The sequence below is a fragment of the Gorilla gorilla genome, chromosome 4 (genome assembly GCF_029281585.2).
Source record: "Gorilla gorilla gorilla isolate KB3781 chromosome 4, NHGRI_mGorGor1-v2.1_pri, whole genome shotgun sequence".
Classification (NCBI taxonomy): domain Eukaryota; kingdom Metazoa; phylum Chordata; class Mammalia; order Primates; family Hominidae; genus Gorilla; species Gorilla gorilla.
In genome coordinates, this window is record NC_073228.2 from 43,563,273 (window position 1) to 44,111,027 (window position 547,755).

A 547,755-nucleotide genomic window follows, 5' to 3' on the forward strand; every position below is an offset into this window, starting at 1 on the left:
CAGTGGCCTGATCTCAGCTTGCTGCAGCTTCGACCTCTTGGTCTCAAGTGATCCTCCCACCTCAGCCTCCCAAGTAGCTGGGACTACAGGCGCATGCCACCATGCCTGGCTAATTTTTGTATCTTTTTGTTGTAGAGATGGGGTTTCACCATGTTGCCTATGCTGGTCTTGAACTCCTGAGCTCAAGCAATCTGCCCACCTTGGCCTCCTAAAGTGCTGGGAGCCTCTGTGCCCAGCCCTTCATTGTTAAACTTTCCAGAATAGATGCCAAATTGCTTCACTCATAGACTTCTTCATGTCTTTCAGATTGCTGTTTTTTTCATAGCTCTGGGAAGGAGGGTATTATATTTACTAGGAGGTCTGAAAGTAATTTTTTTTTTTTTGCAAAATTTGAAAGCTGTCCACCCACACCTCCATTTCCCAAATGTCAAAAAATATCTCCAGTTTGAAAACAAAAAGCTTGAGTTTTTTGAGTCTTGACTGTCTTTTTTAAAAATTTAATTTAAGAGATGGGGTCTCGCTGTGTTGTTCAGGCTGCTCTTGAACTCCTGGGTTTAAGGGATCTTCCCACCTTGGCCTTCCAAAGTATTAATACTGGAATTACAGACATGAGCCACCATGCCTGCCTAGTCTTCATTCTTCACAGGAGGGAGAATTCTTTAGGCTGGTTGAAAGTTTGTCAGATTTCTGAGGAGCCCCCCACTCCCTACAAACCCGGGCATCAGGTAGGGAGCCAGTCAAGTCTTCACTCCACCCAATCCTCTGCACCATCTGTTTCTCAGCCAGAGTGTGAACTTTTCCTCTTTCCTTTGCCTTTTCCCTCAGCGTTTGTTCTCCCATTGTGAGGCCCTTTGATCTCCTGAACAAGAGAGAAAGAAAAAGATTTTGAAGACCCTGAAGCTCTTCTTCTTCTTTTTTTTAACGGAGTTTCGCTCTTGTTGCCCAGGCTGGTGTACAATGGTGCGATCTCGGCTCACCGCAACCTCCGCCTCCCAGGTTCAAGCAATTCTCCTGCCTCAGCCTTCCTGAGTAGCTGGGATTACAGGAATGCTCCATCATGCCCGGCTAATTTTTGTATTTTTAGTAGAGACGGGGTTTCTCCATGTTGGTCAGGCTGGTCTTGAACTCCCGACCTCAGGTGATCCACCCGCCTCAGCCTCCCAAAGTGCTGGGATTACAGGCGTGAGCCACCATGCCTGGCCAGCCCTGAAGCTCTTCTAACTATTAATGCAAGTTTCTTTTTTTTCTTTTCCTTTTTCTTTTTTTTTGAGATGGAGTTTGCCTCTTATGGCCCAGGTTATGTGATCTCAGCTCACTGCAACCTCCGCTTCCCAGGTTCAAGTGATTCTCCTGCCTCAGCCTCCCAAGTAGGAGTAGCTGGGATTACAGGCATGGGCCTGCCCGGCCAATTTTGTATTTTTAGTAGAGATGGGGTTTCTCCATGTTGGTCAGGCTGGTCTCGAACTCCTGGCCTCAGGTGATCTGCCGGCCTCAGCCTCCCAAAGTGCTGGGATTACAGGCGTGAGCCAACACACCTGCCCGGCCAATGCAGGTTTCTTTGTTGTGAGCATTCCTTGTGCAGATAGCACCGGGCTCCTGGGAAGGAGTTGGTGGGATGGTGTTTAGAAGAGAGTGTGGATGGCAGGCTTGGAGGAATCTCTCCAGATGACAGACAAGGGAGATCAAAATGAGCCAGAGAGCAGCACCAAGGAGTTGGGGGAAATGTCTAGGATATCTGGGTTCAAATCCAAGCCCTGCCTCTCACTAGCCCTGTGGCCTTGGGCAAGTTGCCTAATTCCCTGTGCCCAGTTTCATTATCTACAAAATAGGGATAATGACAGTACCTATTTCATGGGGTTGATGTTGGGATTAAATGAGTTAATATGTGTAAAATGCTTGGAATGGTCCCACATAAACAAAGTGAGCAATAACAAATTATTATTAAAAGGGACTGTGATCTTCCCTTCTATAGTCCCCAATCTCTTCCAGGGAGTATCTTGACTATGCCCACTTCTCACACTCATAGCTTATTTGATCCCTGATAGGTGTATGGAGCTAGAGACAAATGGAAGGGATTGCCTTCTTAGCAGCTGAGAACACTGAAGGTTCATTTGGCTGAGAAACCTTTTTGTTCTGTTCTCAGCCTACCCACCTGTCGAAGAGGAAAGTTATCCTGGCCTCTCACACTCATTCCCTCTCTTCTCCATTATAGAAGATGGATAAGAAGTCTGGAAGGCAGAAACTTCAATTCCCTGACTTAGAGTGGTGGAGAACAAGGGTTCTGGAGTATAACTTAGTGTTCAAAATGGTCCCCTTTTATTAGCTGGATGAGCTCATGTGAGTTATTCAGTTTCCCTGTGCTTCAGTTTCTTCAGATATACAATGAAGGATATTGAATAATACATGATATATATGAGAGATGCTTAGAACACTGCCTGGTGTATGGTGAGTGTTGAGCAGAGGCTTCCTATTTTACATAGTTACATAGGACATTTTCCTATTACTTTCTTACATTGAGTTATTCTTGGTCTTGGCATGATGAAAGCAGATGTTGTCCAGCCTTGGCCCCCCTGCGCTGTACCAGCAGACCCAGCCAGCACCATAAGCATGGGACTTGCTGCTAGACAGTAAAATAATTATGAATGAAAGGGTTCAGAGGAGTCCACAGAATACAGGCTTTACAGGCTTACAGTTAAGTACAGTATTATAACGAGGGATGTCCTTGACAAGACAGCCTCATTGCGTAACTTGGGAGGGTATTCTCGTTGTAGTCCACGAAATTGGCGCCCCCTGCAGTTGTACCAGATTTTTTCCCCTGTGACTCAGTCCTGGCTCTGAATTCCTTGCATGACTCAACCAGAGTATTCCAGAGGCTTCAGCTTTTGCTATTTCTGTGGCTCTCAAAATGCTTCCTATAATCAGAGTGTATCCTGGGTGGGACAAAAGTTGGAGATGTAAAATACTTAATGTCCATTCCTGGGAGAACATGGAGGCTCAAGTAGCTGCAGGATTCAGCTCCAAGGCTGACCTCCTGGCCCTCATCCACTGTTATTCTCTTCGTCAGAAAAGAAATGGATCAGATGCTTCTGAGAAGAAATAATTTTGTAGGAAGTCAGGAGACCTAAGTTTAGTCTACTAAGACCCTTCCTTGTGTCCTTGGGTAAGTCACTTAACCTCTCTGGGCCTATTTTCCCAGTCTTTAATATAAGTTAAATTATCCCACTGCAGCTGGACTCATTCTTTCCTTTGAGGGTAGATGAAGACTTAGGTAAGAAAGAGTGTAAACTTGGTGGGAGATGGGAATAGGAGGGTTGGGTGGAGAAGCATCCTGTTGGATGTATTTTACTGGCCTAGTTACAGCTAATTAAAATCACCCCTTTCCTTCATCCTCTCCAGATCACTGGCCTGAGTCCAGAGAATTCTGAGCCCTGCAGCCCTTTCTGCCTGGAGGGGAACCGAGCAGGGAGGGAGCTGCACCAAACATGCGCCCTCTGCTCCTTAGAGGCCTGATGCTCCCTTTAGTTTACTCTGGCTTGACAGCTCCATTTCAACCCCCACCTTGGAGATGAGGCAGCTCAATATTTACTCAGCCAGAGAGGTTTGTCCAGAAGCCTGCCTCCCCAGCCTCCTCCTGTTGGCTCTGCTCTGTTGCCCCCACCCCCTTCCTTCCCGGTTCATGGAGAGTTCAGCCCTGCAATGGCTTGCAGCCCCCTCCACTCCCCAGCCCGGACAGAGCCGCCTGTTGGGGGACTGCTGAGGCCAGAAGCGCGGGGGAAGGGCACCAGTCAGTCGTGGGGTCATGCCCTGGTCTCTCCACCCTTACTGGACCAGCAGCCTAGGCCTCTAGAAGAAGAGAAGACTCAGCAAATGATTGTCTTTTGGGGGAAGAGTGCATGGAGATTGGCTAAAATGGAACTGTCGGGTTGGGGACATGATCCAGGACTGTAAAAGCTTCACATAGCTGTGTGCAATATTATAAACCATGGTTTATGGTAGAGAAACTTGGTAAATTTGTAACAGTCTGAACTCTTTCCAAAGACACTAAAAGAGCTAATACAATAAATAAGTGACACTTGGGTTCTCAGCAACACATCTGAAAACTGATCTCTTATCTCCTAACATTCTAGAATGTAAGATCCATGAAGACAGGACTTTTTTTTTTTTTTTCCTTAGAGACAAAGTCTCGCTATGTTGTCTAGGCTAGACTTGAACTCCTGGGCTCAAGCCATCCTCTGGCCTTAGCCTGCTGAGTAGCTGGGACTGCACAGGTGTATGCCGACTGCACCCGGCTAAGCAGGGATTTTTGTTTGTTTTGTTCCTTGTTCCATTTCCAGTGCCTATAACAATGCCTGGAACATAGTAGATGCTCAGTAAATATCTGTTAAATAAACGAATATTGAAGCAAAATTCTTCTGCCTAGAAGACAAGCACCCCAAAAATGGTGTTCTGAAATGATGTTAGGCTGGGCACAGTGGCTCACGCCTGTAATCCCAGCACTTTGGGAGGCCAAGGCGGGCAAATTGCCTGAGGTCAGGAGTTCGAGACGAGTCTAGCCAACATGGTAAAACCCAGTCTCTACTAAAAAAAAAAAAAAAAAAAAAAAAAAAAAAAATTAGCTGGGCATGGTGGCATGCGCCTGTAATCCCAGCTACTCAAGAGGCTGAGGCAGAGGAGTTGCTTGAACCAGCAAGGTGGAGGTTGCAGTGAGCCGAGATCACGCCACTGCACTCCAGCCTGGGCGACAGAGTGAGACTCTGTCTCAAAAAAAAAAAAAAAAAAAGAAAGAAATGAAGAAACGATGTTAGCTTTAGATGTTTGATTAGTCTAAAGTGCTATCATAATGAATATGTTAATATGAAGATATTTCAGACAGGGTTAGAGATGGATGAGGACTTGGGAGGCATTTTCTTTCTCCCTCCCTTCTGTTAGAGGAATTTATCTCGGGCAAATGACAAAGCATTCACTGGATAGCTTTAGGGCGAGTCTGATCTAAGGGTTCTCCCACAGAGTTTTTGTTTGTTCTTTTGTTTTGTTTGGTTTCCTTTACTTTAGCAAGTGTAAACCCAAGAAAAGACTCAACTTTGGAAATGTAAAGGATTTGAAGGAACAGCTGGATGTTTCTATTGGCAGAAAATGGACAGAGAAGACCTCCTGCAGGGACACCCAAGAGAAGTGAGCCTGTCTCAAACCTTCCTTTCCATCTTCCAACTTCCCACAGAAGCTAGTGTCAGATTCCCTTCTCCACCACTATACCAGGGTTTGGTTTCATCTTTTGCAAAAACATCTGGGTTGTCTTCCCCCTTCTAGGGTGAGTAAGGTGAATTCACACAGGGCTATGGGTTTAGGTTTTTTGGGATCAGAAAGGGGACAACATTACTGGAACTCAAGGGCAAGGATGGCCACCTGTTGGAAGCTTCACAGAGCCCTTGGGAAGATCAGTCTGGCATGGTCGGTTACCATCAGTGGAAATTGCTGAGAATTGATGACATCTTCTTGCTTCTTTCTTCCGCACATGGATCTACACACATGCATCCTGATGCCACAGAAACAGGACCTGGAACCTGACTTGAGTCAGGCAGAGGGAAGGAGAAAACTGGCAAGGAAAAGGAAAAGGAGAAAAAAGAAGGTCACCTGCCTGAGCATGGTGGCTCACGCCTGTAATCCCAACACTTTGGGAGGTTGAGGCGGATGGACCACCTGAGGTCGGGAGTTCAACACCAGCCTGACCAACATGGAGAAACCCTGCCTCTAATAAAAATACAAAATCAGCCAGATGTGGTGGCGCATGCCTGTAATCCCAGCTACTCGGGAGGCTGAGGCAGGAGAATCGCTTGAACCCGGGAGGCGGAGGTTGTGGTGAGCCAAGATTGAGCCTGGGCAACAAGAGCGAAACTCCGTCTCAAAAAAAAAAAGATCACCTGCCTGTTCCACCCTGGGGTTAGATTTCTACATTGGGACCCCCCGCTAGGGAGAATGAAGCTAGGAGAGAGAATTCCTCACTTGAAGGAAAATGAAGGTTCAAGAGTCCAGGGCATGGATCTAACAATTTTGGCCAGAGTTCTCTGATTCCTCATTTCAGACCAGCTCAAAGCTTCTGCCAGGAGCTGTCACTTTTCAAGCCGGAAAGTCTGAAGAGGCAAAATGTGTACAACAAGCTGTGCAGGGGGATGCCTTTGAGGTGTATCTTCCTGGAAGCTCAGCAGGCAGATAGATGGCAGGAAGAGCTACCTCATGTTCTTCTCAGGCCCAGAACTTCCTCTCTTCCATCACCTCCAGTTACTCCACTATCTCTCCTATTCACACTCAGTCTTCTTCCAAAACTCAATTTTTTTTTTTTTTTTTGAGACAGAGACCCGCTCTGTCACCTAGGCTGGAGTGCAGTGACGCGATATCAGCTCAGTGCAACCTCCAACCTCCTGGATTCAAGTGATTCTCTGCCTCAGCCTCCTGAGTAGCTGGGATTACAGGTGCCTGCCACCACAGCCAACTAATTTTTGTATTTTTAGTAGAGATGGGGTTTCGCCATCTTGGCCAGGCTGGTCTTGAACTCCTGGCCTTGTGATCCACCTGCCTCGGCCTTCCAACATGCTGGGATTACAGGTGTGAGCCACCGCGCCTGGCTTTTTTTTGTTGTTTGTTTTGTTTTTGAGACAGTCTTGCTCTGTTTCCCAGGCTGGAGTACAGTGGCACCATCTCAGCTCACCACAACCTCTGCCTCCTGGGTTCAAGTGATTCTCATGCCTCAACCTCCTGAGTAGCTGGGACCACGGTGAGCCATCATACCTGGCAAATTTTTGTAATTTTTTAGTAGAGACAGGGTTTCACCATGATGTCCAGGCTAGTCTCGAGCTCCTGGCCTCAAGTGATCCACCTGCCTCAGCCTCCCAAAGTGCTGGGATTATAGGCATGAGCCACTGTGCCCAGCCCCAAAACTCAATTTTCAGTCCCCACACTTGAGTAGGGCAGGAGAGACGCTGGACTAGAAAGAGTCTGAGCAAAGCAGGAAGGCGTCCCTGGAGGATGGGTGGGCTGGGATGGGGCAAGGCCTGAATGCAGCATGGGGTCTCCATTCAGAACACTCAAATCCAGTAATCTGGATGTTGGAAATGGGAATTACAAAAAATGACTTTGAAAGACTCTGAGTGCTTGCAGGTTCCCACCTACAGTTCGAACGTTTTAAACCCATTGAAAACCCATTGAAATCCACACCTGGACACATTGCTGCAGACTTGCTGGCCTCCCTTACACATTTGCAGACCTATCTGTAAGCAAGCATTGTTGCCAGGCATGGTGGCTCATGCTTGTAATCCCAGTACTTTGGGAGGCCGAGGTGGGTGGATCACCTGAGGTCAGGAGTTCGAGACCAGCCTGGCCAACATGGCGAAACCCTGTCTCTACTAAAAATACAAAAATTAGCTGGGTGTGGTGGTGCATACCTGTAATCCTAGCTACTTGGGAGGCTGAGGCAGGGAGAATTGCTTGAACCTGGGAGGCGGAGGTTGCCATGAGCTGAGATCACACCACTGCACCCCAGCCTAGGCAACAGAGCAAGACTCCATCTCAAAAACAAACAAACAAGCAAACAAATGAAAACACAAGCATTGTTCCTTGTGTTCTCAGTCAGAAAACAAATTGACCTTGTACACAGTTTTGCAGACCTGGTTTCTGCATAGCCAGAGAAAGCTGGCGAGGGAGACAAGTATTGTTAATTATGAGAAAACAGTCTCTTTCTCTTCCACCCTCTGGAGTTTCTATTTGAGCCTCAACCTCAACCTTGACCTCCTGGGCTCAAGCTAATCCTCCTGCCTCAGCCTCCCAAGTTGCTGGGACTACACGCATGCACCACCACACCCGAGTAATTTTTTTCTACTTTTTGTGGATATGGGCTCTCACTATATTGCTTAGGCTGGTCTTGAACTCCTGGGCTCAAGTGATCCTCCTGCCTTGGCCTCCCAAAGCATTGGGATTATAGGCATGAGCCACATCTGACCTCTTTATTTTTTTCAAAATCAAAGGAATATGGGAGACTGGAAAAAAATTCAATGCAGATTTTGCTTTATTCTTTTTCTTCCTCTAGTCCTCTTGTACACAAATCTCCAGACAAAAACAATGCCCTAGGTTTCCATTTAATTTAATAGATACCATAAACCTCTTGTTCAGTATTACCTCTGCATTGGGCAGGTGCTAAGTTGCTCTCAAAGTCAGATTCCTCCCTTAGTAAACAAGAAAATACCCACTTCCCTCTTTTTATCCTTCCCAGAACCTTTAAGTTTAATTCTCAGTTTTGTTTTTGGTGACGAGTGTAAATGTTTGCCCAGTCCCTGAGAAATAACTCAGATTCTTCTTTTGGGTCATGTGGAAACCTAGAGGAGCCCTCTTCCATCCTCTCCTTTCAATTGAGGCAGGCTTTAAATCTCAGCTGGAGGCTGGTTGCAGTGGCTCACACCTGTAAACCCAACACTTTTGGAAGCCACGGAGGGAGGACCCCTTGAACCCAGGAGCTCAAGACCAGCCTGAGCAACATAGGGAGACTGTCTCTATAAAAAAAATGAACAAAATTAGCCAGGCATGGTAGTGCATACCTGTAGCTACTCAGGAGGCTGATGTGGAAGATCGCTTGAGCCCAGGAAGCAGTCTGCAGTGAGCCAAGATAGCGCCACTGCACTCCAGCCTGGGCAACAGAGTGAGACCCTGTCTCAAAAAACAAAAAGACTGAGATGGTGGGTTTTTGGTTTTTTGTTTGTTTTCTTTTTATTTTTTGAGACGGAGTCTCGCTCTGTCACTGAGGCTGGAGTGCAGTGGTGCAATCTCAGCTCACTGCAACCTCCGCCTCCTGGATTCAAGCAATTCTCCCTGCCTCAGCCTCCCAAGTAGCTGAGATTACAGGCACCCGCCACCATGCCTGGCTAATTTTTGTATTTCTTAGTAGAGACGGGGTTTCATCATGTTGGCCAGGCTGGTCTCGAACTCCTGACCTCAAGTGATCTGCCTTCCTCAGCCTCCCAAAGTGCTGGGATTACAAGCATGAGCCACTGTGCCTGGCAGAGATCACTATTTATAAGGAAGACTCCCATAATGTTAGGCTGCTGTAAATGATAGAATGGTTCTTTATATGGAATGGGAGTTTGCCTTCTTGGCACTTACACCCATTGATTCTACTTCTTTGTTGCCCTCTGGAGTCAACACAATAACTCTTAACTCCTTTTCCCTACACTACCTCTCCAAATATTTGAAGACAGCTGTCATGTGTGCCCATAGGTCTTTCCCTCTGTTGAGCAATATACATTCTCGATTTCTTCATTTGTTCCTCCTGAGACCTGATTTCCAGATCTTTCCTCACTCTGTTCTTCCTTCCTTAGTTAATATATTCTATAAAATGAGGTATCCAGAACTGAATAGAAAATATTGTATAATCGGATAAATTCTAATACAGTGAGAATACTATATCCCTTGAGCTAGCACTGTGTTTCTATTGACATAAGCAGGATAGCCGGGGCAGGGAAGGACTATGGGGCAGGCTGGGAGTGAGAAATGAGAGGAATTCTCTTTCTCTTGCAAATTGTGTCCATCTACTTGAGCTCTGGGGCTGCATCAGTCACTGATACCTTAATCCATACAAATCTCCAAGCTCAGAAAGGGAGCTGCCACATCAGCAGCCATTTGTGGGGAGCAAACATTTGCTGAGTAGAATCTGTAATTTATGAGAAGGGAAAGGAGCATTAGTGCAGAGAAACAATGTGGACAGGTGAGAAGGAGAGGCCCTGTTATCTCAAGGGAAGGAAGTGCAGATGACCTAGGCTAGGGAAGCTAACGATTTCCACTCCTCTTTTCCATTGCTGTTCAGGTAATTCCTTCATTCCTCCCTCCCTCCTTTCCTCCCTCCTTCTCTCTCTTCCTCCCTCCCTTCCTTCTTTCCTTCCTCCCTCCCTCCCTTTTCCTTCCTTCCTTCCTTCCTTTTTCCTTCCTTCTTCCTCTCTTTCTTTCTTTCCTCTCTCTCTCTTTTCTTTTCTTTTCTTTTTTAGAAACAGGGTCTAGCTCTGTTGCCCATGCTGGGGTATAGTGATGCCATCATAGCTCACTGCAGCCTCAAACTCCTGGGCTCAAGAGATCTCAAGAGATCCTCACAAGTTAGCCTCCCAAGTAGCTGGGACTACAGGTGTGCGTCACCACGCTTGACGAATTTATTTCATTTTTTTTAGAGACAGAGCCTCACTAAGCTGCCCAGGCTGGTCTGGAACTCCTCGGCTCAAGCAATCCTCCAGCCGCAGCCTCATGAGTCACTGGGATTACAGACATGAGCTACGATGCCTGACTATCTATTTCTTTCATGATACTGTATCCCCACCTTCCTCCTTGGTGGCAGCTGTTACTAGCTTTGTTGTCGTTATTGTTATTGACATTTATCTAGCACTTTGCTATTAGCCCTTATTTCTCACTACATCTCTGGGAGGTTAGTATGATCATTATTCTCACTTTCCATATGAAGAGCCCAAGGCTTGGAGAAAATAAGTAATGTATTCCAGATCATATATCTGAAAAGCAACATATAATTTTCTTTTTCTGCCTCTGGTCCTCAAGAATTTATATAAATTTACATATGTTGAATATGCAGTACATTTAGGATGATGGCCTCTCTTTCTCCCTACTCCTCAACACTACCCCTAGGTATCAGATCATCAAGCATTGTTTAGCGTCTTAGGTCACTCCCTCCTCTTTTTCCTTTTGGAAAAGAAAAATCAAGCAGACTGCCCAAATAGCCAAGATCATCAGGTTCAGCAAGAGAATACCCCTCTCTGTGTAACCCTTTAAGATGAGAATCACTGCAAATAGAGTCCAAGTCAGACACTGACTCAGATTTTGCAAAAACCTCTAATAGTCCACGGCTTGGCGGTGATGGGTAGTTTTGCTTTAGGGATCTTCCGCTTGGAGTGGTCTTCTCCATGTTTGGAAAGATGTTGTTTGAACGTGACTGATCTTGCAGTTGAAGTTTCCAGTTTCTATACCACAGCAAGCCTGGGAAAATGAGAAGGGGGTTATTAAAATGAATTTGAGAAGCGTTTTCTTTGAGGACATCTCTTTCTAAATCCTTCCAATGGGCATGGAATGCTATGACTATCCAGATAGTGGGAGTCATGATACAGGGAGGAGTAAGAAGTGGGGGCTTTCAGTCCCAGAGTTAGAGACCACAGCATTGCCCAGTTTCCTGCCCTCACATGAATCAACCTCCCTGCACATCGCTTCCTCCCCCACCTTGTTAAAAACCCCATCATGGTAGATATATGGGTCAGAGCTTTGAAGACTTTGGGGAATAAGCAGATCAAAAGTCCAAATGTCCAACTCCTTTCACCTGTGAATCTCCCATCATTGGACTGCAGAGCCAGCTGCAAGGCAGATGGAAGGCAGAAACCTGGAGGCTACAAGCAGCTTCCCATCCTATAACTCAGCCCAGGTCCTGGGGAACCTGTAGAGGGTCCTGACAGCAGAATTAACATGATGGGGAGAGGCAGGCAGAGGAGAGGAAAGGGACACAGAGCCAGATTAGGGGAAGTAGATAACTTGGGTCTGGCATCTGCTCTTCTGCTTTATGCAAATGTTGCTTTAACCCCAAAGAAGCCACATTCTGAGACTAGCTTGTTGTTTATTTAAAAATATGCAGACTTTGCAGCCCATCTGGAAAGCTCTGAGGGGCTCCTGATACAGGCATCTCGTCATATCCCAGCAGCAGGGCAGTAAATCGAGAACATGCAGAAACATCAAGAAAGCCCTTCCTTGATCAGATGTTGTAAAGAATTTGCCAAGTCTGCAGATAAGGAGATCACTGGAGTGCCTGTGTGAGATCCTCAGAGAAAGCCCATTTATTTTCTCCTTCCCATTACCTTCTGCTCTCCAGATGAGCAAGGCATGCACAAGAAGGGAAAGGTGGGTGAGCCCCTGGTAGCGAGGCCACGCGGTCCACATCACATATGGCCCATCCTCACCAAGTGCTCTGAGGGAACAATGTGGGAGGATCTTGCCTTTCCTTATCAGTTTTGAAATACACGGCACAGAGCCTCAGTGGCTGCCAAGGTAAAAGGCTATCACCGAGCAAATACCTGAATAGGAGAGACATATTTGAGAAAGAACAGATAACATTTTCAACATATTTAGAGATCCTAGCTCTCGTCTAGCTTCAGTATGTCTTTACCTGAGCTTTTACCAGCAAGAGGTGTCAAACAGATTAAATACTTTATGGGAAGGCAGGATCCAGGCACCTTACAAGTTCTTTTTTCATATGTTGGAGCCGGCCTGGAGACAACAACCAGCTGAAATAATGGGTCTTGGTAATTTTCACAAGCTAAGGGACTCCAAATCTGCAATATTTCACTTACTTTGCAGATAGTCACTCAGCCCCCTGACCAAGGGGAATATCAATTTTTGCCAAGAATCAGTAAAAATCATTAAACGACAGTGAGAGTATAAGGGGGTGGGGTGGGATTTACAGCTTCTTTTTATAAGACCAAGTTAAAGCCTCATGAGTCTGCTGCACTTTCACTTTCACCTCTCCCATCATCAGCCCTGATTGGTAGCTACAGAAATGGAGGCCCACGGAATTTCAATTAGCTGGAGGCGATATCAGAGGAAACCGAGAGCTCTCCACACATGACAAGCTTTCAGGGAGTGTCATGGCGAGAGAGCCAAGATAAGCCCATTAAAGGGCAGAGTGGGCAGGTAGGACGTACTGTGTGGGGTCAAAAAATCTGAAATCTACAATGAGGAAGAGACCAATTCCAGGTTGTATCTGCAAATCTTCTTAAAATGCAAGGATACCTGGGAGGAGAGAAAATTCTAAGAATGAAAAGATATTGGGTTTTAGGAGACAGGCTCTGAAAATGGGAAGAAGAAGATAAACAGAAGGTTGGTGCTTAAGTAACTCTCTCCTTTAAGAACTGTGACACATGTTCCTAATGTTTCTGGCTTTTCATATTTCCTTGAGATTCAGTCTTACCTGGTTACTTGTCCCTCTAAAACATGGCACTCTTGGCCAGGCATGGTGGCTCACACCTGTAATCTTTGGGAGGCTGAGGCAGGTGTATCCCCTGAGGTCAGGAGTTCAAGACCAGCCTGGTCAACATGGTGAAATCCTGTCTCTACTAAAAATACAAAAATTAGCCCGGTGTGGTGGCATGCGCCTGTAATCCCAGCTACTTGGGAGGCTAAGGCAGGAGAATCACTTGAACCTGGGAGGCAGAAGATGCAGTGAGTCGAGATTGTGCCACTGCACCCCAGCCTGGGAGACAGAGACTCTGTCTCAAAACAAAAACAAAAACAAAACAACAACAAAAGTGGCACTCTTTCTATCTTGATTTTTCATAAGTCCTTTCTTTTCTTTTCTTTTCTTTTTTTTTTTTTTGAGATGGAGTCTCGCTCTGTTGCCCAGGCTGGAGTGCAGTGGTGCGATCTCGGCTCACTGCAAGCTCCGCCTCCCGAGTTCACACCATTCTCCTGCCTCAGCCTCCCGAGTAGCTGGGACTACAGGAGCCCACCACCACGGCTGGATCATTTTTTGTATTTTTAGTAGAGACGGGGTTTCACCGTGTTAGCCAGGATGGTCTCGATCTCCGACCTCCTGATCAGTTCGACTCAGCCTCCCAGAGTGTTGGGATTACAGGCGTGAGCCACCGCTCCCAGCCCAATAAGTCCTTTCATTTGTCTGAATGATCTTCTACTCATTCTCTGTCTAGAAAATCTTTATCATCCCAGATGCAGTTCAAATGTCACTTTCTTGCAGAAGCCTTCCCTGCCATTCCAAACAGCATGAAACTCTCTCCTTGTTTGCTCTCTCTGTGCCATGGTCAGCCCACTGCTGGGCACGTAGCACATTGCTGTTTTCACCTGTTAATACGTCTATTCATTTTTGTATCCTTAGTATCTAGGAAAATATGTATCTTGTAAGTATATATGAACTGTTGAAAAGATAAATGAATGAATATGACGGTAAAGATGAGGCAGACTGGACACTTCGCGTAGATGGTATAATATTATAGCTGACAGATACAGCAAATCTATTCACTTTTTTGGTTTTCTCTCTTCAGATAAAGTAAAGATCTTCAAGATTTAAATGACAAGGCTAACCATATTTACTTTTTGCCATAACTCCAAGAAGCAAAGTATTATCATAATTCCCATTTACATCCAATAGAATTGACACTTAACAGAGGATAAGTAACCTGTCCATGCTCATACTAAAATATTATATCCCTAGCAGTCAGGCGCAGTGGCTCACGCCTGTAATTCCAGCACTTTGGGAGGCCGAGGTGGGTGGATCACTTGAGGGCAGGAGTTCGAGCCCAGCCTGGCCAACATGATGAAACCCCATCTTTACTAAAAATACAAAAATTAGCCGGGTGCTGTGGCATGCACCTCTAATCCCAGCTACTCAGGAAGCTGAGGCATGAGAATCATTTGAACCTAGGAGGCACAGGTTACAGTGAGCCAAGGTTGCACCACTACACTCCAGCTGAGGCAACAGAGTGAGGCTCTGTCTCAAAAAAAATTTTTTTTAAATAAAAACTAAAATATATTTCTAGTAATACAGCTCATGGTTACTTTCATGTTTTGTTTTGCTGACTTTTTTTGGGGGGAGCAGACACCCGGAGTTGACTCATATTGAAACACCTTTTTTTTTTTTTGGCACATATGGTGGCTTGGTTTTATTTTCTCAATATTGAAAGAATAGTACAATGAACACTATACATCCACTGCCTGAAATCCATTGTTGCCATTTTGCCAGTTTGGCTGTATGTTATTATGCAAGCACTCATTCTTCCATCCAAGCATTTCAAAATAACTTGTACCTCAACCTTGAGTTTCAGCACACATCTCCTAAGAATAAGGGCATTGCTCAATATAACCACAGTGCCATTGTCATACCTAAAAAATTAGCAATAAAACCCAGTCCATATCAAATTTCTCTAATGTTCTCCGAATGTTTTTTTAAATTGTGATTAAATACACAAAACATAAAATTTACCATCTTAATCATTTTTAATGTACAGTTCAGTGGTGTCAAGTATATTGACATTATTGTGCAACCAATCTCCAGAGTTCTTTTCATCCTGAAAAACTGGAGCTCTATACCCATTACACAACAACTGCCCATTCACCGGTCCCCCTGGTCCCTGTAAACCACCATGCTACTTTCTGTCTCTGTGAATTTGATTATTCTAGGTGCCTTATATAAGTGGAATCATACAGTTTTTGTCTTTTGTGCCTGGCTTATTTTACTTAACATAATGTCCAGATTCATCCATATTGTAGTATGTGTCATAATTTCCTTCCTTTTTAGGGCTGAATAATATTCCATTGTATGGCTATACCACATTTTGTTTTTCCATTTATCCACTGATGGACACTTGGATTGCTTCCATCTTTTGGTATTGTGAATGCTGTTACTATGAACATGAGACTCAGCTTTCAGTTATTTTGGGTATACACACAGAAGTGGAATTTCTAGATTATATAGAAGTGCTATTTTTAATTTTTTGAGGAACTGTCATAGTGTTTTCCATAATGGCTATAACCATCTTACATTCTCACTAAGACTTCACAAGGATTCCACTTTCTCCACATCTATGCCATCTATTAATTATTATTATTATTATTATTTTTTTTGAGATGGAGTCTCACTCTTGTTTTCCAGGCTGGTGTGCAGTGGCATGATCTTGGCTCACTGCAACCTTGGCTTCCCGGGTTCAAGCAATTCTCCTGTCTCGGCCTCCCGAGTAGCTGGGACTACAGGCACATGCCACCATGCCCAGCTAATTTTTGTATGTTTAGTAGAGACAGAGTTTCACCATATTGGTCAGGCTGGTCTCAAACTCCTGACCTCAGGTGATCCACCCACCTTGGCCTCCCAAAGTGCTGGAATTACAAGCATGAGCCACAGCACCTCGCCTTGTTTTTGTTGTTGTTGTTTTGTTGTTGTTGTTGTTGTTTTTGATACAGAGTTTTGCTCTTGTTGCTCAGGCTGGAGTGCAATGGCACGATCTCAGCTCACTGCAACCTCCGCCTCCCAGGTTCAAGTGATTCTCCTACCTCAGCCTCCCGAGTAGCTGGGACTGCAGGCGCCTGCCACCACGCACAGCTAATTTTTTGTATTTTTAGTAGAGACGGGTTTTCACCATGTTGGCCAGGCTGGTCTCGAACTCCTGACCTCAGGCAATCCACCCGCCTTGGCCTCCCAAAGTGCTGGGATTACAGGCTTGAGCCACTATGCCTGGCCTTTTTTTTTTTTTTTTTAATGGTAGCCACCCTAATTGGTGTGAGGTGATATTGTGGTTTTGATTTGGATCTCCCTAATGATTAGTGATGTTGACCATCTTTTCATGTGCTTATTGGTCATTTGTATATCTTCTTTGGAGAAATGTCTATTCAAGTCCTTTACTCATTTTTAATTGAATTGTTTGGGGCTTTTGTTGTTGTTGAATTGTAGGACTTCTTTATATATTCTGGACATTAACCCCTTATCAGATATGTAATTTGCAAATATTTTCTTCCATTCTGCTGATTGCCTTTTTACTCTGTTGATTGTGTCCTTTGATGGAGCAATGACTTTTTTTTTTTTTTTTTTTGAGACGGAGTCTCACTCTGTCGCCAGGCTGGAGTGCAGTGGGGCCATCTCAGCTCACTGCAACCTCTGCCTCATGGGTTGAAGCGATTCTCCTGCCTCAGCCTCTTAAGTAGCTGGGGCTACAGGTGCCCACCACCATGCCCAGCTAATTTTTGTGTTTTTAGTAGATATGGTGTTTCACCATGTTGGCCAGGATGGTCTTGATCTCTTGACCTCGTGATCTGCCCGCTTTGGCCTCCCAAAGCGGCATGAGCCATCGCGCCTGGCCAACAATGACTTTTTGAACTCAAAATAGCTTATCTTTATCCCAACTAAACTTCACGGCTTTGCATGTTTTCATCCCTGCCTACAATGCCCTCTTACCTTCCTCTGGTTTATTTAGATAACTTCTATGCATTCTCTAAGACCCGTTCCAAGTGTTGCTTCCTTCCGCCCTGAGTTAGGAGCCCTTCCCCTGTATTCTAATAGTACTCCACATGCACACCTGTACCATGGCTTTTACACCAGTGCATTTATAATCCCCTGATTACCTTGAAGACGGATCATCTTGTTAGTCCTTGTTTTCCCCAGTGCCTAGTACAGTGTTTGGCTCATAGATGCCTATTGAACTAACGACTGCTATTTTTAGCTGAACACTATGAACTAGAGAGATCCAGAGGAGGTCAGCCAGAACAGAGGAGAGTATGATGGTGATTACAAAGCATATGTATAATGTTTTATAATAATCAAATAATGTAGGCATATATCATCTCATTTAATCCTTTCAACCATAGGTAAGTTATATACATGTGGTCTCCACATTATGGAGAAAGAAAGTAAGCCTCAGGGAAGTTAAATGACTGGGTGAAAAAGTCACCCAGCTGAAAACTGATGGAATTAGAACTTGAATCCAAGGCCGGGCGCAGTGGCTTACTCCTGTAATCCCAGCACTTTGGGAGGCCAAAGCAATCCGATCACCTTAGGTCGGGAGTTTGAGAACAGCCTGACCAACATGGAGAAACCCCGTCTCTACTAAAAATACAAAATTAGCAGGACATAGTGGCGTACACCTGTAATCCCAGCTACTTGGAAGGCTGAGGCAGGAGAATTGCTTGAACCCGGGAGGTGGACATTGTGGTGAGCCAAGATCGCACCATTGCACTCCAGCCTGGGCAACAAGAGCAAAACACCATCTCAGAAAAAAAAAAAAAGAACCTGAATCCAGGTCTTTTCAGTCCCAGTTAATTGTTATTTCCCTGCATAAGGTGTTGTTGAAGTAACCTGAAATGCTTACTTTAGAGGAGAAAAGACTCAGTGCAGACATTATAAATATTTTCATAGATTTGAAGGGATGTCACATGAGGTTCTTGAGAGGGCTTCCATTCATCCCATTTCGCTTCTTTGAGTGAAATTAGAAAATGATAGAAAAAAAATGTTTTGTTTTTGTTTTGTTTTCTTAAATAAAAACTGTCCAAAATTGAGCTGGGCTTCCAAATGAGGTCCCTACCACTTGAGCTGTTAAAGCATCAGTGTATGACCATCCATCAGTGGTATAGTAGGGGAGAGTCTTGGGTGGAAGCTTGGACCAGATGCCCTGAGATCTCTCAGTGACTCTAGGATTCCTTTTGGGTTTTCCCTATACCTTGTCATGTGAACATCTACATGCCTGGCTTAACCACAACTACCACCAAAAATGGGCATCGCCTTTTTGCAGAGAAGTGGATAGTGCCAGGCGTTGTGGCTTATGCCTATAGTCCCAGCTTTTTGGGAGACTGAGGCAGGTGGGTTGCTTGAGTCCAGGAGTTTGAGACCAGCCTGGGCAATGTGGCAAGACCCCGTCTCTAAACAAATTACAAAAATTAGCTGGGTGTGGTGGTGTGCAACTATAGTCCCAGCTACTCAAGAGGCTGAGGTGGAAGGATCACTAGAGCCCAGGAGGTTGAGTTTGTAATGAGCCAAATCATGCCGCTGCACTCGAGCCTGGGTGACAGAGTGAGACCCTGTTTCAAAAAAAAAAGAGGGAGAAAAGTGGATAGTATCTTCTCCTAGAAGCCGATAAAGAAAACAACTCTGAAGTGGAAGAAATAAAGACTACTTCCCACCAGCAAACGTATTCTTTCCAGTGATGGAACCAGGAAGTCAAGATCTCTGAAATTCAAGGGCATGACCAAATGAAAATATGGGGAACAGCTGAATTAAGGAGAGGCCAGAATAGACCTCTGAGCAAGACTTCCCTTCTGCAGGCCACATCTTTCTCCTGGAGCCACTTTGGAAACTTGGTTATGGATTCTTTCTGGGGAAAAGGAGAAGTCAGAAACCTGGAGAGTCAGAGTGGGAATCAAATTCTTAGGACATAACCCAGTTGTCAAATGTCCTTCATACTCCTCTGACAGCATGAAGTCAAAGGCTTCCAGGAGATCAGGAGCCCTGACTGCTCAGGGCAACACTGAACCCCTGAGAGGAATGGGTATTGAGGAACAGTGATGTCTGCACAGTGAGGATTTAATAATCCAGACACATATTGTGCTTGCTCTTCTGTGAACTCTGACCTTCCTTTCAGGTCCCTGGACTCCATGTTCATTAAAAACTGGAATCACCAGTGACCTGGACCCTAGTGCGCTGACACTGCCTTGGTCCTTTCATTTCTGCTCTCGCCCTCATGTGCTCCACGGATGCAAAACAGCTGGGGCTCGGTAGTGAGAAAATCACTGGCTGAGAAATCCATCTACAGCGGGGACCTCAGTGTGGAGCTACGGGATGGGTAAAGGACAGCTGGAAATAGGAGGCTTTGCCCTGCTGAGCAGGACAATATTGTTTTCATGGGCCACCAGGAGGCAGAGGTTAGGGCAAAGATGAAATTCTAAAATTCTCTTCTCTGTAAGGGAAGAAAAATAAGGAAGAAATAGCATCTCTCTGGCTGTAGTCAAAATAGTTTTCGGACCAACCTTTGGGTCAGGCATTCACCTATAGTCTCCTCTTGCAGCTTTAAATTCTGTATCTGAGACTTATCTCCAAATTCTTTTTGAAAGGGTGATTTGGCTTGTGTTCACAACAGCTGTTTTTCAAAATATAATTTTCAGGTCTTGCCCACTGGCTCTGCAGTTCTCACTCTGAACCTTCACGGAGATATAGGACTGGAGACTTTTGACATGATTTGACATTTTCCAGGCCTTGACATTGAACAAGGACATGTGGTATGAGAAGTGACTCTCCTGGTCCAACAGGATGTGCATACTAGGTTGGAGCAGGATGAGTCATCCATTCTGTCTGGCCCAGTTGCCTTAGTGACCACATTTGCAATGTGTCAAGAGAAGCTCAATGGTGCAACCTAAAATTGAAGAGTTGGGTTTTCTTTTTTTTTTTGGCATGACCTAATACTTAACAATAACCTCAATAAATGTTTGTTGAGCACACACCTGGTGCTGTACACAGTGGCAGGTGTTTACATAGTGCTTCCTTTTTGAGCCTCTTTCACAGACATCTCACTGCCTGTACACTTTTTGTATGTGTAGCCAGTGTTATCAATTTTATTTTACAGATGAAAGATCTTCATTTTACTGAGGATCAAAAGAATTAAGTGACCTGCCCAAGGTCATACATTTAATCAAAGGTGAAACACATTTTCAGACTCTAAATCCCGAATTCCCTCTCCTATAAGAAAATACCTACCCTTGTGACCAAAATAACTAGATTAAAATGGACTAGATCCATCTAGGGCAGTTTGCATGATATAAAAGTGGCCTTCATTGATAATTGTTGAAGCTGGGTGTTGTTGGGTATATGGAAGTTCATTATATTCTTTTATTTATGTATATGTTTGAATTTTTCTGCAATAAACTTTTTTCAGAAAAGAATAAATCTGTTTTCTGTGCTGAAATCTGCCCCTTTGAAACTTTCTTCCATAAATCCTGTCTCCAAGTTTTATTTTAATGGTTGAGTCTCATTACTGACAATGATGGCCATTAACTGAGAGTTTAGTGTATCAGGTGCTCTGATAAGTGCTTTCTTTACATGTCTTAGTGTTTAACCCTCACAACCACCCTGTGACTTAGGTACTAGTATCCTTGTTCTACAGATAAGGAAACTGAAGCTCAGGGGGTCACGTAACATGCCCAAGATCACACCCTTAGTAAATATCAGAGCTGAGACTTGAACTCAGGTGTGTCCAGTCCCAAAGCATCCCCCGCCCCCCTTTTTTTTTTTTGAGACAGAGTCTTGCTCTGTCACCCAGACTGGAGTGTAGTGGTGTGATCTTGGCTCACTGCAACCTCTGCCTCCTGGGTTCACGTGATTCTCATGTCTCAGCCTCCCAAGTATCTGGGATTATAGGCATGTGTCACCATGCCTGGATAATTTTTGTATTTTGGGTAGAGACGGGGTTTTGCCATATTGGCCAGGTTTGTCTCGAACTGCTGGCCTCAAGTGATCCACCCCCTCTTGGCCTCCCAAAGTGCTGGGATTACAGGTGTGAGCCACCGTGCCCAACCCAAAGTCTCATCTTTAACTATTTCCACTGCTTCACTTCCTTACAACCAGAGGGGAACATCTTTCTCTTCGAGGCAATACTGTTTGAAATGTGCTTTCATTTGCCTATCTTACAAGAAACTTGAAACACGGAATTGGAGACATTTTCATCCCCCCTGCTGGAAAAATAGGAATTGTAAACAGAATAGCTCTTTCATTCAGCCAGGCTTGTCTGTCCCCAGCTCCCTGAGGGGATTCAAGCACTTAACTTTGTTTTGTAATCTCAGGTTGAGGAACCTGGCATCCATCTACCATCTGAGCACAGGGGTCATGGTAATTTTTTCAGCTCCTGCAAGCGAAACCTCTATCAAAGGAGTGGGGGAGGCAGGTGGAATGGGGTGGGGAGAAGAGAACTGCCTTTGAAAGGGATTTAGGTTCCATTTCTCTTCATGGATTTATAGAGCACTAACTTTTGGTGGGCAGCCTCTTTGCCCTTAATTGGCCCTAACCTGGCCAAGGTGAAAGGACACCAAAAATTTGAGGTGGGAGCTAGGATGCCCCCACCTTAAGTCCTGCATGATTGCAGCCAAGCCCAGCACTGGCTGGGCCTCTCCCTTCTGTAGCAGCAGCCTTCTCAAACTAGTGGGAAGAGCTTTGGGCTGTTATCTGATGCAGTATCAAATATTTAGCTGGAGAACTTTCAGAGTGCTTCAGGGACGCAGGGAACTGTTTAGATATCAGATTCTCTCCTGCCAGGTCAGGCAAACCCCCTGGTGACGAATGGCTGTGTTTCCTCAAGCATCCTTCCCAGCAGTGAGCTATCTTGTGCGCCCTTTAACTCTCTGTCCAGCTGAGAGGCCCCAGGCCTGCAGAAGCCGTTCTTCTAATCCTCATCTCAGGCTCAAGCTGCTGCAGTGGGCGATGGAAGATTGTTTACAGAAGATGAAGGCTCACTGCCTCGCACCTGGTTTCTGTCTGGCCCACGCTGATGGGGATGAAGGATACTTCATTTATCTCAGCCTCTCTTCTCAGGCAGCTCCTGCTGTCATGGCAAGCTTGGGCCAGTGTTTCATTCCCTGATAAGCAGCTTTCTAAAGAGCCGGGGAGAGCCACTTATGGGCTTTACATACCTCTCTTGAGCCCCCATTCCAGTTACCAGGGGCAGCAGGGCTGGATGGGGTGAGGGCTGCTGAGGTTTTATATCAAGGGGTCAAGTGAGACTTGCTTTCCAGCTATCTGGTGTGCAGGGTGTTTTGCTCTTTCTCTATTTACAGATTTTGGAAACAGGTAGTCAAATAATCCATCTGTCCTTCTTGCCTTTGGAGAATTAAGAGAGAAGGGGTATCTGCTGGGCAGAGGGCATCAGAGACAAACCTTGTTTTATGATGGAGGGGGACGGATAGATGAAGAGAAAGGCCCACTGGGACAGACGTAGCATTCTAGAAGGATGCACTTGGAAGTGGAGAGTGAGGAAGCCCCCTCCCTAAAAGCCTCTAAAGATAAAGTTAATGATAACAACATTTATGGGGTGCTTACCATGCACCCAAGCCCTGTGCTAAGAACTTGATCTCATTTAATCCCAAGAAATAAATACTCTTATTATATCCATTTAACAGATGAGGAAATAGAGGCTTAGAGGGATTAAGTATACAGCTTGTAAGATGACAAGCTGAAATGTAAATGTGGAATAGCCTGGCTCCAGGGCCCCAAACCCTTAACAACTGTGCTCTAGTAGAGAGACATACCATGGGCAGCTGAGTCTGAGGGTACAGAGTTCTGTGGACTCCAGTTTGAGTTTAGAGTTGCTCAGCGGACCGAGTGTCAAACTGTCCCTAGCCCTTTCCTTATTCAGTCTCACAACATCAAATCCTGCTACTTGCAGAGGTCCAGGATCCTGACACATCCACTCCTCCCCTTTCTACCCCTTGAGAGGCAAGCAGTTATGAACTTGAGGCAAGGAACCATTGCCCTCTGAGGTAGGCTTCTTCAGTTTCTTCTAAAATTTCCTTGTTGAGTTAGCAACAATAAATGTTTTCCACATGTCCAGCCACGCTGGGCATGGTGGCTCATGCCTGTAATCCCAGCACTTTGGGAGGCCAAGGTGAGAGGATTGCTTGAGCCCAGGATGTCTAGACCAGCCTGGGCAACATAGTGAGACCTCGTTTCTACAAAATAAACAAACAAAACCCAAACACTTCCAGCCAAGAAACTCAAAAAGTGGCACAGCGACCCCCTTCACAGTCTTACTCTTCCTAGGTCTTTGCCAGTGCAGGCTTTGAGCCCAGCCACCTTCTGGCCAAACTGTTCACTCTCCCTCAGCCACAACTCTACCCTTCAATGTAGGCATGCACTGTGGCTGGTTTCTCTCCTGGGGGAAAAGAGGGCTGTGGGGGCTTACAGACCAGTGTGAGATCTCTGCCTGCTTTTGCTTGATGGCATCCTGGGTGCTTGAACCTGGAGTGAGGCAGCAACTCTAAGGGGTCATGGATCAAGCAGATAGCAAAGGGTAAGTGTGAATTGGACCCTCAGAGAAGCTGAATTTGGAGATGGGCTTTGAGGGTTTGGGGCTGACAGCTTTTGGAGTTTTGAAGAGGCAGATTTCCATTAAAAAAACATTTCTCCTTTACTTGGCTAAATCCACTTGCTGTCTCCCACCTTCCTGGGAAAAGTCAATAACCCTTTGGAAATGAATTCCAATAGTAGATATGGTCATGGTACTCTTCCAATAGAGTAGGAAGTTGATCATCTCTGTTATTGCAGCCTACTCCAAATAGTTGAATGATGCATTGATGCTCTAGGAAGGTGCCACCTCCCTCCTGAGACAGGTGTCTTAAGTTGTTTGGATAAGTCACTGACCTGTCCTGAACTGAAGGAATACTGAGCCTGGCCAGAGAATGGATCTTTCCCCTGTTCACAGCCTGGGCCTTTAAGCCCAGGCAGACACACCTGTTGTGCTGATGATCTTGGAGAACCAGGCAAGAGAGCACGGATGGCACAGTGTGATACATCCTGACCATCTGACTATCCTGCGGAGGGGTCTGGAACATCTTCATTTTTAAAGCTGGTTGTGATCATGAGAACGGCATGAAGAAGGACTGAAGACCTCACTTCAGGGCCCAGGAAGGACTGGTCCAGGACTCAGGAGGTGTGTGTTGTATTCTTGACGCTTTCACTGAGTTGCTGTGGGATATTAAGAAAGTCTTACCATCCCTGGGCCTCCCCTTCTGGAATACAGAAGTTCATCCCATTCCCCATCGTGAGAATGTGACATGGACAAGGACAAATGGCATCACTTAAAATACATGTCACCTACATTCAAGGCAAGGTGGCTTTGATAAAGGTAAGTCCATGTCTCTTCTCTCCACCTCCTCCACTGAGCTCTAGGCTGCTTCTTTCTGGGAGCAGTCAAATCAATTCAGAGGACCTCACTGTCTGCAGGGCAGAAAGCATTGACAGGAGGGCTTCTAGCTTCTTTCCTACAATTGCAGCTCCTATCTGACCCCTTGAGGACAGATAGTTGGAGACAAGGGGAGATTGAGGTGGGGGGAGAGAGAGGACGCTCTGTTTTGCACCCTTCCAACCTGACGCCACCAGGGCTGGGATGGTGACAGGCCCTGGACTCAGCGTTCAGAGCAGCTGACTCCGTGGACAAGAAGCAGATAAACTGCACCAGGTCTCTTAATGAACCCAGCGCCAGCTTCAGATAAACTGTCGCCACTTACTCCTCCCCGCCCTCCTTCAGGAAAGACTCCACTTTGCATCAGCTGTGGGCTTGGAGCAGAAGCTGAGATCTCAGTGCTGGCTGCTCTCCAGGGAAGTTCTGGAGGGAGCAGAGACTTCAGGGAACTCTGATGAGAACCTTGATTCCTCTTAACTCCAGCTGAACCCAAGTCTCCAGGACCAATGACAAGCAGAAAACTCACAACTGTCTGAAAAACACAGGTAAAAACCACTAGGGCATGTTAACTTAAAAAAAACTATGTCTTTTATTTACTTTCTTGCTTTTTACTACTTTTCTTCACTTCATATTGCCTTTGACTCCCACATTCTTTCCATCCACACGAGCGGTATGTACATTACAAGCAGGCAAATTCTACTTAGCAAAGTGGAGAGCCCCATCCCAGATCAGCAGGACAATGGCAAAGATAAGACCAAAATCTGAGAATCCTGCCTCCCATCCAGGGATGTTGCATTATAGTATTTCCCCCTCCCGTTTATCTCAATAATTGCCTTAATTATATGTTTTGTCTTGGCCCTTGGAGGCCTGGCCATGCAGGCTCTAAGGAATGGATCATCTCTTTGCAGGCGACTGGGACAAACAGATTTAAGCTCATTTCTTCTAGGTTGTACATTGTTAGGATAATCCCATGAGCTCATAAGAGTTATACAAATGTTAACTAATTAATATTCCTATGGGTGTGAGTAAGTCGTCATTTGTATTCGGGAAGTGAAGAAACCTGTTCTGAAGGCATTTGGGAAAGAGGAAGATGTTTCAGTGCCCAGAAGCAGGTTGAAGTGACCTCAAAATTGTCTTTAAACACTTGGAGAAGGCCCAGGGCAGGGGAGGATTTGCAGTCTCCACCCTCAAGCATATCTGTTCTAACAGTTTTAAGATTCCAAGGGAATGTGGCAGGAGACAGTTACAGTGGGATGGATATGATCTGGCAGGATCAAAGCCTGTCTGATCTTTATCTCAATGTTTTACATCCAGGGTAAATGTTTTTAACTGAAAGTGATAGGAAAAATTTTTGACCTAGCTGCTGTGTTTGGATAGATTGGTATTATTCTCTAATGGTTTCACCTAAATAAGCAAATACCATGACATAAATTTCTTCTGTTGACCACACTGGCTGTTTAACACAGCTCTAGTCACTTCATGGGGCTGAATGAGTTTTTGATGTTTACTTAGCTGGTGGGCCTAATCAGTGTCATCATCTTTTTCATATGACCAGTGAACAGTCCATAGCTTGCTACTCAAAGCGTGATCCACAGGCCATCCTCAGCAGCATCTCCTGGGAGCTTGTTAGGCCTGCACGCCGGGCTTGGTGGCTCATGCCTGTAATCCCATCACTTTGGGAGGCTGAGCGGGGAGGATCACTTGAGCCCAGGAATTCAAGACCAGCCTTGGCAACATAGCAAGACCTCATCTCTACAAATAATAATTTAAAAATATTAGCTGGATGTGGTGGCACAGGCCTGTAGTCCCAGCTACTCTGGAGGTTGAGGCAGGAAGATTGCTTGAGCCTAGGATGTCGAGACTGCGATGAACTGTGATCGCACCACTACACTCCAGCCTGGGCAACATAATGAGACTTCATCTCAAAAAAACAAACAAACAAAAAAGAAGTGCAGAATCTCAGATCCACCCAGACTTACTGACTCACAGTCTGCAATGTAACAACATCCCCTGGTGATTCATATGTACTTTAAATTTGGGAATCACTGGTCCATATTACATTATCTCACTTGATTCTTCTACCTATGAGGTAGACAGGGCACTTTTTTTTTTTTTTTAGGTGGAGTCTTGTTCTGTTGCCCAGGCTGGAGTGCAGTGGCATGATCTTGGCTCACTGCAACCTCTACCCACCCAGGTTCAAGCAATTCTCCTGCCTCAGCCTCCCAAGTAGCTGAGATTACAGGTGCCCGCCACCATGCCTGCCTAATTTTTGTATTCTTAGTGGAGACAGGGTTTTACCATGTTGGCCAGGCTGTTCTCAAACTCCTGACCTCAAGTGATCCAGACAGGGCAAGTATTTTTATTTCAAATTCATATAATTGGAAACCAAGGCTCGGAGGTCAGGCGACTTGCCCATGCTCACACAGCTAAACGGAGAGGTTGGAATCTGAGCCTAGCTCTTTTGACTCCAGATGCCAAGCTCTGCCTACTATGCCATGATTCAGAAGTGGAGACAAAGTAGCTGACCTGATGCAAATGTGTTATCCTGAGACATGACCTCTTTGTGCTGCTGATTGTGTTTCTCATCTGAAGTAGTGTAAGAAGCTTTCTGAAAGAGGATATGCTATAATGATGAATTCAGTTCTCCCTTCAGTCCTTTTTCTTCCCCCAGCCACCTAACAGCATCTCTAACCCCGGCCAAATACTACACAAGCACAGGCTGTTAGCAATAATTGCCAGCACCTGTCACAGTGCCTGGCATTTAGTAGGCACTCAACAAATGTTTGTTGAGCCAAATAGAATTACCTAGCATTAGCAAAAGCTCTCAGTCTGATTACCAAGGCACACTGGTAAAGAAGCGTTCTGGGTCTTCGTGACTTCTCTCTCTAGTCCTGGAGAAACATTGAAATTACAGGTCCTCCAGACAAGAATTAGTGACACCATCTTTTTAACTCGAAGGACAGATTTTCAAAACAAATTCTATTGTCTCTGTCTCTCTGTGTCCTGAGCAGGGCTCAAGCCAACAGCCGCAAAAGCCCGAAGTTGATGAGTGTGGAATTTACATGCTTACACTGGAAAACAGGCTCTGCTGCATTTTCTTTGACTGGAAGCAGGGAGTGTGGGAAAAGTCAAGCGCATTGACTGAACCCAGTTTGGAGCCAGGGGTCAGCAGAAGGAGATTGTTGGGTGGCAGTAACTGTGGACTGCCTGTTAACATCCGCTAATGTTTGGGGTTTTCTCTGAGATTTTTGATGGGAAAAACCTGAAGTTAACCAGGCAGGGGATCTCAGTGCATCAAACGGACACAGGGCTGAATGGGAAATGCCTAGTTTTCTTTGCTCCCTTTCTCAAGAGGGCAGAAATGAAGGAAAGTTCTGAGGAGAGTTGAATTATTATGCTGCAAGAAGTTTTCTGAAGATCTGCGTTATGAAGATGGATCCCATTAGTAAATTTGACAGCTATTCCACTCCTCCTTGCATTTTAGCATCTCAAGCCAAAATATAAATGAAAGGAATACACTATATCTCAAAGGAAGCTATCAATCCTTACCCTCCCTGAGTGGGCACAATTTGGGGGTTCTTCTACTTAGGTTGGGCTGGTTTTGCTGCTTTACCCACATACTCTCATCCAACACTCTTTGTGTCTGGTGAAGTCTGTGAGCCATCAGACAGAGAAGTCTATAATTTTATCTTCCTTTGTGTGCATCAGACCCTACGCTGCAGAGTGAGGGAAGCCTACGTGCAACAAGACACAGTGTGGCCTTTGATCATATGAAGATTGGAGAGGCTTGGTTCATCCTTGCCCAGCTTCTTTGGAAATCAGCACAATGACTTTTTCCCTTCTATATAGTGATCTGGGTAGGCAGGGATAATATAACATAATATAGTATAGTATAATATAATATAATATAAATGACTTTTTTCCTTCTATTTAATGATCTGGGCAGGCAGGGATTCAAGTCTTCTGATATGGGTGGGAGAAAGCCCTCCCTTTGCCCTTACCCTGCTCAACTTGTTTTGGCCAGGAAACCTAGCCTTGGGATTTTCTAAGAGTTAGATCAGAAAGGAAGAGAGTACTAGGCTGGGAGTAGTGGCTTACGTCTGAGACATATTAGGCAGGAAGTGGTGGCTCATGCCTGTAATCCAAGCACTTTGGGAAGCTGAGACGGGAGGAACACTTGAGCCCAGGAGTTTGAGACTAACCTGGGTAGCATAGTGAAACCCTGACTCATTTATTTAACTTAAAAAAAATTAAAATAAAATAAGAGAGTACCAGCTTCAGGGTATATCTATTAGATATGTCAGTTTCCAGGAGTTGTTTGCAGGGATGTATAACCCCATTCCTATTCCCTTTAATTTAGCTGGTTTGTTCGTCTCATAGCACTGTTGGGGCCAGGTAGGTTTCTTTACCTTCCTACTATTCCACCCACTCAGATCTTCTACTCCAAGCTATTTGCTAGCTCATTCATTCATCCAACACATATGGGACACCAATAGTGTGCAGAACACCACGTAGGCATGGGAGAGAACTGACCACTTCTTCCTTGGCACCCCAGTGTTCCCTTTGCAGACTTCTGTCACGAACCTAACAGCATTTTATTGCATTTATTTGATATGTCTTCAGATATCTCCCTTTAAAAGACAATACACAGCTAAGGGAAGGAATTGTACTAGTATTTTTTTTTTTTTTTTTTTTTTTTGAGACGGCGTCTGGCTCTGTCACCCAGGCTGGAGTGCAATGGCGTGATGTCGGCTCACTGCAATCTCCACCTCCTGGGTTCAAGCGGTTCTCCTGCCTCAGCCTCCTAAGTAGCTGGGACTACAGGTGCCCGCCAGCATGCCCAGCTAATTTTTTAAAAAATATTTTTAATAGAGACGGGGTTTCACCATGTTGGCCAGGATGGTCTCGATCTCCTAACCTCGTGATCTGCCTGCCTCGGCCTCCCAAAGTGCTGGGATTACAGGCATGAGCCACTGTGCCCGGCCTAGTATTTGTTTTTATCCTAAGCATCTAGCCAGGGTCTGGTATATGGGAAATATTCAGTATATGTTGACTAAATGGAATGAACACGGAAGGTTGAGAGGGCAAGGACGAATTAATCAGAGAGATCCATGTTTTGGAAAGAAAATAGATCTAAGTTTTTCTTCTGAGTATCTTGGGCTTAGGGAAAACTTTCAAAATAATCCTGGGTTTGGAAATTTGACCTCTTCAACCTTGACATTGCTACAGCCTCAGTGTGGTTGCTGGGCTGTTAATAGTGTCACAAAGATATTTGACAGGACTGAGGACAGCTGATATGTCATCATTTTCAGCACCACATAGGGCATTTATCAGTGATAGAATATTGCTTAGAAACTGTTGCAGCAATGCATTTTGTTAGTTGATTTGTAAAATTATTAATATACCTAACTGTTCATATTTTTCTGTGCATTTAAAAGACACTTATTAAGGTATAATTGACACACAAAAAGCTGAACATATTTAATGTGTACAACTTGATTAGTTGTATATTTGTGAAGCCTTCACCACAGTCAATGCCATAAACATATCCACACCTCCAAAAGTTTGTGTGCATTCTTGAACAGAGCTATCAAATGTTAAAAGTGAAAATACTATAGAAGGGAGTTTGCCCCTTTCTTTTTACAAACGAGGAATGGGAGCCCAGAGACTGAGCAAGGGTGTATTACCAGCTAATGGAAGAGCTGGGATTAGAATCAAGGCCTCCCAATTCACAATAAAGGCTTAGAAACCAGGGAGAAGATGGCAGTGGCTGTGTAAGAGTTATTTCTCTCTTATTCAGGGGACTTGAGCATTTTTTCCTAGTTCCTATACACAGAGGCATTCCTTTCTCTTTCTCTCTCTCTTTTTCCTTCCTTCCTTCCTTCATTTATTTCTATTCCTAACATTTAGAGTATGGGATACTTATGGTGTAGCAGGAAAGAGTTTATATACGTTCTCTCATTTAATCTTTTTATTTTGAGATGGAGTTTCGCTCTTGTCACCCAGGCTGGAGCACAATGGCACCGTCTCGGCTCACTGCAACCTCCACCTCCTGGGTTCATGCCATTCTCCTGCCTCAGCCTCCTGAGTAGCTGGGATCACAGGCATCTGCCACCATGCCCAGCTAATTTTTGTATTTTTAGTAGAGACAGGGTTTCACCAAGTTGGCCAGGCTGGTCTCGAACTCCTAACCTCAGATGATCCACCTGCCTCAGCCTCCCAAAGTGCTGGTATTACAAGCATGAGCCACCATGCCTAGCCCTCTCATTTAATCTTCACTACAACCCTATGAAGTAAACATAATAATAACAGCAACAGTTATTATTCCCATTTTGTAGAAGAGGTACAAGGAAGTCAAACAACTTGCCCAAGATCCCGAAATCAGTAAGTGGCAGGGTTGGAATTCAAACTCAAATATGTCTCACTGTAGAGTCCATGCTCTTAACCATGGCTCTATAATTTTTGTGTGTTTCTTTGTTTGTTTGTTTTTAACAGCGTTACTCAGACTTCAGCAATGCCCCACTATGGAGAACTGGGCTCACTTGCTGACAGAGGAATCACCCTTGCTAAGTAGGTACCAGACTCCATCCTATTTTGTATACAACTCCACTATAGCCCGTTTGTAATTATTTGTTTTATTCCCATCTCTTACATGAGAGTAGAAGCTGAAGAAATTGTGTCTTTCATCATTGTATTTTCAACACCTAGCACAGAGAAGGTGTGTCATATGTGCTGAATAAATGAAGAGCTGAATGAAACCCTGACACAGCTCCCAGGGTTATCCAACACTAACAGAACGACTCAGAGCCTCTGAACTGGGGACTTGATCCACTACATCTGTTCTCTCGGCTTGGTTTCCTTGTGGGAGAAAGAACAACCTTGTTCATGCCCTACCAAATACAAATGTCAATAGATAATCTTCCAATCTCTGAAGCCAGAATTTGGCCTATGTACTCCTTTGCTGGGTGCATTTTGGCCTAGAGGCATGGCATGGGCAGTGAGGATCGTAGCCGTAGAACCCAGGGGCCATGGTGCCCGACATATCAATATGCACACATTCGATGCGGGAAGATGGCTCTGCTCTCTGGGGTAATGCAGATCCCTTGGGGAGGTCTGTGCATGGGGAAAAGAGCAGTGGTGGTGTGGTGCCCCTCCCCAGTTCAGCAGTACTTTGATGTCTGAAGCCAGGAATCAGTCTCCTTGGTGGCTTGGCTGGACCTTCCGAAACCGTGAATGACCTAACCTGGCATCATGGGCCTCATAAGAAAATTATAAGGCTTATTGGTTGCTGAAGGCTAACTTGTTTTTTTGGTTGTTGTTTGTTTTTTGTTTCGTTTTGTTTTGTTTTGAGATGGAGCCTCGCCCTGTGGCCCAGGCTGGAGTGCAATGGCGTGATCTCGGCTCCCTGCAACCTCCGCCTCCCGGGTTCAAGCGATTCGCCTGCCTCAGCCTCCCGGGTAGCTGGGATTACAGGCGCATGCCACCATGCCCAGCTAATCGGGTGCGGGTGGCTCACACCTGTAATCCCAGCACTTTGGGAGGCCGAGGCAGGTGGATCACAAGGTCAGGAATTCAAGACCAGCCTGGCCAACATGGTGAAACCCCATCTCTACTAAAGAGGCTAACTTGTTATTTTTCACAAGACTAATTTCCCCAAATCCAGTTTTCTTTTACACAAGACTAATTTCCTTCTCCCAGTTTCCAAACTGGGAGAAGGGTCCATGGCGCTGGCCCTGATGTGTGACATGAGCCCCTGCAGTACCCACTCTGATTCAAAACTTCTGTGAGGGAAGGCGCTGGTCCAGGGACCATATTCAGGTCCCTGTTGGGTTAATCACCTCTGCATTGGGTCTGTTTAGATGCCTCTAGTCAAAGCCTGATGAGCCCAACGCTGGCCTCCCCACACCCAGCTCCCTTTTCCTGCAAAGGGAACTGATCAGGCCCAGGCCTGGCTAGGCAGGGTGGGTTGCTATCCAGGTCTTTGCCCTTTCTAATGACATGAGAGCTCCAAACTCCCACTGGGAGACAGGCCTGCTGTCCACACCCTCTCCAAGAATGCACTCTCCCATGGGAAAGGGCATGGGCCCTTCCACCCTGAGCCCCCAAGAGAGGCGCAGACAGTCACAGGAGGGTAAAGAACGGTCCCCATACTATAAATATTTCTCAAACGTCTCCTGTAAATCTCCAGATGTGTCATCAGGGCACAGGGAAGAGATCTTGAAATAGAGCCGATTAGAGACCATATTCTCCCAGAGGAGGGCAAGCCTGCCCGTCAACCGAGCCCCAGTTGGCCGCCGGGACCACCTCGGGAGGAAGCGTCTCCTGACAGCTCTCCTGGAGGCTGCCCCGTACCCTTCCGGGGCGCTGCGGGCTCTGGGAAGCACAGACACCATTTCCCCTTTGCCCTCCTGCCCTTTGTGGTGACAGCTCCGGAGTCGTCCCCGGGCGTGCCCTCTTCCGAGGTGAGTGGGGGGACACGGAGCGCGCGGAGGGAGAACCGAGACGTGGCAGCAGCAAACTGCCCGGGCGGACGGGTGATTTACGAAGTGCTGAAAAGCATCTTCGAAGCTGTCATTTATCTTACAGCTCTCAGCCTAAATAAACACTGAATCCGCCTAATTATAGTTACAGTGGAAACACAACACCCGAACCTCCTCGCCAGCCCTGCCGGCCCGGCTCTGGCGCGGCTCCACCCCAGGCCTGGCTCCCGCGTCAGCCCACAGCTGCACCCTAGCGGCGGCCTCTGCGCCCGCGGCTCCCGCATTCCCGCGCGCCTCTCCGGGCGCCCCTTCGTCCCTTCGCCCCTCTCCCTCTCACTATCCCACGCAGGTACAGTCCTGAAAACAATTTCGGTCAAGAACAGAGGCACCATCTCCATCCTGCTGGGAAACTGCACCTGCGGCATTCCTCCAGCTGCGGTGGGGGCTGGGGCTGGAGAGGACCCTTGGCCTGGATGCTCCCACTCTTTCCCAGTCCTGGGATTCCTTGGGGTGTGGTCAGCTGGTCTAGTCTGGCCCAAGGGTCTACTGCAAGGGCAAGGGAACTCTCTCTTTGCCAGATCAGGAAAAGCAGCGCGGGGGTGGGGGTGGGTGGGGAGCTGGGGGGTGGGATTGGGGGGATGGGGGATGGTGGTTAGGAATCACTTAGGGTAGAGAAAGGACATTCTTTTTGTTCCCTGGTGATTTTGTGTCCTCCCAAGGAGAGGGGAAAGGTTCCTCCTGCCTGATAGTCCTTCCTTTCTCTATTTCTGTTCCTGGCCCTGAACTTGGAAACTCCCTTCCTCTTTCACATATGGGAGGCCTCCTGTCTTTAGAGATTCTTCTAACCTAGACTTCAAAGTGAGACAGGAGTTGGGTAGGACTTGTTTTGCAAGGTACAGGTCACAAAGATCCATCTGATAAAATGAGATGTAAAAAAGCTGGCCAAAACCTACCAAAACCAAGATGGTGACGAAAATGAGCTCCAATCATTCTCACTGCTCATTATACATTAATTATAATACATTAACATGCTAAAAAAACACTCTACTAGTGCCATGACAGTTTACAAACACCATGACAACGTCCGGAAATTACTCTATATTGTCTGAAAGAGGAAGGAACCCTCACTTCTGGGAATTCCCCCACCTCTTTCCTGGAAAATTCATATGACCAATAAATAACCGTAAAAATAGCCAACCAGCAGCACTTGGGGCTGCTCTGCTTATGGAGTAGCCACTCTTTTATTCTTTTACTTTTTTTTTTTTTCTTGAGACAGAGTCTTGCTGTGTTGCCCAGGCTGGAGTGCAGTGGCATGATCTTGGCTCACTGCAACCTCTGCCTCCTGAGTTCAAGCAATTCTCCTGCCTCAGCCTCCTGAGTAGCTGTGATTACAGACACCCACCACCACACTCAGCTAATTTTTGTACTTTTAGTAGAGATGGGGCTTCACCATGTTGACCAGGCTGGTCTAGAACTCCTGACTTCAGGTGATCCACCTGCCTCAGCCTCCCAAAGTGTTTGGATTACGGGTGTGAGCCACCGCACCTGGACTATTCTTTTACTTTTTTAATGAACTTTCTTTCACTTCACTGTATTGGTTCACTCTTGAATTCCTTCCTGCATGAAGTCCAGAACCCATGTGAACCCCAATTTCCCAAATTTGGAGGTCCAAAATTGGGGTTCATCCTGTGACAAAAGCAGAGGCAGATGCTTCAGAAGCAATCCGACTTGGATGCCTCAGAGTGGTTCTGTATGAAGCCATCATCCACTGGGGCACCTTCTCTAACTTAGTCTTTGTCCTTGGGGAGGTACAGCTTAGGGCTTAGGGTGAGGGCTGGATTTGACACAGCAAAAGCACGCAGTTATTCTAACAACCATGGGACTCAGCCCCATGCCTGATGGAATCATAGTCCCTGAAACTCTGCAGAAACCAGTTTCCTAAAAGTGAGAATTTCAGAGCCCAAGGGGTTGCATTAACAGGGGCAGATCTAGATTTCATCCACATGGTATTAACTTACATGCTAGCATATAAATTACACTAGGCATATAACTCACCCCTAATTTACTGCTGTCTTTTTGGGTGTGCAGGGTCTTGTTCTTATAGATAAATTTGGAGATCTAATAACAAAGTAAAGGAAGGATTCCTCAATGGCAGGTGTAATCTGAGTAGCCTCCTGGAGGATGTGGTTTGGAAAAGAGTATAAATAAAAAAAGGGCTGCCACCTACAAGTTGAATAGGAATGGAGAGGAGACTTTGTAGAAAGAGAAACTGGGAGTGACCATATAAGAAAGGACAGAAGAGGAAATAACTCTCCCTGCTCATTAAGAGCCCAGGCTGGGAATTCTTAATCCTGATTTTACTTCTGCACTCACCCCTGACTTGCTGTATCAGAGAGTTATGGAATGTAGTCCTGCTTCAGTTCCAGCATTGAAACCAAGCCAGAGCAGCCAAGGCTGTGAACCCACATAACTGCGAGGGGCTTGGGTTCAGGCGAGAGGCTCTGGGTTTTAGCTTTTCCATGACACCAGCAGCCTCCCTGCTAGTCTATGGGTCCCTTCCCTCTCCAAAGAGCAGGATTTGCCCACCCAAATCTAGTCTACTTAGCCTAGTCTCTGAATTCTATCTGAAGGAGAAAGGCAGGGCCTTTTCTATAGTACGCATCGGAGTGTAATAAAAAAGACATCCTTTTTTTTTTTTTTTTTTTTTTGAGACGGAGTCTTGCTCTGTCGCCCAGGCTGGAGTGCAGTGAGGCAATCTCGGCTCACTGCAAGCTTCGCCTCCTGGGTTCACGCCATTCTCCCGCCTCAGCCTCCCAAGTAACTGGGACTATAGGTGCCTGCACCGCGCCCGGTTAATTTTTCGTATTTTTAATAGAGACAGGTTATCATCGTGTTAGCCAGGATGGTCTCGATCTCTTGACCGTGTGATCCACCAGCCTCGGCCTCCCAAAGTGCTGGGAATTACAGGCGTGAGCCACCGCGCCCGGCCCACCCCCCCTTTTTTTTTCACTATTTACACTACTGCTTATCCACTAAAGTAAGATAAAAATACCTGTTCCCTGCCTGGTTCCCAGAGCACCAATTCAAATGAATGAGGATGTAAAAGCTCATGGTAAGAAAATCTCTCCCTAGGTAGTTCCAGATGAAAGAACAGCTCTTTAGCACTTCTAGTGAGTTAGACAATGAGGGCTCTCCTTATAGCCGGCTGGGGTAATCTCTGCATTTTTTTTCTTTTAAATAAAAGAGAGGCATAAAGCCTCAGTACAGTTGAGTGACTTTCCAGAAGTCACATAGTAAATCACTCTTGAAGACTTGATCCTTTGTTTATTGGATCACAAATGCATTTTAAGAATATTTGGTTTGCATTCACTCTTTGAAGGCCAAGGCAGAAGAAAAGCATGTTTTAAAATGACATATCTACAGGTAGATGAGAAAATACTTTTTTTTTTTTTGAGATGGAGTTTCGCTCTTGTTGCCCAGGCTGGAGTGCAGTGGCATGATCTCCGCACACTGCAACCTCCGCCTCCTGGGCTCAAGTGATTCTCCTGTCTCAGACTGCTGAGTAGCTGGGATTACAGGCGCCCGCCACTACGCCCGGCTAATTTTTGGTATTTTTAGTAGAGAGGGGGTTTCACCATGTTGGCCAGGCTGGTCCCAAACTCCCGACCTAAGGTGATCCACCCGCCTCGGCCTCCCAAAGTGCTGGGATTACAGGTGTGAGCCACTGCACCTGGCCGAGAAAATACATTTTTAATAGAAAGGGGAAAACTCTCCTGATTTCTGCTTTGCTGAGTCTCTTTAGGTTTTGTGGGTCTTTCTGCCTTTCCTGCTTTTCTAATGTTCTCCCCTTGCATCAATTCTCCTTTTTCTTCCCTCCTATCTCTTAGCAGTCCAGTCAGCAGTTTTGTCCCCAGGATGCTTTGCTTTTTTTTTTTTCTCTCTGGCAGCCCTTTCCTGCCAGCCTCCAGGGCCTCCCCACCCTCCTGACTTCCTTGGTTGATCCTGTGCAGAAGTCGATAGCTTATCTCCAAGCAGCAACCAGAAAGTGAGATGGTGAGTGCAGAAGCCAGCAACCCTGAGCATCTTGGGAAATGGCCTGCTGTTGTGAGCAGCTCTGTCCCCTACCCAACCCCACCCCCCAAGCAAAGATCACCCACAGATACCTTTTGCCTGTCTCTCTGGTCTGTTATCCTACAATCAGAGGGGTCACTGGATTGGGAAAGAAAAAAGAAAAGGCACTGGATAGCTGGGGGTGCACCACATGCCCTTGTCCTTCAGATGTCTAACTCAAAGGGAGTTCAAGTGCTGGTTTTGTCTCTGATGTGCTGTGCAATATCAGAAAGGTCACTCAGTCTCTGAAACTCCAATTTCAGTAGGCAAGTAGGCCCCAACCATAGTGGGCCTTTATGTATTTGAATCCAGGTTCAGAGCCCTAGTAGGTCCCAAGGAATGGAAAGTAATTGCTGTTTCCAGTAACTTCTGTTGGGGCATGCCCTTACCCTCTAGCACTTCCCTCTTCTGTCACTCTGTTCTGCACTCCAATGGTTAGACAAGGAAATTTTGTCCCTGGCAAGGATTTTCTCACCTGGAGTCCTCCCGGGTTCAATTCTGAGAACACCTGGGAATTGGAAGTACATTTTTCATCAATTCTTTTTTGTTTGGAGATGGAGTCTCACTCTGTCACCCAGGCTGCAGTGCAGTGGCGCAATCTTGGCTCACTGCAGCCTTTGCCTCCTGGTTCAAGTGATTTTCCTGCCTCAGTCCCCTGAGTAGCTGGAACTACAGGCACCTGCCACCATGCCTGGCTAATTTTTGCATTTTTAGTAAAAACGGGATTTCACCATTTTGGCCAGGCAGGTCTCGAACTCCTGACCTTGTGATCCGCCGGCCTTGGCCTCCCAAAGTGCTGGGATTACATGTGTGAGCCACTGCGCCCGGCCCAACTTTTTTTTTTTTTTTTTTTTTGAGACGGAGTCTCTCTCTGTTGCCCAGGCTGGAGTGCAGTGGCCAGATCTCGGCTCACTGCAAGCTCTGCCTCCTGGGTTCACGCCATGCTCCTGCCTCAGCCTCCCAAGTAGCTGGGACTACAGGTGCCCGCCACCACGCCCAGCTAATTTTTTGTATTTTTAGTAGAGACGAGGTTTCACTGTGTTAGCCAGGATGGTCTTGATCTCCTGACCTTGTGATCTGCCCGCCTCGGCCTCCCAAAGTGCTGGCATTACAGGCATGAGCCACTGCGCCCGGCCCAATTCTTAATCTAATAAATATTCAACTTCTCTGCTAGAAAAATATTTTCCATTCCCACAGGCAATAAAAAGTAGAGAAATCCCTTCGTGTTTTGCTTCAGTCTAAGTCAGTAGTTCTCAACAGGGAGTGATTTTGTACCTCTTCATTCCCCCAAACACAGGGGATATCTGTTGTTATCTGGAGGCATTTTTGGTTGTCACAACTGGGAGGGGGTTGCTATGGGCATCTAGTGGGTAGAGGTCAGGGATGTCCCTGAACATCTTACAATGCACCAGTCAGCTCCCTACATCAGAGAAGGATCTGGCCCAGAATGTCAGTAATGCTGAGGTCGAGAAACCCTGGTCTAAGTCATCATTAAGCAAGGTCCTTGGTGGAGTTTTGGGAGCTCACAGAATGTGGAGTTGGCATGGGCTTGCCCTCACAATGCTCCTGTATAATCTGGGTTAGGAGGCATCTTGTCTGATAAGAGAGACATAGTTCTTAACTTTGTGCTTGGGGAGTTTATGGTTTAAAGAGAATTGTATAGAAACATGATGCATTTAACCAATATTTATCCATTTAACATGTATTAATTGAGCTCCTATTGTGTTCCAGGTTCTATGTATGGCACTAAGGATGCCCTAAATGAGTTCCCACTCCATGCACCTGGGAGAGAGTTTTCCTTCCCCTCAGTCCTGTTTCCAGTTACCACGGTGGGCAAGTTTTGCCTAATATACTTGTGGGTGGGAAGGAAGGATATTCCAGAAGAACAAAAGGTAGTATAAAGAGATGCTAGAGAGCTGAGTACTTACAGCACAGAGTATATTATGAACAGCACTTAGAAAAGTAGAAGCCAAACTTGTGGGAAGGAAAAAAAAAGACTTGAATTTCATTGTAAGAGCAGGCATGCCTCCTGGAGTCAAGAAGGCAGCCCAACACTGGAGACGCTGCTCAGACCTGAGACTGGTAACTGCAGTCAGACCTGGGTCAGGTGATTGGAATTCCTTCAGCTGCATGACTAACAGGATTCAACATGGACAGCCCCGCTCTTCAACATGCTTTGGAGCTCACAACAAGTGCTTTGTGAACATGGCAGAAAGAGAGAAAGCTTAGCAAGCACATTGCAGACCGAAGTGCTCGGTTACTCTCACATGGAGATCTTCCTCCTTTGTATCCCTTGCACAGTAGAATTTGCCATGAATGGTGAAAGAGGAGGATCCCCAGAAAGTTGGGAGTAGGTCAAATACTTGATTCTGAATTGTCCTTCAGGAACTTTAGGGACATGAGCAAATTCCTTTTCTCATGAAGTAGGATGCAGAAGAAATAGGCTTCATATAGGATTATTACATGCATTCATTTGAAATTTATTAAACACCCACAATGTGCGGGAATTATTCTATGTACTTCAGAGTTTTTTGTTTTTGTTTTTTTTTTTTTTGAGATGGAGTCTCGCTCTTGTCTCCCAGGCTGGAGTGCAATGGCACGATCTCGGCTCATTGCAACCTCTGCCTCCCGGGTTCAAGTGATTCTCCTCCCTCAGCTTCCCAAGTAGCTGGGGTTACAGGTGCCTGCCACCATACCCAGCTAATTTTTGTATTTTTGGTAGAGACAGGGTTTCGCCATGTTGGCCAGGCCTCGAACTCCTGACCTAAGGTGATCCGCCTGCCTTGGCCTCCCAAAGTACTGGGATTACAGGCGTGAACCACTGCTCCCGGCCATACTTCAAAGTTACAAGGATATGTTTGTTCATTATTCATTCATTCACTAACAGTCATATAGTGAACCCCTACTATATGTCTGGCGCCATGCTAAATGCTTAGATACTGAAATGAAACAGTCTCTGTCTTCAAGAGTTCATAGGAAACAACCAGTTCTTAAATTTCAACCATGTACCAGGCATTGAGCCAAGAGCTTTATGCATATGATTTCTTTAATACTCACAACAACCTCAAGTCTACTTTATAGGTGAGGAAAATAAAAGCCCAATAAGTTTAAGCCAACAGTATGGTTATTCTTCCAAAACTTGATAATAGAACTACCATAGGATTCACCAGTTCTACTTCTGGATATATATCCAAAAGAATTGAGGAAGTCAGGGTCTCAAAAAGATATCTGTGCACCCATGTTCATAGCAGCATTATTCACAATGGCCAAAAAGTGGAAGCAACCCAAAGGTCCATCAGTGGATAAATAAACAAAATGCGGCATATTCATAAAATGGAATATTATTCAGCCTTAAAAAGGAAAGAAATTGAAGGCCAGGCATGGTGGCTCACGCCTGTAATCCCAGCACTTTGGGAGGCCGAGGCAGGCAGATCATGAGGTCAGGAGATCGAGACCATCCTGGCTAACACAGTGAAACGCCGTCTCTACTAAAAATACAAAAAATTAGCTGGGCGTGGTGGCACGCACCTGTAGTCCCAGCTACTCGGGAGGTTGCGGCAGGAGAATGGCATGAACCCGGGAGGCGGAGGTTGCAATGAGCCGAGATCATGCCACTGCACTCCAGCCTGGGGGAAAGAGCATGAGACTCCATCTCAAAAAAAAAAAGGAAAGAAATTTTGACATGTGCTACAACATGAATGAACTTTGCGAGGACATTATGCTAAGTGAAATAAGTGATTCACAAAAGGACAAATACTGTGTGGTTCCACTCATGAGTCATCAAATTCAAGGTGATGGAAAGTAGAGTGGTGGTTGTCAGGAACTGAAAGGGAATGGAGAATGAGGAACCGTTGTTTAATGGGTACAGCTTCAGTTGTTCAAGATGAAAAAAGGTCTGGACACTGGTTGCAATATAACGTCAATATACTTAACACTGCTGAACTGTACACTTAAAAATCATTAAGATGGTGAATTTTATGTTATGCATATTTTACCACAATTAAATTTTTTTTAAAAAGTTTAAGCCATGTAACCCAGGTCTGATTCTAAGATCCCATTAGTTTCTTTCATCACAAAACAACTATAAGACAAGGGGAATGTGACATTAGAAGTATAAGCAAGGAATAATTTACTAATGTGTTATCCTTTGCATCTGAAGATAACAGCATTACTAGTTCTCTTTGGGCAACTGTGGCTACAAAGAGAGGCAAAAGCCCATAGCCCCTAAGTCAAGATTTAACACCGTTCACAGAGTCTGATGAAGTTGGAGATTCAGACTTGTCCTCGCTAAGTCATTGTTCAGGAAGATCTTCACCCCATCTCCCTTCTCACTCACATTCCTTTTTTGTCCACTCATGTGACCTCTGCAACTGCTCACAGCCAAGAACTGAGATTCACTCCGGGTGGAAACAAATATTCTGAAGGCAGAAAGTGCCAGCCCCCATCAGATTTTGAAGGAGGCCAAGTTTATCTTTCAGGCCTTGGGCTTTTGTTTTCTGCAACTGGCACCAGGCTTAGAGTCGGGACACCTAAGTTCTAGCATCCTAAGCCATATTAACTTGCTGTATGATGCTGTGAAAGATACTCCTCTCTGGGCTTTGGTTTCCTCATCTGCAACAGGAGGAGTCTGGCTCATGATTGCTGAAGCTTCCCCTCCAGCGCTAACCTTGTAGAAGTTTTGAACCATTTGGCCCCTTAACTCCATTGCCTCACCAGGCTCTCTCAGAAAAACTAAATTTCTCTTTCAGCAAAACTGCTGTGGACAGGGTCTGATAAATTCATTCCCACAGAGGCACATTCTGTCCCATGGTATTTGCATTTCCATTTGGATCCAGATGAAAGGGAATGAGACTCTCACTTAGGAATGTCTTTTGATTCAATGAGCAACAGGCTTTTTGAAGGGGCAGGGTGGTGGGGAGAGGGACTCACCCCAGGCTGCCAACTAGTGAAGCAAGCCCTGGGCCAGGACTCAGCCCTCAGGTGGAGATCTTGGTGCATCTCTCCAAGCATGACCTTTTCGTACTGGCCCAGGTGTGAACCCACCATGCAGCTTCCTCTTTTTCCGGGGGCTCTGCAGGGATGCTGGCAGCCTGTCTGTCCCTGGAGAAGAGAGTTCCAGCTCAGATACCAATGAAGTCATCGAGATCCGTGGTCTAAGCTGGAATCCGGAATCTGGCAGGAGGGCCCACACGGCAGCTGTTTGTGGTTTCTCTTTTCCTCTGAAGGAAAGTCTGAGCAGATGATGGCCTAGGTGCTGCCTGTTTCCATGTGAGGGAGGAGCAGGATGTGGCTGTGGATCAGTGGAACAGGAGGGGAATTGGCAAGCAGAATCTGGGTGATACATAGATTACTTATTTCATGAGATGAAAGATCCCAACCTCTCCCAGAGAACTTCCTCAAATCTGCTTTTGTTCTCGAGAAGACTCATTTCTTCCCTAATATTTATTCATGAGGATTTTTGTTTTCAGAGACTTCGAGGAGCAGCTGCTTTGGGTCTGGGGGAATTCATTCCACCGCAAAGACAGCTTTTCATCTTCTGTGCAGCTAGGCTCCTCATCAAGAAGCATCAGCTCCTCTGAGGGATGGGCCTCCAATTCCAGCAGGATGAGTGTGCCGTTGTGGAGGACTCCCAGCATCCCAGCTCCTGGCCCAGCATCCCTGGGGCCTGGGGACAGGGCAGGGAAGGGGCAGCTTCCAGAACACAGGGAAGGTCATGTGACAGGTCAGACATACCTGCCTGAGCACCTCTTGGAGCCTTGTTGGCCAGCAAAACACTTACTGGAGGCTCCAAGAGCTGTGAGTTCCAGACTGCCATCATCTTTTCAAAGTTCGTATCTAACAGGAGAAACCAGGGACTTCTCTCACCAGAACGCAAATCCAATGGAACAAAAACTTAAGTGCCCCCGGGACAGGGCCAGGCTGGTTCAGATGTACAGAGGGAGGACAGAATTAGAAAAAGATGTGCACCGGGTGGTTTTGATTGAGAACATCAAGAATTTTAGAATATCAAAGTTGAGACAGAATTTGAGTTCTGGCTCAACCCTCCTATTTTCCAGATGCAGAAATTGTGGGAGGTGATTTGTCTAAAGTCTGCATCAAAGAGGAGAGTCACATAGACATGTTCTGACCCCAGTCCAGGGTTTTTTTCTCTACATTTGATCTCTAAATGTCTGTTTTTCTCAACATTATAGGGCTCCAAGATTCACTACCCCTATGTCTTCCCAACCAGCCCTACCTCATGCACATCCTTTTTGTGCTGGGTTTCCACTCATCCCTCCCCCTCTCTGTTCACCACTGTTGTTTTGTTTTGTTTTGTTTTGGTTTGGTTTGGTTTGGTTTTGAGACAGAGTCTCACTGTTGCCCAGGCTGGAGTGCAGTGGCACGATCTCCACTGACTGCAACTTCCACCTCCTGGGCTCAAGCGATCCTCGTGACTCAGCCTCCTGAGTAGCTGGGATTACAGGCACACGCCACCATGCCTGGCTATTTTTTTTGTAATTTTAGTAGAGATGAGGTTTCACCATGTTGCCTAGGCTGGTCTGGAACTCCCAACCTCCAGTGATTCACCCACCTTGACCTCCCAAAGTGCTGGGATTACAGGCCTGAGGCACCACGGCCCAGCCCACCGCTTTTTTTAAATGCCCATCCCAGCAAACCCTGCTTTGTCACTGGCCACTGTAATGCTCTCAGGGTTGTGAATGTAAAGCTCCAGCTTCCATAGAAATAAGAAACATACTGGAAATGTTTTTGCCCAAAAAAGGGGGCACTGACCTTCTATAAGGAAAGAAGCAGGGAAAACAGGACTGAGCTTAGGTTCTTCCTGAGGCTCTAGACTGGTTTCTCTTATCGTCCGTTGTCAGCACTTCAACCTGGCATTTGGTTCTATCCTCCAGCATTTTCACCTGGTCTTGACTGCCTGGTCATCTCTCTCCACCTCCCACTCCACTCTCATTCAAGAACTGGAGCTTCAAAAAGTGTTTGTCATTGAGCACTTGGGCATATGGATTAATCCTCCTTATTCTACTCTTTTCACTGGCTTTGCTTCCCCTTCTCAAACCCTGGGCACAGCCCTGATGTCATTTTAAATTCTAAAAAAAATTGAGAATTCTTGGATAACTGCACGTGGGGGATACGAGAGATAATAGTAATTGGGATCGTAAGCGTGGTAAAAGAGTGGAAGATAGACTATGAATCAAGCCCTCTGGCTAGGCTTTCCTGCTACCTTGCTGTGTGGTCTTGGGCAAAGCCTTTAATGTATCTGTGCTCCAGTGTCTTATTTTTCAGGTGAGGATAATACTGCCTGATGCACTGACCTTTAAGATATATTGAAAATCAAATGGGCTGGGCATGGTAGCATGCACCTTTAGTCTCAGCTACTTGGGAAGCTGCAGCAAGAGGTCGCTTGAACCCAGAGGTTCAAGACTGCAGTGCACTATGATGACACCTGTGAATAGCCACTGCACTCCAGGCTGGACAACATAGCAAGACCTCACCACTAAAAAAAAATTAAAAATCATGCGGGAGAGCAGATTTGAACTTTTTCTTAATTGAAGAAAAAATATTGTAACATATTTTAAATCATCCTCCTTCATCAGTGTCCTCTGAGATATACTAGTAAGCAGCTATCTGCTAAGCCAAGTCTGAATTTCATCTCCTTTTATATCTTCTCTTCTGGGCAGAGGGAGCTGACAAGCAGTAATATAAGCATAATGGAGGCCGGGGGAAATAGAAGACCTATGCACTCCAGAAGGATCTGAACAATCTCATGTCCATTGTGAAGAAAAACCAAGGGAAATATCACAATAGAACAAGTTTCTGGGTTCCCTCTTCTCATCTGAATAACACTTGGTCATCTGGATGTTGTTAGGGTTGGGTTTAGATTAGGTTTAATTTATAATTATTGTCTATGTTAGGATTAGGGTTAGGGTTGGGTTCCAGTTAGGTTTAGATTTCAAATTGGGATTCAGGTTTAGGTTAGGGTTAGTTTAGAGTTAGGAATGAGAAATTAGGTTTATTTATTTATTTATTTATTTTTTGAGACGGAGTCTCGCTCTGTCACCCAGGCTGGAGTGCAGTGGCGTGGTCTCGGCTCACTGCAAGCTCCGCCTCCCGGGTTCACCCCATTCTCCTGCCTCAGCCTCCCGAGTAGCTGGGACTACAGGCGCCCGCCACAACACCCGCTAATTTTTTGTATTTTTAGTAGAGACGCGGTTTCACCTGATCCGCCTGCCACAGCCTCCCAAAGTGCTGGGATTACAGGCGTGAGCCACTGCACCCGGCTTAGGTTTATTTATTTATTTACTCATTCATTCATTCATTTATGGAGACAAGGTCTTGCTCTGTTGTCCAGGCTGGAGTGTAGTGGCATGGTCATGGCTAACTGCAACCTCTGCCTCCTGGGCTCAAGCAATCTTCCCTGCTCAGCCTTCTGAGTAGCTAGAACTATGGGTGCATGCCACTATGCCAAGCTTATTTTTGTTTTCATTTTTTAAATTTTTCAGACAGGGTCTCACTCTGTCACCCAGGCTGGAGTGCAATGACGTGATCTCAGCTCACTGCAGCTTTGACCTTCCCAGCTCAAGCAATCCTCCCACCTCAATCCCACAAGTAGCTGGGACTATGGGTACACATCATCATGCCAGGCCAATTTTTGTATTTTTTTGTAGAGATGAGGTTTCACTATGTTGCCCAGGCTGGTTTCGAACTCTTGGCCTCGAGTGATCTGTCCACCTTGGCTTCCCAAAGTGCTAGATTACAGGTGTGAGCCACGTGCCTAGCCTTAGGTTTATTTATTTATTTATTTAGAGACACAGTCTCACTCTGTTGCCCAGGCTGGAGTGCAATGGCATGATCTCAGCTCACTACAACCTGTGCCTCCCAGTTTTCAAGTGATTCTCATGCCTCAGCCTCCTGAGTAGCTGGGATTACAGGCATGTGCCACCACACCTGGCTAATTTTTGTATTTTTAGTAGAGACAGGTTTCGCCATGTTGCCCAGGCTGGTCTCAAACCCCTGACCTCAGGTGATCCGCCCACCTTGGCCTCCTAAAGTGCTGGGATTACAGGCGTGAGCCACTGCGCCTGGCCTCCTTCGGTTTATTATTATTATTATTATTATTATTGTTATTATTATTTTTGAGACAGAGTTTCTCTCTTGTTACCCAGGCTAGAGTGCAATGGCACAATCTTGGCTCACCACAACCTCTGCCTCCCGGGTTTGAGCAATTCTCCTGCCTCAGCCCCCCAAGTAGCTGGGATTACAGGCATGCGCCACCACACCTGGCTAATTTTGTATTTTTAGTAGAGACGGGGTTTCTCCATGTTGGTCAGGCTGGTCTCAAACTCCCGACCTCAGGTGATCTGCCTGCCTCGGCCTCCCAAAGTGCTGGGATTACAGGCATGAACCACTGTGCCAGGCCTGGTTTATTCTTAAAGTTAAGGTTAATAGTATTAGTTTATTTTAGAATTAAGGTGAAAGTTGAGACAGCATTTCTAAAGTTGGCAATATGGACATTTGGGGCTGAATAATTCTGTTTTGAGGATGCTGTTCTGTGTATCCTAAACATTTTAGAATGTTTAGCAGTATTCCTGGCCTCTACCCATTAGATTCCTCTTTTTTTTTTTTTTTTCTTAAGGCTAGTCAAGCGAAGCAGTGGGAGTGGAGAAGGAACAAAGAAATCTGTAACTGGTTGTGATCAGTTAGTTGTAAACACCACTGCACTTGGACCAGCCTACGGATTAGATTCTAGTATTTCCCCTCTCTCTGCATTGTAGGACCCCAAAATATCTCTAGTCACTGCCAAATATCTCTAGTCACTGAGAAGAAGAGGGGTAATCACCCCTGACTGAGTTAAAATAAGGATTAGGGTTAATGTTAAGATTGTTTTTAGAGTGAGGATTAGGATCTGGGATCAGGTTATGTTTACATTTTGAGTTGGGTTCAAGTTTAGATTAGGATTAGAGTTAGGGTTTGGAAACGATTTAGATTTAGGGTTAGGAGTAAGGCTAAGGCTCAGGTTCAGGTTCAGGTTCAGGCTAGGTCTAGAGCTTGCACTTTGGTTAGGTTTAGGTTAGCACCTTGCAGAGACAAATGTATTTCAAAAATATTACACAATGAATTTCAAGTCTGAGTACAAACAATTGTAGGGCTGCCAAGCCACTATTTCTCTCCATTAGCCCTACTGGGAAGTGGCTGTCATAGCACACTGCTAGGAAATATACCCACACAGGGGAGCTGCCCATCGAACCTTGCTGAGTCTGGGGAAGGTGACTTCATAATGGCCTTCAGGACTAAGGAAGGTGATAATTTGGGGTTGTTCCTTATCTATACTCTGTGTGACATGCAGATTTCCAGAAACTGGCCTGTGTGTGCTCGCATGCATGTGCATACATACTCTTTGTGCGGAGTGATGATTTACATCTTATTTCATATCCCTATTTGCACACGGTGGCCACAAAGGTCATTATGCTTACTGTTAAGAAACCAGTGCAGCTGGGCAGGGTGGCTCATGCCTGTAATCCCAGCACTTTGGAAGACTGAGGCAGGCGGATTACTTGAGGTCAGGGGTTTGAGACCAGCCTGGACAACATGGCGAAACCCTGTTTCCACTAAAAATACAAAAAAAAAAAATTAGCTGGGCATGGTGGTGGGTGCCTGTAATCCCACCTACTCGGGAGACTGAGGCAGAGAATTGCTTGAACCCAGGAGGTGGAGGCTGCAGTGAGTCAAGATCACACCACTGCACTCCAGCCTGGGTGACCGAGTGTGACCCTGTCTCCAAAAAACAAAACAAAACAAAACAAAACAAAAAAGCAGTGCCTATGTGAGGGCTCTCCTTCTGTCAAGTTGCGCAGGTATGAGGAAAGGGTTCCTAGCAACAGTAAGGTGACCCAAAGACCCCAGCAATGGGAGGATCTTGGAGCTGGACACCATGACACCAATTTATTCTCATCTTCATTGTCCTACTGTGTGTAAAATCACAGACAAGTTCATCTCTCTGTCTCAGTGCTCTCATTTGTAAAATAACCGGAATAAACCTTACCTGAAATCTTACCTGGAAGTTCCATCAGGGATAAAGTTTATTTCAACAAGCTCTTGGAATGTTTGGGAAGGAAGATGCTGCATCAACCCAAAATATTTTTATTGTTTCTTGTTTCCAGAAGGAAAGGGTGCACAGAGCTTCCTCTAGCACAGCACTCATCTGCCCATGTCAGAGAACACAGGAGGAATGGTGGTGCCAGAGGCAGATGCAACAGAGAGGGAGCCATGCTTCACTAGCTTGTCAACATGTCATTAGGGTGTTCCTGTGGGAACCAAGAGCAGAGGCAGGAGGCAGGAGCCGTGGGAGGGAGGGAGGAGGGAGGAAGAGAGAGAAATGGAAGAGATGAAGGGGTCCATGCCAGTACCACATTCATCCCTGTCATGAGGAGAGCTCTATCAAACCAAGGCCAGGCCTATAAATCAGGCCATAATTAGTTGCAAAGAGAAAGCTTTAACATCCTCATCAAATTGATTAATACATCTTGCAGCACAGGACGGGCTGGCCCTGCCTTGGAAAAACTGCAGGCTCGCCCAGCGAGGTGGGAATGGAGTGGGGAGGAAGGATAGCTCTAGCCCTGGCAGCACGAAGTGAGGTGAGTCCTGCCCCTCTGTTTACTCCCTTGAAGAAGGCTCTGACAGGTGGCAGTGAGACTGGCTCTTAGTCCAGGAGGTCCTCATGGGCCTGAAGCCTGGAGAATCAAAGGAATATGTTAGTTTTGCCAGGAAATAGCCCCGATACTGTTGGCAAGTTATTTCTCCCCCCTCTGGGTCTCAGCTTTATCATCTGTAAAAGGGCTATGTTGGACCAGAGGAACTTTAAGTTTGTTTCCAGTTCTGACATCACAAATGACTGAGCCTAATGGACAAGGATTTTTGAGGGTCATGGCTAGCGAAGACCTCACTTTGGGTTTAATTTCTAGGACATCCAATGAGAAGTCAGGAGTTTGGGACAAACTTAAATAAATTATTCTTACTTCAGGCTTGAGATTACCAAGCATTACCTATGTGTCCATTCCTGAGGCCTGAGCAGCAGATACCCCTCGTCCTTCAAGGCAGCACTGAGAGGGAAGATAGCAGATTAACTTGGATTCATGACCTGGCTTAACCACTTACTAGCTCTCTGTTTGGGAAAAGTTACCTAACCTCTTCAGCTTCCTCCTCTGCAAGATAGGTGTAATAATGCCTACCTTGCTGGATCATTAGGAGGAATAAATAAGATATAAATAAAGTGTCCAGCTCAGGGCCTGGCTCACAGTAGGTGGTCACCAAGTAATAACCAGTATTATCTTTGTGGACATGACTCTTGATGTCTTCACAATGACATCCAAATTACATGGAAACTGAAAAAGTAAAGTCCAGTGAAAAAGTAAAGTCCAGTGAAAAAGTAAAGTCCTTACTCCATTTGAGATGTCCAACTAGTCACCCTCCCAGGATAAAAAAAACAAAATCAATATGTAGCATTTTTGTTGGTAAAAAGCACTGGACTGAAACTAGGAAGACTTGGGTTCAGATCTCACCTTTGCTATTTATGAATTGTGTGATTTTGTGCAAGACCTTTCACCTCTCTACGTCTAGCTGTCCCTAATGAGGAATGTTTTCAACATCCAATCAAACAATATGTACAAATGATCCTTGTAAACTATAAAGTATTATTAAAAATATAAATCATTTCATAAGCAATATTCTGGGTATCCATCACCCTTGTCTGCTGCTGAATGCCCCTGAACTCCCCTGTCTGGAAGGACAAACAAAACAGTCTCTTTTCAAACCCCTGGGACATGTTCCATTACTTGAAGAGATCCTATGTCCTTATGTCCTCTATGGATCATACTTTCCCTGTTTCCACTTTAACAAAAAATCTGACCTAATTGCTCATAATAACTGAAGAGCCTCTACTTGGTGGTATCTGGGTCACATCTAGGTTGATGTAATGACACTATCCAAAAACCTATTCTTTCCTTCTTCTACAATAATTGAACTACTCGGCATATGGCTGCATATATACACACACACAAACACACACACACATATATACATACACACATATATGTATACACATACATATATATATATTTCCCAGCCACCTTACAGTTAGGGCAGATCATGTGACTAAGCTCCTGATCATGGAATGTAGGCAGAAGTGATGTGGACCACCTATGGGCTGGGACCTTAAGAAAGGTGCCTCGGCTGGGCACGTTGGCTCACGCCTGTAATCCCAGCACTTTGAGGCCGAGGCTGGCGGATCATGAGATCAGGAGATCAAGACCATCCTGGCTAACATGGTGAAACCCCATCTCTATTAAAAATACAAAAAATTAGCCGGGTGTGGTGGCGGGTACCTGTAGTCCCAGCTACTCAGGAGGCTGAGGCAGGAGAATGGCGTGAACCCGGGAAGCGGAGGTTGCAGTGAGCCGAGATCGCGGCACTGCACTCCAGCCTGGGTGACAGAGTGAGGTTCTGTCTGAAAAAAAAAAAAAGAAAAGAAAAGAAAAAGAAAAAAAAGAAAAAAGAAAGGTGCCTCATCCATACTTCTTATTCTTCTTGAGACCTAGAACATGAGTGTACCCACAATCTAGCTTGGATCATGCAGACAAAGGCTATACCTGACTGGGTGTTGTCCTGTAATCCCAGCATTTTGGGAGTCCAAGGTGGGAAGATCAATTGAGCCCAAGAGTTTGAGATTAGTCTTGGCAGCATAGCAAGAGCTTGCCACTATTTACTTTTTTAAAGAAAAAGGTGGAGGGGGTGCCGCTGGGCACAGTGGGCTCATACCTGTAATCCCAGAGCTTTGGGAGGCTGGGGCAGGAGGATCACCGGTGGCCAGGAGTTTGAGACCAGTCTGGGTAACCTAATAAGAACAAAAATTAGCTGGGCAAGGTGGTGTGCCCTTGTAGTCTCAGCTACTTGGGAGGCTGAGGCAGGAGGATCACTTGAGCCCCGGAGTTCAAGGCTGCAATGAGCTATGATCATGCACTGCACTCCAGCCTGGGCAACAGAGTGAAAAACCTGTCCCAGGAAAAAAAAAAAAAAAAAAAGGCTACAGGCTAGGGAATGGTGGAAAAGCAAGATAGAAGGAACCTGGGCCCCTGCATGACTGCATGAAGCAGAGCCGCTTGCTAAAAAATAAACTTCTGTCTTGAACCATTGAATTTTGAGACATCTTTATCAGATAAGCTTAATCTTTCATTCTAACTATTTGCAAGAGTCCAGAAGTTTTCTGACTAATTCTGCTACCTCTAAGTCATAGTGCCAATCCATACCAAATGTGTAAGATGTTCTCCATTTAATTTTTTTTTTTTTTTTGAGACAGAGTCTCTATCACTCAGGCTGGAGAACAGTGGTGCAGTTACAACTCACTGAGGCCTCGCTTCCCAGGGCCAAGTGATCCTCCCACCTCAACCTCCCACGTAGCTGGGACTACAGGTGCGCACCACCATTCCCAGCTAATTTTTTTCTACCTTTGGTAGAGATGAGGTCTGATATTGGTTAATGCTGAAATGAGTTAAGATTTGGGGGACTGTTGATAAGGCATGATTGGTTTTGAAATGTGAGGACATGAGATTTGGAGGGGCCAGGGGCAGAATGATATGGTTTGGCTGTGTCCCCACTGAAATCTCAACTTGAGTTGTATCTCCCAGAATTCCCACATGTTGTGGGAGGGACCCAGGGGGAGGTAATTGAATCATGGGGACTGGTCTTTCCCGTGCTATTCTCGTGATAGTGAATAAGTCTCACGATATCCGATGGGTTTATCAGGGGTTTCTGCTTTTGCTTCTTCCTCATTTTCTTTTGCCTCTGCCATGTAAGAAGAGCCTTTCACCTCTTGCCATGATTCTGAGGCCTCTCCAGCCATGAGGAACTGTTAAGTCCAATTAAACCTCTTTTTCTTCCCAGTCACGGGTATGTCTTTATCAGCAGGGTGAAAACGGACTAATATAGGATCTTGCTATGTTGTCTAGGCTGAAGACTCCCCAGTTTTAAAGACATTTTAGGAGATCTTTCTGCTCCTGTTTTCTTGAAGGCTGGGCCTGCAGCTAGCTCAGAATCAGTAATAATTTTATTACAAAGCTCTATAATAATAATAATAATAATTATTATTATTATTGAGACTGAGTCTCACTCTGTTGCCCAGCCTGGAGTGCAATGGCATGATCTCGGCTCACTGCAACCTCCGCCTCCTGGGTTCAAGTGATTCTCCTGCCTCAGTCTCCCCAGTAGCTGGGATTACAGGTGCCCACCACCATGCCCAACTAATTTTTGTAATTTTAGTAGAGACAGGGCATCACCATGTTGGCCAGGCTGGTCTCAAACTCCTGACCTCAAGTGATCTTCCTGCCTCGCCCTCCCAAAGTGCTGGGATTACAGGCGTGAGCCACTGCGCCTGGCCTCTATTAATATATACTCAAAGCTATCCCATAAAAATGTTTAATTTTCTTCCTGCTTGTACCACCATATTATGATAAATCTTACTCTATTCCTGGAAGGCAGCTGCAACTGGAATGGGTGGGAAGATGGGACAGAAATTAAGACAACTGCAGATAAGAAGGAGGATGCCTGGGGGGACCCACAGGAATCTGAACTTCAACCCTGGCTCAGGAAACAGGGCAGGAAGCGCTCAGGGAATACAGACCTGGAGAAAAGGACTAGAGATGCTCAAATGACTCATCATGTGCCTCAGGAAGAGGAATTTTGAAAGTATGGACACTGAGTCTTATGTTTCTAATCTCCAAGAAAACGTGATGCTTTCTAGCTGGCCCACTTCCTCATCAGTTAAGATTTTCACAGAGCCTCTGACATTTAGAAAGCCTATCTCCTGACACCCACCTTTTGGAATGTGGTCCTGCGCATATTCAGAATTGCTGTTTAAAATGTTTAATTGAGCAGATGGTTTGGAATGTGAGGACTGAATACCCCCTTTTGAAAGCCAAGAGCTACGGGAGTCTATCAGGCATGGGATGGGGGAAGAGGAGAAAATGAAGGAAGGACATCATTCCAAATAGCCACAGGTGGGAAGCCAGAGTGGGGAGGAGGGGTGGCCTCACTTTGTCACACCACTGACCTGAATCACAGGGCAGGGCCGGAAGGGAATGCCACTTGCAAATCTTCCCACCTCATCTCACAGCTCACCAAATATTACAGCTTCACACATAAAAACCAGAGTGCTAAGCTGCCAGGAGTGTTAAACTCAAGTAGCTGTGACCAGAAGCAGGCAGGCTCTGGGGACAGGATTGGGGAGGCTGTCACAGCAGGGCCAGCAGCTCCCATTGGACCCTCCCAGCTCTTAGGTAGCAACTGAAACTAAGCAGGAAATGTAGCTGTTGCCCTGAGAGCCACCTCTGCTGCTCGCCTCTCCATGGTGACAGCATTTAGGGGAGTCCTGCACCTCCCTAGCAGGAGCTGGGCTGCCTCTGAGCAAAAAATAAATGCTTTCAAGCCACATAAATCAATGAAAATTAGCAGGAGTCAAGGTAAAAATCCATCCTCCACCACTTGGATGTTTGAGCCAAGGTTCTTCTCGGTGATTTAGAGCCATGTAATTAGAGTGATCCAATCTCAGTTGCTGTTGTTGTTTTTTCATCCTCCCTTCTCTTTCCAGACAAGGTCCTCTCCTATGAGGCAGGTTCCCACTGGCCTCTAGCTCCTCTGGCTAGAAACAGGTGTGTGCACCTGTCAGCTTGGCACCTTGATGGATCTCTGTGCTATCTTGGTTCGCCTCCTCCCTGCCTGCCCCTAATGAACAGTCCGCCCCAGGCTAGGTATGAGATGTGGGTGGGGAGACACACCATCCTTCATAGTCGCCCTCTATCCTCCGCAGAAATAGAGAGGTGTGGCTGCTAATCCCCAGGTGAAATGTGGCCCCATCCCAGAGGTGGAGGAGGGGGCTGGAGTAAAGAGAGCCTCTGACCTCTGAACTGGGGAGAAGATTGATAGTGGCATGAAGATTTCCCAGCCTTGCGACCCCTGCCAGATTAGGAACATAATCCAGCAGTTGACAGACATGTGAGGTGGGATTCAGAGGAGTTAGTTGCCTGGATTTACATTTTAAAAAGGCCCCAAGGCCCAGAGGGACAACATGACATGAGGAAATGCAGATAGAATTTAGAGTCCCAGAGACAAAGATTCAAATCCCATTTCCATCATTTCCTATCCATATGACCATGAGCAAATTTCATCAGCTCTTTGAGCCTCAGTTTCCACAATTTAATTTTACTTAAAATTAAAATATTGATACTATCTCACACAGAATTCTAGTGAAGATTAGATGAAGTAATCAATGTAAAGTTCTAGCATATAATGCCTGGAACATAGCATTTTTTCCCAACACGCTACCTTTCTGCCTCTCAAATCTTCTCCTTGCTCGAGGCTGTACAACAAGCTAGGAAAGGAATTACAACCCTAACCCAGCTCCTGACATCTTGCTCAGGAAGTGACCTATGTGGGGCTCTCAATCTAGATGCTCACTGAATGGCAGAGGAAACAAAATTAGTAGTTTCCTTCAGGAGGCCAACTAGAACATGCCGCCTCTGAAGAGCAAGGAAGCACGACCAGCATGGTGTGAGGTAACTTGCCAGGTTCAAGTCCTGCCTCAGTCTTTTTTTTTTTTTTTTTTTTTTTGAGACAGGGTCTCTCATGCTTTGTCACCCAGGCTGGAGTGCAGTGGTGTGACCATGGCTCACCACAGCCTCAACCTCTCAGGCTCAAGTGATCCGCCCACCTTAGCCTCCCAAGTAGCTGGGAGAAACACCCCCAGCTAATTTTAAAAATATTTTGTTGAGACAAGATCTCACTATGTTCCCCGGGCTGGTCTTGAACTCCTGGGCTCAAGAGATCCTCCTGCCTCGGCCTCTCAAAGTGCTGGAATTACAGGCATGAGTCAACACGCTCAGCCCCTCAGCCACTTTTAAGTTATGACCCTGAGCAATTCCCTAAGCCTCAGTATCTCCCAATGTAAAGTGGTTATAATTGTAATTCTTGCCACAGGGTGGCTCTGAGATTCAAAGGAAATAGTGAATGGGAATACCCTTTGCAAATGATTCCGTATGTATAATGAAGTAACAACTTTACTAACAGAATTTCTCTTAGGAAGGGAATTCTGCTTAGAAGAATGCCTTGATGTGCTTAACACATGGCAGGTGTGCTCACAACTTCAGAGAAGGGAGAATATTGCTCTGCATGAGAGAGAGAAGAGAAAAAAGAGGAGGAGGAGCAAGGCACCAACGGGATGGAGAGAGGCCAGGTGTGGAGAAGGGAGAAGTGAAACTCCATACCGCTGGATTGACAAATGGGTGTTTAACAACAATGATGCCCATTGTGCCCCTTCAAGTTGTCTGTGCTGCATAATGTAAGCTCTCTCTTTCTCCCCTACAAAATCTTTGAGTATATCTATTAAACTCACAATTTTTAGAACATCAATCACAAAATCTGGTGATTTACACATATTCTTTCATTTATTTCCCCTATAACTTTTCACAGATGAAGATACAGGCTCAGAAAATATGGACAACTTGCTCAAGGTCACACAAGTGACAGCTGTTGGAGGAGGGCTCTGGATACTGTAGTGCGTTGCCCTTCTGGGCCTCAGTTTTTGAGGTTAAAAAGGTCACTTAACCTCCATGGGCCCCCAGTTTTTCTATATTTAAGAAGTATCTTGGCTGGGCACAGTGGCTCACTCCTGTAATCCCAGCATTTTGGGAGGCTGAAGCAGGTGGATTGCTTGACGCCAGGGGTTCGAGACCAGCCTGGCCAACATGGCAAAACCCCATCTCTATACAAAAATTAGCCGGGCATGGTGGCATGCGCCTGTAGTCCCAGCTACTCGGGAGGCTAAGGCAGGAGAATTGCCTGAACCCAGGAGGCAGAGGGTGCAGTGAGCCAAGATTGTGCCACTGCACTCCAGCCTAGGTGACAGAGCGAGACTCTGTCACAAAAAAACACAAAAATCTTTATTGCTTCTTTCCTTGGTCACTCAGATACTTGATAGATGAAATAGGTCATAGATGTAAAGTACTTTCAGAGATTTTAAACAAACAACTGTGAAAGAAAGCTGTTTATTAATATAATACACATCTCCCCATGCTAAAAGGTCTACTTAACCCATCCTGTCCTAAGAAGCCAAAGAGAACTAACCTTCACTCCTGTTTAGAGAGAACAGTTTAGTTTGTCCTTTATAGTCCAGTGCCAAGTCTATTGCACTTTGCTTTCTCACAACAGAAACCAAGCATATGGATCTCCTTTAAAACCACACAAGTCCAAATAACATGATCATCTCAAAGGATTCCCTTTCTCCTGGAAAATATTTAACAAACAGCTTTCCAGAAAAAAAGTTAAGTCCTGATTTGTTGCATTTGTCTATTTCCTTGGTGTAAATACTTCCACCATGCCTGATTTCAACTTTCTTCATGACATCATTGAAAACAGGATTAGGAAGAGATGTGCAGTTATAGTGTTTCTACCACCTAGGTACACCAGACATAAATAACCCTAAAAGGTTAGATAGCAATGAAATTTAGCAAAATAATTGGGAAGTGATGATATTTAGTAACTTTTTTTCTTTTAAATATAATTTGGGCCACGTACAGGCACGGTGGCTCACACCTATAATCCCAGTACTTTGGGAGGCTGAGGCGGGAGGATCATTTGAGGTCAGGAGTTCAAGACCAGCCTGGCCAACATGGCAAAACTCCGTCTCTAATAAAAATACAAAAATTAGCCAGGCATTTTGTCACACACCTGTAATCTCAGCTACTTGGGAGGCTGAGGCATGAGAATCGCTTGAACCTGGGAGGTTCAAGGGTGACAGAATGAGACTCAGTCTCAAAAAAACCTATATATATATATGTGTGTGTGTGTGTGTGTTCATAAATATATATGTTTGTATATATATACATATAATTTATTGTAACTTTATACCATTTTAGTTTGTTTTCTTTTCTTTTCTTTTTTTTTGAGACGGAGTTTTGCTCTTATTGCCCAGGCTGGAGTGCAATGGTGTGATCTCAGCTCACTGCAACCTCTGCTTCCTGGGTTCAAGAAACTCTCCTGCCTCAGCCTCCTGAGTAGCTGGGATTATAGGCACCCACCACCATGCCTGGCTGATTTTTGTATTTTTAGTAGTGACAGGGTTTCACCATGATGGCCAGGCTGGTCTCCAACTCCTGACCTCAGGTGATCTGCCTGCCTCGGCCTCTGAAAGTGCTGGGATTACAGGCATGAGCCACAACATCTGGCCAATTTTAGTTCTTTTTAAAAACAATTTATTTTTGCAAAATTCTTGACAGTTTAACAATCAGTGCTCATGAGCAAGAATGTGGCAGCTTCACTTCCCTCTTTGTGACCTGCACTTGCACCTGCACTCAGGCAGGCTGGAGCACAGAAGCTGAGGCATGTTGGAGAAAGTGCCAAGTGCTTCTGTGATATATTTTTCATTTCTAAAAACAAGATTCGCGAAGAAATAACATGCTGAATTGAAAAATGGTTATTTCGATCTCAAAGATTCTTTAATTGAAAATACTCATCTAGGTCAATTCCCTAGCCATGAGCAAGAATTCTTTCTGGTTCTGTTCTCCAGGGTACCTTATTGATCACAGTCCTGTTGGAAAACAGATGGCACACTCAAACGGGGTTTGTCTGAGAAAAGTTTAATGAAGGCATATTTACAAAGATATGGGCAGGGTTCAGAGAAACCCATAAGAAATGGTGCGGTTAGCCAGAATAGGGAATAATGACCACTCAAGGCCTAAAGGATTGGGAAGGAGCAGTCCTCACAGTCTGGAGAGAGTTGTAGGAGAGGGTTGGCCCACAGGAGCTGTGGCCTTTAGTTGAGGAACATAGCCACTGTCAACCTGAGGCCCAGCTGGGGGAATAAATATCCTGATGCTACCCTCAGCCTTTTCCAGTGGCTTGCTGCATAAAAAATTATAAATGCATTCTCCTGTTTCCCTATAAAAACTTCAGGTAAAGTCACTATTTTTTTTTTCTTTTTTGAGATGGAGTTTCTCTCTGTTGCCCAGGCTGGAGTGCAGTGGCACGATCTCTGCTCACTGCAACCTCCGCCTCCCAGATTCAAGCGATTTTCCTGCCTCAGCCTCCTGAGTAGCTGGGACTACAGGCACATGCCACCACACCTGGCTAATTTTTGTATTTTTAGTAGAGACAGGATTTCACCATGTTAGCCAGGCTGGTCTGAAACTCCTGACCTCAGGTGATCCACCCATCTTGGCCACCCAAAGTGCTGGGATTACAGGCATGAGCCACCCTGCCTGGCTGGTGAAGTCACTATTAATGTCACTTAAGTCACTGCTTCTTGAGCACTGACCATTGGCTGAGCCCAACCAGAAGCCAGATGACAAGGGAGCCTGTTGAAGCAATGAATAAAGGAAGCGAATTCATCAATTCACTTCTTAGTCCCAAGAGCAGGGGAATAAGGATGGCAAGTGGATTTGGAAGGGCAGAGAGATTATCCAGCACAGTTCCTCAACAGCTCACTGCAAGAAGTTATTCCCATTGAAGCATCTAGGCTAATGCTTCTGAAATTTTATTGGACATACTTATCACCTAGGGATTAAAATGCAATTTCTGATTCAGTAGGTCTGGAGTGAAGCCTAAGAGCCAGGTGATGCTGATGCGGCTGGCTGGAGACTACCCTTTCAGTAACAGGATCTTAGGCTATCCCTGACCTCCATCCTAAGCCCCATTGAGCTTGTCTAGCTAAGGGGATCAGGGCCAAAAAAAAAACCCTTAGTGCTTCCCTTCCCTCTTCCTACCTCTCTTTCCTCTCCTTCTACCAAAATGTCTTCCTGATGCAGCCCAACTACCTAGTAACAATCCAGAATTCTGTTCTCTGTCGTCCTCTTCTCCCAAGGCCAAGCTGGAAATGCGGTGAGTTTGTGGACCCCCAGTACTTTAAAGCAGACCTCTTCAATGGAGGAAATCCTTAGGGAATATTCCAAATTCCTCACAACCTCCCCTGTGTACTTTTTTTTTTTTTTTTTTTTTTTAGACAGAGTCTCACTCTGTTGCAAAGGCTGGAGTGCAGTGGCATGATCTCGGCTCACTGTGACCTCTGCCTCCCCGGTTCAAGCAATTCTCTGCCTTAGCCTCACGAGTAGCTGGGATTACAGGCACTCGCCACCACGCCTGGCTAATTTTTTTTTCTTTTGTATTTTTAGTAGAAACGGGATTTCACCATCTTGGCCAGGCTGGTCTTGAACTCCTGACTTTGTGATCCACCCACCTCAGCCTCCCAAAGTGCTGGGATTACAGGCGTGAGCCACCACACTCGGCAGTTCTTATTTTTTCTCCTCATCTTCATCCTTATAGTCAAGGTTGCTGGAGAAAGCCAGTGATCTCCCAAAAGAAAAAAATTTTCAGCCAAGCCATGGGATGGGATTGGGGAGAGAAGTGTCCCCACTCCCCATTAGAACTTTTCATTGCATGGAGTAGCTCAATGGCCATTCCACTCGTGCACCTTTTAGAGCTGCCAGGGTGTCATTATTGACTGACTCTGGCCATGATAGAGGTCCCTGCTCCTTCACCAGCACTTAATGCAAGCCCTTTGGAAGGCACAGCACTGGGAGTTGCTCATAAATCTTGAGCATTAAATAAAAGATGTGCCTGTGTTTGTGTGCAGGACCGATTGGCCACCAGGAGTAAAACTGTGGGTGGTATGTCCATTCCTGGACATATGCAAGCCAGAGAGGCTCCCATTTCTGGATTAATGGGAATCTTCACTCAGCTAGCGATGAGTGCCAGGAAGCAGGTTAAGTCTTCATTCCTTATAAGGCAAGGATGCAATAACTCACAAGACTTAGGAACAGGTTTATTTAGCTCTGTTCTAAAGCAGGAGGAAGCAGCTGTGGCCTTATCCCTTGGACCCTTGTTCAGCTTGCTTGATATAAGAAAGATTGGCCCTAGGACTATTCCCATTAATTCTAGATATGATGCAGGTATTCATGCTAGCAGGTATATATGTATGATATATGCGTGGTGGGGGGCAATGATTGTAAAGCTGGAAGTTGGATCAAGGTGGCTTAAGTACAACTTCTCCTCCTCAGGAATGTAGATAATCTCCTTCTCCTTCTCCTTCTTCTTTTTGAGGTGGAGTCTTGCTCTGTTTCCCAGTCTGGAGTGCAGTGGCGTGATCTTGGCTCACTGCAACCTCCACCTCCCGGTTAAAGCGATTCTCCTGACCCAGCCTCCCAAGCAGCTGGGATTACAGTCATGCACCACCATGCTCAGCTAATTTTTTGTATTTTTAGTAGAGGCAGGGTTTCACCATGTTGGCCAGGCTGGTCTCGAACTCCTGATTCAAGTGACTCGCCCACCTCGGCCTCCCAAAGTGCTGGATTACAGGCATGAGCCACCATGCCCAGCCAGGAATGTAGACAATTTTCTGAAAGGAGGACAATGCAAGAACAATAATTAGATGTAGCCCTTCTGAGACTTTCCTCATTATCTATGTTCACTTACCATAGTTCCCACATGGGATAATTTCCATGCACTGTTCTAAGAACAGGAGCCACAGTAAGGGAGGGCTTCCCAGTGATGGCTTGTTAGTGAAGTCAGCACCAGATATTCAGACCCTACTAGTAAATGACTCCCCAAGGGGCATGTATCTGGTGGCCTGGGGATAGTCCTGCTTGCCCCTTTTCCTGAAAGAAAGCAGAAGAGGATGTGTCCCCAGTTTCCTGGCAAGCAAATGAACCATCCCATAACACCCACCTTTCCATTTATTTGGCACTTACAAACGTGACGCCATAGAGCAATTCAGTTTATAAGGAACTCTTTGACTACATTACCACATTTAATTTTTACACAAACCCGTGAGATAGTTAGGGCAGGTTTATTACTATTTTGCAAACAAGGAGCTCATGTTTGGCCGGGTGCAGTGGCTAATGCATGTAATCCCAGCACTTTGCAAGGCTGAGGTGAGAGGATCGCTTGAGGTTAGGAGTTTGAGACAAGGCTGGGTAACATAGTGAGACCCTCGTCTCTAAAAAAATATAAAACTTAGCCCAACATGGTGGCATGCACGTGCAGTCCCAGTTACTTGGGAGGCTGAAGTGGGAGAATCATTTGAGCCTGGGAGGTTAAGGCTGCAATGTGCCATGATCTCACCATTGCACTCCAGCCTCAGTGACAGAGTGAGACCCTGTCTCAGAAACAAAACAAAACAACCCAAAAAACAATCGAGGTTCACAAAAGTTAAATAATGTACCAACTCATCTAAAGTCATAAGACTCTTAGGCAGTAGAGCCAGGACTGGAGTTCAGGTGTTCTGACTCTTAACACGGTGTCTTTCTTTAAGCTGCCTTCCTTTTATACACTTTTGTCTAGTAGCTAATTTTAATTACTTCCTGAGTTTGTCCCCTACAGATTTGTGAGTGCTCAGAGAGCACTCTGAGAAAGTCTTTGTCTCTTTCATTTACTAATATTCCCTCAACACTTTCAGCAGTGCCCGATACCTAGGATGTGCTTCATAAAATTATGTTGAGTAAAGACAGGAAATAGATCACCAGAAGGTGGGACTCTAATTTTGACTTCTTGGTATCCCTTGCAATATTTACACAATGAGAGAGTAAATATTACTGATAAGCATAATGACCTAACATCCAGTGGGGGTGTGATGACTCCCAGGAAGCCATCCACCCTGTAAGGTAATATATTTTAGGGAAGAGGATCCCTGCCATGGCTTCCCAAATTCTAAGCACTAACTCTCTATTCTTAGCCTTTCTCATTGTCTTCAACTGCCCCTCTCTCATCCTCAGGGTTAGGACATTTGCCCTTCAAACAGACTGCCCGGAAGTTGAGGCTTGTGTCTTTTTGATTTAGGAAATAGGCTCTATGGAGTCTCGTAACAATAGCTCTCATCTCCATGTGTTCCCACTGCCACCAGAAATTATAAAATGGTTTGTTTTTCTCTTGGCAGCCTCCACCCAACGGTTCCCCATGTGTGTGTTGTTTTCTTCAATTTTCCCCTCTACAAAATCTGGTCATGTTTAATAACAATAAATCAGAGGAGAGATTGCAGCCCAGAAGAGAAGTCTGGGGCAGCTGGGGTTTCCACATCTGGGGCCCATTCGAGTTGAAGTGATGACAATTCCTAATAAATGTTAATGGAGAACCTCCTCAGATTCATACACTCCAGCCATAATTTAGCCTGTCTCTATGCCAGATGACCTTTTGAATATCCAGAGTACACCCAGCATAGCAGCAGCTACAGCCCTGGACTGCTTCCTGCATATGAAGTGGAAAAAACAAGGTTTGTTGTTATTGATTATATTTCTCCATTTTCCCTTCCCTGGATTTTTCTTTCAAAGGCTCACAAAGCCTTGGGACTCCCTCAGCCACCCAGGTGGTTAGAGACAACACAGTCTGGTTAAAGGATGTTACGCTCTGCTCCTACAGGAGAGCTCCCTAAGAAGTCTGACAGCCAATGCTGGTCGCAGAGAAGGCAGGGCTGGACATCAAAATTCTCCCTTTCCAGCCAGGCGCAGTGGCTCATGCCTGTAATCCCAGCAATCAAACAAACAAAAACCAAAGCAAGCAAACAAACAAACAAAAAAAAAACCCCACAAAATTCTCCCTTTTCTTGGCTTCTGAGACCCTCTGCTGATTTTGTTTCTCTATCCCTTTCACCAGCCAGGGCTTCCCCCACCTGCCCTTGCTAACTAGGCAGTGTGCCAGGCTGGCTTCAGTCTCTGGCTTTTCTCTTCCTATACCTGTCACCTCCATGAGTCCAATGACCACAAGCGGTTTTCTGTTCTGACTTCTCTCTGAAGGTGTAGTCCTGAATTTCTTTCTTTCTATTCTTTCTTTTTGTGAGGCAGGGTCCCACTCTGATCCCCCAGGCTGGAGTGCAGTGGTGTGACTTCAGCTCACTGCAGCCTTGACCTCCTGGGCTTAGGTGATTCTTTCACCTCAGCCTCCTGAGTAGCTGGGATTACAGGTGCGCACCACCATGCCCAGCTAAGTTTTTGTATTTTTAGTAAAGACCGGGCTTTGCCATGTTTCCCAGGTTGGTCTTGAACTCCTGGACTCAAGCAATCCACCCTACTCGGCCGCCCAAAGTGCTGGGACTTACAGGCATGATCCACTGTGCCTGGCCTAGTCCTGAATTTCTACCTAAGAGCTAGGCATTTTCGCTTGGTAACCAGCCATTGTCTAAATTCTGTTGTCTAAAATACATTATCATTTCTCCCAAACACAGCTGGCCTCTTCTCCAACTTCCATGTATCTATTAAGAGCATTTCTATTATTTCAGCTATACAGGTATAAAATCATGGTGCTTCCTTAGGCACCCTCTCTCTCCTGCCTCCCTTTCCCATCAGGTGATAGAACTATTGAATCTTCCATCCATCCAAATCTCATTCCTTTTCACTCCCACTGTCACCCCACACTTTAGGCCCTTATTCCTTCACCTTGAAATTACCTTCTAACTGCTCCCTCTCTCTGCTAAACCATCTCTGAACACAGCGATCACATATATCATCTCAAGATGCTTTTTTTTTTTTTTTTTTTTTTGAGACAGAGTCCTGCTCTGTGGCCCAGGCTGGAGTGCAGTGGCGCAATCTCGGCTCCCTGCAACCTCCACCTCCCAGGTTCAAGTGACTCTTCTGCCTCAGTCTCCTGAGTAGCTGAGATTACAGGCATGCACCACCATGCCCGGCTATCAAGATGCTGTCTTGATAGGTCCTTCCACAGCTCAAAATTACTCAGTGGCTCTCCATTGACTGAGTATTATTATGATTCAAAGTTTTTCACAATTAGGTGCCCATTTACAATGGAGTGAATCTTTATGTTTCCCCCAAATTCATATACTAAAATCCTAGCCCCCAAGGTGATGGTATAGGAGGTGGGACCTTCGGGAAGGGATTAGGTCCTAATGGTAGAGACCTCGTGAATGGGATTAGTGCCCTCATAAAAGAGGTGGTCCCAGAGAGTTAGCTTGCTCTTCCCACCATGTGAGGACACAGCAAGAAGGCACTACCTATGAAGAAGCAGGCCTTTACCAGCCACCAAATCTGCTAGCACCTTGATCTTGGACTTCCCAGCCTTCAGAATTGTAAGAAATAAATTTCTGTTGTTTATAAGCCACCCAGTCTATGGTATTTTGTTACAGCAGCTGGAGCAGAGTAAGACACCACTGAACTATCTAAGATCACATAGTGTAGAAGCCAGATGTTTAGACTGTAAATCCTATCTTTTTTTCATTATTTCCCCCTTACCTGGTCTAGTGACATGCCCTTATTAGAAAGAATTTATTTAACACATTTTTTTTGGCCAGGCACAGTGGCTCACGCCTGTAATCCCAGCACTTTGGGAGGTTGAAAAGGGTGGATCACCTGAAGCCAGGAGTTTGAGACCAGCCTGGCCAACATGGTGAAACTCTGTCTCTACTGAAATTTTTTTTTTTTTTTGGTGACTGCTACATGCCAGAGTTTGCTGAGTACTGGAAGATAAAGTTGTGAATATGACAAACATTGTTCCTGCCTTTATGGAAACACTTTCTAATGGGGGAGACAGACAAATAAAAAGAAAGAAAATAGGCAAATAAAATAATTGCAAACTGCTAGGAAATAAATAATTTATAAACTGCTAGGAAAGAAAGCTAAGAGAAAATAAGGCAGTTCTATGACTTTTTTTTTCCTCAAGGCTGAATCTTGCTGTTACCCAGGCTGTAGTGCAATAGTGCGATCTTGGCTCACTGCAACCTCTGCCTCCTGGGTTCAAGAGATTCTCCTGCCTCAGCCTCCCAAGTAGCTGGGATTACAGGTGTGCACCACCACACCCGGCTAATTTTTCATATTTTTAGTAGAGACAGGGTTTCACTATGTTGGCCAGGCTGGTCTCAAACTCCTGACCTCATGATCTGCCTGCCTCGGCCTCCCAAAGTGCTGGGATTACAGGTGTGAGCCACCACACCTGGCTCAGTTTTATAATATTTTAATTAGGCTTCCAAACTCTCATCTCTCCCATTGCTACTTTTCTGGTTCCTGAAGACGATCACTTCTTAAGGACCCACCTTCTAATAGCTCCAATAAGGAAAACCATAGATGATACTTTGTAAATGCAAATATTTTATTCATCTAAATGCACCTCTATTTTATTCATCTAAATATATAGTAAACAATTCAAGCTAGATTTGGACATTTAGAATCAAAGATGTAATCTAGTGATCCCTCATTTGGACCACAAATGAGATAGATCTTTACATTAATGTATGACGGATTTAGGTTAGACACAATGAAGAACTTTGCAGAAAAAGTTCAGTGGAACAGGTACCTGAAGGAGTGTATCAGTCAACTTTACTAAAATAATGCTGCATAACAACTAATCTAAAATCTCAGAAATTTATAACATTTATTTTTTGCTCACAGGTTTGTGGATTGGCTGCAGTGATTCTGTTCAGGTTGTGAATCTTGTTCAGGTCTGCTCCATGTAACTTCTCATTCTGGGACTCAGGCCGAAGTGACAAGGGCATGCTCTTCTCGTGGCAAAGGGTAGAGGTGCAAGAGACCAAGCTTAACCAAGCAAGTAAAGTTAAAGCCTCTGTTTACATTCCATTGGCCAAAACAAGTCACATGGCTAGACCCATCATCAATGGAGTGGGGAAGTTTGCTCCCCCCACGGAGGGAAATAGAGAAGAATGAATGTTTGCTGAGCAATAATACACTCCACCACAGGGAGGTTATGGAGTTTCCTTCACAAGTGGTCTTTACAAATAGAAGAGGTTGTTATCTCTCTGGGTTCCTCTGGGTACCATATTACCTGAAGTATAGCAAAGGAAGACCAGAAGACATGATTTCTTAAAGATGCCTGTTTTGGTACAAGGGCAATGTAATTTGTGTTTGATATCTGGTTGCCACTGAAGCCCCTTTTCCTTTTCCACCAGAGCTGTGCCATGGGGGTGATTTCCAGGCCAAGTCTTAATATCAGAGTCTCTGTGTGATTGTATACAAGTGACAGTCACACAGCAAACATAAATACAGATGGCTCTGATACCATTGGGGAACAGTATTCCTGCCATCAGGCCAGTTTTGTCTGCTGCTACAGTGCAGTTAACTCTGGAATGAAATTGGAAAACTAACTGATGGTCAGAGAGGACTGGAAAGATTTTCATTTGTAACTGAGACAGGCAGGGCTCAGCAAAAGGTGATGCAAGAGCAGATTTTACCATAGGCTCAGTAAACCCAGCTAACAAACATGCATGCATTGTATTGAATCACTTAAGGATCTTAATATTTGAATGTATTCAAATGGAAAGACGTGATTGTGCACTCACACCCTCAGCGGTTTTTGACTCCAAGGCTTCATATTCTGTACCCTTTGCACCCTTGGTGATAACCTTTCCTTCTTCTACCTCAGTGTGCTCATTCTCCCTCTTCTCCCTCCCCAATATCTGTTATCAGGAACTCCTTAGGTCCTACTGAAAGTATAGTCCCCAGACCAGCAGTAGCTGGTCTCAGGTGCATCACCTGAGAACCTGTTAGAAATGCAAATTTTGGGGTGCATTCCCCAGACTTGCTGAATCAGAATCTCTGGGTTTGAGGTGGGGAACAGTTGTCTCAGGAAATTGTGTTTTCATAAGCTCTTCAGATGAGAACTTAAGCACATACACAGAAGTTTGAGAACTACGGCAATTCTGACTCAGTAGGTCTGGGTGAAAGCAATGACTTGCGTTTCTAACAAGCTTGCAGATGATACTGATGCTGCTGTCTGTGGACCACACTTTGAGTAGCGCTGCTTTAGAACTCAATTACATACACATGAAACGACGGCCAACAGTTAAAAGCCTTACTGGTCCTAAGTGGATAGGATCAAAGTCTTAGTGAATAAAATGAGCCACTAATGGTGGAATTTTATGCAACAGCCACCAGGTTTTTTTTAAAGTATGTTTTGAGCCGGGCATGGTGGTTCACACCTGTAATCCCAGAACTTTGGGAGGTCGAGGCAGGTGGATCACTAAAGGCCAGGAGTTTGAGACCAGCCTGGCCAACATGGCGAAACCCCATCTCTACTAAAAATACAAAAATTAACTGGGTGTGGTAGAGTGTGCCTGTAATCCCTGCTACTCAGGAGGCTGAGGCAGAAGAATTGCTTGAACCCAGAGGTGGAGGTTGCAGTGAGCCAAGATTGCGTCACTGTACTCCAGCCTGGGCAACAGAGCAAAACCCTGTCTCAAAAAAAAAAAAAAAAAAAGGAAATGTATATTTTGGTCAGAGGGTGGGCCTGGAGCCTCTGAAGCCACACTGTGTGTGATTACCTTCCGTCCCACATACAGAATCCATCCTGTCAATGGATGATTAAAGAATGAATGTAGCAATGGGGGAAAGCACTGGGCTGGGAGTGAGGAAATCTGGGTTCCAGTTCTTGTGCTGTCACTGAGATTGTGCACGTGGTTGGGTCCCTTACCTCTCTCATACTCATCTATATAACTGAAAAAATGAACTGATGAGAGACACACAATCTCCAGCATCCCTGCCCCACTGTGCCCACTTTTTCGCCTTGGTTTTTCAAAAATATTTGTGGGTAAATAGTAGGTGTATACACTTATGAGGCACATGAGATATTTTGGTACAGGCATGCAATGTGTAAGAATTACATCATGGAAAATGGGTATCCATCCCCTCAAGCATTTATCCTTTGTGTTACAAACAATACAGTTATACTCTTAGTTGTTTCAAAATGTACAATTAAAGTATTATTGACCATAGTCCCCCTGTTGTGCTATCAAATATTAGGTCCTATTCATTTTTCCTATTTTTTTTTTTGTGCCCATTAACCACCCTACCTCCCCCTCAGGCCCCCCACTACCCAGCCTCTGGTAACCATCCTTCCACTATCTCCAGGAGTTCAATTGTTTTCTTAGATCCCACAAATAAGTGAGAATATGCGATGTTTGTCATTTTCCATCTCTTTAAAAATTACACAAGGTTATGATTACCTTAGCAACGATTTCCTCTCCAGACGAGTAAGCGAGTCTCAAAAAATGGTAAACCAAAGCTGCAGAATTGAGGGCCCATAGAGTTGAATGCTGTGAACCATGAGTAGAGTTGCGCCCGACTCTAACCATCCCACCACACCCGCCTTAGTGCCTACTCAGGGTCGGGGTCTCCACTTCCCACTTCCTAACTGGGTGACTTGGGGCAAATTACTCTCTCTCCTGGAACTGTGGTTTTCTATTCCATAAAATGAAGATGAAAATAACACCTACCTAATAGGGTTGTTGTGAGGTTTAAAATCATTAATACATGTCAAGTGCTCAGGACAGTGTCTGGCATGAGAAGAGCATTCGATAAATGTCAGGGACTATTACTCCAGGAGGAGGAGGGGCCGCCCTCATCAGCCCCCGCCACAGACTGTTGAAATCTCGAGCCCAAGCTGCAGGTCTTCCTCTGTCCTGTAGGTGGCGCCTCCCCGCGTTGAGCGTGCCACCTGCGTCCTGGAGCGCTTCGAGAAAGCGGAAAGAAGTAAGTTTTCACATCTCTGCTCAGTTCAGGATTGCTAGAGAGGAATCTTCTGCAGTCACCTGAAGCCTGTGCCCAGGACAACCAGTTTTGGGATCCGATTTCCTTCCTGCAGTGGCTTTAAATCCATTTCTCGCTGCACCCCACCCCCATCACCTGGGCGCCTCCCCAGCACCTGCAACCCAGAAAGACTCCTCGGAGGATTGCACTCCCAGCACCTGAGGTAGGCAGTTGAGTGGGAGTTTCTTTGCTGCTCGGTTAAAATGACAAATTGGTACATGAGTGCTTAATGAAAGATGCTGGAAACCTCCTTGGAGATCAGAAAAATCGCCTCTCCGAGCTGACAGCCAGGCCATCTGCATTCCCGCATTCCTATTAATTCCTTAACAATAAACGACAGGAGCGCCTAGAGGGTTAACAGCTTAATTTAATCTCTGAGATTCCTTCCTGGAGCATTGAGAATTAGAAAGGCATTTACACAACGTAATCTGCACACCTGATTTTTCCCCACTTGATGTGTCTGGGACTAGTCACACCCATTTCTGACACATCTCCAGACAGAGGCTTCTGCCTCTCTGGCTGATCACTGCATAGTGGCCACAGGTTGCTGTGGACTCTGAACCACGTGACTGGACTCTTAGTGTCACAAGATCTGGCTTCTTAGCAGCTGCCCCCATAGTTGCTTTACATTACGTTCCCAGGGCCTTTCAGGGACAGGAAGGTCCCCAAATAGAGATAGAAAGGTGGTGCCCAGTTGGGAGTGAATTTCCTTCCCTTGTGGGAAGCAAGTCAAAAATGAGAAGAGGTACGTGGTAGCAGCAATCAGCTTGGAGAGCTGTGAGGTCAGATTTTGAGAGTCCCTGGCAGATTGAGAACTATTCTTTGGAAATGCTTGACTCTAATGCCAGTCCTCTCATTTTATGGGTAAGGAAACGGAGACTTGGAAATGTCTAATAAATTTGTTTAGGCCCTATGTCCAGGTAATGTCAAAGCCCCAAAGTAGAATTCAGGTCTTTTTACTCCTGGACAAATATTTGTTTCACGATAAGGTTGGCAAATAGATTTCATCTTGCATGGTAACTCCCATCATAGGCTGGTAGGGGCTGCCCAGGGCCCTATGGGCTTCTCAGGGTATGTCCAGGCATAGCAGGAAAAGCCTCAGTGACCATTTGAAGATGTCTTCCAGGAACAGGGAAGGAGCAAAGGTGCCAGATATTTGCTATCCCTGCATTTTTCATGCTGTTTCCTTCAGGTTAAAGCATTTAAAGGCTCTATTAAAATGGAAATGTTAGCTGGGAGGGGTAATGCATTAAGCCATTATCTGTCATTAACACCTTGGGTAAAATACATTGAAGATTAGTTTGCTAGTTGCCCAGCAGGTCCCTGGAGGAATGAGAGTTTTGACCCAGATAGGGGCCAGGGAAATGACACACAGCCCTGCCCATAGGGGTGCAATATTTGGAGGCCCATTGCAGATAGGAGTTAGGTTGAACACACTGGATATCTAGTGGAAAGAACTCTGAGGGACCAAGTTAGGGAAAGAAGTGACCCTGAAGACATTTTTGCACAATTCTCTTCTTGGTTTACCTTGTATAACACAGTTTCTACCAGTCACACTGCTTGATCCTTCGTTTCTCCACCTGTAAAATAAAATTAAAAATTTAAATACCAATGCTTGGCTCCTACCCCAAGCCAATTAAATCAGAATGTCCAGGAATGGGACCCTACTCTCCCTTTCCCCCAACACTTCTCTATAGAACATTCTGGTCTTGGTATTAGTCATCATACTGAAACAGGAAATTTTCCTTGACCCCTTCATGGAGCTTGCAACAGGGGTGCCTCAGTTACTTAGCCCCCAGTTCTCAATCACTCACAGGATGGGGAGCACACAAGTGAGCAGGTGCAGGAGCCAGAGTGACTGCTTTTGGGTGCTGGCAGGAGCAAAACTGTGCAGCCCTGCAGCAGCATCTGTGGGGCTACCCGCAACCTCTGAAGACCCAGAGGGCATGTGTTACAGTGTGCTCTTTTAGCTTTTCTGTCCATGAATGGCTTAAGTGTTAACAGCTCAGTGGAGGGTCAGTGTGACAACCTTTTGCACCCATACCTGAGTCCTTGCAACCAAGGTTGCATGAAAAAATTGAAGGGTGATGAATGCGGAGAATTTTATTACTGATGAAAGTGGCTCCCAGCAGGATGGGGAGCTGGAAGGGGGATGGAGTAGGAAGGTGATCTTCCCATGGAGTCCAGCAGTCCCCTGCTGTACACTTCTCCTAAGTCCCACCATCAAGCCATTCCTCTGAAGTCAAGCTGTTTCTTTCCAATGTCTGGCTACTTCTTCTCTTCTCTCCTTCTTTGCCATCTGCCAGTTGGGCCAGGGGATTTAATGGGTACAGGATGGGGGGTAAGACAGGTCATGGTGATTTTGGAAAAGGCAACATTTGAGCAGGAAAATAGGAATGCATGCTCTCACTTTGGACCGCGGTTCTAGGCTTGAGGGTGGGGCTTCGCCAGGGACCCTGCCCTTTTCTGCCGAGAATTTCCCTGCTTCCTGCGCCTACCAATACCATCCTGTCCTTATCCACACACTAACATATTTTATATACTTACAATGATATAGATTCTGTATCATTTTATATTTTGAATGTGTCAAAATGCAGAAGCAGGTAACAAAAAAGTAAAAGTGTCAATAAAAGTTCTTACACTCTCACAAAATAAGAAATGTAGAGGTCTTATTTTGGTTCATCAGCTGAAAAATGCTATGACTGACCAGGCTTCCTTCATCCTTATGCTTTTCTACCTTCAGTGTTGGCTCTTGGTCTCTAGGCTTGCATGGTTGCCATGGTTGAAGAAATCATGTGCTCATACAACTATATTCATAGACATGAATGAAAGAGTAGGAGCCTCATGCATACTCGTCTTTTTAACTAGAATAAAAATGTCCTCAGACATCTCCCAGTAGTCTTCCCCTTCCTCTCCTTGGCCAGAACTGTGTCATGTGGCCTAATATAATCTGAATGTTTGTGTCCCTTCAAAATTCATAAATTGAAATCTAATCCCCAATGCAATATTTTAAGAGGTAGGGCCTTTAGGAGGCGATTAAGTCATGATGGTGGAGCCCTCGTAAATTAGATTAGTACCTTTGTAAAAGAGGCCCAAGGGAGCTTGTTCACTCCTTCCATCATGTGAAGAAGCAGCAAGAATGCACCACCTATGAAGCTGAGAACACGCCTTCATCTGAATCTGCTGGTACGTTGATCTTGGACTTCCCAGGCTCCAGAACTGTGAGCAATAAATTTCTCTTGTTATGAATTATCCAGTCCGAGGTATTTTGGTGTAGCAGCATGAGTGGACTAAGACAAGGCCATTCCTAGTTGTAAGGGAAACTGAGAAAGCAAGAATCTGGTTTTTCAGTCTCTGTCGTGAGAGGCAGCTCTGCCAGAAGTATATTTGAGAAGCAGTAAGTATATTTGAGAAAACATGGGACAAAATTAAATATCTATAACAGCAGTTGAGGACTTAAATGCAGCTGCTACTTTATATACTACTTTCTTTACCAACTAAAGCCATTTTTTTCATATCTGTGGTTCTAGCTCCTGAGACCACAACCTCCTACCTAGGCAGGAAGTATAAAAGAAGATCAAGGCCATTTAGATGTGTTTGTTAATTTGTGCTGTGACTATAAATGTCTTCCTGAACAGCAGACTCTTGTCATCTGGGATCTGATTCCTCCACCTCATCTTGCTAACTAACCTCACAGTGTTTAGACCTTCATCATACTCTTGAACAAGGGAGACTGCCCACTTTCTGGGATCTGAGCTTTCATCTCTAGATCCCCAGACCTGGTGTGTGTCTCTCCTTAACATCTGCACAGCTCTCTAGTGATCTTATCTCCCTGACAGGCAAACCAGGTTCTGCTGTAGAGTGTGTGAAAAAAGGCATGACTATAGTTATAAATCTGAATATCTATGGAACAAGCCAAATGTGTAAATATTTAGGAGATACCAAACCAAGGAACCATCAGTGGAGTTAATCAAATTAGGGCTAGCTCCTGGCAAAATTTGACATTAAAAAAAAAGGCCTTTGGTTAATGGGTTAATATCCTTAATGTATAAAGAGTTCTTACAAATATATAAGAACAAAGGGACAAATATCCCTAAAGAAAAATGAATAAAAAGTAGAACAAGGTAATTTATAAAAGAAGTAATATGAAACGCCAGTACATACGGTTTTAAAAGTTTATCCTGGCTGGGCGTGGAAGCTCATGGTTGTAATCCCAGCACTTTGGGTCACTTGAGCTCAGGAGTTTCAGACCAGCTTAGGCAACCTGGTAAGACCCCATCTCCACAGAAATAAAAATAAAAATAAAAATTAGCCAGGTGCCATGGTGCACACCTGTAATCTCAGCACTTTGGAAGGCAGAGGTGGGTGGATTGCTTGAGCCTCAGGAGTTCAAGACCAGCCTGGGCAACATGGAGAAACCTGCCTCTACAAAAAAAAAAAAAAAAAAAAAAAACTTTAAAAATTAGCCAGGTGTGGTGGTGCATGCCTATAGTCCCAGCTACTTGGGAGGCTGAGGTGGGAAGATCACTTGAGCCTGGGAGGTTGAGGCTGCAGTGAGTCGTGATGACCACTGCTCTCCAGCCTGGGGTGGGCAGGGGACAGAGTGATACCCTGCCTCAAAAAAACAAAACAAACAAAAAAAGCCCCACAAAGCTCATCCTTACCAATAATCAAATAAATATTATTTAAAACAGTATACCAATTTGTCAACTTGACAAAGGTTTAAGAAGGTTCTAAAAAATGTAATATATATAATATGCTAGATAAGATTAATTCACACTTGATATTCATTCCCACTATTTCTGATGTGCTTTTTTGTACTGCAGAAGCTGTAAAGTAAAATACTGCATCTTCCAGACTCCCATGTAGCTAGGGTTCTGGATGTGAATTGGGTTCTGCAAGTTAAATGCACTTTGCTGAGATTTGTATGATGCTGCCTGCCGCTGTGCAGAGGCTTTAGCCATGATTCTTTTGGGTTAGATCCTTTAAATAGTTGAGCCCTGTGGCAAATAATAGGCTTCGTAATAGCTAATGTGTAGGATGCTTTAAATAAGATAGAAGGCCAGGCATGGTGGCTCGCGCCTGTAATTCCAGCACTTTGGGAGGCTGAGGCGGGCGGATCATGAGATCAGGAGTTCAAGACCAGCCTGGCCAACATGAAGAAACCCCGTCTCTAATAAAAATACAAAAAATTAGCTGGGTGTGGTGGCACACACCTGTAATCCCAGCTACTGGGGAGGCCAAGGCAGGAGAATCTCTTGAACCCAGGAGGTGGAGGTTGCAGTGAACTAAGATCATGCCACTGCACTCCAGCCTGAGTGACAGAGCAAGACTCCGCCTCAAACAAACAAACAAAAAGAAAAGAAAAGAAAAGAAAATTTCCTGTATATTAGCTCAAGGAAATAAATTATTTTGTCCCAATTTTGGCTCTGGCTTCGTGGCCTTGAACAGGTGACCTATCTCTCTGGGTTTCAGTTTCCTCATCTATGCGGTGAAAGATGTATTAGATTACTCCTGCTGTCTCCAACATCCTAGCCCCATACCAATCAAACACAGGGCTAGCTGATTTCTCTTTAGGAGCATCTGTCATTCAGGTGACCCTAACTCGGCTTGAAGATCAGTGGGGAACCCCAGACTCCTGTTGTGGCAGATCAAATTTCATTTCTTTGGTCAACTCATTTGGTCACAGTAGAGATCACATGTACTTGCAGTGTTAGTATTTATGTGTTTTTGCCATTTTAGTTCCATGACTCTTCTACACAAGTGGGTGGGTTCATGTGGTTTTACGGTGCCTAGGCCAGGGTCCTTAAAACTCTCCTGCCAATGATTTCCCACCCTCCACCCATCCTGAATGCTGGCATAATGCATTCACCATTAGAAATGGCTCTATTAGGTCAAGGAATTGTTTCTAGTTAAAGTGAAAATACATTATGAAAAGAAGTAATACATTAATATATTAACCTCAGCTAACTTCATTAGCACTTATTACACATAAGGTTAGCTAACTGGTTATCATTTTGGAGGGCAGAGAGCAGATCTGGAGGAGAAAGGGAGCCCAGGCTTGACAAAATTTGACTGGGAGAAAGGGTTCCCGAGAAAAGCAAGATTAGGTGAGGCGCCACAATGGGACACACTGGGAACCTTGGGGACAGCATAAATGTATGAATGTACTTCTTTATTTATTTATTTTTTTGAGCCCAGACTAGAGTGCAGTGGTGTAATCTTGGCTCACCGCAACCTCCGCCTCCCAGGTTCAAGCAATTCTCCTGCCTCAGCCTTCGCAGTAGCTGGGATTACAGGCGCACTCCACCATACCCAGAACATTTTTGTATTTTCAGTAGAGATGGGGTTTTGCCATATTGGCCAGGCTGGTCTCGAACTCTTGACCTCAGGTGATCCACCTGCCTAAGCCTCCCAAAGTGCTGGGATTACAGGTGAGAGCCACCCCGCCGAGTTGAATGTACTTATTTCCTTCATTCAAACAAATAAACATTTATCAAGCCTCCATTATAGGCTAGGCACTCTGTCAGGTGTTGTGGATACAGAGATGAGTAAAAATTAGTTGTGATTCCTAAGGAGATATGATCTAGTTGGGGAGAGGGCTGAAATATAAAGTAGGCAAGAAAGTACTACATGCACACACACAGATGTATATGTGTACACATATACATCTTCAGTGCGTGCACAAGATAAGGAGTGGCCAATTCTTGGGAGGCATCAGAACAAATTTCATGGAGTCAGTATTTCTTTCCTTCCTCATATGAAGAAGGAGCCGTGAGGGGGAGGGAGGATGAACAAGCTGCAGCTACCTCATTATTTTTATCTAGGGCCAGCCTTGATAAGGGAAGTGAAAACTCTTCTTTGTGATTGGATAATGAGACAAATAAATTTATAGAGGAATTGGAGGCAGAGTCCCATTTGAATCCTATCCTTTTGACCTTTGGAGGGCAGGCTGTCTACCCAGCATCTGAGAGTCACCAGTAGCAATATGGGGTACAGCTTTTGGTGGCTGAGAGCATGGGCTTTGCTGTCAGACTCTCTGGATTTGAGCCCTGGCTCTTTGACCTTGGGCAAAGTACTTAACATCCATGGCTCCGGTTTTCTTGTTTGTAAAATGGGGAAGAAAATAACACCTGTTTCATGGAGTTGGGAGAATTAAATGTAATAATGCATAGAAAACACTGTAGTAATTATCATGGATTTTTCTGAGATGTGTTCTATAAAACAAAAATGACCTAATTCAGTAGTAGAGCCGAGTGATTCTAGCTCTAGTTCAGTATCTTTTACCTCACTGGCAAAACTGACAGCTAGTCCGTGGTGTTCCAGGGATCTTGCAAATCTTTTTTATAACCCCTTTGTCTGCCTTGTATTCCATCCAGTTCTTTTGTAATTATGATCATGCCTCACATTCAGAAAATTCAGGACAGGAAAATCTGAGTGTGTTAAATTATACATCTAGGGTTTGTTTTTTGTGTTTTTGTTTTTAGTTTAAGTTTTGGGATACACGTGCCGAACGTGCTGGTTTGTTATATAGGCATACATGTGCCATGGTGGTTTGCTGCACCTAGGTTTTAAGCCCCGTGTGTATTAGGTATTTGTCCTAATGCTCTCCCTCCCATTGCCCCCCACCCCCCAACAGGCCCTGGTTTATGATGTTCCCCTCCCTGTGTCCATGTGTTCTCATCGTTCAACTCCCACTTATGAGTGAGAACATGCAGTGTTTGGTTTTCTATTCCTGTATTAGTTTGCTGAGAATGATGGCTTACAGCTTCATCCATGTCCAAGAAAAGGACATGAACTATTCTTTTTTAAGGCTGTATAGTATTCCATGGTATATATGTGCCACATTTTCTTTATCCAGTCTATCATTGATGGGCATTTGGATTGGTTCCAAGTCTTTGCTTTTGTAAATAGTGCTGCAATAAACATACGTGTGCATGTGTCTTTATATTAGAATGATTTATAATCCTTTGGGTATGTACTCAGTAATGGGATTGCTGGGTCAAATGGTATTTCTGTTTCTAGATCCTTGAGGAATCACCACACTGTCTTCCACAATGGTTGAACTAATTTACACTCCCACCAACAGTGTAAAAGCATTCCTATTTCTCCACAGCCTCGTCAGCCTCACCAGCCTCACCAGCATCTGTTTTTCCTGACTTTTTAATAATCGCCATTCTGACTGGTGTGGGCTGGTATCTCATTTTGGTTTTGATTTGCGTTTCTCTAATGACCAGTGTACATCTAGAGCTTTATATTCGTATTACAAAATAATTATTTGTTTTAAAGGAGAATTAATCTTTATGAAGTTAATTTCCTATGTACCTGCAAAGCTGAATGCAGAATATAAAAACTTATTTTTACATACATCTTAGAATCATAGAATTGTGAAACCTTAAAGTTGGAACAGGCCTTAGACATCATCTAGGACAGTGGTTTTCAAATTTTTATTATAGCTGCCCTATTTCTGTAAAAGTGTTATATTTCTTAGATGCATGATGCAGATGAAAGCAGAGTTACTCTGATTAAACCAGGATGGGGAGGTGGAGTACTCACTCCTTTGCCCTCTTGCCCTATCCTGGAAGCAGCTTCTGAACACCTCTGAGTAAGCCAAAGGCTTCTAGGAACATAAATTTGAGTTCCACCGATCCCACTTAACAATTTCGTTTTGTACATTCCTTTTGTAAAACGTGGTTCTACTGTTTTTATATTAATTCAACTGTCTTATTTTCTTTTTTAGATTATAGGTTCCTTGAGGGCAGGAACCTTTTTAATAAAAAAATTCTGGGCTGGATGTGATGGCTCACACCTGTAATCTCAACACTTTGGGAGGCCGAGGTGGGAGGATTGCTTGAGCCTAGGAGTTCGAGACTAGCCTGAACAACATAGGGAGAACCTGTCTCTACAAAATAAAAATAAAAATAAATTAGCCAGGTGTGGTGGTGCACTGTATAGACTCAGCTACTCAGGAGGCTTAGGCAGGAGGATTGCATGAGCCTGGGAGGTCAAGGCTGCAGTGAACTGTGTTTGCACCACTGCACTCCAGCCTGGGTGACAGAGTGAGACTCTGTCTCAAGAAAAAAGAAAAAATTCTTAGTGTGCTTTCTCTGCATGTGAGTATTTAAGGCCTTGTCAAAACCTTCCTGTTAGTGTCAGAAATGACCAGAGACTATAATTATATATAAACATCCTGTATTGAATCTTTGAAAAGTGATTTCATAGAACCATAGAATTTTCAGCTTGAAGGGACCCTGGAGAACATGAACTTTAACATTCTCATTTTCTGGATGTGGAAACTGGGGCCCAGAAAAGTGGTTTGGTTGATGTCATGTAGTGAGTTAATGGTAGAGCTGGGACAAGAGTTCTGGATGCCTGATTCTTGGTTTAGGGCTGTTTCAACTTATAACTTACACTGCTAGGATATTATAGAATTGTATTCCTGAGAATACACTTCAACTACCTACAAATAGTCTAACTTTTCTCAATAGTTAGACTAGAGAACTATCTTTATAATCCATGGCCTATGTTTTATTATGTGTTTGTTTTATTTTGTTTTGTTTGTTTGTTTTGAGACTGGCTCTTACTGTCACCCAGGCTGGAGTGCAGTGAGCGGCATGATCACAGCTCGCTGCAACCTTGAACCCCCAGGTTCAAGTGATCCTCCTACCTCAGCCTCCCAGTCCCTCAGCTGGGACTACAAGCATGTGCCACCATGCCTGGCTAGTGTTTTTTAGTTTTTGCAAAGATGAGGTCTCATTATGTTGCCCAGGTTGGTCTTGAACTCTGGAGCTCAAGCAGTCCTCTCGCCTCTCAAAGTGCTGGGATTACAGGCATGAGCCACTGTGCCTGGCTCTGTGTAATTTTTTCAGTAATAAAAATTAAGAAGTACTGACATGAAGAGATGTCTATGATATAGTAAATAGAAATGCAACTATTAGATGTGTCCCTTTTTGTTTAAAGCTTTGGGTATTTCCCTAAGGTTTATCTGGGTGTATTTTTCTATGGTCACTCTTGACTCAAGTATCTAGTGAACACCCAAGGATTTAATGATATAATAACCACATCTGTTAATTTTTATAAGTTGGCTTTCATGCCCTTATAACTCTTATAACAACCATAAAGTTATAAATTTACTTTCTTATTCTTTTTAACTATTACAGTGTTGCATAGTATCTATGCATCATAATTTTATAATTTATTTACTCAATTCCTTATTGACAACATTTAGGTTATCTCTGAATTTCAAAAAGTTGCAGTGAAATTCCTCACACATACATCGTTTTGCATAGCTGTGAGCATTTTTGTGGGATAGATTCCTAGAAGTGAAATTGCCGGATCAAATTTTGAGATACATTCATCCTCATATTTGTCTTTTGTTGCTGAAACTAAAATGAATAAACTCCAACATCTGTACATAACTTTGTAGTCTATTAAGGTTTTTACACACAGAAAGGTATTTGAAGCTTTAAACATCTGTGTGGGTTTATGGATGGAGAAAATGAGGCTTAGATAAGTAAGTTATTTGCTCATTCTTAGGGCTAGGGAGTGTACAGTCAGATTTGAAAACTAAGGCTTTTCACTCTAGGTATAGGGCTAAAAGTCCCTAGTGAAAACACAGAAATAAACTTAGGAGGACAACAGGAATGTGAATACATTTTCTTTAGGCATGAGAGCCCACAAGTTTGGTCTGTTGGTAGCTATCAGCTGAAGCAAAAACATATCTGGACCTTACCCTGATGCCTTACTGAAGAGAGCACCAGCTTTCCTGTTAGAAGACATCTTCATCTTCGCAAGTGTTTTTTGTTTGTTTGTTTTATGTTTTTGTTTTTTTTTTGTTTTTTTTTCAGACAGGGCTTCACTCCGTTACCCAGGCTAGAGTGCAGTGATACAATCTCAGCTCACTGCTGCCTTTGCTTCCTGGGCTCAATCGATCCTCCCACCTCAGCCTCCTGAGTAGCTGGGATGACAGGCACCCACCACCACGCCTGGCTAATTTTTGTGTTTTTTGTAGAGATGGGGTTTTGCCATGTTGCCCAGGCTGATCACGAACTCCTAGGCTCAAGCAATCTGCTTGCTTCAGCTTTCCAAAGTGCTGGGATTACAGGTGTGAGCCACCGTGCCCAGCCCATAAGTCTTTATTTCCTGCGCAGTCTTCCAAACCAGATGTCCCCTGTCCCTCTGAGATGAGGACCTTTGGTGAAAAGCGGATGTTTTTAGATAGAGGTAGAGCATGTCTAAGAGTCCAAACCTTTAAATTATCCTGAGAACAGTTTGGTTGTATCTCCAGAAATGAACACTGCCATAGTCTGCCATGGTGACAAGAGGTTCAAAGGGTGTTGAGAAAACTATTTGTGTCCCGGATGCAGAGAAGAGGAGAAGCCCTGAGATACATGAATTAGACCTACTGGACAGGCCTTTATGAGCAAAAAAGCTGTATGTGTGTGAGGGGAGAATGTGGCATGAGACAGTTTTTCTTCTGGAGACAAGGAACTCTGTTCTGGTGAGCTTCCTGCTGTGCTCTAAGGACCTTCAAGTTGCCAGAGGATTTTTAGCATGGACTGGGCCCCATGAATGTCTGGTGACAATAAAGATATTCCTGGATAAACATTTCTTTTTTTTCTCTCCACCAGGGCCCTGTCCATGCTAACTTCTTTTAAACTTTTCAAACCGATTGATGGTAAAGCATGCATCAAGTCATATTCAGTTTAATAGACATTTAGCGGGTGCCTACTATGTGTAAGGCCCTGTGGATGCAAAGCAGAAGAATATACAGAGATCTCTGCAGAAAGACTGCGGGGGCTTCTGTAGCACCTCCATCCTCAGCCACCCAATCCTACCCAACCACAGTATCTCTTGGGAGCAGATGCTGCTGATGTGGGCAGAGCAGAGTTAGCAAAGGCACGACTTGTCACACACCACTGCCACAATCTGTGGCTGTAAGAGGGCCTCAGCGACCTTTTGGGCGTGGGCTGTTTGGTTCAGCTTCCTCTTCTGAGACCCCATCTCCTAGCTGCATATTATGCTAGCAGGACCCAGAGAGATTTATTTGGTGACTTTTCTGCATGCGGAATCCAAGCAGGGGGAGGGAGAAAATCAGCTCCGAAGCGGTTAATTTTACTGGCTCCTAAATTGATAAGCGGTGGTACGTCAGTCTGAAATGAACTCGCCTTGTTCGACGGGGTTCTAAGACAGCGGAACTCAATCAACAGCGGGCCGCAAGGTTCAAGGCTGCAATTCATCCCGCCGTGCCTCTGAAAAATGGGAGGTGACAGTTCATTTTGCCAGTGACAGTCTGTCGGTCTCGCTCGCTGCTTCTCCTGTCGATTGCGTGGCTGAGGTGAAGTGCAGCTCAGAAACACCCTCGTTTGGTATTCTACTCAGCTGAGCAGGATGGTCCCAGGACCCAAGGTGTGCAAATCTTACTGCCCCTACAGCTTGTCTTCTTCCCTTCTGGGAAGCTCTGAACTGCTCATGCATGATTATGGGTCCCAGGAGTCATCTTCCCACTTCCTGTCCTTCACCTTTCCCTCCAACCTTCACTTCCGGTGGACTGGGCTTCCTCCTATCGCTGGGACTTTGTGAAAGAAAGCTAACCTGCTCAGGAGCCTTCCAGCCTACCGATAGAGGACTGCATAGGCAGCGACAAATGGGCGTGGTGCAGAGAAGTTACTAGTGCAAGTGGGGGCTTGAGGGAACACCAGACACAACCAGCTTGGCTCTGCCTTGGCAACCACAGCTTTAGTTTTAGAGAAAGCCCTTGAACAAGGGCAGAGAGAGGGGAAGGAGAGAGAGAGAGGTTACCTTATGAATGCATGCACCTAATCCCAGACTGCCACGTTTGCCTAGCACTTTCTACTTCTCTGAAAATGATAACACATATTTGAATTAAAGTTCATGTGTCTTTGCTAACTTTCCTCATTTTGATAACCATACTGGGTGTTTGTGGGTTTTTTTGAGACGGAGTCTCACCCTATTGCCCAGGCTGGAGTGCAGTGGCACGATCTGGGCTCATTGCAACCTCCGCCTCCTGGTTCAAGCGATTCTCCTGCCTCAGCCCCTGTTACTGGGATTACAGACACATGCCACCACGCCCAGCTAAATTTTGTATTTTTAGTAGAGATGGGGTTTCACCATGTTGGCCAAGCTGGTCTCGAACCCCTGACCTCAAGTGATCCACCCGCCTTAGCCTTCCAAAGTGCTGGGATTACAGACGTGAGTCACTGCGCCCGGCCTCGTACTAGGTGTTATTTTTAAGGGAATATCCTCATTCTTAGAAAATACCGTTGAAGTTTTTAGGGAAAAGGAGCGTGATGACTGTAATTTACTCTCAAATTCAGAAAAAAATGTAAATTAATCTAGTACTAATTACTTTTCTATAATTAACATTTTATTTATTATGAAAAATAAAGAAAATTTAATAATTGATGATTATTAAATTTAATAATAATCGAAGTTAATAATTGATGATTCCAAGTGAATGGTATACTTGAGTTCTAGATACTATGATAACTTTTCTGTAAGTTTGAAATTATTTCAAAATAAAATTATTTTTAAAAAACCCAACAGGCCAGGCATGGTGGCTCACGCCTGTAATCCCAACACTTTCGGAGGCCAAGGTGAGTGGATCACTTGAGGTCAGGAGTTCGAGACAAGCCTGGCCAACATGGAGAAACCCTGTCTCTACTAAAAATAAAAAAATTAGCCAAGTGTGGTGGCACGCACCTGTAATCTCAGCTACTCGGAAGTCTGAGGCAGGAGAATTGCTTGAACCCAGGAGGCAGAGGTTACAGTGAGCCGAATCACACCATTGCACTCCAGCCTGGGTGACAGAGCAAGACTCTGTATCAAACAAACAAACAAACAAACAGACTTACCTTGTAGCACTCACTCAATAATCCTTTATTGAGGACCTACTATACACCAAGCATAGTAGTTGCTGGGAATACATTAGGAAATAAGATAGGTAAGATCTGAATCCTCAGGAGGAGAAGACAGGTGGCAGGTAGACAAGTATTAGGTTGGTGCAAAAGTAATTGCTGTTTTTGCCATTACTTTTAATAATTTTAATAATTACAGATGGGATGTGAGTTTTGAATAGCAGGTGCTAAATGCTACAGGAATGTAGGAGAGGGAAATATAACCCAGTCTGGGGAGCCAAGGTTGGTTACCAGACAAAATGAAGTTGAGACTTGAAGCATGAGTAGGAGTTAGCTGGGTGAAGGGGAAGGGGAAGAGTGTTGTAGACAGAAGGAACAGCACATGTGAGCAAACGGAAGTGGGAGTGGGTATGACTCATTGAAAAACTGCAGGAAGTCTGTTACTGAAGATGATGGAGAGTAAAGGGTCCATGTAGGCAGCGAGGCTAGAAAGATAAGCAGGAGGTTATGGTGGTGGCGATGGTAGACGCTTGTTAGCCATTGTGAGGAGTTAGGAAGTGTAATATTGGGAAGCTACTAAAATTTTAATTAGGAAAGAGGCATGGGCAGATTTTTAAAAATGACATCACTGGTTTTAGGGTGGAAAATGGGTTGGTGGGGCGTAAAACCAGAGGGTTGCAAGGTAGAAGATGATGGTGGCTTGGACCAGGATGGTGGCAACAGACTAGAGAGAAACAGATTGTTTGAAACATATTTTCCAGCTAGACTTGGCAGAGGAAGAAAGAGGGAAGAAAGATGACCCCCCAGGGTTCCAGATTGGGCAACTGGATTATCCATGGTGCCATTTACTGACCTAGAGAAGTTGGAAGGAGAAGGTGACTTGGCCAAGAAGGGGGCAAGTGGTTGTGGAGTCTGAGTCCACCCTGCACATTTCACATCCAAAAATGTAACACCAAGTATAGCAGAGTCCCAGGCAGGATGGAACTAAGGCTTCAGTGAGTGGAGTGAGCATAATCATATCCCTAATTTTCAAGGGCTCAGAATTGGAAACTTTTCTATAATGATTCAGGCATACATAGGTAGGTCTGAAGAACAAGGGGTATGATGGATAGATTGCTTTTTCTGTGCAGCAAACCTATCCATTTCTTCCAGAAATAACCAACTGTGTTGTCTAAGAATTTCTTTTCTCCCCTATTCCACACAGTTTCTGTAGGAGCTGTTATGTAATTGACACCACCTCACACCCCACCACACCCCATGGCCACAACGCACTCAGGTTGGGCCTACCAACCACTGGAGTATTAACAACTTGGACCGACATGAGTAATACATAAATGGTTGCCTCCTCCTCCTCCTTAAAACACTAAAAGGAACTTCAGTGCATGTTCCTAGAGTCCATGGTAATCCCTGGGAGCTGGACAAACCCTTGGTGCTTGCCACACTGATGATGTTAAGCTTGAGGCCAGGGAAGCCTGCTACTTACAAGATATGTGTTAAATGCTGTAAAGGGATCCTGGAAAAGGTTGGGAAATCTCCACCTTTCGAGATCATGGAGTTCTGGCATGTTAGACCTAGAAGGAATCTTATTTCCTCATTTATAGTTGGGAAACTGAGTCTTTTAATAAAAAGGAAAGACAATTAAATTACCTGTCCTAGATGGTTTAGTTACTCAGCAACCAGAAGACATAATGTCAGACCAGATGTTCTCTTGGGGTTCCTATAAACTCCACTGTTCTTTGATCTTGTGATTTTGTGTTGGACACCAGCCAATGAAACCCCTGAGCAATCAGGTTTATACTCTCCTCAATGGCCTTAGAGAAAGAGTATGGCCTGGGTGGACACAGTTGTGTGGAAGCCCACAGTTCTGTCACGTAACTATTTTCTTCTTTAGAATCTTCTCTCTTTTGGCGTCAGCTGACACAGGAAGTGGTAAAGCTATTATCTGTAGATTCAACCAAATCACCATTTCCTGATTCTAATGTTCATCAACCACTTTTGAATCCTCCCCCCACTTCCCCTCTATTTTAGTTTGAGGTTCAAAAGCACCCATGAGGTAAATTAATACTCAGCCAAGCAGAGTGAGGCCCTGATGCTCTTGTGGTTCTGCCATTAATTTGCTGTAACCCAGGGACATCCAGGCTAGTCCCTCAGGTTTCTCTCTGTAGGTTAAAGGGTTTCTAAAGTTCCTTCCAGCTCTGAAATTCTGAGATTCCTTGTTGAATCTCATTCTGCAAGGGGAATCTTATGGACCACCTCCTTCTGGGAAGAAAAATGTTTCATGCAACCCTATGAATCTCATCTTAGTCCAAATCTTTTTTTGTTTGTTTGTTTGGTTTTTGTTTTTGTTTTTTAGAACACTATACTGGAAAAGTGAAAGAATCAGAGAAGCAGGATAATTGGCAACTGAAGTCGGCCAGCATCTCATGTGAATTAGAAATGGAATTGGGGTGCTAGCATCCAAGTGACCAAAGAAACTCTTTGCTGAGGTTGCATGGAGTTTAAGGAAAGAGGCTATGGGGTCCTCCTTTGATGCAGCTACATTTCCCTCTGAGCCTCTGTCTGTTTCCTGTCAGTTTAGTGCAAAACTCTAGTCTACTACTCTGGGCTGGCTTAGAAAAAATGCATCCTGGTTTTGTTCCAATTCAGGATAGAGGTGGGGAAGTCCTGCTGAGCCTCTCCCACAGTGAGCCTTCCCTTCACCACTGGCAGCACTGACACCAGTGACTAGCATTCACTTCTTGGGGTATGAGTCCACTGAGGGTGGGAGGATCCTCACATTAACCATTATTGGGTACCATCTTAAATTGCGGACTTTGGAAGCCCTTGGCCTTCCCTTTCCCAGGCATTTTCTCCTTGGAGTGAAGATGTTGAAAGTTGGAGGTTAAATGACTTGCCCTAGGTCACACTGTTGGTGGCACAGCAGGGATGAAAACCTTGGCCAATCTTCTGAGTCCTTGGTCTGACCCTTACGCCACAGCTGCTCTTTGTATAAGGGACAGTCTCACCTCCCAAGGACACTGGGCAAGGATGCCAGGTATTGATATGACTGTTGTCCCAGTCCTCAGTGACCTTCTACATCCTGCAGCCTGCTCAGACAGTAGAGGAATCAGCTCTGGGGCAGAGGGAACTGCCATATGCAGAGCTGCCCTGGCGGAGATAACAGGTTGTCTGTCAACGTATGAAGTCTATGTAGGGCCAGGACCACAGAGCTTCCATTGCAGGAGAAATTAAACCTGTCTTGCACACCAATCCCAGTGCTCTGATTACATTTACAGAGGTCACGGCCTGCATTCTGTCACCATGGAAACCTCTCAGGCTGCCAGGGTGTTGTCTGTGCATGTGGTTGATATTTAAAGGCAAAGTCGCAGGCCGCATTGCTGAACTATCAGCTGCCAGGGGCAATTGCTCTCCTCCACCAGCCCGCGTCCTGGTGCTTCATCCCAGAGATAAGAGGAAGGGGAAGAGATGAAGAAAAGGGCCCATCTGTCTCTAACAGGAAGGTCTTTTTAGTAGAGCCAGGTTTGTAGGGAGGCAGGCTATAGGGTGCAGGTGCTGGGATAGCAGATGAAGGGCAGTAAAAAAGGGCCCCAACATTGTCAGAATATAAGCATTTTCTCACAAGAACACAGGCCCTCATGTTTAGTGCATCTCATTTTTTCTCTGATTCCTCCTCCAACTCATGAGCACATGTCATAGTGGCCATATGGAGCTGGGGAAGCCCCCTTTGCCTGAATGCCCTTGGTGGTTTCAATTTTGCACATCTGGTAGCTGCATGAATTGTGCTGATAACAATATAGCTTATGAAGGATCCCTACTTCTTCTAAAGACCCCATAGCACTGTCCTGGAAAAAGCTACCATGGGAGTGACTTATCAGGAGTCCCAGGTGTTGGAAGAGGTAAATAACACCAGATTCAACAGAGTAAGAAAAGAACACAAGTGCTGACTCGGCTTGTGACCATCAATTTTTTCTTTCGCCTCAAGACAATTATTTCCACACCATTGAATGGAGTGTAGATAACACGGGCACCTTAATAGGCTGAGAGCAGAGGCTGTTTAGAGGAGATTTCAAGCACTGTGAGCATAAAATGAACATGAATATTCTGCAATATGCATCTTACAATTTGTCATTAAGTGGATGGCCTCAGTGATGTGATGCAACAGGCTTTGATTGGAATATTGAGCTCTGAAAAAGGAAATTCTGCATCAATAGTCTCATGATGCAAAATATCACATATTACTCAATAAGACGTGTCATTGTGTTGAAAGTGCAGATGCTAAAAAGTACAGCAGCAGATAGGAACAGCTTGATCCACAAGGCACTTTTTTTTAGGAATTTACAGCCATTCCCTGAAGCTACTCAATTGTCCTTGGAGGTAGAACATGGTATAGCCTGAAATTACAATTCAGGAAATGAAGTGGATCTGTTTGATTTAGTTTCTAATCCTTCAAACTATGAAGACTTCTTTATGATGTTTTCTATTTCTCCACTTATTTGTCTTTTCATTCAACTTCTCATTCACTTTCTTTTCCCTTTTTCTTTCTCACTAGCCTCATCCCTAGGCCATCAACCCTCCCACACACTCCCCAAGTCGTGTCCGTCTGCCACAACCCCAGCCCTTCTGTAGAGCTTAGCCCTGCTGGCAGCTCTCCAGACTAAAGGGACTACAGACTCCTAGGATATGATCTTCTTTCTGATTGGTTCTTTGCAGGGTCTTTATTTATAGTGAAAACTTTGTTTTTGCTGCAATAAGTGAAAAGAGGTGTTAATATCTCACGCCTTCCAAATCAGTGTTTCCCCCATGTGGTTTGGAGAACACTAGAAGTATTCTAGAATAGATAGGGCAGGGAGGAAATCTCTGAAGGTGGGCGAGGAGAATCTGATAACCTTGATTTATTAGAGCCTGGTGCCAAGGAAGCCAAGGCCACTCTATTCTTCTCTTTAAAGGCAGATTAGCTTCATAAAGAGGAAAACTCTCATCCTTGGCAACCAATGATACCTATATCTTGGCCACTCCTCAAATATATCTTTAATGAGTAAGAAAGATCAAATGAGAGATTATGGATAGTTTGTATATATATTTATTGAGCATCTGACAGGTGCTAGTTTTTGCAGGGAATGCAGGGACAGTAATCACTAAACTTTACAAAGCACCTACCATGCTGCAGGCAGGTGTAAGCACTACATATATTAGCTCTTTGGATCTTCACAACAACCTTGAGAATACAGTTACTATTGCCATTTTACAGTGGAGGAAATTGAGGCATATGGAAGATAAGTAACTTGTCCAAGGTCACAGCAAGCGTTGGCAGATTTGAGCACAGGGTTGTCTGACTTTAGGACCACTACATTCTATACTCTATCACCTCTTTGATGGGGTCAGAGCCATGCTTTGGGATATATACTCTGAAGCTTATATGAGGGGTGGCATGGGATGGTGGGGAAATTGGATGTGGGAGGCCGGGTTAGAAGCCATTTCAACATATCACTTCCCAACAAAGATATTGAGAACCAAACCCAAAGAGGTGACATTAAGGACGCAAGGAGGGTAAGGATTCAAAAGCCACTGCGAGGAGGTAAGACTAGTGGCCTTAGTGGCTGTTTAGAATGAGTGAGGAAGGGTCCAAGATGACGTCTATATTTTGAGCTTGAATTACCAGGAAAACAGCAATGCCTTTATAACATTACCTTTTTTTTTTTTTTTTTTTTTTTTTTTGAGACAGAGTCTTGCTCTGTCTCCCAGGCTGGAGTGCAGTGACATGATCTCGGCTCACTGCAACTTCTGCCTCCTGGGTTCTAGTGATTCTTGTGACTCAGCCTCCTGAGTAGCTGGGACTAAAAGCGTGCGCCACCATTTCCGGCTAATTTTTTTATTTTTGTAGAGATGGGATTTCGCCGTGTTGGCCAGGCTGGTCTCAAACTCCTGGCCTCAAACAATCCACCTGCCTTGGCCTCCCAAAGTGTTGGGATTACAGGCGTGAGTCACTACACCCGGCCTAACTGTTGCAATTTATGGAGCATATACTATATACATACATCATCCTACTTAACCTTCATAATAACCCTGTAATGTAGGGATTATGATCTCCAATTTACCGATGAGGAAACTGAGGCTCATGGAGCTTTGCCCAGAGTCTTAGAACAGGTAGGTGGCAGAGCCAGAAACGGGACCCAGGTCTTTCTGATTTGTAAGCCCATGCCCTGTCCACTGAGCTTTGTTGCTATTGCAATAATTAAGGAGAGAGGAAATAACAATTTGGTGGAACTGCTCAGATATCCAGGTGGGAATGTGGGGCAGAGGTACAAATCAGCAAAGCAATCTGTACAAAGGGGAAAGTAGTAGTAGTGTGAGAATAAAACGACTAGAGACTCAGAGAACAAAGAGAGAAATGAAAGAAGAGGGATGGGAGAAAGGCAAGTAGAAACTCTGGCGAATACCTATGACTAGAAGGTGAAATGAAGAGAGCCAAAGAAGGAGTCATGGAAGTCACAGACAGTTAAGATGGACAGAAAGAGGATCAGATAGGGCAATGCCAAGCAAGCTAGGTGCTTACAGCAAGAGCACATGGTCAAGACCATCCAATGATCCAAAAAGAAGGCTGGTGAAGACAAAGGAGAGTGGAGAAGGAGGTCAGTGATGCTCTTGGGAGAGATATCCCTTTGGTGGTGTGAAGACAGGCAGGCAAGGTTAAGAGACAGAGGAGAAAGGACATGAGATTTGATGGAGGAAGTTGATGGGGGCAGGGAAGGAGAGGAAAGGATGAGAGTTGGAGGAGGTAGAGGGGTGAAAGGAAGATCTTGGTTTTTAAGGATAGAGAAGACCAAGGATGTTAGCAGGCAGAAGGAAAGATTGAAGATGAAAAAGAATGTGAGACTGAAGATCTCAAAGGTGGTGTAAGAGAGTGTGATCACAAATTCTAGTGGAGGGATGAGAGGTGGCAAGACAAGAGTGAAACTGAAAAGCAATGCAACATGAACTGACAGTGCCATTTTGTGTATGAAAGATAGTGTGGTTTACACAGGAAGAAAATGTTGTGGGAATGGGAGTCCAGGGATATTTAAGAATAGAGGCCGGGTACAGTGGTTGGCCAGACACGGTGGCTCACGCCTGTAATCCCAGCACTTTGGGAGGCCGAGGTGGACAGATCACCTGAGGTAAGGAGTTTGAGACCAGCCTGGCCAACGTGGTGAAACCCTGTCTGTACTAAAAATACAAAAATTAGCCTGGCATGGTGGCATGTGCCTATAATCCCAGCTACTAGAGAAGCTGAGGCAGGAGAATCACTTGAACCCAGGAGGTGGAGGTTGCAGTGAGCCAAGATCCCACCATTGCACTCCAGCCTGGGCAACAACAGTGAAACTCCATCTCAAAAAAAAAAAAAAAAAAAAAAAGAATAGACATTTAGAAAGAAAAAAAATGAAATGGACACTGACACAATTCTGAAGGCAAGGAAAGAACATATCTTGAGGACCAACAATATCCACTAGGGCAAAGGTATTTTTACTCACTTTCTTACATCGAAATAGTCAGCTATTGCTGTTTTTATCTCTGACTCTAGTGCTTCTCTCTGTATTTGAGAATGCTGGTGGTTCTTGTTAGATTACATCCACTCATCTTAGTGTCAGTATCCTCCAAAGCACATGAGCACATGTGCAGTGCAGGCCAGAGCTTTCTACCAGCTTCTAAATAACTGCCCCTTCTCTCACCTTGAATCCCCCTGCTCCAACTCTGAATTCTAAGACCTGTAGTAAAGTGAGGAAGAAGAAAGGATAAAAAGTAAGGAAGGGGTTCGGGAACTTAAATTTTTTTACCTTTGAAATAACAGATGAAAAGAAACCAAAGAAACCCAGTTCGACTTTAGAAAATTGCTGTCCTTCTACCTTCAATCTCCTTAATCCCCCAGAAGAAAAGACTATTTCTTCCAGCTAGTTTCCAAAGTTATGTCTGCAAATATATAGTCTATAAAATTAGTCTTAGCCTCATCTGCTCTCATGCAGATTAGCTACACAGACTGTTTCCGCATCTCACTGAGAGTGCACAGCTCATCTGGCTACAGCTGATACATTCTGAGTCCCCTCATCTCCACTTCAGATCCCCAAGAGAACCAATCAAAAACAGAGAACGTCAGAGTCAGCAACCTCTTTGGTCTTCAGGTCCTCTGCTGGGCTCAGCAGTGCCCAAGGGGGATATCTAATGTGGTCTAAAGGACAGGTAAAGAAGATTAAAAAAAAAAAAAGGATTGGGAACAATAGAGAAAAAATAATAAGAGGAGTGATAGATAAGATAAAGAAGAAAGAAAGAAATGTTACTATTTATTTATTTATTTGAGACAGGGTCTCAGCTTTGTTGCCCAGGCTGGAGTGCAGTGGCACGGCAACCTCAAACTCCTGGGCTCAAACAATCCTCCTGCCTAAGCCTCAAGAGTAGCTGGGACTACAGGCTTATGCCACCATGCCCAGCTAATTTTTGAAATTTTTGAATTTTTTGTAGACACAGGGGTCTCACTATATTGCCCAGGCTTGTCTCCAACTCCCTGCCTCAAGTGATCCCCCTGCCTCAAGTGATCCCCCTGCCTCAGCCTCCCAAAGTGCTGGGAATGAAACATTACTATTTAGATGGAGGAGGGCCAACAGTGATGACTTCACAGAGTGGCTCAGTGATCCCTAGGCTGTAACTATCTATCTTAGGTATTTTTCACTTCTACAAGAGCTTTGTACCCAATTCTAATGCACAGCTCCTGGTAAGCTGGGGGACCCTGGGTATAGTGCTGGGTCTGTTCCTTATCTTGAATTTGCTCCCTTTGAAGATTCTTTTGAGTTTTTATATAGTCCCTCATCCTGTTCCAAGCCTGTACCTCACTGAGAACCTGCTTATGGAATTGTTTCCTGATGTGATATGAGAAGCTGCTTATTTTGTTGTATGTATTAAGGCAGAGAATCTAGGAGTGTGAGCTGGAAGGGGAGACCATTGGAAGTGTATTTGTGTGAGTGTGTGTATAACAGGACCCTCCTAAGTTGAAGAGTTAGCTAATTGGTAAGAACAAAGCTTCTGGCAAGCCGTGGAAACTTCATTTTTAGGCCACTGAAGTAACGTGCCCAAGTTGGCATCTTATGTCCATCTCCTCTGCCTTCAAGGTGGCATGATGCTTGGTTTCTGGAGCCTTGCAAAACATACAGTGAGCCTGGTTCTTGGCACCGACAGGATGCATCATCTCTCCTTCCACATCTCTTAATGAAGTGTGCAGCTCTTGGCCTCATTAGGCCCCAGCATTGTCAATAAAAGAGTCAATAAACCCGGTTGATGGGGTTGGGACCGAGAGGCTGAGAGGCAGTGGCTGCACATCCATAGGGCAGACGTCAGCTCCGCCACATGTCATGACCCAGCATTCAGGGATCAATAACCAGCTCGGAATAAAGCCTCAGAGCCTGCCCTCTGCAGTTTACTCTCCAGACCCATTTCAGCCAGGGCAGAGCGATGCCAGCCAGCTCCTGCTTTGCTTGCAGTTGTGTTCCCACTCCATGCCATTCTGGGTGCCAGATGCTTTTGTTTCTTCCTGATTGGTCCCTCTGGACATCCCATAGATGCCTATTTAGCAAGTGCCCACCTGGCATGAGAACATGTAGACAGCATTCCCAAGAAGCTCAGAGGCCAATATGGGCCCTATTTTCTGTGTCTTCTGTCTGCTGACAGTACGTGAAGGGTCCCGGTGGACAAGGCGGTGTGTTTTCTGCATGTTGTGCTGCTGGACTCCATTCCTGGCTGTTCTACATCTCTTTAGATCCCCTTATCTTATCTAATTACAAGGAATTCCAGATTAATTTCATGGCCTCTGCTCCAAAGGACCTCTTATCTGTGAGGGCCTTGTATTTTAACCTTGTCATTCTTTTGTTGTTTGTCTTTAAGGGGCAGGCAGCTAAGAAGAGGATGCTAAGATCTTGCTGGAATTGGGTCTGGGGGGACGGGAAGAAAAGGGAGGCAGACAGACCTGAGATTTGTGTATTCTGTTCTGTCCTCCTGCCTGTGTGCAGAGACAGCTGGCTGCTTTCTTCCATGACAGCCACATAGTACCCAGCCACACAGAACAGGAGCCAGGCAGGGACTCGGCTACTGCCAACCTCTCCAGATTGCTTTGATATTTCTGACAGAACAGTAAAGGACTCGTGACTATCACGTTTTGCCTTGCCTCTCTTCACCTCCTCTAAGACTCCTCCGTGTGGTTTCCATGGCTACCCCCAATCAGATTTGGCTTCCTGCGAAATTGGATTTCAAAAAAGGACAAGGCTTCAAAGGAATTTGTCCATTTAACAGAATGTCATTAGGAATGAGGCTGACTGCTGAAACAGGGCCCTCAGATGATTAAGGAAGGGCTGCGTTCATGTGTGGAGGCAGATTTCTGTCTGCAGTGAGGAAACTTGATGCAACATGACAATACCGTATTGGAATCTGCCAGTCACTCACTACTTACTACTACCCGACTGTGCACACCTCCCTCTACCTCTGTCTCTCTAAAACCCAGAGATTCTTGTAAGGAAGGATGCATATAGAATACGTACACTGTGAGTTTTTGGTGTAAGTAAGCTATGACAGGCAGTGAAGCCTGCAAAGAAGTGCAATTACCTGGGTTTACTGCTCTTTATCAAACAATTCATTAGCTGGTAGCTTATATTAGTATGTGACACCATATCCTTGAAGAAGAGGGGGAGGTTATCAAATTTTCTTCTGTTGCCAAGAAGGAAAGCAAGGCAAAGTTTAGGTTGACATATGGGGAGACTTTGTTGCCCTTGCTGTATTTTTTTTTTGTAACAGTTTAGATTTACCAAAAAAAAATTGAGATGATAGCACAGACAGTTCCCATGTATCTTTCCTTGCTTTTTAGTATGCCTTATAAGTACTTCAAAATGATTCTAGAGCAGCTACAATTTTATAGGTGAAGTGGTGAAGTTGGTAAAAATGCCATGGGGGTACCTGGTACTTGATCCCAAGCCTGAAAGAGGTAGTCTGCCCATTGTTATACTTTCTTTCTTTCTTTCTTTTTTTTTTTTTTTTTGAGATGGAGTCTTGCCCTGTCACCCAGGCTAGAGTGCAATGGCCTGATCTCGGCTCACTGCAACCTCCGCCCCCCGGGTTCACGTGATTCTCCTGCCTCAGCCACCCGAGTAGCTGGGATTACAGGCGTGCACCACCAGGCCCAGCTAATTTTTGTATTATTAGTAGAGACGGGGTTTCACTATATTGGTCAGGCTGACCTCAAACTCCTGACCTTGTGATCCGCCTGCCTTGGCCTCCCAAAGTGCTGGGATTACAGGCGTGAGCCACTGCGCCCAGCCACCCATTGCTATACTTTCTCAGGGCAGGAAGGAGGATGAACAGGAGCCAGATACCCCAGAGAGACTCATACCAGCCTCTGTCCCCTCACCCCAATTTACTGCAGCTTGTAGGTGGGTCATGTGACACTGAAACCAATGCACCACTGCTTTTCAGATGGCAGGATGCACTGTACTCCTTAAAGGTTCACACCCTCATCTTTGAGGCTGTATCTCTGGATGGGAAACAGTACAAGGAGGCAGGCACTTCTATCACACTCATCCTTCTCGATGGTTTCTTCTTACTGCTCTTGCCCCGTCTGCTAGATTGAGTCCATCATTATTCCCCTTATGGCTGTTGTAAAAACCATTTTACCCACTTCCCCCTGTGTCTTTTCCCACCACTCCTAATCTTTTCTACATATTCTGTAGGTTGATTCTGAGAATAGAAATGCCATTTTTTACAAAGAAGGAAAAAGGCAGAGGTGGAGATGTGTGAGGCCACATACCACCCCGGAGCTCTGGTTAGGTCACTCCCAATCTCAAAAATTGTCAATGGCTCCCCAGTGCCCACTCAATTAAGTTCAACATTCCTATTCTGACTTTCAAGTCCCCTCACAGTAGAGCTGCAGTTTATCTTGACAACCATAGTCTTTCTACAACATCCAGTAAAAGAGGGCTACTAACTATTCCTCAAGCTGGTGAGGGCTCTTCCATCTTTCTTTACTCTGGTCCTTCCACCTGGAAAGTCCTCTGCCCCTTCAAAGTCTGGTGTGTTTTTCAGAGCCCATCTCAAACACCACATGTACCTTTAAACACTCCCATGCACACTGGCACTCCTTTTTTTTTTTTCTTTTTTAAGAGACAGGGTCTTGCTCTGTTGCCCAGGCTGGGGTACACTGGGGTGATCATAGTTGGCTGTAACCTCAGATTCCTGGGCTCAAGTGATCCTCCTGCTTCAGCCTCCCAAAGTGCTGTGATTACAGGTGTGAGCCACAATGCCTGGCCTCTTCCCTCCTTTTCTTGTATTCAGCTCCCTTCTTTTATCAACCATAGCACTTTATACTTTTTTCATGGCAGTTGACCTATTGTACTTAAAAAAACCTCTTTATTTTGAGAATTATAGATTCACAGAGAGTTTCAGAAATAATAGAGGAACTCTGTCTACCTTTACCCAGTTTCCCCCAAGGGTAACATCTGGCACTATTACAGTACCATGTCACAACCAGGACACTGACACCAACTGTCCCTTGAATGAGACCCTGTGATTTTGTCCTTCACTTTCCTCCCTTCCGCAGCTCCTGGAGGGAAAGGGCTCTGTTCTCCTCTCCCTCAGCTTTCTCCCTGAGTTACCCCTTCCTTTCCTCAGGGCCTTTCCATCCTGAGGGAGAACAGCACAGTTTGGTTTCCTGTGTCCCTTGCTGCCACGCTGCCGCGATTCTCCCAAATGTTGGTGTCCTTATATTGCTTATTGGGAATTAATCATTTCCTTTCAACATTGTGGCTTCCCTAAGAGCGAAGTTTCGCCCTCTTTTCTGGGGATGGAGATGTGAACTGGACCGGCAATTGAGGGGTGCTATGCTTGACGGGGATCTCTTCCTTGGATTCTGCCTCCCCGCACCCTACTTCAGGCACCCCGTGGTCTTTCAAATCTGCCACCGTGAGGTCAACTATTCGGTGCTTAGGATGGAGTCTCCAAAGCCATGGGTCCTTTGAGCCTTGTGAAGTCTTTTGTTTTGGTGGGTGCTGGAGGGGCGCACCTTTGGCCTCGCACGGTGCGGTGCTTCCGGCACCCCCAATCCTTCTACCGTGGGGCTCCGGCGTGAGCGCCACGTGCACCCATGCCCCGCGCCCCGCGCCCCGTCCCGGTCCCCGCCTGCCGCCCGCGCCACTTCCTGACGCGCCCGGGGACCCACGGCCCCGCCCCGCGGCCGGGCTGGGCGGGCGGCGACCGCGGCTGAGGTACAGGTGCCTCGCGGTGCAGCCGGGTCGCCTTCCAGCCCGTCCGCCTCCCGACCAGGGCCCGCGCGCCGTCCCGCCTCTCTCCCGCCCAGCCAAATGCAGGCCGCCGCCCTCCCTGAGGAGATCCGTTGGCTCCTGGAAGGTAACGCCCTGGCGCAGGCCCCCTCCAGTGCTGAGCCGAAGGCCGAAAGGGGACACCAGGCCTCCCACGGCCAGGCTTTCTTTACGGCTTCGTCACTCACCTCCTTCTAGAACCTTAAGGCTTCTAGAGCCCTCAACTCCCTAGAGCCAGCTTTCCATCCTCTCACCTCAGGGCCCCTTTCACTCCCTGGAGTCCCACATCTTCTTTTTCCTTGAGGCACCTCCACGCCTCCACTTCACCTCCCCGGCTTCTAAAGTCCTCAGGCCAGGTTCTTGGTCCCCCATGCCACCTTGCCTGGTCTCCGACCTGTCCCTTTCTCCGAAGGACTGCCCTACATCTGTAGGGTTTCCCGTCCCCCTCCTTCCCCAGCCACGACTTCCTCACCTCTCACAGAAGACCCCAAACCTTCCTGCTTAGAGGTCCCCGAGGCTCTCCAGGGGGCTGCGAGGGGCTCATGGGATCCCCATGGGCCAAGGCCAGGTGGTTGACGTGAGTTTTTGTCAGTGCGAAAACCCCAGCCCTCCCTTTATCACCCTGCAGACGTCTAGGGGTCTCACCCACCCCAAGGCAGGCTCATTCTCAGTATGGGATTTCCTCCTTTTCTAGAAGTGCCCCCATTGTGGTGTGTTCACCTTCCAACTACAGTGTCTAAGCGGTGGTTTAAAGAGTTCCCGCCATCCCCATCAACACTCAACACACACTGCCAACACTCCAAAGAGATGTTGCAAAGAGACGTTGCTAACGGGCAGTTTCATCTGCTGGGTTTAGTGGTGGAAGTCACTTTTACTTGCTTTCCTGTAACTAACCTTCCAGGGAGGACAGAGGCCTGGAATCTGCAGTCGCATAAGGGTCCCAGGAGGAAACTATTCAGAATTAAGCCTTTTGGCATCTAAGTTGACATATTTGACACATATTTAACAGATGGCCTGCTTTGGGCAGGTCATATTTTTGGCAAGCAGTATTTTTTTTCAGTTTCTCTCAATTTAATTGGTTTTATATCTCCATTACCTTGTTATCTCGGTATAAATGCCTCCTAATCAAATATTTGGCAAGTCCTTTTGGTCTCTGTCTGTAGCACTATTTCCATTCTGGATTGCTTCTATGTAAAAGTTGTCAGCTAGATATTTATTTTGAGGTGAGGTTTCCAAAATCCATTTTACTTACGATCAGAATAAATCTAAATTTTGGGGGTAGAAAACTATTTGCAGGGTAAAAGAGCATTATCTGGGTGTCTAAGAAGAAACAATCCAGCCTTTCCCTCTGTTGTTGGTTTAATATTAGGCTTGTGAAGGAAGGCTGTAATTGTCTTTGGTTTCTAGGAGAGAAGGAACTGTGGCAAAAAGTTTAACTCTGCCCTTGCATTGAAATATATAAACTGATTCTTTTTATTGGTATCTGTCATTTGATGAGAGGAAACCTATTTTATAAGCTTATTAAACTATACTTCAGTTTTGTGTCTAGGCTTTGTAGAAAATTCCTTTTTATTTTCAGAGGCTTGCAATGAAATCCATTCCTTCAGCATTTTTGATGTGCAGTTCTTTATTGTTCAAAACTGACACTGGTAAACAGCTCATTTCTGCACCTGCCACCTTCCTTTAGCTTAGATTATTTTCTTGTTAGCTGACTGTTTTTAATTGAAGTCTTCAGATCTCCTTCTAAAGCAGAACCTTTGTTTGCTGACAAGTAGAGCGGGGTATGAATGGAGATTAATTGCATGTCACATACTTCTGTATCAAGCTTGCTGTGTCTTAACAACCTCTGTTGGTGCTCAGGTCTTTAAAATATATGGAGGAGTCTGAAACCAAATTATACGGAGCTTCATTGGTTAATGTATTTCTTTAAGGCTTTTTTTTTTTTAAGTTTGAAATTAGAACTTGAATCTGAAGTAGAGAAAAAAATGTAAAGTGTGATTCGTCCAGTAATTCTATTGAAAAATGTTTGAAGAATATGTTTTTAAAGGTTCCTGTAATAATAATAGCAATATATTGGTTACAAGTTTTATTTCTTTTGGAACACAGTCGCTGGTGTAGACCAGGAGGATTATTCGTTGTGTTACAAATAATCTGTCCGTATTAGAAACCCAAAATGGCCATCAATTTGTTGTTTGTTGCTATTTGTCTCCCCCACCACACACTTTTTAAGGTTAACTGTTGACAATTAGAAAAAATGGAGGTCCTGATCTCTATATAGTCACTCTGTGGGAGGGAGTCACAGGATGTGAGGGCTGCAACTCTAGTGCTGCCACATGGCTGTGGGGGTGGGGTTTCCACAATGAATTACTACTTTCATAAACCAAGGCATAAGCATTTGCACAGTGATTTAACACTGGACATCACAGCCATAACTTAAGCATTTATTTATTTATAACTACACAAGCATAAATGACAGGGGCATTTTTTGACATAATGTGTGTGCTTTTAAGAATAAAATATGTAAAGCATTGTGAAAGGTAGATAACAAAATTTTGCATAATGAAGAGAACAGAAATTCTCAAGGCCTAAAATTAATTTTGTTTAAATATAAAATTTGAAATATTTGGAAATGTTTCACTTGACCTAGAAACCTCACTTCTAAAAATCTGTCACTGAAGTGAAAGGTCATGAAGTAGTATATGCATGAAGATCTATCCTAAATGTTAATAAGTTGGGAGACTCAGGGTGATGGTTGAATGAATTATGGGACATTTGTCTCATGGAATACTTCACAGCCACTAAAAGAGTATTCTGTGGATCTATATATAGGCTTGGAAAGTGTCCATGGCATATTTTTAAGACTAAAAGGCAAAATGCATGATAGTACATGTAATATCCCATTTTTGCTTGAAAACCAAAAGACAAAACCAGAAAAGCCACATATGTTATAAATATTTGTGTAAGCCTAGGAAGAAGTAAAAAAGAATATATACCAGACTGTTAACATTGGCTTCCTTGAGAGAAGAGTGAGAGTTTGGAGGAGGGGAGGTTATTAATTTTTATTTCATACATCTTTGTGTTGTTTGAATTGTGACAATGACCATGCATTACTTCTGTAAACAGGAAAAAATAAACAGTAAGGGTATTTAAAAGAAAAAGGAACAAAAGACAAATAGAAACTCAGAGAGGTCAGAGTGCTAACGGACCATTTACTATGCTTGTGGTCATGTTTTTCTCTTTTTAGCCCTGAGGGGTATGGAAGGTGGAGAAATTAAAAAAAAAAAAACAAAACGCTATCTTGGATTTTTGGCAAATATCAAAACAGTGTGAGGTTTCTAGAGTAACTCAGGAAATAGCTTCTTTAGATAGACTCTGTCAAGCTCTCATATAGAAATAGTAACTAGTCCCCTATCAACAAATAAATACTTCATAGATAAGTAAAATGGAGGGTGCTTTCTGCTTTATTGAAAGAGGAGGAAATATTCAGGTCTGTTTTCAAATAATGGGGCTTCAGATGTAGAAGTTATCTTTTTGTTTTTGTTTTGTGATAACCACACCGAAAACAAAAACAATGAAGTGCTGGCAGTTTGCATAATCTTTGCTCCACAGATATAAACATAATCAGTCTCTTCTTCCTGGTCTTTCTAGCCCTGCTTTTGAAGTCAGAAGCAAAAGAGACGAGAATGAAGGAGGTGGAATAGATATTTCTTTGGTTCGTAGTTTGTCCTGTGTGATGGAATGGGGCCTACTGACATTACCCTGGTAGCTGATAGGTCCCAACTACCTACATGGTACTAAATCCTGCCCAGAATATGGATTTAAGCCAAAATAACATCAACAACCTGGCTGCATGTGGTAGCAATTGCTGTGTTAATGCTGATTCTGATATGCCTATAGTTATTTATTTTTAAACTTCCTTGTAAAGAAGCAGTCATTAATCATTTCCTTCCAGATTGTTCTCCAGATCTGTATTAGTCAGTGCAGTCAATCATAAAATCCATTTCAGTATAGTAAAATTCCAACTATGGGGAACTTGCAGAAATGAGTTGCTCTGGATAGCTGAGGAGATTCTCTTTAAGCACTCTTATCTTCTTATTATAAATATTTGTGATCAGGTTTTTCCTAAAATGCATTAGGAATTTTTCTTCTTTAGCCAACCAGTCTATGGCTATCTTCAAATGAACCTCTTTAGAGCACTCTTTAACTCAAAGTTGTTATAGTGAATATCTATTACCATACTTTATGGTAATGTATTGTTTAGGATGTTTGGCCATAGTTGCCCCTGAACTGCTTTGTAAGTGTCTGTGTCTGCTTTATATTTTTATTTTCATTATTTTTTTCTTGCTGTTAGGCCAAGGCCTATCACTTTGCACCCTTGTCTGTGTGTCTACATTCCCAGTGCTTCTGGTACATCAGATAACCACGTTAGTTGGAATTGAGATATATGTAAAAGAAGTTACAAAGGGCTTTCTTGATGAACAAAGTACCCACACCTGTAAGTGTGGGCTTTGTAAGATGTATTTTGGCTGCTCAGAATCTTTTTTGCTTAATTTTTGAAACTGGATTGTCTTGCAGATCAGTGAGGCTACTGCTCAGTTGAATTCTGAAAAGTGAGATATGACTATAGTTCTATTCCTTTTTTATGTTAAAATTTTCTGATTATAAAAGTAATAATGCTAATTATAGAAAATTTAGAAAACACACAATAGGATATAGTTACTCAGAATCAATAATTGTTAAATTTCCATGTATTTTTCTCAGTGTTCATTATATGGATATACTTTAAAAGTTGGGACATATTTGTGCACAGGTTTGTCTATTGATTTTTGTACTTATAATTTTTCACTTGTTATTGTCTCCTGAGGGTTTTCGTTTCTTTTTGAGATGGAGTCTCACTCTGTTGCCCAGGCTGGAGTGCAGTGGCACAATCTTGGCTCACCACAACCCCCGCCTCCCAGGTTCGAGCAATTCTTCTGCCTCAGCCTCCTGAGTAGCTGGGAATACAGGCGCACGCCACCATGACAGGCTAATTTTTATATTTTTAGCAGAGACAGGGTTTCACTATGTTGGCCAGGCTGGTCTCGAACTCCTGACCTCATGATCTGCCTGCCTCAGCCTCCCAAAGTGCTGGGATTACAGGTGTGAGTCACCCCGCCTGGCCTTTCTGAGGGTTTTCATTTTCTTTTTCTTTTCTTTTTTTTTTTTTTTTTTTTTTTGAGACAGAGTCTCACTCTGTCTCCAGGTTGGAGTACAGTGGAGTGATCTCAGCTCACTGCAACCTCCGCATCCCAGGTTCAAGTGATTCTCCTGCCTCAGCCTTCCGAGTAGCTGGGACTACAGGCCCACGCCACCACACCCGGCTAATTTTGTATTTTTAATAGAGACGGGGTTTCAGCATGTTGGCCAGAATGGTCTTGATCTCTTGACCTCGTGATCCGCCTGCCTCGGCCTCCCAAAGTGCTGGCATTACAGGCATGAGCCACCGTGCCTGGCCTTTCCTGAGGGTTTTCTTAGATCACGGCTATGCTCTGGATGTTTGTGATTTGCCAAAATTTTTATGTTGAAATCTAATTACAAATGTGATGGGAGGTGATTAATGCCCTTATAAAAGAGGTCCCAGAGGGCCGGGCGGGGTGGCTCACGCCTGTAATCCCAGCACTTTGGGAGGCTGAGGTGGGCGGATCACAAGGTCAGGAGATTGAGACCATCCTGGCTAACACGGTGAAACCCCGTCTGTACTAAAAATACATAAAATTAGCTGGGCATAGTGCCAGGCGCCTGTAGTCCCAGCTACTCGGGAGGCTGAGGCAGGAGAATGGCGTGAACCCGGGAGGCAGAGCTTGCAGTGAGCTGAGATCGCGCCACTGCACTCCAGCCTGGGTGACAGAGCGAGACTCCGTCTCAAAAAAAAAAAAAAAAAAAAGAGGTCCCAGAGAACTGCCTTACTCCTTCCACTATGTGAGGACACAGTTAAAAGGTGCTATCTATGAACCAAAAAGCAGGCCCTCAGCAGAGACCGAATCTGCCGTTGATCTGGACTTTCCAGTTTCCCACTTGAGAAATAAATTTCTGTTGTTTATAAGCTACCTAGTTTGTAGTATTTTGTTATAGCAGCTCAAATGGAATAAGACAATCGTTAAGTGGGTTTTTTTTTTCCTTCAAGTTATATACCCTATTTTTATTCCACAAATAGTTTTACCCTAATGTCTTAAAATAAAAATCGGGCCAGGCGTAGTGGCTCATGCCTATAATCCCAACCCTTTGAGAGGCGGAGGTGGGAGGATCACTTGAGCCCAGAAGGTTGAGGCTGCAGTGAGGTGAGATTGCACCACTGCACCCCAGCCTGGGTAATGTAGTGAGATCCTGTCTCAAAAAACAAACAAACAAGAATGTTTTCCCTGCTTAACTTGTTCATTTCTTACTTTTGGTACCATGAATTTTTCATCCTTGAACGCTATTTTAGATATTAACACTGTGCTGTTGACCATAATAGCCACTAGCCACATGTGGCTATTTCAATTTAAATTATTAATTAAATTAAATACAAAAAAAAGTTGGTTCCTCAGTTGTGCTAGCGACATTTCAGCTGCTTAGTAGCCACAGTGGCTACTGTACTGGACAGTGTGTAAAGTCCTGGTAGTTGATGATCTAGAATATAATGCTGAGTGAATTTCTCAGGAAGGGTACTTTGATAATAGGCTTACTAAGCCTCTGTATGTCTGAGAATGTGTCTCCCTTATTTCATATAAATTTAGCTGTGGGCATGAAGTTCTGGGGTCACACTTTTCCCCTTCCTTCAACCTCCCCCCAACTAAGCCTCTAAAAGTTGTGCCATTATTTTTTGGCCTTCAGTTTTGTGAAGGAGAAGTGTGATGCCAGCCTGGTATATTTCATTTATAATCCACTCCTCTCAGCTGGGGTAGTATAGAATATTTTTCTTTGCTCTCAAAAATGTCACTAGTTAGTATCAAGGTCTTACTTAGACTTTTTAATACTTTTTGTTGTTGTTGTTCAATAGCATGCCAGGAAGGCCTTTTAATAATTTTGCCTGGTATGTAGTGAACCCGCTTGATCTACGGACTCTGGTCTCCCTTTGAGTTGGGAAAGTTTTCTTCTATTATGCTTCTGCTCCATCTGTTTTATTCTGTCATACTTGGGTTTATAGCATACATATATTGGACTCCTGATATGCTCTCTCTGTTTCATCTTTTTTACTGTCTCATCTGTCATTGCTTTCATTATGGTTTTAAATTCAACATTTATTTATTTTTTAAAAAGTTGCCATGTATTCTTTCCTCATCATTCATTGTCTCATTTTCATTACGTCTATAAAGTGCTGATTTGTATATTTAATGACTTTTTGGATGTTGCCGAGAATTAGAAATTTTCTAAACATTTCTGTTCTTTAATAATAAATCTGCTTCAGAAGGAGGCATTGTCTTTAGTTCTTCAGGTGATCTTTTCTTTTTGAACATTAATGTTTTCTCATAGGTCCTGTATATTTTCTCTGTGTGCAATTTGCCTAGATTCAAATTCTAACTCTTCCACTTTCTTACTACCATTTACTCACTAAATGGACCATGGGCCTCAGTTTCTTGATCTGTAATATTGAGATAATAATGGTACCTATCTGTAGTATTGAGATAATAGTGGTACCTATCTTACAGAATTTATATGAAGAATAAAGGAATTAATATTTGAAAAGAATTTAGAACAGTATCTGGTATGTACTAAACACCATATAAATGTCTGATAAATAAAATTAAATTTTTTTTCACTTGAGTTATCCAACTGACCTCTTTTGTTTGTTTGTTTTGGCAGCTGCCTTTCCACAGTAAAACTCCCAGTCATGGTCTTTTGCTTATATTGGTGGCCCATCCCTGTTTTTATCCTTCTTCTCCATTATGGGAGGCTTTTTGTTTGTTTGTTTTGAGATGGAGTCTCACTCTGTCACCAGGCTGGAGTGCAGTTGTGCAATCTTGGCTTACTGCAACCTCTGCCTCCTGGGTTCAAGCGATTCTCCTGCCTCACCCTCCCAAGTAGCTGGGACTACAGGTGCACACCACCAAGCCCAGCTAATTTTTGTATTTTCAGTAGAGATGGGATTTCACCTTGTTGGCCAGGATGGTCTCGATCTCTTGGCCTGGTGATCTGCCCGCCTCAGCCTCCCAAAGTGCTGAGATTACAGGTGTGAGCCACCGCACCCAGCCCAACTTTTAGGGATTCTTTCAAAATCTCCATTTCTTTCCTTCAGAGTCTAGTGATCATTTTGATGAGAAACTTTATGGAGGAAGGAGAGAGAAAATTAGCTTCATTGCTTTTGTTGTCACCTAGCCTGCAGTTCTCTGAGTTTTCTATATTCTTGTAGATTCCCAGGTATATAATTTTTCTACCCTGATGTTTCAGTTGAAATTTTGTTTTGTCACAAAAGGATTCTCTGAGATGGCACTTGAAGCTTTACCTAGTCTGTTTGTGTATGACTGAGCATATCAGGAAAGATATGTGTTCCTTGCCTTGTTATAGAACACCCTGTTTTGTGGCTGGGCATGGTGGCTTACACCTGTAATCCCAGCACTTCGGGAGGCCGAGGTGGGTAGATCACCTGAAGTTAGGAGTTCGAGACCAGCCTGGCCAAGATGGTGAAACCCCGTCTCTACTAAAAATACAAAAAATTATACAGGTATGGTGGCAGGCGCCTGTAATCCCAGCTACTCAGGAGGCTGAGGCGGGAGAATCACTTGAACCTGGGAGGCAGAGGTTGCAGTGAGCCTCCCACCTCGTGCCATTGCACTCCAGCCTGGGCGACAGAGCAAAATTCGTCTTAAAAAAAAAAAAAAGAACACTCTATTTTGTGTGTGTAAAACTAGTATTTTGCATTAATTCCAAGTTTTAAAAAAAAGGTCTATTCTCCTCCCTTTTGTTTGCTAAAATTAAAAAAAACATGGTAGAGATATTTGAACTTCATTCTGATTATCGTCTAGTGTTAGATGGACTGCCTAGGTCTTTTGAACTCTAGATAAGAGCTGCTCCCCATGGAAGTTCACAGCTCTCCTCAGGATCAGGGTGATTCTCAAAGAGCATGCCTTGTCAAGGTCAGCTTTCCCTCCAGGCTTCCCTGCTGCTACGCATGCTGTCTGTCCTGGGTTGTGTAGGCCCAAACCAGTGGTTGCCAACAGGGGTGATTTTGACCCTGGGGGCTTTTGGCAACATCTGGAGACGTTTTGGTTGTTACAGCTCGGGAGGGTGCTCCTGGCATCTAGTGGGTAGAAGCTAAGGATGCTGCTAAACTTCCTACAATGCACAGGACAGTCCCTCCACAGTAAAGAATCATCCAGCCCGAATTGTCAATAGTGCTGAGGTTGAGAAGCCCTGGCCTAGACATGTTTTCCTTCTCAATTTCCACAAAAGCCTATTCACATGAAGTCCTTATGAGTATAGAAAACATCCCTGGAGAATCAGGGGGTGCCAGGATGGGGAGGAAGGGTTTACATTGCAGTCATGCAAATAATTTGAGCATTAGGCATTCCTATTCCTAAATACCCTTCTGCCACCCCAGTTATCAGGGTATATCCTCTATTCTTTCACTTGATTTAGTTCCCAGCCTTATGCCTTCTCATTGTCACTTTCTTTCTTTATCCTATCTAAAGTAAAAAATACATATATTTTTTTCCCTGCCACATGAAAAGGCAGTTTAACTATCTGTATAGTTGTTTAGGTTCCCACCAATAGCGACACACAGCAAAACAAGTTATTTTCCCAAACAATGACAGTTCTTTCCCTAAGAGGAACTGTAGTACCAGTTATTAAGATAATATTTTTACCTAATTTCATAAGTATAATACTTAAACAGTTTTTAATCATTTTAAATATAGGAAAAATAAGGTAAGTATCAAGTTTTACCACCATCTGAGAATCTTAACATATTGACCTAACTATCATAGATCTAATTTTTTCATGTTATAAGCCATTACACCCTACAGAAATCCTATAATTTCTGCTACATTTATTCATATTTATTTCCCCTGTGTTTCCGAGTTCATTGCTTGCTTTCCAGTTTGTCAGTGCTGCATTATAGGTTAGGTGATTATAACAGATGGATTTTCAGGTTTGGAGTCTTTGAGTTCCAAGGCTTAATTTTAGTATCCAGCATTTACATGGAAGATAGGACAGATCTGAGCTCAGGAATAGAGTGGTCTTACCATCCAGATAGCAAGTCTTCCTCAAGGCTGCTGACTCTAATAAAATCATTTGTGAATTATTTGAATTCTCATTTATGGTCTCCTCCTAACATTGTTGACATTCTAATATGAGTATGTTATGGGAAAATAAAATTTTTATTCAAATAATAGACACTTTACTAAAATATATCCAATGGCACATATTTGTGCTTAGTGAAACCAATATTGTAGTAGCTGGAATTAATTAAGGTACTATATATTATAAATCTAGTATGAGAAGTAGGCTGGGGTGCATAGGTAGCTACAGAAAACATCTATTCACTGCATTTTAATAAACCTTCTTAAACTACACTCCTTTAAAAGTAACTTTTCTGGCCGGGCATGGTGGCTCACGCCTGCAATCCCAGCACTTTGGGAGGCTGAGGCGGGTGGATCCCCTGAGGTCAGGAGTTTGAGACCAGCCTGACCAACATGGTGAAACCTCATCTCTACTAAAAACAAAAATTAGCTGGGTGTGGTGGCACATGCCTGTAATCCCAGCTACTCCGGAGGCTGAGGCATGATAATTGCTTGAACCCGGGAGTTGGAGGTTGCAGTGAGCCAAGATAGCACCACTGCACTCCAGCCTGGGTGGCAGAGCAAGACACTGTTTTGGAAAAAAAAAAAGCCCCAAATTCTTTTCTTTCTCATAACTTTTTGCATGAGCCCTTTTATCCATTCATCCATCTATTAGGTTGGTGAAAAATTGAGGTTTTTGCCATTACTTTTAAATGGCAAAATCTGCAATTACTTTGCAACAGCCTAATGTTTCTTTCTCCCTCTCTCCCTCCCTCTCTCTTCTTTTCTTCCTCTCTTCCTCCCTCCCTTCCTTCCATTTTTCTCCCTTTCTTCTTAGCACTTTAGGTATGACTTACATACCATTTATCTTAAGTTAAAATTGGTTGACTTAAACATATATAGACACCTATGTGACCACTCCCCAGATCAAGATACCTTATCAATATACACCCACACCACCTTCCATCCCCCTAGAAAGTTTCCTTTCCAGTCAGTATTCCCTCCCAGAGCTAATAACTGTTCTGACTTCTATCATAATGCAATCTGTATGTACTTTTTTGTATCTGTTGTCCACACTGTATTTTTGAAATGTATCCATGTTATTGTGTGTATTGGTTTGTTCCTTTTTGCTAAATAGTATTCCATTGTGTGACTATTCCACAACTTGTTTATCCATTCTTATGCTGATAAACAATGAATTGTTTTCAGTTTTTGGCTATCATGAATACAGCTGCTATGAGCATTCTTGTATAACTTGTTTTGGGAACATAAGCACTCATTTATCTTGGATAAATATATCTAGGAGTGGAATTACTAGGTCATAGGGTAGTTGTATGTTAAACTCCAAATACTTTTCTTAAGTGATTATACCCATTTTTCACTTCCACAAGCAGTATATGGGAGTTCCTGTTGCTCCACATCCTTACCAACGCTTGGTATTGCAGTCTTTTTATTTTTGGACATTCTGGTTGATGTCATGGCCCATGCATTTTTTAAATTATGAAAATAACTGATAGATATATTTTTATTGTAAAATATTTGCACAACATAGAAGTATATAGAATATTTGGTGGGGTGGTTGTTTGTTTCTTGGGGTTTTTTAGAGACAAGTTCTCATTCTGTTGTCCAGGCTGGAGCGCAGTGGCACGATTACGGCTCACTGCAGCCTTAACCTTCCAGGCTCAAGTGACTCCCACCTCAGCCTCCTGAATAGTTGGGACAACAGGTGCATGCCACCATGCCCAGCTAATTATTTTTATTTTTAGTAGAGATGAGAGTCTTGCTGTATTGCCCAGTCTGGTCTTAAACTGCTGAGCTCAAGCAATCTTTTCTCTCCCAAAATGCTGGGATTACAGGTGTGAGCCACTGCACCCACCCTGGTTTGTTTTTATTGTTTGTTTGTTTGTTTGTTTGTTTTACCATAGCAGTGTTGGAGACTTTTTCATGCAAATCAATCTATCCATCTATCTATGTGTATATATATTTAAACTGCTACATAGTATTTAACAATTTATTTAGCAATTGTCCTATTGATGGATGTTTAAGGTGTTTCCAAATATTTTATATATCCACACTGCTGTAGAAAACATCTTTATCTGTGTATTTTAGTATACATATGCAGAAATTTCTTTTTTTTTTGAGACGAAGTCTCGCTCTGTCACCCAGGCTGTAGTGAAATGGCACAACCTTGGCTCACTGCAACCTCTGCCTCCTGGGTTCAAGTGATTCTCACACCTCCACCTCCCGAGTAGCTGGGATTACAGGCATGTGCCACCACGCCCGGCTAATTTTTGTATTTTTAGTAGAGACAGGGTTTCATCATGTTGCCCAGGCTGGTCTTGAACTCCTGACCTCAGGTAATCCTCCTGCCTCGGCTTCCCAAAGTGCTGGGATTACAGGCGTTAGCCACTGCACCTGGCCATACGCAGATGTTTCTATAGAATATATTCTTAAACTCTCAAAGATTGCAAAAGTGTTAATCCTGGATTTCTAGGCTGGCTGCTAGTTAAAACTTGATCTAAAGTACTCTCATTGTTTTAGTTTCTGGTTTTTGTTTTCTCTGTGTTGTGAGTATATAGGTATTTTCATTTTTCCTCTACAGGAGGTAGAAGGAAAATTAAAAATGCAAACACTGCACATTTCTTAGGTCATGGGGCAAACACAGTCAGCAGGTCGAACCTAGCCACAACCAGAACATGCCCACGACTTTTCTATTGTAATGCTGACAACTTCCTGCAAACCAAAACAAAGCTGGTAGGTATAAGGTTTGATTTTAGCCTGCCAACACGTTTTCCTTCTTGGCAAAAGGTAAAAAGTATATGCCTTAATGATGACATTTTTCAGATCAAAAGTTTTAGGTAAGTTTAAAACATGTTCTAGACAAACTGAAAGTCATTTTTCCCCACTATGGTACTTTTATGTAATTGATGTGAAAATAGTCAAGGTTTCCATGAAGGTTTCAATTAATAGGACAGGAAAATTAAACACTAAAGTCTTAGAGGTTTGATTTTAGTGATATATTTAAGAGTGACTGCAGAAATCCTAATGGTCTGATAACTTCAGTGTACCTGTGACAGGGAATTGGGAATTATTATTTTTGTTTCTACCAGAAGCTGTCAATGAGACTTTATACAAGTGGGATTACCAACTAGGTTGCTTTCTTCCATAAAATAGCAATATGTAACTTAACGAGATACTTGTGACATTTAATTAAATGTATAGAATACTCAGATACCCTAGAATGAAATATGGTTTTCTACTGTTTCCAAGGTGGAGATTGTTTTGGTGTGGCAGGCATGGTTGGCTAGACATGACAAGGTGGTTAGGCATAGCCCATTATTTTTGGAAAGATTGTCTTACTGTTAGTAGTTCACTCATGGAAGTCCTGGGGATAACACAAACAGATTTTTAGTCCCTGCCCACCACCACCAGTACAAGGAGAGCCCTGGAATGGGCCCCTGGGAGTCCCTCCTTTGCTTGTTCTCCTTTCCTCTTCTCCTCCACAAACCCAACAAACCTTTTCTCTCCCTCTACCCTTTTCCACCCAGGGTCCCATCTCCAACCGGGAGGGGTGATGTCTGGTCTTTCAGGTTTTAACTGCTTCAAAGTATTCAGAGTGAAGTGTCTGCAAGATAAAGGAAACATTTTCCTTATAACTAGAAAAAAAAAATACAGGTATCATTGAAAATTTAAGAGAAGATGAGGCTGAAATAGCATACTGCTCCTACAATTTTTTAAAAGTCAATACATAGATTATTTTCCAATGTTCACTTAGATATTTTCTTATAGAAGCAATGTTTTTATGGGAAAAAGGACCATGTTTTTAGGCTGATTTGCAGGCCAACCTACTTTTTAAAAACTACTTTTCAAGTATTATACCTAGAGAAGAGGACTATAGACAATATTTTGATGGGGTCCCACCTTCCAACTTGGGCTTCTGAAAACTCCTTCTCTGCTGAGTATCTCCCCCTTCTACTTGCTTCCTCTTTGTTAGTTGGGGGAGTGCACTCTTTATCCCCCTCCTCTCCAACTCCAAGCTCTGATGCTGGTACTTGTGTCTGGGGAATGACTCCATTGAGCAGGGCTGGGCAGGAGTGAGGAGCTGATGGGAGCCAGGTTCGGGTTCTGAGGATTAGGGAAGAGACCATCTAAGGGGACAGAATGAGGGCAGGAATGGGGCCCCACGTAGGGAGGAGGTGAGAACCAGTGGAAGGACCGAAAGGGAAGGGAGAACAGAATTTCTTCTTATGTCTCTCCCTTCTTTCCCTCTCCTGCACTCCCACCTCCAACTCTATCTTTCTGTTGAGAGTGTGACTGCCAACCAACAGGCTTAGAGGGCTATGAAAAGAGGAGAGGGGTTAGGGGATGGGACGAGGGATGATGGCAGAAGTATGCAGGGGGCTGATGAAGTAAAACGAGAATAAAATCACCAACAAAGGGAGAGAATGGACATTTCTGTAATTATGCCCAGTGAGGACAAGCATTCACATGTAAAGAGTATTTGCCAGTACTTGAGACTTTTTTTTATTTATTTATTTATTTTTGCCAAAGGGTGGTGCTAACCCTTTTCCCCATAGACAAAAACCTCAAGTATTTTCTTGAGTGTAATGCTAGAATAGGCGGAAATTTATGCCATTTTTCTTTTTGGAAATGTGAGTTCTGCTTTAGTAGTTCAAATACTTTTACGAAATTTCCCCTCTAGGAACACTTTGATTGGTATTTGGTCGGTGGAGTTGTTTTCAACAGCATTTGGCCATTCATCCTGCCTCCAAATAAAAGGTTGATTGAAGTGAACTTTTGAGTTTTAGAAACATATCAACAAAAACCCTTGCAACTGTTAGGGAACACAGACAAATATTTTTTGCTTTTAGTGTACTAGGAGCATTACTTAGAAAACAGGAGGCAACCTTAATCTTTTAGTAGTTTGAAAAATATGACCCATAAGATGTCATTCTCCTCTAAATAAACAGAAGAGCAGCTTTGTGAATGTACAAGATGAGAGAATTTGGGAGAATGTAAGAAACTTTCACCAGTCTATAAAACCTAGTGCTCTTGGGTGCATCTTGCCAACTCAGAATCTTTTCAGCTGGCCTTCAAATTCTACAGCAGTTTTTCGCTGGGGTGTGATAATCATATCATGCCTCTAGTGTTGCAAATACCCTCTTTTCCCTTGTCCTTCAGTCATCTTTTCCTGTTTGCTTTTCCTACCCTGACTTGCTGACATAGATACCTATAAGCTACCTGGAAGCTGAGAGAATTTTCGTTTTAGGGCAGCTATGAATTATAACAGAAAGATGCATTGTTGTCAGAGCTGTGTTTATGTTTTAAATACGCGACTTCAAATGATTTTGTATTACTTTTAGTATAAAATACTGTATATTGCTACAAGCTTGCCCTCCATATTAATCTTTCACCACCCTCCTCCTGACCTCTGTGTTCTGCCCTCCAATTTGAAATTTTTTGTCTCTCCAACTAAACTGTGATCTCTCACCTCTGGACCTCTGCATATGATGTTCCCATGCCTGGGCCATTCTTTTCCTCATCTCACCAACTTCCCACCTTTCCCCCAGTATACATTCTTGGCCTGCTAATTTTGGGGGTTTCAGGTGAAAGATGAGTTCTCTGAGAGGCCTTCCGTGATTTACCTTCCCCTCGAGACTAGGTGCCTCTACTATGGGCCTGTACACCCATCACTTCCTTTGTTGTCACAATTTATTCTGATTGTCTATTTAAGTCTATATTCTTTGCTAGACTGTAAACTCTTAGTTAAGGTAGAGATTAGATCTATTTCGTTTACTTTTTGTGCTTAGCCTGTGATAAGCATTCGACAAATATTTCTTGAAGAATAAATGCATTTAGACAATGTAGCATTGTTTATGGTTGTTTTTGATTTTGCCTTTTCTCTTTGGTCTGAGGACATTTACACCATGCGGTATTGTTCACTCCCTAGTTAAAGGTAACTGTGGGAAGACTCCGTAGCATCAGGTCCTACATAGAGTGAATGCTGCGATGTCAGAAGCATCTGGGGGATGTTCTTATGCAGTTAGTGGTGCTTTTCACCCTGGGTGTTACACTTACAGGAAGCTCAAGGCATTCAGATGTGACTGCACATGAGGTTTATATTAGAAGAGCTCTTGTTTGTAAAAGGTTGATCACTTCATAGAAAACCCACCAGATAGAATAATGACCTTGGTTAAATAAAGGAGGTAATATATTGAGAGATCTTTTAAAATCTCTTCCCTGTTCAGTGGTGAGTAGTGTGTTCTGAGGGGCCTCTTTGGGTTATGGGTTGTAATCACTGTGAGTGGCATCATCTTTTACATTGAAGAGCAAACATATATATATATATGTTTTTTGTTTGTTTTTTTTTTTGAGACGGAGTTTTGCTCTTATTGCCTAGGCTGGAGTGCAATGGCACGATCTTGGCTTACTGCAACCTCCACCTCCCAGGTTCAAGCAGTTCTCCTGCCTTAGCCTTTCTGGTAGCTGGGATTACAGGCATGTGCCACCATGCCCGGCTAATTTTGTATTTTTAGTGGAGACAGGGTTTCTCCATGTTGGTCAGGCTGGTCTCAAACTCCCGATTTCAGGAGATCCACCCACCTCAGCCTCCCAAAGTGCTGGGATTACAGGCGTGAGCTACTGCACCCGGCCCTGAAAAGCAAATGTTTTATATACTGGTCTGAAGTTTCCTTTCCTAGGTCTTCATCAAGTTTTGGTATCAGAGTTATACTGGCTTCATAAAATGAATTGGAAAGCACATATAATACTAGAGATATGATCTCTCATGTAGACCTTGCTTTTGACTTCTTTATGTTTTTTTTTTTTTTTTGGTTATATGCTTATTCATCTAGTAAGTGTGTGGGTGTATTTTTAGAGCAGATTTTTTTAAAAAGCTGGATGAGACAGATGGAAGAAATTATCTTTGTGACCTTTTATTCCCCTGAGTAGTGCAGGTAAAGAAACAAGTACTTAAATTAACATGTGACCTCCTAAAGTGTTTCGAAAGGAAGTCTTTTAAAAATTAATATGGAGCAAACTTGAAAAGTAAAATCATAATAAAAACAACTTGTCCTTAGTGACATCATTGGGGGATAATTATATCATGTTAATTATTTTTTAACAATTTTAGTATGCACAACTATAATTACATAGGCTATTTTACTTATAATTTAGTAAGGATATTTGTCAGTTATTACTCAAGAAAGCTGGAGGAAATGAATTTAGTAAGAAGAGTTGATGTTCAAAATTATATATAGGTATAGTATTAATCATTTACAGGAATAAAGTATATACTTTAACACTCCACCTCCTGTAGGATCTTCTTTATTCCCCATTTGATCTCTGACCAGGGGGCTTCCTTTCCTTTTTCACAACGACTTGAGCTGATCCCACTACTACTGAGTGAAATGAAGATGAGGACCAAAAATTAAAGTCTATCCAATTTGTGAGTAATATTACCTCATGCTTGCATAATGATTTTTATTTTACTTATTTTTTTCTGATTCCAAAACACATATATTTAGAACATTTAGAAATATAGAGAATATAAAGAAGATGATGAAAATGGCAGCAATTCACTACCCAGAGATGGCCATTGTTAATGTTCTGGTATTTATCACAGTGCCTGACTGGCACAAAGGAAGGACTCAGTAAAGATCAGGTTAATGAATGAATTGAACCCTATCTTTTTTTTATTTGCAAAACATTAAGATTATACCATATGCCACTTTTTAAATTAATAGGCTTTATATTTTTAGAACAGTTTCAGATTTATAGAAAAATTAAGCAGATAGTACAGAGTTCCCCTATTCCTCCTTTCCCCTCCAGTTTCCCTTATTGTGAGCATTTCAGATTAGTATTGTACTTCTGATACACTTAATGAACCAGAACAGATACATTCTTAACTAAAATCCACATTTCATTCAGTTTTCTTTAGTTTTTGCCTAATGTTCTTTTACTGTTCCAGGATCCCATCCAGGATACCTTGTTTAGTTTAGGCTCCTTGGGCGCCTCTTGCTGTAACAGTTTCCCAGACCTTTCTTGTTTTTGATGACCTTGACAGTTTTGAGGAGTACTGGTGAGGTATATTGTAGAATGCCCCTATATTAAAATTTGTCTGGTCTTTTTCTCATAACTAGACTAGGGTTATGGGTTTTGAGGAGGAAGTTCACAGAGGAAAAGTGCTATTTTCGTCCCATCATGTCAAATGTACATGCTATCAGCATGATTATGACTGTTAATGTTGACTTTGATCACCTGGCTGATATGATGTTTGTCAGGTTTCTCCATTGTAAGGTAACTTCTTATTCATCCTTTCCATACTCTTAGGAAGAAAGTTGCTATGTGCACCCCACACTTAAGGAGTGGGAGTTATGCTCCCCCACTTTAGAGTGGAGTAGTACATAAATTATTTGAAATTCTTCTGCACTGGAGATTCATCTCTTGTCTCCCATTTATTTATTTATTTATTTATTTATTTATTTATTTATTTATTTATTTGAGATGGAGTCTGGCTCTGCCACCCAGGCTGGTGTGCAGTGGCGTGATGTCGACTCACTGCAACCTCTGCCTCCGGGTTCAAACAATTCTCCTGCCTCAGCCTCTCGAGTATCTGGGATTACAGGTAGGCACCAGCACACCCAGTGAATTTTTGTATTTTTAGTAGAGATGGGGTTTCGCCATGTTGGCCAGACTGGTCTCAAACTCCTGACCTCAAGTGATCTGCCCGTCTCAGCTTCCCAAAGTACTGGGATTACAGGCACAAGCCACCGTGCCCGGCCTCACCTATTTATTTATTCAACTATTTATTGATATAAGTGTGGAATCGTGCATACTTATTTTATACTTTGGGTTATAATCCAATATTACTTTACTTTGTTGTGGAAATTGTTCCAGTTTTGGCCACTGGGAGCTCTTTCAGTTGGTTCCTGTGCCCCCTTTTTTTTTTTTTTTTTTGAAATGGAGTCTCGCTCTGTCGCTCTGTCACCCAGGCTAAAGGCTAAAGTGCAGTGGTGTGGTCTTGGCTCACTGCAACCTCCACCTCCTGGGTTCAAGCGATTCTTGTGCCTCAGCCTCCCAAGTAGCTGGGATTACAGGTGCCTGCCACCACACCCCACTAATCTTTGTATTTTTAGTAGAGACCAGGTTTCACCATGTTGGCCAAGCTGGTTTCAAACTCCTCACCTCAAGTGATCCGCCCACCTTGGCCTCCCAAAGTGCTGGGATTACAGATGTGAGCCACTACGCCCGACCTCTTGCGCCCCTTTTGACATGTCCCATCAGTGTCTGTGTGCTTGTGTGTGTGTGTGTGTGTTTTCAGCACTTCCTTACTTTCTGACACTACAAGATCCTTTAGGCTCATCTTATATATTTCCTGCCCCAGTCCTAGAATCAGCCATTTTCTAAGGAGCCTAGGTTCCTTTTATTGAAGATTGGTACTAGAAATCAAGATGTTTGTGCTAGGTATGCTCCTTGTTACTGTGATGTCATTTCTTTTAGGTCCTCTTAGCTGACAAAGCAAGGAAATACATGTGTATATATTAATAATAACCTGATTTATATGTTTCTATATATAACCAACTGTATCTGTGTAAAGTGAAACATGGGCTCTTACTGATGTCTCCAATTCTAATTCATTACCACATGGATCATTCCAGACTCTTCGCTTTGCTATTCTTGCTACCTTTTCACCTCCTTTCCACTCCAACAGTGAGAAACCTGGCACCCACCATTCATCATCCGTTTACTTAATTGTTCAATTACAGTAAACATGTATAGCGGTATAAGAATTGTTAACCCATACACCCATGGCAAACAACTTTATTGACTAGAGTTCAGTATTTATGTTCAGTTCCTTTTGCCTGTAGTCTTGCAAATTCTGCTCATTTCCAAAGCTACTTAGGTCAGCGCCTTTTCCCTTTCCCCTTTAGTGAATTTATTTCTTAGATTTGTAATACAGTTAGATTACGTTGTTACAGTTTACATTCTTTCTTGAAATCTCCTAATCTCCTAAATGACTTCTTGAAATTTGCAGGCATTAAGGCTCACTCTGTGTTTTAAAGTTCTATAGGTTTCAACAAATGCATGATATCATGTATCTGCCATTATAGTATCATACGGTATAATTTCACTACCCTAAAAATCCCTTATGCCTTACCTGTTTATCCCTTGCCCACTCCTGAACTCTATCTTTTTCTAGCTTGAGAGTTCATTCCTTTTTTTTTTTTTTTTTGAGACAGGATCTTGCTCTATCACCCAGGCTGGAGTGCAGTGGCACAATCTCGGCTCACTGCAACCTATGCCTCCCTGTTCAAGCAATTCTCCCACCTCAGCCTCCTAGTAGCTGGGACTACAGGTACGTGCCACCATGCCCAGCTAATTCTTTTTTTGTATTTTTGGTAGAGACAGGGTTTCACCATGATGCCCCGGCTGGTCTTGAACTCCTGGGCACAAGTGATTTGCCCGCCTCGGCCTCCCAAAGTGCTGGGATTGTAGGCGTAAGCCACCATACCCAGCTGAGAGTTCTTTTTAATGCTGAATAATATTCCAGGGTATGGAGGTGTCACAGTTTGTTTATCTATTCACCTATTGAGGGACATTTTGGTTGCTTCCACTCTTTGGCAATTATGAGAAAATGTGTTATGAACATTTACTTGCAGATTTTTGTGTGGACATAAATTTTTAGCTTAATTGGATAAATACTTAAGAGTATGACTGCTGGATCTTACGGTAAGACTATCTTGGTTGCACCACTTGCTAGGTGTGTAACCTGGGAGCAAGTTTCTTTACCCAGAAAGTGGAACAGCAGTATCTACCCCATAGGTAGCTCAGCCCATCCTGATGTGACATGATCTGATATATATGTTAGGAAAGATTTTATTTTAAAAATGTTGATCACTTAGTGGAAAACCCATCAGGTTGATGGGGAGCTTGGTTAAATAGAGAGGTGACCTATCGAGGGAACTTGTTAAGTCTCTTTGCTGTTCAGTAGTGAGTAGTGAAGTACAGCAGTGAAGTTGCTCAGGCACCTGCAGATCACATTCACTGTGAGTAGCACCATTTTCTAAATTGAAGGGCAAATGTATTGTATATTGGTCTACAGTTTCTTTCCTTAGTATCTTAATCATAAAGTTTTGGCATTGGGGAATACTTCTGTTTTACTACAGTTTTGTCACTAGTAGATATAAATACCATTAGATGACATTTTTGCCATTTATCAGGAAATTTTTTAGATTTTTTTAACCTATTAAAGAAATATACAATGAATCAATAGTATTGAAACATCTTTACATTCCCAATATAAGCTTTACATTAATATTTTAATGTATTACTAAGTTTGATTTACTAGTATTTTATATAGGACTTTTGTCTCTCTACTAACCTTAAACTGATTGCTTTCTGTGCTTTTAGAACTAGGGTTATGGTAGCTTTTACGAAATATTTGAACTTTTCCTCTTTTTATATGCTCTGGGATAGTTTATATAGAATGAGAATTATTTATTACTCAAAGGTTTGAAAGACATGTATAAAACTATCTAAACTTGAACTTAATAAATAAAAAACATTTTGGCAACTTTCTTTCCCCCTGCTTATTAGCTTATTTAGAATTCAGGTTTTTCATTTCTCAATTTAGTTTTAGAAATTTATATTTTTCTCAGCAACTTTTCATTGAGATTTTCAAATTTATTTGCCTGGTGTTTTATTTTGTTTACATGGCACTTTATTTTTCAAAATAGCTTTTTAGAGAGATAAAATGATTCTTGTTATCACAAAACTTAAATTATACATAAAAGTACAAAAAAAATTAAAAGCACTTGAACCCTTACCACTTTTGTAAAGTATTTCATGATCTTTCTAAAAATTTTGTTTTTGCTCCTTTTTACTCTGCCTAATTTTTGTATATTTGTGCTTTCTCTCCTTCTTCTTGATTGCATTTACTAATGGTTTATCATTTACTGGATTTCCCCCCCCTCTGAAAAATTCCAGGTCTTACACTTACACTTATGTAGCATTTATATATTCCTCCCCTGCCTTTTTTTTTTGGAGACAAAGTCTCACTCTGTTGCCCATGCTGGAATGCAGTGGCACGATCTCAGCTCACTGAAGCCTTCATCTCCTGGGCTCAAGCAATCCTCTTGCCTCAGCCTTCAAAGTAGCTGGGACTACAGACATGCGCCACTATGCCTGGCTAATTTTTGTATTTTTCTGTGGAGTTTCATCATGTTGCCCACGCTGGTCTCGAACCCCTGGGCTCAAGCAATTTGCCTGCCTGGGCCTCCTAAAGTGTTGGGATTACAGGCGTGAGCCACTGCACCTGGGCTTTCCCCCCTATTTTTAAGGCTTATGATTTTTACCCACTAAATTGTACAATGGAACTCTTTAAAAAAAAATAAAACCGTATGTGAAATCCTGGCATATAAAAACCAAGCACTTGTGATTAAATCAAAGGGGAGTGAGGAGAAGGGAATTTCCCACTCTTTTTCTTTCTTATCAGAGGCTTGTGAGTCCAGAGAGCACTGTTAGAAAACCATTGTTCTGATACACTAATTTCTGCTTTTATCTTTATTGTTTCCTTCCTCCTTTTTCCCATAGACTTGTTTTATTGTTCTGTTCTGACTTCTTGAGTTTGGTGTTTATTGCATTTACTTATGTTCTTTCTTATTTAACATTGAAAATATTTAAGTCTATGAATTTGTCACTCCATGATGCTGGTCATATCTTGTAACATTTTATATAGGCTGTTTTCTCCTAAGTGGTAATTATAATTTTTGAGTTTCTCTTTGACTCATAATATATGTAGGAGTATGTGTTTTTAATGTTTAAGTGTAGAGGAGTTTGTTTACTCTTTTTAATATCAAGTTCTGGTTTTATTTCACTATGGTAATAAAATAAGATCTTTCTAGGCCAAACACGATGGCTCATGCCTGCAGCACTTTAGGAGCTGAGGCAGGAGGATCTCTTGAGCCCAGGAGTTCAAGACTAGCCTGGGCAACATGGCGAAACCCTATCTCTACAAAACATTTTTAAAAATTGGTTGGGCGCAGTGGCTTACACCCGTAATCCCAGCACTTTGGGAGGCCGAGGCGGGTGGATCACTTGAGGTCAAGAGTTTGAGACCAGCCTGACTAACATGGGGAAACCTCGTCTCTACTAAAAATGCAAAAATTAGCTAGGCATGGTCGTGGGCACCTTTAATCCCAGCTACTTGGGAGGCTGAGGCAGGAGAATCACTTGAACCTGGGAGGCGGAGGTTGCAGTGAACCGAGATCGCGCCACTGCACTCCAGACTGGGTGACATAAGTTAGACTCCGTCTCAAAATAAATAAATAAATAAATAAATAAATAAATAAATAAATAAATAAATTAGGGAGACATGAGCCTTTAGTCCCGGCTACTTGGGAGGCTGAGGTGGGTGAATCACTTGAGCCCGGGAGGTTGAGGCTGCAGTGAGCCGTGATTGTGCCACTGCACTCCAGCCTGGGTGACAAGGCAAGACCCTGTCTCAAAAAAAAAAGAAAAAGAAATTTCTAATTTTAAATTGTTAAGAAATTATTGATTTTCCTGTAATTCAGTGTTTAATCAATATTTATAAATTTTCCATGGTAGTTTGTAAAGTTTATATGCTGCTTTTGTTGTTTTTTTTTGTTTGTTTGTTTTTTTGAGACGGAGTCTCGCTCTGTCGCCAGGCTGGAGTGCAGTGGCATGATCTCGGCTCACTGCAACCTCCGCCTCTCAGGTTCAAGCGATTCTCCTGCCTCAGCCTCCCATGTAGCTGGGACTACAGATGTGTGCCACCACGCCCGACTAATTTTTGTATTTTTAATAGAGATGGGGTTTCACCATGTTGGCAAGGATGGTCTCGATCTCTTGACTTCGTGATCCACCCGCCTGGGATTACAGGTGTGAGCCACTGGGCCCAGCCTGTATTCTGTTTTTAGGTTACAAAGTTTAGTTCACTTCTTACTTCTGTTATCTTTTCTGTTAATTCTATTATTTGAATCCTCTATATCTGCACTGATCATCGTAGTAGCCATTCTCTGTCTGTGGCTATTAAGCATTTGAAATGTAACTAGTCTGAACTGAGATATAAGTGTAAAATGCACACTCGGGGCCAGGCACGGTGGCTCACACCTGTAATCCCAGCACTTTGGGAAACCGAGACGGACGGATCACCTGAGGTTAGTTCAAGTCCAGCCTGGTCAACATGGTGAAACCCCATCTCTACTAAAAATACAAACATTAGCCAGGCATGGTGGCGGGCACCTGTAATCCCAGCTACTCAGGAGGCTGATAGGAGAATCACTTGAACCCAGGAGGCGGAGGTTGCGGTGAGCCGAGATAGCGCCATTGGACTCCAGCCTGGGTGACAAGAGTGAAACTCTGTCTCAAAAAAAAAAAAAAAGAAAGGAAAGAAAAGAAAAGAAAGAAGGAAGGAAAGAAAGAAAGAAAGAAAGAAAGAAAGAAAGAAAGAAAGAAAGAAAAAGAAAAAAAGAAAATGCACCCTGGGTTTTGAGGATGTAATGCCAAAAAAGCAAAATAGCCCAGGAATAATTTTTATATTGGTTACATATTGAAATAATATTTTTGGTTAAATAAAAAATAAATACTATTAAAGTTAATTTCATCCCTCTTTTTAGTACTTTTTAAATGAGGCTACTAGAAAATTTAAAATGAAATGTGTAGCTTCCATTCTGTTTCTGTTGGACACACTCCAAACCATTATTTTTGTCTACTTCATCTATCCAAGACTAGTAGTAACATTAAAATGTTTTTTTTTTAGTAATTTCTGCTTCTCTCACAGTTTTCATTGTATGTATTTTAGTGTGTTACTTAGCACATAACAGGTCATATCTATTGTGGATTGTACTTTACATCAAATGAAATTACCACCTTTGGCCTTTTAATAATAGTTTCTTTAATTCTATTTCGATATGAATTATTGCCATTCTTGCTTTTAAAAAATCATTTTGCCTAGGATGTTTTGTACACCTCTCTTCTTTTATTTTCAGCTTCATTTGTTTTGGATATCTTTTAAATAGTAATTAAACTTGTGTAATTTTTTGATACAGTACAAAAATTTTTGCTTTTAATACAGAAGTCTAACTTTTCACTATTGTCATCTTATTTTATGAGTTCCACTTTTATGCTATTTTGCTTTTCTCTTTTCTATATTTTATTATATTGAATATTTTAAAAACCTTTAATTCTACTTTTATTACATTTACACTTCGAAAAATCGTAGTTAAACCCACTGTCTTTAATTATCACTGTCAAGGATGAAGTAGTATCCATTGACCCTATGTAAATGTGTGATTTAGTATATATTTTCCTCTCTATTCATTTTCTAACTAGGAATTAGACTATTTTTACATTTTTTACATTGTCTCGCCATACGAATTTTTGTTTTGGTTTTGTTTCTATAGAGTTTCACCCTTCTTGCCCAGGCTGGAGTGCAATGGCATGATCTTAGCTCACCGCAACCTCCACCTCCTGGGTTCCAACAATTCTCCTGCCTCAGCCTCGGGAGTAGCTGGGATTACAGGCATGTGCCACTACGCCCGGCTAATTTTGTATTTTTAGTAGAGATGGGGTTTCTCCATGTTGGTCAGGCTGGTCTCGAACTCTCAACCTCAGGTGATCCGCCCGCCTCGGCCACCCAAAGTACTGGGATTACAGGTGTCAGCCACCTCGCCCAGCCAAGAATTATTTTTGATATTAATATTTTTATAAATTTTAAACCATGTAGACCACAGTGATTTCTTTTTTTTTTTTTTTAATTTTCTGAGACAGAGTCTCACTCTGTCGCCCAGGCTGGAGTGCAGTGGCGCGATCTCAGCTCACTGCACTCTCCGCCTCCCAGGTTCAAGGGATTCTCCTGCCTCAGCCTCCCAAGTAGCAAGGATTACAGGTGTCCGCCATCATGCCTGGCTAATTTTTTTATATTTTTAGTAGAGATGGGCTTTCGCCATGTTGGCCAGGCTGGTCTCAAACTCCTGACCTCAAGTGGTCTGCCCGCCTCTGCTTCCCAAAGTGCTGGGATTACAGGCGTTACCCACTGCACCCGGCTGTGATCTAGATTTAACTTGTTTTGCAGTTTGACATTTATCACCACCTCTTTCTCTTTGTGGATCAGAACATATACTTGAGAAGATTTTCTCCTTCTATATGGCCAAACCAACATCTTGACTATGCTTAGAATTCTTAGAGCACACCATTTTTCCTTTAAAACTTTGTACACATCTCATCTTCTGATGCTTATTTTGTAGCAAGGCCATTTTGATTTTGTTGTTCTTGTTGCTGTTGTTCTGTAGGTGTCTTATTTTTTCTCTCTGGGTGCTTGAGAGATGTTTTCACTTTCCTTGAAATTTTGAAAGCTCAAAAGGATATGTGTAGGTGTTGTTATTTATACACACACACACACTGATACATATATATATATTTTAACTATGATTTTCAAAGTGTAAATGTAATAAAAAATATTCAATATAGTATTTTGAGACAGAGTCTTGCACTGTCACCCAGCTGGAATGCAGTGGGTTAATCACAGCTCTCTGCAACCTTGAACTCCTGGGCTCAATGGATCCTACTGTCTCAGCCTCCCAAGTAGTTACAGGCGTGCACCACCATGTCCAGCTAATTAAAAACTTTTTTTTTTTTTTTTTGTAGAGACAGGGTCTTGCTTTTTGCCCAGGCTTGTCTTGAACTCCTGGGCTCAAGCAATTCTCCTACCTTGGCTTCCCAAAATGCTGAGATTACAGGTATTTATTTATTTTTTTAAACAGCTTCATTGAGATATAATTCACATACTATACAACTCACACATTTAAAGCGTACAACTCAATGGCTTCTAGTATGTTCACAGAATTGTGTAACTATCACCACAGTAAATTTTAGAGCATTTTCATTACACTGAAAGAAAACCTGAACCTCTTAGCCTTCACTCTCCAATCCCTCTTCCTGACTTTCTTTATCTACTTTCTGTCTCTTTAGATCTGCCTATTCTATACATTTCATGTAAATGGAATCATACGATATGTGGTCCTTTGTGACTGGCTCCTTTCACTTAGCATAATGATTTTAAAGATTCATCCATGTTGTAGCACATATCAGCATTTCATTTCCTTTTATTGCTGAATAATATTCCATTGTATGCTACATTTTATCTATCCATTCATCAGTTAATGGACATTTGGGTTGTTTCCACTTTTTAGGTATTAAGAATAATGCTGCTATGCCAGGCATGGTGGCTGACGCCTGTAATCCCAGCAATTTGGGAAGCCAAGGCAGGCAGCTTGCTTGAGTCTAGGAGTTCAAGACCAGCCTGGGCGAAGTGATGAAACCCCATCTACCAAAAATACAAAAATTAACCCAGCATGGTGGCATGCACCTGTAATCCCAGCTACTTGGGGGGCTGAGGCATGAGAATCACTTGAATCCAGGAGGCAGAGGTTGCAGTGAGCTGAGATCGCACCACTGCCCTCCAGCCTGGGCAATAGAGCGAGACTCTGTCTCAAAAAAAAAAAAAAAAAAAAAAGAATAATGCTGCTATGAATATTTGTGTAAAGTTTTTGTGTGAGCACCTGTTTTCATTTCTTTTGGGTATTTCCTAGTAATATAATTTCCGGATCCTGTGATAATTCTCTGTTTAGCCTTTTGAGGAACTGCTAGATTATTTTTCTAAGTGGCTGCACTGTTTTACATTCCTACCAGCAATGTATAAGGTTTCCAATTTTTCTACATTTTCAACAACATTCATTGTTGTTCTTTTCACCTGTAACCATTCTAGTGGGTGTGAAGTGGTATTTCATGATTTTGATTTGCATTTCCCTGATGGCTAGTGATATTGAACATCTTTTAATGTGCTTATTGGTCATTTGTGTATCTTCTTTAGAGATATGTCTATTCAGTTCCTTTTCTCATTTTTCAGTTGGGCTATTTGTCTTATTATTACTGAAATATAAGAGTTTTAATATATTCTACATACAAGTCTTTCATCAGCTATATGATTTGCAAAAGCTTTTCTCTCATTCTGTGGGTTATCCTTTTGCTTTCTTGTTGGCCTTCTTTGAAGCACAGTAGCTTTTAAATTTGATGATGCCTTGTTTGTCTATTTTTTTATTTGGTTGCTTTTTTTTTCTTGGTGTCATATCTAAGAAACCATTACCTAATCCAAGGACACAAAGATTTATACCTGTCTTTTTCTAAGAGTTTCATAGTTTTAGCTCTTATATTTAGGTTTTTGATCCATTTTTAGTTAATTTTTTTATGTGGTGTGAGGTAGGAATCCAACTTCATTCTTTTGCATGTGTATACTCAGTTGTCTCAGCACCATTTGTTGAAAAAACAACTTTTTCAACATTTAATTGTCTTGGCCCTCTTGCAAAAATTGACCATAAGTGTGAGGGTTTATTTCTGGATTCTCAATTCTATTCCTTTGAACTTTATCTCTGTCCTTATGCCAGTACCATATTTTCCTAATTGCTGTAGTTTTGTGGTAAGTTTTGAAGTCAGAAAGTGTGAGTCCTCCAAATTTGTCTGTCTTTTTCTTTCCTTTTTTTTTTTTTCTTTTTTGAGACAGAGTCTTGCTCTGTTGCCTAGGTTGGAGTGCAGTGGCGTGATCTCGGCTCACTGCAACCTCCGCCTCCCAGGTTCAAACAATTATTCTGCCTCAGCCTCCCAAGTGGCTGGGATTACAGGCACTAGCCACCACACTCAGCTAATTTTTGTATTTTTAGTAGAGACAGGGTTTCTCCGTGTTGACCAGTCTGGTCTTGAACTCCTGACCTCAGGTGATCCACCCGCCTCAGCCTCCCAAAGTGCTGGGATTACGAGTGTGAGCCAACACGCCCGGCCATTGTCTCTCTTTTTCAAAATTGTTTTGGCTATCTGGATTCCTTACATTTCCAAGTTAATTTTAGGATTAGCTTTTCAATTTCTACAAAAAAAGCCAGCTGGGATTTTGATAGGGGTTACATAAAAGCTTTAGATCAGTTTGGGGAGTATTGCCATTTTAACGATATTAAGTCTTCTGATCATGAACATAGAATATGTTCTATTTATTCATAAGTGCTTAATAATTCTTTTACCTGCTTTATTTCTTTTCTTTTTTTTTAATTTTTATTTTTGAGATAAGGTCTTGCTCTGTCACCCAGCCTGGAGTGCAGTGATGTGATCTCAGCTCACTGCAGCCTCAACCTCCCTGGGCTCAAGTGAGGCCACCTTAGCCTCCCGAGCAGCTGGGACAACAGGTGTGCACCACCATGCCTGGCTAATTTTTGTATTTTTGTAGAGGCGGGGTTTCATCATGTTGACCAACTCCTGGGCTCAAATGATCTGCCCGCCTTGGCCTCCCGAAGTGCTGAGAATAATCCCAAGCATGGACCACCATGCCCATCCTACATGCTATCTTAAATGGAATTTTATTAATGTCCTTTTTGTTTGTTCATTGCAACTATATAGAAATACAGTTGATTGGCTGGGCGTGGTGGCTCACACCTGTAATCCCAGCACTTTGGGAGGCCCAGGCGGGTCGATCACCTGAGGTCAGGAGTTTGAGACCAGCCTAGCTAACAAGGAGAAACCCTGTCTCTACTAAAAATACAAAAATTAGCCAGGTGTGGTGGTGCGTGCCTGTAGCCCCAGCTACTCAGGAGGCTGAGGCAAGAGAATTGCTTGAACCCGGGAGCCAGAGGTTGCAGTGAGCCGATATCGCGCCACTACACTCCAGCCTGGGAGGCAGAGTGAGACTCCGTCTCAAAAAAAAAAAAAAGAAAAGAAAAAAGAAATACAGTTGATTTTTTAACATTGATCTTATATCCTGCAAAGTTGCTGAACTCTTTTATTAGTTTTAATAGTTTTTTAATAGATTCCTTAGGGTGTTCCATATACAGGATGTCATCTGCAAATAGAAATAGTTTTACTTCTTCCTTTCCAGTTTGAATGCTTTTTATTTCATTTTCTTGATTAGTTGTTCTGGCTGGCATCACCTGTACAATGTTCAGTATAAGTGGTGAGAACAGACATCCTTATCTTATTCCTGATCTCAGGAACATGGGGAAAGTGTTCAGTCTTTGACCATTTATTTTCTTTTTTAATTTTTTTTTTTTTTTTTTGAGACAAGAGTCTTGCTCTGCCACCCAGGCTGGAGTGGCGCAGTCACGGCTCACTGCAGCCTCAACCTTCCAGGCTCAAGTGATCCTCCCACTTGAACCTCTTGAGTAACTAGGACTACAGGCATGCACCACAATGCCCAGCCAATTTTTAAAAATTACTTTTTGTAGAGATGGGATCTCTCTATATCATCTAGGCTAATCTCAAAACTCCTGCCCTTAAGTGATCCTCTTGCCTCGGCCTCCCAAAAGGTTGGGATTACAGGCACGAGCCACTATGACTGGCCAGTCTTTAATCATTAAGTACAATGTTAGCTGTGGGTTTGTGTTGATGCTTTTTATTAGTTTGAGGAAGCTTCCTTCTATTCCTAGTTTGTTGAGAATTTTTATCACGAAGGGCTGTTGAATTTTGTTAAATGCTTCTTCTGTGTCTAGTGAGATGATCATGTGGTTTTTTTCCTTTATTCTATTGTTATGATATATTACATAAATTGAATCTTAGATGTCATTTATTTTTGCCTTTTAATTCAGCTTCCCATTTCCTCATTCGTTAGCATTCAAAGGACCCTAGTGGAACCCATTAAATCACATATGCAATAGATACAATGCAGAGCTTGGATGTTGATGGTGGTCCTTTGTGAAATATTCAATTTCCAGGACTTTGTATCTCATCAAAAGTCCTAGCGATGGCTATTTAGGATTTTTTGTTTGGTGGTTTTATTTGTTTGTTTGTTTGTTTCTTTTTGAGATGGAGTCTTGCTCTGTCTCCAGGCTGTAGTGCAGTGATGCAATCTCAGCTCACTGCAACCTCTAACTCCCTGGTTCAAGTGATTCTCCTGCCTCAGCCTCCCAAGTAGCTGGGTCTACAGGGGTGTGCCAGCATGCCCAGCTAATTTTTGTATTTTTAGAGAGATGGGGGATTTCACCATGTTGGCCAGGATGGTCTCAATCTCCTGACCTCATGATCCGCCCGCCTCGGCCTCCCAAAGTGCTGGGATTACAGGCGTGAGCCACCCGCCTTGGCCTCCCAAAGTGCTGAGATTACAGGCGTGAGCCACCACGCCTGGCCTGGCATTGTTAAATGACGTGAATATAAAACAAATTTTTAGGTGTGCTTATCCAACTATATAAATTCATAGCAATATATTGATAGTATGTATCAGGGGTCCCCAACCTTTTTGGCACTGGGGACTGGTTTCATGGAAGACAATTTTTCCATGGACCGGGGGTGGGGGGATGGTTTGGGGATGATTAAAGAGCATTAGATTTATTATGCACTTTATTTCTATTATTATTACATTGTAATATATAATGAAAAAATTATACAACTCACCATAATGTAGAATCAGTGGGAGGCTTGAGCTTGTTTTTCTGCAACTAGATGGTCCCATCTGGGAGTGATAGGAGTCAGTGACAGATCGTCAGGCATTAATTCTCATAAGGAGCACACAACCTAGATCCCTCACATACACAGTTCACAATAGGGTTTGTGCTCCTATAAGGATCTAATGCTGCCACTGATCTGACAGGAGCTGGAGCTCAGGTGGTAATGCAAGTGATGGGGACCAGCTGTAAATACAGATGAAGCTTCACTTGCTCACCTGCTGCTCACCTCCTGCCATGTGGCCCTTTCTTTAGAATTTAATAATTATCAGATCACTGAGGAAATAAGGTTCCTATGTGTGGCCCAGGGGTTGGGGACCCCTGATATATATGATACAGTTTCATATTACACGCACAATTTTTGGAGGTGGAAAATTTTAACTATATTATTTATACGCTTTTGGGGGATGACAAACATTTTGTGCAGAATAAAATGTGTAGCCAGTGTTTCTGGCAGTTGTAATCATTGTCAATGTATTTTGTCTTTGAAAATTTGTAGAACCACCCCCGCTTCGCAATTTCTTCCTTCAACATAACATGATTTGTTTCATATTATGTATTTCTATCATGTCCCTATTTTATAATATATGTTCACATTAATTGCAGTTCCCTTCTCTTGGAGACATTTGTCTTTCTCATGTGGGTTCCTTCACTTGGTTGTATTGTCATTTTCATTGATGATGCATCTGCTAATTAATATTTCTTTGAATGCCTGCCCTTTTGTTCTTGATTTTTGCAGTTCAGCTCTATTTTTTATTTCGGCTCTATTTATTGGTATTTCTTTCTAGCTTCTATTGGCCTGTGACCTTCTGTGACTTATTTATAATATTACATGTTTATGAAATTGACAGTCCAGGCCAGGCGCGGTGGCTCACGCCTGTAATCCTAGCAGTTTGGGAGGCCGAGGCAGGCTGATTGTCTGAGCTCAGGAGTTCGAAACCAGCCTGGGCAACATGATGAAAACCCATCTCTACTAAAATACGAAAAATTAGCCGGGCTTGGCGGCGTGCGCCTGTAGTCCCAGCTACTCAGGAGGCTGAAGCAGGAGAATCACTTGAACTTGGGAGGTGAAGGTTGCAGTGAGCCAAGATGACGCCACTGCACTCCAACCTGGGCAACAGAGTGAGACTCCGTCCCCCCGCTAAAAAAAAGAAAGAAATTTACAGTCCATTCTCTGCCATCAGTAATAATTAATATGTAAATGTTTACTTAAAATGATTTAGAAAATAGTTATTTCTTATGGCTAATATATGTCATAGTTTTCTAAATTCATAGCAAGGTCTTGGATTATTAGAACATGTTACCTACAAGTATATATAAAATTTTAGTTATTATTTATTCTGGTAACATATACAAAATATAAATTTTACCATCTTAACTATTATAAAGTATACAGCTCTGTGGCATTAAGCACATTCACATTGTGCCACAACCATAAAGTTTTTTGGTTTTTTTTTATTATACTTTAAGTTTTAGGGTACATGTGCACATTGTGCAGGTTAGTTACATATGTATACATGTGCCATTTCTTAATCCTTCTGATTTTCCTTTCTCCCTTAGTACATCTTTTCTGTTTTATCAACTTTCCTTTTCTTTTAGATGCTGAAGATTTTCTGGCAGAAGGTTTGCGGAATGAGAACCTCAGCGCTGTTGCAAGGGATCACAGAGATCATATTCTACGGGGCTTTCAGCAAATCAAAGCCAGGTTTGTATAAACTGGTTCCATTAATCTTCTTCATAAGCTTTAAAACAATTTATAATCAGTAAAATAAAGTCACAGGGTAAGACATACCTATCATAGTTCTTTATACTTGGCAGAAACTTAATAAATATTTACTGAATTGAACTGGAGGCAGGCAAGCATAGTTAGTGTAGTTTACCAAAATAAAAATGTTTTGATAATTATGTATGTATCTTGAGGTAATTATTCTGCTTTTAGCTTTGGATTTTTATGTTAGCCTTTATTGACCACTTTTGCATTTAACTAAAAAAATGGTGAAAGCTAAACATTTATGCTTGTCCAAATTATTAACAAGAAAGTGTTAGGCAGTATGAGATAATGTTCATTATGATTTTTGGTGCTGATTTTACTTCCACATCTCCTTACCTCATAGAAAACTTAAATGAGACTTATCAAGTTGATTCTTTGACTATATTGGGATGTTTTATTCCTGGACTGGGTTGAAATATTATGTCATTTTTTAAAAATAAGAGGCCCTGATGTAATTTGTGCATTTTAGAATGTGAGAATCTGACAGATGCAAACACTTGCTTGGGGAAAAAATAAAAATTTTCCTTTATAATATATTTTCTGACCACCTATTGCTTGAAATGGGTAACTGAATGAGAGCAAGGGATAAGTGAGTGTTCCTTTAGCCTTTTCAAACCTGGTGGCAATGTGATTCAGAATGTTTAAACTGAATATTCTTAGAAAAGGAAGAGCATCTGCAGGGTTATGGTTGGGATTTAATTTGCGTGGCTGACAGTTCTTAGTATCTGCTCTAAAAACCTCATTGAAACTCCATAGAAGCAGAGAATTTTATCCTTCGGAAGGGCACAGCCAGAATCTATTCCATTCAGGAATGTGAGAGAACCTCATGAGATGCCTTGCTGGATCTTAATCGATCTTTCCTGCTGGCTAATTAAGCATCACTTTTACTCAGCAACTGGGGACTGTGTAATTATCAGCCTGGGTTGCCCTGAATAATTGAAACAAACAGAATGCAAAAGATGGGAGTTTTTTGCAAAAGTGGAAATATCTATAATTTTTGGTAGGTTGAAAAAGTGTTTAAAACAAACTTCTCCATAATGTTATTTTATTAATAGATAAGTTTAGGCTTAGTTACATACCTGGAGACTTAGTAACCTATAGATTTTTTTTAATTTCACAAGTTTGCCTTTGTATTTTATGATTACTCTAAGGGTGGCATGCGGAATAAAGGTGGAATTATTTTAAATTGGGAGAGGAACGCCCTAAATATAATGGTGTATTTGGTGATTCTGTTGGTATAAATCTCTGATAAGGAATGCAAAAACACTTTTACTGCAGCTGTGGGTACAAATACACAATGAGGAGGAATTCTTTCCTGTATTTGTACCACAGCATTGAGAAAGGACTAAATTTCAATCTTAAGTTGGTAATAAAAGGCAAATTACGGTAACTCATTACTGTCAGCTGCATATTATTATACTTCTTAATCCTCTTTTAAAATACATACACACATGCACACACATGCATGAACACACACACAAGCTGAATTTGTCATGGGGTAGAGTCAGTTTCTTGTTCTCAAATTCTTGTTCTCAAAGAACTTTCTGTGTAGTTTGTGGGGTAGACATTCAGGAAATCATCAGCAGGAACTTTAGGAAATATCTGCATTGTTGATGGGAGCTTTCTGTTCATTGACTTGTTGCAAGAAAGATGACACTTTATTTAGAATTTCATAATTATCAGATCACTGAGGAAATGAGGAGCCAGAAATTAGATACTGTACAAGAAAATGGAAAAACGAGGCTTTCCTTTGGCAAGCTGTTTGAAATTGCCTTACATCCACCCGTTCAATCATCATTCTGTTAATGTTACCCTTGTTTTCCTGAATCCTCTTCTTCAGCCATATCACCTCTATTGTGCCATTTATGGCTGCCACATTTACTTATGTTGTGTGGCAGTTATATGTCCCCCAAAAAGCTTGGCATAAAAAGAAATTTAGAAGTCATCAAACTTGAGAGTTAAACATGTATGGCAGGCTAAACGCAGTGGCTTACTCCTATAATCCCAGCACTTTGGGAGGCTGAGGCCAGAAGATCGCTTGAGGCCAGGAGTTTGAGACCAGCCTGGGCAACATAACAAAACTCTCTCTCTACAAAAAATAAAAAGTTAGCCAGGTGTGGTGGTATATGCCTGTGGTCCCAGCCATTTGGGAGGCTGAGGTAGGAGGATCACTTGAGCCTAGCAGGTTGAGGCTGCAGTGGGCCATGATCATTACATTGTACTTCAGCCTGGGCGACCAAGTGAGACCCTGTCTCAAAAAAAAAAAAAAGTAAAAAATAAACATATGGCAAATACATGAACCATACAGTAACACAAAAATAATTAAAATTAATGAAGATCATTTAAAAGGTTTTCTTTTTAGTCATTTTTTTGTTTGTTTTTCACTTTTTTAGACAGAGTCTCACTCTGTGGCCCAGGCTGGAGTGCAGTGGCACAATCACAGCTTGCTGCAGCCTCGACCTCCTGGGCTCAAGCGATCCCCCGACCTCAGCCTCCTGAGTAGCTACACATCACCATGCCTGGCTAATTTTTTACTTTTTGTAGAGACAGGGTGTCACTATGTTGCCCAGGCTGGTCTGGAACTCTTGGACTCAAGCAGTTCTCCTGTCTTGGCTTCCCAAAATGCTGAGGTTACAGGCCCGAGTCTCTGTGCCTGGCCTATTTTTAGTCAGATTAAAACAATAATATTTTAGGAGTTTGGTAAATTTGGGGGGGTGGTAACCTATCTAAAACTATAATTTAGCACTTCAAGCCTTATTTGGAAGGTAGATAAATCTCTAGCAAGATAATCTGGAAAAGCCACTACTAGATAAATGTAAATTATATATTTACACACACATATATATATATTTTACAACTTCCTAGTCTCTTTGTTGTTTCCTTGCTTCCTTTAATTCTTTCCTCAACGTGTATTGCTCTAGAAACAAAAGGGTGGAGAGAAATAAAAGCACTGCCTGTGATTCTTGGTAAACTTTAGGGGCTTAGCTCTTCTTTTTATGGCTGGCTTGGCATTCACTGGTATTTGCCATGGTTGTGGACTTGCTGTAAATGGAAGCATCTGACTCCATCACAGCTATTATAATGTGCTTTTTGCTATTTTTTGTTGTCTAGAGTGAATGACTACAGGAAAAGACAATTGTGTCAAGACTCATGGGTGTTCTCCAAGTGCTCATGTTTTTCAGTACAAATCACTTTAGCTATTCTGTTTTTAGACTTAGAAACAAAAAATAGCTATCTTTTTTTAGACTTAGAAACAAAAAATAAAACCCTATCTATATTTACATACTCTTTTCTTTTTGTTTGAAAGCGTTACCAATGAAGGCTAATATTTTCCATGTAACACAAAATAAAAACGGATAGCAATTTCTGTGATTCCAAGGAAATGAAGCCCTGTTGTGGTATTTGTTGTCCTAAGCTGTGATTTTCATTGCTTTTCTTAAAAACTAAACAGCTTTCACGTTCCAAGTCTAAGTTTTCATTGAGCCCTTTGGAGAATGGCTAGTATGAAAGCCAGGCAAAGGCACTTCCTGCTTTATTACGATGGTCACTGCAGGATTAGCACCAGCTGTGAGACACCTGGAATGAAGCAGTTGTGATCTATGCTCAGACACTTGATGGCATTCTAACGCATTGGGAGAAACAGTAGAGCATTTTTTAAATGTTTGATTCAGTGGAGGCCATCTGACTGCAAGAATACGTTGAGAGTAGGGGAGGGATAAATAAAAAATATATATATATATACACACACACATATATATATATATATATATATATTTTTTTTTTTTTTTTTTTTTGAGACCGAGTCTCTGTTGCCCAGGCTAGAGTGCAGCGGTGCGATCCTGGTTCATTGCAACCTCCACCTCCCAGGTTCTGGCGATTCTTGTGCCTCAGCCTCCTAAGTAGCTGGGATTACAGGCATGAGCCATCACACCTGGCTAAAGTTTTTTGTATTTTTAGTAGAGATGGGGTTTTACCATGTTGGCCAGGCTGGTCTCTCCTGACCTCAGGTGATCCACTCACCTTGGCCTCCCAAAGTGCTAGGATTACAGGAGTGAGCTACCATGCCCAGCCAAAAATAGAATATTTTTATTATTGAGATATGGCTTAATTTCTCTCTCAATGGCCCTTCTTGGATAACTAGTCATTTATGCTCCCTGTTGGAAGTGAAGGACAGAGCCAATGGAAGCAAACTTGGAGTATTGTTTCCTTCTGTGAAACTTAGTAGTGCTGAAGGAGTTCCAGAAAGAGACCAGTAGATTTATATCATATTGAGATGGAAAGAAATAAAGAAATACATTTTGTGTAACAGGGTTATGGCACAAAACTCAGGACATTTAAACTACAGGCTGAAAGAATATCTTGAACATGTCTCATTTGTGGGTGACTAACCTATAGCTCTGTGTGAAACATGATATACTAGTAAAATCTCATAAAAATAATTCTGACTTTCTTTGGGAATTTCACGTTTTCTTTTCAGCTTAATGTGGATTTAGCTTTAAAACAAGATTTAGCTTAAGAATGTATAATTCTGATATTTTTGTATTATAGGAAGAAAGACAAGTAGTTAGCCTGATAAAACTCTTGGGAGCAAGAGTTTTGAAGTAGTATACTGTAAATATAATTACCATTAATTATATAGAGAGTTTTACTTTTCTTAAATGTTAATTATTGAGCTTAAAAATCCCCAAAACAAAACACATTCAAATGAAGTATGCTTATCAAAAGAACTAATGTATAATGTGCTATTAGTACATTTATGTTATTCACAAGTTTCAAGATTTACTTATAACATCTTCTTCTGTTTTTTAATTTTGCTACTTGTACTGGAGCTTCAGTGCCAATGCAGAAAAAAAAAAAAGGAGGAGGTACTTGAATGATCCATCTAAGTTTAAATAGCTCTGAAAAGGCTCAAAAGTCATAGCAATAATTTGACCACATCTGGAAGGTTAATAACTCATTTCTTCCTTTTTCAGTCTTATCCCTCCCTCCCATCCTTAAAGGAAGAAAAAACAAACCCACAACAACTTCAACATTATTTCTCAACTCATCAGTTATATCAGCCAAATTTTTGCTTAGTTCTCTGTTATTCAGTGGATGAATGTTGAGATTTCACAACTGAGTTAAAGAGTTTTGTGAATCTACTTCTCTAGGAATGAGAGATTGTATTTATTGCTCTTTTAATCTGGAATGCCCTACAGGTGAGAATGATAGACTATTACTTACTGTTGATCTCTTGGCTTAACTTTTAAGACCTGGTAAGGAAGATCATCTTATGTGTTTTTTTATGGCAAGTCTCTGTCCTTTCAAAATAGCTTTGAAATGTATAACTCTCCTTATAATTTTATCATAATGATTATTTTGTTTATTCTTTCATATGTGAGGCTATCTGGAAGTAGAACAATTTTTCTTAAATAACATTTTTTAATGTAATAATGACCATAGTCCTTGGTGGTTCAGAATAAACCATACCTTTGATATTTTCATTTTATATCTTTAAGATTTTAGATTGAAGTTCAGAAAAATGTTTTTTTGTTGTTGTTGTTGTTTGTTAGTTTTTTGTTTTTTTGAGACAGAGTCTCATTCTGTCACCCAGACTGGAGTGCAGTGGCATGATCTTGGCTCACTGCAACCTCCGCAAATTCAAGCAATTCTTGTGCCTCAGCCACCCGAGTAGCTGGGACTACAGGTGTGCACCACCATACCTGGCTAATTTTTGTATTTTTAATGAAGACGGGGTTTCACATGTTGGCCAGGCTGATCTTGAACTCCTGGCCTCAAGCAGTCCGCCCACCTTGGCCTCCCAAATTGCTGGGATTACAGGCGTGAGCCACGGCACCTAGGAAAATGTATTTTTAAGAGAGTTTTTAGATCACTTGCAAAACTAGATCATGTGTAATTCTTCCCAGTACTGAGCTCCTCAATCAAGAGTGAAAAGGAGTTTTGGATTGTGAGCTAGAACACAGGCAGGTAACTGAACTTGCACCCTTACAGTCTGACTAACCCATTAGAATAATAAGCTGAGCCATACTCTTTAACTGTATAGTTAGGTCACTGAAATTTGCTTTACTCCTGATAGAATTTTAGCCATCGTTATCGCTTAGGCACATTCCTATTAGCTACTCAATATGGATTTGTCTTGGTTTCAGAAAATCCTGTCTTTTTTTTTAATACGTGAAGGCTCGCTGTCTGTAGATGGACTTAATTCATACATTGTGTGAAAAGATCATCTGTATGAAATTACTGCCTTCATTTTTATCACCATTTGCTTTGGCTTTGATTTTAAGTCTCATTTGATCTGGAGCTAGCCTTTTGTCCCAGAGCTATGCTATTTTCTCTGTTTAAGGAAAGCCAATGAAAAAGGCCTCTCTGTATTTATCTGTTTGTGGATTCCAGGAACCTGTGGCTTGGGACCTTACTGATGATGGTTTTCTCTAATTTGCATGTTTTCTCTTGTTTCTGATATAGACCCAGCCTGTATCCACTTTCTGTGTTACAGGGAAACTGGAACAGAGGGGAGGGAAATGCAAGAGCACTGGGCCAACTGTCAGGAGCCAAGCCCTTTGTTCTGATGTTACTTCTGTAACACTGAGTCACTTGAAGATTCCCCTAATGATAATCTTATGTTTTCTTTTTAGGTTGCTTACCCAAAATGTTGTTTGGAATTATTTTTTTAAATAAATGTTACAAAAATGCACACATTACCAACCAAACCTTAAAACTTCTATTTGATTTCTTTTATGGTACCCCCATGACTTTTTTAAAAATTTGGAATGTGATGCAGGAAATTTCATTTCTTGGGATTTTATTTTATTTCATGATTCTGTTGAAAATGAGTTGAGCATAAAGTGGGTTTTTATAATCACACCATGTGAATCATTTCTTCTTTGGATTGTGGATCTTCTCTCCTAGTGTGTAGCCTCCTCTAGTCTCCCTGAAGTACAGTGCTAGCAGGGTTGATAATGAAATGCAGTCCTGCTTATCACACTCAGCAAAGGGCTCAGAGAAGATGGGAAAAAAATCAATCCCACAGGAACTTCTCGAGTGCTAGACATCCATATTTAGCCCCCAAGCATTTAAAATGGAAATGAGATATCTTAGGGTTTTAGTTTTTGATTTACACAAGATGTCATTGCCTCCTTGGCAACAGGAATATTTTAGAGACCAACTGCTGACCTGTTTGGGAAGATCTCAGCCTATCGCCCCAGGCGTGATGTAGTTTCTTCATATTTCTTTCAAAACTCTCAGCAGTGCTTTGCAGTAGCTTTGATTCTTTGGGCTTCGAAGGGTGTCCCTTCCAGGGCCCATCTTAGGAAAGAAAAAAAAAAATAGTGTAGGGGAACAAACAGCTCATAAAAGAAGTGCTATCCCTGTGGCAGCTCTTACTGTAGTCAGACAATTAATAGAGAGTTTACAAACCAGTAATACTACAGCATGGCAAAGCCAAGAAAATTCCAATTTGATGCTGGTGCCTTGTTGTTACAAAATCCCCACTTGTAGTGAGCCATTCTTAAATCGTCCAGCTTCTGGTAGTTTTTATCACAGTGTGGTTTATATAAGATATGTTATAATTAAATGCTGAAACTCAAAGCTCCCTCTTGAGTTTGTGAACCTTGTTGAGGTTCTCATTATAATTTACGGAAAACTTTATGGCCACATAATCTCCAATTAGCTATTTCTCCAAGTTATATTAGTGAGTGACTCTCATTTGTAAATTCTACCATAACCACAAGTCCCAAACAATTTGGTAATTTAGACCTTCTATCACGTTTACCAAGTGCCTTTGTTCTTTTCTTGATGAGAGAACTGATATATGAGAAATTACTCAAAGTAACAGAATTTGTTTAAATATTAGGATTTAGAATTTAGAATTTTATCTAGCCAAGCCATCAAAAAAATGAAGTGGCATCTTTCAAAGATTATTGGTTTTAAAAAACTATAAACAAATATTGAAGTCTAGTTAATTATATGCATGCTGAATTGTTTGGGGATGGAGTGTTCTAATTTGAGCAGTTTGTTTTGGAATATATAAAAAATAATATGGATGGAAGGATATATGACAAAGCAAATAAAATGTGAATCACAGCATATATCCACTAGATTGTGGGTGTACATGTGTGTTCTTTCAACTTTTGTGCAGAGTTGAAAATTTTCATAATATAAAGGTTTTTTATTGTTGTTTGTTTGTTTGTTTGTTGGTTTCCTGAGACAGAGTCTCACTCTGTCACCCAGGCTGGAGTGCAGTGGCGTGATCTCGGCTTACTGCAACCTCTGCCTCCCGGGTTCAAGAGATTCTCCTGCCTCAGCCTCGCGAGTAGCTGGGATTACAGGCACATGCCACCATGCCCGGCTAATTTTTGTATCTTTAGTACAGACAGGGTTTCACCATGTTGGCCAGGCTGATCTCAAACTCCTGACCTCATGATCAGCCTGCCTCGGCATCCCAAAGTGCTGGGATTACAGATGTGAGCCACCAAGCCCGGCCGCATAATATAATGTTATAAAAAATATTTGATTGGTTTGACTTTGCATTTCAGGAACCATGGATTTTATTCACTCTGGTTTCAGAAAATCATAGACTGCCTCCATATGGGATATGGTTTTTAAGGATGATAATTTTCTAGGAATAATCTTATTATTTTTGGGTAATACTGAACTAGGGGATAATCCTCCAGTTTGTTATTTCTGACATAAGTAACAGGAAGTAGCTAACTTTTGTACTTCTTTAAAACTTCTAAACCAGCAATTATTAGGAGCTAAAATTCAATTCAAACATTCTACCTGGGATATCCTGAAATTTTGATTTTTTTTAAAAAAAGGAAAGGTAATTTCTGACTCTTCTCATAAATTTGATAAAAGGAAAGCTAATATGAGATTGGTAGTCCAGTAGGAAATGGAACTCAATTTTATAATTTAAAAATCATTTTATGGTATTAAAAATGACAGAGGTTAGAAACAAAGCTCTTATTCTTTTATTGAACTAGAATTGAAAGTGGCAGAAAATCATTTTGGCCCTAGTGCAGTAAATGTTATCACTAAAACATGTTCAGGGGATATTAGGACAGTCTCTCAAGCACCAGAGACAAAAGTTCACAGAGCAAGAACTGATTTTTCTGTCCTTATCTTGAAATTATTAAATGTACAGGAGACATGAAGGTATCTTAGTTCTAAGAGGACTGGAGATGAAGTATATGTTGAAAGTGATAATATTTCCATTCTGGAGAGGTGAGATGGAGAGAAGAGATAGTGGCATGGGTGTCTCAGCAGTTACAGGCACGGTGGAAGGAAGAGAGTGCACAGGGATAGGAGGGTTCATGAACCAACACAGAGCTGAGAAATCCAACCACAAAAAATTATACTCATGCAATATTGTGAGCTGATGATGAAAGTGGTAAGGAAGCAAGTGATACTATTCTTTAAAAGAATTGTGTGAAGATTATATTTAACAGGGAGATTAAACTGGGGCTCTCAGCAGCTACTTTATTTTGCGAATCTTGTAGGAGAAAAATTTTAAGTCCATTTGGGAAAAACCAATCATTTTTGAGTGTGCAGTATGATTATGCTTCAGAATTTTGCATAAATGGAGCAGGTTGATAGGCATATGTTTGCTGATCCTAAAATGGTTAAAGTTCAGAATGAGTAAGACTCTTGTGAAATTGAGTTTTCAGGTTCCAGCCAGTGTTCTATGCTGCCATATGGCATAACTAGAATTAATTGCTGTTCTCAGTCTCTTGTTCTTCTACTGAATATTTAGGTGCCCTGTTTGAAATATTAGTGGTTCCACAGAAGTATTTAATCACATGAGATAGATGTTTGACATGTTCATGAAAGCAGTGTATGTAGCTAATAGTTGCTTAGAAGAAAAAGCCCCTCATGAGGTTTTCTAGCTTCCCTTCCCTGCTCCTGCCCCCATCCCCTAACTTGTTTTAATTAGAAAAATGGACACTGGATAGAAGGGTTAGCAAGGAAAGGAAGAAAGATTATCATGACTTTATAGGGGAGACAAGAAAAGATCAGACAATAAATTGCTTTCGCTAGTCTTTAGATCCTCGATACTCCAAGTATCAACATGGAACAGCAACCTGGAAACTTGTTAGCAATGGAAACTCTCAGACTCCATTGAATGAGACCTACTTAATCATAATCTCATTTTAATAGGATCCTAAGTTTATTTGTACAGTATGCACATTAACATTTGAGAAGCACTGTTTTCACACATCAGATTCATTTTAAATTCAGTTTCTCAGAACTTAGAATACATATTTCTGGAGATCATAAGCTCCTTAAAGGCATGAATGGTCTTATAGTCACTAAAAAAAAAAAAAAAAAGGTCTAGCATGGTGCTGGCATGTTGCATGAGTTCAATGATGTGAGTAAAATGCATGGTGAAAAACTGTTATAAATGTATTTTTAGGTCCTAGACTAGACCTGAGAACAACAAAAGACCCTCTTTATTAGGAAACTTACTATTTAGTAGCCAACCCTACATATTCTTTCCTAGAAATAAGGATGCTTTCTTTTTACTGAGTGTTAGGAGAGACAGAACCAAGGCATCCATCTCTTCACGTGTCTCCTCTAATAACATATCTCTAATATTCTAATTGGAACTGTGACAAAAGGTTACAGGGCTACTGACCATGTATTGGAGTTCTATCACAGCATGGATGCCAGGCATTCCAGCCATCTTTGAGACCTATCGCCAGCCCTCTACATTTGGCCAGCAGCATCCCTATTCAGCTTTGCACTTCCTTGTCTCTACCATTTCTCCTCTTTCTTGAAGACCTCTTTTCTAACTCTTTCCCCTGTGTTCCCTAGAATCTACATCCTGTTATAACCAAACCCCACAATATCCTCCACCTCTTTTCTGCATCTTAAAGGATGGTTCTCCCACAGGACCCTCTTTGCTTGCGGCCCTCTTAAATAGAATCTGCTTGTTTTCCCAAAGTGCTGTTGGCATTCTTCAAGCTCCCTGCTGCTACTTCTGGACTTTCACTATTCAATCTTGCTTCAGACCTCTCCCCTTTTAAAGTTTGTCTTTGTGGCTTTACAGTACCCTGTTCTTTTGTCATCTTTTGAGTTCAGAGTCCCTCCACACAGTATTTGAGGGCTGAAGCATTGGCTCATAGTTGTTATCTTCACTCCATTCTTGATGTAGAGACTTCCTCTTTCTTAAATTTAGCTTTTCCTTCTTCATTATGTCTCTCCAATAATTATATAAATATACTCAAATTTCTCCTAATATTAATAAAATCATTGTGTCCTACACAGTGATTCCCTCTTTAGCTACTGTCTTTGCATCTTTTTTTTGTGTGTGTGTGCAGGCAAACTTCTTGAAATAGAAGCCTAGAGTAGCTATTTCTGGCTTCCTGGTCTCTAGTCACTTCCCAGTCACTATTCAGTCCCCTTTAATCCAGCTTCTGCTCCTATTGAGCAACTTTCTCCAATGTACCCAGGTCTCCAATTGCCACAGCCAGGTGCTACTGTTAAGTCTTTGTCTTATTTGGTCTTTCTGTAGCATTTGACACTGCTGATCACATCCTTTTTCTCATAAATGTAAAAAACTCTCCATTGATTCTCATGAATTCTCCTGGTTTTCTTCTTTCTTGTGTTTATGCTCTTTTTTAGGCCCTTGAGCTCATTTTTCTACCCTGCCCTCTTTGCTCTTGTTCCTCAGGGTTTTCTCTTTCCTCACCACGTTCTCCTCAGGAGGCAGTTACATGCATGTCCATAGCTCCACAGCTTCCCCTGTGCATGGGAGACTCCCAATTCTACAGCTCAGCTGCAGTTCTCCCTCCAAGGCACCAGACAGCATATTGCATACCTCCTTCTGGGTGTACCTCAAACCTCACAAAGCTGGGCATACCCTGCTGGATGCCTACTCAGCAGCCACCATCCCTTCTTCCTTGACAACAGAATCATGATCTATATGCCATTCTGCTTTGCCAGTGCTTGGTCTAGAGTTTACATAAAATATTGTTATGGCCAAATAAATGTAAGAAGACTTCTGATAGATTCTCACAGGATAGTCTTATAGTTGGGAGATAGTAATACACTGAAATGCAGTAGGACGTTACTCTGCTCTAAGGTGTTAGAGCAGAAATATGGGAAGAGCCTGGCTCCTTCATGTCATCGTCGGGCCCTGCACAACTCTAGAATCTCCTGTCTTCAGACCTTTTGTTTTGTGGGAAAAATTAACTTCCACTTGTTTAGGCCCTTGTCAGTCAGGTTTTCTGTTATTTGTGGCTAGAAGAATCCTAACTGCTTGAATGTCTGGAGCTGAACTCATTATCTTACATTCTGCTCACCCCTGAAGTCTACCTCTGCTTTCTCTAGGCCTGGGCTCCCAAGGCAAAATCCTGGGAGTCATTCCTGATTGCTCCCCCTTCACTCCCCAAACCATCAACAAGGCCTGTTGATTCTTCGTTCTAAATGTCCTCCTCTTTCTCTTCCCTTTGTCACTAGCTAAACTTTAGTCTTCATAAAGTTGTACGCAAGCACTGCAGAATTCTCCTTTCTGGTTCTCTGCCTCCAGTCTCTCCCTGTTCCAGTTTATTCTGCTCCTCCATTCCATGTTGAAAGAGCAAACTTTTTAAAAAGGTAATTTATTCGCTGGCGTGGTGGCTCACACCTGTAATCGCAGCACTTTGAGAGGCTGAGGCAGGTAGAGCACTTGAGGTCAGGAGTTTGAGACCAGCCTGGCCAACATAGTGAAACCCCATCTCTGCTAAAAAAAATACAAAAAAATTAGCCGGGCATGATGGTGGGCGCCTGTAATCCTAGCTACTCGGGAGGCTGAGGCAGGAGAATCATTTGAACCTGGGAGGCAGAGGTTGCAGTGAGCCGAGATTGCTCCACTGCACTCCAGCGTGGGCAACAGAGCAAGACTCCATCTCAAAAAAAAAAAAAAAAAAAGGGCAGAGATTTAAGAGTTGAAGGATATTCAGTTTCCAGGTGGGAAAGGAGTTGGGACTGACAGGGAGAGATGTGGGAAGAGAAAATTAGGCTTTAATTGTGCAGCGTGGCCTTGGGTCACTTCTGTGCAAATAAACAGCTCTCTTCCAAAGTGTTTTACTCTGTGCTTAAATACATACACATGAAAATGAAATTATTTTTGAGCCTTGTGAAATATAGCAGTACTTTGAGTTTTATTTTGTGATTATTTTTCTAAATTTTTTTTTTTTAATTAAGGAAGTTGACTCTCAAGGCCTTCATTAGATGAGGTATCAGTGACTGGGAACAACTTCCATTTTTCAGATGTTATCCCTTTGAGCTGCACTGAACTGACACAGGATGAATCCTTCATTAGAAGAGGATTATCTACACTCTGTGTGACTATTTAGTAAAACATTTGTATTTGTCAGACTACTTTTCCAAAGTGAGGGTGCTTGAGTAAACCATTCACTTCCTCCTTCTCAAAACATCAGTCACCATGATTGATTTTTATGTTGGTAATAAAGAGAAATGGAATCAACTAAAAGCCGGGTGAGGATTATAGACCGGAAGCAGATAATTTACTTAACAAATATGTATTGGCTATTTGTTTATGTCAGGCACTATGCCAGGTGATCAAGACAGTGTCAGATAAGACATATTCTTGTTTTTCAAGCAGTTCTTGGGCCAGTGAGCGGCTAGACTCATCTTAGATCCTCCATAGACCAGCATGGAGCCCACTACCCCCAGATAATCTGCTCTAGAAAGTTTGAAGGTTTGTTTTCAATTTATTACATGCCTGCAGTTTCACCCCTTAGAGATTCATTTGGGTTCAATGTCCTTTTTTAAAATACAAATTCACCTGGAGGGTGAAGATACTTTTGGTTGTTCAGTCATGTGTACTAGACCTGTTCAATGGTTTCCTTCCAACTTTTGGTTAAGATGGCTTCACTGAGGACATTCAGTGAAGTGGTTTTTTTGAACCACTGTTACAGGCAATGCACAGTGCTAGGTATACTGAGGGTTATAGAAGTAACAGAGGATGCCTTTTCTCAGAAAGAATGAGGACTTTAGAGGTTCGTTATCTCTGCAGCTTAAGAATAACAGTCATAAAGACTATACTTTCAGGGATCATTTCTATAGTTAGTTGCTAGAGAAATTTCTCTGGACATGTGGAGCACCAGAAACCATGAGGAGGAGATGTAGTGTTCTCTCCGGAGCATGAAGCTGGCTCTTGGTGTTGCTTCACTGCACCTGCCATTTGCCATTGACAATCATTCTTCTCTTCCTCTGGGAGAGTAAGGAGGAGAGGACACAGTCTGAGTGGTTCCCATTTATGTGGGTTTTTTAAAATTATACTTTAAGTTCTAGGGTACATGTGCACAACGTGCAGGTTTGTTACATATGTATACATGTGCCATGTTGGTGTGCTGCACACATTAACTCGTCATTTACGTTAGGTATATCTCCTAATGCTATCCCTTCCCCTCCCCCCATGTGGGTTTTTTTTTTTTTTAAGAATAATAGTCACAGCTAACATTCGTCACACACATACCATGTGCCAGGCTCAGTGTCAAGAGCTTTCCTTACAACAGGTGTGTGAGGTTGATACTGTTATAATCCCTATATAGCAGATGAGAAAAGTGAGGTTCAGAAAGGTAATCCACTTGCTCAAGGTTACATAGCTATTAGGTTCTAGAATTGGAATTTGAACCCAGCTAGTATGACTACTGGGAAAGCACTCTTATTGAGGCTCAACCTTGTCATAGAAAGTGAATAATGCAACTTCATTCATTCACTCATAGTTTCTACAAATGTTTATTGAGCATATACTATGTGCAAAGCATTTTTGTGGTGAACACAACATAGGTCCCAGTCCTTCTGTAACTTATTTTTGAGCAGAATAAACCAAATCATTATACAATACACTTACCTTGTAGGGTTGTTGTTATGTACATAAAAGTGCCTAACACAAACATGTCACATAGTGGATAGCCAACAAATATTTCCAAGAAATTTATAACCTCATGGGAAAGATAAAAAATCATGCACAAATAACTGTAATTCAAGATATATTGTGGCAAGGTTTTAGAAGAGGCCATATTTTATTTTATTTTCCAGTTTTATTGAGGTATACAAAACACTGCGCATACATAGTACTGTAAAAGCCCAGAGAAGGAAATCCCTTCTGGTGGGCTTGAGAAGCCTTCATGGATGAGTTGGCATCATGACTTGGCCATGGGGTGAATGGGATAGGTTTTTGGTAAGATACATTGCATGCAGAAATACCATGTGCTAAGACACAGAGGTGATAAAGTTTAGGCATTTTTGGGAACCAAAGGGTGATTCTGTTGATTAGGTAAAAGAGAGTAATGGGAGGTATGGCTGAAAAGACAAAATGGAACCAACTCCTGGAAATAAGAGTTTTGACTGGGTTTGAGGAGGACAGATAGGTAGTTTGGAAGAGTAAAGCATGAGGCAGGAATAGGTAAGCTGAGGAGGGATGCTTTAGTAGTGGATAACATTTGGGTCTTTGGCACAAGGGCTGAGGCCACTGGAAGGCAGAAAATGGTTGCAAAGAAAGAGCATAAGAATGTCAAAGGTTGCCTATGTTCCCTGTACCCAGAGAAGGAAGACAAATCTCCTTTGCCATACTTGATTTTATTTTTCAGTATCATTGGGTATAATTTGTATACAAAGCACTGTAAATAAGGAATGCATACAATTTGGTGCCCTAACCACTTTTCAGAATGTTATGCCAATGGGAAAATACGTTCTATGGATATATGCTTCAACTTTTAAAATATGATTGGTCTGAAAATTAAAGACTGTATTCACAAATTTTCAGATCTGTTAAAAAGATTTAATAGATTTTCAAAGCTGGCCCAGACAACTTTCAACTTTGTTTCATTAGGAAAATGTATTCCAAGGTCCAAACAACTGGAAATGAACTTTTAGAATACAGTCAATACTTGAATTGAGAGCTGCCTGTCTAGAATTTCCTTAATGGGCAACCACTGGTAAATATCTGTTTCCTTTATCGTATTTTCCAAAATTGCCCCATCATCAGGTTTTTTAACAAAAACCCGGGGATTTTGTTAAAATATATAGATTTCTAGGCCCCTACCCTGGAGATGCTAATTCACTAGGTCTGGGGTGGACCCTGAGAATTTGTACTTCAATAAAAGGTCCAAGGGATTCTTAAGATCAGGAAAGTGTGTACAAATCTTTATCAGAATACCCTGTTTTTTGTTTTTTGTTTTTGAGGTAAGTGACTATTTTGGTTCTCAACTGAATTTTAACAATGAAGGGAAAATCTTTCCAGCAGGGCTTAAGACCTGTCAGTAGCTGACAACATTTCAGCCTGATTCGCTCCTGGGGTGAGGAGATGGGGAAATGTTCATATGCTGCTCTGTGCTTCCTTGTGAACTGGCAACATCTCAAGATGTTTCTGATGCTGGAGAATCCCTCAAAGTGGGACAGAACTGAAAGCCCTGGTCCCAAGATGAGCCAGGTAAAGCCTGGGATTGACTGGTTGATTGTAATCGAAACTCTGAGGACCCCGGACCTGTACTGATATAGCCACAGAGCTGGTCACGTAGTCATTAGCTTTTAGATCAAAGTCCATTCCATTTTTTTATGGCTTGGATAATTGGGTACTTTATGTAAGGGTTTAATTATGACAAAGTAATAAATGGGTAAGAATGATACTTTAGGCCAGGCACGGTGGCTCATGCCTGTAATCCCAGCACTTTGGGAGGCCAAGGCGGGCGGATCACGAGGTCAGGTGTTCGAGACCAGCCTGGCCAATATGGTGAAACTCCATCTCTACTAAAAATACAAAAGAATTAGCTGTGCATGGTGGCGGGCACCTGTAATCCCAGCTACTCAGGAGGCCGAGGCAGGAGAATTGCTTGAACCCGGGAGGCAGAGGTTGCAGTGAACCGAGATTATGCCATTGCACCCCAGCCTGGGCAACAGAGAAAGACTCTGTCTCCAAAAAAAAAAAAAAAAAAAAAAAAAGATACTTTAGAATCTTTACAATTAGGGAAAAAAGTCAACTTGAGGGCAAAAGCAATAATCTGGATTAAGTAAGATGGTACGAATTTAGGAAAAGTGTGAAATAATTTTAAAATGATTTCTGGATTTCTGTATACATCTCAGTTCTTAAATAGAAGAAAGTGTACACATCAGGATAGGCATTTTATGAAAATGTCAGTAATTCATTGTAGTTCTTAGAGTGGTTACCAGTAGAAGCTGGCTTTCTAAATTCTGCTATTTATTGATTCAGATTTTGCTGTAGTGTGAATGAGTGAAATAATGTTATATCTTTAATTAGGATTCTGTTGTTATTTTTCAGTTAATCTATGTCAGTAACTTTAGCATTTGTATTAAATCATTTTCTTCATGAAAGCTTCTAATGAGGAAACAAATTGATTGTATTTATATATTGGATTCTTGCCACCGCAATGTGTATTCAGTCGTGTCTTTTGAAGTATATTTTTACTGGTCATTTTGTGGTTTGTCTTTGAAGCCAGGCTTTGGGGGAAAAAATTCTTCATTTGGATGAAGGTTTCAATTTAACAAAGCTTTCTTATTTTTGTCTCTCTTCTTTTTCATCCCTTACTTTGATTTTCTTTCTTTTTTCCCCTCTTGACTTTGTGTGAGTGATTTAGAGGAAAATGAAGGCACCCTAGCCCCACCTTTTTGGAATAAAATCCATACTTCATAGCATTGCCTGGAAGTGCCTTGCCCTCTGCCTGCCTCTCCAAGCTTGTCCCTACCCCTCCCTGAAATGCTCTCTTATACTGAATGAGTCTCATACCAAACTCAGACAGCCCTTCCTGCTTCTTACCTCCATTCGCTGATTTAGCAAACATTTATTGAGCACAAGCTCTATGCCACTGCCCCTTGAGGGCTCAGTGACAGCTAATACAGTATTATAGGTGCTACTGAGAGGCATGCACAGATGTGCTGTGGGAACCCTAACATAGGACACTTAGCTGAGCCTCAAAGGATCACGGAGGGTCCGCTAGGAGAAGAAGGAGGCATGAAAGGAAAGGTTGCTGGCAGAGTGTGCTTGAACAAGTAGGCAGGAGTGTGAGCGGGAGCCGGGGAGGACCTGAGAGCTGAGGTGAGCCATGGAAGGATTTCAAGCAGGAGTATGATAGGACCAGGCTTGCCTTTTAGGTCATTAAGATAATGAAGGTGCTAATGACTAACAGCTGACATTTATTGGAGGTTTACCAGGTTCTTTACGTGCATTACCTCTGTTAGTCCTCCCAAGAACCAAATGAGGCAGATGTGGTTATTATTTGTTTTAAAGATGAGGAAACTAAGGCTGCAGCAAAAGTCTCAGCTAGAAGATGGAGGAGCTGGGACTTCAACCCAGACTTGTCTGCAAAGACTTTGCTCTTCATGCTCATTCCATTCCCTTTTCCATCAGCACTGAGGAGAGTAGGTCAAAGGGAGGAGGATGAGGGCAGGTGGACCATTTGCGATGTGGTTACATGGATGTGGGTGAGGCCTTTTGAAAGCTCAGATGAACTCAGTGTCTGCAGAGATGGAGAGGAGATTGATTAAAAGGGTATTAAGGGAGTAGAATCTACAGGTCTTGGTGACTAATGGGATATATATAGCAATAGGAAAAGAGGTATAGGGATGATTCCCAAGTTTCAGCTGGGTGGATAGTAATATCATCCATTGAAATAGGGAACACAGGGGTAGGAGAAGTTTGGGACCTGTGGGACAAAGGACAGTTCTACTCCTGAAAGAGAAAAGTAATGATATCTCCTGCTTTTGAATGTTTTAATGGACTAAAGTATTTAATATATGCAGGCACTATAGTGAAGTCTTTGGCAATTGGTTTCTTCTCTGGTCAGCCTGAGCTCTATGACCTATCCCTCTAGTCCTCTAGTCTTCTCTGATTCTCTTGTCTTTTCATCCCACAAGCCTAGAAAAATCCTAATCTTGGATCATCAGTTCAACTGTCCACCTTCTCTGTTTGTATATCTGGAAAGCTATTCAGTTCTGGAGAAAAATTGCACAACTGGATTGCGCCATAGTAAACCTTTTTATTTAATTTTTTTTTTTTTTTTTGAGACAGGGTCTTGCTCTGTCACCCATGCTGGAGTGTAGTGGCGCAATCATGGTTCACTGCAGCCTCAACCTCCTGGGCTAAAGCAGTCCTCCCACCTCAGCCTCTTAGGTAGCTGGGACCACAGGTACAATCCATTACACACGGCTAATTTTTTTTTTTTTTTTGTAAAGATGGGGTCTCACAATGTTGCCCAGACTGGTCTGAAATTCCTGGACTCAAGTGATCTGCCCACCTTGGCCTCCTAAAATGCTGGAATTATAGGCATGAGTCTCCATCCTGGCTGCACTACAGTAAAGTTTAGTCTTCAACCTCAGTCGAACCCTTAGTGATAACTGGTAGTTATTTCACATGCTCCACATCAGCAACCTTTTTCCTTAATTTTTTTTCCTCCGCAAACCCTTGTCAGTCTTTACCTCATCATATTGCTTCTCACTCTTTCCATGACGTCACAGCCTACTTCACAAGAGAAAAGAGAGGCTCTCAGGTTGGAACCTACTCAGTATCCTACCCTGTCCCTTACTCAACATAACTGCTTTGGGGTGCTAGGCTGGTCCTTTGCCACCTTCTCTTCTTCTGGACCTGGCCCCTCTGCCTGACCTCCCTCTGCATCTTGGGCCTGGCCTCTCTGTGACCCGACCCTCCCCTGCCAGGCTTCTCTCTGATCTCGAATCCTCCCTTAGCAACTCTTATCTGCAGGCAGTAAGACATTCTGGCATTAGTCAGACATGGGTTCTTCTGGTCCCAGTTTTACCATTTGCATGTTCTGGGCCAATTACATCACTTCTACACAATTTGATTATTTCGGCCAAACTGGTCCACAGTTGGGTTTTCTGTGCTCTTAGTCCCTCACAGTGTGTCTGGCAAATAGTGGAAATTTATTCATCTCTACTACTGAGAGAACAAATGCAGTATTCGTAACTTGAGATACAGACTGTGTTGGCATGTTAATGCTGAGATATCCACCTTGCCTAGATGAACTCTAATAACTAATCCAGCTTAAAAATTTTTTACATAACATTTGCCTTCAGGTGAATAATATGTCCATGTTCATAACAAGGAAAATATCAAAGGCATGATAGCCGAGTTTTTCCAAGGAAGTTTTAAATGTTTTTGTAGAAATTGTCTCATTTTTAAATGAATATCACATTTTTGAACTTGCCCCTGATTCTGTACAAGATAAACTGTGGTGGCCCCACAGTGTGGACTTTTAAACTCCTATGGTGCAATTAGATAACCTCTCCATGCTTCATTTTCTCATCTGTAAAGTGAAGGCTAGAGTAAATGATTTTAAGCATCCTTCCAGCTGTAAAATTCAGTGAGTATATGGGCCACGGTCACACATTCACTCAGCTATCAGTTATTCACTAATCAGATAATGGCGTCTCAGTGGTCGAAGAGTAGCTGTTAACCTGAAGCAAGCAAAAAATAAAACAAAATTAGGTTTTTAAGCGTCAACAGTGACAAAAATGACAGAGCAAGGGCCAAAGAGACAACAGTTTAGAATACAGTAATCAGCTGGAGTTATTTGTACATAAGCAGTACCTTGTTTTCTCCAATACACAAGTTTGGAACCGAAAGGCGTCTCTGACTTTCCTCTTGATGCTCTCCTCCTAGCCAGTCTCTAAGTCTGTTATCTAATCTCTTGTCTCTTCTCTTGCTCTCAAGTAGCTTCCTAAACTATCTCCCCACTTTTCTCCCTCCCATCCATGCTACACATCTCTGCTGGATTTGATGTGGACATCATTCTTTATCCTTAAAGACAAACAAACAAACAAACAGACCTTTCAATGACTCCTTTTTATTTACAGAAAAAAACCCTCCAACTCTGACCTGTTATTTAGTGTTTTTATTTTGCCATAATGTATTTGGCTAGCATTTTTCCTTTATTAGTTCATCGAATTATAGTTTGTTGCCTATTACATGGAGGAAGTATGGGGATTGTGTAGACATACTAGTGAGATTTGCTGGTGAAAAAACAGTCCTCATGCTAGAAAGTAGGGGAAGGAATGTTAGAATGTGGGTTTCCAGTGTTGCAATCAGAAAGCTTAATCACTCACTGATCAAAAAGAGTTCTTAGGTTTCTTAATGTTTATACTCATGGTGGGTGTTTCATTGACCATAGCAATGATTCCATGTAGCAAAAGTGTTATAGGAGACTCTAGTGTTAAATAGTACTTTAATTTCTTTTCAAAATTTAATTTCTTTTTTGCTGTCCAGGAATGGACTTAAAAATTGTGGTGGGGGAGCAGGTGATGAGTTATACTGTCAATCTCAGATAATGTTGTTTATTATTTAATAAAAGTTTGATTGTGATCATTGTATTTAGTAGGTAGGTGAACATTGTATTATCTACCTAGATGGGCTTGTAAATATAGACTCAAGACCACAGAAATATTACATCCCCCAAAAGAACCCGGGACCTTCTTGTGATATGTTCTTCTATTACATAATTGAATTATATGCCTATTGTCTGTTGTTACAATAGTATTTATCATATTAGATTGTCATCTCATTATATACAAAGAGCTCATATTTTGGACTAGATTGTACGCTCCTTGTAGGTAGGCATTAGGTCTTGTACTTTTGGTGAGATTAAGGAATTGGGACTAGAAGGATCACCAGCTCTTCCACCAGGGACCTTCCTTTTGCTGCCCAGTTGTTTCTAAGGCTGGTACCTGGACCCCTGGGTCCCAGGCCTTGGATGCCTCCGCTGGGGACTTCCACCAGATGGTGCTGTTTTCCCATTTCTGTTGTTGGGTGTCACTGGCCATGTTACTCTTTGCCACTAGTCCATACCTTCTGCAAGGTAGTAGATGGGACACTTTCAGAAGATAATTTGGAAACAATATGAATCTTTCCAAGTGAGAAAAAAAATTATAGGAAATATTTAGTGTACAGACTCAGCATTGCTCAGCAAAGCCATTTCCTTGGGCATAAATAAACTTCTACCATGTGGCTGACTGCTCAAGATCAGTTGCAAGGGGTTTTCCTAGCCTTATCAACTTGCATGGAATCCATGCTCAACTAGGTGTCCATCTGAATCCTAAGATTCCATTTTCAATGCAGGATAACTCTTCAGTGTTAGCCTTTGCAGTCTGTTTGGAGACAACCATTATCAGAGAACAGAGATGGTCAAGAGAGAGATAGAAGTCTTTGGACACTGAGTATTGCAGACAGCCTATGCATTCAGAAGGCATTGCTGTTTTAGTACAAAAAGGAAGTTCAAGCTGAATGCAGTGGCTCACATCTGTAATCTCAGCACTTTGGGAGGCTGAGGCAGGCAGATTGCTTGAGTCCAGGAGTTCAAGACCAGTCTGGGAAATATAGTGAAACCCTGTCTGTACAAAAAAAAACAAAAATTGGCCAGGCATGGTGGAGCATGCCTGTAGTCCCAGATACTCAAGAGGCTAAGGTGGAACGATGGCTTGAGCCTGGGAGGCAGAAGTTGCAGTGAGCTGAGATTGTGTCACTACGCTCCAGCATGGGCAGCAGAGCAAGACCCTGTCTCAAAAACAACAAAAAAGAGAAGTTCAAATTTGGATATCGTTAAGTCATTAAGAAGAGATTTGATTTTGTTCAGCAGGGGTTTACCAAGGCAGAGAGTATATGATGTGTTTTAAATTTCCATAAGTCACAGGTAAAATAACACTTTTAATACTTCAGTTGCAAAAAAACATTCACCTAGATGTTCTAGAGTTATAACATCACAGATGTTGGCCTTTCTGGATAGCTAGTTTTATAATGCCATTACAACTCTATTCACCTAATTCAGTGGGTCATATCATTTTTGGTGGGTGTGGGGCAGGGGTGAGTTATTGACACTAATGAGGTCTATAGACTCTTCTCCAAGAGAAAAGAAAACAAGTGTTACATTTCACCCACAATTTTAGAGAGTTTAGGAAATCCCCTGAAGCCCAAACTATGGACTTCAGGTTAAAGACCTCTGTCTAACCACTCCCTAATATTCACATTAGGGTTGATTCATGCCCATAGGCTATCTAACAAAACAATTGTATCTTCTCTTAAGTGCCAGATTTATTATTTTTTTATATTATAGCCAATAGGAAAGCAGTTAATATGGAATTTAAGAGCTTGGGCTCTGGAACCAAGTAGACCTGTGATATGGTTTGGCTCTGTGTCCCCACCCAAATCTCATCTTGAATTATAACCCCCACATGTCAAGGGAGGGACCTAGTGGGAGGTGATTAGATCGTGGGAGCAGATTTGCCCCTTGCTGCTCTCATGATAGTGAGTGAGTTCTCACAAGATCTGGTTGTTTGATAAGTGTCTAGCGCTTCCCACTTCTCTCATGCTCCTCTCTCCTGCCACCCTGTGAAGAAGGTGCTTGCTTCCCTTTCACCTTCCACCATGGTTGTAAGTTTCCTGAGGCCTCCGCAGCCATGTGGAAGTGTGAGTCAGTTAAACCTCTTTTATTTATAAATTACCCAGTCTCAGGTAGTATCTTTATAGCAGTGTGAAAATGGACTAATACAACCTGGATACAAATCTTGGTTCTGCCACTTAGTAGCTATGTGATCTTGGCCAAGTTGTTTGACCTTCCTGAGTTTGAGTTTCCTCGTCTGTAAAATGAGGATAATAGTAGTCCTGGGCTGGGCATAGTGGCTCATGCCTGTAATCCCAGTACTTTGGGGAGGCCAAAGCAGGAGGATCACTTGAGGCCAGAAGTTCGAGACCAGTCTGGGCAACATAGTGAGAATTTGTATCTACTAAAATGAAAAATAAAGGAAATTAGCCAGGTGTGGTGGTGCACACCTATAGTCCCAGCTAATTGGGAGGCTGAGGCAGGAAGATTGCTTGAGCCCAGGAGTTCAAGTTTACAATAAGCTATGATTGCACCACTGCATTTCAGCCTGTGTGACAGAATGCAACCTTGTCTTAAAAAAATACTGACCTCCTAGGGTTTTTATGAAGATTAAATAAAATAATACATGTGCCGGACATGGTGACTCACGCCTGTAATCCCAGCACTTTGGGAGGCCAAGGCAGGCAAATCACCTGAGGTCAGGAGTTCGAGACCAGCCTAACCAACATGGAGAAACCCCTGTCTACTAAAAATACAAAATTAGCCGGGCATGGTGGCACATGCCTGTAATCCCAGCTACTCGGGAGGCTGAGGCAGGAGAATCACTTGAACCTGGGAGGCGGAGGTTGCGGTGAGCCAAGACTGCACCATTACACTCCAGCCTGGGCAACAAGAGCAAAACTCCGTCTCAAAAATGAATAAATAAATAAAAAAACACATGTAAAACATATACCTAGCACAGGGCCAGACGTGGTGGCTCATGCCTGTAATCCCAGCACTTTGGGAGGCTGAGGTGGGTAAATCACTTGAGGCAAGGAGCTCAAGACCAACCTTGCCAACATGGGAAAACCCCATCTCTACTAAAAAGATAAAAAATTAACTGGGTGTGGTGGCACACGCTTGTAATCCTAGCTACTCAGGAGGCTGAGGTACGAGAATCACGTGAACCCAGGAGGCAGAGGTTGCAGTGAATGGAGATTGTGCCACTGCACTCCAGCCTGGGTGACAGAGCGAGACTCTGTCTCAAAAAAATATATATGATGTATATGCATATGTATATGTGTATATCTAGCACAATGCCTAACATGTAAGTGCTAATAAATGTTAATCATTTTTTTATAATTGGGAAATAGAATTATTTTTCCTTTCTTTTTTTCTTTTTCTTTTCTTTTTTTTTTTTTTGAGACAGGGTCTTGCTGTGTCACCCAGGCTGGAGTGCAGTAGTATGATCATGGCTCACTGCTGCCTCAACCTCACAGGCTCAAGGGATCCTCCAACTTCAGCCTCCCAAGTAGCTGGGACTACAGGCATGCACCACCATGCCTGGCTTTTTTTTTTTTTTTTTTTTTTTTGTAGAGACAAGGTTTCACCATGTTACCCATGGCTGGTCTCGAACTCCTGGATCCAAGCAACCTACCCGCCTTGGCCTCCCAAAGTGCTGAGATTACAGGTGTGAGCCACCACACCTGACCAGTATGTCTAATAATATGAGGATAGCTACAGTTGTTTGTCTGACCTGTTTCATCAGGATCTATCTAATTAGCTGACTGAGGGAATAAAGCTCTGAGTACTTTAATCTCAATAACCATGTTCTTTGGTTAGCTCCATGGCCAAGAATCTGATATTCTCTCCCTTGCAATCTGTTGATTTAGATTCAGTAGCCCTATTTTCAGCAGAAACCTGACAATGTTTTCTGTGAGTTGTTTATTTTTTACAATTTCAACTTTTATTTTAGACACGGGGGTACATGTGCAGGTTTGTTACAGGGTATATAGTGTGATGCTGAAGCTTGGGATACAAATGATCCCATCACCCAAATAGTGAGCATAGTACCCAATAATTTTTCAACTCCTACCCCTCTTTCTCTTTCCCCACCTCTATTAGTCCCTAGTGTCTATTGCTCACACCTTTATGTTCATAAGTACCTAATGTTTAGCTCCCACTTATAAGTGAGAACATGCAGTATTTGGTTTTCTGTTTCTGCATTAATTTGCTTAGAATAATGGCCTCCAGCTGCATCCCTCTTGTTGAAAAGGACATGATTTCATTGTTTATTATGGCTGCATCATAGTCCATGGTGTATATATGCCACATTAAAAAAAATCTAATCCACTGTTGATGGACACCTAGGTTGATTCCATGTCTTTGCTATTATGAATAGCACTGTGATGAACCTACAAGTGCATATGTCTTTTTGGTAGAATGATTTATTTTCTTTTGGATATATACCCAGTAATGGGATTACTGGGTTGAATGGTAGTTCTGTTTTAAGTTCTTTGATAAATCTCCAAACTGCTTTCCACAGCAGCTAAACTAATTTACATACCCACCAACAATGTATAAGTGTTCCTTTTCTCCACGGCCTCACCAGCACCTGTTGTTTCTTGACTTTTTAATAATAACCATTCTGGCCAGGTGTGGTGGCTCACGCTTGTAATCCCAGCACTTTGGGTGGCTGAGGCGGGCTTGAGCTCAGCAGTTTGAGACCAGCCTAGGGCAACATTGAGAAACCTTGTCTCTACAAAAAATACAATAATTAGCTAGGTGTGATGGTACGTGCTGCTCCCAGCTACTGGGAGGCTGAGGTGGGGAGGATTGCTTGAGCCGAGGAGGTTGAGGCTGCAGTAAGCCATGATCACGCCACAGCACTCCAGCATAGGTGACAGGGCGAGACCCTGTGTCAAAAAAATATAATAATAATGATAGCCATTCTGATTGGTGTGAGATGGTTTTGATTTGCATTTCTCTGATGATTAGTAATGTTGAGCATTTTAAAATATTCGTTGGCCACTTGTGTGTCTTCTCTTGAGAAGTGTCTGTTCATGCCTTTTGCAAACTTTTTAATGGCGTTGTTTTTTGCTTGTCCAATTAAGTTCTTTATAGACTCTGTGAATTTGGGGTGGCAACCTAGAACTGTGTGTTTGCAGTATGAGAGATACTGAAATATATCTGTAGACAAATCATATCTATTATAGTCATCATTTCATCCATAGTACCTGGGCAAAGGGCTTGTCATAGAAGACATTCAATAAATATTGAATTGGTTGACTGAGTCACTGAATTATTTTAGAATAGTAAAATATCTTTAGAGAAAGACTCAGTTAATTTTGATGATTGTTTTAATTGTTAGATTATATTTTCAAGACTTTCCTCCTTAGTTTCTTGTTAGAGGTCCTGTTCTGAAACTGATTGTTGGTGGTGGAAACTTGTCCACTTGTCCATCAGCTTTCTAATGATGGGTAAGTTATTTAATACTTGATGCCTCAGTTTTCTTATTTAGAAAATGGGCATAATAATAGGGTTAGAGTGTGAGGAAATGGGTTAATGTAAGAAAAGTGCTTAGAGCAACATCCAACAAAATGTTCAATAAATCTTAGCATTGTTATTAGCACTACTGTTATTACTACTACAGTGATTGCTGCTTATCAAGATTCCCTCAATACTGTGGGTTCAATTTATTTGTACCTTTCCCCAAACTAAAGTTCATTTTTTATTTTTTACTTTTTTTTTTTTTTGAGAGAGGGTCTCACTCTGTTGCCCAGGCTGGAGTGCAGTGGTGCAATCATGGCTCACCTGTAGCCTCAACCTCCCAGGCTCATGCAATCCTCCCACCTCAGCCTTCTCATAACTGGGACTGCAGGTGCACACCACCACACCCAGCTGATCTTTGTACTTTTTGTAGAGACAGGGTTTTGCCATGTTGTCTAGGCTGGACTCAAACTCCTGGGCTCAAGCAATATACCCACCTTGGCCTCTCATAGTGCTTGGATTACAGGTGTGAGCCACTGCATCTGACCTAAAGTTCAGTTAAAACATCTTTATTTTATATTTATTTATTTATTTATTTATTTATTTATTTATTTATTTATTTATTTATTTTGAGATGGAGTCTCTCTCTGTTGCCAAGGCTGGAGTGCATGGCGCGATCTCGGCTCACTGCAACCTCCGCCTCCTGAGTTCAAGTGATCCTCCTGCCTCAGACTCCCAAGTAGCTGAGATTACAGGCATGCGCCACTACGCCCAGCTAATTTTTTTTGTATTTTTAGTAGAAACAGGGTTTCACCATGTTGGTCAGGCTGGTCTTGAACTTATGACCTCCAAAAGTGCTGGGATTACAGGCGCACGCCACAGTGCCTGGCCAAAACATCTTTAATTTGAAAACACAAATAGCATACTCTACAATTTAATACTAAAATTTTAAGACTGTTCTGTAGCATAGAGAAAATATTGTGAAATTTTATTCTTCCATTTTCACTTTTGGAAGCACAAGTGAAGATGGGTTTATTTTTACTGAATGTAAAAATGATCATCATCAATATGGTTGCAACATTCTCTCTCTGCTCGTTCTGTACTCATCATTTTTCAGTTCCAAATATCATTTGCATGGTCCTGATGACATTGAGTATGGATATTGCAGAGGAGTGATAGCTTCCCTTTCCTACTGAAGCTGAAGCTTCAAAGAGAAGATTAAAGAAGTGTTTGTTATCTATCTGCACAGGCCTGATATGAAATTCTCAGAGGCTTTTAGGATAAACACAACTCTGTATGTGTGCATTTATATGCTTTTTCTTATGTATACTTATATTGTGGTCTTTGTATTTTGGTTTAAAATTTCTAGTTTCAGACTTGTTGGACTCTCTGGCTAACAGAATTGTTTTCAGAAAAAGGATAAGAATTGGAAGATGTTGGCAGGATTTTACTAAATCCCTCCTGAAGAGTATAGAATTCTCTATTGTGGAATTATATTTCTAGAGAACATGATGAAGGCCACCCAGGGGATATCTTTAACAAGACAAGACCAAGATCTTAAAGGTGTCCAGCAGGGACTAATCTGTGGTGCCCTCCAGTGAGGGATGTGATTGCTCACCTTTTGGGCTTTCCTTTTAGAAGTGTTCTTTGTGAGCTTTGGAATAGAGGTGTGGCTTTTTTAAAAAACAAACTCCCTATAGGGTTAATCCATAAATAATATTTAGAGAAAGAAGACAGGGAGAAAAGGTAGGATAGCAAGATACCTTCTGAAAAAGAAGGGAACTAACATTCCACTTCATGCTGTTCCACATCAAGTTCTACATATAATTTTTATTGTCAGAATTTTCTTTTTTTTTTTTTTGGAGACAGGATCTCGTTCTGTTACCCAAGCTGGAGTCCAGTGGCATGATCGCAGCTAACTGCAACCTCAACATCCTGGGTTCAAGCGATCCTCCCACCTCAGCCTCCCGAGTAGCTAGGACTAGCGACTAGCATGTGCCACCACGCCCGGCTAATTTTTGTACCTTTTGTAGAGATGAAGTTTCGCCATGTTTCCCAAGCTGGTCTTGAACTCCTGGGCTTGGGCAATCCTCCTGCCTTGGCCTCCCAAAGTGCTGGGATTACAGGTCTGAGCCACCACACCTGACCTCAGATTTTTTTAAATTGACAAATGCAGTGGAATGTATTTAAAATGTACAGTATGATTATATATATATGGATATATATCCATATATATATACACACATACATATACACACACATATACATGGTGAAAGGATTACCATAGTCATACTAATTAATACATTCATCACCTTACATGGCTTACATGGTTACCTTTTTTTTTGGTGAGAATGCTTAAAATCTACTCTCTTACCAAATTTCAAGTATGTAATACAGTATTATTAACTATAGTCACCATGCTGTACATTAGATCCTCAGAACTTATTCATCTTATAACTGAAAGTTTGACAGAAATACTTAATTATAGTATTACCAGGAATAAAGCAGGTTCTGCTATTTAACATCAACTAGATGGACCTACTACTTTATTTGATACTGCTGAGTTCTTAAGGTATGACTACTATTGGCAGAAGCAATACTCTTAGTATATATGACTTATAAGATCATATTTCTTCTCGACTGACAAGAGAAACCAGGAAGCCAGGGCACTTTAAAGTAGGTAGAGAAAAGGACTGAAAATCTGTGTTAGTTGGAGTGGGCATCATGGGACAGGGAGGCACAGAAGTGGCTGAGATCATCAATAACATACTTTGCCTATTTAACAATATACCTAGAGCACCTTTTAACTGCCACTGCATGACTAGGATTTTTTCTAGGCCAATAAATGAGAGCAACAGCACAGTTCCTGCTGTTGCCATCATCAATATTTTGGAAAGAAGAGAGAGTGTACATACACATGTGCACATACATGTATGCACATACTCGAACCCTAATTTCTATTTATATTAAATTAGAAGTTGGGTAATGATAGGAATTGGGGGTTAGGGAAGTGCCTCAAGAGAAGATGGAAAATAGCAAGAGTAGATGGAAAATTGCTCAGCCATTTGATGATTTGCTTGATTAGCTATGTTTTACAGAAAGGAGTTTTATGGAAAATTCTTCATGGTGGCCAGGTACAGGTGCACTGTCTGCTAGGTGGAGATTGACCCATCATACTATTATTCACAACGTATTTAAGTTTCAGCCAGTTTCAGCTTACATATGCCCCTGCATTGATATGGACACTCCTTCTTCCCAGGTTTTGAAGTGTTCCACTTCCCACACCGTCCTCTGCCCCTTCCTCTCCCCTTTGCTACTGCAGATGTCAAAGCTGTCCTGGAATTTCCTCACCCTCTAACCCAAGTATCTTACATTTCTCTTCACCTGATTGCCAGCCCAGGAACTGTTCTGGAAAAGGAAAGGAACAAGGAAGGACAAATTGTCAGGTTTCTTCTCCACTTTCTTATGTCTGATAATGTTCCCCAAATTAAACTGTGAATTATGGCAACATACTTATTCTCCACTGACCTCTTCTGTCTTTATTTTCTGAAAATTTGTCACACACTAAAGAAATAACCAATATATTCACTGGGCTGATACTCTTCCCTGAGGAAGCTAAGCCTAATTTTAGTAATGTATGTACTAGAAGACACACCATTATCACCTATCACCTTTTCTGCATCTTTTTGGGGGGTTTATGGACCCTTTAAACTGCAAGCTTGTCCAACCTGCCTTATTTTGTTGTTGTTTTTCTTTTGTTTTTGTTTTAGGCTTTTAGCAGGGTGAAGCCATGATTTTTAGTTTCTACCTCTAGTGATAAGTGGAAAAGAGGGATGAGGAAGGGGCTTTAGTGGCCCACCAGAAACAGAAACTAAGAACCCATGACTGTATTCTCTCCCTTGGGCACCCCTGCAAAAGAATTCTATAAAAAACTGTGGACTCCCTCCCTAGGTTAAAAAAAAAAAAAGCTCCGACGCACATCTACACTCCTGAGAGGTGAAAATGAGGATAGAAAAGCATCCCTTATATTTGGTGGCGTGAAGGTTATTATGTCTATAGCAAGAGTTAATGTGCAATGGCTCTGAGCCTGACTGGAGGATGTTGAGTGAGTGGGCAGTGAGGGAATAAAATGAGCCAAGTGTAGACAGTGCTTTTGAAAATGTCACTGTGATGTGACGGGAAACAGGACAGCAGGTGGAGGGATGTGAAGGGGTGAGGGAGGATTTGCTTTATTTTTATATGAGCATAAATGCTGATGGAAAGGGCCAAACTGAGAGGAAGAGGTTGAATACAGACAAGAGAAAAATTGATAAAGAATAATGTAAAGTTCCTGTGAAGGCAGGAGGAAATGGGATCCAAAATACAGTAGTCTTTCTTGGGTAACCATCATATATAACATTGTTTTTGTGGGGAAAGAAATGCAATTTAGTTTCCAAATAAGTGACTTACAAATGATCCTTTCCACCACTGCTATTTTGTTAGTTTAAGACTTCAAGGGTTGCTGGATGCAGTGGCTCATCCCTGCAATCCCAACACTTTGGGATGCCAAAGTGGGAGGATTGCTTAAGCCCCAGCCTGGGCAACAAAGTGAGACCCCATCGCTACAAAACAAAAACAAAAACAAAAACAAAAAAACAGTAACTTTTTCACTCTCTCATTGCAAGGTTGTTGAGAATTAGTAGTAATGTGTGTAAGCATCTAGGTGTGGTGGCATGTGCCAGTGGCCCCAGCTACATGGGAGGTTGAGGTAGGAGGATCCCTTGAGCCCAGCAGGTCAAGGCTGCAGTGAGTGACGTTCAGGCCATTGCATTCCAGCTTGGGTGATAGAGCAAGGCCTAGTCTCAGAAAAAAAAATAGATAAATAAAAGACTTCAAGGGTTGTCAGTTTTGCCAATTATTTCCCAAAATAATAGAGGAGATAGGATGGTACAATGAACTGCAAGAGCCCCATTCTTGGCTCAGACACTAAAATGTTAGACAACCTTAAGTCAATTGCACTAAAACGTTAGACAACCTTAAGTCAATTGTTCATGTTTCACTTGTTGTTGTTGTTTGTTTTGTTTTGTTGAGATGGAGTCTCGCTCTGTCACCCAGGCTGGAGTGCAATGGCGCGATCTTAGCTCACTGCAACCTCTGCCTCCTGGGTTCAAGCGATTCTCCTGCCTCAGCCTCCTGAGTAGCTGGGATTACAGGCACACGCCACCATGCCCAGCTAATTTTTGTATTTTTAGTAGAGACAGGGTTTCACCATGTTGGTTAGACTGGTCTCGAACTCCTGACCTCGTGATCTGCCTGCTTTGGCCTCCCAAAGTGCTGGGATTACAGGCATGAGCCACCACACCCGGCCCATGTTTCACTTGTAAAATTAAGAATTTAGGTTTAAAAGGCAAAGCCCAGGAGTTCGAGGCTGCAGTGAGCTATGATTGTGTCACTGTACTCCAGCCTGGGTAACAGAGAAAAAAAAAAATTAGGCTTCAGAGGCATTTGAGATGTGTTGGTGTTGGTAGTGGAGTTTGACTGTTATAACAACTGGGAATGTCTCTGGTATTTGGTACCTAGGACCAGTGATGGTAATGGTCCTGTAATACACAGGCCAGATTGTCACAACAAAGAACCATCCTGCTGAAAGCCTGTAGAGCTCTTGATGAGAAACCCCAGGCCACCGCTAGGTTCCCTTTTAGGACCTTTCCAGCTCTAAAGTCAAAATTACGTGAGGAATTTCAGTGAATTAAATGCATCTTTTAAGCCATTGAGACTCTTTCAAATCTCAGGGATAAGCTTTTGTTTTTCTCAAAATTAGTAGTGACTTTGGCTGGTTATAGACTTTAGCAAGCTTTTTGGACCAGGTGCTATAGCTATGGTAGGCCAACCAAAATTGAGAAATACAAGTTTGACTTATTCCCTTTTTTTTCCCCCTTGTATTTCAGGTACTATTGGGATTTTCAGCCCCAAGGTGAGTCCTCTTTGAACACATATGGTTTTATGCTAAAAATGTGTAAATGGGATTGTTTATTCCTGTCTCTTCTCTACAAGCTTCTCCACAGAGTGGCATTAACCATTTCCAAGGAAAGTTAGTGGAGTGTTTAATTAACCTTCACCCTGCTGCACCCCCCTGCCCTGCTTTTTAGCAACAAGAAGCTCTGTGCTTCCTCCTTCTGAGTGGACTGTTGCTAGATTATTTTATAAAACCAAGGCTATAATATGCTTTAATTCCTTGAGCTTTGTTAGGTGCCAACAGGATCCAGTAGCATTCAAATAAAATGGTAGCTGAGTCCATAATAAAAACCTTGAGAGGGTTCCAACTCAGCTAATCCTTCATTTGCTCCAGAAATAAATTCCAGTATGTTACCTCCTCGATCACAGTGCCCTTCCACACAGCCTGCCTGTCTGGCAGCAGAGAAATGTCAGAAATGGAGCAGTGTTGAAATTCCCACTAGAACAGTGTTATCACATTTTAATATGAGCCTTGCTGCAGCCTCAGTGCTTCTAATTGCTTTCAAACCATTGTTTTCCTGCTTTTGCTTGATGAACCCAACATCTGGCATGATTCTAAAAAGTACTACAGACAGCTGTGTGCAAAATTAAAAAAAGAAAAAGGCCAGGATTAAAACACATTTTTAAAAGGTTCAGAATTGAAATATTTTTTTCTGAATTCAAACAGTTTGAGGGGATATCTTTTAAAATATTTGCCTTCCTTCTTTTTAGTACTCTGGTTGAGAATATCACAAACATCAACCTGAATATTATCTTAATTTATTATAAATGGGGGGGGCTTTATTTTCTCAGATAATCACAGAGTTTTAGATCAAACTTACAAATAGCTTTATAAACTATTTTGCTCTATAACTTTCTTAACCAATTGTAAACTTTTTAAGTACTTTTTATTCTCTTAATGTTGTCACTGTATCCAACCCCAGTGAATAGTAATACCTTAAATAAATTAAAATTGTGAGTGATTATAATAGTTTTATTAAAATTTTTATTTTTCTGGCTCATACTTTTAGTGTATTTCAAGTTTTTATAAAGCTTTATTTTAAAGCCATCTTTAAGAAATAAAAACCATATATTTTCAAAGCTTCTTGACTCTTGTAAGTTAAAGTTGGAGCACTTACACTATTTTATGTAATGTGATGTGCTGTTACTATATATCTCACTATCCTAAAGCATTTATAGCTGAAAACATAGATTGAGCAGCGGATAATTTTATGTAATAATGTAGCAATTTGCTTTGCAAAATGTGAATTGCACTATTCAGGGGATGGCCCTATAGTTCAGGGTTTAACAGATGTTAACCAAAATCCACAGGGGGAAGCACATGATTGTGAACTGGCAGAAATGAATGGAACTGTGAGGGTAGAATTAATTACCTAAAGGAGAAATAAAGAGTTAGTGTCAGAGATGTGGTATAGGAATAGGCTGAGAAGAGAAAATAATTTTGGAGCTTAACACAAGAAACTATATGGGACTAAAAAAGACAAAGGGCACAACTTACCAGATTCTTGAAATGCTGGCATTGCAGTCATCTTTCAACATAAAGCAGCTTCTACCCATCCTTTCTCTCTTGGAGAGAGGACAGAGGTAGAGCAGCCAAGGAGACAAGTGAAAATAGTTTATTTAGAACAGAAAACTGTATTTGCTTCTTGACAACGATTAAATATATGTGGCAAAATCTTAGTGCATTTGGAAGTAAATGTAAGGAAAGATGACATAGAAAAACTCATGCCCTAGCCCCCAGTCTCATGACTTCTCACAGGTATTTTCAGGGGTAGGGGGAGTTAGTGGGAGGGTATCTTTTACCTTGCCCTTTTGATCAGACCTTAGCTGATTATGTGCTTCAGAAGCTGGTGGGGTGGGTAGGAGCAGTAAGTGGTTTAGATAAGGTACAACAGGACAATTTAAGATTATGAAAAGATTAGAAATATGTAAGAAAGAGAACAACTAGAAGAAGAATCTTAAAAGCCCTGGAAAACTGGGTGGTGTTGGGATGGGAGTGAGAAAGAACAGAAATGCTGGCCCCAAACTTTCTGAGCATTTTTATCTGTGACAGGACCCTCTGTACAAGAAGATGATGGGATGAATTTTATTAACTCTGCATCTGCCTAAATACACACTTGAGTTCTTCAAGATATTTGAACTAAACCAGGTCTGGTGCCTGGAAGGAAAATAGTCTTTAATTATAAAAGATCCATTATTTGTATATCCTTTTAGTAGCACACATTTTAAAAATAGCAGCCTTGGCCGGGTGCGGTGGCTCATGCCTATAATCCCAGTACTTTGAGAGGCTGAGGCAGGCAGGTGGATCACCTGAGGTCAGGAGTTCGAGACCAGCCTGACCAACATGGTGAAACCCTGTCCCTACTACATACAAAAAATTAGCTGGGAGTGGTGGTGCATGCCTGTAGTCCCAGCCACTTGGGAGGCTGAGGCAGGAGAGTCGCTTGAACCTGGGAGACGGAGGTTGCAGTGAGCCAAGATTGTGTCATTGCACTCAAGCCTGGGCAACACGAGCAAAACTCTGTCTCAAAAAGAAAAAAAAAAAAAAAACAAGGCAGCCTTATCAAGATATAATTCACATACCATAAAATTTACCCATTTAAAAGGTACAAGTTAGTGGTGTACAGTATAGTATAGTATAGTATAGTACAGTACAAGTTGTGCAACCATCACCACTATCTAATTTCAGAACGTTTCATCGCCCCAATAAGAAACCCTGTATGGATTCTAGAGCCCATTGTCTCCAGAGGTCGAGAGCCCATACTCTTCGTGACTGTTTTTCACTGTCTCATTGCAAGGTTGTTGAAGATTAGTAGTAATGTGTGTAAGCATCTAGCTTAGTACCTTGACATAGTGGGGAAAAAAAAAGGCCAGTAGTTTCTATTTATCATAATGGGACATTAATGGTAATCCTTTCTCTCACATTTCCACCTGCGTTTTTTTACTGGTCCACTGTCGACTTCCTGAATGATATTTATTTTAAAAAGGAAACAGGGAAAATAAAACATGATCCAAAGAATACATTACTTTAATGTAGAGGGGATATAAATGGAAGGGCACTTTTAATGAGCTTAAACATAATTGGAGAACATGAAAGAGGCTTTTTATTTTTACTTGACAATAAGACATAATATTGCTTTAATAATTCATGTCCTGCTTACTCAAAAAAAATTTCTACTTAATTTTTTACTTAAAGTTACAAAGAAAAGCCAGCGGAGTTTTTGCCATGGAATTTTTATAATTTCAGTAATCAATATCTAAAAGGTGATATCAATAAGGCAATATTAATTTTGCCCTTAGATTTGATGGCAATATCACTTAAAGTTATTGAGCAAACTGATTTCCTTCATTTTGCTTCAGTTTCCCCTTTTATAAAATGAGTTAGTGATAGTTTTAATCAGAAATTTGATTATAAGGTATAATGTTTATAATTCAAAATTTATTTGCTATAAAAAAATCTTCATGAATATTAGATTGAATTTCCCACCATAGACCCAGAATCTAAAACAAATGACATAATATTTAAATAAAAATCTAGGGAAGACCATGGGAATATTATATAGAATAATATCTTTTTTTTATCCAGTGGTCACTCACATTACATTTGTGGTAGTGGTAAACACGGGCCAGTGGAATCTCTTGCCAACTTAAAGATTCTTTGAGTATCTCTATGAGTGGTGTAAAAGGTTTCTGAGAAAATTATTCAGTATATTTCATTATGAAAAAAATCTACTTTGTGAAGCTTAAAAATCTCATTTTGAAATGGCAAGCCTATATTCACGTCAAAGTAAATCGATGCCTAATAATATAGCCTGGCAGGCCAGGGACAGTGGCTCATGCCTGTAGTCCCAGCACTTTGGGAGGCTGAGCAGATAGATCGCTTGAGCCCAGGAGTTTGAGATCAATCTGGGCAACATGGTGAGACCCTGTGTCTACAAAAAAAACAAAATTAGCTGGGCATGGTGGCACAGGCCTGTAGTCCTAGCTGCTTGGGAGGCTGAGATGGGAAGATCACTCAAGCCTGGCAGGTTGAGACTGCAGTGAGCCGAGATCACGCCACTGCACTTCAGCCTAGGAGACCAAGCGAGACCTTGTCCCAAACACACAAACAAAGAAATAAACAAATAAAAATATAGCCTGGCAAAAACAAATAGTGCTAAGTGAATAAGGAAATTATAAAGCCATGTTAACTGTAAATTAAGAGATTTAAGAGGTTTACCAACGAATGTATAAACTTTGTGCATTCTGAGTCAAGCAAACTATTAAAAAATGACATCTATGAGAGAATTAGAAATTTGAACACTGACTGGTTATTTTATGTTATTAGGAAACTACTGGATTTTTTTAGGTGTGGCAGTGGTATTATGGTTAATTTTTTAAAAAATAGTTCTTTATTTCAGAGAGAGGTGTGCCATGATATTTAAATATATAATGTCTGACAAATAATATGGGAGAGGAGAAAGAAACAGGGTAAGTATAGATGAGATGAGATCGACCATAAGTTGACACTTGTTGAAGCTGGATGATGTATATATGGGAGTTTATTACACTGTTTTGTCTACTTTTATACGTCTTTAAACTTCTCCATAATGTAAAGGTAAAAGAAAAAGGTTGAGATTGATTAAAAATGTAACATTATTCTTTTATCTCTATCATGAGATCTAGTATATTAATGCATATATTGCTTTATGCATCTGGATATAAAGTACATAGAATAGTGAACTGATTTTTTAAATTGTTGTTCAAGTTAATGTTTTATGATAGAAAGGGCCTAAGCCTTGAAATCATACCTGAATTCGAATCCCAGCTCCTCTACTTAGAAACTTTGTTAGCTACGGCAAATTACATCAATTCTCGAAGCTTCAGTTTCCTCATGTATAAAATCTCACTAATAATATCTACTTCACAGTTACTATGAGTTGTAATGAGTTTTAATGAGATTATAACTCATAAGGAGTGCTTGCCACATGGTAGGCACTTACTAAAGTGGTAACAAGTATTATTATGTCTCAAAGTAGGGCGAGGCAAGTACATACATGTATAAAACCTTGATAATAAAATTTTCACGTATCTTTTCATAAAATTCATTCATTCATTATAGCTGAACCCTGGTGTAGGGCCATGAAACTCACCATGTATATATTTGTAAGGTTTGTATTTATAGAGAGCATTTTTACTGGTGGTAGCCACTTCAGAGGCTAGATTTACAAGCTTTTTGCTATATGGTGTCTGAGACATGTTGAATGGAAGCACAAATGTTGCTTAACTTCTTGTCCCTTATGGTCACATACTTGGAGCATGTAGTTATGACAACTACAAGAAGCAAAACATTAAAGCAGCAAAGAAACACCATCTTTACACTTTAAAAAAAAGAGGAAGGAAATTTCCTTTGAAGTTGAAGAGAAGTGTTTTTGAATTAATGGAGTGTACAGTGATTTTACTAAATTTTATTTATGAAAATACTCTTTGCTTTCATGCCAAAAGGTTTTAGCACAGTCATAAGTAGGATTTATACAAAGAAACACAGCCCAAATTTATGACGTGTTTGCAAATGTAAGAAAAAGTCTAAATTTACAATATTTATAATTTATTGTTAAGTATCTTTCCACCACTATTCCTGGAATGCTGATATTTTATAAACACAAGCATTGGTTTTGAACCTAGACTATCTCAACCTATACTACTTTTTAAAAAAAGAAATATTCCAGCATGTTTTTCATGTCTTTTGGGGATTTAATAAGGGGGAAATGAACCCAGGCTGAATACTCCTGCCTTTGGCTTTGACTCAACCTTTTAACATCAACAGTCTTGACAGCTGCTTTTGTGGCTTGACTTCCTTCAGGCATTTTCCCCCTTTTTCTTATTTGCTACATTTTATACAAATTAATCTGTAGCAAGTGGACACACACACAAACTGTTTTTGAAGTTAATTACTAATTTTGATACCTTTTCAAATAATTTACTTCCTATACATCTACTGGTAGGGTGTTTTTTTTAGTGGAATAATGCATTTTTTAAAAGGGCAGAATAATGCATTTCAAAATTAATGCAGCAATTGTTTTGCAATGACTATCAAAGATTCTTTTTTTTTCTTTTTCTTTTTTTTTTTTTTTTGAGACAGAGTCTCGCTCTGTCACCCAGGCTGGAGTGCAGTGGCGCGATCTTGGCTCACTGCAAGCTCTGCCTCCTGGGTTCAAGCAATTCTCCTGCCTCAGCCTCCCGAGCAGCTGGGACTACAGGCGCCCGCCACCACGCCCGGCTAATTTTTTGTATTTTTAGTAGAGACGGGGTTTCACCGTGTTAGCCAGGATGGTCTCGATCTCCTCACCTCATGATCCATCCGCCTCAGCCTCCCAAAGTGCTGGGATTATAGGCGTGAGCCACTGCACCCGGCCAAAAGATTTTTTTTTTAACAAAAAGACCCACTTTTTTCCTTTCTAAAGTTAACATTTCCCAAGATTTTTATGTCCTTTCTAAAAGTCCTTCCTATTCTGTAGTAGATGATATTAAGATATAAAAAGAGAACTAAATTTTATGCAGGTAAAAGAAATCATTGGAATCAGGTAATGCTGCCTTCTGTATTCCCTACACAATGTATTATGTACAAGGATGTTCATGATAGCATTGTTTGGAATAGCAAACAGACAGCCTAAATGCCCAGCAATCGGGGACTAGTTAAATAAATATACACCCATTTAATGGAATGCTATATAGAGTTAAAGGAAAATGGTACATATATATGTAATATGTATGTAATATGTAATATGGAAGGTTCTCCAAGGAGTATTGTTAGATGAAAAGGGTAATTTGAGCAAACTAGTGTGTATAGTTTGTTTCTGTGTGTGTGTGTGTGGCACAAGCACACGTGTTTTTATTTGTATATAGAATATTTTTGGAAGGATACATATGTATCTATTAACAGTGGTAATCACTGTTGAGGGGGATATTGATATGAATGAAAGAGAGAATATTCTTTGGTACTATTTGAATTTTCACCATGTGCATGTATTATTTTTTAATGTTAAAAATTGGTTAAAATAAAAAATGAGATAAATCTGTATTGCTGATATGGAGCAGTTGTCAAGATAAATGGTTAGGAAGAAAAGCTGGATACAGAACAGAACAAATGTTACCATTTGTTTAAAAAGAGGAAAAAAATACATATGCCACACACACAGAGACCCTTGTTATATTAGATACAAAAATTCATAGAACACCCAAGAAATCTCACAATGGTTGTCTCTGGAGAGAAGGATCAAGAGAAGAGAGGACAGATGAACTTTCATTATATGCCTTCCTGTAACATTTGAAGGTTTTGCTCTGGGCATACTTAACTTTTTTTATTTAATAAAGAAGCTTTCCAAAACAAACAAAAAAACAGCATGGTAGTAATCTATTTTTCAGTAGAATCATGATTAGCAGTTTCTTACCCATTCAGGTTTTCATCTCTCTATTTATTTATTTATTTATTTATTTATTTATTTATTTATTTATTTTAGTTTTTGAGACAGAATCTCGCTCTGTCACCTAGGCTGGAGTGCAGTGGCTTGATCTCGACTCACTCACTGCAGCTTCCATCTCCTAAGATCAAGTGATCCTCTCACTTTGGCCTCCCCAGTAGCTGGGACTACAGGCATGAGCCACCATGCGCAGCTAATTTTTGTATTTTTTTGTAGACATAAGGTCTCACCATGTTACCAGGCTGGTATCGAAATTTTGGGCTCAAGAGATTTGCCCACCTCAGTCTCCCGAAGTGCTGGGATTACAGGCATGAGCCACTGCTCCTGGCCTATTTATTTTGAAATGTTAATTAATGGGAAAGGCCCTGATGATGGTATAAAACAGCAGCATTCTCTGTTGTTTAATGTTTGAGAAAGTTGGTATATATAGGTGTGTTGAGTTTACTTATCACTTAAAAGTGAATTTTTTTTTTTTTAGACAGAGTCTCGCTCTGTCACCCAGGCTGGAGTGCAGTGGCACGATCTCAGTTCACTGCAGCCCCCACCAATGGATTCAACCAATTCTTGTGCCTCAGCCACCCAAGTAGTTGAGATTACAGGCATGTGCCACCATGCCCGGCTAATTTTTGTATTTTTAGTAGAGATGGGGTTTTGCCATGTTGGCCAGGCTGGTCTCGCACTCCTGGCCTCAAGTGAAAAAGTGAATTTAAAAATAAATTATATGGCCAGTCATGGTGGGTCACATCTGTAATCTCAGCCCTTTGGGAAGCCGAGGGAGGCTGATTGCTTGAGCCTGGGAGTTCCAGACCAGCCTGGGCAATACAGAGAGACCCCATCTTTATAGAAGATACAAAAATTAGCCAAGCATGGGGGTGTGCACCTGTGGTCCCAGCTACTTTGGAGGTTGGGGTGGGAGGATCACTTGAACCTGAGAGGTCAAGGCTGCAGGTAGCTGCAATTGCACCACTGCACTCTGGCCTGGGTGACTGAGTGAGACCCTGTCTCAAAACAAAAACAAAACAAAAATAATAATAATTTTAAATTAGTATTGTGTAATACTCATGGTGACTGATAATGATACCTTTTCTTACCCCGTCTTAGTCTTTTTAGAAGTTCACAGAACTTCAGATTTTCGTCTTCACATAGATGTCAAGGAAAATCAAGTCACTAAAAATTAATGACTGCTTTAAGTTTGTTTGATTAGCCCAGGGGACTTTGGTTGAGGAAAAAAAACAACTTATAAATGATTTCTCTTAGAAGGTATTATTCCTGGACTAACACAGAAAATCAGGTGAGGAGTACAGTTTCTGAGCATAGAATTTTTGCATAAGAATTAGTGTTCATCAAGACTTGTGCCTCTAGCAAATTTTCATGTTCTAAACACAAAATATTGAGAGAAAAGTGTAGTCCATTTGAATACAAGCTTTTTTGTTTTTTTTGCTTAAAACTTTTTTGTGAGTAAGTAAGTTAAGCCTTCAGACCTGAAACCCAATGAATTTGCTTGATATTTTGAGGCTAAATAATGTAATAGGTGGACCCAATTCTATTAGAAAACATTTATTTTTTGTTTGGCTTCTCATCAACACATGCTTCTCTCAGAAACTTGTTTATGAAGATGGCTAAGTATCACTAGCACAGGAAAGGGACTGCTAAGTTATAGGCAAGGGGATTTATATGACATATAAAATAAAGATTCCAGTTTCTGCTGACTCTTGTGAGGCAAGTAGTGGAAGAACCAATCTTGTGAACCCTATCGGTCCTTGTCAGCTGATGTGAATTTAACACACATTTGCCATCCTGGAAAAGTTCTTGATCATGATTAATCTCTAAAATGTATTTTCCTAAACTTAAAAAGTGATACCACTTACCCTTAAGATTTATGCACTTTACTTGTGTTAGTGATGCCTCAATTAAAAAGTAATTTTTTTAAATAAAGAGATACTTTTTCATGTGAAACTTTTTTTCCAAGGAACCAAATATTGAACTGAATTCTTGACAGTGAGAGGTTTTGGCTGTTGATAATGATGTTACATACATGTTGTCAAATACGTGAATGAGAATCCCTGTTTGGAGTGGGATGTGGCATGGGGAGGTTGAATCTTGTCACCATTTGCCATTACAGCTTCAGTGGTATTGGAGGTTTATGTTATCACAAAGAAAACTTACCCTTTCTTCAGTATGTTAAAAGCTGGCTCACATGTTTAGGCCTGCTAATCTTACCCATAATCCATTCTTTACTCTGTATTATTTTATTTTTACTCCTTGGACTTTTGAAAAACATTTCTTATATCTACCTGTAGCCTGTACAACATGTCTTCTTCTTCTTCTTTTTCTTCCTCTTCTTCTTCTTCTTCTTCCTCTTCTTCTTTCTTCTTTCTTCTTTTCTTTTTTTTTTTTTTTTTTTTTGAGATGGAGTCTTGCTCTGTCACCCAGACTGGAGTGCAATGGCACGATCTCAGCTCACTGCAACCTCTGCCTCCTGGGTTTTAAGCAATTCTCTCTGCCTCAGCCTCCCAAGTAGCTGGGATTACAGGCATCTGCCACCACGCCCAGCTAATTTTTGTATTTTTAGTAGAAATGGGGTTTTGCCATGTTGGCCAGGCTGATCTTGAACTCCTGACCTCAGGTGATCCACCTGCCTCAGCCTCCCAAAGTGCTGCAATTATAGGCATGAGCCACTGCACCCGGCCATCTCATTCTTCTTTAATGGAAGATACTGGAATCCAACTAGCCTTATAGTTTCTCTCAAGAAGTTTCTTAAGTAATGTTGGCTTACCAGTTGGGGCATAATAGACCCTAAAATGCATCAGGATTGTAAATAAGTGCTAAGGCCTACTACAACTTGCTGTTTGGGAGAAAGGAAAGATGGGACAAGAAAGCAAGATGAACCAATAGTAATAAAATTGCTACATTTATGTGGCATTATATATTTTTCAAAGGATTTTCCTGCTCTGAGACTTAAAGCATGATGGTGCCAGAAAGGAAACACATTCTTTAACCAAGCCAGGTCAATGCTATATTTAAGTATCTGACAGAATCAAACAGAAGGTGCTGGAAAAAAATCAGTATATTAATTTCACTAAGCCTGAGGTGGCTGTTCTAAATTTTGCAAGCATGAAATTCATACCAAAAAGTGATATTTTGAAAAAATTACTACATTACTTGATAATAAATTTCAACTATGAATTGGACCACTTCTTTCTTGACCAAATCATTGACCAAATTTTGTTTTGTCTGTCAGTTCTACTCTCCATACCTAATGTGACTACTGCTATTATCACTAATAATCATAATTTATAGATTTACTTTACTAAAGTTAAAATATTAATTGATAGTATATACCATAAAGTCAACTCACTGGCTGTCATTCAATATGCTTTGCCTTTGAGTAATTATCATGATTTATTAAACATGCAGATTTTCAGGCTATATAGTTCAGTGGATTAGAACAAGAGCTTAGTAATCAGACAAGTTGGGGTGAAAGCCTGGCCCTGCCACTTATGAGTCACCTATATGACTTTGGGTAAGTTATTTCATCTTTGTGTCTCAATTTCTTTATCTTCATCTTTGGGATAATAATACATCTCAGGATTGTTTTGAGGATTAAATGAGATAGTCCACAAAAAGTCTTGACCCAGAGCTTGTACCCAGTAAGAGTTTAGCTAGCTATTATGTAATTATTATTATTATAGCTAACTTTCTCCTATATGTCAAAAGATACTGAAAATTCAGTTGGATAGCTTTGTAATAAGAATTAAGGACTGAGAATACAGTGGCCCAAAGAAAACAGAACTATGAGCCAATAATTCCAGATTATGATTGCCTGGTTGCCATATGATAAATGCATTCATTTTACAATATATTTATCCACATACTACCAAATACCTAGGTTTATATATTTTGAATTATGTCAAAATCTCATTACTGTTGAAAATATTCCCACTCAGCAGGTTCCATTTTAGTACCAGTTGAACAATACCAGTGGTAGATGGAATGTGTTAGTGTGAAGCTGGAATGACTGCTGACAGGCTGTGATTTGCTTTATGAAGTGTGGGTTGTCAGATATACAATTATCTGGTTTATATTTGTTGCTGCCAGCCCTACAGTTTGTTAACATCCAGGAGTTATGCCTTTATGTGAAACCTAAGAAGGGTTAAAAATCCCAGCATTTTCTTAGAGGGTGGGAGAGGAGAAGACAGTGGCTGCTTTTTTTTTCTCTCTCTCTCTCTTTTCTTGTTTCTTTTTCTTTTTCTTTTTCTTTTTTTTTTTTTTAAGAACTAGGATGATGCTACACACTACAGCTCGCCCTACTGGTCAAAATTAAAAACTGCATTACAAAGGACCATTTTCTTGAGGGAAAAAAAGAAAAAAAGAACTTTTCAATTAGCTCCCACTGACATTTTCCTGTCCAATCCACCACTGACAGATATAGTTCATTCTGAGAATATCATTAAGCTATGCTGCCCTTTCGGTTGTTGGATTCACAGGTGTTGTTATAGTGATTATACTAAGAGTGTCTAATCAATTTGGCTCCATTTGTGATTATTTAGACTGTGCCACTCTCCTCAAATGTTATCTCTAAAGGTTCTTAAGAAGGCTGTTATTCTTAGCATGATTACATAATTAGCAAACAGTAAAAAACTGTAGTTTTTTACTAAGCTAAGCTAAAAACTGTAGTCTTAGGCTCAATTTACTTCTTGTACATTTGAGATCCAGTTGGAGCAACTTTTTAAAAGAATGATAAATGGAAACTTTCTTTACCTGACCTATGATTTATTCTGTAGACTTAATGACATTTGGTACCATTACACTCACTGCCAGGGCCTTGGGGGGAAAAAAGGAATATTTATACATTGAATTATAGATAGATGTAGTAAAGGAAAAAAAAAAGAGAGATAGGCAGAAAGTCCGACTGTATAGAACAGAGAAGAATTTGGGACCTTCACTATACATGGATTAATCACAAGAACTAACCACACAGATCCAAATGGATATTTAGAAATTGGTGAAGCCTCTAGGATGTTCTCTGGAAAACATAGTACATTTTCTAATGCATGAATATGTGCAAAATGATATGTAATTTATAATGGACGTATTGACAGAATTTTAGTTTTGGTGCAGCAAATGTGCTCTATATTTACGTGTGAGTAACATTTCATATATGGTCACATCTGTACCCAACATATATCTTTAGTTGGTATTAGATTCAATAACTTAGTTGAATGGTTATAATAAGGACCAATAAGCTGCAGTTTTGCTAACCTTACTATACTTCAGCTTTAGGAGCTGTATTACTATTAAATTGGCCCATGAAAATCTGGCAATATTAATGCTATCAAGCATGAAAACTAACTGGACTTGGATCAGGGAGCTTTATTTATAGCATTTTAGTGAGAATTTATTAGTTTAAAGAGGGAGCTGTATTTCTTATGGGATCTTAAATATTAAATAGAATAGGAAGTCGTGTGTTTCCTTCCAACAACAACAATTTAAAATTTTTCAATTTTAAATTAATCTAAATTTCCTTATATAATCCAGAGATACTTGGTGAAGTAGTAGCAAACCCTAGTGTTTTGTTGTTGTTGTTGTTCTTTTTTGTTTGTTTGTTTTTGAGATGGAGTTTCTCTCTTGTTGCCCAGGCCGGAGTGCAATGGCACAATCTCGGCTCACCACAACCTCTGCCTCCCGGGTTCAAGCGATTCTCCTGCCTCAGCCTCCCAAGTAGCTGGGATTACAGGCATGCACCACCATTCCCGGCTAATTTTTTTGTATTTTTAGTAGAGATAGGGTTTTCCATGTTGGTCAGGCTGGTCTCGAACCTGAAACTCAGGTGATCTGCCTGCCTCGGCCTCCCAAAGTGCTGGGATTACAGGCATGAGCCACCACGCCCGGCTGCAAACCCTAGTTTTTAACCACGCCATATAAACAGTTGGTTGCAAATATGAATAGAGTCTTTATAATATAGCTCACAATTAATTTGAAGAGAAATAAAAGATGATGATGTAGACTAACAAAAATATCGAGACTTTACATATTGAATAAGCAAACATATATGTTTTCTCTGTTATTTGTTATTTTCTCACTTTTTTTAATGCTTAAACCATTTTCTGTCTTTTTAAATTTCTTTCTCATTTCTCTGGTAAAATTGTCATTATGGCCTGTTTTTGTCTCAAAATAGTATCTGCAAATTCAGAACTAAACGGATTTGCTGTGAACTAAAATAGTTACAAGGGGAACATCATCATGGTTCATTTTTCTCCCTGTTTTATTTGGAATTGAATTAGTAAATGAAAGTTTTAGCAGTTTAATTCACTTCTCCATAAAGTTTATGGAGCAGCAACAGCTGGTTGAATCTGTGGCAGAAAAAGCCAACTTCTAGTGGCCAAGACTATTGTTTCAGAATTAAGGGGGAAAACTCATTAACTGTTAATGAAAACACAGGGAATAAAAACAAATAGCACAGAAACCCTAGGAAATAATTACCTTACACCTGACACAAAGCTGCTTTATCTTTCTGCTCCAACCCTCAGAAATTCACAACTTATCACTCTGTGGAGCATGAATGAAATTGAGTTTGACTCTCAGAAAAGAATAGAGAAATCATCCTGCTTATGGGCCCCTCAACATGTACTGGGTGGAGAACCTGCCATTGAATATATCAAGGAGTGTATCTAACGCCCAATTCTTATGACACTTAGGCTACAGGAGCAAATTACCTGCTAATAGCAGATGAACCCTTGATATAGTTCCACTAGATCTTGTTTAGAAATACAAAGAGAAAGGACTGAAGGTAGTGGATGTGATTAATGGAGATATGATGTGTTAGAATATATATCTGTATAGAAATATATTGATTCTGAGGGAGTTGCAGTGGGAAAGTGTGTCTCCAGTGGCAAGGGGTCTTGCTTGTGAGAAATCCACTCTAAGCAGATAGAGTTCTAAGCCCTAATTGTAGAGCTGCTGAGTGGAAATGTCTGTCACTATAGTTTGTGATCATTTATGTCTGATCCCACTGGACTACAGTTGTGGCCATTTGGAACTGCAATTGTCAGAACTATAGACAAATCCAGAGAACACGTGCGGTTATGTTTTAAAGAAAAATGATGTTCTTAAACAAATCCAAAATGACCACAATAATTGCTGTTCTTCTATAAAACTTTTCACCCATGCATCCTCAGTAGTTGTAATCATTTCAATTACACGGGAGTGTATATTTATATGGTATTATAGCCTTGTTTCTGTGTGTGCCCAAGGGAACTGGGTCACTTGATATGACACTAAAAACACTTAAAACAACATCTCCATCATCAGGAACTAATTGCACTTGGGTGTAAAGCTTATTTCTAAATGTTCCCGCACCACAACCATTTGTACTACTGACCTAGGCTCTGTTTTGCTGCATTGAGTTGTATATCTATGTCGTTGTGTACTTTACAGAGGAACTGTCTCATGTTTGACACAAGGGGTGGCTGTTGAAAGCACACCTTGGGTGACTATACTCAGAAACCATAGCAATCACGTGGAAGTGACTTTTCCATCTGAAGTTAGGAAAGCAAGTGCCAAATCCAGGCAGGTGTTTTGGGTAAGACTTTAAAAACTGAGACTGTGAAGGCAATGTGATACCCTGGATTGGATCCCAAAACAGAAAAAGTACATTAATGGAAAACTTGTGAAATCCAAATAGAGTCTGTAGTTTAGTTAATAGCAATATACCAATGTTAATTTATTGGTTTTGGCAGATAGACCTCAATTATGTAAGAAGTTGACATTGGGGGAAACTGGGTGAAGGGTATGTAGGAACTCTGTACTATCTTTGCAACACTTACATAAATCTAAAATTATTCCAAAATAAAAAGTTCACTTAAAAAAAAGCCCTTCCTGATCTGCATGTTTTTAAAAACACTTAGAATGTGAGCATGTGCTTTTTTTCTTTCTTCTTTTCTTTTTTTTTTTTTGAGACAGGGCTCACTCTGTTGTCTAGGTTGGAGTGCAGTGGCACAGTCATGGCTCACTGCAGCTTTTACCTCCTTGGCTCAAACGATCCCCCCATGTCTCAGCCTCTCAAGTAGCTGGGACCACAGGCACAAGCCACCATGCCTGGCTAATTTTTCTACTTTTTGTAGAGATGGGGTATTGTCATGTTGCCCAGGCTGGTCTTGAACTTCTAGGCTCAAGCCATCCACCTGCCTTGGCCTCCCAAAGTGCTGGGATTATAGGTGTGAGCCACTGCGCCTGGCTAGGTTCTTTTTCTTTAATGGTGGATTTGCCACATTTTTGAAGCAAGCAGAGAACTTTGAGTCCAGAATAATAGTTTATACATAATGTTCAGTATATCCTACAAAAGTTAAATTTTGCTTGGCAATTCCAGTACTTTTTTTATTTTTAAGGATTTTTATTTGGCTTAAAATAAAAATTCCATTTAACCTTGCAGCTCACTTTCAGGTTACTAGCCAGGCAGTCCATTTAGATTGTGTTGATAATATAATTTTAGTGGACTTCCAGTGATGTAAAATTTGAGCATTTTTATCCTCAGTCCAGTATTTGAGAATTTTTCTGGTTATTATGGAAATTACACAGTGATGCTTTAAGCATAGCTATAAACTTTGTATACTGATAAGTAAACTAATAAAAGAGAGTATTTCTTCTGGCTTTGGCCAATGACTATTGTGTGAGTTTTCTACAATTTTTATTTCTCTTTTTCATAATAAACGTTATAGTTTATTTCTAAAGTCCTATATTTGTAGGTGTTCAACTCAGTTATGGACATCTACCTACCATACAGCATTTGAAGAAGAGTCTAGATATGATCATCTAATTTATGGAAAGAGAAGGCTACAGCCATTCTCTTTTTATCATTTTATAACCTCCCTGGCTTTCTAGTTTGATTGTAGGAAATAAACCTTTAAAGTGAGGCAATACAGATTCTATGTAGGTTGTTTGGTTTCACAGCTCCCTAGTTGAAATCCAAGGCCAAAACTCTATAGTATTTACTGAGATTAGCATTGGTGATTTCCTTTGGAAATTAGTATTTGAGATAATATTAAATTCAGTTGAAAATCCTATTTTCATGTTTGTGAAATGAAATAAGCAGCTGTCAGTGTCCTTTTATTAGCAGACTGTACCTCTATTTGGGGGATTTTAAGGAAAGCCATTTGCAATACAGAGCCTTTTCTTCCGGTTTCTGAATGAGCTAACATCTTCTGTCTGAACCTTTTAAAGTATCATAATAACATCAGTCACTTCTACAGAATACAATCCAACGTATATTGAAAACACACAAAAGAGATTAGCATTAATTGCATACTTCAGTATTGTATATACATTACCTTTTATCAAAGCCATTTTACAGGACAAATATTATCTTCTTAGGGCTTTTAGAATTCCTAAGAGGTCGGTTGCCTAGGCTGTAAACTAGAATTACAAAGAAAGAACTTTGTTAACATTGCAGAACAAATAGGAATACAGTCCAGCAAAGTCTAGGTTTTCTCTATTTTTATAATACTTCTCTTACTTTTCAGAGAAAGACTATTGACCTTGCTATATTATATTATGTATAGAAGGTTAAACCTTTGTGTCAGTCCTATTTCATTTGAAATAGAGGCATGCAGGGTAAAGGTTGTAATTATTGGAGACATAGTATATATGAACATAGATTTAATTCTTTTTTTTTTTAGATGGAGTCTCGCTGTTGTCACCCAGGCCGGAGTGCAATGGTGCAATCTTGGCTCACTGCAACCTCTACCTCCTGGGTTCAAGCGATTCTCCTGCCCTAGCCTCCCAAGTAGCTGGGATTACAGGCGCCCACCACCACGCCCTGCTAATTTTTGTATTTTTAGTGGAGACAGGGTTTCACCATATTGGCCAGGCTGATCTTGAACTCCTGCCCTCAGGTGATCCGCCTGCCTGGGCCTCCCAAAGTGCTAGGATTACAGGCGTGACCCACCGTGGCTGGCTGAATATAAATTTATATAGCTATGTTTTTATTTTAAGTATGATAGAGAAATTTCTTTCTGGTGGCAAGAGGTATTCCCACTATAAGCTAACAGTTCCTAAGTTTTAGTGAGAGAGTTACTTGAGTGGAAAATTTTTCATCCAGGTAAGTCAGTTCTTGAACCTATTTAACTGTTTCCTATATGTTAATGGATAGTGGCCATGTTCATCATCCAGTAAAAGATACATTTTTTTTCGAATACTGGAAGAGATCATACATAGATCCTTTTATAAGGATGTATCCTTTTATAAGGATGCCCAAAGATTGACCTTATTTTCTGTCTTTTTTGTCCCTCAGGGGGAGACATTGGACACGACAGCTCTGATGATAATCACAGCGGGACTCTTGGCCTGTCCCTCACATCCGATGCACCCTTTTTGTCAGATTATCAGGATGAGGGTGAGTGTTATACTTCTGGATTTTGGGTGACTACCATACTTCATTATCTTTTGACCTGACATCTTTGCCTTTTGTCGTTTTTGTATCTAGCAGCCTTTGGTGGGTTTTCTGTACTGGTAATCACTAGTTTGCAAAGAACAACTATTTGTTTCATTGTGGTGCTGATCCTCCTTGGTAATTCAATACTTCTGAAGTTAATGTACTTAGGGAGACACTAATTCCATATTGGAACAGGAAGACATCATTATTGATCTTTTTATAAAAACCGTAGCTCAATAGCTAAGAGGGCATTTTAAGATTTCAGGGCCTAGTTTATACCATTCTTTTGGATTTTTTAGCTTCACTGATTTACATGAGAATTGAAGCTTTTATTTAATGATTGTTGGATTATTAATTTTCTGTGGATCATTTGAGACCCTTGAGCTCATCATAGTATATAATAAGATACCATTTCACCTGTACTTCTCACATACTCCTGACCATATTGGTATTGCTCAAGGGGAAGGGAAAGCCACAAGAACCACAGTGTGAATCTTCCTAGAGCATCAATTTTACTTGAATATTTGGGAATGAGAGGAGTTAAATAATTCAATTGTTAGAAACATTATTTTTATATTCAAAATTCCACAATATATAACATAATGAAATGCAAAATATACATGAATTTTTAAGATAAGACATAAAATATAAATATTTTGGCCTGATGGCTGCCAGTTTCTGGCTCAGGCCTAGATTTCCCATGTGTGGGGATCCGCTGTGCCTCTTCTGTCATGTGGCCACCTGAGCAGAAGGTTTCATCATCATGGATGCGCATGGTTTTCTTATCAGAGTCTCTCTCATGCCTTCCCAGTAGGGTTAAAAAGGTAGAGGTGCTACTAAATTGAACATTAAATTGGAAACACATTATTCGCTTAGGGATTGGGAATAAAGTTGGTAAATTATTCCTTACTTTTCTTTGTTAGTCTGCAATCTTTCCATTTCTTTTTATTTAGATTTCAAGAGCTTATAATTTCTGTTTTACTCTCTCTTTTTACTTTATCCATTGATTGTTATTTCATTTAGCCCTTTTGACAATTCATGTTTTTTTCCCCTTTCACTGACTTGATAACCTCCACATAAGAACTGGGGGTTGAATCACACAGAAACATTTTATTTTGCTTGGGCTTTGTATAATAGCACAATTAGTAATACCCAAGTTTTAAAATGGGGTTTGTAATATAGGATCTGTGTATTGATTCAGGTATTACACTAAAAACATTGTTTGGATTGAAAGTTTAATAATTACATTGGTAGCTGATTAATAATTGTAGAAAATTAACAGTGCAAAACAGGAAGAAATCAACTTTTCATTTGTTTTTGATTAATCTAATGCTTGCCAGAATTAGAACAATAATGCCTCATTAATCCTTAGGTCACTTATTTGGTATTTCCAACTTTCCCAAACACAACTGAGAACACAATAAGTAATCCAGAAAGGCCTCTAAGTGGAAATAGATGTGACTTATGTACCTTGCTCTTGGAAGAACCCCTAAGGCCCTTTGCTGAGGAATCTTCTTACAAGTTTCTAACCAATACAGTGTTTTGGTTTCTCAGCCCACAGTAGAGCTTCAAATTAGAAGAAGGGGTACTATAAAGGCATCAATTAACAATAAGATTAAGGTAAGAAACAAGAACAAAACTTTATATAGAAAACAAAATCTATAAATAAAATTTATCTAAGAATAATTTTTTTAAAATAGCAGTTTGGGGTCATTTTCTATGATAGAGAAAAAGAGTGCATGCTCACCTAAGTGCTCAGTACCTTAATAAATTAAAACTTCTTTAGCCAGCATTTATTGAGCACTTACTATTTGCCTTGCATCATCTGTATGGTAAGCACTCTGCGTATGTCATCATTTGATCCTCAAGACTGCCCTAAAATGTGGATATTAGGATTATCCTTATTTTACAGACAAGGAAACAGACTCAGGGAAGTTAACTTATCTAAAATCACACAGCTGGTAAGTAGTAGTGCCAGGATTTACGCCTACATAGTCTGGTTCTAAAACCTCTGCTCTTAACCACTCTACTATCCTTACCACTATCCTTATCTGAGATATCCAAAAAAATAGATTCATACTCCAAACATTTTGGCAGATTCATACTCCAAACATTTTGGCTAAGACCATACAGATAAAAATACTATGCTTAAAAATATTTTCATTAAAATAGTTGAAATTTAGGAAAAACATTTGTGTTGAAAGAGGTAAATCTGGAAAACTCCAAAATGCAAAACTCGTAAGAGAGGAGTTAATTATATTAGTAATATTAAATTCTTACTTAATAAATTTTTGTTTTTAGTTCTACGCATGAAATTAAAAGAATTCCCAAAGTGACATAGTCAATAGTAGAGGTAGGAATAGACCTATTTCTATGTTAAAAACTTGATTGTAAGATGATGTGATACTGTTTAAATGTGAGTTTCTGCAAAGCATTGAATCTAGCACAGTGCCTGAGTGCCTAATACATAACAGGCACAATAAATGTTCATTTTCATCCCCTGAAAATTAAAGATACATACATTTCCTCTGAAATTAAAGAGAAAGTTATAAAGGTGTCAAAATTTTTAGCAATCTCTATATCCTATTTAATTAGATTTTACCATTATAGAGAATGGTAACACTTAATATGCTACTTATTCATTTTTTTAAACAAATGTTTGTTTAAAGATTCCTAGGTAACACCAAGACACTGTGTTAAGCTGCAGGTGAAAAATGCAGCGAGAAAGCAGATACAGTCCCTGCCCTCATGGAGCTTACCATCTCACTGGGAAAACTATTAATAAGTAGACAAATAAAAAAATATTAAGTTAGTGTCTTTATAGATAGCTAAGTCAATTATTTATGAAGAAAAAATATTCCTCTTTATTTTTTATTATTATTATTTTTTGAGACAGAGTTTCGCTCTGTCACCAAGGCTAGAGTGCGGTGGTGGGATCTCAGCTCACTGCAAGCTCTGCCTCCTGGGTTCACGCCATTCTCCTGCCTCAGCCTCCCAAGTAGCTGGGACTACAGGCGCCGGCCACCGCGCCCGGCTAATTTTTTGTATTTTTAGTAGAGACGGGGTTTCACCGTGTTAGCCAGGATGTCTTGATCTCCTGACTTCGTGATCCACCCGCCTTGGCCTCCCAGATATTCCTCTTTAACATTCTTTGTAATGACAGTTATTTTAGGCTTTTTGAATTTTGTCTTCATTAGAAAATGTGAAAATATTTCAGATATTTTGTCTTCCACTGTCAGCTAGAGTAGTATCCTAGACTTGCCATTATAAAAGGATACACAGTCGGGCCCATCCACCCATAACTTTAGTGATGAGGGGCAGTAACCATGCTGCATATTGTGTTTAGGTCATGACTTTGTGAAAACTACAAAGAGTGCTAGAAGAATATAGAAACATGCTGCATATTGTGTTTAGGTCATGACTTTGTGAAAACTACAAAGAGTGCTAGAAGAATATAGAAACCTGGCCAGGTACACAGCAAAAAATGAAAACCAAGGTTACAGGCTAACCCATGCATAAAAATGAGAGCCTGTTGCCACCTAATTACAATTCCTTCTCCTTTTCCTTTGTAAATGCCCACAATTTGAAGGCAGAGAGAGAGACCCACAAGAGCACAGCCCCACCATCGGGAACAAAAACTTGCTAACAAGTAATAACATTTAGATTTCTGAACTAAAAGCATAGTTTTTACCATATGGAAGGAAAAAAATGTAGTAGGAAACACTGACCACAATACTTAGTACAAGAGCCAGGCAACTACAAAGCTCAAGATCTGATTGTTTTCAGTGTCCAAAATATACAGTGGATTTTAATGTATTTATAAACTTACTTTGTTAGTGTAATGAAGAATCCCTGCATACCTACATTATTTTTTAAAGTGGATTGGGGAAAGTGATCATTCTATAAGCAGGGTATAGTGACTCCTTCTGGAAGAAAAATAAAAAATAAAATTATTTTAGGAGAAACCTAAAATCTATGATAATGTATTATTTGTTATATATGTTTATATTCTAATTAAAGAATGGGTGAATGGATATTGAACAATTAAATCTGGATAGAAGTGAGAATATTTTAGAGCTTCTTTGTGCATCAGGATGTTGAAGGTTAGAGAAGATTCTTATTCTTCAGCAAAATGAGAAACAACTGGAAAAGGAAAGACCTGTAACTATCATTGGAAAAGAGTAGTAATGAATAACTGTAGAGACTGTTGTTGATTGATTTTATTACATACTTGTTGATTTAAAAGGAACTGCAAACATGTTAAAGTACCAATAGTAGCTATTTTCAACTCCATGCCATTTCTGAAAAGTACATTTAAAAATATAGAGAATATTCTGGAAATAAAAAGAACCCTTTTTTTACAGTGCTATTTTTAGCACTTTTAAGACATTTCTCTGTTTTCATTTTAGTTCTGAAATACAAGTCAATTTTGGATTTAAGATTATGAATAATAATAGACTAGATTTGGTTGATCATTGTGGGTTTTATTTTTATAATAGTGGGGAGAAAGCATTAGATATGAATCTATTTTAAACAAAACTGTTCTAGTATTCTGAAATTAAAATGAAGGTTTAATTTACTGATTAAATTATTGTAACTGGAGTTCAAGTTTGTCTTAAATTTCATGGTGCCAAAGTTAGTATCATGGAATCTGGGAGTTGGAAGGGATGATAAAGTCATCTAGTAATAGGAACCATTTGTCGAGTGTTTACTATGCTTTTCTAAGTGCTTTCCATGGGTTATCTCATTTAATTCTCAAACCAGCTCAGAGAGGAAGACACTGTTACCCATTTTACAGGTAAAGTATTCAGGCTTAGAGAAATTAATTGACTTGACCAAGGATGACACATCTAATCCACATGAGCGACTAGAGTTCCAATAGATTTCAAAGCCATTGCTTTTTAAAGAGTTCTGCTGAGGTGGATGTTTGTTCCTCTGTAGACATCTACTCTTATGGGCTTTCCAACTCATTTTCCTTATTGCTTTTTTCACTGGATATAATGTTGATTTTTAAAATAAATGTGTTCACAGCTAAAAATTATCCTCTAAATGCTTTTACTGCATCCCACAAAATTTCATTCATAATTATTCTATGTGTTTTATCATTTCCTTTATGATATTCTTTTTAACTTACATGCTACTTAGAAGCATTTTTTGTGTTTACGTTCTAGTTTTTATTTTAGTTTGTTTTGTTGTAGTTTCAAGAATTTTAAAACCTACTCTTTTATTATTGACTTCTGATTTTATTACTTTATAATCTAAGAGCACAGTGTATATTATTTTGATTCTTTAGACTTTGTTGAGACTTCCTTTGTAGCTGTAATGATCAGGTTTTGCTTATGTGCTATGTGCTTCAGAAACATTCATTGATTACACTCTTACTCTTTTTATTTTTATAAATAATACTCTTTAAATCTTTTATATTCCTAGATTTTCTTTTCTCTCCTGAGAGGACTGTGTGAAATCTCCAATTACAATTGTAGATATATTCATTTTTTTCCATGTTTTGTTTGTTTTGTTTTCAGGGTCATATTATTAGGTACTTATAAAGAGCTCTAATTGATTAAAAAGACCCCCTCTTAATGAACTGAAATCCTATTCCTAGAACTTCCACTTGTTAAGTTAGTTTCGCCTCTAAATCTATGACAGCACCCTCGATAGACTTTATTTTATTTATTTATTTATTTATTTATTTATTTATTTATTTGAGATGGAGTCTAGCTCTGTTGCCCAGGCTGGAGTGCAGTGGCATGACCTCAGCCCACTGCAACCTCCGCCTCCTGGGTTCAAGCGATTCTCTTGCCTCAGCCTCCTGAGTAGCTGGGATTACAGGCGCATGCCACACGACCGGCTAATTTTTGTATTTTCAGTAAAGACAGGGTTTCATCATGTTGGTCAGGCTGGTCTCGAACTCCCGACCTCGTGATCCACCCGCCTCGGCCTCCCAAAGTGCAAGGATTACAGGCATGAGCCACCGCGCCCAGCCACTGGTAGACTTTATGCTCAGTGAGTATAAAAAATGTTCATAAGCCAGTTTGAGATCCCCATTATTGTGAGTCAGGGGTAAGGCCTGATTTTAGTGTATAAATTATATTGTTTCACAGAGTAAATAACCTGAGCTTCTTACGATGTTTACTGAGGTATGTGAATTAATGATGCAGGGATTAGAGGTAAATGACCTCATTGATCAGGATAAATCTTAGATGGAATCTTGCTGACAACTTTGGAGTAAAATGTGCGTAATTTAGGGCTGCTTTACTTGGAGTGTTAGAAACCTATGTAGGTTCAGTCACTGGTACCCTAGCACTAATAATACATAGTATTCTAGCACCAATAGGACCCTAGTAGATTGAAAAAATTAATGGCTTAAAAACAGCAAGCCATTTGCTTCCTTCTCACTGATGGGGTTAGGCTTGTTAACTTTCTTCGTGTGTATATTTTTAAAACTATGTAAGCTATGTGAACATATTTGGAGTTTTTAGTTCCTTTTTATTCTATGATATAAAGATAATGAAAATGATTCAATATAGTCTCTTTTCATATATAAGTCTGTAAATAAACATATATGCATACATACATATATTCAAGCAAGCATTTTTCTCATTTTCTTTTTATTCTTCAGACAACTGCTTTGATCTTTGTTGTTAGCTAGAAGGTATATTTTTCTTTAATAAAGGCACATGACTCCTGTCAAAGCTAATGGAAGTTATGTATGTGTGTTTAGAGGCACATACTGTGGAAGAACATAAAAACTTATATCCATGTCTGTGTTTTTGGAGCCAAATAATGAATTCCACAGTAGAACACACACTTTCATGAACCTGGTGGATTTCTAAACAAGTTTGTGTTGGCTTTAGGTGAGTCCATCAGATTTCAGATCATTGGGAGAAATTAAGGACTTGGTGTTGAGTTTACTGTGATAAGGGTAAGTAAACTGTCACTCAGGATCACAGTGGCTTCCTTCATGAAGATAAATGTCTTATTAGATCTAAGACATCATGTCGTTTATATAGTCTGGTATAAATCACAGATGAAGATGACAAACTGGGCTTCCAAGTTGACAGTAATTTATATTACTTAAACAAATGGTTACCAAGGATTATACATGTTTTCATGAAGAATTAAAAAACAATAACAATTATCTGTCTATGAATGACCCATTTTTCATTTTCAACCCAGCATTTTGGGCTGTTGGTGTGTGTTTAAACTCTAACTTTTCATCCAGTACCCAGTAAAGTGCTCTCGCATGTGTTGATAGCTGGACATCTTCCATAATGCTTCTTTCACTAAAACAAACTCCTTGCGAATTTAACCCATACATTTGGGTTAAATTCTACATAAAATCATGGAATTTAAGAGCTGGAAGAGAGTTGGCAATCACCTAATCTAGTCTCTGTTTTAACAAAGAGAAAACTAAATTTTAAAGATGGTAAGTGGTCAGGCGCGGTGACTCATGCCTGTAATCCCAGAACTTTGAGAGGCCAAGGTGAGTGGATCACTTGAGGTCAGGAGTTCGAGACCAGCTTGGCCAACATGATGAAACCCCATCTCTACTAAAAATACAAAAAAATTAGCTTGGCGTGGTGGTGGGTGCCTGTAATCCCAGCTACTCAGGAGGCTGAGGCAGGAAAATCGCTTGAACCTGGGAGGCAGAGGTTGCAGTGAGCCAAGATTGCACCACTGCACTCCAGCCTGGGCGACAAGAGTGAAACTCCGTCTGAAAAGAAAGAAAGAAAGGAAGGAAGGAAGGAAGGAAGAAAAGAAAGAAAGAGAAAGAAAGGAAGGAAGGAAGAAAAGAAAGAAAGAAGGAACTAAGCGAAGAGGGAAGGAAGGAAGGAAAGAAGGAACTAAGTGAAGAAAGAAGGAAGGAAGGTAGGAAGGAAGGAAGGAAGATACTAAGTGTCTCCATCCTACAACTAGCAAGTGATAGAACCAGTATCAAACCCAAGACCACCTCTCTGAGAGAGACCTATCCTGGCTTACACTGCATGCATTCCTTCACCTGCATGATCTCAGCATGCTTTTCAATGCAGCCTCCAAATGGCTTTGTAGAAGGTCTGATCTTGGCTCCTAGATGATTTCTTGCACGTTTCAGTCAAGTTCTTCAGACACATGTGTCTCTCTTGCCTATATATGTTCTTACTATTTTCCTAGGATGATTTGGAAGTGGTATAGTTTATAAAGAATTTCAAAAAGGCTCCATAAATGCCAACAATTATAGTTATGAATAACATGCATTAAGCCCCTGAATTGATTTGACATAGAACTAATTAATTATCTTTTTTGGCCTTTTTGTCCATGTTATAGATTTTAATACACTACTAATGAAGAGTTCGTTATTGAATACCAATATTGAATGTCCTTATTCCATCACGAGTTTGGATGCTATGTAGAGGATATGAAAAAGGAATAAGATGTGATTCCTTAGTGAGCAAATAATCTAGTTGAAGAGAGACGATTCAGGCACTTTCACAACTAAGCATATGGTACATAATCCAGTGTTGATGACTGGGGACAGAGTTTGCAGAAAAGACTAATTGGTTGGACTTGCCGTAGTTCAGAAGAAAGTTAAAATAATATTTGACCTAGGTTCTTGCCAAAGTGTTTTTAGAAATCTTTTCCAGGGCGGAGTATGAGCAAAAGTCCATTCTTTGAAAGGTCAAACATTTATTGAGTTTCTACTCAGTACATGGCAAAATAACAGTGAGCATTTTTAAGTGCAAATAGTTGATTTTTAAATGAGTGACTTGACAGATGAGAGTAAGCTTTTTCATTATGCCTTGAGTATTCTTTGTTTCTCTCTAAATTCTAAACTAGTCAACAAATGTAATGGTAATGTGAAAGTTCTAGTATATGATTATCAAAGATGTTTTGTATATATATGATTGATATATAAATCAATCAGAGGTGGGGAAGGGTTGTATATCTTTGGATGCTGTTGATTAGAAAATCTTATATAACATATTTTATTACCTTGTTCTTAGAATCTGTACATGCATTATAATTAAATGTAGCATCTGCTTTATAGATGAACATTGAATGACCCCAAGTTTGGCTATCTTTCCTAGGACAATCAAGACTAAATTTCTAGAGGTCTGAATTCTGAGGTATAATTTTAACCAACAGACTGTCCTTCCTCAAGCTCCAAAGTCACTGACCATTTTTACCTCAAAATCTCAAATTCACTTTAATCGGAAAGAATTTTGTTTAGGCATAAAATAACTCTTTTGGGCCAAGTATATGTTTGTGTTTATACTTAATATATATATTCAACTCTTCCTGCTTTGATAGTTTTTGTTTTTCTACTAGTCTTAATTTATTTTGGCCTAACATAGAAGTCTGACTTTTCAAGTAAAAAATAAATGTTAATAACACTATTTAACACAATGCTGAACCACGTCTTAATCTAGAATATTATGGCTTACTAGGGAAAGATTGTTGAATTCATAAACTATATTATACTTCTGCTCTAGGCTGCCTTTCTAACTTTGAGTGACAGCCTTTTTTATGTTGGGCCCTAAGTAGCTTAAGTCCGGATACACTGGTCTAGCAGGAAAGAAAGATTATATGGAATGGATTCTCTGGCTTGTAAAAGATTGGGATTTAGAGAGGAATTGTTCCTTTATGGGAAGTTTTCACTTATAGAAGCCTTTTCCAATTTGCTGACCCATTTTGTTAGAATATAGCTTATATGGTATAGTATATTTTCACAGAATACTCTGAAAGATATACATTGTTGTCTTGGTTAATTTTATTATTATGTTGTCTCATTATAATACCCCAGATTTTATTTTACTCAACAAAACATAGGGTTAACTAGAATTACTAGCTCTTCTCTCTACAAGTGATCATTATCATCAATGAAAGACATTTGTGAATGCCCAAGAATACAGTTGAACCTAGAGATTGTCAGAGCTTAGGGAAAAAAAATTACTTTGAGTTATCTAATCTAGCCCTTCTAATGAATTCACATCATTCTTACTAATATCTTATTTAATTAATTATCAAATATAGTGATTATGCTTTGGGTCCTCCCTTTGCCGGACATCTTTCCTGCCCAACTATTATTCCTAATTTATTCTTCATGTCTAACCTAAACTTTCCTTCCTTAGTTTCAGGCCATTGCTCTTTTCTATACCATCTTCTGAGACTGAATAATTCCCCTAATTCATTTATATTGTTACCTTTAGAAAGTATTACAGACTGAACATTTATCCCCAGAGTCTTCACTTTTCCAAACTACATAAATTTCAGTTCTCTTAATCCTTACCTCACTCTGCCCCGTCATACTTCCAGTGCTTAGGTATTTTATCACACTGCTTGATATTTTCCATTCCAAGGGGATCACCTAACCAAGAGAGCTGCCCTTTGGGGAGGAGAGTGCTCAAGAGTAAAATCTCATATAAAACACTAGAAGATGCCTAAGTGTTTATTAGATGTTGGTATTGGTGATCATCTGGAGAGCACACCAGTGTAGTGCTTGCTTTGGCATATGTTGGGATATATGTGTATTTTAATGCTTTAATGTATTATGGCCTGTTGTAATTGAACGTCTATAAAGTAGCAGTTAAGAGGGTTTTATAGACCTTGAAAGAGATCAGAATTCTCTAGCTCCCTCTCGTGGTAAAAGGAAATACTACTTTTGGGCTTTTCTGGATTTTTATTTTGTTTTGCTTTAGTGAAGAGGAAGGCTAAGATATGTAACTTCTCAACATGTGAGCTTACGTAGTGAATTCAAAAATTAAAACTGTTATATGTATCTGTGCATACGCATACGCATACGCATACTCAGATATGAGAAATTCCTGTTCTTTTATTAATTCCTTAAAACCTCAAAAATACTACTTTCTTAAAATCATTTCATATGTTCTTATTATTACACAAGTTAAAGGGAGGACAAATAAAACTATAATCTTGAGGGTTTGTATTCCTAAACAGATAAATAAAGGGAGTGTGTTAAATATGAATTTTAAACCAAATTCACAGATATTTTTTTCTTTGCCAATTACAAATGGATGTGGGTTAGCATTTCTAACATATTTAATCAGATCTCCTCTGTCTCCTACAACATATTAATTTTACCAGTTTTACAATTATTTTACCACTTATTATTGTAGCATTCCTTCTATGGTAGACACATTTCAGATATTAAAGTTCTAAGTAAGTAGCAAATAGCTGAAGAAGACACTGAACTGGTGTGCAAATGTCTTCATGTGAATTGCATATGGAATAAATTTTTACAGGTAGCAAAAAATTATGTTTGTTTTCTAGGAGACTACTAAAAGTAACCCTTCTGCCTTGAAATAGTTGATCTCTAGACAAGAATCAATGAAAAGTTGCTATTAATGTGTCTTAGATGGCAATGCAAAAAGTGATTAAAATTAGACACTATCCCTTAGTTTGTTTTGTTTTGTTTCAGGCTATTCAGAAACTTGAGTAATGGTTAAGGTAGATTGCCTTTATGCTCAAATCACATTCTGATGAAAATATGGGGTCCTATTTAGTTATTCTGGGAACTCTAGGAATAAATTTGAGACCATGCTTTTTAATATTAAATATTGCCCTTTTTTCCCCAAAAGGTAGTACTGAATATTATACTAATTGAGGAATTGTAAGAGAAGAATGATATAGACATAGCAGAACAAAATGAAAAGGGGTCAGTCGCAGGTGAAGTGAGTGAGAATATACAATGATCAAATATTAATTAGGAAACTCATAATTTTGACTAACTTTTCTTCTTTCTCCCCAACTTTAAGAGATTATAATTATTTTTTTAAATAAGGAAATCAATTTACTTTTATTAAACTATGTGCTTCTCCCTTAAGATATGTGAATAAAATTTTAATCTCAGCTATTTATTAATATTAATTTTTAATATTAACATTCCTATGAGCACCTGAAGACAAAATTTAACCAACCTACAGATCAAACATCTTAATAGCAAAACATTTATGGATCTACATAGGAATGATCTAATTTGTATGTATTTTTAAAAAATAATAATTTGATATAACATTTTTGAGATTTAACTATAATCAGGTTAGGCAATCTTACCTTGATTTCTTGATCTGTGTCAGATTTCTTAGATACCTGCTGCGCCTGATTTTTTTTTAATGTAAAGGCCGTGCTTTCATGAGACAGATAAAATTGTGGATTTTTATAAAAACTCTGGAACATTCTTATCTGAGTAGAGAAGCAGAAGATGGCCTTTAGTTACACCTGTGCTATTTACTACTATGCATATTTCAATTGCTTTGGTCACCAAAAAGTTGTGATTGTTCTTGGGTATACATTCTTTATTGTTTTTAAGTTACTTGATATATTTTCACAAAGCTCTCTAAAGGGATCTGTCTTTACTTGGCTATTGGGAAAAGGTTCATTCTAGAATACTTATTTTTAAAACAGAATTTATTAATTAGCTTAATATTTTGTGCTCTTTCTTTTAGCACTATTAGGGAAATTACAATGACTAATTTTTTTGAATATTAAAGTTGATAACAGTATAATATAGAAATTGTTTGCAAAAGTTTAACTTGTGTAGCTATAAGAAGGTGTCAGGGTCTCTTGGGGTATCAGAATATTTGTCAAAGTGTAGGATAGAAGGGAATTTCCTAGGAAACTGCATCTGAGTACCTGTTAAGTATCTTATTTTAAATATAATTTTTTATCATATAATTGAAACTGAAAGTAAGGCAGTTTACTTCTACCTTCTTTGCTTTCTTGCTCTGTGTGTGCAATTGCTTTCATCTGTAAAGCAAACATCTGCCTTAATTTTCCTAGGAAACATCAGGATGATTCAAGGAGCTCTTCATGTGGAATCTATTACATGTTAGCTTTCTCAAAAATAGCAAATTTACTTAAATTTGATAGTATTAGTATTTTAAATGTTTTCCCCCTAATTTGGATTCATTAAAATTCCCTATTTGTTTGGGATGAGATACATTAGAAGGAGCTAACCAGGGAAAACTTTTTACTGCTTTCATATTTGTTCCATGGATAAAATTTTAAATTTTAATGTAATTCCCTAACTCTAAATATATTAATTTGGTTAGATATGTTTCATTCAGTGTTAAGAGGCAATATATATGTCTTGTCTTACCAGCAGAAAAACATTTTCCAGCAATATAAAACGTCTCAGCTTTGTCTAATTGAGATAAAAAGGTATGTGAAAGAATAATGACTTTGCCTATCAGATGCAAAGAAATTTAGGACAAATGGTGGAAAAGTTCCTATCAATTCCAGTGCAGTTAGGAAGGCTAGGTTACTCCACTAACTAGATCTGGCAAAAATAAATGAGGACTAAGTTGTGAAGGCACATAAATCATAAGCTTTCAGAGCGTTTACATTTTTATCTAATGCTGGCCTTCTGTCAGCCTTTTTGTTGCTTCTTACGTGCTTACGTTATTTCTTACATTATTACATTTTGTTGTTTCTTTTTGTTTTTAAGAAGTTATTTAAGGCAAACAGCTGAAATTGCACAAGTGGTGATTTGGTAAATTCTGCCAGTTGAGTAAGTAATTGTGACACATTTCATAGTTTGCTTATGATTGTTACAGGGTGAGATACTGTATATTGAAATTATGGCTGTTACAGTATGAATCACTGTACAGAACACTGCAGAGGTCCTGGTCTGGCAATGCAGAAGCCACAACCTAGGTAAAAGGTTTCACAACTTTAAGTTTACTTTTCCTATCTAGAATAGGCAAAAATTGAATTCTGTCCGATTTAGTTATAATGTTCTTTAAACTCTTACCCATGTTATCACTCATAATAATTCTAACATATTATATTTTTCAGTCCAAGTGATATAAGACCATGCTGGGTATGATTTTCAATATATGGCAAAAGTGTAAAATTAAGGAAAGATTTCTATGAAATTTTTTGCACACTCTGCTAAATGAATTATTGAAATTCCAATAAAGAATTTTTTTAAAACCCTAAAAAGCAGTGTGGGTTTTATTTTTCCCTCAATTCTTTCAGCACTCATAAATGTCTCCATGAAAGCTATATCTGCAGGGTTAGAAAAGGATATATTCTATAATATTTAACCGATCAGGAAGATTTTTAAAACGTGGCATCTTGATATGAGATATTGACTGAGGTGGGCTGGCAAGTTTTACTGGCCTGGCAGATGCAGCAGGTTTGCAGTAAATCCTTGTGGTTAAAAATCCCTGAGAAGTTTTTGATTAAGAAACTTTTACTATCCTTTTAAAATGAAATATGCTGGTCATGTTTTAAATGATAAAAGCAGATATTTTATGTTATCGTCTAAAGTTTAGTTTCTGAAATATATTTTAATAAGTTTGTTATATGCAAGTTCCTGGATTTCCAAGATGTTAACTTAAATTATCATTTCATAGTCCAGCATATCCAGAGAGCATGTAAAAAGAAATTATAAAAAGTAAGCCTATTCAACAAAAATAATAAAATTTTATATTTTAAATCAGAAAACCTGCATACAGAGAAGTTAATATGATTATTCTTGTATAAATGTTATCGAGTTATTTAAAGCTGTAATAATATAATAAACTATGCTGAAAGGTAAAATTAAAGAAAATGTATTTTAAAATAAGAATGTAATTATTTTTTAAAAGTGCTTTTAAAAAACAAACTAAAATCATGAGGTGGTTTTTAAAAAGGCATTACAAGTTACTTTTCTACTTAGAATCAGTAAGGACAATGATTAATTTACAACATAATGTGAAGAGAGTGACAAAATTTTATTGGGAAGGTATGTTTAGAAATAATATTTTGTATAAAAATTCACAATTAAAGTTTATAATTTATTGAGAATTAAATTTTGAAGATGATGCCTAGCCCTTTAAAAAGTCACATGTTCAATGAACATATTTTCTCCTTCCTTAGATGCTTTATTAACTAGCTTATTACTAAAAAAGCCATATATGGCCTTTCTTCTTAAATTTTGCATGAAAGCTAATATTTTGCATGAAAACTAGATTTTTTAAAAGCCTTATATGATTATCTTTTTTTTTTTTTCCTTGAGACGGAGTTTCGCTCTTGTTACCAGGCTGGAGTACAATGGTGCGATCTCAGCTCACCGCAACCTCCGCCTCCCGGATTCAAGCGGTTCTCCTGCCTCAGCCTTTTGAGTAGCTGAGATTACAGGCATGCGCCACCACGCCCGGATAATTTTGTATTTTTAGTAGAGACGGGATATTTCCATGTTGGTCAGGCTGGTCTCCAACTCCCGACCTCAGGTGATCCGCCTGCCTTGGCCTCCCAAAGTGCTGTGATTACAGGTGTGAGCCACCACGCCCAGCCTATGTGATTATCTTTAAACTTTTTGATTTAATGAGGTAAGAGCCTAAGAGCAGAGGTTAAAAGAGATGTATGTTTCAAATTAATTCCTGGTTGCTATCGAAGAATGTGCCTATATATTCTGCCAAATTAAATGTATTTTTTAAAAAAAATCTACATCATATTAACAAAAACTGCTCCCTTAACTCACTAAGATTCTGTGTTCTATTCCACAATTTCAAAAGAAGTAGCTAAGACAATCGGCATCATTCTTCACCTAGATAATGCTTTCTCTGCAGCTAATAGCCCCTTGTTCATCAAGGAAACGAATGTGCACGGAGGTGACATGTTCTTCACCCACTGCTCTTTGTTCTAGGATCCCTCAGACTGATTATATCAGCCTCAGCACTGATAAATATCCCCCCAAACTTTAACACTATGTTAAATTGAGTTATGAGGTTTTAAGGTTACACTCCTCTGGCTGAAGGTTGATTGTCTCTGAGAGATAAAGGAATCATGCTCAACGATAACAGAATCCTTGCCATGGGATGATCCTTGTTATTGAACTCATAGCTCTCTTTACTTGGTTACTTGGTCACTCTTTGTTTCCCCCCCACCCCCGGGGAAAAACTGGCTACTAAATTTGTGATTCGCCACTCTTCACCCACACCCCCAAAGATATTTTAGCAGGACCCACAACACTATAGCAGTTGAAAGAACGAGACAACTCAAGCAAATAAAACAGCTTCTTGAAATGTGCTGTCACTTAGGGTGTGCCAACTGCCAGAAGCAAGAGGGACACAATTCTTATTTGCCCTTCTGGCAGCATGAATGAAGAGGGCGGGTTGCAGAATGCTTCCCTTCTCCTTCCCCCAGCCTTCCAATGTCTCATGCATATGTTTAACCTCTGGTGGTTTGTTTGGTTTTGGTTTTTCTTTTTAGAGTTGTGACTTTTGGATTATGCTCTGATGGCAGAAATTTTAGACTTGCTGTCCAGGCAAAATTTTAAGCTGCAACCTTTGTTGGTGACAGTGCTGGTAGCAGTCCTTTATGCCAATCTGTAGTTCCAATCCACATACCACTCCATAAATGTCTTTATAATAGTAAAAACTACCAAATAATGGTAAATTAAAGGCTTTCTGATGAATTGTGAATACTCAATTTTTCCCTCTCATATAAAATTTTTAAAACTTTTAAATTAAAAAAATAATTAACTGGAATTGATAATACCATAGAGAAAAACTTAAGTTTACCTGCATTCTAGGAGTACGAGAGAAAGCCCTGTATAGGGAGAAGTGTTTAAACAAAAGCATAAATACTACCATCCTGCAAAAGATTTATTAGCCTGACCTTCATTACCAACAACAGCAGTCACTTACTTAGCACATAACTATGCTGAATGCATGGCACTCTATAAGGTGAATTAATAGTACCTGCTTTCTATGATAAATTTATTGAATGCCTACCACATGCCAGACATAGTATTTTACACACATTACCTCTAATCATCATTACTACTGTGCATTGTAGGTATTATTATTTCCTTATCACAGATGAAGAAATTCGAGTATCAGAAAAATTAACCTGCCCAAGTTCCTCCACTAATAAGGGGGCAGAGGCAGGATTTGATCAAGTCTCTGTAGTTCCAAAACCCATATTATTTCTAGTATGCCACACTGCCTCACAGAAAAGGAAGTAACATTGATTGTTTTTTGTTTTTTTGTTTTTTTTAGACAAAGTCTCTCTCTTGTCCCCCAGGCTGGAGTGCAATGGCCCGATCTCGGCTCACTGCAACCTTCGCCTCCCAGGTTCAAGCGATTCTCCTGCCTCAGCCTCCCAAGTAGCTGGGATTACAGGTGCCTGCCGCCACACCCGGCTAATTTTTGTATTTTTTTAGTAGAGACAGGGTTTCACCATGTTGGCCAGGCTGATCTCGAACTCCTGACCTCAGGTGATCCTCCCGCCTTGGCCTCCCAAAGTTCTGGGATTATAGGCGTGAGCCACCGCGCCCAGCCACATTGATTGTTACTCCTCCAGATTTTTGTGTGCCCTGGTAAAAGGAAAACAGAGACTCCAGAGTTACTTTAAAAAGCAGTAGCACATTAACAATGGCTACCATGAATTGAGCACCTACTCTGGCAGGCATTGTGCTAGGCACTTATATAATTTCTTATAGTTATATTTTAAGTCCAGTATTAAAAAAGACAAAGGGCATCTAATTTCAAAATTCATACCTTTCCCACTACACCACATTGTCTTCCACTATTGTAGAGAAAAGGGGGCTCTAGCACTGTCCAATAGAACTTTCTGTAGTGATGCAAATGGTCTATAATATTTGCATTTTCTAGTAGAGCATTCACTAATATTTGTAACTATTGAGCACTTGAAATGTGGATGGAAGACTAAGAAACTATTTAAAATGTAATTTTTTAGTTAATTTAAATATACCCTTAAATAGCCATATGTAGCAAGTGGCTACCAAATTGAAGACCACAGCTCTAGAAAAACGACTTCCAAACTAAATAGTCAAGAGTACCTGAAAATAGTATTTCAGAAATTTCTTTAAAAACAGATGGAATGGAAGTTTGGTGGGCGAGGGAAGGTAGAAAGTAAGGCTCAGATATAGGCTGGTTGAGGAGAAGGTCAGAGGGGCAAGGTAGGTGAGTAGGCAGGAGAGCCCTCAAATAAATTTATGTGAGAAGCCCAGAGAAAACAGGATGTGGAGTGGAAGAAAGGAAGTGACCTGGCAAAGTGCTTTGAAGAAGAGCATTAGCATCCATAGTTAATGGATTTGCACAGATTGAAAGGTAAATAAAAATCAGCACTTTTTTTTTTTCAGTATTCACCCACTGTAAATCATTACTTGACATTTTGAGTGGTGGCTTTGGAGTAAGTTGTTTAAATGGTACTGAGATGTTTGTGTAGGACAGAAACTTACACTGCTATCATCCTATAGAAATCACAGAGCTCCTGGGTCATAGAGCTGTAAGTTTCCTTGGTACGGGGGTATCATTTATTCCTTCACAAGTATTCATTAAGTCATATAGACCCTCTTGTTTCAAGTCAGTGTCATATCTAATCTTTCTCAAGAGATAGATTTTTCCAACACATTAAAATATTTTTTCATTATAAAAGTATTTAAGCCCCTGATAATAAGTAATGCTGTCACGAATTTGTACACTTTATAGCACTTTACACTTTAAAAACCTTGTTCAAATGCATCACCACATTTAACCCTCACAGCAGTCTCATGAGGCGAGTAGTATCCTTGTTTGATAGGTGAGGAAACTGAGCATGAGATTCATCTGGGATCACACATCTCACATGTAGCAGAGATGGAACCCAGATGAAAGCCAGACAGTTGCAGAGTACGGGTTCTCTGATCTCACTCTTGCCATTGTTGTTTCTCAGTATTCAGCTCTCTCTGTGGTGATAATTATGGACATCGCAGTGAGCTGTAACACTTTCGTGCATGAGTATCCATTTTTCTGATTAAGAAACAGAGGCACGGCGGGGCACAGTGGTTCATACTTGTAATCCCAGCACTTTGGGAAGCCAAGACGGGAAGATCACTTGAGCTCAGGAGTTTGAGACCAGCCTGGGCAACATGGCAAAACCCCGTCTCTGAAAATAATGAAGAAAAAAATATTAGCCAGGTGTGGTGGCACGCACCTGTAGTCCCAGCTACTTGGGAGGCTGAGGGAGGACGGCTTGAGCCCAGGAGGTTGAGGCTGCAGTGAGCCAAGATTGCACCACTGTGCTCCAGTCTGGGTGTTAAGAGTGAGACCTTAGAATAACATGTTGAATTGCCTTCCTAGTAGGCAATTAGCAAAATGCAGACGGTGGGAAACTCCAGAGTCAAATATTCCGGTACTTAAATGGATAAATTATAAGGAAAAGAAAGGGATGAAGGGCAACATGTAGATTAAAAGAGATTTTTAAAACATAATAAAATGTCTTACATGGGCAAGAATTTTTTCAAAAGAAAAGAAAAATTAAGGTGCAGATGTATTGGAACCCTGGTCTGAAAACCGTGATTTATTTTCTGCTCTATCACTTAGTCTTGAACTTTATACCTTTCTGTAGCGAAACTGACAGAATGTTCCATTAGCTTAATATTCAGTGATCACTTTGGAAAATACGTATTTAAAATTTTTAAAAATAAATAGCAGTTGTTGCTCTTTAGTGTGTTGATCCTAGTGTCCCTTCTGAATGACCATAAACCTTTTGCCTATGCAATTTTCTTATTATGCTGGGCACGGTGGCTCACGCCTGTAATCCCAATACTTTGGGAGGCCGAGATGGACAGATCACCTGATATCAGGAGTTTGAGACCAGCCTGGCCAACATGGCAAAACCCCATCTCTGCTAAAAATACAAAAATTAGCAAGGCATGGTGGCGCATGCCTATAGTCCCAGCTACTTGGGAGGCTGAGGCATGAGAATCACTTGAAGTGGGAGGCAGAGGTTGCAGTGAGCCAAGGTCACGCCACTGCACTCCAGCCTGGGGGACATAGCAAGACTCCATCTCAAAAAAAAAAAAAAAAAAAAAAGAAAGAAAGAAATTTCTTGTCACACACCTTGTGGTCGACACTTAAAATGGTTCTTTAGAAAGAAAGCATTTTAGATTGGAGAGCTTTATAATAAATTCCTAGTATTCTGTAAATCTTGATAATACTCAAGTTTAAAGTTCTGTGGTCATCAGAATGGGGAATAATCTAGAAAAACCAGTGGGGAGATTATTAGAAATGTATTAATGTCCTGCTCTGAATTCTGATCCGCAATCAACCTAGGAATAAAAACAAACATTTAAGACAGTTTTCAGACATAAAAGGAAAGCACTTATAAGGTGAGCTATAATGTCCAAGTGTTCGAATTTGATCTAGATAAGTCATTCAAAATGAAATGACTTCTTCACTTACAGGGATGCTGAGTTTGCAGAAAAAAGTGTTCCAATGACAGACAACCTTGTACATGGTATTTCCCATCAATTCTGAAGCACCAGAAGATTGAGGCACCTGAGCCATTTGACCTATAGAGCTTCCCACAAGCTCTATAGTTTCTTTTGTTTTTATCATCTCTATTTCTGTAGCTTTGAAACAAATGAACTTATCATGATTTTAAGAATAATATGAGGCAGGAAGATCTTGACAGGAGTTTTAATTAGTCTGGCCCATACTAAAACAAACAAATGCATTTCCCCCCTTTATGGAGACAGTTCTGGCAAAGAGCAGGATGTATGTACAAGGACGTTCATTACCAGATTGTTTATAATAAAGGTCAAATTATTTATGCTTTACACCCCTGGAAGGATTACAAAGTGTTATAACATTAATATAACATAACTATTTTTAAATTTCCCTATATTCTACTTGGTTATAACTTGTAGATTTACGTTGTTTGCACACAAAGATGATGATGATGTGTGTGTACATTTTTGACAATACAAAGTGTGTTTGTATGAATTAATGTACAGTTTTCCCTTTAAAGTGAAAGCTACTTATAGTATGAAGACTCTTTTGCTTGTAAATATCTGGTAGAGCACTTTTGTCATGGATTCTGAAATAGAAGAAGGTCAAAGTCTGGAAAGATATACATTGTTTTCCCTTCCATAAAGATTACTCTACTAATGAATGCTTCTCTCTAGATTGTACTTTGGTAATCCCGGACACTTCCTATTTTTATTTAACACCTATGGATTCTTGTACAGCACATTATATCTAGAATTGAAATCCAAAAGAAAATAAGTATAAACTAACTGTCCGACATTAGATACTTTATTAAATAAATCTTGAAAATCTAAAATTTTTTAAAAGAAATTGAAATCCATAAACCAGCTTGGAGCATTTTCTTTAGGAAAACAGGGAGTTCTGACACTAATCTGCACCTTCATCCAACATTTATTGTGCCTGTTGTGTGTCAGACATAGCCAGGCGCTGGGACTACAGCAGTGAATAAAACATGACCCTTACCTCCAAAAACAGGCACACAGTCTAGTTGGAAAGATAATATTTGAACAGTAATTTGACTACAGAGTAGTAAGCACCAAAAATGAGGAGCATAAATGGTGATATGAGAGCATAGTGGAAGGAGCAGTAACTGCACTTGGAAAGAAAACTGGAGATGAGGGAAAGCCTCTCTGAAGAAAAGATATTTAATTACGTCTTTTTTTTTTTTTTTTTTTTTTTTTGAGACGGAGTCTCACTCTGTCGCCCAGGCTGCAGTGCAGTGGCCTGCTCTCCGCTCACTGCAAGCTCCGCCTCCCGGGTTCACGCCATTCTCCTGCCTCAGCCTCCTGAGTAGCTGGGACTACAGGGGCCCGCCACCTTGCCTGGCTAATTTTTTGTATTTGTTAGTAGAGACGGGGTTTCACCGTGTTAGCCAGGATGGTCTCGATCTCCTGACCTCGTGATCCGCCCGCCTCGGCCTCCCAAAGTGCTGGGATTACAGGCATGAGCCACCGCGCCTGGCAATGATATTTAATTATGTCAAAAGAGCAATAGAAATGTATCAGGCTGACCATGGTTGGGTGGCAGTAGGTGAAAATACTCACTGTTGGGTAAAAGTATAGGGAGTGACCGCAGGTGGGTAGTTTGGTATAGTCGAAATTGGGCAAAATGTAACAAAAACCTTAAATGTAAATGCCCTTTGGACTTACCAGTTCAACTTTTAGGAATGTAATTCAAGAAAATAAGTATACACAATAACATTTAATAATGTTCATTGTAGATGTTTACAAAAATTGGAAACAGGAGAAATACCTGAGCTACTACCATGCAACAGAATATGTGCAACCACTAAAAGTGGTGTTTGTAGAATAATATTTATATAATGACTATGGAAAGATGTTAATAGTTTGTTAAGTGAAAAAATAAGGTTATAAGACAGTACATACAGTGAGCTCCCACTTTTTGAAATGTATGTGTATGTGTGCAAAGAAAAAAGACTATAATTCTCTTCACCAAAACGTATAATTTTTATAATTAAAAATAAGCAATGAAAGTTACTTTTCAGAAAGCTTGGAAATAATACAGCTCCTGGAACATCAAGTAATTAGAAACAACCTAAATGTCTAATTACATGGGATTGGTTTAATAAATTATAGTACATCCATGTGATGGAATGCAGTGCAGCCATTAAAAATCATGTTGTCAGTAGAGGAGTCATATTGTCATAGGAAAATGTTCATGATATATTAAAGGGAAAAGGCAGAATACAAAACATATGGAAAGGACATATATCAAAATGTTACCAGTGGGTTTTTCTGTGTTATAAGATTATGGGTTGCTTTTTTTTCCCCTTTGTGCTTTTCTATATTTTCTAAGTTTGCTGTTTGAACATGTTACTTTTTAAAATGAAAGGTCATTGGTTGTTTTTGTTTTTTCAAATGAGCATGCTAGAAGTTGTGACATTAAATAAGTGTTGAGTGTTAACAGCTCAGAATACATGAGAATCCACAATAACATGAGAACGTGTCAGGAGCAAACAGCAAAACAGCAGCATGTGTTTGTAAAGGTCAGAGTGTCCCTTAGAATATGCCAACCAGACCTGGGAAGACTCCCTGATCTGTCCCTGGAGCAGTGTTAGGAACAGTAGCCAGCCTCAACACTGTGGCCTATTTGGAACCTGACCCCACTCAGCATCGTTCCTCTTGTCCCTCTTTTTTGTCCAGGCCTTCCTATGTATCTCCCTCTTCGTTATGTTCTTTTTTGAAGGTAATGCTAATGTCTGATTCAACTTTGTGTTCTCACTCTTCCAGCCTCTAGGATCTGGCATGGTACTTTTCACATAGAAATGCTCAACAAATGCATTTATTCTTAGTATAATGCATATTATTACTAGTAAATACTTGTTAAATAAATTTGAAAATAACTAAATTTAAAGCTAAAGGTCACAATGCTTTCTATCATAATGCCTCGGATTTTGTGCCCTGTTTGCCCAGGGCAGCCCATTTAACTAACATTTTCAAGGATAACTTTCTAATGATCTAAGTGAGAAATTTTTATTTGGTTTTAATTGTTGAGTTTCCATAATCCATTAAATATAATTTGGACTCTGTGAATAAAATTTCTTGTATATTTTCCCAGTACTAAAAATACATTAGCTATGCTGGAGCTCATCTGCCATTTCTCTTTCCGGTGATTGATACACTCTTCTGAGTTTTTACTGCAATTTGTCCACATTAACTTGGCTTCTTTTTCTCTTGCTTTTTTTTTTTTTTTACTGTTGTCGGAAAACTTAACTATTTCCCTCTTCCAAGTTGTAACATGCTCTGCTAATTGTCTACCAGCGTTCATTCTACCTTATTTCTTTTTCTTTTTTGTTTTTGTTTTTGAGACAGAGTCTTACTCTGTTGCCCAGGCTAGAGGGCTTTGGTGTGATCTTGGCTCACTGCAACCTCTGCCTCCTGGGTTCAAGCAATTCTCCTGCCTTAGCCTCCTGGGTAGCTGGGATTACAGGTGCATGCCACCACGCCTGGCTAATTTTTGTATTTTTAGTAGAGACGGGTTTTCACCGTGTTGGCCAGGCTGGTCTCAAACTCCTGACCTCAGGTGATCTGCTCGCCTTGGCCTCCCAACGTGCTGGGATTACAGGCGTGAGCTGCCACGCCCAGCCATTCTACCTTATTTCTTACTTATAGAACCCTTATTTCACAGGGGCTATGTGCCCAGCTGAAAAGTGCAGAGGGCAGGTTTTTCTAATAAGGACATGAGACACAGTTCTGACATCAAGGTGTAAAGTGAAGTCACTAGAAGAACTGTCTCTCCAAAATAAGAAAGTTGAGAAAGCCCTTTGCCCCTCCTGTCTTCACCTTTGCTTTTGTTCTGTCACCTTCCTCCTGCCTGGAATATAGACTTGCCGCCTATAGATACAGCAGCCACTTGCTCAGAGATATTATGTCTTACCCATGGCAACAATCAATAAGTAGCAAAGCTAGAAGAACATAAATATCCAGTCCACTCTTTCCGTTATACCTTGAATGTAACTGTCAATGAACTTCCCTTTATTGCAGATTCTAGTAATTTTCCCACCCCCAAATGAACCACATATCAAATGAAATGGGTCTAAATATATATGCATTCACAAATATGCATAATACAATTCAGCAAACATTTCAGTCTCTTCCTGTGCAAGCTCTGTGCTAAGAAATAAAGAGGAGAGCAAGACTATCCCTGCCCTCTGGTGGCTTATAAATAGATTTATGTGCAAAAGTAATGAAGGTAGAATATGCTAATTTTATAATGTAGCAAGAGAACAAAGTAATGTAAAATCCATCTTGAATGGGAAATTCTACAAAAACTTTAAGAAGGTAGTAGGCTTTGAAGTACAGTTCAGCAGTTAAAAATAAGGAAAGATAATGCCAGGCAGATAATGAACTATAAGCAAAGATATGAAAGGAGACATTCAAAGGGGTTTCTTGGGTAGAATTCAGTAGTAGGCTATGGCTAGACCATAGGCTGCACAGGTAGGAACAGGAGAAGATAAAACTGGAAAAATAATTTGGGTATGGATTGTGAAGATTATGTTCAACCTTTATTTTGAAGGTGATAGGCAGCTGTGAAATTTTTTTAAAAATCACAGATTGACTTAGTCAGGTTCATATTTTGGGAGGAAAGGGTGATTAGAGAGAAGATTAGGAGATGCTTGCCATGGTGTTGGTGAGCAGTGCTGAGGACCTTTCAATGTCAGTGGACCTTTCAATGGAGAGATGGACTGGAGAGAGCATTTTACCTTTAAAAATAATGAAACAGGCCGAGCGCGGTGGCTCACGCCTGTAATCCCAGCACTTTGGGAGGCCGAGGCTGGCGGATCACAAGGTCAGGAGATCGAGACCATCCTGGCTAACACGGTGAAACCCCATCTCTACTAAAAATACAAAAAAATTAGCCGGGCGTGGCGGCAGGCGCCTGTAGTCCCAGCTACTTGGGAGGCTGAGGCAGGAGGATGGTGTGAACCCGGAAGGCGGAGCTTGCAGTGAGCCAAGATTGCGCCACTGCACTCCAGCCTGGGTGACAGAGCGAGACTCTATCTTAATAATAATAATAATAATAATAATGAGACAGAAGGATGAGCTGGATATAAAAGATCATTGTGGAATATTGTTCCTGAAAATCTTTTAAAATAGGGTGGCTAACTATCTCTCTATCTTGAACAAGTTACATATTTATATCTAGAGAGGTAGGGAATTGGCCCAAATGATTTCTTGAGGGGTCATTCTTTGCTTTTGGGTAATTAGAAAACATATGCAAATGGTAGTTCCTTCTATACTCCAGTGAGATTCTTGGTTAGCTGAGTGTTACTTGTTTCTCTCCATTCTGTTGGAGACTGCTAGCCATGTTACTGATTAGTATCACATCCTCTAAAAAATGTTGGAGAAATTCTGGGACCTCACATGCTAAGGGTGCTCATTATCTGGATGCCTGTCATTGGCTTGGCTGGCCTAGGCCTGGAAGCATAGATTTCCACCAGAAACAGAAAGAATTTGATGTATAACTTGTTCAATAATCACAGCCTTCTGCTGCTCCTTGCCCAGCATAACAGTTAAATGAGAGTTTTGAAGTATCTAGGAATTTTATTCATTATTGTTCTTTTAATTACCACTATTACTGATAGTAAGAAATGCTTTTTCTTTAAAAAAAAATTGGTGGAGGTAGAGATGGGATCTCACTGTGCTGCCCAGGCTGGTCTCAAACTCCTAGGCTCAAGCAATCCTTCTGCCTCGGCTCCCAAAGCATTGGAATTACAGATGTGAGCCACCACACCCAGCCAAGAAATCCTCTCTCTTTTGATAAAAACTTGTATGATTTTTTTCTCTCTGATTGCGTTTTCTTTGCCTTAGTAAGATTTTTAAGAGAAACTTACTTTCTTTTTTATATTGCAGTAACCATTAGTATTTTTAGGAGTTATAAAGTTCAGGCCAAATAATTTACTTTTATTTAACATTTATAAGTGTACTGGGCACTATGAGTTTCTACTATGTTATAGGTTTTTATAGCAACTTATTTCCAGGAGAGTAAAGACAAAATTTACTTTTGAAAGACATCCTTGTCTAGAAGTATCAGTTTAATCTTAAGATAATATTACTGATTTATCATACCTCTCAGAATAGACTTAGGGGCTTTTTAAGGTGTACAGAGAACCAATAAGATCACTTAATTAATACTTAAGCTGAGTTTTTCCTGATGACATGTTCTTGAATTGTTACTCTGTTATTTGTGGTTCATGAGAGACTGTTTCTTGGTAATGATAGATATCATCAATAGGAAACTCATCCTTTTTTCCTTTTAGCTTCATTTTTATTCCTGAGTTATCTTGCATGCCTTTGGATCTCTTGCCTCATGAAATATCCTGGTAATTTTGTTTTCAGGGTTTTTTTAACCTTTGGATTACTAAAAGACTATGAGATTATTTGTCCATTTAATAGATGGTTATCATATTGGTTATCATATAAGGGATATTTTAGATACTTGGTCATAAGCTTTCTTATCAAGCCTTCAAAATTTTTATTAAAAGAGAGGAATTCATTTATTTGTTTGTTTGTTTGTTTGTTTGTTTTTTGAGACACGGTCTCACTCTGTCACCCAGGCTGGAATGCAGTGGTGTGATCACTGCTCACTGCAGCCTCAACCTCCCAGGCTCAGGTGATCCTCCCACCTCAGCCTCTTCTGTAGCAGGGACTACAGGCCCATGCCACTACACCCAGCTAATTTTTGTATTTTTTGAAGAAATGGGGTTTCACCATGTTTCCCAGACTGGTCTCAAACTGGGCTCCAGTGATCCACCCACCTTGGCCTCCCAAGGTGCTGGGATTACAGGTGTGTGCCACCACACCTGGCCCAGAATTTTAAAATTACTGGTCCAGTCAAGCTATGGAGCAACATCATTGACTACCATGATCTACTGCTGTTTCTTATGTCCAGAATACTCTGATGGAGAAAATAATTGACATCTCCAAGTTTGTCATTATGTTCCCAGTTGAAAAAGTCTTCTCCAATTCTTTCTTTCTTTTTAAAACTAGAGACAGGGTTCTCTGTGTTGCCCAGGCTGGTCCCAATCCCTATTCTTTTACATTAATTTAAATGTCATGCTAGAGGCTCTAATTAAATTGTCTACTCCAGGACTATAGAAAGGATGTGGCAGGTGAAGATTGTCCCAAAAAGGATTCCTCTGGAGATGAGAAGACCTTGGGATTTATGGCTGAAGTGCTTCTGCAATGTACCTTTAAATCTGTAGGGGACTAGAAACAACTGAGATCCAGCTCCAGTTTCATACTCCTGATCAATTCCTTTTGCCATTCCAGTCTATTTCTTCTGTTTTGTTCACTGTCTCAGAAAACCATCCTCATAAAGCCCAAAACCTCATGTATTCAAAAGTTATTCTTACTGTTATGTGTACTTCTTTAAAGGTTCATTTCTCCTTTTTGTTTCCACTTCAAGAAGGTTATTTACATTAAGTTGGGAATTCTTGAGCCTTTGAATAAATTGAAGCTAATAATAGAAATCTTAATTTTTAAGAGAGCAAATATTTTTTTTCCCTGAAGCAAGGTCTTGCTCTGTCTTGCCCAGGCTAAACAGTGGTGCAATCATGACTCACTGCAGCCTCAACCTCCCATGCTCCAAGCGATCCTCCCACCTCAGCCTGCAGACTAGCTGGGACTATAGGCACATGCCATGCCTGGCTAATTTTTAATTTTTTTTGTAGAAATGAAGTCTCACTATGTTGCCCAGGCTGGTCTTGAACTCCTGGCCTCAAGCAGTCCTCCTGCCATGGCCTCCCAAAGTGCTGGAATTACAGATGTGAGCCACCATGCCCAGTCACAGAAAGCAAAGATTTTTAAAAGGACAGTTATGAATACAAATACAACCATTTGTATTATCCCTACATTATTCCAAACACATGAGAGCCTAATTGTGACGGTGATGACAGCAAATTGTGTAAGTAGCTTAGTGTGTCAGAAAAGCCAAGTGAATGAAAATATCAGTCTTGATGTAATTATAAGTGGGACCTCTTAAGTGGGCCACCCAGCATGAAATCAAAGTGAGCCAGCCTCCTGCTTTGGGTATAAGATAATTGCCCTCTGAGGTCAAAAAGAAATGGTGTTCTTGATATAGTATTGCACCATTAGGTGTATTATTGAATTTGGGTTGGTGAGAGTAGAGCTTTTCTCTGAAACATCTGTTTGCTGTCAGGGCAGCATGGCAAAAGGGATGGACCAGTGGTCTGTTTCAACATGGCAATTCCTACAAAAGAATGTAGAAATATGAATGTCTTCCTAGGGGCTTATGGGCTTATGAATTATGGTGCTTTACATGAAATCTAAAAATCATTGGTATTGTTCATGTGTCATAATGAAAGTTTATTTGCGCTTTTCTGGTGTCATTAAGTCTTTTTACAGTATTACACTTTCTAAATCTTTTCATTTTATTGATACTTCTGTTTTGCATTATTTTTCTCTCATACCTGTTGATTGCATTTTTTTCTTGATTTAACTCCATTTTATTTTATTCTTGAAGTACTTTAGTTTCTACCTCTACCCTTTGATTGCTTCTCTGTTTTTGCTGATTTGTATGATGCCTTCTAAGTTAATGTCTCATGAGAGTTTAATATTTGTTCTAGTTTCAGCCATTGATAAGCATAAAACACATTTCCATCCTGAAAAACTCAACTAGATTCTTATTTGAATTATTTCAGACCTCAAAGTGACCTGAAGTTACTTCAGTTCCTTTTGTTTACAGATAAAGATACTAAGATGTAGAAATGTTAAGCAACTTGCCTATTATCATTTGTTTTCAAGTTTTATTTAACTTTTGGTGCATGAAAATTATTCATATCCAAGTATATTTATTTCAAAAGGAAATTTTTATGAACATTTTATATGACCAGCTTACTGGTCTAAGTATAGAATTATGCTTTGCTAGTCCAAACCTTTGAGCATTTTCATTTCTTCATCTTTAAAATTGTTCCTATTACATAACTTGATTTCTTAATTTAATTCAATTTTTAAAACGTTTAATGCCATGTTTGTGATAGTTCTACTTCTGTTTGGGAATTGACCCCTAAAAAAGAAATGAAGGTCAACTGATCATCATTTAAGTTTAGTCTTTATTTTATGTTCGTCATTTTTATATCAACATTGAGATAATTTTTTTCCTTAATTATCATACAAGGGATTGGTGATTTTTCATAGGTTTATTTCCATTGGGAATCCCTTCTCTTCATTCAGCCTTGTCAACAGATGAATGCCCATGAACATCCGTCTGAGCATAGAGTCAAGGATCATCATTCAGTATGGCTCGGGGAGGCTGGCACTTTTCGCTCCTGCATGAGCATCTGGGCCTCAGATTGTCATGGCCAGGATGTGACTGTCAGCCCTGCCCATGATCCAGGGGCTGGATACCTGCCACATGTTGGATGTGATAAGGGAGAAGATGAAGGATCAGATTGGGATTTTTTTCCACAAAGGCTACTAGGGGAGATAAGATCTGTATGAAATAAGAATGGTATAAAAGAAATAGTGATAGATACCATAAGGCAGATATGGTTTCAGTGTTACGCAAGTTGGGGAAAGAGAGAGCTGATTTTTAGCAGTCTGATCAATAGCTCATCTTAGTGTGGTGGTCTCTGTCATGTGAACATTCTTTTGAGGTTCATATTCAAATGAACATTAGGTGGAATGTCTGCCAATTGCTTTGACTATTCTTCATCTATTCATTTATCATTGAGGACCTACTATGTGCATGACCTTAGACTAGTACTGGGGACACAGAGACGAAGTTGACAAAACCCTTAGCCACATAGAGCTCATATTTTACTGGGGCTGATATGTTATATAATGTCAAGCCATGGTAAATGGTCTGAAACTAAACACAACAAAAAAGACTGAAAGGCAGAGAGAGAATGACTAAAAAGGGTGACAGTAGATCTCTTTGAGAACAGGGTGATCAGAGGAGGCCTCTGAGCAGAAACCTGAATGAAATGAGAGATCAAGCCATGGGTTGATCTAAGGGAGGAGCATTCCAGACACAGGGAATAGCAGATGCAAAGGCTCTGAGGTAGAACCCATCTTTGAGTGTCTTCAGGGAATAATCAAGAAACTTACGTGGCTAGAGCCACACCTGTGTGGCTAGAGTGAGACAGAGTGTTAGGAAATGAGATTGAAGAGACAGAAAGGACTAAGTCACTGAAGCCATAGTAAGATATTTGGATTTTATTTTGCATATCATGGGAAGCAACTAGTGAGTTTTAAGCAACAGACTGGCATAATATAACTTACATTTCTAAAAGAATTCTCTAACTATTCTTTGTAGAATTGATTTTAAGGGGGATAGGAGTGGAAGGGGGGAGAGACTAGGGTGAGGTATACTGGATGATCCATAGACGATGGGAAGAAAATATTAGCATATATGTATATACAGGTTGAGTATCCCTTATCCCAAATGCTTGTGACCAGATGGGTTTTGGATTTCAGATTTTGGAATATTTCCATATACCCAAAGAAATATCTTGGGGATGGGATCCAAGTCTAAACATGAAATCCATTTATGTTTCATATATGCTTTATATGCATAGTCTGAAGGTAACTTTATACAAGATTTTAAATAATTTTGTACATAAAACAAAGTTTGTGTTAAGTACTTATGAGTAGAAGTTTCCACTTGTGGCACCATATCAGTGCTCAAAAAGTTTCAGGTTTTGGAGCATTTTGAATCTTGGGCTTTTGGATTAGGGATGCTCAACCTGAATATGAGAAATAAATTAAGCTTTTGTAATATTAATGAATTATTAGTATCATATATAAGATCTGTAAGTATACACAGTAAATGGATAGTTGTGTCTAATAAAAATTTACAGTTGGGGAAATCAATTTTAAAAAGTTTGAAAATCACTGTTCTACATGAGAGATGATGCTGGCTGTTCATTGGCTTCCAACATCTTTTCTTTGGAAATTGTCATAATTATTTTTGTCCTGTTATTCTTTTTCTTATCACTATGTAGCAGTGGTTCCTCATTGCCATAAAAATGAGCATGCACAGGGAAGCACACATGCATATTTTCATATAATTTCAGAGTGTTCACAGATACCACATTAAGAATCTTGACTGTAGAGGATCATTTCAGAGCATGCTCAACCCCAGGGATATAACATTTATCCATTTTTCTGAGTGTTCCAGCATTTCTATCCCTGTTTTTGTCAATCCTAAAATTATTATATGAGTACTAATTTTTTATTTACTTCTTAAACCTGGAATTCTGACTTGCTAGTGAGGGCAGTTTGTTTTAGTTATATTTTGCTATCCATCCATTTGTCATTGAACTATCTTGAGGCTTAGAACAATAATGCCAAATCCAGTATTTCTCTCACAGTATAGGCATCCTATTTCTCTCTGTTTCCTGGAATGTTGCCTGGGATGTCAATATTAATATATATTAACAAAGGCCCTTATGATAGCCAACAGGAATTAGAAGCAATGTTTTTATAATCCATGATGTGATTTTTAACATGGATCCCAGCCATCTGGCTATGTGTTGCTTTCATCAAAGAAACTGACATTCCTCTGTACTTTTGTGGTTACACCTCAGGTTCTTGGGTAGAAGTGGGAGTTGAGATCAGGCATTTTTCAAGTATTCCTCGGATTTTTTTAAAAATAATTTTTGTACTTTTCTAAGTGATGGAACATAGCAGATTTTACCTGCCTTTTAGAAACTACCTAATGGCCCAACATTGTGGGAACCTTCCAGCCTATTTTGTTATGTCTGTCCAACCCTAGTTACAATTGACACCATAAAATGTTAATTTTTAAGAGATTTCCCTCTGTGTACACTGTGATAATTTCCTACTTAAAAAGTTTAGCCACCTACTTTTTTTTCCCTCCCTGTTTGCTGAGGCCTTTGGTTTCAAAGTATAATTAAAATTAATTGCTGATAATAAAATGCAGGATGCAGGTCCACTGTGATGGTCAGATGAAAGATTACTTTTTTCTTCCAATGTTGTTGAACTTTTGTAAGGGAGGACACAAGAAGCTCCACCAAAATAAACAGGTGATTTGACTTTATCGGTGTTTTCTTTCCAAGTCTTTTGTCCCTTCTACCTATAAAGCCTGTTAATGTTTGGAGGCAGTAGGGATATGATGCAAAAATGATATAAAGGAAAATCGACTGTCATTTTGTTTCTGAGAGAACATGATGCCCCTGTATATAAGCTATGACATAAAGAAGTGAGAACAATTTCTTCTTTGTTTACTCTTTGCTGTTTAACTTTTTGCAATTCGTCTTTCTTTTTCAACAATCTAAGACAAGATAATGAAAACTATCTGTGATTTCAGTTTATTCCTTTTAAAAATTAACTTGAATTAGAGACGAATATTCACAAATTCATTTTTTAAAGTCAACTCAGAAAGTTTCCATCAACCTTAGTTTTGCTTTTAAATCACATATTTTATTTTTAAAAATGTATCCCATTATTTAAACTTTCTTATTAAAGTCTTTGCTTGGGATTTGTTGTACCAAACTTAGCAGACATCCCCCACCTCCCCACCATCACACACATAGTCCCTTTAAAAAATACAGAGCCCTGTGGTTTAAACTGATTATACTAACTCTATTGATATTGCCTGTGTTTGCTTTATAACCTGAAGTTTGTAAATTATTAGGAGAGAGTCTGAATCATAATAGATTGATGCTAAGAAGTCAGAAAATTTCAGAACCTTGTGGGAACTTTCTAGTTTCCACTCTTTTATCTCCTCAGAAGACTTTTTCATGAAAGACAGGGATTAGTGACGACTTTCTAATGCAGAGTTGGTCTTTAGTTTTTTTGTTTAAAAATGACACTTTGAACATGTAGTGCATAATGCATTGGAAGGTCTGTTGCCAAGCAGCTTGAAACCTAGGGGGCATTGTTGAATTTGAAGGAATAGTGGGTTCAGGGAAGGGACCAAAAGAAAACTTGAGAAAAATAGAGTAAGACTGAAAGTGTTCTATGATAATTAGAATAAAAATTGGATATCAGAACTTCACGGGTCAGCTTCTGTTCACACATTTAGCCTTCACCTTGCAAAGAAAGGGATGTATCAGGTAATTAGGTCAAATCAATGATTATATATCTTTAACTCAAGTGGAAGGGTCTGTAATTGTGATGAAATTTGTCTGAAGGGGAACGCATGGGGAATCTTGTCAAAGGTCATGAGTTCAAAGGGGAAATTAAGTTCAAGGTTTGGTTCCTGTTCACACCAGCCGCGCCCTCCCACCCCCCCACCACCCCGCCACCAATAGTGCATAACAAGAAACCAAGCAACCCATATTTCTATAAACAAGTTATTTTATCATTTTGGAACAAGAAGATTTTTTCTCATCCATATCCCTTTAGGAATATAGAATTAAAGTAGTTATACCTCCTTAATGGAGCATTTTCTCCTGATGTAGACAGAAAGAAAACCTCTGGTATTATATTTCTGGCTTGTTGGTTTCTTCTGCTTTGTTACTGATCACACAGAAGACACCCAGCTGCATGGAATGCAAGTAAACAGCCCACCTCCAAGATATCATATGGCCAAGTATCTCCTAATGCAAATTCCTGACTTGTTTACAGAATAACAATAAAACGTTATAAGTTTAAGATTGGAGGCAATGAGGAGACAGCTAAGAAAGTTGTTTGGGGGTCTCTCTCTCTCACACTCTCTTTTCCTGAATTCAGTTTCCCCTTAAACTTGACAAAGTGGAACAGAAATTCACCCTTGTCTTGGTCATTCTTCTGAAACAAAGGGTCTATTCTCTCTTTTAATGCATGTAGAACTTCCATTAAGGTTGACCGTAAGCTCTTGCATGGGATGAAAAAAGAAATAGCCCTCAAATCTTTTCTTTACCCTGGTATTATTTTTAAAGGACAAACAATAAGAACATAGTTTCACATAGTGTTATAGAAACCCTTGCTGAGGAGACACAGCCTTTAAGACCAAAGGCCTTTAAACATTCTGGATTCTACGTCATCCTAATACATTCTTTTCTATAAAATTGTTCTAGTAAGTGTTTTAAGAAAGAGAAGTATATGCAAGAAAACAAATTACTTAATTACTTAAAACAAATCAAGAAAATTCTTGCAGATATTAAAAGTTTTTTTCACCCAATCAGATTTTACCTTTGCACTTCATATAGTGACACTATTACTGATTGGAAAACAAGAAGCATAACTGGTAAAAGGAAAACTGGCAATCTGCTTTCTCTACAGTAGAGTTTGTGTGTTTGGACATGTAACCACACATGCACTGGAGCCCAAACTGGGCTAATGGCTAAAATCGTATGTTAATGTTAAATGTGATTCATGTAACAGAATACAGAAGTATTTCAAATATAAACACAAGTAGCCAAACCCCAGATGCTTGTGTCTTCCTTAGAAAGATTTTTGTAGAAATAGATTCTTGCCATAAAATAGGACAAGAAAGCATTTGATGAAATCCTACCCATATTTTTGCTCATGATTTTCCTTGTATTTATCATGGCTGGTGCTTGGATAGGCTTATTATCCTGGGGTTTCTTCTTGAACAGCTCTATCTTTTTGTGTCAGAATATATGTGATTTCTGTCTGTAAACTCTAAAGTACTTGCCGAATTTTAACAGAAAAATAATCTCTGACACAGATCGTGATTGATAAACGATTTTGGAATAACCAGGCCCGTGAGTGAAGATCCTAGGAGGCAGGTGCCTTGCTTAACTGAATGGGTTTGGGAGGGAGGAATTAAAGGGCAGGGGCAGTTCACACTTTGGTTAAACTCTAGCAACTAAAATTTCTACCCTGGTAAAATTTAGAAGTTCAAGGAATAGCACTGCCATGATATTAATGACCTTTGGGGGCATATAGAGTTCAGAGTTCATTTTCTATTTACAACATCCCTTGCTGCTCCACCTCTTACCCTTATCCTTCCCTCCTCCCCACCAAAAAAGCAATTATTTAGGGCATTGTGACATTCAGCCTGGCTAATTTTTATACAAAAAATAGAGTCAGTGGAAAATATAGCAGTTACGTATTGGTAATGGATAGAACTGGGGATGCCCAATGTGGGGAGAGGGTATCTCCTGAGCAGTTCAAAGTTCATTCTTTGTTCACATATAATGAAAAGTCTTCAGTTATCAGGTATTTAAACCCAAATCAGCAGTTCCATATCCGTAACCTGAGCTGAGTGTTCCTCCATCTAATGGCCATGCTTCTGTCGTTTGCAGTGAGTTGGGTGACACTCGATTTGTACTCCGAGACGGGAACAGATGGGCTTTCATTGTGAGACTCCGCCTGTATGCAAATGTGAACGGAGTTTCACCCGATCCAGGGGTCTGACCTGACCGTGCACATGCATTTACTCAACGTGGCTCAGCCTGGGGGGGCGGCGAAGGGGGAATAAAAAATGGCAATCGGATAGTACCAGCGGCAGGTCAAGTTTACCATCCGTCTTTCAGTGGGACTGAGATGGCAACACAGTTATTTAGTTTCAGTGTTGATGTGTGTTGCAATAAACTCCATCATTTCACCTGTTTATGAACCCAGCCTCGTATGAGATCTCTGTGAAATCAAACAAAGCTGGCAATCAACTCTCTTGTTTCCAGCAGAATAGGGGATTATGGACTTTTTTTTTTTAAGCATCTTTAATTGTTCCCCTGCCTTACATACATAAATCAATATTTTTTTCTCTTGCCCTTTTATTTCTTACATTGAAATTATTGTTTTCCGATTTGGAGGAAACAAAATACGTTTTCCCCAAATGCTTTTTGTTTCAAATTAAGAAATATGATTATTAATGTCAGAATAAACAACCAGCATTTTAGATGTCGATTAACTGTTTTGCATGTGCATAGCAATGTACAGTCTCTAATAAATCTTACAATTAAATGTGCAGCCCTTCATTAGAGTGAAAATATGAACAGCTGTAATCATACACATTCTATTGACAGAGAGAAATTTAGTTTCATTTGTAATTTTTCACATTGGGAGAGAATGAGAGATGAATTGGAACCACAATTGTTTCTGTAACTGTGGAGTTTTTCTTCACATGTACAGAAGGACAACAAACCAGTGTCTCTGACTTCAGGGTCTAACAGCAGTGATTTACCTCAATTTTCTTCTCTCATGAAAGTAAATTTCTCTTGGGAAACATATAAGCCTTTGGCTAGAAAACCCATAGGACAGACACCCCAAACTGTAGCAAATAACAAATTGATGCATTTCTTCAGTACATCTGTTCGTTAAAGGGTTTTGTTAACTGATGTCTGGAACTGGCATAAAAGAAAGAGTTGCTAAGAATATAGTGAAAGTTGGTGCATGCAGCAAAAACTGCTTCTGATAAAAGATATTGCTTTTGGTAATGCAACCATATTGCTCAGAATGGAGAGAGGGTCTTTCGAAGTAGTATTTGTGCAAGTGCAGGCAAAACCAAGACAGGCTTCCCTCAAAAATGGTGCCAAATTGTCATTGCCCAAAGATTCCTTTCCACCTTCCCTTATTCCAAGCCTCATTAAAGGTGCAAGGCCGACATACCAAGACAACATTTTCAAGCAGTTCTAGAGAGTTAGGCTTGAAATTATTCCAAATAGAAATAAATGGTCAGGACTAGAACTAGCATTTGTCTACTAGGCACCTAGTAGTAGCTGACAGACATAATAAAGAATAAAGAGTTGCATGACAGTATAGCAGGTATTTAAAAATGTCATACTCTTCTCCTTGGCTATTGAAAATGGATTTGATTATCTTTCTTGGTCTCTGAATATGTATTTCCAAATAGATGGGAGGTTTCAAGAGAGTATATATGTGGACATATATGTATATATACATACCAACACATATGTATATATTTATATCTGTGCATAGAGACCCTTCCTTATACAAACAAGGTTTTATGTGAATGCAGGATTTTGTGTCCACATAAGCCTTTGCTCATGGTTGAATTATTACAGGCCACCTTAAGTTAAGGATATTATTTATATCCTTAGAAAATTTACTTGAGAATTGTCAAGGCCATGCTTACCGGGGAATTCAAAACATTTATTTATGTTAGAAGCAGGGGACTCATATGTTCTAAGTTTAACAAGAGGCTTAACAAAGTTATATTCTGGCATGAGTAAGCTCCTAAAGACTTTTTTTTTAATATAGTGGAAAAGTAACATGAAAATATTTACAATACAAATATCGGAACCAAGTTATTAGAACCACTACTTATGGTTGTTTTTTGCTTTGGTAAAATGATGCATTTTTAAAGTGTCATCTAAAACCTGCTTGAGATTTGGAAATCAGCAGTTTCTTTTTTTTAGTGTCATATTGAAAGTAATACCATGAATTGGGATGAAAATGCTTATTTTTTAAAGTTCTTGAGGAAGAAAAAGCCCATACACTGTCAGTTACCCCGATCAGAGCTCTCAGGTATCAAAAAAAATGATACTTTTCAGGTCTTTATGAAATCTATGAAAGTTTATTTTTCTCAAGTGATTGTGTCACGAAGTACTTGTCAAGGAGGAACTGAGCTCAAATAAACAATAATAATAATAACGAACATTTATGTGGCTTTTATTATGTAACAAGGACTTTTGTAAGTGCTTTATGTATATTAACTCATTTAATCCTGGCAAAAATCCCATGAGGCATAGTTCCTATTTTTATCTCCATTTTACAGATAAGGAAAACGAAACTTGCCCAAAGGTTAAATAGCTTCTCTCCAGAACAGAAAATGAAAAACTGTAAGAAATTAGGACTTAGACTTTTAGAAAGACCTTCCATGTAATTGGATGAATGATTTGTCTTTCTATGCCTATTTCAGCTGTAGAAAATTATGATGTCTTCTATAAAAATCACATTTATGAAATATGCAACATGTTTGCTAAGCAACAAAAAGGAAATATGTAATATTTCCACTCCTTTTAAAGCCTTGCAGTATTGGAGATCACTGTTCTTCAATGATGGCATGATGTGGGACTTCTAAGAAAGTTTTGCAAAGTCTTCTCATCAAAACTCTCTTGTGGTAAAATATCAAATCCAAAAGTAGGTCTAGTTTAAGTAAGAATAAGTTGTATACTTTTCTTAAAATTTGACCTTGTCTAGTCTATGACTATGTTCATTGACAACAAAATTAGGTTCCTCTGGAGCCTTTTATTATTTTTCTTATTTTGCTCTAAGGATAGCTCAGTTGTACTTTTGGAAGGATGGGTGAAGAGAAATTAGGCAAATACAAAGGTATTTTTCTTTCTCCTATTTTTAAAGACCAGTTTTGCATTGTATCTTAGTGTACCAGGGTCTTGATCATAAGCCATTTACTTCACAATGAAAATAATGGCATTTATAGATCATAATTAGCTCTGAATTGTAGTCCGCCTGGAGAATTCAGCAAAGGTGTACATCGATTGGCTTGAGAGAAGGGGTTGGGAGAGCCACCTTGTGGCTGGAAGACGACCTAGCAGCCTCCAGGACTTGCTATGTTCAAAGTAGAAAGGAATGGAGATGAGGCTAGAAACCAGAGATAAATCAGAAATATCAATCACTAAATATTTGCGGAAAGTGGTAAGGGATATAAATAGAATCTATAACTACAATAACACTGAAGCTGTAGTTGTAAATATACATTATCCTCTTTAATATGACATAGAGTAGATTGAGAACTGAGAAATTATTAAGACCCCCACACAAAAAAATTGGAAAAAAGAATGAAAACATTTAAGTTAAAATTATGTTCATTTTGTAATTCAATAAAGAAATCCCAGAGACATATTTTTAAATTTAATGTTGTTTTCTAAAGCACAGAAAAAGCCCCACAGACATCTGTTTGCATACATTGTGTGTCAGGCAACATCAGATCTGAATGGAATTTATCTAAATTTTATATGCATGGCTTGATGTAAATTGAAATAAATTGTACAGCATACTCTGCGTGGACATATTGGTTTTTCCATAGCTGCTTGAACTTTTAACCCCAGGGCCTGAGCCGGTCACACGTTGACCTGTCTGAACTCTGCTGGTAGATCCAAGTGTGGAAGGCTGACCTTGCATCCATGGCAACCATAAAGTAGGGTCCATGACTCTTCTCTCCCTTTCTCTCTCTTTTCTCCACACTCCAAACAAAACAAAACAAAACAAAACAAATTAGTATGTTCTCGCACAGTCTGTCAGTGTAATCTTGGAATAGTTCTACCGAAATGCATTTTGCCCCTAACCTAAGCTCTAAGCAAAGCTTTTTCAGCTTGCTTGTCAGATGTTAATGAAACTTTGAAATGAAAGCCTTTATAAAAGTTAATGGAAAAGACCCCTTCATGGGACACATTCAGTTTGCTTGTCTACTATTATAATAAAATACACTTCACATACTCATATATTAAGTAATGTTGCTATAGGTATGTTAGACATGCAGATGAAAATTATACTTGTCTGGGAATTCAACATAATCCTTTGTGGGTGGATTAAAAAAATACTTACATGAGGTTTTATCGCTACCTGCAAAATCCCTATCAGATCTAATATTTTCCAGTGTCATGGAATGATGTATCCGAAAGGAGTAATAAGCATTAGGGATCTAGAGTTAATTTCTCTATTATAGGTTGTAGTCTCCATTTTAATGAAGGTACTTTTACACTTTTGGTTTAATTTAGATGATCTTTAAATTCATGTACCAAAAATTATCACTTTCACAATCTTGATGGTAGTCTAAAGGTGTTATTGATTCATTCTAAAATTGAAATTCTGTTCATAGGATGTATTTGTGGTTCTTCATTTATTAATGCAAGAAGCATTTGTTGAATACCTACTATGGTAAATAACTTCAACTAAGTACTATGGGTGATTTTTTTTAAAAAAGGTGTGTAACTGGTTATAAGGAATTACAGTTTTGTTGCAAGATATGTTATATTATTTAGAAAGAGAAAAACTAGAGAACAATTAGACAGCAGTGACAAATGCGTAATTGTTTAAAATTGTGTACCAACTGACAAGGAAATGTGGCGTAATGGAGTGACCAACTGGGAGTGGATTTAATGAAGTAAGTCCTCTTATGAACAAAGCCTTGAAAAAGGTGGTTGTCGAGGACCACTAAGTAGACATTCTAGGTATGGGAGGTTTCATAGAATAAGCAAAATCTGGGGTTGTGTTGGTAATGTACAAGAGTTAATAAAGAAAAAAAATGACCAGAGAAAATGGGATATGTTATACTGGGAATAACAAGTATCTTTGAATGCTCATGGACTAATCTGCCATCTTTTCAGATCCTGGGGTCTCTATACATACTTCAGTTATTTGTTTCTGAAGGTTTTGCAGCAACAAAAATTTTTAACACATTTGTCAGATTTGAGTTGTAGAGGCCTCTATTATCCTGTTTTAGAAAGAATAAAGAAAATTTTAACTTCTAGAAGCTTTATGTATAACCTGAAAATCTCAAATGTTCCACAACTTGTCTTTGGGCAACTACAGGTAACAGGATTGATAGGAGAAGAGTCTGGTGAAACTAAAGTTTTCATTTAGAGAGCCCATGAGGTAGTTTAAAAACAGCAACAAAAAAGCCACAAGAATTTTTTTTTTGGTCAGGCCATATTGAAAATAAAAAAGGCAATATAATGTAAGCAAGAATCAGGAAATTCTCCCAGTCTGCCTCTAGCAAATTCTATGAACTTGTGAAGTTACTTTATCTCTGTAGGCCAGAGTTTCTTCATGTGTAATAATAAAAATATCTCACATTTACTGAATCCTTACTTTATAGCAGGCACTAGTGTTCTAAACACTTTCATTTAATTCTCACAACAACTCTATCAGATAAGTACCATTATTGTTCCCAGTTGACAGAACTGGAACTCAGGGAACAGGAAACTGAGGCACTCCATCTTTTCCAGCATCACTCCCAGCTAATCTAGCTTTAGTCTTTATGTCCTTCAGCCACTAGACCAGAGGTCAGTAAACATTTTCTGTAAAGGGCCAGATAGTAAATACTTTAGGCTTTGTGGTCCATACAGTCTCAAGAGCAGCAAATGCGCAAATATATCATAGTGTGCAGGTGGCCTTAGACAATACTTAGATGGATGATTGTGGCTGTGTTCCATTAAAACTTTTATTATAGGCCAGGTGCAGTGGCTCACACTTGTCATTCCAGCACTTTGGGAGGCCAAGGTGGGAGGATCACTTGAGTACAGGGGGTTGAGGCTGCAGTGAGCCATGATTGTACCACTGCACTCCAGCAGCCTGGTCAACAAAGTGAGATCCTGTCTCTTTAAAAGTAAACAAATAAATAACAACAACAACAAAAACTTGACACTGACACTTGAATTCCATATAATTTTCACATGTCAAGATATGATTTTTCTCCAACCATTTAGAAATATAAAAATCATTTTAAGCTTCTAAGACCTACAAAAAATGGTGTGGGTGAGATTTTGCCCAAGTCATAGTTTGACAATCCCTGCACTATACTATATTGCCTCTCAATATACAGAATAAGGAGTTGAACCTGATGGTCTCTAGTTCATTACTACTATTAAAGAAAAAAATTTTCCCAGTCAGAATGGATTTTATTAAAAAGACAAAAGATAACAGATATTGGTGAGAATGCAGAGTAAAGGGAATTCTTTTTGTTAAAGAAATGTTTTAATTCAATGACTTCCTAGCTCCAATGGTAGGGTTACTACTTTGAATTCAATACTATGTAACTAAAGAATTGAAACCTGCCTTGGAAAACAAGACTTCCCATAGCTTGTCTTTGGAAAACAAATACTACATCTAAAGTATCTGAGAAAGATGAATAATTACTTCTGTTTAGTTGATATTTTGAGAAAGATGTTTCATTATATCCTTTAAAAAGCCACTTTATGTTAATGGATGTTCCTGTCAGGTTGTGTTCCTCATGTTTAGTCTGAGTCTCTCGTGATGCAGCAGAAGCCCGTTAGCTCTAATTTTTAGAAGTGGAGATGAGCTTGTCTCTGTCTTCTACACAATTCTACACTACCTTCTATAACTTCTACATCACCTCCTGCAGCTGAAGTTAAGAATTTCCCATCATTCTCCCACACTTTTATTCTTTGCTTATCTACATTGCTTTCTGTTCTTCCAGCTATTATTGTAACTTTCAAGGGAATCTACTCCAAAATGTCTTTATCCTCTTGTATGATAGAACCAGGAAGTAGACAGGTTAGAGACTTCCTTTCCTTATCTGTATTTAAAAGTTGGATTTTCCAAAAATGCATATACAAAAATGTCTATAAGTGTCATTATTACATAAAATAAGTGTTTTTTATAGAGGTCCATTATGCTTTATTTATAGTTAATTTAGCTATATAATACTTTGGTATTACATTAGATGTAGCAAATCACCCCTTCTTTTAAAATCAAGTAATACAGCTGATTGTGAATTTAAAACTCTTTCATTTTTTCTTTTAACTTTAAAACTCACAGCCATTCCCAAGTTTACTTCTGTTTCCTTAGTGTCTATTGAGGTGATGTGATGAAAACAAAATATGAAATCTCACACATATTATGATGTTTCTGTGTATAATCCCCAGTTATAACCTTAGCATTCACACTCCTGAATAGTCTAGTGACCTGTACGCCTTAGGGTTTTCCAAACATTGACAGTTTATTTCATAGATAGCAAGAAAATATACCCTTATTATCTAGCAACCTTCTATGTGTCCTAGGTATGATAAATTCAGAGGACTGTATTTCATCTTGGAAATACCCATTGGAGTCAAATTTTTGAAGGTTTTTCCCCAAGCCTGTGTATTCTACAGATATTTTGTCAGAAAACTAATATTTTGCACATATATAGTTTTCTGACATAAGATGGTTCTATAGACACAAAAATTGAGGAGCCTGAAGGAAAGCGGTCCCTTTAAAGTCTGCCTCCTTTATGTGTGTTCAATATGGTCTTAGCATACTCACTCAACAACTTTGGTCATAGAGCTGTAGTGAGACCAGGTGAATAAAGTGCTTCTTAAGAGTAAAATGCTCATCTATTTATATTTCCAAGACTACTGAGTAGTATTTGATGAATTGCATAGGCATTAAGGTAAAAGACTATTCATAGTTTATTTGAAGTGGTTGAGATGAGAAATGATTTGAACTAGAATATCTAGGGATAGAGAGCCTTCAAAAGAGAAAACCATACTGTGACCAGGAGACCCCCTTCCCCACCACAGTATCACAGGACAGTGGCCTTGGAATGCTCGTCACCTGGTAATGTCTTAGCATAACCAGAAAGCAAATTTAAAGTTGCTTGTGAAGTAAGACTCTCCAATATTTCTTTGGCCAAGTTTGCTACCTTTAAAGACCTTTATTTTGAGAACAATCTGTTCAGTGACTAAACTAGTCAATGTTTTTGTCTTGTTTTTTCACTTTGTACTTGTTTATATATTATTTTTGTAGCATTTCATTGATCTTTAAAAACTTAAATTTCAACTTTTAAATTTGAGCAATTCTATATTTTAAGATAAAGTTTAAAATATATATTTGCCCAAAACACAGCTCACTCTTTTAAAATTATTATTCACTGTGATTTGACTTCTTCAAATCACTACCAGTCTTGTATGGAAATTCTGTGCTTACAAATCTCTATCCCTCACTGGATTCTGGCTTTTTGCAGCCCTAGCACAATGCCTGTCCCCAAGTAAGTGCTCCCAGAGTGTTTGTTGACCTAAACTGTTGAACCAAATAGTGACAAAGAGGATGGATTTTAACTGAGCATTAGAATGCACCACAGAAACTCATAGATTCTTTGTATTTTTGGTGGTTAGGCCCATTCTAAAGGAATGCTACAAGTAAACAACTATAGTAAGCTAGTATTGACTTCCTTGGGCATTTCATATTGCTTGCAATAAGGTGGACAGCAAGGTAGGGTAGAGAATTGGCGGAGTAACTTCAGCATATATACATGTGAAAGAAGTTGAGTGGCACTTCAGCTGCTCCTCACCACTCTTAAAGGTTTTCCATGAAATGGAGGGGAGAAGGAAACTTCACTTCCTGTTAGTGAAATTCCATAGCAATATAAGACACCCAAGAGCAACATAGTAGTACAAAAGTCCCTACATCTCATTGATTATCTTTAAGTGTTTGGATTTGAAGTAAGAATATGTGTTCTTCTACCCTCTGCAGAAAAAAAAGTCGTATTTATTAAAGATGTCCTATCAATATATTATTATAGCAGTGATTGGCTCAATTCCTGGATATAGTTTAGTATATATCATATCAGCCACCTGAGGCACTTTCTGGGAAAATGCTCAAGAAATATAGGCTATCAAATAATATAAAAAGTGGTTTATGTTTGGGTCAGTGGGAGACTCACCTGATAAGTTTGGCTAATTAGCATGTTTTGAATTCATTTTTAAGTTGTTGATCACCACCATTGATCATTATGATACGCTATTTTATGTTGGATTATTTATTGTTGGTTTTCTATAATCTCAACAGAAAATCAAAATAACATAGTCTTCATTACATTTTTTGATAAATGATAATTTTTTAAAAATTTTGTTGTGTACAACTGAGGATGAGATATTTCCTATTTCTGTAAGCTCATTAAAGAAAGCTATGTGCCCTGATGCCAGTTGTAGCATTGAGACTACTGCAAGGTTCCTAACATGGTGGAAGAAAATCAGGAGCCAGGGGACCATAAGGAAGGTCTAAGAAATGTAGATTCAGACTGGGTGCGGTAGCTCACGCCTGTAATCCCAGCACTTTGGGAGGCCAAGGTGGGCGGATCAGCTGAGGTCAGGAGTTCAAGACCACCCTGGCCAATGTGGTGAAACCCCATGTCTATTAAAAATGCAAAAATTAGCTGAGCATTGTGGTGGGTGCCTGTAATCCCAGCTACTTGGGAGGCTGAAGTAGAAGAATTGCTTGAACCCAGGAGACGGAGGTTGCAGTGAGCCGAGATCGCGCCACTGCACTCCAGCCTGGGTGACAGAGCGAGACTCCATCTCAAAAAAGAAAGAAAGAAAGAAATCTAGATTCAATTCAAATACTCATGGAGTCTCTACCATGTGCAATGCATAATGCTAGGTGCTGAAGGAATATAAAGATAGGTAATTGGGAATCTCCCTGAAAATTTATAATTTATTGGATATTGGACTGATGGGAAGGGTTGGTGGGAATAGAGAGGAAACAAAACAAGAAGATCTTTGCTCATCTTCCAAGGAGCAGTTTCAGTAGTCTACTAAAAACAAGTCTAGTTATTAGTGATCTTAGAGTGAGCGAGTACTCAGAAACTAGAGGCTGTGGGTATATGTTACCTAAAAAAAGTTGTTTGGTGAAAAGAATGAAAGGGATAAATGGTAGGGGGAGAGAGGAGCTTTTTGGTTATTTCATTTTAGTTTTAGGAGAGGGGAGATCTGAGCTGATTTTCCAGCATATGAGAAAGAACCAGTCTAAAAGAGAAGATAATGGATAGAATCAGGTCCTGGAAAGGTAGAAATGGGTCAGTCAATACTATACAAGAATCAGTCCTGGCTAACAGGCAGGGGACTCGTTCCTTAGAGAAAGGAGTTAAAGGATAGAAGAGAATGAAGATACAGAGATATTTTTACTTGAAGGGAGGAGAAGGCAAAGCCATTTACTAAGAGTAAAAAGCCATGGAGCAGGGACTGGCCTAGGGCTTAGGGAGACTGGAGAGTGGAAGTTTAAGGCAGCCATTAAAGAGATGTGACAGGATTAAGAGAAAACACATTATTGTTAAGCAGTAATTAATATATACAGTGAGAACCATCTCAATCTATTCAACAAACATTAATCATTAAATGGAGAATTCATGGAGGAGCAAAATGCTAAAAGATTCTGATCCATTTCATTTTTAGGCTTACCCCTCATCACTCTCTCTTGGTATAATATGTGGTTAATAAATATAATATAGCCTCCAGACCATGGAAAATCACATGCAATCTCACACTGAGCTGTCTATCCCTTTGACACCAGGACCCAGTCCTGAAGAAGTATCACATTCACAGAAGCATAACAAAAGTAGGAATTTCTGTCCTCAAAAATACCTGTAGCCCATTTTACAAGGCAACTTTCTCCTCCTTTTTCAAAATCCCCAGAACTCCCTGGAGCCTCTCACTCTCCTGTCCCAGAACTCTCTCACAGTCCCATGCCATTCTGCCCTGTCTCTCTTAATCCTTGAAGATATGGGGTGGAGACTGCTTCTTCGCTCCCTGTCTTCTACTGTCAACCTAAGTATCTTATTCTCCACATTCTCCCCATACTGCATCACAAGGCCAAAAGACTTGACTGAGAATGGCAGAGCCCTCCTTGGATGATGGTGAGCCTGGGAAGGACCTGAACTAGTGAAGCCAGAAACTCTTAAGCACACAGGGGAAATAATAAGCTAGGAACACTCGTAGTTAAAAACTGTTTTCTCATAACACTGCAGCTTCATGACCTACACTTATTTTGAAGAGGATTTGAAACCATGACCTGAAATACTGAGCCTACCTTTCATCTTACCTCCTACATGTGAAACTCATGCCCCAAACCCCAGCCTCACAGGATTATTCATCATCATTCCGCAAACCCAGCCCTGTGCCTTCCACCTGGAGTGCCTTTCCCATCCTCCCATCCACCCACTCATCCTTCCAGGCCATGCTCAAACTCCCTCTTCTCTAGCTGGCTTCCTAGTTGCCGCAAGTTGGACTCAACCCCTTCCTGTCTTGCATTTTACTAGATCAGTTATCATAGCTGTTGCCTACCACCATTTACCTGCATTATACTACATACACTGGCATCTCCAAAGGATTGTGGGCTGTCAGCACATATTAGACATTCAATAAATGTTTGTCAGATTGATCCCCTAAAATGTGATTGTATGATCCAGATTTTCAAATCACACACACACACACATACATATATATTCTGTCATATCCTAAAGAACTTTCAAAGAACCTTGAAATAATAGTAGTCTCCTGTTCTATACTGTGTCTTAATGTGCCACAGAGTGACAGCCTCCCCCTCTTCCCCCTTCAATGATATCTGGAGGTTTTCCTCCCTTAGACATCAGAAATACTGAAGGATGGAAAACACTATACCAGATAGATCCAAGATAAATGTTTACTTCCTTCAGTAGTCTAGCTTATAAGTATAAAGCCAAATGCTGGACAGTACATTGACACCACAAAGACAAACGAAATAGACAGGAACTTTAGAAAAGGTAAAGGAGGCAGCCAATAAGGGCATGCTCCATTGTGTATGTTACAACTCAGGGAAGAGAAAATGGCAGCAAAACCAAATCTACATAAGAGTTTATATCCCTTTCACTACTGAAATATGGTTTATGCTGAAATGCCAACAATCTGTGATCACCCACATGAAATGAAAATGCTCATATTTATATGGTGCTTTTCGTCTAGAGAATCCCAAGGTGCTTTATAAATTATAAATACGAATGTTCCCTATGCAATGTCCCTGATATTCTCCATACACAAAATCCAGTTTCTGATGGTCAAAATCTCCCCCACGCCTGCCATACCACTGAATATTAAACATTTTTATCAGATCACAATTTTTTATCTTTACAAAAATCCACTGTATTAAAAGGTCTACAGTTTACACTATTTGTCTTCTAACATATGCTGCATCACTCCTACCCACTTCCCTTCCCCCGCTAACATGGAAAGTGAATTCAATTAGATTTAAGACAAAGAGTAATTGCGCTGGAAAATAGAAAAAATATCTCATCCCATAGTGATTAAGCTCTTTACCTTATAGAAGGAGTTTAACTCTTTCATGAAAACAGGATCTCATGAAATAAATGAATACAGGGATTTGCTAAATCAAAATATAGTGTCTTGAAGCGAATTACGTAGTCATCAGGGAGCTTTTTGCTCCAAGGGAATAGTGTACTACTCAGTGTAAGACGCATAAGAAATATAAAATAAAGTCTAAAACAGTTAAGAGTTTTTAATTTTTGTCTTTTAACTATTCTTATTTTATAGTCGGTATCTCAAAATCTGAAACTTATTCTAAACTCTTGGATTCCTGAAAGTGAATTCAATCATCTACTTTTCTAGAATTGGGAATCCAGGGTAACCCCTTCCACATAGTCAGTCAGAATCAGTCCAAGGAGAGCCTGAGTTATCCATGCTACCAAAACTGTTTTGCCTGCAGCTTCTGACTAGTTGTTTGTTGACGCTCACTCTGACTTATGCAGAAAGATAATAAAATACTCTAATGTGACAGGTTCTTTATAGAAGTCCGGAAACTTTAGATGACCAATAGCTAAGGATGACATACAGAACTGTCATTTCCAATAAATATTTAAGGTGGGGAAGATGGTGTCAACTGCAAGGGAAACTTTTAAAAGGTAAACTCTGGAACATCTGGAAAGAGTCTGGAATCAAGAGGCAGGTCAAATGTGCAGGTATAGGCTGCAGTCAGCCCTGTGGGAGTGGCTGCTCAAGGTTGGAGTGTAGCAAACAGAAGAGATCTTTCTGAAAACAGGAAATAGGTTCAGGTGCCTTAAACTAAGAAATCTCCCTTCTTGGACCTTTTCCCGCTTATATTATTCAGGCATTTCATACCTATCAGAGTGGTTTGGCTTAAGTAAGACTGCGACTGCCAAAATTTCTGAAGCTAGCCCTGTTTTTATACCTTCAATGGTTCTTTGAAATGGTAAAGTTACATAGGTCCATTCCCTTATAGGCCCTTTTGTTCTTTTTAATAACCAATAAAATAAGAACCACACATTTTTATGTCACATTTACAAAAACTCTAGCAGCTCAAGGCATTGGCTTGGTTTTGACTTTAGTTTCTCATGGCAGCATGGCTTTTTTTCTTTTGAATCGTGCCTGAACTGAACCATATATATTTTTAATCACTGATGAGACTCTACTTTTAATTGGTTAATACCCTAAAAGGGTGGTAGGTCTGATTTAAAAGGTAAAGCAAGAGAATAAAAGTGAACACTTGTTTTAGAAGTTTTGTACTACCTATCTCACCATATGATCTTGTTTTGCCCCATTCCTAAGAATGATAATAGCTGTAACTATTTATAAGGTTATAAGGTCATTTATATTGTTCTCCAAGATCTGCTGGTGAAAGGCACTATATAAATAAATCTCAATGTTAGTAAATGTATATATTTACCCGTATCTACAAAACCTGTTGTACACAGGACTGATTCATTTATTTATATGTACTTAGTTTGTTACTTTTAGCAAAATTTGTGTCATGATAAATAGTTTAAAATAACCATGTTAACCAGGGATTAGAGAGACTGATTTATAGACTTAGAGTAGGTGAAAGAGTAAAATAAAACCACCATCTATTTAGGTCATGGAATCAAGTAAGTTTAGAAGTTCTTAAGTGAAATGTTTTTAGTCAGTCAACAACAGGGTAAGGCCTACCAAACGGAGTGTCTATAAGGAAGTAACACAAGGATTTTTTTTAAATCTAGAAATATGTGAGTTAGGAAAATTAATGTCTAACTCCTTAGACAGAGAATGCTCCTTTCAAGTTTGATAAAGGTCATTTTCAGGACAGTCTAAGAGAGGTTACAGTTCAACTTCCACCAGCAGGCCTTCAGAAAAGGAAAAATGGCTTCAGTTTCTGAAGCTGTAGTGCTTTTTTTTTCCTAATTAAAGATGATAAAATGCAAATGATTACCTGTATTCTGAATATTTTATAATAATATTTTCTATTTCTCTCTGAAAAAATGAGGAAGTTATCACTTTTTCCCAAGACTGGAATGGAGAGAATACCAGCCAACCATGATGCAGTGAATGTGTGCCAGTGTCTACTCCCAGCTGCTCACGTAAATCTTTCCTCACAGCAGGATTTGAACAAAAACTTACCACTTAATTGAATAGTTCAAATGCTACTGAGTAGGAAATTTTAGTTAGACCAGAATATTTGCAAACTTAAAGTAGATACATGTATTCTGGCAGCATATATGGTATTTCGAAACATCAAAACAATTTTAAAGAAATCTATGCTCTTATGCCAGTCGTGGGTATTACTTGTTTTAGGACTTTGAAAGTATTTCTTTTATACTATAGCTGTTTTTTTTAAACAACAACAACCACCTTGCTTCATTTTCCTTTTTATTTTTGAGCTGTTTGCAACCTATTTTCCAATAGTGAGAAACAATGCAATTAATTTTCTCCAGCGCAATCATGCATAGATTTAATAAGCATCCGAAGGTAGGATCCATCTGTAAAGTATGCATTGCATGCTAAATTACTTCTCTTCTGTGTTTTTTTTTTCTTTCCAAACCTTAATTAATTGAAGAAAAAAATGTTTATTAAAGTGGGAACAGGCTGGGCTCTGGCTCTCCATCTCTGGTTCAAAAGTTCATACAATTCCCTGAAGGCTCATCTGAATGTGTATGTCTCCCTCTCACAATCTTTCTTTCTCTGTCTCTATAGTAGGGATAAATGCCTAGAAAAGGTGTATTGTTTTGTTCCCAGGATCAATTTTAATAATCTTGAGTAAAACTAAGTTTTTCTATGTACAGATTTTCATATATCGTATGTGTATATGCATATGATATGTTTTGCATATATTATATGTTTACATAAATAGTATATACACATAGACACATAAATGTGTTATGTACTCATTTTCCTAATGCTTAGAATTTTAAAAAATTGGTATATCACTCTCGGTGATATCTTTAAACAGGATGTAGATGGAGACCAGGAAGTATAATTCTACAGGTGGATCTCAGACAGAAAATTAAAGGAATTACGTGTGAAAAGAAGCTAGATCCTTATGGATAAATTTGTGCCAGACACAAAAATATTAAGTATATCCAAATAGAGCAATGTTTACCCATAAACAGAGAAAATGGAAAAAAAAAAAAAAAAGAGGAAGCGACTCATTGCTATGAGAGGCTTTGGAAACTGAAGACATTTCCTGATCTGCAGCAAGCTTTATGTGACCTAGGTGAAAAACGGCAAGCTTACTGTAAAAGAAAAAAAGTATCTTTAAAGATGGACTCAGAATTTTTTGAATCCTTTCAATTGCTTGCCTAGGATGTCATGACCTTCGTTTTCTTTTTTCAAAGTATGACTTTTTTCTCCTTATCATATGCTACAATTTTTAGGTCCCTGCTTAAAAAAGAAAGGAAATACAAGTTGTAGTTTATGTTCAAATTACTAGTTTCTCTTTTTAGTTTAAAGTACAATAAGTCTTCTTCCTTAACACAAGTAAGGTTTGCACTGTCACTTCCAGATTTAGACGTCTATGGAATCAGAAAGCAGTGCTGAACTTGACTGTGATCTTGCCCGATTGAAGTCAACTTCCTTTGCCCAGTTGCTTCCTGCAAAACATAGTGATCATATAAGAGTCTAGCAGAGGGCTTTCTACAGGTTGTTTCATTCTCTGTTTTAGACTTTTGTGCCTAAAACTACTGGTCTGTTAGTCATTTAAATTTTTACAAATAGCCATTTAAGTTGGGAAAAAATAAGCAATACCAAAAGCTATTTTACTTTGGCATAGATGCAGCCTTTGTCATGCTGGCTCTTTTTGTCACATACATGTACCATCATATACCCTTGCCATGTGTCAGATGAGCCATGGGGACATTCCTGGAAAGAATTTTAAGGAATCAACATTCCATATTTTCCTCTCAAAGTAACTGTTGCTACTATATATTGACATGTCCAGATTTAGGCCACTTTTGAAAACTTGTGAGTCAAATCACATGGAGGTGATGCTGAAGTATCATCACCACGTAACAGCCATAATTGATGTCTTGGGAACTTGAAGACTATACTATATAGGTCATGTACTATGTAGGGCATCTATTTATGTGTATAACATGTCATAATTTCCCCACACCCAAATTTCTGTGACTTTTGGAGGAATCTTGATAATTGCTTTCTACACAGATTTTGGTTTAGACTTCTGTGAAAACCCTGAATTGAATAGCTGTGGGTTTCACAAATTACATGCATGTAAACAACATACCTTTGAAAGGAGGATGTGTGGACCCTTTCTCCTATATGCTTATATCTCTGTTGTCGTAGATTGGCGTCCTTTGTGAGCTATTCAGTGACATTTCAGAACCATTTTGCTCTGCAGAAAACCCGCAGTTGTGTTTCTTTAGCTGACACTGTGGCACTTGCACTCGAAATTGCTAGTTAGAAAAAAAAATTGTTGAGGCCGGTGGCTGTAATCAGCGTTGTTGCTGTCTGTTTCCTCAGACTAATAGCAGAGAGATCCGAGTCTGAGAGTTCAAACAGAGGTTATCTTTCCCAGGTAGCATCTCGTCCAACGAGAATTTGATTTTTTTCTATAGGACTTTACTCCATTAGATTAATGAAATTTCAATGAGAGCCTGGCGCCCCCTGAAGCTTTGTTAAGAAAACAAATGGTGATTCTGTAGGTGTGACAGCTTGCTTGGAGAGTTACCAGAAGGTGAATACATCCCCACAATCCAGGCAGCCTGGAACACATTGATCTCTATTTAAAGCACCAATCGGATTTTTGTTAATTATAAATGATTGATCTGCAGTTTTTTCCTCTCTCTCCTCTTATATGTGTGGTTCCCCCTCCTTCCCGCACTTCTAACTTCTTTGCATGCTGAGCGCAGAGCTTTTTGTTTAAAGGAACAATCATAGAGAGCAAATTATAGCAATACCCGGCAGCAATGCTGCTGTGAATGTCAATGTCAGAGCGTTCACTGTTCATCCGACAAAGGTGAGCCCTGAAGTAGATTTCAGTCTGACTCCATGTTCCCTCTTTACTTAGCTTATTCCTAAAATAAGGGATGATTTTAACAAAAAGAAAAGCGTAGAATCACTAGAATAGTATCATAGATGCTATCATTATTACGTTTTAAAAGCTGACTTGTAAGGCTTGTACACCAATTCCACAGTGCTAACTCAGAACCTCGTATGTACCAGGATATGATGTGTGATCAAGCAAGCCCGTGTGGGACAACTAGGGAAATATCTAAGGGATATCCAAGGAATATCTTAAGTAAACTAAGGGAATATCTCTGACCTTAAATCTCAATTTATAGGCTTTTAGGTGATTAATACACCTTTTATCATCTCTGTGGAGTAGTTTTTAAATAATGTTTAGAAGGCTTACTGAATTCAAAAACAGACACATGTATTATTCCTGATAATTGCTCACCACACATAGTTCTGAAGACCACAGAAGAACATTCCAAGCTTATTTGTGGATCTATTTTAGTGAAAGTATCTGAGCTTTAAATGTATTTATTTATTGAATATAAAAGTATGTAATTCCTTCTAGTTATTTATAACATATACAATACATAAAGAAGTTAATTTATGCAGCTCTTGGAAAACATATTTGTAAAAATTACAGCTTAAGGATTACAGATATTAATATATTATATTGAAAACTACATAGATTTCACAATCTAACTCAAATGTAGGTTTTTTATGAATGTGTCTTTCTTAAGTTTGAGCCTTTAATTAAGTTTTACGACATATATTTTCAAGTTAGAAAAATGAACTTGCCCCAGTATGCTTTTTTAAAAATTGTCTAAATAATCCACAAGAGATTGTTCTAGACCAAGAATCTTACAGTAGTTTATAGTTTGCAGTGACAATCCTCTTCAAAATCCTTTAGATTTGAAAAATTGTTACCTCATTTATTTGTTCTGAAACTTTGCTTAACTTCCTTATGAGTTGCAGTATCAGTAATTGTGTATGATAAATTCAACAGCATAAGAGTAATTCTGCCTTTAAAGCAGCAGCATAAAATGGTCAAGACCTGCAGTATAACTTACCATATCTCCCCATGCCCAAAATTCAGTGACTTTCTGAAGAAGCTTGCTATTGCTTTATGAACAGGTTCAAAGTCTATAATACTCATCCAAATATGAGAGGTGTTCTGACGAACTTCCCCATAAGGTAATTATTTAATGATCTTGTAAATACTGTTGGGAAGACTAGATTTAAAGTGTAATTTTGTGATGTAGTATTTTTTCTTGGTATCTTAAAATATGTATTTTTTCTTTTTATTGTTGCTTATTGTGTTTATCTCATTTTAAATTAGCAAAACTCATGAAGGCATATTTATAAATAATTGTAACTATGACTTTTAAAATCAGATTTTGAATCAGCCAGAAAAAAAGCGATGTGTTTTTGTTTTTTTGTTTTTTTTTTACAAATGTTAGCACATCAGAATAGTTGTTAACATCAATGACTAAACGATTGACCAATGACAACATTAAGAAATGAGTGATCATGGCAAATTCACGAAGTTATTTTCATGAAATGCTTCCAGAGGGCTGATTTTAAAATGTTTTAATTTTATCCCTGTTGGAAGTTTTCTTTTTTCTTTTCTTTCTTTCTTTCTTTTTTTTTTTTTGAATAGGCTAAACTAATGATTTTCATTAGTGTATTTGTAATTTATGTGATTTTAGTAGGTTATACCAAGGTTAAATAATTTAAAGAAATAAACCCTTATCTGATATAAGATAGCTAATGAAGTATATTAGATACTTGCCCTATTGCTGTATGAAGTGGATCTCCAAAGCTAACAACAGCTTTCTTCAGGAACACAAATCTCTATATAAATATCCAAATGTAGCAAGATGTTGCAAATTTTTAAAGATATGCCATAAAAATAGATTAACACTAGTATGCAGTCCTGTTCAACTGAATTACAAAGGGATATCGTGGGATTGCCAGTGACATTCACATAAATAAAAAATCAATTCTTAATGATGAGGCAGACTTGTTTTAGCACATTACCCAGGTTAAATGAGAGCACACAGAGACATCAACTCCTATAAGACTAGCGGAATCATTGTATATTAATATGATTTAGGGAGCTACACACCTCAATGGAATAATTGTTATTATATCTATAGAGCCAGATGGCACTTGGTGTAAACAGCCATTGAGCACCTCAAACACAAGTGTGGCAGGTGATCTTTAAGATGTTCTTGCATCCTGCTCACTCATCTTATCATTGGAATCTGCGTTACTGTTTGCAGAATGATTTGATTGCCAGTATGCAAATTTTTCAGAATGGTGCTGTTGTTCAATAGGAATCTAAGAATATAGAATGTCCTCAGCAAGAGAATAGATGAAGCAGGATAGATGAGGCAGCTGTCTGGATTTGTGTGGGTTAGCACTGAATTTTTTACAAGAAAGAGAACAGAGAGAGTAATTTTTTTCCAGCACCAGTGGCCCCAAAATTCAGAAATTTTAAAAATTAACTCTCAAATTTTCAGTGAAGTGGGCTTTAGTAATTACTATTTTCAAAGTAACCCCATGAAGGTGGTCAACAGGTATAAAAATTTGTGCTTGCAAAGTTAAAGAAATGCAAGTTCTGAGCAAAAGTTTATGATTTTGTTTTTGTTTTTGTTTTTGTTTAAGACAGGGTCTACTCTGTCACCCAGGCTGGAGTGCAGTGGTGGCCATCATAACTCATTGCAGCCTCAAACCCCTCCTGCCTCAGCCTCCTGAGTAGCTGGGATTACAGGCGCATGCCACCACACCCAGCTAATTTTTTTGTCTTTTGAAACATTCTCACCATGTTGCCCAGGCTGGTCTCAAACTCCTGGTCTCAAGAGACCCTCCTGCCTTTGCCTCCCAAAGTGTTGAGATTGCAGGTGTGAGTCACCACACCAGGCCAGAAGTGTCTTTAATTTTTTGTAAAATATTTTTCTTTTCTTTGAATATTTAAAATTGACTTCTGCTAACCCTAATTATCCAGTTAAAGAAATCTCATTCATTTATTCAACAGATATTTACTGGGCACCTACTATGTGCCAGGTACTGTTCTAGGCACTGAAGATATGTCAGTGGAAAACCCTGCCTTCACATAGTTTGCATTCCTCAGGGGGGCAATAAATGAAATGACATGATGTAATGTAAACTATGTGAGAAATAAAATAGGGAAGAGAGACAAAGTATGCTAAGGTACAGTGTAAAGCTTAAGATTTGCCTTTCCTTCCTCAAGAACATAAAACAGATTATCTGGGAAGAATATAAGAGGCTGGGGAAGTTCTTGTTTATCTTCTGACTTAATCGATCTTGTGAAATTCTAGTGCATTGTCTGATAACCCACCTGCTGTTATAGCCTCAGCTCAGCAGCCAGGGTTAAATAGTTGGAATGAGTGTTCAGTGTAAGCTTAGATTATTGGCTTGAATTAAATTTAATAATGTTACATAATTTTTTAATGGTTTGGTTTCTTTCCTCTGATAATAACATTAAAAAACATACCATCTTTAGTTACAAATAATTCTTGAATTGCCCCTTTCTCTACCTTGTAACCCATGTTTAGTTTCTAATCATCAAGGACATGAAACTGGCCTCATAGAGGAATTGTTATCATAGTAGATTTAGTGGATTTTGATATCCAAACATATGAAACAGATTTTTCAAGTATCTAAAATAGAGAATGTGCCTCAAAATTTTGAGATCTTATAAATCCATCTGTCCCCTAATAATAAAATTCATACTAATTCTGAGAATATTTCCATCACCCACTTCAGGGTACTATTGACTGCTTAACTCCTGGATTTTAAACTAATGTTCAGTTCTTCAGCAGATGTAGTTTATTATATAACTGCAGCCACTCTTTAGGTGAAACATGGTACATGTTCTGAAATACTCCTTTAGTTTAGATGAAAAAATAAAATTCATTTTGTAATATGACGTAGTCTTCATTCAGGCTTACTTTTGATTAAATATTAATTTTTAAATATATATATATACTTATTGGTGCATAGATAAAAATACTGAAAGGATGTGTTCTAAAGTGTTAATAATGACTACAGATTACAACATAATAGGGCTAATATTTCTTTTTTCCTTGTACTTTTCTGTATTTTCATTTTTTTCTGTAATGAACTTGCATTCTTTTTGTAATCAAGAAAAAACGCTCAATATTATTTTTTGAAAGCTAACAGAGCCTAAAAATTTATACTTCTGTTTAACACAATACCTCACAGCTGGTAAGTGAATGCAGATCAGTTTTGCAAATATCAGAAAGTAGTAGAAATCAGCAAACATTAATATTTAAATAATGCTGTGAAATTACTAATTTTACCTATTTCTATTTATTGTAGTTAAACAGTACAGTGCAAAATTTGATCAGTTTATCCCTTCTTTTATTTCCAAGATATCAAATTTTTTTTAAAAAAGTAGGCAGGAATTTTTTTAATGACATGCCAAATATACCAAATTTCATAAGGAAACATGTTTTTAATTTCAGGCATTTGAATATGATATTACTCATAAGCATGAGTATTTATGAATATATAGGAAAAAGAGGCTTGAAAACTTTATTTCTTTTAGCAGTCAACAATATTTAGCCTATCAGAATGCTTGAATAGATAAACATTCCTACTGTTTTAATTTTGAATATAGATTGTCTTGTGCTGATGGGAAGTATTGTTAATTTTAATAAAATTAACTTTATATTGTTATTTCACCACTTTATAATAATTTTACATGGTGCCCTGGGGATGCCTCTGTTTTACATTATCAGGTGTCACATTTGCCATTTGGTTGGCATAGCAGCGTTCAGCTTCACTTCTCTGTTCAATTGCCTGAAGCCACACTATTCATGTTATATTACAAGTAGCTATTTTGCTATACACTGCACAAGTTTATATACTTTTATTTTATATGTATATATCATTCTTGTATTTTCTCAAAATCACTGTTTTGTGCTATTTCCCAGCATTTCTCTTGCTTGCCTTTAGGTAGACACAGTTATGATAACAAGTTGGCTAAGATTCTTAGCAGTCTGCCTCCAGTACTAAAATGTTTAAATTTCTTTTCTTTGCTTTGGTTTTTTTTGAGATGGTCTCACTTTGTCACCCAGGCTGGAGTGCAGTGGCTCAATCTCGGCTCACTGCAACCTCCATCTCCTGGGTTCAAGCGAGCCTTCTGCCTCAGCCTCCCGAGTAGCTGGGACTACAGGTGCACGCCACCATACCCGGCTAATTTTTGTGTTTTTAGTAGAGACGGGGTTTCACCATATTGGCCAGGATGGCCTTGAACTCCTGACCCCAGATGATCCACCCACCTTGGCCTCCCAAATTGCTGGGATTACAGGTGTGAGCCACTGCACCCAGCATAAATTTATTTTCAATCTGGTAGTCAGCCACTATTTTGATAGATTCTTAGCCAGTGCTTCATTGTTTTTGATGAATTATAGCTTAAAAAACCCTTAAGATATAACTTTTTATAGAGAGAGAATTATTGCTATTTAAAAATAAGGGGAAATTATTGATGACTTTCATAACTCACTGTATGTCAGACAGATCACTGAGAGATAATTAATCAGAACACGCCTTCATTAAATGTTACCACTTGTCTTAAACTCTCCCATGAATTCATAGAAATCAGACTAGCAAATAATCAATTAGAGAATTCAATATTTGTCAAATTAAGTAACACTGTTACTAAATATACAGTAATTAAATTAAAGATATACCAAGTTCCTCTTGAGTCAGTCCATGTTTTTACCAATTTTTCTCTTTTTTAAAAAACACAAGTTTATGGCTTAGCTTTGAGCTCCATCTGCTTTGAATTCTGTTACGTGTTTTTATTATGATGCTATGTAAGACGTAAGAGAGTGCTAAGACATTTTGGTTAACAGTGTCAAATATTTACTGTGAACAATTCTAAATATACATTTTAAATAGGCTTTCTTTTCCACTTGCGTTTGTATATATGTGTTGATAAGCAAGCTGGTATATGAGACCTTATGTACAGCTGACGGGTATTTGACTGATAAGCTAATGAACTCTAGAGTCTGAGCAGCATTTAACTAACTGATAAGTAATAGCAAGCAAACTAATCAATTTAACCCTGTTTTAGTACTTAATAGAGAGCAAATAAAAATTAGTACTGAGAAGTTTTTATAAAAGTATGCTTTATATTGGCATTTTTATTTTTCAGAAATGCCTCCTTTTTTTTCTTTCTTACCAAAAATTTCTGTGCCTAGTAGGAACTATGTTTCTGCTTTGAATTATACCATTATTCCATGTTATTAGGAATCATATATCACTTCCTTTCACACCTTTGAGTTTAATATTTTGTGTACACTCTTTTAGTTAGAATCTTGGAACGATATATAATAGTCTTACCTTTGGTTCTACTAAAAAAAAAAAATGTAATTACCCTGACATTCTCTTAAAGCCTAGGTTGCTTATTAGATATATTTTTCATTTTCTATTATTATTGTGAATTTTTTAGGTTTGAGGGATGTCGCTGACTATAGGTAATGAAAATGTCAAACCAGGTGGTAAGAGTCACTCCTGTGTTTTAGCTGTGGCACTGGCACAATTTACCAAATAACTTTGATAAAGAAATTAAAATTATCTAGATGATTTTTATTTTATTTATTTATTTATTTATTTATTTATTTTTGAGATGGAGTCTTGCTCTGTCACCCAGAGCTGGAGTGCAATGACACGATCTTGGCTCACTGCAACCTCCACCTCCCGGGTTCAAGCAATTCTCCTGTCCCAGCCTCCTGAGTAGCTGGGATTACAGGCGTGCGCCAGCAAGCCCCGCCAATTTTTGTGTTATTAGTAGAGACAGGGTTTCACTATGTTGGCCAGGCTGGTCTCGACCTCCTGACCTCGTGATCCACCCGCCTTGGCCTTTCAAAGTGCTGGATTACAGGCATGAGCCACCGCGCCCAGCGAAAATTATCTAGATGATTAAGATGAGCAATATGAAGAGGAGTTATAAGAAAGTGGGGAAGCAACTATTAAGCTGATTTCAAAGCCAAAGAACTCTTGCTCTTGAGGAAGAAGTCGAGTGTGTGTGTGTTTGTTATGGGACGTTGTAGATGTTAATTTGCCTGTTGAATGCTTATGTAACTTAGATCCACTCAGTAATTCCTAGTTGGTTGTTTGCCTCTGGCTGAATTCATAAACTTTATTTTTGCTTTTCTAGTTCAAATACCTAGAGATCCCACATATACTATTTGAAGTGTTACATATAGCAATTGCAATGGCAATATTGCAAAGAAATTTCTTGCAGAAATTTAGCAGGACATGGGGAGAATTTGAGGCTAAAAATTGTTTGCATAATCTCCATTCTGAACCAGAATTGGAGACAAATGACCTTTGTGCACAACAAATTCAATGGCTATTAATACATTTCTGAATTTTTAGAGGAAAATTATTTGAAAAGATTTTATGAAGTCTCTGGATGTAGGTAATTTGAATCATGTTTATAAATATTTTACCTGCCTTGAATAGATTAGTTTTGTCCAATAACAATTTCAGAGTGGCTAATGTGGCAATATAAATATGAATATTTAGGGGGGCATTTTTTCTTTATGCAGTAAACGTGATTAGTAATGATTTCTTTTACTTAAGTTTTTTATAGAACATTGCTTTATAAAGGAAACTTGAAGTTAAGTTTGAGGAATTACATAATGAAATCTTCTGGGAGTATGTGGTTTAGGTATAATTACAAAAGTGAAAATATATAATCTATACTTGCACAATACCTCTCACTGAAGGTTATAAAAATGAATCTTGTTATATATTCCAGGCTTCACATTTCTTATATGCATCCCTATATGATTGAAACAGCCTTCCTGCTGTGGTCTAACAATAATCCCACATTCAGAAACACCTAAAATTTAGTCTTATACAGCAGATCTTCTCTGTAAGGTAAAACGAATGACACCTCATTTGTCTTCTTGTTTGTTTCTATGTTTTCTCCTTTCATCAAGCATTTGAGGTAGCCTCCCCAACCTGTTTAAGACTTTTCCCCAAGCTGAGTCACTGCTATCAGAAATTACTGTTGCAATCATTTATTGAGAGCCCTTTATGTGCTAAGCACTGTACTGGCTGTTTTCCATATAATATCTCATTTTAATTCTCACAGTAATTCTGTAAAGTAGATATTACCATGCCCATTTCATTGATGTGGACCCTTGAGAATCAGAGAGGTTAAGTAACTTTCCTAAAGCCACACTGCTCAGCTGTGGCAAATCAGGAATGTTCATATACATCTGACTCCAAAAGTAAATGTCTGAGAAAACAAGGAACAGATTAAGGAGCAATATTCAGAATTCCTGTCTCCTTTTCTCACCACAGAATTGCACATAATGGCTGTTATGATTTCTGGTGGAGAAAAAAATGAATGATAAAAATGCAGCATTTGTTTAGGGTCAGAGGATCAAAAGGGCTCATAGGAAATATTGACATAGGGGCTCCCCCTTTTTTTTTTTTTTTTTTTTTTTTGATGGAGTCTTGCTCTGTCACCCAAGCTGGAGTGCAGTGGCACGATCTCGGCTCACTGCAAACTCCGCCTCCTGGACTCAAGCGATTTTCCTGCCTCAGCCTCCTGAGTAGTTGGGATTACACGCACACGCCACCATGCCCGGCTGATTTTTTTATTTTTAGTAGAGACAGGTTTTCACCATGTTGGTCAGGCTGGTCTCCAACTCCTGACCTCGTGATCCACCCGCCTTGGCCTCCCAAAGTGCTGGGACTACAGGCATGAGCCACCGTGCCCGGCCAGGGCTCCCTTTTTCTCTCTAGACTCAGTATGACCAGAAAGAGGAGGTGGTATCGTATAAAGGAGAGGAGGTATAAGTAAGCTTTCTGCTCCTTTACTAGAATCACCACTCCCATCTTATTCCCTTATTCAAATATGTTGCTAAATGCCTCTTTTCTCATCCTTAATAACATCTTGGCCATAAAGCAAATACCATAAAAGAACATTTAGAGATGGCTGTGAGGATTTGGAGAGCTTAGAGAGTAAATGCACCAAAACCATAAAACATGGCCCTCTCTGTGCGTCAGAAGAGGACTCAGGCCTACTATAAGAGAAATCTCCATATATTAATTGCTCTGTAGGCAAATCCATACCTCAATGTCTTTCAATACGACTTTCATAAATCTCAGCAACTAAGAATTTCAGTGTGCTGAAAACTACCAATCTGGTAACCTGATCAGAGTTTAATGACTACTATAGGAGAATTGTGTTGAATTGTGAAGAAAATCCAAATGCTTTCAGTCTTACCATGTATGTCTCCACCAATTCTTTGGCAGCCCCTGAAAGGCAGGTCATCCCAGCCTTGGCTAAAGTCTGGTTTCCTTTAAGATTTCCAACCTTCTACAACTGCTAAAATATATGCTAGTTGACATAGATATGTTCTCTAGTTAAGGTGAGAGCAAAATTGTCAAAGATGTATAGATCCCTGCGTTACTTATAAAAAAGGGATACATTGAATATAAGTGTATTTTTTCCCACAACGTGCCAACTGTGCTTTTTGGAAGCTGTTTTTGAACATGATGACAGAGTATGTCTGAACATAGAAGTCACCTGTGTACTCATATCCAAGTCTCCTTCATAGATCATCACCTTTGAAATTGGCAGAACCCACCATAGGCCCATGTGCCTCTGAGTACACTGAAAAGAATGACATTTTGTAAATTACCTATGCTAAAATGGCAAACAGTTTTTCCTCCATGTTCTAATAACTACTCATGAGTGGTCTGTTTCAGTGTTTCAAACCCACCATAAAGTTTTTATTTGATATAGAATGTCTTAAGAGAAATTGGCCTCCAGAAATTATTTCTTATCTTTATTGGTTCTATTCGTGACCTACTTTTTAAAAACATTATTATAAAGGATAGCCCCATTAAAATCAGAACAACTACAAATGTTTGCCATAAATGGAGTTGAATTGGCCAGTCAACAAGTTGGAAGCTCTTACTAGGAGAAGGGACTGTGTGGGATTTAGCAAGAAGGAGGGGGAAGCAAGTGGAGAGCTAAAGGAAATCTTAGCAATACGAAAGGGAGGGAGCAGCCCCTTTACCTGTGAGCTGAGTTTAGGCTGGGCAAACAATTTCAAAGTTACATCCCAGGCATTCTAAGAGGAGTAGACAGAGAATGGCATTGAAATAAACTGAGTAATCATGGTGTTCCAAGAATGACAGGTGAGAGTCTGGGACATTAATCAGGGAGGGAAGTACAGTCTGATCTCAGAAGAGGAGGCTGGCTAGAGTCCCACTTCTGCCCTCGGGAACTAGCTAGGTACAAGATGCCCAGACAGAAGGGCCAGTTAGGCAGACTGAGAGCACATTGTCCTCCTTATTCCTAAGTTATTTCCCACCCAGAGGGAAACAGAATGGAGCAGTAGCTTGTATCCAGCCGTCGCTCACTTCAGAAGAGGAATCTATCCACCACCACTAAGATCTTCAAGAGTTAGTGAGATCCTGCCCCCTGCCTGCTGCTAGATTACAGTTAGAGTGAAATATAGCCAGTCAGCCAAGTCAACAGACATGTGATCTCTGCTGTATGGTTGATTGGACCAAGGCTGATGCATCCATAGATGGCAGAGGTTATTATAAGCACCTAGAGTCAGAGTCTGAAAGGGTTAAATAACTTGCCTCAGGTCACAGACCAAGAGGAAGCTGAACTGTGATTTGAACCCATGCAGTCTGATTCCAGAGTTTATCCTGGCTTTAAGCACTATGCTATGCTGCCTTAATGATATATGCATCTAAATTTTATTATTATTTTATTTTTCTTATTACATCTGAATTTTAGATACAACTTTAAACATGTCTTCCCTTAGGAAACTTTCTCCAGCTCTGTATCATAGTCTACTCTAATCACTTTTCTCTGCATTCTCTCATCAGTTATGCTGGGTGGCAGGGGGAAGCTTGTTTGTCTTGACTCACAGCAGGAGTCTCTTGATATTACCTATATTTTACAAATGCCCAACACGTCTAAGCCACAACTTCATTGGTGTTTCTGTATTCAGGTAATTATTAAATTATATTCTGTCTCTGAAATAGGAGTTTGACTTTCCCAAACATCTTCTTAACTAGAAAATGCACTAGTTTGTGACTATTTTAGAGATCTCAAAGTACTTGCTTTTTTTAGCCAAACTGAGAAAATAATTACATGGAATTACATAATTGCTAAGAGTGGATGGCATTTTGTAGTTATTGTTCCCTCAGATGGGTGGGTTTGCATTTATCAGAGGAGCACAAAAATGTGCAATTTTCCTTACCAAAAAAAAGGGCAGTTTCTTTTTTTCTTTTCTTTCTTTTTTTTTTTTTTTTGAGACCAGATCTTGCTCTGTCACTGAGGCAGCAGCAGTGCAGCGAGACGACCTTGGCTCACTGCAGCCTTGACCTCCTAGGCTCAAGCAATCCTCTCACCTCACCCTACTAAGTAGCTGAGACTACAGGCGTACACCACAATGCTTGGCTGACTTTTTACTTTTTCGTAGAACTGAGGTCCCACTATGTTGCCCAGGCTGGTCTTGAACTCTTGGGCTCAAGAAATCCTCCTGCCTTGGCCTCCCAAAGTGCTGAGATTACAGGCATGAGTCACCTTGCCCAGCCAAAAGCAGTTTCTTAGTTTTGATAGTTATACTGTGGTTATGCAATATGTTAGCTTTGAGGGAACAGGGTGAAGGATAGATGAGAACTCTGTACTATTTTTGCAACTTTTCTGAAAACTTAAAATTATTTCAAAGTAAAAAGTTAAAAAAATAAGGCATTAGTTTGGGTAGAGGTGAGGAATGAATGGAGGAAAGTAGAGGAAACAGAATTGGCCATGAGTTGATAATTGTTGAAGCTGGATGATAGGTACAGGAGGTTCATTACATTATTTTCTATACATTTGTACATGTTTAAACTTTTTGTAATTTCTTAATCTAATAAAATGAAACAGAAAGGCATAAAAGAAAGTATTAAGTGCAGTTCAACTTTGGGTAAACATAAGAATTTTCCAAATGATATTGTTAGCTGAGACAAACTTATATTATTTTGGGATTTCTGTTTTCTTTGCCATTCTTATCGGTGCATGAAGAATCAAGTAAATGCTTGTGTGATTTTTTTAACTGTAGAATATGTACTCTTAGTTACACTTAGCTGTTGTTCTTCAGGTTTTCCTTATTGCTGCAGTACTAAAAATATATGCATTAGATAAACTAGAATTTTTAAAAAGTTGTCTTGCTTGTCCATAAACTAGTAAATATTAATATTTATTTTCTGTCTGTTTTTGTTTTATTGTTTTTCTAAACAATATGAGTATGAGGGCATGCCTAATGGCATATATTTTCTCATTGATTTTATAATAAACTTATACTGTTCCAAAGATAATAAATTATACTAGATCAACACTTATGGGTAAGAGAAGTTTTCAGTGCCATGTTAAAACTTAAGCCATGGATCACTAGATGGTGGCCACAGTGTTAATTTCTTATTTTCTAAACCTCTCCTTTTAAAGATACCTAAATTAGATTTTCCTTAAAAGTAAATTCCCTTAATTTGTTTGGAAATATAAAGGTTTTTCTTTAAAGCACAATTTGAAAGCACGCTGCCTCTGCCTACCAGCCTAAATGAGCAGCATTTGATGTGCGATCAGGCAGTCTCCACTTGGAGAGCATGACAGGCACTAGGAGCAGTGAGAAGAACCCCATCAGGGAGTGCCATGACAATGACAAAGAGCTTCATGGTTTCTTATTGGGCACCAGTAGACTGAAGTGCTTTAAAACTTGAGCTCTGGGCCAGGTGCAGTGACTCACGCCTGTAATTCCAGCACTTTGAGAGGCCGAGGTGGGTGGTTCACGAGGTCAGGAGATCAAGACCATCCTGGCCAACATGGTGAAAACCCATCTCTACTAAAATACAAAAAATTAGCCGGGCATGGTGGCATGTGCCTGTAATCCCAGCTACTTGGGAGGCTGAGGCAGGGGAATCGCTTGAACTCGGGAGGCAGAGATTGCAGTGAGCTGAGATCGCGCCACTGCACTCCAGCCTGGCAACAGAACAAGACTCCATCTCAAAAAATAAAAAATAAATAAAAATAAAAAAGTAAAAAAACCTGAGCTCTGGGTTTAGACTGCCTAAGTCTGAGTACAGGTTCTGCCTTGAGTGTTTATAACAGCATTATTCACTGAAACTGAAAACAACCCAAGTATCCATCAACTGGTGAGTAGATAAACAAATTGTGTTTCTATTCAGCAATAAAAAGGGATAAACTACTGATACACACAACTACATGGATGAATCTTAAAGGTTTTATGCTAATTAAAGAAAGCCAGACATAAAATATTAGATACTATATGATTTCATGTATTTGACATCCCTAAAAAGTCAAAGCTATAGACACAAAAATAGATCAATGATTGGCAAGGCCAGTGATAGAAAGAGTGGATTGACTACAAAGGGGCAAAAAGGAGCTTTTCAGAGTGGTGGAAATATTCTATATCTTGATTTGGTAGTGGTTATACAACTACTATATATATATGTATATATTTGTCAAAATTCATTAAACTGTACATTTAAAAAGAATTGTATTTTTTGTGTGTCGTTTTTTGTTGTTGTTTTTTGTTTGTTTTTGAGACAGAGTCTCACTCTGTCACCCAGGCTGGAGTGCAGCCTGTCACCCAGGCTGGAGTGCAGATCTCGGCTCACTGCAACCTCTGCCTCCCAGGTTCAAGTGATTCTCCTGCCTCATCCTCCCAAGTAGCTGGAATTACAGGCGCCCACCACCACAGCCAGCTGAGTTTTGTATTTTTAGTAGAGACGGCGTTTCACCATGTTGTACCACGCTGGTCTCAAACTCCTGACCTCAGGTGAATCTGCCCACCTCTGCCTCCCAAAATGCTGGGATTCCAGGCATGAGCCATAGTGCCTGGCCAAGAATTGTATTTTATGTAAATTATATCTCAATAAAGTATTTAAAACCAAACATACAAAATATGTTTTCCAGAACTCTTTTTGATTTGTCTAGTTTCCATAAACAAGCTTATTATTATTGCTTTAGATCATTTGTCTTTCTAGAACCAAGCAATATATGAGTTCTTTCCATGAGAAATAAGTATATTTTCTTCTCTGTCCGCTCTCTTCTGATAAAACTGTATGACAACAGGGCCCCAGGGAATGAAGATAGCAAAGGGACCTTGGGTTAAATGCTAGCCTTAGGAGACAAGCTCTTAGAAGGAACTGTGAGCACAGGAAAGAAGGATTTAGGGAAAATGGAAGCTGGCCCAGGCTACGAAGAGAGAAAGACCCAAGAACAGAATGTTGGTGGGCCATAGGAATGGAGGAGATGGATGAGATGACCCCGTTGGGGAAAGGGAAGCTAAGAGAGTGGAATGAAATATACTTCTTTAGGTATCACAGCCCTCGAATTAACATGTTTACACATTCATGACACCCAAGTGGCTTCAAGTTCTCGGCAGTGGAATTTATCACATAATTAGGCTTTTAGAAAAAAATTCATTTTTTTCCATTAAAAAACCTGACAAATGGTCCACATGTATCATTTGGACACAGGTCACATTACCCAGATAATGAACTCTTTCATGTAAAATTTCCAGTAGATTTTTAACATGCAAAGTCCTCCTCATATGTTATCCTGCATTGATCCGATTGGAGCTGTTAGTGTCTAGTGGATCAATGATTAGCAAACTAAAAAGTCACTTAGTGACTATGACACCCATGGCAGTGTTAGAATCTATTGTGTCAGGAATCCTTGTTTTATTAACTCTGTAATTACCTGTTCAGCTGAACCGGTGAATTTTATTACATGTTTTCTTTCACCTGAACAAGACCTTTGCACTTCTACCAGCGCCCTGAGGATCTTCTCTTTTTTTTTCTGCTCCATGTCTTTCTCGAGTGCTCTTTGGCTTAGCTGCCATCGATTCTGGCAGAGAAGTATGTGGGAAGGAGGCCTTAAGAATACCGTCACCTTGCTTTGGAAGCTGTTAAGTGGCCTCATCCTCCAGGATAGTTGCTTCAGTTGAGACACATTTAGTACTCAGAAGTCAGGAGTGTAACTCAGCTTGCTATATATTGGTGTTTTCCTTAAACAAAGAATCATATGCTGTATGGCCTGGGAGTTAACAACATGGACTTTGGAGGCAGGTCTGGGAAGCAATTAGTAAGTTATGTAAGCTCCCTCAGCCCAGGTTTCCTGGTGTGTAAGAGGGGAGGATAGGAATAGTTCCCTCCTCATAGCAACACATGGATGTCTTTCCAGTACCTGACTCAATATGTCTGAAACTTTGTTTTCTCTCCCCTAAAATCTGTACCTTTTCTTCTTTCTCTTGGTAAATGGTGCTCTCATCTTTGACTTCCTGTCTCTCTTACCCCAGCCCAGTATCCAGCCACTCACCAGATGCTATCAATTCTTCATCGTAAGTATTTCTCCGATACTTCTGTTACTCTCCATCCCTGCCATCTCCACCAAGCCATTACAGATTCTCATCTGGACTATTAATCATTCAACTGGACTTCCCAAAATTCACTCTTGGCCATTCTTCAAAGACTTTTGTTATCCTTAGCATTAGGTTCAACATAATTAACACATCTGGAAGACTTCACATGATTCCATCCTTTTCTCCACTCTCGTTGAACTGTTGTTGTACTAGAATTATATTCTATTATAATTGAAGTCTTGTTGTGCTAGAATTATATTCTATTATATACATGTAATTTATTTTTTCATTTATTAACTCATTCATCTAACACACACCAGACATCTACTACTATGTGTCAAGAACCGTGCAGGTAAAGAAAGAAAAAGAAAAAAGAACAGCGTAGGCACTGAAAATTCAAATGTGAAGAGAGTCCGTTCTCTGCCCAGGATGAGCTCAATGCCTAATGGGGGATAGAGATACAAGAAAATGATTATGGTAAAATGTAACATGGGAGCAGAGAAGAGAGAACAAAGAAGTTAGCACAAAGAAGGCTTTGTAATGACAGTGACTATATTATGTCTGGAAGGATAAATAGGAATATGTGTTTGTGTGTAATGTTAAGTTAGATGTTTCATGCTAGAAAATATTTTAGAAATATGATAAAAACCCAAAGCATAATTCTTATTTAGAGTATGTAAAAGGTGCTTAATGGTTTCCCACATCATAGAGATTACTTATGTAATAACCATTACTATTCATAATTTCCTTTAGAACAAATAAAGCTGAGGCCAGGCACAGTGATGCCCAAGCCTGTAATCTCAGTGTGTTGGGAGCCGAGGTGAGGGGAGGATCACTTGAGGCCAGGAATTCAAGACCAGCCTGGGCAACATATTAACAAAAATAAAAATAAAAAATTGGCTGGACATAGAGGTATGAGACTGTAGTCCTAAGCTACTTGGGAGCCTGAGCAACAGAGCAAGACCCTGTCTTTAAAATAAATAACAAAGTTGATTAAACACCTTTTTATTTTCATTGAGTGCTTTTCTATGACCTTTGTTAAAAAATTTTTTCACTGGTTTTTCATGGCTAATCTAATAACCCCAAATTTCCATTTTCTTGAAACCTGTCTCAAAAAGTGGGAATTGAAAAGGCTGTTGATGACAGAATATGGTCAGAATCAACCAAAAAATAAATTAACATCTTCAGAATTTGAGCCTTTTTCTAATCAGGAATGCTCCATATATTCATCGTGTAATCAGACCTTTTTAAATGTTTAATTTCAGTATAGATAAATTAGACTATCCGCAAATGACAGAGGGTCTGTTAGTTTGAGGTTTTGTGGCTTGACTAAGCACAGATTAGGTATGAAATATCTAGTTTTCTAGGAATGCAACTTTAATACTCAGCTGCTGCTGAATGTCCACTTGATAAATTTAACTATAAATAACACTTTCTTTTACAAACAGAGCCTTCAGATTGTACTTTGTTTTCCTAACCTTTGGAAAATTGAAAGCATTCTCTTAATTTTTGAAAGATGTATTAAGTAAATGAGATCATTTCTGTAATATAAAATAAGTATTCTTAAAAGAGAAACTTAAATTTCCTTTTAGGCCTATGATGCTTATTGACCGTATTATTGTGCAGACATTTCATAGAAATATTTTTTACCAAAAGGAAACTGATTCATAATCACAGACACTATTTCCATTGTTGGAGGTCATCTCCTGTGTCTAAAGTCTGTCACATAAAGATCTCAATGCACTTGTTACATAAAGTATTTTAGTGTTCTTAGTTTTAAGCCCAGTGTCTAAGATACAGAGAAACGCATACAACTAGCTCAATCTGTGCTTCTGAAAGAAACATATATCAATTAAGCAAAATTGAATTGCTTGTAAGACCTCTGAAAGTACTGATGATACCTCAGTTGTGAAGAGCAACGGGAACATTACACTCTGCTTCCTTCACCTAAAGAATAGAAATAACAAAAGTTACCTGACCCAGGGTGAAGTTGACCTAGAACTCTATAGACTGTTTCATTTGAAATGATTAGGGAAGTACCATGTATGGAACAAAAGAAATTAAGCTGAAAAAATGTAAACCATAAGTTAAGAGACCTCATCATTATAGCAGCATCACCCCTTCTGCTTCCTAATTCTTCCTTACTGATGCTGACTGTGAAGATATAAAGATGAATAAGACCTAGTCCCTGCCTTCAAGGAACTAATAATCCAGTGGAAAACAGATGTGTACAACTAACCATAATCATTAAGATATATTAGTGTTTTCAGCAAAGTGCTAAGTGGAGGGAAAACAAAATAAATGATTAATTTTGCCCAGGGGAATCAGGGAAGACTTCACAGAGGAGAAGACATTTAGCCAAATCTTGAAGGATAAGTAAGATTTAACCAAATAAAGAAAGTAAAGATTCCCTAGAAAGAGAAAGTAGCAGAAAACAAAAGCAAATTATATAAAAATTCTTGGCACATTGGAGAATATTTAGAGAGAGTGGCTGGGGGGGTAGATTACGGTTAGTTGTGAATCATATGGTTATTTATTTCTCTCTTGATCCAATCCTGTCACCTATGGTTGATAGTTAGGCTTTATTTTTTAAGACATTGGGGACTGATCAACCTTAGTATTTTGTGGTGGGCATGTTTCATTGCTTGCCATTGCAGTCAGACCCTCCCCCTTCCTACAAACTCTCTCATCCCCTTCATGTTATCTCCTATTATGTGTGGTATTAATAAGATATAGTGGTCCCTTTCCACTATCAAATCCTTCTTCACCCACCTCTTGTGTTACTAGGGTCCAACCACATGATTTAGGCTTGACCAAATGGATATTTCCTCTTTGAAAACTTTGAATCTTAATCAAGTGATTCAAAGATATGAGGACATCTGGTGATGATATTCATAGCAGCAGCAGCAGCAACAACAATAGTTGGGATTTTTGCTGTGGTTCCTGTCCCTTGCCCTCAGGAGCTCCCTTGATTCCAACCTTGACTCAGCTTCTGCTTTGCAGCTAAGAACCCTGACCCAACAATGTCCAAAACCAAACTCATCATCAAGTTCAAGAAGTTACACACTGGGAACATGGAATTACAAGTTCAAAACTTCAAATGAAAGGCTTTTCAGAGATGAAAAAAGATTTAAGATCCCTTGTATTAAAGCTGAGAGTTAAAGGTCAAGAGATAGATAATCCAGGGAGAGACTATAAAGGAAGAAAACAAGAGGACCAGAGATAATATCCTGAGAGATGTCAACATACGATGAAGCAGACAGAGGAGCTAGCAAAGATCCCCCTAAATGGATATCAGAGGTAGGAGGAGAACCCAGGGAGGAAATAATTTCAAGAAAGGGCTCAGCAATATCAAATACTGCAGGGAGATCAGAGAGAATAAGGACTAAGAAGAGGTCATTGGGATTGACAATTAGCAGGTCACTGGGTAGATTCGAAAGGACAAATTAAGAGTAGCTTTAAAGGTGGGAGCCAAAACTCCATGGTTGAGGAAGTAATGGGAAGTGACAAGTGGAAGCATCAGTACAGATTGCTTTACTGGAAGTCTGGTAAAGTGAAAGGGAATGAAACAGCCACAGGGATTTGAAGTTGAGAGAAAATTGAGTCTTTTCTCTAGCAAAAGAGTTGGTGGAGGAGGAGGGATTGAAAGTATAAGACACAGGAAAGATAGATGATGGAGCATTATCTAGGAGAAGGAAGGAGGTGATGGCAGTTGTAGCAAGGTTGAATGGTTGGCCTCGGAAGGGAGTAGAGCCTCTTCCTTTTTGGAAACAGGACTGGAAGAGGGGAGAAAAGATGAATATTAAAATCACTGGAGCCAGGCACTGTGGTTCACACCTATAATCCCAGTTACTCAGGAGGCTGAGGCAGGAAAATCACTTGAGGCCAGAAGTTCAAAACCAGGTGGACAACATAGTGAGACCCCTGTCTCTTTAAAAGAAAAAAAATTTTTTTTGTTTTTGAGAAGGAGTTTCACTCTTGTTGCCCAGGCTGGAGTGCATTGGTGCGATCTCAGCTCACCGCAACCTCCACCTCCAGGGTTCAAGCGATTCTTCTGCCTCAGCCTTCCGAGCAGCTGGGATTACAGGCGCCTGCCACCACACCTGGCTAATTTTGTATTTTTAGTAGAGACGGGGTTTCTCCATGTTGGTGAGTCTGGTCTCAAACTCCTGACTTCAGGTGATCCACCTGCCTCGGCCTCCCAAAGTGCTGGGATTACATGCGTGAGCCACCACGCCCGGCCAAAAAAAAATTTTTTTTTTGATGCAGAGTCTCACTCTGTCACCCAGACTGGAGTGCAGTGATGCAATCTCGGCTCACTGCAACCTCTGCTTCCTAGGCTCAAGCAATCCTCCTACCTCAGCCTCTGGAGTAGCTGGGACTACGGGCCTGTGCCACCATGCCCAGCTAATTTTTTTATTTTTAATAGAGACAGGGTTTCTCCACGTTGGTCAGGCTGGTCTCAAACTCTTGGATCTGGTCTTAAGTGATCTGCTCACCTCGGCCTCCTGAAGTGCTGGGATTACAAGCATGAGCCACCTCACTTGGCCTAAAAATTTTTTTTAATTAGCCAGGCATGGTGGTGTACGCCTATTGACCTACCTACTCAGGAGGCTGAAGCAGGAGGATCCCTTGAGCCTAGGAATTTGAGGCTGCACTGAATAAGCTATGATTGTACCACTGCACTCCAGCCTGGGTGACAGAGCAAGACCCCATCTCTAAAAGTAAACGTTTTAAAATAGAATATAAATCACCAGAGTTCTTAAACCTGGAGATTCCTCAAGCCTACCCTTAGTGAATTAGAATATTAGTGCAAGGGGCCCCTGAATCTGCATTATTAACAAGCTGCAGGTGACAATTATTCATACTAAAATTGAGAATCACTAATAGAGACTATACAAAAGGGGAGATGGAATTGGAGCTAAAGAGTGATAAAAGAGCCGGACACGGTGGCTTAGCCCTGTAATCCCAGCACTTTGGGGGGCTGAGGTGGGTGGATCACCTGAGAGGTCAGGAGTTCGAGACAGCCTGGTCAACGTGGTGAGACCCCGCCTCTGCTAAAAATACAAAAATTAGCCAGGCGCGGTGGCAGGTGCCTCTAATCCCAGCTACTAGGGAGGCTGAGGCAGGAGAATCACTTGAACCCAGGGAGGCGGAGATCGAGCTGAGATCATGCCACCGCACTCCAGCCTGGGCGACAGAGCAAGCTCCATCTCAAAAGAAAAAAAAAAAACAGTGATAAAAGTTTGGCATATGTAGCCCTTGGGAAACAAGAAATGGAATCAAGCAAAGGATTTCTGAAGAATACTAAGCATCCAGTGGAGGTTGAAAATTATAAATAAATTAAATATGTCAGTTACCTAAGCATTCTGTTTATTTCTGGTATGCTTGATGGCCCAGGAGGCACAGAAAGGAAATGTTCAGATTGATGCAAAATGTTGGGAATTCCAGGAGTGTAATAGATATCAAAGGGAAAGGGTATCGAGGGTGGTTGATCCTGGAGTTCATGCTGATTAGGCAGGAAAGTGAAATGGTTCTAAATCGAGTAGAAATAAACATCTTTACATAGAGAAGCTCCATTCCCAGGAGGTTGGCTGGATTGAAGGAGTGCAGTTGGCACAGCAAATTCTGAGCTGCTCTTTAAGAGTTTTAATGATCAAACCTGCTATACTTTATCCTTGTTGCCTTTCTATATTTAAACATATTTTAGTGCTGCAGAAGTCATTCCCAGTGTCCCAATGACTTGTCAACTCATGTTAACACATTGACATTGAAATTTATGAAAATAAGATCCTCTTCAGCTGGGCACAGTAGCTCACACCTGTAATCCCAGTACTTCGGGAGGCCAAGGTGGGTGGATCGCTTGAGCTCAGGAGTTCGAGACCAGCCTGGGCAACATGGTGAAACCCCGTCTCTACCAAAAATACAAAAACTTAGCCAGGAGTCGTGGTGCACATCTGTGGTCCCAGCTACTTGGGAGGCTAAGGCAGGAGGATCACTTGAGCCCAATGGGCAGAGGTTGCAGTAAGCCGAGATCGCACCGCTGCACTCCAACCTAGATGACAGAGTGAGACTCTTTCTCAAAAAATAAAAATAAATAAAAATTAAAAATAAGATCATCTTTACTTAGATAGTTCTTTGTCCCTAGAATCTGGAACTGAGAAAGAAGACTTATAATGGCAATCACAACAATTCCTAAGTCTTAGTTCCCAAATTAAAAAGGAAGAGGAACACGATGTCTCACGCCTGTAATCCCAGCACCCTGGGAGGACAAGGTGGATGGATCACCTGAGGTCAGGAGTTCGAGAGTAGCCTGGCCAACATGGTGAAACCCCGTCTCTATTTAAAATACAAAAATTAGCCAGGCATGGTGGCACACACCTGTAATCCCAGCTACTCAGGAGGCTGAAGCAGAAGAATTTCTTGAACCCAGTAGACAGATTGCACTGAGCTGAGATCGCACCACTGCACTTCATCCTAGGTGACTGAGTGAGACTTCATCTCAAAAAAAAAAAAGGAAGAGGATTTATTTTAAAAACATCTGAGAATCATTACTGCTTTTATAATATTTAAATTTTCTACATGAATTAAATAGCCAAAGTACATAGTTATCTATCATTCATCTATCCAGTAAAATGTTATGTATTTATGATGCACAAGCATTATAACTAACTTTGAGATTCAGAAGAAGTATACCCTTCCATGTTTTTTTAAAAGAGGGATGTCAATTTACTTAGGAAGTCAAAACATAAATTGATAAAGTAACAATAGATAAAAAGCAACACTTCTCAGACAAGAAGTAGAAGTGGTATGGGAGGCATGTATCAGAATCCCCTAAGGAGATTTTTTGGAATATAAATGTCCTCACCCAAGTCAAATCAGAAGATTGGAGAAAGTATGCTTGGTTTGAAAAGTTCCAAAATTATTTTAATACAGTTCCCACCAGCTCTTAAAAATCACTGAATAGAGAAAAAAAATCAAGAAAGAAGAATAGTCCAGGTGCAGTGGTTCATGCCTGTAATCCCAGCACTTTGGGAGGCTGAGGCAGGAAGACTGCTGGAGGCCAGTAGTTCAAGATCAACCTGGGCAAAAAAGCCAGACCTCGTCTCTACAAATGATACTAAAAAAAATTAGGTGTGGTGACACACGCTGTGGTCCCAGCTACTCAAGAGGCTGAGATGTGAGGAACGCTGGAACCCAGGAGGCCAAGGCTGCAGTGAGCTGTGATTGTGCCACTGCACTCTGGCCTAGGCAGCAGAGTGAGACCCTGTCTCAAAAAAAAAAAAAAAAAAAAAAGAAAGAAACGAAGAAACAAGAATATTAATATCACTGTCAGGTTTATTGAATGAATATTGCTATTTTGTTGACTTTAAATAAATATATATAGTTTCCAATTTAAAAACTGTTGGTACTCGTAATGTGGTTATAATAGAAATATAGTGTTTAGATTCTTAGGCCAGACTAAAAAAGTGTATGTAATTGCTGATGTGGCTAATTATAGGTCACTAACCTTTTTTCTGGAGTTTAAAAATAGAGAGGTGTGTAATAGGAGTTTATTCCTATTTTCTAGGCACAAAGCCAGCTACAGGAAATGTTTAAAAAAAGAAACAAGCAAAATTTTCCTTGGTGCTCTCCTATCTCCTTTTGACACCTCTCTTCTTCTGCTCAGGTTCACCATATGTTCATGCCCCCCCCCACCTCCCCTCCCCCCGCTTAAACCTGCAGTACCTTTAAAAGCATTTCCAAATTCATTTGTACAAAAATTGAATTCCAGCATTAATAATTATAGTGCAAATTTGGAAACAACCTATGTATCCATCAGTGGGAGATTTGTTAAACAAATTATAATGTATCTGAATCATGAACAGTATGTCATAAACACAATGATAACAATCTACTTTTTTGGTAAAAAAATAGCCTTGACCTTTTAGAAGGTGAAAAAGCATGCTACAAAACAGCATTAAAGACTTACTTGTTCACTTGACTAGCCTTAAAAAGATAAAAAATAAAAAATAGGGCCGGGCGCAGTGGCTCACACCTGTAGCCCCAACACTTTGGGAGGTCGAGGCCGGCAGATCACTAGGTCAGGAGATCGAGACCAGCCTGGCCAACATGGAGAAACCCCATCTCTACTAAAAATACAAAAATTAGCCGGGCATGTGGCGCGCACCTGTAATCCTAGCTACTCAGGAGGCTGAAGCAAGAGAATCGCTTGAACCCGGGAGGTGGAGGTTGCAGTGAGCCGATATTCCACCCCTGCACTCCAGCCTCAGTGACAGAGCGAGACTCTGTTGCAAAAATAAATAAATAATAAAATTAAATTAATTAAAAAAATTTTTAAAGACTGACTTGATTTTGCTAAAATTGGGTGTGTATGTGTGAGCACATGCATGTATGCAAAAAAGTTATCCAAAAGAAAAGTCACAAATACTGAGATATTTTTGATGACTTTTATTTATTTATGTTTTCCATATCGTTTAAAATTTCACTATGTTTTTCATATTTTAGGACGCAGAAAATATAATAAAGTTGTTTTCTTTTTGTTGAGACAGAGTTTCGCTCTTGTTGCCCAGGCTGGAGTGCAGTGGTGCCATCTCGGCTCACTGCAACCTCCGCCTCCTGGTTCAAGCGATTCTCCTGCCTCAGCCTCCTGAGTAGCTGGGATTACAGGCATGCGCCACCACGCCTGGCTAATCTTGTATTTTTAGTAGAGACAGGGTTTCTCCATGCTGGTCGGGCAGGTCGCGAACTCCCGACCTCAGGTGATCCTCCCGCCTCAGCCTCCCAAAGTGCTGGGATTACAGGCGTGAGCCACCGCACCCGGCCTCATTTTTTAATAATAAAAAATAAATTTTTTATTAAACTCACAAATCACTTACTTTCCATCCCCACTAGGTAAAAGCTCTCTTTAACTTAGTGCAGCTTATCACAGCTAGATGTAGGAGGAAGCTAAGCTAATTAATTTTGTGCCAATTTTTGAGTGATTGTTATCTCCACTATCCTTCAAAACATATTTGTGTTCTCAAAATATGAATGAATCTCTAAATGAAGGCATTTAAGGTGGAATAATGATGGAGCACAATAATTTGGGCGATGTGGGTTACATAATTTTGTACAAGAATATGACCTTATAGCGGGTTAACTCTGCCTGGAAATACAGGTCCCTCAGGGTCAGCTTCCTGAAGCTCTTCCCACTTATGCCACATTCTCTAGTCCTGGTGTAGACAGATACCAGTCTCTAGTGTATCTAGTGGACTAGTATAGATCTCTAGTCCTGGTGTAGACAGATAGTTGTTACACACAGAAGTTATTTTTTGTTTTGTTTTCTCAACATGGTCAAATTTATTTATTTACTTTTATCACTTCTAACTTAAAATGTCCTTTCTTCTCTAGAGTTTTGTTCAACATTCAGTTCTTTTCTGGTTTTTCTATAATTTGACTTCCGTATATTTACCTTTAATTCAGGTGGAATTTATTTTGATTAGTGTGAGACAAGAATCTAAATTGATCTTGTCCCAAATTACTATTCTCTTCAAAATCATTTATTCAATCACCCTCTTCTACTTGTGGTGCATTATTTATTATATATTAGTATATTACATCTAAAATGAGCTCTTTATCCTATTCTATTGATCTATTTTTGTAGCAGTACTAGGACTTATGTAGCTCTAGAATGTTTTAAATATTGTTAGTGTCAGTCATGACTTTTCTCTTTCAAAATTTCAAAATGCTATTTTCACCCCTTTATTTTTCCTGTAAATTTCAGAATTGTTTTATCAAGTAACTTAAAAATCTTACTGTGGTTTTAGTTTGTATAGCATTACAGTTAAAAATTAACTTGAGGCCGGGCACAGTGGCTCACACCTGCAATTCCAGCACTTTGGGAGGCTGAGGTGGGTAGATCATTTGAGATCAGGAGTTCAAGACCAGCCTGGCCAACATGGTGAGACCCCGTCTCTACTAAAAATACAAAAATTAGCTGGGCATGGTGGCACCTGCCTGTAATCCCAACTACTCTGGAGGCTGAGGTAGGCGAATCACTTGAACCCAGGAGGCGGAGGTTGCAGTGAGCAGAGATCACGCCACTGCACTCCAGCCTGTGCAACAGAGTGAGACTGTCTCAAAAAAAACAAAAAAAAATTAACTTGAATCTCTCCACTTCGTACCAACTCATCCTTTTCAGTCTTCCAAGTATTTTCCGCAGCAGCTCTGTGTCAGATATGACAGCAATGAATACACATTATAGGTGGTAACTCAGGGGTTTGTAAGTCAGGATTGCCTGTACTCAAGTTTTAGAAAATTGTCATTTAGGACTTTTGACTAGTAAGCACAATATGTAACACAGGTATGGGTTGTTTGTTTTTTTTTTTTTTTAAGTAGTCTGTTGTCATGTTATTATTTCAGGTCAGTATTTGGAGGGTTAGCTACTGATTGTTTGGTTGCCCAGGACTGATATCCTTTGCATCTTCTTCTCATTTTTATAATTGGCTTATTATATTGCATGAGGCCTCTTCAAGTTTTCTTTCTTTTTTTTGAAACTCTAGAGAGTAATGTCTGTCTTTTGAGGATTTGATGAGATTCATTTTGTAAAGCATTCCAAACCTTACACTGGATTATTACATTAACTACCTTTATGATCTCAGAGAAGTCATTTAAGTTCTCTGATTTTAGCTTTTCTCATCTGTAAAATGGGCATAATACAAACACAAGGTAATAATGTAAAGGTACCTATAAACAACCTCTGTATAATCACATGAGAAATGGTGTGCCTTTCCATCTCTCCCTTCCCTCCATTTATCTGTTGGTATCTATTTTGTCAGGTCCTCCCCTGCTTTGGTTCTGTAATTACCCTTCCTAACGGAGTTCCTAAACATCTCCCATGGCTCAATACTTAAGAGCAAGTGGTGAAAAGAACAGAAATGTAGTAAATAATTTTGTAAGCAATCTAGTATTAAATTAATTGATATTAAATTAATCACAAATCATTTTAATAGTAGCAAATTAAACTAAGCAAGTGTGTTTGCTCTTTAAAAAATGGGTTTAGAAAATTATCATTTTCTAAGTTATTAATGATTAATATAGGGCAATAATTTGGGTGTTGACCTTAAGGACTTGTGTATAGAGTATCTATTAGTACCAAGTGGTAATTTGAAGTATAAATGCTGACTGTATCACCTTAGAGCCAAAATCATTGATTAAACAGGCATATTCAACATTAAAGTGTGTGTGTGTGTTTAATTAAAATTGATTTTGGAAGAATTCTCCAACTACTGTTCCTTTTGTTCAACATTATTTTTTGATTGTGAGAACAAAGTAAAATTGAGGTATTGTTTAAGTTAAATCATATATGTTGAGAAGTATCTAATTTTGTCTTTTTTTCTCTAAGGCCTAATAACTTCTATATCTACTTCATGTCTTAATTTCACTTAAAGCTAAAAAAGGCTTACTAGTGTTCATAATTCAAAAGTTGGAAATTTATCAGAAGATTCTAAATGCTGTAAGGAACATTCAGAGCCCTGAGTATAGGGAAAGATGTGGAAAACAAATTTGAGGAAAATAATTATTGGCTTGGCATCACATTTTTTCATAATAAAATGATATTCTATGTGCTAATTCTGCCATCTGCTATGTTCTATGAGGGCTTTCCTTCAAGCAGTGAAAGCATTTCGTGTTGAGTGTTAGTCTAGTCACAGAAAGAAAGAAAATTCGTGTATATTTGGACATTTCCACTTCATTCACCCAATAATTCTCTCCAGTAATTGTAAAATAGAAATATCATTTTTAAATTTCAAAAAAGAGAAAAAGAGGAATAAGAAAAGGAAAACAGGGCCGGGCACGGTGGCTCATGCCTGTAATCCCAGCACTTTGGGAGGCCGAGGCTGGTGGATCATGAGGTCAAGAGATCGAGACCATCCTGGCCAACACGGTGAAACCCTGTCTCTACTAAAAATACAAAAAATTAGCCAGGCGTTGTGGCAGGTGCCTGTAGTCCCAGCTACTCGGGAGGCTGAGGCAGGAGAATGGCGTGAACCTGGGAGGCGCAGCTTGCAGTGAGTCAGGATTGCGCCACTGCACTCCAGCCTAGGTGACAGAGTGAGACTCTGTCTCAAAAAAAAAAAAAGAAAGAAAGAAAAGAAAAAAAGAAAAGGAAAACAGAATTTCTAAAATTAAGTTGCTTTCCAGCCACAGCCTTGATTTCTTGAACTAACAGTTTCAATAGTGTATTTATTGTTATGTATAGTATAATTTGTATTTTACAGGCAACAACTATCCATCTGTTCTGATAGGTGGAAACTGTCTTTAAATAATAAAGGAGCTCCTTTCTGACACAAATGCTCTCTACCTTTGAACTAGAAATATGCAGGATGATGTTTGCACCAGCCTAACAATTTACATTAAGATCTATTTGATATAGCTTATAAAATCTATTATTTTTGCCAAATACTTCAGTTGAATAGACTAGGCTAGTGTGTGTGTGTATGTGTGTGTGTGGGTGTGGGTAGGTGTGGGTGTGTGTTTAGATTGTCTCTAAAATATTTCCAGCTCACTCACAGGTTAATAATCATACAGTGATGTCAGCCAAACCAAGTGCTGACAAGGAAATGAGAGCCCTGTTCAGGAGAGAATGAGTAAATATCCCAAGAGAGGAATCAAACAGCAAGCAGTCATTTTTCATAAAGAGAAAAATCACTAAACTAAAGAAAAGAGGTTTTAAAAATAAGTTAAGTTGAAAACTTGGACAACCTAAACAGACATGCAGATGTGAAGATTCTAACAGGGGAGGCATTTGGAGCATGGCCAGCTCCCTGTTCCACCTGCCACAGGAGTTTGCCTTTGGGCAGATACAGCTCCCAAAGGTGTTTTCTCCCTAGTTTCATGGGGGGAGGGAAAGTGAAAGGTTACAGTTCGGGTGTGTTAGACACACCTCTAGCCAGAGTGGTGTTCTGAGTTATTCACATTGTTGATGACAACAATACTAGAATAAAATAAAATGTGAAAACTGTGTGCTGATTTTTAAGTACCACGTCAATACGCTTAAAAAATAATTTGAGGTTTTGTGTGTCTTTTCTGAATACACAGTAACCACACACCACAGTGTCATAGCTTGCTTGCTTGCTTGCTTTTTTTTTTTGAGACAGGCCCAGGCTGGAGTGCAGTGGCGCGGTCTCAGCTCACTGCAACCTCCGCCTCCCAGGTTCAAGCGATTCTCCTGCCTCAGCCTCCCAAGTAGCTGGGATTACAGGCATCTGCTACCATGCCGGGCTAATTTTTTGTATTTTGAGTAGAAACGGGGTTTCACCATGTTGGCCAGGCTGGTCTTGAACTCCTGACCTCGTGATCCGCCTCCCTCAGCCTCCCAAAGTGCTGGGATTACAGGGAGCCACCGCGCCCAGCCATAGCTTTCTTACTAATTAAAAATTCCCAGATTTAGAGTCTTTGGAGCTTCAGTATGAACTAAATTCCCAAATTAAAACTAGATTCAGGTACGTCTGTTAACAGATTGGAATTCATTAAATCCCACCACAGACAAATCCTATAAAAAGTGTATATTGTTTCAAATAGCTGGAAAGGAGAGCAGCCTTCCCCATTACTCACCAGAGCTGTGGCTCACCCCAGTAGAGTCATGTTTTTAGCAAGGTTCCTGTGGGAGACCTGTTTATGAAAGTGGCATTTGTGATTCAGACTTCAGCTCCCCATGCCAGCTTCGGAAAGTCAAACAGATGTTTCCTCGTTGACTGCAGCATAGCTCATCACTTATCCCAAGAGGAAAATCAGAAGAGGCTGGGGACAAGTACAGTTCTGTCAGCCACAACCACAAGAAAATGGAGATGGAGGGTGTGTGTGTGTGTGTGTGTGTGTGTGTGTGTGTGTTTTGTAGATTTGATTAAATGTAAGTTTAAGTATTGCTTTATTTAAAGATAGAATGATTCATCATCTATAGAAAATTTTATCCTCTACCTAAATTTCCTATTCTACTCCCTTTTCCCTCCCCATTTCCTGGCAAAGTTCAGTATCTTTATGGGTCTCTTTGGAGTACAATCTTTGTGCTTTTCAGTTTTGCCTTGGATTAATAGGTTGTCTGAGAGCAAAGCTTAGCTCCTGATTTGTTTTATAAGAATAATAAGACCAAAGTTACTTTTCATTCACACATCAAAACACATGCATACCAAAAAAACAAATAAAATGTACATTGAATCTCATATACCACAGTAATGTGGCCTGGGAATTAAACTCATTAAATGGATTTCAAAGAACTGGGTAGTATGTAGTGGAAAACAATTTTGCAGTAAGCCTGAACTAACATTAGGTAGAACATAGTAAGACCTCTTTATTTCTGATCTCTGTGTGTGTGTATATATATATGTATAAACATATATATGTATACATTATATATATATAAAGTAGTGTTGCTGATTTTTAAGCTAGATATCAAATGCTTTAGAAAATACAAAAAATCAATTTTAACCATTTCCATGTTTTTGTTTTGGACATTTATTAGATATAATCTTGCCTAACTGTAGTCTAAAGTCAGATTTTTAAGTTAGATTTAAAAAAAAAGCTGATGTCTCTTTGCTTGGATTGAATTCCTCTAGTCCTAGGTCCTAAAACAGTAGAAGGGTTGCGGCTGGTTTAGAAGTTTCTCTGCAAATGTACGTCTCTGTCTCTCCCTTTCAGACACTCTCGTTTGCTCTCCTTTCTTGCTCTGTGCAAACGCAGAGTGGTGTCTGTGTTTCAGGAAAAGAATGTGTGTTAAAAGAACTAATGGTCTGACTGTCCATCAGACTGGGCAGCAATGGAGGTCATCTGGCGGTCAAAACCAAATAATTTCAGCCTGTTCCTAAAGCCCCTGAAGCTGTTGACTCGATGACTGGAGTTCACCGCCTCTTGTTGCTTCTGTATCCTCTGAAACCTGGGAGCTTTATTTTTGGAGACAAGAACGGACATATTTTCTCCATAGCAACTGCGTGCACAGTGCCCACCATTCAGCATTTGCTCAGGTTAGCTTGGCTAAAGTATATAGTCAGTGCTCCCTCTTGATACGTGTCTGCCCTGAATAGAAGATAGATCAGATTCTAAACCTAGAGGCCCCCAAAATATTGGAAGAGTCAGGATACTTGTGCATGTTTGAAGCTCATTGTTATACAGAAAATTTAAATATTTAAAAATAGAAAATATTTGTCTGCTTTTATAAAGAGACCCAATGTTCTTAATGCAAAACTTTCTACAGGCACATATTTTAAGGTGACTTCCAAGTTTCCACATTCATGTGGAACAGATGGGAATGGAAGTAGTTTCAGTGTGCTGACAACTCCATTAAAAATGTTTTAAAATCCATAATCCATAAATCTGAACCACATATTGGTTATACTCATAGCCCTTTCAGTATTTCTTGTACCCTATTTGTGAATACCACCACCTGCTGGTAGTTAATGACAAGCTCTCACTTTGTTTACTGAAGAATCAACCTAAAAGTCAGTATTAAGTAAAATTTAAATGTTTTTAAGTAGGTACAATTTTGAGGTGAAAATCTATTTACTGTGTTAGTTTGCAAAATTAACACAATTAATTTGCAAAAACTTTTAAACAGACATTTGAAAAAAATTGCACATGAAATACTGTTTTGAAATGAAAGCTATTCTTAAATGATAACAATTTTTATTATCTTTTAGCTTCTTTTTCCTTGCTGACAACATTTCAAAGTAATGTTACAGATATCCACACCTTCAAGTCTGAGTTTCATCTCTTCTACTTCTTTTGTTTGCCTGCTTTCTGAAAGAAGTGTGTGTGTGCAATGAAATACCAAGGAGGAGGGACAGGAAAGCATGGAAAATCTACAAGCTGAATAATTAAGTGTTGACTTCTAAAGATTATGTCTGTGACTGAGGGATTTACCACTCTTACTTTGGCATTGGCTCATAAAACATATGTTCACAAAATCTGTTTTATGGGCTTTTTAACAAGATAAGAAATTTAAAATGTACAACAGAATAGGAAAATCAAATCTTCATGCAATGAGATTACGATATACATTGTTTATTTTAATTGTTCAAGTTTTTACTCATCAAACAGAAATATACTATAATACTTTACAATAAAATATAATGTCACATTGCCCAAAACAGTGAATGACAGAATTTTGTGGATTAAGGATATGGATTAAGGTAATCCAAAACTGCAGTTTATTAAACTTCCCCCTCAAAAAACCATGTGTTGTTCTTATTCTGAAGCTATGCTCTTGGAGTTTTCTGGCTTTCTTAAAAATGCATCCCAGTCCAATTTTAATATGTGCCTTTTGGTGAGTCATTTTTATGATCTCTTTGCTATCTACTGAGACTCTTAAAATGTACTGGTTTGAGGCCGAACTTGGACTGTGATTCCTTCTTCTTAAATATGGTCTTCTAACCTCCTGACTGGGAGCCTCCTGCAGGTGGATGATTCTCTCCAACCCTCCAATGTAAGAGGCTCTGCCGCCTCAGGTAGGCCCTCCATCTTCTTTGTAGGCAGCCACACTACTAATATTTTTAGATGTTTGCAGCATTCATGTCTCAATATGTTCAGTATTTCAGGCAATTTGAAGTTGCAGACCCTTGGCAGCAAGAAACAAACCCTCACTGAAACTTTGTTTTACTTACATAGCCTGTGCTGAGTTTTATGTGTTATCTGGAGAAGAATGAAATTGATCCAACGCCTTTCCAAGAGGAAGAATGACTTCCAGAGATTTTTCTCTCTCAGGGGAGCTTTTACAGAACTTTTTCAATATTCTTTCATTGTGTGTATGGTTTTTTCCCCCACCATAAAACAAAAGGAACCTGTAATGCCATAAGGGGGCAAGGAATAGAAAGGGTAGAAAACAACGACACCAAATCCCTTTTGATGTGGGAAACCTAAGTAACAAACTCTATTAATTAGCCTAGGAAGTTTCTTCCTCAATTTAAGAATTCTGGGTTCAGTATGGCCCTTGCTTTGGAATTTTTACAGTTTGTTCCCCCATGACTCTGATCACTGCTACCAGGCCTGACTTATGCTTCCTGCTGCTTACATTTAAAAGGTCACCAGGACAATGACTAGGTGACCGCCCATCACACAGTCTGTGAGTACATCCTCCAATAGCATCCTCAGCGTAAAACGCCCCCTACTGCTTCCAGGATGCCAGTTCACTAATAATTCTCAGGCCTTACTCCTAGCAACCAAACTAACCCTGTAGATCCCAAGGGTTCCTGGGTATATAAGGAGAGGGTAAAGGTTGGTGCCACATTTCTTTTTAAGGCTTTATAAGGCTCTATTCAGAGTGAGCCACAGGCATGTCACTCTTCTGTTGTTCACCAAAGCATAGATTCTTTACTGTCCACAGCATTGAAGCATGGCGTATTTTGAGAGATGGTTTTAAGTCATACTTTCAACTAATTCAGATAAACATCCTTGCAGAGCATGGCATCAGAAATTTTCCAAAAATTGTCAAGGACTGACCCCTGCCCTCCTAGGACTTGCAGACTTAGGGGTCGTTCAGATCCAAACACAGCTATAATAATTCTAATTCTAAAATGTGATAATTGCTATAATAGAAGTTTTTTTAAAATACTGCAGGAGAGGGAGTGATTAATTTCACATCAGGGATTCCGAACAGCATTTTAGAGTATCTGGATTTTGAGGTGAATCTTAAAAGATGAACAGAAGAAGAATGTTCCAGGCAGGGGAACAGTAGTACTAAGAATGTGGCATTTGTTTTCACCAGGTTTCTTGCATCCCTTGACCACTTGGTTGCCTTTGTTGTTAAACTGTGTGTGTGGTTAACCAATTAAGGAAAGGAGAAAAGCTGATTTGAGATAGCCATGGTGTGAAAAAGCTTTGATCGGACGTTTACCTTCATTTCTTTTCACATGGTGATTCTGATATAAATAATGTCATTAACTTCCTTTTTTTCCATCTTACAACACATTTACCTGTTTCTTTCCATGTATATTGATACACACACACACCCCTCCAGTGTTTATTCTTGGGCATTTTCCAGTTTCTAATATGATGTCCAAGAGTCACATCAATTAAATTGAATCGATAATACAACTTAATGACCCTGCTTATCTTTGCAAGTAAACTTGAGAATGGAATGAATCTAAATGCCAACTCATTAACTTTGAAAGACAATTCAGGTGGTTTTATTCTAATGTTTCTAGTGTTTGTTTATAGTTGAGCACACTTTAAATATGTCTACATTGTTTAATAGCCTCTTGTACACAATTTTTTGATGGACTCAATTGATATTCTTCATTAAAGACCAGATCCTAATGAACTCATCTCCCTCACTCTTAAATTCACATTCAAACAGGAGATTACTTAATGGCTTCTTAAAATGCTAAGTTACTAGTTTTAAATTTATGTATTTCATGCTGCTAGCCTCGGAGTTTCTTGTCCACATCAAATTCCTAATTATTTCTTTTAGATTTGTGGGAAACAATTGTCCAACCCTTCTCTCTTTTCATTTTTTTCTAATTTTGTCATCCGTGCTGCTCACTTTTCATGCTATGGTTGTCTTCATTAAGAGATTGGTGGGATTTTGGTCCCTAAAGACAAATAATTTATTAGCTCTTAATGGTGATCTGGAAGGTTACATTTCAGGAAATTATTTATTTTAGTGTGTTTCTAACTTGTTTTTAAGGAAGCTTCCTCCTCCTTTTACATTTCCAACTGAGAAGAGCCATCCAGAAATGTCTCCACTGCCACCTACTTGCAGTTTGGAAATTTACATGCACCTGGCTTTTCAAATAAAGCTGATCTTTTTTCCTGCCAAGGCAAGATTACTGTCAAGAAAACTGTAGGTGGCATTGTGGATTCTCCTCATGTTTTTAAAGGCATGGGTTTTGTGAAGTTGCTAGAAAAACACCTACGTTATAGGATTTTTACTAACATTCGTAGCAACAGCTTTTTCTGTAAATGTGGTATGTCTTTTTCTATGATAATTGTATTGCTGCAAATTATGTAGGTGACAGTCTAAGTGAAAATATCATTCCTAAATGCTTTATTCGTATTTATATTCGAATTACATTGCTATAGTCATAATCCTTAATAATTTCTTATAAAGCACATTATATAATGCATTCATGATTACGCTATGGAAAGCTGTTACCTAACACATTGTAAAAGGCAGACATTTTAAAAAACAATGTATGTTCCTATTTAATACAGAGAGATGAGTTATCAGACACTGTGTGTATTTGTAATTTCATAAATAATAATAAGGTATGCATAAATGGCTCTTTAATACCCAATGTTATTATGTAGAGAAGAAAGTGAACTATTCTAATATAATAATAGATATGAGAATTTTGAATTATTTTTTCTTCTTATCGTAACAGTGACCACTCTTTGCCTAATGATTTCATTTTATTGCGAATCCTCTGCTTGAAAGCTTAAAGATTTGACATTGTTATGCCCTTTTAAAATATAGGTTATTCTATGTTTTATTCAGCCTACTAAAAGTATATTGCCCTGTCTTAGCATATTTAACTGAAAATCCTAGCTTGAGTCATTTTTGCAGCATGTACTGTAGAGTCCCCCATTTTAAAAAATTACGGACATTCAAGCATCTGCCTAAAATTTTAATTGTTACCCAAACATCATCTACCTCATTTTTCTCAATTTTCATACAATATAACTAGACTCAATTTTAAGTATAGTTTGGAAAGTATTAATCATTCTGAATCTGATAAATTATTTGGATCACATTGTAGGTACAGGTACCTACATATGAAAACATGATTAGTGATGAGAAATATTTTATTCTTTCTCATGAATGCAGAGTTAGGAGTTCAGAGTACAGGCCTGGTCCTTCTCCAGAACCATTCAGTACTATCTAATTTCCCATCTATACAGTTTGTCCCTAAGTGACATTTTAAAAGCAGCTGTAACTTTATGGTTGTTTATGTTCAGTGACTGTAGAATGCTTGTCTGAAGTAAAACAAGTCTTTGCTGTGTGTTCCATAGCTGGTACACAAGCAGTATTACGTTTGTACTTTTAAACAACTTCTAATGTAATCTGATTTCATTTGTATGCTACACACCCTTTTTAAGATTTTTTAAAATCTCATCTAGAGAAACTGCAAGTCATTTAAGTTTCCTTAACGGCACCAGTAATGTATATAAATCTTGTTAGCATGCAGTGCATTACAGAGTGGAGTGGCATTAAAACTCTTTTGTTGCACAGTCATGCTTTAAGGAAGGCTTCCAGATCCTGAGATAAACTGTGTGCTTGGTGAATCCACTTCATTTGAAAGTGACTAGAATATAATTTGTCTTATAAGGACAATCTTTTCACATAATATAGAAACCAGGTGAGTTCTTGTTAAGCATATGGAAATCTGCACACACATGAAATAAAGTTTTATATTTTGCATCTTCTCTGTTAAATGCAATAGAAGAACATTTTGGACTTTGTGGGAGACTTAATTTATGGTTGTCATTCAGGTGAACAGAGATCTTTGAAATTTCAGTATCAAAAGCACCATCAGAGGACTGTCCTTTTGGGAATACTGACAATTTGCTACCTAAGAGCATCACTTTAACTGGCCTAGAATCCTGACTTTTTTTGTTGTAGGATGATAAAGCACTAGTGTGTCATGATGTGAGCTTTTTGCTGGAACTTGGTGCAAGAAGACAGGTGGGCCAGAAGGTGATTGTCCTCAGCAGATTTCTAATGTTGGGTCGCTTTTCTCATCCATGTGGCCCATTCTCAAATCTGCTCTTCCTTTGTGAGCAAATCAACCTCTTGCATGCATTCAGGAGATATATGAACAGCTTCAGAGGCTCCAACTATCAGCTTCTCTTCTACTTCAGGAAATGAAGAAGCTCCATACACTACAGTTATTTTTAAAAGACTAATAACTTATAGGTCATGGTAGTTTTTTTCTATAGTGTTATTACCATTATTATCTTCTACAGCAGTAAAAATTGATTGTTGAGATGAGCAGTGTGAGAGACCCTCAAATTCAGGCACCAGGACTAAATCTCCCATCTAGATAACCAAAAAAAAAAAGAAAGAAAGAAAGAAAAAAGAAAAGAAAAGAGTATATTAAGCTGCTAACCGTCTTCCTTCTTTGTAAGTTTCCGACAAATTTTCTGAATGTCCATGGATGTACCACAATACATCCTTCAAAGTGAAGCTGCATTTTTAAGTTATAAGTCTTAAGTCTGTGACCATCTGTCACCTGTTTTGGTCCTCTTTACCATATTTGCATTACTGCTATAATTATAATACCTTCACACATAGCTCCACATGTAAGATTTGTGTTTGTAGTAAACTGGCTAAATACTGTTTGGATACATACTTGGGAATCCAGGTAAATGTGAAAAAGGCCAATTTTTTTAACCCCAGAATATGTTAACAGAAAATACATCTAGCGGTTAAAATGGAGAACAGTAAGTCAGGAATCCTTCAGTTTCATAACCTCAAGCTACAGTCAGTACTTTCTAGACTCTGTAGGTAATGAGACTTGTTTTTAAAAGTTAAGATAGACCTTTTAAAATACAAAAAAAAAAAAAATTTAAATGACAGTAAGCTAGGCTCTCATACAGTTGTGAGGCTTAAACATTTGAGATTATCAAAATAACATTGCATATTAGTTCTTTAGTATCATCCTTGTGCTTAATCAAGTAGACATGTGAACACTTAAAACCTCTGACTTTAGGGGGTATTTTGCATCCTTCTAAAATCACAAGAGCATCAGCAGTGTTTGGACCAAGTGACTTGTGATATTGGCTCTATTCCATCTTAAGATGTGGCCACTCTCCCCTCCATATTGAGATGTATTTCACCATCATTAATAATGCATCATCCACATACCATTTCTAGAAATATTTTTTATTTATAGCTTAGCTTCTTCCTTCCTTACCTTCAATTGCCAAAGGAGCCCTCAGAGCCTCCTGTCCCATTTTTACCTTCCTTCTCTCCTTTCATAGGCAATGTCCTTTACAAGACTTTCCCAGCACTGATAAACAGATCAGTCCTGCTCCTTCATGAATCAAATTCTCCATAGAATAAAGGGGACTTTCTCTGCATGAGGCTTTGTACACTACCTCACAGCTATCCTGAAAACTAGGACTAGGATGCTGGTGGAGTCTAGTCTCCTTCATTGTCAGTGTAACAGTGTGACTCCGTGATGCCGCAGACTAGAAGGAACATTTGCTCTTCGGGGCCCTGAAAATATTTTTGTTTCCTTTTATTTGTAGACTTGATATTTAAAAGTATCTTTTGGCTAACCACTTTCACCTTTAAATATTTCATTTTTATTAATAGTTATTTTCAAATAAGAATGTCAATTATAATTAACAATTTTTTCATCATTCAGTCTGTATGTAATATCAGACCATTAATAAAGTTTACATGGGATTGATTTACTTGAATTTTTCTCTCTTACACTACTCTCTGGACCTTTTTGCCCTAGTTCTACGTGTGAACTCCTCACACACACACACACACACACATTTTGGTAAACTGAAGAATGCACATTATTAAGAAGAGAAGCCAGTGAGAAAGTGACAAATGCATGGGGATGACAAGGAAGGAGGAAACCATGCTAAGTGTGGCTATTTTATAACCTTATTTATATTGATTTAAAAATGCATCTTTGCAGAAGCCTTTTTCCTTTGCTCTTTCGGCTGCTAAACTGAAGAAGGAGAAACCAGTGATAGCCAGAGTGTTAAGCAGAGAGCAGACAGTAGTGATTTAGTAAATATTGCAGTGTCAGTTTTATTTCATTTATACAATTTATTTCATTGAGAAATATTGGGTAAAATAGATTTCCAAAACAAACATTATGACTTATATTCTCCTAGGGTGAACAGACTGCATTTTTCAGAAGCTGAGGCTGCAGATCTCTTCGAAGGAAAAATTATGGGGGTTGATATTACAAACCTCCTAGATAGCTCTTAGGTGTCGATTTTGAGGTAGTAAGACTAGAATGTTTGAATATTGCGGGATGATTGTAAAACAAAAACTATAATCTCTAGCCACGTTTTGTTTAAGTTAGGGAAAACTTTAACCTTCAAATTTTTACTGGAAAATTAGTTTCTCTGCCAGATTACATGATTATCAATGTTAGGGGAATCATTTTGAATGTAATAATTATAGAGAAAGGTCAAGATTTTTAAAAATCTATTATATTGTATCCTGTTATACCATATTCTTTATCCTAATGTGCAGTACAACTATATGTAAATATATATGTATATATATATACATATATATATTTAGTTAGTTAGTACTGGTGCAGAAAGGAAAAAAATCCTTTTTTATGTGGCTAAGAAATAAAAAAAAAACTTGCCTGTAAGTAGCAGTGCAAAATGGGAGACCCAGAAAGTAGTGGAGGTCACCTTTAATGAGTGCAAACAGATGACTGCAGTCTCCACTCTTAGACATAATTCTGATTTAAGATCCAGTCATTTTGTCTGGCTTGAATTTTAATTATATTCTGTTAATTAAAAGCAAGATAAGCCCAATAAGAGATTTCAGACTCTTTTCCTCTTCCTTTCTTCACCAAGTATGAGCTTATCACCATCTGCCTTTCACTAGGTCCCTCTGTCTCTCCTGTGATGACGTTCAGCATTTGAAGGAGGAGTACTAGCCCATCCAGGGGAGGAGCTTCTGATTCATTTCAATGTGTAGAGAAGTTTCCATGAAAGGGAAAGAAGAAATCTCAACAGCTTACCCAAAGGAAAAAAGAAAAACAAAACAAAAGCCCAAGCTATAAGAAAATTCAAGTGCTCTTGGGATCATATCATAGATTTTCAGACCATTGCTGATGATGTTAGAATTGTATTTGCTTGTATTATTGAAGTTTACATCCTTATTGCTTTGAATTTGCAGAATTTTATGGTATTTCTAGGTGACAGAAGTATAGGAGAATCCTTGTCACTTAAGCAGGAATAATACTATGTTTAAGTTAAATAAATCTACTTTTCTTCTAAGACAACATACAGAAGCAACTTTACATCTTGCATCTAGTAGGCGTTCAGTAAATATGACAGAATGAATTAATATTCCATGAACACCATTGAAAAGCTAATGTATTGTCAAAATTCTCTAAAATAACATGGCTATAATATATTGTAGTGTGGACTTAAGTAATTCTTTTGTTTCTCTTTAACAATACATCTATATATATGTGCACTTGGGATTTATACTTTATTGCCCATGCAGACATGATTGCTTATACTATGTATCAAGAAACTAGTTTAAATTTCTCAAAACATTTATGTCATATGTGGAAGGCAAGATTTAGAGATTTAAATCAATATGTTCAGTAGCAGTAAATGGCAATTAATAATGTGCAAATTTTGCATATTCCATTCTAGCTTTGTGATTAGGAGTGAAAGTTACTTTACACATTGCACATTATGAACTGAAGGGGGAAAAAAGGAAAAGAAAACATCTCTGGAAGGAAGTTTCTCTTACCAAAAGTTTTCCTAGTGTTATTTTTATAGCCGAGTGAGAGAGAATTTACAGGGAGTTGAAATCATTGAAGCTAATTAGTTGAATGGCCCTATTATTTATCCAGGGACACGTAGTACAATAATTGCTATTGCAGGTTTGAAGCATCTCAGGGATATTAATTCCAGAGCTTTCATGTCATCTCAGTACAGTAAAACTTCCTAATGGCACCCTGAAGGTGCATAATCTCATTTTAAAACTACTTTTTCTTATTTTTTTCTGAAGGAACTGGCAGAATCTCCTTCCATAAAAGCTGAAAAAGGGGAAGAACTCATAATATTTTCCTCATAAGAAAGCAGTTATATTTTCTTATTATTATTTTTTTTTACTGTGTGACCTTTCCTGCCTTCTGATGAGGGGTTTGCTATGGCACTTTATCAAAAGTTTATCTGAACTCTGGTCCTTTCCTCCCCTTGGTGGCAGCCAGAGCACTCTTGATCTCTCAGAGAGAGATAAGGAAGGCATGAGGTGGCATTGGCTCTGGTCCCTTCCACAGTCGTATAGAAGAAGAGGTCTCATTACAGAACACAGCAGGGTCCAGGTTCAGTGGGGAGAGATGAGTCTGGCACCTATGCCTAAGAAAAGTATCCTGTAGCCATCCTAATCCGTACCTAATTTGGATTCCCTTGGAGAAAACAACAACCATAATATCTCTATAAAATCACACCAAGAAATGCCACTTGTGTAATTTTAGAGAGAAATGAAGCCATTGCTCATAAAACTGCTAGCACTGTCTTGAGTCAAGAGTAGTGTGGATTGTTTGGCAAATATCCCATGCTCATCTCTGGAAAACCATCTCTGTTCTTACATTTATCTTTCCTTCTCCCTCCTTCCCCTTGCTTCTTAATTCTAGGCCTTGCCACAACTTGAAGGCCCAGAAAAAGACTCAGAAAAAAAGAATCCAAAGTTTTAAGGGTTAGACTTCTAAGTGTCCCCCTGGACTCTTAGAGGGGACTCATAGAAACCATTTCATCCTTGCCTCAGCCTTAGCCTCTCTTTATACTCCCACCTTGCAAATCTCCAGAGAAAGATTGACAGCCCCCCTTTAGTAAGAGCTAGGATGGCTGACAACCTGAAACCTATCATGCTTACTTCATGTTGCAGTTCTTTAAGTGAAGAGTGACCAGAGGACCACAGTGACATGTTCCCACTGGGGACCAGAATGATGTCACTCAATCTGTGGTCTTAAAACCTAGACAACAATTTGTATCCAGTTTTCAAAATCTGAAAAGCAAATACAACTCTTACTATGCCATTAAACCCGAGAGAAGTTCTATAGCATCTACTCCAGCAATAAAGCAGCAGAGACCTCCAGGGAAGCTGATGCAATTAGGAAAACTTGACTTAAGTACAGTATATAGATCAAAGTTCCTCCCTCATATTGGCTGTGGTTGTAAGCAGCTGGATCTGTACACACATGAGCACATATCCACACACACACACACACGCTGGCTTAGAGCTTTGGCCATTTTTATCACACAGTCTGAATTCCTTTATTAAGATTTCCTTGAATTCCTTTAAATCCAATGTAAACTTATCTGAATAGCAATTCTATTCATTAAGGTCTTAAGTAGAACAAGACACTAAAATGGAATGTACTATCCTCATATTCCTTCTCTAGAGTTCATTTTAAGGATTTTCCTAGAAGTCACTGGTTGCCTTCTCAGATATATATGTAAAGTACAGGCAAAGTAACAAGTTCATGGATGAAATCCAGCGCAAAACAACATATACCAGAAAATTCTATAGAGCTGCTATGGGACCTCTCTCTTGCTAAAAACAGTACTATCTCTTTATCTGACTTTTGGTCTCAAGAAGTGCTACTGAGTGAGAAAACTGGGATTAAAATCAAGGACTTTGTCTTCCTGTCCTATAACACTCATGTGTGTGCTCTTCTCTTTATTTCTCTGTCTCTCTCCTTGTGTTTCTCTCTCTCTCTCTCTCCCCCATTCTCGCTTACATATATTATTTACTCAAGAGTCTATACCAACCCTTTGGGGGCTGTTAGAATCTATTTTATAGTTTGTTGGTTACTGACCTGATAAGTCATAATCGCTCAGAAAGAATCATCACAATTTTATCAGGTGAGAGCAGCTGCTGCACAGGCACAGTAAATTCTTAGCATTAAAATCTGTGCAGTTATTTTTTTCCAGAATAAATGTTAAATGAATACTTAATACATGCATCACAAGACTATCTATTCTTGTTTAGAATTTAGCAATGGTGTTTGGGAAGAAATAATTAGCAAGTGTCCAGAGAAAGAATTTAAAAGATAATTTTGAAATTTTACATAGTTCTATGCATATTCGACTTTGAAACCTTTGTAACTTCTCCATGCCTGATTTTTCATTTGTAAGAAAAGGTAATTATTTTTGTTGTGTGTTTTGAATGTGTGGCAGCAGGTCAGGAGGTGATACATGAAATTTCTAATCTTTAATGTCCTTTAGAAAATTCATGCACATAGAGAATTTCATGTTTTAATCAATTTTATAGCTGAAATGCCTTTGAAAGCTATTATGGTGGAAAACAAAGAAAATCCCAACCAAATGTTTTAAATCACTAGGATATCTATATCTTTTGCCCCAAGATGGACCTTAAAAAGTCATTAAAGATAAATGAATACAGCAATTCATTTCCAGGCCAAGTTTCTCTGTATTAAAGTTCTTTTTAAAAAACATTTTCTTGTCCCTTTCAAGTTATAAACTTGTGACAACAAGGCTTTGCATAAAAATGCTGACAGACCCTTAACTATAACAATGTGAATGGTGCTACTTTCACTTTAATTTAACTTGATTTAAATGAAAAGAATGTTGAATAAAAGAGGGTGTACATTTGGAGGTGATTCTATATACTTGGTTTTAACCAACAGTCTTTATAAGTGTTCATTAAGAAACTCCACTAGGCATGTTTCCTGCTGCAGAATAGACTTTAACGGAAGAAATAAAGCTGTGAAGATTCCGTTTTCACTTTGTTTCTCGTAAAGACAGTCAGGATCCAACATAAACAACAATTTACACCCAGCATTTATTCTGGAAATTACAGTATCGTGCAGTTAACGCACACAGATAAATAATGTTTTATGGGATGCTGTGGAGTCCTTTCAGGGTAGCGGATGTTTAACAGAATTAAAGGATTTTGAGAACTCAAAGCTCTCATTTTAAGCAGGTTTAAATAGTTAATATTACAAAACACGAGTTCAGAGGAGCTGGGCCAAATATATTTTTAATGCATAGTTATTTTATTTTCATGATTTCCCATTTTGGTTTTATTACCATTTGGCACCTTCCATTTTTACTAAGTTACTTGTCTCCCTGACTGTCTCCCTCAGGACTTTGCTTGCTTTATGGTGACATTTCTTAATCCACTTTTTAATCCTCTATATATCTGCAGGTGTGGAAATATCAGAAATGGAGCTATAATTCCTGAGAGATGGAGTTACATAACAGAGATGATTATAAAAATAAAGAATTATTACTTTAAATAATGCCAAAACACTATTTTTTTTAGAAAAACGAGAAGATCGCATATTTAGACTAATTTCTAACCTTTCGATTGATGAAAGGGGCAGCTTAAAAAAACTATCTATGGCCAGGCGTGGTGGCTGACGCCTATAATCCCAGCACTTTGGGAGGCCGAGACCGGCAGATCACAAGGTCAGGAGTTTGAGACCAGCCTAGCCAATGTGGTGAAACCCCATCTCTACTAAAAATACAAAAATTATCTGGGCGCGGTGGCGCACGCCTGTAATCCCAGCTACTCAGGGAGGCTGAGACAGGAGAATTGCTTGAACCCAGGAGGCGGAGGTTGCAGTGAACTGAGATCGTGCCACTGCGCTCCAGCCTGGGCAACAGAGTGAAACTCCATCTCAAAAAAAAAAAACAAAACCTGTCTATGGCAGCAAAATATATATATATTTTCATTTACTACAATTTCATAATATGTTTTATATTAAAATGACTCCAAACTGTTATAATCTCACAGCTTATAACATAGATCTCATAGATTATAACAGTTTGGAGTCATTTTAATATAAAACATTATGAAATTGCAGTAAATGAGATGTAAATATTAGGGAAAGAAATTGAGGAATGAGTATGTGAGAAAAGGCAGGAGATATTTTAATGGCAGCATGAGTGAGGGTAAGAGACTGGATAGGATGCTTCAGGCAGAAAGCAACAGCTCCAACCAGCAAGCTTTAGAAAATGCTCCTAAACTCCTCTCTTACCCTTCTGAGCTGTAACAGATCTGTGTCATTTTCAAGAGATGGCTCCCTATCAGTGCTGTTAGGTCTACATCTTTCTCACTCACTTATAAGGCCTCTGTGCCCTCCCAGATAGGCAATATGCATTAAAAGCTATCAGTGAGTCATAATTTTTAGTAAAATTCCAATTGTGATTTAAAATTTTACTCAAATTCTATTTTTAAAATATAACCTTAGGAAAGAATTGTGAAGTGGTTTTTGCGGGGGGCTTTCGGGTTTTGTTTTTTTTTTGTTTTTTTTTTTTTTTTTGAGAGGGAGTCTCGCTCTGTCACCCAGGCTGGACTGCAGTGGCGCGATCTCGGCTCACTGCAAGCTCCGCCTCCCGGGTTCACGCCATTCTCCTGCCTCAGCCTCCCGAGTAGCTGGGACTACAGGCGCCCGCCACTACGCCCGGCTAACTTTTTGTATTTTTAGTAGAGACGGGGTTTCACCTTGGTCTCGATCTCCTGACCTCGTGATCCGCCCGCCTCGGCCTCCCAAAGTGCTGGGATTACTGGCTTGAGCCACCGCGCCGGCCTAATTAAATGTTCTTATCTAAACTTGGGGTATGTTAAGACATAACATGATTTTTTTTTTAAAGGCCCTCTATTAAACCCTGTTCATTGATAGAAATTAAACTTATCTTGAACTCAGATACTACCACCACTCCCAGGGAGCCCTTCCTGATCACACAATCTAAGGCAGTTTCTCCCTTTGTTGATTGATATCACATGTTGACTGCATAACTTTTTTTTGCATTTGTCATTTGCTGTCTTATATTACTATGGTATTGCTGTAATCACATAGGCTCCTTGGGGGCAAGGATTATGTCTTAAATTTCTTATCCCCTACAATTTGTTTGTTTGTTTGTTTCTGTTTTCTTTTTTGAGACGGAGTCTTGCCCTGTCTTCCAGGCTGGAGTGCAGCGGCGCAATCTCTGCCCACTGCAACATCCACCTCCTGGGTTCGTGCGATTCTTCTGCCTCAGCCTCATGGATAGCTGGGATTACAGGCACGTGCCACCATGCCCAGCTATTTTTTGTATTTTTAGTAGAAATTGGGTTTCACCATGTTGGCCAGGCTGGTCTCGAACTCCTGATCACAGATGATCCAACCGCCTCGGCTTCCCAAAGTCCTAGGATTGCAAGCATGAGCCACCTGTGCCCATCCTCCCCTATAGTTTTTCATACAGTACCCTATACAAAGAAAATAATAATTACTTGGTGAAGAATTGGCAAAAGTAAAAACTAAGAAGACTATCTGTTCCTGCGCAGGCCATCCTTGGAAGAATAAATGGGTAAAAATATAGCTAATCAGTTCTACACTATGAGGTCTGTTCATTGGCCTCTTTTATCATGACCTATTTGCCTTAATAGAAATAGTGTTGTTGATCATTCATTCATCGATTCAGAAATTTCTTGTTGAGTGCCTACAATGAAAGAATAAGATAGATGAGTTTTACATTTAAGGAGAGTAAACTTGAGGAGTTTTACATTCTACTGGGGAGACCGACAATAAAGAATTAAACCAATAAATAAAATAATTACAGATTGTGATTAGTGTGATAAAGAAAATAAGCAGGTCATTGTAATAGATATATGCCTTTCTTCTGCTTTCCTCTTTCCAGGAAATTCATGAAGAGAGATTCCAGGAAAGAAGTAGAACAGTGTTGCAAAATTAAAGTGTAGCTGTTATGCATCGAGTATGCATCTATAGTATGCGGTTTGCACTTGACACCTCCCTGCTGAGTTTATTGGGGGAAAAAGGATGAAAAAATATATATATAAACACTTTGAAAAATTAAAAGTGGTGTATGTATTGTTACTATTACTTACTATCTCCAACTGGAAAAATGTACGTGAAATGATATTTAGTCAAACTTTGGTCAGCAACTAAAACTTTTGTGAGGTAGGAAAAGACGGTTACCTTTAAATCATTGAGTAAAGAAAATGAATGATAGAGGAAAAGAAATCAGAAGTATTGGATAGAAGGAAACAAATTGTATTGGGCTTAGCTTGCAAATTGCAGCCCCATAAAAGAGACAGCATAAGATATGCTGCATAGTATTGGCAGCTTCCTTTGTAACTACTACTTCTTTAGCCTCCCTGAATCCCTTTTTCTAGCTATTTGCCTTCATTATCATGTCCATGCTTTCATGGTGCTTAGTTAATAGATGTCTAGTTGTGCTGTATACAGGTCTTCCCAATGGAATGTGACTAATAAGAAGGCAGGGTTTGGTCTCCTACTTCTTTGGTAAATTGTGTGCATACTTGGAAGTGAAATGCACACAGTGAGTACACAGAGACTTTTGTAAAGTAAGTGAATTCGTGTATATGTATTAGGTATAGTGACACTTTTCTGCAGATGTGGAGGTATTTATTTATTGTGCACTAGAATTGATGGTTCAATTCAGATAGTTGGGTTAGAGAGAACTTTTGAGACTGTGAGAGGTATGAGTCAGGGGGATGGGAAAGGTTGTTTAATTTCCTTCTTTCTAACATTCATTCATACATTAATTCAACAAATATTTACTAAATGCCTTCTGGTTAAGACTGTTCTAAGCATTCCAGGGATAGACAGAGGTGTCAAAGGCACATGAGAGATGACATGGGAGATAAGTTATGCACCCAAGTAACTGAAATTCAAGAGGCTGTGTGATAAGTACTGTAAGTACATAGCAGCTCCAAGGAGACCAGTCAGTTTAGATTAGAGTGATGAAAAAGACCAGCAGGATTGGGTGATTAACTCTCAGAGATCTCTGCACTGTTAGGAGACCTGAAATGTGGCCCAAGCTGTAGCTTGATGTCTTTGGGCAAATCACTTAATCTCTGCATGCCTTAGTAAAAGGAGAAATTAGATCATTTAGTCTCTAAAGCTCTTCCAGCTCTAGAACTCCACAAAGAACCGTATTTGAATCAGGCTTTGAAGGATGACTATAAAAATAAAAAATAAAATAAAGCTTTATGGTTTGAATGAGAGAATCTCTGCTATGCTATGATTTTAACAGGTAGAGATAGGGGAAGATAGAAGTGAGAATAGTGAACTCCAGGGCAATGGGGCTATACCCACAAAGGTGTAGGTGTGGGGAAATGTAGAATGTGTTCAGGAAACACCAAATAGTCCGATCTAACAAGGGTTACTTAATTGTAGGAGGATGATGAGAGAAGACAGTAAAGGTAAACCAGCCTAATTTGTGGAAACCTTTGAATGCTAGTCTGAAGTATAATATTCAGCTTAATTAAAGATTTTTAAGAATATAACCAATATCCTTTGCTTTAGATACAGTACGAATAATGAAATTACCTAAGTCTTCCATTTTATATGTGTGTTAAAATGTACAGAGCCCCTACAATGTGCCAGGCTCTGTTCTAAGTGATTTATGTATTTTAATTTATAGCAACCTGTTGAGAAAGGCATTATTATTGTAAATTTTTGTTTTTTTTGTTGTTGTTTTTTGTTGTTGTTGTTTTGAGACAGAGTCTAGCTCTGTCACCCAGGCTGGAGTACAGTGGCACAATCTTGGGTCACTGCAACCTCTGCCTTCTGGGTTTAAGCGATTATCCTGCCTCAGCCTCTTGAGTAGCTGGGATTACAGGCATGCACCACTACACTGGCTAATTTTTATATTTTTAGTAGAGACAGGGTTTCACCCTGTTGGCCAGGCTGGTCTCGAACTCCTGACCTCCAGTGATCCACCCACCTTGACCTCCCAAAGTGTTGGGATTACAGGTGTGAGCCACCGCACCCGGTCTCTTATTGTACATGTTATAGATGAGGAAATTGAAGCACAGAGAGGTTAAGTAACTTTCCCAAAGTCACACAGCTAGTAAAGTGTCAGAGCTGGAATTCAAACCCGTTTGTTATAACTACCATAGAAAACTTATTATAGTAAGTGCTGTCTTCATTTTTCTCTCTTTAAAGTCACATGTTATCTAAAAGCACATGTAAAAATTGAAAGATTGAGTGAAATAAGCCAGTATGGATCAGTCATTCTAAAGCATAATAAAGGCACTTTTAAACAATCCCTGTTGGAGCAAAAGTCTACTTCTCGTAATCAACAGCAGCCTGCCACTATCGTAATTTTAGAAGACTTAACTATTTTGTCAGAATGTGTTCCTTAAAATGATGCTTTTACAAAAAGAAAAAAGAAAAAAAAAATCAGATTGTGGGTTGTGTTTTAGAAAGACTACAGTCATTTTTGGTTGTAATCTTATATCCCAGAAATTCAAGAGGGGCAGCTGCTCCAGCCAAGTCAAGGAGGAAGATAACCTACTATTTTCCAGGTTCCTACCATTTTAGATTCTATAATTTTGGAGCTGCCAGCAGTACTTCAGGCAGATGGTTTCCCAAGTGTAAAACTGTTCCCCAGGAAGGAAAGAGAGTCAGGTTACTCCTTCCTCATGTGCCAAAATTCTGAAAGTAAAGGGGTGTATTCTTTCTCCAACCTTTGGCCTAAGCAATGACTTTGTATTGAGTTACTACTCCTAGAAATCTTCTGTTTTCATTTTCTATGATTATGGTCCAGGTTTTAGACTCAGGAACAAATGGCAAGCATCCATGCATCATTTGGAGGTTCTAGAAGAAAGAATGAAAGCCCATGACACTATTCAGCTCTTTTATTTTGTTTGGATGTAAATATAAGTTTTAACTAATTATTTGACTCATTTTTCCTGTGAACGCATCTTCTTTTAAGTGGATCTCCATGCTTTTTGCTAGGCAGTTTGGTCATTTCTTAGTCTGGCCAAACCCTTTCTTTGAGGTTTCCAAGCTTCCTTTGGAATACTATAACTGTGTATCATCAGCAGAATTTTCAGTTTTCTTTCCCCCAACTACTTGTTAATGTTTGCTGAAAGGAACCTTTAACAGGAAGTAAACTTGCTTGGCGTGGCCCAGCTGTGAGTGAAGCTTGAGTGAGAGGTATTTATGACCTGACAGGAAGATAAAGATAAAGATAAAGATGAAGCTGACTTGGTGGCTGTTAGCAAGGGGAGAAGGAAATGTTTATGACCCCATCTGCTGGCGTTTCAATAGGATAGAACTGCCTTTATGGCGTCAATCTCCCCTGCGACTTCCTTCCATTTGGGGAGTGATATCTTATTTCAAGATGTTCCCACCGAACACACTGTTGTCCCCTTTGTTTAGGGGCAAAGGAGGAAGGAAGGACTTTGTTACTGGAATGTGGGGATGGGGCAGTATTTATGGTTATGACTCAAGCTGGAGAAAAGGCTTCATTGGAGTTGACTGTATAGTCCAGGAAAGCTGCCATGCATTCTGCTACTTCCTTAAACATTATCCACACTGAAAGCAGAACCACATTAGCTCTGGTCATTATCAGGCATTAAGGCTAACCATTTTCTAACATTATTATAAGTAGAATTAGTGTAGCTTGATTTCATTGCACACTGTGGGGAAAATAATTTTATTCTCTTAGTTCCTTGTTTCTTGTCTTTTATTTAACATCTCTTCTTTTTCTTCTCCTGAACCTTTTTCTTTCTTTTTCTTAGAGGAGGAGACATTTAAAACCAACAGGTGCCATATCTGCTTAGTTCAAAATCTATGTACATGTAACAAAAGCAGAATGAAATGATTCCTTTCTTAATGCTAGCCCAGGTTAAGAGTCTGCAGATAGGTTGATAGTCCTTTGTGAGGTAATACATTTTTAAAGTGCCAAAAATGTAGGAATTTTTTAGAATACAATAGCTTATGCATCACTGAAGCCTGTTTTTTATATATATTAATAGCATTCATTGTACTGCAAAACAAGTACTTATTCCTCGGTTTTATTTGCGCTTCCCCCAGGCCCATTAGTACAGATTAAATTTTTTATACTGATGCTCAAATAATCAGCACAATATATGTAAATCAGGGACTTTAAGTTCTTTGGCACTATTCATATGGATATATGTTACCATGTTCAACATGGCCTTTTTTTCCCCTTTGCAAAAACAGGATTTTGTTCCTTTTTAGTGCGAAGATCCTATTTCCAAAAGATGAACTGTTTGACAAATTACGTATGCAAAAAGCTCAAAACCACAAAGAGAACAACTTTCTTATTGCCATTGGGTTTGTCTGATTTATAGAACAAAGGGAAGAAGTTTTGTTTTGGGGGTAAAATACCCAATCATGGGCTTATTATATCTCTTTAAAGTCCTATTTTTATTTTTACTAGGGGAAGTCAGGGAATTTGAAAGGGCAGGGAGGGAGATGGCTTGCTCAAGCATTTTTCACCAGAGAATTCCACAGTAATATTTGTTTTAAATGGGAGAGTCCTGTAGTTAAGTTGAGCAAGTTATAATGTTTGTATCTGATTACCTAAAGACTGGAAGGTAATAGTGTGTGACGAGTTACATTTTACATCACAGTCCAGGTATAGTCAATTTGCAAAATGGAAATATTGTGGTGGCAATGTTCCTTCGAAGAGTTAGAGCTATCACAGAAATAAAACTTCATATAAGCATTTATTGTTATAATGCCAAGAGTTGATTCTTGATTTTTACAGAACTTTCTCCAAAAAATATTCTACCATTCCTTTTACAGTACAGGCTCAAGTCTTGGCATATTCAATAGACTAGCCAATCCAATTCTAACCGTTTTTATTCAGTGTGGTTCCTGAGAATAATTTGATAGACCTACTAGGGGAGATCCTATCACACTTACAGTATTCTAAGACCTTCTTTTGCACTACAGGTTATCAAATGGCCTTCCTATTAACAAAGGTTCAAACCACACCATCAAATGGTTCAAACCACATAACCCCTTGTCTTAGGAGTTAAGCTAGCTTCCTAACCCTTCCTTGCAGTGGTTAACTCCACTGAGGAGCTTTCTATCAGCAATAATAGCTTCAAGGTGGGAAATAAAAAATGGAGAGTGTTTAAATTGTTAATGGGTTTCATGTTCTTGTCACTGTTGAGGGTTTGTTCCCTTTTATAAACTCATAGTTTTTGGTTGACATTGCTTTTATGCGAGCCATCAGCCAGTTGGTGATGGTGTTGCTGTGTTAGACCATTACTGCCGGATTGTATTTGCAGTAAAGAAGGAGAATGGAGGCTGTAAATCTGTAACTGGAGATTTAGGGCTCTGTTACTCTGCAGTTTAGGCCCATGTGCTGGGGAGTCCATTCTCCTCCGGCAGAATTATACCCTGAAAACATGCCTTTCCAGGCACACTGATCGACGACGTTCATTCCCTGGGCTACCAAGGCACTTAATACAGCTAATTCAGTTAAAGAAGCCCGAGGGGTGAGGTGGATGAGCCTCTTTCCCTGCTGGAAGCCAGATGCCAGGCAGGTTAGTGATATTGCTTTATCCCTTCCCCCAGGTAAAGCTTCCAGGAGAAGCAGTTACTGCAAACACAGAGAAAAATAATAAGAAAATGCTTCTAGTGTTGTTGGACTCAGTTCTCCTTCAAGCAGGAAATGCTGTCTTAACTCAACCTCATTAACCCCTTTGATACTAAGCCCATTATCAGGAATATTCAGGAAGCACATTCTTTCAGAATTCAGGATGTGTCAGGAGCCTTGATATCTTGACATCATTGTACAAAACTACCAGCAAAGAATGGAAAGTAAGACAGTAAGTGCTTTTGGGACAGGTAACTAAAAATGGAAAAAACTCCCAGTTTGGAAGATTATATCTGTTACTGCTGGGTTCAGAAATATTTTGAAAAGACATCAGAATTAAGTATATTTAGAATCACTTTATCAATCATGTATCATTTCTACTATTAGATGTTTTATAGTGAAAATAATGTTGGAATGTTTCTTTGGCTGGTGAAAGTTTTAAGCATGGTTTTAGATCTGTTTTGTTTTGCTTTGTTAGGCCTTCCCCGAGAGAGGAAGAGTATTAAATATAGACTTATCTGCATGATCCATGTGAGGCATCTGGGTCTGCTTTTTGTGTCAGCTGAGGCACAAATGTGCATGATTTAACCATACAACTATTGAACTAGCATTGGCCTATTAAGACTTCAGATGATCTGTTCATGAGCTGTCAGCCCAAATTGAGCTTGAAGCCTGCTGTAAAAGATCTAATTTTCATAATTATCCAGAACCTTCACACCCTGCTTCCCTTCAGTACCACCCACCTCCACACATGCACACAGAGGAGCAAACACATACATATGGACACAGAGACACAGGGCAGCACTGTCCCTGGAGATTCATCAGGCCTCTTGCCCGAAAATGCAGAGTTCATCCAGGGGTCAGAACTGGCTTTGACTTCCTGTTTGAGGAGCCCCATGTGTGGTGTTCCAGCATTGCTAGAGGCTAGTGATGACTAAGTAACCTTTTCACACTATAGCCTCCCACCAAGAAACAAGGTCCCTTATGATCTTGGACGCAGAGTGATTAGGGCACAACAAATATCTTTTTAATATATAAGGTGGAACTAATGCCAGTAGAAATAGCACTTTGCTGTCTCATGGCCTCACATTTATAAAAAGAGGATAGAGCTGTTGTCTTTGAAGATGAAGAATTTTAAAGGCAACCTGATTTAGTCTCAGAGTACACTAGGGACTTTCATCGTTTAGTAGTTGCTTAAGGCTAACTTTGAGCTTTACCTGACCCAAGTCTTCAAAGGAAGCCATCATACTATGTGTGGAGTTCAGCTGGTAATATCTTTCTAGGTAACCTGGATTGTGAACCAGTGGGAACAGGCAGCACTTTCAGGTTTAACTCTTTGCAGCACTGGGATAACTAGCACATGCTTCAAGGATTAGGTCATTCTGATGTACCTCCAGTAATTCCACTGGAACAACACTGCACAATAAACCATTTGGTTTCTGGACATATATTGCCCATGTGTGAAGGGTGGACAGGCAGCACTTTACTAGGTTCTTCTCATACAACCTCAGGTTTTTGAGGCTGCTGAGGTTTAAATCCCTTGTCTGAATATGGGACAACTGTATTTCTACACTGGTTGTCAATTGTCTTTGCCCTCAGAGGGCATTTGCTGCAACTCAGGGTTCTACAGTTAGAATAAAAGGAGTTATTTCCTGTCTTCACTGCTTTTTTGCTTTTTTTATTTTTTTATCATGAGTGGAGACCGAGTACATTACTCAAACCTTGGCTTTTCCCTGAAGTCCGTTGTTTACAGAGAGACATTTGGGTCTCTGGGGCTCACTCCCATAAAATCTTATTATCATATATTTCAAGGCATAAACTTCAGTTGTCAGCTCAGGAGCAGTTCTGAGAGCGCTGGCTGCTCTTGTTTTTCTTCTCCTTTACTCTGGTTTATTTTTCTTGCAGCTTTGGCTTTTTTTTTTCCCTTCTCCCTCATATCTAGCAATGCTCAATTCCAAGCTGGCTCGCTCCTTATTCCACTAATTAGACAAGAAGTCCAGAGAGGCCATTATTAGATTCTGAGAATCTTTATCAGAGTCCATTATGGCCTTAAATACTGCACAAACATTTTACTAACTGAATCCATGAACATTTCAGCTGATCCACCTTTGGTCTTTAACATCTACCTTCTTTTGTACCTATAGAGTTATGTTACTGATGATAGAGGTTCTCAACAGCTTATTTTTCTTTGTATTAATTTTCTTAGAGGCCATGATTCAAGTTCATTCTCTCTCTCTCTCTCTCTCTCATTCTAATTACTGTTGGTGGGGGTGGAGGGGGTCTGAGAAGCCTGCTTTCCCTTGGTGAGATACGTGTGAGTGTGTGTAATGTCATATGTGTTAATGTCACCAGTGAGTAGGATTCATGGTTGCCTGTTTTTCTCTCATTTTCTTTACAGAGCCAGGGATTATTTGTATGGACCAATGGTCTCAGTTTTCTTTCAATGGAAGAATAATTCTGCATTATAATATAGTAACTGCAAAAGAAAGCTTTTTCTATTTCACTCTTTTCTTTCTTAATTCACTGTCTAGTGAGTTTCTGATTGACTCACAGACCAATTAAAGTAAAATTTAATGGAAGAATAGATTAACTCCCTGAGGTTTCCCTACCATCCATCACATTTTTATAGCAGGAGCTGTGAGGAAGCTCATAACTTCATGCTGTGAATGTGATAATAAAGAGGGCACAGAGAGGATTCCGATTTACTGCCGGGCTGATGTTCGCCAGGACAGAATTTACTGCCCAATCCCCTTCCCCTTTTTATTCAGGAGGAGGTCACTAGATCTGCCCTCAGCCTGTGTCTGAGATACTGAAGGGCAGATTGTCAAGTCGAAATTCTTTCCCTTTAATTGGGCTGGTGGTGGTGCGGAATGTGAATTTCACTGTCCAGAGATGGTTATTGTGTTAAATTCATTTCTGTCTTCAGGAAGCTGCGGTCACCCCAGGTGTTCATATTTTTAAAGGGTGCATTTGATTTGTTATGATTCATATAGAAAATCAGAAGTAAGGCCAGATATTTCTGTTTTCAAGTCACTAAGTCATTGTCTTTTATTTATAAGCTTTTTCAAATAACTAAAGATACCTGTCTCTACATCTTCATAGTCAACATTAATAATGTCTTTTTCTGGGCATCTTTCATTTGAAGATCTCAAAAAGTACTTTATAACCATTATTTTGGTCTTTCTGACAGGGCCAAAGTAACCTACTAGCCTTCCAAACATTTCGCCAGTTCACTGTTTCTCTGAGTCATCTTAAAAATAAAGTGTGACAAGGATCACAATATAATAGTAGTCATGTGATGGAGCTCCATATCCATGCCTAAGATTAATTTTGTACACTTATTACAATTTTTTACTTCATGAAGCAAAGTCTGTTTTTTAGGCCTTGACTATTTAAACCTATGTCAACTGGGCGCGGTGGCTCATACCTGTAATCCCAGTACTTTGGGAGGCTGAGGTGGGAGGATTGCTTGAGCCCAGGAGTTCGAGACCATCCTGTGCAGCATAGGGAGACTGCTGGGCATGGTGGCACACGCCTGTGGTCCCAGCTACTCAGGAGGTTGAGATGAAAGGATTGCTTGAGCCTGGGAGGTTGAGGCTACAGTGAGCTGTGATCAACCACTGTACTCCAGCTTGGGCCACAGAATGAGACCCTGTCTCAAAAAAAAAAACTCAAAATAAATAAATAAACAAACTTATGTCAAGTTTCATGACTACATGAAAGATAATCTTTTTGTCCCCAGAAGCTTGGTGAGATAGAAATCAATATTTTAAAATCATATTCATCTGATTGTCCTTGAAGTCAAAGCCTGTAATCCCAGCATTTTGGGAGGCTGAGACGGGTGGATCACCTGAGGCCAGGAGTTCGAGACCAGCCTGGCCAATATGGTGAAACCATGTCTCTACTAAAAATACAAAAATCAGCCGGATGTGGTGGCATGCGCCTGTAATCCCAGCTACTCGGGAGGCTGAGGCAGGAGAATTGCTTGTACTCGGGAGGCGGAGCTTGCAGTGAGCCAAGATCATGCCACTGCACTCCAGCCTGGGCAACAGAGCCAGGCTCCGTCTCAAAAACACAAAACAAAAAACAAAAAACAAAACGAACAAAAAACAACAACAAAAGCAGAGCGAGGCTCTATCTCAAAAAAAAAAAAAAAAATCTGAACCAAACTCATCAATCTTTCCCTTCACCAGCCCAGTCTTCTTCACGTATACAAAATCTTAGGAATTATTCCACCCTTCAATGTGTTGTGGATTGGAAACTTGGGAATGGTCCTAGATTCTATCTCTCTTGCACAACTAGCATTTCATTGGTCACAAAACCCACTGACTTTACCTCTTCAAAATCTCTTAAAACCATTCCTTCTCTCTCCTCTTGCCTTAGTTCAAAGTTCTCATCACCTCTTTGTCGGATTGCCATGATCATCTTCCAGTTAATCTCCCTATCTTTCATCCTCCTCCAATACATCCTCAATGCTAATAAAAGAATAATCCCTCTAGAATGCAAATTTTGTAATTTTACTGCTAAAAATACTTAAATGACCTCTCATTGCTTGTAGCATAAATTTAAATGCTGTACCATGGCTTACACAATCTTTAGTAAGGCAGCATAGCTTCATGGCCTAGAGCAATGATTTATAGGTTTGGAACAGTATCATGGGATTGACAATTTACAGTTTTGACCAGAACATTTTTAAGATCACTACCACCTTCTAGCTACGTGATTTCACAAACAAAAAAAGAATTTTGATGTCAGAAAATAGGAAGAACACAAGTTAGGAATAAAGTCTCTTATATTGAATAATGATACAACTTTATGGAAAAAAACACTATGTAGTCCTTATTTTCCTCATTTTACCATAGCCCTGAAAATCTTTATGACATTCTCTTATTGTATTTGGGAACCTGAAATGATTAGGGCACAACAAATACCCTTGTAATACGAAGGTGGAACTAACAACAAGTAAGTGGATGGTTTCTGGAGTCAGAAAGAACTGGATTTCAAATCCAACTTCATGACCTAATAGTTGTATGATCATGAGTGAGTCACTTATCCTCACCAAATTCAAGTTCCCTTATTCATAAAATAGAGATAATGGTAGTACCTACCTCTTACTGTTGTTTTGAAGATTACATGATACAATGCATAAGAATTGCTTGGCCCAGTGCCTGGCACATAGTAAGAAATGTAACTACTTGAAAATAGAGTAGATATTACTATTTTGACTTCCTGACCTCATTTCCTGTGACTCTCCTTACAAGCATCCTATGTCTACACATATACTAAATGACTTATCAAGTGTAAAACACACTCTTACACACCTTAGCAGATACTTTTCTCTTTGTCTGGAATCCTGTTTCTTACTTGTAAGTCTGGTGAATTCCTTCTCTTCCTTCAAGATTTAGCTCAAACTTCGCAGTCTCAGTTAACATCCTATTTGTTCCTCCTCCTCCATTGGCAAGCAGTCTTCCATAGTCTCACAGCATTTTATAAATTTCCAGATTTACACCAAGTACTTTAAATTTCTTTATGTAATCTTATTAAGTGATTAAGTAACCTAATATGATAGAGAAATTTATATTTGGGGATTGATTACTTTTCATTCATTAATACAAGGAATATTCATCAAGAACCTACTGTGGTATATAAACCTCTACATAGTGTATATTCCAATAATAGTAATGTAACATTCAAGATTTGGAAACAATTACCCTCTCTGTGCTCCCAAAGAATCTCGTAGAAACCTTAATACAAATGATAAATTGCATTATAGTTATTTGTTTACATTCTGTCCCCTTCTCCTCTAGACTGAGTTCCTTCACAGCAGTTACTTTACTCATCTTTGTCTCTCCAGTACCTAAAACTTTGAAGGTGCTCAGTGTATGTTTATTGAATAAGTGAAGGAATATCGGAAAGCATTTTCAACTTTAAAGAGCTTTGCTTAACCTTGTTAACTCTATGTATGAATGTATTTTTCTCCCTTGACTTTGAAATGTTACAATCATCACATCCAGTGTAACTATTTTTAAAAGGCCCAACATCTTTTCAGATGGTTCCTCATGAATTTTATCCTTCAAATTGTGTCTGCCACTCCACCCAAAAGCCTGGGCTGGCTTTCCTCTTAAATCAATGGATCATTTCTCAAAAAAAAGCAAGTGTGGTCCCTTGAGCTACATACCAGACTATTGTAGGAAAGACAGATCTTCTAGTATTCTCTGGTATATTTGACTATAGGCTCCTGATGAGTAAAGCAGGAGAAAGAGCTATGATTACTGGTCCAAGTACAAGCAAGACTTGCCTCTGGGTGATGTTATTCTGGGAATGAAATAGCATCATACACTTGCTAAGTTCTCAGCACTGTGAGTTGGAGTTGGGAGGTGAACACCAACATTCTTTGCCATCCTCAGCTTTGCTGCACTACTGAAAGATTTCATGGCATTAAACCTCTCTCATGCTTGTCCTACTTTAACACAATTTCCAGCAGCATCTTGGATATTCTTCTATTGTCCACTTATCAGTTACCTTAGCACAGGATGAAATGACTGTGTCTGCATTCAGAGTTTTGTTGTAGTTGATCTTGTTCTGCAGTTTTCTACTAAATGGAGTCTGTGAGCAACTTTGATGAACTCACTAAAAAAAAAGTGAAAGCTAACTTTTGAGGCTGTTCAAACTTGATAGTTGTCTAGCAAGTTAGGACAATTTGTTACTTTATGGACCTTCAACCATGGTGATGCTGAATGCTCCATGGTCACACATTCTGTGGTGTTCCCTAAGTATACACATTTATGTTCATTTCTCACTTTCTTTGTAGATCTCTGCCACCTCCCTATCTTCAGGTCCCTTTGCTGCTCATTCCCCTTTTATATATCAGCAATACCAGATATTCCCCACTTTTCCACATCTCTCTTTTTCCAAATATTGTTCCATTAGTCTTAGAGAACTCCTATTCATCCTTCAAAACCCAGCTCAGTCTTTGTCTCCTCTGTGAAGCCTTCACATATACACACAAGGAAATACGTAACATTTCTTGAGCTCCTATTAGGATTCTCATGCTAGGAACTATGTTCGATACTTTTACAAATCTTGCCTTGCTTTATCTTCACAAAGCATTTTAAAATACATTGAGATCTCCATTCTCAAAACATAAAACCAAGGCTAAAAGCTTTATGGCAAGCAATTGAAATATCCAGAATTTAAACCAGGGTCTGCATGATTTCAAAACTCATCCTTGTTCTGCCATATCATGCCACCATAAATCTCCTTTATTCATTTTGTATTAATGCATACATTTGTAATTTTGCTTTTTACTCGTCACATTCTGTGGTTATTTATTTGACTGTCTTTCCTACCAGAAAAAAAAAAGTGCCTTGAAAATATAATGTATTTCTTATTTATTTTGGTACCCCCACAGATCTCAGAACATTACCTGACATATAACAGATGCTGAATAAAGGTTTCCAGGGTTGTATTGCATCTGATTAAAATTAAGTTGAACTGAAAAACGTATTACCTTGAATTTCAGAATTTTGCATTTCTGATGATATCTGGGGCTCAGATGCCATTTACCTCATGCCAGATGACACATGGCCTCAGTTTTCTTCACAGGTGTCCATGTCTAGCCCTGTACAAATTTCATCCTAAACAACTGCCCATATTCCCATTAATGTGACATAATCATTAGCATATATAAGTTCCTAGAGAACTGCTTTCTATCTCATGTCTTTATTGTAGTCAATGGAGTATACTCAGTCTTTTAGGAATAATTAAAATATTCTGTGACTCTAATTAAAGTAGTCTGGATATTTTTAAGAAACCTATATTTAAGAACAAGCTGAGGGCTGACATCATATTAATTGTGTTATTTTTAGTGGAGCTATCATTGGAGACAGCAGCATGGCACCCAGTGCCTTTTTTTAATCCTCATATCTGAATATAAAATGTTAAATAACCAGCATCTTGAGCTCTTAAGAGGAAAGGCATTAAAGCATAAATAAATAAAGCTGTTATGAAAGCTTAGAAAATTATCTAAATGCACTTGAGTAAGAAGTCATGTACTTATTAAATTGCTAGTTATAGAGATAAATGCCCTTAAACCTTTCACTGCCAAAAAAACCAAACACTCAAACAACTTGGAACTCTTGTCGTATAAGCATGGGGGATGCAGAGAGAGAAGCTGTTGGCTTGTATTTCTGCCACTCTAAGTAAACATTTTTTTTTTCTCAAGACACAGTCTTGCTCTGTCGCCCAGGCTGGAGTACAATGGCACAATCTCAGCCCATTGCAACCTCTGCCTCCTGGGTTCAAGCAATTCTTCTGCCTCAGCCTCCCTAGTAGTTGGGATTACAGGTGCGAGCCACTATGCCCGGCTAATTTTTTGTATGTTTTTAGTACAGATGGGGTTTCACCATGTTGGCCAGGCTGGTCTCGAACTCCTGACCCCGTGATCCACCCGCCTCGACCTCCCAAAATGCTGGGATTACAGGTGTAAGCCACCACACTTGGCCAGTAATCTTATTTTACCCATATTTTATAGTTAGTACAGTAAAATTTTATAGTATTATATTTTATCTGTTTAAATTACAGACTATTCTTGTTTTTACTAGAAGTCAGAATTTGTCCCCTTCTTTCTAGTTCCATCACCAAACCTTTGCCAAACAGGGACAACACAGTTCAACAAAACCACACATTCTAGCACTGCCATCCTTTCTCTTTTCTATTGATGTAAAGAATCATCAATATTTCCTTTTAACACCCTCCTTCACCTTAATCTCAACTGAACATTGAAACCCATTGCAAAGTAGCCCCATTTAATTTTCCATAGCTGAAATTGAGTTTTTTCAAATGTGAGATCCAGAACTGGTGACCTCCCCAGATTGTGCTACCCATTAGCCACAACTGCCACAGAGTTCCTATTGGAGGTGGAGCGTTTCTTTTGTAAAATTTACTCAGGAGACACTTGCCAAACCAAGCTCCTCTAGTATCTTGCTGTTTTCCATGATCAGGATTGGCAGAAATGAATCTCTCAAAAACAGTCCAGGCACAGTGACTTATATAAGAACACAATCATGGTTATGAATATCCACTAGACATTCTGATTCTGAATAATCTGTGAACCTAAGAAAAGGAAGATCAAGCAGTGAATTTATTTGGAAATAATAGAACTGTTGGTTGGGTTTTGTAGGCTGAAGTTCTGTAGTTAATCATTATTCTGCGAAATCCTGAATGATGTTGCTTGTAGCTTTCCTATGCAGGCAGTGTCCCCATGGGAGTCCTACTAACGGTCTTTTGTCAGGCACTATCAGCAGTATTGAGCCAACCTGAGCACCCTATTATTAATCCTTTTCTCCTAGTGACATGACAGCAATCGATGTCTGAACAAGCTCTTGAAACTGTAGCAATCAAGTGGACTCCGGTTAATCCAATGGGATACTTACTCAGAGCCTACGAGAAGGGCAGGGAATTTTTTCTAACTCCATACTGTTCCCATATCCATATACTTTATGCTGCCAATATTTGGGTAAAGGCTGACATTTACCCAGGCCTGTAAAATACACAATGGAACCTTTACCGTTGACTCAAATACATTTGTATCACCTTTACAGCCATCTGTTACTTATGTAAATAAACTTGTGATCATTATATAAATATTTGTGCCCATGTAAATGTAAAGCAAGAACATTGAAATCTTTACATAAAAAGGTACCCACCTGGTGGTATCTTTGGACTCATAGAAATCAATCAGCAGTTACAAAGAATAGTATATAGAACACGAGACTATCAGATTTCCTGTCCCTTATTCCAGATGGAAAGAAGTCTAAAATGGTGGTGCCCAACCTGGCATACGGATTCCTGAGTCCCATTTGCACAGATTATGATTCAGTTAATCTGAGGCTCGCCCAGGAACTTGCATTTTTAGGTTCGAAGGTGACTGGCCTACAATAGCAGTTTTCAGGCTATATTCCTAAGTGCTTTAGTGTTTCCTAAGAGGCACCTATGTGGTTTGTAGGGTGAAGAAAAGGGGGTTAAGAGGGAAGAATACCAGGAAGGAGAGATCTGTTCTTAGCTTTGCTAGCAAGTGCCTCACTTTTGGCAACTCACCTCAGCTTTTGACTTCAGTTTCTCTGATTATAAAATATGTAACAGTAACATGTGCCTTTGTTTTTTTTACATAGGTATTTTGAGAAGAATGAATAGGAGAGTATAGAGAAAATAGGAATTATAGAAGATAAAACCAACTTATCCATCAGTGTAAGAATCTATTAACACTAGGTTATATAGTCCCTGCTTAACCCTGCAGTGAGGTGAGGCTTCCTACCTCATGACCACCATTATTCCCAAAGGCTGGGGAGGTGGAAGCTCTCTAAGGTCTAGAGGGTCTTTCTCAGGCTGAACTTAACCCCCACTGTCATTAGCTTCAGCTTGTGGGTCCTAGTACTCCCACTACTCCCTATTTCTATGGGACAACCCTTCAAATATTTCAGGACAGTTAGAAGGTCTCAGCGTAAATTCCTTGCTTTCTTTTTTTTTTTTTTATTAACTCATTTTCTGAAACCCTCTCAACTACATAGAGTATTTAGTACCCTTCTACTTGTGTAGTACCCTTCCTCAAACTATGCCAGTTGTTAAGTTAATTTGCTTTTGCTTTCTGCAAAAGCAGCCTTCTTTCTTCAGGCTGTGTAAGCATGTATGCTTTTACAACAGCTATTGCAATAATCCCTACACATTATTAGCTGTTTTTTGAAATAATGGTATAATTACTCGTCTGAGAGACCCTTAGTGTGAAGATCTCTCTCAAACATGGAAGCATAATAGAATAATTTAAGGGAGTCTGTTAAAAATGTAAATTTCCAATAACCTGACCCAGAAATTCATTCTGATATCTGGTGAAACAGGGGCAAGGCTCTAGAGGTATCTTTAAGGTGCCCAGGTGATGCAAATGCAGCTGATTTGTAAACCACTGTGTACACTAACTTGAAAATACTTTGGTTTAAACAGACTGGGACAGAGAGATGTAAACACTGCCTGCATCTATCCCTTAACCTATCCCTGAATTAAATGCCCACAGCCTTCTTTCTTCATCATCTGTATCACATCTACCTCCTAAACTGTGCAGATTACATGAGATAATATATGTAATACATTTCATTATCATAAAGGACTATACAACATCTTTTTTATGCAAGTGTGCTTTTATGCAATAATCAGGTTAATATGTCATTATGCCTCTATTCTATTCCATTTCATTACATGTCTGTCTAATAAAGATTTAGGATCTTACTTATAATTATATATGCTTACTCACTCATAAAACAATTTTTTTTGAGACAGGGTCTCACTCTGTCCCCCAAGCTGCAGTGCAGTGGCATGATCGTGGCTCACCGTAGCCTCTATCTCCCCAGGCTCAGGGGATCCTCCCACCTCAGCCTCCCAAGTAGATGAGACTACAGGCACACACCACCACACCTGGCTAATTTTTTGTATTTTTTGTAAAGACAGGGTTTTTCCATGTTGCCCAGGCTGGTCTCACACTCCTGGCCTCAAGCGATCTGCCCACCTCAGCCTCCCAAAGTGCTAGGATTACAAGTGTGAGCCACTGCAACCGGCACATAAAACAAGATGATTATCTTCTTTGTGTATATGTTAGTGTAAATCACTTTTTGCCAGGCATGATCTTCCCTCTCCCCCACCAAGCAGTTCTGGAAGAATCTGCAGAAAGACACCTTTGAGTTTAACACAAAACAAAGCTTTGTTGATGCTCAAACCTAGTATGGACAAGAAAAGACATCCTGGAAGGCTGTCATGTGCACAGCAAGTTCTAAGAAACAGGTTACACAAGAACATTGCCTGGTTTATTATTTTTAATTTAATGAACATTGTTCCTGTAAAAATTGCAGGGCAGATATTCCAGGAAATCAACATCTTTTTTTAGCCCTAGAGCAGACAGCCCAGTAATGGCCATGGCTGGACAAGTATGCCTGACCTGCATTCTAACCCAAAGGGGCATTGTTGAAAAGTGAGAAGGATTTTTCAGTTCAAGGTCTGAGCCTGGATGCTCTGCCCTTCTAACAGAGACTGTCAGCATGGAGGTGAATTTTGAAACTAAGTTTTGTGATGTGTGCACTTTCCACTAAAAACTGGACCAAGCCCAAGGCTCATTTCTCAGGGTTTCCTATCCAAGCACAAGATGAGGAATGGTCTTTGGTCATTACCACTTGGTTTGGAATAGCCCAGAGGTGAAAGAGTTGCTATTAGATTTCATTAATCTGAAGAACACTGTTTAGGTTAAAATGTCTTCTTGCTGTTATAATTGGAGAGGGTGACGTTGGTGTTTAGCACCAGCCAAAATATATAAACTCAAGATTAAGGAGAAAAAAGTTATGAGTTGAACCTGTGAGTTAAAAAAAACTGCAAATATTTTATTTATTTTTTATGTATATTTTATTTATTTATTTATTTTTGAGACAGAGTCTCACTCTGTCACCCAGGCTGGAGTGCAGTGGCATGATCTCAGCTCACTGCAACCTCTGCCTCCTGGGTTTAAGCGATTCTCCTGCCTCAGCCTCCCGAGTAGCTGAGATTACAGTCACCCACCACAACGCCCAGCTAATTTTTGTATTTTTAGTAGAGATGAGGTTTAACCATCTTGGCCAGGCTGGTCACAAACTCCTGACCTCAGGCAATCCGCCCACCTCATCCTCCCAAAATGCTGGGATTACAGGTGTGAGCCACCACGCCAGGCCCGCAAATGTTTTATGATGACAAAAAAAGGTTTAGTACTGCTAACTTAACTGATGCTTCTAGGTAGTTGATGATCATCATTCTCTTGCTTTATTTCCAAGTCTATGTAATAAAAACAAAAATAAATAAAATTTTCATATTAAAGCTTCAGAACCCTAAGTTGAAAAAAGAGATTCATACTTAACCGCAGGTCTTTTGGGTGCCTACAATGTGTCAGACATGGTGCTAAGTGTTGGGTGTAAAGAGAGTAGGATCCAGACCTCACCCTCAGGGATGCACGACCAAGAGTACAGAGACTCACTCCAGACCTGAAGGCAGTGCTGAGAAGAGGCACAGAGGTCTCCTCTCTGAGCTGAGCATCAGATGTTAAACTGTGGTGTCTTTCCTTATCTGCCCCAGCTCTTACCCCACCTGCCTGTAGAGGGCCCTGTGCCAGCAAACCACAGGGGTCTATTAGGAATCCCACCACAGTGTCGGCTCCTTTAGCCCAGCTCTGTGGTGCCTAGTTCTCTCTTCAGTTTTCCAAAATGCCTAGGACCTGGCCCAAAACCCCAGGCACTAAACCAAAAGGCTTAACTGAGCTCTGGCACTCACTAGCTGTATAGTTTGAGCAAATTACTTAAACTCTGTATCCCTCAGTTTCTTCATTCATAAAATGGGAAAACGCCTACATCATAAGGTTGTTTTGAAACCTGAATGAGTTGATACATGTAAAGCACTTAGAACAGCACCTGATACATAAGTGGAGTCTAATAAATGCTCACCAGGCTATTTCCTCAGTTCTAACACAAAACCTAATACAAGGCTTAAATTATTCAAGGCCTACCTTTGCTATCTATTGGGTGTGATTTGAGAATTTAACACAATACTGCAGCAATATTTGAATAATGCTCCAAAAGCAGAAACCAACCTATAGAAGCATCTATGATTAGCTCTGGTCAGATGTCAGAAAACATTTCAGGCTATTCAAGTGTCAGTGCTCTCTATGGGAGGTTTATTAACAATACAGATGTTCTATATTGCATTTTTTAGTGAGACACAAATACACGGTGTGAAAAAATTAAGTATTTTAGAGACAGACTTTTTCTTGGTGGATTAGAAAGATTTCTCATGCTCATTCAATCTCTCTATCTCTCTCTTTGTCTTTCTCTCTCACTCTCTCTCACACACACACCCTACCCCACCCCCACATCTTATATAATTATGTTTCCTGCAATCTTAACAATACTGAATTACATCAGTGTTTCTCTATGCATAAGCCTGCAACTTAATTGTAGATATTAAATATATGTCATAATATCTCTGCTACTTATTAATGATCAGGATATACACAGAAATACACCTTGAAATGAATGAGAGACTTTGTAGCTCCAATATTTTTATTTATTTAACCAACATTTATATAGTGCATATTGTGTTCCAGACACAGTTCTAAGCACTATTTAGCAGTAATTCATTTTATCCTCGTAACAACCTTATAAGATAAAACTGAAACACAGAGAAATTGATCAGTTTGCTGAAGTCTCATAGCTGGTAAGGGTTGGAACCTGGATTCAGAGCAGGCTCTCTGGCTCCAGAGTCCATGTTCTTCACCACCACTCTCTCCTAGCCAGTCAACTTCATTTCTTTCAGACCCCACAATAAAAATAAAAATGAGCTTCTCTTTGAGACTATGTTATGGAATCTCCCCTTGATAAAAAATTCCAAAATGCCAATCCTCTCTGCATTCTATAAAATTCTAAAATTCTTTTATTTTCCACTAGAGGTAAAGAATTCTAAAATTCTTAACACAAGGTGTTAGTGCTCAATTGGCATTAATTAGTGGCTATGATGATGCATAAAATTTAGGTTTTAAAACATTTTTCAGTCCCTTTCTGTACTGAGCTGGAGCTTGAGTGATGGAGTGCCCAGACAGAAACCAAGAAAGATCCAAGAATCTTAGGACAGAGAAGGAGCCATGAACTCATGTAGTCTAGCCTACCCATTCTGCAGACCAAAATGCAGATAAATCAAATGACTTGCTCATCATTGCAGAACTACTTTGTGTCGGTGCTAGGACTAGCGCACAGAACAAGAATAAACAGGGGCAGTTTAGGAAACAGTCTTTCTGGAAACTCTTAATTTTTCCCAAGCCCTAGAGCTCTTTTTTTATACCATGTTCCCTCTCCATTCACAGAAACTGAAGTAAAACTTGAGATATCATGCCAGTCCTGGAAGTCAGAGTAGTGAAAAGTCCAGAATCCAAGTTAAGTAGGGCTTGAAGAATTCACCTGTGCCAGAATTCAAAGCAAGCTCAATAACCAAAACTAGAGAGCCAAGCTAAGGTCAAGCCAAGAGGAACATACACTAAAGGGTGAGGCAAGACAGGAAGCTCAAGTCCAGGCAAACTGGAAGGTATGGAGTTAGGAAGAGGTAATTGGAATCGCAACAACCTGCCCATTTCAAACCCCACAGATGTTTAAGAATGTCTCAAACTTGGTGGAGGGTGCGAGCTCACCCTAAATAGCACATCCCTTTTGAATAAATTAAGCATCAAGTTTACCATGCAGACTGTATGGAATTTTTCAAGATCAAAACCACCAAAATCAAGTTAAATGTCCACTTCAAAAAAAATAGGCAAGATTATGAGTTACTGCAACTCATCTGATAGATCTATGCACAGTAAGCTTCTTAGTATCTTACTTTATCTGCCAGTGAAGACTGGAGGACTGAGCTGATTCAGCTGGGAATTGAACCTGTGGTTCCAGGAAGTCTAGATATTTCAAACCTCATACTTAGTCCATTAAGATATCCCCTCCAAGAACATAATGTAGTTAAAGTAGACTTAGATATCTTTAATACAGAGAGTGGATTTTATTTCCACTTTGGGAATTTCTGATCCATAATAGAGATATAGATGAAACTTACCTACAATGGTGCCTATAGAAAAATGCATGCATGTCAACATATACCGTCACTTTTCTGATTTATGATTAAGAAGGAAAAAAAAACGTATCTTGGGGGAAGTGGATTACAAATACTTCTGCTAAATGGAGGCTTTATACATAACTCCCTTCTCTTATTCTTTCTAAAGATCCATTCTTGCCTGTCTCAATAAAATAGAATAAATTATACTTACTCAAACAATCTGAAGAGAGACCACAGATTTCACACATCTGTCAGGTGGGTCAGTTTATTTGGGGGACAGTAGGGGAACATCCTGTACCATTACAGGCTGTCAGCCACAGAGAATGTTTACTAATAAGCCTAGCCATTAGGTTGGGTCAGTGATGGATGGTCTATGTTCCTCTGCCCTGGCCTGGCATGTGCTGTGCTACTCACTGACCAGCAGCAGCTGTTGTACTAACCGCCTTGTTAAGGGTCTCCCCAAGTGACATCAGCTATACATCACCCTGGCTGATACCTTTGATTATTTGGACAGCTCCTGGCATGATGAATCGTTGGGATTGATCTGTCTTTTCTCGCATGTCCTAGTCAGTGTTCTTTACTCATCTCTCTCAACTCTTCATTCTTAAGTCCAGGGCCCTTATTACTGCACTTTCAGATGTATGCATCTCCTACCCTCTCCAATTTAAGGGACCTGCTGGTTTCAGTATTCATAATAAGGAATTGAGATGAGGCTGCGGAAAATAAGTGCATCATAGTTAGAACAGGCAGGCAGAGGAAATAGCAGTCACTCTTGCAGCCAGAAAAACAAGGAGAAAAAGCTTTTTTCTATGGGCATCTAGGGCTCAGCAACCTTCATTACTTAGGTCATGGGCCCTCCGCATAATCCATGTGGTACAAATTAAATTTGAATGCTGTTGGTAACCTGAACAATGCTTTCTATTTATAAGATCCTTTTCTCCCAAAGAGTGCAAATCATTTCACACACAGTATTTCAAGCATCACCATACGTAAAAGAAGTTTTATCATCTTGATTTCAGAGAGGGAAAAAATGAGCACAGAAAGCCTATATACCCAAATCTACTTGATAAATAAATGTGTGGCAAGATCAATAACAAGACCTAAAATCTCTGACTCCCTGCTATATTCAGTCCTTTAATTCATTGATTTTTAAAATGTTGAGTAAGCATCTACTGTGTGTGCCAAGAGCTGGGAATACAGGGAGCCTCTATGGGACAGCCGTTAACTCATTCAATCCCATTTATGTTTAAATCAGTTTTAGTGAGGGAGAAGCATATTGAAATATACTACTTTACTTTAGAGAATTTGTGTACATACTAGAAATACAAATTCTATTTCACTTTACCATGAATGAACCAGAGGCCATAGTAGACTGCCCTTCTCTATTAAATTTTAAATTTCTGCCCCCTATAGTTATTTGTAGTCCTTTCCAAATCTGTTGAAATTGAATAGATTCAAATATGGCTATGTAAAAGCAGTAGTTCTCTAATGTGTTCTGGTACACTTGGCAAAACTTCATTAAATATATGTTTAATTCTATCATACAAACAACTGTACTGACATAAAATATGGCCACATTATATGTATGCAATATAAACTCTCAGCCAGAAGCACACCCATCTCCCCTCCCCCAAAAGGCCACTAAGTATGGCTTTTTGAACTAAGCATGATCAGTGGTCTCCAAAAATTTCCATTAATATATTTATTTACCATTTGTTCTTTTTTGGCCACCTAAAGTGGTAAAATAACCCAAGGTTTAAGAGAAAATTTAAATTTGATGACGGTTCCTATCCATTAACTAGGCATAGGTATGATACCACATTGTTCCAGAAAGAATCTAAGACAAGAACCAGTTTACTTTGTTAAGAATTATTATTCTATTTGAAAAATGGAATAGCTCAGTCAATAGAAGAATAGTTGTAGAGCAACTATATTTAAATCATCTTCATCACTAGAAAAACACTGGCTTTATTATGTCATTTCCTGACTGAAAACTTTCAATAACTCTGCATAGCTGAGGAGACCTCCTAGCCTCTCCAGTTTAAAGGACCTGCTCATTTCAGCATTCATAATGAGAAATTGGAGTGAGGGAAACTAGGGAAAACTAGATTATTAGAACTTGTTAGCCTGACCTTTGAAATCTTTCAGAGTTTGTCCTACACCCATAGGATAAATGTTTAGCTTATTTCTTAGAATACACCCACACCTACATATCCACCAAAAGCTCCAGGCATCAGTCAAGTTACTGTTGGCTAAGAACACATTATACTCAGTGTAGACTTTCAAGCTCTTGCTTGTACTGTTTCCTTTCTGGAAAGTTCCTCCTCCTCCTCCTCCTCCTCCTCCTTCTCCTCCTTCTCTCTCTCTCTCTCTCTGTCTCCCATCTCTCAGAGTTCAGCTCAAGGTACTCTTCTCCACAGTCTATACACACTGCCTTCTCTGAGCTGTAGGTTTTTATTTTGGTACCTAATCATATACTTTTTTATTGTTAATTAACAATTTCAGGTATTCAGCTAGAGGCCATCTGCTTTTCCTTTCATATTTCTCACATACAGTGCCATGCACATCTGCTGTTCCTTGGTACCTTGTACTTGTAGTCATAGAACATGCCAGTAAAGTTGTGAGTGAATAACCCCAAGCAAACTGTTAACCATCGGTCACTATGAGCTCATAAAAACTGGTTAACTTGGCTTATTTTCAACAATTGCTTATTTTCAAATACATGTGATAGTTCTTCTAGACTTGATTGATGGAAATTTGCAGGCATTTCTGTGCTTAGACTGATTTACCACTTCTGTGGCTTGGTTTATATAGATACATATCCACATGGGACATTTGCCCACACTTCAGTTTTCAGCAGTTCATAGATGATGCCAAAAGGGCATTTTCATATACTGCGCAGCATATAATGGTAGTAATGTGGAAATTTAGGAGCAACTAGGAAAGTATCCAGAATATAAGGGAGTGGACACATAATTCAGAGAAGTGCTGTGTTGCTCATAATTGAGCACCAGTGTCTTAGTTGTGCCAGAAAACCACTCCAGAGAAGTCAGAAACCTAAAATTGGAAGGGCCCTAAATTTCCACATAATAATTTTTATCTTACATAGATCTTTGTTAAGCATAAATCTACTTCTGATTCTTCAGACCTTAGTTGCTATAACTCAGTTTCCATTTACCAAGTGAGAATCAGCAGTTTTTAGAATGCCAGCATCTCCAAAACCACACAGGAATTGAGCTTAAAATCTGGTAGCATTTTAACACCGGAAAGCTTGACTTCAAACCATGCACCTTTTGAGAGGGCTTTTTTTTTTTTTTTTTTTTTGAGACGGAGTCTCACCCTGTTGCCCAGGCTAGAGTGCAATGGCATGATCTCTGCTCACTGCAACCTCTGCCTCCCAGGTTCAAGCGATTCTCCTGCCTCAGCCTCCCGAGTAGCTGGGATTACAGGCACTCACCTCCACGCCCAGCTAATTTTTGTATTTTTAGTAGAGACGGGGTTTCACCATGTTGGCCAAGCTGGTCTCGAACTCCTGACCTCGTGATCCACCCGCCTCAGCCTCCCAAAGTGCTGGCATTGCAGGTGTGAGCCACCACACCCGGCCCTAAGAGGACATTTTAGGAAGCATTAAAATTATTCTACAGCACTTTGGGAGGCTGAGGTGGGTGTATCATGAGGTCAGGAGTTCAAGACCAGCCTGGCCAACATGGTGAAACTCCATCTCTACTAATAATACAAAAATTAGCCAAGTGTGGTGGCAGGGGCCTGTAATCCCAGATACACAGGAGGCTGAGGCAGGAGAATTGCTTGAACCTGAGAGGTGGAGGTTGCAGTGAGCTGAGATTGCGCCACTGCAATCCAGCCTGGGTGACAGAGCAAGACTCCATCTCGGGAAAAAATATATATATAATTCTTCTATATGCGTCTCCTATTTTAGCTATGTACATTTTTCAGCTACAAAAGCAAAACAAAACAAAACAAACAAAAAACCCAAGTCAGTTCATCAATATCTCTTGAATACGGTTTTTCTTAGAGGCAGAAAGAGTGTAGGAGTATGAAGGAAGAGTAATTAATGGAAAGAAAACTTCTAGAAAATCCTAGATGATAGCTAAAACTATTATTGATTTGTATTAGCGTGAGGAACCCTTTTTGTCATATTTGCCTAGGGTTTCCTCTAGACCAAGCTCCTTTTACCTCAGCTCCCTACGCTTAGGCTCTTTGTGGTTCCCTCTACTTCTCAAAGCCTGTAGCTAACTGTAGCAACTTAATTTCTGAGAGAGTGGTAAGAGTTCCAAGTTACCCCTTAGACATTTCTGGCACCACCAACCACCATTGTTGTGGTTGACTGGGCTTATTATAATAATAATTCTTTACATTTACATACCATATTTCATCACAGAATCACTACAAATTATAGATGTTAACCAATTGGGCTTTCTCCCTCCTTTATCATCAGGAGGAGTGGGCAACAGAGACGTCTAGACAGAGAAACTGAGTTAGGAATATTTCAGTATTGATAAGTGAGTTTAGGGCAAGAGCCCTTAAAACATGCAGTGCTCTCTGTGAAGGGCAGATTTTTAAACTACGCCACCATCCCACTGTTGAACTGGAGAACAGAACTGAAAGAGACTGCAGGCAACCTTGTGGATTTCTTAAAGATACTCAGCAATTCTGATCCCACAATTATTTAACTTCTTGAAATTGCTCCTGTTTTAATTTAAGTCAATTTCTCTTGCGGCACGAACAGAATTAGCTGGTTAGTAACCTCCTTATAAAACATTTGATATAATGCACTATACAGTACTTGAAGGTTTAAACCAAAACACCATTTAGCCTTATGAGCTCCAGGCTAGGAAATACAAATTCTTTTAGCCATGCCTATGTAATTTCTCTAGGATTTTTAAAAAGTAATTCTGTAGCAAACTTTTCTCAAGGAGAAACTGTTTTAGTCAGTCTTCCTTTGTTTCCTAGTGTTTCAGAAGTTGACAAAGGCATTAGTTAGTAACAAACTACTTTGATAGGTTTTTGTCAACTTTTTTATTGCAATACATCATATATACAGAAAAATGCGCAAATCATAAATGTAGAACTCAATGATTTATTTATTTTTTTTTTTTTTTTTTGAGACAGAGTCTCACTCTGTCACCCAGGCTGGAGTGCAGTGGTGCAATCTTGGCTCACTGCAACCTCCACCTCCCAGGTTCAAGCGCTTCTCCTGCCTCAGCCTCCTGAGTAGCTGGGATTACAGATGTGCATCACCACGCCCAGCTAATTTTTATATTTTTAGTAGAGACACGGTTTCACCATATTTGTCAGTCTGGTCTGGAAGTCCTGACTTCATTATCCGCCTGCCTTGGCCTCCGAAAGTACTGGGATTACAGGCGTGAGCCACCGTGCCCACCCCAGTGATTTTTTTTAACAAAGTGAACACACTTACGTAAGCCCTACCCACATCAAGATATAGAACATTACCAGCACCCCTAAAGCTTCTCTTTCTTTTTTTTTCTTTTATTTTTTTATTTATTTATTTATTTTTTTTTTTTGAGATGGAGTCTCGCTCTGTCACCCAGGCTGGAGTGCAGTGGCGCAATCTGGGCTCATTGCAACCTCCACCTCCTGGGTTCAAGCGATTCTTGTGCCTCAGCCTCCCAAGTAGCTGGGATTACAGGCATGTGCAACCACGCCCGGCTTTTGTATTTTCAGTAGAAACAGGGTTCTACCATGTTGGCCATGCTGGTCTCAAACTGCTGACCTCAAGTGATCCTTCCACCTCAGCCTCCCAAAGTGCTGGGATTACAGGCGTGAGCCACTGCACCTGGCCTGAAACTCCTCTTTATGCCCCGTCCCAGTTATCTCCACCAAAATAACTACTATTCTGACTTCTATCACCAGATTAATTTTGCCTATACTTGAACTTCATATGAACAGATTCATACTATATATACTTTTGTGTGTCTGGACTCTTTCATTTAGCATTATATTTGTGAGGATTGTCCGTGTTTTTGCATGTAGCAAAACACATGTAGTTCCTTTGTTCTCATTACTATATAGTATTTCCTTTATTCATTTTATTTCATTCTATGGTAGGTAAACGTATGGGTTTTTTCTGCTTTGGAAATATTGTAAATAATGCTGCTATGAACAATCTTATATCAGACGTTTGGAGCACCACTATGTTGGCATTTCTGTTTGGTATATAGCTAGGAGAGGAATTGCTGAATTAGAGGGTATGTGCGTATTCCGCTTTAGGAGATTCTACCAACAGAGATTGGTAGAATTTTAGGAGATTTTTCCAACAGACTTATACCATTTTTACTCCCACCAACAATGTGTGAAAATTCCAGTTGCTCCTCATTCTCACTGATACTTGGTATTGTCAGTGTTTCTTAATTTTAGCAATTCTGGTGGGTGGCTGTAGTAGTTTCTTCAATTGAAATAAACCAGCTGCCTGGAGGGATTAGGTCTCTGAAAATATCCTTTTTTCCTGCTTCCATTGTACATTTGCCAGTGGATCACAGGAACATCTCCTCTGTGAGGAAAAAAGTGGTAGCCTAGCCCTCATTTGCATGACTTTGAACTGTTATCTGTGGCTGCTGTAGATTCTAGCCAGAGCAGACTGGGAGACACCGTGTGCAGCCAGATAACCTTTTCTTGTTCATTAAGGGCCCACTTAGCTCTCCATGGGGGTGCAGCAGACAGCCTAGCAAAGCAGGTAATGACTTTATGACTATATAATGCTAATCTCATCAATAATAATTCTAAGAGGAAAAAACCCAGAATTTAAATAACTGGGTTATGGTACCAACACACAAAAGTATGAAAGTCAGGTTGAGGACAGCTGTACTTGTTTTTGCAACTAACATTAACTGACATGACCCTATTCTCCATAATATGTATTCAGAGAGACTTTTAAACTGGATGCTGAAATCTAGAGGGGGAAGGGTTTAATTGCCTTGAAGTGTTTTGAAAATACTAACCAATAAACAGTCATATTAGAAATAGGCAGAACTGGTGCTTTATTTGAGGCTGGACATATAAGAGTTTCAAAAAGGTTTGTGGATGATAATTCCTCTCCTTTTGTCAGCAAGAAGTTCAAGTTCAGTGGCCAGTTGTTTTGCCAATGAGAAGTGAATAGTACAACTGACTTTTAAAATCAAATGTCACATTCCACATGGTTCCTACCTGGGTTTTAGTTTCTCAACAATGGAATACAATTTTCGATAAATCTAGAGATAAAAATTCTGCCCAAGTAACCTCATTAATATTGAGGGGACTCTTCTCTGTTGGAAATCTGTGTGTTTTGTTCAAAAAATTGGAAGCAAAGAACTCTTTCAGGTTAATTCTAGAGATTCCAAAATTAAACATATACTATTAGATAAATACTAATAGGAAATTAGGTTGTTATATTTTTTCTCTTTCTCTTTCTTAATCTGCCTTTCTCTTTATTCCCACTGTAAAATGTGTGCATGTTTATTCCTTTCTACTCTTTATGTTCTGATTTCACATGGCCACCCCATGAGGGTTTTTTTTAACAATCTGAAACCCCCAAAATATTGAATTATTATGGAAACAAGGTGCAATATTTCAAGCGTCACCCTACAATAAAAGTAACAGGATAATGATTTTCTTTCTCAGTTCAGATATTAGAGGCCCAAGTATTGATTGCCTGTTTCTTTTGCCTCCTGTCCTCTGATGAAACTACACTTTTGACACAGAGTCACAATAAAATGTGCCCTTTGCAGTATGAGATCTCTGTAAATGTCATTCACACAGTCATTGTTTTCTAATTCTCTGCATTTTCATCAGAGTAGCACACAAGCTCTTCGTTGAGTGGAGACAGAGCAAGCAGTGTTTAAATTTAGAATTCACTAGAACAACCAAGTTCCATTATTTTGCTAAAGACAGTTACAGTCTAATAATAGGACTCCTTTTCCATAGTGTTTATGAAATTATTATTCTTAGAATTGATTAAGTGTTGAGGACTTTGATAACTAGAGGTTTCATGAAATGCTGTTGGGAATATTGATGTTGGGTTTGCCAGGCAAAGAGAGGTTGTAAAATCAGTGTGAATGTCAGTGTTTATGGATGAGAAGGGTTGGTTGGTAACATAAGCTGAAGCCAAGCTGGAGACCTAGAGGAAATGGCTGCTTCCCTAACCCAACTCTGCCAGCTAGTCTTCCTCCTGACCTGCAACATTCTTACTGTCTCAGCCCCAGGTCTCTGATCCTAGCTGTTAGCAAATGATTTGTGATTTTGTTTAAGGATAAATATCAGTGGTAGCCTAGCTTGAAGCCACCAAATTCATTTCATTTGTGCCCTGCACCAAATCTGATCCCAAAGGTGGCAAGCTGGCACATTAACACAATGTGATACTTAGTACCTTCCTCCTTCTCTATGAAATCAGTTTATCCAACAATATCTCATACAAATGACCTGCAAAAACAAGCCATACACAAAGCTTTCACTAACATCTTGATAAATGTAATTGGTGCACCTATGGCTTTTCAAGATGTTCCTATGCTGTGACCCTCTGTTTCACATAATGTAGCCTTTTAATTTATTTCCAATAGCTTCCCAGTCAGTCAGCACTGGCATCCTTTTTCAAACCTCAAATCATGGTCTGATAATCCATTTTGGTGCCTTTATTAGCCTCAAAGGTAGTTTGAGCTGTTAAAATATTTTTTTAACAAATTTCTTTTGGATAAGAGATATTGTAGTGGACTCCATATAATTTTTACCTTTACCTAACCTTTTCTTATTTATTTATTTAGAGACAATATCTTCCTCTGTCACCCAAGCTGGAGTGCAGTGGCACAATCTCAGCCCACTGCAGTCTCGACCTCTTGGCTCAAGCTATCCTCTCACCTCAGCCTCCCGAGCAGCTGGGACTACAGGTGCACACCACCAGGCCAGGCTAATTTTTGTGTATTTTGTAGAAATGGGGTTTTGCCATGTTGCCCAGGCTGGTCTCAAACACCTGAGCTCAAGCAATCCACCCATCTCGGTCTCCTGCAGTTTTTATCTGGCACCATTGCAGCTGATCCCATCTTGACAGCAATCCTACTAGAAATCTATTCAGAAACCCCTCTTCTGTTCATCTTTGCATCATCCTATCTGGGAGATAAAGTTACCCAGGAGACCACTGAGAGGGCAGGTCTCACTCTTTTTTCTTTTTGCTTGCTTTCTATTGATTGTCCCTAGAAGAAAGGTAACTGATTTAAGGGGCCTGAAAATGATTTGGACAGACTATAAAGAAAATAAAAATGAGATCAGTATGAAGAAGTCAATACCACACACCTTTTTCAAATTTGACAAAAACATTTAAGTTCTGAAATATTTCAGGTAAAAAAATAAAATATGTGATAAGAGAGAGGCTTACCTGAGATGTACTTTAGGAAATCTGGACTTCACTTCTTTCTTATATTCCCCCTTTTCACTCTCAACACATGAAATGCTGAAAATGGAAATTTTGCTTCTTGTATTAGAAGAATTTTCAACATTTAAATTTCTTAGAAAGTTTTGAATCTGATACTTATAATATTTGCCAATCTGTCCATGAAAGAACATGCATTCTAGAGAATGTCTGACAAAAGAGAGGGCAAAATTTTATCTCTTATGAATATTCAGGCCAGGTGCAGTGGCTCACACCTGTAATCCCAGCACTTTGGGAGGCCGAGGTGGTTGAATCGCTTGAGCTCAGGAGTTCGAGACTAGCCTAGATAACATGGCGAAACCCTGTCTCTACAAAAAATACAAAAATTAGCCTGGCATGATGGTGTGCACCTGTAGTCGCAGCTACTCTGGAGGCTGAGCTGAGAGGATCCCTTGATCCCAGGAGGTGGAGGTTTCAGTGAGCTGAGATTGTGCCACTGTACTCCAGCCTGAGCAACAGAGTGAGACCCTGTCTCAAAAAAAAAAAAAAGAATATTCACAGTATTGGGTGCTTGTGCAAAGTGGACATAGGGTACATAGTTCTTAAGACTTATCAGCAATGTGTTATTTCAATTTCATAAGCAAGCAAGATAAATAGTGGCTTTGCAGTTATCACACACTCTATCAATGGGATGTTGTCAAGATAGAATCTCAGTTGTAAGCTCTCTATTCAGAGTCTTGTCTATAAAGTTGTATTGCTTCTATAACTCAAACAAGATCAAGTTGTAGCTGGCACCATTTTCCTCAGAGTACCAAAGATATAACTGACTCCTGTTTAAGAAATGTCAAAAGTCACCGGAATTCATACTGCCAAGAACAACATGTGTGTGACATGTTGCTAAGCTTCCCTCTGCAGGTTTCCCCTCTGTGTCAGTGGTATGAACCCAGCAGCTCAGAATGAGGTAATTTCACAAAGGCAGGCATGTTGAACCCTTATGGCATCCTTCAGATAATGCATAGGTCAGAGATGGAATAAACAAAGCAATATGCTGAAAGCCAGCTGTTTAAGTGAGGAGGAACAGGCCTGGGAGTAAAGGGCTACATGGAGGATTGCAGTTAGGCTCAGGGGCTCTCCTGAAAGGTGAGCTTGCCCTGTTGGTGCTTATCTTACACAGTGAAAGGAAAGGAGGAAAACTGTCTCCAATTAGAACCAGGGAGAGCTGGTGATGCTGGGGCTGCCTCTATCTAAACCCTGATCTCATACTGCTTCCCTGTGGAGAGTTCTCTGAACTGCAGCTTCCCTCTGTGGGCCCCTGCCTGTCATGTCCATCCAGTGTGGTCTCGAGCCTGGACTTGGTATCATCCAACAGCAGGAAAAAAAAAAATTCTGTTAAGAACCTCAGCAAAAAGAATGGGGAGGCCATGAGAAAATGGTCCTCTCCTGAGTCCAGAGTCATATCTCACAACAGGCTGATCTGACACGTCTGCATCCTCACCCCTCCCTTTTTACATACCTTTTTAAAAAGCCCAAAGCCTCCGTCTGCCCAGTGGTGTTCCTTCGGTTCTGCTTTCGCAGATATATGTTCTGGCTTGCACCCTGGGGAACTCCAAATCAATTCTTAAAATTCCCTACTATTTCTCTGAATATTTTTCACAAAAGCCAAATCACAAGGCTATGGCCAACATAGAGGTTTCCACTTTTATCTTTTTATAATTATTATCACAGCTTTCTGCTTGTCTTCCTCCATACCCACCCAAGGAAGTGTAGACATAGGCATTAACAAGAATACCCCTACCCTTCAGCTACCCTTCTTCAGAGGGCATTAGGGCAATAAAACACATTTTAGATATAGATCTATAGCTGACTATTTCATTATGATATAAAAACAGTACTGTAGGAGCATTACAGTTAGTATGGTGGTTCAATTTTTTTATTTCTCTATAATTTAAAAACCAGAGGCCAGGTGCAGTGACTCACACCTGTAATCCCAGCACTTGGAGAGGCTGAGGCAGGAGGATTGCTTGAGCCCAGGAGTTCGAGACCAGCCTGACCAACATAGTGGAACGCCATCTGTTTATTTTATTTTATTTTATTTTATTTTACTTTATTTTGAGACAGAGTCTCACTCTGTCACCCAGGCTGGAGTGCAGTGGCGCAATCTCAGCTCACTGCAACCTCCGCCTCCCAGGTTTAAGCAATTCTCCTGCCTCAGCCTCCCAAGTAGCTGGGACTACAGGCACGCACCACTACACCTGGCTAATTTTTGTATTTTTAGTAGAGTCAGGGTTTCACCATGTTGGCCAGGCTGGTCTCGAACTCCTGACCTTCAGTGATCTGCCTGCCTCAGCCTCCCAAAATGCTGGGATTACAGGTGTGAGCCCAGCCTCTAATTTTAGAAAAAGAGAAAAAAAAAAGGAACTGGAGAAAGTTCAGCTTCTCTTAATTAAGAAACAGTCAGGCCCAGTGCAATGGCCTATGCCTGTAATTCCAGCACTTGGGAGGCCAAGGTGGGTAGATTGCTTGAACCCAAGAGTTTGAGACCAGCCTGGGCAACATGGCAAAATCCCATCTCTACAAAAAATTAAAGAAGAAGAAACAATCAGAAGCTAATAGGAAGCTATAATTAAAGTTTGATATGTTTTAGAGGAGATGAAGAAGAAGGCAATACATCCTTTGGGCTGGTCAGTGGTATTTTCTAGTGAATATTCAGAATCAGAAAGTATAAAGGAAGTTGAGGCTGTAATTCACATTCCAGAGAGAACCTGTGATCCTTTCTGTTCCTCTCCTCTCTGCCTCTGTTGAAGGCTCGAGGGTGAAAGCTGTAAGTTGAAGAGGACAAGCCATCAACAGAGGGTAACTTACGATGAGAAATGAAAATATTTGGATTAGCTATAATACTAAGCCAGTGATATTTACAAATTATTAAACTGCCATCCTCACATCAAACGCTTTTTATTTTATGAAATGCTAAGCTGTACTTTCAGTTTGTTTCAAACTGTCAGGGCCATTATTTGATGTCCCTCTTTGTTTATCTTAATTAAGATGTAGAATCAATCATTTTTACTTTCTCTCTCCAAGAGCAGCAGTCAGCTCAGAGTCAGGATGAGGTCTGGCCACCCTTGAGTGCTGTGCAGGTGCTGAGCCGTGTTTGTTCACAGAGGGATAAAAAACACATTTGTTCTCCAGGTTGTGTGGATAGACTGACAGATTTTGATAAGAGGGAAAAAAGTCTTCCTCTGTGGTGAGAAATAACATTTCTATCTAGAATAAGTGAAAACAGTGGCAAATATAATTCCTGTTACAGAGATGATTTTCCTCAACACATAGTGACAACTCAGCTGGGGGTGGGAAACACCGAGGTAGGTTGGAAATAGGAGGCAGAATGTGGTGACCCAGATCAAGCAAGAAGCAGAAGACGGACAGCCCTAAACCTTGTCCTGTGAATATGACAGTTGTTCTTGCCACGCTAGCTTTGTTTTCCATTCCTGATGCCACAGTTCAATCTCCAAGCTGCTAGGTCACAGTCTCCTGAAAGTAGAATGGCTTATTGTTGGAGAGACCATTTCATATCCAAACTACTTATGTTCCTCTTTGCACAGAGGTACTTCTGGCCCATCAACTCTGTATAAGGGCCTTCGCAGGGTGTTTACAACAGTAGAGCTTTTTTTTTTTTTTTTTTTTTGAGACAGAGTTTTGCTCTTGTTGCCCAGGCTGGAGTGCAATGGTGTGATCTCGGCTCACTGCAACCTCCGCGGTGTTCAACCACGGGTTCAAGCGATTCTCCTACCTCAGCCTCCCAAGTAGCTGAAATTAAAGGCACCTGCCACCACACCAGGCTAATTTTTGTATATTTAGTAGAGATGGGGTTTCTCCATGTTTGTCAGGCGGGTCTCGAGCTCCTGACCTCAGGTGATCCACACGCCTCAGCCTCCCAAAGTGCTGGGATTACAGGCATGAGCCACTGAGCCCGGCAAACAGTACAGCTTAATTCTGCTGAGGCACCCACTCTTTCCTACTCAGCCCCCCTTTTAAGAAGCATGCATCCCCTCAGAATAGCTAGCCAGGGGTAGAGAAGCAGTCAACTAGACATGGAACAGAACTGAATTCTACACGCCAATCAACCCACTTGGGATAAAGCCTTGTCTCCTTAGCACCAGGTCACCTTCGTCTCCTTAGCACCATGTTCCTCTATCTAACTGAGCTAAATAGCCATACAATTCAATGAGCTGGACAAATGAGAAACACAAAAAAAGGAAACAAGTCTATTGCATGATTTAGGGAGATCAGATTGGAAAAGATACAGTGCTTTACTTTTAAAATCATCCTAGTCAGTGAAGCAATCCAAACATTGCCATAGACTTAAACAGATTATTTGTATTTTATACCACATGCATCTAGAACAGCATTATCTGTAACCCTCAAGCACTTGGAGCCCTAGAGTTAGGGAAAAGTATACCTTTTCATTGATCAGAATCTTTTTAAGCACATCTAAGCAAATTTGGGTGTGAAATTAGTACTAACATTTCTCCTACTTTTTGTGAGCACGAACAGCTAGCGCACACTCCAGTGGTCTTATATGTTGTTCTGCTCCTGACAGTGTTATAGAAGTTAACTTCAGGAACTTGGACAAGAAGGCCTGCATTCCAGTCCTTCCTTAGGCAAGAGGTGGACTTTTGAATCACATAATTCCAAGAGGAAACATAACGTTTCAAAAGATAAACCAACACTTCATTTATTTGAGGCCTCTGTTATGATTCTTGGACCACAGATAACTACTTTGAACAAATTCTCACTCTTCATTAGTGGAAAACACTTTCCTCTAATCGCCACGAATTACCCAACACCTGGAATTAAGCAGTCTTCTCTTACCATACTCATTTTCTCTCTTTCCAGTGGGATGTTCTAGGTTCATAAGGTGACTGCCAATACTTATTTAGCTGTGTGCAGTATTACTGGTGTAGCTGAGGCTGCTAGCTAGCCCCCACTTCTGGGTTCGTGGCTGCCCAGAACAACTCCCTGCCTCCACGGCAACTAGATTTGACCACGTGATTTAACTTCTGGCTAGTGGAATGTATAAGTAATGTGTCAACTTTTTAGGGCCACACACAAGTGTCCTTAAGCAGGTAGAGGGATGGTGGTGCTGTCTGTGTTGCCCCTTTCCTCCTTCCTGCTGGCTGGAACTGGAGCCAGTTTGGACCATGACGAACAAATGACACACTTTATAAAGATAGAAAGAGCCTGAAGAGGAAAGGGCGAAGTGTTTGAAACATGGTGGACAACATAAACCAGCAACAAACTACCAACACCATAGAGGAGCCCCTTGATTTCATCAGGCTCAGCCTGGATAAATGAATTTATGGATAAATGAGAGATTACCAGGAGCTTCTAGGCAGATTACATGCTTATGATCTACATTTAAATATGTTATTGGGAGATGTGGAAGAAACTGTGACTACTACAGAAATTGAGGAAGAAGCCATCATATATAAGAGATATATAAATCAGTGAAACAGAATATTCAAATGCTCTTTTTCCCAGAAGATGTTTTGTCCTGGTTGTCCCTCCGTTGAGAGTTGGCTGAAACAATTTATCCCATATGGAAAATAGGAGACTTTGTACAGGTACCTCTTTAAATGTTCAGGACATTCAAAAGAGAAACCAGCAAACATTTTGATATTAAGAAATTCTCCCACTCCTGAAATGAATTGACTTGCAGACAACTCATAATTTCTATTAAAAAAAATTTTTTTTAATAGAGGTGGGGTCTCACTGTACTGCCCAGCCTGGTCTCAAACTCCTGGGCTTAAGCCATCCTCCCACCTTGGCCCTCCAAAGTGCTGGGATTACAAGCATGAGCCACTGCACCCAGCCCAGATAATTCATAACTTCTTAAGCTAAATGGCATTTTTATTTTTCTCCAACCCTTCTAATAAATGTGATCACCAAGATGCAAAACTCTTTTTCAGGAAAAAAAAAGAGGAGCATGAAGTGCCCTCCCATTCCTGGGGTGCTTCCCCCCAGTCTTTTTATACATGAGGGACAAATTACCTTCTATTTTGTTAAGGCCTCTATTATTTGGGGTTTTCCGTCACACTGGCTAAACTAATCCTAATGATACATCTGGTAAGGACTTCCTTTGGGGGGTAGCCGAGGACAAACTGAGCAGGGTAACACTCGGGAGGAGACTATGAGGAATAGAATGGGAAAGATACCACAGTGATGAAATGACTACAAGTGGCCTCCTCAGCCATGGAAACGATTAAAGCCAGAGTTATATTAGCACAGATAATAATTTCTTTAGTATTTCTTAAATGGTGTTATGCAGAAGTCCTAACTTTTATTGGTTGATTAATGTAGTTTATTCTAGTCTTGGTAATAATGATCCTGGGTAGTTTGTTAAAATTGCCATGTGTACAAGTTGTCTTGGCTCTTTTCCAGGTCACCTTTGGTTACTTTGGTGCCTATAGCACTTCTCTTGCCCCTCGTGCTTGTTCTGATACTCACTGTCCACGCCCTCCACCTGGGGGCCTCCCTGGGCCCACCTCACCAAGGCCCTCCAGCAAGCCATCAGGATGATAAGGACCTAACATACACATCTACTCTGAGGCTGTGGTTCTCAGCCCTAGGTGAGCATCAGAACTACTCATAGAACTTTGTAAAAATAAACATGCCTCAGCCCCACTCCAGATAATCCTGAATCAGTATATCTGGGGTGCAGTTCAGGTATCTACACTTTTTTAAAAAGTAGACAGGTGATTCCGATGTGCAGCCAGAGTTACGAACCACGGCTCCAAGGTGTCGATGACTGATAATGGCTCCTTATAATATTGCCAGCCACACACACGTGACCTCATGGATAAGCGTCGCTACCTGACATCTGTCAGTTACCTACCTCTACTCAGTGGTCTACCGCATAGGTACAGACAGCTGTGCCTTATCCCTAGGAGAGCTGGAGCTCTGTGCCTCCTCCTCCCAGTGATTTCTGATGTACTAGCTTGTTACCACACTGTGGATGAGAATATCTCAATTAATGTGCTACCTCTCCCAGAGGCATTTGTAGTTCAACGGGGAATAATGCTTTAATCTAAGGGAATGGGCCCCAAATGATGGAATTTCAGGAATTACAGAAGTCAATTGAAAAGATATTTTGGAAGAGGGGCCCTTTTCCAGTTAACTTAAACACACACCATTTAAGCAGCACCAATTCTACTTATAAAACAACAACAACAAAACAACCGGGCCTGATTCAGAAGATTTTTAGACTTCTGAGGGGAAAAGTATCTATTTCTTCATCTTCCTTCACCTGCTGTTTGAAATCACCTTCAGCCCTCACACTTTCTCTTACCTCTAGAGAAGCAGTGCTGTTTGCCCCTAATTCAGCCATAGTTAAATGGCAAGAGAGCTCATGTTAAGAGAGCACATTACACTCTTCTGCATATCCTTTCATACATGGAATCCAACCTTAGGACACAGAGCAAAGAGTCATTTAGTGATCAATCCCCTATTACAGCACAGGCACAGTCAGTCTAATCAATATTTTCATGTATCTGGCCAGCTTTTACAAACCTGGGGTAATTAAGATTCTACAATGTCTTAGGTAATCCTTAATATTTCACTGGCTTTTCTTCTCAACTATTTTGTTTCTTATTACTTTTATCCTATCCTTCCAGACTCTGTAAATACAAACCTAATAGGACTATTATAAAAACCAAGTTAAATAGGAGGTTTGACAGTGCTCTAAAAAATTTTAAAGACCCACATAAATGTATAATAATGTTTCTATAATAAGGACTGTATTCTTTGTGTAGCAGTACTTAAGTTTTTGATGGAAAGAGGAGGAGGAAAGACTGAGATGTAGACAGACTAATGCTAAGGATTGCCATGAGAATTCCTTCTGTTCCTGCCTTGTCCACTTACTAACTAGGAGGCTTGAGCAAGTCACTTTAATTTCTCCATCAAGAGAAAAATGGTCATTTTTCTTATTATAGAAAATTATTCATATTATAGAGGTAGTGGTGAGGATTAATGAATCAAGGTATATTAGGAGAAGTAAGCATCCATAGATTTTGTAAATTCTGCGGAAAGAATCTGGAAGGGAGATTTAGATACAGGCCCAAGTCCTAGCTAGACATGGAACCCTGGCATCCAGACACTTGCCTCTCAGTTCTAATTATTAGCACACTCCCTCTGCTAAATAGGATAAAAGGAAGAGCTTTTGTTCTTGTCCATTACAAAAACACATTGAATTGTCTATGGTGATTTTGTAACTGTCAAAGATTTGTTGCCCTGGAAATAAGGATTTGTAATAAGAGTGTTATCACACCTTTGTTGGTGTCAACTGTTCACTAGGAATAGTCAAAGAGATAAATGAAATATAAACAGGACAATGGCCTAAGTGCAGCCTCCCCTAATTGTTTATTTTCTTTCCAAACTGGCAAGAAGTTGTTGGAGTTTCATACTTCATTTTATATACAAACTGAGGTCCTGGGGGAGAGTATCCTTCATGTGAACAGCTCTCCCAGTTACAGGAGAAAACTGAGTAACAATAAAACCCTCGGGGACATCATTTAATATTTCCAGCATTTCACATGAGCTACTGACACTTGGGTCTTCAAGGGGAAAGCTGATTTATACCTTCAGTCGTTAGACAATGTAAAGGTGAGGTCAGGCATAGGCATCCTTCATCCCTTTCCCTGGTGCTCACAGGTCCCTTGGGCAAGGTGGAATCAAAGCATTTCAAATGGTAGAGGTCACAGGAGTGACATGGTAAGAGGTAAGAGAGCACAGCCTCCTTCCTCTACCAGTGGGTCTAACACCCATATATCTTCATATTGCCGTTGTTTCCACTTGAAAAATTATATGCAGTTGGTTTTACTTTTCCTTCCTTCCTATTCTGAAAACACGATTTCCACTCCCAATCTAAAGTATAATTTATGTCAAGACTAATGATTATGTGTTTCTGATTATTTTTTAAAAAGCTGAAACCTTTAACATAAATGCAAGACAACAGGTGTCCTGTTTTATAGCCTTGTACTTTTCCAACCCTATAAATTAAAATCATGTCTGTGCTGTCTCTGTCTTTGCACTGATCTGAAGTCATTCTAGGACATTCTAGGAATTCTGTGCTCTCTGGCACAAAACCTCCCACGTGGAAGGTTCCAGATAAATTTTTCTTGATTTGATTTGATCTACAGGTACTTGATCAAATTCTGGTCATGCCCAGTAATACAATAATACTTTGTAAATTGCAACCCAAGTTTATACCCTGGGCTTCTGACCCCAAATTTCATAATGGGATTCCATACCTTTTATTCCTTATGAAATAAAACAGCTCTCCAGTGGAAAGAGACCTCCTGCTTTTGTGGGTCCCCTTGCAATGTAGGAAGAGCTTAGGCAAATTAGACGTATGGTATAAAGTACAATATTAGAATTGTAAATGAGTCTTAAAATTACATAAAGACTACAGATTATTAAAGTATTCTTAAGACAATATCTAATTCAAATATAACTTTATGTAAATTTTTTTCTTTTTTTTTTTTTTTTGAGACAGAGTCTTCCTCTGTTGCCCAGACTGGAGTGTAGTGGCGCAATCTCAGCTCACTGCAACATCTGCCTCCCAGGCTCAAGCAATTCTTGTGCCTCAGCCTCCTGAGTAGCTGGGATTACAAGCATGCATCACCACACCCAGCTAATTTTTGTATTTTTAGTAGAGATGGTTTCTGCATATTGGCCAGAACTCCTGGTCTTGAACTCCTGGCCTCAAGTGATCTGCCTGCCTCGGCCTCCAAAGCACTGGGATTACAGGCGTGAGTCACCATGCCCAACCTGTGCAAGTGTTTTTAATAGCATTGTTTCTCTTCATTCTACACTGGTTTCTTCTTTCTTTTCTGGATTCCTTTGCCATGTACCTTCATACCAAGCTTAGGAATTTTGTGTAAGCAGCCACTCAGAATGGACATCATTATATAAATATGGAGACATGGCTGTACTGTGAAATGGTTGAAAAACTATTTTTAAAATTTTCTATTTTTATTTTTATCAAAATAATGTATGCATATAGTTCTTAAAAATCAAATAAAGCCAGGCACAATGGTGTGTACCTGTAGTCCCTTGGGAGGCTAAAGTGGGAAGATTACTTGAGCCCAGGAGTTTGAATCCAGCCTTGGCCACATAGCAAGACCCCATTTCCAAAAAAAATTTTTTTAATCAAATAATACTACAAGCAGTCACCCTGGAGTTCTGCTTTCCAGAGGCAACCCCTTTCCATTTTTTAAAAATTAACTTTTTCATCCATTCTGATGTGTCTCTTCCACACTTCTAAATAATATGATTAGACAGCTATTTTTTTAGTTTATCAATTTCATACATTACCTATTGATTTTATATTATGATAGGGGAGGAGTCAGCATTCCTATTCCATCCCAGCCATCAATTCCCCATTCTTCATGTTTCGAGTGTGGTTATATCATAATTTTTAGTTAATCAATATTTAGTGTTTACATTAACTATGTAAATATTATTTACGTCGACCCTTATAAAATTGTATAATTAAATTTTATTTCTTTATTTTTTATACCAAGGGGTATAAAAAAATACCTCTTTATTTTTTACCCAAGAGGACTGGGTTCATAGAGCTTCCAGATAACTGACCACGTGGAGGTTCCTGGAGGGTAGCATAGCCAGGGAGGACATGGAAGCTCCACACCCCTTCCCCCATACCTCACCCTATGCATCTTTTTACCTATATCCTTTGTAATATCCTTTATAATAAACCAGGAAATGTAAAAAAAATTCTTGTTTTTCCTAGAGTTGGCAAATGCCTTGACTTTCTTCATTTGCATAGTTTTCTAAGTCACCATCCCTAATTCTTTCCAAACTTTGCAGAATTGTAATTTTCCACATGATCAAACACTCCAGATGATCAATCAGTTCCATTTGTGCTTCTAGTCTCTCCTGGAGATCTCCATCCTCCTCCCCACTCTGGGCTGGCTGCTCTCAGGCCTCCTGCACAGCTGTCATCCTGGGACTTCCCTTTCATCCCTTTCCTTCATCAGAGCACCACGTTCTGGACCCAATGTCACCTTCTTTCTTGGTGGACTCCCTCATTTTGATGGAGCACATATTGTGGTGGCATCCTGAGAAAGGATGCCTGGGAGGTCAATTTCTTGAGACTTTGAATGTCTGAAAACCTCTGTATTCTACTTTTACACTTAACTGTTAGTTTGGGTGTGAGAATGCTAATGGAAATCATTTTCCCTTAGAACTTGGAAAGCTTTGCTTCATTGGCTTCCAGCTTTCATTGTTGCTGTGGAGAATTTCAGTGCCATTCTGATTCTTAATTCTTTGCATGACTTGTTTCTCCCCCCTGATTCAGAAGGTTTTAGGATCTTCTTTTTAAGAATTCTGTTCTGAAATATCACTGTGATTACCAATATGTGAGTCCCTTTTCATTCATGTGCTGGGTGTATGGAGGACCATGTCAATCAAAAGATTCCTATCATTTTGAGAAATGTTATTATTTCTTTGATAATGTCCTTCCCTCTGTTTCTGTGTTCTAATACTTTTTATCTTTTCTGGTTTCCTTTTCTTGATCTTTTTGTTCTATTTAAGATTTCCTCAGCCAGGTGCGGTAGCTCACGTCTGTAATCCCAGCACTTTGGGAGGCCGAGGCATGTGAATTGCTTGAGCCCAGGAGTTCTAGACCAGCCTGGGCAACATAGCTAAACCCTGTCTCGACCAAAAATTCCAAAAATTAGCTGAGCGTGGTGACACGTACCTGTAGTTTCAGCTACTCAGGAGGCTGAGGTGGGAGGATTGCTTAAGCCTGGGAGGTGGAGACTGCAGTGAACCAAGATCAAGCCACTGCACTCCAGCCTGGGCAACAGAGTGAGACCCCATCTCAAAAAAAGAAAGAGAGAGAGAGAGAGACAGAGAGAGAGAGAGACACACAAGAAAGAAATAAAGAAAGAAAGAAAGAAAGAAAGAGAAAGAAAGAAAGAAAGAAAAGAAAAGAAAGAAAGAAAGAAAAGAAAAGAAAGAAAGGGGAAGGAGGGAGGGAGGAAGGGAGGGAGGAAGGAAGGAAGGAAGGAAGGAAGGATTTCCTTGACAAGTATTTCTACCATCTTAAATCATGCAACATTTTAGTAGTTGGTCTTATGGAACTCTTAGCTTGGTAATGTGGGATGTGCTGCTCAGATTCTGCATCAGAGCTATTCTTTTTCCTCCTTTCATGTGCTCTACACAGTTTGACCCATAGAAGTCCAGCAGTCCCACTCAATGTCTGGGGCTAAACATCCCTGTGAACCTCATACAGCCCAGGTACCTGTCTCTTCTCTGGTAATGCCAAAGATCAGATCCCATTTTAAGGCTGAATATCCTGGACAACTCCCAGGCATAATGGCTCCATTTAGTAGTATATTACTGTAGCCATTCTTAGCAGAATGGGGTTCCTAAAAATCATGAAATTTGGGCTGAGAAATATAGAATTAAAGCATTATTCATCTTGACTTTATAGTTAGGACCATAACGTACATTAGATAAAATGTGTAGCATGGTGTAGCCAAAACAAAAGGAAAAAAAAAACTGGATTTGGAGCTTAAAAATACCTGAGTTTTGGCTGGGCATGGTGGCTCACGCCTGTAATCCCAGCACTTTGAGAGGCAGAGGCGGGGGAATCACCTAAGGTCGGGAGTTCGAGACCAGCCTGGCCAGCATGGTGAAACCCCGTCTCTACTAAAAATACAAAAAAAAAAAAAAAAAAAATTAGCCAGGTGTGGTGGCACATGCCTATAACGCAGCTACTCAGGAGGCTGAGGCAGGAGAATCGTTTGAGCCTGGGAGATGCTCAGATCACGCCATTGCACTCCAGCCGAGATCACGCCATTGCACTCCAGCCTGGGCAACAAGAGTGAAACTCTGTCTCAAAAAAAAAAAAAAAAGAAAAAAATCTGAGTTTATATCTTGGTTCTTCTTCTTTCCAACTGTGTGAGCCTGTTTCAGCTTCGGAAGGCCAGACTGGTGAGATCTTTCTGTCTGAATGAAGGAGATCAGAATTAAGGAGGTGTCATACACGAAAGCATTTTATAAACACTAAATAAAGTGTTATCCAAATGTAAAGTATTACTATTATCATGTTACTGTTGTAATTATTTGGTCAGGAAAGCCTGAATTTCATGCTGCCTCTCCTATGTGCTTTGTAACACCCAGGCAATTCCACAATTAGAAGTGGCTTTTCAAAAAGACACTTTAGTTCTTCTTTTCCTTGAAAACAAATGAATCTGGAACCAATCTACCTTAGCCATACAATATGTGCAGCCTCTTTTGTTCAGGAACAATCTTAAGGTAATAAACTTCTCTGCCCCTGTGACAGAGAAAAATGTTAGAAGGAAATGGGTTTCCATCTCAGGCTTCCAAGGTGCTATACCAAACAATAACAAGGGAAAAATTATTCAGTTAAACACACCTGACATGCATTGGCATCCAATATGCCATCCTCCTCACCAGGCATTATTACTTATATACCTGCCTGTAAGAAAGGCTGCTCGGAAGAGCTACTCTGCTTTTGTCAGACATACATTTTAGAGACTTTTAAATAAACTTATACAGCAATACCGAGCTGCATGTCTTCTAAACTTTGCTATTTCATCCGTCTATACCAAGTGCCGTGAAGCAGAATGGATGTGCCTTCAGCTTTCTACAGTCCTGGAAAATGAGCCAGTCCACTTAACAATAAATGGTGGTTGGTTCAAACACACATGACTGGTCTAGTGAAGAAGAAAAGAAAGTTGAGCTTAATGAAGTCCAGTGTCTGCGTCCCTGTGCATGGACAGGAAAGGACGAGTGTTTTATAACTGTTTATTGGAGTTAATGGTAATAAATTCCTCACTTGTGATGCATTAACTTTAATGTTTTCATTACTTGGTGATTTAGGTTTTCCCTTTTCACATTGTAAATCATGTTGTCCCAGTAGCAGAGCAGGTCGAGTGCCTGCCGTAATGTTCATAATGTTCAGTGGGGAAAGAAATGTTCTCTTTCTCTCTCCTGCATGGTCTGACAAAAGATGCTTTGCCTCATCCCGATTTGCTACTTGCTAAATAAGCAATAAAGACAGACAGACAAACAGATGCATCCAACCACAGTGTAGCAGAATATGGCAGGGCCTAGTTTAGATCCAAGGGAAATATAGGTCTCTATAGTAACTTTCCAAATGTATTTGGTACTAAAGTTTTTTCTTTTTCTTTTTTTCCCCGTTTGCTGAGTGTGAGCCCTTAGTTAATGAGCTGTGCAAATAGATATTGAGATTTAGTGTTTTTATTTTGCAATTACAGACTTGGTGATTTGGTTGGAAAATTTTGGGTTTAGAAACATCACCCTCATTTTCCCCTCCTAAATCTTTTTCCTTGCAAAGTTTGACTTCAAACTTGCTTGAGTTTTGTCAGATGAAACAGAAGAATCCAGAAATATTTAAATCTAGAATTTGTAACTTCTTTTTTAAGGGAGGGTGATTTTTGCCTTAAAGGTAACTTATCACAGCCAACATCATTTTTCTGTCTCTGAGCCCATACTGCTACACAGAGACACATATGGAGCTGTCTGAGGGTGAGGTTTGGCTTGGGAGTGGCCCTTTGACCAGGAGATAATACATACCAGGTCAAAGCCACATTGCTAAGATCACTGCTTTCCCATCAAGTTCTTCCTGATGGGGTGTGAGAGTTCTCATTAGATCACCCACCCTGAAATACCCCCTGAGAATCACGATAATTAGTTCCTGAGTCTTCTTTTGTCTTTTCTGCTGTGTTTGCTTTTAAAGTTTTCTCAATGCAGTACTCTGATGATATCTGAATGTCTTTTACTAGAGAGACATAGAGAAGGCAAAATTATTATCATTTGATTCCTCCTTAAATCTTTTGCTTTGGATAGCAACTAAAATAGAGATGTCAGGAGTCTGTCACACTAATCTCCATGTAGCCTTCACCATTAACAGTATTAAATGCTCAGACACACATAAGATGTTTGCTCACAGGATGCAAACCAATGTACATGTAAAAGCTCAAAAGGAAAATGCCATTTCTCCAGGAGATAAATAAAAGAACATGACTGAGGAAACACTATCAGTGACCAAATTCTCAGCCACTCAAAGTCTATAGCTCAGAAGTTGCTATCAATAGCTATTTCCTAAAGAGTAATCAGTTATTCATTTGGCACAGTCTTTTGCCTGTTTATTGTTTCTTCTGAACCCTGTTCTGGAGATAGATAAGGACCAAGGCAAACAGAATTGGTGTGCCAATCAGGCTGTAACATGGGACTCAGAAATTTATTTCTTTGCCAGGCGTGGTAGTTCACACCTATAATCCCAGCACTTTGGGAGGCTGAGATGGAAAGATTGCTTGAGACCAGAAGTTTGAGACCAGGAGTTCAAGACCAGCCTGGGAAACATAGTGAGACCCTGTCTCTACCAAAAATAAGAAATAAATTAGCCAAGTGTGGCGGTGCACACCAAGTAGTCCAAGCTACTTGGAAGGCTGAGGGCAGGAGGGTTGCTTGAACCCAGGAGATGGAGGCTGCAGTGAGCCATGATTGCACCACTGCACTTCAGCCTGGGTGTCAGAGCAAGACCCTGTCTCAAAAAAGAAAGAGAGAGAGAGGAAAGAAGGAAAGAGGGAGGGAAAGAAGCAAGGAAGAGAGAGAGAGGGAGGGAGAGAGGGAGGAGAGAAGGAAGGAAGGAAGGAACGAAGAAAGGAAGGAAGGAAGGAAAAAGAGAGAGAGAGAAATTTATTTCTCTCCAGTTGAGGTTCATGGCATTTTATTCTGATTTTTTCTCCAAAATCCTTTTTGGTCCTCTTTCTTTCATTCTCAGCGCTGTGATACGAGCTAACTTCTGCACCCCCACTTCCTCCTTGTTGTCTTGGCAAAATCCTCCTTTCCTTGCCTCTTCTTACTTTCTTGTTTTATATGATACCAACCCTAAGATTAAAGTAGAACAAAAATTACTGTTTGTGACTTAAGCGAAAATGGTTTGACTAACAAATATTCACTTCCATATTGCATTCCTAGATCACAAGTCCTATTAGGCTAGAAGTGGTTTCAGTTCAGTTTAACAAACATTATTGGGTACCTACTGTGTGTACGAGGCCCCTGGGGATAAAAAGAGAAACAAGTATACAAATAATGAATTGCACTGCTCTCTATGAAAAAGGGACCAGATTTCCCACTGGCAGCTTTTCTTTAGGCTTCCAGAAATTAAATAATTAGTATCACACTCCTTACAGTGTATTGTGTATATTTAAGGGAAAGATCCTTCTTAATTCCACATCAGTTCAACAACTAATTAAAGAATGGCCCAGGGCCGGGCGCGGTGGCTCATGCCTGTAATCTCAGCACTTTGGGAGCCTGAGGTGGCTGGATCACCTGAGGTCAGGAGTTCAAGAACAGCCTGATCAACATGGTGAAACCCCGTCTCTACTAAAAATACAAAAATTAGCTGGGCATGGTGGTGGGCACCTGTAATCCCAGCTTACTCGGGAAGCTGAGGCAGGAGAATCGCTTGAACCTGGGAGGTGGAGGTTGCAGTGAGCCGGGATTGCGCCATTGTACCCCAGCCTGGGCAACAAGAGTGAAACTCCAACTCAAAAAAAAAAAGAAAGAAAGAAAGAATGGCCCAATCTTGTGATGGAGCTCAGCTATTCACATGTTCCAGTTCCTCCTCAATTTAATTCTTTTTTTTTTTTTTTTTGAAACAGAGTCTCCTTCTGTCACCCAGGCTGGAGTGCAGTGGCATGATCTCGGCTCACCGCAACCTCCACCTCCAGGGTTCAAGCAATTCTCCTGCCTCAGCCTGCCGAGTAGCTGGGATTACAGGTGTGCGCCACCACACCCAGCTAATTATTTTTGTATTTTTTTTTTTTTAGTAGAGACAGAGTTTCACCATATTGGCCAGGCTGGTCTCAAACTCCTGACCTTGTGATCTGCCCACCTCGGCCTCCCAAAGTGCTGAGATTACAGGCATAAGCCACCGTGCCAGCCTTCCTCCTCAATCTAATTCTTACTCTTCTTACCTAGACAATTGCCATGAAAACCCTGGCCCATCCCCCTACGTGCACGGCTATATGCACCAAAGAAGAATCTAATATGCAACTTCTTTGTTTCCCCATTTTAATCCAGGTACTATAACGTTCTGTTCACTTAATTTCTTCCATGGTGTCATCTCTTTTCCTATAACTGCAAGATCTATTTTTACCCTCCTCCCTATTGCCTTGTACCCAGGTCCACAACTACCCTTCTTTTCCCAGGAATAGCCCTTTTTCTATTTGCTTTTTCAAGGATTCTAGCAGCTTTACATTGTTACTAAGGTCTTATGGAAACCCAAGCAAAGTGGCAAGAATGGAGCACGTTGAGGAAAAGATTTAGGGTCCCTGGGAGCCAAGACTGTGCTATAAAAATGTTCTAGAAAATGCTATAGAAGCACAGAAGAGGGAGTATATAATTTTACATGGTGGAATCAAAGATTCAAAGAGGATGTGACATTTGAATTGAAGGAGCACTCCCAACTCGGCAGCTGGGTGTAGAGAGAGGAAGTTCCAAACAGGAAAAACAGAATACACAGAGACCTGGCAGTGTAAAGTGCATGGCATGTTCCACAGGACAGAGTCTGTTCCTTATTGTTGCTGGAGTACTGGGAGGTGACAAAGTTGGGAGAAAATGAAACTGGAATGTAGGAAGACACCAAGTACTTAAAAGTCTTTGTATGCTGGAGAGTTTGAGTTTCATTCTGTAGGTAATAAAAAACCATTACAGGATTTAAGCAGGAATGTGACATGATCTGTGTTTTAGAAAGATGACTTCTGGCCACAGTTTGGTGAACCAGTTAAAAAGTGATTCTAAACCCAGGCAAGGCTCTTTTCTTTTTATTTCCTTTTCTCTGTGTTCTTATCACAGTCCAGTGGCATAGTAAATAAACAGATCTGAAAATGACATTTCATCATTCGTTTTTAAAGATAGGCTCTCAAGTGATGCATGTATAATCGTGATCTGACTCAGGGGGAATACGTCGATCTTGCAAGGTTTGTAAAAAGACAATGTGGCATTTTAAAATCCTCTCCTCCTTTTTAGAATCATGAGACCATTGAAGGATTGCTGCCTTAATTTGTATCAGGATTCCCAGTTTGCTCTGTTGCCACTTACTGTGGCTTAGCTGCTAAAGATACTTCAGGTCTTTTGCGGTTCTATATTAAGGATGGATTCTTAGGATAAAAATGAAACTGAGGATGTTGGGTTACAGATATGTGTTATTGATAAAATCAAAAGACACATATGCTTAACCCACCACCACAGAACACTCATGGTTTTGAAGGAACACAATTTTTTTTTTCAAGTAAATAAAGCACCGTGGGAATTCATGATGCCACAATTATGATAGTACATCAGATTCATTTCATCACTATAGGCTGTAGCATACATAGGATAAGCTATAAGTTATTTTTGATTGACTTTTCCCTGTAAGAAAGCGTATCAGAATGCAGTGAGTGGTATTGTTATAGAAAAACTTAAAACCCGTTCTTATTCTAAAAGTAAATTATTCAAAATCTCTGTCCTTTAACTGATCAAAGTATACCAATGTTTCACGATTGAGAAGCAATGGATTATTATAGTTAGTCATTCTTTAAGATGAACTCCTGACACCTACCAGAAAGTATTGATTATTACCATTTATTTAGATACTATCATTAGTGCATTGAAGTTACCATGCTTAGAGTTAGAAGGGCTTTTTCCTAACACTTTCATTTCTTATAAGTAAAATCCCACGGAAAGTGAAGATGTGGAAGAGAGCATCTTGAAAGACCACAGATCTCCTAGACAATTAGCATGTGTTGCCCCTTTGTAGGAATGAGAGGGTTCTTCATCCTCCATGAATACTCATGGTTTCTGTAAGTTACCTTGTGGCTTGGCATTACTGAGGGAATACTTTATGAAAAGAAACCAATTTGGATATTTGGCTTTAAAATCCTTTTGTTTTGTTTTTGTTTTTTGTTTGTTTGTTTTTTGTTTTGTTTTGAGTCTTGTTCTGCCACCTAGGCTGGTGCACTCTCAGCTCACTGCAACCTCTGCCTCCCAGGCTCAAGCAATCCTCCTGCCTCAAGCTTCCAAGTACCTGGGACTACAGGCACATACCACCATGCCTGACTAATTTTTGTGTTTTTAGTAGAGACAGAGTTTCACCATGTTGGCCAGGCTGGTCTCAAACTCCTGGCCTCAAGTGATCTGCCTGCCTCAGCCTCCCAAAGTGCTGGGAAAAATCTTCCTTTTCAAACCCAAATCTGTTCCTTCAAGAGTAAGTAAATCATGTCCAAGATTTCTGCATGAGCCCTACACTGGAACAGGGTTTCTTTTTTCTAGATGATCGCCCTTGCATCAGAAGAGGTCTTACGAACCTTGGTGACCAATCAGCACTTTTTTTTTTTTTTTTTTTTGAGTCGGAGTCTCGCTCTATCACCTGGACTGGAGTGCAGTGGCACGATCTCGGCTCACTGCAACATCCGCCTCCTGGGTTCAAGCAATTCTCCTGCCTCAGCCTCCCAAGTAGCTGGGATTACAGGTGTGCACCACCATGCCCAGCTAATTTTTTGTATTTTTAGTAAAGACAGGCTTTCACCATGCTGGCCAGGGTGGTCTTAAACTCCCGACCTCGTGATCTGCCCACCTCGGCCTCCCAAAGTGCTGGGATTACAGGCGTGGGCCACCACGCCCAGCCCCAAGCAGCATTTTTTGAGAGCTTCTGGCTGTGCCCTCTTATAGGTACTTAACTCATGCATCCTTTTATTGAATTCTGAGACTCCTTTGTATTTTGCTCTATATCTCTGTTGACCTCTTGGATTTCACATAGATCTGCCCTAGGAGGCAATTCCAAAGATTAATCAGTTAGTACATTTAAAAGTAACCGAGTGCTCACTTTGGCAGCATATATACTAAAATTGGAATGATACAGAGAAGATTAGCATGGCCCCTGTGCAAAGATGACATGCAAATTTGTGAAGCATTCCATGTTTTTGAACTAACGCAGAAACAGAAAACGTAATATGGCATTTTCTCACTTATAAGTGGGAGCTACACATTGGGTACACATGGACATAAATATGGCAACAGTAGACACTGGGTAAATGCACGAGGAGGTAGGGAGGGAAGCAAGGGTTGAAAAACTATTATTGGGTACTGTGCTCACTACCTGGGTGACAGATTATTCATACTCCAAACCTCAGCATCACACAATATACTTTGTAACAAACCTACACATATACCCCGATTCTAAAATAAAAGCTGAAAAACATAAAAATAAAATAAAACCTGCTCATTTTACTCATAAAAAAGTAAATAAGAAATATAGATACTAAAATAATTTTTTGACACCAGGAGTTAGAATAACCACACATCATGCCTGTTTCTTCTTCCAAAAAACAGGGTCTCTTTTTGTGGGGGAGTGAGATAGGAAGACCCAATCTTTCCTCATCCACTTCTGTGCATGTCTGAAGCTCAGAGTATTGGAAAGAGCATGGGCTATTCCAACTGAGCAACCTTCAGCAAATTATGTCATTTCATTACACCTCAGTTTCCTAGTCTGTAAAGTGGGGATGATAATAAAACATGCCTCATAGGGATGTTGTGGGACTTAGATGTAAAAATGCTTGATACAATGCTGATGAATTTAAAACTGGTTAGGGTTTTGGGGGGCCATTTTTGTTAAAGCATATTCATTTTAATTATTTTGTTTATTATCTGCTTTTTTTTTCTTCGTACTACTGACCTAGAACCTCAGAGGTTTTTTTTGTCTTCAGTATAACAGGATTTTCTCCACAGATTTCTGTAACCTGGGTTCACTATAACCTGGATTCACTGGTATTTTTAAAAGACCTTCAAAAATTAGAAGGGCAACATGAGTCTATTGAGGTCTCATGAAAGTTGTCTTCTGTGTTGGTTTGCTAACTACAAATGTGTCATTTCTACCATTTTCTGGGGTCCTTTAGTCTAGCTCCTGTTGCTCATGTTCTGTTTCCTAGCTTCTTACATCACAGCTTGTTGAAGAACTTGATTAAGTACGTTGTGTTCATTCCCTTCCTTTCATCTGTTGTCCAATTTATTTCTCCATGAACAGTTCCATTCAGTTAGTTTAAAGCCATCTGTTTGAGTGCTTTCTATATCTTTGAAATTTTAGATGCTAAATCTATTACTAATGTTTTAGAATTTTTCACCTTTCATATGTTAAGCTAAATTCCTTTATAAGTGAAGCACAATGCAAGAAAAATGTGTGGTATAAGTGTAAACTCAGGTATATATCAAATGGAACCACGGAAGTTAAAGAAGTATATATGCCTGTTCAAGGGACTAATCAAGGAATAGTCATTGAAACCAACTTCCTTGTTAGCATCGGAAGATGACACTTCCTGCCAGACACTACAAACTATCATTTATTGACTGGTTCCTGAAAATTGAGAAGAAGGCAAAAAAGTAACCCAGAAAAGTAAGAAGCTAAGGAAAAGCAGTAATGAACATATTAAAGAAGGCCACAGAAATCAAATGCACAAAAGAGAGGTTCATGAACAGATTTGAAATCCACAATCACCAGACAAGAGAAAACTACCCCCTCCCCAACCTATCTGCAATACCCTCCTCACCTTGGTACATTTGAGGCATTTTAAAGCGTGTGTTTGTGTTTATGTCTGCAGATGCACACACACCAGCCATCTGTGACTGCATTGGAATTGCAGGTGGAATTTGACCATTCCCAGCCTTCAGATGTTAAATTTTCTTCAATCTCATACACCCAATCCCCAGGTTTTTTACATGAGTACTTTAATGAAGGATCCTGCTAAACTTCACCCTGTCTGAAATTCACCCCTGTTAGCTATTAGTCTCTAGGCTCAAGTTGGTTAGGTCCCTCTTTTAAACAGTTGAAAAGAACTTGAATTAAAAGGAAGAGGGAGGATGGGAGAAGTCCATAACTTAACAGGGGGACAATTTGAACAAAAGATGTTTTTTAAAAAACTATTTATTTTCCTTTCAGGATGATTTAGCAAGAGACCAAGCCAGCTGCCTATAATGAAAGTTAGTGGGCACCTGGTTTGTTCTGCAGGGGCTGCAGCCTTTTTGCGTGGAAATTGTGTGGCCTCCTGTGCTATTAGCCTTGTGCTCTGGTGTTGCCAACTGATTTCTCCAATTCTCTTTTCTCGGTGGGCTAGAACGCAGCTGGTTAAATAGTCCGTGACTCACATAAGCTCTCGTGTCTTTTTTATTGACTGCTTTATGGAAATGTATCACACTCCAAAGGGTCCCCATTGTTGTTGCTGTGCATAGCTGACTAAAGAGTCATGTTTAGCATTGAGAGATGGAATCCTATTCTGTCGTTTTTTATTGCTTTTTTTGATGTGGGTGGGATACAAGGGTTTAAAGGAATCTAGATGAAGAGAAAGATATCTGAGAATTTCTTTTATCTTCATCTGCCATGAAAGTTGGGTGGCCATCACTTCTGGGTAACATACTTCTCTGTTGATCTTATCTTTGTGGCCCCATATCCTTCAGCTAAGTGAATCTTTTCTTTATACGGGCTGTTCTGAGAGGTTTAGTTAAGTGTAGTGGTAGGGAGAGATTATGACACTAATGTAATTCTGTTTTGTGCTGATATAATGTAATACACCTTTAGACTTAGCCAAGAGGACCATTTATTCTCAATAAATCAAAATCATTTTTATTTTTTCATGACGGTGGTGATATCTTTTCTCAGGTAATGAACAAAAAGCTTCTTTTTTTAATTGTATACTTAAATATAAATTGTTTGCCTTAAAATAGCAACTTATACAATTGTTTGCAACTTCTTCCTATTTTTATAACCGTCGTTTAAAGCATATTTTACATACTATTATTCATTAAGTAGTTCTCTGTAGATCTGTTCATTTACCAGTAGGTGTGGATCCAGTCATACAAGATTCCTGCCTCATCACCCCATGGCATGGCTAACACTGTTCATCCTCAGGATCACTAGTTCTTGATCAGTAGGACCCTGCACTGACACTGAAAGAGGAGGTACCTTGCATGCCACTGTGGATTCCCACCTTGGTTATTTGGATTTGTCAGATAGATCATGGAGCTAATGAGATTGAGCTCAGAGCCAACTACATTGAGAACAACTCTGTTATTGGACTCACCACACAGTACCTTGTACACAGAAGACAGTTAGTAGACTAGAGACTGATCTGACGTCATTTCCTAATTTTTTTTCCGTAGACATTCTAAACTTAGCCTGTAATCCCATTTTTTCCCACTGCCCATAAGGGGAACCAGGCAACAGAATTCCTCAATACAGATTCTGTCTAATGAATAAGAAAGCAACATAGACCGGGTGCGGTGGCTTATGCCTGTAATTCCAGCACTTTGGGAGGCCAAGGCGGCTGGATCCCCTGGGGTCAGGAGTTCAAGACCAGCCTGACCAACATGGAGAAACCCCGTCTCTACTAAAAATACAAAAAACTATTCAGGCATGGTGGTGCATGCCTGTAATCCCAGCTACTCGGGAAGCTGGAGCAGGAGAATCGCTTGAACCCGGGAGGTGGAGGTTGCAGTGAGCTGAGATTGCACCATTACACTCCAGCCTGGGCGACAAGAGTGAGACTCTGTCTCAAAAAAAAGAAAGAAAGAAAGAAAGAAAGCAACATAACACATCTTACTGACTATACACAAAAACACACCATATAAAAAGCTGTTTCCAGCTCTATTCCTTTTCAGAATCTTGTTAGTGAATGACCAAGAGAAAAAATTCAGCAACTCCTTCGGTACCCAATCTTAGCAAACTGAGTTTGACTCTTGGGGAGAGAAGGTGGTGATGGTGCTGTCCCTTGTCTCCTAGAATTAGTGACTTAGAGTTACATCTCTGCTGTATTATGTCTTTGTTTCCTTAGTGGTGGCATTCTTGGGTTTCAGTTGGTGGGGAGAGAAAAACCTCATGCTGATAATGTACTGAAAGTAAATGAAATTAAATAAGCGAAGCAGTGCTCATCACTACTTCCTCCCCCCTGGGTAATTCAATTCAAGCTCTCTCTCTGATGACAACTCACAGGGGCTGTCTCTGTCACCCCGCTGGGGCCTGGAGTCTTAACATCTAAATAAAAGTTTCACTCAAGCATTTTTTATGCTCCTGCCAGCAGGATCAGTGAGCTGGTGTGGGCACATTAATGTAATATTCATACTCACAGACTCTCCCTGCACACGAGGCAATGTCTTTCCATTTTCATAATTATAGATGTTCCATAAAATGGCATTTAAATTTGCATTAAAAAAAGGAGGTTTGAATTCTAATAGAACGTTTAACATGTCTTTTATGATTCAGACTCTTGGCATCTTTGACAAGGAGCTGTGTCTCTAAGTTTAACAAGACCTTTAAAAAGAAAAGAAAAAAAAAACCTGTGGAAAGAAGAGATGGAAACTCCCAGCTTATGGGATCGTGTTTTCCTCATCTCCCTATGTCTTTCATTTAATTTTTAGGCCTCCAGGAGCAATTTTTTTTTTAAGAGGCAGGGTCTCGCTCTGTCCCCAGGCTGTAGTGAAGTGGTTCAATCACAGCTCACTGCAGCCTTGAACTCCTGGACTCAAGAGATCCTCCTACCTCAGCCTCCCAAGTAGCTGGGACTACAGGTTTGTGCCACCACACCTGGCCTCCCCAGGAGCAATTTTTTGAGAGCACTTCAGAGAGCCTTCTCTTCTATAACTGGTCCTCACCCCACTCAATGCCTCACCCTCAGTAGAATCTGCTACTGTTTCCTTGGAGGGTGTTTTCAGAGGGGTAGGAGAAATGAAAGAACCCTAGAAAAATGAACTTTCCTTTGCTGCTGTTCATCTCATGCGTGCACCCTGAGATTGATTAAAAGGATTTATGGCAACCACATAGTTTGCTAACTGTGAAACACACAAATAAAAGTAGTCCATGAACAAGGAGGTTAACAATAAGGACCAATTGGATAAAAAATCAGGCACATAGACACACTTAAAAACAGAAAAAGAGGCTCTTCTGATCTACCTTTTTATAACTAAGCTTGAAACAGCTTTAAAGCAAAATGTAATTTTGATTGCATTTTAAATTGTCGTAGATGTTATTTTAAAACAAAAAGTAGGAAAAGCACTGAGCAAAGTGCCAGCTCATAGCCACCATTGAATAAATGTTATTGTAGGAAATGTTCAAAAAACAACTGTTTGAAAAAAAGTTATTTCAACCATAACTCTCAAGATACTCTATAGGTGGCCCAGTTGATTCATATGTAGTTATGCCTTACTTTGTTTTGTATTTGGTTTGCTTCATAAATTGTTTAAGACAATCCAAAAGAGATTTGAGTTCTGGGACTAAAAAGAATAAATGTTAAAATACCGCTAGCCCAATTACCTTCATTTTGCCTAATTAAGAAATGTGGAGTGTGTTCTTAAAAGAGGCTTTTTTTTTTCATTCTTCTTTCATTTTACTTTTTGAGAAGTAAATTCCTTCTTTGTCTCCATCCTTTGTCCCTCCCTTCTGTGAAGTAAGTATAAACCCCAGTGGAGGAAGATGGATTAGGATTTTGACTTCTCAATAAATTTGTACCTAACAAGGCTAATTGAAAGCCAAGAATGTTAGTAGCATACAATTAAAGGCTGATGTAAGTTTCAGGGTATTATTTGTGAAGCCTTTTACAGTTCTTAGATTCTTTCGCATACTTTTGTTTGTTTGTTTTGTTTTGAGACGAAGTCTCATCCTGTCGCCCATGCTGGAGTGAAATGGCACGATCTCGGCTCACTGCAACCTCCGCCTCCCGCATTCAAGAGATTCTCGTGCCTCAGCCTCCCGAGTAGCTGGGATTACAGGTGTGTGCCACCATGCCCGGCTAATTTTTTGTATCTTTAGTAGAGATGAGGTTTCACCATGTTGGCCAGGCTGGTCTCAAACTCCTGACCTCGTGATTTGCCTGCCTCAGCCCCCCAAAGTGCTAGGATTACAGGCATGAGCCACTGGGCCCAGCCTCTTTCTCAGACTTTTAAGAAATCAGGATTTGACAGTTATTGCTAAGTTCAGCTTGCATAGCCCTTCTTCTATGAACTTAAAAAAATTTATGTTCACAGAGGCGGCTATCTGTTAAGAGAAAAAGAATTGAGTGTGTGTTTATTGCTCCCTCTTAGGTGACTACGTTTATGGTGGAATCTATTACTCATTAAAGCTGTCTGTGCTGGTAGCTATTCATTTGACTTTTGATTATCTCAGTGAGGTTTATCCAACTTGGAACTTATATCCACAAAAAAATTCTTAAATTTGGCTGGGTGCAGTGGCTCACGCCTGTAATCCCAGCACTTTGGGAGGCCAAGGTGGGCGGATCACGAGGTCAGGAGATCAAGACCATCCTGGCTAACACGGTGAAACCCCATATCTACTAAAAATACAAAAAAAAAAAAATTAGCCAGGCGTGGTGGTGGGCGCCTGTAGTCTCACCTACTTGGGAGGCTGAGGCAGGAGAATGGCATGAGCCCGGGAGATGGAGCTTGCAGTGAGCCAAGATCGCGCCACTGCACTCCAGCCTGGGCGACAGAGACAGGCTGTCTCAAAAAAAAAAAAAAATTCTTAATTTTCTGGAGTCCTTTTCCTGCCCATCAGTGCATATTTACGCTACCTCACCTTACTACAAATTAGTGTATATTTAGATAGTTTTAAGCAATTTTAGCATTAGATATAATTGAAAAGAAAGAAAATTGGCTGGGTGTGGTGGCTCACGTCTGTAATCCCAGCATTTTGGGAGGCCGAGGCGGGCGGATCACTTGAGGTCAGGAGTTCGAGACCAGCCTGGCCAGCATGGTGACACCCCATCTCTACTAAAAATACAAAAAACATTAGCCAGGTGTGGTGGCGCATGCCTGTAGTCTCAGCTACCTGGGAGGCTGAAACAGGAGAATGGCTCGAACCTGGGAGGCAGAGGTTGCAGTGAGCCGAGATAGCGCCATTGTACTCCAGCCTGGGTGACAGACCAAGACTCTGTCTCAAAAAAAAAAAAAGAAAGAAAAAGAAAGAAAATTTACTTTTCCCTCCAATCATAAAGAAATTGTTTTATTTTGTACTGTGTTTAAGCAATTGCCCTTTTTGTACTCTGTTTTTAATGTGAATTACCTAAAGTAGCCTAAATAAATGAAAATTTTGCCACGTTTCAATAAAGCATTTTGCCATTGGTCCTTTTAGGAATGGAAGACATCGTAAAAGGAGCTCAAGAACTTGATAACGTAATCAAGCAAGGATACTTGGAGAAGAAAAGCAAAGGTATTGGTCAGACCCACAGATTTCATAACATTCCAGGAAGGGAAGGGAAGTGAGGAAAAAGAAGGCTAACACATTGGATGCCTTCTCTGTGCCCGGTACTGTGCTAGGCGGATACAAGGCAAAAGCAAAGCAAGGAAAGGAAAGGAGTCTGGTGTTTTCGTGTAGGCTAAAGAGAGATGTCCCAGCCTTGAGCAGACCGTAAGCTTCATCAGGATAGGGATGGTTATGTCCTGCTCACCTCTGTATCCCCAATGCCTGGTATGTGACAGGTGCTTGATAAAACTTGTTGAATCAATGAATGGTGTTCTTGTCCTCATCTCTCAGTGTGCTCCCACTGTGTAGTTTTTATATCATATGTGAAGCAGTCTACTTTCAAATTTCAGATAAACCCAACTCTTTTGTTTTTTGTTTTTGTTTTTGTTGTTATTGTTGTTGTTGTTGTTTGAGACAGAGTCTCACTCTGTAGTGCAGTGGGTGTGAACCTGGCACACTGCAACCTCCACCTCCTGGTTCAAGCGATTCTGCTGTCTCAGCCTCCTGAGTAACTGGGACTACAGGTGCGTGCCACCATGCCCAGCTAATTTTTCATATTTTTAGCAGAGACAGGATTTCATCATGTTGGCCAGGCTGGTCTTAAATTCCTGGCCTCAAGTGATCTGCCCGCCTCAGCCTCCCAAAGTACTGGGATTACAGGCATGAGCCACCACACCCGGCCTTTTTTCTTTCTTTCTTTCTTTTTTTGTTTTAAGATAGGATCTCCCTCTATTACCAAGGCTGGAATACAGTAGCGCCATCATAGCTCACTGCAGCCTCCAATCCTGGGCTCAAGCAATGCTCCCACTTCAGCCTGTCAAAGAGCTGAGACAACAGGTGCACACAACTGTGCCTGGCTATTTTATTATTTTTTTATAGAGACAAGGTCTCACTTTGTTGCCCAGGCTGGTCTCAAACTCCTGGCTTTAAGCATACTTCCCATCTCAGCCTCCCAAAGTGCTGGGATTACAGATGTGAGCCACCACTTCTGCCTTCAAACCCAACTCTTGACCTTTAACTCATTTAATTAGAGTAGGTACCACTAGAGTTGGCATCTCAGGTTTAACACTCAACAGGCAAATTGGCTCAGCACCAAAACAAAGGCTCTTTCATGGCCATGGCCTGGAGAATCATTTTGCTTTGTCAAAGGCAACACATAAAGATATAATGGAGAGTTTGAAAATGTACAGGATGAGATTAGAACCCAAAAGATATAAAGGAGTCTAGATAAAAAGACAGCTGTGGGGGCACAGAGCAGGCAACCCTGTTTAGAACTTGGACCTTTAACTGAGCTAGTCCCCTGGACCCTGAGTCAATATGGGATAACCTGTGGGAGTGAAAAGGAGGGTTTTACAGTCCATTAACCTGGGAAATAAAACAATAACACACTGGACTGTATGTTGTTGGATTTTACAGACTCTTCAATGATGGTAGTTACCTGAATTTATGTCCCCTACTGCTGTTCTGTTTAGATCATAGTTTCTTTGGATCGGAGTGGCAGAAGCGATGGTGTGTTGTCAGCAGAGGTCTCTTCTACTACTATGCTAATGAGAAGAGTAAGTGTTCTTCATTTACACAGCAGCATCTCACTCCTGGATGCAAACAGTTCGTAAATTCTCAAGCACTTAGATCCCAAGATAGCAGTCCTTAACTAACACCCATAAAGGGACATGCTTAGGAAAGAAACTGGCATGGGCAAATAATACCTTGCCCGTCACCAAAAAAGCAGAACCCAATTTAGAAATTATTTCACCTTTAAACACTAAGAGTGTGGTCAGCACATCAAATGGTTATCTTTTATGATGATTAACAACACATTATCAAAGTTGAATGTTTTGGTTTTTAAAAAAAATAAAAAGAACTTCAAACTCTTTACAGGCATCAATACCATAGCTAAAAATTGAAATAAATTAATTCTGAGAAAGACTTAAAGAACTTAAACAATGGCCCAGAAATAGAACCCCCTAAGGGCATGCTCCCTGCTTTATCTTAATGACTGCTAGTAAGTAAGTAGTCCAGTGGACATTCCTATAGCCATGGAATATTGAGACCCAAATGGTTGCTGTACCCAAGGCATGCCCTTCAGCCAGATGACAGCAGCAGTGAAGTGTTGACTCGGGCCAGAGATAGTTTCTTAATGAGCCACCACTGACTTAATCAAGTCAACACTCATGAGCTAACCCTAGAAGACCTCCCATCCATGTTTAATGTAATTGATTGGTTTATGAAAAGAAATAGAGGATATAAGCACAATTGGAGGCAATTACAAATAAAGACAAGCTAAAAATTATTATTATAGATGAATGCAAACTTTTGAATAGGGGATACTCTTCTACAGAGTTGGACTGCCCCAGGAGTAATTCTAAGACGCAAGAGGGAGACAAAGTTTAAAAAGCATCAATTCTTCTTGGGGCTTTCCTTGTACTGTGCACCTTCATACAGAGGCCAGCGATACAGATTGAGTAGACTCTTCTTTTTCCTTGCAATCATTTTCTGTTTCTCATTCCTCAAACTTAGTGCTCTCCCAGTGCCTGGATATCCAATATAGGGAATAATCAGACACCCACCCAGTTGCCTTTGTACTTCCTGCACCTGTGGCACTAAGGTAGTGGAAAGAACTGCAGCTTTGGGCCAGGCGCAGTGGCTCACGCCTGTAATCCCAGCACTTTGGGAGGCCAAGGCAGGCAGATCATGAGGTCAGGAGTTCAAGACCAACCTGGCCAACATAGTGAAACCCCGTCTCTACTACTAAAAATACAAAAATTAGCCAGGCATGGTGGCATGTGCCTGTAGGCTGAGGCAGGAGAATTGCTTGAACCCAGGAGGTGGAGGTTGTGGTGAGCCGAGATCACGCCACTGCACTCCACCCTGGGCAACAGAGCGAGACTCTGTCTCAACCAAAAATAAATAAATAAATAAATAAAAACTGCAGCTTTGCTAAGTGACTTGAAATCCTTAAGATTTGCCCAAGCAATTGTCTCACACTGCCTCCCTGCCTGCAGTAGTTATCACAGACCTTTGCCTACCTTTCACCATCCTAGATTCATCAGAACATTTCCCATCTAGGGGCAAAGGCTAAAGCCCTGTTTGGGAAGGATAACAGCATAGTTTGTAAACTGAGCTACAAGTCCTCTGTGTCCTTCCAACCCCCAGACCACTCTCCATCCCAGCAACCACAATTTCTCCTCTAAATTATAGGCATTCAATCCAGCCAGTTGTTCTTTTCTTATTTGAAAACTTCAAACTAATATGACACTTCTCACTGTAAATATGTTCATCATTTCTTTTGCATTTAAATAAGTGGTTGGCATATCTAGATATAAAACCAGGTGTGTCACATCTGTTCATTCAGAATCTTCCATACTCATGGTGAGAGAGGAGCAGGGAGAGCAAGAGCAAGAGACTCGGAAGCTTTTACTGACCATTTTGCCATTAGGGTGAAATAAAATCTGGTGACCAAAGAAACAACAAAACATTTTAGTGGCCAGTTAGAACAAGGAGAGATACTTTAACAAAAAAGATTCTGGTGTCAAAAAGCACTGTTCCATAGCTCCCTTCTCGCCAGTTATTTCTTATTGTGCCCATGACATTTTCTTAGTAAGAATAGTGTTTGTGTATTTCTTTTAGCTCAACCAGGTGAGCACAGAGTCATTTTTCCTTCTTCTTTCTTTTTTAATATTGGCATCGCACTGCCATCCTTGTCATCATTATCATCATCAAAAGGCATTTATTAAGCAATTCATTTCACATGATATAGAGCTCAAAGCATCCCAGACACTGTGGTTCCTGTTCTCTGTGTGTTCTGCCTGACCCACACAATGAGGATACAAAATTCTTGAGAGTCACCTCCTCTTTTTCTTGTTTCTAACATTTTTTTTAAGTAGTGACAAGCAGAATAGTCTCTCTTCACTTACGGTCCTTTTCCTTTTATCTCCTTCCTCGTCATCTAATAATACTCAACATTATTCTGCTACTTCCCAGGTTGACCTCTTACAAGGAGGATAAAATACTGAGTTTTAATCATTCTCCCTCTAGCATAAATTCCCACCTGACCAGCAGGGAAGGGGGAGAGAAGTTTAGCCCAAATGCTACATAGGGCATGGGAGGCGATTCCGGGACCTTATAATGCCCCCCTGTGCTGCTGTCCCTCCCCTCAAATGTGAGCTCTGCTGACCCTGATAATAATGTTTCAGCTCTATAATAGCCTTCAAGAGCCTCACATTTACAGCCACACTCTCTCTGCTGTAATAATTCCTTCTTTCTGTTATTATAGATCTCTTAACATTCTAATAAATTCTCTGTCTCTGTTGTACTCTTTTGGCAAAATAACCTTTCACGTTGCATTTCCCTAGCTTGGCAGTGATATCTGCCTTACTGTCGCAGTAGCCTCTTCTTAAGCTTCTCTAATAACTTTTCCTTGACTATTGTGGTTCCTCAGGGATGTAACAGCTGTTTCTGTGCTTTTATTTTACATACCAGAGAAGATGCCTTCCCTTGGCAGTTGCATCTCTCTAGGGATACAGGGAGCTTTCCTGTCTTGCAGGCAAGCAGCCCAAAGGGACCTTCCTCATTAAGGGCTACAGTGTACGGATGGCCCCCTACCTGCGAAGAGATTCCAAGAAAGAATCCTGCTTTGAACTGACCTCCCAGGATAGGCGCAGCTATGAGGTAGGACGCATCAAGGAGATGGTGATCCTTCTTGGTGTTGCAGTTTCCTTCTGTATTGCATGTGAGCCATGGTTGCTATGCTGGGTTCCAGCCTTTCTTTGTTACCTGCTCATTTCATACCAACTAAGACCCTGTTTCTTGGCATGTCCTCACATTTGCTATGCCACACCCTCCCCTCTGTTGCCACTCTCATCCTAGTACAGACTTTGCTTGGCTTCCATCCTTCATTCCTCCCCTTCTCAATTTCACTTCATAGGTGAGATGCTTGTTAATTGCAGCACACAATCCAATTCCTTACTTATAGTCTCTGATTTTATGGTTTAAATTCCCATTCTCTTTATTCTTCAACTGATTTTCTTCACTTCCTTCCATGAAATCCCAAAAAAAGATCTAACTGTAGAGTGAAAAAAAAATTATTTTCCCATGTTCATCTTGCTATCCAAAATAATCTTCCTGTGTGTAGATGCTTTGCATATCTCTGGAAGGATTTCTAAGATATTGGTGACGATAGTAACAATAATAATTGAAGGACTAGAGGACCTGGTCGGGGCAAGAAAGACTTATTCCGTACTGTGCTCAGTTTGAATCTTTACCTCATTATAAAATTAATGTGTTTTATTTTATTTTTGCCATCTTCATTCTGAATGACCAATAAAATTTAAAAATTTCTGACTGTGGAAATATAGTGATTTTCACCAAAAATGTATGTTTGCATGTGTGTGTGTATTGTTTCCTGCTTTTTGGTAATTTTTATCTTATCACAATTTTATTAAAGCAATTTAGAAAAACTTTAGCTTATGAAAAAGGAAAACACCATACTAAGAGTAAATTAACCACTTAAGTAACACTTTTAGTCTTCAGACTTTTCTCAGCATTCTTCTTTTTTATTTCTACAGTATCTTAACTCTTATTTTGTTAAAGGACCTAGGTCTTCATTATGTAATTTCCAGAAATTTTTTAAAATTTGAACTAAAACTTTTCTATAGAGTCCTTTATGAATATATATAATATAGATCTATGCACTGAATATGTTCCTAGTTATTTTTATTATTACATTCTGATAGTAACACATCCAGGTAAAAGTTTATGTAACAAGTCTAAACCAGTATTTCTAGAAATGTTTTTATAGAAATTTGTTTTTAAGAAATCAAGAATAACAATGTCTATTAATAAGCATTATGCAGGAATCCAGTTTCTTTGTATAGCATATACCTTTACCTTACCCTAATGGCCAGATAATTAAAATATTTTTCAGGAACAATTATTTCAAGTTGATTCGTTTAAAATAAAAAAATTACTAAAGGCTGATGCTTGACTGGCCTATTTTGTTAATCAGAATGTACTTTATTTACTTCTTTTCTTTGGCCTATTGAATCCAAATCATTACCATGGTCTGTGGATTCTTCTACAATATCCTTTGGCTCTTTCCCTTCTTATTTATTCCCACAGCTATCACAATAGTTAAGTTCCTGTCACTTCATCCAGAGGAGCAGTTGGTCTTCTGCCTCCAGATTTCTCTATTCCAATCCTTCCTACTCACTGCTATTGAAAGAATCCCCCACTCCTTTTGCTAGAGCTGATAGTGGCTTCCTGTTGCCTGCATTTTAACTCTGAACTCCTAGTACTCAGAGCCCTTTTACCAACTCTTCTCTGACCCTCAACTCTCCAACTTCATCTGTTATTGTTCTTCAGTCAAGCTGATCTGCCAGGCTTCCCCATAAGTCATGTTCTCATTCCTGTTCTTTTGCACATAGGCCTGCCTACCTAAAATGTCCAACTCTGTCCACCAGTTTCCACCAACTCTTCTTTAAAATCCAGCCAAAATGGTATTATTTCAGCAAGCCACTCTGACCTACTCTAGGCAACAACAGGTGCTCCCTGTCTCCTCTTAATATCCAGTTGTTACAAAATGTGCCTCCTTTTAGTGTTCCCGTGTCATGTGTGTGGGTTGATTTGCTTCTTTTTCTTGTAAACTTTTCTCAAATAAATGTCTGATGAAGGAATAGATAATCAAATGAAAGAATGCACAAGGACATGAATGTCTAGACTCAAAGAGCTGTCATCTCTGGGTATGCAAAATTGCAGAAGGAAAAAATCAGTTTGAGTGAAATATTTGGTCTTTTTTCTATATGTTAAGCAGGCAGAGAATCCTGAGCTTTAAACTTGACTCTGAAACTCAGTGGTTCCTCCCCCTTGGACATCCCTGTCAAGATTCATGGAAATTTTAGTGACACTGATAAATTAATTCACTGATTTTTCTCTAGTTTACAGCTACTAGTCCAGCAGAAGCCAGAGACTGGGTGGATCAAATAAGTTTCTTGTTAAAGGGTAAGTGTCATTGTTACAGAAATAATACTTGAGTTGATTTGCAGTTATGTTGCATAAATATAATCTACAGACTTCAGTATGTATTTTTTCTGCCCTTTCTCACCTCTGCCTTTCCTACCACATTCCCCATATTACAACAACAAATAGTACTATGTGTGAATGAGAAGATAAAGACAGTATCAACCTTGGGAGGACCTCTGGTATCATAGCTCATCCACCTACCTACAGGCAAGTCTGTAATATTCAAAATCACTAGAAAAGGAGATTCTAAAAATCAGCTCAGCCCAATTCGGTGTCTCCTAACCCCTTATATTCTGGAAAGGAAATTCATAATATCCAACTTAAAGTCATCTAGTTGCAATTGAGGTTCAAAATCTCCTTATTTTAGTCGTAGGAGGAAGTAGAAATCTAAACCAATCTAGATGGTCTTCAGGGACATTGGACATTAAAAACAAACTGTTATTTCCCAAGCCACAATAAGATGTTCCTTGCTTTGGGATGGGAAGAGTCCTGCCTGAAGATGGTAAATGACTGCTCTTAGAGTACCCTCTGCTGGCCAGCCTGTAGGCAAAGCAGAAACAGTGGCCAGGGAAGCCTTATCTGGGAGTGGTCTGTCAGGTAGAATAAGCCAACCTTGAGTTAGTCACTTGGTATTAGATAATTGTCACCTACCATCATGGCAGGACCCTACCTCTGTTCTGCAGAAAGGCAGAAACACCAACTTTATACGTGGCCCAAGACCTAGAAAGACACACGTCAAGCTAAAAACGCAAAGCCTTTTCATCTCAGATTTTTATTCTGCTATAAGATTTTATTGTGGATAAAAAGAAGGAAGCACCAGTGCTTTAATTACAAGAATTGCCTGTTTTACTCAGTTATGCCTTTGCTATCACAAAAGCAAACTATTGCATCTACCAACAGCGTCACGTATAATAGACTGGAACTAGGCAAACATGAACATTGATGGCGAGACTACAGGGTACACTCTCATCTAGGTGCCTTGGATTTATGCGTGTAATATACCCCTAAGTGTGTAAACCTCAATAAAACTCAAAGCAGCTTTATTGAGCTGTACCCTGTGGTACTTTCAGAATCCCACATTGAAGAAATTATTCATTCCATTTTATTTTAAAACAAACAAAATAATAACATATGGTTTAAGCCACAAATGTGTTTTTGATCTTTTCCTCATATGTGGTGGCACCAAAATTCAGATGAAAATTGTTGCAAAATCTTTATTAAAAGCCTAATCAAGCCAAACAATTTTATTGCATTTTGAAATGAAAGTTGGACGTCTCTCCATCCTTTCCTTCCCCAGAGTATGCTGACTGCACTCACCCATCCTGCAGAGGGCCCTCAGCAGGGTTTCAGAGAGCACTCTGTAGTATACATCAGAGAATGAACATTCCCAGTTCCCCATTAAAATAAAAAACCCATCTCCCTCCCCTGCCCTGGTGCTCCCCAGTGCTGTAATGGCTCAACACCTTCTATGCAGTGACCCACTTTAAGGTCAGCTAGACTGTGCATTTGCAAAAGGACATGGTAACTGCATTGTTCAGCCATTCCATTTGGTCTTGTATTACTGTTATATTTTTCCATACCCCGTTTCTTTTTATCTTCCACTGTTGCCCATTTTTTTCTCTGCAAACAAACTTGTCTGAAATTCTGCAGTGAAATCACTGGGGAGATAAGCTTCTGACAGCTCCAGCACCCTACAGAGGCCACCTTAGCTCTCATGGCCTGAGTACCCTGGAGGACTGCAAGCCTTCACTCACCCTTCCAGTTTTCTACGTGATAAGCTGTGTACAGCACACTGGCTTTTCCTCTTCTGGCCTATTTTCTTCCCTTTGCCTCATGTTCTCATTCACACACCCATACTTTTCAGGCTGCTTCACTCTGATCAAGTTTTATTGCAAGGAAGGATTTATGTTGATGGTTTAAACCTGATGCAGTGCTATTCTGGCCTTTTCTGTAGATTTCCTGCCACCAAAGCCCACAATAGAAATAATAGCATTTAACCTAATGTTTCATTTTCATTTGACATATTTTACTGTCATCCCTCCTCCTTCTCCCTCTTTCCTTTCCTGTCTTATTTTCTTTTTCTCTGTTTCTTGATTCATTCTCATCTTTGCCCTGTTAGATCTGAGCTCCTTAACCATTCCATATGAAGAGGATGAGGAGGAAGAAGAAAAAGAAGAGACATATGATGATATTGATGGTTTTGACTCCCCAAGTTGTGGTTCCCAGTGCAGACCCACTATCTTGCCTGGGAGTGTGGGGATAAAAGAGCCTACAGAGGAGAAAGAAGAAGAAGATATTTATGAAGTCTTGCCAGGTGAGAAATTTTGTCCTCTGATTATCTTCTGCTAGTTTCAGAAACTCATGACCTGGTGGAAGAATAATAACTTTGAAAATTCCAAAGGAAGCCAAATCTAACCCTCATCCTCTGAAGGAGATAATGTGGGACGCTTTATGAGATTGTAGGGAAGCGGGTAATGAGGCTCTGCCTTGCTCTGGGAGCAAGAAGAATTTGATTAATGAGTGTCTTCTATCCATGCCATGTGAAGTAACTTATTACATGTGTCCACCAGGTTAAAGAGTCAACAATACTTACGTTGGTTTTTATTGGTTTATTGTGAGTTTTGGAATGAGTCATCAAAATTCTCTAGTTTCAACTTTTTGGTGTGTAGTTGTGAGAATAATGGAAAATCGCTTCAAAATTATGAAGGATTTCAAAACTCTGAAATATGCAAATGCTGACCAACCTTTCTAGTAATACCTTGATAGACCAAACCTTGATAGTAAACCTTGATAGAGAACAACTCATTATTACCTAGTTCAGATATACCATGAATCAAATCACATCTCTTAAAAATAACCCTAACATGTTTTATCTGCTCATCATTACAGCAGGTCTACTCTATATATTTCCTTTCTTCCAAAGGCATGAAAACTAGCATCTCAAAAAATGTATAGTCATCACTGCTTCTGCATAGCCATGTCTGGTGGGGATAACAGCAGCTGGTGAACGGTGCAAAGCTCAGTGGGGGTCAGACAGTGGAGAACCAAAGCCTGAGCCTTTTAATTGTGAAGTAGTTAGACCACAGGAACGCTAATCTTCAAGTCCATTCAGAAAGATCATTCCTATGGAAATTTGCCAGGAGTTCAGTGCTCTGCTGAGAAATTCAAGTTAAGCCTAAATTTATAACAATTTAGATCCCAGATGAACCCAGATGAACCTCAATCCCAGATGAACCTAAGAGCTAAGGTGAATCTAACACTCAAGTCCCTGAAGACAGGGCTGGTTGCTGAAAGCATCATCAGTAGGCAACTTGCATTTCAAGGCTTCCTAAGAAGAGCGTCCAACCCTCTCCACACTGCATTCATCTCTTCCTGGGGAAGAAGCTACGTCATTGCTTCCTGAGTCAAGTGGCAGGACTGTGACCACATGTCCCTGCCCTGCTGGGGACTTCACCCACCCACCAAGGAGAGCCTGCTTCTTCTCCTAGCACTTCCAGCCTCTGCCAGTCCCGACTTCTCCAGCCTTTTTGTTGTGTTTTATTATGCAAATGATATCTTGGTTGAGGTCGAGCCATTTCTTGTGTCTGACGTTAAAAAAAATGATAATTTCCTCAGCAAGTCATCGTCGTTAATGAAGTTTTACAAAAACAGATACAACCAAAGGAAAATAAAATTTCACAGGTGATAAATTTTTCCAATTTCCCTGGCAGAATTCGATAGGATTGTTAAATTAAGAGTGAAGGTGTCTGTTAGAAAGCAACGAGCAGTGATGGGTAATTTTATAGAGTGGAAAATTGAATCAAATTGCTACATTAAAACACAGCTCCTCTGAGAATCTTCCCTTTCACAGTCGGCTCCATTGCAACAGCAGGGTGCAGAAATGGATCTAATTCACAATACTCCCTAAAAGGAGATGCATTCCCCAGCTTGGCCAGAATCTTCCTAGTGAGCTCACATTCTGCTCACTCCTGCCCAGGCTTGGGGAAATATCCGGGTGACACTCCACTTTGGGTTACAACTGTGGAAGAATGCTCTGGGAAAACCTCAGTGAACCTTCTCGGGTGGAAAGAAAGGGCCTTTTTCTGCACCATGTTTCGTTTTCAAAGGAGTCGGGGGGCGGGGGCTGATGCTTAGAGACACAGAGCAAAGGTGAATAAAGAGGAAGAGTCCTCAAAAAACAAGATGAGTTTGGGACTGTCACCTTACCCCAGGAGTGGGCAATGAAGGTATGATTGGCTTCCTAATGACCATCTTCCTCCTGCCTCCTAAACTCCTCCCCTTGGCCAATGCAGCACCGCCCAAAGTATCAGGGCATTTTTCCAAAATTCCCACCAGCTGGTATGTTGGAATGGCCCCAAGGGCATGAAGACTCGTCTGTAGGTACATTTAACCTCTATCCACAACAGCTGCCCATTGGAAGTGAGGAAGGCCACACAGTAGGAAATCCAGGATCTCTTTCTGCAGGTTAGGGAAACAACAGCTAAACTGCACCTAGTTTCCAAAGGACAACACTGTACCCAGCCAACAGGGTACAGTACCCCTCTATCCATCACAGTTCTTAGAGTCAGAGTTGGAGGTGGGATATATTGGCATTTAATTATGATATGAATATTTCAGCCACAAGTTTCCATCACCCAGCTTCCTGTCCACTCCACTTAGCTGTTGCTTCCGAACTTGCTGTTTGAATTTTGCATAGTGCCACACCTGGAGAAATTAAGAAGGGAATGTGAGGGGGCCTAACACTGTCTCCTTTCTGCTGCCCTCTCATAAGACCACCTACCAAGCAGCGGCACATGAGACAGCAATGGTATCCTAGGCACAGATACTAGCTCTAAATCAGGATGGATTTGCTCTGCCACCTGCTAGCTGTGAGATCTTGAGCAAGTTACTTGCCCTCTGTGTCTGATTGTATTACCTGTAAAACAGGGAAAACAATAGTAGCTGTCTCAGATGGATGTGCTGAGGAGTCTAGAACTGACATGTGTAAAGTTCTTAGCACAGAGCCCTGGCAAACAATGGCATACAGTGAGTACTCAGTAAATGCTGGCTGTTATTAATGTGATGGTGTTTAAACAGGAAGTGTTACCTCCTTGAAGAACTGGGGATGGTTAGGTCCCTGCCCTCTCGAACCAGACCTGAGAGAGTCCAGTTGGTTATTTCCAGCTATGTGTATGGAGCAGGTGAAACTGAAAATCCTGAGCAGATGGAATGTGGAGTGCACCTTCTGCTCAGGCCCATTTTTACTACAAGGCCAGGTGCTGGGTGGAGGGACAGCCTACAGTAACATTGGATTGTGCTAACATTGCATACCCATCAAGAGTCAAATGATGTGGGCCTCTAACATTTGTTTCCTTATAATAGGTAAATGTGCTTTGTGGAGGATATTTAACATTGACGGTTCTGCTAATCCTCCCTTTCGGGATGGGGCCCACACAAGCCCACACTGTCTCTATAGGGAAAGCCATGTTAGTGAGACCTTCCTTGCAGAGTATAATTTAGATGGGCTTCCTAATAGGGAGAAAAGTGTATGTAATACATACCAAGTCAATAAAAAATGTTTTTTTGTAATCAAAATAACGTATGGGTCATCACATTAAACTCACTCCATCACATTAATCATGGGATAATTAGCATTTGCTACGTGGCTAGCACTCTTCTCCCCATGAGGGAAAACCAGAGCACTCAAGGTTTTCAGCCAGGCCACAAAAACGTTAGTCCTGGAAAATATGGTTTCAAGGTTGGTATCTGGTGGAATTTCTGAACATCCGTGTTGAGCATATGTGGGCCCTTCATTTTTTTAGGATCTCATTTGCAGTAGATTAAACTGCAGGGAACTACCACAAAGAAATGCTAAAGCAATATGTAGAAAATGGAGGCTTTTCTGAGCCCTCTCTCACCACCACCACCACCACCACCGAAGTTATTTTACAGGCCAGCATAGGCCCAGCTCCATGATTCAAGATTCCATAAAAGGACAACTTTTATCAGGTTTCGCTTTGTCTGAGGTCTCAAGGCTGGGATCCAGCAAGACGTCTGAGACCATTGAAGTGCTGTAACTGGGGCCTTGTAGCAGCTGCAATGGCAACGGAATCTGGCTGTGTTCTCTAGAGAGATTTCAGAAGAGCAAATGGAAAGAGAGATGACGAGCCATCTTTGGGAATTTCTGTGCACATTCCAATGCTGCCCACACTGCCCCAGGGTGTTATTATAGACCTAGAAACCAGATTGCTTTAAAATAAAGCATATAACTGAGTTTTTAAAATTTTGAGTCAAATGGAAAGAAGCATTCTGTGGAATTATTTTTCCCCCTGTACAGTTGTTCAGACCCACAGGAAGGGGGAACAGTGAAGATAAGAAGTCTAAGGAAATGAAACAAAATGGAGACCAAAAATACAAAGTTTATGAAGAAAGAGCATCAGGGAAGAGTCAACACCAACATCAGGCCTCCTCTGAACTTCTGGCCTTTTCTCTGTCTTACTCCCATGCCCACTGAGCACCAGCCACACAGTGCTGCTTGGCCAGCACCAAAACTAGAATCATGTTGTTTCTTCTACCTAGACCATCCCCCTGATCTCAGCCTGTGAAATCGTACACATTCTGCTCAAATATGTCTCCTCAGTGACACCTTCCCAGATACTCAACTGGAATTAAGCTTTGTTTTAGCCCTCACCAGTGATTTGTATTCAGGTCTTTCTCCCCAGTTAGTAGATGCTTAGGTATTATTTGTGAAGTTAAATTCAGTGCATTCCAAGTGTTGCAGTTAGCACAAATTGAGTTTAATATCTTATACATCAAGCCCATATCACTGAAATAGGATGCGAATATTTTGAGCTAACAGTTGAGATAACCAAATACACAACAGAGAATTAAATGTGTTATTAGCATCTTGCTTGTATTTTGCATGTTGTCTGATGAGGTGCTATACATCCGTGGATTTATAACATATCTGTGCATGCCGGGGAGCAGTTTATTTCTACTTTTCTGCATGTCCCCTTTGCACCTTGAGTCTATCTGTATTTCTGTTGCATCTGTCACCACAGCACCTTGACATCTGGTTGCACATTTACACAGTTGGCATTTTTTGAAGCTTTTATCACTTTCTTTGTTTGGGGAAGTAACTGATTTCCCCTCTTTCTGATTTAGTCATTTTTTTCTAATGTTATTCTTTCTGATATCAGTGTAGCCAATGTCAGAGGAGTGTCAGAGCAGCACTTCAGAAAATAGCCAGGTGTCATGAGAAGCTGCTGGCTCCTCTCTGTCCCTCTGAGGTGGATTCAGTGTCCTATTCCTCTCAGCCTCTCATTAGTGTCCCTGACATTGTGCCAAGAATGTTTATTGAAATCGACTCTCCAGATACTGATGCTCATTTGTGATGCCCCGTGGTTCTTACATGTTCGCACAGTTAACAGAATCTTCTTCAACTGTTTTCCCAATTGAGATGAGATATTTGGGGATCAAGTAGAGCATTTAATGTGATAAGTGGACAGTAATCTTTAGAGGTTAATTTGTTTAAAACCTATGTAAGGTTGGGGTCCCATATGCCCTGTTAGGAGCAAGGACCATTATAATCCATTACTGTTTAAAGTTGAGCTAGCACATAAATTTTAATTCACTCTTAAATGAAGATGTATTTCAGTAGACATAATGCTGAAATGCCTAATAATATTCTTATAAAGAAATTCAACAAGCTCTTTAGCCTAAAAAATATTTTTCAAAATAGTCTCTTAAAATTAAAGTGTCGGCCGGGCGCGGTGGCTCACGCCTGTAATCCCAGCACTTTGGGAGGCCGAGGCGGGCGGATCACGAGGTCAGGAGATCGAGACCATCCTGGCTAACATGGTGAAACCCCGTCTCTACTAAAAATACAAAAAATTAGCCAGGCGTGGTGGCGGGTGCCTGTAGTCCCAGCTACTCGGGAGGCTGAGGCAGGAGAATGGCGTGAACCCGGGAGGCGGAGCTTGTAGTGAGCTGAGATTGCGCCACTGCACTCCAGCCTGGGTGACAGAGCCAGACTCCGTCTCAAAAAAAAAAAAAAAAAAAAAAAATTAAAGTGTCACATTAAAGATTAATAAAAATGAGAACTTTAGCTATTTAACCCACCCCTTTTTGTGAGCAACAAGACTCTTTTTCTGTTGCCATATAATAGTTGTCTTTGACTCTGGAGTTGCAAAGACACCTGTTCAGTTTCATGGAAAAATCTGAGATAACTTGTATGCCTATTTGTATTGTGCCCTCTGAACCTAGGGAGGTGTCTAGGGGTGTAATTTTCACAACCAGCTGTGAATGGTGTTTTCCTTCACTGTGTGACAGTGCCCCCTACCCAGTCTTCCAAAGACCCCAGACGCATAGCGCCAAGCCCATCAATGGGAAGGCTTCTTGATTTGAGCCTACTTTCAGCCACCTGGGAAGGACGGTGTTAGATAAAACAGATGTGGGGATTGGAGCTTCCCCATTTACATCCATCATCGTAGAGCTTAGTAATTGTGGTGAATGATATAAAAGCTCTATAGCCAATGTATTTTTTTTCTTTCTAGTTGATTCCAAAAGTGCGGTGGAAATCAAGAGTATCTGGTCTGGAACTGAACTGCATAGAACACATTTCTATTGTTCCATCTTTGTATTATGACTAGATTAAGTGCTGTTGCCCGAAAGAATAAAGGAATTAAGTTTTAGTTTTCATTTTTATCATTGCAAATACATTTACATTCTCCTATTTTACAAATGCAAAGAGCAGGCAAGCCACTTTCAATAATTTATTTTAAAATCAATGCTAATGAGGTTATGTCTCGTCAGTGGCCGAGTTTTACAATAAAGTCTGATTTATTTAGAAAAGATCTTTGGTGAAGCTTCCCATCTAATGGTGGTGGGAAGGAGGTGGAGTAGCAGCACTGTGACCCTCCAACTTCGGATCCAATTTGTAATTCACAGTGGAGATCTGACCCAATTTACATTGATTAGAATTGGGAGGAAGAGACAGCTGTGCACAGACAGCAGAGGTAGAATAAACCCTCTCTGCAAAAGTGCCTAAGCACAGCAAATTATTGGTCTTTGTGATGGAGTTGTTTGATATCAACAAAAGAGCTGCTCTCTGTCCAAATTATTGGGTATCTCTAAAACTGAGGATGTACCAACTTTTCCTCTAATGTTTCCAATCCTAAAATTAGTCCCATGTCAAAAAAGAAATGCATCATAGCTGAGAAAGGAAGGAAGTGGACGAGTAACGAGAAGACAATGTGCAAAGAATGTTTAATGTGGTTTACTTCAGCATGATCTGTTTCCTATATTTGATTTCACTCCTCCATTAGCTTAGGTTGTTTTATTCCTCATGGTAGGGTTGAGGGAGCACTACAGGTGTCAAGTAGAACATTCTCTGCTGCTAGATCATACATGGCTATAAGAACTGTTGAGTCAAAGTGCTCCTTTTCCCATACTATATTGTAGGGCATATATATATATATTATTTCCCAGAGTATCCGTCTTTTTTTTTTTTTTTTAGAGACAAGGTCTCACTCTGTTGCCCAGGCCCAGGCTGGACTGCAGTGGTGCAATCATGGCTTACTGCAGCCTCAAACTCTTGGGCTCAGGCAATCCTCTTGCTTCAGTCTCCCAAGTAGCTGGAACTACAGGTGTGCATCACTGTGCCTAGCTAATTTTTATTTTTATTTTTTATAGAGACAGGGTCTTGCTCTGTTGCCTATGCTGGTGTCTAACTCTTGGGCTCAAGTGATCCTCCCATCTCAGCCTACCAGAGTGCTGGGATTACAGGCATGAGCCACCACACCTGGCCGTATCAGTCTCTTTCTTACTTGAAATCAATTACTCCTTTAATGCTTTATAGTATTCTAATATATTTTTATGCTGCTCCTTCTTACCTATGAGCTTGGAGCTTACTTCCCCAGTTTGGCATACCGGAACTCATATTGCCCTATAAACATTATATTTAAAAAAAGAAAGAGAAACGTCAAAGTTTCATTTAGTGGCAAAACTATGGAGAAGCAAGACAAGCAAATGTCGTTAAGACTCAGGAGAAAGGAAAGTAAATGTGGCCAGGAGGAGCTGAGTATTCAGCCCTCAAAACATTGCTTACTATACCCTATCTACTGTGCATATGTGTGTATATATGTGTGAGTGAGAGAGTGGGAAAAGAGCATGGTAGTAGTGAAAAGAATAGCGAGTGTATTTTTCTTCACTTTGCCCCACGTATAAAATAGCTAAATATGATTCTGGTACACATATTTACGTTATAAGGGCCCAATTCCTATTTTATCAGGTAATGTGACGAGATGAAACCGGTTAATGGGAATAAGAAACTTAGGCCAATTATGTTATGACTTTGACCGTATAAACATTTGACTGGAGTTAGACACTGGCATTGAGTTAGAACCCATTGTGAATCTATGGCAATTAATTAAAAGACCATTCCAGCTACCCTCAGGAGCTTATACTCTAATGAACAAGACATGCTGAATAAAAACAGTAAAAAGATAACTACAAGCCCCAAGTACTAGGAACATAAAATTATGTACATGACCAGCCTCCATTACAGCTGAACAAAGATGGATACATTAAGGATTAAGGACTAATTAATCAAAGAGGGTTTTTTGTTTTTTGTTTTTTCCCCAGGACAGAGTCTTGCTCTGTCACCCAGGCTGGAGTGCAGTGGCACAATCTCGGCTCACTGCAACCTCTGCCTCCTGGATTCAAGCAATTCTCTTGCCTCAGCCTCCTGAGTAGCTGGGGTTACAGGTGCCCGCCACAGGCCCAGCTGATTTTTGTATTTTTAGCACAGACGGGGTTTCACCATGTTGGCCAGGCTGGTCTCCAACTCCTGACCTCATGATCTGCCCGCCTCGGCCTCCCAAAGTGTTGGGATTACAGGCATGAGCCACCGCACCCAGCCAATCACAGAGGGTTGTTCACACACACACACACACACACACACTCTAACATCCTAACTCTAGAATGCTTAAAACTAGAGAGAATGCTTGCATAGAGATAATAATTTTGTAGAGAATTCCAGAGGGAAGGAGAAATGGAGTTTGAGGAAAAGGATTAGGATTCTGTTGATAGACATCTAAATAATCCAACGGACTGGAAGCTCCACAAGGGCAGGAACTCTGACAGTCTTGTTTATTGCTTGTCCCCAGATCCTAGTGCAATGTCTTGCATGTAATAAGCACTTCAACATGCTTATGAATAAATGAAAGGGAAGGGAAGGAGAGGGCCAGTTTGAAGGTGACAAATTAATATTTTTTTTAAGAACACAGTAATTGCCAGGCACGGTGGCTCACGCCTGTAATCCCAGCACTTTGGGAGGCCAAGGTGGGCGGATCATCTGAGGTCAGGAGTTTGAGACCAGCCTGATCAACATGGAGAAACCCCATCTTCACTAAAGATACAAAATTAGCTGGGCATGGTGGTGTGAGCCTGTAATCCCAGCTACTCGGGAGGCTGAGCTACTCGGGAAGAATCGCTTGAACCCGGAAGGTGGGGGTTGCAGTGAGTCAAGATCACACCATTGCACACCAGCCTGGGCAACAAAGAGTGAAACTCTGCCTAAAAAAAAAAAAAAGAAAAAGAACAGTAATTAAACTTTCCTTAAAGAAGAGAGTATGATGAGCTCAGAGAAAGGGGACCTTTCCATATAAAGAACATGAGACTGACTGGCTGGACGCAGTAGCTCACACCTGTAATCCCAATACTTTGGAAGGCCAAGGAGGGCGGATCACCTGACGCCAGGAGTTCAAGACCAACCTGGCCAACATAGTGAAACCCCGTCTCTACTAAAAATACAAAAATTAGGCGTGGTGGTGGGCACCTGTACTCCTAGCTCCTCAGGGGGCTGAGACAGGAGAATCCCTTGAACCCCAGACGTGGAATTTGCAGTGAACCGAAAATCGTTCCACTGCACTTCAGCCTAGACAACAGAGCAAGACTCTATCTCAGAAAAAAAAAAAAAAAAGAACATGAGACTGTGAACCACTATTTGCTAATACTGATCATTTATCCCCCCAGATGAAGAGCATGATCTAGAAGAGGATGAGAGTGGCACTCGACGAAAAGGAGGTATAAGAGCTTCTAAATGCACAGGCACTGGGTAGGACATTATGGGCTTCTGATTAGAGAAAGCACCTTTCTCTGAGACTACAAAAATTACTGAACTCAATAATTAAGAGGGTACCTGTGTGTGAACCCCAAAGCCCCAAATAAAGTGACTGGGTAGGGAAATACCTAAACTTTAAAAGCAGCCATACATTCACTTTAATTAATGTTCCCAGAACAGCCAAGATTTATCCTAGAGCGGGTGGGAAGCCAAACCAGATATTTATTTTTTCCTATCAGTATTTCTTATATCAGTACAGTGAAAATAGAATTGCCTCATCTCCAAGAGATCAGAGGATTGAGAATGGAAAGAATGGAAATGTCTCCTCTATGAGAGGCCCGGAGATTGCAAGTTCAGAGGGGAATGGAAATGTGTCAGATCTGAAAAGTGAACACAGGGTGAAAGATAAAATTGCTTGGTGATGCTGACTTCTGATAGCCTGGTTTGATTCCAGGCACATTTGGAAATGAATATGTAACAGGTTTGTTGAATATAAAATTACATCTTATTCATCCAAGACTGTTAACCATGCTTCAGGCTGTTAGTGAGCCCATCCTTTCTAAGGTCAGATGCCCCTCTGAAGCCTCCTTAAGTGGACCAAGGACCTATTCCACGGTTGTCAGTAAAGGAATGCTGCACATTGCAAGGGCCACCTCAAGGACATTCGTTCCGTCAGCAGAGCCCTAATCATGACTGATTTAGATACTGGCTGATATTTTTCTTAGGGAGTCTATGAAAATCTTAAGCCTAGGAATTCTGCCCTCTTTCCCTCCCTGCTCCTTCTCCATTATCTGGCCCTGTCTTTTCCTATTCTCCTCTCTCCTTTCCTTGTGCTTTTTCTTCTCTCCTTATCCATCCAGCAAAACCCCCATTTCTAGGTTCATTCTCTACAGAAAGTGAATACTTAAAAGGTTCAGGACCCAACTTCCTAAGGGTCCAGCTTCTCCCAGGGAAGAGAAAAGACAACGAAGATGCAGCCTCAGAAGTCATGCGCCAAAGCAGGAGAGAAAGAAAGCAGTGGAGGTGGGTGTGATGCACGGATGTGAGTGTAGCTGCAAGTACCTCATGATAGTGAACACATGTGATTAGGTCCATTCTGAAACCTATTTCCTTCTGTTGTCTACTTACTGTACAGAATTCCAAATGAAAATCTGTTCTGACCCGCCCATGTTCCACATATATCTTTTCTCAACCAACTTCCATCACCAGTGCAGAAAAGAAACACTTCATGTGGACAGCTTGGGTGGAGTAACTGTAAGCTTCCTATGGCCAATTTCATATTAAACTCCATTCAGAAAGCATTGATCTTTTAGCAAAGTCTAGAATCCAGTTTCAGACTCCTCCCTCATCTCATTTCCTCCTTCCACCTCTTTCTCTAAGGTTATATCTGGGAGGTGAGAGGAGATTTATTTCTTAACTGTTCCTACAGCTATAATTCAAGTAGGTTTAAAAAAAAAAACCCCTTTTGTTCCTCCTGCTTCCTGCCTCCAAAATAAGTGTTGTTAAAGTATAGCAAGCTCTGAATATGTTTCTATGGTTTACACTTCCCACCAGTTATAATGATTGGTGACTTAGCGATTAAAAAACAGGAGGACTTTTTGCTCTCTCTGCAGAATCTGAGGCAGGAATTTTTATTATTTGTGTTTACTTATTTATCGATTGATTTTATATACTGCCTTTTCTCCAAAGGCGCTATAGAAATGTTGAAAAATACATAAATCCAAATGTCATCATTTAGTTTTGTAACAATAAAAGATAGAGGTCTGGGGGAAGGGCAGGCAGCCCCAGTGAAGGCATTTAAAAGGCAGGGAGCTCTAGGACAGTGTGAATTCCTATGTCATAGACAAGCTACACAAGTTTGGGCTACTTAGTTTTTCTCAGGTGTGTGTTTTTTTGTTGGTTTGTTTGTTTTTTGAGACGAAGTCTCGCTCTGTTGTCCAGGCTGGAGTGCAATGGCGCTATCTCCGCTCACTGCAACCTCCGCCTCCCAGGTTGAAGTGATTCTTCTGCCTCAGCTTCTTAAGTAGCTGGGATTACAGGCACGTGCCACCACGCCTGGCTAATTTTTGTACTTTTAGTAGAGGCAGGGTTTCACCATGCTGGCCAGGCTGGTCTGGAACTCCTGACCTCAGGCGATCCGACCATCTTGGCCTCCCAAGGTGCTGGGATTACAGGCGTGAGCCACCATGCCCAGCCTTTTCTCAGGTGTTAACATGCTTTTGGGGAGAAAAATATACATAAGCAAGTTGACCTTTCCCTTCTTCCTTTTTTCCCAAAAGATGCTATGGCTAGCAGAGTTACTTTTAAAATCCAGGTACTTTTCTCCAATCTCGATGGATCCTCTTCCTTGAATGCTGTGCTTTTTTCTCTGATGGAATTGCTAACATTCTTAAGGCCCAACTAGATCTTATCAGAATAGGGGGGAAGGGATTCAGTTCATCCTTATTGAGTGTTAATGACCCTGTAAGATGTAATTTCTTTTATTTCATTCTGTTACCTAGAAAATCTATCACAGCCTTGTAGTATTGATTGCTCAATCTATAAAGAGCTCAGTTTACAGCATGACTGTTAGTAACAGGGTTATTTTAATGAGTGACTCTTCAACACCTCAGAGTTTCACTAAATTCCAACCCATCAGCCCAGTAGTCTAACATTAAGGGTCTTAGGTAATGAGAACTTATCACCTTTCCCTATCATGAAAAGGTAACCTCCAGGTAACCAAAAATAAAACTTCCTCTGTGTTCATTTTTTATAGAAATTACTGGCCATTTGTTTGCATGTGCTATGTCAAATAAAAAGCAACCCTGGAGGCACAAATCATCCTTAGATACATAAAATCCCTGACCAAGGAAAACCTGAAACAGACCCCTCCCACCCGTACCTCCTTCAGTCTGCCCCCAACCCCAGCTCTAAAATTGTGGAAAAACTAAGCCAAAAGGAGACACAGACCACACTATTGTGGTCTTATAAGCAAATGATTGCTTTTAGGAGGGCCAAAAAATGGTTGCTTATACCATTCCATCTCTGAGGCCCCCTTCTCACTTTAGTGCGCGCCAACAGAGTGAACTACTACATGAAAGAAACAAAGGGAAACCACAGAGGTGTTTGCAGCTCTTACCTTTCGAAGCCTGTTTTCCAAGACCAAACATGAGCTGATTATTAACCAGCTAAAATTTTGGCCCAATGAAAAGAGGAAATGACATGAAAATCAGAATCTGAGTATACCCCACTTCCAAATCATACTTATACCACTAAGATCATAGTAATTTCAAAACTCAAGATTAAAGGGCTATGAGATAAGCAAATGGTATTATCCAATTGCTCTTCCTCCTCTGGTGCCACAGTCATTGGGGGCTTGGCAAATATTTTCATAGCTTTCTTCTGAAATAGTTAATAAACTATCAAGGCTGGGCGCAGTAACTCACATCTGTAATTCCAGCACTTTGGGAGGCGAAGATGGGAGAATTGCTTTAGCCCGGGAGTTTGAGATCAACTTGGGCAACAAAGTGAGACCCTGTGTTTTCAAAAAATTAAAAAGATTAGCTGGGTGTCGTGGCATGCACCTGTAGTCCCAGCTACTCAGGAGGCTGCAGGGGGAAGACAGCTTGAGCCCAGGAGTTCGAGGCTGCAGTGGGTTATGATTGTGCCACTGCACTTCAGCCTGGGTGACAGAGCAAGACCCTGTTTCAGAAAAAAAAAAAAAAAGGAAAAAGTGTCAGAGTTTACTTGAATGAACTGAACATGTTAGACCTTTCTGACCTGGCTTAAAGAACATTTCAAGTCACTTCCAATGGGTCACTACTTTGGCATTTTTTGTCCAAGTCTTACCATCCCATCCTCTCGTAGGACTGGCTTTATCCATCTTCATGTTTTGTCTCTCTTTTCCATAACTTAAGAGGTTGTACTCAATGCCAGGCCTTATTGACACGATCATTTTAGTAATCAAGAAAATGTAAATAACATGCTGGCCTGCCTTTAGCCACTTTTCCCTGGTCACAGCCTGAATTCTGTCGCTACCCAGTGACTCCCAAACATAAGCTGAACTGTGGAAGGAACAGTCAGTTTTTATTATCCCTAAGGAAGGAGAAAGGCAGAGAGATGTCCTGGTCCTTTTTACCTTAAAACTTTGCTCGTCATACAGGCTAATTTTCAGCCATTGACTCTATCATCAGTAGCACCAACTTGGCCTCAGTTACAAGAGAAATGACTGTCACTAGTTGTAAAGAACCTGGCATGCAATGACAAATGCTTTGCAATAAATAGAAAAAAGAAACCAATACTTTTTTTTAACTTGTTCTGTTGCTATTCTTCTTATGACATTTTGGTTGCTTGGAGTTTAGCTTCCCTTACATAGGATAAAGAGAGTAAGATGCTGCTTTTTTTTCTCCAGAAAAAGCCCTTCTCAGCTCTGCTAGCAATTTAAATGCAGTGATCATACCCATTAGCTTCTCTATCATTGTAATTGTTGTTAATTGTTATAACTGTTTTAGTTATTAGTGGTGTCATTATTGCTCTAGGTCCTCTGTCTGTTTTATGCTGAATATATTAGTGCTTTGCTTTTGAATTACCAGGCTTTATTTAGTGCAGAGTTATGTTTTTTGGAGAGACATTGAGAAATGCTGGCATTAAGCTTTATTCTTTTGTTTTTCATTCCAAATGGACAGACTGGAAAAAAAATAATTAGATGGAATAATGTCCTTAAAATGAGAATTAGGATGTTTTGAATTAATTAAATGGTCAGAATGCTGCACCATTTCTGATTTCAGACGGCTGCCAGAGTAGTGTAAGCCTAAAGGAATCTAAATCCAGCCCATAGAGGCAAGCCTCACCCTTGGGCTCTCAGTTCCTCTCTCTGCTCTATAGAAATCAAAGTCGGCCGGGCACAGTGGCTCATGCCTGTAATCCCAACACTTTAGGAGGCCGAGGAGGGCGGATCACCTGAGGTCGGGAGTTCAAGACCAGTATGACCAACATGGAGAAACCCCGTCTCTACTAAAAATACAAAATTAGCTGGGCGTGGTGGCACATGCCTGTAATCCCAGCTACTCAGGAGGCTGAGACAGGAGAATCCCTTGAACCCAGGAGGCAGAAGTTGCGGTGAGCTGAGATCATGCCATTACACTCCAGCCTGGGCAAAAGGAGCAAAACTTCATCTCAAAAAAAAAAAAAAAGAAAGAAAGAAAGAAAAGAAAAGAAAGCAAAGTCTCCTCATGCATTCTCTTGTTTATAGGATGAGTTGGGCAGGTTTAGGGAGAAGCTGGACTAGCCCTGCAGACTTCTGGGCTTTTAAGCTCTTCCTGGTGCCAAGCTTCAGGAATGAAGCCCTCCTCCAACTTATCTCTTCCCCTCGTCAAGGTCTTTAACACCCACTTGGCCAGAAAAGCCTTTTCTGACCCCTCAAACTATGTTAGATTCCCTATTACACACAGCGTCCTCAACTTCTCCTTCACAGACATATCATAATCATAAATAAACATTTGTGTAACTGTTTTTTCCATGGTGCTTCCCCGACTAGAAGGTACCCTTGAGAGGAGGGCTCATGTGTGGCCAATGTGGGATTCCCAGTATCTAACACAGTCCCTGGCATTTAGTAGGTACTGTATACATGTCTGTTGGATGATGAGAATGAATTAGTGAAGTTGCATGCAGACATACACATAAATGCATATCACATGTGTGTTAAACAGGAAGTCTGCAATATGGAGTCACCTTGCCCAGCTAAGGAATTACCCCTCACTGATTTCCTTAATAGAGAATACTTCTAGCTAGCTAGCAAGTTCAAACTTTTCCCAGTTTTTAGCCCTTCATTCTGCCTGTTTTTTTGGAGCTGTTCTACTTCTGACAATCCCTATTCTTGGGCTGAGCTAAACCATCTCCTGGATTCCTGAACTCTGTCTTCTTTTGGCCTTTAATATCAAAGACCTTTTCTATCTTTATTTTTTTCCTGGAAGGCTTCTGTTTTTCTCCTAACTTCTTGCTTTCCCTGTGATCTTTTGTGCTTTTAGAATAGAACTTTTTCCAGATGTTCTCCCAGGCCCATATATACCCAATGTCAAATCACTTTTTATGTATACACCAAAAAGGCACGCAATATTAGGACCTATCCCATATCCAGGCACACAGTAGGGAACCGTACTCCAAAGTGACTATCTGCTAGGCCAGAAAAGACCAAGATAACCTTGTTAGTCTCCTTACCACTTAGAAATATTGTTATGGTTTTAGAATATATTTTTACAAAAATGGTTTTCTCTACCATATATAAATCCATGAAAAATATTGATGTTAATAGTCTTTCATTCCTGAATTTAGTCAAAATCTTGGGGTGATTAATCAACTCCATTAAAATGGAAAATTCATAATATATCCTCTGGGAAAACTACTTTCACTTTTCAGGGATTGATATTTCTCTATTATTTCATGTACTTAATATTTCCAAAAATGAATGCTTTGTCTATTCAATAACTAACATATTTCTCCCAAAGTATTTTTCTTCCAAACATATTATCAACTCTGTGGCAGAATGTTTTCACAGTAGTTATCTTGTTTGCTGCCCTCTGTTGTCTACTGCACACACAATTTTATGTGTGAAGAAAACATGCCTGAATTTCTATATGGTTGACATTTTTACTTTTGTTTGCAATATCTGAGTTTTAACTAAATAGTTCTCTCCCTCCTCTGTTTTTGTACCCTTTAAGATTCCTACCAAAGTTCTCTTCCAGAGACATATAGGGATTTTGTCCCTCCGTGCCTTTATTATTTAAATTGCTCGTAAGTCAGGAATAAGTAGAAAAAAAGCAAATATAGGGAGGGTGTCTGTGCCCCTACTGCCCACTTGCCCTATCCTCAGCCACCAATACTATCACTGCTCATGGGAGGGTAAAATGAATAAAGGGAAAGGTGGAAATCTATAGAACAGAGTCCCCCCAAATCATGTGAATTTTAATTAGAACCCAGGACTCCTGACTCCCATATATTGAATTTCATCTTTTGTAGGTGCTTTGTTCACAGCTCTGATACAGAGCACCCCAAGGAAAAAGGAGCATGCCTGGTCTAGTGGGCATTAGCTCTCCTGCCATTCAAATCCCCAGATCCTCTCCCACTTTGTACTCTAGTGTTTAACCTTTCCGGGTAGAAGATCAATACAAATTCTTCATTGTTAAGAATCGATGGCTGTCCTGTGGCATCATTGCCATCTAGTTCTGCTGAGAAGCTCAGTAAATCTCTCCAGCTGCTTCTAAAGCTTGGTTTGTCGTCTTCAGTTGCTTTCATTTTTAATGCAGATCACTTTGGTTTCTGTTCCCCCGGGGCTTGCAGATAAATCTTGGCAGACATGTTCAAGGTCTACAAATGAGATGCTGGAAAAGGGCCAGGCCACCCAGAATTTAGTTGTAATGGATGAGACACCCCCTTGGTTCCACTTAAAGACTGGGCTATTCGTTTCAGTATTTATTGGTGATTACCTCATATAGTACCTAGGTGGGAAGTTCCCAGGACGAAGTTCCTATGGACAAAGAAGGCCGAAAAGTGAGCTGTGATCCAGAAGCCTGCTGGCTGACTAAGCCTTTCTTGTAAATAGGCAGAAGTCACAGATTTACTCTGATCCTTCAAATGCATAATGAAGAGAAAAATTAGATAGTTAGTTGCCCTGGATCAGGAAAGTCTGGCGGGAAACCTCTGCACTGCTTACTTACAAACCAAGTGAAAAATTACCTGCCTGATTTTCTTTTATTAATAAATAAATATATTTATCATATTGTTGAACGGCATCCTACTAGGAGTGATCTGTAAATATTTAATGTTAGTTAATGATCTCCTTCTCCCATAGTCCTTTGCTCATGCTGAGTGTTTGGCTGTATCTCATCTCAACTCCCCTTAATCTGAGGTTTCCTAGGGGCAATATCAGAACCCTGGTTTCCATTTGCAGCAAAAACATGGGCTCCTCGGAAAAAATAGAGTCCTTTTAACTTTGATTTCTCCTCTCTTTGATCAGTAGACTATGCCAGTTACTACCAGGGCCTATGGGATTGCCATGGTGACCAGCCAGATGAACTGTCCTTCCAACGGGGTGACCTCATCCGTATTCTGAGCAAGGTAAGGACAGAAAGTGTGGGGCTTAAATAGAAAGTCAATTTTTTCATTCTTGATTTAGTCACCATAAACAGAATTATTCCATGTCATACACTTCCCATGGCTCCCTCACAATATAAATTCCCATTTATTCATAATTGTTAGGAAAACTTTTAAATGAAAATCCAGATTCAGGAACCAATTTCACATTTAAAAATACAAGGCTAGGCTGGGCGTGGTGGCTCACGCCTGCAATCCTCGGACTTTGGGAGGCCGAGGCTGGTGAACTGCCTCAGCTCAGGAGTTCAAGACCAGCCTGGGCAACATGCTGAAACCCAGTCTCTACTAAACTACAGAAAATTAACCAGGTGTGGTGGCACGTGCCTGTAGTCCCAGCTACTTGGGAGGCTGAGGCATGAGAATTGCTTGAACCCGGGAAGCGGAGGTTGCAGTGAGCTGAGATCACGCCACTGCACTCCAGCCTGGCGATGGAGCAAGACTCCATCTCAAAAATAAATAAATAAATAAATAAATAAATAATAAAAATAATAAAATAAAAAATGCAATAAAATTGGTATTATACCAAAACTATGCCAATCAAAATTTAATCTTTCTCAGGGACTTGTGCTTAAAGGTCATCACTATGTACATAATTTATTACCATGTAATACTATTGAAAACATTCTGGCTAGGTAAGCTGCCTTCTTATTTCATTTATAGATAAACAAGACTGTAACATAATTATGTATGGGGGAGGAGTCAGAGCTTGTTAACTCAATTGGTTTGAGCAATTGCTGATAAGGCCAAGAGAGTGAATTCAATCCCACACAGGCCAGCTAACTTTATTCTCTTCCTCAGTCACAAGTTAACCCCTAGTTCCAGCTAACCATCTTACAAATAGTAGTGTTGACCATAAACAAACTGGTTTTTTAAAAAAAGGATGGATTATTACAGATCAATCACTGATGTGAAGAAGATTCAGAACTCATGGGCTACAGTTTGGGGGATCAGTAGCATCATGTTGGTAAAGAAAGACCATACATATTTTATAGGTGGGCTAAAATAATAGGCTCTGTCCCTAGCACTTATTAAAAAGTCCTCTCTCTATGCAGCCAATCAATCTCTACAAACACATTTTTGAAATATGCACAACTTGCTCTTTAATTGCTGAGTATGTGGATTCCATAAGGGAAAACTGAAAACCCGTTGGTTATTAATCTGTCATTTATCGTTTATCTTTCTTCTTTTTTTATGTGTCAGTATCTGTTATCTTTATTCTGTGAATTTTACTACCTTGGGCAAAGGTTTGTCTTGGTTTGAGATATACCATAAGCACCTTAGGAAGCAGTCTAGGTCTAACCCACAGCACCTTTCCATGGTTCCAACAGAATCAGGCCCCTTTAAATATGGACCCAATTCAAATCCAACCCTTTGTTTGCAAGAGAGTAGGAGGCCTGCAGGCCTTGTTGAGTGAGATCACAATCTTCTAGTGATTTCTCCTGGATCCTTAACTCAGTACCACCCTAGTGCCATTTCTGTGTGGCTTCAATACACCAAGAATAAATTGGAAGCAAAAAAGGGAGTGGACATTGGCCTGATTGGTATTTCAAATGCCCGAAAGCAAGGTTTGCCGTGTAATAGAATTTGTGTACATTACCACACTGGCATTACAGGGGTAATCGAGTTATCCACTCAGGTGTGACCAGGCCTCTGTTTGCCCAGAGCCTGCAGGTGAACAAATTAACTGTTTACATTGTCTGGAGGTGCCTGCAGCAGGAGGGGGGAAGAACAGAGCCAGACTGGCTGCTGGCCTTCTCTCTGTCATGATTATTTTGTTTGTTTTGCATGTCTTTTGCCTTTGTTAATGGCTTCTCACTGGGGGTCCCTATCCTCTAGTTAGAAGGGGTTGTGCGGTGACCTGTCCTGCAGTATGGAGCTGTCTGTGGTTACAGTGGCTATTGTATTTTTAAGAAATCTCAAAGAACATGGGGAACCAATCCAATCTTTAAAAAAAAAAAAAAAAAAAAAAAAAAAACCTCTTCCCCTTCTCTGTTACTAAAAGCTAACATAGGCCAGGCATGGTGGCTTACGCCTGTGATCCCAGTATTTTAGGAGGCTGAGGCAGGAGGATGCTTGAGCCCAAGAGTTCAAGACCAGCCTGGGCAACATAGCAGGATCCCATCTCTACAAAATTAAAAATTAAAAAAAAAATAGCTGGGTGTGGTGGTACATGCTTGTAGTCTCAGCTACTCTGGAAGCTGAGCTGGGAGAATCACTTGAGCCCAGGAGTTCAAGGCTGCCATGATTTTTGCCATGATTGCCACTGCACTCTTGCCTGGGTGACAGAGTGAGACTCTGTCTCCAAAAAGAAAAAAAGAAGAAAAGAAAGCAAATATATCAGGGTTTAATTCAATGAGAATACCTCACTGCCCTGTTTCTATCAGTTTCTTTCTCCTCTCTTCTGGAAAGTTCTGAGTCCATTTTCATCCTGTACCATTGTATTAATAGTAGCATATTTCTTCCCCAAAAAGCTACACCAGCTGGCTCCCTTCCCCATGTTGCAAATCCCTGCGTATCAAAGAGGAAATGAGAAGTTAAGAGCTCAGCTGAACTTTCCCTCATGAAGCTGCATTCCAGTTAACATTGGTTTGGGGAGCATTTCAGTTTTGATTCACCTTTATTATGTTACCTAATTCAATAATAGTCGTTGGACAGGAGGGAACCTTAAAAGGCCACCCAATCTATTCATCACTTTGCTTCTAAGAAGCACAAATGAACAAATTCAAACAGATAGAAAAGGAGATTCCACTACCATTCCCAGCCATCTGTCTATTCAGAAGTTCAGTAGTGCCTCATCTCTGGAATTTTCTCTCAAATAGATCCTAATTTTTTCCCACTTTAGCCTCAGCTGCCTTCTTTTGCTGGGGTCCATTACACTCTGCAGCTGCCTCTCACGCCTGTAAGGACAGAACTGACCCAAGTTGAATTTAGTCCCGGAAAGTGGTGTCTAGAAAGCTCTATTTTACTTTTCTTTTTGTCCAGTAGAAGCTCTGTTGGACAAGAAGGGCCTGCTGTTTAGGAATCTGGGGAAATCTGTTTCCCTGAGAGACGCAGATGCAGCTGTGTGCAGCTCAGCTTAAGTGGACTTGTTTCTTCACCTGTTAAAAGAGAGCGTGGAGTTGGATAGCATCTAAGAATCCTTCTACCTCAGACATTCCCATTCTAAATATGGTGGGCCTGACACTGCAAAACTGCTAAAGAAGTTCCACACAAAAATGTGTTTTAGCTTTAATTACTTATTCAGTTTAAACAAAAAAGAATTTTTTTTAATTACCAGCTCTTTTGTTTTCAGTTCTCATAAATACATCTGGTTTCCCCCTCTCTCTCTATCTGATAAAAGTATTCTGAAAGGCAGAGTCCGGAGTGCAGAGGTTAGAGGATCTAGAAAGGGAGGTGAGATGGAGGTGGCAGGGGAAATGAGGATGGCAGCTTTAGTCGTAGGCTCCTGCTGCTCCCTGCTGTTTCTTTTTTTTTTTTTTTTCTTTTTGAGAAGGCGTCTCGCTCTGTTGCCAGGCTGTAGTGCAGTGGCGCGATCTCGGCTCACTGCAACCTCTGCCTCCCTGGTTCAAGCGATTCTCCTGCTTCAGCCTCCCGAGTAGCTGGGACTACAGGCACCCGCCACCATGCCTGGCTAATTTCTTTTCTTTTTTTTTTTCTTTTTGTATTTTTAATAGAGACGGGGTTTCACTGTGTTAGCCAGAATGGTCTGGATCTCCTGACCTCGTGATCTGCCCGCCTCGGCCTCCCAAAGTGTTAGGATTACAGGAGTGAGCCAGCGCAACCGGCCCAGAGGAGAATCTTTTAGTCTTGCCTTTGGGCAAGAATGATCACAGAAAGAGAGCTATTTATCGCATTTTTTTTTTTTTTTTTTTTGAGACAGAATTTTGCTCTCGTTGCCCAGGCTGGAGTGCGATAGCATGATCTTGGCTCACTGCAACCTCCACCTCCCAGGTTCAAGCAATTCTCCTGCCTCAGCCTCCCAAGTAGCTGAGATTACAGGCTTGCGCCCCCATGCCCAGCTAATTTTGTATTTTTATTAGAGTCAGGGTTTTGCCATGTTGGTCAGGCTGTTCTCAAACTCCTGACCTCAGGTGATCCACCCACCTCAGCCTCCTAAAGTGTTGGGATTACAGGTGTGAGCCACCATGTCCGGCTATCCCTTTTCAAAAAAAAAAAAAAAAAAATTATCCGGAGAAGATGATTGACTGGGCAAGAAAGATGCTCCCCAGTAGCTAGGTGTGGTGGCTCATGCCTGTAATCCCAACACTTTGGGAGGCCGAGGCCGGCAGATCACCCGAGGTCAGGAGTTCGAGACCAGCCTGGCCAACATGGTGAAACCCAGTCTCCACTAAAAATACAAAAGCTAGCTGGGCATGCTGGCGCATGCCTGTAGCCCCAGCTACTCGGGAGGCTGAGGCAGGAGAATTGCTTGAACCAGGAGACGGAGGTTGCAGTGAGCTGAGATAGTGCCATTGCACTCCAGCCTGGGCAACAGAGTGAGACCCTGTCTCAAAAAAAAAAAGAGGCCGGGCACGGTGGCTTACACCTGTAATCCCAGCACTTTGGGAGGCCGAGGCAGGCAGATCACCTGAGGTCAGGAGTTCAAGACCAGCCTGGCCAACATGGTAAAACCCCGTCTCTACTAAAATACAAAAATTAGCTGGGCGTGGTGGCAGGTACCTGTAATCCCAGCTACTCGGGAGGCTGAGGCAGGAGAATCTCTTGACCCTGGAAGGCAGAGGTTGCAGTGAGCCGAGATTACGCCACTGCGCTCCAGCTTGGGCAACAGAGCGAGACTCCGTCTCAAAAAAAAAAAAAAGATGCTCCCCAGAGATAACCAAGTGCCCATCACCTGTCCTGTTCTCAGGGAAGCAAGTAAGTGCCTGTAACAGACGGGTTATTTATGACCCTGGGCAAAAATCTCCTAATCCTGATAATCTTCAGTTTCCTCACCTGTAAAAATTGGGAAATTTTATATTTATACGTTTGTTGTGATGTTTACATTAGAGAATTTGTGTAAGGAAGTGCCTGGCATGTAGGAAGTAGGAATATTTCCTTCCCTTTTACTAATAATAAACTTTTGGATCAGTGTTGGGCACATACTAGGAGTTCAATAAATTATTGAAAAAGAGATGATCTACAGCACAAAAGGTGCTCACTTGGATACAAAAAAAAATACCCAGTGAAGAGGCCTACATGAAAATCCACCATGCCTTTCCTGGTCTGAGAGCTTTCGTCCCTGACAGATTATTCAAACTTCATTTTCTGGAGACCAGAGCCACACATCCAAACTCTGAAACAGTAACCAGTGGCACAGTCAGCAGGAGGACTCCCACTGACCTCCCTGCATCACATCCATGCATTCCTTGGCCCCATGCAGTGTCATGCCCACTTAATTCACTGAGTTCCAATTTGGGTCTCAAAATATGTTAAAGGGAGATTTTAATAACGAAGCAGATCTGTGCATCCAGCGGATGTTCCTGTGTTCCTTTTGGACTCAGATATTTCTGAACAGCTTTTTCTGGTGAGGGACTAAACTTCCCTTCCTCCCCGGAGCCAGGATGCAGCTCAAGCCACAGCGGGGTGTTTAGCGCTCTTCAGTGGCTCCAGATTGTGGCGCTGGTGCAGGTCTCCTCATACGTAACCAATGGCTCCTGAGAGCCTGCGTCTCGTAAATTACTTCCCACGATGCCGGCGACCACCGCAGAATTCAAGTTTGAATAGAGCAGGGAAAAGGTGTTTGAAAGGCCTGTTCACTCAGCTGCATTTTAATTTCCTTTTCAATCTTGTCCCAATTAATTTCACAGAATTAATCTTACAGAAGCAAACTCGGCAGCATTGAGGCTGCGGTTTTAGCGTGGCGGTCGTTCTGCCTGAACATGAAATAGGAGCTAATATAAAAATCCATCTGCTGTGTTTGAAATACACGCCGGCTGCTGCTCAGTCCTGTCTGACATTCCAAACATCAACAGCGGGGAAAAGTGATTTGGGGATTAGTGGCCATCAGTACTTGGCAGGGGTTCAACAACAGGTGTACTCCAAAAATCCATTCGGCCTGAGCACCAGGCATGACAGGGCAGGTGCCGAATCACCCTCCATGTGATAGTGTGGTGCCCTGGCTTAGTTCCTTTTATCTGCAGATTGCAAGGCCCTTTTGTGGACCGGCACCACTATGGTCACTTGTTTTTGTTTCTGTTTTTCTTGAGACGGAGTCTCTCTCTGTTGCCCTGGAATGCAGTGGCGCAGTCTCGGCTCACTGCAACCTCTGCCTCCCGGGTTCAAGCGATTCTCCTGCCTCAGCCTCCTGAGTAACTGGGATTACAGGCAAGTGCCACGGCACCCAGCTAATTTTTGTATTTTTAGTAGAGACAGGATTTTGCCATATTGGCCAGGCTGGTCTCGAACTCCTGGCCTCAGGTGATCCATCTGCCTCGGCCTTCCAAAGTGCTGGAATTACAGGTGTGAGCCACTGTGCTTGGCCTATGGTCACTTGTTATAAGTGGGAGAAAAAGAGGTAAGAAGCCTCTATTTGGATAAGACAAGTCACAAGTCCTAGCTTTCAGAAAAGTGACCCTGTCTTCTTGGCTCCAGTGTCTCTCACTAGGGAACATTCTTTCCAAATAATAATAATGCTTGTTGGCAGGGCGTGGTGGCTCACCCAGCACTTTGGGAGGCCGAGGCAGGTGGATTGCCTGAGGTCAGGAGTTCGAGACCAGCCTGGCCAACATGGCAAAACCCCATCTCTACTAAAAATACAAAAATTAGCCAGGCATGGTGGCGCGTGCCTGTAGTCCCAGCTACTAGGGAAGCTGAGGCAGGAGACTCGCTTGAACCCGGGAGGCAGTGGTTGCAGTGAGCCAAGATCATGCCATTGCACTCCAGTCTGGACGACAGAGCGAGACTCCATCTCAAGAAAAAATAAAAATCATCATCATCATCATCATGCTTGTTCCACTATTCAAGATAACTTTTTCTTTTTTTTGAGACAGAGTCTTGCTCTGTCACCCAGACTGTGAGACTGGAGTACAGTGGCACAATCTTGGCTCACTGCAACCTCTGCCTCCCGAGTTCGAGCGATTCTCCTGCCTCAACCTCCCTAGTAGCTGGGATTACAGGCTCAAGCCACCACACCTGGCTAATTTTTTGTATTTTTAGTAGAGATGGGGTTTCGCCATGTTGGCCAGGCTGGTCTTGAACTCCTGGCCTCGAGTGATCCGCCTGCCTTGGCCTCCCAAAGTGCTGGGATTACAGGTGTGAGCCACCACGCCCAGCCAAGATAAGACTTAAACGCCCATTTTTTTTAAAAGCATCCTGTTCCATAAGTTATTTATGGTGGTAACATGAGCTGTTCAGAAGATAAAGACAAATTAAAGAGGGAGAGAAAGAGAAGTTCTTTTTCAATTGACTAGGAAGGAGAAGAGGCCACTGGGTGAGATCTTCCATTTAAGGTAAACTGAGCCAGTGGGATACATCTCTTGGGCTTGGGTTGTGTGCCTCATAAATTGGTCTGAGGCTCTTCCAAGGAATTGTCCAGTGCCTTATTTCCATGAAAAGCAGCCTTGGAGCAACAAGTTGGGCACACATAAGATTTATACTTACACGGTGGCTTAGCTGGGGTGGGAAGGTATTCTCATGGCCCAGACACACCAGGATCTTGGTCATCTTCCTTGCTGATGGAATTGATGTGGAAACAGGGAGCCATACAGACAAAGTCAAGTTTAGCGTGGAACACGTGATGCTGTCAGATGGTCATGGGTCTTATGTGGAGAAGAATGGACTTTGTCACCCTGGACTGCAGCTACTTAAACTCAGATGGGATCCTGGCTCCACAGCCAGTCTAGTCATCTGAATGCGGCAGGCCTGCGCCAGCACACCTGGACTATGTTAACACAACACTATGTCAATTATAATGGGAGTTTTAACCCGGTTTTCTCCACCTACTTCCTCAATGGGCTACTTAAAAGAATGGAGACCTTTCCCCTCCCTTGACCCCGTTCTTTCCAAAAGAGATTTGTATGTTGTAAAAATTATCTTAATGCAGCAATACTTCCTCTTTTAAGTGTGCTTAGTTGAATGTGACAACAACCCTCATAAAAACAGATAAGTTAATTCCTTCAATTGCCTTAAATGAAGGATTTTTTTTTTTTTTTTTTTTTAATTTCAGGGCTCTGAGGGAAAGGAGGTGTTTGGTGACATCTAGTGTCCATTTAGGACTTCCTCAGGCACCAAACCCTCTGGTTGGCTGAGTGGGGGATGGGTGGGGGGGTTATCTGGGAGGTAATTTAGGGGTAGTAAGTGGGGAGAATATAGGCCTGGGGCACAGGCTGCCCAAACAGTGTGATGAAACTGATCAATGCCTGTCAAAGAGCTATTATGCACCTCTGACCTAATCAAAGGGGTGGGTAAGGGGATCCTATGGCAAAGTATCTTTTGTTATTTATGATGGTATGAAAGAGAAGCAGAAGCTGTCCCCACCACCCCATTTCATGTTAACAAGCAGGTCAACACTGTGCTGTGATGACGAAGATGATGATGATGGTGTTTTCTCTCATTAATAACCCCTATGGGAGGCAACAGAGTTAGGAGGATGGGAATGGGATTTGGGGTCAGCTGGAAGGCAACGGTCATATACCGGTCAAATTCAGTAGAGGCCATTCCTTTCCCCCAAGACAGGAACCAATCGTCTAGAACAAACCCTGGCAGCCTCATTCCTTCCAGGTAATTTTTATAAATGAGGGGACACCCATTCCAAGAGAGGACAAAAGGGAGAGGGTGTTTATGTGTGTGTGCATATGCATGCATGTAAACCTGCTAACAAGAGGCCCAATTGCTCATCAACCCATCCTGCAAACCCTGACCATTTATTCTAAAACCCATTTTTTAAAAAGAGAATAAAATTGGCATTTTTCTGTCTAATCTATTTATTCCTAAACAGTTGTCCTGGACAAGACCTTTCACTTTTCTCTCTCTCTGTGTATGTATGTGTGTGTGTGTGTGTGTGTGTGTGTCCATGTGCACACAGTTTTCAGTTGGGGAAAAGTCCAGACCAGATAATTAACTACGAAGCCCAGACAGAAACGTTTACCTAGAACCATATAAGCCACGGCAGGGTTAGGTTAATGCTCAGAATTGCCCGATGCTTTACAAACACCAGTGTAAAAAATTCCAGCCATTTATTCTGCCGTGAATTTATAACAAATGCTGTTAAAGTCTTCGTCTTTTGACAGAGGTAATAATAAATTCACTGTTAAAGACGGTAGTTTAATTCCTTATACCTCCAATACTGCACAGAATAAACCATATTCATCACTGAGTAATTTTTTACCACATAAATCTTTAAAACTAACCGGTGAAGGCTGCGGAAACTGAAATATTGTGAATTTATTAGATATGCCCATGTAGTATTGGATTCAGAGGTTTCCATTTGAATATATTATGGGGAAAATTTGTGTCTTTAACTGTGACATTCCCTCCATTTCCCACCGCCAGTATTATAACAGGCAGCTCCTCCAGAGTCAACTGCACATTTATTAGACAGAGATTTAGTAATAAACTCCCCACTAATCTGCCAAAGAGGCTGGATGACATTTTGGTGAGATGCCCTATTTAAAAGGAGTCACAAAAGCTTTGTTTCAGTATAATTATTTTCTCAAAAGGAACTCAGCCTCCCCAAACCTCTTCTGCCACCATTTCTTGGTATTGCATGATTCAGCTCTCCAACCAAACTAGCAAAATATTGAAACAAAGTATAACCTCATTGCTCACATACAGGGCAGTAACTTCTATGGAGCTTATAGGATTAGTTATGCAAGACTGAAGGTAATTGGTTAGAACACAGAAAAGCTTAAATTTGCAGACATTCCCAGACGTATGGTATTTAAGGCTAATAAAAAGATCATATTGATTCTCAAATTAGAAATAATAGAAATGGTTTCAGAAAACTAGTTATTTAAAAACTTTCATCTTGACATATGAAACGTTAAAGATACAATTAAATCCTCAGATTTGAACAAAAATCCTTTTACTCTACATATTAATTTTGAGTGAAAATCTGTACCTGATAGATGAGAATATTCTGAACCTTTCTCATGATTTGCTAGTGAAGTGACAATGAAACTAACCAAGTATATCAAATTGTAACACCCTCTCCAGTTTCATTAAGGAAAGATTAATATTGCTAAAATGAAAAATATTTTTTTCTTTTAAATGCAGAAATGTTCATCATATTTAGCAAAGAGAGTCTGCAGTTTCTCTATTCCTGATAATATTCTGTATTTGGGGAGAGTTCCAAATACTAAGAACTTACATGGAGCATTGTGAACTTTACAGTTTTTTAATAAAATTGGTTTCTAACTATTAAACAAAGGAGAAGAATCTCCTGGCAGTGCAAGGCTGTAGCCCATCCGAATAATTGTTAAAAGACAGAACCCAGCTAGAAAGATAGGCATAATACCAGCAATTAATATTCAGCATTTCACATTATAGTCAAGAGGATGTGTTTTTCTTTGTGATGTGGCTCATAAGCTAAGAGTGTTGGGAGCCAGACTCTGAGCTCTGTCTTCTTTTTGTGGATGAGGATTAAGGAGGAAAAAAACAGCGACGACAATCCTGCTCCATCTGTAAATGAACAAACATCTTGATTTTATAGCTATTTGCTTTGTAAAACTAAGGAATGAAACAAAAATTACTGGATGCCTAAGTAACACTTTAATTCTGAATTCATTTACGCTATAGCTATGTAGTTGTCACAAACCATAATGCAGTATTTAATTAAAATAACAGAAGTGCATCTAGATATGTCCTGGGGTAGCTGTCACCAAATTATACTCTATGCCATCGGTATTTTATTTGTGAAATGGCAGATTCTAAGGTGCAACTAGGCTGACACAAAAGCATGAACATTTTGAACTTGCATTTTTAGAAAGGCTCTTTTTTTTTTTTTTTCCTGCTGCGTCTTTAAATGTTTTCCTCCTTCTATCTTTGGAAGGGGAGGGAGGTTAGTGTGATTGTTTAAAGATCTCTCTAAATCTTGCTTTTCAACTGTTGACCTCCTAAGTCTTCTGGCTGTGAAATCCCCGTCTGTTGTCATGGAAAGGCTTGCGAGGTTCACAGGAGCCACAGCAAGCGTGGGACATCTTAGGCAGAACTTGGACGTGGATTCCAGGAGGGTAGGGAAAACAGCAAACCGTTTCAGACTCTCTGTGCCTGTTCCCACATAATCTTCCTTGCACCTTTTTCCACCTATAAATACCCGTTGTCGTGTACACGCTTGCTCGCTCTACTTTGTGGATGTTCACATGCAGACATACTGCTCTTTTTCATAAGCGCATAGCATCTATCTTATACGCACCCACCATCTATCTCCTTGTTCACATTGGCTGTCCCATCCACCTCCTTGTCTGCAGAATTATGTTCAGCAAGGTCCCGATTTATAGGAAATAAATAATGAAAATGGAACGGACTGGGAAAGATAATCGAAACATTCAAATTGTTATTTTTCACTGTACTTTACACAAACAGAGCATCTATAAACACCTAGAAAGGGTGTTGGCTGATCCCTACAAAGCAATGCCTTTTGAAACATTGTAACCAAGGGGGTCTCTACACCTTTCCTGTTCCTCCTCTCCTGCTTTTTGATGCTCACCATTTTTAAATGGTAAACAATGCTGTTATTATTTTCATTCTTTCTGCTTATTTATCCTGTCTATAATGACAAGTTTTTGTCATCACTTATCCTCTACAAGATAATCCTCAGAATTACAAAACAGAAACAATAATTGCAATCACCTTTTTAAAGAAAAAGGCCCTTGTATTTGCTGTATAAAGATACTTGGATAATGGCATCATCGGATCACAGCCTGATCCTACAGCAAGGGTCTTTTGGAGAGAGAGTTTCTTCTACACACTTGTAATTATTTTAGCCCTTTTCACAGGTCACATAAAAAGTTAATTTCAATCGCTGCTAATTTCCGTCCAACAAGAGTGCAGTACTTTAAACCACCCAAAATAATTGGATTCAAAACAAATTTAGGAAATTGAGTGTGTTAGAAAGCAAATAAAAATATCCTTTTGGTAAGGAGGAGGGTGAAAGTAGTAAAAATGGCCTTTTTTCCCCCTTCTTTCCCCTTCACAACTTTGCCATTAAAGTTGCACCTACAGCTAGAAGTTTGTCCGTGAAAAATGGTCATTTTGTTTCTCTGCTCAAAGAATGTTATTAAAATGCTAATTTAAAAGAAAAAGGAGTTAAATATCTAGCGATGGTGCATTCTAATTGCAACCATAATGAGCTCTCTAAATGTGCGCGCCCCTGACACACACAGAGCATAAACAGCAGTAAACAGATCATTAGTACCCGCGTTCATTTATTCTGGCGACCTTACCATGACCCCACCGAGGGTAGGGTGAAAAGCAGGTGGATCTGGCTGTGACACCCCCTAGAGGGATCCAGGAAATGAAGCTATAAGCGGTTGTCATGGAAACGCCTATGTGTGCAGATGATGTAACACACCGACAGGCTGTAGGGCTCCGCAACTGGGACGTTGCTTTTCCCTCGCCGGAACAATCTTGAGGATTAAATTATTCATTTCTTTAATTCACAAAGCAAAAGGAATCCTAATTTTCTTGGTGATGTGCAACTCTCTTCCATTTGTCTAGGGTCTGGAACATGGTGACTTGTCATCCTTCTTTCTCCAAAACCCACCCCAGCTAGACCCAAATTGCTGAATCTGGTGCAATCAAGTGGGGAAAGGCAGTGGAAATCTGACACCCAACATCTCTACTTAAGGAGAGAAAATCTAAGGTTTTAAGCTAAAATTAAAAATATAGACAGAGTCCTCTCCTAATGAGGGCATGTTGACCAGAGACTAAATGTATACTTGTCCTGAATGAGATGGCTTTGTTTAGAGTGGAGCAGAGACAGGGTTGGCCCTGGGAACTAACAAGCTGGTACCTGATGCCAAGAGTGGAAAGGAGAGAGGCTCCAACCCCAAATGAACACATCACCCTAGCATACCCTATGTGTGCTTTCTAGCAAGGTGCAAGGAAAAGAGATAAGAGAAAACGAGCATCTGCTCACCCTCCCATGTCCATTTGAGAGAATCGAGATTAATAAAAATAATTCTTTGGAGAATGATTCCACTCTATCCTACCCTGTTTTGCACCAAACAACCTCAATAACCTTAAGGCAACAGTAGAATAACTTTTCTTCTTTTTTTTTAAAGGAAGCAGAAAAGACGATCTCTGGAAATTATTTTAAAATAAAAAATCTCCCGGCCTGCGCCTCCCCCAACACCCCCTCCCCATTGCACTTTAGATGAACCTGTGATATTGTAGCAATGGCCCTTGAAGTGCAGTAGGGAGGTGATTTAGGAGAATATTAAAGGCAATGTGGAGATTCAAGGCGCCTCTCTCAGGGAGATCTGGAGAAATACGCAGCACAGATGGGCCGAGCAGATTAAACATTTCCGTCACATTGTTTCCAAATTGTGTTGTGGTGCCTGAGGCTGGTACTGCGGTCAGAGCAAAACAGAGCGGTGCAGAGCTGCGCAGTTTATGGAATACATATTAATACGCCCGTCTCACATGGTATCACAATTCTATCAGCTCCGAAATGGTGCTGTCTCTATTGTTCGTGACTTCTGCACTTGGCACCTTGTTTTCTCCCATCTGCAAAGTGTTTACCTTCCCTCTATCCCTTCTTTCTTCTTTAGATAAAGTTGTGTGCTTCTTTTCATTTCTCTTTCTTTACAGCCCTATTTCACCTTTGCTCTTACCTTCACAGCTTGATTGTTCTGTCACATACACTTGCACACACCCACTCTGTGTTTTGCACACATTTCACCCACAACATGCAGTGTGTGCACAGGCCCTGCACACCTCCGTGGCCTCAGCTTGATCATTATCCACTCCCACCCTGTTCAGGACATAAGCTTCACCTTTAAGGCTGAATGTTCTCTCGCACTCAAGTGCTCTGAGACCCTCCATCTAGAGAACACATTCCTCTTCTCAGAACACTTAGCTCAGGGTGCGCTTTGTGGAGTTGTCACCATGACCCACCCCCCTCCCAACTGGTGTTGCTGACTACCCAGCCTTCCCATGTCCCCCTTCTCACACTTGCATACTTTCCCCTGTATCCAGGCCCATCAATCTCCAGGTTAGCAAGTTCCCTGAAATGTAACAATAAATAAAACTAGCTCAATTGAGGCAAATTTAATGATTCATTTTTATTATGATTCATAGACCAAAACTCTGAATAATGGAAAAAGAGAAAGTGATGGCCAAGAACTTAAAACAGATTGTAAAATAGCCTGGAGAGGCTGCCACGCTACCCAAGGTTTCAGCCAAGTGCTGAGCTTCGATCCTTTCACAAGTTCCAACATCGCTAACCCACCGGCCACCCAACTGACCATTTCCTTTCTCCTTCTGGAAAATCTCTTCATAAAACTATCTGTGCTGAAAAATGGGCACTTTGTCTTTGGTGAACAATTCCTGTTCCCAGCCTTGTTTTTCTCGGCAGTTAGAAGGATGCTGATTTGGAGCCCTTAATTTATTTCATAGGGTATGATATCCTAAGAAAGCATTATATATCCAAAGCTGGATTTTAGGAGTAGAGAATTTGTGGGGAAATCCAGAGTAAAAATACGATGTCTGGGACTGACCCTGGAACAGTACAAGTTACTCTGCTTAGGAATTCAAATTTCCCATCTTAACTAATAGCAATGTATGATGCACAAACACTAATAAGAGAAATAAGCAATCATAAACCAATATTTCTGTGATTGATTGACCTTTCCATACATATATCAAGCATTTACTAATCTTTCGGGTTAGGGGCTGATAGACTGTTCTCTTGAAGATGCATCCTCTTGTTTATAAGCACTGATATAGGGAACTTTTATGGTAAAAAGAACAAAAAAGTATGAGATATTTTCTGGGAATCTTGTTCCACGGAGACTTGGAACCCAATTCAATGTGAAAAGAGAATGTTTCTGTTAGGAGCTTTCTCCAGGGAACTGACAGTGTCAAGCAGCTTGCTCCAAGCCATTTGAATGGAAACTATGAGAAGACACCACAACTCTGAAGTCACAGTTAAACAGATGATGCCTTGGCCAGGCGCAGTGGCTCACGCCTGTAATCCCAGCACTTTGGGAGGTGGAGGTGGGCAGGATCGCCTGAGGTCAGGAGTTCGAGACCAGCCTGGCCAACATGGTGAAACCCCGTCTCTACTAAAATACCAAAATTAGCTGGGCGTGGTGGCGGGTGCCTGTAATCTCAACTACTCAGGAAGCTGAGGCAGGAGAATCGCTTGAACCCGGGAGGCAGAGTTGCAGTGAGCCAAGATCGTGTCATTGCACTCCAGCCTGGGTGACAAAGAGCAAAACTCCGTCTCAGAAAAAAAAGAGATGATTCCTTAAAAGAGGTACACAAGAGCAGTCGACCTTTGAGGAGGAACAGCCTCTTCAGCTGGAGGGCTGAAGCCCATGAAATCCAGCATGGAAGCAGTGAGGATTCTTGATTCCCCTTCATTGTTTTTTTTTTTTTTAATGGAGTCTCGCTCTGTTGCCCAGGCTGGAGTGCAGTGGTGCAATCTCGGCTCACTGCAACCTCTGCCTCCTAGGTTCAAGCGATTATCCTGCCTTAGCCTCCCGAGTAGCTGGGATTACAGGTGTGCGTCACCATGCCCAGCTAATTTTTTTGTATTTTTAGTAGAGATTGAGTTTCACCATATTGGCCAGGCTGGTCTCGAACTCCTGACCTTGTGATCCACCCGCCTTAGCCTCCCAAAGTGCTGGGATTACAGGCGTGAGCCACCGTCTCCGGCCTCTCCTTCATTGTATTTTTTAAAAGCAGGGGCCTGTGTGTGGGGAGCGCGAGGATACCCACCCTGGGCCAAAGTACGGATCCAGCCCATAAAGACCATTGTATTTTTTTCCCATAGAGTGCCGGCTGGTAAACTGCAAAGGGTTCATAAACCCTTTGAGAATCTGATGAAAGTTCTGGGCCTCACCCCAGAGACGAGGCCTATGTACACATGCATACAAAATTTTACACCAGTTTCAGGGAGTTCAAAGATTCCTTCACATCCATCCACAGAGAGGCCAGGGGTTCACAGACTCTGGTTTAAGAATCTGTGCCCTGGAGGATGGTGAGTTCCTTTTGTTGGAACAGCCTAGGATTCACTGAGCCTAGAAATTGAATTCTCATCCCAAGACAGGATGGTCATTCCAGGTCATGTCTGTGCTACTCCAGGGGAGCCATGGAAGAGCTTATACAAATAGGAACCAGCAGGGAGGAGAGAAATTAAAATGTAGCAATCATGGAGTAGGGGTGTTTAATCTCTTTTAAGGCTTATGATAGGCGCCTGCTGGTTTTCCCCCGATATCCCCTGACACCTACTGACAGGGTATTTGCAGCACCACACAGGGACTCAGGGCCCTGTGACAGGAGGAGCACTGAGGAGGTCCATGATAGTCTTGAAACCATAAACAGCAATAGGAAACCACTGGAGGCAGAGAGTCAAGCTGTGCAACATGCCCATTGTTGGTGGCCATACTGCTTTTTGTTTATAGAATTTGCTGTTCTTTTTATGGCAGGTTTGGTAGGGTTTTTTTTTTTCTTGTTGATGGAGATTAGCATAAATCCTTTTATGGCAGTGTGAAATCTGCCATAAACACTTTGATTGTTGCTGATGGTGAGTGCTGCGTCTATTTCAGGTTCACTCAATGCTTCATTCATCCAGACCAATAGTTTCTACAGCCATATAATGGAGTCCAAATAGCCAACTTTTATTTTTAAGACTTCTTCATGTGGGTTGTTCAAGGAGGTGGGGCAAGGTTGGTATTGAGAGAAGCAGATGTTTAGTCAAACCTAGAAATATTTATGAGGAGAACAAACCATACACTGTGCTTATTTTAGATGAAAGGTTTCTAAAAAGACTTTGTGGCAAGAAGCAAGCCCTGATGGAAAGGTTTGTGGTTTTTTTTTTTTAATAACTTTTTATATTCTTATCTAAAACATCTTCATTGAACAATTTTGTATAATTTAAATCTTAGCCCTACCATTGAGAATATATGTAGAGTTATGGAGTAGTGAGCATGTATAATTCTGAAGCCCTAACACGGTCACTTGTAGATGTGCATCCCTACCTTGAAGACAGAAACACTTCCAAATTGAGGATTTCAGGTCTCCTGGGAGCCTCTCAGTATTTTTCCAATCTTTCCAAACATCTGGGCAAAGAGAAGTCAGACTTTATAGAAAACATTGATCCCAGAAATTCAGTTCTCTTTGCCATCCTAAAACTAAAACTCAAGAATCAGCAACTTAATAAAAATGCAGTAAATTAGCACCTTTAGACAGGAGCAGGGTTCATTCAGAGCTGGGGTCTGCCTGACTGAGCCAGTACTCTCTCCATTTTAATAGTTTAATAAAAATTAGCATAATTAACGAACATCTGTATGATCCAGAGTGGTGCAATTTGGCACTTGGAAACGAGGGCTTAAACATGATTGCTGTGAGTTTAATGTTGTTTTAATTCTTTTTGGCACTGTGCAGTGAAATAAACGTTTGGTGGTGATAGTTCTCGGCCGGATCTCATTTGCATTTTTCTCCCTTTGATTATGAGCAATTGTGGACTCCCCAGCAATTCATCAAAGTAGAAATTATTTTAAAATACCTCGTGGTGTTCATACTGGGCTGGAGCAATGCATGGGGGTGGTAGTGGGAGAGAAGGTTAGAAATTTTCCATTCATGCTTTAAACATCTCAGCCCTGCAGCCCTTTTCGGGTATACAGCCAAGGGATGAAATCTGGAAAAGACAGTCAGATCCCGGGACCTGTAGGTGCTTTGATTAAGCTCCCAGGCTCCCACAGCAGGATGCATATGGTCTCTGGGACTGTGCCATTCTCCTTACACTTCTGCCTGCTCTTTTGTTTTGAAGGGCAGAGAGTTGATTTCACTCATTTCAGTTCTCATCACTGTGGCGAGGCTTCTACATCTGCAGTCGGCAGGGTCAGTGTTCCCCTCGAGCAAGAGCAGACAGACTGGGAGCCTGGCTTTTGCAGGTACCCTGCTGAGACTCATCTGCTTCCTGTTCGCACCCTCTTCGAGTTGGCAGAGAGCACCTTCCCAAGGCTTCATCCCTACTCCTGGCATTACGACTAAAGAGGGGTGCTACAAAGTGTTAGTCAAAGTTAGGAGTGTTGAACAACCCCCGGGGAGCAAATGCCTTACTGTCCCCTGCAGGTGATGCAGATGACAGCATCTGGCAGGTGGAAGACCACATTTCACACATTTCAGCAAGTTGACTTGGATCAAAAGACTCTCAGACAACACTGCCCACTCTCTGCCTGTGAGATAGCAGAAGAGCTAAAGCTAGTTTTTACGAGTTACAATGTGAGAGGTAGACAGAGTATGTATTTCCCCTTCACAGCAAGGCAACACTACAAGAAAACTTAAGTCAGAAACTGCCCTAACTTCAGTGTCGGAAAATGGACAGTAACATATCTTGTACCAAGAGGAGCTTAAAAATGCCCTGACAGGCTGGGCAGGGTATAATCCCAGCACTTTGGGAGCCTGAGGCTGGGGGATCACTTGAGCTCAGGAGTTCAAGGCTAGCCTAGGCAACATGGCAAAACTCTTATCTCTACAAAAAATAATAATAATAATAATAATTAGCAAATAAAAAATAATTAGGCAGTGGCATGCACCTGTGGTCCCAGCTACTCTGGAGGCTGAGGCAGGAGAATCTCGAGCCCAGGAGGCAGAGGTTGCAGTGAGCCGAGATCATGCCACTGCACTTCAGCCTAGGTGAAGGGAGTGAAATCCTGTCTCCCAAAAAAAAAAAAAAAAAAAAAAAAAAGCTAAAGAATTATAGGTAATTTCCCATAAGATGTTGCGAACTGTAGGGAGAAGCTGGCCTGGGAGAGGGAGGAAATGAGGTGTGGTGGGTCAGGCACAGTGGCTCACTCCAGTAATCCCAACAAGCAGGAGGATTGCTTGAACCCAGGAGTTCAGGACCAGCCTGGGCAACATAGGGAGACCCCATCTCTACAAAAAAAAAAAAAGTTTTTTTTTTTAACTAGCCAGGCATGGTGAAATGCACCTGTAGTCCTAGTTACTTAGGAGGCTGAAGCGGGAGGATCACTTAAGCCCAGGAGTGGTTGCAGTGAGCTATACTTGCACCACTGCACTCCATCCTGGGCAACAGAGCGAAACCCTGTCTCAAAAAACAAAACAAGAAAAGAAGGTGTGGTGTAGGAAGAGGTGGCAGACAGACACATTTAGTTATTTAAGGCTGATTTTCACAAGGCAATTCCCTGGTCCTAAAAGGATCAACTCAGTAGTCTCACTTCTTGTGGCATTTCAGACTCTTATTGTTGTATAGGGAGCCATTTGAGGAGACTGTCTCCAAAGGTAGTTGATCTCTTTCTGCCACAACTAGTTCAATCACCAGGGGAATATCTTGGAGTTAGTTGTAACTAAATCTGCTCAACTAAGAATACAAATTCCCACTGCCCCCTTCATTTCATCATAATCTCATTTAACAAGTTTTTTTGTTTGTTTTGTTTTGTTTTTATTTGAGATGGAGTTTCGCTCTTGTTGCCCAGGCTGGAGTGCAATGGCATGATCTCGGCTCACCGCAACCTCCGCCTCCCGGGTTCAAGCAATTCTCCTGCCTCAGCTTCCCGAGTAGCTGGGATTACAGGCATCCTCAACCACACCCAGCTAATTTTTGTATTTTTAATAGAGACAGGGTTTCACCATGTTGGTCAGGCTGGTGTCGAACTCCTGACCTCAGGTGATCCACCCACCTCGGCCTCCCAAAGTGCTGGGATTACAGGTGTGAGCCACCGCGCCCGGCCTCATTTAACAAGTATTTATTTGGCCCCACTCTGTGCTGGGTATAGTGCTGAATGCTGAGAACACAAAAGCAAACAAAACCAACAAGGTCCAGTCCTCAGAACTTTCCAACTAGTGATTGACACTGAGACAAAGACAGGCAGATAGAAGGCAGTGTAATCACAAGCTCTTTTCCAGGAAAGCACAGGGCACAGCACTGTGGACCGTGTAACCAGGACCCCACACAGTCAGAGAGTGTCAAGGAGAGGCTTCTAGAGAGTCAGTAACTCAGGAACTGAGATCTGAAGGCTGCTTAGGAGTAAGCCCCATGAAATGAGAAGGGAAGTAGAGGCTAAACAGGCAGAGGAAAGGTTCCAAGGTGAGGGAGCCTGTGGCCCATGGGAGCAGCTGAGACAAGTTCTGTTTTACTAAGGGACACTAAATCTAGGAGGTGAGTGACAATGCTGAACAGTGAGTGGGACTGGGTCATGCAGGGCCTTGTCTACTTTGTTAAGAAGTTAAGGGGTGGCCGGGCACAGTGGCTCATGCCTGTATTCCCAGTACTTTGGGAGACCGAGGCGGCAGATCACCTGAGGTCAGGAGTTCAAGACCAGACTGGCCAATATGGTGAAACCCCATCTCTACTAAAAATACAAAAATCAGTGAGGTGTGGTGGCAGGCACCTGTAATCCCAGCTACTCAGATTGAACCCAGGAGAATCGTTTGAACCCAGGAGGCAGAGGTTGCAGTGAGCTGAGATCGTGTCACTGCACTCCAGACTGGGCAACAGGGGCTATGGCTCAAAAAAAACAAAACAAAACAAAACAAAACAAAAACCAGTTAACAAGGGGCACTGGGAACCCACCGAAAGTTTCCAAGCAGAGCAGTGACATTATCAATGTGTACTGTAGGGAGCGAGTCTGGCTGCACAATGAATAGAGTAGAGAAGAAGAATGCTGATACAGAGATTAACTTAGAGACTGTTTCTGTAGTTCTCACGTGAGACGATAGCTACATGACCCTAAGGTATTGGCAACTGGGAACGGAAAGAAGATGGAGGATTTTAGTAATATTTTAGAGGGAGAATCGACAGGACTCAAGGATTGATTAGAAGAGGGGGATGGGGCTGGGCGAAGTGGCTCACACCTGTAATCCCAGTACTTTGGGAGGCCGAGGCGGGTGGCTCACCTGAGGTCAGGAGTTCGAGACTAGCCTGGCCAATATGGTGAAACCTCATCTCTACTAAAAATACAAAAATTAGCTGGCCATGGTGGCACGTGCCTGTAGTCCTAGCTACTCGGGAGGCTGAGGCAGGAGAATTGCTTGAACCTGGGAGGTATAGGTCGTGGTCAGCCGAGATCATGAGATCACACCACTGCACTCCAGCCTGGGTAACAGAGAGCAAGACTCCATCTTAAAAAAAAAAAAAAAAAGAAGAAGAAGAAGAAGGTGAAAGTGAAATTGGGAATGACTCCTGAGATTCCAGCCTGGGTAACAGTGCATTGTAGTACAACTCACTGAGATAGAGAACCAAGGAAGCGAAGATAGCTTTGGAGTCAGGATGGAGGTGAAGGCAGGATTACATGTTAAATTTAGGACATACTGAGTTTGAACAGCTTGGTGGAATGCACTTGGCTATTGGGGTCCAATACAGACCTGGGGTGGAGCTGTGGTCATGAGTGATAAACACAGACATGGTGGATACTCTACAGAGATATATGGGATTGCCCTAGTAAAGCGCATCAAGACAGAAGAGAAGGCCAGGACAGAACCCTGGAAAACAACCACATTAAAAAGCAGAATTGAGCAAGATGAGCCTGCAAAGGAGAATGAGAAGAAGTAGAAGTAGAAGGAGAGAAACCAGGAGAGTATAATTATCATAGAAACTAAGAGAATAAAAGGCCTCAAGAAGGATCAATAGTGCCAGCACTGCTGAGAGATCAAGTAAGTTAAGGACTAAGAAGTGCTCAGGGAATTTGAGCAATGCAGAGGTTACAGGAGACCATGGAGAGAGAGCCTAAGTAGAGGACGGCAACCAAGCCTGATGAGAGCGGCTTCAACAGTGAACAGGAAGGAAGTTGGAGCAGTGAGTGAGTAAACTTTTCCAACAAGTGTGGCATAGACTAGCAGAAATGGGAAGTAGACATCAGTGGCAGCTATTTAATGGTTGTTTTAAAAAATGAGAGAAACTTGAACACCTTTCAGTGCTGGTGGAAGGAGCCATTTACTTTACAGGCAGAGGTCAGTCTCCACAGAACCTCATCTCTCGGAAAGAAAGGAGAAGGGTTGCAAGTGCATGTTGTGAGGGGTAGTCTTAAACCAGGGGAGGGGTGCTTCCCCGACTTTAATGGGAAAGAAAGATGGTTGTCAATACAGGTAAGTTCCTGCTTTGGTGGCTGGTGGCTGACAAATCTGATGGCTTCTCTTTTCCCTTTGAAGGTGGAGAAGAGGTTGTCAGAAGCAACAAGAGTTTGAGGAGGGGAGATATTAGATATCATAATTCTATGATAATTATATGCATCCAGAGATAAAAAGATCACCAGATAATGCTACGGACTCTGAATTTTACATATCACCAATCTGGTTTTATTTCTTTTGTTTTGTTTTTCCTAATAGTACTCAGCAACCAAGTGTACAAAGAAGCAGTTAGCTCTTTGGTACCCCAAATCCAATTGAACTGGAATATGTGATATTTCCCATACTTAAAATTTCATTCGGGGCCAGGCGCGGTGGCTCACACCAGTAATCCCAGTACTGTGGGAGGCTGCGGCGGGTGGATGACGAGGTCAGGAGCTCAAGACCAGCCTGGCCAACATGGTGAAACCCCGTCTCTACTAAAAATACAAAAATTAGCTGGGCGTGGTGGTGCACACCTGTAGTCCCAGCTACTCAGGAGGCTGAAGCAGAAGAATTGCTTGAACCCAGGAGGCAGAAGTTACAGTGAGCTGAGCTCTCACCACTGCACTCCAGACCGGGCGAAAGAGCGAGACTCTGTCTCAAAAAAAAAAAAAAAAATTATTTTGGCCAGGCACAGTGGCTCACACCTGTAATCCCAGCACTCTGAGAGGCCGAGGCAAGCGGATCACGAGGTCGGGAATTCGAGACCACCCTGGCCAACAGGGTGAAACACCGTCTTTACTAAAAATACAAAAATTAGCTGGGCGCAAGCCTGTAGTCCCAGCTACTCAGGAGGCTGAGGCAGGAAAATCATTTGAACCCAGGAGGTGGAGGTTGCAGTGACCCAAGATCGTGCCACTGCATTCTAGCCTGGGCGACAGAGTGAGACTCTATCTCAAAAAAAAAAAAAAAAAAATTTTTTTTTCCATTCTAATTTTACTTCTTTCAAAAGAAAGAAAACATTTTCTGGTGCTATCAGAAATAGCCCCATACTCAGAGTGGGCACAGTGGCTCACACCTGTAATCCCAGCACTTAGCAAGGCCGAGGCTGGTGGATCACTTGAGGTCAGGAGTTTGAGACCAGCCTGGCCAACATGATGAAACCCCATCTCTACCAACCATATAAAAAATTAGCCAATTGTGGCCAGGCGCAGTGGCTCATGCTTGTAATCCCAGCACTTTGGGAGGCTGAGGCGGGTGGATCATCTGGGGTCAGGAGTTCAAGACCATCAAGGCCAACATGGTGAAACCCCATCTCTACTAAAAATAGAAAAATTAGCCGGGCGTGGTGGTGCGCGCCTGTAATCCCAGCTACTCGGGAGGCCGAGGCAGGAGAATCGCTTGAACCTGGGAGGTGGAGGTTGCAGTGAGCCGAGATTGCGCCACTGCACTCCAGCCTGGGAGACAGAGCCAGACTCTGTCTAAAAAAAAAAAAAAAAATAGCCGGGTGTGATGGCACGCACCTGTAATTCCAGCTACTCAGGAGGTTGAGACAGGAGAATTGCTTGAACATGGGAGCCAGAGGTTGCAGTGAGCTGAGATCTTGCCACTGCACTCCAGCCTGGGCGACAGTGCGAGACTCCGTCTCAAAAAAAAAAAGAGAAATAGCCCCATACTCTTCAACATCTGTTGTGCTTTTGAGAAGCTTTTCTGTATTCAAGGAGCTGCATCCTCACTCTGTGACTACCCCTTAAACTCTCTTTAAAACCCTCTCATCCTCTTTCTTGTTTGTTCCTCTCTGTGACTAGCCTGTCATTATTAATGTACCTGTCACCTCTCACCTGTTCTAGGGAAAGAATCTAATGTTTAGAGCATCTACTATGTATCAGACACTTTCAGTTGTTTTTACTTCAGTGATACAATTTACATCCCCACAAGATAGAAGGGAGATATTATCCCTACACTCACAAAGAAGCTAAAGCTAGGAGAACCTAAGGTCATGTGACTACTAAATGACCAAGCGAGGATTAGATCTCAGTCTGTCTGACTCCAAAGCCCATTACTCTGCTGTAAGCTCCCAAGGAGCAAGCAATCTTCTGATTCATCATTACATACCTCATGGGAACTCAAACAGCACTTTGCACATAGAAGATGATTGATAAATATTATTGATTTGAACTATGACTTGACCCCTTGAATATCTGTAGTGTTCTGGCATTAATGTGTGCCCAACTTTCTCTAAGAAGCCATACCATTCGACTTGGTTTAAAAAAAAATGCTCTTCAGGTTCAGCAAGGGCATCAAATGTGCTAATTTTACAATGTAGACAGGAAGATGGCAAAAGGAAAGTGCTTGCTCTCTTCCTCTAGATGATTTTTTTTAATTTAATAATCCCATCAGGGAAGTTAACAGTTCACAGTGATAATGGCAACAATGAAACCACCAAACAGAATCTCCCATGCAATCACTAGAATAAATGAGCAGAAGCATGAACAAATTCTAACTGAAGCTATCCTCTTTTCATTTTTCAGGAGTATAACATGTATGGCTGGTGGGTGGGAGAACTGAACAGCCTCGTTGGGATTGTTCCAAAGGAGTATCTCACCACTGCCTTTGAAGTGGAAGAAAGATGAAACCCAGGTATCAGAACCATGGCCAATGAACTGCCTAATAGTTGAGTGGAACTTGTAGGCCACTACTTTGTTTCTCTGAAAGATGAAAGTTGCCAGTGAAGTAGCTTTTCTTCATTTCTCATACTAATGCTAGTGATTCACCACTGATGGAAAGAAAATGCCTCTGGAATTGTTTTTTTCTTAAATTTGGGGACAGTGTCACTTAGGATAAGGTTCAACTAATAGCAACATAAAATCTAAACTAAAAGTGACTTAATTAACACAGAAGGCCAGGCACAGTGGCTCACACCTGTAATCCCAGCACTTTGGGAGGCCGAGGTGGGCAGATCACCTGAGGTCAGGAGTTTGAGACCAGCTTTACCAACATAGTGAAACCTCATCTCTACTAAATATACAAAAAAAAAATTAGTCAGGTGTGGTGGTGGGCGCCTGTAATCCCAGCTACTGGGGAGAATCGCTTGAACCCGGGAAGCGGAGGTTGCAGTGAGCCGAGATCACACCACTGGACTCCAGCCTGGGCAACAGAGTGAGACTCCGTCTCAAAAAAAAAAAAAAATTAACACAGAAATGTATTTTTCTCTTCTGTAAAAATCTAGAGGTAAGTGGTCCAAGGTATCCAGTCCCAAGTACCTTTTCTTTTTGTTCTTCTCTGTGTGCCCAACATTCTCAAGGTTACCTCAAGGCCAAGACAGATGCTCAATCTCCAGCCATCCTGTCTGCAACCTACACAGCACAGCAGGAAAGATAAAAGGAGAAGGTCAGGCCAGGCGCAGGGGCTCACGCCTGTAATCCCAGCACTTTGGGAGTCCGAGGCGGGCGGATCATGAGGTCAGGAGTTCAAGACCAGCCTGGCCAACATGGTGAAATCCCATCTCTATCAAAAATACAAAAAATTAGCCAGGCGTGGTGGTGCGCACCTGTAATCCTAGCTACTCAGGAGGCTGAGGCAGGAGAATCGCTTGAACCCGGGAGGCATAGGTTGCAGTGAGCCAAGATCACACCATTGCACTCCAGCCTGGGCGACAGAGCAAGACTGTCTTGAGAAAAAAAAAAAAAAAGAGAGAGAAAAGCATACCCTCTTCCTTTAAGGGTACTTCACAGATGTTGCACACACACTTCCTTTCACATTCCATTGGTCAGAAGTTGGAATATATGGACACAGCAAGCTGTAAAGAAAGCTTATAGCCCTGTGTCCAGCTTAGAATTGGGAGATTCATGATTAAATACAAAGGGAAGAATGGATATTGGGATAAAACTAGCAATTTTTGCCACAGGGATGGATCTAGGTTTATCCCCAGCTCTCAAACCCAGGGCACCATTTCCCCAAAATCCCCACATATTGCAATATGACTGACCAAGATTAGGAATCCAATATGAGGATTCCTTATATTGGAACATATGAAATATTGGAACTATGGAACATAATCAAATTAACTTTTAAGTAATAGAGAATATGGTTTGCAGGGCCAGGCACAGTGGCTCACACCTGTAATCCCAACACTTTAGGAGGCCAAGGCACGAGGATCACTTGAGATCAGGAGTTTGAGACCAGCCTGGGCAACAGAGTGAAACCCCCTCTCTACAAAAATTTTTTTAAAAAATTAACCAAGTGTGGTGGTGCACGTCTGTAGGCCCAGCTACTTGGGAGGCTAAGGTGGAAGGAATGCTTGAGCCCAGGAGGTTGAGATTACAGTGAGCCATGACTGCACCACTGCACTCCAGCCTGGGTGAAAGAGCAAGATCCTGTCTCCAAAAAAGAAAAAGAATAGGTTTGTGTTTTATTAGCAAGAACCACATTGTGTTTCAAAATAGTGGGGGTGGGTGCCTGGTTTGGGTGGAGTAATAGTGGGAGCCACTTTGGTGCAGAGTGGGTTTTGGTTAGAATTAAGATTCTGATGGAGGGCCCCCAAGACCAGCATGTTGTCACTAGCTCCATCTTCTGGCCTGAAATAGGAGCAGTCTTCACTGCTGGGGGTAAAGAATGGCATCAGTGTGACAGTGATACAAACACTCCTTGGAGTCCAGACCAGAGCCCACTCTAGTGTGCTGCAGCAGCTGAGTGAACTCATTTAGGAAAATACATAAGGATAGATCTTATTCTCCAGTGCCCTTGTACAACCATACAACACCAGCTCAGGCCTGTCACTCAAGGTTTGACTTTATGATTTTCCTGATGAAGACTGTTTCATGGCCACAAGTGTAGAGGGTTGGAATTTTTCTGTCAAATCTAAACAAATCCAGCCAGCCGGGCATGGTGGCTTACACCTGTAGTCCCAGCACTTTCGAGGCCAAGGCAGGCGGATCACTTGAGGTCAGGAGTTCGGGACCGGCCTCACCAACATGGTGAAACCCCATCTCTACTAAAAATACAAAAATTAGCCAGGCATGGTGGCGGGCACCTGTAATCCCAGCTACTTGGGAAGCTGAGGCAGGAGAATCACTTGAACCTGGGAGGCGGAGGTTGCAGTGAGCCGAGATCGCGCCATTGTACTCTAGCCTGGGTGACAGAGACTCCATCTCAAAAAAAATAAATAAAAATAAAAAACAAATTCACCCTTTTCACTCTGTCATTTATTTGTTTATCTCTTCATTGTCTTTGGCCCAACAAATCTATTTCTAAGAATTTATCTGGCCAGGCGCAGTGGCTCACGCCTGTAATCCCAGCACTTTGGGAGGCCAAGGGGAGCAGATAACGAGGTCAGGAGTTCGAGACCAGCCTGACCAACATGGTGGAACCTCGTCTCTACTAAAAATACAAAAATTAGCCAGGCGTGGTGGCGGGCGCCTGTAACCCGGCTACTCAGGAGGCTGAGGCAGGAGAATTGCTTGAATCCACGAGGCGGAGGTTGCAGTGAGCTGAGATCAAGCCACTGTACTCCAGCCTGGGCAACAGAGCAAGACTCCATCTAAAAAAAAGAATTTATCCTATTGACCATTTTTGGTTTGGGTAAAAAAAGAAAAAAAAATAGAAATTATCCTACAGCTATACTTGCACATATGCAAAATGACAGGCACATACGGTTCATTGTAATAGCAAACACTTGGAAATGACCTAAATGTTTAACAGAGAACTAGTCAAATAACTATAGTACATTCATAGAATTGAATATTACACAACAGTAAAAAAGAAAGGGAAACTGTGTGGAATACATTCTGAGATATGTTGGTAAGTTTAAAAAAAATAAAACAGCAAAGAATGGGAGCCAAATTTGCCCCATTTGTATAAAAAAGGACTGGAGACTATATATACCTATTTGTTTATATTTGTATGGGATATTTCTGGAGGGAGACATGAGATGATAACATGGTTGCCTCCAAGGACAGAGAAACTGTGAGACAGGGTAAGGGGGAAAACATTATACTCTGTGCCCTTTAATACATCTATATTTTGAATCACAAAAGCAAATTTATGTATTTTTCCTCCTTTAGGAAATATATTCTTCCCTCTCTCCTGCCTTTATGAGGAAACTGATCATCAAAAGTTCCCACTCCCTACTTCTGCCACCCCACTAACGCCTTGGACTCCTCTCTTTGCTGAAGAGACCCAAGTCTCTGACACCTCAGAGTGACTGTAAGCTACCAGTAAGACAAGTGGGAAGAGGCACGTTCATCAAACCTGTTACTAAACCAGCCTAGTCATAGCTCATCCCCATCTCTAAATGTGTCCACACAACCACATCTGCCTTTTCCACAAGCTTTTCACAAAGAAGGTGAGAGAGAAGGAAACCTTGGGAGGAGGACATTGCTGGTTGTTCTGGCTGGTTTGAAAAGCACAAATAAACTTGGGATGTGGTTCCTTGCCATGTGTGATGATGTTGAGCTCCTTTTTGTAAAATGATATCAACATGTCAGCTCTGGGCATTTTTACCACCTCCCAATAAAGTGGGGATAGCATGAGAGAAAACAAAAGCCCAGAGGAAAAAGGAGACTTGGAATTGTCTTTCAGAGCAGAATCTTCTCTGGAATCCACGTCTATTGTTTATTTTTTGTCTTTTTTTTTTTTTTTTTTTTTTTTTCTGAGACAGAGTCTTGCTCTGTTGCCCAGGCTGGAGTGCAGTGGCATAATCTTGGCTCACTGCAACCTCCACCTCCTGAGTTCAAACAATTCTGCTTCAGACTCCCGAGTAACTGGGATTACAGGCGCCCCCACCACTACACCTGGCTGATTTTTGGTTTTTTGTTTGTTTGTTTGTTTTTGAGATAGAGTCTCGACTCTGTTTCCCAGGCTGGAGTGCGGTGGCGCAATCTTGGCTCACTGCAACCTCCCCGTCCCCGGTTCAAGTTATTCTCCTGCCTCAGCCGCCCGAGTAGCTGGGATTACAGGCGTGCACCACCACACCCAGCTAATTTTTGTATTTTTAGTAGAGACGGGGTTTCACCATGTTGGTCAGGCTGGTCTTGAACTCCTGACCTCAAGTGATCCACCCACCACAGCCTCCCAAAGTGCTGGGATTACAGGGTGGCTGAGCCACTGTGCCCAGCCAATTTTTGTATTTTTATAGAGACGGGGTTTCACCATGTTGGCCCGGCTACTCTCAAACTCCTTAGCTCAAGTGATCCACCCGCCTCAGCCTCCGAAAGTGCTGGGATTACAGACATGAGCCACCGCTCCCACCCAGCTACTTGGTTTTTTTCCTATGTGCTGAATCTCCAAAACAAGACAGAACCAGAAGCAAGGCCTTGGAGTCAGCACATTGAAGAGTTCCTCTTCAGGCCTCGGGTTAGTTAACAACCCATGTGTCCTCCACTACAACACCTCCCAGGTAGGGGCTGAGGAAATGCTCTGAGGAGGGCTCAAGTATGGATACAGGACTCCCTGTTTCCCTTTCCTGTTGTCTGTACCTAGCACTCAGGTTACCTGCATATTAAGAGGCAGCAAAACATAGTGATTAACAGCATAACATCTGCAACCAGACAGCCTGGGAATAAATCTCAGTTCCCTGTCTACTGTGCTCTCTGGAGCAAGTTATTTGACCGTTTATGCCTCAGTTTCCTCACCTTAGAAGGGATATACTCTATTCACTGTATCATTAGGTGATTAGGAAGATTAAATGATTTAACATGTGTAATGGTACTTGGAACAATGCCTGGCACATAATAACTGCTCAATAAGGGTAGCTGCTATTATTGCCTGATTTCTCTACAGGAGAAATTTTGAAAGACAGGCAACTGGCCAGGCGCAGTGACTCACGCCTGTAATCCCAGCACTTTGGGAGGCCGAGGCGGGCAGATCATGAGGTCAGGAGTTTGAGACCAGCCTGGCCAACATGGTGAAACCTCGTCTCTACTAAAAATACAAAAATTAGCCAGGCATGGTGGCATGCACCTGTAATCCCAGCTACTCGGGAGGCTGAGACAGGAGAATCGCTTGAACCCGGGAGGCGGAGGGTGCGGTGAGCCAAGATCGCGCCACTGCATTCCAGCCTGGGCGACAGAGTGAGACTCCGTCTCAAAAAAAAAAAAAAAGAAAGAAAGAAAAAAGAAATCCCTGTTCAGAGAAGCCCTGGATTGGTGGTAGCCTGCCTCTCCTCTGTAATGACCATGTTGCGGCACTGGAGTAAGACGCCCATCTCACATCACAAAAGAGAAACCAGGGGGCAAACAGGGATGTTAGTGGGCTCTAACTTACTCAAAAAAACATAGATCTTATACCAACTATTCATTTCCAGATTATCTGATCCAAGAGTAAAAAGAAGAAAACAGTTTTGTGTATGATGGATAACTGCATGGAACGAAAAGGGGAAATTTTAGGTTTAGGAGGAAAAAAAACCCAAGTGACATAAAGGCAATATAGTAGTGTCCTTAACGTCCCCCCACGCTTCACACAGAGTGCTAAAGGAGAAGGAACCACTAGGTGGCAGCATATGAGCAGGTGAACCAAAGAGAACCAACTGCCTCCAGTTTTAGGAGCCTTTGCACCAATCCCATCCCACAGGAAAGGACAATGGGCAATATTCTAAAGTGTTTCACAGAGGGAGCAAACACAAACCCTTCTATACTCCTCCTCTGCCACCCACCTGTCCCCCACTCCTCCATCCCCCGCCCATCCTTCCCTGGAGACCCAGGGACCCAAATCTGAAAAGCTGGGTGGCTAAGAGGCCAGAATATCATCGTGCCACCACTCTGTGGCTGAAAGACATCAGAAAAGGGGATACCAGAAGAGAAAGGGCCGGGATCTGGGACAGGATAAGAGGCTGAAAAAGGAAAAGGTCAGCTGGGTGTGGTGGCTCACGCCTGTAATCCCAGCACTTTGGGAGGCCAAGGTGGGTGGATCATGACGAGGTCAAGAAATCAAGACCATCCTGGCCAACATGATGAAACCCCTGTCTCTACTAAAAATACAAAAATTGGCCAGGTGTGGTGGCGCATGCTTGTAATTCCAGCTACTAAGGAGGCTGAGGCACGAGAATCGCTTGAACCTGGGAGGCGGAGGTTGCAGTGAGCCAAGATCACACCACTGCACACCAGCCTGGCGACAGAGCAGGAAAAAAAGAAAAAAAAGAAAAGAAAAAGGTAACTTCTTCACTCCCTACAGAGTTCAATGCTCTCTAAATCATACGGCCATTGGCTTCCAGCATTTAAAATAAAATGTCCCTTCTATACCTGTTTTCCAAGAGGAAACAACCACTTGCCAAACTGCAAAGGTCTTTGGGTACCGCCATACACCCCACCGTAGGGACCACACTCAGATCTCTGGCCCTTCTAGCTGAGAAACTCAGCAGAAAAAGAAATTAGGTTGTTCCTAAAGTATATAAACAAATGACCTCATTGGAAATCTGGTCTGTAGTTCTGGCTGTCTCTGACATTGTTATATGCAAAAAAAAAAAAAAAAAAAAAAAAAAAAAAGCGGGGCGGGGGTTGGGTAGAGCATGTTTGATGTGTTGATGAGACAGTCTACAGGCTGATGGACATTCTCTGCTAGGGGATAGTTCTAAAGGAGACTTTTTGGAAGCAGCAGATTCCTACAGCGTTGGAAACTAAACCTCACCCAGCAAAACTGCTCCACACCCAGTTAGCCCCCATCTTAGCCAACGGCCTCAGATGGCAACAGGCTAATTAGATTACCGCTCGTCTGTTTGGCTCTACTAACCAAATCCCCACCTCACTGCCTGCCACTAACTGGATAACTGGGGCATTAGACCACTTAACTAACCACATTATATGTAGGACGGCTTCTTAATCACTACCAATTGTTCTGGCAAGTGAAATAGGAGAGCGGTGGAGATGAAAGGCTTTTTTCCTTGATTTTATGTAAAAAGAAAATTTTAAAGCTAAAATCCTAAATTTAAGAAGTAAATGTATAATCATTGACACAGAAGGTACTGACTCCCAGTCGATAATCTAACCTGGGGCTGGTACAGTTTGGCCTGAATTGTCCAAGCTGGTATCCAAGAATACTAAATGCTCCGAAAGCAACATTTCAGCTACATTTCATTAAAAATACGTTTTTCTAGTGTGTTTTCCCTGTCATCCACATAGCAAAATAGCATAGACATTGTTTTGCAATTACCTCAATATTAAATTTTTCCATATGATGGCCTGGTATATCTCTTAGAAATCTGTATTTAATTCAAAGCCAACTATATCTTTCTTGATGGTGAATAAAAAATGGGAAAGAGGTGAGAATTCCTATTAAGTCTCATTCCCTAAACCCGGGTTGATTTTGTTTTCTACTAGAGTAGTGTCAAAGGTGGGGTTGACAAGGTGCCCTCCCTCCTGTTTGATTTTTTTTTTTATTTTTTGAGACCTACTCTCCTCTCTGTCACCCAGGCTGGAGTGCAGTGATGCGATCTCTGCCTCAGCCTCCTGAGTAGCTGGGATTACAGGTGCCCACCACCATGCCCGGCTAATTTTTGTATTTTTAGCAGAGACAGGGTTTCACCATCTTGGCCAGGCTGGTCTTGAACTCCTAACCTCGTGATCCACCTGCCTCAGCCTCCCAAAGTGCTGGGATTACAGGCATGAGCCACTGCGCCCAGCTGAGACAGATTTTTTTATCTAAACAGAATTATGTAAGGAATTAGCATTGATCTCAAGTTGCCATTAACCTTTTTAAGAATTTTAGCTTCCCTAGTTGCACCACCTTATTTATAACCAGCTAGTATTTGCAAATGATGAAACTGAGGATCTCAAAGGTTGTGACCACTGGTTCAAAATCACAAACTCTGCCGTGGAAGAGGAAATAAAATGAAAGCCCCTTGAAATTATCTGTCAGCTGCTTTGCTTATTGACTTACTCGAGTTCTGTTGCAGTCAGACACCTCCAGTGAGACATCTTCAAAATCCACATTTCATGCCAGTCCCTGGCATCACAATAAAGCAGTGGTGTCAATGCAAAGCGCAAGATAATGCACGTGGCTGGGGAGGAAGACCCCTGCCTTTAAAAACCAGTCTGAGAAAGATGGCGTTGAAGAGAAGCAAGATGAAAAAAAAAAAGAAAAGAAACAAAGTTGTGTTTTTTTTTTTTTTTTTTTATGTCTTGAGAACAAAACTCTCAGATGCCAGGGACAGTGGTGCTTTCATCTTTGGCAAAACAAAAACAAAAATAAAAACCCCTCCCCGCAGGTCTCCCACCAGGAGTGGCTCTGGAAGGATAAATCTTGAATGGCGTTGATTTGTTAACTCCCAGAGCACCAGCAAAATCTGCAGGGCTGAGTTTTAAAAAAGCAGACCTCTACACAGAGGATTATCTCTGCGACACAGCCCAGTGACTCCAGCTCATTTTCTAGTTTGTGGATTACCATAGTCCCTTGCTTCTTCCCTTCCCTACTGCCCAGCTATTTCATTTCCCATTAGAACTTGCCGAGATTGGGTAGGGACTTTGAAATTTATAACTAAGAAGATTCTTCTTTTTCAAGGGATTTGAATTAGTCTCCCTTTTTTCCTATAAAAAACTAACTATTCAGAAAACATGCTGTTTTTCTCCTCTATATGAATTGATGACCATTCTTTCGGATTCCATTAATGATATATTTTAAGATTTAGCCCATGCTGTACAAAAATCTTTTATAAATATAATGGCCCCCAAAAATACTTCCGTGTCAGAAGAAACTGAAGTACAATTAACAGAGTGATCGTACAATTTATTCTCCAAAGGAAGACATTTTTGAGAGTGAAAGGGGAGTTAATGATGATGCCAAGACCGCAGGTGTAAACTGGGAAGTGTGGTCATGCTAAAAATAAGGCAAAATGAGGTGCCCAGTCACCTGGGGAGTTGATGGTAGAGAAAGATGACCTGGCTTTCCTGGTATGAGGCTTGGCAATGTCCCTTCTAATGAAGTCCTCTCCCCTGCAGGCCTGGTTTCTAGGCAGACCCTGCCAACTGGGCTTTCTTTTCCTGATGCCCAGGCATTCTGAGGGGCCTGGTGTCTTTGGCATCGAGCTGCCTGTGGGGCTGGCCAGCTGTCAGCGGCTGTGTGCATTCAGTTCCCTCGTGGGGTCCCATCACAGTCCACCACCCCTCCAACTGGCAAAGCGCCACTGAAGGAAGCATTTTTGTGGCACCGGGCAATAGTATGCCACTTCCCTGCCTCCCGTGACAGAAGTGTTCCAAGAGGCTTCTAGTGCTGGTCCTCAAAGAGGGCATCTGGTTCCACTGTAGACACTGCAAGTGTCTGATGGTGAGCAGCTGGTCACCTTTTATCCTCCACATCCCATCATGGAACAGGAAGCAGGCTACAGACATTTCCCTTTTCCACACCATCAGACATGCCCGCATTGCTGTGCTGTGAGTCACCAAGGTGGCATATGCACACCACCAGCCCCATGGACGTGTCATGAACTGTTCCACCTCTGGAGAAGCATGCAGCATCTGGAGATTGAAGTTCATTTCTTCAACATCTCCACATTTAGGGTACCAGAACTTGGAGCAGATTACTTCACTCTGTTAGTGCAGGGCTTCTCAACCTCAGCATTATTCATATTTTAGGCCAGATAATTCCATGTTGTTGGGAGCATTGTAGGATGTCCAGCCACACCCCTGGCCTCTACCCATTAAATGCCAGTGGCCTCCCCCTACCCTACCCCTGAGCTCTGACCACCAAAAATATTTCTAGGCAGTGCCTAATATCCCCTGGGGGCAAAATCTCCCCTGGTTGAGAATTGCTGTCTCAGGGCATTTGGGGTGTGTTTAGCACAAAGCAGAGAAACCGCCCCTCATTCTAGAAGTTTGTGCTTGAGCCGCTGGATTATGTGATAGAGATTACAGCTAGGTTGAGAAGGTACAGCATTTAAATGCCACAAATCCCGCAGGGCTTAAAAACCCTTTGCTCTACCTTTAAGATTTGCTCACCTGCACTGCTGCAGATTTGCACTACGATGTGTTGGAATGAGCAAGACCATACTCGCCGGTTCAGAGCCGCATTACAGTCTCTCTCGTGTCTTGAGCCGTGTGATTACTATCCCTTGTTTCCCTTTTCTGTGACAGAAATCTAAAAGAGGAGTGTTTGAAACTCCCACTTAGGACCAAGTCAAATGCTGTGTACTTCAGATCAAGAAACACCATGCAGAAGGCAGGCGCAGACGAAAGGGTTTGGCTCTGGTTCCCTCCTCAGTGCACTGGTGGGACTGGGGCCGGGCAACATGCTTTTTGTGTGTTGACTACAGTCCCCAGGCAGACGTGGGGAGATTCAGGACAGATTGCCATCTCTCGGCTGTGATTTTCCTGGTCCTCCGTGTTCATTTACTGGAAAGTTTTCTCATACAAAATGACTCCCAGGAGCTCTGTCCAGAACCAAAAAATAAATAAAACAAAAACGCAACCAAAAACCACTGCCTTCTCAGGAGGCCAAAATAGGAAGTGAGGTCCAGTGCCATTGTTGTCTCTGCCAGCACAGGCCAGACAGGAGGGCCATCACTGGCCCTGGTGCCAGCCAGAGCCCTGTCGACGCTGCCTCCCATGGGCCCTGAATCTGAGGCACCTGGAAGGGTTATTAGCAGGATTGGAACTCATCCCTCTGCTGGGACCAGATCATAATTACAGTAATTTTCTAACAGAGCTCGGCAGTAGGACTGTTTAATCAGCATCTGACTCCCTTGTGCTCCCAGCCCTCATTACTCAAGGAGAGGAGTGGGATGCCTCTTAAAGAGACAGTGCCCGCCTTTCAGCGTTTTGAACAGATGTGCCCTAATTGGTAGAATATATCTAAGTCTCACAGCTTATAGCAGGCAGGCTGCATTGCCTCCAACAAACTGCCTCAGGCATTCACTGTTCTGGGCCTTCTGCCGGAAGGATCCGGGTCAGGCTGCTGGTGGGGTGGGCTAGGCTTCCCACACCAACACAGCCACCAGGAAAAGGGACACACAGGGCTAGAGCACTTACAGGATTCGAACAGGCTGGCCCTTTCTGAACTGACGGTATCAAAGAAAATGTGCTTGGCTGAAGGACAGGAAGGAGAGACTTGACAGCCATGCAGCCATGCATGAAAAGAAATTTTGGCTGGTGGCTTCCCATAATCCAGAGATTCCAGAAGCATCTTGTGTTCCTGCCCTTCCAGGGGAAAAAAACCTTAGAGACTTCCCAGTAGTCTCCTAATTCTCACACCCTAGCTTTGTCACCTCTGTTTATTATCTGTGCCCCTTTGGCTACCATGAAAGTACCCCTTGGCTTTTTTTCCTTCTCCTTTGCTTGTGAAAATAGACCAGATCTCCCCTGAACAAAAGAAAAGTAAAATTATTCACTCTGCTTATTGAGTCAGGAGGACTCTGTCTCCTAGGAAGTGTAGTTCTTGTTAACATTTTGAGCATAAGTTGTCTGTTTATTATATCTTGAGATTTGAGGTCTCCAGCTTTCCAACTCCAAATCCAGTCATGGCTAAAATAGAAGTGTTTTTTCCCCCCTGTGAAGTCGTATCTCTAATAAGACCAGACTCAGTGGCTAACACCTGTAATCTCAGCACTTTGGGAGGCCAAGGAGGGCAGATCACCCGAGGTCAGGAGTTTGAGACCAGCCTGGCCAACATGGTGAAATCCCATCTCTAATAAAAATACAAAAATTAGCCAGGCATGGTGGTGGACACCTGTAGTCCCAGATACTCAGGAGGCTGAGGCAGGAGAATCACTTGAACCCGGGAGGCGAAGGTTGCAGAGAGCCGAGATCATGCTACTGCACTCCACCCTGGGCAACAGAGCGAGACTCCATCTCAAAAAAAAAAAAAAAAAAAAAAAGTCATTATCACCTCCCAAGCAAAGCTAACAGAGAGGATAGGAGGTACCTTGGACTCAGTCGTGTGGATCTAAGGCCTTAGCATGAGAAAACTAAGAACTGTGAAAGAGCTCTGATTTCTGAGAACAATTCTGAAAAGCCCTGCAGGGTTGTTGTTGTTTTCCTTGAATGTAGTGGTAGACTTTTTCTTTTTTGGGGTGGTAGGGGACTTGCCTCACAGAGCTTGGAAAGTATCTCTCATGTGAACATGTTCCACCATCATCTAAAAACATGCTTTTTAAAAAACCACACTTGGCTGGGCACAGTGGCTCACGCCTGTAATCCGAGCACTTTGGGAGGCCGAGGCAGGCGGATCACTTGAGGTCAGGAGTTCGAGACCAGCCTGGCCAACATGGTGAAACCCCGTCTCTACTAAAAATACAAAAATTGCCAAACGTGGTGGCTCACGCCTATAATCCCAGCACTTTGGGAGACTGAGGCAGGTGGAACATGAGGTCAAGAGATCAAGACCATCCTGGCTAACATGGTGAAACCCCGTCTCTACTAAAAATACAAAAATTAGCTGGACGTGGTGGCACGCGCCTGTAGTCCTAGCTACTCGGGAGGCTGAGGCAGGAGAATCACTTGAACCCGGGAGGTGGAGGTTGCAGTGAGCCAAGATGGCGCCACTGCACTCCAGCCTGGCAACAGAGCAAGAGTCCATGTCAAAAAATAATCATAATAAATAAATAAAATAAAAATAAAAATACAAAAATTAGCTGGGTGTGGTAGCAGGCCCCTGTAATCCCAGCTACTCTAGAGGCTGAGGCAGGAGAACTGCTTGACCCTGGGAGGTGGAGGTTGCAGTGAGCCGAGATTGTACCACTGCACTCCAGCCTGGGCAGCAAAGGCTGCCCATCTCAAAACAAACAAACAAAAAAAACACACACAAAAACATTGAGCTCAGTTTCCTCAACGAAAAAAGGAGCATATACCTAACCTACCTTCCTTGCTAGGCACTGAGAAGGGCCAATAAAATTATGTTTATAAAACTTAGTATTTTAATGTAAGAAAACACCCCCCTCACACACAAACACATTTCCTCCCACCAAACAACCTCCACAAGCTTGGAATCAGTCATCCTGGGTAATGGATGACTAGATGTGGGCCATGGAGGTATCTGACAGAAGAAAGGTGACTAAATCAGGACAGAACTTGACTCAAAACTAAATTCTAAACAAAATATTTTTATCCTACAAAACAGCTCAATGAGCCACTCCCCCCAGCTAATCCTCCATCTTTCATAGAGGTCATCCGGCCACAGTGGCTAGACCTGGGCACACGCAGGGACAGAGCAAAACAGAAGAGGGGCCTATGGCACTATCTGGACGGAGAGGAAAACTCATGTGCGCTATTTTTCTGATGACCCTAGGCTTGTATTATTAGAAAAGTGCTTTCCTTCCTAGGACTTCTCCTTCCAAGGCCTATACTCAGTTAAGAGAGAGACTGAAAAGAGATGGTGCCTGGCCTTAGATTAACTGAGGTGCTGTTGTATGCACACTGCTAATGGATCATTAAAAAAGCTGGGAGTCAGAAAAATCACATCCATGTCTTTGAAGGGCTCCTGCTGTCCCAGCAGCCTAGCCGGCTGGCAGAACTAGCTGCTGAGCACCAACTCCAGGAAGAAAAGGAGCAAACAGAAGAAGGCCAACCCAGCTTGCTGTTTTTTTGGCTGAGTAGGGAATTGACACAGACCACCTCCGGCTCCTGTCTGGAAGTTTCGAGATCAGAGAGCTTCAGGCACAGCTGGGTTCACAGCTGCACCATTTGGAGCATTGGGCTCATTAATATTCATGAGCCATCCCCACCAATCGGCAGAGCGGATGCCATTAGCTTAGCATCTGTCGGGTTTTTGTGAGGGTTGCGCATGGAGTTTTTTTCCCCTTTTAAATGAACTTCTTCTGACATTTTGGATTTGCCTCTGTAGGTTTTCTATCCTCGCCTTGCTCTGCTGCATCATATAAAGGAGAGACCCAGGGGAGGTGGGCAGGAAAGAGGGATGAATACCAGCCAGGGCTTTGCATCTGCCTGTTGACAAACTTTATTTCTCTTTCAGCACCTGGCACCTCAGACAGACTGTGAGGATGGAAGCAGCATCAGGTAAATTATACCTAACAAGGTTCACGCCCAGAACTGTGAGAAGAGTTGGATCCCAGCTCTTTGGAAGACAATCCTTCCTCCAGGGGTGAACTTGAGCTGCACACACAATGCAGGAGGGCTACAGAGCACAGTTCTGAAGCATTATTTCCACACTGATAAATTCATGATTTATGAAAGGAAATACTGCCAGCGCTCACTCCCTCCTTGTCTGCTACAGCTTGTTAGACACAAATTGCAACAACAATCTTAAATACTTGCATTTTATTTCAGGCCAAAGCCCCTCCACTCTGAACTAAATGCCATGACAGTCCCACAGCATAGGCTGGTAGTAAAAGAGCCCACAGACAGGGTAGGATAGCCAGAGGAGGGAGGAGTGGGCGACAGGGAGGGGAAGGATCACACACACAAACCTAAGAGTAGAGCAATGCAGAATGCCTGTGGCACTCGGCTCCTACCAGCTCTGGCTCTCAGTGGAGATGAAGAATGGCAGCAGGAGGACAGAATGCCTCATTGTCTGAAGGAGAGCATGTTGTTTCTCATCTCCATCCCCAGAGCCCTCTCTTTCAGGCAGGCAGAAACAAAGCCCTTGCACCCCACTGCACTGCGCAACACAGCAGAGACGCTGGTGGCGGAAGCCCTGGAGGCAGGGAGCTGTTACCAAAGGAGAAGAAAGGATTCCAAAAAGAAAGGAGCCCACTCTAACCCTGCGGAAAAGATGGCTACATCTCTGCTTTATAACCAGAAGAGACAGTAACAGCCCCGGACAGCCTTTCCCAAAATAAAGGCCCCTGGGCTGTTACTGTTCCCTCTGGCTGTGGCCAGCCACTTCTCTCTCATGCATGACCATGAGCTGTTGTGCAGGTCTCAGGCTCCACTCAGCCAGGCTAAGGTCTCGGGACATAAATCCCCAGCAGCAGGAGTCACAGCACCAGTTCCATTCAGTGGTATCAGTGAAAGAAAAAGCAAGGAGGTGGGAAAGTAAATATTCATCCCCCTGTCCATGCAAGGAGGTAGGCAAGAGGCCAGACTCCCACAAACAAAGTGCTCTAGGGCTACAGCAAAAACTGAAGCCAGCCAAGATGGGGATACAACATAACCACTCCCAGTGGGATGATGTTCAATATGGCAGCTTAGAATTTGCCACGTACAGGTCCCCAAAACTGGTCACCTGAGGAGATACTCCTGGTCCTACATACAAATGACCTGCAGAAACTCAGATCCCAGGAGAGTAATATAGGGTTCTGTTCAAAAGCAACAGCCCCTGTGTCTTATGTTTAACTTACAAACATCTGCACAGTATTTGTTCCCATGGAAGAGGCATAAGGGGCTGTTATGACTGACCTCTGTCGATCAGCCCAAGCAGAGGTGACTAGAAGACACTAAGCAGCCCAGCCTCCCACATACCTGCCCTGTGCCCAGTCCCACCTGAGTAAGTCTCCTGGCCCGCATCTTCTCTGACCATCTCAGAGCAGAACCCAGAGCTCACTTTTCCAAAACTGTTTCTAACTGACCAGGGTCCAAAGGCACAGCATGGTCTCCTCCCACAGCCCTCCTCACAGACTGAAGAGTGGAGGTTCCCTCTTTGGGTCTTCCAAAATCACAGCATAATGGTGAGGAGAGGGGTGGGAGAGTGGGACTTTCCAAGGAAGGAACCTCAGAGTCAACAACTGGAGCCCACACTTCTAAATGGTCCTTTTCTTCACTGGGAGGCGGTGAGGGAGAGTTCCTCCTACCCGATCTTGGAAGAAAGCAGCAACTGGAAAAGAGTGGGAAAGGGAAAAGAAAGGTATGAACAGCTTGGGTAACATAGGGAGACTCCGTCTCTACAAAAAAATAAATTAGCCAGGGATGTTGGCATGTGCCTGTAATCCCAACTACTCAGGAAGCTGAGGCCAGAAGATTGCTTGAGCCTGGGAGGTCAAGGCTGCAGTGAGTTATGATTACACCACTGCACTTCAGCCTGGGCAACAGAGTGAGACTCCGTCTCAGAAAAAAAAGTATGAACATATAAACAAAAATGAACAGAAAGGGAAGTCTCTCTGAGCCTATTCTGACTCAGGAGGCTGCCTGATAAAAAAAAAAAATGGCTGGGCATGGTGAATTATTTGAGTCTGGGAGGTGGAGACCAGCCTGGGTAACCTGGTGAAACCCTATCTCAATTTAAAAAAATAAAAAAGATGCCGGGCGTGGTGGCTCACGCCTGTAATCCCAGCACTTTGGGAGGCCGAGGTGGGCAGATCACGAGGTCAGGAGATCGAGACCATCCTGGCTAACATGGTGAAACCCCGTCTCTACCAAAAATACAAAAAAAAATTAGCCGGGCATGGTGGCAGGCGCCTGTAGTCCCAGCTACTCGGGAGGCTGAGGCAGGAGAATGGTGTGAACCCGGGAGGCAGAGCTTGCAGTGAGCTGAATCGTGCCACTGCACTCCAGCCTGGGCAACAGAGCAAGACTCCATCTCAAAAAAAAAAAAAAAAAAAAAAAAAAAAGGCCAGGTGCGATGGCTCACACCTGTAATCCCAGCACTTTGGGAGGCTGAGACGGGTGGATCACCTGAGGTCAGGAGTTCGAGACCAGCCTGGCCAACATGGCGAAACCCTATCTCTACTAAAAATACAAAAACTTAGCTGGGTGTGGTGGCAGGTGCCTGTAATCCCAGCTACTAGGGAGGCTGAGGCAAAAGAGTTGCTTGAACCTGGGAGGCGGAGGTTGCAGTGAGCCGAGATCGTGCCACTGCATTCCAGCCTGGGTAACAGAGCAAGACTCTGTCTCAAAAAAAAAAAAAAAAAAAAAAAAGAACAGATAAATACAAGTGAATGGATAAACAAAATGTGGTATATAGCACCATATAAATGGACTGCTATTTAGCCATAAAAATGGGGGGAAAAAAAGAGAAAAAAACGGTAATGAAGTAATGACACATGATAAAATACAAATGAACCTTGAAAACATTGTTAGATGAAAAAAGTCAGTTACAAAAGACCACAAATCATATGACTCCATTTGTGTAAATGTCCAAAATAGACAAATGCATAGACAGAGAAAGTAGACTAGTGGTTGCCAGGAGCTGGGGGGGAGGGAAGGACAGGGGAGTCACTACTCATGGGTACAGGGTTTCTTTCGGGGTGATGAAAATGTTCTAAAATTGACTGTGGTGGCTGACAGTTATACAACCCTGTGACTATATTAAAAACTACTGAACTGTATCTAAAAAGGTAAACTTTATGGCAGGTAAATTGTGTGTCAATAAAGCTATTAGGCCAGGCACAGTGGCTCATGCCAGTAATCCTAGCACTGTGGGAGGCAGAGGCAGGTGGATCACCTAAGGTCAGGTGTTTGAGACCAGCCTGGCCAACATGGCAAAATCCCGTCTCTACTAAAAATACAAAACTTAGCCAGGTGTGGTGGCATTGCCTGTAATCCCAGCTACTCAGAAAGCTGAGGCAGGAGAATTGCTTGAACCCAGGAGGCAGACGTTGCAGTGAGCTGAGATCACGCCACTGCACTCCAGCCTGGGTGAAAGAGTGAGCGTCCGTCTCCACACAAAAAAATAAATAAATAAAAAGGGAGGGAGGAGGAATAAAAAACCGAATAAATGAGAAAGCTTTCCCTTCTTTCTCCCCAGGTTTCAGTAGGAGCCCCTGCTACCCAGTGGTGGGTTAACACAGACCCACCTGGATAGAAAGCCATGCACCCAAAGAACAAGAAAGGTTGTGAAAGGCTACCGATGCTATGACATTACTTTCTCTAACAAATGGACACCTCTCTGGTCCAGGTTATAGCAAACCTAGCCCCTGCTATCTCAAAGAGTACTCCAGTTACCTCTTAGGCTGGTCTCCTTTAGCCAGGTGAGAAGAGCTCTGCCTCTCTTCCTGGGCCCAGCCACAGTTTGACATAGCATATCGAAGAATGGCATCAGACACAGTCATGGTACTTCGGCCCTGGACACAGGCTTCTATCTCAGGCACCGAGAGCTGGCTTTGCAGGAATAGGTGCAACTGGCTGTCTGACAGGAGAACCACACTCTGCAGGACCCTGGGAAAAACACAGGTAGCACAACACAGAGCATCACCCTGAGGAACTGCTCTCCATTCCCCATCCTCTGAAGAACTTCTGGCTACCTGAGCAGGGAGCTCCATCCTGCCTGGCACATTCCTCCACCCCTGCCTCCACCCTTGGTGGCCAGCACCAGCCGTTCTGTCCACTCACTTTTCAAGGAAGTGCTGCAGACCTTGTCGTCGCTTCTCAATGAACTCATCTGAGGTGCCGAAGAAGGTTGACTTCCCAGGAAGTTCAGGAACAGGCCTGTGTAGCCACATGATATAACACCCATGATAAGTGTAACATCTAAGATAGTCATTCCGGCCTCTGATCAAGGAAATCCCTTAAAAAGAGGCCTAATCAATACAAATAGCTTTTTTTTTTTTTTTTTGAGATGGAGTCTCGCTCTGTCGCCCAGGCTGAAGTGCAGTGGTACAATCTCGGCTTACTGCAACGTCTGCCTCCCGGGTTCAAGCAGTTCTCTGCCTCAGCCTCCCGAGTAACTGGGATTACAGGTGCAGGCCACCACACCCATCTAATTTTTTGTATTTTTAATAGAGACGGGGTTTCACCATGTTAGCCAGGATGGTCTTGATCTGACCTCGTGATCCCTGCCTGCCTCGGCCTCCCAAAGTGCTGGGATTACAGGCATGAGCCACCGTGCCTGGCCCCAATTAGCTTTTAATCAGGGGTGGTGCTAACATTGACTGCATGCCAAGTGTCAAGCCAGACTGTGCTAAATGTTTTATAAACATGATTTCATTTAGTCATCCCAAAACCCCGTGACAAAGATATTAACTCACTTCAGATCAGAGAAGTTAAGTAAATGTCTCACTGTTACACAGCTAGTAAGCAGCAAAGCTCATATCGGAACCAGATCTATGACTATAAAACCCATGCTGATACATTATTTTTGTCTGTTTGATTTTAGAGACAAGGTATTGCTTTCCAGGCTGCTCTCTCCAGGTTGCCCAGGCTGGAGTGCAGTAGCATAATCGTGAGCATAGCTCACCGCAGCCTCAAATTCCTGGGATCAAGTAATCCTCCTGCATCAGCCTCCCAGAATAACTATGACTACAGGTACGTGCCACTGTGTGCACCTAATTTATTTATTTATTTACTTACGTATCTGTAGAGACAGTATTGCTCTGTTGCCCAGGCTGGTCTCAAACTCCTGGCCTCAAGTGATCCTCCTTCCTTAACCTCCCAAAGCACTGGAATTACATGTGTGAGCCACCAAGCCGAGCCACACTATGTTGTTTATGAAACCCACTCCCAGCTTGGTGCCATGGTTCATGCCTGTAATCCTGGCACTTTGGGAGGCCGAGGTGGGCAGATCACTTGAGCTCAGGAGTTCAAGACCAGCTTGGGCGACATGGTGAAACCTCATCTCTCCTTTAAAAAAAAAAAACAGCCAGGCGCAGTGGCTCACGCCTGTAATCCCAGCACTTTGGGAGGCCGAGGTGGGTGGGGATCACGATGTCAGAAGATCGAGACCATCCTGGCTAACACGGTGAAACCCCGTCTCTACTAAAAATAGAAAAAACTAGCCGGGCGTGGTGGCGGGCGCCTGTAGTCCCAGCTACTCGGGAGGCTGAGGCAGGAGAATGGCGTGAACCCGGGAGGCGGAGCTTGCAGTGAGCTGAGATTGTACCCTTGCACTCCAGCCTGGGCAACAAGAGTGAAACTCTGTCTCAAAAAAAAAAAAAATTAAAAAAAAAAAATAAAAATAAAAATACATAATTAGCCAGGCGTGGTGGCACATGCCTGTAATCCCCAGCTACTCGGGAGGCTGAGGCAGGGGAATCGCTTCAATCTGGGAGGCGGAGGTTGTGGTGAGCCGAGATCGCGCCATTGCACTTGAGCCTGGGCAACAAGAGCGAAACTCCATCTCAAAAAAAAACAAAAAAGAGAGAAGAAAAGAAAATTAGTAGGGCATGGTGGTGCACCCCTGTAATCCCAGCTACTCAGGAGGCTGAGGAAGGAGAATCACTTGAACCTGGGAGGTGGAGGTTGCAGTGAGCCGAGATCGTGCCACTGCAAACACTCCAGCCTGCATGATGGGACAGGAGCAAGACTCCATCTCAAAAAAAAAAAAAAGGCCGGGCGCAGCGGCTCACACCTGTAATAGCAGCACTTTGGGAGGACAAGGCGCGTAGATCATGAGGTCAGGAGTTGGAGACCAGCCTGACCAAAATGGTGAAACCCCGTCTCTACTAAAAATACAAAAATTAGCCAGCCGTGGTGGTGTACACCTGTAATCCCAACTGCTCAGGAGGCTGAGGCAGGAGAATCCCTTGAACCTGGGAGGTGCAGTGAGCCGAGATTGCACCACTACACTCTAGCCTGGGTGACAGAGCGAGACTCCGCCTCAGAAAAAAAAAAAAGGAAAAAAGAAATCCACACCCACCGTCAACTATTATTTTTAAAAAGGAAGAAACTGGAGTGGGACGCAGTGGCTCACAACTGTAATCCCAACAACTTGGGAGACTGAGGTAGGAGGATCACTTGAGGCCAAGGAGTTTGAGAGACCAGCCTGGGCAACAAAGTGAGACCTTTCTCTACAAAAAATACAAAAATGAGCTGAGCATGGTGGCACATACCTGTAGTCCCAGCTACTTGGGAGGCTGAAGTGGGAGAATCCCTTGACCCCAGGCGTTTGAGGCTGCTGAGGCTCACATTTTTTTGTAGTTATTGTTGTTGTTTTTGAGACAGTCTCGCTCTGTCACCAGGCTGGAGTGCAGTGGCACAATCTCAGCTCACTGCAACCTCTGCCTCCCAGGTTCAAGCAATTCTCTGCCTCAGCCTCCTGAGTAGCTGGGATTACAGGCACCTGGCACCACACCCGGCTAGTTTTTTGTATTTTTAGTAGAGATGGGGTTTCACCATCTTGGCCAGGCTGGTCTTGAACTCCTGACCTCGTGATCCACCTGCCTCAGCCTCCCATAGTGCTGGGCGTGAGCCACCGCGACCGGCAGAGGCTCACTTAGCTAAGCTCCATCTCAAAAAAAAAAAAAAAAAAAAAAAGAAAGAAAAAGAAAAACAAAACAAAAAAAAAACAGGCCAGGCTGGAGGATATAGGATTTGTCAGGGGAACGGAGTTTCACCTGGTTTATTAGGGCCTGCCCCAGGACAACAGCCTCATCAGTTCCACATGTTAACTAACTGACTTGGTCACTCAACAGGCCACCTATCACCACTGAGTATTCAGTGACCATCCTACAGCAAAATCACTGTTGTAATTCTCTCCACTTTCAGGACTTATTTGGCAGGTGGGTGTGAGGAGTAAATAATAACTGCCTTCCCTAGGCTCTCATATGTCTCTGGAAAAGGACCTCTGTATTAAAAGGGCAAAAAAAATCATTATTTTTACATGTGAAGTGGATGGAAACACTATCTGTCAAATAAGTCCAGGTGCTTAAAATTTTCTGATAAGCAGATTTAAACTGTTTAAAATGTTAGCTGTATATTTGTTGAGCTCTAGACATATATGCATATAAAGAAAGAAAAATATTTTTGATGTTAGTATGGCTTTGTTAGGTAAAAATACTCGAAATTAGATTCTACTTTTTTCACTGACTTGAAAATATGATTTAAGAACATATATCTGGCCGGGTGAGGTGGCTCACGCCTGTAATCCCAGGGAGGCCGAGGCAGGCGGATTGCCTGAGGTCGGGAGTTGGAGACCAGCCTGGCTAGCATGGTAAAACCCTGTCACTACTAAAAACACAAAAATTAGCTGGGCGTGGGGGTAGGGACCTGTAATCCCAGCTACTCGGAAAGCTGAGGCAGGAGAATCGCTTGAACCCAGGAGGCTGAGGTAGCAGTGAGCCGAGATCACACCATTGTACTCCAGCCTGGGCAACAGAGTGAGACTCCGTCTCAAAAAAAAAAAAAGAAAAAAGGCGGAGCATGCTGGCTCACGTCTGTAATCCCAGCACTTTGGAAGGCCAAGGCAGGTGGATCATGAGGTCAGTTCAAGACCAGCCTGGCCAGGCTGGGCGCAGTGGCTCACACCTGTAATCCTAGCACTTTGGGAGGCGGAGGTGGGTGGATTGCCTGAGCTCAGGAATTCGAGACCAGCCTGGGCAACATGGTAAAACCTCATCTCTACTAAAATACAAAATAGTCAGCCAGGCGTGGTGGCAGGCGCCTGTAATCCCAGCTACTTGGAAGGCTGAGGCACAAAAATTGCTTGAGCCTGGGAGGTGGAGGGTGTCACTGCACTCCAGCCTGGGCAACAAAGTGAAACTCTATCTCAAAAAAAAAAAAAAAAAAAGCAAAAAAAACCCAGCCTGGCCAAGATGGTAAAACCCCATCTCCACTAAAAATACAAAAAATTAGCTGGGCATGGTGGTAACCCCCTGTAATTCCAGCTACTCGGGAGGCTGAGGCAGAGAACTGCTTGAACCCAGGAGACGGAGGTTGCAGTAAGCCGAGATTGTACCACTGCACTCCAGCCTGGGTGACAGAGCGAGACTCCATCTCAAAAACAAAAAAACAAAACAAAACAAAAAAAAGGCCTGGGCATGCTGCCTCACGCCTGTAATCCTAGCAACTTTGGGAGGCTAAGGCAGGCAGATCACCTGAGGTTAGGAGTTCGAGACCAGCCTGACCAACATGGAGAAACCCCATCTCTACTAAAAATACAAAATTAGCCGGGAGTGGTGGCGCATGCCTGTAATCCCAGCTACTCAGGAGGCTGAGGCAGGAGAACCTCTTGAACCCGGGAGGTGGAGGTTGCGGTGAGCCGAGATCGCACCTGGGCAACAAGAGCAAAACTCAGTCTCAAAAAAAAAAAAAAAAAAGAACATATTTCCCAGCCAGGAGTGGTGGCTCACGCCTATAATCCCAGCACTTTGGGAGGCCAAGACAGGTGGATCACTTGAGTCCAGGAGTTTGAGACCAGCCTGGCCAACATGGAGAAACCCCACCTCTACTAAAAATACAAAAATTAGGCAGGCATACTGGTGGGCACCTGTAATCCCAGCTACTTGGGAGGCTGAGGCAGAGAGAATTGCTTCAACCTGGGAGGTGGAGGTTGCAGTGAGATGAGATCATGCCGTTGCACTCCAGCCTGGGCAACAGAGCAAGACTCCATCTCAAAAAAAAAAAAAAAAACATTATTTCCCAGCCGGGCCTGGTGGCTCGCACCTGTAATCCCAACAATTTGGAAGGCCAAGGCAGGAGGACTGCTTGAGCCCAGGAGTTCAAGACCACCCTAGTAACATAGGGAGACCCCCATCTCTACAAAAATATTTTCCAAATTAGGCAAGTGTGGTGGCATGCACCTGTAGTCCCAGCCACTCTGGAAGCTGAGGTGGGAGGATTGCTAGAACCCAGGAGGTTGAGGCTGCAGTGAGCCATGATTGCACCACTGCACTCCAGCCTCCGTAACAGAGCAAGACCCTATGTCAAAAAAAAAAAAAAAAAACCCAAAAAACAAAAAAAGAAACAACATATTTCCCAATTTCCTTAGTGCCTGGTATGTTGCAAGTTCTCTTCATTGTCAACTCCAGTTCCTACATAAGCACCCAAAAAGCCAGTCACAGACCCAAGAAGGAAGCAAGAGCAAACTCACACCAAACCAGCATTTCTCTGTAGCTGCTTTCTCAGCCACACAAACTCACGGTAGCGGCGCCGCACACAGGAAGTCTTGGCAGTAAAGGCTTTGCTGTTGGTCTATACATGAAAGCACATGAAGTACATGAAAAGGGTTTAGTGGAAATAGACAAGTTCACATGAGCTCCCTATTATTGCTTTCACTGAGGAGCCATGCCATCAGGCCACAGACCTGATCAGGTCCCCAACTAGAACAAGGTGCCACCAGGCAGCCCAAAAACAACTCAAAGACATACCTCAAGCTCTCTTTCCTTTCCTCCCTCCCTTTCTTCTACGTCTTCTGTCTCGGGTCCACCAGAAACACTCAAAAATAGGTTACACCTTGACCTGCACGGTGGCTCACGCCTATAATCCCAGCACTTTGGGAGGCCAAGGAGGGTGGATCACTTGAGGTCAGGAGTTCAAAACCAGCCTGGCCAACATGATGAAACCCCATCTCTACTAAAAAAATATATATTCAAAATTAGCTGGGCGTGGTGGCACATGCCTGTAATCCCAGCTACTTGGGAGGCTGAGGCAGGAGAATCACTTGAACCTGGGAGGCGGAGGTTGCAGTAAGCTGAGATCACACCACTGCACTCCAGCCTGGGCAACAAGAGCAAAACTCCATCTCAAAAAAAAAAAAAAAGGTTACACCTCAGTACAAGCCCCTCAGCCCTGCAGAGCGCTGACCCCAATACAGAAGCTTGATGTACTCACATGGAGGAATATCTTATAATCCACATAAGAGTTCCAGGAGCCCTCATTCTGCACTCGGGGGTCCTGAACACGCACTGTAATCACCTCCTGCAGGTAAGAAAAGCTCCCTCAGCTTCAGCTACACAGCAAGGCAGCTCTGACAACACAGGTCGCTAGATTTTTCCCCCCAACACCAACTTTCATTCACTCAACACCAACTTTCATTTATTCAATTCAACTTTCATTCACTCAATTCAGTCACTCAATTCAACAAATTTTTACTGAGCCCCACTACGTGTCAGACACTGTTCTAGGCACTGGGGATAAAGCATGAACAAGAGATATAAGTGCCTGCCCCCATGAAGCTTACATTCCAGTATATTCCAATCAAAGGAAAATTTAGTCAGAATGGAACCCCAATTTCCTAGGAATGCCTCTGCTGTTGATTTCTTTCTCCTGACTTTATTCTGAGCTCATCAGAACCACCAAAGTAATACTGCAGGTAATGATTAATGATTTGCATCTCTGTGTCCTCTTTCCTCCTAAATCCCCTCTCCAACTTTTACCCACCTGTTCTCTGCAGACCATACTCTTACCTCCTGTTCTTGGTTCTCCGACATCCTACACCAAAAGCCCATTGGAAGGAAACATCTGATGAGGGACAGAGGATACAGGATCAAGGTTAGTATGCCTCTGTTCTTATCATTCTTTACCAGGGAAAACCCTGAAAGTTTTTAATAGACCCCCGTGGGGAAACCCAGGCAACACTTTTTGTTCTTGTAAAACTTAAGAGGAAGCAAAAAAAAAAAAAAATCCCCATTAGCTCAATACCAAGCTAAAAGGCCCTGGGGGATTTGCCTCCCTTCTCAGACCAGGCCCTCAACTAGGCCACCTCTCCCCAAAGCGTGTTGGAGTCTACAGAAAGTTTGTCACACGCAGCCAGAACAGGCGTGTCCAGATGTAAAACTTTTGCCTTGAAGAATGCAGGCACAACAGGGTCTGGTGAGCACTCACATCACAGCATTTTTTTTTTTTTTGAGGCAGAGTTTCACTCTTGTTGCCCAGGCTGGAGTGCAATGGCACAATCTCGGCTCACCGTGACCTCTGCCTCCTGGGTTCAAGCAATTCTCCTGCCTCAGTCTCCCGAGTAGCTAGGATTACAGGCACGTGCCACCACACCTGGCTAATTTTGTATTTTTAGTAGAGATGGGGTTTCTCCATGTTGGTCAGGCTGGTCTCAAACTCCTGACCTCAAGTGATCCACCCTCCTCGGCCTCCCAAAGTGCTGGGATTACAGGTGGGAGCCACCACGCCCTGCCAGATCACAGCTTTGAAAGCAAGCCTAACAGCACCCCCTCCCGGCTGTTTAGAGACAACCAAGTCCCCACAAACACCAATGCTTCTGCATTTCTCCCAGTCTCACTAACAACCCGTCAACTCCCCACAGGTGAATCATAGAGCTAGAGCACTCCAAGGAGCACCTGAGTGGGTTGCCCAGTTGGGACCTTCCCCTTATCCAATCCATACTCTAGAACCCGAGCCAATTGTTCTAATTACTTCCTCTCCTGACATGCCATCCGGTTTGTACTTCTGTCCAAGCACCCCACAGCTGCACAGGTCGACTCAGGATGCGTTCTGCTCCTTTGTAAAGATTCATTAAAGCCTCAGCCCCTGATTTTCCCCAATGTGGCAGTTTACGTGTATAGCGACATCACCCACTCCGACAAGGGGACCATGAAGGCTGCAGCACAGGGTTACTCAAGTCCAATGGGGCCCATGATGTCACCTTCTGTTAAAATACAGCACTAATCTTGTTACTTCTAGAACTATTCCAACAGCATCCACCCTGGCTGCTGCCTCCACCCCCTTCTCTCTTAAGAGAGAAACAATAAGGTTTAATTTCCCTTTCCAATTTACCTTGAAATGAAAACTGACTTCAGCCAATATGTACTGCCAACAAATGATCCAGGCTGGCTCCTGGGAAAACAAGACTATCTCTAATATCTCTAAGCCCTCCCTCTCCTCCCCCATCCTGTACCCATTCACATACCCACTCATTTTTACAGTCCCACAATTAATTTTAAACACATTCTCTTATTAGTTCTGCCTTACCATTAGAAGACTGTAATGAGTTTCCTTCTATTTTATGTTTTGCTAACACAAGGCTAACATTTCAAAAGAAGGGGAACTCATTTACACCATGAAATTAGCAAAGCAAACCACTTTTTCAATTCTCTCCAATATACCAGAAGTATCTCCACAGACAAACACTGCATGCAGAAACGAAGCTGCATGGTCCAGACAAAATTGGGCTACACAATATTGAGCAAACCTAAGGTTTTGTGATTTCAGTACCATCTTAAATGGTATTCTTGCTGACAATCTGATTTTTATCTGATGCAGCCACCACCTCCAAGGGGTCCTGAACTGAAAGGTGGGAAATTCCAATTCCATAACAACCCATATATAACATTCCAGATATCAGTCAAATGTCTGAGACCAAAAAGAGCAGACCTATTTGCCGTGAACAATGAACCTCCTTAAGTTTTTTTTTTTCTCTTCTCTTTGCAGGCATTGGATAAACTGCCAGCACAGGAGCAGAGAGTTAAATATTCTGAAGTGTCTTTAAACAAAACTAACAACGGGAAAGACGATGACAAGGAAATCACAGTCATCCACTCAGTGGAGCTCATACATCTTTTGTGCCTTGAAAAAGGTTTGTCAAATTCAGGACCATAATTTAGGAACGAAATGATCATCACACCCTTGGTCTCAGGAAGTTTGTATAGGGCCCTGCACTACCTTCATGAAGAAATTCTTCTTTCCTTTGGGGCCAATACCACTCAGAAACAAATAGCTATGAACTGGCTTTTTAAAAACCTCCAGACGCCAGCCTGGCCAACATAATGAAACTCTGTCTCTACTAAAAATAAAAAAAATTAGCTGGGCGTGGTGGCAGGCGCCTGTAATCCCACCTACTTGGGAGACTGAAGCAGGAGAATCACTTGAACCCGGGAGGCGGAGGTTGCAGTGAGCCGAGATCGCGCCACTGCACTCCAGCCCAGGCGACAGTGCAAGACTCCGTTGTCAAAAAAAAAAAAAAACACAAAAAACAAAAAACCTCCAGATGGGCCGGGTGCGGTGGCTCACGTCTGTAATCCCAGCACTTTGGGAGGCCGAGGCGGGCGAAATACGAGGTCAAGAGATTGAGACCATCCTGGCCAACATGGTGAAACCCCTTCTTTACTAAAAATACAAAAATTAGCTGGGCGTGGTGGCGCGTGCCTGTAGTCCCAGCTACTCGGGAGACTGAGGCAGGAGAATCAGTTGAACCCAGGAGGTGGAGGTTGCAGTGAGCCGAGATCGCGCCACTGCACTCCATCCTGGCAACAGAGTGAGACTCCGTCTCAAAAAAAAAAAAAAAAAGTTTCAGTTGTAACTGTCCTTAAAAACACTGGGCTGGCCCAGTGGCTCACGCCTGTAATCCAACACTTTGGGAAGCTGAGGCGGGCAGAACACTTGAGGCCAGGAGTTCAAGAACAGCCTGGCCAACACGGCAAAACTCCGTCTCTACTAAAAATACAAAAATTAGCTGGGCATGGTGGCACAGGCCTGTACTCCCAGCTACTCGGGAGACTGAGGCATGAGAATCGCTGGAACCCAGGAGGCGGAGGCTGCAATGAGCCAAGATCACACCACTGCACTCCAGCCTGGGCGACAGAGCGAGACCCTGTCTCAAAAACAAACAAATAAACACTGGAACAAATACAAAAACCTAGACACCAAGTAGTAATTTCTAGCAACCACTCTTCTCCATTAGATTCCTCCCCACAGATACCACTCCTCAAAAGAAAAAGCTCAGTTCTGCCTCTGGAGAAGCAGCAGGAAGTTCCTAACTTTAGTTCTCTGATCTGGGAGATGGATCTGTACTTCATCCAAATGCTAGAGTCAGTGACCATAGCTAGTTACATAACTTAGTGTTAACTACATTTCCTGGGCCCTTTCAACCACATCTGAAGTTTCCTTTACTTTCTTCACCTGTACCAGCACCAGTAGCTCTGGTGAGTACCCGATTGTTTGCTGTTTACAAAGTAGATTCATCGTAAAGCTTTCTAATATAGTAACAATGCAAGGCTTTAGTCTCACCATTTATTTTCTCTCCCATTTAAACAACTTCAAGAGACAGGTTAAGAAACAAATCAGGTGACAAAAGTAGATGGAACTACTGAGACTACCGTCCCTTCTTACTCAATCTTGAGCCTTTAGTGCCAGATGGCAGAAAGCAATTCAAAAAGCTCTCCCTCCAATTATAAATATCACAGGTACTAAACGGAGGAAGCTCCCAGTTCTGACCAAGCTCTGTGTGATCTCAACCAAGCAGTTATGCTCCATCTTTTTGTCCATCTCTAACCTACGCCTTTCACTTGGAAGGTAAGTAACAAAGGCGACCACAATCTACCGCCAAGTCTCCCGTGTCCACGTAAAATACTCGCCATTGCCCCCAGTCTTAGCCATTTAAGTAAATGTCCCCAGAGTCTTTTACCACGGCCACTCTTTCTCCATTCTCAACAAACTAGGACCGAAAGGTCCACATGGTCCTTCTTTCTTTCCGATTAAGCTTGGGGGGGTAGGAAGTGAAAGATATACTTTGAAGGTAAACTGAAAAGCCGGGTTTCCTTTCTTGGATCCCGAGCAAGCCCTTGCCTTAATCCCGGGTGGTAAGAGAGTCCCTCCCTAGGATGTAAAGCGATGCCGCCATCCCGAGTGCCACTACTGATGCTCAAGCCCACGCCCCCTCACAGGAGAGCAGCACCCACTCCCCGGGCCCCGCCCACGCCCTCTCACCTGAGAACAGCACCAGCTCCCCACAGCGACACCGCCCGCGCCCCACCATATAGCCAGATCACGGCTTCTCCTTCCGGGTGAGTCGCCGGTGCCCCGGTGCACGACGGGAGACGCCCCAATCCCGGGTGCCCGGGACGCCCCGCCCCTACAGGCCCGGCCTCTGAGTGGGATTCCCGCTTCCGAATAGCGCGGCTCCGCTGGCCAAGGCCCCGGACTGGAGTCGGGATCCCCCCTCCACTCACTTGGGACGCTGGAGAGTGGACGCAGGTGCCGGGTGAGGGACGGCGAATGGATATCCAATCCGGGGCCGCGTTCCGCCCACTGTCAGGGGAAGCCAATCAGCGGCCAGGGGGCGTCAGCGACGGGCAGCCAGTGGGTCCCGGGAGCAGAGGGGTGTAAGGGGGTTGTTACTCTTGTTCCCGCTATGCGAGGGATAGTCTGCAGTGTGGGAGGTTCGGGGCTTTAGGAAGCCCACATCCCTGGATCCTCACTAAGTCCCGAGAGCCACCATTTGAACCTCGTAGTTTGCTGTTCCCCAGCGGAGCTATCAAGGGGACTCCGATTCAGATTCGTAAAGCCACGGACCGATTGTCAGAGTGAAAGTCAGACTCGAGAGGGTCCGGCGACTCAGATTGCTCACACCGAAACAAACTCGAAGCAATATCATGCAGCTAGGGAGCAAGAGAAAGCCGTTCAATGTGTTGGTGGTCTTTTAACAACTTATTTAAAGATAATTTCAGCAAGCCTAGCGCGGTGGCTCACGCCTGTAATCCCAATACTATTAGGGAGGCCGAGGCGGGAGGATCGCTTGAGGCCAGGCTTGAGACACGCCCTACCAACTTAGGGAGACCCTCGCCTCTGCAAAATATTTTAAAAATTAGCCGGGCATGGTGGCACGCGCCTGTAGTCCCAGCTACTCGGGAAGCTGAGACAGGAGGATAGCTTGAACCCAGGGGTTCGAGGCTGCAGTGAGCCCTGATCACTGCAGAGCAAGACCCTGTCTGAAAAAAAGAGAGAGAGCTAAAAGGAAGAAAAGAAAGGAAAGAAAAGAAAGGGGCCGGGCACAGTGCCTCACGCCTGTACTTCCACCACTTTGGGAGGCAGAGGCGGGTGGATTACCTGAGGTCAGGAGTTCGAGACCAGCCTGGCCAACATGGTGACACCCCGTCTCTACTAAAACTACAAAAATTAGCTGGGCGTGGTCATGGGCACCTGTAATCCCAGCTATTCAGGAGACTGACGCAGGGGGATTGCTTGAACCCAGGAATCGGAGGTTGCAGTGAGACAAGATCGCGCCATTACACTCCAGCCTGGGAGACTCCATTGTAAAAAATAAATAAATAAAAAGGAAGATAGCTGGATTCTCATATGTGCTTCCCGTTTCTCTGTTGTGCTCTATTGTTTTGGTACATTAAGAAAATTCAGCCTTATATAGATATGTAGTTGAGAAAAGGAAGAGTATTTTTAGCCTTCTCAAACAATTCTGAATACTCTTCTTTGATACTACCCAAATTCAACAAATGCTAACTTTTCTTTGTTTTTTTGAGACAGGGTCCTGCTCTGTTGCCCAGGCTGGAGTGCAGTGGCAGGATCACAGCTCACTGCAGCCTCAACCTCCAGGGCTCAAGCCATCCTCCCTCCTCAGCCCTTGGAGCTGCTGGGACTGCAGGCGTGTGCCACCATACTCGGTTAATTTTTAAAATTTTTATACAGATAATTTTTTAAGTTTTTAAAATTTTATACAACATAGGGTCTCCCTATGTTGCCGAGACTGGAAGTGTTTATTTATTTATTTATTTATTTTTAAGTACACACCACCTTGGAGATGGAGTCATTTCTTAAAGGTTAAGTGTGATAGGGAGTCAAGCCATTTAGAAAATACTGGTACAGAGTTATGCAGATCAGCCAATGTTGATGCATTTATTCAATGTAAAAAAAATCACATTTATTAAATTCATCACTGATCTCATCAGGAAAGTCTCAAGAAACTGCCCACTGACTAGCTGGGACTACAGGCACGCGCCACCATGCCCGGCTAATTTTTGTATTTTTAGTAGAGATGGGGTTTCACCATATTGGTCAGGCTAGTCTTGAACTCCTGACCTCATGATCCACCCGCCTTGGCTTCCCAAAGTGCTGGGATTACAGGCATGAGCCACCGTGCCTAGCCTCACATGTCTTAATATTAAGACAGCCTCAACCTCCTGGGCTCAAGTGATCCTGCCACCCAAGCCTTCTAAGTAGCTGGGACCACAGGTGTGTGCCACCATGCCCGACTAATTTTTTATTATTATTTGTATAGATGAGGTCTCACTATATTGCCCAGCCTGGTCTTGAACTCTCAAGAGATTGAGACCATCTGGTGGTGTGTGATTGTAATTCCAGCTAGTCGGGAGACTGAGGCAGGAGAATCACTTAAACCCGGGAGGCAGAGGCTTCAGTGAGCCAAGATCATGCCACTGCACTCCAGCCTAGTGACAAAGCGAGACTCCGTCTCAAAAAAAAAAAAAAAAAAAAAAGGTATATAGGACAAAGGCAGTGATGGCCCTCTCCACCTTGAAACACACATATAAGAGCCAGAATTTACTAACACAATAAATATGATACATCTGAAACTGTTGTCCTGTAATGTACAGTTTAGGAAAATGATGACATTTAAATGGAGACCTCAGGGAACATGATGGCTGAACTTCAATATTAGAAGAAACATATGAAAGAAAGATTAGGCTTACTGTGTGGCTACAGATGCCAGAATTAGGGAAAATAGGTGGCATCTCCATGGGGAGCAGAATTCAGCTCAATACAAGGAATTAGGGATGGCAGCATTTTATGTAGACAGAAATATGGTTTGGGAGTTAGACAGAAATGAGATTAAATCAATCAAGAATTTATGGCCAGGCATGGTGGCTCACATCTGTAATCCCAGCACTTTGGGAGGCCGAGACAGGTCAAGGCCTGCTTGAGCCCAGGAGTTCCAGACCAGCCTGGACAACGTGACAAGACTCTGGCTCTACAAAATAGAAAAAATTAGCTGAGTAAGGTGTGGCTCAAAGCTACTCAGGAGGCTGAGGGAGAAAGATGATTTGGGCCTGGGAAGTTGAGACTGCAGTGAACCGTGATTGCACTACTGCACTTCAGCCTAGGAGAGAGAGTAACATCCTGTCTCAAAAAAAAAGAAAAAAAAAAAAATAGGCCAGGTGTGGTGGCTTACACTTGTAACGCCAGCACTTTGGGAGGCCGCAACGGGGGGGATCACAAGGTTAGGATTTCAAGACCAGCCTGAAAACACAGTGAAAACCCGTCTCTACTAAAAATACAAAAAGTAAGGCTGGGTGCAGTGGCTCACACCTGTAATCCCAGCACTTTGGTAGGCGGAGGCAGTGGGACCACTTGAGGTCAGGAGTTCGAGACCAGTCTGGCCAACATGGTGAAACCTCCCTCTACTAAAATTACAAAAATTAGCCAGGCACGGTGGCGGGCGACTGTAAACCCAACTACTCAGGAGACTGAGGCTGGATAATTGCTTGAACCCGGGAGGTGGAGGTTGCAGTGAGCCGAGATCTCACCACTGCCCTCCAGCCTGGGTGACAGAGCAAGACTCAGTCTCGGGAAACAAAAAAATTAGCTGGGCATGGTGGTGGGCACCTGTAATCCCAGCTACTCGGGAGACCGAGGCTGGATAATTGCTTGAACCCGGGAGGTGGAGGTTGCAGTGAACCGGATCATGCCACTGCACTCCAGCCTGGGTGACAGAGTTAGACTCCGTCTCAAAAAATAATAATAATAATAAATAAATAAAATAAAATAAAAAATAAACCAGGCGTGGTGGCTCACGCCTGTAATCTTAGCACTTTGGGAGGTTGAGGCGGGTGGATTGCGTGAACTCAGGAGTTCAAGACCAGCCTGGGCAACATGGTGAAACCCCCGTCTCTACTAAAATACAAAAAAATTATCTGTGCATGGTGGCATGCACTTGTAATCCCAGTTACTTGGGAGGCTGAGGCAGGAGAATTGCATGAACCCGGGAGGCGGAGGTTGCAGTGAGCCGAGATCTTGCCATTGCACTCCAGCCTGGGCGACAGTGCAAGACTCCGCCTCAGGGGGAAAAAAAAAAAAAGCACTCATTAATAGTAGCTAATTATCATTACAACTAATTTTGTCATCATTATCATCAGTCAAAAACAGTACACTACAGGAGGAAGTGAGGAGATGCTTGCTTCTCACTTGCTTCTTCATAGAAACCCAGCCCAAATGTTTCAGGAAGAATTGCTCTCTTTGTGTCCGGAGTTGATTCCTTCCGGTGGGTTTGTGGTCTCCCTGACTTAAACAATGAAGCCGCGGACCTTCATGGTGAGTGTTAAAAACAGCTCTTAAAGCTGGCAGGGACCCAAAGAGTGAGCAGCAGCAAGATTTATTGTGAAGAGCGAAAGAACGCGAAAGAACAAAGCTTCCACAGCGTGGAACCCGACCTGAGCAGGTTGCTGCTGCTGGCTAACGGGAATGGGTGGGGGGCAGGGGGCCAGCTTGTACACCCTTATTTGTCCCCACCCATTTTCCATTTCTGTCCTATCAGAGTGCCCTTTTTTCAATCCTCCCCGTGATTGGCCACTTTTAGATTCCTGCCGATTGGTGCATTTTACAGAGCGCTGATTGATGCATTTTGCAGAGTGCTGATTGGTGCATTTTACAATCCTCTTGCTAGCTACAGAGGGCTGATTGGTGTGTTTTTACAGAGTGCTGATTGGTACATTTTACAATCCCCTTGCTAGGTACAGAGCGCTGATTGGTGCATTTCACAATCCTCTTGTAAGACAGAAAAGTTCTCCAAGTCCCCACTCGACCCAGGAAGTCTAGCTGGCTTCACCTCTCATCTTCTCTGTGCTTTCTTGAAGCCCTTTTAACTAAACTCTATTATGATATTGCCGGGCTGGGTTTTTCTTACATGACAGTTCTCCAGAGCCGTGAACAGTGCCTGCATCAGCAAAACTGTCTTATAAATGCAAACTCCTGCCCTGAACAGTGCCTGCATCAGCAAAACTGTCTTATAAATGCAAACTCTTGCCTTTTGGGGTAGAGTGCAATAGAGTTTCCCTCTTCCTCCTGATTAGAAGGATACTTTAAAATAAAAAAATAAAACTTTAGTTATATTGTGGCTTAAAAACATGTTTTTTTCCTAATTGTGTGTTTCCTTGGGATGATTGGGTGAAAGGTGCTGACGGAAATTAATGACACTGAAAAAGGTGAGCACAACTTACAATGAAAAAGAGGACATTTTTGTGGCGCAGCCGGTGAAAAGGGGGAAATTCAGGAAGCTATGAGAGGCCTATGGGGGGACCTAACCTACTCTAGGGAATCAGGGAAGACCTCGAAGGGGAAGTAATCTTAACACTGAACAGTATTTTTTTTTTTTTAGACGACGTTTCGCTCTTGTTGCCCAGGCTGGAGTGCAATGGCGCGATCTCGGCTCACTGCAACCTCCACCTCCTGGGTTCAAGCGATTCTCCTCCCTCAGCCTCCCGAGTAGCTGGCACTACAGGCGCCCGCCACGACGCCCAGCTAATTTTTGTATTTTAGTAGAGATGGGGTTTCACCATGTTGGCCAGGCTGGTCTTGAAACCCTGACCTCAAGTGATCCACCCACCTCCGCCTCCCCAAGTGTTGGGATTATAGGCTTGAGCCACCGTGCCGGCGTGAGTAGGAATTTTACAGAGATTTGAGGAGGCAGAGATTGAGGACTAAGAAATCACTGGAAATTTGAGGCAGCGGCGATATGATAAAGTTCTGGTGAAGAATCTTAAGATTCAAAAATTTTGAGGATGTGAATTACAGAACTGTCCAGAAGTGGTTGATTTTTTGGGGGCCAAGCATCAGGGGGCTCGCTTATAAAAATCATATGTTCTAATTTTTTTTTTTTTTTTTTTTTGAGATGGAGTCTCGCTCCATCGCCCAGGCTGGATCGCAGTGGCTGGATCTCGGCTCACTGCAAGCTCCGCCTCCCAAGTTCAAGCAATTCTTGTCTCAGCCTCCTGAGTAGCTGGGACTACAGGCGCCTGCCACCACGCTCGGCTAATTTTTGCATTTTTAGTAGAGACAGGGTTTCACCTTGTTGGTAAGGCTGGTCTCGAACTCCTGACCTCAGGTGATCCACCCGCCTCGGCCTCCCAAAGTGCTGGGATGACAGGCGTGAGCGACTGCCCCTGGCCCATATGTTCTAATATTCTAGGTTACAACGCTCTACGCTGCAATCTCTCCACCGTTACAGTTTAAAAACTAGAAGTCCCTACCACCCTCGCCTACTGTGCGTGCGCGGCGCGCGGCGCTTCGGGCCTTGTAGTCTTGGACAGACCCCCCCCCCCCCCCCCCCCCAGGCCCATGGTGCCGTGCGGCGGGTCGTTGCGCCTGCGCGGTGCGAGCGGCGGGCAGCGCAGAGTGCGAGGCTCTTTTGTTCGGCTGAGGGGAGGGCCGTTGGCCGGGGCCTGCGGTACGCCGCTTCAGTGAGGGACGCCACTGCGGCCACCCGGCTTGCTGCCTTCCTGGGCGCCACTCCCCCAGGCGACCCGACGCGACGCTCCAGTAGCGCAGCACCGATTTCTCTCGGGCTCTTGGGCGCTGCTCTGAGGTGAGGAGCCCGCTGGAGGCGGGAGAGCTGGGGGAGGGGGCGCGGCGGCGGCGGCGGCGGGAGCCCTGCGTGAGGGGCCGCGCTTTCGAGGCGGAGGTTAGGAGCGGGGAGCGCGCCCAGGTCCAGCGTCCTGCTTCTCCGCTTCCCGCGCTGAGCTCTTCGCCTGTCGCTGAGGCGTCGGTGCCAGCTGCGTGAAGGATGGAGAGGGCGGGGCGCGAATCCTGAGCCAGAGACTGAGTGCTTGGGGGTGGGCCGAGCACTTGGGGGCCGCTCTTCGGGGCCCGGGTGGTCTGGAACAATGTTGCTTGGCTGGGCGGCTGCTGGATAGGGCGGAAGGGGACAGGCTTGAGGCTTGGATAGGCGTGAGGGGGCTCTGACGACCGCACGATCCGAGGTTTGTAACTGTATTCGGAAGACGCCGGGTCCGGCTGGGACTGCCAGAGGAACCTGACTTTGCAGGACTACGGAGGAGTAACGTCGAGTGAGTTGGAAGAAGGCCCAGGGCCGCACAAGGTGTGCTGATTGGAGGAGGAGATGTGTGGAATAAATTGGGAAAGGGGACACGGAGGGGGAGGGGCAGGCGTTTGCTGGGCCTGACTCTGGAAGGGGAGGAGCTGTTAGGATAAGTAGGGCGGAGATCCGGAGAATATTTCTGTAAGGTATGTCAGAAAAAAGGGGAAAGCAGGCCGCCCTTGCATCCTGATGGGTCCTTACAGTGGGAAGGCTGTAAGAATAATGTGCGAAGAAAGGATGGAATACACTTTTTTCACTTTTCCAGGTTTCCTACTACCTTCACTCCATGATTCCTTTGGGGAGTTAAAAAAGTCCAAGTGCAGTTCTTGCTTTGATTCAAAATTAGTTCCGTACGTTTTTGTGTGGGATCGTAACTGGTCTCACAAAGGTGATGAAATTGTAAAAATATGTAGATGAGTTAATAGTTAAGGAACGGCGTGAGGTAGTGAGAGATTGTGAGATCGTGTGAGGTGCGAGAAATTGGGAGACAGGAAAATTATATGAGATTGTGAGGTAATATTTGTTTCGTGGGCCCTTCTGTTTTTAGCCAGCTTTTCCTTGTTGGAAAATTTGAATACAGAGTGAGCAATATTTTACCTCTTTTTTTTTTTTTTTTTTTTTTGAGAAGAGTCTAACTCTGTTGCCCAGGCTGGAGTGCAGTGGTGCGATCTTGGCTCACTGCAACCTCCACCTCCCGGATTCATGCGATTCTCTTGCCTCAGCCTCCCGACTAGCTGGGATTACAGGCACACGCCACCAAGCCCGGCTAATTTTTGTATTTTTAGTAGAGACGGGGTTTCACCGTACTGGTCACGCTGGTCTCGAACTCCTGACCTCGTGATCCTTCCGCCTCGGCCTCCCAAAGTGCTGGGATTATAGGCGTGAGCCACTGCGCCTGGCCATATTTTACCTCTTTCCAAAGTTTCAAATGAGGGTTTTTCATAAATTGGTGTTACATTTAGACGTGTTGGTTTAACGCAATTGAGGTGGAATTTACAAAAAGTTCAGCTATAATCAGTTATATACTAGAACCCCTAGCCCAGGGTAAAGTAGCCTCCTCAATTGTGTTAAGAGTCACATCAGCAGTTTGGAAAGATTGTGAAAGGTCCAAGGCTTTGGAATAGATTCAGGAATACAATGGGGAAATTAATGCCGGTGTTCCTCCCTAGGTGCCTTATAGACTTTTATATGAAAGTGGTGTGATTGAAAAGCACTTGTATTGAAACCGGTGGCACCTTAATGAAGCTTCAGGGGAGTGGAGGACCTGAAGTCATTTACGGTTTTCCCTGTGGTGATATTTTTCTTCAATGGCTGCTGTATCCTAAATTGTTTCTCATTAAAAAAAATAAATAGTAGGGTCGGGCGCAGTGGCTCAAGCCTGTCATCCCAGCACTTTGGGAGTCTGAGGTGGGCGGATCACCTGAGGTCAGGAGTTCGAGACCAGCCTGGCCAACATGGTGAAACCCCGTCTCTACTGAAAATAGAAAAATTAGCCCGGTGTGGTGGCGGGCGCCTGTAGTCCCAGCTACTTGGGAGGCTGAGGCAGGAGAATCCCTTGAACCTGAGGCAGAGGTTGCAGTGAGCCGAGATTGGCGCCGCCGCCCTCCAGCCTGGGCAACAGAGGGAGACTATGTCTCAAAAAAAAAAAAAAAAGGGCCGGACGCGGTGGCTTGCGCCTGTAATCCCAGCACTTTGGGAGGCTGAGGCGGGCGGATCATGAGGTCAAGAGATCGAGACCATCCTGGCCAACCAACATGGTGAAACCCTGTCTCTACTAAAAATACAAAATTAGCTGGGCCTAGTGGCGCATGCCTGTAGTCCCAGATACTCGGGAGGCTGAGGCAGGAGAATCGCTTGAACCCGGGAGGCAGAGGTTGCAGTGAGCCGAGATCCGCGCCACTGCACTCCAGCCCGGGCAACAGAGCGAGACTATGTCTCAAAAAAAAGAAAAGATAGATGATAGATAGATAGATGGTGTGTGAAATAAATAGTTTTGAATGTAAATAGAAGCCTAGTGGTAAGTAAGTTACCCTGGTCTTCTGCATTTCTGAATACAGGATACCTATAACTTACAAACTATACCTCTAAAGAAAGATAGCACTCATTCTTGTGCCCATTTTAAGGACTAGGAAAATGTTTCTCTTTGTTGTTCACACCATTTGAAAATAATTCATTAAATTTTGCCATCCTCTAGTGGTTTATCTAGCAAAACCTCCCTTTTTTTAAAAAAAACTCCTATCTGCAGTGGTGTAAGAGATTTTGCATTAGATTTGGTAGATTTTCACTTCATAGGTTCTTTCCACGAAGAGTTTCTGGAGTAGAAGGCTAATTGCTAGTTTATGGGCTCCCATAAAATGGGGCCATACTGGCCCCGTCTCTACTAAAAATACAAAATTAGCTGGGCGTGGTGGTGCACACCTGTAATCCCAGCTACTTGGGAGGCTGAGGCAGGAGAATCGTTTGAACCCAGGAGGCGGAGGTTGCCATGAGCCGAGATCGCGCTATTGCACTCCAGCCTGGGCAACAAGAGCGAAACTCTGTCTCAAAAAAAGAAAAATGAAAAAATGGGGACGTACCTCTTGTTCATTAGTGCCTGGCACATAGTAGGCCGTTCAGATTGTTGATGAATGAATGATGAGTAGGGGAGCTTTGAGATCCATTCTGAGAACTCAGCCAAATTAATGTGCATAGTAGTTTGCTTGTCCTGTATCTGTGACATTTGGCAGAGTTAAGCTGTTGCTTTGCCATGTTTGTCTTAGCCTCAGTTTCTTTGTTTTTTTTTGTTTGTTTGTTTTTTGTTTTTTTAAGACAGAGTGTCGCTCTGTTGCCAGGCTGGAGTGCAGTGGTGGCGTCATGGCTCACTGAAGCCTCAACCTCCTGGACACAAGCAGTCCTCCCCCCACAGCCTCTTGAGTAGCTAGGACTACAGTCTCATGCCACCGTGCATGGCTTCTTTTTTGTAGGGACAGTCTCTGTTGCCCAGAATGGTTAGCTTCAGTTTTGTACTCACTCTGGTACTAAATATAGAAAAGGTATACAGGCTGTGCAACTGGCCGTTTTAAATACCTCAGGCCTCAGATTCTGGGTTTTGTCAGCAAGCAAATAGCTTGAATATATCTGTTTTAAAAGAATCTTGAAAAATCTTCTGTGTCCTTTGTATTGACCTGAGCAATAATTTACCAGTAGCAATGTCTGTTGAAAAATTGAATAGCCTTTCCAAGGTTATTTGGAGAAGTTACTCAGATATGGACAAAATTTAGATCTTGTCAATATTTGCATAGAATAACTTGTATTAAATCTTTCCTGCCTTTAGCATTTATACTTTGATGACCAGAAGGGGGCGACCTAATTTGTCTGTGAAATTGTGCCTTTTAAAATAATAGTTGACACTTTGAGTGCGTAACAGAACTATGGTATTAATTTTTTTTTTTTTTTTTTTGAGACAGAGTCTCGCTCTGTCGCCAAAGCTGGAGTGCAGTGGTGCGATCTCAGCTCACTGCAACCTCCGCCTCCCAGGTTCAAGCGATCCTCCTGCTTCAGCCTCCGGAGTAGCTGGGACTACCAGGGGCCCCCGACAACGCCCGGCTAATTTTTGTATTTTTAGTAGAGATGGGGGTCTTGCCATGTTGGCCAGGCTGGTCTTGAACTCCTGACCTCGGGTGATCTACCCTCCTCGGCCACCCAAAGTGTTGGGATTACAGGTGTGAGCCACTGCGCCCAGCCTATAGTATTAATTTTTAACTGACAAGAATGGTGTATCCTTATGGGGTACAATGTAGTGGCGTTTTTTTTTCTTTTTTTGAGACGGAGTTTCGCTCTTGTTGCCCAGGCTGGAGTGCAGTGGCGCAATCTCAGCTTACTGCAACCTCCGCCTCCTCGGTTCAAGTGATTCTCCTGTCTCAGGCCTCCTAAGTAGCTGGAATTACAGGCACCTGCCACCACGCCTGGCTAATTTTTTGTATTTTTTTAGTAGAGATGGGGTTTCATCATGTTGGCCAGGTTGGTCTTCAACTCCTGACCTCAGGTGATCCACCCTCCTTGGCCTCCAAAGTGCAGAGATTACAGGCGTGAGCCACCACACCCAACTTGTGGTGGGGTTTTTTGAACTTTTATTTTTCTCACATAAATAGAGGCAGGGACTCACTATGTTGCCCAGGCTAGTTTCGAACTCCTGGCCTCAAGTAATCTTCCCACCTCACCCTCCCAAAGTACTGGGATTACAGACATGAGCCACTGCACCTGGCCCACTGTGGTGGTTTTTGTTTTTCTTTTCTTTTTTTAGACAAGTCTTGCTCTGTCACCCAGGCTGGAGTGCAGTGGTGCACTCCACTCAGCTCACTGCAGCTTCCACCTCCCAGGTTCAAGTGATTCTCCTGCCTCAGCCTCCTGAGGAGCTAGGAATACAGGCACACACCACCATGCCCAGCTAACTTTTTTTGTATTTTTAGTAGAGATGAGGTCTCACCATGTTGGCCAGGCTGGTCTTGAAATCCTGACCTCAAGTGATCCACCCACCTCAGCCTCTCAAAGTGCTGGGATTGCAGGTGTGAGCCACCATGCCTGGCCACTGTGGTGTTTTGATACGTTTCCAATGTAGTCATAATTCTGGTCTAGCTTTCTAACCACTTTTATTTTATCTTAAATTCACCTTTGAAAGATAGCTTGAGGTATCTCTGTGTCCATACTAACATTTGTAGACTCTTGTGGCCTCTCAACCCAAAAATCTGTGTCAAAATATCCATGTCAACATACTCAAGGGGTTTTCCAAGTTTCAGAACACATCTCAGATAAAATTCAAAATGTATTCGCACACCAGCATTCTAGCCTTAGATCCTCTGGAATTCAAGGGCTGGTGTTCCTTTAAAAATGAAACTCCTGACTGGGCGTGATGGCTCACGCCTATAATACCAGCACTATGGGAGGCCTAGATGGGTGGATCACCTCAGGTGGGAACTGAAGACCAGCCTGAACAAAATGGAGAAACTCCGTCTCTACTAAAAATACACAATTAGCTGGGCGTGGTGGTGCATGCCTGTAATCCCAGTGACTCGGGAGGCTGAGGCAGGAGAACTGCTTGAACCTGGGAGGCGGAGGTTGCAGGGAGCCGAGATTGCACCACTGTACTCTAGCCTGGGTGAAAGAGCAAGACTCCATCTCCAAAAAAAAGAAACTGCTAACTGTGTGTGTGGCATAAATTCTTATTTTCTGCTTAGTCAAGTTTTCCATCTGGAAAGCATTTGCTTCGCAAATAGCCACAGCTTACAGACTACAAGCAGTTTAGAAACAAGACTACCACCTGAATATACTACACATGCCTTCACCTGCCTTTTGATGATTGGTATGTAGTTGCTGATTCTTTCAACAAAAGGTACTTCTTTCTTGTTTTCTCTTTAGGGCTTATGGATCAGATTTATCTTGCTGCTTATTCCCTTAAAAGCTTATAGCTTTGGAATTCTATTCCCTGATGCTTCTGAGACAGTCATCCTTTTTTTTTTTTTTTTTTTTTTTGAGATGGAGTTTTGTTCTTGTTGCCCAGGCTGGAGTGCAATGGTGCAATCTCGGCTCACCGCAACCTCAGCCTCCCAGGTAGCTGGGATTACAGGCGTGCACCACCGTGCCTGGCTAATTTTGCATTTTTAGTAGAGATGGGGTTTCTCCATGTTGGTCAGGCTGGTCTCGAACTCCCGACCTCAGGAGATCTGCCTGCCTCAGCCTCCCAAAGTGCTGGGATTACAGGCGTGAGCCACCGTGCCCCGCCTGAGACATCCATCTTTATTGTCCATATAGGGTTCAACAACTTGTTCAGGTTCCAGACCTACCTTTAATTGTATGTGCAAGTAAAAATAGAAACAGAATGCTTTCGGAACCCCAAAGAAAAGAGAAATATTATTTAGCTAGGTTGGGTAGGCTTCATGGAGAAAGTAGCATTTTTAAGCTGGATCTTGAAGAATGGATAGGATTTTGACTGTTGGCCCTGTACAGGAGCACACTACTTTCTTTTTTCTTTTTTTTTTTTTTTTTTTTGAGGCAGAGTCTTGCTCTGTCACTGAGGCTGGAGTGCAGTGTCAAGATCTTGGCTCACTGCAACCTCTGCCTGCCTGGTTCAAGTAATTCTTGTGCCCCACCCTCCCAAGTAACTGGGATTACAGGCATGCACCACCACACCTGGCTAATGTTTGTATTTTTAGTAGATATGGGGTGTCACCATGTTGGCCAGGCTGGTCTTGAACTCCAGGCGTCAAGTGATCCACCCGCCTCGACTTCGCAAAGTACTGATTTATAGGTGTGAGCCACCAAGCCCAGTCAAGAGCACACTTTTTTTTTTTTTCCTTTGAGACAGAGTCTTGGTCCGTCACCCAGGCTGGAGTGCAGTGGCGCGATCTCAGCTCACTGCATCCTAACCCCGTTTTCCGGATTCAAGCAATTATCGTGCCTCGGCTTCTTGAGTAGCTGGGACTACAGGTGCGCCATGCTGGCTAATTTTTTTTTTTTTAATTTTTATTTTTTTTTTAATTTTTATTTTTATTTATTTTTATTTTTTTATTGATCATTCTTGGGTGTTTCTCGCAGAGGGGGATTTGGCAGGGTCACAGGACAATAGTGGAGGGAAGGTCAGCAGATAAACAAGTGAACAAAGTTCTCTGGTTTTCCTAGGCAGAGGACCCTGCGGCCTTCCGCAGTGTTTGTGTCCCTGGGTACTTGAGATTAGGGAGTGGTGATGACTCTTAACGAGCATGCTGCCTTCAAGCATCTGTTTAACAGAGCACATCTTGCACCGCCCTTAATCCATTCAACCCTGAGTGGATACAGCACATGTTTCAGAGAGCACAGGGTTGGGGGGTAAGGTCACAGATCAACAGGATCCCAAGGCAGAAGAATTTTTCTTAGTACAGAACAAAATGAAAAGTCTCCCATGTCTACCTCTTTCTACACAGACATGGCAACCATCCGATTTCTCAAATCTTTTCCCCACCTTTCCCCCCTTTCTATTCCACAAAACCGCCATTGTCTTCATGGCCCATTCTCAATGAGCTGTTGGGTACACCTCCCAGACGGGGTGGTGGCGGGGCAGAGGGGCTCCTCACTTCCCAGTAGGGGCGGCCGGGCAGAGGCGCCCCTCACCTCCCGGACGGGGCGGCTGGCCGGGCGGGGGGCTGACCCCCCCACCTCCCTCCCGGACGGGGCGGCTGGCCGGGCGGGGGGGCTGACCCCCCCACCTCCCTCCCAGACGGGGCGGCTGGTCGGGCGGGGGGCTGAGCCCCCCCACCTCCCTCCCGGACGGGGCGGCTGGCCGGGCAGAGGGGCTCCTCACTTCCCAGTAGGGGCAGCCAGGCAGAGGCGCCCCTCACTTCCCCGACGGGGCGGTTGGCCGGGCGGGGGGCTGACCCCCCCACCTCCCTCCCGGACGGGGCGGCTGGCTGGGCGGTGGGCTGTTCCCCCCACCTCCCTCCCGGACGGGGCGGCTGGCTGGGCAGAGGGGCTCCTCACTTCCCAGTAGGGGTGGCCGGGCAGAGGCGCCCCTCACCTCCCGGACGGGGCGGCTGGCCAGGCGGGGGGCTGACCCCACCACCTCCCTCCCGGACGGGGCGGCTGGCCAGGCGGGGGGCTGACCCCTCCACCTCCCTCCCGGACGGAGCGGCTGGCCGGGCAGAGGGGCTCCTCACTTCCCAGTAGGGGCGGCCGGGCAGAGGCGCCCCTCACCTCCCGGACAGGGCGGCTGGCCAGGCGGGGGGCTAACCCCCCCACCTCCCTCCCGGACGGGGCGGCTGGCCGGGCGGGGGGCTGACCCCCCCACCTCCCTTCCGGACGGGGTGGCTGGCCGGGCGGGGGCCTGACCCCCCCACCTCCCTCCCGGACGAGGTGGCTGCCGGGCAGAGACGCTCCTCACTTCCCAGACGGGGTGGCTGCTGGGCAGAGGGGCTCCTCACTTCTCAGACGGGGCGGTTGCCAGGCAGAGGGTCTCCTCACTTCTCAGACGGGGCGGCCAGGCAGAGACGCTCCTCACATCCCGGACTGGGCGGCAGGGCAGAGGTGCTCCCCACATCTCAGACGATGGGCGGCTGGGCAGAGAAGCTCCTCACTTCCCAGATGTGATGGCGGCCGGGAAGAGGCGCTCCTCACTTCCTAGATGGGATGGCGGCCGGGCAGAGAGGCCCCTCACTTTCCAGACTGGGCAGCCAGGCAGAGGGGCTCCTCACATCCCAGACGATGGGCAGCCAGGCGGAGACGCTCCTCACTTCCCAGACGGGGTGGCGGCCAGGCAGAGGCTGCAATCTCAGCACTTTGGGAGGCCAAGGCAGGCAGCTGGGAGGTGGTTGTAGCGAGCCGAGATCACGCCACTGCACTCCAGCCTGGGCACCATTGAGCACTGAGTGAACGAGACTCCGTCTGCAATCCCGGCACCTCGGGAGGCGGAGGCTGGCAGATCACTCGCGGTTAGGAGCTGGAGACCAGCCCGGCCGTCACCGCGAAACCCCGTCTCCACCAAAAAAATACGAAAACCAGTCAGGCGTGGCGGCACGCGCCTGCAATCGCAGGCACTCGGCAGGCTGAGGCTGGAGAATCAGGCAGGGAGGTTGCAGTGAGCCGAGATGGCAGCAGTACAGTACAGCTTCGGCTCGGCATCAGAGGGAGACCGTGGAAAGAGAGGGAGAGGGAGACCGTGGGGAGAGGGAGAGGGAGAGGGCAATTTTTTTTTTTTTTTTTTTTTTTTTTTGAGATGGAGTTTTGCTCTTGTTGCCCAGGCTGGACTGCAGTGGCATGATCTCAGCTCACTGCAACCTCCGTCTCCCAGGTTCAAGCGATTCTCTTGCCTCGGCCTCCCAAGTAGCTGGGATTACAGGCGCCCACCACCACACCTGGCTCTGGCTAATTTTTTTTTTGTATTTTTAGTAGACACGGGGTTTCACCATGTTGCTGGGCTGGTCTCAAACTCCTAGCCTGAAGCGATCCACCCACCTCGGCCTCCCAAAGTGCTGAGATTACAGGTGTGGGCCACAGAGCCCAGCCCACACTTTTTTTTTTTGGAGACAGAGTCTTGTCCTGTATCCCAGGCTGGAGTGCAGTGGCGCAATCTCGGTTCGCTGCAGCCTTCACCTCCCAGGTTCAAGGAATTCTCCTGCTTTAGCCTCCTGACTATTTGGGATTACAGGCGTGTGCCACCACACCTGGCTGATTTTTGTATTTTTACTAGAGTTGGGGTTTCACCATCTTAGCCAGGCTGATCTTGAACTCCTGACCTCAAGTGATCCACCTGCCTTGGCCTCCCAATGTGCTGGGATTACAAGCATGAGCCACTGCGCCCTACCAAGCCCACACTTCTTTTTTTTTTTTTTTTTTTTTTTTTTTTTGAGACAGAGTTTCACTCTTGATGCCCAGGCTGGAGTGCAGTGGCACGATCTTGGCGCATCGCAACTTCCGCTTCCCAGGTTGAAGCGATTCTCCTCCCTGAGCCTCTGGAGTAGCTGGGATTACAGGCACGCGCCACCACACCCAGCTCATTTTGTATTTTTAGTAGAGATGGGGTCATGTTGGTCAGGCTGGTCTCGAACTCCTGACCTCAGGTAATTCGCCTGCCTCAGCCTCCCAAAGTGCTGGGATTACAGGCGTGAGTCACCATGCCGGGCCTAAGCCCACACTTCTTAGTACTTAATAGATGAGCAAAGCTATGGAGGAAACATAGGATATGTTCAGGTTGTGGCCAGGTTATAGTCTTTGACAGGAATGTAGATTTTGTGAGGGAAGAAGGGACATAATTAGTTTGGAATAAGAACCGAAGAATATAAGTGTTACACTGAGGACTTTGGCCTTTTGTTTTAAATGGGAGGAAACCTTGTAGAAAATATTTCCTATTCAGTCAGCTCCAGCCCAAACTGGTTTATATGTGTCACATTGCCTTTGTTTACAACAGTTCCTGAAGCCAAATTGCCCTACCAGTACACCTTTTCAAATGCTAGTAAAGCCTGGTTTCAAACTCAGCTTTTCAAAATGTTTACTGATGCCCTCGCCAGTTCTTCCTCCAACCTCCTATAGTGCGTTTATGGCTACTTTTTATTGCTTATACTGCTTTTGGTAATTATGTATGCTTGCCATTTCGGACTCTCACTTGAACTTGCATTGTTTACCTTTTTGTATTTTTTTTTTCCGAGACCTGTCCTCTGTGTCTTTTTTTTTTTTTTTTTTTTTAATTTTATTTTTGAGACAGAGTCTCGCTCTGTTGCCCAGGCTGGAATGCAGTGTCATGATCTGGCCTCACTGCAACCTCTGCCTCCTGGGTTCAAGCAGTTCTCCCTGCCTTAGCCTCCCAAGTAGTTGGGTAGCTGGGATTACAGGCGCCTGCCATCATGCCCAACTAATTTGTTTCTTTCTTTTCTTTTCTTTTCTTTTTTTTTTTTTTTTTTTTTGAGACAGAGTTTTGCTCTTGCTGCCCAGGCTGGAGTGCAATGGTGTGATCTCGGCTCACTGCAACCTCTGCCTCCTGGGTTCAAGCGATTCTCCTGCCTCAGCCTCCCGAGTAGCTGGGATTACAGGCATGCGCCACCACTCCCGGCTCATTTTGTATTTTTAGTAGAGACTGGGTTTCTCCATGTTGGTCAGGCTGGTCTTGAACTCCTGACCTCAGGTGATCTGCCCACCTCGGCCTCCCAAAGTGCTGGGATTACAGGCCTGAGCCACCATGCCCGGCCTAATTAATTAATCTTTTAGAGATAGAGTCTCACAGCTGGGTGTGGTGGCTCACGCCTGCAATCTCAGCACTTTGGGAGTCTGAGGTAAGTGGATCACGAGGTCAGGAGTTCGAGACCAGCCTGGCAAAGATGGTGAAACCTTGTCTCTACTAAAAATAGAAAAATTAGCCAGGTGCAGTGGCGGGCACCTGTAATCCCAGTTACTCGGGAGGCTGAGGCAGGAGAATCCCTTGAACCCGGGAGGTGGAGATTGTGAGCCAAGATAGCTGCACTCTAGCCTGGGCAACAGAGCAAGACTCCCTCTCAAAAAAAAAAAAAAGAGAGAGAGAGATGGAGTCTTGCTATGTTGCCCGGGCTGGTCTGAAACTCATGGCCTTAACCACTCCACAACCCTTGCCTTGGCCTCCTAAACTGCTGGGATTACAGGTGTGAGCCACAGTGCCTCGCTAATTTTATTTTATTTTTTAATAGATAGTATTAAAAGCTAGAAGATCTGGTCGGGCATGGTGGCTCACGCCTGTAATCCCAGCACTTTGGGAGGCCAAGGCGGGCAGATTACCCGAGGTCAGGAGTTCGAGACCAGCCTGACCAACATGGAGAAACCCCATCTCTACTAAAAATACAAAAGTAGCTGGGCATGGTGGCGCATGCCTGTAATCCCAGCCACTTGGGAGGCTGAGGCAGGAGAATCACTTGAACCTGGGAGGCGAAGGTTGCGGTGAGTCAAGATGGCACCATTGTATTCCAGCCTGGGTGACAAGAGTGAAACTGCGTCTCAAAAAAAAAAAAAAAAGATCTGGCTGGGCATGGTGGCTCACGCCTGTAACCTGAGTACTTTGAGTGGTCGAGGTGAGTGGATCACCTGAGGTCAGGAGTTCGAGACCAGCCTGGCCAACATGGTGAAACCCCGTCTCTACTAAAAATACAAAAATTAGGCCTGGTGTGGTGGCTCATGCCTGTAATGCCAGCACTTTGGGAGGCTGAGGCCAGTGGATCACCTGAGGTCAGGAGTTTGAGACCAGCCTGGCCAACATGGTAAAACCCCATCCATCTCTACTAAAAATTAAAAAAATTAGCTGGGCATGGTGGCGCGTGCTTGTAATTCCAGCTATTTGGTGGGGCTGAGACAGGAGAAGCACTTGAACCCTGGAGGCAGAAGTTGCGGTGAGCCAAGATAATGCCCCCGCACTCTAGCCTGGGCAACAGAGTGAGACTCTGTCTCAAAAAAAAAAAAAAAAAAAAAAAAAAGCTGGGCATGGTGGCGGGCACCTGTAATCCCAGCTACTTGGGAGGCTGAGGCAGGAGAATCAGTTGAACCCCAGAGGCAGAGTTCTAAAGTGAGCCGATATCACACCACTTCATTCCTGCCTGGGCAACAAGAGTAAAATTCCATCTTAAAAAAAAAAAAGCTAGAAGATCTGCAGTTATGAACTTTGATAGCCATTAACTGACTAGATCTTCAACCTAAACTGGGGTTAAAAGAGGGGGAAAGAAAATGGAATGGTAAAAAGAACTAGATGGAAAAAGGAATGAAGTACGAAGTGATATGCAAAATAATTGTCATCTTCTCCCTGCCTCCCATTCCCTCAGTCTAGTCGAGGTCTTTCCACCTGGCCATGTTTCTTTTCCTCAGATAAAGCAAGCTCATTCTCACCTTAGGACTTTCAAACCAACTATTGCCTAAACTTGGAGTGCTTTTCTTATTTTGGCTGAGTTGTCTCCTTGTAGTTCGGGTTTCTGTTTAAATGTTATTCTAAAGAAATTTGCTTTGTAACATTTATCAGTAATATTTTCTTGTTTATTGTCTGTGCCATGCTTTGCAAACACGTGTGCACACACTCAATAGTGCTCACTCACTTGTCTGCACTAGAATAATAAGGTCTAAGAGATCAAGGATTTTGTCTGTCTTGTCTACCCCATTTTTCCAGCACCTCACACGTAATAGGTGCCCAGTGGATAATTGTTATGTGAACGAATACAATAGGAGCATGTTCATACAGAGTTAACCCAGTCTGGGGCTCTAGGGAAGGAATTCTAAGGAAGTGACATTTAAGCTAAGGAAATTGGTTAAGTGAAAAGTTGGGTAAAGCGCAAGGTAATGATGATTGATAGGTGTAGGTGCAGGGGCCTTCAGCTCAAATGCCCACAGATAATGATGTGAAGAGATAGATTTTCATTTTGAAATCACTGGCTAGTGTTGAAAATGAATTGGATCAGGAGTTATCCATTGCAAGAGATGATGGTGGCTTCGAATAGAGCAGCAGCAGTGGGGCTAGAAAAAAGTATGAATTGGAAGATATTTAAGATATAAAATTACCAGGATTTAGTGAGAGACTGGATATGGAGGATGAGGAATCAGAGCTGATTCCCATATTTTTGTCTTGAGTACAGCAAAAGCTATATGAATTCTGAGACTGTTTATTTAATTGGGTGATTGGCTAGAAAAAAATATATACATGTAAATAAAAACTGAGGTTGAAATCACAGTCTTCAAAGTTTCTTAAGGAACTTTACTGTGTGGATTACCAAAACTGATTTTTATACTTACATAGGTCATCAGAAATCTTAAAACTTTTGTCACAAATAGCCAGGCGCGGTGACTCATGCCTGTAATCCCAGCACTTTGGGAGGCTGAGGTGGGCAGATCATGAGGTCGAGATCGAGACCATCCTGGCCAACATGATGAAACTTCATCTCTACTAAAAATACAAAAATTAGCCAGGGGTGGTGGTGCACGCCCTGGAAGGCTGAGGCAGGAGAATTGCTTGAACCCAGGAGGCGGAGGTTGCAGTGAGCCGAGATCATGCCACTGCACTCCAGCCTGGGTGACAGAGCCAGACTCCATCTCAAAAAAAAAAAGTCACAAATAAATTTCGTTAAAATTTTCTGTTTGTATCCAGAATTTACTTCCTTCCTTTACTCCTTGGAAGGTAAATTCCTTTTGCCATTTATTTATTTATTTAGAGACAGAGTTTCACTCTTGTTGCCCAGGCTAGAGTGCAGTGGCACGATCTCGGCCCACTACAACCTCCACCTCCCGGGTTCAAGTGATTCTCCTGCCTCAGCCTCCCGAGTAGCTGGGATTACAGATATGTGCCACCACGCCCAGCTAATTTTGTATTTTTAGTAGAGATGGGGTTTCACCATGTTGGTCAAGCTGGTTTCAAACTCTTGACCTCAGGTGATCCGCCCACCTCGGCCTCCCAGAGTGCTGGGGTTACAGGCATGAGCCACCGTGCCCGGCCTCCTTTTGCCGTTTATTACACAAACTTTGTGACTTTATTCTCCTCCCTGGGCCAGATAAATGGAAAAGCAAAAGAAATTCCTGCACTTCCGGTATATGTAATGTGATTTCTGTTTCTGGCAGCTCTTCTATCTCAGTCCTCCAGAAATAAGGTCTTGGTTTCTCTGTTTTGTAGTTCTTGGTTCATTCATAGTAGCCATATCTGGGTTCTTCTTGAGTGTTTTCTGGAACTGCTCTGCTGTTTGGAGAAACCAAGTCATGAATTTCAGCCAGATCTGTAGGACAAAAATGTTGTTTTCTCATTGAGTTTTCTCAGTGCACTGGGTTTCAGAGAGCTATCTCTGAATATATACTGCTCTAGCAGTGTATAATGAAGAAGTAGAGTGTATGTGCAAATATATAAATAGATAATTAATGCCAGGGGTCATAAAAGCTAACCTCTCAGGGCCGGGCATGGTGGCTCACGCCTGTAATTCCAGCACTTTGGGAGGCCGAGGCGGGTGGATCACGAGGTCAGGAGATTGAGAGCATCCTGGCTAACACAGTAAAACCCTGTCTCTACTAAAAATACAAAAAAATTAGCCGGGCGTGGTGGCTGGCGCCTGTAGTCCCAGCTACTTGGGAGGCTGAAGCAGAAGAATGGCATGAACCCGGGAGGCGGAGCTTACAGTGAGCTGAGATCACGCCACTGGACTCCATCCTGGGCGACAAAGCGAGACTCTGTCTCAAAAAAAAAAAAGAAAGAAAAAAAGCTAACCTCTCAGTTATCGCATGAGGGTCATTAAGTCTGTTTTACAGATGAAGAAACTGAGTTATGTAGTAACTATACGTGACTACCTATAAACATAAAGTTGAGAGGTCAGAGAAGTGAAAGATATTAGGGGCCAAGGCTTGGAATCGTGACAGTTATGCTTTGCTTATTGTCCTGGTGTTTGATTAAACAGGTCTTTCACTGAGAAGCAGACCACACAGGAACCCTAATCATGCTTCTGGTGCTCCTGTTACCTTTCTTCTGGTGAAAGGGACACTGAGGATCTTTTAAGCAGTGCTCTTCCAGTTTCGTTGCTGTACAACAAAGGTCTAGACTGGATGGTGTTGAATGTGATATAGAGGAGGTTTTGTTTTCAAGCACATCAGTTGTTACTTCCCTTACTGCTTCATCGTTATTGTAAATGTGATGGAGAAAATAAAATGTTCACTGGCATTCTAGCGAACTATGAGAACTGATTTTTTTTTTTTTTCTTTTTGAAACAGAGTTTTACTCTTGTTGCCCAGGCTGGAGTGCAATGGCACAATCTCGGCTCACCGCAACCACTGCCTCCCAGGTTCAAGCGATTATCTCAGCCTCCCGAGTAGCTGGGATTACAGGCATGTGCTACCACGCCCGGCTAATTTTGTGTTTTTAGTAGAGACGAGATTTCTCCGTGTTGGTCAGGCTGGTCTTGAACTCCCAACCTCAGGTGATCCACCCACCTCGGCCTCCCAAAGTGCTGGGATTACAGGCCTGAGCCACCGTGCTGGGCCCCGAGAACTGATTTATGTCTGCAGTAATGTGTGTAATTTCACTTGAGGAATATGGTTTTTGCCAATCCTCTTACAGCAGTAGCTTTTATCCAAGAATGTTCATCAAAATCACCTGTGGAGCTTTGAAAGATGCAGATGCCTGGCCAGGCGCGGTGGCTCATGCTTGTAATTCCAGCACTGTTGGAGGCCGAGATGGGCGGATCACGAGGTCAGGAGATAGAGACCATCCTGGCTAACACAGTGAAACCCTCTCTCTACTAAAAATACAAAAAAATTAGCCGGGCGTGGTGGCAGGCGCATGTAGTCCCAGCTCTACTGGGGAGGCTAAGGCAGGAGAATGGCATGAACCTGGGAGGTGGAGCTTTCAGTGAGCCGAGATCACGCCACTGCACTCCAGCCTGGGTGACTGAGTGAGACTCTGTCTCAAAAAAAAAAAAAAGATGCAGATGCCAGCTTTTAAAATTGAGCTATGAATTAATTACTCTTGATTCAGATTTATACTGTTCCTGGATTCCTTGGGATACTATAAACAAGTTTTGGGGTTTTTTGTTTTGTTTTGTGTTTTATTGAGACAGTCTTGCTGTGTCGCCCAGGCTGGAGTGCAGTGGTGTGATTTTGGCTCACTGCCAATGTCAAAACAGCATTCTTCATAATAAAAAAAGGAAACCATACAATGGAATACTATGGCAGCTGTTAGGGATGGAGATCTTTATGGAATAATGTCAAAGATACATAGCATTGTATAAAATGGTAAACTGGTGCTTGCTTAAGCAGCACATGTACTAAAATTGGAACGATACAGAGAAGATTAGCATGGCCCCTATGCAAAGACGACACACAAATTCATGAAGCAGTCCATATTTTTAAGTATTTTTAAAAATTCAAAAGTAAGAAATTTTTATTTATTTATTTATTTATTTTGAGATGGAGTCTCGCTTTGTCGCCCAGGCTGGAGTGCAGTGGCGTGATCTTGGCTCACTGCAACATCCGCCTCCCGGGTTCAAGTGATTTTCCTGCCTCAGCCTCCTGAGTAGCTGGGATTACAGGCATGCGCCACCACGCCCGGCTAATGTTTGTATTTTTAGTAGAGATGGGGTTTCACCATGTTGGTCAGGCTGGTCTCGAACTCCTGACCTCGTGATCCACCCACCTCGACCTCCCAAAGTGCTGGGATTATAGGCGTGAGCCACCACACCTGGCAACAAGAAAAAAAAAAATTTTTTTTTTTTTTTTCAGACGGAGTCTCGCACTGTCTCCCAGGCTGGAGTGCAGTGGCGTGATCTTGGCACACTGTAACCTCCACCTCCCAGGTTGTAGCAATTCTTCTGCCTCTGCCTCCCAAGTAGCTAGGATTACAGGCGCCTGCCACCACGCCCAGGTAATTTTTTGTATTTTTAGTAGAGATGGGGGTTTCCTTATGTTGGCCAGGCTGGTCTCAAACTCCTGACCTTGTGATCCGCCCGCCTTGGCCTTCCAAAGTTCTGGGATTACAGGCGTGAGCCACTGCGCCTGGCCACATTATATATTTTTGTAATTGAATGTTAATATATGATTTTAATTAGAAAAAATTAAAATACTGCTTTAAAAACACCACTTCCTCATGTATTCGCTGTGGAGTGGGGTCTAGGCATCTGTATTTCTTCTTTTTTCTTTTTTCTTTTTTTTTTTTTGAGACTGAGTCTCGCTCTGTTGCCAGGCTCTGGAGTGCAGTGGTACAATCTCAGCTCACTGCAACCTCTGATTCCCCGGTTCAAGTGATTCTCCTGCCTCAGCCTCCCGAGTAGCTAGGACTACATGCGTGTGCCACTATGCCTGGCCAATTTTTGTGTTTTTACTAGAGACGGGGTTTCGCCATGTTGGCCAGGATGGTCTCGATCTCATGACCTCGTGATCTGCCTGCCTTGACCTCCCAAAGTGTTGGGGTTACAGGCGTGAGCCACTGCGCCCAGCCTTTTTTTAAATTTTTTTTTTTGAGATGGAGTCTCACTCTGTTGCCCAGGCTGGAGTGCAATGGCATGATCTTGGCTTACTGCAACCTCCGCCTCCCGGGTTCAAGCTATTCTCCTGCCTCAGCCTCCTGAGTAGCTGGGATTACAGGTGCACACCACCACGCCCAGCTAATTTTTGTATTTTTAGTAGAGACTGGGGTTTCACCATGTTGGCCAGGCCGATCTCAACTCCTGACCTCGTGATCCACCCACCTCCCCTCCCAAAGTGCTGGGATTACAGGCGTGAGCTATCACACCCAGGCAGGCATCTGTATTTCTAAACTCCATAGGTGATTCTGATTCTCATAGAGGTGAAGGTTCTTGACTCAGAGTTCACTTTCCTCTGAATTCTTTTTTTTTTTTTTTTTTTGAGATGGCGTCTTACTCTGTTGCCCAGGCTAGAGTGCAGTGGTGTGATCTGGGCTCACTGCAACCTCTGCTTCCCAGGTTCAACTGATCTCCTGCCTCAGCCTCCTGAGTAGCTGGGACTACAGGCGCCCGCCACCACGCCCAGCTAATTTTTTGTATTTTTAGTAGAGATGGGGTTTCACCATGTTAGCCAGGATGGTCTTGATCTCCTGACCTTGTGATCTGCCCACCTCAGCCTCCCAAAGTGCTGGAATTACAGGCGTGAGCCACCGCGCCCGGCCATTTTTGTTTATTTATTGTTTTTTTCTTTTTGTTTTTCTTTTTTTTGAGACGAAGTCTCACTCTATAGCCCAGGCTGGAGTGCAGTGGTGTGATCTAGGCTCAAGGCAGCCTCCGCCTTCTGGGTTGAAGTCAAGTGATTCTCCTGCCTCAGGCTCCCAAGTAGCTGCGATTACAGATGTGCACGACCACGCCCAGCTAATTTTTGTATTTTTTAGTAGAGACAGGGTTTCACCATGTTGGCCAGGCTGGTCTCAAACTCCTGATCTCAGGTAGTCTGCCTGCCTCAGCCTCCCAAAGTGCTGGGATTACAGGTGTGAGCCATCATGCCCAGCCCTGACCAACATTTTAAATGCCTCACCTTGGCATTTAGCTAGAAACCCTACTGGTTTAGTTTCTTAGGTCTGTAGGTGTTACCATGGCCTCACATTTATAATTTGGTTTTTTCAAACTGGCAAGAAATCAGAGTCGTGGAAGTTCCTAGCATAGTACTTCATAGTTCATGTTTATGGTGGCAGCCAAGAGCTGTGGCCATACTGGCTTCTTGAAGCCTTCTCGTGCCCTTTCACAGTACAAACTATTTCAAACCAAAATGAAATGCCTAAGCTTGTGTCTGTTATGTTACTGCCTTCTGCAGTCAAGTAGCATTGTTGCTTCTTTACATTTTCTAGCTCCTCAGTGCAGGGGTGGAGGGTGGGTGAGGAAAATCACAACAGTACTCTTTCTCTTAAAATTGAGCTATGAATTAATTACTCTTGATTCAGATTTACACTGTTCCTGGATTCCTTGGGACACTGTAAACAAGTTTTGGGGTTTTTTTGTTTTGTTTTTTATTGAGACAGAGTCTCGCTGTGTCACCCAGGCTGGAGTGCAGTGGCGTGATTTTGGCTCACTGCCAATGTCTGCCATCTGAGTTCAAGCAATTCTCATGCCTTAATCTCTCTAGTAACTGGGACTACAGGTGCATGCCACCGTGACAGCCTATTTTTTTTGTATTTTTAGTAGAAACGAGGTTTCGCCACGTTGGCCAGGTTTTTCTTGAACTCCTGACCTTAGGTGATTCTGCCCTCCTCAGCCTCCCAGAGTGCTGGGATTATAGGCGTGAGCCACCGCACCTGGCCTGGTTTCTTAAAATTGACATTTTCTCAGTAGTTCTCTCTCTAGTCTGCTTGCTAGATGTTTAACTTCAAAAATTCTACACTATGTAGCACTTGTCAATTTAAAAGACTCAAAAGACTGCTGGGGCATTAAAAACCCAGCTTTGTTTCTGTCTGCAGGTTTAATAAACAATGAATACCTTCATATTCCAGAAACCAATTAAAAATCATTGTTTTTTTTTTTTTTTTTAACAGAGCCATACCTTTCAAGGTCTTTTCTGAGAAAAATCATTACCAGTCACTTTCTTATTGACCAGTGACAAATTGTAGGGAGGAGTCATCTTAAGAGACCTCTGTGTCCTTTCCTTATACAGGCTGGAGGGATGTTACCCTGTAGGTTTGTGGCTAGCTGCTAGTTTTATGTGTTCAACAGTGCATTTAGCCTAGCCTTGCTAGATGGCCTTACTGAAGTGCAGTGCTTCGTTTAATTGTGCGACCTTAGGTGATCTATTTCATCTAAATTTGGTCTATTTGTGAGGCAGAGATAACATCTGAATGGCTTATCTCACAGGATGGTTTTGAAGATTAAATGAGATAATGTGGTAGCACTTTGTAAACTGTAAAGTATAATGCAAATGTAAAGCATTATTTTTCTAGGAATCTTCAAATGTAGCAGACTCAGCAAATGTTTAGGCAAAAATTATGGCAATGCTAGATTTCTTTGTTTACAATATTGTGATATAAACCATATGAGTTGGCTAAGTAGGACAACTGAGGATCTCAAACTGAGGTTTGAGTACATACTGTAAAACCATACTCCCCCATTTGTAGTCCAGTCAACTCAGTTACTAGTGTCAACTAGTAACTCTTGGGAGTATTGTTTTTTTTTATTTTTTTTGTGAGACGGAGTCTCGCTCTGTCGCCCAGGCTGGAGTGCAGTGGCGCGATCTCGGCTCACTGCAAGCTCTGTCTCCTGGGTTCACACCATTCTCCTGCCTCAGCCTCCCAAGTAGCTGGGACTACAGGTGCCTGCCATCACGCCCAGCTAATTTTTTGTACATTTAGTAGAGACGGGGTTTCACCATGTTAGCCAGGATGGTCTCGATCTCCTGACCTCATGATCCACCCACCTCAGCCTCCCAAAGTGCTGGGATTACAGGCGTGAGCCACCATGCCCGGCCGGGAGTATTGTAAATAATAAATGAGTAGGCAGGGCGCCATGGTTCATGCCTGTAATCCCAACACTTGGGGAGGCCAAAGCGAGAGAATTGTGTGAGGCCAGGAGTTTAACAGAAGCTTGGCGCCCGGCACAGTGGCTCACACCTGTTATCCCAGCACTTTGGGAGGCTGAGGCGGGTGGATCATGAGGTCAGGAGTTCGAGACCAGGCTGACCAACATGGCGACCTGTCTCTACTAAAAATACAAAAATTAGCTGAGTGTGGTGGCACGCGCCTATAATCCCAGCTACTTGGGAGGCTGAGGCAGGAGAATCGCTTGAACCTGGGAAGCCGAGGTGGTGGTGAGCTGAGATCGCGTTGTTGCACTCCAGCCTGGGTGACAAGAGCGAAATTCCGTCTCAAAAAAAAAAAAAAAGATAATTGTGTCATTAAAAAAAAAATAAAATTACCTGGCACAGTGGCTCACGCCTGTAATCCCGGCACTTTGGGAGGCTGAAGTAGGCGGATTACTTGAGGTCAAGCGTTTGAGACCAGCCTGGCCAACATGGTGAAACCACGTCTTTACTAAAAATACAAAAAAATTAGCCAGGAGTGGTGGTGTGCATCTGTAGTCCCAGCTACTCGGGAGACTAAGGAAGAGGATCATTTGAACCTGGGAGGTGGAGGTTGCAGTGAACTGAGATTGCGTCACTGCACTCCAGCCTGGGCGACAGAGGGAGACTCCATCTCAAAAAAATAAATAAAATAATAGATCATTTTTCCTTTTTTTTCTTTTTCTTTTTTTTTTTTTTTTTTTGAGATGGAGTCTCGCTCTGTCCCCCAGGCTGGAGTGCAGTGGCATGATCTCGGCTCACTGCAAGCTCCGCTTCCCGAGTTCATGCCATTCTCCTGCCTCAGCCTCCCGAGTAGCTGGGATTACAGGTGCCCGCCATCACACCCAGCTAATTTTTTGTATTTTTAGTAGAGATGGGGTTTCACCGTGTTAGCCAGGATGGGCTCGATCTCCTGACCTCGTGATCTGCCCACCTCGGCCTCCCAAAGTGCTGGGATTATAGGTGTGAGCCACCACGCCCAGCCTCTTTATCATTGTTTTAAAGACAGTCTTGCTTCATCACCCAGGCTGGAGTGCAGTGGCACAATCACAGCTCACAGCAGCCTCAACCTCCTGTGCTTAAGAGATCCTCCCAGCACACCCAGCTGATTATTTTTTGTAGAGATGGGGTCTCACTACGTTGCCCAGGCTGGTCTCAAACTCCTGGGCTCAAGCAATCCTTCTGCCTAGGCCTTCCAAAGTGCTGGAATTACAGGTGTGTGCTGCCGAGCCCTGACCTCTATACTGATTTTGACAAATAGCTTTCTTGAAACCCTAGATAACTAGTTGTAAACAAAAAAACACGTTGGGAAGGCTGGCTGGGAATCTCCAGTAATACAGTATCTCTGGATGTAGATGCTCTGGGATGAGCCAGTAAAGAAAGCTCAGGAAGAAGCGGGGATCTGTTTTCTATATTCTTCTTATTTGAGTTGCTCTTAAGACAGTACTTAAAAAGTAAGGAAAGGGCCAGGCTCAGTGGCTCAGGCCTGTAATCCCAGCACTTTGGGAGGCCGAGGCAGGCAGATCACCTGAGGTCAGGAGTTCGAGACCAGCCTGGCCAACATGGTGAAATCTTGTCTCTACTAAGAGTATTAAAAAAATTAGCTGGGCATGGTGGTGAGCGCCTGTAATCCCAGCTCTTTGAGAGGCTGAGGCAGGAGAATCGCTTGAACCCAGGAGGTGAAGGTTGCAGTGAGCTGAGAGTGCTCCATTGCACTCCAGCCTGGGCGACAAGAGCGAAACTCTGTCTCAAAAAATAAAAGTGAGTAAAGATCGAAGTCATGAGAATGCTTTACTTTAGATTTCCCCATTTGGGGGCTTTCTTTGCCTAACAATTATGCCATTCTATGACTCTTCCTCTCTGAGACCATGCTAATTAATGATAAAAGAGCGAAACTCTGTCTCAAAAAATAAAAGTGAGTAAAGATCGAAGTCATGAGAATGCTTTACTTTAGATTTCCCCATTTGGGGGCTTTCTTTACCTAACAATTATGCCATTCTATGACTCTTCCTCTCTGAGGCCATGCTAATTAATGATAAAGGGAGGATAAGCTTGCAGTAGGTAGAGATCAGTTAGAAGCTATGCTGACCCTTTCGGCTCATAGCAGAAGGATCAGGTGGATAATAGTCAGTGCTGTTTTATTTTTTGGCCAGATCTCATGCCAGTAATCCCAGCAATTTGGGAGGTCGAGGCAGGTGGATCGCTTGAGCCCAGGGGTTCGAGACCAGCATTGGCAACATGGCAAAAACCCTTCTCTACCGAAAATACAAAAATTAGGCAGTCTTATAACCTGGTCTCTAAATAAGCAAATAAATAGATTAAACTTTTCAGAAAGAAATGCTATTTATTTTTCTAAGACATTTTATATATATATATATATATTTTTTTTTTTTTTTTTTGAGATGGAGTCTCGCTCTGTCACCAGGCTGGAGTGCAGTGGCGTGATCTCGGCTCACTGCAACCTCCGCCTCCCGGGTTCAAGCAATTCTCCTGCCTCAGCCTCCCGAGTAGCTGGCACTACAGGCGAGCGCCACCATACCCAGCTAATTTTTATACTTTTAGTAGAGATGGGGTTTCGCCATATTGGCCAGGCTGGTCTCGAATTCTGACCTTGTGATCTGCCTGCCTTCGTCTCCCAAAGTGCTGGGATTACAGGCGTGAACCACCACACCCAGCCTTGTAGATGGACTCTAAGTGCATTCTGTCTATACATGCCAGTTTTACAGTGTTTAGAAAACTTAATGATTACACTAAGTAAGCTTCCTTTCCTAAGGATGCTAGGAATAACCAGTTTAACCTCAAATTGGTATTATTTTAAACTCAAGCAGAGACGTAACTCTTTCTTCCTTGTCTTGGATTACCTGCCATCCAGGTAATTCTTTGGCCAGTTTTGTTGATCAATTTTGTTTCATTGATACAGTGCCATCTACTGACAAAAATTGGTAATCATAAGGCTTTAAGTCTGTCAGAAGTCAAAGAGTTGGGTCCGGGCACGGTAGCTCATGCCTGTTAATTCCAGTGTTTTGGGAAACCAAAACGGGCAGATCACTTGAGGTCAGGAGTTCGAGACCAGCCTGGCCAACATGCTGAAACCCCATCTCTACTAAATATACAAAAATCAACTGGGCCTGGTGGCGGGCGCCTGTAGTCCCAGCTACTCAGGAGGCTGAGGCATGAGAATCACTTGAACCCTAGAGGCGTAGGTGAGCCGAGATAGCACCATTGCACTGCAGCCTGGGCGACAGAGGGAGACTGTGTCCCCCTCCCCCAAAAAAGTCAAATTTGGATGAAGGACTAAATAAAATAGATTTATAAGGGACTAAAATTTCAACACTGGAAAAACCCTTAGATGTTACCTAGCTTGATGATGTATTTTATAAAGGAGTAAACTCAGATTCTGTTATCTTTGATAACTACAGTTCTGTTTTCCCCAAACTTGTTTTCCAAATTTTTACAGGGTTCCAGTTTAGAGAATTTCATGATCATTCTGGCATTTTTATGACTCTTCCTTAGTTTTTAGAAATAAATTGGAGGCCAGGTGTGATGGCCCATGTCTGTAATCCCAGTACTTCTGGAGGCTGAGGTGGGAGGATCACTTGAGCCTGGGAGTTTGAAACAAGCCTGGGCAACATATTGAGAACTTGTCTCTACTAAAAATTTAAAAAATTAACCAGGCATCGTGGCGCACACCTGTGGTTCCAGCTACTCAGGAGACTGAGGCAGCGGGATCACTTGAGCCCAGGAGGTCAAAGCTGCAGTGAGCCATAATTACTTCACTGCATTCCAACCTAGGTGATAGAGTGAGACACTGTCTCAAAAAAGAAAAAAAGTTGTAAAATAAACTAAATACAATAAGTTAACAAGAAATTTGTGAATCGTAAGTTCAATTCAGAAAAGACTGCATAAAGAACAAGAGAACATGGCTGGGCACAGTGGCTCATGCCTGTAATCCCAGCACTTTGGGAGGCCATGGCGGGTGGATCACTTGAGGTCAGGAGTTCGAGACCAGCCTGGCCAACATGGTGAAACCCTGTCTCTACTAAAAATACAAAAACTAGCTGGGCATGGTGGCACACACCTGTAGTCCCAGCTACTCAGGAGGCTGAGGCAAAAGAATCACTTGAACTCAGGTGGCGGAGGTTGCGGTGAGCCAAGACTGTGCCACTGCACTCCAGCCCGGCTGGAGTGAGACTCCATCTCAAAGAGGGGGAGGTGCGGGGCCGGGGCTGGAGCTGGGTTCGGTGGCTCACGCCTGTAATCCTAGCACTTTGGGAGGCCAGCGCGGGTGAATCACGAAGTCAGGAGTTTGAGACCAGCCTGGCAGCCTGACCAACGTGGTGAAACCCTGTCTCTACTAAAAATACAAAAATTAGCCGGGCGTGGTAGCTCACACCTGTAGTCCCAGCTACTCAGGAGGCTGAGACAGGAGAATCACTTGAACCCGGGAGGCAGAGGTTGCAGTGAGCCGAGATTGTGCCACTGCACTCCAGCCTGGGCTGGAGTGAGACTCCGTCTCAAAAAAAAAAAAAAAAAAAAGGCCAGGCACGGTGGCTCACGCCTGTAATCCCAGCACTTTGAAAAGCCAAGGCAGGCGAATCACGAGGTCAGGAGTTCAAGACCAGCCTGGCCAACGTGGTTAAACCCCGTCTCTTCTAAAAATACAGAAATTAGCCAGGAGTAATGGCGGGCACCTGTAAAACCAATTACTCGGGAGGTGGAGGCAGGAGAATCGCTTGAACCCGGGAGGCAGAGGTTGCAGTAAATTGAGATCGCACCACTGCACTCCAGCCCAGCTGACAGAGTTGAGACTCCGTCTCAAAAAGACAAAAACAGACCGGGCATGGTGGCTCAGCCCTGTAATCCCAGCACTTTGGGAGGCCGAGGCAGGCGGATCACGAGGTCAGGAGATCAAGACCATCCTGGCTAACATGGTGAAACCCCGTCTCTACTTAAAAATACAAAAAAATTAGGCGTGGTGGCGGGCGCCTGTAGTCCCAGCTACTCGGGAGGCTGAGGCAAGAGAATGGCGTGAACCCATGAGGCGGAGCTTGCAGTGAGCTGAGATTGCACCACTGCACTCCAGTGTGGGCGACAAAGCAAGACTCTGTCTCAAAAAAAAAAAAAAACTAAACAAAAAGCAGAAAGCAGAACTTTTCAAAATGGTGTATTAATCATGCAGAAGAATGGATTATATTATATATGCATATATGAAAGGAAAAAATTAAACTAGATGTTTAATAGGACAAGCTATTTTCCACAGTTAAAAATTCAAGTCCAGGGCCGGGCATGGTGACTCACGCCTGTAATCCCAGCACTTTGGGAGGCCGAGGCAGGCGGATCATGAGGTCAGGAGATCGAGACCATCCTGGCTAACATGGTGAAACCCCGTCTCTACTAAAAATACAAAAAATTAGCTGGGCGTGGTGGCGGGCGCTGGTAGTCACAGCTACTCAGGAGGCTGAGGCAGGAAAATGGTGTGAACCCAGGAGGCGGAGCTTGCAGTGAGCTGAGATTGCACCACTGCACTCCAGCCTGGGGGCAGAGCAAGACTCCATCTCAAAAAAAAAAAAAAAAAGAAATTCAAATGCAGTACTTTGATGAAAAGGAAAACTTGGAATAGGAGAAAGTATGAGTCAGAGAGTAATATGTAAGTTTTATTGATATGTGCACATTTTTAGGAGGACTGCTTTTCTTTTTTTTTTTGAGACAGTGTCTCACTCTGTTGCCCAGGCTGGAGTACAGTCGTGCGATCTTGGCTCACGACTGGCTAATTTTTGTATTTTTAGTAGGGACAGGGTCTCGCCATGTTGGCCAGGATGGTCTTGAACCCCTGACCTCAGGTGATCTGCCCGCCTCGGCCTCCCAAAGTGCTAGAATTATAGGTGTGAGCCACTGCACCCGGCCTTTCAATTTAATGCAATATTTTAGCTACCATGCTCTTTTACAACGTTTTTTTTGTGGAGATGGAGTCTTGCTGTGTTGCCTAGGCTGGTCACACACTACTGGGCTCCAGGAATTCTCCCACTTGGGCCTTCCAAAATGCTGGGATTGCAGATGTGTGCCTCCACGCCTGGCCCTAGCTACCATGCTTTATGGTAAAAGGAGTATTGGGAGCCTTTTAAAATTACCAAGAATGGGTATAAAAGTTTTAAATGGATATACAAGAATAAAGAAGTTTGCTGTGAAGGCCAGGCGTGGTGGCTCATGCCTGTAATTCCAACACTTTGGGAGGCCGAGGCAGGTGGATCACCTGAGGTCAGGAGTTCGAGACCAACCTGGCCAACACATAGTGAAATCCCGTCTCTACAAAAAAAAACAAAAAACAAAAATTAGCTGGGCTTGGTGGCACATGCCTGTAGTCCCAGCTGCTTGGGAAGCTGAGGCAGGAGAATCGCTTGAACCCAGGAGGCGGAGGTTGCAGTAAGCCGAGATTGTGCCACTTTGCACTCCAGCCTGGGCAACAGAGCAAGACTCCGTCTCTCAAAAAAAAAAAAAAAAAAAGTTTGCTGTAAGATTAATTGGGGCTGTTTTATGAGCTTTCTGGCTGGACATATCAGAAAACTATTGTGTATCGAGTGTGAGAAGAAGCCTAACACTTACTATAAGCAGCATACAATATTATCACCTGTCATGTCCCTGGTTTTCTTACCATCCAGATATTATCTAACCAATAAGAGTGCTCCCTAATGCCCTTTTTATTTCATTTATCATTTTAGCAGCGTCACCCTTTACACCAGAAAGCTGGCGGGCACTATGGGGAAAAAACAAAACAAGAAGAAAGTGGAGGAGGTGCTAGAAGAGGAGGAAGAGGAATATGTGGTGGAAAAAGTTCTCGACCGTCGAGTGGTAAAGGGCAAAGTGGAGTACCTCCTAAAGTGGAAGGGATTCTCAGAGTAAGTTTCACTGACACAAGTAAATGTAGCCACCAAGTGTTTATCAGGAGTCTAGAGATGCATGAGACCTCCAGTGCTATGATGGATACAGTGTGACTCAGTCCCCACCTTCATGGCTTATTGTTTAATTAGGAATATGGCCTACTGCTTATAATACAAAGCAGAATGACTTCTTTTTAAAAATTATTTCTTTCGAGACGAGGTCTCACTCTGTCACCCAGGCTGGAGTACAGTGGTGCAGTCATAGCTCGCTGCAGCCTCAACCTCCCAGGCTCAAGGTATCCTCCCACCTCAGCCTTCTAAGTAGCTGGTACCACAGGCATGCACCACCATGTCTCGCTTAGTTGCCCAGGTTTGTCTCTTAACTCCTGGCCTCAAGCAGTCCTCCCACCTGGGCCTCCCAAAGTGTTGGGACTACAGGCATGAGCCACTGTACCCAGCCCATAGTGATTGCTGAGAAACAGTTTTGTGTGTGGCTATAGACCAATTTAAATTGACAAATAAAAGTCATTTGCCTTTGAAGGAAGCCAGTTTCTTAGCTTTCTATTTATACTAAAAAGCTTCCCCATTCCCCAAGAAATTTCAGCTTTTCCATAGACATCTGAGGTCTTGTCCTCTTACGATTATCCTTAGTATGAGTATACTTATTTGAGTGAAAGTGTGACTTGCTGTGCCCTCTGGTTTTAGTGAGGACAACACATGGGAGCCAGAAGAGAACCTGGATTGCCCCGACCTCATTGCTGAGTTTCTGCAGTCACAGAAAACAGCACATGAGACAGATAAATCAGAGGGAGGCAAGCGCAAAGCTGATTCTGATTCTGAAGATAAGGGAGAGGAGAGCAAACCAAAGAAGAAGAAAGAAGAGGTAAGAATAGAAGAATTTTTACTAGCCCACAATTCAAACTACTGTCAAAGTAGTTTTGTTCTGCTTCTTCCCTGATATTAGCAGCTGTCTCTTCTTAGTCCTGAAATCTTAGGTAGGCTAATGCCTACAAAGTGAGAGTGTACTGTCATGAAGCCACATGATCTCTTACTTTTTATCCATGGTACAGGAGCAGTAAATGGAAAACGTGCTGGGGACAGATATAAGGGCAAGTGAATTCATTCTTGTAAAAAATAGTTTTCAATGTTTAATCATTAAAGGTGTGAGGTGGCTATTTTGACTTAATCAGTATCTTTAAGTAAGTTGTTTTTTGAGAGTGAAGAGATAGTTGTAAACATTGATTTTGCTTGGGCTGTATGTCCCTTTTCACATAGGGAAAATCTCATGCGCTTCAGACATTGATGAATAATCACTCCAAAGGATTCTAACAGCTCTCTTACTTGAGCCAAGGTATTGGTGAAATATTGGCAAAAGAGTTTGTGATTGGGCCGGGCACGGTGGCTCACACCTGTAATCCCAGCCCCTTGGGAGGCCGAGGCGGGCGGATCACAAGGTCAGGAGATCAAGACCATCCTGACTAACACGGTGAAACTGGGTCTCTACTAAAAATACAAAAAATTAGCCGGACGTGGTGGCATGTGCCTGTGGTCCCAGCTACTTGGGAGGCCGAGGCAGGAGAATCACTTGAACCTGGGAGGCAGAGGCTGCACTGAGCCAAGATCGCACCACTGCACTCCAGCCTGGGCAACAGAGTGAGATTCTGTCTCAAAAAAAAAAAAGAGTTTGTGATTACATTAATCAGAGACACAGGAATGGTTCCAGTCTGGATAATAGTCCCATATAGATAAAATTGTTCTACCCATCTTGTTTTTACAGTCAGAAAAGCCACGAGGCTTTGCTCGAGGTTTGGAGCCAGAGCGGATTATTGGAGCTACAGACTCCAGTGGAGAGCTCATGTTCCTGATGAAATGGTGAGTCGGCCAGTGGCTCTGTGTGGTTGTTTTTTTTCTTCTCCCATTGGTTTCATGCCAGAGGAAAAGAGCTGGACCTTCGAAATTCCAATCACCCAAGTGTGAAATTGTTAAGATGGCATAGTCCTTCGATAGTGACCCTCGGCCTGACTGCCACCCTGGACTCATGAGTTACAGGTAGGAGCCCTTAGGAATCTTGGGTCTTTGCCCATATTTTTAGGAGGTGGGAGACAATCTAGAGTGGAAAGTGTGGGAAGGAATTACATTTCACTTCTGTAAATAAAGGGGAAAAAATGAAATGTGATTGGACCACCCTCTCCTTCTACCACCTCCTTAATAAAGATGAGGCTGGCCCCAGAATCAGAAATTCTGCTAAATTCTCAGGGTTAGGAAAGAATCTGTAGTTCTTCCTTTTGTCCTTAATTGTTGGATCCCTTTCAATTTGTGCAGATTCTACAATTACAGGATCAGCCAGCAGGGGTCAGCAAGGCTCCTTAACTGCTATCAAGCATAGAGCAAGCCTGCTTTTTTCCATTATGAGTATTAATACCAGTGATAGTAATACTCCATGAAACAGCCTAATGAAGATAGTTATCCCAACAATCTCTGTAATTTTCCTACTCGGTCAAAAGGAGGCCATTCTTCCTATTTCTTGCTCATTCTCTCCACAAAGTGGATCTCAATGATTGTATTTAAAATTTGGAAGGAATAATTCTAAGCCATTGCCAATGAAGGCAGCATTCTAGAAACTTTGTCCTTTAAAATACACATACACACACACACACACACACACACACACACACACACACAATGTCTATGGAGCTTTGTCCAATGAAGGCAGCATTCTAGAAACTTTGTCCTTTAAAATACACACACACACACACACACACACACACACACACACAATGTCTATGGAGCTTTGTCCTTTTGTCAGTCCAGAACTTACTCTGAAACTCGTGTCTGTACTAATTATCCTCTTTTACAGTATGGCTGGAGGGGCCTAACTTTAGCACCACTGAAAGCCAGAGTCACAACTAACTAACCTATTCTCTTCTATGTATTCCCTAGGCGGTTACTGGAGCTGCCCCTCTTTTAGCTGATTTATTGTTAACCTATAAGAGAAAAGTTCATTTTTAAGATGCCACTTATTGGGTGGGAGAAGTTATACTGTGAGTTACTCAGTCTAGCTAGAATATACTTTTTCTGCATGTGACCAGTGTGAGTTACAGTAGTATCTCCATATTGCTTAAGATTGTACTCCTTTGGTTGACTCACTACTGTCCTTTTTTTTTTTTTTTTTTTTTTTTGAGACAGAGTCTCACTCTTTCGCCCAGGCTGGAGTGCAGTGGCACGATCTCAGCTCACTGCAACCTCCGCCCCTCCGGGTTCAACGATTCTTCTGCCTCAGCCTCTCAAGTAGCTGGGATTACAGGCATGCGCTACCACGCCGGGCTGATTTTTGTATTTCTCGTAGAGATGGGGTTTCACCATGTTGGCCAGGCTGGTCTCAAACTCCTGACCTCAGGTGATCCACCCACCTCAGCCTCCCAAGGTGCTAGGATTACAGGCGTGAGCCACTGCACCTGGCCGACTCACTGCTGTCTACAGGTTAAAACTGGATTTGATTATAAGACCAAGTACATTTTAAAAAGTTATTTTACTGGAAAATAGAGATTTTTGTATATTTCTAAAAGTAGTAAATATTTCTAGGGAGTGAAATGACTAAATTTAACTCAGAGGGTGTTGTTCAGCTGTCAGCAAATGGCAGCATGCTTCAGATTCCCATTTCCCTCCCATTCTCTTGGGTCCATTGTTCAAAAACATACATTATCAGGTTACTCTTCTGCTCTATGGGACTATGTGGCTCTGATTTCCTGTTATTAAGGTTCTAGAGATTTGGGGTGGTGCTTTGTCAGAGATCTCATCAGGTGTCTCCTGCTTGCTTTACGCTACTGCTTCTGTCTAGGACATTCCTAATAACCTGAAGATAAGAGTTTGCTTTTTTTTTAAATGAGACAGAGTCTCGCTCTGTCACCCAGGCTGGAGTGCAGTGAGGCGATCTCTGTTCACTACAACCTCCACCTCCCAGGTTCAAGCGATTCTTGTGCCTCAGCCTCCCAAATAGTTGGGATTACAGGCGCACGCCACCATGCCTGGCTAATTTTTGTATTTTTAGTAGCAACACGGTTTTGCCATGTTGACCAGGCTGGTCTTGAACTCCTGGGCCTGCCCACCTTGGCCTCCCAAAGTGCTGGGATTATAGGCGTGAGCTACTGCTCCCTGCCTAAGAGTTTACTCCTAATTCCCTTATAATGTGTATGATTTTCAAATTTTGAAAACTTTTTTTTTTTTTTTTTTTTTGAGACAGAGTCTCACTCTGTCACCCAGGCTGGAGTGCAGTGGCATAATCTTGGCTCACTGCAAGCTCTGCCTCCCAGTTTCACGCCATTCTTCTGCCTCAGCCTCCCGAGTAGCTGGGACTACAGGTGCCTGCCACCACACCAGGCTAATTTTTGTATTTTTAGTAAAGACAGGGTTTCACCGTGTTAGCCAGGATGGTCTCGATCTGACCTCGTGATCCACCTGCCTCGGCTTCCCAAAGTGCTGGGATTACAGGTGTGAGCCACCGCGGCCGGCCACTTGAAAACATTTTAAAATTCAGAAAAATACAGCTCCCTCATTTTCTACTCCCGATGTTGAAACATCATTTCAAAGCACCTGGAAGTTATGCAAGGATAGCATTTGGAAGTGTCAGTGTAATTACGATTATGCTAAAAGTGTCCATCTTCATTTGCTCTGGCCAATGCCAGATGTGGTATTTAATCCTATTACGGGCCGGGCGCGGTGGCTCATGCCTGTAATCCCAACACTTTGGGAGGCTGAGGCAGGTGGATCACCTGAGGTCAGGAGTTCAAGATGAGCCTGGCCAACATCTTTAGTAGAGATGGCAAAACCCCATCTCTACTAAAAATACAAAAATTAGCCGGGTGTGGTGGCGCACACCTATAATTCCAGCTATTAGGGGAGGCTAAGGCAGGAAAATCGCTTGAACCCAGGAGGTGGAGGTTGTGGTGATCCGAGATCATGCCACTGCACTCCAGCCTGGGCAACAGAGTGAGATTCCGTCTCAAAAAAAAAAAAAAAATCCTATTACAAAGCCAAGATTTCTCCATGGGTTCTTATCAGCTGGGATATGGCTTTTGGAGGAGTGTGGTAACTTCTCTTCCCTCAGAGAATCTAGGTATCCTCTCTTCCCTCAGAGAATCTAGAGAGTCATGCTTTTTGGGGCCTTGCCCAGATGTTCAGATGTGATTGGTTAAGTCCATTGACCTGGCTTTTGACATACACGAATCCCCAGAGGGAATTTTCAACAGGAGAGTTAACTCTGAGGATGTTACTTGACATACAATTGCCAGTAAATGCTGCTTGGGCCACGTTTTCATTGTTCCCTAGCCTATTTTTCTAAAATTACTATTTTTAAAGCACTATCCCCTGGATTATCCAACTTAGGATAGACCACCAGCACCTGGTCTCAAAGTCTCTCTTTGCTTTATTCTGCAGGAAAAACTCTGATGAGGCTGACCTGGTCCCTGCCAAGGAAGCCAATGTCAAGTGCCCACAGGTTGTCATATCCTTCTATGAGGAAAGGCTGACGTGGCATTCCTACCCCTCGGAGGATGATGACAAAAAAGATGACAAGAACTAACGCTCCTGAGTACCAGCCCCTGTCACATCTGACTGTGGGTTTCAAGTGGGAAGGGAAGGAGTTCTACTTGTCTTGACACCATAGAGGTGGCTTGAGAAGATGTCCTTTGAAGAGCCAGTATAGTTTCTGTGCCCTGCAGCAGCCCAAGTGCTTTAAAGCCGTTTCAAGCTGTATAGTTTGCACACCCATCCCAGTGGAGGGGAAAGGGGATAAGTGTTTCAAGGCAACCTTTTCTGCACTTTGCTGCGAAAAGCAAAGGGCCTTCTATGAAGGACAAAACTTGCAGAATTGGGTGTGTGGGAGAGCAAAAAAAATACTGTAGATCTTCAAAGAGCATCTCCACAACCCACAGCCTTCTTCCCAATAGTGTTAACTCTGCATTTTTACAGCGTAGCATGTGTGTAGTTTTTGGCTATTACTGGTATATTATTTGGGGGAGGGAGGGATGGGGAGGGGAGAAAGGGAGATGGGTAGCATCATTTTGATTAACATTTGGGGCCTGATAGGGGAAATGGTGAAGCAATGGAAAAGAACAGACAACTAATGATTTGCTTCTATGTCCAGAATATTTTACCTTTAAAAAAATGTCATTGGCACCATAAATAAGGACTGTGAGAGACTGTTTAAAAGCTGTGAAAGTCTGAAACCTATAAGCCAAGGTGTTCCCTGCCTAAACTTATTGATGTTCCCACAAAGGACTAAGCCTGTTCATAAGTTACCAAAGTTGCCATTTTGGAGATGGAAATTGACGAGGAGGGAAGGTCTTTTATTGGAGAGTATACAGTACAAGCAGATCATTCTGCCTTAGAGGTGCTAATTCCCGAAATTAGAAGACCCTTTCTTTTCCAGTAACGCAGTTATAAATATCAGCTTGTTCATCCAAGCCACTGGCTGAGGTGTTAGGAAGAGGAAGAGGGTGGTAGAGGAGGTAAGACAGTAGGGAAAGACAAGGGCCCATGCTCTTAGTGGGGAAAACTCTTGGAGCCGTTTTCTTTGAGCTTTGAACACTGAAACCATTGTTGGCAGGGTTCAGTCACTGACAGCACAAGTTTCACTGAATTGATCCAAGAGTTTAGTGATTTCAAAAGCCTTGGTCTCAGGAGAAGATTAAACTTTCATATTGGGCAGTGGTTCACTTTAAAACACACACATACACACACAAAACAATTTTTTAAGAAATCCTAATAAGTAACATACCCAAAATGCTCTGTCTTGAGTCATGAGATCCATCAGTTCTTGATATTGTCTAGACTTGCATCTAGAGCTACGTTGTAAAATTCTTTTAGGCATGTGTTAGATTTCTGTGTAAACTTTGTTTAAATGTAAACTTCATACTACACTGTCAGTTTTTGTCTTAATAAAACTATAGATTTATAATCCCTGATTTCTGTCTTAAGTCTTACCAGGAACCCTTCTTGCCTTATAGGTTCAGCCTGTTGGAAATGGCTTCCTCACTTGAATGGTTTTATTTCTTGAACACTGTAGGCTTGAAAATCTAGTGCCTGGCCTGAATCTTTAAGTGGTCACACCATGTTAATTTAGTAAATACTTACTGGGCATTTATCAGTTGCTGCAGAGGTTGTAAAGATGGTCGCATCACGCTGTCTTCAGTACTGCCAAGTTTATTGAGCACTCTGACCTGATAGCACTTCCAAACTATGGTATATTTGGAAACATGGGTTTTTAAGTTAGGTTTAGATCCTCCCTATGGTATGTAATAGATTATATGACCTTGGCTAAAATCTACTTCTCCAAAATTTTCCAGGAATTTGGCCCTGTGTTTGAGCACTGATTTAAAACGTCATTTTCTGCCTATTATTATTATTTTTTTTTTGAGACGGAGTCTTGCTGTCACCCAGGCTGGAGTACAGTGGTGTGATCTCGGCTCATTACAACCTCTGCCTCCCAGGTTCAAGCGATTCTCCTGCCTCAGCCTCCAGAGTAGCTGGGACTACAGGCGCGTGCCACCACACCTGGCTAATTTTTAAATTTTTTTAGTAGAGATGGGGTTTTGCCATGTTGGCCAGGCTGGTCTCAAACTCCTAACCTCAGGTGATCCACCTGCCTCGGCCTGCCAAAGTGCTGGGATTACAGGCATGAGCCACTGTGCCTGGCCTTGGACTTGCCTTTTTTTTTTTTTTTTTTTTTTTTAGTCTTGCTCTGTTGCCAGGCTGGAGTGCAGTGGTGCGATCTCAGCTCACTGTAACCTCCGCCTCCTGGGTTCAGCGATTCCCCTGCCTCATCCTCCTGAGTAGCTGGGACTACAGGCGTGCACACCACCACACCCGGCTAATTTTTTGTATTTTAGTGGAGACAGGGTTTCACCATGTTGGCCAAGATGGTCTTGATCTTCTGACCTCATGATCCGCCCGCCTCGGCCTTCCAAAGTGCGGGATTACAGGAATGAGCCACCACATCCGGCCAACTTGTCATTTTTGTAACAGACATAGGATTTCCACTGAGAACAAATCAGTGTAACAGTTGAGTACTACTCACTCATGCAAAGCATTTGTTTAAAATAAACTGATGTGTAGATAATTTTTTCAGAAAGCCTCCTCAGGAAAGTTCTCAGGAGACATAAATGGAGCTGGGGAGCCTTACTGAAGGTCTGGGTCACAGACAGGCCTTCCCGCACAGAGGTCTGAGTGTGTGCCCTGGTGGTGGTTGACAGTAGCACAGCAGTCGGTAGCTAATTAAGGGAGTTTAAGTGGAGGTGTTCTGGTTCTGTTCTGCACCATCAGATGCACTGAAATGAAACTACAGCCTTGGTTTGTATCCCAAATGGACTGCTAGTCAGCTTTGGTCTTAACCTTTGGAACTGACTGACTTGTCATTTGTGGCATTCCTGAGCTGTTGTAAAAACTATATCATTCTCCCCCAGAGAAAACAGTAATACTGATAGGCATGCCGTGAAAACTGAGTTGAAGCTAGGTAGTCACAATTTTGTTATTTTCAAAAGCCAATTAGCATATTACTAGATCAGTAGTTTAAGGATCAATTTTTTTGATTGTTGAGGCCACAAATTCAAACTGTTACAAATATAAGTAGGCACAACAAATCTTAAGTCAGCTTGAGAAAGTATTCAGAGAATATTTCTTTGTTTTTTGTTTTTTCTTTTGAGACAGAGTCTCGCTGTCACCCAGGCTGGAGTGCAGTGGCACAATCTCAGCTCACTGCAACCTCCGCCTCCTGGGTTCAAGCGATTCTCCTGCTTCAGCCTCCCGAGTAGCTGGGACTACAGGCATGCCCCACTACACCTGGCTAATTTTTGTAGTTTTGGTAGAGATGAGGTTTCACCATGTTGGCCAGGCTGGTCTCGAACCCCTAACCTCAAGTGATCCACCTGCCTTGGCTTCCCAAAGTGCTGGGATTATAGGCGTGAACCACCACTCCCAGCCAAAGAATATTTCTTCAGGCAGTGGAAAAACATGTTTGTTGGGTGGTTTCCATGAAATTGCACCATCATAGACCTGCCCAGGAATTAAAGAGGCAATAAATTATCTTAGTTACTATTAGAAAAGGGGAGCTTGTTAATATTGTGACATCATTATTACCTGAGGTGTCCTGTACTGGTAGAGCCATTAAACAAAAATCTTGCTCCTCCATTGCCTTAAGTTTCTATTTAGTATTGTGAATGGATGGAATAATGACCACAGAAACACTCTGACAGTGCTGAGGAATAATTGTTCCTGCATTTAATATCATTTGAAAATTTTGACGACCAATTTTAAGTGATTTTTAGTAATTAAATTTTTATTTTTTTGGAGAGAAATGGTCTCTGTCACCTAGTCTAGAGTGCAGTGGTGCTACCATGGCTCACGGCAGCCTCATCCTCCTGGGCTAAAGGGATCCTCCCACCTCAGCCTCCTGAGCTGGGACTACAGGTGTGTGCCATAATGCCCAGCTAATTCTTTTTTTCTTTTTTTTTTTAAACTTTTAGTAGAGATGGGGTCTCACTGTGTTGCCCAGGCTGGTCTCGAACTCCTAGGCTCAAGCAGTCCTCCTGTCTCTGCCTCCCAAAGTGTTAGAATTACAGGTGTAAGCCACTGCACCTCGCCTAATTAAATTTTTAAATACCTATTTTCAGATATGACCTTATATTCCAGAACTCTCAATTCTGTGGTGGCCATAGACTTGGCTCAATTTGATCTTAAACTTTCGCCATTTGGGGTTTGTCTGTGTGCTTGGCACATCTTTATGGACTGTGGCATTGGGAATCTGCATTATAAAGCAATTATTTCTCATAGTAAAAGGGAAAATGATAGCTTGGATTAATGTGCAAGTTGGGTCTTCTGATGAAGATATGTTCTTATTTATAATTTAAAGCTGATAGAACTGAACTAAGTCCAGGCTCAGTATTAGCGTTCAACTTAATAAAGGAGTCTTGGCTTTCAGCACTAGGAAACAATGATCAGGGAGAGGCATCCTAGTGTTTTGGTGTGGGATTACAGGAGTTTGATAGAGGAGAGCTTAAGATCCCAAGACAACTTGTCAATCTGTGGATCTGCACATCACCTTGGTTTGACGATGTCCAGCACTGAGGTTTTTTCCCCAAAAGTTACTGCTTTCCTATCTAGTGTGTGAAGTAAAGTTACTTGTCTCTCTTATGGATGACTTAATTGACCTTGGCCTTGTAAGTTTCCTGTTGAAAAAACTACTGAATGTTGAAAGCAAATGAAATGTGAAATAAAACCATCCTGCTGGGATGAAAAGCACAGTTGGCCCTGCTTTGTGGGGGCAAGCAGAGCAGTGCCTTTTAAAGGCTTTTTGTTGTTTTTTTTTTTCCTTAGGCTAATGAAGTGGCAAAAGTGAGGGAAGGCTAAATATCAAGTTTAGAATAGGTGCTGACAATTCAGCTTCTGTAGTTTTTGGTTGTATTAAATAACCTGTTTTACAATATACCAGCGGCACAACTGGGTCTGCCTTGTGACCTTGTTGGTTTGTATGGTGGTTTGTGATAGTACCAAAGCCACTGTTTACCCCAAATGGATTTTTAAATCCTAGTTGACTTTGACCAAGCCTGCCCTTTTTGCTATTTGCATAGTTAGGGTCAGGCTGGGCAACTTTGACGCCTGGCTTTGGGACACGAGCCCATTTCAATTACTGCTTCAGCCCCTAATTGAGAATTGGACAGTTCAAGTCAACTGTTATTACCCCAGTTACACTTGTGTTTGACACAAAAGGCAGAATGCCAACTCCCTGGTCTATTCTCCACCTCTCCCCAAGTGAACTAGATTTTTTGTTTCCTTAGTTGAAGAGCATCTAGAATTAAGTAAAAAATACTGTGCAACCTATCTCCATTCTGCAGTTTAAGTTAGGCTGGAAAAGAAGCAGCTTTAAGACTGGGCGCAGTGGCTCACACCTGTAATCCCAACACTTTGGAGGCTGAGGCGGACAGATTGCTTGAACTCAGGAGTTCAAGACCAGACTGGACAACATGGCGAAACCCAAAATACAAAAATTAGCCAGGCATGGTGATGCACGCCTGTATGCCAGCTACCAGGAGGCTGAGGTGGGAGAATAGCTTGAGCCTAGAGGCAGTATTACAGTGAGCCAAGATCGCGCCACTGCACTCCAGCGTGGGTGACAAAGCTAGATCCTGTCTCCAAAAAAAAAACCAAAACAGCAGGCTGGGCGCTGTGGCTCACGCCTATAATCCCAGCACTTTGGGAGGCCGAGGCGGGCGGATCATGAGGTCAGGAGATCAAGACCATCCTGGCTAACATGGTGAAACCCCATCTCTACTAAAAATACAAAAAAATTAGCTGGGCGCAGTGGCGGGCACCTGTAGTCCCAGCTACTTGGCAGGCTGAGGCAGGAGAATGGCGTGAACCCGGAAGGCGGAGCTTGCAGTGAGCTGAGATTGCGCCACTACACTCCAGCCTGGGTGACAGGGCGAGACTCCGTCTCAAAAAAAAAAAAAAAAAAAAAACCAAAACAGCTTTAAGAGCTTTGTTGGTATGGTGTATTCAAAAGGGAAGACAAAAGACTTCTATCCAGCTAATTTTTGAAAACAGCCCTCTTTTGCAAGGTACCAGATTCTCACACTACTCCAGAGACAATACGTGTACTAAATTCTGTTTCTCAGCTAATTCAGGCAGACACGAACTGAACAGAACAAGGACTAGAACTTGTAGTGTTAAGTTTCACACATAGTGGTAAGTTTCCCCATAGTCCCCAAAGGGCTTATTCTCCACTCCAAAGTTCAGAGCCGGAGGCAAGGAAGATGATTGACTTCTGTGTAATACAGTAAAGGTTAAAAGAAAGGTTATTTTTGGTATATTGACAAAATGACAAGTTGAAGGTTTGTGGGTCCCTTTCACTTAACGGGGATCTTTGATAGAAAAACAAGGCTTAACTACTCATGATCATGAAGCACATGGGTTTTGCTACAAAATTTCTATACTTGGCTGGGAAAATGACTCAGAAGCAGACACCAATCCAGTACCTGTGTTTGTATACATATGGTACACCAATATGGAAACAGGCTTCTTGCTGTCCACCTGTTCACCATGGTATGCCCTAAACTATATTTAGCGTGAGCTTCTAAAGTTGTTGCTCTTGGTCAGTGCCTACAGGATGAGGTAGGTGGCGGACTTGAGGATAGCGGGGATGTTGTTTTTTTCCACAAGGAACTGTTTACCAAGCAAACGTGAAGAGGGGCAGCAAGGTTTGGTTTAGCTGGGGGTTATAAAAGCAGGGATGAGGCCAGCTTGACAGGGCTCTATGAAAAGTACCTCCCTGTTCACCAGACTGTTGGACTAATTATTACTGAGCTTTCCCCAGTAAAGGTAGGGAAATGTCAGCTATGGAGGCCAGTCTTGATGACACTGAAGCATGTCTCTAGATCACGATTTTCCCTCTATAGTTCACTATGCTATTTTTATTGATAATGAAACAGCCCCACCTTCATTGGTGAGATCTATGCAGGGCAGAGGTTGAAAATATGGGCCTATTTCCATCTCCTTAACATGAGTAAGATGTGAGAAAAAAATCAGTTTGAATGAAGCCTGCAACTGCTGAAGTCAAGACAAAGTAAGCTTTCCCACACCCACCCAAGTCAGTCACCCTGAAGAGTTTGGTCCTTTGTTAAGCCTAAGTCCTGTTCGGCTTAGGACCTCTTCTCACTTCCTGCCTTAGGTAGATGGCTAGTGGTAGCAGCCCTTCCACAGGCCTTACTTCAGTCCTCCTATCTTCCTGCCAGAAAGAGGCTGGAACACCCACTCTACCTGCCAGCAGAAAGAGGTCAGCCCCACAGCAGTGCTGACCAACTTGGCCCCATGCCCCAGCTAATCAGCACGATCCTAGACAAAACTGTACATATCTCTAAGGGGGAGGGGCTGCTAACAAAAATATTCCTTTTTTTTTGAGACAGTCTCGCTTTGTCACACAGGCTGGAGTGCAATGGCATGATCTTGGCTCACTGCAACCTCCGCCTCCCGGGTTCAAGCCGTTCTCCTGCCTCAGCCTCCTGAGTAGCTAGGATTACAGGCACGTGCCACCACGCCCGGCTAATTTTTGTATTTTTAGTAGAGATGGGGTTTCACCATGTTGGTCAGGCTGGTCTTGAACTCCTGGTCTTGAACTCCTGACCTCGTGATCCACCTGCCTCAGCCTCCCAAAGTGCCAGGATTACAGGCGTGAGCCACCATGCCTGGCCAACAAAAATATTCTTACTCAGACCAGGGACAACACTAGCAACGGGATTAAGAAGAATTTTTCAAATCTCTTAAGTCTTTTAAGTTAAAAAAAAGTTGCAAAATAAGGTAAAAGTTACAGTGTAATTACTGAACAAAAATACATATACAGTCATGTGCTGCATATTTCATGAGTGACAGATCACATATATGATTATGGTCTGATAAGATTATAATACCCTATTTATACTGTATTTCTTTTTTTTTTTTTTTTTTGAGACAGGGTCTCACTCTTTCACCCAGGCTGGAGTGCAGTTGCACAGTCTTGTTGTGAGTACAGGCGTTGAGCTACTGCACCCAGCCTATATTGTGCCTTTTCTATGTTTAGATACACAAGTACTTATCATTGTACTTCAGCTGCCTATAGTATTCAGTATAGCAACATGCTGTACAGGTTTGTAGCCTAGGAGCAATAGGCTATATGGCACATAGGCTAGGTGTGTAGTAGGCACTACCATTTAAGTTTGTGTAAGTACACTATGACAAAATTGTCTAATGAGGCATTTCTCAGAATATATGTTGGCCGTTAACACATGACTGTACATACATTTCTAGGAAGGGTACAAGAATATTAAAACTTAATTTTACTTCTCACAGTTTACCCTTCTATATATAATTTGTATTTCTTAAAGTATTGGTATGTGTTTTTCAAACCTTTTTTTTTTGAGATGGAAGTTTTGCTCTTGTTGTCCAGGCTGGAGTGCAATGGCGCGCTCTTGGCTCACTGAAACCTCTGCCTCCCGGGTTCAAGCGATTCTCCTGCCTCAGTCTCCGAGTAGCTGGGATTACAGGCGCCCGCCACCACACCCGCCTAATTTTTGTATTTTTAGTAGAGACGGTTTTACCATGTTGGTTAGGCTGGTGTTTGAACTCCTGACCTCAGGTGATCCATCTGCCTCGGCCTCCCAAAGTGCTGGGATTATAGGCGTGAGCCACCGCACCAGGCCTCAAACTAATTTTTAGTCTTGCTTTTTTCACCCCTTTACGTATCTTGGTTTTATCTGGCTTACAGACTTTAGTCAATTCTGAATTAGGAAAGAGTTCTTGTTTGATATGACCAAACCTTTCCAACTGAAGACTGAGGAGTTGTGGAGAGGCTCTTATAAACTGAAACATAACAAATCATCATTATTCTTACAATTCTACTCCACTCCTTAGAACAACTCTAAACATTACTGAAGTAGTATCACTAAAGGACTGAGCTGAACCAGGTTACAGGGTGGTAGCCAGGAGTTTGAGATCAGAGCTTCCATTAAGAGGATCATAGCTTCTACTCCTAAACCCTGCCCAATAATCTCACAGAAGCCAGGTGCAATGGCTCACGCCTATAATCCCAGCACTTTGGGAGGCTGAGGCAGGCGGATCACTTGATGCCAGGAGTTTGAGACCAGCCTGAGCAATATAGCGAAAGCTTGTCTCTACAAAAATTAGCTAGGCGTGGTGGCGTGCGCCTGTAGTCCCAGCTATTCAGGAGGCGGAGGTGGGAAGATGGCTTGAGCCCGGTGGCAGTTGCAGTGAGCCGAGATCACGTCACTGCACTCCAGCCTGGGAGACAAAGCAAGACCCTGCCAATAAAAAGACTGCTGAGTGAGTGTTCATTCTTCCAGCATCTACTAAACACCTGCCCTAACATGGGCATGTGGAAGTTCCAGCATCCCAGAGACCTTCACACATTACAGCTCTTCACAGGGCGGGTAGTTGAGCAGTTTGAGGGAAAGCAGATTCTAGCCCCCTCAGCTGGGGAGGTTTCCCAGTGTCCTAAATCTTGGCCTCCTGCTTCTCTTTAGTGGCCCTGCTCCTGCTTACACAGTAGTGCTTGTCACATGTTAGTCGCTGCCATGGATTTCTCAGGTTTTCAACATCATAACTACACTCCAATGCTCTGCACCCCTTTGGCAGGTGAGGCCACTAGAAAAATAACAGCACAGTTGAGTTTAAAAATGTAGTTTGTAGCAGGTGGACAGGTAAAGAGCTGGGTTAAATGACACCTCCACCTATCCTAGCTGTATGAGAATAAAAAAACTCCGAATCCTTCCTGAGAGGATTGAGCTGGCTAACCCTATTAAGTACACGGTGCCTAATGCCTGCCCCCAAGGTTTAATACAATATTTAAGACTTGCCTTTTGAAGTTCCCCATTGTCAACCTCCCCAGTTCTCCACCCATGTTCCCATGTGAGCTCTGCCTTAGCCACGCAATGGCCAGTCCTCCCTACAATGAGTCCGTTTCCTTTATTCTCAATTTAAATTCAAAGTGGGGAAAAAGTGCACTTGAGAATGAATCATCCATTTTATTTTATTTTGTCATGTGCTCAACAGCATCTCTCTCTCTCTCCCCTCTCCCTGGCAGGTCACAGAGATAAATTAAAAATAAAATCTACAAGGAAAATAATTTATAAAAGCACTCCCAGGTTCACACCTTCTATCCCTACTGCTCAGTTAGGCACCCCCTAACTGGGAATCAGTGCTTCCCCCCACCCCCATTTCACTCCTGCTTGTCTGGAGCAGACGGTACTCCAGAGCCGGGCAGGGGTGAGGGCAGCAGTGGCAAACAGTTAAAAATAAAGACACTGTAGTCCTGGAACCATCTGGCCACCTTGGCACTCCCGTGTCTGCCTCCCCCAGGCAGCCCTCCAGGAGCCTGTGCTAAGCTGGGGCTGTGGAGAAGCTGCCTGTGGCTGAGAGCTTGTTTGGGGAGGTGCTCTCAGCCTGTCATATGCACTTCTCAATCTTCTAGAAAGAAACCCAAAAAAGAAAGCAGACGACGACCTCGGGACAGAGGAGAAAAATCCCAAGTGTTCACACAGTTACACGGAGTCTTTATGGCAAAGAGAACATTTAGCAGCTTTGAATATTGGGCATCTCCTTTTTACTCAACACAAGCATTCTAGACCCTATAAGTGAAACAGGGCACAAGCCCTAAAAAAATCAAAGCGCAAGAAATTCTAAGAGGACTAGTTCTTTTGTTGTTGCTGGGTTGTGTAATTTTTTGCTTTCCCAGTGATAAGCCCAGTTGTTGGTAGGCAGAGGCCCGAGGGAAGGGTGACTCCCCAGTGTTGTGCTGAATCCTGCCTGGAGGCTGCTACACTACATCCTCCATCATTCCTCTGCCTCACAGCAGTCCCAGAAGAGGAAGGCTGCAGGCCCAGTTCCCGGAGCACTGCCATCACCCTATCCCAGCTTACAGGAGAGCTCAGGCAGTCTGTGAGGGGTGGGGAACACAAACACCCGACCAGGGGAGGACGGCATACACATGCAGGCTCTGATGGAGACAATGGGAGCCTCAGCTCAGGGGTGGCTGGAGCACGGAGGGAGATGGAGTGGCAAGGCAGTGAATGACATGCGTGATGTTGGGGCTGTTGCAACATGGGACCACGTGACCCTTTCCTGTTCACTCTACCCTTTGACTCTAAATCTCAAAGCCAGTGTTGGAGCCCAGTGGCTCCATTCGATTGAAACATGGCCGATGATATCCAAGAGCTCCCCTTCAGGGATGCCAAAATGCAAGGAGCAGAAAGAGTTAACACCGCCCCTCCCCACCCCCACCCTGTGTCTGTGTACCCCACCCCCCGGGGTGAAATGGGGTTTATCACACCAGTGATCTAGGCCCACCAGTCACTCCAACCTGCTGCCTGGAATCCTGACCAGAGCCAACCTTAACCTTCCCTCTGATTTTCTTCCCGCTTTGATTTTTTTTTTGGGGGGGGGGGTGGGGGTTCCTTCCTTCCTTCCTTCTATCCCTCCTTCCTGAAATGAGACTTTCTGCCACCTTCCCTTCCTCTCCTCTCACAGGTCCATTCCTTCCCCTCTGTCGGCCTTTGCTCCACATAGCTCCTCTACCTCCAGCAACTCCACCACCACCCCTGCCTCACAGGAAAGGGGTAGGGTGAGGACCCTGTCCGTCTGAATGGTCTGGCCACTTCCACTCCACCCGAGTGGAGCTGAGCCAGCCAGTGCCTGCCTCTTCCTGTACACTGACCCGCAGTCATCCCATCTGAGAAGATATATTGGATAAGAAGGCATTTAAGTCCCCGCTGTAGGTCCAGGTCCAGGTCCAGCCCTTCTCCAGTTTCGGTCTTGGTGGGCTTCAAACCCCCTTCTTCCCCAGGCTCACTTTCTCCGGTCCTTTGGCTTCCTCTCCTGCCGCCGGGCCTGCTGGTCGGCCATCGTGCGGGGGATGAGGAGGACACTGCCGTCCCCGGCGTACTGGAGCGCATACTGACTGGGCGAGTAGGGTCGTCCGTTCTCATCTCGCAGCCGCCCAAACACCTCCTGGTACAGGCTCTGGACCTTCTGCTTCATCTGTCGCAGGGAGCGCAGGAACTCCACTTTCTCCCGCAGCAGCCGGGCTTTGTCACGCTGCAGGTCCTCCACATCACGCTCCAGATTCAGGATGGTGTCCAGCTTGCGCTTGCGGCAGTTCTGCGCCGCCATCTTGTTCTTGCCCCGGCGCCGGATGTCTCGGATGAGGCTCAGCTGGGCTTCACTCAACTGGTATTTGGACAGCAGCTCATTGAACTCCTCCACAGGCAGGTTGATGATTTTGTCATTGGTGAAAGGGATCTTCATGGCTCGGGCTCGGTGCTCATCCCGGCTCATCTGCTTGTCCAGGAAGTCAGCCTGCTTCTCCTTGCTGCCTTTCTTGAGGGCACTGGGTGGTGGCAGGTCGGCTGAGTCCAGGGCACTGGGTGCCATGTTGTATGTGTGGTTGTGGCCCACGTGCTCCAGGTAGGGCAGGCATGAGAGCTGAGCTGGATCCTGGTAGCTCATGCGGCAGAACTTGGAATACTCAGGCTGGTAGCCCACAGCACCCTCGGCCTCTTCCAGATCCAGGGTCTCAGAGTCAGAGCTGTAGCCAACCGCACCTTCCTCAGAAAAGGAGGAAGAGGCAGAGGAAGAAGCAGAGGAAGAAGAGGAAGAGGAGGAGGAAGAAGAGGAAGAACTGCCTTCAGAGCTGCTTAGGGAAGAAGGGCTATGGCTCGAGTCTAAGGAAAGGCCTGAGTCAGAGTCAAATTCCTCCTCCAGCTGGGAGGCCTGCACAGGGTTAAAGCCTTCTTCAATGGCCAGGTCCATAAGGCTGATCTCATCCAACATAGCTTCATCTAACAGACCCCCCAAAGGGTCAGGCAGCTCTGGGCCTGCTGTGTCATTGGCTGTGCCATTGAGCTGGGGTGGAAAGAAGAGCCCTGTCAGGTTGGTGGAGCCAAAGGTGGAGTTGAGGCTGGTAGAATTGCTGGGGGCCAACGGGAGCAGCGTGGAGCTACTGGCCACAGGCAGGCTTTCCACCTCGGGGCTGAAGAGTAAGAAGTCCTGGCTGCAGCCCCCCAGGGACGCCTGATGCAGGCTGACATTCTGATTGATGGGAGTGTTGGGGGCAAGGCTGTAGTTGGTGCTCAGTGGGTCTCCAGGAGGGGCATTGTACAGGATTTCACTTGCTGATGTGTTCACTTCCATGGCCTGGGAGGGGAGAAGAGCACCACTGTTCACTAGGAACTGACTCCCTCCCCTGGGGCTCACACACTGCAGGCACCCAACAGAGGCACAGCTGCATGGGTGTAAAGGCAAAATACTATAAACCAAAGCCCACAGTGTCAGCTCCTGACCCAGCTTCGTCCACCAGGCCTGGCAGAGATGGGTTCTTCCATGTAGGCTCCACCCTAATATAGGACTGATCAGCTTTTCCTCATGTTTGGCCAGACTCCCCCATCTTGGAGGGAGAGGAAGAAAACACTACCTTGTTACTGCAAAATCAGCACAGTGAAAAGAACACCCAGACTTAAGTCAGAAAACCTAGCTGCACCACTTGCTGTGTGACGATGGGCACATCATTTAACCTCTGAGCTTCAATTTCCTCACCTTTGAGATAAAGGCTGACTAGATGACTGTGAGGGCCAAGTGAGCGAACGATGGCTGTGAAGCACCATGTGAATGTCAGCTATTATTAACGCAGAACCTTGGAAGCATTCAGCCAAGTGCCTATCTGCCTGAAGGAAAGGAAGAAGGCACACCCAGGAGGCAGGCCCTGATTTGGAAGGCTGAGTCCTGAGTTTTATTTAACCCAAACCCTACCTGTCTCCACCTCCCATTGCCCCAAGGACACACCTGGACAGGTTTCTTCTCATTGTCCCCACTTCTCTATGAATCAGGGAAAGTATTACACTTTCTCTCCTTGGAGATGGAAAAGCAACTGAGTGCTAAGACAATCTGTGCAAAATCCAATAGGTTTGTGCCCGGTTCCGACAATCCTACCTGCATTTCCATGATGGACATGAGATCTTGCCACTGCTGTTCCAAATCAAATGGTGACTCTGTCCCGGTCAGAAGAGGAGACAAGAGGTTGTTTTGAAGAGCAGGGGGCTCACTCTCACTAGGCACTGCTTCTGTTATGCTGGAAATGTCTGCTGGAAACTAGGGCAAAACACAGAGGCTTTAACAAGGGGGAAGGAAAGACCTTGTGCTTTCCTCCCAGAGATTACCACCTGGATCTGTTTCTGTTCTTCCTTCCTCTGCATTTACCCCCAGCAGCCAGAATAAGGCCAAAACCAACAGCTGGCCCCTCAGCCATGGAGGGACACACCAGGTACAGGCTGCCCTGCTCACTTGGTGGGCTCTCACTGGAGTCCTGCTCACCTCAGCATTCTCCCCAAAGGGGCAGGTGGCTTCCAGCAGCCTAAGGCACTCTTCCAGGGACAGGGCCGTCTGGTCCTCCCCACTAGGCACCTGTGGCAACAGGAACTGTAAGTCTGATTGACCTGGGCCTTGGCTGCCTGGGGCTGAAGCTTCTTTCCCAGAATGGCTGAAGCCCTGCAGTCTCCCTCCCATTCCCAGGCTAATGGCTGGCCCCGAGTCCCAAACTCCCAAGAACAACAGAAGAGAGAGTGAAAGAGTCCTGAAGCAAGCAGGAAGATGCTACATGCTCTGCCTCCCTTGCATTGTCTGTTGTCACGGCCTGGCCATTCTGCATCTGCTGTTTTCCACTCCCCACTTCCAAGGCTCAGCCACTGTGACTTACAGACCCCAACCCAAAACAGAAATTCAGGTCCACCCCACACACAACCTGTCTTCTCTAAAGGAAGTTTCTGGAAGAACTCCAGCCTGGTTTGTGTCAGGGTAGCAGGGACAAGAAGAGAGCCCAGTGAGCAGGGGCAATGGTACCTGTGCAGGGAAGCTCTCCCCAGTCTCTCCATCCACTAGCAGGTTCCGTGCCAGAGCTTCCGCGCCCTCGCCTGCCCAGGTGTCCTGCTCGCCTCCATCTCGCAGCTCCTTCTCCACATCCTGCTCCTTCTGGCGATGACTATAGTCAAAAACCTCACGCCCAGCCCCCAGATCAATATCCTGTCGCCAAAGGATGTCAATCAGATCTATGTCCTGAAAGACAGATCACATGACTTTAGCTCTAAGATCCCAAGGTCCCTTCCTTGTCCTGCCCCTCAGAGTTCCCTCCTAGTGTCACCCCAGTTAGTCCTGGGTGGGGCCCCTCCCAGCTCTTCACCTGCCAGCCTTTACCCCCGGTCCCTGCACCAGCAAGTGTTCATTCATCTACTTCCAGACACTATCCCCTTCCCACAAAAAAAAAGAGCCACTAGCAAAACCATTAGCGTGACTATCACCATAAGGGTGCAAAGGATTAGGATCTGGACCAAGACACACCCAGACAAAAGGCAGGGCCGCCTCCCCCCTACATAAGAAAGAAGGGGAACATCAGGAGACACCTCTAGCTTTGGGGATTGGACCCCTTAAAACTTGGTTTGGAGGAAGCTGGCCATGGCAAGCAAGAGCGAATTGTCATGCAGAATTACTTAGCAGTGGCCAGGCTTGCATCAGCCTGTGGTACCATTTCATTTGCATAAAGGGGTGGGGTGGGCTAGAGAGGAAAATCCCTGCATTTCCAACCACCTGATGCAACCAATGACAACGCCATGCTGTCTCCAGCCCTTCCTATAGCCATTCCCCATTCCCCAGCTGGCAGCAAGAGTAAGGCTGAACACCCACAACTCCTCAAGCCCAGGCTCACCTCAAGACTCATCCCCGCCAGAATTCCCTCTCAGCTGATCCTAGCTGCTGCCTCCATTCCAGGGAGGCTCAGGCAGTCAGATGATCCCCAGGGGTGCACCCCACCCCCTGCTCGGGCCAGCCTCACTGTGTCCCCTACACCAGTGCTCTCACTCCCTCACCATACCCCAGGACTCACCAAATCCCCATCAGTCAACCCCCTCAAGGACATAAACCCCATCACTGCTCAGCTACAACTGCCACCTTGGGCACCAAAAATGCTTCCCTCCCGCTCTACCCTGGTGGCTCGTGAACAGTTGCTGCACCAACTGCCAACCCCACTAACAGCATATAACCCCAATAAATAGAGCTATTTGGGCTTCCTATACATGGCACCCCCCTGTAGTCGAGCCCTCCCCACAAGCCTGAAGAAACCCTAAAGTGTTGCCTTCCATCCAGGGGTTAAAATGCAGACACACACTTTCCAGAAAGCAATTTCCTTAGATCAGACCCTCCTCCCTACCTCTAAGTCGGTATTCTTCTCCCATTAACCCTCCCTGACCCTAAGACCTCCCAGACGTACTACTTTAGTCTCCCCACATACACCAACCTGAACAGAAGCCCTGGACCCAGGAGCAGAGGCGGGCTGGGCCACCCGGTGACCAGCCAGCAAAGAGTTAAGGGGCCGGCTGCCTTTGGCATGGCCCCCACCACTGTGAGAGCTGCGGTCCAGGCGGGTCATGGTCTGCGAGATGAGCCCCAGGGCAGCCGGTGCCGGGAAGCCGGACAGGGGGCTGCAAGGAGCTCTTGGCTTTCAGGGAGCACACCAGGCTGGAAGGGTGGCCCCTTGCTAGCTCCGAGGGGCCTGAGGAGGGTGCCCCGCCCGTGCTGCTGCCTGGGCGGCCCAGCCCAGCCCCCTTCCTCCATCCTTGAGCAGCCCCCTCCCACCTCACAACCCCAGTTCCACTCAGGCGCCCAGCTGCCCCCACCCTGAGCTCACCGCAGAGGCTGCAGTGAGATGGGACTCCCACCCCATGCTCCGTGCTCAAGCTGCAGAGGAAAGCAAGCTCCCTCCTGGGCCTATCCTCCCGCTCCTCCCCCCCACGCCCCCCAAACTTGTTACCTAGGCTGCAGCAGGGAGCCAATCCCCTCCCCCTCCCACCCCGCAGGTCACTGCTGAGGCTGCAGAGAGCCAATCCCCTCCCCCAGGTCAGCAGCTGGGCTGCGGAAAGAGCCAATCCCCTCCCACTGTCGTTACCTAGGCTGCGCCGAGAGCCAATCTCCTCCCCCAAGTCTCCGCTGGAGATGCGGAAGGAGCCAATCCCCTCCCACCGCCTGTTACCTAGCTGCAGACGGGAGCCAATCTCTGCATCAGGGCAGCTGGAGAAGCTGCCGCAAGGAACCAGCCCATCCCTGGGCCGCCTCCGTCTCCTTGAGGAGATGCGCCCAGGGGCGGGCAGCCCCACCCAGCCCAGTCAGTCAGCTGGGGTGGCGCAGTGAGAGCCCTGGGGGAAGGGGTGCCACTCTCCTCCCTCCTGTCGCATCTTGCTCATCCAGCCCACTCAGGACTGGGCAGACACTTCTCCCGCAGATTCTCTGGGAATCTAAATTATTTGCTGGAAGTGGAAAGAGTTATCCCATTCCTCAGGAAGGCAGTGGCCAGTTCTCAAGGCCAGGGATCACGAGCCAGGCTGGGCAGGAACCCAGGGCACCCAGGCCCACCATAAGCCATAAGTTTTGTCACCCCAAAATAGGCCAGACTAGAGAAAAGGGGAAGGCCATTTTGCCCACGTGCAGCAATGTCACAGTGCTGGCCAGGCCTAGCCCCAAGCAAGAAGAGGGGAGACACAACCCTGAAGCCCCATACTTAGGGAGACAGGTGCTCTGCATTCTCCTGGCCACAAATGTCCCCCCTCCCCTTTCATCCCGGCTTTATTCAAGAGCATTCTCTGCCTGATCCCTGGCCCATATCTCATCCAAGCAGGAAAGAAGCCCCTCACAGACTCAGTATCACAATTCAGACTCCCTGGATTGGTTTCTCGAGGGGAAATTTAGCTCCCTCCCCACTGCTGCTCCCCTGGAGCCTAAGGTCAGGTCAGAGAGACAGTATGTTCTCTCTGGTCACAGTCAGCTCCTAGCCTGGAAAGAGCTGTAAACAGGCCACCCCCCTGCTCTGGGCAGAATGCCAATCTCAAGGGGAATCCTATCCCTAACAACAGCCTAGGCTATGGCTGTCCATAGAGCAGGCCTGGCAGCGGGGGAGCACTGCCACCCCAGGGATAATACCGGTTCCAGCAGTGCCTGTCACATGCTCTGGACCTGGGTATTTTTATCCCTGAGTTGCTGAGGAAATGTTGTTCTAGACACATAATCCTCCCTTCCCCCATACCCAGCCTGGGCCCCTAATGCTGACCCACCCCACCTCCCAAAGGGAGTTGTAAAGGCCTGAGATGAGGAAAAGCACAACCTTCACGAGGGCCAAGAAACAGAGGAAAGCAGGGTCAAAGTCCCATCCCATTCGGCCCCAACCCACCCAATAATATCCAAAATATCCCATCCCATCCCAGCAGGAACAGATATGCAGCTACCCTGCAGGATTTCCAGGAGCAAACCCAGTTACACCCACCCCTGGGGGAGCTACCCTGGGGGAGGAGCATAGAGCAGAGACTGGGAAGCACACTTCAGAACACTGTGCCAAGATTAGAGCCCACTTGAAGGAAAGGGGAAGCAGAAGAGAGGTGAAGTTCCAAGCGGCCCTGTAAGAAGCTAAACTAAGAGGCCCTGAAAGGTAAGAAATGTTCCTGGCTCCTGCGCTCAGATAATCCTAGTCTCTCTCAAAGCAGGTCCAGTATGAGCCATTTGAGCACAGAGCCGAGTGTCTCAATCCCTGCACTACTGACACTTGGGGTCAGACAAATCTGTCGTTTGAAGGTGTTCTGTGCCATTCAGGATGTTAACCAGCATCCTTGGCCCCTACCCACTAGGTGCCAGTAGCACCCCCGCCGCAAGATGTGACAACCAAAACTGTTTCACGATATTGGCCACCTGCACCCTCGGGGACAAAATCACCCCCGGTTGAGGACCACTGGCCTAGAACAAGCCATACTCTTTGACAGTCACTAACAGTCAGAGAACTAAGCTCAGGAAAAGACTACAGAGCAGGGAAGGAGGGAAAACGTGGTCTGACCTGGCAGGCAGAGGAGCCCATTTCTGTAACATCTGTAAAACTTTTTACATTCCTTCACATGCCACCTCCAAAAACCCAATCGGGCTTTCTCCTTCCCTAATGGCCAGGGGAGTGCAGTGGGCCTCTTTCCCGGCTACTTAAGGCTGGATGGCAAGCGAGAGCCATAGAAACCCAGAGCTCAAAGCAATCTTATGTTGGTGAGGCAGGGGCAGCAGCAGCCATTCACATCTTAAAAGGCAAAGAACTGCATCGCTTTCTGCCCAGAACAGTATGTCAGCCATGTGACAAGAGCTAAGGATCTCTTCTGACAGCTCAAAGCAAGTTGACTTGGGCAGCAGAATGCAGTTTCTCTTTCTAGCTCCCAGACTTCTCTTCCCTACTCCCTGCAGTGGGCCTTTTGCAAAGATTGGAAGCCTTGGCCCTCTCCTGGCCAAGAATAACTATCCAAATCTACCCTTTGGCTCAGGCCCAGGAGGTCTGAATTATCAGGACAATACAACAGGCCTCACCACAAAGGAGAACTTCAGGGTATGTCTGTGTTCTGATGTGGGGGGGAGGTACAAAACAAGAGTCCAAAAAGTATTTGTGTCTTAGCAACAGATGTACACTGCATCAAAGCCCATCACAACATGACTCCTCCCCCACCCCAGGCCTCCAGCAGTCACGCTGAAATCCAAGCAGTAAACACCCTGGCATGTGTAGGAACCTCCCACTGCCCTGACAGTACATTTAGAGGTAGGTCAATGGTTCAACACAGGGAAATGCTCCCAGCCCCCAATCCTAAAGTCAGAAAGTTCAGCCCATCCCTACCCAAGAACAGTGCCTGAGGCCCTGCTCAAACCTGTCTGGCTCTTTACAGGGCTCAGTGTTCTGACCACAATCCTTTGGTACCAGCCCACCCCCAAGCCTCAGGCCCCACACACCCACCACAGGTCCACTAACCTCTTTGGTTAAGTCTCCACTGACTGGGGGGGCTACAGCCCCCAAATCCTCCAAATCTTCACCGAATCCCTGCTCCGTTTCGCTTTCTCGCACCCCGTTGTCTGGGCCTGTCACATCTTGGAGGCCACTGGAACTCTCGAGGGCGAGGCCTGAGTTGGGCTGACTGCCAGAGACAGACCCCTCTGGGTCTCGGTGAACCAGCCAGGCATTTACCTCAGTGGTTGGCACCTGGAACCTGTCCAGGGCCCTCACCTGACTGAGGAGCCGCCGGGCAGTGAAGTAATTGTCCAGGTCTATGCTCTTGGGGTGGATACCATAGCCATCCAAGGTATTCCTCAGGTTGTGGAACTGGGTCTGAGTATAGGCAGAACTGGGCCCCAGGATGATCTCCCGGAGTGGGGGAAGCTGTGAGGTCAGGTAAGTATCCACGTCCACCCGTACCCCAATCAAACTCAGCAGAATGGTGAACTGGAGAAGTCCTTCCGTTAAGTATTTCTTCAGAGAAAGCATTGCTGAAGGACCAGAATGTTTATGCTTTTTGGTTTTTAAAATCTTCCAAAAGACAAATCAAGGCCACTGCTCTGCCGCTCCAGCCAGCAGGTTACCCTCCTCAGTGTCAAACCCCGTACCCCACCCTGGCAGAACACAAGGGCTGAGCTCCCTGACGGCCCCAGAGGAAAGCACACCCTGTGGAGCCAAGGCCAAGGACACACTCCAGACCACATTCACTTTCCCTTCTCGACACCTCACCTCTGAAAGTACAACTGTTCCTAACCCAGTCCAGGCCCTCAAGGGCCCACGTGACTTACTGTCTCCACAGTCCACATACAGTCACTTCCTCACTCACATTAGTTGTCCTCTCTGTAGATTCCAATGCAGGCTGTTCTCAGGAACAGCTGATGGATTTTTTTTTCCTTCTCCCTCCTAAGGTTTATTTTCTTTGGCTGGAGCTACAGGCCTTTCGTCTTGGGTCAGAGTGTCCCGCCTCCTCCACACTTACCAGGGGGGTTTCCAGAGAAACCTGAAATGGGAATCACAAAAGCAACAGGATAAGATTCCATACTTTTCACATCATGATCAGGGTAGGAAAACCTTCACAGTAGAAGGTAGAAAACACATTCAAAGGACACTTTCACTTTTTTTTTTTTTTGAGACAGAGTCTCACTCTGTCGCCCAGGCTAGAGTGCAGTGGCGTGATCTGTGCTCACTGCAACCTCCACCTTCTGCATTCAAGTGATTCTCCTGCCTCAGCCTCCCAAGTATCTGGGATTACAGGCGCCTGCCACCATGCCCTGCTAATTTTTGTATTTTTAGTAGAGATGGGGTTTCACTATGTTGGCCAGGCTGGTCTCGAGCTCCTGACCTCAGGTGATCTGCCCGCCTCGGCCCCCCAAAGTGCTGGGATTACAGGCGTGAGCCACTGTGCCTGGCCTAAAGGCCACTGTTACAGGAAGAAAGGACTACTTACACTCTCAGAAAAAAACCCCAAAATATAGCAACCGATCATGGAAGAACTATCAAAGAAAGCTACTGATCACGAATGATCTCAGTTACTGAATATTAAATGTGCAATATCCTAAAATGTAGCTTGGTTTGAATAAGCAGACAATAACCAGGTCATCCAAAATATCTTACACCTTTGTTTTATTTACCAGCCCTCCTCCCCCACTACAGGCGCATTACCCAGCTTCTATTTTCACATGAGAAGCCCATTTCCTGTCTTAAAAGTAAAGCTGGATTTTCACCTCTCGGGAGAAAACCACCCATAACAGTTGTCTTTTCTCAGTTCAAAAAGGCAAGATTATTAAACAGTGAGAGTGTGGAAGGACAAAAGGACAATGTTCAGGCCACCACTTCACCCAGAAGAAGAATGCCTTTTGTTTTCTGAACTTTGAAATCTGATTTCCCTTTCCTATCCTCACATCTTACAAAAAAAAAAGGAAAAGGGCCGACGCCTGTAATCCCAGCACTTCGGGAGGCCGAGGAGGGCGGATCACCCGAGGTCGGGAGTTTGAGACCAGCCTGAACAACATGGAGAAACCCCATCTCAACTAAAAATACAAAAATTAGCCGGGCGTGGTGGCGCATGCCTGTAATCCCAGCTACTCGGGAGGCTGAGACAGGAGAATCGCTTGAACCCAGGAAACGGAGGTTGTGGTGGGCCGATATCGCGCCACTGCACTCCAGCCTGGGCAACAAGAGCAAAACTCCGTCTCAAAAAAAGAAAAAAAAAACGAAAAGAAAAGGAAAGAAAAAAAGGAGGAGAGGGATGGTGGGGGCCCTACTACGCAGGACTATTCCGTCCAGAATTTGCATAGGCAGGTTTTATTTTCATTCATATGACCTTCTGAGCCAAAGCAGAAGGATATGGCCACGTTCTCTAGCCAGACTGCCCAGTGCCGAGGAAGTAAATCTGTTTCTGGTCTCCACTTTTGAGCTTCCATTAATGTCACAAACCAAGACGTACCCCCTCTCCTCTCCTGCGTTGTGACCCATCTACCAACTTCATTCTACAGGGGGAGAGCGAGCTATACGTACACACACGAACGTGCGCACACACACACACTCACACTCCCTCTCTCTGGTCAGAGTAAACACAATTGCGACCCAGAATTCCTGCTTACGCTACCCTCCCGTTCTCACGCAATTTATTACTAAAACCTCCCAGGAGCCAATTAAGTTCGAGAAACCGGACAAAGTCCCTTAAAAATCGAGTAGGTGCAGGGCCCTAGCCTGAGGCTGGTCCCACCCTGCCCGGATACCCGAGTCCGGCTGAGACCAAGTCGCCATGCCCACTCTCGGCGCCGGAGCTTCTAGCCTCCAGGGGCGGCCAGCGAACAAGTGCTACTTCCCTGGCCTTGACCCACCCTTACAGCAAACCCCACCCCGCCCTCCGTCCCGATGGCCCCACCCCACTCCCAAGTCCAGGCCTCACACCACGCCTTCTCGTGCCCTCAACCCTGCCCAGTCCATCCCACCCCGGAGCCAGCTTTCCTTTCGGCCCCGCGCGCGGCCCCTCCCTGTCAGGCCCAGGGCCGGGCTCTGGCGGGAACCCCGCTCGGCCCCCGCCTCCTGCACCTCAGCACCATCCCGTCGCCTCATAAGCCTCGGCCCCGCGGCGCTGCACCCCTCCCTTCTAGGAAAGGAATGTGCCCGATACCCACTGCTTAGCTCGGCGTCCGCCGCTGCCTCCACAGCAGGCCCTAAGCCCGAGTCCCGGCCTCGCCGCCGCCACCGCCGGCCGGCCTAGAGCTCGGAGCCTCCGCTTACCTCCCCGCCCCCTCCTGCTACCGCACTCGGAAACCCGCCCGCCGCAAACACCCTAGGAACAGTTTCTCCAATCAACGAGCCGAGACCGGGGCCGTCGACGGATGTCCCTCTGATTGGCAGCAGAGAGGGCCCAATGGCTGAGTGTATCCTCATCCCCGGACCTGATTTCCCAAGACTGACATAATTCCCGGCCCAATGAGTACCTAGGCCCGCCCCGCGGTGTGGACCCACCAATGAGTAGGGCGAAGGCCCTAGTGTCTGGCATTCCGGGCCCCTCGGCCGCGCCTTCGCGGCGGGCGATGTCAGTGGGCTTGGGCGTTGGGTGAAGTATCCAGGTTGGGCGCTTCCAGCGCTTTCTGTGGCGGGGGAATGAAGGCCTAGGTCAGGGAATAGGAGGGTGTATCGCCGCCGGAGTGCGGAACACCCTCGCCTTGAGGGTTCCCACAGTGACTTGCAAAAGTCTAGTGAGACCCGAGAAGGCTGAGGCGGGACACGAAGCATGTGGTTCTTGTGGTTGCGACGCTCGTGCCGCCATCTTGGGTGCTGGCGGCGGAAACCGGTACCCCAACTTCCTCTCGGTGCGAACCTGGAGAAGCCACCCCAGCTGTGAGGGACGGTGGCGCCTCACGGCCCAGGCAAGGGTACCTTCGCTGGAGCAGTACCGCGGACGGATATCATGAGGGTGGTGGGGCGTTGGCGGGACGTTGGCGGAACGTTGGCGGAACGTTGGCGGAACGTTGGCGGGACGTTGGCGGAACGTTGGTGGTGTGAGAGGTGTGGGGTAATGGCGATTTTTGTCATGGTAGACAGCCCAAAGGACCCCCCTCGTTTGGCCTCCCACGCAGCTTAGTCTTGCTTTTTTAGGGATGTTTCTCAGTTTTTAATTTCTCCAGTCCCATCTGGTTATATTTCCAAAACATGTTTGTGACTCTCAAACGTTAGTTTACTCCCAGCATCACTTGGGGAGCTTGCTAAGCTACGAATTCCGAGGTGCCACTGAAGAGTCTGATTTAATGACCCTGGAGTGGCGGCCGGATAACCTGCCTGCTGGGGTGATTTTAACGCAGCTGATGCGAAGACCCCATTTAGGGAATCATTGGGTTGGCGTTTGCAATGCGTTCCTCCCAGCTATAGGACAAATACGTGTCAACTCAACTCTGTCTTCTTAGAAGAGCCCATTATTTATAGGTGAGTCATTAGTCCCTGTACAACTAAGGACAAGGCCAACTGATAACTCAGTAAATAATCGAGTCCATTTTGTGCTTGCAGAGTTAGGAGGCTTAATTTGGGGTGGTTTGCAGATTAAGTACTTTCACTGTATATAATAAACGTACACCAGCAAACCACTCATGGAATTCTTAAAAAAACTTCTGAGCTAGTTTACCAGTTTCAAAGACTAATTCAGAGAGCATCTTTTACCTATTCCAGGCTGGACTGGAACTCCTGGACTCAAGCGATCTTCCCATTTATCAGGGACTACTGACGCGTGTCTCCCAATAAATACCTGAGTATAAACAACATGAGGACTAGAATTTTGTGCGTTAACTGTTATAACTTAGTAGACACTCAAATACTGAGTACTTGAAGGGGGACTCAAGCAGGCAGGCCTCTGATTTTCCTGTTAAAAGCAGAAATTAACCACACCTTGGAGGATGTACAGTTTTGAAGGATATGGCATGTTAACAATAAAATAGGAGACCATTCAGTCCCTGAAGTAGTGAGACAATGAAGATAAAGACTGGTATTGTATAAGAAAGGAGAAAAATTTAGGTGTGGCCATCAACTCTAAAAATAAATAAATAAGGTTGAGAAAGAACTGGGCCCGGCGCAGTGGCTCACAGTAGCACCTTGGGAGGCCGAGGCGGGAGGATTGCTTGACCAGCCTGGGCAGCATAGTGAGACCCCCGTCTCTACAAAAAAACAAGCTGGGCTTGGTGCCACACATCTATAGTCCCAACTATTCAGGAGACTGAGGTGGGAGGATTGCTTGAGCTGGGAGATTGAGGCTGCAGTGAGCTATGATGGTGCCAGTCTGGGCAACAGTGAGATCCTTCCTCAACAAAACAAAACATAAAATTGAGAGATATAAAGGCTCAACTACAGTGTTTAAATACAAGACAATTTTGAAAAGGTGAAAAGAGCATACTAAAGTTGGTCTTTTTTTGACAGAAAAATACAGAACAATTTTCAGTCCTAACAGTTCAAACTAAAACTGGACAATCGTTTATCTGTGGAGTTTCCTACTTAGCCATTTCACAAAGGTGGGCAGAAAAAGGGAAAGAGTTGCAAGGGCCAAAAAGAGTAAAGGTGTAGAGACAAACTCAATCGCAACAGCAGGCCTAGGCCTGGCAGGGTGTGGGCGCCCAGGATATTTGATGCTCCATGGAAGGGAGTGGAGACAGAAAGACTGTCTTCCATTCTGTCTAGAGTTCCAGATCAAGTCCGAGCAGGTGCAAGCTTTCCCAGAACCTGCTGATTAACCTTGTAAAACCCAGGGTGTGTCCTTCTTCACCCAGGAAGCCACCCCCTCCTTTCCCCCAACACTCTCCCCCTCCTTTTGCCTGGGACAGCTGTTCATAGGACAATTACCCAAGAAGCAAAAGAAGGATCCCATGCTGATGTGTCATCAGTCCCGGTATATCCATTAAATCAGACTGAGAAGACCACTGGAAAAAGTGAGCGCATGCATGTGGCTCCCTAAGGGAAAGGCTGGCAGCCATTGTAAAACTAGGCCTTGCCCCTGCGACTCCAGGCTGGGCAGGAGAGAGAAGAAGGCAGTGGAAGCCGAGAAGAGGGTTAGGTCTAAAGCACAGGGATTTGGGGCCAGCTAACTATAAAACATACACGGAAATCCCCACCCCCAACCCAGGAGTAGCAGTGTAGTGTCTACTGACCCAGCTTCCCTGGTAGGAAAAGCTGCTGCTGCCGCCAACAGCCACATCCATCCTGCAGTCATCCTGGAGGATGACACATGCCAGGAATCCTCAGAGAAGGGGCTGTGGGAGGGCAGGCTGGCTGGGGCTCTGATTTCTTCTGGAACAGTGAAATTGCTTTTTCCCTAAAAGGGAAACCCAGGCTTTCTGCCATTCTGGTTGTCCATTATCTTTCCTCTGAAAATGTCTCTAAGGCCAGGCACAGTGGCTCACACCTGTAACCCCAGCACTTCGAGAGGCCCAGGTGGGCAGATCACTTGAGCCAGGAGTTTGAGACCAGCCTGGCCAACATAGTGAAAACCCATCTCTACAAAAAAAATACAAAAATTAGCCAGGCGTTGTGGTTCATGCCTGTAGTCCTAGCTAGTGGGGAGGCTGAGGTGGAAAGATCACCCGATCCTGGGGAGGCTGAGGATGCAGTAAGCTGTGATTGCGCCATTGCACTCCAGTCTGGGCGACAGAGTAAGACCCTGTCTCAAAAAAAATAATAAAAAGAAAAACATGTCTTTAAGTTTTGCTAATCCATATAAGTATTTCTTACTCTGTAACCTCATCTAATCCAGGGGAATAGATTAGATAGATGATTGCCTGAGATTTCCTTACAGTCCTGAGAGATGGTAGGAATACATCATGTCAATACTAAATGTTAGCATGTTTTGCAAAGAAATCAATTAGTTTTCTGGCAAATCCGGACATATGGCCCTCTCTCTTATATGGTAAACATCATCAGCAAGCTTGTTACCATTAAACCACCAAAAAGTAAAGCTCTCCTGCAAGCCAGCCTCTTTCCTGTGCACCACTACCACACTCTTAGAAGATTGCTTCTCAATCCTGGCTGCATATTAGAATCACCCAGGTGCGTAGCTCGTAAGAAATACCAATGCCCAGGTCCCACCCCACACCAATTAAAACAGCTGCCCAGAGCAGAATTGGACATCAGTATTTTGTAAAAGCTCTTCAGGTGATTCTTATGCGCAGCCAGAGTAGAGAATCACTAGGTTGGAGCAAGAATCCACATTGGGGTAAAAAAAAAAAAAAAAAAAGGCAAAAGATTGTGGTAATACAGGAACACAGACTACAATGATTATCTGACTTTTTTTTTTTTGAGATGGAGTCGCTGTGTGGTCCAGGCTGGAGTGCAGTGACACCATCTCAGCTCACTGCAACCTCTGCCTCCCAAGTTCAAGCGATTCTCCTGCTTCAGCCTCCTGAGTGGCTGGTATTAAAGGTGCACACCACCACGCTTGGCTAATTTTTGTATTTTTAGTAGAGACAGGGTTTTGCCATGTTGGCCAGGCTGGTCTCAAACTCCTGACCTCAAGTGATCTGCCCACCTCAGCCTCCCAAAGTGCTGGGATTACAGGCGTGAGCCACTGCACCCAGCCCGTTTGACTTTTAGGGTGTGCTTATTCTCAACCCTAAAATGTTCTTACTTCACCTCTACAATGAAAATGCCTCATTGTTCATTAGTGTCTTAGTGTAACATTTTTTGAAGCTGAGTTCAACTGTCCTGTATGTCTTGCTATGTTGTCTCAAACAATACCAGGTAGTGTTCTTCATATAGCTCTGTGTGACATGTCACAATCAAGGAGCTGCCATTAAGAGGTAGGAGGAGTGGATGTTTTGGACTCAGGTGGGTTCGAAAATCTGGCTCTGTTTCTTACTAGTTGGGCCATCCCGAGCTAAATGGAGATAACAATGTACATATTCATAAATCTTAAAAATCAGGTCATGTGTATAAAGCCATTCATGCCTGGAGGAAGAGCTGAGTATAAGGCCCTGTCTTGAATAATCCTCTCTCCACCCACCCTACAACTTTATCTCAGAGAAAGCCAAAGGCGACGAAGAAATGAGAGCTGTCCTTAGAATGGTCTACTAGAAACCCATCCTACAGACAGAGCATGGAAGCTTTAGTTTTCTCTAGAGGATGCCACCAGTACACACTTCCACGCCTCATATTCCACACACACCTCCCCCTCTTGACATTAAGCAGGAAGGATAGAGAGAGGCTGGTACCCAAGGGAGCTGTTTCTTCTCGTCACATAAGAACAGATGCTGAAATCCTAGGACAGACAGCACAGAAATGTGGCAGCAGGAGGGTGACTCAGAGGAAATGAAATGGTCTCCCCTTCAAGCTATACCAAGGCCCAGAGGAGAACCTCCTTTGAATCACCTGCCTCCTGGGACTCCAAAGGGCAGGGACCAATTCTGAGTGCACTACTTCACAGGTTCCAGCTGGGTAGGGATGTGCACAGCCCACCTCTCCATCCTACTGTACCTACCCGAAGGGAGTAGAGGGCAGAGAAACATGAAGGCTGCATTCTTTTTGAACCCAACTTGGCTTCCTCGAGCTGGGGAGGCTCTCCTGCCGAGTCTGCTGCTGCACGTGCATGCTTCTCATGTGCTGCCAGCCTTAAACTGGAAAGTCCTCTTAGGGCCATGCTCTGTGGAAGACACTGTCCCAATACTGGACACACATAGCTCGCATGTTTATGTGAAACTGCATTAAAGGTGTACTTCAGGATGTGTGGGGAAGCGGTTGTCATGGAGAGAAAGAAGTTCTGGGGTCTCTGTTGAAGGAGTTTGGGGAGGGGTTATCATTGGGGAGAATCTTGTCCTTGAAAAGCTGAACTTGGCTCTGAATTTACTTATTCACCACTACACTTAAGATGTAAAGAGATTTTATGGGCCAGGCACGGTGGCTTACGCCTATAATCCCAGCACTTTGGGAGGCCAAGGTGGGCAGATCACTTAAGGTCAGGAGTTGGAGAACAACCTGGCTAACATGGTGAAACCCCGTCTCTACTAAAAATACAAAAATTAGCCGGGCATGGTGGCACGCACCTGTAATCCCTGCTACTTGGGAGGCTGAGGCAGGAGAATTGCTTGAACCTGGGAGGCAGAGGTTGCAGTGAGCCGAGATCGTGCTACTGCACTCCAGCCTGGGCGACAGAGTGAGACTCCATTTCAAAAAAAAGAAAAGATGTAAAGAGATTTTAAGAATAGGAACAACAAGGTCAGGCGCAGTGGTTCACGCCTGTAATCCCAGCACTTTGGGAGGCCGAGGCAGGCGGATCACCTGAGGTCAGGAGTTCAAGACCAGCCCAAACAACATAGTGAAACCCTGTCTCTACTAAAAATAAAAAAAATTAGCTGGGTGTGATGGCGCATACCTGTAATCCCAGCTACTCAGGAGACTGAGACAGGAGAATCGCTTGAACCTGGGAGGCGGAGATTGCAGTGAGCCAATATCACGCCATTGCACTCCAGCCTGGGCAACAAGAGTGAAACTCCTTCTCAAAAAAAAGAAAGAAAAAGCAACAACAGTGATAGATGTGGGGGTGATGAGAACTTTGTGGTTCCTAAGCTTCCTTCCCCAGCCTTCTCTCATTCCTATCCACTTGGCCCCTCTCCAGTGCCTTCCCATCCCTAACGTGTATAACTGACTCCTTCCCCACCTCCCCTATGGAGCCAGCCCCCTAAGTCCCCAATCTTCCCAGGTCTTCCTCTGTCCCTTCTGGAGGCTGCTGGTCTTTCATAGTGGGTACCATAGCCAAACAGAGGCTGAGAAATGCTCCTGGAGGCTTTTTGGTGCTGTCCTTGTAAATATGAGCCAAAAAAAAAAAAAAAAAAGGACTAGCTCACAGAAATATTAAGACATCAAAATAACCAAATCAGTATTTTTTTTAAAATAACATACCCAGCCAGCATGACCATTGACATAACTTCTGATGATCTGGAATCCGAAGAAATAAAATGCCCAAATGCTGGGTCTTTTCCCTGCCTGCTGTTATCAAATAGTGTCATTATGTTCCCTATTATAACTGATAGCCTGCAAGAAAGGTTCAGATGTGCCTTCTAAGTCATCATATAGGGAGGGTCAGTAGATGCTTCCTCAGATGTCTGCATGGCCTGCTTCCTCCTTTCCTTTAGCTCTTTGTTCAAATGTCACCTTGTTAAAGGTTTTCTCAGAGGACTATGAAAATGGCTTTCTGGCTTGCCTGTCCCTTACCCCTCACATTCCACATCCCATTTCTGCTCTATTTTTCTTTGCAGCACTTATCCCAACTCACATAATATCTACTTTTCCCATTTATTTGTGTATTATATCTTGCACAGAAACGCACGCATGTACACACACAAACACTTGATTGTAAGTTCCATGAGAGCAAAATTTTTCTTTTGTCTACTATTGTGTCCCAGTGGCTAGAAAAATATCTGGTACATACTAAGCACTCAATAAATATTTGTACAGCACATAAAATATGATGTCTTTTTTTTTTTTTGAGATAGAGTCTTGCTCTGTTGCTGAGGCTGCAGTGGTGTGATCTTGGCTCACTACAGCCTCTGCCTCCTGGGTGCAAATGATTCTCCTGCCTTCACCTCCCGAGTAGCTGGGACTACAGGCACTCGCCACCATGCCCGGCTGATTTTTGTGTTTTTTTAGTAGAATCAGGGTTTCACCATGTTGGCCAGGCTGGTCTCGAACTCCTGGTCTCAAGTGATCTGCCCGCCTTGGCCTCTCAAAGTGCTGGGATTACAGGTATGAGCCACCACACCCAGCCAATATGGTATCATTGATAGGTACATTTTAATTATTATTAGTTAAAATTTGGTATTTGTGAATATTTATACATGATCTCCCTCATCCTGAATTCCTTTATTCATTTACTTCACAAATGCTTATTAAATATCTGTCATCGGCCAGGTGCAGTGGTTCATGCCTGTAATCCCAGCACTTTGGGAGGCCGAGGCAAGCAGATCACAAGGTCAAGAGATCGAGACCATCCTGGCCAACATGGTGAAACCCTGTCTCTACTAAAAATACAAAAATTAGCTGGGCGTGGTGGTGTGCACCTGTAGTCCCAGCTACTCGGGAGGCTGAGGCAGGAGAATCACTGGAACCCGTGAGGCAGAGGTTGCAGTGAGCTGAGATCTCGCCACTGCACTCCAGCCTGGTGACGGAGCAAGACTCCGTCTCAAAAAAAAAAAAAAAATCTGTCACCAAGCCTTGTAAGAAACACTAGGGATTCCATAGTGAACAAGACAAACATAATTGGCCAGGTGAGGTGGGTCACACCTGTAATCTCAGGGCTTTGGGAGGCCGAGGCAGGAGGAGGGCTTGATCCCAGGAGTTCAAGACCTGCCTGGACAACACAGCAAGACCCTGCCTTTAAAAAAAATAATAATAAATAACCAGGCATGGTGGCACGTGTGTATCGTCCCACCTACTCAGGAGACTGAGACAGGAGAATGGCTTGATCCTGGGAGTTGTTTGTGTGTGTGTGTGTGTGGATGGGTGGGTGGCAGGTTCTCGCTCTCTTGGCCAGGCTGGAGTGCTGTAGTGCAGTCTCGGGTCACTGCAACCTCCACCTCCCGGGTTCAAGTGATTCTCCTGCCTCAGCCTCCCGAGTAGCTGGGATTACAGGCACCTGCCACCACCCCTGGCTAATTTTTTTGTATTTTTAGTAGAGATGGGGTTTCACCATGTTGGCCAGGCTGGTCTCAAACTCCTGACCTCGTGATCCGCCTGTCTCGGCCTTCCAAAGAGCTGGAATTACAGGCGTGAGCCACTGTGCCCGGCCGACACTGGGAATTTGAGGCTGCAGTGAACTATGATCACACCACTGTACTCCAGCCTGGGTGATAGAGCAAGACCCTGTCTCAAAACAAAAAAAAAACCAAACAAACAAAAAGTCACATTCATTGGTTCTTGCAGGGCTCAAAGTCTGGGCGGGGAGAAGGAACACTTAGAAACAAACTAGTAAAGGCTGGGAATGGTGGTTCACGCCTGTATCCCAACACTTTGGGAGGCTGAGGTGGGAGGATCACTTGAGCCTAGGCGTTCAAGACCAGCCTGGGCAACATAGTGAGACCTTGATCATGATCACCCTCCTCCCCCTCCCCCTCCTCCTCCTCTTCCTTTCTTTTTCTCTTCTTCTTCTTCTTCTTTTTTTTTTTTTTTTTTTTTGAAACAGATTCTCACTCCCATTGCCCAGGCTGGAGCACAGTGGCATGATCATGGCTCTGCAGCCTTGAACCCCCAGACTCAGGTGATTCTCCCACCTCAGCCTTCTGAGTAGCTGGGACTACAGGTCACACCACCCTACCTGGCTAATTTCTTTGTAGTTTTAGTAGAGACTAGATCTTACCATGTTGCCCAGGCTGGTCTGGAACTCCTGGGCTCAAGCCTTCTGCCCACCTCAGCCTCCCAAAGTGCTGGGATTACAGGTGTGAGCCACTGAGCCCAGACTTGAGACCTTGTTTCTACAAAAATAAAAATAAATAAATAAATAAAAAATTACCTGGGAGTGGTTGCATGCACCAGTGGTCCCAGCTACTCGGGAGACTGAGATGGGAGGATTGCCTGAGCCCAGGAGGTTGAGGCTGCAGTGAGCCCAGATCGAGTCACTGCACTCCAGCCTGGGCAACAGAGTGAGACCATGTCTCAAACAGGCAATATTAGTAAAAATAATATTTAGAGATTGAAAAAAGTGCAATGAAAGAAAGAAATAGGAACTGAGAGAATGTGACAGGAGAGACCTATCAAGTCAGATATGGTGGCTGTCAGGAGGACCTTTTGGTAATTATATTTCAGCAGAGGCTTGAAGATAAGAAGACTTGATGCATTCAGTGAGGAAAACCCCATTCTGTAACCATCTAGGGTAAGTGACTGTGGTCCACAACATAAGAGGGCTTGAAGAGAAGAATAGGGAAGAAATTTTGAGTCAAAAATCTGGGTTCTATCCCCAGTCAACTAGCTGTATAGTCTTGAAAAGGTCACACAACCTCTTGAGTCTCTCTTTGCTTAAAATGAGGGTCCATTATGCCTATCTCACAGGTGTGGGCTATATTAGATGATGGATGTGAAGGTGTCAAATGTAAAATACACGCACAGTGTTTTTACCGGTAAATGCATACGTAGTACTAACATATCACTGGGATGTGAATTTCCCACTTGCCAGTGTACCCTGAAATGAGAGCTTGTCTTAGTTAGACTTAGACCAAAGAAACCAAAACATGCTGCAAAGCCCGATGTCATTGGTGGAGCATTTGTGCTGCTGGGCGTCTGTCTTGCTTCTGATGGTGCCATATTTGTGACTTAGGAGAGCCTGGGGAGGTGCCTCCGGGGCCATGGTTGCCTTCTGCAAGTAGTGAGAGAGGAATGAGAAAGCCTCTTCACAGAGGGGTGTCCCCAGAACTGTCCTCATTTGCTCTTGCTTATAGACCCTGTCCCTGAGATCTAAAGGGTGACCTGACGTATTTGTCCTCATGGTACCTACCAGAGGTCAACAGACAAAAGTGGGCTTTGCTTGTGTTTGCTGCTGGCCCCAGGACAGCCTATAGACACTGGCGCACACCAAAGCCACAGGCCGGAGAGCAGGCAGGAAGCAAGACGAGGGCTGGTCTTGGGGCACCCTGAGGATGCAGAGTTCGGGGCTGTAAGGGACTCGGGAAGGAGCCAAGGAGGAGAGAGGGAGAGAAGTGGGGGAAGGAGAGGTGGGGTGAGGGCGGGAGGGGAGAGCGGGGAGAACGAGCAAGAGGACGGGGCCCCGAGGAAAGGGAGGCCACGCGCGAGAGGGGGCCGCGGGGCGGGCGCGGAGGCGGGGCGGCGGCGGCGGGCAGGCGGCGGGCGGCGCTGTCAGTGCGAGGCGGCGAGCGGAATGCAGCGGCCCGAGGCCTGGCCACGTCCGCACCCGGGGGAGGGGGCCGCGGCGGCCCAGGCCGGGGGCCCGGCGCCGCCTGCTCGAGCCGGGGAGCCCTCGGGGCTGCGGGTACGGAGCGGGCGGGCGCGGGGGTCCCGGGCGGCGGGAGCTGGGCCGGGACAGAGCAGGATGGGGGCAGCAGCCAACTCAGAACTCGCGCGCCTGGCGGCTGGGAACTTTGTGTCACCCCTGACTGGCACCAGGACCCGGGAGGAAAAGTTCGTCCCAGCGCCGACCGGAGAGGAGGCCTGTCCTGAGTCCGTCGGCGCGGGGCTGAAGTTCTGGGTCCGTTTGGAGCGGGGGTGGCGGGTGAGTTGCGATTCCGCGGGGAGGGTAAGGAGTGGCCTGTCCGTCCCAGACTCGGCTCCCATCACCGGTGGGTGATGGGCATGCTTCTGGAGTCTACCCGGGCCAGGGCCTGGGGGCGCGCTGACAGCGCAGGTCCAGCCCCGCCAGGGATCAGCTGGAAGGAGGAGGCTCGGCCCGCTGTCCCCCCCGGCCCAGGTTCTGTGATACACTCCGACTCGGGCTCTGGAGCAGTCAGTGCATGACAGAACTTGGGCCCGGAAGGACCTTCTGCACCCAACGGGCACAGCGCCCACTCGGGGCCTGCAGTGGAACATCTGCCTGGGAGTGGAGTGGGCACCTGGGTTGGCCCATGTGGCACAGGGCTGGGCAGAACCAGCTGTGGACCTTGAGGACTGGGGTTGCTGGAGCCTGAGGATGTATCCTAGGGCCAGCAGATCCCATAGACACAGGGTGTCCACCTCGAGTCAGGGGCCAAACGGAACTCTCCTCTCCGGTGTCAGTTGCAGGAACCTTCCCTCTACACCATCAAGGCTGTTTTCATCCTAGATAATGACGGGCGCCGGCTGCTGGCCAAGGTAACCTCTGACCCCACCCATGAGGGACACAGTTCCCACTCAGCTGACACTCCTGTCTCAGGAGAAACTCCACTGTGATCTCTGTGACTCAGGGCAGCTCAGCTTAGACCCCTCCAGAGGTCCTTCTCATCCTCCTGCCTTGTCAAGGTGCTGCTCCCTGAAATGAGGGGTCTCCTCTATTTCTACTCATGTTCCCTGAAATGTTTCCTTATCATCCTGCTACTGGCCAGTTGGACCTGGGCATGGGAAGGTTCTGCCTAATGGGTCAGTGGAGTGTTGAGCCTGGGACCCAGGAGTCTTAGTCCCCAAACCCCCACACAAGTTCTTTTGTTCTTTGGGGTTTGTCTCTAAACCTCCTCAAAACCTCCACTTTTGTTCTACAGCTTGGTAAACACAATTTAGTCTAAGGAGTCTAAGGATTTAGAACCAGATGGGATTTTAGAGACTATAATCCAACTCTTTAATTTCGTAGATGAAGAAAATGAGGGGTAGAGAAGCTAAGTGAGTTGCCTGAGGTCACAAGTATTAATATCCTAACAGATCCAAACTCAAATTTTATTTATTTACTTATTTAATTTTTTCACTTCTCCCATTTCACAGGTTTCACAGGCAAACTCAGGTTTTTTGACATGAAGCTCAAGGTGGTTTTCACTGTACCCCCATTCAATTAGCTGTTATCTATCCTAGCAAACATGGCCTGAGCGAACCAAACTAAAATAATCCAAAAATACATTTCTACTGTCAACACAATTAATTGTAGTGGAGCTATAGCATCTGCATTAGCTATGAAATGCATTATAAGGCCAGGCGTGATGGCTCATGCCTATAATCCCAGCACTTTGGGAGGCCAAGGCGGGCAGATCACTTGAGGTCAGGAGTTCGAAACCAGCCTGGACAACATGGTGAAACCCTGTCTCTACTAAAAATACAAAGAATTAGCCAGGTATGGTGGTGAGCGCCTGTAATCCCAGCTACTCGAGAGGCTGAGGCAGGAGAATTGCTTGAACCTGGGAGGCAGAGGTTGCAGTGAGCCGAGATCGCACCATTGCACTTCAGCCTGGGCAACAAGAGTGAAACTCTGTCTCAAAAAAAAAAAAAAAAAAAGAAAAGAAAAAGAAAAGAAATGTGTTGTAAGGCCAGGCGCAGGGCTGATGCCTGTAATCCCAGTACTTTGGGAGGCTGAGGCGGGTGGACTGCTTGAGCCCAGGAGTGCCAGACCAGCCTGGGCAACATGGCAAACCCCATCTCTACAAAAAAACAAACAAAAAAAAAAAAACAAAAACACGAAAATTAGCCGGGCGTGGTGGTGTGCGCCTGTAGTCCCACCTACTCAGGAGGCTGAAGTGGGAGGATTGCCTGAGCTCGAGAGGTTGAGGCTGCAGTGAGCCATGATCGAGCTACTGCACTCCAATCTGGGTTATAGAGTGAGACCCCATCCCAAAAAATAGATTTTCTGTTTGTTTATTTGGAACTGAAAGTTTTTTGTTTTTATGAAATTCAAATAAGCAGTGGCTGCTAGGGAGATGGCTAATCTGCCTGCGGATTGAGTATTAAGTGGCAAAATCCACATCCAGAAAATTGAAAACTGAGCTGACCACACCTTGCCCCAGCAGATGGTCAGAGGTGGATCAGCAAGGCCAAAGGCTTTTCCTCCCTACAGATTAAGAAACTGAGTCAGAGAGAGAGGCTCACCATTCCCAAACAAAAAACATTAATTTAGTTATGGGATATGTGTGAGGAATTGTTTCTTAGATATTTAATCTTCACTATAATCCTGTCTGCAGTCAGGCCGTCCTTAGTGGTCAAACCCAGCTTTGGCCTCACAACTGTGAGATGTTGGGGAAGTTACCTGACTTCTTTTTTTTTTGAGACGGAGTCTCGCTCTGCTGCCTAGGCTGAAGTTCAGTGGCGCGATCTCAGCTCACTGCAACCTCTGCCTCCTGGGTTCAAGCGATTCTCCTGCCTCACCCTCCCAAGTAGCTGGGATTACAGGCACCCGCCACCATGCCCAGCTAATTTATTTTGTATAATTATAGAGATGGGGTTTCACCATGTTGGCAAAGCTGGTCTGGAACGCCTGACCTCAGGTGATCCACCCGCCTCGGCCTCCCAAAGTGCTGGGATTACAGGCATGAGCCACCGTGCCAGGCCATTACCTGACTTCTTGATGCCTCGGTTTCCCCATCTGTGTAATGGGGATAATAAAGTAGCTGCTGTTATTATTGTTATTATTGTTTAAGAAGGACTCCTGGTTTTGCCGTCTTTCCTGTAGAGACTCAGGGTGCTGTAGAATTAGTGTGCCCTAGTGACCATGCCAATCCTTAGCACCCTGCACATCTGCTGAATGTACAAGATCCTCCAAGAAACCAGGAGGGGACTCCAAAAGCAGGCCTCAATATCCCTCTACTTTTTGGGACTTTCTTTGCTCAGAATTTGTTTTGGAGGGGGCCAAGCACAGTGGCTCATGCCTGTAAGCCCAGCACTTTGGGAGGCCAAGGTGGGCGGATCACCTGAGGTCGGGAGTTCGAGACCAGCCTGACCAACATGGAGAAACCCTGTCTACTAAAAATACAAAATTAGCTGGGCGTGGTGGCGCATGCCTGTAATCCCAGCTACTCAGGAGGCTGAGGCAGGAGAATTGCTTGAACCCGGGAGGTGGAGGTTGTGGTGAGCCGAGATCGTGCCATTGCACTCCAGCCTGTGCAATAAGAGCAGAACTCCATCTAAAAAAGAATAATTTGTTTTGGAGGAAGTAATGAGCCTGCAGGCCTAGGGTGCAGTAATGGAGAGATGGGGCAGGGAAGCAGGATCCCGCTTGCCCAGCGCCTACTCTTTCCTGCCCCCCAACCTAGGGAGGATCCAGGCTGTGTGGAAAGCTATGGTCCCTTCTCCTTCCCTTTCTCATAGTATTATGATGACACATTCCCCTCCATGAAGGAGCAGATGGTTTTCGAGAAAAATGTCTTCAACAAGACCAGCCGGACTGAGAGTAAGTGTCCCCCTCTTCCTCCAGCAGACTATCAGATGCACACTGTCATCTTCTCCATCTGGACACATCTGTCCCCATCAGCCTTGCACACCCACAGGCCATTTCCCTTTCTTCAGAGGCTTTTTGTCCTCTCCTTCCCAGCTGTTCTCCACTCCCTTCCTCCAGGGAACCTCCACTCCCTGTCACTCTCCAGTTCCCCCAACTACCCAACCCCCCAGCATCCCCAGGCCTCTCTCTAGCTGAGGAGGCCAACTGTGTTGTGGTCCCAACCTGGATCTGGTCCCAAGGTGCTGCACAGGGTGGGAGCGTGGGCAGGAGGTAAACGGGTCAACAACTGGGCTTGTTGACTCCTTGGCCTGAGGCAGTCCCTAGAAATAGAGTAGCAGATAAGGGGAAGGACACGGGGCTGCCTGATGGTAGTGTCCCTAGTGCTGGTCTTTCCAAGGGTTCTCCAGAAAGGGGAGAAGGAAATAGGAGAGTCACAGAGTCATACATGAGGAGGAGGGGCTAGGCTAGGACCAGGCAAGGTGGCCAGGACTGAAAGCTCCCTCCACTTCTAGGTGAGATTGCATTTTTTGGGGGTATGACCATCGTCTACAAGAACAGCATTGACCTCTTCCTATACGTGGTGGGCTCATCCTACGAGAATGAGGTGAATTCAGGAGGTTGGGGCAGTAAGAAGGGTCTGTCTATGGGGAAATGTTGTTATTTGGAATCTGGGCTTGAGGCTGGGACCTGGAGGCTCACCATTGGACACCTCCTTTTAGGCTCCATGGGGTAGAGGAGGGCAGCCAGAAGGGTTCTTTCTGGGACAATGTGTATCTTCGATGCCCCTTAGTTTCCTTGGGAACCAGGAATGAAGTAATCACTTCATCTTCAAGGGAGGCTTTGTCCTTCTTAAACATAACTAGAGAAGGATACACTCAATGTCTCCCAGTGGAGAACTCCAGTTTCCCAGCCCAGACACATGGAAGTTCCCTCTAATGTCACACCGCAGTCAGTCTCCAGCCCAGGCCTCTGAAACTCTCCATTGCTGCCCGCACAGGTGGGCTCCAAGTGCTTCTTTGGACCTTCTCAATCTCAAACTCTCATTTTCCTCCTCCCGTATCTGCCCATCCCAGCTGATGCTCATGTCTGTTCTCACCTGCCTGTTTGAGTCTCTGAACCACATGTTAAGGTGAGTGAGGTTCTCTGCCCTCCGAGGCCCCATCCCCCCGGCCCTGATATGTCACAGGACCCTTCCTCCCTGTTTTTCTCCTGAAGTCCCCACAAGACTAAGATAATCCAAAAAGAAAAGTTCACAGTCGACACAATGAACGAAAGTAGGGCTGTGCTATAGCATCTAACCTAGTTGTGAAACGCATCTGGGGTCCTGTGGTGGGTGCCAGGGTGTCAAGGCCCAAAGTATGGGAGGTTGGACAAGGTAGGGTGTAAGGAAGCAGAACTGCCCTTTGCTCAGAAATGCCTTGCATGGGCTCTGTGCTCACTGCCCTTCACATTCTCCTTCCCAGTCCTTGTTTGGTGAGGGGTGAATGAGGCAGTCTTTGGAGAGTGGGGTCAGCCTCACCTAGGCAGGGACTCAGTTCCTCCCAGCCACAGGGAAGCTCAGGAGCTTGTGTCCACCTTCAGGAAGAATGTGGAGAAGCGCTGGTTGCTGGAGAACATGGACGGAGCCTTCTTGGTGCTGGACGAGATTGTGGATGGCGGGTGAGGAGGGGACAGTCAGGGACACTCACAGCAGGAGTGCCTTTGAGAATCATCAGCCCCAGATGGCACCCAGCATGTCTAGAACTCTGACCAACTTCTCACTCCCTTCCCCCAGCATATTCCCAGGGATCCCATTCCCCTAGCCCTTCCCCTTACTAGCGCCCCACTCATGAAGATAGAAGTTGATTTCAATGTTAGCCAAAGTCAAGCCAAACAAGAGAGTAACCTGATGTCAAACTATGGGAGACTGTTGAATAGGCAGGGTTTGGGGAAAATCCAGTTTGGTCTCCAATGCCCAGGGGAAGCACTGGCACAGATCCTGGCCCTCTCTGGAAGGACTTCAGACAGTCCCACCAGCCCCACATGTCCCGCTCTTAGTGCTCAATTCCAACACAAGCTAGATGCGTGACCTGGGTCAATTACTGACTCTCCCCGAGCCTTACTTTCTCCATCTTTAGGATGGAGGTAATAAGAGATTGTGGGGATTAAGTGAGAAGATACATGTGAAGCTTGTGGTTCTCATTCAATAGATGTTGCCTCCTATTGGTATGCTAGTATATTCTTAGGAAGCTAGGAGCTCTTTTGAGAAAAGTTGGCTTGTGAATTTCCATCAGGGGATCAATATTCAGAGAGAAAAAGAAGTTCTGGCTCTGGGGCAAAGGATAATAAAAATTTCTTTTTTTTTTTTTTGAGACAGAGTCTCGCTCTGTCACCCAGGCTGGTGTGCAGTAAGTGGCGTGATCTCAGCTCACTGCAAGCTCCACCTCCCGGGTTCACACCATTCTCCTGCTTCAGCCTCCTGAGTAGCTGGGACTACAGGCACCCACCACCACACCAAGCTAATTTTTTGTATTTTTAGTAGAGATGAGGTTTCACCATGTTAGCCAGGATGGTCTCGATCTCCTGACCTCGTGATCCGCCCACCTCAGCCTCCCAAAGTGCTGGGATTACAGGTGTGAGCCACCATCCCCAGCCAATAGAAATTTCTTGAGCTCCTTAAAAACATACATGCCTCTATCATTACATCATTTTATACATTAGGAAACAGGCTCAAAGGTTCAAGTGACACACCGGAGGTCTCTCACACAGCTAAGGAGTGGCAGGGCCAAGATCTAAAACCATGTGAATAGTTCCAGGGGCCATGCTGTTTCCATGGCACTGTACTGGACTGCCTGGGGCACTAAGGAATGCCTCCTGCAGATTTCTGGGACCCAAAAGGGAGTGGGGTAACGCCAGGTTTTGGGGAGCCAGAAGCATATATAATTTGGTGAACCCTCTTGAAGGAAAACTTTACACAAACACACACAAAACTATAAATGCAAAACAAGACGCAGGGCTCTGGATGGCTGTGCAAAGGAGGATGCCTGAGGTGTAAGCTTCACAAGTTTCCCGTCTCTGCCTCTGAGGAACTCAGTTTCCTGCCAAGAAAAACTGGGGAAGCGCCAGTCGGGAGGCAACGCCTAAACTGGAGCCTTGGCCTGGGATGCTCTTTCTTTATGGATTACAGGACCCCTGGTTAGGGAGCTTGGGACAGGGGGTGCTCAGCCCAAGGATGGGGACTGGAAGAGGCTCCCAAGGAATGTTTGTCATTTCCAGTGATTTAGTAACAAAGAAAAACAAAGCTTCTGCCCTGGAGGAGTCTCAGTGGGTAAGGAGGTACACTCAGATCCTGTCATCTTTGTCCTGCCGCAGTGACAGGCCCTCACGCCCATGTACCCTGTACATAACCCCAAGGCCTCACGAAGGAGCGCCTGCTCTCTGAGAAAAGCTACAATATTTGGGTCTATCAAAAGGGAAGTTTTTTGTTTGTTTCTGTGTGTGTGTGTGTGTGTGTGTGTTTTGAGATGGAGTCTCACTCTGTCGCCCAGGCTGGAGTGCAGTGGCATGATCTCGGCTCACTGCAACCTCTGCCTCCTGGGTTCAAGCAATTCTCCTGCCTCAGCCTCCCGAGTAGCTGGGATTATAGGCGTGCGCCACCATTACCGGCTAATTTTTTTTTGTATTTTCAGTAAAGACGGGGTTTCACCATATTGGCCAGGCTGGTCTCGAACTCTTCACCTTGTGATCCGCCCACCTCAGCCTCCCAAAGTGCTAGGATTGCAGGCGTGAGCCACTGTGCCTGGCCTAAAAGGGAAGATTTAAAAAAAAAAATTTTTTTTTAGACAGAGTCTCACTGTGATGCCCAGGCTGGCACAGTCTTGGCTCACTACAACCTCTGCCTCCCGGGTTGAAGCGATTCTCCTGCCTCACCCTCCCGATTAGCTGGAATTACAATGTGTGCCACCATGCCTGGCTGATTTTTGTACTTTTAGTAGAGACAGGGTTTCGCCATGTTGGCCAGGCTGGTCTGGAACTCCTGACCTCAGGTGATCCACCCGCCTCAGCCTCCCAAAGTGCTGGGATTACAGGCATGAGCCACCGTGCCCAGCCTTAAAAAAAAAAAAAAAGGGAGGAAGTAGGGGAGAAGGTACATGCTGATTTTTGGAGTTTCATTTCTTTTATGCAGGGCATGACCCCATGCCATAAAATAACAGTGCGACAAGATAAGAACCCCCAGAGCCTCCCTTCCTAACTCTTTTCACAGGGAATCCAATCCTATACCCAGAAAGTGAAGTGAACTTTCAAGAGCTCTGAGTTTTGAGAGTCCCTGCTTTTGACAACCTGATCATCCTAGACCAGACTGTTCTCATCCAGTTTCAAAGATTTTGCCCAGGGATGACAAAGCATGTGGACCACTGGGTTGAAGCATCAAAGAATCAGAGCTGAGGGCCCTCCATGCTGAGGGAGAGTTCTGACTTGAGGGCTATCAGTGGGAAGGGACCTGGAAGGTGGAGATGTTGCAGGATGCATTGGGAGAGGGAAGAGGCTTGGCAAGGAGAAGGGGCGGAGGGGAGGATTGTGCCACTGATTTACCTCCTGGTTTTTCCTCTCATCTTGTAGTGTGATTCTGGAGAGTGACCCCCAGCAAGTGATCCAGAAGGTGAATTTTAGGGTAAGAGTCTTCCTGAACACCTCCTCTTTTAGGCTGCCCTTCCTGTCCTCCCTGGGAATAGGGCTGCTAGGGCCTAGATGGTAGAAGCCCAAGCTCCTCTAGCAGAAGCCAGCCACTGGGCTGACACACTTGTTAGGGGTGGGATGAGCAGCAGTTTCTGGGTGGGATGCCAGTTAATGGAAGAAATCTTCCTGTCCTCTCCCCAGCTAGGAGCACAAGTACCTCACCTCTTTCCTGGTAGGAAGTATAGACTGGGGAAATAAATACATCTTCAAAGAGGCACTAGGTGGCTGCCTTGGCCTTGAGGTTGGGGGTCAGGGGTATGGATAGAACCTCCCTGCCTTGTTTGGCTTTCTCATGTCTGGATGAAACCTTTCTTCCCATCTTTCTTCCCATCTTCCCTCACCCTCCATGCACCATAGCACAATCCCAGAGGTCCTGGCTTCCAAATGACAGGCTGCAGGACTTCTATTAACCAGTGACACAGGTGCAGCTCTGAATCACCCTAACCACTGCACCACCTCACCCATACCCCCAAGCCCCTTTCCTTCACCTCCCTGACCCAGGACCCTCATGCTGGCCCTACCCCACCCCTTGACTCTGCTTCCTTACAGGCAGATGATGGCGGCTTGACTGAACAGAGTGTGGCCCAGGTAGGCCCCCCTGCATCTGCCTTGGCTAGAAATGGTCTAGAGAGATACGGGGAGCAGAGCATCCTAGAGCATTCTAGGGGGACCCAGTGAAGTTATCAAGTCTGAAAAATCGGGTGAGAAGGGAAGGGATGAGGCAGTGACAGGTCATATCTTGGAAAGACTCACTGGAGGCCTCCGGGCTCTCCAACTCGGGGGAGCTGGGTACTAATGGATGGATGGGCGTGTTACCATCAGCCCACCTCATCTCCTGGCTTGGTTTAGTTGGATTGAAACTAGGATGAGCTGCCTACCTTGGAGATGGCTGGGTCGCTTGTGCACCCCAAAAATCTGGGAACTCAGGCCTCTGATGCGCCTTCTACCGAAACCTGGAAAGGGTACCAAATAGGAGTTTGGCTCTTAACCCCTGTCCTTGCCACTTAGGGTGCACACTGGGATTGTTAAGGGACTCTCAAACCCATGATAGGATCTGACTTTCCTCACTCATCACTTGTCACCTTACCCCTGAGTGACCTGGCTATGGAAGAACCTGCCACAACCCTGCATGGTCTTATCTGGAGGTGCTTGCAGAGCATGAGGCCAGGGGGAGGTTCCTGGCTCTGAAGCCTGATCAGTTCCCCAGCTGCACAAACTTCCTGCTAGTTCAGGACGACTGTCTTGACCTCTTTTCTGTCCACCTGCAGGTCTCTCTGCTCAGACTAATCCTGCTTGTATGGAACTTCCCGCCCTGGCGCTAACTCCTCGTGCTGTGGTGGCCCTACCGAGATGAGCCTGTGCTGTCTCGTGTGGAGTCCCAGGTGTGGCGCCCATTTTCCTGCAGTGCCCTTAGCGCTCACTCTGCTTCGCCCTCCCCTCTGATTCCCCATGTTTCCTCATACCGTGCTGGAATGAATGCAGCTGCAAGGCAATTTTCAGAGTGGAAGGAGGGTAGGGAGTAATAAGCAGAGCAGATAAGAACACAGGTGCTCATGGGAGTCATCCCAGGGTACGTGTTCTACCTTACCACCTAAAGCTGGGTGACCTAGGGCAAGTTACTCAACCTCTCTGGGCCTCACATAATAACAGGACCCTCTTCATGGAGTTATGAGAATTCAATGAGCCAATGCATGGCAAGCTCTTAGTAGGACTCCAAGCCAGTTAACACATGCTGAATAACCATCAGTATTTCTCCAAAGGGAGAAAGAATGAAAACATAGCATTTTTGATGGAATTCTTGAGTTAAAACAAAGGAAGCTACAGGTAGCCAATGGGGGATAAAATGAGGACAAAGTTAGATTCTGGCTAGGAGAATCAGGGGAACCCTAAGCCACTGTCCCCAAGAGAGGAGGGAGACTGTGCAGGAGAAGGAGACACAGCGTTCCCTCCTTCTCTAGAAGGGAATAAGGCTGAGTGGCTGGAGGGACAATCTGAGGGACACACCTGAGTCCTGTCCCCCTCTCCTGCTTTGGTATTGTGCATGCACGTGTGCACTTGTATGGATTTGTGTAAGCACTGGGCTGAGACTTTCCACCAGGCATCCCACCGCAGGGTCTGGCTGGCCACCCTTTGCCGGCTATGCCACATCAGCAGTGGGTTGCGGTGGGGTGTTGAGGACACATTGCCAGCCATGGCCAGAGCTAGGGGTTTGCTGAGGCGTCTGAGCACAGGGAGTGTCAGGCCTGGGCCCCGTCTCCGCCTGGACGTGGCACTGTGGGCGGGAACTCTCATGGCATGACAGCGGGGAGACAGGCTGCTGCCACACCCACGCTGCAGATGCAGGAGCCAGAGGTCTGGGCAGGCTTGGGCCTGAGGTGGGAGCTGGCTGCAGCCGGTTTGGTCTGCGCTTTCTGACTTGGAGGGTTGGCCGCGTTTAAGCCAAGTGGAGACAAGCTGCTGCCACCTAGTGACCGGGGGTTGCAGGGGCGCTTCGGGAAGGTGGGCTGTGGACCTCCCCATGACTGTGTGTGGAGGCATTTGACATTCTCAATTATCTCTCAACCTCCCCCACCCCACCCCAGGTTCTTCAGTCTGCCAAGGAACAAATTAAATGGTCGTTATTGAAATGAAGGCTGTGGATTCAAGGCTCCCTGCCCCCCAGACCATTTCCCCAATCCTGGCAAAAGCCCAAAGATCCCAGGGTCAGGAGAGACCCCTCTGTATCCCCAGGTCCCTCCCAGAACTGACTCCTAAGGTCTCCAGCCAGGGCTTCTGAGATGCAAAGGTTTGGCCTCAGGAGAGTCACCTTTTCTCACGGCCCTGGCCTTAACTCATATCTTAGGCATTCCTGGCCCCAGGGCCCTAATAAACCTGCTTTTGTCTTCTGCCAAGGGTCTCCTTCTCTCTTGGCCTAGGAAGTTGTGTGTGTGTGTGTGTGTGTGTGTGTGTGTGTGTGTGTGTGTGTGTGTGTGTGTGTGTGTGTGTGTGTGTTCATATAAGGGCTCCTGCACTTTCTGTGGCTCATCGTGGGGATATCCAGTACCAGGGTGGGGCGTGTCCCTGTGGTTGTGTGATTGGGCAGAGATGTGGGACAAGGGAAAGGGGACTATTTAACACCATGAGGGGGTGCGACGCTGATACCACGGAGCCCCATGTGTGGCGCATACTGCCAGGTAGGGGAGAGCAAAATATGGTACCCTTATTTTGCAATGCAGTGCATACATGGTAGCTCCGCTAGGGATTCCTTGAGTCATTTTTTCCATTCCCAAACTCCAGAAGGGAAGAGAGGTAAGGCTTCCTCTGAACAAACCGAGAAACAGTATGGCTATTTTTCTTGGCATGCCTGGAACCGTGGAATTCCTATCCTGGCATACACCCTGGGCACTACAGCTCTCTGCAAGCTTGCGGGTGGTGGGGGCGAGGAAGCATCGCCAGCCCCCACCGTGCACATGTGTCCTGAGCACCCTGTGCGCTGCAGAGGGTGTGAAGAATTGCAGGTCTGGAGGGACAGGAGGGTGGAAGGGTGTCGCAGGGACAAACGGGAAGGGTGGAGATTGTATAGCCTTTCTGGGCGACACGACTTCCCTTCTCTGTCGCCGTCCCAGAACCTCTGTTTTCTCCTTTCCACTCTCTGACGCGTACACTTTCTGCGTCCCTGTAAATGCGTCCCTGAGCTTGTCTAGCGTTGCGTCCCGGGACAGCTCGTTTCCCTCGATTCTTTGCGGACTGCAGCTGGTGGCTCGCGTTCCACCCCGGCTCCACCCCGGCCCCGCCCGTGGAGTGCGCTGAGCACTGCGGGAAGCCCCGCCCCAGGAAAGCCCCGCCCCAGGAAAGCATCCGCGATCCTATGGTGCCACCTGCAGGGACCGGCAGGAAACGCGCTCCCGCCGGACCGACCTGCTGACTAACTCCGCCCCCAGGGCGGACCCGACTCCGGCTCCTGAGAGTTACTGGTTGGTTTCCGACGCCGGCGACAGGACGTTGCCCTAGCAACCTGCACGCGTGACCCACCCTGCTAGTGCTGCGCCAGCGTGGGCACAGGAATTTCAGCGAAGGAGGGAAAGTGGCGAGCCGTGGACGTTAATAGAAATTGTCCCTGAGGCTTTCAAGTCCTACGTTATGAAACTGTTTAAGATTGGACATTTATAACGGGCTTGACTACTTCTGCAATTAGAGAAAATGATATAGTTATGTAAACATTTACATTGTAAGCGCTGAGTACATAACCCGTCCCAGTAAATAATGCAAAATGGCAACTCTTGGAAGGGGAGAAAAAAAGAGTATTCGGTTAAATTCCGTGGAGTTCAGGGGCTAGTATGGCGACAAGAAAGGAGACATTTTCCAGAAATATTTTGGCAAATATGCGGCCACACCCAGGGCTTGGCTTCCTCCACCACCCTTAAGCGACCGCAAGGAGGGACGGGCAAATGCGCTTCTTAGCAAAGCGGTCGCGCCCGCCTCGGCCCTGCTATTCCAATGTAGCAGGGACGGGAATGTAAAGGGACAGGCAGGAGGCTGGGCGCTTCACACAAACTGGCTCACCGAATCCTGTGAATTACGCGATGCTCTCCCCATTTTACGGAAGGGAACACTGAGCCTCAGGTTGACGTGTTTGGTGTAGTTTCCGCAGGGCGGGGCTCCGGATGGGGAACTGCTGGGGACAAGTGGCTTTCTCGCGCATCCCTGCCCTAGGCCCATCCGAACCCCTGGCCCACACAGTAACCGTACTAGGTTAAAAGGAAGGGGCTGAGGGGGCATGGCAATGCCGAGAGGCGACCGGAAAGGTGTCCTCGCCCGCGATGGCTGAGGGATTGTGGGGAGCGGCGCGGCTGCGAAACAGCCGACGGACCCACGCCGCGGCGGAGAGGACAGCGCAGAGCGGGCTGCGCAGCACTGCCAGAGGACCCGGGAGGGCCGGCAAGGAAGGGCGCTGCCCCTTCCAGAGGACCCTGAGTTTGCAGGCCCAGCTTTCCGGGGGCTGAGGCGGAGACCCCGCTGGGGTTGGAGGGCCGCCGGCTGCTGTGCCCCCAGCTCCCACGTGGCGCCCGCAGCTCCGCAGAGCCGCCAGGATGACAAGCCTGGCCTGCCGCCCAGAGTCCTGCCCGCTGGCACCGGCTTCCTCCAGACTGCCTCATTAGCGCTGCCACAGGCCGGAGCCGGCGGGCGCGAAGGGGAGCGCGGAGGACTGGTTTTCGGGAAGGGCGGCCGGCTGTTCCGTGCGGGAGGGCAGCCAGGGCCTGCCTTCCAGTGTCCTGCCATCCCCAGGGCCACTCTGCATCTTTCTGTATTCCTCCACCCCCTTGCCCTCGTGGGCGACCCTGCGGGCCCCAAGTGTATAAGGGAAGGGGGCCTCAGGGCCTCTTCTTTCCTCCAGCAGAATGGGCACCGGGGCACGTCTGAAACCCAGACCCCGGGAGCCAGGGCCCAGCCAGACGGCACGCACAGAAACACCGGCCCGGGGGCTCTGGCACGGAACAGGACGCCAGCAACAAGCAGAGCCAACTGGGGGCGCAGAGGTAGCGCGGCCTGGCCCTCGGACCCCTTTTATACCACTTAGAGCCCCGCACGCCCCCTGCCTTCCGGCTATTGGCTGGCAGGAAGGCGGGGCTGGTCGGGTTGGCTGGCATCCAGGCGGTGATGGATGGCTCCCCGCTGGCGGGACCGCAGCCGGGCGGAGCGCTTTGCAGGGCTGCAAAGATTGGCGGGGGTGGGGCCAACCAGGCCTGGGTGTGGGGTGCAGGGGGATGAGCAGGACACCGCCCGAGGCTCAAATTTTCTGTGCCCTTAACCACCCTTTGAAACTTTGCTATATAGCGGGAAAAAAAAAAATCTTACCTCTAAATTCTTACTAGATGCCCTTTAACTTTGGAGGCCGATGCAGGTAATGTTGAATAATTTACCCAAAACAGTCTGGGCGCAACCTTACAGACCTCCATTTCCTTCCAATTTAGGTCTCATTCATTCAACAATATTTGTTTGTTGATTCATTATTTCAAATATTTGAGTGTTTGCCATGAGCCAGGCACTGGGGAAAGAAAGAGAGAGACTGATTAGACTCCGTAGTGGGGTGAGGGTGGAGGTTAAAAGGCAGGAAGGGATTTAAGAGATAGTTGAAAGTAGAAACGCCTTTAAAAATCAAATGATGTTCTTTATCTTGATCTGAGTAGTAGTAAAAAGTCACAGGCCGGGCGCAGTGGCTCACACCTGTAATCCCAGCACTTTGGGAAGCTGAGGCGGGCGGATCACAAGGTCAGGAGTTCGAGACCAGCCTGACCAACATGGTGAAACCCCGTCTCTACTAAAAATACAAAAATTAGCCAGGCATGATGGCAGGTGCCTGTAATCCCAGCTACTGGGGGAGGCTGAGGCAGGAGAATTGCTTACGCGGAAGGCGGAGGTTGCAGTGAGCCGAGATCTTGCCATTGCAATCCAGTCTGGGCAACAAGAGTGAAACTCTGTCTCAAAAAAAAAAAAAAAAAAAAAAAAAAAGTCACAGAGTTTACACTTAAGATATGTGCTCTTTCCTAAGTCATACTTCAATAAAAAAGAAAAAGAAATTAATCGAATGGCTGCCAAATTATATTCTAGCATCCATGTGTGTATGGTCCTCATCTGTTTCCTAATCTCTTCCTCATCTCTATGAACAGAAACTGGTAAACATGTTAGATGAGTTTCTAAATAAATAAGAGTGTGAGACATGTAAATTTTATACTGCACATATAGATTAACGCCATTCCTCAAAATGCACCCTTTGGTAAGAAAAGCAATGTTAATAATAATAATAAAATAAACTCTTTTGGAATGAATTCGTTCAACAGACATTTACTAACAGGCTGTTTCCAGGCCAGGCACCTTGCTGGGGATTGTTGGGAGCTTCTAAAATGAATTGGGAAACACAGTTCCTGACTCAAGGAGATTACAATTTGGCTGGGGACAAAGTCATGTACGCAGATAAGGAAATGATAAATATTCACAGAGGAAACGGTGTATTACATAACATGTAAAGAAGGAAGATGGGGAAAGAGACACCCCAAAGGGAGCAACAACATAAGCAAGGCCAGAGGTAAGGAATCTCCGTTTAGGCTGGGCGCAGTGGCTCATGCCTGTAATCTCAGCACTTAGGAAGGGTGAGACAGGCAGGTTGCTTGAGTCTGGGAGTTCGAGACCAGCCTGGGCAACATGGCAAAACCCTGCCTCTACAAAAAAAAAAAAAAAAAAAACAAAAAAATTAGCTGGGTGTAGTGGTGTGTGCCTGTAGTCCCAGCTACTGGGGGGAGAGGGGGCACCGTGGGCTGAGGTGGAAGGATCACTTGAGTCCAGGAGGCTGAGGCTGCTGTGAGCTGAGATTATGCCACTGCACTCCAGCCTGGAGGACAGAGCAAGACCCTGTCTAAAAAAAAAAAAGAAAGAAAGAAAAAGAAAAAAAAATCTCTATTGTTTAAGGAATTTCAGATAGGCAAATGTAACTGGAATGGTGTGTGTCTGCATGGAGTGTGTTGAGATCTGAGGTTTCTTCTTGATAGGTTGCAACTGGGTCGCAGTGAGCAATGAACGCCATGCTGAAGAATGACTGCTATTTATTGAGTTTGCTACTATATACACCTTAAAATTACCATTGTCCTCAAAACAACCTAACAAAGTAGGTATTGATAGGCTCACTGCAGCCTCAACCTCCGGGGCTCAAGCTATCCTCTTACCTCAGTCCCCCGAGTAGCTGGGACCACAGGCATGTACCACCACACCCAGCTAATTTTTAAAAATTTTTTAATAGACACGAGGTCTCACCATGTTGCCCAGGCTGGTCTCAAACTCCTGAGCTCAAGCGATCTGTCCACCTTGGCCTCCCAAAGTGTTGGGTATACCGCGCCTGGCCCGTTAGCCTTCTTTTTACAAATGAGAGAGCTGAGAGTCTGAGAGACTGAATAATTTGCCTCAGAGCTCATAGGTGGGATTTAAACCCATTCTGGTCTGACGCCATTGCTGGCTCTTCTTTACCCCAACCACAGAGCTAAAGAACTTGGCTTGTGGCCAGGCGCCATGGCTCACGCCTGTAATCCCAGTACTTTGGGAGGACAAGGTGGGTGGATCACCTGAGATCGAGACCAGCCCAACCAACATGGAGAAACCCTGTCTCTACTAAAAATACAAAATTAGCAGGGTGTGGTGGCGCATGCCTGTAGTCCCAGCTACTCGGGAGGCTGAGGCAGGAGAATCGCTTGAACCCCAGAGGCAGAGGTTTCGGTGAGCCAAGATTGTGCCATTACACTCCAGCCTGGGCAACAAGAGCGAAACTCCATCTCAAAAAAACAAAACAAAACAAAACAAAAAGTCAGTAAAGAACTTGGCCTGTGTTCTGAAGGTAATAGGGAACCACTGAAGATTTTCAAGCTAAGTGATATCAGCTCTGTGTTTTGAGGGAGGAACTCTGCTAGCAACATGGAACCTGGGTTAAAGAAGAGAACAGGAATTCAGGGTCAATTTATGACCCCCAAAAGGAAATATTTTCATTACAGTCACTTCTCATTCTTGATCTAAAACAGTACCACCCAGCTTGATTGCTGATCTTACTCACCAAGCAGCTTGCAAAAATCAAGTCCACTCTCAGAATTTGAAGAGTTGGTGCTTGAATTAATTCAGATTATTGCAGGCAGTCATTCCAAAAAAGGCCCTCCAAAAGGACCATTTTGTCAGGGACAATGATCTGAATATTTAGATTCTGAAAAGTATGTTTAAAAATAACAAGTCGGCCGGGCGCGGTGGCTCATGCCTGTGATCCCAGCACTTTGGGAGGCCAAGGCAGGTGGATCACAAGGTCAGGAGTTCAAGACCAGCCTGGCCAAGATGGTGAAACCCCCGTCTCTACTAAAAATACAAAAAAAAAAAAAAAAAATTAGCCAGGCATGGTGGCAGGTGCCTGTAATTCCAGCTACTCGGGAGGCTGAGGCAGGAGAATCGTTTGAACCCGGGAAGTGGAGGTTGCAGTGAGCTGAGATCGCGCCATTGCACTCCAGCATGGGCAACAAGAGCGAAACTCCGTCTCAAAAAAACAAAAAACAAAAAAACAAAAAAAACACAAGTCTACTTTATATCTTATATATTTAGTGCCCTCTTATCACTCTCACGTACCCCACTCTGAAAATAGACACATACACTTCAAATGAAAGAAAAAGAAGTAGCAAGAGGGATCTGATTCCATTTGACCAGATCCACAATTTCTGTCTAGACACCTGATTTTTTTTTTTTTGAGACTGGGTCTTGCTCTGTCACCCAGCCTGGAGTGCAGTGGCATGAATACGGTTCACTGCAGCCTTGACTTCCTGGGGAGAAGTGATCCTCCTACTTCAGCTTCCCATGTAGCTTGGACTATAGGTGCACACCACGACGCCTTGCTTTTTTTTTTTTTTTTGCTTTTTTTTTTTTTGGTAGGGAGATGGGGGTCTCACTTTGTTGTCCAGGCTGGTCTCAAACTCCTGGGCTCAAGTGATCCTCCTGCCTCAGCCTCCCAAAGTGCTGGGATTACAGGATTGAGCCGCCATGCCTAGCCTTTTTTTTTTTCTCTAAGGGACAGAGTTTTGCTCTGTCGCCTAGGTTGGAGTACAGTGGCGTGATCATGGCTCACTGCAGCCTCAACCTCCAGGTAGCTGGGACTACAGGCGCATGCCACCACACCCGGCTAATTTTTTGTTTCTTGTAGAGACAGGATTTTGCCATGTTGCCCAGGCTGGTCTTGAACTCCTGGGCTCAAGCGATCCACCCAAGTCAGCCTCCCAAAGTGCTGGGATTACAGGCATGAGCCATCACAGCCAATCCAGACACCTGATTTTTAAGAGATTGAAAATATGTGTTTTACTCTCATGGCTGCCAGTGAGCCCTCATCTGAAATAAACAAACAAATAAACTTGAGGATAGAAGAAAACTCTGGAAGTGATGAGGCTATAACCTTGCTTCCAGACAACAGCTTCTTAGTGAGTGACAGGGTGTTCTGGGGTGGGGATATATGGGGTGAGTAGGTGAGGACTCAGGTTCTGGGTGGAATGATTGGAAGACTGGTTTCAGCTGCTTACCATTCCTAGCAGCCTTGTGTTTGGAAGGTTGGAGGGCTCTTGGAACATCCTCTCCTAAGAGATGGCTGGAAAAGTCCAGAATTAATTTATCTTGGGGAAACAGGTAAGATAAAAACTTCTGGAATCAGCCGGGCATGGTGGCTCACACCTGTAATCCCAGCACTTTGGGAGGCCGAGGTGGGCGGATCACGAGGTCAGAAGTTTGAGACAAGCCTGACCAACATGGTGAAACCCCGTCTCTACTAAAAATACAAAAATTAGCTGGGCATAGTGGCGTGCGCCTCTGGTCCCAGCTACTCAGGAGGCTGAGGCAGGAGAATCGCTTGAACCTGGGAGATGGAAGTTGCAGTGAGCCAAGATCGCACCACTGCACTCCAGCCCTGGGTGACAGAGCGAGACTCCATCTCAAACAAACAAACAAACAAACAAACAAAACTTCTGGGACCCAAAGTCCCCCAAAATCTCAGTGTTCTCCAGATGGCAGCAAGAAGAAGTAGCTCTCACAGGTTTGCCCAGAAGATGGTGCTGTAAGACAAGCCCCTCTTTCATCCTTAGCCTGGCCGAGATCAGTGACGGGACTACAAAAAGGCTTGCAGGAACCAGACCTAGAGGGCATCTCTACTCTCTATTGGGCAGGAGTTATCTCACAGTGCTGAGCATTGCAGTCCATTCCTAGATACTCCCTAGACCACAGAGGAGAACCTTGGGGGTTCCCACATCAGAGCTGTGAGCACCTCCATGGGAACACGAAGGTGAGAGACCCTGGGAACCTGGGACAGCAATTGTCCTGAGAAAACAGGGCCTCTGATCAAGAAACACAGTCAAGAAATACAGACCTGGCTGGGCATGGTGTCTCGCTCCTGTAATCCCAGCACTTTGGGAGGCCGAGGTGGGCAGATCACTTTAGGTCAGGAGTTCGAGACCAACATGGCCAACATGGTGAAACCCTGTCTCTACTAAAAATACAAAAATTAGCTGGGCATGGTGACACATGCCTGTAATCCCAGCTACTCGGGAGGGTGAGGCAAGAGAATTGCTTGAACCCAAGAGATGGAGGTTGCAGTGAGCCGAGACTGCGCCACTGCACTACAGCCTGGGTGATGGAGTGAGACTCTGTCTCAAACAAACAAACAGAAAACAAATACAGACCTTTTCCTCCAACTCTGGAGATTTGGACCCATTCCCCAAGGTAGCTGGGAGGTTGAGGAAGGGGGCTGAGGGGCTTGGGCACTGACTGAAGTTTATACTCTAAGGTAGAAAAAAAAAAGTGGATCTTTCTGGGAGAGCAAGCTAGAGGCCTTCAGATTAGGAAAGTGAAACTCAAAGGGTGACTTACCCAATGTCACATGGCTAACAAGGGACAGAACTGAGACAAGAAAGAGGGTTTCCTGGAACCCTCTTACGTCTTTCTGCCCTGTGTTTTCTGCAGATCATGAGAATATAACGTTTATAAATAGAATTCCCTTGACAAGGAGTGCCTTCCTGGGCAGTAAGAAAAAATAGCAGGGCTCTTGACTCAAAACCCCAGTGCACATTTTTCTTTGCATGCTTTTTTTTTTTTTTTAACAGTCTCACTCTATCACCCAGGCTAGTGTACAGTGGCACAGTCTCTGCTCACTGCAACCTCCACCTCCCAGGTTCAAGTAATTCTCCTGCCTCAGCCTCTTGAGTAGCTGGGATTACAGGCACCTGCCACCATGCCTGGTTAATTTTTGTATTTTTAGTAGAGACGGGGTTTCACCATGTTGCCCAGGCTGGTCTCGAACTCCTGAGCTCAAGCAATATGCCCACCTCAGCCTCCCAAAGTGCTGGGAGCCACCATGGCTGGCTCCAATAGCGTTTTCTAATTTTTATTTTATTTTATTTATTTATTTATTTATTTATTGAGACAGAATCTTGCTCTGTCGCCCAGGCTGGAGTAAGTGGCGCCATCCTGACTCACTGCTGCATGTGCCTCCTGGGTTCAAGTGATTCTCATGCTTCAACCTCCCAAGTAGCTGGGACTAGAGGCACACAACACCATGCCCAGCTAATTTTTGTATTTTTAGTAGAGACAGGGTTTCACCATATTGGCCAGGCTAGTCTCAAACTCCTGACCTCAAGTGATCCTCCCGCCTTGGCCCCCCAAAGTGCTGGGATTACAGAAGTAAGCCACCGCGCCCAGCACGTCTGTTTTTTAAATAATGAAATTAATAAGTGAGTCCCATCAGCTGCACTTCTTTTCTGAGAGAGGATAATTTATATACAAGACACAGAAAAGCTTCTTGCACAATGTTCTTTTAATAGGATTTATGTAAACTCACATTTGTCAGGATCCGTAAAAGTATTCTATTTCTTTCACACATGTAATTTTTTTGTACCTCTATCTCAGTGAAGGAGGCAGTCGTTGTCATTCCCACTTGTGAGGTGATTGAGGTTGCTCTCGGGTCCTGGGAGCAGAAGCAATGCGGCCTGAACCCAGGTATGGATTTCATTTTGAAGAAAGGTCTCCTTGTAGGGCACTATCCTGGACCCAGTGGGCCTGCCCTTCCTATTTATTTCTTAGTGAAACCAGAAAGTTTGCTGGGGCCAGTATGATGGAGCATCGTGACTGACAAATGGCTGGGATTAGTCTAATGGGTAGGCAGCTATATATGGAGGAAGGCAATGAGGGATCAGACCATTTCCCTAGATTGCAGTGGAAACTTTGCAGGCAGTAGCTAAATGAATCAGAGAAGATGAGAAGACTGGAATACCTTGCAGAACACTTCCCATACCCTCCCACCTCCAGCCCCAAGGAGGATTAGGATGCAGGGAGTCTGCAGATGAAACAGTTGTTTACAAAGGCTGGAGAAGCATGCCAGGAAACTAGTCCAGGGGCAGTTTCCAGGGCCTGAGATTGATACTACTCCATCTTGAAAACTGAAAAAAAAAAAAAAAAAAGTGTGAGTCTTTAGTTCTGTACTCCCTTTAGTTCTGGGAGTGCATTTGGAGTTTTCTTTAAATTCTATGTGGATACAGGATGCTGAAGGAGGAGAATCACTTGAACCCCAGAGGCAGAGGTTGCAGTGAGATGAGATGATGCCACTGCTCTCCAGCCTGGGCGACAGAGTAAGACTGTTTCGAAAATAAAACAAAAGGCCAGGCGTGGTGGCTCGCGCCTATAATCCCAGCACTTTGTGACTCCATCTCAAAAAATAATAACAATAATAAATAAATAAAATAAAATAAAATAAATTGTATGTGGATAAATTGAGGAGAGCTAAGGTGCAACACATGAGAAAGAGACAAGGGGCGGGGGTGGGCACAGTGGCTCACGCCTGTAATCCCAGCACTTTGGGAGGCCAAGGCAGGTGGATCACCTGCGGTCAGGAGTTCACCAGCCTGGCCAGCATGGTGAAACCTTGTCTCTACTAAAAATACAAAAATTAGCTGGGCGTGGTGGCACATGCCTGTAGTCCCAGCTACTCCCGAGGCTGAGGCAGGATTGTTGCTTGAGCCCATGAGGCAGAGGTTGTAGCGAGCCGAGATCACGCCACTACACTCCAGCCTGGGCGACACAGCGAAACTCCAACTCAAAAAGAAAAAAAAAGGGGGCGGGCGTGGGTGCTGGGAAGGCAAGAAGGAAATAGCAGAGGAGAGAAAAGGGAAATCCTGGCTTGGGAAGGCTCTTGCCTGTCCCACCTCATGCAAGCATAAGCACTCCTGCCAAGACGGGGGCCCTCCGGAGGATGTCCAACTTAAAGCTCAGATCCTGGGCAGCAGCAACGGGGAGGGGATTGGGGTGTCCCAGGGCAGATGGCCTTAAGGGGCCTATTTGTAGAGGCAGAGGCCCAGAGGCTGTCATATGCAAGCTGCTTAGGGTCACAAGAGAAATCCGGAGCTTCCCTGATGACCATCTTTCTTCTCCTCCTCTTTCTGACTCTCTTCTTCCTTCCACTCTCCCTAAACCTGCTGAATCCCTTAGGCAGCTGGGATCAACATAAGCTAGAAACTGATGCGTATACAAGGGAAATCGGGAAGCCTAGAAACAGCAGAACCTGGGAGAGGTACCTGTGTACAGGGCAAATGAAGGGAGCCTGAAAACAGCTGAATCTGGGGAGATGGAACTGCCTAGTGAGAGAGCAAGGGGCTTCTGGAAACTGCCGAATCCAGGGAGGCCAATTTGTATACCGGGGAAATATGGGGGAACCTAGAAACAGCAGGATCTGGGGAGACAGTCGTGTACAGGGGGCAGACAGAGGGAGTAGCCTGAAAACAGTTGAATCTGGGGAGGAAGATTCGTGTGCAGAGGGAACAAGGGGAGACTGGAAACAGCACAATCTGGGGAGATAGGATAGTGTACAGTAGAAGCTAGGGTGGCCTGGAAACCGGGGCTCTCAGGGGATGAATCTGCTTTAAATTGCATGGGGGGTGAGGGAGCCTGGGGAATCTGATGTGGCAGGCGCGAGCAGGGACACGGGCAAGCACAGGGGCGGAGTCAAGGGGCTGGTTGCATGGAAGCGGAACGCAATGGAACTCCCTGCCTTGTAGGTTTGAGTTAGACCCCTTGGCAGCCTCTTCTTGCAGACAGGGCAGGGTAAGGGAGTAGCTCTCCAATGGGGAGCCAGGATTTCACATGGCAAGAAGAGAAGGGCCTTTGTGTGCAGTTGCTGCCCTGGTCCTAAAATGAGCAAAGCCTGGAATTCCCTAGGGGAAACAGCCCAGGAGTTGGAGTGGGAGAGGATGAGGAGGTTGAATGAGCTTCGGTCCCCTTGCCTGCCTTCTTCCCAACCCCTCTCTGACAGGGATAGGCCTCTTTCTCCCTTTCTACCGACCAGCCTGACCTCTCCCTTCAGCAGTTCCCTTCTGAGTGACAGACAGACAAAGACAGAGCTGTAGACCATTGACTGAAGAAGGCCCCACAAAAGTTCTCTCCCAACCCACCATCCCCCCATACCCTCCCCAGAGGCCCTGAGCCAGCAGGGCCAACGGGAGCTGTCACTCTAGTGGAGCTGCCTTCAGGTAGGTGACAGGCCTTCAGGAGGCAGGGTGACTAGGGGCTGGGAAAGGCCTGAGATTTTTGGGATTCTGTCTGTGCCTCTTGGAAACCAGAGCTTCCCAGCCGGTTGCCTCTGAGAGAGGACTTGGAAACCAGAGTTTCCCAGCTGGTTGCCTCTGAGAGAGGAAAGAGGGCAGAACAGTGGCCACTATTGCAGAAATAAAAACCTGGTTCCACTATTTCTAGCTGTGGGATCTTGGCCAGTTGTCATTCCTCTCTGGATTTCAGTTTTTTCGTCTGTAAAATGGAGGATTGGCCCAGATCTCTAAAGGCCCCTGAAGCTCTAACATGAGGATTCTTAGTAGCCTCGGAGAGAGAGCTCAGCCTGGCATTTCTTCTTATTTGCTAATACGGCTCAGAACTTTCCGGCAAACATTGGAAGGAGGCTGGCATTTGGGATGTTGTGAGAGTGTTTAAGCAAGCTTTCCCTGGCATTGATAACACTTCTGGAACATGCGTGTTTCTACTTTTCGTCACTCCAAAGGGTTCCTCCCCTTGAGCAAAATTATTTTTTACGCCAACCACCTCAGGCTTCCTGCCTTGTGATTTAGGCTGGAAGGTGGAATCTGAACCCAGAATCTCATCTTCCTGTCCCAAGTCTGCCTTCTTCCCTGCCGGCCTCACTCCCAACCTCTCTGTGCTCTCTTGCCTCTGGCTTCTGTTATTACCTCGTTTCTCCTAAAGCCAGGGATGTTTGGAAAGAGGGCTTATGCTTGGGATCTTATAGTGAAGCCTCAGAGTCTCAGGGAAAGGACCCTCCTCCCCTAACAGAAAGACAGCCAGGTACCCCAAGGCCCCGAGGCATCGCACTGCCCCTTGTTCATTACTAAGTCCGGAGAGGGTTCGCAGTGCATCCCTTGCAAGGCTGCCAGCCGGGGGTACATCTGAGACCACCTATAAAAAACCACCCTCAGCCTGGAAGCATGGAAAGCATAGTGTGTGTGTGATGTGGAGGGGGTCAAATAACCATGGGCCTAACTCAGGCCAGGCCTGAGTGGCTAGAGTACCAGACCTGTGCTTCTCCACTCCTCCCTTTAGTCTGAGAAACCACTGCGTTTAGCACAAGAAGCATGGCTTGGGCTGATACTCTGATGGTTCCAGAAACCCTGCCCACCTCCAGGCTGTGCAGATGAAATCATTCCCAGCACTTACAGAACAGGAATGGAAGAGTCTTGTCCAGATGGAAGGGGAACTATGGTTGCCTGCCTTACCTCTCTTGGGGACCTCAGGTGACCTGCCTCAACATACCAAGGGGGCGGAGGAGGAGTCTTCAGGGGACAGTGCTGGGAGCTGGACTCCCGGGGTTCAATGTCACCAAAGATGGCCTGGGGACACAGAACCTCTTGCGAACCGCACTGGGTCCAGTCCTCCCTAAACACAGGCTGAGTGCGGGTCGTCTCCCCCCACTCTGCCTTCCTGGGCACCGTCAGGGATGCGCGGGCAGTTCTTAATGAGTCCCAAGGCTGTGGGAGCTGAAGGGGTAGTGGGCCAGGCGGAGGAGGGAGGGGGGAGGGGGGAGGGGATCTGATTAGAATCCGGGCCGTATGGCGAACACTGCGGAGATGGAGGTAATCACTGAGCGGGCGAGACAGCGTGCTCGGCGACAGCAGGCGGCCCCGCCGTCGCCATGGCAACCGCGGCCTCCGGGGCGCGCGGCTAGGCGCAGCTCGGCGTCTGCGGCGGAACATCTGCTTTGCACAGGGCTGCTGGGAGCCAGGGGGCGCGGGCGCGGCTGCTCCCCCCACCCCGCGAAAAAGAAACAAATTAGACCAACTGTCCAATGAGGGGCCGCAAATGTATTTATTAATGCGAGGGAAAGGTTGTTCCGGAGCGCAGTTTGATTAATGTTTGAGTCTTCAGCTTGTCAGTCTGGTTTTGTCTCCTGCAAAAGGGGAAAAGGGAGGGGTTGGGTGAGGGGCTGGTAGGGGACTGGGGAGGAGAGAGACAACAAAGCGGGAGGGGATGTTAATAGCCAAATAGGCTCTTTTTCATGTTTCCCCCAGCCTGCCATCCTTGATGGATGGCTCAGACAGACACCAGAGCGCATCAGGGAGACGCAAGCCCCTCAGAGAGATGGCGGGATGGAAGAGAGGGGACCGCTGGAGCCTGGCTGTGGTCGGTGCGGCGGGAACTCCCGAGGGCTGCCTGGAGAGGAATGGCCCAGGAAACGGGCAACTTCTGGGGAAACCAGAGGAAAATTGCACTCATGTTTACAAGTCTCCCCTCCCCTCCCCAGTTTGCCCCTCTGGGCCCTGGAGATAGCAGCGAGGTCGGAGAGTGAGGGGTCTCCATACTTTCTGGATATAGAAAGAGGCGAGAAGCTCTCATCCGTGTGTTAGGGACGGGAGAAGGGAAGTAGGCAAAAGCCCATGCTTCGAATTCTCCTTCCTCTCTCTTTCCTCCACCCTTTTCTTTTCTTTCCTCTCACCCTATGTCCTCGGCCATATATCCTGTCTTCACTTTTGCTCCGTCGTCCCTCCTTCCTCTTTGTCTCTTCTGTTGTTTCTTTCCTCCATCTCCCCCATGCCCCGTTGGTGACATCAGCTGGCCGTGATAGGAACTGCCTTGCGAAGATGTCTTCTGTGACCAGTCTGAACACCTATAATGCTTTCTATTTTTCCTTCTCTAGAGTCATGGGGGAACTGACAGCCCCCTTGGAAACTCAAATTTGACGACCCAGTTTGTGAGAAAACACAACCCCACCCCTTTTCTACCCTCCCCACTAAATCCTCAGCTCCAGCCCACTAGGAATGTGGAGTGCAAACTGAAAATTACCGATTTCTGGTCAGGCCTGGGATTCAGAAACACAGGAGAAGGTCTGTAAAACTTAGGCTGCTTTGAGGTTACAGGCCTCCTCTTTACTATCCCTTGACAAAAAAAAAAAAAAAAAAAAAAAAGAAAGAGAAAAAAAAAAGAAAGAAAAGAAAAGAAATACCCCTTTAAAGCCTAAGCCAAATTCTAACATGACTATGCAGCTCATTTTACCTTCTTGTACAAGAAAGAAGTGCATTTCTACATCTGAAGAGCTTTGCAAGAGGGAAGTTATTGGACACCAAAAAAACCTATTTGATGGTGGGGCACAGTGGCTCATGCCTATAATCCCAGCACTTTGGGAGGCCGAGGCAGATGGATCACTTGAGGTCAGGAGTTCAAGACCAGCCTGGCCAACATGGTGAAACTCCATCTCTACTAAAAATACAAAAAATTATCCGGGTGTGGTGGCATGCGCCTGTAATTCCAGCTACTCGGGAGGCTGAGGTGGGAGAATTGGTGGAAACTGGGAGGCAGAGGTTGCAGTGAGCAGAGATGGTGCCACTGCACTCCAGCCTGGGTGACAGGGTGAGACCTCATCTCAAAAAACAAACAAACAAACAAACAAACAAAAACGTGGAGCAGATCAGAGCCCCACTCTCCACGGAAGATTTTTATTTATTATCAGCAGCATCACAATTATTATATTTAATTATTATTTACAGTGTTGGGATGGAGGGATTATTCTCTTCAAATGTGGTCATAGCACGGTGGTTGAGAGTGGTGGCTCTGGAATCAAACCATCTGGATTGAATTCTGGTTTCTCCACCTACGAGCTGGATGACCATGGGCAAATTACTTAGCTCTCTCTAAGCCTCAGTTTCCTCATCAGTAAAATGGGACTATAGTTGTCCGTAGATCACTGGGTTGTAGAAAGGACAAATGACATAATCCATATAAAGTGTATAGCATTGTGTATAATGATTATTATGTGCCCAATACACATTGGCTGTTACTTGGTTATAGATCCTTTTCAAACACATCCCATGATCACCAGCAATGAATATGCATTGCACTCCAACTATGTATGTGGCATTACATTAAATATAAGGTAGCAAGAGATATAAACATGACTTCTGCTCTCAAAGGTTTACAGTCTTTCTGATGAGAAACAGTAGATGCATTAAAAATTACAAATCACCCAAGGAATCGTATGCCAAGTGCCAAATGAATAGTCAAATGCCAGATGCTTCAACGCTCAGCTCCAAGGGAGGGATTGCAGGACTTGGAGATAGGGGTCCCCCGCAAATGGGGCCACAGAGCCTGGGTCTTTAAGGAAGTGAGGGGTGGAATGAAGTGAAGTGAAAAAAGGAATGGCATGAGCAAAGACTATGAGGATGGCTTGCTTTTGAATGAATGAGTCTGGCTGCATCTATAGAGGAAACTTGGGGCTGAGTAGGTGGCCTGTGCTGGTAGTTCCAGCTACTCTGGAGGCTGAGGCATGAGGATCACTTGAGTCCAGGAGTGTGTGACCAGGCTGGGCAACACAGCAAGACCTCATCTCTAAAAAAGATAAAAATAAAGTTTATCAGCCTGGGCAACATAGCGAGACCTGTCTCTACAAATAAAAAATTGGCCGGGCATGGTTATGGCTGCCTGTGGTCCCAGCTACTTGGGAGGCTGAGGTGGGAAGATGGCTTGAGCTCAGGCAGTCAAGGCTGGGAGCTGGGAAGGTGCCACTGCACTCCAGCCTGGGAGGCAGAGTGAGACCCTGTTTCAAAAATAAATAAATAAAATAAAAATAAAGTGTAGACTTGATAAGAATCTTGAATACAGGGCCAGGCACAGTGGCGCATGCCTGTAATCCCACCACTTTGGAAGGCTGAGGAGGGTGGATCACCTGAGGTCAGGAGTTCGAGACGAGCCTGGCCAACATGGCGAAACCCTGTCTCTACTAAAAACACAAAAATTAGCCAGGCGTGGTGGCGCATGCCTGTAGTCCCAGCTACTCAGGAGACTGACACAGGAGAATTGCTTGAACCCAGGAGGCGGAGGTTGCAGTGAGCCGAAATTGCGCCACTGCACTCCAGCCTGGGCGACAGAGCGAGACGCCATCACCAAAAAAAAAAAAGAATCTTTTTTTTGTTTGTTTTGGAGACTTTTTTGGAAAATGGCAGCCATAGAAAAACATTCAAACCATCCCACCACCTTCCAAGGATGAGGATCTGGTTCCTTTGAGGAAAGCAACACAAATGTGCTGAAGACTCTGAAGATAATTCCCATGGAGCCTTCTCATTTTCCAAAAAAAGTTTTGAAACTGCTTTTAGCAATGGCAAAGTGTTGAAATAGAATTCTAGCCTCCTACTAAGAAGTCATGACAACTGAGTGCCATCTATGATCCTGGATTGTATCCTGGACTGGCGGTAGAGAGGGTTTGACAATGGAAGTAGTCATAAAGGACATTACTGGAAAAATGGATGGACATTGAATATGGGTTGTACATTAGATGGTAGTTTCATAACAATGTTAAATTTATTGATTTTGATCATGATACTGAGGTTGTTTGTGTAGGAGAATGCCTTTGTTCTTAGGAAACACATACTAGAATATTTAGGAGTAAAGGGACAGGATGTCTCCAATGTACTCTCCAAAAGTTGCAAAAAAATGTATATGTAAACATGTAGATAGATAAGGATGAAATGAATGGAGCAAAATGTAAACAATTGATGAATCTGGGTAAAGGGCATATGGGAGTTCTTTGTACTATTTTTGACATTTTTTATAAGTTTGAAATTTATCAAAATAAAAAGTTACCAAAAAACCAACTATATAGCCTCCATCTGAAGGAGAGAGATTCATTTAGATGTTGATTCTTTCTTTCTTTCTTTTTTTTTTTTTGAGACAGAGTTTCGCTCTGTTGCCCAGGCTGGAGTGCAGTGGTGCCATCTCGGCTCACTGCAAGCTCCACCTCCCAGGTTCACGCCATTCTCCTGCCTCAGCCTCCCAAGTAGCTGGGACTACAGGTGCCCACTACCACACATGGCTAATTTTTTTTTTGTATTTTTTTTTTTTTTAGTAGAGACAGGGTTTCACCGTGTTAGCCAGGGTGGTCTTGATCTCCTGACCTCGTGATCGGCTCACCTCAGCCTCCCAAAGTGCTGGGATTACAGGCATGAGCCACCGTGCCCGGCCAGATGTTGATTCTTTCAAAATGGTCCTCTCAGGAGGCACTGTACTTTTCAACACTTTATCAGGATTGGGTGAAAACATGAAAGACAAGCTCATCAGCTCTGTGGATGACACACAGCTAAAAGAGAGAATTAATGTTTTGGGTGACAGGCTAAGGATTTAATAAGATCTTAGCAGGATGGGAACATTGGCCCAAATCGAACACAGTTTAACATGATGTATGCTCCATCAGTGTTAAATTGAGTTGAGTGAGGTGAAATTTAAAAGAATTAAATAAGTTTTATACTTGTCACCAAAACAGTTAATTCAGTAGGAATGAGGAAGACATGGTCTAAGAGTGACATATACTAAAAACAGTAAGTTTAGTTGCCTGCAACCTCAATATGCTGATATGATAGAGAAGCTACTATGGGCCGGAAATGGTGGCTCACACCTGTAATCCCAGCACTTTGAGAGGCTGAGGAGGGCAGATCACATGAGGCCAGGAGTTCGAGCCAGCCTGGCCAACATGATGAAACCTTGTCTCTACTAAAAATACTAAAATTAGCTGGGTGTGGTGGCGTAATCCCAGCTACTGGGAGGCTGAGGCACAGGCATTGCTTGAATCCGGGAGGCGGAGGTTGCAGTGAGCCGAGATTGTGACACTGCACTCTAGCCTGGGAGACAGAGTGAAACTCTAAACAAACAAACAAATAAAACTGCTATGATCTGCGTCTGCTGTAAAAAATTATAGATTCTGAGCTGCATTAATAAAATACAGTCTTTAGAACAAGGGAGGTGATGGTCTTTCTTTATCCTGTGCCCTTTGGAATTAATCTTTAGGTCTGGGGCACTATTTATAAAGAAAGGCATTGCTAATGAAAAAGCCTATGGGCTTTTTATTATATATATGTATATATATATATATTATATGTATATATAAACAATAGTGAGATTTTGAAAGGAGAGCACTTGAGGAATAGGTGAAGGAATTAGGAATGTTTAACTCTCAGGGATTCCTTTTGGCTGCCTTCTAGACATTTGATTGGCATCTGAACTGTGGAGGAAGATTTACATATTCTCCATCAATTCACACAATGAAAAAAGGACAGAAGGAGGTGAATTACAGGGAAATAGTTTCTGGTTTAGTACGAGAAAGATTTTTCTAAACATTAAAACAGGGCTGGGCACGGTGGCTCACGCCTGTAATCCCAGCACTTTGGGAGGCCGAGGCGGGCAGATCACGAGGTCAGGAGATCAAGACCATCCTGGCTAACACGGTGAAACCCCGTCTCTAATAAAAATACAAAAAATTAGCCCGGCGTAGTGGTGGGCGCCTGTAGTCCCAGCTACTCCTGAGGCTGAGGCAGGAGAATGGCGTGAACCCGGGAGGCAGAGCTTGCAGTGAGCCGAGATGGCACCACTGCACTCCAGCCTGGGTGACAGAGCCAGACTCCGTCTCAAAAAAAAAAAAACAAACAAACAAACAAAAAAACACATTTAAACAGTCTGAAAATAGAAAGGCATTACCTAGTGAGGTAATAAGTTATCTGTGGCTGGAAGTATCCAAAGAAGGCTATTATGAGGGCTACTATAATAATAATTCTTGCAACAGGAAGGACCCTAGGTTAGGTAGACTGCTGGTCTGTTGAACTCTAAAGTTCTAGGTAATTACATGTCTATTTAGAAACAAAAACAAAAACAAAAACAAAAAAACACCTACCAGCCTCTCTTCTCTGTGGTCTTTATTATATAATGTTTACAGAAACTGCCCACACACCCACTGATTGTATAAAGCTTGGGACTGGACTGGGAGCTTCTTCATTTTGAATTCCTTGCTTCCCTACCCCATCTCTTTTCCAGCCTTCCATCCTGCCCCTTAGTTGCCTCTGTCCAGAACTTTCCATGTCTGCCTGCAGGATGGGACTTCTTGAGAGATCTGTAATATTGAAAATTCTGCCAGGCACAGTCGCTCATGCTTGTAATCCCAGTACTTTAGGAGGCTAAGGCGGAAGGATCACTTGACACAAGAAATTGGAGACCAGCCTGGGCAACATGATGAAACACCGTCTCTACTAAAAATACAAAAATTAGCTAGGCGTGGTAGCACATGCTTATAATCCAGCTACTTGGGAGGCTGAGGCACGAGAATTGCCTGAACCCAGGAGGTGGAGGTCAAAGTGAGCTGAGATTGTGCCACTGCACTCCAGCCTGGGCAACAGGGTGAGACTGTCTCAAAAAAAAAAAAAAAAAAAAAAAAGAGGCCACATGCAGTGGTTCATGCCTGTAATCTCAGCACTTTGGGAAGCCAAGGTGGGCAGATCACTTGAGGTCAGGAGTTCGAGACCAGCCTGGCCAACATGGTGAAACCCCGTCTCTATAAAAAACACAGAAGTTAGCCAGGCATGGTGGCACGTGCCTGTAATCCCAGATCCTTGGGTGACTGAGGCAGGAGAATCACTTGAACCCGGGAGACAGAGGTTGCAGTGAGCCGAGATGGCGCCACTGCATTCCAGCCTGGGTGACAGAGCAAGACTCCATCTCAAAAACAAAAACAAAAACAGGACAAAAAACAAAAAACAAGAAAAGCTGGGTATTGTGCCAGTCTCCCTACTGAGGCTGACTCTAACCCATAGCTGACTGGCATTTGCTCTCAGAGCACAGTTTCTGCATTTGAGGAATTTCGCTGGAATCCCAGCACTCTTCTTAGTGTGGCAGAAGGCAAGGTGAAGGTGTGAGTTAGTGGAATATGTGGGTTCTAAACACCAAGCGGAGCAAACCCCCAAGGATGGACAGCACATCTCAAGAGCAAAGGAAGGTAGAAAACAGAGATCAGAGACAGCCTCTCTTTCTCTCCTGTAGCCTTTCCCCCCAGTTCTTTTCTGTTTTAATCACAGGAAGAGTGATTAGTCAGCCGAGGAAGGATGGGGGAAGAAAGCAGATGAGTTTTATCTGGCTGGGGTCTGCCCGAGCTGCAGCCATGTGACTACCTGGCTGACCTGGGGTCTCCATCATGTCCCTGCCTGTCCACAAGACGGATCAGGCTGCCCTTCTCTGCAGCACCCATCCCCGCCCCCATTCCAGGAGAGGGTTGCTAGGATAATTATAGCCTACTTGTTTCTCTCTCTCCCTCTCTCTTATTCCTGTAGGTCCTGGACATTTTTTACTTTCTCAGAGGACTGGGGAACTTCTTCAACACTGTAGTAAACTAGAATCTGGAAAGTTCCTTCCAGCGAAATGAGGAGGTTAAATTCTCAGAAATCATTTCTATTTTTTACCCTTCTCTACCCACCTCCCTCCCAATGTTAACTGGGAACCTATTGCTTTGCCCTTCATTTCAACAACACAGAGCCTTTCCCCAAATATTCAGGCCTCTCTGTCATCCTTAAAACTGCTCCCCTCGACCTGCTGGGCTCAAGTGACTCACTCACCTCAGGCTCCTGAATACAGCTGAGACTACAGGCATGCACCACTTCTGGCTAATTTTTATATTTTTTGCAGAGACGAGGGTCTCATCATGTTGCCCAGTCTGGTCTCGAACTCCTGGGCTCAAGCTCTCTGCCCACCTTGGCCTCCCAAAGCGCTGGGATTACAGGCATGAGCTACTGTGCCCAGCCTCGGGTATCTCATTCAGTATTGAAGGAAACAGACCTGGCTTTGAATCCTAGTTCTATCAGTTGCAAGCTCTGTGACCTTGGATAAGTGGCAAAATCTCTCAGAGGATCCATTATTCCACTTGTGAAATGGGAATAATTATACCCATTCACAGAATTTTTGTAAAAATTCAACAAAATAATGCATGTAAAGCTCTTAGCCAATGACTGGCAAAGTAAGTGCTCAAAAGATGGCAACTATTGCTCCTAGGGCTCACCTTTGTTTGTGCTAAGTGGATGAAGCAAAAGGAGATGGCAGGGGTTAAGGGAAACACACCAGAAAGGAGGCTCACAGAGGAGATGCTGAAAGGGATGGATTTGGTTAATGTAGGACAGATGGCGGAGAAGGAGGAAGAAGATGGGGAGAAGGAAAGGGGAAGGAAAAGGCTCATTGGAGACTAGCCTGGTAGAGTAAGAGAGAAAGTTGGGATGCACAGAACAAGACAGAGCATGGGAAAGGGATGGACAAAGAGCAGATGGGAGAGGAAGACAGAATGACAAAGACGCGGAGGGCGGGGGAAACCCAGCTGGTGTGAAACAGACAAGAGGTGCTGGAGAAGACAGAAGAAAAAGAGAAAACCAAGGGGTGGGGGGCGGTGTCAAAATGAGACAGGGAAGCAGGGGCAGGACAGACAGACTGAGAGCGAGTTGGGAAAGCACAAGACGGACAGACAGATGGCAGGGACAAGAGGGTGCCCTGGGTTGCCTGCATTCTGCTGTGTTTACCAGCTAATTGAGTTAAATTGTTGTCAGAGATGTAATTAAAGGGTAGAGAGAGCTCTCTGGCAGGCCCGAAACAGATGGAGGGGGCTTTAATTGGTAATTAAATTCTTCCCTGGCAGCTGAGGAAGGAGCCTGTGCTTCAGCCTCACAAGGCCACGGGTGGCCTTCCCCCCACTCCTGGCCCCTCTCAGGGGCTCTTTGGGGAGGGGGCTGGGCCCTGCGCACCAGCAGCCCGGCAGGCGGCGAGGCCTGGTAACTGCAGGAGAATGAATGCCAAAGCGACCCTTCTTCCCTGCTGGGGCTGGCTCAGCTCCCATGAGCGAATCCAAGCACACCCACCCCCGCGCCTGCTCCTCCCCAACCTCCCCACCCTCACCCACCAAACTAGCATTGACCGATGAATTCCTACGTGGCCCCCATTGCTTCACTTGGGATCCCAGGGAAGAATAGTGGCGCTCTGGCCCTGCAGCCTGATCAGCTTGGGAAGAGTTAGTTGGTTTAGTCAGGGACCCAGGCAGACCCATCTGTTGGCATGGCTCCCACGAGCCTGTCAGCATCTGCCCCCCTCCCCCTTCCAGGAGACGCTGTGCAGAGATTCTATTCTGCCTGGCACATCACTGTCTGGCACTGACTCTGCTTCCATCCTTCTCCACCCCCTGCCCTCACCCCCACAGCAGCAAATAAGACAGGGATGGGATCAGTCACCCTGATGGGCAGATAGATTGGTTAGATGCTCTAAGATGTGGGCATTTAGACTAATCAGCTTTCAATTCCAAATCTCAATTTGACCTGAATTTCATTGGAGAAGGACCCTTGGGATGGCAGATTTCCCTGAAACCCACAAATTCTAGACATGATCCATTTCAAAGAAAGAGATAAGTAAAAAGAGAGCACAGAGGCAAGGCTTTTTAAAAGAAGGCTGAACGGGAAGTTAGGCAGAAAGAAAATCCAGGGCAGACATTGTGGGATTATTGTAAAATGCATGGCTGACTATGAGTCAGCAATACAGTGCTATTCTTACAAAAGCAAGCTGCATGCCGGATGCATAAATAAGGAACCTGGGGGTCATTCTCATTATATCTCAGCTGATCAGACAAAAGTTCTTTGTCTTGCTCTGGACTCCAGGGAGCCTAGAGAGTCACAGGCGAGTTTCGAGGGGTTTCTGGGAAAACTGTAGAAATGACAGAAGGATTTGTGAGGCAGAATGCCCGATTGTATGAATTTTCACTCAGTTTGTCAAGCATTCTCTGTTTTTTTGCCTTCAGCCCCACATATGCTGGTCTCTCTGCCAGGATCTTTGCTCTCCACCCTCCCTTCCACATCCTTGGACTAACTGCTACTTATCCTAAGGCCGCAAGTTAGCACTCCTTTCCTTCTTTCCCCTCCCTCCCTTCCTTCCTTCCTTCCTTCCAGTTGAGTCTCACTCTCTTGCTACATGCTGGAAAGCAGTGGTACAAACACCACTCACTGCACCCTCCACCTCCCAGGCTAAAGCAATTCTCTTGCCTCAGCCTCCTGAGTAGCTGGGATTACAGGCACACGCCACCACACCCAGCTATTTATTTTATTTTATTTTATTTTATTGTAGAGATGGGGTTTTGCTATGTTGCCTAGGTTGGTCTCAAATCCCTGGGCTCAAGGGATCCGCCTGCCTCGGCCTCCCAAAGTGCTGGGATTACAGGCATGAGCCACCATACCCGACCCTTCATTTCTTCAGGAGGCTTTGCCCCACCCCATCTTACCATCCCAACATCTGCCCTAGCCTGACATCCTGACATGCTATTTTTTTATTATTATTTTTTAGAGATGAGGGTCTCGCTGTGTCGCCCAGGCTGGAGTGCAGTGGTGCAATCAAGGCTCACTGAAGCACCGTGACCTCCTCCCAGGCTCAAGCAATCCTCCCACCTCAGCCTCTCAAGTAGCTGGGACCACAGGCATGTGTTACCATACCCGGCTAATTTTTTAATTTTTTGTAGAGACAGGGTCTCACCCAGGCTGGTCTCAAACTCCTGACTTCAAGCGATCCTCCTGCCTTGGCTTCCCAAAGTGTTGAGATTATAGGCATGAGCCACCATTGCAAATTTAACTGTCTGACTCCCTTAAAAGGCTATAGGATGCAAAAGCCAAGGATAGTGTCCATTTTGCTCATCTCCCCAACAGCTACTAAAGGACCTGGTGAGTAGGAGGTGCTGAATTAATTTTTATTGAATGAAGAAATAAACCCAGAACATTCAGGGTGAAGAAAGCAAACTCTGAAATCATCAGTGAAGTTATTATGCAGATGAGAGGCCTAGAAATGCAGCCAAGATTTAGGTTAGCTGTGGGAAAGAACTCTTTTCTTTTTTTTTTTTTTTTGGTCTTTCCCTATTTGCTAAGGGAAAATGAGGAAATCTCTTTTAGAAACAGAAAGAAGACAAAGTCTTATGACTGCTCAGCTGGTGGTAGCCTTCACCCTCTGCTGTGGGAGGTCAGGAGAGGGAGTGTGCTGGTTCCCAAACACCAGACCCCTCCCCAACGGGAGATTTTTAATAATCAGTATGTCTAGAGGCAGGGGTAAGAAATTGTACTTTTTATTTTATTTTTTAAAATTATTTATTTATTTATGTATTTATTTTTTGAGACGGAGTCTCGCTCTGTCGCCCAGGCTGGGGTGCAGTGGCGTGATCTCAGCTCACTGCAGCCTCCACCTCCTGGTTTCACGCCATTCTCCTGCCTCAGCCTCCCAGGTAGCTGGGACCACAGGCGTCCGCCACCACGCCCAGCTAATTTTTTGTATTTTTAGTAGAGATGGGGTTTCACCGTGTCAGCCAGGATGGTCTCGATCTCCTGACTTCATGATCTGCCCGCCTTGGCCTCCCAAAGTGCTGGGATTACAGGCGTAAGCCACCACGCCCAGCCTACTTTTATTCATTTATTTATTTATTTTTTGAGACGGAGTCTCGCTCTGTCACCCAGGTTGGAGTGCAGTGGTGCAATCTTGGCTCACTGGGTTCACGCCATTCTTCTGCCTCAGCCTCCTGAGTAGCTGGGACTGCAGGCGCCCACCACCTTGCCCGCCTAATTTTTTTGTATTTTTAGTAGAGACGGGGTTTCACCGTGTTAGCCAGGATGGTCTCAATCTCCTGACCTCGTGATCCACCTGCCTCGGCCTCCCAAAGTGCTGGGATTACAGGCGTGAGCCACCGCGCCTGGCCTAGAAATTGTACTTTTTAAATTGTCCCAGGTAATGACAATTCTGATGATTGGCAGATAGAAATCACTAGATTAAATGCCAGGTTTCTTTCAGTTACAAACATTTGTTTCTCCTCTCCTTTTCTTTTGCTTGCTGGCATTTTTTCCCACCAGCTAGAAGAAATCAGCCCAGCTGATTCTACTAGGCTTGAAAGATAGCAAGCTTGGGAATATTGAAATCTTCACAGAACCTTGGCAAAAATAGCGGCGAAACATGCTTGCGGGGTGGGCCCTTCCACTACATGCAGAATGAGAGCTCCATGTTCACCCCTACCGTCCCCATCATAAAGACCAGACTGAAATACGATTTTAAGCCTGGTTCAGCAGCCCCATTCTACAAAACGGTACTGAAATACAAAAAATGTCATGGTCAGGAACTGCTGGTGCTATGGCTTGAGCCCTGCATTTGAACACTGGCCTCCACTTCCTGGCTAGCATCCTCCCCACCACATAAATTGATGAAGCTTATTTGGCTCCAGCTCTCCCTGGATTCATTCATTCATTCAGCATTCATTCTCCTGCAGTATCTGAATGGATTCAAATGTCACTTCATTTACCTTCACCCTGCGGGGCAGAGGCACAGTTGTGGGGAGGTGGGTGACATTCCCTCCCCTAAAGCCATCCTCCTGCCACCCACTGAGAGATCCGCTAGTGAGAGACTGCTCTGGAGGGTGCCACTACCTGCCGAGGCAACCAGAAGGCCTTGGGACCTGCAGGGTTAAGCAACTCCAGAGCTGCTTCGTGGATCATCAAAGTTGACTTGCCCACACAGACAAGGCTCGATTAGCTAAATACAGTCATAAAACCTAAGCCTCATCATTGTTCATCATTCTTCCTCCTGCATCACCTCTTGTGGCCTGTTACTTAGACTCACAGGACTGAGAGCTGGCACAAATCTCAGACTTCAAGTCCTGGGTTTTGGCAAAGCTTGATGTGTGTGGGGGAGTGGGGAACCCCTGTTTCAACCAACCAAAGCAGTTCTGTTTATGTGTGTTTTTTTGTTTTGTTGTTTTGTTTTGTTTTGTTTTTCAGACAGAGTCTCACACTGTCGCCTGGGCTGGAGTGCAATGGCATGATCTCCGCTCACTGCCACCTCTGCCTCCTGGGTTCAAGCGATTCTCCTGTCTCAGCCTCCTGAGTAGCTGGGATTACAGGCATGCGCCACCACGCCCGGCTAATTTTTGTATTTTTAGTAGAGATGGGGTTTCACCATATTGGCCAGGCTAGTCTCGAGCTGCTGACCTCAGGGGATTCGCCCACCTCGGTTTCCCAAAGGCATGAGCCACCGTGACCAGCCTGTTTATGTGTTTTTATATAACATGTTAGAGTTCTGGCCAGTGTCGTGCCGCTAAAAGTTTACTAGCTGGCTCTCACTGGGAGTGCTGAAGCCCTGATTTGTAGCCTTTGCTTATTTCTGTGGTGTAAATATTTCCACAAAAGCCCATTTCAAGCCACCAACTGGAAATCCCAGTGCAAAGTTGGGAAATGCACATAATTGGCTTTTAGGAGCCAGTGCAAGCCAGCTTCAGCATGGCACTGGTTCTGGTCTTTTTTTTTTTTTTAAGACAAAGTCTTGCTCTGTCACCCAGGCTGGAGGGCAGTGGCGTGATCTCAGTTCACTGCAACCTCTGCCTCCCGAACTCAAGCCATCCTTCTGCCTCAGCCTCCCGAGTAACTGGAACTACAGGCATACAACACCATGCTCAGCTAATTTTTGTATTTTTAGTACAGACAACGTTTCACCATGTTGCCCAGGCTAGTGTTGAACTCCTGAGCTCAAGTGATCCTCCAACCTTAGCCTCCCAAAGTGCTGGGGTTACTGGCATGAGCCACCGTTGCCCAGCCTGGTCCTTCTTTTTAAAAAGAAGTGTGGGCCGGGCATGGTGGCTCACGCCTGTAATCTCAGCATTTTGGGAGGCTGAGGCAGGTGGATCACCTGAGGTCAGGAGTTTGAGACCAGGCTGGCCACATGGTGAAACCGCGTCTCTACTAAAAATACATTTAAAAAATTAGCCAGGTGTGGTGGTGGGTGCCTGTAATTCCAGCTACTTGGGAGGCTGAGGCAGGATAATGGCTTGAACCTGGGAGGCGGAGGTTGTAGTAAGCCGAGATTGCGCTACTGCACTCCAGCCTGGGCGATGGAGCGAGACTGTCTCAAAAAAAAAAAAAAAAAAAAAAAGTGTGAAGACTTTTCTATTACTACCTTTTAAAGATGAGGCAGCTGAGACCTAGAAAGATTAATTGTTGCTGAGAGCCACACAGCTTACTAGGACCAGATTCAAAAGTCCCTGATCCCCGAACCACCAGATGCAACACTCCACAATCCAGCTCGGCTGGACTGTCATAGGCAGGGAGGAGAGGAGACAGACATCACCACAGCAGCACCCAGGCAGGAGCGCAGGGGGCAATCGACAGTGGCCAATGTCAAAATAAGTGGCCAAAGGGTCTCGAAGCCAACCTTTGCTGGGCAAAACCAAACCAAACCCAAACAAACCCCTCAAACTTGAAAAGTCCTATTTTGACCCAACCCTGTTCATGTCCTCAGGGAGTAAATTATTTCCCATTCTGACTTGGATGAAACAAGAAGCATCCTCACCCCTCTTCCCCCAAGTCTCTCTCCCAAACCTACGAAAAGTCTTTGGGCAATGCACTGTGTGGGTTGAGGGGGTGGGGGAGGAAGTGGGAAAGAATAACCCCTTTTAGACAAGTCCAGGAATAATTATTTCAGCAGCTGTTGTATTTTCTTCCTGGGTAAGGAGCAAGAAGGAAGCATGGTGCAGTGCTGAGTGGAGGCCTGGGTCTTCAAGAGCCCTGGATTCTCGCTCTGGCTCTTCTACTTATTTGGGTGGATCTCTTCCCCTTTCTGGACATCAACTTCCCCATCTGTACAATGAAAGTCTAGAACTTTCCAGCATCTTATTTATTTATTTATTTATTGAGACAGAGTTTCGCTCTTGTTGCTCAGGCTGGAGTGCAATGGCACAATCTTGGCTCACTGCAACCTCCCCTTCCTGGATTCAAGCCATTCTCCTGCCTCAGCTTCCCGAGTAGCTGGAATTACAGGAGCCCGCCACCAAGCCCGGCTAATTTTTTGTATTTTTAGTAGAGATAGGGTTTCACTATGTTCGCCAGGCTGGTCTTGAACTCCTGACCTCAGGCAATCCACCCGCCTCGGCCTCCCAAAGTGTTGGGATTACAGGCTTGAGCCACCGTGCCCGGCCCAGCATCTCTTTATTTTAAAATGCCATGAATTGCCGGGCGCAGTGGCTCATGCCTGTAATCCCAGTACTTTGGGAGGCCGAGATGGGCGGATCACGAGGTCAGGAGATCGAGACCATCCTGGCTAACATGGTGAAACCCTGTCTCTACTAAAAAAAAATACAAAAAATGAGCTGGGCATGGTGGCGGGTGCCTGTAGTCCCAGCTACTCTGGAGGCTGAGGCAGGAGAATGGCATGAACCCGGGAGGCAGAGCTTGCAGTGAGCCGAGATCACTCCACTGCACTCCAGCCTGGGTGACAGTGTGAGACTCCATCTCAAAAATAAATAAATAAATAAAATAAAATGCCATGAATCACCATGGGGGGAAATGGTAGGGAGACCACCCAGTAACGCAATAATGGTTCTCCCCCAACCCTTGCATCCCACTCTTTCACCAGCTTCACCAAAGGCCCTTTCCTTTCACCTCTGAAGGTGCTCCTCACTCCATAGACACCCCACAAAGGCCCCCTCCCTCCAGTTTCTCTGACATCTCCCAGGGCTGACTGGGGCTGCCCCAGCCTGGTATCTGGTCTCCTGTGTCCTAGTCATTCTTTGTGTCCATGTTTCTTCCCTAGGAGCTGGGGTCACCGTGCCAAAGAGGAGGAATGAGAAGTGGGGGTTGTCTGTTTTCCATAGCCTCTGCCCATCTACCCCCCGAGTCTGGTTTGCCAGAAGAGGGGAAGGAGGATAGGCGTGGGTGGTAAAAGAACCCTGTGACCCGCCCCCCAAACCTGTCCTGCAGCTTCTCACCCGACTGTCTTCTCCTCCAGAAGGAAAATGGGTCACGCTCCACAAGGGCCTGTTATCGCCAACCTGGCCCTGCTGCTGCCTGATAGAGCCCAGCCCTCCCCCGCCAGATCTCATTAAGGGGTCGCTGCTTATGCTTCCCAGCCGCCCCCCATCCATCTTTGGCCATGGATGACAGACTGGGCCTGGAGGCTGATGTCCGGCAGGTGACAGGGTTAATGGCAGAAGAGGGCAGAGGGCAGAGGCCAGCCAACTCACAGTGGCAGGAGGGCAGTCTGGGAGGCCCTGGGTCCACTCCAGTTGGGCAGCCCCACAAATTACAGCACCTGGGGGAGGGGTGAGCCCCAGACCCCTCCATCCCCAGGGAAGCAAGGTTGGCAGTATCAGCCACCTTGGGAGCAGATGGTGGGAGGAGAGAATGTTAGCCTGGGAAGAAGAGGAATAAAGACACTTAGAAGGGGAAGGAGAGCTGAAAAGAAGAGGGAGAAATCTCTGTATTTGCAGGCTCAGTGAAAACATTGCTTCTTGGATGCCTGGATGCTCTTTGGCAAGAAACACACATTTTGCAGATGTGTATGAAGTCAGGTGAGTGTTTTGAAGATGGGTGCCCAGGACCCATTCTGTTTTCCCTCCCAGTTGCCTAGTTCAGCACCTGGCACAGTGGTTAGGAGTAAGGTTCCAGAGTCAAATAATATGAGTCCAAGTCCTTTTCAGGTCCTTTCTGTGTGACACAAGTAAGTTACTTAACTTCTCTGAGCTTGATGTTCTCCATGTGTGCAATGTAGCTTTGGTATTACGCAGCTTCTGTGAGGAGAAACGACGCGGCACATGGGAAACACAGCACCTGGTCCTGGGCTGTGCTAGGATTAGCTCTTCTTGGAAGTAGCAGGCTCATTGCTTTAATTACTGCAATCCGCTTTGCTGCCTCTCTCCCATCCCCAAGCTTTTCCCAAGCCGTCTGCCTGGGACCTCCCTTGTTTGACCTCATACATGCCTGTGATCACCTCCCGGCCTGCTCGGCTCACTCCCAGGGAGCCACTGAATGCTGCTTTGGGGGCAGCTGCCCCCATCATGGCTCCCAGAGGGGAGGCCCCATGGTGACAAGGGTTAGTCCCTCTGGGCCTTTGAAGCCCAGGGAGGGAAGGGGGAGGGGCTGCCCTGTGCTCATGACCTGGGGGGGTGAGGCTCACCCCCCCACCGTGGGAGGATAGCTGAGAAACAATGGGCAGTGGAAGCCCGGCTCCCACACCGGCCAGCTGGCAGTCAGGAGAGGGGGGTGAGGTAAGGGTGGGAGTGTCCCCTCCTCAGAGCAAGCAGAAAGCTTCAAGAGGCTGGGGTCTCCCCAAAGGGACCCTGAATGTCAAAGGTATCCTATGGAGACAAGGAGAGAAATTTTTGCAATGTGGCTTCCTGGACAGAGGTTGTCCAGAGGCCCCAAAGATGGGGTGCAGGGAATGCCCCCAGTTCCAGGGACCCCCTCAAGTACACCCCGATCTCAGGTGGGCAAAGAAGCCAACTAGCACTACTCTGCCCTCCTTCTCAAGCCTGGATGGAGATCCCCCACTCTGGGGGTGCTGATCGCCTCCATTAGGTCCTCAATCTTGCAAGGATAATGCATGGCCCAGGCTGGGCTGGGGGAGGAGGCCCCTCTAGCAGAGAAGCCAGGAGGCAGGACGCAGCGGTGCCTGAGCAGAATACCAAGCAGCCGCCTGGTTGCCCTGGGCCTCAGGCCGCCTCTGGTGCCAGCAAATCTGGGCAAGGTGGGGGTCTGTCCCCTGGCCACCTCTATGTCTTTATGCCTAGCTCTACCAACTCCCTACTGTGGCTGAACTCAGTGAGGCTTCTCCGTGTGGTGTCAGGGTCCTGGGTAGCCTGAAACAGCCATGTCCACCCCACTCAACTAGACCAGAGCCCTGCTCATCTCAAAGTCCCTGAGGATGACCCAGCAAGATGAGAATTAACTACACCCCTGATGGAGGTAGGAAGTCACAGAACACGAGAACATTCTCCCCTTTCCTTGTCTATCCACAGTTGTCAAAGGAAATAAAGCTTTCTTCTGGAGTGAATGTTGGAATGGTGTGGCCTGCTTGTCACTCATTCAGTCCCCTTTGGGATGTTGCTGCTGCCTTTTGCAGCTTGCTCTTGTTGTCCATGCCTCTAATCTTAGTGTATCAGACTCCAGCCTCCCTCGCCTTCTGTTGGGAAAGCCTTGTAGCCACCTCATATGATACTGCTTGCAGGTGATGGAGCCCCTTCACTTGGATAGGCTCATCTGACTCTCTCCATCCTGCCAGGTGGGACGGACAGCTGTTACTTCCCGGGAAGGCAGTGTAGCCTAGTAGTTAGGGGCTTGGGCCCTGCAGTCAGGCACATCCAGGCTGTCAACAAGCGTCCCTGCTTACCAGCTGGGCAAGTTTCTTAATTTCTCGGAGTCTGAGTTTCCTTATCTACTACATGGGGATTAAATCAGTCTCCACACACGGTGGTTATGGGACTGCATTAAATAAGATCTTGCTAACAATGCCTGGCACATTGTAAGTGTTTAAAAACAGCAAAGGGAAAAGGAATTTCTTAAAATTTCTGTTTTAGACGGGCAAGGTGGCTCACACCTGTAATCGCAGCACTTTGGGAGGCCGAGGCAGGCATATTGCTTGAGTCCAGGAGTTTGAGACCAACCTGGGCAACATGGCAAAACCCTGTCTCTACTAAAAATACAAGAAATTAGCTGGGTGTGATGGCCCACACCTGTAGTCCCAGCTACTCAGGAGGCTGAGGTGGGAGGATCCCTTGAGACCAGGAGGCAGAGGTTGCAGTGAGCTGAGCTAACACCACTGCACTCCAGCCTGGGCAACAGAACGAGACCCTGTCTCAAAAAAAAAATAAAATATAAAATAAGATTCCTATTTATTTGAGGCAGATGAGAGGTTGAGCTAGATCCCAGAGCCAGTGATTGTTTTGAATTGAGGTCTCCTGACCTCAGTCCAAAGCTTTCCTCATCACACCTTACAGACGCCTTTCTTCCCCTCCTGCTCCATGTTTCAGCCTTGTCCCCCAAATTCTGCATGCTCTCAGATAGGGCAGCAGGTCCCCGCTCCAGCCTCTGAGTCCTCCCTGCATGTGGAGGGCTGCTTCTCTCCTCCCATCAGGACAGTGTGGAAACGTCTGCAGTCATGGGAACCACAATCAGGATTCGAGGCTCATAATTCAGCAGTGATCAGATGTAGGGGAGGTGCCGGGACAGTTATATTAATAACTGTGCCATTAAAAACAAGCAAGCGATGTTCTCATAAAGCATGGGTTGGTTGGGGTAGTTAGGTTTGTTTATTTATTTATATATTTCCCTTCAGGAGTGAACAGGGCCACACAGAGGGAGACCATTAAATTATCTCTTGAAACGATTCCAGTAATAAGTTGGGCAGGTTAGAAGAGCTGTCGGCAGCTCCCGCCAGACCTCCTTCGACTTTTCAGAACTCCTATCTTTCACTTGGCCTTGTTTTATATGGGGCCAATTACTCCCTTCTGGGTTAGCTGTGTCCCTTGTTTAGAGCTGCTATTTACATGGACAAAATGAATTTTTTTTTCATCAGCCAAGGAAGTCAGAGTGATCGTATATTATTTCTTGCCGGGAATCAGAACATGCTGTGTGACATGGAAAAGAGGGGAACCCTGTAGGGACAGGGGCTTTACATATTTGAAATAAGCAGTCTTCTGGAAAATCCGCAGAGACCCAATAATAATAAATCAATAATAATAATAATAACATTTATATAGTGGGGGTGAAGGGCCAAGTTCCCTTTTGAGCACGTTTCATGTGTTAACATGTTTGATTTTCATAATAACCCTACATAGTCAATTCAGTTCCAGCCACTCTGACTTCCCAGCCTGGATTCTCATCCACTATACTGCCTTGACTATTCTTCTCTGGGGATGGTGGCTTCTCTATCTTTAAAGGTCTGAAATGGGGATGCCCTAGCCTCAATTAAGCGGGTGAATTTTTGAAGCCTAAGAACTCCTTCCTGCCTAATAGTGTCACAGCTGTGGGACCCTGAGTACCTACTAGGAGTCAAGCACTGTGCAAAGAAACATGTTATGTGCATTATCTCACTCGAGCCTTAGCCTTGTGATGTTACTCTGCAGATGAGCATATCAAGGCTCAGAAGTGTCTCAAGCCACATGGTAGCAAGCAAATACCAGATTCAAATCCAGGGCTGACTCTGCGGGCCCAGATGCCCTATGCAGTTCCTCCCATTTCCCATGCCAGGGTTTTATTTTTATTTATTTATCTCTTTTCAAGATGGAATTTTGATCTGTTGCCTAGGCTGGAGTGCAGTGGTGTGATCTCCGCTCACTGCAACCTCCACCTCCCAGGTTCAAGCAATTCACTTGCCCTAGCCTTCCAAGTAGCTGGGATTACAGGTGTATGCCACCACACCCGGCTAATTTTTGTATTTTTAGTAGAGACAAGGTTTCACCATGCTGGCCAGGCTGGACTTGAACTCCTTACCTCATGATCTGCCCGTGTCAGCCTTCCAAAGTGCTGGGATTACAGTCGTGAGCCACCACGCCCGGCCGGGATTTTATTATTCTAATACTCTGGTCTCAGGTTTGACCAAGCCCCAGTGCAGGGTGTTTAACTCATTTCTAAGATGCCTGGATCCCCAAGGGTGAGGTCCTAGGCCAGGGGACCCAGCCTGAGATAGGCACAGACAGGGAGGCACAGGGAGTCATTTAATTTTACATTAAAAGAGAAGGTCCCCTCCTCCTCGCCCCTCCCCCTGTCCCCTGCCTGGGCTCCCTTCCAATCACTTCAGAGACCCCAGAGGCGGCTTGACCTCTGTCCTTGGGGGAGGTCAGCCGGGGTGACCCTGCCTGTGTGCAGGATCCCGTGAGAGAGGCCCAGCTGCAGGCCCCCGAGGGCTGGAAGCACACCCCACCCGGAAACAGGCCGGGGTCACAGAGGGCGGCCCAGGCTGAAGGGGCTTCCCTGGCCCTTTGTGAGCCAACGGGCAGGGGGAGATTCGTTCCACAGGCAGCCCCTGTGTCTCCAGAGAAAGGGGCTATTATGGTGCAACTAAAAATACAGGGCACAGCCCACCCCACCTCCCCTTTTATCACCATGGAGATGGGGGGAGGTCTCTGGGAGGGATGAAGAGAGCAAAAGAGGGAGGGAGAGTGAAAGGCAGGTGGAAACAGGGAAGGAGCAGGGAGGGGGTGAAGTGAAAGGGGGAGGGGAAGCCGGCAGAGCTCCCGCCTGCCTTTCTCAACCAGAGGCGCTGGTGGGATCTCTCAGCTTCATCTCTCATTCTTTCCTTTCCACATCCTGCCTGCTGGGTCACAGACACTGCCTGGGGGCTACCGGGGCAAAGAAGGGTTTGCCCACTACCCTGCAGCTGGCCCTGTGACCTTTGAGGGTGAGGGGTCCCACCATCTGGGATTAAATTGCAAGATGGCCACATGGAAGGCAGCTGGTGAACAGCTGCTAGGCCTCGTCCAGCCTCTGGACATACCAAGTGCCCAAATCATTGACTCAGAGTCATCTGACCCAACCTCCCACTCTCAGCAGTGTCCCCATCAGATATTGATCCAATGTCAGCCTAAGGTCTTCAGTGATGTGACTTTCCCACCTGTGCCCTTGCAGGGCATTTTTGGTTGTCAGAAAGGGCTTCCTTATATCAGGTGGAAATCCATCTCCCTGTTACCTCCACAGGTGGGCTCTAGTTCTGCCCTCTGAGGCCACACAGTGGAATAAAGTAGGGATTTAATGTCATGGAAAGAAAACATAAAAGCCTGACCCTTCTTGGCATAAAATACTTGAAGAAAGCTGCTGAGAAGATAACTCAGTTGGGAAAAACACATGGTCTGTAGTTTTAAAATATCCAAAGCTAAGTGAAAGAGTGAAAGTCCTGGGGTGAAAAGTGATTCTGGACACTGGTGGGCAAAAGACAGGACATCTTAAGATGCCAGGCTCCCTGGTGCTGCACTGCCCTGATGTCAACACAGAAGTTGATGGGGCCAGGCTCGGTGGCTCACGCCTGTAATCCCAGCACTTTGGGAGGCCGAGGCGGGTGGATCACCTGAGGTCAGGAGTTCAAGACCAGCTTGGCCAACATGGCGAAACCCCGTCTCTACTAAAAACACAAAAATTGGCCAGGCATGGTGGCACATGCATGTAATCCCAGCTACTTGGGAGGCTGAGGCAGGAGAATTGCTCGAACCTGGGAGGTGGAGGTTGCAGTGAGCTGAGATCACGCCACTGAACTCCAGCCTGGGCGACAGAGTAAGACTGTCTAAAAAAATAAATAAATAAAAGATTTAGAGATGATGACTGGGCTCCTCCAATTGGCAAGGTCATAAGTTCCAGCCTGCACTCTGGGGAGCCCACCTGCAAAGTGTCATGTCAGTTTCTGGCACCCAAAAGACCTTTTTTGCAAGGTGGGTCAGTTACAAGGCTGCATGGAGCAAGAAGAATGGAAGTGGGAAAGAGGCAAACTCCATTGTGGAGGAAAATTCAGACTCTGATTACCTTTTTGTTCCTCCTCCCCCTCCTACCAGCTGGTGTGGCCTGGGAACCAGACTCCCTTAGGTAGGCATTTGGAACAGGTGTGTTTTAGGTGCATGAGGAGCCAGAGATAAGCTGAGAGTTGTGGTTGCATTTACCAAAGACTACATCCTGTGGTCAAGAACAGTTGTTTCAAAATACCAGGCATCCATGATATCAGAGAAGGCCGTGATTCCTCCATCTATAGAGAGAAAAAGGAGGTAAGTCCATGGTCCCTATTTGAACAATGCCAAAGCCCAGGCTGTCAAGAAAGGCAGGCATACCTGCTGTTGCCTCTTCCCACTCAATGCTGGGGCTCCTGCCCAAATGCTGGTGTCCAGATTGTATTTATGACTGTTTTAAGAAGGAGTGACAGAGCCTTTTAATATCCCTGACAGCCCAGGATGTTTTAATAGATGGTGGAGCTGGGCTTCGAGAGTTAAGAAAAGAGAGCAGAGTTGTTGAGCGAGCTGTCAGGGCTGGTTTCTATGACAGACCTACTGATCGACTCCACGACAAAATAAAATACGGGGCCGTGTCTCTCCTCGGCCCTATCAGGTTGACAGACAGTCTGTCACCACTGTATGTCATCTTTCACCTCCTAATCGCTCAAGCTTAGGGGAAATCTGTGTTTAATGGGGAATCTCTGCAGGATTTCCTCCCAAACCCGCCTCCTGAACGGCAGGCCTCTATTTCAATCTCCCGGGGCTCCTGTGGGCGTTCTCCAATTTTCTGGATTTCACACAGAACTCTTCTAGCTACAGGGCCCTGCCTCCATTGTTGCTGTTTGTTAGAGGTGATTACAGGTCTCCTAGGACGGCTCAATATTCTGCAAAAACAGAATGGATAGTGATGATGGTGGTACAGCAATGTGAATGTCACTGAACTGTACGCTCAAAAAAGGTTAAAATGATACATTTTATTCTATGTATGTCTTACCTCAAAACCAAAACCAAAACCCACAGATGGATAAGGAATGAAGAGAGCTGCCTTGGCTCTTTGATCCCTTGTAGGGTGTGTGCTTGTAACCCGTATGGCCAGTGCAGGGCCATTCCCAGTGTCTCCACTTCCAGAAGCACACTCAGTTCCCCCACCTCCTGCTTCCCCACCTCCCTGGTTAACACATCTCAAGGTCATTTTTGGAGTTGAACATCTGGAGGCTCCTTAAACACACTTTTCCAGCACCAGACTTGGGGCTGGTCTGACCAGCAACTCAGTTTGTGGCTAAAGCCACTTTAGCCACACCCTTGGCATGTTTTGGCACTTGAGGTCTAAGAAATTCTCCCAGGGTTTTTTTTTTGTGTGTGTGTATGTGTGTGTGTGTGGGGGGGAAGGATGGAAGCCAATTCAAGGGACCAGTGACTTTGCTTTTTTTTTTTTGTATTTTTAGTGGAGATGGGGTTTCAGCATGTTGGCCAGGATGGCCTCAAACTCCTGACCTCAAGTGATCCACCCGCCTTGGCCTCCCAATGTGCTGGGATTACAGGTGTGAGTCGCTGTGCCTGGCCTCCATGTTATTTTTTTTTTTTTTTTTTTGATTCAGGGTCTCTGTTGCCCAGGCTGGAGTGCAGTGGTGTGATCTTGGCTCATTGCAGCCTCTGCCTCCTGGACTCAGGTGACCCTCCCACCTCAGCCTCCACAGTAGCTGGGACTACAGGTGCGGGCCACCAAATCCGGCTAATTTTTTGTATTTCTTGTAGAGACGGGGTTTTGCTATGTTGTCCAGGTTGGTCTCGAACTCCTGGGCTCAAGCAGTCCACCTGCCTCAGCTTCCCAAAGTGCTGGGATTACAGGAATGAGCCACCGTGCCCAACCTGACTTTGCTTTTTCTTGAATGACAGACAGAACTGTCTTCTGAAAGAACTAAGTTCTTCCTTCTCTGTGCTTTAAGATTAGTTGTGCTGGGTCTGCCCTCAGGCATTTGGGGTTCCCCTCCCTTCTACCAGGGTTATGGGGCAGTGCGGATGCTCCTCGGTCCTGGTCCCCAGGTACAGATGCAACTACCTCCCTCCAACCTCACTGGCCCAGGGCTCTGCGTTCAAGTCCTCTGCCAGGAGAGAGTTAAGGGCTTGGGTTTAATTTGCCCGTTAATCACAGTTAAAAGAAGTAATGAGCGTCTCCCCAAAGCCTGGGTGTTTCTCTGCAGATTAAGCAGCAATTTGCATAGCCCCTTTATTCATTCCCACCTTCCCTGTGGGGCGGCTTGTCCTTTCAGACACAGCCAAGCGCAGCCAGCGGCTGGAGCGGTTTGACAAATGGCTTTGCCATGCGCGTGGTTTGGGCGAGAGGGAGGGAGGGGAATGCTGGGAGGGAGAGGGCAGCTCCCGACAGTAATGGATAGCTGGGGCGTTAAGTAGTGCAGAACTTTTTATTAGATACACAGGAGAAGTTTAAATATTCAAACTTGTTTTCTTTGAAGCCTGGGGAATGAGAGGAGGGTGGCGGGCTGGCTAAGAGTTTACTCAAGGCCAATTTACTCAGAGAGGCCCTGGCAGTCACCAGGGAGGAAGGGCATCTGGAGGACACAGGCAGATCCGGGTCAGCTGGTGCCCCTGGGCTCTACACGCCTGCAGCAGCCTTGATGCCCTCCTGCTGGGCTCAGGCTCTGCCAGGCGGGACAGCTACCCTGGACGCAGCTCCTCGGGCCTGATTGCTCAGAGGGCAGAACGGCTTGCTTAAAGCCCTGCAGATGGTGGTATTCAGACAGGGAGGAGGCCCCAGCTTTGATAGCAAACCTAAGTCTATGAAGCAATGATATCTCCAAAAGGATGGGACAACAGCCCTCTACTTTCCTCTCCAGAAATGTCCTCAACCAAACAGTGAAAGAGGAGAGATGAGGCCCAGAAATGATCCTCGGGGTAGGCAGGCACTCTGCCCAGGCTGGTCTCGAACTCCTGGGCTCAAGTGATCCTCCCGCCTCGGCCTCCAAAGTGCTGGGATTACAGGCGTAAGCCACCCCACCTGGCCATCAGTCCATTTAAAAAGCTGACTTAATCCCAATTTTCTTCCCAAACTTCTTGTGCTTCGTGAGACTCTTCCTTTGTGTTAACTTGTAAGCCACATGATCATAATATGTCAGAGGTCAAAGTCATTTTAGAGAGCATTAAGACAATTAAAGTTCAGAGAAGCTAAAGTTTGATACTCCAAGAGAGACACAAATGTGGTCAAGACACCATTCCTGCCCGCAAGCAGCTCAGTGGGCAGGCACTTCAGGAAGGCATATAACACAATCAATAAGAGCTCCCCCCTCCTAAGGATATCTGCATGGGGCTGCAGGATGCTGCTGAGGGATGGAGTGACTAATTCTGCAGGGACAACTGGAGATGTCCACAGAGATGCGTTTGGGCCTCATCTGAATCGGGGGTCAAGATGGTTTGGAGGGAGCCGAGTAAAGGATGGGGCCTCAAGGACACATGTGGATTTGATGTCTTGGGTGGGTAGCCCAGGCTGAAAAGGCTGGTGGGGTTCCAATTATGCAGGGCTTGGCGGCTGCTACTCTAGGAATTTGGGGCACTACAGAGCCTTGGAGTTTCTAAGCAGGGAAATGACTAGGGTGAAAAGGCCCAGAGCAACACTGAAAGGGTGGATTAGAAAGAGCAGCCAGCAGAGCCCAGGACACCACTGATGAAACTGTCAGGAAATAAAGAGAGATGCAGTGTGGGTGTGGACAATGGCTTTGATTTGGGACATGTTGGAATATGGGGCACCAGAACACGACTTTCTTTTTTCTTTTTTTTTTTTTTTGAGACAAACTCTTGCTCTGTCACCCAAGCTGGAGTGCAGTGACGAGATCTTGGCTCACTGCAACCTCCGCCTCTGGGTTCAAGCGATTCTCCTGCCGAGTAGCTGGGACTACAGGCGCACGTCGCCACGCTCAGGTAATTTTTGTATTTTTAGTAGAGACAGAGTGTCACTGTACTGGCCAGGCTGGTCTCGAACTACTGACCTCATGATCCACCTGCCTCAGCCTCCCAAAGTGCTGGGATTACAGGCGTCACCCACCACGCCCGGCCTAGAACACAACTTTCTAACCTCAGCTGAGGGTATTTCCACCCCACCGCCCTCTCACAACAGCTAGTCTGAGCCTTACTGTGCCAGGCACTGTTTTTTTGTTTTTGTTTTTGTTTGAGACGGAGTTTCACTTTTGTTGCCTAGGCTGGAGTGCAATGGCGCGATCTCAGCTCACTGCAACCTCCGTCTCCTGGGTTCAAGCGATTCTCCTGTCTCAGCCTCCTGAATAGCTGGGATTACTGGTGCCTGCCACTATGCTGGCTAATTTTTGGTGTTTTTAGTGGAGATGGGGTTTCACCATGTTGGCCAGGCTGGTCTGGAACTCCTGACCTCAGATGATCCGCCTGCCCTGGCCTGCCAAAGTGCTGGGATTACAGGCATGAGCCACTGCGCCCGGCCTCCAGGCACCGTTCTAAGTGGTGTGCATGCTCACCACAGCTTCCTACCCAAGGTCTTCGTCTTCATTTTACAGGTGAAGGAAATGAGGCAGAGAGGTCCAGCAACTCGCCCAAGGGAGTAAGAACAGAGACAGAGTTTGACCCAGGCAGTCCAGATCTCAAGAACGTGCTAATCACCAACACACTGTATTGCATGTTTGTCTTCCTATCACTTTTATTAGATTTTGTATGTGCATGTACAGGAGTTGGGAAAGAGATCAAACAAGTGGCAATTAGATTAAATAGGCCCAATGAGGTGGCTCACACCTGTAATCCCAGCACGTTGGGAGGCTGAGGCAGGAGGATCCCTTGAGGCTAGGAGTTTGAGATCAGCCTGGACAACATAGTGAGACCCTGTCTCTATTAAAAAATAAGTTTAGGTTGCCGGGCACGGTGGCTCACGCCTGTAATCCCAGCACTTTGGGAGGCTGAGGCGGGTGGATCATGAGGTCAGGAGTTCAACACCAGCCTGACCAATGGCGAAACCCTGTCTCTACTAAAAATACAAAAATTAGTTGAGTGTGGTGGCAGGTACCTGTAATCTCAGCTACTCGGGAGGCTGAGGCAGGAGAATCGCTTGAACCTGGGCGGCAGAGGTTGCAGTGAGCTAAGATCACGCCACTACACTCCAGCCTGGGTGACAGAGTGAGGCTCTGTCTCAAAAAAAAAATAAATAAATAAAATAAGTTTAGGTCAGGCATGGTGGTTCATGCCTGTAATACCAGCACTTTGGGAGGCCGAGGTGGGTGGATCACCTGAGGTCAGGAGTTCGAGACCAGCCTGGCCAACACTGTGAAACCCAGGCTCTACTGCACCTGTAATCCCAGCTACTTGGGAGGCTGAGGCAGAAGAATCGCTTGAACCCGGGAGGCAAAGGTTGCAGTGAGCCGAGATCGCGCCAGTGTACTCCAGCCTGGGTGACGAGCGAAACTGTCTCAAAAATAGCAAGTTTTAAAAACAGATGAAATAAAAATCATTAACAGAACAGGTAGGAGTGTATGAAAAGGCAGAGAAGAGCCACAGGACCTGGGTTTCTGGGGAGAAACTGTACGCAACCATTAATTCTGGGGAATTAATGGTGGTTGGGAGGTGCATGTGAGGAGCTCCAGCAAGGTTGGCTTCTGCTCCCAAAGGCTGGGGATGCCTTTCTTTTGTCCTCAACTCCAGGCCAGGTCTCCAGAGCAGGTTAATTCTTTAGATGGGTGAGGAGATGTTCACTCTGAATGATGCAGCTTGTTCCCTGCTCTGAACTGGCAATGGGAAAGGAATTCTAGATGTGCCAGACTCCCCATGATACTGGCAGGCCCTCAGAGGGGCACAGGGGGTGGACCGCTGGGACCCAGATGAACGAGCCTTAGCACTCCACTTATCCCATGTTCACAGTCAGCCACTGCAGGCTGCAGTGCAAAGGGATCCTACTTTTGTGGTCTATAAAGAGAACCACACCGGAGAGGACACGGTAGAACTGACGCAGGGAGAGAGGCAATGTTTGGGCAGAGAGGCAGTGAGTGGGGCTGAGCCGTGGCTGGATTTAGCAAGCAGAGAATTTTGGAAAGGTGACTCGCTGCTTCCTTATCTGAAGCCGGGTGAGGAGTCTTAGCCAAGTAGTGAGAGGCGTTGCCTTAAATCCTCTCTGGAAAGAGGTGGGATAAAAGTCAACACAAAAGTATAGTGTGCTCTTGGCAGCATAATTCACATCAAACTAAGGATTCTGAGGGTGTAATCTTGGTGCACCGCTTCCCTCTTTCCCTGAAAGAGGGAAGTTTCAACCTGACTGCTTGAAACTTGGTCTCAAGCTCCCCTAAAGCCCCTCACCTCTCCTTTCCAAGAAGACAAGTTAGGCCAGGATGGAGAGTCCTCATCATGGCTCCCCAAACCAAAAATAAGAGCTCACACATGTCCAGCAAGAGCCTCCTCCGCACCAGGCAGCGTTCTAAGAGCTCTGCATATCTTAACTCATTCTGTCCCTACAACTACTTCTGAGGGCATTCTGAGATACACAAGCAGGAACCCAAATACAACCAGTGAAGCTCAGGGAAGCTGGAGGCAGACCTGAAAGACACAGAGCTGCTTTTGCCAGGGAGAACCAGCCGGGTGGATCCCTTCAGTGCCTTCAGCATGGCCAGGAGGGCTGGACTCAGGAAGCAGGCGGCGGTAAAGGAAGGGGAGGCTAAAGGTTCTGGAGAACAAACCCAATGTTATCGGGTTAAAGGCTTTTATGAAACCACTTGCCTCAGCCTGGGGATCAGGGTGGGCCTTGATGTCACCTGTTAAGCAGTCACCTAGTATCTCTGATCCAGAGCAGTGGCCTAACCACACTGCTTACCAAGGGGGCCAAAATCAGCTGAGAAAACTCTATGTAAACCCACTTCCCTTCCTGGGAAAATAGCCAAACCTCAGTGAGTACTGCTTCCCCTCGCTGACCTTAGGCAGGGCTGGGAAAGCAGGTCAGGTGATCATCTGCAAGCGCAGGGGCAGAAGCTTTGGAGGCCTGAACCCGGTCTGCCATGGTCACCTGGTCCACGGGGTTTCTCCCTGAAGCTCCATTGCTATAAGCAATGGAGTCTGCGTAACAGCTGGTGACTGGGCAAAGGACATTAGAGTGGGCAAGGGTAGCATGCCTCAGTGAACTGACTGCTACTACAAGAGGCTGGCCAGACGGCCAACGGAGCCAGCAGCCGAACAGGTGGGGCAGGAGCTAGCAGGCAGTCTCCCAGAGGGAGAGGGACCAAGAGCAGCAGGCAGTTCCCTAAGCCAAGAGCATCCCTCCTGAGCGCTGAGGCCAGAGTGCAGTCCACTTACCTCCTCTATACCCTGCTAGTCTGCGGAGTCTTACCTCCACGTTCAACACCAATATTTTTCCAATTCCCGGACTTCTCATTTCAGCCCGATCCCCCAGAAAGAGGTGACCAGGCAAAGATTGGGGGGAAGTGGTGGGTTGACATTAATTGATAGGAATGGCTTCGAGCAGTTCATGCTGCCTTATCTCTCTCTCCTTTGGCTAGCGTGTGTCCGCTGGAGTCCGCGGGGTCGGTGATTAATAGGCGCCATCATTCACTGTCCAGGACGGCTGAAAGGCAGTAGGGAGGGGGTGGCCCTCCCCAGAACTGAGATAACAAGCAGCAGGAATAATGAGTGGTGTCACTCCACTTTTCATTTTGATGGGAAGTCATTACGGGAGTCAACGCCAGCGACAAAGAGCCATGAATCAACTGCTCTGCTATGAAATTAAAATCGAATTGCCGGCCACCCCCAACCCCTACCCTTCCTGGGAAATGGGGATGGGTAGGTGGCTTGGGAGAGGGCTGCTATCCTGGGGTGGGCTCTATCCGATCACAGAGCAGGCAGTTATGGGCAGGAAGTGGACAGGCAGCCAGGGAAGGTGACAGCTCCTGTCTCCACCTTGTTTATCAGACCCTTCCTCCCCAAACCGCATTTTCCCTC

At 42.9% G+C, this 547,755-nt stretch overlaps 5 protein-coding genes, 2 long non-coding RNA genes, 4 other non-coding genes and 1 pseudogene across 39 annotated transcripts; 8 read left to right on the forward strand and 4 right to left on the reverse strand.

Annotated features, from left to right (window-relative positions):
* Positions 1-59,972: 59,972 nt before the first annotated feature.
* Positions 59,973-68,433, reverse strand: LOC129533721 (uncharacterized). Its single transcript, XR_008680064.2, has 3 exons — positions 68,295-68,433; positions 65,456-65,564; positions 59,973-60,470 (listed from the first exon to the last, which is right to left on the reverse strand). It is a non-coding gene; the product is annotated as an uncharacterized lncRNA (long non-coding RNA).
* A 27,266-nt stretch (positions 68,434-95,699) lies between these two features.
* SKAP1 (src kinase associated phosphoprotein 1) lies at positions 95,700-392,625 on the forward strand. 4 transcript variants are annotated; one of them, XM_063706296.1, is made up of 13 exons: positions 95,700-95,891; positions 129,132-129,237; positions 162,050-162,075; positions 179,865-179,966; positions 336,655-336,732; positions 338,238-338,321; positions 341,309-341,433; positions 343,698-343,761; positions 345,902-346,096; positions 355,798-355,848; positions 363,876-363,976; positions 388,717-388,825; positions 392,248-392,625. In XM_063706296.1, the coding sequence occupies exons 1-12, from the start codon at positions 95,846-95,848 to the stop codon at positions 388,816-388,818; spliced, it is 1,080 nt and encodes a 359-aa protein (XP_063562366.1). In that variant the 5' UTR covers positions 95,700-95,845; the 3' UTR covers positions 388,819-388,825; positions 392,248-392,625. The 4 variants fall into 4 exon arrangements, with proteins under 4 accessions (XP_063562366.1, XP_018884183.3, XP_055243697.2 ...); XM_019028638.3 differs by having other exon boundaries at positions 363,879-363,976; XM_055387722.2 differs by lacking the exon at positions 388,717-388,825.
* On the forward strand, positions 143,343-143,558 carry LOC115934909 (small nucleolar RNA U3). The gene has a single exon (XR_004070638.2). It is a non-coding gene; the product is annotated as a small nucleolar RNA U3 (small nucleolar RNA).
* Positions 231,332-235,125, reverse strand: LOC109027090 (uncharacterized). Its single transcript, XR_008680065.2, has 3 exons — positions 235,009-235,125; positions 232,153-232,321; positions 231,332-231,502 (listed from the first exon to the last, which is right to left on the reverse strand). It is a non-coding gene; the product is annotated as an uncharacterized lncRNA (long non-coding RNA).
* LOC101128691 (U6 snRNA-associated Sm-like protein LSm3) lies at positions 314,697-315,009 on the forward strand (annotated as a pseudogene).
* Positions 329,366-329,472, forward strand: LOC115934719 (U6 spliceosomal RNA). The gene has a single exon (XR_004070483.1). It is a non-coding gene; the product is annotated as a U6 spliceosomal RNA (small nuclear RNA).
* A 10,740-nt stretch (positions 392,626-403,365) lies between the features above and the next one.
* On the reverse strand, positions 403,366-418,976 carry SNX11 (sorting nexin 11). 5 transcript variants are annotated; one of them, XM_031011405.3, is made up of 8 exons: positions 418,306-418,602; positions 415,378-415,437; positions 414,057-414,111; positions 413,482-413,568; positions 412,742-412,842; positions 407,329-407,424; positions 406,942-407,154; positions 403,366-404,875 (listed from the first exon to the last, which is right to left on the reverse strand). In XM_031011405.3, exons 3-8 carry the CDS (start codon positions 414,096-414,098, stop codon positions 404,602-404,604), a joined length of 813 nt encoding a protein of 270 aa, XP_030867265.1. In that variant the 5' UTR covers positions 414,099-414,111; positions 415,378-415,437; positions 418,306-418,602; the 3' UTR covers positions 403,366-404,601. The 5 variants fall into 5 exon arrangements, with proteins under 5 accessions (XP_030867265.1, XP_055243698.1, XP_063562368.1 ...); XM_055387723.2 differs by lacking the exon at positions 415,378-415,437 and having other exon boundaries at positions 418,548-418,976; XM_063706298.1 differs by lacking the exon at positions 415,378-415,437 and having other exon boundaries at positions 414,031-414,111; positions 418,548-418,603.
* A 5,344-nt stretch (positions 418,977-424,320) lies between these two features.
* CBX1 (chromobox 1) lies at positions 424,321-459,724 on the forward strand. Of its 3 annotated transcripts, XM_055387739.2 has the most exons (6): positions 424,683-424,924; positions 442,127-442,268; positions 452,611-452,787; positions 453,475-453,652; positions 454,547-454,641; positions 458,203-459,724. In XM_055387739.2, exons 3-6 carry the CDS (start codon positions 452,648-452,650, stop codon positions 458,345-458,347), a joined length of 558 nt encoding a protein of 185 aa, XP_055243714.1. In that variant the 5' UTR covers positions 424,683-424,924; positions 442,127-442,268; positions 452,611-452,647; the 3' UTR covers positions 458,348-459,724. The 3 variants fall into 3 exon arrangements, with proteins under 3 accessions (XP_030867225.1, XP_055243714.1, XP_004041525.1); XM_031011365.3 differs by lacking the exon at positions 442,127-442,268 and having other exon boundaries at positions 424,321-424,924; XM_004041477.5 differs by lacking the exons at positions 424,683-424,924; positions 442,127-442,268 and adding an exon at positions 424,973-425,437.
* Positions 441,649-441,755, forward strand: LOC115934723 (U6 spliceosomal RNA). The gene has a single exon (XR_004070487.1). It is a non-coding gene; the product is annotated as a U6 spliceosomal RNA (small nuclear RNA).
* An 8,588-nt stretch (positions 459,725-468,312) lies between the features above and the next one.
* NFE2L1 (NFE2 like bZIP transcription factor 1) lies at positions 468,313-482,103 on the reverse strand. 16 transcript variants are annotated; one of them, XM_063706299.1, is made up of 6 exons: positions 481,664-482,053; positions 478,163-479,183; positions 473,197-473,409; positions 472,672-472,761; positions 472,291-472,449; positions 468,313-471,498 (listed from the first exon to the last, which is right to left on the reverse strand). In XM_063706299.1, exons 2-6 carry the CDS (start codon positions 478,670-478,672, stop codon positions 470,152-470,154), a joined length of 2,319 nt encoding a protein of 772 aa, XP_063562369.1. In that variant the 5' UTR covers positions 478,673-479,183; positions 481,664-482,053; the 3' UTR covers positions 468,313-470,151. The 16 variants fall into 16 exon arrangements, with proteins under 16 accessions (XP_063562369.1, XP_063562370.1, XP_004041520.1 ...); XM_063706300.1 differs by having other exon boundaries at positions 473,197-473,376; positions 481,664-482,052; XM_004041472.5 differs by lacking the exon at positions 481,664-482,053 and adding an exon at positions 481,327-481,609.
* A 9,884-nt stretch (positions 482,104-491,987) lies between these two features.
* COPZ2 (COPI coat complex subunit zeta 2) lies at positions 491,988-503,599 on the forward strand. 5 transcript variants are annotated; one of them, XR_010133792.1, is made up of 10 exons: positions 492,175-492,380; positions 492,881-492,955; positions 495,863-495,944; positions 496,505-496,596; positions 497,066-497,121; positions 497,574-497,651; positions 500,592-500,643; positions 501,258-501,296; positions 501,977-502,090; positions 503,291-503,374. XR_010133792.1 is itself a non-coding variant. In XM_004041474.5 (9 exons), exons 1-9 carry the CDS (start codon positions 492,030-492,032, stop codon positions 503,336-503,338), a joined length of 633 nt encoding a protein of 210 aa, XP_004041522.1. In that variant the 5' UTR covers positions 491,988-492,029; the 3' UTR covers positions 503,339-503,599. The 5 variants fall into 5 exon arrangements, 4 of the variants coding, with proteins under 4 accessions (XP_004041522.1, XP_063562373.1, XP_063562374.1 ...); XM_004041474.5 differs by lacking the exons at positions 492,175-492,380; positions 501,977-502,090 and adding an exon at positions 491,988-492,140 and having other exon boundaries at positions 503,291-503,599; XM_063706303.1 differs by lacking the exon at positions 501,977-502,090 and having other exon boundaries at positions 492,001-492,356; positions 503,291-503,599.
* On the forward strand, positions 492,542-492,651 carry MIR152 (microRNA mir-152). Its single transcript, NR_106312.1, has one exon. It is a non-coding gene; the product is annotated as a microRNA mir-152 (primary transcript).
* Positions 503,600-547,755: the final 44,156 nt, after the last annotated feature.

Bases quoted from the DNA above. Each gene is read 5' to 3' on its own strand.
- COPZ2 (XM_063706303.1), top strand. From the start codon at position 492,030: ATGCAGCGGCCCGAGGCCTGGCCACGTCCGCACCCGGGGGAGGGGGCC. The intron at 492,956-495,862 runs GTAACCTCTGAC...CCTTTCTCATAG, and splicing joins GGCGCCGGCTGCTGGCCAAG to TATTATGATGACACATTCCC. The intron at 497,122-497,573 runs GTGAGTGAGGTT...GTCCACCTTCAG, and splicing joins TCTCTGAACCACATGTTAAG to GAAGAATGTGGAGAAGCGCT.
- CBX1 (XM_031011365.3), top strand. From the start codon at position 452,648: ATGGGGAAAAAACAAAACAAGAAGAAAGTGGAGGAGGTGCTAGAAGAG. The intron at 452,788-453,474 runs GTAAGTTTCACT...CTCTGGTTTTAG, and splicing joins AAGTGGAAGGGATTCTCAGA to TGAGGACAACACATGGGAGC. The intron at 454,642-458,202 runs GTGAGTCGGCCA...TTTATTCTGCAG, and splicing joins CTCATGTTCCTGATGAAATG to GAAAAACTCTGATGAGGCTG.
- SKAP1 (XM_063706296.1), top strand. From the start codon at position 95,846: ATGCAGGCCGCCGCCCTCCCTGAGGAGATCCGTTGGCTCCTGGAAG. The intron at 336,733-338,237 runs GTATTGGTCAGA...TGTTCTGTTTAG, and splicing joins CTTGGAGAAGAAAAGCAAAG to ATCATAGTTTCTTTGGATCG. The intron at 343,762-345,901 runs GTAAGTGTCATT...TTGCCCTGTTAG, and splicing joins AATAAGTTTCTTGTTAAAGG to ATCTGAGCTCCTTAACCATT.
- NFE2L1 (XM_063706299.1), bottom strand. From the start codon at position 478,672: ATGCTTTCTCTGAAGAAATACTTAACGGAAGGACTTCTCCAGTTCACC. The intron at 473,410-478,162 runs GTTAGTGGACCT...TCTGTCTTTCAG, and splicing joins GTGGAGACTTAACCAAAGAG to GACATAGATCTGATTGACAT. The intron at 472,762-473,196 runs GTACCATTGCCC...CTGTTGCCACAG, and splicing joins GGGAGAGCTTCCCTGCACAG to GTGCCTAGTGGGGAGGACCA.
- SNX11 (XM_055387723.2), bottom strand. From the start codon at position 414,098: ATGGGCTTTTGGTGTAGGATGTCGGAGAACCAAGAACAGGAG. The intron at 407,425-412,741 runs GTGAGTTTGCTC...GTGGCTACACAG, and splicing joins CAGAGAAATGCTGGTTTGGT to GCCTGTTCCTGAACTTCCTG. The intron at 404,876-406,941 runs GTAACTGGAGTA...ACTCTTTTCCAG, and splicing joins AAAGGAGACCAGCCTAAGAG to TTGCTGCTTTCTTCCAAGAT.